The sequence below is a fragment of the Falco biarmicus genome, chromosome Z, assembly GCF_023638135.1.
Source record: "Falco biarmicus isolate bFalBia1 chromosome Z, bFalBia1.pri, whole genome shotgun sequence".
Classification (NCBI taxonomy): domain Eukaryota; kingdom Metazoa; phylum Chordata; class Aves; order Falconiformes; family Falconidae; genus Falco; species Falco biarmicus.
This window is the reverse complement of record NC_079311.1, coordinates 51,154,677-51,731,392: the sequence shown is the minus strand read 5'-3', so window position 1 is coordinate 51,731,392 and position 576,716 is coordinate 51,154,677. Positions and strand designations below refer to the sequence as shown.

General features: G+C 39.7%; 4 protein-coding genes, 1 long non-coding RNA gene and 2 other non-coding genes across 21 annotated transcripts; 1 reads left to right on the top strand and 6 right to left on the bottom strand.

Annotated features, from left to right (window-relative positions):
- Positions 1–17,714: 17,714 nt before the first annotated feature.
- Positions 17,715–21,032, bottom strand: LOC130142306 (uncharacterized). The gene is made up of 3 exons (XR_008819352.1): positions 20,990–21,032; positions 18,050–18,110; positions 17,715–17,837 (listed from the first exon to the last, which is right to left on the bottom strand). It is a non-coding gene; the product is annotated as an uncharacterized LOC130142306 (long non-coding RNA).
- Positions 21,033–145,966: 124,934 nt separating this feature from the next.
- Positions 145,967–420,253, bottom strand: NFIB (nuclear factor I B). Of its 10 annotated transcripts, none has more exons than XM_056324162.1 (12): positions 420,078–420,188; positions 317,766–318,297; positions 223,459–223,512; positions 212,105–212,173; positions 209,882–210,002; positions 207,885–208,003; positions 190,649–190,780; positions 188,058–188,242; positions 176,102–176,267; positions 172,568–172,650; positions 163,559–163,647; positions 145,967–152,699 (listed from the first exon to the last, which is right to left on the bottom strand). In XM_056324162.1, the coding sequence occupies exons 1-12, from the start codon at positions 420,171–420,173 to the stop codon at positions 152,570–152,572; spliced, it is 1,776 nt and encodes a 591-aa protein (XP_056180137.1). In that variant the 5' UTR covers positions 420,174–420,188; the 3' UTR covers positions 145,967–152,569. The 10 variants fall into 10 exon arrangements, with proteins under 10 accessions (XP_056180137.1, XP_056180138.1, XP_056180139.1 ...); XM_056324163.1 differs by having other exon boundaries at positions 176,129–176,267; XM_056324164.1 differs by lacking the exon at positions 420,078–420,188 and adding an exon at positions 324,418–324,762.
- On the top strand, positions 367,952–368,023 carry TRNAH-GUG (transfer RNA histidin (anticodon GUG)). The gene has a single exon. It is a non-coding gene; the product is annotated as a tRNA-His (tRNA).
- On the bottom strand, positions 374,098–374,169 carry TRNAH-GUG (transfer RNA histidin (anticodon GUG)). The gene has a single exon. It is a non-coding gene; the product is annotated as a tRNA-His (tRNA).
- A 26,736-nt stretch (positions 420,254–446,989) lies between the features above and the next one.
- ZDHHC21 (zinc finger DHHC-type palmitoyltransferase 21) lies at positions 446,990–486,212 on the bottom strand. Of its 5 annotated transcripts, none has more exons than XM_056324184.1 (9): positions 486,056–486,212; positions 482,849–482,945; positions 478,963–479,164; positions 478,092–478,190; positions 474,895–475,006; positions 473,175–473,313; positions 463,155–463,271; positions 448,553–448,596; positions 446,990–448,015 (listed from the first exon to the last, which is right to left on the bottom strand). In XM_056324184.1, exons 3-9 carry the CDS (start codon positions 479,114–479,116, stop codon positions 447,883–447,885), a joined length of 798 nt encoding a protein of 265 aa, XP_056180159.1. In that variant the 5' UTR covers positions 479,117–479,164; positions 482,849–482,945; positions 486,056–486,212; the 3' UTR covers positions 446,990–447,882. The 5 variants fall into 5 exon arrangements, with proteins under 5 accessions (XP_056180159.1, XP_056180160.1, XP_056180161.1 ...); XM_056324185.1 differs by lacking the exon at positions 486,056–486,212 and adding an exon at positions 485,677–485,947; XM_056324186.1 differs by lacking the exon at positions 463,155–463,271.
- Positions 486,213–494,090: 7,878 nt separating this feature from the next.
- Positions 494,091–496,322, bottom strand: CER1 (cerberus 1, DAN family BMP antagonist). The gene is made up of 2 exons (XM_056325836.1): positions 495,795–496,322; positions 494,091–494,384 (listed from the first exon to the last, which is right to left on the bottom strand). The coding sequence occupies exons 1-2, from the start codon at positions 496,320–496,322 to the stop codon at positions 494,091–494,093; spliced, it is 822 nt and encodes a 273-aa protein (XP_056181811.1).
- Positions 496,323–501,277: 4,955 nt separating this feature from the next.
- On the bottom strand, positions 501,278–576,303 carry FREM1 (FRAS1 related extracellular matrix 1). Of its 2 annotated transcripts, XM_056325580.1 has the most exons (37): positions 576,107–576,303; positions 564,170–564,674; positions 559,258–559,352; positions 558,402–558,703; positions 557,692–557,888; positions 556,710–557,033; positions 555,500–555,608; positions 554,342–554,473; positions 551,335–551,679; positions 550,516–550,658; positions 549,752–549,948; positions 548,468–548,558; positions 547,247–547,414; positions 546,499–546,707; positions 545,576–545,669; positions 544,847–545,099; positions 542,820–543,017; positions 541,427–541,612; positions 540,278–540,474; positions 539,268–539,496; positions 537,546–537,690; positions 534,091–534,232; positions 532,513–532,708; positions 531,491–531,755; positions 525,854–526,268; positions 524,367–524,568; positions 523,777–523,921; positions 521,433–521,562; positions 520,663–520,735; positions 517,520–517,669; positions 516,075–516,313; positions 515,335–515,382; positions 514,891–515,073; positions 514,497–514,622; positions 513,651–513,766; positions 506,966–507,051; positions 501,278–505,598 (listed from the first exon to the last, which is right to left on the bottom strand). In XM_056325580.1, exons 2-37 carry the CDS (start codon positions 564,398–564,400, stop codon positions 505,399–505,401), a joined length of 6,561 nt encoding a protein of 2,186 aa, XP_056181555.1. In that variant the 5' UTR covers positions 564,401–564,674; positions 576,107–576,303; the 3' UTR covers positions 501,278–505,398. The 2 variants fall into 2 exon arrangements, with proteins under 2 accessions (XP_056181555.1, XP_056181554.1); XM_056325579.1 differs by lacking the exons at positions 501,278–505,598; positions 506,966–507,051; positions 513,651–513,766; ... (14 more) ...; positions 539,268–539,496; positions 540,278–540,474 and having other exon boundaries at positions 541,527–543,017; positions 546,499–546,593.
- Between the last annotated feature and the right edge of the window lie 413 nt (positions 576,304–576,716).

The window sequence follows — 576,716 nt, the reverse complement described above, 5'->3', positions numbered from 1 at the left end:
AGAGGACAATAAAAAACCCTGCAGCCATCCACTAGTAAAAACATGTCACTGTGTGAGGCCCCCCCCAGGTCAGTCTAGTTTTCTGAGTGGAGAAGTGAAGTATTACACACTGATGTTAGCTGGAACCGAGCATATGCAATCTCTTTTAAAGTTGTTTTTCCAAAGATGTTACTGATATGAACTCCAAGCTCAGAGTCTGAATAAACTGATGAGCAATAGGCTGTTTTTTACATTTATGGTAGTTTTAAATTATCCACAAAGTGCTTTACCTATAAACATGGCCACAGACACAGTAATACAGCATATCCAGAAGGAAAGCCAGTCTCAGCCTTGAAATAAAACAAAAGCAAGGAAAAAGAAACATAATCTATAGGATTTAAACAGGCCATTACCTTCCATAAACATGGAAAACCTTCCATCAAAATTACTGATATCTGAAGAGGAGAAACTTGGCTTTTTTAGCCTTATCTCACAAATAGATTGTGCAACTTGTTACAAAATGAAACTGGTCATGAGAAAAACTGAACTTCATTATATTTGGGTTATCTGAATTTCAGCTGTAAGCTCATTTTCACTTACCTGCAGGAAGCTTTTTCTTGCACCCTTCTCCAGTTATAGGAAACTCTGTGCACAGAAAACACAACTGGACAGGCGGAAGTAATAAGAATAGCGAAGTGCTCTTTTCCCTGGCAAGCTGGGAAATACTCCTGACATCTATTGCATCCAAGATCCAGAAAGTGGCTAAAGTTTCTGCCCACTTCAGGGCTCCACTTCTTCCTCCTCTCTCACTGTTTATGTGCAGGTTCCAGGTGCTTGTTAACTTTTTCAGTTTGAAACATTATTATTATTATTATTATTATTATTATTATTATTATTATTATTATCAACTGTCTTGGTTGGTAGGAGCCTTCATCCTTCCAGTGACAATGGATGCAGGCAGAGCAGAGAAACAAGTCTCTAAACAGTATGCATTTGAGCATACGCAGAAACAAGGACTCACCTGTTTACTCACTACCTGCTTCTACACACATGATTTTTATTTTATTTAATCTGTTGCTTGTATGTACATTGGATAGTGCTGCGGGCATGCAAACAAACATTTTAGATGCTGGGAAAAGATGTGAAAAGTTACTGAAAGAGATTGTAAAAGGATAGATGGGAGAATGAAGACAAGGAGAAGAGAAGACAGACAGCCTTGAAGGAGACAGGGAGATGTTCAGGAGAGGTGAGGCAAGGACAGTAAGTCTGCATGGAGCGGACTGATTCATTGGGAGAAGCTAGAGAAGTGTCATGGCATTGCAGAGCAACATGCTTATCTTGAAGACCTCTTGGTTATAAAGGTTTTGGTTTTGGTTTTGTGTTTTGGTTTTTTTGTTTGTTTGTTTCTTTACTCCCCCGCTTCTACACCTACCTTCTTCTGGATACTTTCTTTTAGCAAAGGAGTAGATATATGATGTCAATTTTCACACCGCTATCCAGCTATTTTTCTAAAGGTACGGCTCCTGTCAGAAATGAAACATTTTATCTGTATGTGCATGCACAAACACAATTACATCTTCCCTAGCCAGATACAAAGGAGTAACTTCAGTTTCCATCTTTACATACCCCACCCACATCTCTCTGTCCTGTGCTTGATTTCTGTCATTTCCACAGCTACTTTATTTAGGTTTCCCCCAGAGAAAAAACAAAAATCAGGGCACTCAGTAGGTAAAACCAAAATAACGCTGCTTCCCTTTTCCTAAGGGCAGCTTGCTCAGGGGGTTCCAGTAGACAGCCTGCTCATCTTGTTTATGTGCATCCTGTTGTACAACAACCAAGCACTGCTGCTCAGCTAAGCTGATTGAATATTGATTGTCTTTTCTCTTCATCTCTCCTTCCTCCCTCTTTTGCTATCTCCTCCTCTTTTTTCCCCTTTTTCCTCCTTTTGTGCATTTGTCATAGGAAAAAAAAAAATGCCCCCAGGTTTCTTTAAATCTGTGTTGGCAGGACTTCTTTCTTGTGGTGCAGGTGTGCAGATGACCTGCTCTGTGTTGTCGCCACAGCAACCTGTCTGTCTAATCTGCTGAATATAAAATAGAAACAAACCAAGAAAAGCCATCCACCCCCCTCTGCTCCATCCATGAGCCCAAAAGAAGGATATTGTTTCCAAGCATTCCTCCTACTTCCCCAGCCATTGCCCAGGCAACAGCCACAGGGAGCTGGCAGGCCCTGTGGAGAGAAAGCAGTCCCTGTCTGGAGTTCATTGCACCACCAGTACCAAACCAAGCATCTCCCTCCCCCACCTCATGATTCTCCACCCTCCTTCCTTCCCCTACACAAATGTTGCATGCACGTGCATGCACACACACTTGCACATGCAGAGCTTACACCCTTGAATGTCAGTCATGCCTTCCTCCCCTTGCAGTAGGTCAGACCATGAGCAAATACATTTCACCACCCTTGACTCTGTGTGACCTCCTGTTCCCAGAATACACGCACGGAGAAGATGAGAGAACATTTCAAAACTGTCATTGCCCGAATATTTATTGCAAAATGACTCTGTGTCCCTTCTATTGTGCCTCTTTCAATGATTCACTGTTGCCAATAACAAGGTAAATGTTAGATCTAACTTTGTAAAGTTCAGACTCCCATAGGAAAGATCAGAGAAGGTTTACATTACATGGTAATTACTGAGCTCACATGGCTCAGCAGCCAGATACTATAGTGATAGATACTTCAGAAATGCCAGCTGGGAACTCGGCATAAGCATTTGGGAGAGGTTATAAAAAGACGGGGTTGGAAACCTTTGAAGATATTTAAATCTCCAGTCACCTTTCAAATGGGCTGTGTTGCTAGAAGTGCATTTATCGGCTAGAGAAAGGACTGGTGAGACAATTCTCCTTATCAAAGCTGGTGGTTTAAAAAGCCGTCCCTTGCAGTTTCAGTTATGACAGCTGTTTCTGGGATATGAAGTGGTTTTTCAGAGCTATGGGCTCTCTATCCCCTGTATCCAGCAGTGAAAGCTCTCATTTGTCTTCCCACCGTCATGTTGATGCAGCTGGGTTTGACACTGCTTACCTCAGCACTTTTTTTTGTTAACAGACAGAAGGCTTACTTGTGATCCCAGCCTTTTCCTATCAAATGACACTCAGCTAGTGGTTTTGGTGACTTATTTACTGGCATTAACCCAGTAAAAACAAAAGTGAACGTTCACAACTAATAAATCCTTAAGCCCAGATAACTTCAGCTACATCGGTAGGATTACATCAAACTGTCCAGACTGATACCAACGCTCCCTGGGAACCTGTCTCCTAGCAAGTACAGGGGGGATGCTTATTGCATCCTCTGTGTATTCACACGGGCTGTACTTTGATCACGTAGAGTATGGGACAGTTAGATGCATAGTGCTAGAAAGAGGGCATGCATTCAAAAAGAAGTTGCTGTCTTCCCTCGTCTGTTGGATTTATTTGACACTTTAAATATAAACTAAATAGCATAAGAATATAAATAGCCTGCATAGCATTACAGCATAAACTCTGCCAGAGAGACTAGGCAGATGTGAAGAGGATTTCCATCTTGCTCAGCTGCAGCGAAGGATACCATTTTACTGCAGACAAAAGGTCAAAAAAGTTCAGCTAATGCAACTCTGTGCTGCACACTGCTGCATACAGGCTGAGGTCATCCCCCCTCTGTAACATTATAGGAAGTGAAAGCATTCCTTCAGTGTGCTGATAACATTGTTTAGCATTGCATTCCTCTTTCTGATCACTATAACTTCCTTATAGAGCTAAAGTATAATATTTCCGTCAGTGACAGGGCTCTGCTCTCTAAACCTTTGACATAGCTCTCTGTAAATTTTTTTCACATTGCAGCTGAGGAGGGATAGCATTGAGCAATTATGCTTACAGCAAAGACTGTTTCTATCAATCTGCAGCCATGATTCATTTAACAATGCACTGAACAGCCCAGTTTGGTAGGCTAATGTGTAGGGCTCCGTCAGGCATGCCTTGTTTTAAGACAGGGAGCGGAATGCATTTCATGAGAAAGTAACTACCTGGAATGCATCAAACAGCCTAGCTTTTTCACTGTCCAGGAGGGTTTACCACTTCCTTCTGCCACTTGTGAAAAAACCACAAAGATTACTCTGTGTACCAATTAAGAACTGGTGTGGAGGTGACCTGTTCTCCGTTTGTAAAGACAAACCAAAAACCCCACTGTTGTGCAGAGGAACTCTTCCTTAACAGTCCTATCATCTGCCTAGCAATGGACAAAGTCTGAATGTTAGCACTGCTACCACAGAAAGAAAAACGTGCATCTAGCAAAATGGTGGGGAGAAGAAATAAGGGGCCCATTTGGTGTTAAACTGTGTCTTCTAGAACATCTGTGTGGGAAGTATGTAGATGAGGTTTCATTGAAGGGGAAAGTACAGGAAGCACTCTAGTTCTGACACATGGTCTTGATGAAAAGTGCTTGATAAAGCAGGCATTCTGCCATCTTGTGACATCCACTCACCAGATCAAAACACGAAAGAGTTAAGAAAAGAGAAGGTATCATGGAAAGAAAGATGGTTCTGGCATTAAGCTTGGCAGTCAAGAGGCAGCAATTTAATGCCAATAGCTGCCACAGGTTGCCTGCATGACCCTGGTCATGTCAAATCAGTTAATCTTGCATTGACGCTATTTCCCATCTGCAACGTAGGAACAATTCTTTGTCAGACATTATTTATTTTCTCTTTAATTTAGACCATAAATTTAGCCTTTTGTTTATTTAGATTTCAGGACAATGATTCATGCTTGAGTGTCTGCGCCATGCATTACAGATTGGAATTCCAATTTCCTATGGGATATTTACATAGGACAGATATTTCAAAATTTAAAAGGAGGAAATCTCTTATTAGGGCAGCAGAAAGTAGATACTGTCCTGTAATTAAAAATACAGTAAGTTGAGGAAGACACTTTTCTTTCATATAGTATAACTAAAATCCTAACAAAATGCATAATTTCCAGAGATTTGGAAAATTTATGTAAAGGTATGACTTAAATTACTCAAAAGCAGAACTCCAACAATTAAAACAAACCTATAGTAAATGATTTTGAATTATTTCTTAAGTTTTTTTCTTGAACTTCTTAAACTTCCTTCTGCCTGCTCTAATTTCACCCAACATTTCAACTGTCTTTGGGAATCAGTTTCCTGTAGGAAAATCATAGGGTTTTTTTCTTTTAAGCAAAAGAAATGTACTAATGTTTTAATGATCAAAGGAATAGAAAGATATGTGTTTATTTCTGGAGATGAGCTGTGTACAGGATGTTACCAACATGCCACTATACTCCTCAGGTGCTCAAAACTGCATGCTCTTCAAAGGACAGCTGTTTGTACTCTGGGGAGCACAGCCACTTCATATTTCTGCAAACAAGAGATATGGATTTCTAATGCTAGAGATTCATTCCTGCTAAAAGAATTGGGGGAAAATCTAACCCAAGGTCCTCTTTAATGTGCATAATATTGTGGAAATGTTAGCGTGTTTGCTGACCACTGCAGATGCCACTGCCTAGCTGAAGAAAAGGGGTCTCATACTTTCAGCATCTGTCTCTTTTGTACAAATACCAGTTTCTATTTTGATTTTACTAAGTAAAGCAGGCTTATACAGCTGTCACAAAGAGGAGACCTGGTTCTACCTTTATACTCCTTTATTATTTATGACATGAAAGACCATTGATTCAAATCTTGATTGCCTGTCATAAGTTAAAGGAAATTATGGTTTCTATTACACTGGCAGCACTCCATCCAGAAAAGCAGAAAATGTTGTAATGTTTTCTTTCATCCAGCATTCACTTGTTTTCGATTACTTTCAATTAGACTTTTATATAGATTAATGTAGAGCCAAGGAATAAACAGCCACATCCTTATCCAGCAAAGAGTCCACAGGCTGTAAGGTCAGGAGGGATCATTGTGTTCATCCAGGCTGACCTCTAGCCCAGTGCACCACTTCCCTAGAAATCCTTGATAAATTGCAACAGGTCATGTGCTTGGGCTGAGGATAGATGATTATGCAGAACATTAACGTCTCCCTAGAAGACATATCTTCACAATCTTAATTGAACTGAAAAACTAGTTTGCAGTGCAGTGGCTTTAAATACAGCTGCAATAACTCTCACAAAGCATACCTGTCTTCTGAATTTCTTCAAAAGTGGAACATCAGTTTTACCAACACTTTCTTCCTCTGCTTATTGTTCTCTCCTGCTGTCAGATAGTCCCCTTCACTCTTTTTCCCTCCTCAATGTTTTGACTGTAGATTTAGTTGAGAACCTAGATGCAATATTTCCTAACTAACATGGAATTTAATCAAAAGATGGTTCACCCAAGATAAAGTTCAGCCATGCATCAGAGTTCCAGACACTCTAAAGCAGTCCATGTATAGTATTCTTGGGAAAAAGCTACTCCACACTCACTTCAGGCTAGCTGATCTTTCATGGGCTGAATCAGACCAGAAAGAAAATGATGTACAATAGATTTCAGAGGTAATTCCCTGGAACTGGAGGAATAGTTACAATATCCCAGGTCAGCAGAACAAGTGACACACAAAAAATAATAGCACATCAACCTTTTCTGCTCTTTCTCTTTGTACATTATGGTAGGAAGAAATATGATTTACATCTAGGTGTACTAAAACCACCAGTCATTGAATCTCTGCACCTAAATAAGTCACTGCACCTAAATAAACACTGACAGTGTACTTAAATGAGAACTATAATTCTGTGCCTGTGGTCATTGGAGGTCAATGAAATATCAGCATTACCTGGAAGCTTTGTTTTCTATCAGTCATAGGCAGATGTGCCCTTAAGTGTTTATTCAGCAAAAATATAGGTACAGACAGCAAGAGAAGCATTTGGAGAGATTGGCAAAATGAAAAATATAAGCAGAATTAAACAAGAAAATACAGCACTGCTTTATATATGCAAACTCCCAAGTAATTTCTTCAGGGAAAAAAAATGATACATAGAGAAAAAAATCAGGATATTAAATATGCATTAATGCATGTCTAGTAACTATCAATGCACAAATACTGACATAGGTAGTTTCCCAAAAGCAACATCCTTCTCTAATATGCAAAGAACAAATAATGTTTATCCAATTTGCTAAGGGAAAAATATAAATTTATTTCTCATGTCAAATAAACAGAATAAATCAAGAACTCAGTGCTTAAGCTTTCTTCTTTATTTTATTTTGTAGTTTTAAGTTTACAGAGATGGATTGGCCCAATTAGAGAGACAAAACTCTCTAGCTAATATCTTAGATACAGAAGAGTACCTTACTGGCTCTTCCATAACAATCCCCTGCTAAGTTACACCTGCATAACATTTCTCAGTTAATTTTTGCAGCGGGATAGAGACCATACTAGTAGTTAAGGTTATATGTATTTATAGGGATGTATGTATGCATGTAAACTTGTACTTAAGGAATGATTCAAACTTAAGAAAACTCAAATGAAGTTCTCTCCAATGACACAATGCTCCTGTGTGGTCTTGGAGGCTTTTCTTGACCTCTTTGCATCCCAGTTGTCCATTTGTACCACAGAGGGATAGCAGACTTAGTATCCCACTCTGACCCTGTCTTTCCTTATTAGACTATAAAGTCATCAGGTAAAGCATTTCACTGTTTGTTTGGATGACTAATAAAATAGGGTCTTGATCTTAGTCAGGGCTGCCAGACAATATAGCTGTTCATGTTATTATTGCTATTGTTAGTATCATCATCATTACTGTTATTAGTATGACTAAATGGCTGTTGAGTTGGACACTACTGAATTGTTGCTTTGCCTGTGTAGACAAGTGCTTCTCCCCATGACAATCCCTCTGACTTTATTAGAAAGATTTTAACCTCACTTGACCTTGTCCTTATTATTGAGATAACAAAGGTCAACATGAGTTAAAGTATGGGAAACCTGTGAAGCTTGTTTGACATTTGCCAAGACAGTAAAAAGTATTGTAAACAATCCCTTCTACAAAGAAGAAAAGCTTCCCAAGTTTTTTAACAGACAGTACAAATAGATGTAAGCTACACTTTCTCTTGAAAGCTGCATTAAATATGCTACCCCACATTCTAGCATTTTTTGCTTGCCAGTCTCATCAATGGAGAGTAAACGGATTGCAGATTGTTCTGCTTTTGAACCTGATCCATGAAAGTCAGCGTGGATTTTCTACAGGAGCAGATCAAAAGTAGTAAAAGAAATGATAAGATGGCAAGATGGTGCAAGTTAGCAATCCATTCAACCTCCAGACTGAAAACAGCTGTTGAGGAAACCTCTGTATGGTAATAGGCAACATAAGGTACACCATGCACTAGCCCCAATGTATAGTTCTATGAAGTCAACAGAAAGGTTAGACTTTGGCCCTGTGTCTCAAAGGACTCGAAAACTAGAGAGCATAGTAGTAACTGACTTCTAGTCTGAACAATTGTTTTCCATCTCAGGAGACAGCAGAGGAAAGTTGGGAGAAGGAAACTGAAATCTTACTGTGTCAAGGCATAACAAAATCCTTTGCTTAAGCAAAACTCTACAATAGCTTATGCAAGCAGTCTAAGCAAGTATAAAAAGCATACTGGCATAAGCAAACTGCCATATTCCCAAGGTTAGCCAACGTTTAAGACTGAAAGATAAAGATTAGTCATGAGTATGACCTTTCCCCCCCAAATTACATTTTTCATTAAATATAAAGAAATTATTATTCTCTGTTGTTCATCCTTCTGTCACCAAAAACACTTGTCAAGGCACACCAGATCTGTCACTTTCAAAGTGTATCATCTCACAAAAGAAGCCATGAAAAGACACTGAGCAGCCATTTTCTCCAGGACTAGAATAGATGCCCTGCATGTTGAAATATATCTCTAAAGAGTTAGATCAAGGTACCTGTCTAAAAACTTTTATCTTTAGTGATTTTTGACCACCGTCCCATTCAGCAATTATTTGACAAAAGCTGACAAATACAAGATGCAAGTTTTTCCAAAGTTAAACAACCCAGTGTTATTTATATCACTGAATGATCAATTTTCTGTATATCTTTTCAGCAATTAAAGAGTACAAAACATCTTAATGAGCTGAATTATTCTCCTTTATTAATAAATTACTTATTGCATGCAGTAGTTTAAAAGAGAGATTGGTATGGCTGCAAAAGTAATGTGCAGCTTTAACTTAACCATTTCAGAATCCCATACATTGCCTGTCTATTGAGATATCTAGAAAACCAAGCATTTCTTCCAAGTTCAGTCACCAGTGTGTGAAAAAAATAAGGTGATACAGTTACAGACAGGTTTTACTGAGAAGCAGAATTTCCATTCTGCTTCTCTGGGGAGTGGGGAATCTTTAATTTCTGTGGCTTTATTATTTGAGTGGACTACATATACCTGTATGTACTTTTGGAATGAGTTTCATGCAAGACTTATCTAGGATAAAAGAATGCTTTATTCCAAACTAAATATGAAATCAGTATGTCTCTCAGAGCTTCTCCTGTGCTTCACCTTCCTGTGCTTTTGTGGATGAATGAGACCACCATGTATGGTCACAGAGATTACTTTGTTAATAAAGCTTGTGGCCAGTCTAGGCTCTGAAAGTGCTGGTAAGTACTGGAGTCAATCCAAAGCACTAAGTTGTTCAGCCCTTAAGGAAAAAAAAAAAAAAAAAAAAAAAAAAAAAAAGTAAGCTTCCTCAGGCTTATTGTACTACAGTATACTCTCTTGCTTTTCACTACATCTAACCATGGCAAGTTAATGACACAAATGCTGGCCTAGCATTCATTCTCATACATTATCCAAATATCAAATATTCTACAACAGACTAGTCTGCCAAAAGAGATTGCTCTTTGATTCTAGTTCCTGTTGTATTTGAACAGCAGCAAGGAGTTATCTGCTTTCTCAGTCACCAGAAGCTTGGTGTGAAATATGAGGGGACTACTATATTTACATCTCTTGTCAGAGCTCCTTTGCAACAGAATTATCACTCTAAAACACCAGCAGAATTTAGGCAGCATAGCTTGCCTTGCTTCCAATGGTTGCGTCCTGGAATCCTTGTACCATCTTGTCCATTAAAAGGAGAGAAGCCCTTTATTTCCACTCACACACCATCCTCTTCACTCCAGCAAAATGCCTTTTGATTAAACAAAACATGCTAAGACATAAAATCTGTCACTTGCCTCAAATTCCCAAAGTGCATATTCAACTAGTCTTCATTAAAAATAAAAAGGGATGTATGCACACATGGAAGTCCTTATTTAGCTAACAATTGCAATCATTTCAGCACTGGCATGTAAGATCCAAAACGCATGCCATAAGTTCTTCTGTATGATGCAAATTTTATCAGCAACAGCGTTTGATTCTACGTTCATAGCAGTTTCCTTAGGCACTGCAAAATGGAGAATAGTTCTCTCTACTGTGACTGAGTATGTGTTTCAAACCTGGATTCTCAGAGAGAAAGTCTTCATACCTTGAGCAGGGAAACCAGATTTGCACTATTCTTGAGAAGCAGAAGGTGAAAACATAGCTCAGTTGTATTGACCAGACGATCAGACCAAAGAAGGGAGTCTAAGCGAATACTTGAATTCAGGCTAATACATAAAAGCACTAAAGTTTGCCAGTTTTTCAAACATATGAGCCACATCCACAATAGAATATTCAAAACATAATCTGGAGCTGACCAGAGCCCAAAGATGAAGCAACTTGTGAATGCAGGTCTCAAATCTAACCTTCTTTCTCACCCAGGCTCAGCATGGAGCATTTAATTTGAAAAGGTTTTGCCTGAATTTGTTATAAACATGGTTTTTCTATTATAATTCAGATGGAGGTTTTGTTCATATTCAGGAAGAAAGGTTCTTCTTGTGCTAAGTTTTCTCTTCATTACTACTCTTGCCCCTGCCTCTCTTTGCTTTCTTTGTGCTGAGTTATGCTTCTCCCCAGTCACCAGAAGAAGAGCTAAAATAATAAATATTTAAAAATAAGTCAGATAAAATAACAAAGTGAGCTCTATTAAAATAATCCACACCAGCAGGAGTGTTCATTAATTAGATGTAAACATGGACACTAGTAAATCACAGCAGAGAAGGACAGGGAGAGAAAAACTGAATAATCTCTTCTGCACTTTGTAGTATTATATGCTATTAAAATGGAAGGAGGTGTTTCACAGGCAAGTTTATACATTTTTTATCTGTTTGATATACTTTCTTGAATTATGACTGTGCTTTATATCTGTTCCTCTCATGTGGTTAAGAACGGAAGAAGGGAAGAAAAGTCTGCACTGATCTTATTTTTCCTTTAAAACACTTTACAAGTGAAATGGGAACATATTTTCTTACTAAAGGTTAGTGACATAATAGTCCAGTTTCATCACATATTCCTTAGAATCATGCTTCTTCTGAAAAAACTGTAGTAGCAGATTGCTAATATCTCCCATGCAGGACAATTTTCAGCCCATGCTACCCTCTGAGAGTATGACAACATTTGGAAAGCAGCTCAGCTTACTAAATTTAAAGTTAACATTTGGCAGGTTCTACAGAACTCAAGTTTGGCAAGCAGAGTGTAATAAACAAAGTGGCACTATTTTTCATCATATTTTAAAATGTAATTCCATGAAGATTAAAGGGTGCTGTGGGGAAAAAGGCCCTGCATCTGTTCTTCCCTTTTTGCAGTAGGAGACCCAGTTCATACAAATGAATTCTGTTTTAATCAGTGTGGTAGTTGCCCCTGTTTTGACTCTGGCTTTTCAATTGTTTGCAACTCCCTTTGCTAAAACTGTCCCTTAAAAATAATTCCAAATTAACTCAAAGAAAAGGAAGCAGTCAGTTATTTTGCTTTGAATATGAGCTTTCCCAGACAGACCCTGAAGTCCACTGGGGAGCAGGTTGTTGAGCTATTATTACTTGAATCATTTTCAGCTCCTCTGATGTCCCTCAGGGTTAACTATCCAGATAGTTTAGTTAAAAATAACCTTAAATGCAAAGGGCAGAGGTGGGGAATCCAATATTTAAAAGGAAGTATCAAGAACTGGCTTGCACTGGGAAAGTCTAGAACATCCAAAATTAAGGCTAGAGTTTCATTTCTCAAATCAAACTGATATGGAGCACAATAGGACAAGTTAAGGGCAATGCTTAGCTTTGATTTTGTGGCTTCAGCCAATCTATGTGACACTCTTAATGCTCATAAGCAGAGGAACTGTTAATGCTGTTGAATAGAGAGGACACAGCATTTATATATGAAGATTACACTTTAAACAACTCCAAAAACCTACGCAACACAAAAAACCTTTACTGACCGTTATTGTACAAAGTCCAGATACAGAGATATAAATGGGACAGTTGAGCCTTTTACAGCCCACAAAATTGCTGTCTTAAGTCTACAGCACATTGCACCAAGCTCCAGTTTGAATACAAGATACATCTATACATTCTAATAGTGAAAGTGTTCAGTGAGTCTCAATTCTATATAGCATGCACAGTAAGGGCGCCCTGAACATGAAGGTGCACCAGATCAAACTCTTCAGGTGTACTTCAGACGTACTTACTTCTGCTAGGATATAGTCCTTCATAAATCTTACATCCTCACTAGCAGTATACTATCCTCACCTATAGAATTTAAGATATCTTCACCCCAGGCAACACTAAAACTACTCCTGCACACATTCATTTTGTGTGGTTTCTGTTGTTATTATTATTTAAATATGGTCTCATGAAGGTTTTGACAAAATTCTCTTAACTGGGGGTGGGAGAGTGGGGGGTGGGTGCGGGGTGAGGAGGAGAAAAGAAAAGAAAAAAATAAGGCAAGAGGTAACTTTTATAAAGCTTCTTAATCACAAATCCACAAAAGTTGACATTAGTTAAATATGATTACTGGTTTCACAAATGGCAGCATCTGACCTTGAACAAATGTTTGACAATATAGCGAGTCAATGATGAAGGGCAAGACCCTGAACACAAATGCAGTTCCTGAGCTCACGGTGAGAGTCCTCAGATCGTGCTTCTTACTGTGTAGACACAAACACTTTGACAAAAGCTGGTTCATTTCAGTGGTTTGCTTTGAAGCACATGATGAAATTACTTTGCACACACCTCTATAAAACCAGTAGGTATATCCTTCCCTATGGAGTCTGCAGTTGTAAACTTTATACTGCCTGTTCACTGCAGGTGGTAGCAGTTTCCATTTACTAAGCCCCTGGAAGATTCAAGAAGTAGTAAGTGTCTGTGTCGAATAATAACACTATCTTATTTTAAGTGCCACAAATAAGCAGCACTATTATTTTGGTAGACAAAGCCATGAATCCAGCAGCCCCTAGTTTTCTGGTATGCAGGGTGGATCTGTCGGAAGGATGGCGCCTGGTTTCAGCAGGTACAGCATTAGGTATAACCGATCCACATCACAGCTTCCTCTATGGTAAGGTCAAAGATTGTTCTACCCCAGTCCTTTCCTCTGCTTCATTTAATCACATCATAAAGCTTCCTGCTCAAGGGCAACCCAGTCTTGTACTCTCTTGTTGTTAGTCCCTATACCCTGCCTCCCAGCTTGGATCCAAGCCCTTCATTTAGCCACGCATGTGCTACTTTGCCTGCTTCACAGCCAGCTCCCAGTATGCTACCTATCCTGCTGCTGGGATTTTTAGAGAGGGCTTCCTTCCAGAGTCATGGCTACTACTTTCCTCTACCAGTTACCTCTCCTTTCACTGCCCTAGAGGGATTTCAGACCCCTCTACCAGCTGAGACTTGCACAAGGAGTTATCACAGGATTTACGATGGGGCCCAAAAGTCTACTGGAGCTGTGTACACATGGGGAAAAACAAGAGCAAGGAAGGCAATAAGCCATGGTACTGGTTCTTATTTCATTTTACTCCAGTATGGATCAAGAGTATTTCCACTAAAAACACTCAAGTGATTAAGTAAATCAAACCTAACTCATACCATACTGAGCTTTGGGGGAGGCCAGTCTCTTGTTTCCACACTCCTGTTTAGTGTGCATGACAGGGCATTCTTGCAGGTTGCATCGGATGCAACGTTGAATAAGTAGCTTTCCCTGCCTGAAAGCTTTCTGCCATGACTATTAACGATGTCATTACTATTATCAATGTCTGTCTTTCTGCTCTTGATCATACGACAAAAAATTTGTCACTGTCCTGAACGAAATGTGTATTAATTGCCCTATGGGTGATAAGAAAAAGGCAGCTAAGGGGTAATTTATCATAGCAGATTAGGCATAAATAGTAGCTGACAGTTCCTTCAGACAGCTCTTTTTTTCTTCTACCCTTTTCTAGATTTCTTCATCATGTAAGTTCTCAGCTGCAGTCCTTTCCAGAGGTGATTTAAGGATTCAAGCACATATAATAGAAGTACATAACATGAAAAATAGTGCTAAACATACTTCATAATTTCATTTGTTCCATGAAGCTATTTATTTCATCCTCTACATTGTTGTGGCTTAACCCCAGCTGGCAACTAAGCACCACACAGCTGCTCAGTTGCTCCCTGCCCCATCCCAGCAGGAGTAGGGGAGGAGAATCGGGAAAGGGGTAAAACTCATAGGCTGAGATAAGAACAATTCATCATCATCAACAACAACAATATTAATAATAATAGTGGCCGTATAATAAAGCATTGTAATGAAAAGGTGAAAGAAGGAGAGAGGAATAAAGCCCAAGGAAAAAAAAAAAAAAGCGATGCACAACACAATTACTTTCCACCTGCTGACCAATGCCCAGCCAGCTCCCAAGCAGTGATCAGCAGGCCCTGGCCAATTCACTGCAGCTTTATATACTGAGCATGATATTCTATGGTAAGGAATATCCCTCTGGCTAGTTCAGGTCAGCTGAACTGCCTGTGTCCCCTCCCAGCTTCTTGTGCACCTGCTCATAGCAGATCATGGGAAAATGAAAAATCCTTAATTTAGAGCAAGCACTACTTAGCAACAACTAAAACATCCATGTGTTATCAACATTATTCTCATAGTAAATCCAACACACAGCACTGTACCAGCTACGAAGAAGAAAATTAACTCTGTCCCAGGCAAAGCCAGGACATACAGTCTCATTGATAAAATCCAGTTCTTCTACCTTATGAATCTATCCTTACTCACGATTCATGTTCTCCCTGATTTCAACAAAGATATGCTTTAAATTACTAAGTACATTCAAAATACAAAGCTTGACTCACCATTTGAGAAACTTTATAGGATCTCTTCAAATAGAAGCACGTTATCAGGACATGAATGTTTCAAGGATGAATACCAGTATACAACAACACTTCGTCTCTAGAATAACATTATATTGATTGAAGAGCATAAAAAATGGACTTTTGGGGGATTTTTTTCTAGGACATGACACTAATTTGACATATGCACTGAATGGCCTTTATTATCAGGAAGTGTGCAGCATTTTTGTTATGAATTCGCTGCACATGCACAAAGCATGATTTTTAATGGGTCATAATTCGTTCAAATCAAACACTTTTTCCATTAGAAACTTCGAAGATAGTAATCTATCGAAACAATTTCCATTCTGAATTTTCTTCCTTGTCTTTATTACACATGGGCACTAGGGCTCTTGAAAAAAAGCACTGCAAAACTTGCTGTTTTGAACAAAATGGGTGCTCTTTCTTTTCTACTCTGTTCTACTCAGGTAAAACTAAATTGTTTGAACTCAATAATTCATTTAAAAGTCTCCTTCAAGCAGAAACACGAAGAGGAAAATTTCAGCCACTGTCTTAATGTACACTAAAAGTACATTAAGGTCAATTTTGCGGTGATACTTTCATAGGCAGTTTTCTCACGTCCATCCAGGTGATTTTTTTTTTTTCTGAGAAGCTGCTCACATCTATCATTACAGCCTACTCATTTTTAACCTTTTTTTATATGCCCCAATCCCAAATATCAACTTTATTTAAAATACAAAGTTAAAATGTTTGAGCTTTCTAAGCTACCCGAGTGGGCTCTAATCAAATTTGAAATCAGTATGGTCATCAGTACCATAGATATGAACATCCCTCAGTCTAATATACCTCATGATTTAGTACAGATTAATGATTTGCCAATGCGTGCTATTGTTGATTTATACATGGGGACATTATAGTTACACTGATTAAGCTACCTGTCCAAGCTCACAATGCATGTTTGCAGTAGCATAAAGAATTGGACCCAGATCTTGCAAACTGCAGAACAATGTCTTAACTGACAAGACCATCCTTACTTATGCTTTGATTAAAGTCAAAGGATCTTTATACAAACAAGCTCTCAGACACCACAAAATGCCTTTAGTAATCTTTCCTTCACATAAAAACACCTATATGTCTTTAAATCTTGACTAACACTCAAGACCTGACATTCTATGTAGAGTTGGATGGTCATGCAAACTCACAGGGATGCAAGATCAGAGCAAGAGTACCCTTCAGTGCTGTTTTGGCCATGTGGAAGTCAGTCAAGCAGCCATCTGCTACAAGCAGCAATCTCAAGTACGTGCATATGGGACTTATAGCTGTACCTCCTGCCCCAGCATCAGTGTAATCAGTGGATTTGGACAAGTTTCTAAACTAGGCACATCAAATTAATTCATGGTTATTCTTAAACAGCTGAAGTCCCAGGCCTTCGTTCTCAAGTTTGGGAGTTAAAGTGAGACATTAGCCCTGACACACACACTTCAGTATCTAAAACACAGTGTCTTTGAGAAACAGATTACTTGCATGTGCAAGTTTCTCACAGAATAAGAAGTGAAGAACAAGGTGGGAATTATACAATGGTTTACTTCCCATGACCAGACCACAAGAACAAAATTACAGGAGAGGCAGTATGACATGCTGTGTCTCAGTAGATACACCATCTGTGTCCCTCAGAAGAAATCAGTTTATTTTACAGCACACTAAAGAAAATCTTTTCTTCTGTTTTGGGTAACTATCTCAGCCACTGACATACATTTCCAAGGAAAAGGTTGCATCCGTTTTGTAAAAAATCTCACTTCTGAAATATTTTCTGAAATTATGCATAGAAATAGAATTAGCATTTCTAAACACATAGCTTCTAGAAACCATCTTGCTGAAAACTGACCTTGGTATCACTTATTCTGGATAGTTTAATTTAGTCAGCTGCATAGGATTCATAAGGTTCACTGTAGCAAAATAAAAGCACAGAGGAATTTTCAGTCAAAAGCCCAGATTCTGCTCCTCTTTGACATGATGGATATCACTCTTCTCCACAAGTAGCTTCACTAACACTGAAAGTTAAAAAATTGTTCAAGACTAATACAGTGAACAGAAAGCTGGATCATGACATAACAAAAAGAGGCATGGCAAGCATATGGGACAAGTGGAAGGCAGAATCTAGACTGCAGCAATAAAACTGGAATTTTCCTTGAATTACAAGCAGTACTTTCTTAAGCTGTCTCTAAGTCAAAATACACCATCAGGTAAAGTAAACATCCACAGGAGTTCAGGTTAGGACATTTGCTTAAAATGGTTAATAGAGTTTTAAAAACAGTTCAACAGTCTCAGTGATATGCCAGAATGGACAGTCAAATATGTATCTTTACCTCCAAACTTGCACATCTATTTTAGTGAGTCTGGCCTCTGTCCTGAAGTGAAGGGAATATATGCTGAAACCATAAATGCAGAGTGCACCCTGGAAACAAGATATGAGTACAAGCATGAGAGCACAAGGCAATAATGGTAGTATTTTCCAGATGGATCTACATGTGACTCCCAGTGGTTTCAGTGGTTACCTGTTCATTAAATTGATTGAAACAACCTTTGGCTTTGGATGGAGCTTTTCTGTTTTAGAGTTTAATCAAGAGGCTGTATGAAAACTTCATCAGGAAGACTGAGAGCACCTTAGGTCCATAACATCCTCACCTGTCACAACAAAGAATAAATAAGATTGTGGGCATATTAAAATATGCTAGGAAAATACATGTTAGGGATTATCAGGCACGGGATATGCATAAACACAGCCATCCCACCCACAGCAAGCCCTGGATGGGATCATGCCTGAACATGGACGCAATCAGGATTGACCATACAGTAATGTAAATCTGCAGAGCACCAGAAGCAGTTTAGCACCTCACCTGTGTCTTGCCTTGCATTGCCTTGTGCAGTATCCTTTGGAAATTTTCGGTTGTGTGATTTCTAAAAAAAACCAACAGACATTATTGAGACAGGTTTATTCAGGAAGCTTATTTGCTTTTTTTTTAATTCTTTAATTTTTAATTGCAAGGTTTTTGCATTAACTGGGAGAACAAACTATTCTTCTAACAGATAAAAGGGAAAAGACTTTTATGTTGTTATAGTTCAAGCCTGAAGAAAACACCAAATATCACAATTCTTATTCTAAATATCAGATTAAATGACCACATTATAACTGACATCACAATTCTTACTCTAAACATTAGATTAAATAACCGCATTATAATTCAACTTACAAAAGTTGAATTCAAAAATAATTCAACTTACAAAAGTATTAAATCATCATACATGTAGTGTCAGTAACAACCCTGGAACTTTTCCACAATTTTATATAAATGCTTATTATGGCTTCAGAGGTCTATAAAAAGCAATCATGTTTCACATATTTAATGCAGAGGAAAGATATGGATTGCATTCTGCTGTAAGGAAAAATCAGGATTCAAAGGTGAATCTGTTTTTCTTTTATTTTTCCTTCCATTTCCTGAATTCTGTTGCCATAGAAATGCTTCCAGCTCTCTGTCACTCCTCCTTCTGAGTAGTGTTACATGCAAGAAACATGGTGAAACTTGTGTTGTTAATTAATAGGGAAATAACTCTTCTGATGACAGTTCTGAAATTATATCCAGCTATATTTCTCAGCAAAATCATATCTACATTCTTCAACTCATTCCAAAAGAGGTTGAAATCAGTACTTTGCCCAAGCTTTAAAATAACAACATTCAGGATGTTCAACTATCACATCAGCATTCTTGTAACTGTGGATGATCATTAACCTATTTAGGCAGCACTCACCAAAAGAAAGTTTCAGAACAAGGAAGTGAAGGGTCCCAAATCCAGGGCCTGCTCCACTCCTGTTGTGGCAGCCAGATGTAATAGCACCTTCCATCAAAGGTTCTGTCTAGATGCTATTGCAGGAAGGGGAGATCAGCTCAATCAGGCTGATGACTCCTTGGGAGGCATTAGCAGCTGACAGCATTTAGGGTGGCCTTGAGTTCACTTTAAACCCAGCCAAGCTGACAAGATATAACCTGAGGTTTTGGGCAATCATGGATAGCTTGAAAGTTCGCTTACTCCCATCTGTTCATGGTCAATGGAGACTGAATCCAGCAGAATAACTGGCTCACATGTAAACTGTAAAGCTAAGGATATTAGAAATCCCAGAGGATTTGTACACAGTGAAGAGAGAGAAGGGTTAAAAAGAGGTTCTTTCAATCTTTTCTTTTTTCGTTTCCCAACCCCCAGAAAAAAAAAAAAAAAAAACAAAACCAAAACAAAACCAAAAAACCAAAACAAAACAAAAAAAACCCAACCAAAACCACTTGCACCTTTACTGAGAAGTAAGACACTTTTTGTTTGAAGAAAAATGAGTCATCTCCATCTGACCTGACACAGCCTGCACATGTGAGTCTATTGTATTGCATTCTGCTGACAAAGGATTTGATAGATGCTGATATGAATGTAACATCCGCTGTCATACAATACAGTAGGAACTAGGGAAAAAAAGATTAAAAAAAAAAAAATTGTTGCCCACCATTTTGCTATCTGACTTCAGTTATTTACTATACAATTTTTCTTACTCATGGTATGAAAAGTAATTCCATACTCTGAAAATATTCATCATCACTATGTGGGACCAGCTGCCTGGACCCAGAGGCCTGGGTTCATATCATCTCATCATATTTAATAACATCTCAGAGCAGTGTTTTCCTTAAAGGAATATGGTACAGAAGAGACAAAAAAGGTGAAGAAGCAGCTGGTCACAGTCATCAAACTGACTCAAATCAACTAGTTTTTCACCTAATTTAATTATATCTATCTGCAAAACACCAGAGGATGAAGGCATAGCCAGAATGTTACAGAGGGAAGGGAAGTTAGGAAAAATATTTAAGTGGATAAATATTAAGGACCCAACTTCTTACAATTCTAGTAAGCTTTCTCAGCTTCCTTTTTTCCTTCTCTAGATTCATAGGCAGATGTGAGAAAATGACATGATAAAAGACTGAACTTCCACCTTAAGTAGAAGAAAAAATGCCAAAAAACCTAGCAAGCAGCCTGCGATAGCAATACTGTGAGAGCGATTTTGAGGAATTGAGAGGTTTGGATAACTTTCAGGAGAACTTCTCAAATTTCAAGTACTTCTCTGAACAAAATCTGGCCTCCAGAACTTCAGGTACACACCTTGCAAGCTCCATTTCTGTTCTAAAAGACACTGTACAGTTAAGACGGAAGCAAAGCTTGCAAAGTTAGCATTCTACACTTATTCTTGAATAACTGAACGTCAATTGTTTTTCTGCCTTAGTCCAAGTACATTTTATAGCTGAAAGCAGAATAAATCTCTCTACCATCACCACCATTGTTCAGATTGTAGAGTAAGTGAATCCACACAAGTAAAGGGGTCCAGAATAGGGGAATTTTTTCCTGCAAAGCACATTTAAACTTGTCTGGAGTTCAGAGGGGGGTGAAAGTAGGGGAAAACAGACATACTTCCAACATTCAAACAGGAAGACCCAAATCCCAGTTCCCTATGGGAAACCCAATAGTTTAAAAAAGACCAAGTAAACTTAATTTAAGCACTGCATTTAAAGCCCGAAGAATCAGAATTTCTGGGGAAAGTGTTGTATGTGCATGTACAGACAGGGTGTAAAACTGCTTCATTTCACACCGACAGCTATTTTATTTTTGATTCTCAGCTGCTCAAGAAGTTTTGTTTACAACCTATCATATACCAGCCATGCAGCAGTAACATTTCATGGAAAAATACCAAATAGAGTAAACCTAAGTGCAGATCACCAGCTCCTGTAATTTGTAATATAAAATCTTACTTCTTTCAAAGTCTGTAGCTCCCAGAATCAAGCAGCTTCACAGGAATCTCAGCTTTCAGATTATAAAAGCAAGTCTCTGACCTTTATAAATGCAGAAGGAAGCTGAAAATATATGGCAAGTCTACTTCAACTCCTCAAAAACATCAAAACAAATTTCAAAACCTCAAGATGCACTCATCAAATTCTTTCTGGGGAAGTCGGGGGACTCTACAGATTTATATTTTTTTCATGTTGGCAGTACTGCAAGTGTCTCTCCATCTCCTGCAATTGCAGTAAGTGTCATAAGTAAAAAAACTCAGTGTAAAAGAAGGCAACAATGAGTCCTAAGCTGCTAAGCCCATATAAAGTTAAATACTTCTCACATACCTTCTGAATCAGGGTTGTCTGGTGGCTAAAGTGAAGGACTAGAGGCACTTCTTTACAATACAATTTGGCATCATGTGAGAGACCCCAGGTTAGTTCTAAGCACGTCACACGATTCTCAGGGAGGCTAGTTAGCTAAGGTATGGTGTGGGTGGATGCAGCTGCCCAGTGGCACGACCTTCACTGGAGTCAGGCAGCACTTACATGGTAGCTCTTGTACCCTGCTCCATTTCACAGTACACAGGCAGCCTCAAGAATCACCATGAGAGCACTGCTGGTCTTGCTGTGTTGGTTCAATGGTGGCTTTCATGAGATAATGATAACTTATTATAGGATAGGTGACAGAGGTAGGCATAACAATGCAATGAAAGATCTGTTGGCAGAATCCATTTAAAATAACCTCTGAAGGATATTCTCAAATGCTTCACTGCCAAACCTAATCACTGCTGGAAATCTCTCTTCCGGATGAGAAGTCTGAGGAAGAAGGAAGGTGTTCAGGAGGGACTATGAGAAGAACGGCTCAGAAAAAGAAAGGGGCTTTCCCAGCTGTTCAGGTGGCTTTGGCTCTTCTTAATGCAACTTTTATCATTACAGGTAAGAAAGAGTTCATGAACCCTGAGCTCCATTTTAATAATTTGGGCATTTAGTTTCTAGTCCCAGTCCAAAGCTATTTATTGGCCTTCAGCAAGCTGTGTTTTTACCAAGAGCTTTTTTTTATCAGTAAAATAGGCATAATATTTACAAAAACCTCACCTCAGACATCTTTTTGCTAGTGTTAATAAAATAATTTGAGATTCTAGAATAAAACAGATACTACAGAAAGTGCCATTCTACACTGTAACCCAGCCTTTCCATTAGATGAGGCAGGAAGGGTCATAAAAAACTGTTTGAGATCTTCCTTCTAAGGCAGAAAAATACAAAGACTTCTGCTACATTTCTGAGATAGCTCATAATTGCTGGACCTGAAATATCAAATAAAAGTTTATCAAGTAGAGTGGGAATCTGCATTAATTTGGGAAACCAGAGCATCTGTAAGACCAGATTGCAAGCTCTTTCTTCCCCCAGTTACTCCCTTACATTCATCCCTATATGTGAAAGTCCAGTGTCTGGAAGTAATTTCTATCTTAACCCTACAGACTGGTGTCCATGAAAGCATAACATCCCAGACCCTGTAATGGTAATGCTTCCATGACATTGTTCTTATTTTGCTATCAAATAAAACAGCTATCTCCTGTATATTTATAGAATAAATGAGACAGGAAACCACAAAAGCATAGGCAAAAAAGAACTGTATAAACAAATTCATTTGAATTTCTTGATTTCCTTTGTTAGACATTGTCAGAGTATTCCACACAAAAGGGTTATTTTTCACAGTTCTCAGCTGTACCTCCAATACCCCAGTAGCCACAAAGTAGTGCAATTCACACATTTTTTTGCAGCCTCAGAAAGAGAGGTCTGGAATCTTTTTCCATCAAAAAGGTTAAAGGACAATTTTTACCCTAAAAGATCTTTACCTGATCCGAAAAGCATAGGCAGTAGTCTACGCAATATACAGAGAACAATAGGATACAGAAGTGCCCATCTTTCAGAAAACAGTCAGTGCAGAAGACAAGTAAAAGCAAGCTGTTGCACACGGACCAGGGTCTGCACTCACTGAATAGCTGCCAAAATAATTTATGCTGTCATGTGATCCATCCTTATAATCAACAGTGAAGACATGGGAGTAGAGGAACAGATGAAAAGTTCTAAATGTGGAGGGTTTTTTAACAGAAAAAAATAATCAAGCAGTCTATTGAAAAATCATAACTGTTATAAGGAGAGGACATTATCATCCAAACAAGGAAAAGGTTCTGGAAAACAAACAGTTCACAGGTATATTTTTTCCAGAAACTCTCACTTCATTATCCTTGTAAAAAACTTTAAATCGCTGAATTACCTTCCGCCATTGTAAGTCTGTTTATTTCCAGCTGCAAGCTGTATAGAAGTGCACAGTGTTCAAAACCTGGAATTTATTAAAAAGTGGTTAACAACAATGTGAATTCCAGCCAGCTGAAAAGAAAAAAGGAGACTGTTAAAGTAGAAAATATTGTTATTCTGACCTCTCTCAGCACCATAACTTCAGTCTGTTTATTTACAGAGATCTTAAAGAGACATGAACTCAAAAAGATTGTGGCATGGTACTCCTGTCAACTATGCTCATCTGGAGAACAGAATTTTATCGGGTAATATACATCTTTCATGACTGTCACATGGTGTTGAACAGTAACATCCTCCCCGAGCTCTTTTTTTTTTTTTTTTTTGAGGGATGGTGGAGGAAAAGGAGGAGGAGGAGGAGGGAGAAGACAGGAAGGGGGGGACGGAGGGGAAGAGATTGAAATCACTTACCCTTTTGTTTAAATATACAGCATCTGTATTTTCCAAGAGTAATGAGTTTACTAGGACAGCTTCAGCAGAGGAATTATAAACCAGTTTTGTAGATCCAAAATTGGTATCATATAAACTTTCAGCTTGGCAGTATCTTCTTGGAACAGGCTTTTCATTAGAAATGTGGCAAAAAAGTCAAGATGTTATGGAGAACCTATTGCCTAAAATTCTTATTAATGTTTATTAATGGGCCTTATCCTGCAGAGTAACGGGCACTTTCAATCCCACATAAATGTTTGGGGTTTTTCTTGATTTCTGAGATTGTACTTAAAAGCAATATGGTTTCTCAAACTTATCCCAGTCCAATGATTGCTTAAAATATTATTTCTTCATTTCAGAGATAAGCCAATGTTGTAATTAATTATATTCTATACACAGCAACTGACTTAGATGTATCTTCAAAAGCCAGGTGGAGATTAAAACTAAGATCTAAGATTCCCTGAACTGCAGGTCTTCCCCAAAGACATTCACGTGTACACATGCTTTTTCCTTAGTATGGTTAATATTCTGTGAACTGTAGACTATATCATAAATAAAAGAGAGACAGTGTAATTAATGTTACTCTTGAAATCAAAACTTCAGCATTTTTTGACCATGTGACTTAACCCATTAAGTGGGGTTATGGCAGTTTTTGTAACCTACTTACTTTCATGTGCATATCAGAAGGCATGTTTCTGTTGTAACATTTTTAATCATTTTTTTTACAAATAAAACCATGAAATATTTCCAGTTGAAAAATTCTCTTAATTTTTTTCTTTCTTTTTCTTGCTATCTCATACCTTTACTCCATGAAGTTTTGTACCTCTTGTCCTGGAACTGCTTTATTCCATCCTTTTTGGGCATGTTTTTGCTTTCAGCTTAACCTGCCTGTAACTCCCCCCCAGCCCCCCCTCCAGTTCTCCTAATATCCTTTCTTTCCTAAGCCTTCCTCTCTCCTCAGCACTGGTGAGGCTCACCTGGAGTACTGTGTTCAATGCTGGGCTTCCCAGTACAAGAGACTTGGACGTTCTGGAATGAGCCTAGCACAGGGCCACAAAGATGAACGAACTGGAGCATCTCTCATACGAGGAGAGGCTGAGAGGGCTGGAAATGCTTACCCTGGAGAGGGGAAGGATCAAGGGGCCCTTATCCATATATATCACATATATACCATAAATACCTAATGGGAGGGACTGAAGAAGAGGGACAGGATAGGAAGAGATGGGCACAAATTAAAACACATTAAATCCCACCTGTACAGTGAAAAGCACATTTTTTACTGTGAGGACAGTCAGATTCTAGCACAGGTTGCCCTAGGAGGCCATGAAGTCCCTGTTCTTAGAGATGTTCAGAATCCAACTGGACATGCTCCGGGACAAACTGTTGTAATTGACACTGCTCTGAGCAGGGAGTTATTTTCCGTGATCCTATAATATGCTCTGGTTCATTACACTAGCCCTTTCCTTTTCTGTCTTTTCCCCCTCCCCAGCTAATCTCCATGTCTTGTCTTGATAGTCTGATGCATGGCTCTTGGTTTCCTGCAGGTCCCTGTGGCCTTTTTCCACAGGCTTTGTGTGTGACTCTGTTTAAAGGCTGGCACCCTTGAAAGACCTACATATGGCTCATTGCTAAAATGGAGGAAAAAATCCATAGGTTTCTGACTTATGTGAGTGCTAGAGTGCATGCTTTAAGCTTGAAATGATTAAACTGATTAAATATAAAATAAAATTGGAACAATCCCAAGCATACAGATCTCTCATCTTGAGGATTCAGAGTTCAGTCAGAGGTTAGAAACCAAGAATGGAAATCTAAGCTGAAATGATTTTAGGACTTGCACTTTGTGGAAACAGAACCAGGACGTTCTGCTTCAGAGTCAAGAGTGGAATCAGTCTGTATGGTATTATATACAGTCATTGTGGGGAGAAGCTCAAGCACTCGGCTCCCAGAGCAGCCTGTGATAGTGTTTCTTCCTCTTCATCCCTTTACCCATGCACAGAACCATTCACACGGACTCTCCCTGCCACCTCCTCCAGAGTCAAGTGGAGAAGATCAGCTGTTCTGCTTTCATGTGTTTCAATAATTCAGGTGCCTCAGCTCTTCTGAGCTGAAGCCAGAAGGCTGCAAGAAAATTCATTCTTGCTATCAAGTGACCTGATCAAACAAGGAAGTTCTGGGACTCTCACAGGAGCGCCCAAACACCATGAAATTTCACACCTGCTTTCCAGACTGAAAAAGCTAGATGGAGTCAATTAACTATCTCCTCCAAAATTAGTTTCTACATTTTATTTCGCCCAGCTTTATTATAAAAGCAGCTGTCTACCAGAAACCCTTTAGCAGATCCCTTGACCAATTCAACTCATGTGCAACCTGTTTGAATCTATCTATACTCATTAGGTTGTCTAGAGACAGCAAATTTTCACCTTGTTTTGAGATGTGTTGCATCACTGTGATGCTTTGCAACAATACTTCCCTCCAGTTTTGATTTTTCCTTATTCCTTTTTTCCTCATCTCCATGTCACTCTTTTCTGGGCACACCATTCAAAACTCTTGGGACATCTTCACAAACACTATCTTACTTTCTAATACCCTACCAGACAAACCACTTTGACTTGAGCATGGTGCAGAGTCTGAACAAGAAAAGACATGCAAGCTGGTGCAGAACTGAAAATATTTACAGCAGCCTCCAAAGGATATAACATAGAATCAATTTCATTAAAACTGTTAATGAAGGTACGTATTTGGAGTGTCCCAATATTTTGGTACCTACCAAGAGAAAAAAAGCAGCTGTGCGTAAATGTGTGTTTGTGTAAACATAGGTAGCTGCACACATCTCTGTGTGTGTGCGTGCACACGTGCATGCCAACAAACAAAAGATGATCTGTTAATCCTATACTGATTTCTGTCGTGTTTTGGAACAGAGCAGTCCCTTCTACAAAAATGCACTCACAAATTATACAGACTTTATCAGGCACTAAAAGGTGAAGCTCCAAAGTAATTGATTAAAAATATTAAACACTTCCAAATAAAAATATATATACTTCAGCTGCAGATATTTTTCTCCAGCAGCTCCGGAGGAAGCACCATATAAACAAGCTAGATCAGTTTCCACTGGATCACCAAAATAAAAAGAAAACAAAAATAAAACTTGAATGGCTGAGGAAAAAGTGTGAGTGAAAATTAATTTCACTATAGAGGACAAGGTGCCGCAAATGGAAATAATTTCATAGAGCATGATTTATAAATAAAAAAACAGCTAAGGATCTTCTGTGCTGTAATACCAGTAGTAAAACACTCCATTTCACAAACGTGCAATATATAAAATGCAAGTGCTTAGCCTGATGTAAAATATAGTGAAAGTAAGCCTTTTTGCTTTCACTATAGAATGATTATGGAAAAGTTTTAATTTAGTTTTAGATGTAATATGTACAACATAAGTATGTATTTATATTTACATGTATTTTTGCACTTCCCCTGTAGTTTAAACATACAACACACAGGGAAATATGCTTGGGTGCATGTTTCCAAGTATGTAATTTTGCTCAAAGCTGTTAGTTGCAGCATCAGAAAATTGTGTCCTCTGCTTTGTATCCACATCTTAAGGTGTGGTGCCGACAGCCATAATGTGAGTTTTGTCACTTGACCTTGTTGGTGAATCTAAGTTGACAGTAAATCATTGCCACATGGCCACACCACCCTCTAGGGGAGTGGAACACATAACTGACTCAGCTTTGTTGTGCAATATTAAATAAGGCAGTTTTATAAAGCAGGCATCAGTCCACTAAGAAATGGAGTAGAAAGCAGAAATTATATACTAGCAAGCTTTGAAAACGACCGTGTCCTGCATGGACTTCCCTTGCCTAAGGGACAGTGGAGAAGGCAGCCATACAATAACTGTGTCATACTGCATAGTTGCAGGCACAGTGGTTTTACAATATATAACATTATTGGAGTTGGACTCTCATATGGTAAATTATGGAAAAATTCACTGATATATATGAAACGTATTTGAGGTCAAGTTACCATTTTAGACCTCCTGTGGTTACAATTATTATTTTTTTAGATGACATTATTTATGGGACTAGATTGATAAATAAAGATGATATCCTAGCCTAAAAATACAGTGTCAAATGCCAGTCTTGCTATAAGCTATAAGAGGCTGAAACATTCCTGCAAGATCCCTCCAACTCTTAAACGTTTCAAAGCTGGTTGTCTGAGCCCCTGCAGCTGAGCCTTTGGTGTAGCTCTAGGGGTGCAAAGAGTACAGGAAAGTAGCACAAATAAGAGGAACTGCAACACAGGTGGGAATCAGGCTGGCTTTTCCACTCTCAGAACGAAAGCAGGAAGAGAATCAGCCAGTCAGTGATCATTCATAACTTGGCTAGTCCTGAGGCTCATCTGGGTTGCACATTAGGCCAAGCCGATACCCAGGGTCAAGGTGGTGCAAAAACACTTATACTACCATCTGGACACAGACGGCCCTGAAACCAGAACTAGAGATACACAGCTCCTCTTTGGAAGACGAGCTGCTTGTTAAGAGAGCCCATCAGTCATGCATGTCAGCTCCAACCGTGTTTTGCCAGGGGCGTTAACAGATAAACTAACAGTTGTTGCTGTAAGAAATCTATCTTCCTCATGTTTGTTAAGTCCTGCTTTAAGGTATCACTTAGCAAATAAAAAATCATCACTAATAAAGCTCTTGGAGGAGGAAGGAGAAAGAACTGCTGAATAAGTGAACCCTGTGCAAGAATTAGAGCTCCTAACCCTTCCTACCTTTGCATTACATTGATCACTGTAAAATCTGTGCAATTGAGAGAGTATATGCTTTAGGAAGCATGTAGTCTGTGAAATATCCATGTCATCAATAACTTGACAGATACAATTTGAGTGGCAGCATATGGCGAAGTCAATGTTATGACAAGCCATTCCCTGGGGTAGGAATACTAATGATAAAAGATTTTACTTAAGTGGAAGCACTAGTAGCATTGGTAGTATTAGGATCAGCTTAGACTGTTTTCATTGCTTAAGTCAAGTGAAAATGGGCAAACAAGGAACCTAATACAATTAAACAGGGTTTTTTTAATGTTATATAACTTAATTCTTTTTCCTTTACTGAAACGGCATTCACTTTGTTAATTGTCCTCAGAAGAAAAATATCTGAGGGGCTGGGAGCTATCATGATGTTGAAAAAATAACTTTGAAAAGGAAAAGTAGTAAAAGATCCTTGAAAATTAGGAGAATGTACTCGTTCTGTAAGACCTTTAGACTGTAATGTCTCCCTTGCTCATTAAAACACCTAAATTTGGGGTATTAGTAAAAAATAATTACTAATGCCAGGATTAGAAAACACCACCATTGCTCTAAGGTAGTTTATAAAGAAATGTTGGTCAGAGTGCTTTAAGGTTTGTGAAAAGAACCTCTTGCATTGTTGCCACAAGAACAAGTTTCTTCATTGTTCTATAGGGCTGATACTCCTAAACTTCCAAAAATTACAGACCTATTGCAGGGTAGCTATGAGAATTCTAGGAACAATACCTTTACACGTCTATCTCTTTCCTGGATTTTGACTTTATAGTACTCACAGTACAACCATCTGCTTTTTTTCAGGACAAGGACTAAGGATTCATTTTCTAGTAGAAGTTGGGCCTACAAAGTGCATTCTATATTATGCTCAGTTAACACTGTGTTTTGCTCAGTTTGCAATGATTTTGTGCTTAACTGCATCTGTTCACTCCATCTTATTAAAACACGGATTATTTGCCCAAGCACTTTGTTCAATATGCAGTGACACCTTCCTCCAGATATTTATATGCAGAGTTCTTATGCTCAGTCCTGATATGAGCAAAGTTCAAACAAGACCATCAGTTTCCTCCCAACCTTCCCTCAAAAAGGTCTTGCTTTTCTTCTACCATCAATACCTATGGAAGGTCTTTGCTCTAGCAAAGGCAAAAGACTCAAATAGCAATAAATTATTAAATGTTACTACTACTAGCAAAAAGCTAAAAGGATCCTTTCCACAAGAGCTAAGGTAACATTAATCTGCCAGTTGGACCTCAAAAACCTCTGAAGCTGAGTCCACAGAGCCGTTGTCCACATACCAGGCTCTCCAGTCTGTTACTTCTAGAAAGGTCCATTGAATCAGGATGCAAGCAGAAAAGGAACTGAGAAAAATGCATTCACAGACTGATTGGGAGAACATTTTTTAATTACATGTGAGTTAGTGACAATACATGCAAGTGTATTATTCTTTCCTTTTGCTAGGCACTGGGATCTATGCAGGCCACAGGAAGGTTTCACATGGATCAAAATGAATCTCTGCATCTTTATGTTATTCAGATAGATACTCAAAAAAGTCTGGTTTCTATTAAAGATTTTTTTCTTTGTCCAAAGCCTGCATTTTGCCTTGGATTTGGAAGGCTTGTGCCTGAGCTTTACCTGTTTCATTAGCCATCACCCTGTTAAAAGGGAAGGGAGGGGAAAAGAACCCATGTCATACCAGAAGAAGTAAAGACACACACAGGAAAATGTTAGAAATATGTGGTATACATGGTACAATTTTTTCTAATCAAAGAAAAACCCCCACCCCCGCTTATTTTTCCCCACATATCACCATCTCTCCATTAACACATATATCCATGCACTCCTCTTGAGGGAAGTTCTACCAAGTCAGAATAAATATGGAAATACAGAGCTCAGCATTTGCTTAAAGGGATTTAATATAATATGTGGGCAATTGGGGGTTAAAGAATAAAATTAGTAGATACAGGGATACATGACATGAGAGAAAAAGGGAACCTGAGGGGCATCAATATAGTTTCAATTTGTTAGGTAGCAAAAGTCAGAGGAATAAGAACAGGGAATCTTCCTCCATTCCCACCACTCACCCTCAAAACTTCATTCCAAACCAAACTGCTGTTTTAAATGAAAAGCATATTTTCTCATCAAGATTAATATATTACTATCAAGTTGTTTATCAAGTTGTTTATCAAGTTCACTACGAATAAAAACATTTTGGAAAGCTGCTGTGGTCCCTAGGCTGGCCTGAAGAATTCTATTCCAGGACGCTTCAGGAATGCTGGCCAGCTGCAAAACTGGGATGAGAGAGGAAACTTCTGGCATGCCCACATGTACCACAGGATTTTCTCCCTAGAGAAGCTGTTCAAGAACATGGTGTATTAGAAAAGCAACACTGCAAATGCTGTGAAATCCAACTTTTCATTGAGGGCCTTCAGTGCAAGTTTTAGTTAAAAATCATCTTTTACGATTTGTGGATTGAAGACAATCGTGTCTTCACGATTTTGGTTTTGATACAAAATCTGAATTTACATTTAACAAGTGTCCTTACTGGAATTCATAATACTACTTGATAATTTAAGGGAGTATGTCTGAAACTGTGAAATATCACATCAAAGTTGAAGGTACTGAAAAACACAAGTCAATAAGAAACATGATTGCATTTGTTCTCTGTGTTGGGAAGACTGTGATTTCATTTTTATTCATTTAAATATACTCCAAAAGAAATCTCTCTCAGAGACATATAATACAATTTTGACATTTACCTCAATGCATTTGTACTACCTAGCTTTCTGGCCCAGAAAAAAATGAGCTGAAAAGTTAAAACTACAAGCTGAGATTTTTGCTATTTCCTACATCTGAACAGTCTGATAACATGAAAAGAACCAAGCTTTCCTCAAAGTATTTTGGCATTTAAATCCAGATCCAAAGCAAAACAGAGAATAAAGAGGACAGAACATTAAAGATAATTCTTTCTAAAGGTCCATGACTTTGGTCTCTGGTAAAGTAAACTGTACTTTTCCAGCTGTGTAAAGTAATTATGTAGTATACAAAAGTTTTCTTAGATCCTTTCTCTTTCCTATCAAGACAGATTTTGCTCCCTAACTAATTCCTTGGTTTTTTATCATAAAGAACCTTCTGGTTTATCATAAAATGACCATTCAGCTTTCACTTTAAAAACAAATATTATCACCTGTATCTGGAAGGAACTGGCAAGGTAAAATTTGCTTGGTACTACTTCAAGATAAGAAGAGCTAGAATGTCAGCCTAGGATAAATACAGCCAGCAAAATGCAACACCATTTTCAAGTTACATCAAAATTCTGATTTAAAAGCCAGGTTCTCTTTCACACTAACTGATGGATAGGAGGCAGAAAAAGAGTGCAGGCCTACACTTACTCTAAAGGCAGAACTTTTAACAGATGCCTCTGTCCAACACTTTTCTTGATAAGAGTTTACAGCATAAGGAATAGAGAAAGAGGTCCCATACTTACAGAGGTACGTATGGTGCTCAGAAAGCACTGTGTCATGTGCATGATATATCAAAAAAGCTGGAAATTGAAATTATTCCCATAGTAAACAAAAAAATACTACTTTTGGCCTCTGACAGGGAAAGGAAAATTCATCATTTACCAGATCAAAATTATTAGTCTACAGGAAAATTGTCATACATTTATTTTATGAATAGGTCTCCTTACGATGTCTGTCTCCATACAATAATATACAAAAGTTTCAGCATTATTGAACTCCATTCCTAGAACTTCATTCTCTAAAGATAAAAGTCTCAACAATTTTACATTTAGTGCATGCTCATGCTTGGATCCATGATGAGAACCCAGATCTGATATTTCGCAAGCAAATAGCACTGTACTATGCAGAACCATAGTTCATTATCCTAGCCTTGTCTTCAACCAAAATAAAAAAAAAAGCACTTGTGAGAGTGTCACTCCAGAAAAAAAAAAACAAAAAAACGGTAAGGAAACCAGTCTTTAGGGACGGACTCCAGGCAACAGACAGTACAGAACCCTGGCAATGCCTCACTTTCCTAATCATTACAACATGGGATTTTTTAAAGTCTAACCTAAATCTTCCTGCATCCACCCATGAACTTCGGTTTTATTTGGTTGTGAGTAATAATAAAGGAGTTGATACTTTGTCTTTTTTCTAAAATGCACTCTAATGATTTTTAGAAGGTCCGAATGTCTGTAGGAGGAAAGAAAAGGTGGAGGAAAAGTTCATCCTCCCATTCAGCTTGATGTCATACAATCCCAAGCTTTTGTGAGAATATAAGGCTATATAAAAATTAAGTTTGACAATCTTTATGTCCTGGGCAATGTTTCAAAAATGTCTGAACTTACCTTCCACCAAGATGATTTTTTTACTCATATCAACCCTTCCCTCTTGATAAATATTATTCCCCTTCTTTGTCCTCCCCACTCACCAGCATGACACTTCTTATCTTGTTCTCTGTTTTCCTGTTAGCCAGTAGGATTGTTGAATATTTTAGAAGGAAAACAGGAGAAGGAAATAAAGGTGGTTTTGGGTTTATGCCAACTGAAACTGAAAGCTGATTATCCAGTCCTATCAACCTGATGTCTGTGTTACAGTATTCCATCATGACACCACACCAGAAGACTTTACAGGTGTCTGCCAGGTGGAATGAGAGTGCTGAAAGAAGAGAAAGTAAACCAGAGCTACTTTTCCTCTCAGACTATTCCTGGAACCCAGACTGAAGTGGTACTGGGGCATCACATCATCTTTTCTCACAGAATGAGACACTTGAGCCCTTAGTGCTCACTCTGTTCTCTAAAAATTCATTAATTCATTATTCTATCACTTAAGATTACCACCTATGAAAGCTGGGATATGAAAATTTCTGGTCTTTTTACAAAAGGCTATTTACTCACATGTAGCTGTTCTGCTAGCAGCCATATACACGTTTTTCGATTTACTGTATAAAAGCATGATATGGCTCTGGAGCTGATTCACTGAAACAAGAAAACCACACAGAAGGAAAAATTCTGTCTCCCTCACGTGATACCCACTTGTAACTCCAGTTCATAATTCTGTAACATGATGTCACAATTTAGGAAAAAAATTGTTTTCAGAGGGCAATGGGAGAACAGTTTGCTGCTGCTTCTCTCCAAGAAATCTTCGTTCCTTACACTCTTCTCTGTCTGCAAATACCTTTTGTAGCTTCCACCCACCAGCTTGCCAAGATTACCTAGGTAGACAGGTCCCCAGCCAAATAAGTGCTTAATAGCCAGGTGGGGCCTTACAGAGATAAAATGCAAAATACATTTCAGTTCTGCCTTTTTTCTGTTCAGCAGTGAAACCTACAAGCCGGCTTTTTAATGTAGTTTGTTAATGGAGCCCTAAAATATAGCCTTTTACGGTCCTTGACTATGAATAAGAGTGTACGCATTTTCAACAGAAAAACATTTTGAGTAGGATTTTAGTGAGAAACCTATTTGACAGATTTGTATTAACAACCAGCTTCAAAGTTAATCAGTGTTTCCACTGACACTGATTGATATGACTCATTTGCTGATTGCCTTCTGATTTGAGTTTGGTGGTGGTTGTGTCTGACACTGGTTTCACAGACATTTTATATTTTAGACTCCGGAATACTACTCCTGCTGTGCTCTAGTAAATACTGCAGAAAAAATTACTTAAGAATTTAGGGTCCTCCTCCCACTTTTATCAGTGGCCTGATGGGTTAATTCTAATCACTTGCCTACCCATAGCTTTGTTTCTCTGGAACTTGAGGCTGATGATACTTTGTAAAATACTTTTAGAGTTACTGATAAAAATTACCTACAAAAACCAGTCAGTATTGTGCTTATGGTAGAAGTTAATCACATTAATAGCTCCTGATTATTTGCTACTTAAAAGTATCTTAATGTTTACAGACCACCCTTTGTCTGAACCTTTTTACCTCTTGCTGTTCCAGACAGCACCTTTATGCTTTTGACATTCTAGTCATTATCAGAGATTCCCACTTCTAGTTAACTTGCCCCATTGCTTGAATAAAAATTTCATTTCACATAAAAAAAATATCAGGATTTTTTTAAAAAAGAAAATTTGACTGCACAACTGCATTAATTGACATAAGACTTGGAAGTAAGTTTAATTGTTAACTGAAACTTTTTTCCTGATTTTTTTTTCAGTTGATATGTTTAATTATAGTAAACTTTATGTGATCATTTAGACAGGCAACAAAATATCTAAGACTGGAATTTTACCATCCTAAAGTCACTATGAAATTTGTGCTGATTTTACTGGCAACATAAATCTCACTCTGAAATTTTACCTGAACACCTTTGGTATTCAGATTTAAAGAACATAACATTTCCCTCTGATTCCTGGTGTTCACTTTTTCCATTCTTCTAGCTGCATCCTACTTTTTTCTACCCTGCCCAACTCTGTAGGGGGTAAACAAGGAAAAGAACAAACTTTGTTTTCTGATTTCCAAAAGGCTTTTCAGTGAAGAAAATGACCAGTATTCTGGTGTGGTATCTGGATAGCCTGTCTGTCTTTTGAGGTAAGGAGGGTTCCTCAGGGGACATATAAATGTACACTTACACTGGCAAGAGATGGTCGAGGGTGCTGTACTCACCAAAGTCACCGGCATCATATGAACAACGAGACTACACGCTATTATCAGGAACACATACTTTATTCAAGCAGAAGCCGTATATTTTCTAGGCACCGCTGCAGCACAGTAAAAAAGAAAGATGGGGTACAACCATAAACCCATAGCCCAGTGCTGGCATCCAAGCTGGGGTCAGTTTTGTGTTCTTACGATGATACCAGACATTGATGAAGATACCCAAGAAGATATCATTTCCTTGCACAGAATGTGCAATCACACTGTGATTTTCTCCTCAAAAACTGGGGCATTATCTAATTGGTAAAGCATTATTGACATTATTGACATAGCACTATTCTTTCACCTCAAAAGTTTATTCTTTCTGGGCACCTCTAATGTAATGAGATCAATCAATGATCACTAGTGATCAATTTGTTTCATTGATATTAACATCTCCAAGTATTCTACTGGCAGGCTGAGCACTGTCCTACTGATCTTCAGGCAGAGGCTGTTCCTCTGTATACCTGGCTTTAATCTTTATCCTTTACTTTCTCTTACACCCGTGTTTCTTTTGGATATTATGGGTTTAAATTTTTTGGTGTGTGTCTAATTATCACTTGTTAAGAAATTAGTACAACAAACATGTACAGGACATCTGAAAAAAACTACTAAAAACTGGCCAGCATCTCCTTAAAATTCAAGTGGAGTAACAGTTTAATAAAAACAACTCCTCCAGAATGTGGCCATAAGGAAAGAGTTTGCACAATCTGTTCATCTGCATAATTAGTAGTTGAGGACCTGAAAACAGTTGGAACATTGTTGTGGGCAACCCAGGTCAGTTCACTGATAACATAAATAACAAAGATTTAGATTTCCAAAAACTACGAACACCAGAATGGAGCTAACGACAACCCTAATAAGAACACATAAAACAAACAGAAAGAGGGGTAATTCCAAAAGCCATGAAAGGTCATAAGGCTACTGCAAAAAACAACCAGTATGATATCTGAGGCTTAAAACAATTACGAAAAGAAAACAGGGCAGGGGCACAGTGGGGTGAGTAGAAAAAAGAGAAGATACATGAGAAAATACAATAACTTATTGTGCTTATCGTTTGAATAATAGTACAAGTATACGAATACTCCTGCCAGTATACATATTTACAAGTATTCCACTTGAGCATTAAAAAAAATAATAAATCAAATTATTCATATCCATGTAGTAGTATGACTAATCATTTCAGGAACAAAAAATCCTGTAGCCACAAAGCAATCCTTTGCTTTTATCAGATTGTGGTGAAAAAACATAGAGTGCATAAGGCACAGCAGAGCCAGGTGTTCTGCTCTGGAAGGGGAAAAGTAACACAGGAGAGGTAGTGATGCTTTAATTAGCTGTGGATTCATTCTTCCCACTCATTTAGTTTTCTGCATTGGTGCTTCATTGGATACAGATAAGCGTCAGGCACCAGACCAAGGTAAGCCCTTGGTAGATCTAAACTTTTCCTACACTGACTTCAGTTTGTCAGCTTCGTTTCTTATTCACAGTACAAAAACATTATCTGAATGAACTGGCTATCAACATGTAGTTTATTTGTATTTATTTGTTTCACCCTCCTGGCAGATCACAAGTAATAATGATGCTGCAGTCTGCTGATTTATATTGGCAGAAGGCCAGTGTTTTGCCGTATGGTACTACAACACAAGATTAATTTTTTTTTGGCAAAAATATGAAAAGTAGCCTATCTGCCTGGTTGCTTACCAATGTTTGATTAATATAAATGCTCAAGGACCCAAAATATCAAATAAAGTAAAAGGGGACTGTGGGTTCTGTGCATTTACAAAAATCAAGATCGATTTATCTCAGACTCAGGTGGCATAAAAAATAGTACCTGGAGGCAGAGCTGTGTTTGCAATTCTGTCCCTTGTAGGAACATTACATTATTTGCAATGAGATTAACAGAGTGGTTGGAACTGTAATGCCTTTGTCCTTGGGTATGGAAGGTAAAATATTAGGGTAAAGGACGAATAAATAAAAAATACCAGAAATAGGAAAATAAAAATGTGACAGTAATGAAATCAGTTGCACAGAATATAAATTCCATCGATCAAATAGTAGCTGCAAAGGACAACTGTTTATATTTTAATTACACTTAGTAATCTTAAAGATACATACCTACCGGACATGAAAATACTGTCAGGTAGGATCTGTAGAAACCTGTTTATCTCCATTGTCTGAAACCCAAGCCCAGTGGATTGCTACCACAGTCTTTTGGTTAGAGTCTAGAAGCAGGCATGTAAGAGCTATTGAAATGGCTGAACACAGAAAGCCATACAACACCCAAATGAAGTGCAGGAAGGAGGAAGTCTTGAAATTCTTTCTGATGGAGGTAAAAGAAATAACCAATAACACTGAGAGAAATGACTGGTATGGGCAAAGAGAACATCAAAGCTTTTCCCCAGGTTCATTATGCCCTCCAAAATTGCTTAACAAATGTGGGCTACTGCATTTCTCCATTTTGAGTTAAAGAGCAGTTAGACTCCAGTCTAAAATACAGATTAAGAGTAACAATCCGGCTGCAGATTACTTTTTATACAGGAAAACTTGATATGGATGATACAATTTTTACAACTATTACACAGAAATGATGAAGTATGTCAGACATTCCTCACGTTCTTGCTTAAAATTAACCAATTACAAGGTCAAATTCTCCTGGATCTGCAAGTTCCTCAGCTCATTCTGTTGAAGTAAAAGATCTGAAACCATTTAATAGGTCAATAATCCAAACAATGACTGCAAATTAAATTCTTTCAGTAGGTCTCATCTGACTCTTGATTTGAAGCATAAGATTTGTCAAAGTAGTCTCCCTATTAAGAATTAATTTCACTCATATGATTTTTTAGGGTCATTTTATAACAGTACATTTTTACAAGCACCATGCCCATATACTTTTCTTTATCTTTACACCACACCAGTGTCGCATAATGTTGCTTAATCTACCTGATAACCTTCTATGATGAAATGATCAGCTTGATAAATGAGGGGAGAATAGTGTATATTGTCTACATGGACTTCAGCAAGATTTTTGACACTGTCTCCCCTAAGATCCTTGTAGACAAGCTGTTGATGTACGGGCTGGATGAGCAGGCAGTGAGTGGATTGAAACTGGCTGAATGACCCAGCCCAGAGGCTGGTAATCAGTGGAACCATCTAGTTGGAGGCCAACAACCAGCAGCCTACCACAGGGGTCAGTGCTGGATCTGATCCTGTCTACATCTTCATTAATGACCTGGACGATAGGACAAAGTGTACCCTCAGCAAGTTTGTCGATGACACAAAACAAGGAGGAGTGGTTGGTACACAAGCAGGTCGTGCTGCCTCCCAAAGGGTGTTGGACAAACGGGCCAACAGGAACTTCACAGAGTTCAACAACGAGAAGCCCAAAGTCCTGCACTGGGGGAAGAACAACCCAATGTACCCGTCGTGTATGCTGAGAGCCACCCAGCTGGAAAGCAGCTTGCCAGAAAACGACCTGCTACAGTTCTAACCTGTCTAACTTCAAAACTGGAGTCAGCATCAGGTCCATAAGGTCTTGTCTCTTCAGTTTCAACAAAATTTTCAAAAATAGCATGCAGGCACAATTGGTGCTCTGAGACAATCCTCTCATATGTCACATTCCTTCAACAAGTAGAACGAAGGCCATCTGCAACTTCTCTGAAACTCTTTGCATTTCCCAGGAATATAACACATAGCCAGGAAGGACACTGCTAAGAAGCACACAAGGGTTACATAATACTTTTTCAAAGCACTCAGTTTACAAGAAAGATACTTGCTAAAATACCCAGGATATGTCATGCCCCATCTGACCTTTAGAAGGCAAAACCTGCATACACAGCCACCATACACGGCTGTGGGTGCTTTTTTCCACTGTGCAACCGATCACCCAAGTCAGTTTTCTGCTTCCTTACTAAATTGTCTAGATTTAAAACAGATGAATACTAATGAAAATCAATGCATACTTGGAATTTTTACATATACTTTTTGTTAAAACTCATTCATATTTTATGAATCTCAAGTCTATTCCTTGGTACCCAAGGATAGTCTAAACTCCCTTGAATAACTTGTCTCAGTTAATTAGAATACACTGAACTCAGTATTTTATACATGAACACAGTCATCAGTCTGGTTTTGGTTTTGGAGATCATTTGTTTGTTACAATTCTGCCAGATGCATTCATCTATGATCAAGAAAAGCCATCTGTCTGGATGGATAGATACAATGGTACACTCATATATCTGCGAAGACCCATATGTGTGCAGTATACACAGTGGAGATCATGGACAAGCTTACTGTTAATTTGTAACATACTATTGCTGAGTCCAAATGCAGGCTTGATAGAAAGAAAATGAGAATGTGTGACTACTTCACCTTATGCAGCTCCTCTTTTCAGCTACTACATTTAATTCTTTTCTCTCTTCTTCCTACATTTTGGGCCACATTCCAAATTAACTGGGACTTCAAATTGACAGGAAGGGATTTCTTTAGGAAAGACAGCGGAAAACCACAATGACAAGTTAGTACTGGTTTGGAAATGTCATCAAAATCCTGATTTAAAAGAAAACCAAATTTACATTAAACATGTAAGATGTTAGAGGTAGACTAGATGGACTTGTCCTGTTTGTCTCTGTGGTGAACAGTTTCTCCCACAGATAGGCTTAGCTATTGATAGCTGTATTGTTCTTCTGAGTGACTTTGCACTGATAGGAGCAAGGATTCACCACTTCACCTTGCACTATAAGTAAAACAGATATTGAGGGGGCGTTGTGGTTTAACCCCAGCCAGCAGCCAAGCACCACACAGCTGCTCACTCACTCCCCCCACAGTGGGATGGAGGAGAGAATCAGAAGAGTAAAAGTGAGAAAACTGGTGGGTTGGAATAAAGACACTTTAACAGGTAAAGCAAAAGCCACACACACAAGCAAAACAAAGCAAGGAATTCATCAGGCAGGTGCTCAGCCATCTCCAGGAAAGCCAGGTTCCATCATGTGTAACTGTTACTTTGGTAGACAAATGCCATCAATCTAAATATTTACTTTACTTTACCCTACCCCCCCCCACCCACCCCCCTTCATTCTTCTTCCCCCAGGTTTACATGCTGAACATGGTGTCATATGGTCTGGAATATCCCTCTGGTCAGTTGGGGTCAGCTGTCCTGGTTGTGTGTCGCTCAATCTCCCATACCTCTCCATCCCTCTCATAGGTAGGGTCCAAGAAGCTGGAAAAAAAAAAAAAAAAGGATTATATTAGTCCTTGACCTAATATAAACATGACCAAGCAACAACTGAAAATGTCAGTGCATTATCAACATTGTCCTCACACCAAATCCAAAACACAACAGTGCACCAGCTACTGAGAAGAAAATCAACTCCATCCCAACCAAAACTGGGACACAGTGGGAAGAAATACCAGAGGTACCTGGCATTCTACTTAAAGGAGAAGAAAAGTGTTGTCATGTGTCAGCCACTGACTTTTGAACTCACCACAAACTTGAGGTCTTAAGCACCTGTGATTGCTGAAGTTCCCCTGACATTTTTTTCTGGGAGTGGAGAGTGTTAGCTCCAGCATCTTGGTCAGCTTTCAAGAAGGGTAACTATACTCTGCCAGAATAATTTCCTTTGGAACTTCAGTTGGATCAGTTATTTTTTATTCCCTCCTCCTAAAAGCAGTGTTTTGCTTTTTCTGGAATGGAGGAGTTGCTGTGTTCCACCCCAGAGATGGTTGCATTTCAGTGGTGGTTGAATTGATCTTTAATGCACACAGCTGGCAACATGCTTGGAGTCCCTTTTGGAACAGAGGGCATTTTGAAAGTATAAAGTAGTCTTAAGAAGGTAGCACAAGATGAGATGTTATACACCAAACCCCTAACTCATTTCTTACTCTCAGTTTGACTAGAACAGCCCTCAAATCAGATTAGTATGAAAACGTATTTTGGCCCTGAATAGTTAGTACCATTACTACAAAACACTATAGGTATTTTGCTTCTGGGAAATAGGATACTACATATCACTTGGTAAAAATATATGAATTCAGTGCACCTATCTGCCTTCCTTCTGCCTCTCACAAATACACACACATATAATAAATAAGACTGACCTCCTTGATTTAAGAAACAGACTCGGTGTGTGGCAATTTTTAAAGTAGCTTAACACAAAACACAACAGGACTATGAAAAATGCTCTGGTTACATTGGCACTTAATGGTTTGGATCAATCCCAAAGCCAAGCCACTGAAAATATCCTCCCACTCCAAGGGCTGTGCAAGGTGACAACACCTCCTCTAAGAAACATAAACTTTACTCACGTGGTTCAGCCTGCCAATTGTTCTCATCTAGTAAATCATGTATTCTTCAAATGTGTTTGAGGACTAGTAGGGGGAGGAGGTGTGAGAAATTAAACTGTGCAGCTGACGAGGGAAGAGCTGGCTCTTTGAACCAACAGGCTGAGCACAAAATACAGTAAATATCCTTTGAATATTTTGCTCATTTCAGCAAGCAGCACCAGGAAAAAAATCATTTTCCAATTAGTCAGCAGGTTTCAGCATCATTATCTTCTATATCAGATTTGCTACCATTCAAAAATGCATCAGGAGACAAAGCAGGAAGAGTTAAGTAGCTTTACTGGAATCTGAGGTCTGTAAGGAGGTGAAATTAGATTAACTCGTGGAAATGGGGACAGTTTACATTACTAGAGAGGCCCTACCTGTCTCTAGGCTTGACAATGAACACTGCCTTTAGCATATGGCATCACAATGGATTAGTGATCAAGTGCAATTAATCCTAATATATCCTCTCTTGAACCTCAGTGGCTTGTTAGTTGGAGTACAAATAATCTGCTGTCCCCAAAGTGTCAGGTGAAACTCTCACTTGAGGTAAGGCTACCATGTGGAGCTGTGCCTCCATCTGGTGACTCCCTTTTGTGATATTCAAACAGAAGGTGTTTTAATGAGGCTTTTATAGCATGCACCACCTGCCACTGATCTTCCTCTCTAAAAAGGTGTAACTGAGGGCTGGTTTTGTGGTATGGTTTGAATCTTAACCTTGGGAATTCATCAGGAGATGCAAATCTGGGGGTGATGTAACTCTAAAATGCCATTGTGGCTTTTGGTTTGGACTGACTTGGTTAAAGAAAATTGTGGTTTGGGTAATTGAAACCAGTCCTATGGTACCTTCCCCCTTTTCAGATGGATTAATAGAGTGTCATCTCAAAATTAAATATCCAAGATGATGGTGACCATATGTCTCCATTCAGACCCTTGTATATTAGCGATACGGCTAAACTACAGTCAGGTCCTAGAACAATATGGTTTCAGCACTACTATATTTACATGGGTTTCATTTTATGACCCCTTTCAATGTCACATAATAGTGGGGAAAGCTGAAGCAACTCTACTTTTTTTCTAGAAAATAAATCTGAGTTAAAGGAAAAGCAATGTCTGTCTTCCACCACCATGCATTTATTTGTGGATTTTGGACCTGCTGACGCCCATTCATTAGTTCTTCAATGAGCGCAGAAGTTTTTTTACTAAGATGCATACAACACTCTTTTGTAGCACACTGTATTGAGACTCTTGCTGGCAGCTGACAGCATGGCACAATCACTGTCACTTGAAAGGGTTGTTAACTACCCTTCCTCCAAACCCCAGTGCTTACCTTAACACTATGCCTGTAGAATCAGCAATGAATCCCAGAAGGGTGCCACAGGACTGGGTCAGAATTATTTTGTGAAGTGTGGGATCAATATCACTCCTACACTTCCGTACTTCCTCCAGAATACTCTAACCCCTTTAATGGCAGAGATGTAACTGCCCATACTACTGTTTCACGGGTACCGATTAGCCCTTGCCTTACTTGCTTCCCATTTTTGTCCACTCATCTGCTCAGAAGTTCAAGGATAAACCCTTTTCCCATTGAATATGGTGCCAGAGAGCTGACAAGTTATTTCCCATGACTTTGAATAAACATGCTTCAGAAAACCTGTGCTGGGGTAGCAGGGGGTGGGGGGTGGGGGAAGCATAGCATTGAAAAAAGCCTTCACAACTAAGAGAATAGCATTTTAACCATGCATGAGTTTCAACAAATCTTGTGAAAACCACTACAACAGTAACAGTAGGACAGTAATTCTGTGATGTTTGAATTTCAGTTTTAAGGCAAGTTTAAACTACAGAGTTAAACGAAGGAGAAACTTTTACCCCAAAGTAAAGGAAAAAAAATCTTATTTTGCCTTGTGATGCCTTCGAGTCATAGCCTGGGTACAATTTAGCCTAAAGGGTGCAGGTCTTTCCTACTTGTGCCCTCAGGAATGAACAAGATGAAGGTCCTGGCTTCACCTCACAGAACTTTTTTACACTTTCACTACCCAGGTAAATTGGCTTCACATGTACACACAGCTCAGCACTCCACAGATGCACACAGTGTGAGCTGACATGGAACCATAAGCACAACAAGCAGCTCTGAATGCTATTCTCAGAGCTCCTGAATTCAATCAAATCAAAGCTGATTTTTATTTTCAAGCCCCCACTGGCCCTTCCTCAGGGCTGTTTTCAGGCTTAACCCTTGTGACAGAAAAAAGTAGTTTCTTCTATACATATCCACCTGTCCCTTCTGATGCATGTGCTTTTCAAAAAAATCAGGGGCTGGAGAGCAAAGGCAGCAGGCAGATTTTTCAAGCTAGAAAAGCTAAAAGATTAATGTTTCATCAAAGTAGTAAGTGATTGAAACGAGTTTGGAGCAGAAAATATTACTCAGTATTAGCTGTGGAAGTAATGCATGCCCACAGGACACATATTTGTGCATGTCACAGAACTACTGCATTCAGATGATGCTCTGTGAAGAGAAAAGCTAAGGCGTAGGCTAAAGGAAGGGTGGGCTGCCTGCCCCGTGCTCTCAGCTCTTTAATTCTCAGCATCTGACAGCTAATAGTGGTCCACATCAAATCATAGGCCAGAAAATAAGATTTTATCAGAATATTTGTTGTACATTTTGTAAAAGGTATACCTTGCTATAAAAATGCCAAGTCTTTCAATGTGAATTCACTACCCATAATATAGGATAGTAGATAACTGTTCCTCAAGCCAGTTTAACATTTAAATTTCCTTCTAGAAAACAAAGGCAAGTATTTGAATAAGACTTGTTTCTGTAATAAGTTGCCCAAAAGGAAAGAATTTGCATAGCTTTAGTGGTGGATTTAGCCTGAGCCTTCAGTAATAGGAAGCTAGCCAACTACACCATGGAGCAAAGCAAATTACTTTCACAAGGCTTGTAATATGTCATTCATTAAGATGACTCTCTTGGCATCCAGTGTGAGTGTCCACTTGCTCTACCGTAGAGCCTGAGGGAATATGAAAGATGCCAAGCCACTAAAAGAGCTAAGCAATAGAAGCCACTGTGGTCACAGGGCTAATGCCAGCACCAAAGGCATGTACCAACCAGACTGCAGATGTTAACTCTGGCTATGTAACTCAGTATGTGGGCCTTTCAGATTAAATGAGCTGAAAAATTACAAAAGTTTCATCTTCTAGTTCGTGTGCACATGCCTAAGAAGGCTTATAATTCACTGCTGCTCAATATAATCTTTAAAAAAATTTCCCCCTTCACATTCACTTTTTCACTCAAATGCCCTTTTTAAGCAGCCTGATGTTTTAATGGCTAGTCTGGATTCCAGAAACATTGTGTTAGGAATAGCTTCCTGTTTGTATGAGAAAAGTCTTACACACTGGTAGGTGAAAACACATAGATATGATCAGCAATGCAAATGCATAAAATTATTTTCTGTTTCTTTATGTGTGAAACACTTCAGACCTGCTGAAAATAATCTACTGTATTGGGTCCAAAGAAACTAAAAAATCTGAAAGCTGAACAAATTAGCATTCAGATGCCTGAGTTGCTTTCCAGAAAATAACTAGTCTAACTTTTTTCACTTTCATGCACTTACACAAGGCCAATGTATAACAGGAATATTTCTTCTAAATGCAGTGGATATCATCAAAATAAAGGCTGAATCCTTTATCTCTAGAGTTTGACTAAGTAGTTTTTACAAATTCTCAAATCAATTGAACAGTTTTCAACCAGTTATATATCAATTTAGAAATCTAGACTTCTTTAAGCTAGGTGAGCAGAGGGGACAGAAGAGAAGAGCTGTTTACAGCTTAATTTTGTTTATGCAGTACAACTCAAGCTCATCAGCTGTATTTATTAGGGTGCACTACAAATTAATGATCCTGTTCTTTGACTGGATGAACACGCCTACATGTCTGTCATCAGTTGTCTCTTACATGAATTCGGAATCATATTTCTGTCAGTATCTCTGTTTCTGTATATAACCTGAAGCCTGATTACATAAAAGTGAACACTGAAATGTTGCGGACTTTACATTGGAAGCTCATTTAAATTTGGTGACAGCTTAGGAGGAAACTCTTCCATAGTATAGCTTTTGACAGTGTATATCAGAGCAAAAGTAGAGTTAAGTCTTCAAGTGATGAGACACAAGGATTACACCAAACACACTCACTGGTAAGATATGTCTGCAGGATAACCTCATGGTGTCTCCTGTTTACAAGCTAACAATTGCAACCTGGAAAAACAGACTTCAAAGCTAAACACTGAGGTGGTTCTGAAGCCAGACTGGAACTATTTCTGTGGAACGCCTGTAAGCAACTATTAACCTATTAAATAACCTCTGCATTTCCTGTTGTATCAGGCAACCTCTCCATTTCAGAATATGTCTCCTTTTCTTCCACCTGCCCACCCATACAAAAGCTTTCAGGCCTAGAAGTCTTTCCATGTATCTTGGTACCCATAGCCACAGGTTGAAACCCCTCAGTGCAAGGGATATAAGATACTGGTAGCATAAATTCAACCAGCCTTGCCAGTTCCCACAGTTTTATTATGAATGTTGCAATATGTGCTCTTAAGTAAAGTTTCATATGACTTTGAATGTCTTGTCTTTTAATGTCCATTTTCCTTCATTCAGAGCATCAGTCACTATTTCTGTTAATGAGGCCAAATTTGATGTTTTCCTTCTTCGCAACTTCATTAATATTTGTGAGGCTTATGCTACGTAAAGATGGCCACCAGCTCCCTCTGCTTTCAGATTCACTGTGAACAGGACTAACCGAGGATACTCATAGAAAAGTAACTATCCATGTTTTCACAGGAAGCCTGATAAGAGGCAGATGATGAAAATAGCTGGCAAGAGTCTTCAAGTGCAGGACAGTAACTTCGAAGGCAGTTGAAAACAGAGTAGAGAGAAGGGCATCAAAGCAAGGAACACCAGGACAGTCTGTATATGGTCACATTACGGAAATTAAGTACTGGTGAAGAGCTTAAACCCTGATCTAGTCCAGATCTCCTCTCCTTCCTACTCCTTCATTTTTGCATAACCTTGTTGAAGCATGATAATGCTGTTCCTGTTATTGCCAGGCAAGGAGGTCCAGAATAAAGTTAGCTGTGAAGAACCCCCAGGATGCACTGGTGAACCTGGCAAGCATTCACATGAGCTGGAGCCATGTGCTTGCCCCTGAAGACCCTCCATAGGTACTCAGGGGTAGCAAAGGCTTCTCCCACAACCCATTTTCTCCTCCCAGAAAGGACAAGAGAAACGGGCGGAGTGGGTCAAATCCATTTTTGCCTTAATTTCTGTTTGAAATGTAAGGAGTGTTTGAAAAGAGAATGGTCCCAGTGCCCAGGAAAATAGGCTGGGTGAGGTCCAGAGCATGTGCCACCTCTGGTGTCTACAAATCTGTTACTACGATTTGCCATTTCTTTCCTACATTTCCTTCCTATATCTGGAATTGAAATCTTTGTACAAACTGGTGCCAGATGTTTTATATCCGGACATTTCAGAACGTACATTAATTTGTTGTCATTTTCTTCTGTATCCTACCTCCTTCATCATGTTAGGAAAAAATCTGTTACCTTTTCTCTTTGTGTTCTTGTTCTTGCAGCTCCTGTTCTCCACCTACCTCATGCTGTATCAAGGCATTCTCTTGCGAGAATTTTCATGGAATCAAGTGATAAAGTTGCATTTCTATTTCCAGTGGCAAGCATCCAGCACCAACATGAGATTGAGAATAAGAGTCACAGGGCTGTCAAAGTACTGTTCAGTTGGGTTACTGCATACAGTAGTGCAACTGGAAAGAGTTTTCTCACTGTCGTGCCCTGGGAATGCAGTTGGACTCAAATTTCTCAAAATGTAACCGAAAAATGCTTGCTTTCTAGCCACAATATCCAACACATACTATACTTCACTACTCGTCTCCAGCATTGAAAAGCCTCAGACCCCAAGTGGAGAGACTGAACCAAAATGGCAAAGGGATCCTTCCTGATGAGGAGCACTCAGTCACTGCAAACAAATGTCTCCTCAAACCTGTCATAACATTTGCAGTATCAGAGCGGGGGAGAGAGAGAAGGAAAGGGGTAGGGGTTGTTTGTTTGCTGGGGGGATTTTTTTTACATGGGAGAGGAAGGAAAGGATTCTTCTCCTCTGAGGGATGTGCTTAAAGATTCAGCCCAAGAGAGGCAGCTGAGGAATGCCTGTTCACAGAGAAATTCACACAGACATGGGTACCGCTAGGCTTGCTTTAATCATGACTCAGAGCTGGGCTACCACCTCAGTGAGTAGCAGAGAGCAAAGGGATACAACACAGCTTATATACACTTATAAAGTCATTAGTAAATGTCCAAAGTTTTTAGAAGTTTCCTTTGGTCTTGTCGGTTCTAAGAATACACCACCGGACTCTGTCTCAGCTGATTCATCTGTTTGGTTCCAGTCTCTGCCTCAGTTCCAAGGTGCTCCTCAGATCATGATCTTCTTTCTGCCTGCTTTAACTTACACAATCCCTCAAGCACACTTAGTCTTTGAACAAACAATTCCTATTTGCATATACCAATTTTTCTAAAAACACCTGCATTTCTGACAGCACCTGTGTATATAAATTGATCATCTATTGTTTCTTTATTCTCCTACTGACTAACTTGACTAAGCTTTAAACCAGCCTTGGATTAGGGCTATACAAGGAACAAGGCCTGGTTCTGCCATTTAGCAGCTTCAGCACTTTAAATTTCTGAATTAAAAATACATTTTCTTTAACAATATCCTCCAAAGGGTCATGAGACTCTCCACACACTGGGAGTTAGATTGACCCAGGTGTAGAAGGCCAGCACCATATCAGCAAACTCATTTAGTTCTGATTAAGCTCTTGAAATAAGGTTTGTGTGGTACTTCAGTGCTGCACATATGCTTTAGCCTTCATCCTTTTTTCAGTGCTCATATGTCACTGAGAAAAATAACATGCAAGCATATTATTAATAAGGCACAGCACGGTTTAGGAAAAAAATAAAAGTTTCATCTCTAGCTTTACTATTCCTTTCTTTTCTGAAGCTTTTATCTATTCTTGGGTCACCTTGAAGAAAAGCATTGATACAGCAAGGAAGAAATCCTTACTGAATACCAAATATAGAATCTGTTTGATTAGGGTTTTTTAGGAGAAACATATCCTCTTTTTTCTTTCACAAGATAGAACAATCAAGCAAGCTAGTGGTACTCAGGTCACTTTTGTGGAACATGAGACTATAATGTCTGTGATAAATCTGTCATTATTGCTACTTTAATGTCTGCCAATTTCTCCCCATCCTAACAATCGTATGTCCCTTATCACCATAACATGTAACCACCTACCGTTTTTATTGCACCAGCTACTGTGCTACCTTTTCAACACAGACAGAACTGGTGGGAGGTGAGGGAATGCCACTGCAGCAGTGGGTCTGGAGCCCTTGTCCTGGAAGAAGAGGCTGTGGGACCCGGGCTGGTTTATCTGGGAGAAGGGACAGCTTCAGGGCATCTCTTCACCAGCATCCCCAGCATTGGCAGGAAGGGATGGAGGAGACACAGCTGGGCTCTTCACAGTGGCGTGTGGTGGGAAGACAAGTGGCAGCAGCACAAGCTGAAACATGGGAGGCTCAGGCTGGAGATGAGGAGAAACCTTTTCCCCATGAGGACAGGCCAGCAGCGGGGTGAGGCCCCAGGAAGCTGGGCTGTCTTCAAGCTTGGGGGTTTCATGCCCTGGCTGGGTGAAGCCCTGCACAGCCCAGTCTAAGCCTATGGCAGATCCTGCTCTGGACCAAGGCTGGGCCTGGAGAAGTCCCCTCCTGCCAGCCTCCATTGTCCTGTGATTTCTGTGGATTGTTTTTCCCATCATACCTGAAGGAATGGAAGCACAGAGAAGATGGCTCATCCTATTGTCAGAGGTTGTGCAAAAAAACAGTGGCCAAGTAAGGAACTTAATTCCAGTCTCTTAAATCACAAACTTTCGGATTCCACTGAACCCAGAGACACAGGTTTCAAGACTCTGAGACAATTGTAGCTGGAGTTGTGTTGAAGGCAGTAATATCTAAAGTACTGCAAAGAAAAAAACTACTTCTGCCCTTAGTCGCCAGTCATTTATGCTGTCCACAGAATCAGTTTTGTGGGAAAGAATATGCAAAAGTATGACCAGTAACAACTGATTACTCAAGAGGCCAAAACAATTGATTAAGGAACACCTCTTTTATTAGGCTGCGTTTGCTTCATATAGCCTGTTTGACTGGAGCTGTTTGGAGTATGAAGGGCTGCTGCATGCAGAATTTAAATCTTGGGTCAGGTTAGCACAGTGTCCTGTAAGAAATAAAGGCTGTACTCCTGCCTTAATAACATACTTGGATTATGTACATTGATACTAAAGATCACTAGACTCAAAAGCTACAGCAGTGAGCTTTTACATGTGACTTACCAACTGGATTCAATTTGATTAGAAATGGGAGTGGATGTAATAGAGCACAAAGTTAAGAAACCCACAACATAAAACTCCCAAAACTTTTACAGTTAAATCAAAGGGTAGGGATTCAAAATTACCAGGGAAGATGGAAATGAGGGAAAGACTGTAAGAAGAGATTTTGGAGCTGTGACAGATGCAGTTGATGTAAAGGGAGAAGATACACAGCAGAGGATCTGATCCAAGGACCACTCCCACAGCAAGCAGGACCACAGTGAGAAAAAAACCCTTCCTGTGACCTGGAACAAGATAATATTAAACAATGACTAAGCAAAAACTTAAGGAAAAAAGAAAGTCTTATGGCTTGACTGAGATTTCTAAGAACTAAAAGTCTCAAGAACTACCCCTTGCTCAACACTAACGTGAAAACTGGATAAAAAATGAATATGTCACTTTGTTCCACACACATTTTCCTCTAATACTGAAACATAGGCTTCCCAAAAATTGTGTTAACGTCGGAGATGCACATTCAGAGTTCAGAAAAATGATATTTGGATGCCTCTCCACCTAGTGTTTTTTGGAGCTCAAAGAATACAGTAAGGTTATTTTTCTTAGCAATCTTGTAATTAGTGGCTTATTGTAACAGCCGATTTCATTTTTTTGTTGACACTTCCATTTTTTCAAAGGCTGTTATTTTGTTCCAGCTAGTCATCAGACTTATTGAAAAAACACAGTGGCATGTTCTATTCAGAAAAAAAAGTTTTTGTTTTAAGTTTGATCATCACTCCCACAAAGCACTTTTGTTGTTCAGATTTGTTCCAGAGCTATATGTAAGCAAATGTTGACTTATCTTATACCTTAGTCCTGTGGCTTCCTTAGAGGAGATTAATAAAATGTTTCAAATGTCCCTCATTTCTGACACACTAACTAGCGTCATGTGCACTGATACTAGTGCCATGCACCGTACTAGCAACAATATACCCAGTCTATTAATACATGACACCGTGGCTGTTACTGCCAGAATTTTGAGATTTTTAATAATGGGATGATCTACACAGCACCAGGCCTGCTCACATCAGACAGGATTCATCTTTCTCAAGGTGGAAAGAGGGCCTTTGCTCACAAGCTAGCAGGCCTGATTGACAGAGCTTTAAAATACACTTGAAGCTGGAAGGGGATAATATCAGGCTTGCCTGTGACAAGCCGTGGGACAGCACACCAAAGTTAGAGAGACAGGGTGTTAGTAAGTGCCCTCAGCCTGTTGCTCTGGGACATGCTGTGTACACTGGAGCATATTTCAAGTCTTACAAGGATGAGCCAGGAGCTTCTGAGGCAATAGGAGCCAACAGGGAAACATCAGTGAAATACCTCAGAGGAATTAAGGTTCCTCTTGAAAGGTGATGTGGCCAACAGCCCAGCTAAAATGCCTCTACACCAATGCACACAGCATGAGCGACAAACAGGAGTTGAAAGCCACCGTGCTGCTAGAAAGCCATGACCTACTTGCTGTTACTGAAACTTGCTGGGATGAACTGAAGACTGGAGTGCAGCTGTCGATGGCTACAGCCTGTTCAGAAGGGACAGGCAAGGAAGGAGGGGCAGCGGGGGTGCCCCCTACATCAAGAAACAGGTGGATTGTGAAGAGCTGTCTCTGAAGAATAGCCACGAGCAAGCTGGAAGTCTATGAGTAAGAATTAGAGACCAAGGCAACAGAAGGAACCTTGTGGCTGGTGTTCAGTACAGGCTGCCCGATCAAGGGGAGGCTATTGACAGTCTACTCTACCTAGCTACAGGAGACATTGGTCTTGCAAGCTCTCAACCTGCTGGAGGACCTCGACCACCCTGACATCTGCTGGAAAAGTAACACAGCGTCTGTAGGCAATCCTGGAGATTCCTGGAGTGCATCAATGATAACTTCTTAAGCCAGGTAACAGACAGCCCTACTGGAGGGATGTGATACTGGACCTGTTGGTCACCAACACAAGTGAGCTGTACTGGAGTTCACAGTCTTGAGACGTATGGGACAGGCAAAGAGTAAAGTCAGGAGCCTGAATTTTGGGAAAGCAAACTTCCAGCTGTTCAAGGGGTTAGTCAATAAGACCCCTGGGAAACTGCCCTCAGGGACAAGGAAGCAGAACAGAACTGGCAGATCTTTAAGGATGCTTTCCATAGAACAAAAAAGCTCTTGATTCCCAGATGTAAGAAATCAGGAAAGGAAGGCAAGACACCAGCATGGGTAAGTCAAGACTTGTTGGTCAAACTAAAAAGTAAGAAAATGTACAGGGAGTGGAAGCAGGGGCAGTTATCCTGGGAAGAGCATAGGGACACTGACCCACTTGTGCAGGGATGTGGTCAGAAAGACCCAGGCATGGCTGGAGCTGAACTTGGCAAGGGACACAAAGAATAATAAAAAGGGCTTCTATAGATATGTCAGCCAGAAAAGGAAGGTCAGATGAAGTGTACCCCTCAGTGAACACAACTGGCAAACTGGCAGCAACAGGCAAGGAAAAGGCTGAGTTAGTCAGTATTCTTGCTTCAGTCTTCACTAGCAACCTCTATTTCCGCACCTCTCAAGTGGATGGGCCTCATGGCAGGTACTAGGGGAGCAAAGTCCTTCCCACTGCAAGAGAACATAAGGTTCAAAACCACCGTCTATAGACCCAAAGAGATGCATCCCAGAGCTCTGAGGCAATGGGCTGATGTAGTTGCCAAGCCACTCTCCATGATATTTGAAAAGTCATGGCAGTCAGGTCAAGTCCCTAATGACTGGAAAAAGGGAAACATTGCACTCATTTTTAAAAAAGGTAAAAAAGAGGACTGGGAAATACTGACCTGACAGCCTCACCTTTGTGCCTAGGAAGATTTTGGAACAGATTCTCCTAGAAGGTACATGTTACAACACATGGAGGACAGGGAGGTGATACAAAACAACCAGTACGGCTTTGCCAAGGGCAAGTCTTGCCTGATCAAGCTAGTGGCATTCTATGATGGAGTGAGTACATCAATGAACAATCTATCTGGACTTCTGTAAGGCTTTTGACATGGTCCCCCACAACATCCTTCTCTCTGACTTGGAGAGATACAGATTTGATGGATAGACTGTTTGTTGGATAAGGAATTGACTGGTTGGTCACATTCAGACAGTAGTAGTCAATGGCTCAATGTGCAGATGGAAATCAGTGACAAGAGGTGTCCCTCAGGGGTCCATACTGGGACCAGCACTGTTTAATTTCTTCATCAATGACATAGTGGGATTGAGCATACCCTCAGCACGTTTGCAAATGACACCAAGCTGAGTGGTGTAGTTGACACGCCTGAGTGATAGGACGCCATGCAGAGGAAACTGGACAAGCACAAGAAGTGGGCCCGTATGAACCTCATGATGTTCAACAAGGCCAAGTACAAGACCCTGCACCTGGGTCAGGGCAACCCCCAGTGTCAGTACAGGCTGGGGGATGAAGAGTTTGAAAGCATCCCTGCAGAGAAGGACTGTGTGACACTGGGAGGCAAAAAGCTGCGCATGAGCCAGCAATGTGCACTCGCAGCTCAGAAAGCCAACTGTATCCTGGGCTGCATCAAAAGAGTGGCCAGAGGTTGAGGGAGGTCTACTCCACTCTGGTGACAACCCACCTGGAGTACTGCATTCAGCTCTGGAGTCCTCAGTACAGGAAAGACATAGACATGTTAGAGTGAGTCCAGAGGAGGGTCACAAAGGATGGAACCCCTCTTCCATCAGGAAAGGCTGACAGAGTTGGTGTTGTTTGGCCTGAAGAAGCAAAGACTGCAGGAAGACCTTACTGCAGCCTTTCCATGGGTAACCAGGGCTTATAAGAAAGGTGGGGACAGACTTTTTAATAGGGCCTGTTGCAATAGGACAAGGTTTGAAATTAAAAGAGGGAAGATTTAGACTAGATATAAGGAAGAATGTTTTATGATGAGGGTGGTGAAACACTGGAATAGGTTGCTTGGAGAGGTGGTAGATGCCTCATCCCTGGAAAAATCCCAGATCATGTTGCACAGGGCTCTGAGCAACCTGATCTAATTGAAGATGTCCTTGCTTATTGCAGGGGTGACCTTTATAGGGCCTTTCCAACCCAAACCATTCTGATTCTATGAAAACAATTAGTACATAAATGAATTCTGATATCCAAAGATAGTGGCATCAGATAACAGTCTTTTACCAAAGACTGTGTAACTACTCATTTTCAACTAAAGAGTACCTGTGGCAACTGAATAGCTTAATTCCGAAGTGCTGCTTTCAGACTTTGCACTCAGTCTGAAGGTATAATTAGTCTTTATCCAGTAGCACAGCAAATGGCAGTCTTTCAAGCTGCCTTTAAATTATACCTTCCTGAACAGAAGCAGAGAAAAAGTGTTGCAGAGAGAAAATAATTGGTCGTCTTCTCTCCCACCCCCCTCTCCATGGCTTTTTCAATGCATTGTTAATCTCAGATCCAGTGACCCCATGGAACAGCAGATTACAACAAAGATGGTGGGATTTTTGGAGCTTTCATCCTCCATTTGGCTGTGATCCACTGGCCTTAGGAAAGGAGATAAGATTTTACATTTCTTATCAGCCACCAGATGGCTTTTAAAACCAGAGGCTGTCTGCTAGGATTTAAGTTAATGAACAAAAGTGCTTTTATGAACTACTGGTATGTACAGTCAGAGATGTAATTCTGGTTATTCAAGGCAGTGCAGAAGAATAGATCTCACTGTATTTAACAACTTAATCTAGAAATTGTATAACAGCATTTCTGACTCATTTTCCATAAGCATGTAACTCTAAACAGAAATGGATTAGCCACAGTATGTTAAACCTTTTGGAATTGTGCAGACTTCAGTATTAAATAAAATTGTAGTGTTGCTCCATGGATGTTGATACAGAATTTTATGACTGGAAAACGTTTTTAAAGAGAAATAAAGCCAAAAATGCAGTATATCTCCCTGTCACATAAAGAAAATTTGATTTCCTATCATCACTAAAAAGATGTGTGATGCCTGTTTTGGGAAGACAGTGCTGCAAATCTAGCAGTAAAGTTATGCATCTAAAAACATCCCCTTCTGTAGAAATAATAATTGCTAGCTTTAACTAGCAATTCAGAGAGAATCAAATCCTAACAGTCACTGTCATACTGAGAGTCAACAGAAACATTTTCTGGAGCTGGTCCCTTTATATAGAATTGGTGAAATTTGTTAAGACCATATGTTAGTCATATTGAAGGAGGCATGGTTTAACTTTATGAATCCTGTAGTTCTCCAAGCAAACTTTTGAGGTTTGATGTCTCTCAGATTTGCTGAATTGCTCATGTGATTGCAGACTGGGTACAGGTTAAAGGAAAAGCAAAAGAACTGATAGCAGAAGTTAATCCCCATCAAGCTCACTCTCAGGTTCCATTATTGATCCTGTTGTTAACTGGTTTATTAGAATGACTAACGAAATTGGCTTCATAATTATTCTGCAGACTGAAGAAAATTTGATCAACCTTTTTTATGTGCCAGCTATTAGTCTGTCCAGTTTTCACTAGTCTCTTCCCTCTTTATGCATGCCTAATAAAATACAATGGTGAAACTATTCATCCAAATGTTATTTATCTTTAAACTACTGCCTAAATATATTGTTAAATCTTATTTTCAAAAGAATCTTAGTTAAGCAGTTTACTGAATTGCTGAAATCAAAGAAGTCAATAGTTACCTCAGAAAATCTTAAGCCTTCCTGCTTCTTATCCAAGGATACGAGATGTTTTCCTTTAATATAACTGGTGAGGTTCTCTTTTTAAAGTTTTGGTTTAGGTCACAACACTGGAATCCTAAAATTCTAGGAACAAAATAAAATGAGGATTTTATCCAGACACATAAATATGCTGCATGTTTGCAGCCTGTCATACTAGCAAACATCCAGAATGGTTCTCAGTGAAGTGGGCTTCTGGCCTTGCCTCCCAGCTTTCATCAATCTGAATAAAGATCAATGGTGTGAATAAATTAAGTAAACCAGCACTTTTTGGTTTTGCTGATCTGATTTTATTAGGAAATGCTTTTCATAGGAAAATGGTGCACATTATATTTTAAACATTTCATCTGCACTCTGTAAACACTCCTGTGCTAAAATGGTTAGAAACTAGAATTATTGCACAGTAAATTTATACATAGGTTCTGTGATGATGTTTGGCATTCACCTGGTGCTGAGCAACACCCCAGGAATCATTGCTCCATAATTTCTATCTTGTTGCTGCATTAACTTTCAGGTTGTGGTAATAGTATTTTTGCATCAGTAAATATTATTGCCATAGCATAAAATGCATCACAATCATTCCTGCTGCAGGCTGAGTAAGATGGTAAAATAATGTCATTCTCATCATTAAGTTTACAGTGAAATTCAGCTGGAAGTGTTGTTTGAGCAAGCCTCACTTATCTTGTATCTTACAATTATATTATTAAATCTTATACGTTTATTTATTTATCACATGGTTGCACTAGGGATAGCAAAGCAACTCAAAATTTTGGAATTTTATTTTGGAGTACTTAAGCCCAGAACTTTATCATTGTGTTAATGAGAGTTCCCCACTCAACTGCTGGTACTGGCTCAGCTTAACTGAAATTTTTTTAAAAGACAGAAAGAAAACCCAGGGATATTCATTCAGTTTGCACAGCTTACAGCAGAATTCATAGCTTCCCATTCACTTCCATATTATTTCCCCACTTTGTTTGCATGACTTAGCTACTTTTCTATCTATTGGATGCATACAACATCCTTGAGAGAATCTATGGATCTTCAAATTAAGTATAGTGAAAGTGAAAGCCAATCCTGCCCTTTTTATCAACAAAATACAGAAAATTGTTAAGCAATATGTTGTTCCTAATATACATGCAGAGTATCTGTATTCAAATAAAAAATAGCAGGGCATAATTTAAGAGGCATTTCCCATGTCTTGGGCTAAAGCCTTGATCCAAAGATACTACTTCATGATCCCACCATGAAGAAAATGGGAAAGAATGGGTGAAATATATCAGTGAAAGATTTTCCTCTGTAGGTTGCTATCTTATTGACAGCTGCCTGTATCTAAGGATGTGCAGCAAGATATCTAACAGTTAAGTGCACAATGCAAGACAGGTACCATCCCATTGTGCAATATACAGCAGAGGAACCATTAATAAAAATTCCTTTGCATGTTGCCTGAACAACTCTGTGAAACAGTTAACTTGTGACAACCTTGAACCACTTCCCACTGTCAGACACACCTGATCAACAGCAACTACATCTGCACTCAAAAACTTGGCTATCTTATCACAACCATGGCTACAAGGAAGCTAAAGATATTTTAACTGAAATAATTACTATTTTTTTGGTAATTTCTTACTTAAAATGGCTTTCCTCTTTTTGTTTAGTTCAGATGAGGATGTAAAAAAAATTTTTGTTCAAAAATGCTTGACAGTTATATACTCTGGAAGACAGCTACAGAGCACGCAAGTGATACTGTTTGGCAGCATTTAGTTTTATGCATCATGATGTGAAGGATTTAAAGTTTTTCATTTCACTCCTGCTGCTGTTCTTCCTTTGGAAGTAAAGCCAGGCAAGATATATTCAGGCTGTGTTATGCGCGTAGACAAACACATGTACATGTAGTACAGTGTGCAGTCATGCAAGCATTGTGTTATTTATACAGACACATTGCAGGAACAAAGCTAAGAACCCTTAACAAACTCATATAATGCAGACTACTAAAACAGAGGTTAAATAAAAACTGTCTAAAATCTTGAAGAAAATAAAAGATTAGCTTTTGTGCCTTCCCTTTACATGTTCAAGTTCCACTTCTCTAAAAAGATCTGTTTCAAGTCCTGCAGGTGTGACTCATAGAGCATAGACATCTGTGACTTGTAGCAGAAAATGGAGGGGAATCTATGCAGAGCTGGCAGATGCTATCAGCTGCTAGCAAGTAACAACCATTGCACTGCTATGTAAAGCAAATTAAGAATATGCAGCTCAGAGACCAGTAAATTTTTCCAGCTGCACATTCTTCCCTCCTGCAATCTACAGTAGACATAGCGGACACAGTCTAGCTGCACATACAGTTTCCATATGAAGACTTATATGCAATCTGCAGTATGTTCTTCATTTTCTATTCAATGCAATCTCTGTGATAAAAGGTTCTGTTTGGTGTTTAAACAGAAGAATGCCAATACTCAATGTTTTCAAAGACATTTTAAAAATCGTGTAAAAAAATAAAATATTAAGCACAGATTCCATGTTACCATCTCTAAAAGTAATCTAACATAATGGTGCAAGAATCAAATCTCACCCCGATAACACCCAGGAATATTTTTATACATACATACATGCAAATTTACTTCCAATTCATTTAAGTATCATACAGACTACAAGAGGCCAGGTTCTGGCATCCTTACCTGAACCAAGTTAATTTCTCTGGGAGCTGTTCTGAAAGAGCTACAAACCACCCTTGCCTGTGAATTATCTGTGTGAATACTAGCATTTCAATACACTTGTCGTTTGTGGGCACAAATATTGACTGCAGTCTTCCAAAAGCATTCCATTGACTTTCATGGACAAATCACATTAGAAGTTTTGTGCTCTTCAGTCCATAAAATATTGTCCCTAAACACATAACTGTAGGTATCTATGGGTGAGGTCTTTGGCTCCATTTCCTGCCCAGCCTCTAAAGTATCAAGTTTTTTCTCTGAGATGCCTTCATTAGCTTTGATTATAAACATAATCTCTGTTGTATCTGAGAGAGAACTATCTGATAATTCCTGATAAACAAGAACTGTTTTTTATTAAACTAAGCAATTAGTGAACATGCAGCTTTTTTTAACTCCTATGGAGTGTAAATTGTTAATGTAAATACAACAGGTTTTATCAATACTGAATACTAACTTTTTTTTTTTCTTCCTAGAAAGATAACTCACCACAGAAAACACAGGAAGGGTGATGAAGCTGTAGTCATCAGGGTTTTAATAGCTCTAACACTGAGTGTCAAGGAAATAACATCCGTTTCAGAAAAGATAATGAAATTGATTATAAATTGAAACATGAATCCTTTGAAGCCCTGGAGTTCACTGAATTCATAAAGCCAAGCAAAATTGGCCCTATAGATGCTCCATAGCTTTTTTATGGTATTTTAGGTCTTACTTCAGTATTCAAAGGATTAAAGAATAAAATTTTACTCTGATTATAGACAAAGCACCCGATCTAGCTCTTTGTGGTAGAAAGGGCTAGAAAAATTCATAATTTATTTACAGGTGTTTGTAGAAGTTTCACTGATGTTATCCAATTTTTATGTAGAGCTCTGTGGCTGCATGCCTAACAGATCCCAGGGGAGAAACCACCCCGTAAAGAAAGGTAAGGGTCACTATGTTACCACATACTTGAGTTTTTGTAGTGTCTCACTAAAATACAAAAAGACACAGCAAGATTTTCCCATCTCTTCTACTAGAACTTGGTATGCACATGCCCCTACTCTTGCTTCCATATCCATATGCTTAGGCATCCACGGAGTCATTTATATTTTTCTACATCAAAAGTGCCGAGTTTAACCAGCAGCAAATGACTGCTGCTTGTGGTAGAGTAGCTGGTCTAATCTACAACTGATTGCCAGTTGGATGGCTGAAGTATCCTGCTTATCTGTGGTAACATCCAGAGCTGCCTTGGCTTGGTTCCAGACCTCCTCTTATTCAGACTGTCTCCTGTTAGAAAGATTGCAGATGATCTGCAAGCAATCCCTTTAAACAGGATGTAATAGTGCAATAATGGTTTGGAGCTATTTTCAACGTTAAGCAGGTGCTTATGCACTTTTTCTGGGCCAAGTCCAGTGTGGTCAGTAACTTCTCGAGTTTGCTGGAGAACAGTTTAATTTTTCATTGAAATAAAAACCCTGAGAAATTCAAAGCACAAAGCATTATCATTGGAACATTTGCTCTGAGTGCCACCACTCTGTCAGCTTTGCTACACAGAGAAGACAGTCGCTCATCGTGACAGTCATTATACATTTAGATTGTTATTTTATATGTGGAACCAATTCACACAGTCTTTAGGAGGTAACCTTCTCCAGACAGTGCTGATGCTCCCATAGCACTGTTATCCAGCCCTTATTCAAAACTGCATTCTGCTTTGCCTCTCAAAGGATTGTAAGACCAACAAAGTCCATTTCTGCTGTGCCACAGACAAGAGTTGTACAAGATATTGGAAGTGGAGTTTGAATCTGATTTGAAATCCTTTCTTATTTCTCAGATTCTATCATTTATATTTTTAGAACAGGCACACATTACAAGAAAATCTTGTATGATTTGTAAGATGATAAGGGTATCACAATATTAAACAGCCTGTTTACCTTAATGTTTATGAGAATTGTACGTGTTTATGGGCAGGGAAGTTGTTGTGTACTTTCTGCACGCAACCCTGTAGTTGTGAACACCTGAAAAATGCACCTCCTCTGACAAAAAATTATCTTTGAAATATTTCTGTTACCACTTGGAAGTCAGATGAAAATGTCTAAAACAAATCTTTTTCCAATATATTTGACTCTATTAAGCAACTATAAGGATTTATATATATATATTTTATATATATATATATATAAAAGGATATATATTATACTAAAGCAGATTTAGATTTTTTAATGGTTACTATGTTTACATGGTCATGTTAACCCACAGTGATTTGGAGCTTAAGTTTTTCTTGTCTGTTTGGTTGTTGTTGGTCTAAGGAAAAAAGCACCAGCACAGAGTCTGCATATTTTCTGTGGATGCAAAAGTAAGTGTCTTTGGACTCAGTTACCCACATCACCAGCACTGAACAAGCAACAATGCACTACTCAGCTCTCATATTGCACCCTCCTCTGACATTAATTACATTCTTAGGGGGACATATGTGTCATTGAAGCATTTCTTTATCACATTTAGTATTGTTGAAAGTCTGGTTATGGTTAGAATAATAGCTGTTTAAAATGACATTTTGTAATTCACCAGATCTTTGCATAGGAAGCATTCTGACCTTATACTGATCTTTCTTACTATAAACTGGTACTACTTTTCCTTTTTTTGTACTTCTGTAAGCTCTGCAAGGCCAATCTAGCTATGAAAGAGTGAATCATATTTAAACTAAGACAACACTGATAAAATGTTTATACTTAGGTCCAGCCACAGACTGTTCAGTATCTGAGCTATAGAAGTACACTAGGGAAGACAAAAGATGGCTTTTAGTGTCCTGGCTGAGTTTCCAGAGCAGGAACACTGGTGGAAAATAGAGGATTTAGGATTTTTTGCTATTTATTTATGTAATTTCTTAACTTTTTTTTTTTTTGATTGAGCACACTTGATCTTAGACTTGTTATGAAATTCTTTCATTAGAAATGCACCAATTAATTCTTGCATAGCATATAGTGCATATATATATATATATAGTATATACTTATTTTCAGCATTCCTGATATTTTGCATTCCACTGAATGCAAGCCTTAGTAAATCAGAACTGATATAGGGTAGGCACTTTGTTCTTCTACTGACTCACTTTTAGTGAAAATCTGAGATGCCCCAAATTAAGACTACAGATATTCAATAAATGACTAAAATAATTAGACAACTTTCTAACTCTTGACCTTATATGTATTTCTGCTTCCCTATGAGCAAAAGTGATCATCAAACCTTTGCTTATGAATAAGAAAGCTGCATATAACAGGCAACCTTAAACTTCATCTCACTTCAGAAACGATAGGACTTTAAAACTTTATGCAAGATGGCAAATGATGCAAAAAGGAGGAAAAACTCCAGAAGAATAACTAACATTAAGTGCCACTATTTCATATACTGATTTTCTAAATTGAATTGGACAGATTTTTAACACAAGCTCTATAAAATGCCACTTTAATTTATGAAAACGTACACTCTGACTAACCTGCTCTTAAATAAGATGCAGTTTTAATTCTTAAGTTTTGTTTCATCTCACTACCAAAAGTGCACCTTTAAAAATATCAAAAATACAAAACTGCCAAAAAAAAAAAAAAAAAGAGGCAAACATATTGTGTGTGCTGACATTGAACTTATTATGGTACAATGAGGGCTTTCCCCACTCCTGCCCTGTTGCTAAAGTTCCACAATAACGTTCACACTTGGTAACAGCTAGAGCCAAGTGAGTTTTGCAAAGAAATTTCTGTTATGTGTCATCAATCCACATGATCCAGTGAATCATCTTCTGTTATGAACATGCCCCCTTTCTGATTGTTTCCCAAGAAAATCAGAGACTGGGTTTTACCAAGATGACAGGATGCAAAATATCAGCACTGCTGGTACATCTCTCTGCAAAAGAGGTTTTAAATTGATACATAACATACTCATGAATTCACATGCTCATCTGTGCCTCCAAATAAAAAGCAGGACAAAGGATAGGGTTGGTGGAAATTTTTCACTGCAAGGTAGCTTTTGTCTCCGCAAAGCCATAAGTCATGCAAGTTGTCACCCATATACCTGAAAGTCTTTTGCCTTTTCTAACTCACCCAACTCACACTCCTTCTTTGGGACAGGACAAGTCCAATCTGCAAAAATTATTTTGGCCTTTCCTCCCCTTCTGTTCTCTTACTTTTCCATAAAAGGCACATTTGCACTATGTGTTTGCAGAAGACACTTAGTTTTGCCGTATTTAATATTTATATTCTGCCAGCCGATGATGGGGCAGGAAATAAGTAGACAAATTCTGGATTAAGGTAGATTTTTTTCTCACTATCTTTCCAAACCTTATAAAAGACTACAGGAGAGGTCTTCTGAAGGTTCACAGCCTGGCAGTTTTGCTGCATTTGACTTTCTTTGATTTGAGTTAGCAGTCCCTGAACAAAAGATTAGTTATGAAGAGTTACTGGTGCATTCAAAGTTTTAAAGGTTTTCAGTCTGAAATTGACTCAGTTTCATCAGTTTTAAATTGCATTTTTAATTTTATTTCTGACATGGTAGCCTACATACAGCACAAATGGAGCCAAATGTATTCCTGGTCTAAGTCTGCTGGCACACCACTTTGACATTATACTACCAAAGAATTTGGCTTCTGAGCTTCCCATTAGATTTTTCTCTTAAATCTCCCCTACTGTTAATGTGAGGAAAAAAATCCTGTCTACAAAACCCGCCTAGAAAACAAAATTCTTCAGAATATTTTGTAGATCCTTGAAGAAAACAAGCAATTCTATTCTTTTTACAGGTTTTCTCTAAAGTAACAACAGCATTCATTCTTCTTTTTCCCCTTAAATTTTAAAAGAGCCTGTATCTGTGAAAAGGGTAGAAAACATCTCTCTGTAAAAGTTTGTAAGTACATCTTTTGCAAAAATTTTAAATGCTTTCTGAACTAAACCTAGATAGTTTTGCACAGCTCTAGCTCTCTCATGGCTGCTGTACTCAAATTTCAAAATCTGTGGCGGTCAAATACACTTTCCACACACTGCATATGCCTCACCATAAAACAAAGTCATCAGCTCCCAGCACAGAGCTGTCTCAACATAACATTGTCTGTATATGTGATGAAGCTTTTGTCATGTTACTAAGTCTTTTAGAAACTCTGTTGTTGGGAATCATGCTCTCAAAAACCCAAAAGATGTAACGAGCTTTTGTTATGTGAACTTCTAAATGGCATAATCATTTTATAAAAGAAATAAAGAAAAAAGGTAAAGAGAGGCCCCTGAACCTCCTTAACACCATATAGCAGGAACATAGACCCTGCCATATGAGCCTCACTGGGGAAATTTAAAGGAGTTCTAGCAATGCAACGTGATTTGGCAAGAGCTGAATTTGAATGTGGTTGTGAGGTCCCTATAAGTAACATATGCTTTTACTAAGCTGCAGTATTCCTTCCTTTCATAACCCAAGCTTTTAAACTATTACTTTGTATTTTCTAAAATTATATAGTTTTATGCCAAACCAAAGTTGTTAGTTCTTGATAAAACTATCATATTATGAAATTACAGCTCATCCAGAGGAAGAGAGAAAAAGTGAGTATTTAATTCTGACTTCTTAGGGGGAAAAAAAAAAAGGAAAAAAGGAAAATATAGAGAAGGAGTGGGAAAGAATGAAGGAGGAGAGGGAGGGAGATGTCTGCTTATGATTATGAGATGAACTTTGAACTTCTATTCCTGGAGCCAGGGATTTCTGACTTTTTATAATACCTTAGTAGAGTGAAAATTTGAAGTATACACTGAACATTCAAAAATTTTACTTACACGGTTATGAAAAATTATATATTAAAATGGAAAAAATTAAAATTGTTCCAGACACAACTGGAGATTCAAACATGTCTGAAAGAAAAGCCACTAATCTGGAATTTGGAAACAAATAACATTCTTTAATTTGTTTTGCTTCCCACTAGATGAGTGGGATGACAATGCTGCCTAGGAAGGTTCAGGCATGCCCTCAAACTGTTCTGCACACGCTTACTTCCTGTTTTCTTGGTCATGTGAAAGCTGAAAACCTGTCCTTTTTCAAATCAAATTAATTTAACAACCTTAATATCACCCTTATTTTTCTTCTTCTTCTTCTTCTTATTATTATTATTATTAATACCACCCCAGAAGCTTGCCAGGACAAGAAAGACATCTTCAGCACATGAGCTCGCATTGTTATCACAAGATCAGGAGAACAAGAACACCGCTTCCCTTCTGGGGATTGCTCGCAGAGGGAAGACAAGCAGGACCACAGGACAAAAGCTAGAGGTTTACCCAGATGATTACCTTATTTTCAAGTGATATTTCAGAAACCAGTGTTGCTGGGCTTATGCTGCTGTGCAGAGTGAGACCCCTGGTGTAAGGACATGGCCCTGGGCTGACACAGGTGTGCTCCGCCCTGCTTGCAGCACAAGACAATACTCCACAGGCAAGCAGCATTTCATGATGAAGCCCAGCCTGGCTTTGGAGGAAGGATCACTTCCTTCTCTTCCCTCTGTCCCAGGTACAAGGCATCTCATGTACATATTCAGATGTTTTCCAGGGGCTCCTTTAGCCTCTTGCTCAGAAGCACATCTGCAAACTGCAGGCAAGCTACCTGCTCAGCAAATGAAAAGAAGCTGTTGTTGGGAAGGGAGGAGGAGGGAATCTTTTCCAAGGAATCCGGTATGAGAATGGACGTCCCTTAATGACAAATGATAGTGAAAAACGATGACAACAACAACAACAAAAACCACCACATAACCACACAAACAAAAGAGAAGAAAAATGTCCAGAAAAATCCCTGCTGGTTGCATTCATTGGCCAGCCTTTGCAGGTTTTTCAGACTGTAACAGAACACACAGATCCCCAGCAAAAACTTGTTATACCCAACAGGTACAAGACCAGCCAGAGAAAGTACATTGTTGAGAATGATAGCGAACGGTGTTCCCTGCAGTGAGCTGGAGTATTGGTTCATGACTTTATGCTGGCAGGACAAAACTAGCTTCTATCAATTTCTGTGACATTTAGACCAGTCTTCAAATATTGATGCACTGACTGGGGAACATACTGGGGACAGATATCATTTTTGTTTCATGGTTTGTGTTTCAGTTTTCCAGTTTTGGCAAAGAGAAGTTGTCTGAAAAACATATCTGTTTAAGCAGAGCAATTCCAATAGTCCATTCCTGCACAAAGTCACCATTACACTTTCTAGTGCACTCTCAGCCCTGACCTTGGTTATTATTTGGAAATATCACTGTGAAAGTACATCACGCGTGAACATCTTGAAGATTCACTTGAAAAAAGTGCAAGACCCTGCACCCCTAAGGCAATCACCAGTATCACCCAGATATTGGGAGATGAATGGATTGGAAGCAGCCCTGTGGAGAAGGACTTGGGGATATTGGCAGATTGAAAATTAGATATGATCTGGCTATGTGTGCTTGACACCCAGAAAATCAGTCATACCTTGGGCTGCATAAAAAGCAGCATGGCCAGCAGGGTGAGGGGGGTCATTCTCCTCCTTCATTCTGCTCTTGTGCAACTACACCTGGAGTACTGAATCCAGCTCTGGGGTCTCCAGTACAAGAAAGACACAGACCTGTTAGAATGAGCCCAGAGGAGGGCCATAAAAGTGATCAGAGGGCTGGAGCACCTTTTCTGTCAGGAAGGGCTGAGAGAGTTGAGGTGGTTCAGCTTGGAGAAGAGAAGGCTCCAATGAACCTTGTTGCAGCCTTTCAATATATAAAGGGGACTTGTAAGAAAAAGCTGAGAGAGGTTTTTTTACCAGGGTCTGTAATGACAGGAAAAGGGACAAGGGTTTTAAACTGAAAGAGGGTAGATTTATATTAGATATTAGGAAGGAATTATTTATGATGAAAGTGGTGAGACACTGGAACGGGTTGCCCAAAGAAGTTGTGGGTGTTCAAGGTCAGGTTGGATGGGGGTCTGAGCAATCTGATCTAGTGGAAGATGTCCCTTCCCATGGCAGAGGGGACTGGACTAGATGATCTTTAAAGGCTCCTTCCAACCTAAACCATTCTACGATTCCATTGTTCCAAATAACAGGAAACTTGAAGTGTTAACTGAAAGTGTTAATGTCAAAGTCTTTAAAAGCTGATGTTTTAACCATATTCAGAACAAGATGTCAAACTGGAATAAAAAGTGTTCATAAAAGCCATGAGGAGCAGTTCAGTTTGGCTTTTGACTAAAAGACTATGACAGAAACATGAGCGAAAGATGTATATGAATCTACATTTTTACTATTTGGCACCCAGGAATATAAAGCTGCCTATCAGAATCATCCCAAACACTGAGACATTTCAAACGTCCTGCTAGACTCAGTCTGAGCTATTCCTCATAATAAGCAAAATCTAAGGACCCCAGGCTCTGAGGAAGTTCAGATCTGCTTTGAAAGCTGACAGCTTGCATTCTTTGCCATTTATGATGCAAGTACCTATCCCATAGTCTCCAGGCATAATTATCACTTAAAACCAAAAAGTCATTAAGGCAGATACCAACAAACTTTCAATAATTTGCAAATAACAAACAATCCACTAGTTAAATGCAAGAAACTACTGAAAATCAGTAGGACTAAAAAAGCACAATTCTTAACCAACCATTAGGGCACAATCATTCCTCTTAAATTTCTGTTGTATGTAATGCCTCAGTGAATAGATGTATTGCATGGTACCTTGGCAGACAAAAGAGACAAATGATAGTTTTTTTAATTCCTAGTATTCAAAAATATATCCTCAAAGTCTGTATTTTTGTTTTTCTGAGCTACTGTTACTGAATCAGTCTCCAGATATAGCAGGTATATTAATATAGCTAATCTGCAATTGAGTCCTCCTTCAATAAACACATGTTAAGGAAGATAGTGCTGATGCATTTGTAAACAACTTTTCTTTCTTCAGAACTTACCATATCCTGCTTATTGGTCTGGGATATTACAAGATAGGCAGAATAATTCAAATCACAAATCACAGAATGGTTGGGGTTGGAGGGGACCTCTGGAGATCATCTAGTTCAACCCCCTGCTAAAGCAGGTTGTCCTGGAGCAGGTTGCATAGGATCGCATCCAGGTGGGTTTTGATTATGTTCAGAGAAGGAGACTCCACAAATAAATACAACCAAGACCAGAATTCTCTCTGTAATCTTCTCGGTAACTACGACTGTAGGTTAAAAAAATGAAAAGAAAATACAATGATGGCAGACAAGCCTCTTGAATCTGCTTCTTTGCTGAAGTTCAGAGGTTCTTCCCTATGAAAAATATAGCTCCTGTGACACTGTCAGACTCACTAACTGGAGGTGATGACTGGCACAGTAAGCAGTAGATTTGTGCATTGAAAGAACATTAATAAAATTAATTTTGCATATTTTTTCTCTGTTGCTTTCAATACTCTTAAATATTGTTTCTTGACTTAATGCTCATTTTCTTTTCCTTATATTTCTCATTACAAACTCCACATGGAAAACTGACAAGCCCTATTTATATTTGCTTATTCATTAGCAATCAAGAACAATATGTGAATTGAATGTTAATTAACTGGTCTAGTGATCACAGCCTAGAATTGATAATATTACAAACAAAAAACTGGCCGTAGTTTTAACACAGGATCGCTGTGTGACCTTGGGCAAACCATAATTCCAGCTAAATGGCTTTCTCCATGTATGAAATAGATTAATGCTATCTGTACTGCATTACAGTACTGTGAAGCTTGATTCAGTTACTCTGTAAAAGATTTCATGATTTTCAGGCCAAACATTGTGAAGGAACATTACAAATAACTACTTCTGCAAAGGCCAATGAAAAAAATCTTAATAGCACAAAGTGGTTTCTTAGACACTTGGTAATTTACAAAAATATTATCTGCTATTATCTTTCAAAAGATATTTAGAAACTGTTTTCATCTGCATTTCTCAAATACTGCCATAATTTTACTGGGATTTCAAGTTTATTTCTGTAAGAATTCTAGCAGCATTCATTCCAAAGTTTTTGAAATAAAATTAAAAGGGTGTGCCATTTTTATTAACCTGGAATAATTTAACAATTTGCCGTAGGGTATTTTTATTACTCTTTCTTAATTACTAAGACTACTTGCTAATTTCATCTACATTTCACATTTTTGCTTCTGGCAGATCTTGTATTATATAGAAGAGTAGTTTTACTGGGGTTTGTTTTTTAACATTTAACAGGAAGCCAGAACAAATAGTTGGAAAAAGTTTTGAGTGGAATTTTGGCAGTGAAAGAGAGATGAATAAAGAGTCTTCCTGGACTTTTTCTTATTCTACTAAAAGGTTTTTGCTCCGTGTTGGTAAAAATATACCAACACACAGATTCTTTATTTTGTTCTGTAATTTCATAACATGATGACTTTTTTACCTTGCATAACAATGACAAGTTTTTGCTGTATTTTATTGTGTCCTCACAACATCCATTGTGACAAAAAATACTTCAGAAATTAATCACTGTGTAATTTAAATTATTTCACTTTTTGTTGTTGCTAAAAGACCAAAAAGACTTAAGAAAACACGTAAAGATATCCCTTACCTGATAAAGAACTACATACTGGTAAACTGCTTTGCTGTTACTCACATTCAGTGACATACTTGTTTACTTTTGGTTCATACACTTTCAATGTACTACAACAATAGAGTAATACAATAACAGAGTAGAATCTATACTCAGATTTTTGCAATGAATACAAAATGAGAAAGTGTCTGAAAAATGTTGGGAGGAGTTACAGTTGTTGGGAATCCTTTTCAGCTGTGTTGTTCTGCAACCAAATTAATTTATAAATATAATTTCCATCACTACAGACTTTATGAGATCAGAACATCAGGCTTTGCATTCATCCTTTGCAATACGTCTTCTACCTTTAATAGAGACTATCAGATCAAGCTGAGCTGGAAAACTAGTAATGCAAGAAGCAGTACAGATTCCATTTGCTGTTTCTGTGTTCTGCTGTTTGACTACAGTAGGACTTGAAGTGCTGGCTTAAAGACAGGAGTACTCAAATATTCTGGCATAGCCAAGAGGGGGACATCAGTGTTTGCATAAACACTGTATTGAATCATGACCCCTTGGTTTTACTGGTTCTACCAAAACTGAAGAACTGGTAAGCAAAGCAGGGAAATGGGATTGCCAGACACAAAGTTATTTAGATTAAGATGCTAGGGTTTATATTCTTTTCTTAAACTCTATCCACCGTTTAACTGAAAAGGAGTAATGTTGACCCAGTGAATATTACTGCTGAGCATTTACCCTGTCAACGGATGGGAAAAGGAAACCCAACCTGCAACCAGAAACCACTCACAGCCACAATGGATGGTTAAGTGGCAGGACACAGCCAACAGAATGACAACAAAGTCAATTGCTGACATTTCTCTCTCTCTAGCCCTACCCCAGCCCCCAACTTTTTAAAGTTTGGCCCAAGCCGCAGGTATCTAATCTTAGCTGCTGTACCTTGTTCCAGCAAAGCAAATCAAGCATGGATCACAGCCCTTCCTCCTCCTGAACACACACATTCACTTGCCAGTAGATCTGAGGCTTCTGTTCAGATCCAAGACTTCATCTTTCTCCTTCCACTGCCAAGTAAAATACATTTGGTAACACTTAATTAAGGTTCCTATTCAGATTATATGGTCTCAATGCTAAGAACAAGGCTTTAGCTGCCCAACTCCCAGTAGCATAGTTAAAGCCACAAATATCAAATTGGGAACATAACCCTTCATTTAGATTTAATACGTAAAGTTATTGTAAATTAAATAATTATCAAGTGATTATTAAACCTTACCTAAAGATTAACAAGCATTATTAATTTCATAGCTGTTAACTCTATAATTGTGTCCTTTGTAATCAGTTGGCATTTACTCATTAGTCTTAAAGAGTGCTGTTATAGCTTTGAACATTGTGCAACTGTTTTATCCTCATTAGGGATATTTTAATATCTTTAGTTATTTGTATTATGAGAAATATCTGTCTTAATTAATTAACATTTTATGTGCTTTTGAGAACTAAAATTCAAAGTACTACCTAGTGGCCATATTACACTGTGAAGTCAGATGACAAGAGGCATATTGGCCCTAGCATATCAGTTACAACATAAGTTTTGCACAGAATAATACAAATTTATATTAGTTTTTTAGAATTTTTTCTCATGTGGGGAAACATTTTACAAGAAGAAGCTCACATTCAGCTCGTAAAATACTGAGGCAGGTGATACTCAACACAACAATATCTGGTGTTCCAGCATCTAGTGCTGTGGACTTGATTCTGTGGAGCAGATGTGTAGGATGCTACAAGCATCAGTGTAAGTGCAGTATAACGCATGATGAGTAGAGCAGAAAGCAAGGCAACCTGATCCCATATGCATGAAAGCACTGTGGTGTGGTCACTCAGTGCCTGTTGTCTGAAAAGAAAAGCAATGCTCAAGCAAGGGTCACTAAGGATTTAGTTCACCAGCTGATAACCTCACATGAGCTCCTTTTTAAAAAGGTCAAATTGCAACCCAGCTGTGCCATACCCATCTATTTTCTGTTTTCTTTTAGCAGCATAAATCTTGGTAGAAACTCTTTCTCAGTACAGAGTAGCCATTGCTTCATTACACTATTGCCCACATAGAGCGTTTGTTTAGATGTGCTTTGGACACAACCATTTTCAACTCCTGTCACCTAGATGTATGATCAAAAGTGATGCAGTCTGGAGGTCCTTTTTTTTGTCTCTTTTCCTTCTTTCTATTTTTATATCTTCATATATATAACTATGCTGTCCCATACAATACCAGTCCGTCCAGCCCCAAATGACTTGTAGGTCAGTGGAAACAGTAAGATCTGGCTGCAAAACCAGTGAGGAGCAGGGAGAGGGAAAGAAAGCAAGCTAGAGCATAATATGTCACTGAGAAGAGTCTGTTAGCAAGGACCAAGACAACACAGAGTTGCATAAAGCTGCTGTTCCTGACTGCAGATCAGAGCATTTAACTCTTCCCTCACAGGGCTTTCAGATCCTAATCATGCTTCTGTCTTTCATATGGTATACACATATATCCATAAAACAGGCCTTCTTCATAGTTGAACTGTAGTAGCAGTTGTCTTGGGGAAGACATGGAGCATCACTTGGGTGCAAATAGGCTATTCCAGAACTTTTCCTCCCATACTACGAAGATGGTACTAATTGCCGTCAAAGACATAGTGATGGTCCAGGCACGCTTCATTGTTGATGCATGGTAAAACTCCAGTTTTTCCTAGCAGACATACTATAGGTCTGCCACAATACGGTCCTTTCCCCAGACAATCACCTAGAACATCTTCAACCATATCCATAGTTTCCTCACAACTATCAGCTCTAAAACCTGGAGGGAATTTCCTTTGATGTTAGGTTCACAAGGACTAAAAGGCCCACTTTTGCTGGGATTTTTAAACCTTACTTTGCAATGTAGGGTTTGGTTCATCTGAGATTGTCTGGACAAACCTTACATATGCAGTACACTGCAATGTCTCAAGCTTCAGGTGCTGGCAGTACCACAGTCATTCCTGTTCTTTCTCTGGGCACCCTTACTGCTTTCTGACTGCAGAAATGCTTAATCCAGCTTGCAGCTTTGGGGCTGAATATAGGGATAACTAAGCAAAATTTTAATGGCCCATGATGTACAGAAGGTGAGCTGGGATGATCTGGTGGTTCTCCCTTGTCTATTACATACATCTTAGGAAAACAAACTTCATAAGCACATCTTCAGGGACATTTTCTTTCCCTTTTATTAACTTGGCGATATTTCTGTGTGTCATTCAATTACAGGTATGTCAGTCTGATGAGTTTCTGTCCCTGGCTCACCCCTAAACAGGCTGATGCAGTCATGTGGCACCAGTTCAGGCGAGCACATTGTCATCCCGTCTCTGCTATCTGCGATTAAAAATTGGTTCCCTATATAAGTAGTAGCAATGTAAGTGTCTGCAAACTGTCCCAGCCCAACCATTTTGTACAAACTAATGAAATTACATCACTGGGCAATGACAGACCCAGCCCTCACAGAGACCACATTAAACCCTGAAGTAGTTTAGCTCCTCTCTCACAACAGTCTCAGACTATGGGTAGTGACAGTTTGGAAGATTTAGAGAGTGGGAAATGCCTCTGCTTTTACTTGGCACTGAAAAAAAATGAGACCAATTATATATTAAAAAGAAAAAGCATTTCAGTCTAGCAGTAACAACTGAAAGTTATATTTTCTCATTTGTAAAGACTTTCCATGCTAGTTAGCTGACTGATTAATGGGCGTCATTAAATTACTGTATTTAAAATGCTGTAATGTACTCAAGTGTTGGCTTGCTCTCCTCCCAGGACCAGGGATATCAAAGATATTTGCAACTCTATAAAGATGCTTCTAAAAAAGAAAGTCACAAAAAACATATGGCTGCTTCTTCTGTGAAATAAGCTGGTACATCTCTAGTGTCTTCAGCAGAGCAGGCGTGATTTATACCAGCTGAGGGTCTAGCCCATGGTATCTATTTTTCCTCACCAGAAGAAGCCTCCCTTGCCTGCCTTCATATATGTAAAGATACTCAGCCTGTGAAAAAGAATATTGTAAAATGTACTAGGACTACTAACAGAAAAAGTACCTGTGGCAGCTGCCCAAGGAGCATACTTCAAGATGACACATACACACACTGATGAGAACAACTCCCTGCAACTGATCATGAAAACCTACTCACATCTTCCTGAAAGGTTAAAGGAACACAGCCTAGTAGGGAAGGGTCATCCCAGTTAAAATATTTATCCATCCTGGGTACAAGCAGAACTGGCCAAAGACAAGGAAAGAAGTCTCACACTTGGAAACTTAATCTTTCATAGACTGAAAACCTGAAATCTCTCATTGCACAATATGTTGATTTTCAGCACATTAAAAATCCTCAGAAGCCATCATATAACTTGCAGTTTATCTCAGAGCTCACTGGGAGGTTAGCCCATAACATAGACCACCTACACACGGAAACAGCCATGCATCTTTACAATTTACTTTGTCAAAGAAGGAAAAAAAAAGACCTGTTTTAATGAGGTGTTTTTCAGTTGTTTTTTGTTTCACATTTTACACAGGAAAAAGAAAAATATTTCTTCAGTTCGAGTCATCTGAATCATATTTCCAGTGGGACAGGAACTTTTAGGACAGTAAGTTCTGAGGTATAAATAACCTTCAGTGAATTGAACTACAGTCATTTAGTTTTTTTCATATGTGGAAATAGCTTTCAAAAGTTGTGCTCAAGTTCTGCTTCAGCTAAATATTACATCTATGTTTAAATTAAAGGTATTTTGGCACATGACAACTCAGAAATACTGATTGGACAATACAGTACACCACATATTGATAAGAAACTCAGCTGTATCAATAATGCAAATTTACTCCCAGTTTCCGTGTACAGTCAGCATCTCTGGTGTATAAACTTCACAGCTCTCTCAGTTCTGTAAAAATTCAGTCCATCCATTAAGCAGTAACTATTAAGAAGGGAAAATGAACAGGAGAAAACAAATCTTCAGACTTCAGGACACACAATAACTCTCAGAAGATATTTTAAATGGACAGACTAGCACATTTAGGTTTTTTGTTGTTTCAGTTCTGATGATAACTTATTTCTTCAGGTATTCATTAAGAATAATCTGAGCATCATAGTCAGAAAAATGTAAAATGCCACACTCACTACAGTTCAGTTCTATGAGTTTTCAGTGGCCTGTTTGATAGGAGCAGAGCTTTAGTACACCTAGGATAATTTTTTAAAAGTCTGTTACTGTATGGCTGTCCAGGCCAGTGTGGCCAGGAAGCTGCGAGGACCGTGCCCCCTGTCCCACAGCCCTTCCACACAAACTACATGTGCAGGTAGCCCCAGACAGCCCCAGAGAAGGCAGTTCATGGGTTCAGGGCTTTGATTCCCTGCCTCATGCCTTATGTTTCTAGACACATAAGAGGCAGCTTAGTTATGGTCTTGGAGATGTTGCCTGTTTTATGAGGAGAGAGAGACACGATGTTGTTATGAAAAAATTTAGATTGATTCTTTTAGTTCTCTAGCCTAAAATAATTTTAGGATACTGGATACTGAGATTTTGAAGCACTTCACAGCGGCCTGTTACTCAACAACAATACAAACTAGATCAGCTTTCAATAAAGAAAGCATGACCATTTAGTACTGATCAGAAAAAGTATCTTAAAACACATACACAAACACAGCTGTCAGGTCAAGATTGGCCTTCCATTTGTAATATAAAAGACTTTTAACAGAAAAGCAGTCAAGCTGACTAATCAGAGTCCAAGGCAAACTAAATCTTACAAGTGTTTCAAAAAGGCATAAACAGCACACAAACAGCAGCTTTTACTACCTGCATATTTTAAATTTCCAGCAGACTTTCAGGCCTCTGCAGAAAATAAGCAGTATGAAAGTAATGAAACATTTCTTCTGATGCTGTGTTTCTTGCATTGCAAGACCTTGCCTCAAAAATTGCGTCCTCACATGTGTTTGTAAACTAACCTAACCTGTGGACCTGCTTCTCCATTTGGCAACGTTATTCATAATAGTAATAAAAATAGGGAAAAAAAATCATTACATAAACTCTTCAGGACTCAGCTTCTGAACTTTCTGAAGATGGAAGAACAACTTACAGAGAGACAATTAAATATACTGTTCCTCCTTTCTCTACCTGCAATAAATCACTTCAGGGCTTTAATCACTCTAAGTCATGCCTGGATGCTGGGACAGTGCTCAGAGCTTGGGCTGGTCTTGTGTCCAATACCAGTGTTTCACAGTACTGCCAGTGGCTCATGCTCCGTCATGTTTCTGTGTTTAATGAAAACAAAGTGTATAAAAGACATGGTGATGAGCGTTATCTTCTAGGAGATAATAATATTCATCATTTTTCCCTGCTTTTCTGATACATGGTTATCATGCAAATAATAAAAAAATGCAAGTGAAACACTGCACTGATCATCTGAGTCTAGTCAGTACTAGGTGCACTATGAAAGGCAAAGTGTCTTGTTGAAAATCATGGGTTATCTACCCAAGTGAGACAGGTGGCATGGAAAAGGGGTGGAGGGAATTGCTATCGTTTTTCAAACAGTTTCTTCAGCCTTGAAACAATGCAGTTGATATTGTCCATAACAACAACAGTGTCAGAAAACTACTTCTGCTGTCCCAGCATCAGTGACTTGAAGTGGACAACACCATAAATCCAGCTAGAAGGCACCTTCTGAATTTCTTTTATGCTAAAACCTGTTATATTTCTGAGCTATTGAGCAATAAACGTGCATCATGATCCCAGAAAATAAAAGATTATTGGCACTATTTCCAATAAACTAGAGAATGTGCAGGGCTTAAGTTTATTTTAAGTTACTGAAGCATTTCCTTTAAAAGATCACTAAGTTTTTAACTCAGAATGATGGTTATCCTGCATAACAAACATGCAGAATTTAAGGATTAGTTAGCTAAGTGTGTGTTTATGATGAGTAAATGAAAATATTTCATAAAATCTAATAGAAATTTGAAGGTTTTCACATGTAAAATTTTCCTGTCGTAACTACTGCTATGCTTTGGGTTAGGAAGTGAAAAATGATACATCGGGATAAAATCTGGGGTCATTCAGAGGTTAAGAAAGGAGAAATATCAAACTCAGGAAATAAGAGGGTGGAATATACCAACAACCACAGCAATTAAAATTACTCCTCTATTGCTATCCATTTCTTTTTCTTTCAGTTTTAGAATTTAGCCTTAATAGTGGGGAAATTGTCTCACACAAAGTTCATGCTCAAAAACCCCGAGTCCATTCTGCACTGGGAAAAGAGGCTTGGACAAGTATTTCCATATAAAAGCCTTGAAATGCAGATTTCCTTAAAGCTGTGAAATTAATGATATGTTTCATTAATTTTCAAGTGTCAAATTAAAAATTTATCACACGCATGTTTAGTATAGAGATCTTATGTTTACTTCCTGTAGATTGAAAGTTTTTGCCACAAGTTTTTACTCAGAAAACTTTTACCAGTTTATTTTTGGGCCAGAGGGTCAAAGAAAGTTTTAATTGCAAGCATTTGACTAAAATCTGTAAAGAATTTAGGGGACTGTCCTTCCATTTCAAAATTACCAAGTGTCTCTTTGATCTGAATTGTATTGCAGTTTCAGATAAGGTTAGGTGGCAAATCTGCACCTGCGTACTGAGTAGTCTAGCCTAAAGCTCACAACACTGGTAGCCATAGAAGCCCCTCCAAAATAATAAATGTTAATAACATTCCATTTGTAGAGTCATCCTTACCTTACGTTCTTTAAAACTGATAATATATATTCCTGAGCTCATCTCAAAGCTCAGTTTGATGATAGCAGATTCATTAAAAAGATTATGAAGAACAAGCACAGGCAGGTGACAAGTGAGAAACCAATTTAATTGCAATGCCTGACATGAACAAGAATGAGCATTTTTTATAGCACTTCTCATCTTCATATGATAGCTGCTTTCACACCTGGAGAAACTGAGACTCATGATTAGGTAAGCTGCCAAGTTAAAAGAAGCAACAGCAAAATTATGGAGGAAAAAGACTAAATGGGAAGCAGTCAAGCCAAGGTTCAGCTTTCTCCCCTAGAACCCTTCATATTCTGGAGACATGCCGTTGGACTTGGGGAACTCACTTTGGGGAAAGAACTATGGAGAACGGCTGCAAAAGTGGTCAAAGTAAGACCCCTCAGGCATAAAAAGAAAGTGACCAGCTTGACAGCTCTCCCTTCCTCTTCTCCTTAACTACACATGCTCCTTTATCCCCTTATTTTATCTGCTTTTACTTTTCCTTCCCTTCATCCTGTTTTCTTTAAGTAATCCTCCTTACCTCACCACGTTCCCTCCCCAGCCATCACACTGAGTGGCACCTGCTGTTGTTGCATTGTTCGCAATGTTGATTGCAGTTGAGCCTTCTCTCTGTCCTGTTTGTTCCTGCTCTCTGCAACAAGTACCTTAGAGCAATTCTGAGGGCCCTTTTTCTTTTAAATCTGTAGGCCCTATCATCATAAACATAACTAATTGCATTAAAGCAAGGAGACAGCAGTTAAGAAATCTTTTCTCCCAGCCTTCTATTGAAATCATCCTGTTTTGCCATCAAAGATTTAACAGGTAGCTGGACCATATACCTCAATCCACCAGTACTAAAAACCTCTCTGCTTCTTATGTTTGTGTATTTTCCTTTGTTTTCCAAAGCATTATTGTACATACTCTGAGCTGGCATAGCTGATGAGGTTAGATAATTCTATTACTTTCAATTGGTTAAATACCATAAAAGTTAGATCCTCTACTGAGATAAACTAATGCAAAACGAGACCATGTGAGAATCTGGCCCATATATTTTAAATGGTTATTAACCATAGTCAAAAAGTGACTTCAAGAAAAAAAGCAAACAAATGTTCTCCTTTTTGTGAATGTAAAGGGGAAAATCCCTAATTTCTGTTTCCAGCCTTCCAAAGATATGTCTAGATACATGATTTACAAGTGCTTAGAAATAACTGTTAAACACAGCCAAGATGGGAAAACGGATGTATCTTGTAATTAAGATAAATGAATGAATATTTCTCCTCCCTTCAGGTTTACCTATAGGCCATGAGCTTTCTATGGAATTGGGCCACCCATTGAAGCTATCGACCCTGACAGTGGCAACTGTTTGTTCAACATCCTCCTAGAATAAAATGCATCTACATCTCAATAAGTACAGTGTGAAGAGGCTTAATTATTTGTACTCACATAACTTATAAATTTCCTACTCAACCTCAAAAAAATGGAGTTTGGTTTGGTTTTCTTCTGCTTTGCCTTCCCACACTTCTGATGTTAGTTCAATTATGACAACCTTATCAGTTAGAAAAATGAAGCAAACACACTCAAAAGCCTCAGGGGTAAGGGATTTCTTTAATCACATTCACACCAATTATGAGGATTTCAGCTACATGAGGTAATATAGTTCAGCATTAACTGTTGCAATTTAACAGCTCATGAGGGAAAAAAAAAAAAAATCTAACACCTAGGTTATGTCCCCTTTGCTACATAAGTGAGGACGACACGTGTAAATCAGGGAAATGTATTTGCACGTCAGTTCTCTCCAAGGAATCCAGAGGGACTTCTAGTAAGACTGTCTTACTGAAAGTATGCCCAGCCTAGTTTACAAGTGAACTAAGAGCAAACTGCAGACTTCTCAAACCTCTAAAACTGAAGAAAGGGAAGATCAGCTATTTGTGTGTCATCAACATAAGATCTGAGCTGAGAGAGAGAGGCAAGAACTGCACAGATGTCAGCGAAGACAAACTGAGAATTAAAGCTGCCTTCATCTTTGTGGGGCCAATGTATCATGCAGTACCAAGCTACCCTGAAATCTAGAAAAAAAGCTTAACCAAAGCTGCTGCTTTGCTCAAAGGACCTTTGGTTTTGTATTAATTCAAAAATTATTGTTTGTACAATATTCATTGCAACAGATATGAATGTGAAAACAGATCAAGAGTGCAACTGTTGGTGTAGAAAAGGTAAGAAACTTTGCCTTCAGCCAAACTGCCATCCTGAGGGCCCTCAGGCCTCCAACCCTGAGCAGGATTAAGCAATCAACTTTCCTAAACGTTATCATGCAATATCAAATTTTCCTCATAAGAAACATTATTTTTTCCTTCATCACCCTTATGGTGGACAAGGAAGAGATCCTTGTCTCTCTTGTACTGGGGAGCCCAGAACTGAACCCAGTACCACAGGTGTGGTCTCACCAGTGCTGAGGAGAGAGAAACGATCACCTCCCTTGACCTGCTGGTATTTCTTTGTCTAATGCAGCACAGGATTGCCTTAACCTTCCTTGTGGTAAGGGCAAATCCTTAGCTCACATTCAACTTGATGTCCACCAGGACCCCCAGGTCCTTTTCTGCCAAGCCACTTTCCAGCTAGCAGGCCCTCAGCACACAATGGCACATGGGGCTGTTCCTGCTCAGGTGCAGGACCCTGTGCTTCCTCTTGTTGAACTTTGTGAGGTTCCTTCATCTCCAGTTTCTTCAATCCCAATTTTTTCAATCTTTATTGCTATTAGTACATTGCTGTGGTGTCTTGTTACTCCGTCCATTCTAGGTAAATAAGTTGAGTTCTGGAAAGCTTATATTATCCCTCCATGGTCAGGCATAAAAACTAAGGGACATTTAAACTCGAATTTAAACTCGTGCATTATTCTGTGAAAGACCGATGGATGAGCTGTGCATTCAAAGTAATTCCTTAATACAGTCACTGCAATACCCTTCTCACAATGAAATTCCATCCTGCTGGTGGCTGCATTTTGGTGGTGGTACATATTGAGTTCCTAGGGCTGCAGGGGAACAGTTTATCCCTAAAACAGCACTCTGAAAAGTACAAGAAAAGCACTTTTGATTCTCTTTGAATAAAAGGCATATAAATGTGAGTTGAGATTATGTAGCACTCTGTGGAAAATGGGTTTGCTATTACCAACTTTTGTGCTAGAAAGTATTTGAAAGCGCTGTCACTCAAATCAAAGGTGAGTTGAATCTAAGGGGTCTACAGAATGCCACATGGAACAGAAAATTCCTGTGGTAAGGACAGAGGAAACCAAACCTGGTTGCTCAAAAGTTTTGTGATTGCCCATGAATTTCACCTATGAAGAAGAAACAACAGGTAGACGTGGTCTTTTTAGACAGGGAGACACACACAGGTGGTCCTGTGCTAGCATGAACCTACACAAGACTGCTGCTTGGTAACTGCCTGTGAAAACTGGGAAGGTGCAAACCAGGTTGCACATATTTTGCTTTGATACTTGGATTTGAGTGTGACCTGAAGACAGGGAAGAATATGAAAATGTGAGATAGTGTATTTCAGTGTCATTTCATTTGCAACAGCTAATAACACAGACCACTCAGAGGACAGCCACCCCCAAAGGTATAGAATCACACAGCTCAGAAGTAACAGATGCAAAAAGGGTTGTAACAAAAGAAAAAAAAATAATGGAAAAAAATTCTATTATCCATTCCTAGATTGTAGTATCACAGATAGTAGCATGGAACTAGAAGAGAAGTAAGAGTTATGCTCCACTGATGATTTCTAAAGAAAAGAAAGAAAATCCATGGCCAACCAAAAAAAACAAATTTGGTGCATTTTGATATGTTGAAGAACGAGTCTGCCAAAGAGCGAGTCTGAATCCCAAGAGTCAAAAGTTGCATCAGCAGCAGTGGATTAGTAAAAGAAATGAAAACTCAATTAAATAATTTTCTAGACAATTAACTAATAGAGCATGAAAAGGATTTCAAACTTCTCTTCCAACTTTATACTAAACTACCAGCATGAAATCCCATAGATAAATATTGCAAGAGCAATTATTGTAGGACTTAGGAAATTTTAAGAAAGAAAAAAAATACATTATCTCATCAAATAAGCTTATACAACTTCATATCTGCAATCAACTGTTTGAAACTGTTCAATATGACAATTATTTAAGTTAACTAATATTCATTCAGGAGGTAGAAAAGCCTCTTGGAAGAAGTTACTTCTCACTCAAAATCTTCTCACAAACTTATTTCCATTGTGTTATAAACAGACATTTGGTTCCTTTAATCACCTTGGAAACATCGAAATTGTATTAACTTAGATTAGTATCATGCAAACACGGCTTTAGAGCTTCCACAGCTAGTTGGTTAGTCTTCCTTGCTTTGCCTAGTGCTTTGAAAAGGTACCCTCTTTAGCGTCCCCTAGGAGCACAAATCTCTGCATTGCATCCTCAGTTCCTGCTTCCCATTTCTGAGGTGATATTTCCTCTTAGATAGATATGCTACACCTTACCACCTCCCGTAGCTCTTCTCCAAATTCCTGCTGTAGGTAGGAAGAGACTTTCTTACAACCTAAGGCTTTAACAGTGAAGCTAAATCTCAAATCTAAGCTGAAATTGTGACTTTCCACAGAAATTACTATAAGACCAAACTCTTTATTAAGAGAATATCTTATATCTCTGAGCGATTCAGGTGCTGCAGCAGTCATTGAAATACATTTAAGTGGTTAAAAAGCAAGGTGCCAATAGACACTATCAAGCATGGTTCCTAGAAGGAGGAAGATTTGTAACACTGCTCTTAGCTTTGTGATAACTGGGTTTCCTTCAGAAGAGACTGCATTCGATTACTACCTACCCCTGTGGCACACTTCTGGAAAAACCTTAAACTCACATCTGGAGGTTTGCTAGTATCAGCTATCCTATACAGACAGACTAGTGTGCAGGTTAGAGGCCAAGTGTTCCTTTCTTAGGAAGGGTTAAGTAATAACCATCACTCAAATGGTGATGGTCATCTAGTTCATTTTCCACAATTCCTCCAGAAGGAGTTGCTGGAATGGTGAGAAGAAATGCTAGGATGTCTTAGTATAAAGGCCATACCCTCAAGCCCAAACAGACCAAGAGCAGAAAGAACAGTGTTGTGGTATCAGAGGTAGGGCTTTGCTGTGGGAAAATCTGCAGTCCTGGGTGTTATCAGGTTAGATGTGCATGCCAAAATTCAAGTTAGTGTAGTATGTGTTTCCACCCACAGTTGATTCCTAAGTTGTTTGTTTTGGGTTTTTTCTTACTGACACACTAATGACACCTTACTTAGGGCACACTGATACTGCAAATCAATTAATAGGATACCACTGAAACCCCTGCAAAGGGGCTGCAGCAGAGCCTTTGAACTTACCAGACACATTACTGTTCAAGTACAGATTCAGCACGTCCCAGCATTTCCAGTTCTTGAGAAGCAGAGAACAGTTGAGGCACTCTGAAAATGTCCTTTGTTTACTAGGAAGCAGAGTCACTTTAAAGTGTGATAGTATTGCTATGGACGTCTGTAGACCCCCATGACAAACTATCATAAAATCTTTTGTCGTTTCCATCTAGTTAGCCTGCAGCATATTACAAAGGCAGCAGCAACAAAAATCATACATTGCTATCTCCATTTTCTAAATCCAAGTATAAGTCAATGGATGCACCTGGCTTATTCCAATATCCTTAAGGCATTTCAGCAAACGAGGGTGGGGAGACATGATGGGAGAATATTACAGCTGTCAGACCACAAGATGAGGCAGAGCTTGACACTGGTGGGTGATAGATCCAAGTGCTTATTTGTACGAGTAGATTATTCAAGCATTCCAAGAGGTGTGCTGACACCTTTCAAAGTAAAAGCATGCCAGCTTGCCTGGATCAGGATCTGTGTTGTTAGGAGAAATAACAGAAGTTTCATTCCACTCAGAATTTCAATATCCCCAAATCTGCTCATTTTCCAAATCAGTACGAAGTTAATCGATCACTTTAAATTAAATGGAAAGTAAAAAAATCTCAGACATCTGTCTTCCATTACAGCCAACCCTGGTATGGTGGTCGTATAATGCTGTATAAAAGCTAAATCTGGTCAAGAATCTAAATAACATATTTCAACAATTTCTGTTACATGAAAAAGTTCTAATATTAAGAAAACTGCCTTTTTTCTTTTTTCCCCCGATTTCAAGTGTGGAATTGTTGCAAAAAAAAAAAAATCCTCACCAATTGACCTTACTTACATTACAGTTTGACAAGCACACAAGGAATGCAGAATTTTGCCTTGTTCAGGATTTAAGGCATCTCTTTAGAAATGGATCAAATTTGCCTTCACTTGTTTGTTGATTTAGCCAACAGAATTAAGTGCAATGAGCATTAAGTAATACTTTTATGGTTACACACTGAGCCTTAGCTACATATTTTGCTAACAACCTCCTGTAAAAACACACACAAGCTTATTTAAAAGGAAAATTGTTCATAATCCACTAAAAACAATTCTCAGGAAAGCAAATTAATAATTTATAAAATGTAGCATCAAAAAATGAAAGTGAAATCTTACTTTTGTACCTTATTTTGACATACATTTTGGAACCTAAATAAAGTCCTTCATTTCTTAAGCTTTTAATTTCAAGGTAATCCAGTTCTCTTTTCAACATATATATGGCCTCATTGTCCCTCTTCTTATTTGTGGATGACGGAGGAACTACATAAGCTATGTAGTCATCCCTCAATACAGCAGCCCACTCACAAAACAGAATATATCAGTGTATTCATAAACCTGTCTAGAAACTCTGTTGTTTTACTATGCTTTACCAGCATTGTACCAAACAGGTTTGAAGAAAGAGCTTCCAAGACACTAGCAGATAAGATAGAAAAAGAAAGCAGTTCAAACAACTTCAGCCTTCCCAATTCCACTCCTAAGAAATGGAGAAAAGTAAAAGAGGGTTTGGGATTTTCTTAACAGCTGTTTGATGTGAAACACAAGTTGATGATACTCTCCTTTCTAGAAAGAACATGGCAACACGAGCAACAAAAGATGTAAAGCTCATTATTTGCTATTATCTTGTCAAAAGGCCTATTTTGGAATTTGAAATTCTTATGTAACAGTGCAGAAAAAGAACAGCATTATATGCAGTGCACAATCCTCCTAGAGATCAACAGCAGTAACAGGCAATAAACACAGGTAAAATTAATTTAATCCATTTGAAAAGAACTTACACAAATGTGTGTGTGTGTGTGAACTGGCAAGGAAGAATTTTTTCTGAAGTATGCACATATAGCTGCATATAAATGTATAATGTTGATATTTCTGGACACCCAAAAAGTAAAAATTAGTTAAAACTGAAGTTGCCCTAAAAAAACAATTGTATATAAAGTAGTCAGGAATGAAAACACTTCCCTAGGATGATATTCACAATGAACTAATACATTGATGACATCTACACAGTAGGTACAAACTAGGTGATTAAATCCAATCATGTGTAAAGTTTCATAAACAAATCTTTTCAGTAGGTATTTGGCTACAATATTTCACCCATAGGCAGAAAGTTTCGGTTTGCTTTGGGATCAGGACTTTTTTGATTTTTTTAAATGTTCACTACAGGAAACCGTTTGAAGTGGTTAGGAGGGACTCTGATCTGCCTAAAATTCACACTTACATCATTGTCAGTTGTCACTTTCAGCTTTGCTTTAGAGCATGGAAAAGAGATTTGTATCCCTAGAAACATTCACAACAACAGACTAGTTTGAGTCTTTAAGATAAAATTGTAAGAGACAGCATCGTCGTGGTCATGTCAGGCTTTCATACAGCAAGATGGGCTGAATGCCTTTAGCAGATGCCAACATGCCAAATTTCATTTCCTGCATGACGTTCTTAGCATATGAAAACCTGCCATTAAAAACATCCTTCCACAGATCCCCTATACTGAGTCAGCCAAGCAGGAAGGGGACTGAAAAGGGGGAATATGTGCATCTTGCGTGTCCAGCTTTGAGGCACTGCTAGCAGTGTGCCAGCTCAAAAGCTATTTGGGGTAGATTGGTGGGGGTTTTGACCCCTTCAACCAGTCGGGTTTCCCAGCAGACCTAGCTACCAATTTTATTATTTTTTCTCATGTCCGGTCCATATACCAATATTTTATGTGCAATAAGAAAGCAATTTCTCTGTGGTTTAAAAAAGAAAAAAAGAAAACACACAAAACAAAAACAGAACAAAGAGACAGAGTGGAAGTAAATATTTTAAAGAGATAGTCTATTTAATTGATTTCTCTTGTCATTTGGTTTATGTAAACAGTTCCCCAGGTGGCCTCACACAGAGAAAGACCAAAGAAAAAAGAAAATACATGTTAATTTTTGCCCTTTTTTATTTTTTTTTAATGTCCGTTAGAAGAGCAAAGTGTGGCTAGGGAAAAGCAGATACAAAACTCCATGATTGATTTTACACTCAAGAAGTTCTTTTCCTACAGTAAAAAGCAAGCTAAGGTAAAAAAAACTTTACCTTATAAACAAGTGCATCAGTATCATATTATTTGAGTGCTTCAACAAATTGCATTTCTTCTACCTAAAGGTATTTGAGTGAGTGGCGTGTCCTAAGAGTCTCCAACCTGGGATAGCTTTAGAAAGATTTTTAATGTGTGCTTAATGTTTGCAAGACCAAAGAAAGGACTAGGCACTGGACACTTAAAAAGGTTCAGTCCTCTGATGTCTCAGATTGAACTTGCAGAAAAATTGATAATTTTTTTGCCTCTAAGTTGCAAAACAAACCAACCTTGATGTTTTAATACAAGGTGAGTATCAGAAACAGCAAGAGGTAACTGTAAACCTAACAATTTCCATGAAAATATGAAATGGCCAAGATCTACTCATCCTGGGGTGTTCTTGTACCTGAATATTAAAGTGATGAGGCACATGTTCCCCATGGTTTATGTCTGCATTTATGCAAATATTCATTCTGCTATTTTTTGCAGAAGTGTGTTGACAGATAGCTAGTCTTCATATCCACTAAAAGTGGAATTCCTTTACCTCTCAGCAGGATGTAGAGCAGACTGGCATACATCCTAGTCCTGTAAAGCAACTAGTGCGTGTGAAAATTTAATTGGAAGACCAAATATTTAGCAGCTCTGTTGCTGTGTAGATGTTATTTATTCTACAGTTCTTCCATTAATACAATTAGACTTCCCCCCCACCCCCCCCCCCTCAGATTCACAGCAGTGTTATTGAATCTGAGAAGGAATCAGAGGAAAAAAATATACCTGCTTTTAATTTGTGTACTTACAAGTGCCATTAAATTTGCCTGCTTACAGAAGCAACGTTCCCTACTTTTCCAGCAAATCAACACATTGGACATGACAAAAATCCAAACTTGGAATAAGTCCAAACCCCAAAGTCAGATCCAAAGCTACATCAAACGTCTCTAAAATGTGGAGTTATGTATAGCAAGTCAGAGGGTTTGGGTACCTCTCTAACCCAAACCTCAAACTGAACTTTGGTTTTGATTCAAAGTGTTAAAACTACAGGTTCCTTCTGATTCTACCCAAAATATTTCATTCATTACTTGTTTGAGGTACAAATTACTCAATCAGGAATTGTCCAGCAATTTGTACACTGAATAGTGATTTAATCCCTTCTGCAGAGACATAACATTAAAGCTGATACTAAAAAGTTTGCATTCATAGATAAAGCTTTTACAGTTGGAGGTGTCCCACACTGGGAATTCCTTAGGAGGCCCTAAAAATCACAAGATGTACAAACTCCTTTTCCCTTACAGGGCTCTTCCTTCTTTTTCTTTTTTTTTTTTTCCTCAGACACACACACACTCACACCCCTCTGTTTGTTGTTTTGTTTTCTTTCTCCTTCTCAGAGTGCAGTTTGAAACTTGGTCCTGTTTCGGGAGGTGGGGACTGGAGTGGAGCAGGAGGGAGAGGAAAAGGAAATTTTAACGGCAACAGAAGAAACACACCAGTAACACTCCAGAGGTATGCTCGGTTGTAATTAATAACATGAAGTTACAACTTTCAGTTGACATTGGTTCCAACAGTAAAAGGTTAGCATCCTTCTGCCCTCTGCATTTACCGATTTGGAAGATTGTTTCAGACTATCTTTCCTGCTCCCATGTACTCACACTCCCCTGGGTTTCCCTGTCTAGCTGATCCTCGCAGCATTCTTTCCTTTAGCTGCCTTACCATCTCATAAACAGTGGCCAAAACTCCCAAAGGCAAATTAATCCAATGTACTTCTCCCTGCCTATTTTCCACCCTTCCTCATCACCTCCACATGCCATTTTTATCGCTGCTCTGGGATCAGGGCTGATGGGACAGCATTTACCCCCTTGTCTCTGGGTACACACTCCAGCCAAGTCCCAACTTTTTGAGGTAGGAACCAGGACAGCTAAATTAGAAGGGAGCAACAGCCTAATTTCTGAACAATATTGCCAAGAGCCCGACATCCAGGGAAGACCTTAGAGATCACCTGTGGCATGGTATCCACACCACCAGTGCACTGCTTGCATATGCATTGCCTAGCAGTATTGCTTGATCCCACTGCAGTCTCTGGGCACAAACCTCTAAGGAACACTCAGCCATGCAGGAAATTAAATCCCCTTCAAGTTTTTTTGCTTTCTTCCCGTTTTTTTCCAAGTAAACAAAACATGGAGATTTCTTTCACCCACCTCTAATTGGTGGGACAGTTGCTTTTGAGCAGTAATTTCACTCTACGAAATCCTTACATGAAAAACAGCGACACACTTTGAAAACCACTTTTCTAATGGAAATCTGGAAGGCAGGTAACAACTGCTGGTAACACTTCTCACTTGTAGCTGTTAAACACTCCCTACCAGAGTTATATGCTTCTATGAACAGCTCAAATACCAATGATCCTTGGGGACCCAAGCAACAGCATGCTCCCTGTGCTGTTCGTTCTGGACAAATACCTAAGAGCTTTACTGAAGAAATGAAAATACAGAAGAGGAGAAAGTAAGTATTTTGAGTGGAAAAGAGAACTTGAAGAGTCTCAGAGACTCACCCTAATGAAAGGCCTGTCTCAGAGCTGGGAACAAAGTATGAACAACCTGTGTCTATATTACCTTTAGGATCAACCCAGGTGGAAAGGATAGGCTGTTTCCACTGTACTTCACCAACATTTTGACCAATGTTTTCATGGACAGTGTTAAACCACTCAGAAGGACACAGTGCTTATATGATAGGGATAAAGATGTCAGGAACTGTTCAAAATTCAGGACAAAACCATTGTAATAGGAGCCTGAGTTCATTGCTAGCAATGTAAATGGTAGATATTGAAGTTTTACAACAGCCTCACAAAAAGAAATGCACTTGCAACCACCCAGAGTAAAACAGTATCTAGCTGAGAGATAGTGTGCTGTTTTGTGAAAGGTGATTGCACCTATTGTTGTGGTGTGCAATATAGCTCATAAAACTTATGAGCCATGCTGGACAGTGTGACCTGCCTGCTGTTTGTTCAGCTTCATTGGCAGGGTAATTAAAAACAATTGTGTACTTGGAAAGATAATACTTCTAATCCAGCACATGGCTTGAAGGAAAAACTGAATTTACACTGAATAATGCACATTTCAGGAATATTTCACCTAAAAAAAGAAACAAACAACCAAATCTGGGGACAAAAGCAGATCCTAGAACACAGTTTTCTGGACAGCCATTCTGTAATGAAACACTGCTGTAATTTACTGTGCCTGTAATTTACTATCCCCTCTCTTCTCTCAATTATAGACAGTGGTCCCATGGTGGACAGTAGGTTGGTTTTGTTTAGTTCTTAGTTTGCACTATGTTCCTTTCAGGAGAATCATTCGGGTGAGCCCTTCCAGAGGGAGGGACAGAGGGAAGTGATGGGGGCTGCAGGGGAAGGGAGCATACCCTAGGAAAGGCTGAGTGAGCAGCCACACAAGCTGGATGTGAAAGAAAGAATGTCTTGGTGACAGGAAGAGGCTACAGTGTCACCAAAACTCTGAAGGCTACAGAAACCAATTCAAAACAAGCATGGATCTACCTGCTAGGCCACAGTGGGAAGTGGGAAAGCTGTGTATAAACAATATTTTTAAAAAGAAACCCGTTCTGTCTCCCTTGACATTTTATGTTTCTCTTTCATTACTTAAATGTCCTACTGTTTATTTTTATAAAATCTAACTTCTTGTATTTTGAAAGTCTTCTATTCTCACACTGGGAGATGATATCAACATATTCATCTCAAACCTCTGTTTAATGTGGTTCCTGCAACATATCAAGGTTTATGATCTTATTCACCAGCCCCTCTTGCAAGTACTAGAAGACCTGGGGCTGGCATTTTCTCTTAAAGACTGGAACTGTCTGTAACTGGAACAGTTAAGCTTCTCAAAGGAAGCATGGTCAAACCATGGCAAAGCAATTTTTGTTATTCACAGATAGCTGAAGTCCTTCACAGAATAAAGCATAGTCCTGCAATTATCTTGAGCAGTGAGTGATCACTTAACACTACAAAGGTCCTGATGAGCTAAGAAAGTATCCACTCAGATGTTCAGGTATATAAAAATAGCACTCTCATCTATATTTGCAAACACGAGTCCCAGAAAAAGGAAGACTAGTTGAAAGATGACAATATATATTCAGAGCTAGCCTGGACTGACGTAATTGATATTTTAATTTGAAGTTCTGCCTGAGTTTTCATTTGACTTCTTTAGAGAGGACTAAGAAGAACACTGTAACAAATGGGTTTATATAACGTTATATGTTGTGTTATGATGCTCTATGATGCTTATGAGTAGGACACTGTCAAACAGATATAAAGAGATGAAGATATTTGGCAGTAGTAGATGAAGCTGAAGTGTTAAATAGTGCCCTTTTGTGGGACCAGTTCTGAAATAACTTCCGGAATAACTAGAGTTAACCACTGGAAAGAGCCTGTCTCTGTCCTCTTTGCATTTCCCTTTCAGATATTTATATACATTAAGATCGCCATTGAGACATCGCTTCCCTAGGCTGAAGTCCCAGTTCTCCTTTCCTCTTAGGAGAGATGCTCCAGTCCCTTCATCATCCTTGTGACCCTTTGCTGGACTCTCCCCAGTATCTCCATGTCTCTCTTGTACTGGGGAGCCCAGAACTGAACCCAGTACCACAGGTGTGGTCTCACCAGTGCTGAGGAGAGAGAAACGATCACCTCCCTTGACCTGCTGGTATTTCTTTGTCTAATGCAGCACAGGATTGCCTTAACCTTCCTTGTGGTAAAGGCAAATCCTTAGCTCACATTCAACTTGGTGTCCACCAGGACCCCCAGGTCCTTTTCTGCCAAGCCACTTTCCAGCTAGCAGGCCCTCAGCACACAATGGCACATGGGGCTGTTCCTGCTCAGGTGCAGGACCCTGTGCTTCCTCTCGTTGAACTTTGTGAGGTTCCTGTTGGCCCATTTCTCTAGGCTATTGAGGTCCCTCTGGGTGGCAGCATGATCATCTGCTGTATCAGCTGCTCCTCCCAGTTTTATGTCAGCATCAAACTTGCTGAGGTTACACTCTGCCCCATCATCCAGATCATTAATGAAGATGTCAAATAGAACTGGACCCCTGGGGTACACTGCTAGCTACTGGCCTCCAACTAGACTTTGTTCCACTAATCACCATTCCCTGTGTCTGGCCATTCAGCCAGTTCTCAATACACCTCACTGCCTGCTCATCCAGCCTGTACATCAACAGCTGGTCTACAAGGATCTTACAGGAGACAGTGTCAAAGAGCTTACTGAAGTTACGTAGGCAGTATCCATTGCTCTCCCCTCATCTACCAGGCTAGTCATTTCATTGTGGAAGTTTATCAAGTTGATCAAGCATGACTTCCATGTGGTGAAGTCATGCTCCTGATGATTTTTTCATCCTTAATGTGCTTAGAAATGATTTCCAGGCCTAGTTGCTCCCTTACCTTCCCAGGCATCAAAGTAAGGCTGACTCACATCTGTGAATAAAAAAAAAAAACAAAACCAAAAAAACCAAGAAACAAACCCAACCACACAAACAAAAAAACCCAAACAAAAAAAAAGTAGATCCACAATGGTCAGATTATATATGCAGATTGATGTATTGCCTTAAAATGGTTTAAATATATTATGGCCCAAGCAATTTCTGGCCAAGGACTACACAAGGGATCCATAAGCACCCCAAACATGGAATAGAGTCAGTAACAAATGAGCAGGGAAAGAAAGCACATCAAGCGATTCCACTTCTTTGTTGTATCAGAGTTCAGTACAGAAGGGTTGATTAACTGGACAGCACAACAGGATTCATTAGATGCACTACACCACAGCTTAGCCTTTCAAAACTCTACCTTACACACAACCTTCCTGTCTCTTCCCACCCTGTATTTTCAGTTCCAGAATGTCATATTTAAATGCAAAGAGAAAACAACAAGTCTTATACCTGCAGTGCTTCAGGTCTGCTCTAACTTAGCTACGATTGAGTTAAGCACTGTCACGTATTCTGGTATTTGACCATCCCTTTTTTTTTTTTTTTTTTCATCCAGTGTGGAAAGGCTAATTGTTTTGCTGAGGTCGTGTAGTGTGCCAGAAGTGGCTGAGAAGGAGTCAGATAATTAACTAAGCTCCTGCTGAGAATGTAGACCTTTTTCCCTTTCTTTTCCCTTTCAATAGGTGGGGGGTTTTTTCCCCTTCTCAGAACCACTATTAACTTTTCAGCTGCAGGGAGTGGACAACCTCAAATCTGACATGCAGAAATGCAAAGAAAAGAAGAAAAGATTGCCCTGTAAAGAATTCCTTTTAAAAAAAATTTCATGTTCCATAACCGAATATTAAAGCTATGTTGGTGCAATCACAACAGAAACCTTGTGTTTTATTAAAAATAAATCTTCCTCAAGGCATCCATTACTTATTTCTAGATTAATAGCAAATTTTCAAGTTTTAAAAGAATAAGGGCCCCTCATTTGGACTGTATCTGGCAGCTATCAATTATATGGCATCTTCTTTGTATCAGTCTTGCAGCTTTTATAGCTATTTTATTGCAATTTTCTGGACAATCGGTCCCTGCGCCAGATCCTGGTATGAAAAGAATAGATATGGCTGCATATCTATAATGAACTATCTTTGTTTCTACATGTTGTTTACTTGCTCCGTGCATAGCCACCATGTATGTTTGTCATGAGCTTGGATGCTGGCATTTGGCCTGTCTGACCTTACCTGATTTCTCCATTGAACTTCCAAGCCTGATCTTCCTCCCACACTAGAAGTTTGAAAGGAGACCTTCTGGCAGGCATTGAAGCCCATCTGGAGAGACAAATGAGAGAGTCCTAGGCAGCACACAGTAACACTCATACCAATTCCTTGTCTGGAGAGTGGAAGAAGCACCTGGTCTTCTTTAACATCACTGCTATGGTTAATGCATTGCAGGTGTGAAAGCGTGTAGCTAATATCTGACAAAACACCTGTCTTTCATAGCAGCATTAGATGCATCTAGTGTGGGACTCCAGCCCCTCAAGTATGTTTTATCCTGCCTTGAAAGCCGTAGTAAGCTTTGTCCTTTAATTATGAAATCAGAGTCATCATTTACTGGGAAGAATTCTTTGACGAATTATACCTAATTACTCTGAAATTACCTTTAATTCATGGTAAAAGCATGGCTAAACTCTGTTCTAGAACACCTTCTTTTTTATCTTTATGCAAATATCATTACACACTATCAAACTGGCACAACCAGTCATAATAAACAGCTGCAGCTAGTCCTCTGGTTAGTAAATAGGTACTGGACATGTGCCATAGATATGTTTTCTGGAATGCTGCATCAAAAATTATCCAGTTCATTCCCTGACAAAAATAATTTTTTCCCTCCCACTCAAGCCAGGAGTGTTTGGATTTGAGGCATTGGTTCAGTCCATAATACAGACCAGAAACAGCAGAGGAGATTGGATCTGCCTCGGAATTTCTTCAAGTAAGGTTAGCATTTTGAGCAAGAGCTTGACCTTATATATCAAATTACTACCTCATGAAGCCAAAACACAGCTACAGATCTTGCTAAATTAACTTGTTGCTGAGTAAGATAGAGATTTCTTAACATATGTACTCTCCCGGGTTTTTTTTACTATTCATACTATGAATTTCAGAGTGTCCATTTGTGTATGCTAGGAAGAGAAAGTATTCAGAAACAGAACTTGATATGGAAAGGGGAAATGCAAACTATTTCACTATATAACTACGCAAAAAAATCACTTATAAGAAAAATCTTTCCTCAAATACACATAATTCATTGCCATGTCATAGGTTGTCTGCACATGGTAGACATCTTTCTGAAATAAGGATATCATAAACTGTTTTTTCCACTTTACTCTCTTATTCCAGTCACTGTGACATTTAGAAGACACTTTTAGACATATTTTCCTAAAGATTACTAATTAATATAAATGTAAGTCCCTAGTAACACCCACCCAAAGACCAGCAATGGCAAAACCGACTTTTAAGGGATTTATACACAATAGCAGCTTTCTTACTCCAGGCAAATGTGTTCTTCACTGAAGACAAATCTAATGTATCCAATAACTTTCTTTTTCTTCTTTCCTTTTCTTTTTTTTTCTTCTTTTTTACTTTTTTTTCTTCTTTTTTCTTTCTTTTTTTAAGTACATTGTGGGAAATATAATTTCTATTCAAACAGAACACAGTAAAACAAAATCTCAATCAAAAGTAGACCTTCAGGCATTACCAAGACACAAAGAATCCTGATACTTCTAGGTGTTTCCTTGCATGTTTGATATATAACTTTTAGGGTCTGTCTTTTCATTGGGAGTTTGTCTCTTCAGAAGGTTCTCCCAGACACATAGAGGAATACAATCACAAGACAGTTGAAACATGGAATAGCAGGTAGGACTAGATTTAATGTTATTTTTTTCTTCAGCATTTATTTATTTTAAAAGAAAAATTTTTAGATGGCCCCTTGGAAAATGTACTGAACTCCCTCTAAACAATTTTATTTATGGGGTTTTCTTTTTCCAGTACGAGATGCAACTGGTGGGCCATAAATCAATTTTCAGAGTTTCTTTAACAAAAACATTCCCATCTCATTTAATGCTTCCAACGCAGAATCATATTCCCTTCTGTGTAGCAAGAATGTCTGACTGTTGAATTCAAACACATAGACTCCTAAACTATCACAATCACAATCACAAGCTACCTGCTCCTTATATGTTTTCAGCAGTTTATTATTATTTCAAATATGTTGTTAAAATGTGGCCTCATTTTGAAATGACTGTTCCCCTTTAAAGGAAATATTTTCAACATCTCAGTACCCTTGTATGGCAAACTTTATACAAACATGTCACTGATCAAAGAATTCCCTAATCTTTTTTCTAAAGTTTTCAGCTTTCTTATTGAAGTAATTCCTTCTTTATGCAGCAACAGAGCTGTAAAGCTTGTAGGTGTGCTGATCTGCAGCATTTTGATAGTCTTTAGTTTCAGAGGGTGTGAGAGTCCTGTTTCTCCAAGCAGGTGGTAGACAAGAGGCTATGAAAAAGGATCCATTGGCATATATAAACCAACTTTCACCAGAAGGCCTCTGTTAAGCAGTTAAACTATTGGATGTAGTTCAGACTCAGTGACCCCTTTCCTACTACAATATTGAGCTATTCAGCTGAGAAACTTCTTGTTCAAGGTTAGAGATGGTGCGGTGTATAGGGTAAAGGCTCAGTGGGACAGGAATGTGTTGAAGGGTTTATTACATTAGTATTGTTCTGGGCACAGCTATCATATAGCAGGTTTTGCTCCTTTCATGGAAAATTTCTCTCTGGACACTTACATCCCAGGACCCACTAATAGGCAAGCCATTAGCACCTTTGCCCACTGACCTGCAGTTGTGGACGGGCCAGCTGTTGCACAACCACAGCTGCTTCCTTCTTACAAATTCTCTGTTGTAAAGCCAAATCCAAAGAACGGTTTCCCTCCAGTTCAGCCTCAAGCCAAAACCCCAAAGTACCACAAAACTGTCTACTCTGACATATTTCTTGGCAGCACAGGAATCCAAGAGTACTTCCTAAGGCAGTTATATGTTAAGAATTTGTGCCTTCTTACCATTTTGCCCCCTCTGTGCTTGTACACATCTCAAACATGCCCCCACAGAAAGCCTCAGAAGAATTACCAAAGGGAAAATCTTAACAAATTTGTGTTGAAACAATTCCCTTTTTTTGTGCAGATATGGCTTTTCCATGTCTCCGCAGTATCCTTATACATCTTTAGCACTTTTTCTGATCATTCCAGCTGCTTCTGACTGATACTCCAAGTCATATTAATTTATATTCTTTTAATGGAAAGGTAATGAAAGGATGATAGTTTTCCCGTTATATCACAATTATTTTAAATTGCTAAGTAATAAGTATTTAAAAACACCAGATTTTTTTTGGCCCAAAAAATGAAACTAGAGAACAAATATCTGTTAGCTAAAAATGCACATAAAATCTGAGTTGAAGTGAGCCCAAGTTTAGTGCCTGTTCTGAGGGAATAGCTGGTAGCTCAGCTGGTTGTTGAGGGAGGCTGTAGCTGTCCCAGCAGGCTGGCACACATCCCAGACCAGACCAGGGCCTCTGCCTGCGAGCTCCCAGCCAAACAGGCAGGGATGCAGGCAGTTATACACCCCAAGGGTACTGCAGAAGCAAAAAGAGTTTGAAGTACAAATAGGTTTAAGGGTGGCAACTGAGGTTATGGTGGGGTTATGAAAGAAGCTGAAATAGCACTCAAATTCACTGAAAACCAGGCTTCATTAATTTTGTTACTTGCATACCTTGTTTGATGTTCTTTATAATTCACACTCTACCCTTACTGGCATTCTTTAATGATCCTAACTTAATCATGACTGACCTTCTCCCAAATGTTCTAAAAATGTCATAATGTTGCAGTTTACAATAAACATGGAGAAAAACACATCTAAGGGATATCAAAACAGTTCACTTTAGCTACAATACCATAGTACCATTTCTAGGTGCATTCGTTATTACATGTGTGTTTCCAAGTGAATTATTGTGTGCATATTATGCCAGAGCAAATTATTTAAAATTATACCAAATGGTAAAAATAGACCAGGCCAAAGTAGTAAAATAACTCAGGGGACTTTTTTTTAGAAGAATGAAAGAAAAATAGCAATATTTATGTCCAAATAAATTCTGGACACTGAAATGTATCTTTATGCAACATTTTCAAATAATAAAATTGTTTTTATTTGTACTGTAACTGTGAAGTTGTTGAAAGCTTTACTGATACAAATACTGTGAACATGAATGCATCACTTACCTAAATTTTAAGTTTTTAGTCTGAAAAGGTGTTCTGTCACACAGTGCCTTGTGACCCATTCTGCATAGTAATTGGTCAAATACTGTACCACCACAGGGAACAGGCATTCATGAACCATAAACACAGTTCTGTTCCCCAGGCTCTGCACTTAAACAACACAGAGCTGTTTGCCGGTCTGGAGCACTTAGTTCTACACAGCAGCATGCTACTCTGTTCCCATTTCATAAGAAATTCTATCAGTTCTTTCTTTATTCAACACTCCAGCTTGTCTTTCCGAAGATAACCATTGGTTTGAAAGGTCATAACCACCTTTGCAGAACCCTTGAAATAGTCTCAGTCCCTTTAACCATCCAGAGAGCTGCAGAGGTTTTTTGAAGCAGAGGAAATTCTGTCCTTATAGTGAGCAACAGAAATTTGATCAGGGTACAAATCATCTTCATTCAGTTTCTGTTTGCTGCTAATTGAGCAGAATTATTCCTCAGCCTTTTATGTGAGTGCACCATACAGGTATAGTTATTTTCAGTATCCATACTTTTACACATGTATCCCAGCAACTGCAACAACTCATATATGCTGATACAAGGACTTCACTTGCTCCACAACAATCATGGGGAGGGACTTGGATGCTTGTCAAAGATCCAGCCAACTTACGTCAGAAAGAACACTTAAGCTGTATGCACAGTTCTCCCAATCAGGAACCTTATCCACTTTTTCTCTCATTTTCTCCATACAGTGGTTACTTATCTTTGTCACCACTAAGATACAGAATGAGACCTGGGGCAATAAAATCCTAGTGCCATTTAACCATTCAAAAATACCTAGTAGAAAACTGCTGTGCTCCTGTCAACTTAGTGCCCCTTCCTGAAGTCACTGGATTTTGATGCAAAAGATAGAAGGGGCCATGTTTCCCTTCAAGAAGAAGGTCCCTGTCAGATTAAGGCAGGGTTAGATGGCAGAAAAAAATCAAATTCAATTTTATTCTGATTGGATTATAGTCATAACAATTCCTACCAAAACACAAGCAATTACACAGAGGATTTCAAGCTGCTCACTGGATCTTGTTCTTATGCAGACACATGAACACCATATACAAATATATGTGTGTGCAAATGAATGTGTTTTTATTTCGTATGCAGTCATATATATACTTTTTTTAAGTCTCATCACACACACAAATGCACAGGTGCGGAGCTCTGAAGCTGTGAGTTACGGTGCTGGTGCTTTGTAGTGAAAGGAAGGGAAGACAGCATCCACCTCCCCTGTCTTACACTTTGTGACACATTCACATCACTCCTCCATGGTTCCAAGAGCTACTTAAGCCGATAACAACGTAATAACTAGTATTGCTATCAGCTGAGCTTGAGCTGATATTTTGGCAAGTTGTTTTCATACTCCAGCTGAGTCAGGAAGGTTTTCCAGGTGGCTTTCACACAAAATAAAGCTATCCAGAGATGCTCAGCAGGGCATTCTCCAAACAGTTCCAGTATTTTCCTGTAACAGTAAAAGAGTTGACTTCAAGATTTATCTCCTGTCTCCTCCACCAGCCCCCATGTGTGCCAGCTCAAAATGCCCCATGTCCTGACAAGTTTCCCTCCAACTAAGGAACTCAAGATGCAAATCTCTCCAGGATTTGTCAGCCACAGAGGAAGTCAAGCCAAGCATCCTGCCTTTGCATTGCTTCTGGCTTACTTTGCGGTACTTGAAGCAAGGAACTGGGATCTGCTGACTAGCCACAGTAAGATATATTTAGCCATCATCTACAGACTTCACATGTTGCCACTTGGCACTGTTTCTTGACACAACTCAAGTGTGAAGTATAAGAAAAAACACATGCCAAGCTGTTAAGCACCTCCAGAAGCACAATAGTTTAATTGCACTGTGGTCTGTCTTAAAGACTTTAATGCTAAGTGTGAGAAATTCTTTCTTTACTGTGTGGTTTGGAGTAAGGCAGAGGATAGAATGGAAAACTATCCAGTGTAAAAGACAATTAAAGAACAAAGCATGATAAGGCATGCGTTACTACAGTAGATACTGCACCTTATGCATTATACCTTACCAGCCTAAGATATGATATTCTCTTAATCTGGATCTGTTTCTTTGATTTAATCTGGGACAAGCAGTATAAAACTTGCAATGCCTTCACTTTCAATATTTCTCAAAATATTAACCTCTGCCTCCTGAGGTGAGGTGTGGAAGGCAGTTGCAATCTCTTCCCTCTGACAGACATTTTGCTAGTTTAGCCAGGGGGCTTTTGTCCCTGTCCACTCCTCTTCACCTACAGTATCCTCAGCTCAGAGATACTCTGTTTTATTCACTGCCTTTGAGTGGGAAGACAAATGCCATCACTCCAAATGTCATTATTCTTCTTCCGCCAGCTTTATATACTGAACATGATGTTCTATGGTATGGAATACCCCTCTGGCTAGTTTGGGTCATCTGTCCTGGCTCTGCTGCCTCCCACCTTCCCAAGTGCACTTGCTCACTGGTAGACCATGGGAAACTTGAAAAGTCCTTGATTTACAGTAAGCACTACTTAGCAACAACTAAAACATCTGTGTGTTACCATTATTCTCACACCAAATCCAAAACACAGCACTGCTCCAACTTCTAAAAAGAGAATTAACTCTATTCCAGCTGAAACTGGGACAGTGATGACTCTCACCTTTCCCGTAGATCGAAACCACACATGATCTGTCTTTGGCCTGCTGGGTGAATTGGATTATATCTCTTTTTTGCCTCAGCTTTCTCAAGTGTAAGATGGTGAGGATGGTACTTCAAGGTCCGTAGGTCAACATTCTAAATAATGGAAGGTTTTGCTGGTATGTATTCAGAGCTGCTGAATCTAGCAGCCCAACAGTGGTAAGGCTGCTGCAGCTCTGTCTCCCCAGACCCAGTGAGTTGCAAGGCTGAGTACATGTTCCCAACAGGCAGACATGCACACAATCACAATACATGTACACAAGTACACACAGCCAGCCTCAAAGACAGAAGGAACAACATTTGCGAAAACACAGGCAGCACTAACAGCCTCATCCTGTTCCCTCTTAGGCTGCTTGGGATGAAAGCTTGTTAGTGGAAAATATATACATATATATGTATATATTCAACATGGTTCCCTCCAGTAACTGGCATTAGACATATATCTGTACAGTAGCTCTGGACCTCGTTCAGAGCTTGCTTCATGTACATGTATACACACACAAACAGGTATCTCTGGTAGACAGTCCAGATCCATGGAATTTAGCAGTACCCAGCTCAGACCCCTGGTCTTTCCAGTAGCTGGCTTGACCCTGTGATCACTTCAGTAGCCACATCTCAGACCTTCTGGTCTCAATGGAACCCAGCCCACTATTAGGGCCACTTCAACATGTGGCTCCCAAACCCCTTATCCCACTTACCACTACTCTTGGTTTGTTGTTTGCTACTAATTGAACATACTCATATACTCACCCACACAATGTGCCAACACTCCAGACTCTCAGGTTGCTTGCACCCTGGTGCACGCTCCCATGAGCTGTGGTCCAACACACACAGCTGGCACTGAGCCTGCACACAAACACACACACAGAAAGTGTCTTTTTCACCCAAGAAACAGAAATGGAGATAAGTGAGGAGACAGGGCAGACAGTGCTGATCAGCCCCTGCTCACACACCTCCAGCCCCTTGCAATAACAGGAATTCTGGACCATCAATAGGAAAAACATCTGAGGCAGGGTCCTTACTATCTTGAACAAGGTTCCTGCTTCTCCTGGGACTATATACCAAGGTGTATTTGTCTCCCTGAGACAATAAGGGCTTCTAATGACCTTTTACATCATTAACTGAGGCCCTACAGCAAGTTTGAAGAGCTCAAGTTCCCTGCTAGAAAGAGAACTGAAAAATGCATTTTTCTTATGATAGCGTGAAAGTTCCAGCCACCAGCCCAAAGCATGGATGTGAGTAGCTCTAGTTTATTTTTTGGCCCTCTGTTTACATTTATGATCTAGTGGAAGAACTGATAATGGTGGGCAGTTCTCATTTTAATATCCAAGAGGTAACCTTGTAAACAAGTAGCAGAGCAAAGCCCCAGGCAACTTATGTCACACTATCCCTAACGCATGAAAATAAAAGCATATTCCGTTGTTCACTGTTTGTGAGACTGAGGCTGTTTGGATAGAAGAAAGCATAATAAGGATCATAGATACAGCATGGGAGTATGTAGTGACTTTTGTTAGCTGTTTCCAGTGTAGGGTATTATATTTGTTTTACTGTCCTATCAAATGGTTACATCTGGGAAACATGTTTCAGAGATGTAATTATGCACTCTTGCACCAGTGCCTGCCTGCAGTAGACAGCACTGACATAAGGACAAATCCTATCATCTGCCTAGCACATTATCACCTCACAACACACATAAGGCCACTGATTTTAGACTATTCCTAGGCTAAGACACTGATCAAAAGGAGGAAGTGTCACAAAAAACAGAGCAGAATGATACAGCCAGATTGATGCCTTTTTACTGACCCAGCTGACTGAAAAGTAGACCAATCAGAAGCTGAATGTCAATGGGGAAAAGAAAAGAAACACAAGAACGTTCTTAACATAGGTTTGTAGTTGACTGTTTGTAACAACATTTTTAATGAAAAGCCAAGCACAAATGAATAGCTCCTTTGTAGAAAAACATCTATTGTTTTTTGTTTAATTTGTTTATACTTTAAATACCACTGGCTCAGGAAGTCCAACAAATCCTGTTTCTCAGGAGACGAGAGAAAAACATTGTTGACTGACAGTTTTTTGGGAGGATAAATGTTGGTGTAAATCATCCCACCCTTTTCACTAAACATTTTTTCCAGAGGCAGCTGGGAAGCTGCATGATTGCTTATCCAATTTAATCATTTTGATGTTTCTCTAAGCAAAGTTCCCATTGTGCAAACGTATTACAATTCTTCTTGTTCGTACCTAGGCTCTTGTCAAACGTAGGCCAGGCCGGAGAGAGGCTGGTCCTAACAGGGTTGTATCATAAGCCATGAAGGCCTTACTTCCTCACTGAATTTAAAAAATTAGAAGGCAAAGATGGCAAGAGCAATACCTTTTTCCCACAATGACCTCCTATATACTTACAAAATTGCTTTACAAAATTTATCAAAACTATTGTTTGCCTCCTATCAAAGTACTGTAAGTGCATGATACCTGATCATTCTATGGAAGCAAACCTAGCAAGTCTGAGAAGTGGAAAGGGGACTGAGAATGTCTTAGTATGTACTGAAAACAACAACAACAAAAAAAAACCTGTTATGGAAAAGAAAACATGCATGCCTGCTAACGCAAAGCATGAGTAATTTGGTGGAGCTGCTGTTCAACAACAGTTTGTCCTGGTGAAAATATTACTTCTGTAATTCAGCCAAGGTGAATATCAGCTTAGGTTATCTGCTGTGGAAGTGCCAGAGATGTGGGTGAGATCTTCCCAGGAAGACTTAGCTGACATGTACTTGGCTGTAAGGTCCACCTTCAAGTTTTCTTTAGTCATTTATACCGACACCTCTTTTTGCTTCATACCCTTCCTCCTGTGTGGCTTGCACACTCCCTTTGGCTCACCATACCTTCTCATCCACACTGCTAAAGAGGTAATCCTGGGATAACATTCAGGGTAATATCCAGGGTATTTTGGTACACAGTTTTCTTCTCTACAATCCACAGTACAAAACATGAGACAACTTAAACTGGAATAACCCTTCAATAAGCTCCATTATGTTTTGAGCAATGAATCAGCTCTTCCTCATCCCTCCACAGAATCCATTTCCTCCCTCCAACCTTGCTGGCCATAAAGAGCTGTGGAATTACTTTCCACAGAAATTCAGGAGGAGAAGGAAGACAGTTTTTGTCTCACCAGAGGCCTGGGTTCAATTGTGTTCCTGCTTCTACTAGCCTAAATCCAGAGTAGCTCTTTAGCAATACAAATGCACCAGACTAACAATGGCATAAGATCTCATCAAGCCATTAGTCCCATAACATTTTCAGACAGACACGGTTACCCAACACCAAGAGTGTTACAACACCTCAAATAGCGAACTGTGTTCCCATAGTAATGGCCCAGCTCCTTCCTGATCTTGGATATATACTTAAACTTTGAGTGATGTGAACCCAAGTTCCACATTGTTCCCAGACGTTTGGACATACTGTGTACAAAGGGTGTATTTCCAGACAATGCTGCTAAGCTTCAGGGAAAACATTTTCTTATTTCCACATATGTTAGCTGAGCAGAAACCACTCTTTACTACACTGTCATCCACCGGGGAGTGCTGCCATACTAAGAAGGGAGTGGATCTTAGCAGACAAAGAATAGGAACACTAGTCAAAAAGTTACTAAAAGCTCATTATAGGTTCAGCCTGGTCAGCAGTCTTGGCATTAAATTATTCCCTAGGAGAGACTAATGTGTAACGATCATTTCCTGCTTTCTTATGCAGTCTCTTCCTTTCATCGTAAAGAAACTGAATATATCTTTATTTAATTTATTGATAGCTGAATAGGGTGTTCAACAATGGAAATGGCACATTACCTACATTTTGATAAAGATTTCATACTGCTACTCATAAATACTTTCAAAGGAAACTGGTAGAAGCTAAACTGACTCAAAAAGACTTTCAAAGGAGTGAAGGAGTGTGACAAGGAAGAAAGATGTTTCAGAACCAACAGGATACTCAGCTGCTGTGCTGGTTATCCCCTTTATTACCAGAAGGGGTTTTGCAACATCTTCAACAGTATTGACATTAAAAAGGTGTAAGGAGTGCCCGTTAGCTCTGAGACTTCATAATCATCACTTGCCTTGTCAGGTTATATAATTCATAGCATGGCCATTTACCAAGAGTTCCTGTTCTGTGAACTTAAAAAAATATTAAAGGCATCTTTTCTCAATAGGTACCTGCTGTTTCTTTGTTCAGCACCCAGTCTTCTAGGAGGACTTCCTTCTCCCACAGCTGCTACCCAATTCCTTTTTCATAACATATCCCAAAAAACTTATACTAATGATATTTTTTCTTGCATCTTGAAGCCCTGTACAAATGTCAATGATCTACAGCCACACTACCAAAAGGGAGACAGAGCAATTAAGTGCTCAGGGAGACGAAAGGAGTCAGTGATACAGTGGTATTAGAAGGCATAGTCACCTGCCTACCAGACATACAGTTGCATAAAACCACATTTCTTCTTCACCACTTATTCTCCATGCTTGAGTCCTAGGCATGTACACATGAAAAAAAGAGTGTACAGACCAGTTCTCTGGCTTAAGTCCTACTAAATTGGCACTGATCACTTCTGAGAATCACAACGAAGGCAAAATTTAAAATATAGCCCAAGCTGCACAGAGACTGTTGGAACCATATTTCCCCTCAAGCAATCCCAGTAACATATAGTTTTATTAATTCTTGTTTGCTTTATAGGGGATATACTTCTTATTTTTCTTTCCTGTTCCCCAAGACTTTCCAAAAAGAGCCTGAAGTGTTTCATGGAAATGCTTATGAACTGCTAGAAGTTTAAATTTTGCTTTTTTTTTTTTTTTAAAGAGATGGAATGGAAGAAGAGAATGGAAACATCAAAACAAGTATCTTCAGATAGCTCAAGTAAATAATAAGATCTGTAAGAAATGAGTAATTAATGCAGGACCTAGAGAGAGGCCTTTCACTCCATAAAAGTGCATTGGGTCAAACATGGTACAGACGTATCTGTCATGCCTATGCACTAGCATCCATCAGATCAAATGTTTAAATCTGCACTAGTCATTTTATATAATAGAAAAAATGTTTTTATAACAGAACACTGTCAGAGGATCAGCACCTGCTGCTTGGAAAATAAATACTTCTGCATTCATGGACCAGCAGGAAGTCATTAACCTATGACAACACTCTATTCCATGGGCATTAGCCCTTAATTATAAATCATTTTAGAATGTTCTGTCAAATTAGTGATTTTACAAAAACAGTTTTGCTAGAAATAAAGGTTTTATTAAGGAATTTTATGATCAACACACCCCTACAGTGTATCTTTAATGTTCCGTTTTCATAGAAGGAGGCTACAGTGGCAAAAAGTATGAGCTAGGAACACCTGGACATGGGAGAAATACACTCCCTGTCTCTTCAACAGCTACTTTCTGTGATTCCCACAACTTATCATTGTATTAATTCTTACCACCTTATAACTATATTACATGTGTCAATCTATTTACTACCTCTATCTGTAAAACGACCCTCTTTTCAAAGCTAGTGTGTTAATTCTTCACTAAGTTCTTAACTAAGATAGATCTTAACTGAGCTGTGCTGAAGCTTGCCTTGTAGGTTGGTGGTGTTAAATGTATTTGTGTTTTTGTATCACCCCCTTAGCAATAGAACAGAGCAAATGTTTCTACCTAAATTTTTATTAATAGTAAACTCAATTTTACAGTAATGGCTTAGAAAAAGAATAATAATTAACAGATACTGGTAAATTAAAAAATGACATTTTGTTGGTCAAGGTTCTTTCCAGGCTTGAAAAATAAAAGCAGAATATTAATAGTAGTTACACTTCTAAATATGAGTCAGTGTTCACAACCCTTTTCCATGTGATCTCTCAGTTAAAAAAAAAAAAGGCAAAACCTAAAGACCACTGCCTCTGGATACCTCTCAAGAAGCACCATACACTAAAGATGGTTTGCAGTTAAAATTGAGCATCTATAAAAAGGAACGCAGAGCAAGAGCCAGTTCCAGCGGAACCTCCCTTGAGTGATTAAGCCATGTGTTAACAAGCCAAAAAATTTCAATATGTGCAAAATATCCATGTTAGGATAGTAAATCTGACACAAAGCTACAAAGCTAAGAAATTGCCATATCTCCTTACTACAGTCCACTGTGAGAAAGATGCACATATGGTCTTGCACCAGGAGGCCCTGCAGCAGTGGTTCAGCTTACATAGACTTCGGGCATACCTGGAAACTTTCATGCTTGGCTAACCCTGAGATTTTTTAACAAATGTATATTTTTAAAGAGAAAAAGATGAGATGACTGGAACATCTAAAACCAGCCTTGTAATTCTGTCCATGTAGACAGTCTGTTGCCACCATAAACTGTGAGATCAAAGCTTTAATGGATTGTTAGAGCCATTCTAAGCTTGATAAAGCTAAAATCTCATCTAAAAATTGCATTAAAATTATTATGATCCAACCCTAAAGTAGCCTCTGCTTGTACAGTACCATTATATGTTTGCTTTATCTCTAATTTTCTCTTTAGACAAGAGGTAGTAATGATTGTCTCTTAGACAGTTTTAAGAACAGTCTAAAGTTCTGAATTTGGACAGCAACAAGAAAGGTTTCTAAAGGGACATCATCAGCAAACAGAAGTCTGAGGAAAAGGTGGGCCAACTGCTAAAAGGCATAGGGGAGTTGATGACAAAGGATTGGGAAAAGGCATGGGTACTTAACACCTCCTTCACCTCAGTGCTTACTGGTGAGACTAGTCTTCAGGAAGCACAGGTCCATGAGACTGTGGGAAATCCCAAGAGGAGGTATTTATACCTTTGGTGGAGGACTTTGGTGGAGGAGGATCTGGTTAGGGAACACTTAAACAGACTAGACCTGTACATGTCCATGGGTGAGAGGTAGCCATGAGCATTGTGGAGTCTGGCCCATGTCATTGCAAGGCCACTCTCAGTTATCTTGGAAAGGGTGTGAAGACTGGGGTATGCACCTGATATCTGCAAATGTCACTCTTTTCTTCAAGGAAGGTAAAAAGGAGGATCTAGGGAAGAACATGCTGGTGAAGCCTTACATCAGTTCCCTGGGAAAGAGATGAAATGAATAGTCCTGAAAGCCATTTCCAAACACACAAAGGATAAGGTCAATTGGAGTAGCCAGCATGGATTCATAAAAGCAAATTGCCATCAGCCTTCTGCGATGACGTGACTGGCATGGTGAATGAGGATAGAGCACTAGAATTCATTTGCCTTGACTTCAGTAAGGTTTTTGACACTATTACCTTTCTTTTAACACCCTCATAGACATATTAATGAGGTATGGGCTAGATAAGTGGATGGTGAGGTAGATTTAAAACCAGATGAATGGCCAGTGTGAATGGAGCTGTGATGAGTGGCACAAAGTCCAGCTGAAGGCCAGTAACCAGTTGTGTACCCCAGGGGTCACAGTGGGACAGTACTGTTTGACATCTTCATTAATGACATGGATGATGAGACAGACCGCACCTTCCGCAAGCTTTCAGATGAGGAGAGGCTTATTCATCAGAAAGTCCTGCTAACAATCCAAGAGAACCTGGGCAGGGTAGAGAAATGGGCAGACAGGAACTTCAAGCAGCTGAACAAAGGGCAGTGCAATGTCCTGCACCAGGGGAGGAAGAAATTCAGGCAGCAGTACACACTGAGGGCTGACAGGCTAGAGAGAAGGCCCTGGGGAGTCCTGATGGGTAACAAGCTGACCTTGAGGCAGCAGTGTGCTCCTGCAACAAAGGCACTCAACTATCTCGTAGGCTGCATTAAAAGCATTGCCAGCAGGTCAGAAAAGGTGATCCTTTCCCTCTTCTCAGTCCTTGTGAGACAAATCTGGGGTGGGGAGTCCATTACTGGGCTCCCAAATACAAGAGAGACTGGGGCATAATGGATTGGGTGCAGGAAAGGGCCACTAAGATGGTTAAACGAACTAGAGCATCTCTCAAATGAGGAGAGGTTGAGAGAGCTGGGAGCATTCATCCTGGAGAAAAAAATGCCCTGGAGGATCTTTTACATGTGTATAAATACCTGATGAGAAGGAATGAAGAAGAGGCAGGCAAACTGAGTAGGATAGGGGTGGGCAAGAAGTCAGGTGGTCACAGCTAGGACAGCTGACGAGAATTGACCAAAGGGATATCCCATATCTTATGGAGCCAAAATGCCATATAATGTAGTCTCACTCCTCACTTGCACAACCTTGGTCTTCACTACAAGGATTCTCATTTCATACTACCCAACAATTTGCCCAATAATCATAACAGCACAATCATCAGCTTTTGACTGGAAGAAGCTCTGAAGAGTCTGGGGCAAGCAGCTAGTTAGAAGGAAGTGCTACCAGAGCTTGTGCTGTCTAGTACCTAACTCCTCTTACCTCCACTACTTCTGCCTTTTCAGAAGGCCAGTGTTGCCCAGCACCGTGTAACTAAACAGATACCCAGTCACTGCATTGTCATCGGCAGTTTCAGTTGTATCACTACAAAGAAACCACATTGCTGAGAATTAGATTGACCAGATTGGCTCTCCCTATTCTTGACTTGAGAAAGATCAGAGATTGCATGGAGCAAGAGTCCCATGAAATACAAGCTCCCTCCTTTTTGCTTGCACAAGCTTGGTCATTGCTACAGCCCAAAAGGACTCATGCATTCATCCTTTGTGGTTGCTTTTCAATTGTGATGTCATCCTCTTTTCTAGTTGTACCAAAAATTATACAATTTATCTGGGCTTCCGTAGTCTTTGAGACTGTTTCCATAGCATTCTCCTGGAGAAACCAGCTGATGGTAGCTTTGATGGGCATGCTCTTTGCTAGGTAAAAAACTGTCCAGAAGGCCGGGTCCAAAAACTTGAGGTGAATGGAGTTAAATCCAGTTGGCAGCCAGTCACAAATGGTGTTCTCCAGAGGTCAGTATTGGGGACAGGTCTGTTGAATAACTTTGTCAATGATCTGGATGAGGGAATTGAGTGCACCCTCAGTAAGTTTGTAGACCACACCAGGCTGGAGGAAGTGTTGCTGTCCTTAGGGCAGGCAGGCTCTGCAGAGGGATCTGGGCAGGCTGGACCGATGGGACGAGGCCATTCCTGTGAGGTTCAGCAGGGCTCAGTGCCGGGTCCTGCCCTTGGGTCACAGCAGCCCCACACGGCGCTACAGGCTGGGGCAGAGCGGCTGGAAAGGGCCTGGTGGGAAAGGGCCTGGGGGTGCTGGTCCACAGCCGGCTGAGCGTGAGCCAGCAGTGTGCCCGGGTGGCCAAGAAGGCCAATAGCATCCTGGCTTCTATCTGAAATAGTGTGATCAGCATGACAAGGGAAGCAATTGTCCCCTCAAGTCACACTGTGGGCCCCGCTCTGCAAGAAAGACATCGAGGTGCTGGAGCACATCCAAAGAAAAGCAATGAAGCTGGTGAATGGTCTAAAGAGCAAGTCTTATGAGGAGCACCTCAGAGAACTGGAGCTGTTCAGTCTGGAGAAAAGGAGACTCAGGGGGGACCTTATCACTTGTGACAACTACCTGAAAGAAGGTCGTAGCAAGGTGGATGTTAGTCTCTTCTCCCAAGTAGCAAGTGATAGGGCAAGAGGAAATGGCCTGAAATTGTGCCAGGGGAAGTTTAGGTTGGGTATTAGGAAAAATTTCTTCACTGAAAGGGTTATCAAGCATTGGAACAGGCTGTCCAGGGAAGGGCAGTCATCATCCCTGGAGGTATTTAAAAGACGTGTAGATGTGGTGCTTTAGAGATCTGGTTTATTGGTAGACTTAGCAGCCTTAGGTTTGGTCTTGATGATCTTAAAGGTCTTTTCCTACCTAAATGCTTCTATGATTCAGTGCAAAATGACTGGATTATGTGGAACACTGTGTTTAATGTAGCCTTTAACAGGCTTTGCAGTCAACACAATTGTAGGAGACAGGAGAAGATTTTTATGCTACCTTCAGTTTTGGAGGAAACAGGTCCTACTTGCTTCCCTCAAGCATAAACACATGACTGACTGCACATGCACAACTCACAGAAGTCACCTTCAATGTTCAGAAATTTCTCCTTAAGTTTTTGGAGCCCTGGACAAGTACAACACTGCCAATACCTTTCAACTAAGACAAATACTGCTTTTCTACTTGTGCTTTCAGAAAAAGGTGGTCTTTGGATTTTAGTTGCACTTTCTCAGTACATTGAAGTGCCTTGAATTACTGTCCACATTTTCAAACTACAGTTCTCCCTTAATGCCTTTTAAAACCATGTTTTAGAATATAATTCTAAGCAATAGCGTAAATGCCAACTAAAAATTCAGGGAAATTCAGGCCTACACCTTCTGCATACACTTAACACTAAGCCTTTGTTTTATTCCTGCTGTTGTGAATCAGGCCTTACCTTTAAATGCCCTGGCTTTTGTCACTCTAGGCCTCAGTCATTGCTATTGTCATTGTAATTTTGACAGAGAATTATCCAGGTGGCACAGAATGGGCAGGAATACTCAGCACAGCAGTGTAATCTTCCACATCGTCCTAATACTGTCTGGCTTGGCTATACTAAAGTGCATAGCTCTAAGACAGCAGCAGCGGAAATGTAATTTGCAAAGAACTATTAGAAGGCAGAGAGCCCCTAATGAGATGAATACTTCAGAAGTGGTGATACCAATCCTATTTCTCTCAGGAGTATCTTTGGCAGCTAACTGATTTCTCTCTCTCCCCACTACTTTTCTGTGTTCAAAGGGTTAACAGCAAACCAAACTGAAGTGGCATGTTTTACCATGTCTTCTGCATGACTGATACTGCAATCGATCTGCAGCGGCTCATTTTCTCTCTGGAATCTCTGCCTACTGAGAACAAATGCAAACACATGTGGAACCAATAGGAAGCAGACCAAGGGGTTTAAGAGCGTGTACCAACCTATGTCAGAAAGTTGTCACTTAACAGATGGGGCAATTAATAAAACAGTCAAGTGGTATGACTTCGTCAAGGTGCCTTTAAGTGCTAACAATCCTCTTTTGTTTAACTACTGTAGTGTACAGATGGATTCCAACTGAGAATAAGCACTGCATTGTGTCCATGTTTGCCATCCTACAGTGTCACAGTATTTATAGGGTGCCAGGTGTCCAATGCCTTTTATTTTAAAGACAAATAGGAAACTGGTTCCCTCCCTTCTAATTCCCCACTGCTCTAGTATTTCAAGAGATGAAGTGATCACTAATCAGGGTAGAATTAAACTCTACAAGTAAATCAGCCTTTTTATCAATTTGTAAAGGAAGGATTTGCCATAAAATAATGCTAGCACAGTGCAGCCTTAGTTAATATGCATCTTTGCTAGTTTGATCCTACACAAGAAAGCACTTTATGGGGCAGTGCATACACTGCAGTATGCCTTGTTACATCATATGTTGATTTCCAGGATTAAGTAATGATTTTCACCTCTCATGTTGAGTATGAAATGTAAAACTCTGACTATTTCCCATTTAAGACTTTGAGGGATTTTTTATCAAGATTACTAGTCTGGGTGTCCTGAGCAAATTCCACTGTCCTTCTGTATGCCTATGTCACATCTTCATTTCCCTTTCCTTCTCTTCCTTTCTCCTCCCTTCTTTCCCATTATCTTCTCAACATTGCCTACACCAGCTGGCACAGGACAGATCAGCCTGGGAGATGGCTGTTCTCAGTTAAGCATAAACAATTTTGGTCTCCTTTTAGATGAAAAATCTTTTAAAATGTTCTTAGGCTCAAAAGAAAATATAATAATTGTTGATTTGTTTTTTCTGTACCTCACCAAACTTTACTTTGCAGTCCAGAACAGAAATAGAGCAGCAAAAGTAAGGTGGTTTCCTCAGGACCACTGTCTTACAGACCTACAATCACCATATGCTGCCCAGCTGCCAGCTTTTGTGCAAGAAGGGCACTAGAAGGTCATTCAGCGAGACTCTTGACGCACAGGCATTCTGATGATGTTTTGATTTTTACTTTGTCCCTGTGTTTAAGCAGTTAATGGAGCAGTGGAGTCTAGCAAAGACACCATTGCAATGTTCTGTTTCTGTTGTTGCATTGTGTAAGTATTTGGTCATGTTACCTTGACATTATTACTTTGCCTAACCATGTTACATACTTAATAATCTGTTTATCTAGTGAGTTGTGCGTTATTATTATTGTTATTATACTTTTTACCTCAGGCATACATCAGAAAAAAAGAGAAGACTGATTTGTGCCTCAGAGCAGATAGGAATGAGCATCTCTTCATCAGCTTCAGAAATATTCTGCTGATGGTAAAGTTGAAAAAAAGGAGGAAAACAAATGTTTCTTTCAGCCTTTATTTCTCCTTTATTTTATACATAACAATGGCATGAACTCAAACTATTTTTCACTCTAGTGAGTAAGGTCTGCAGAATCAAGGCCTGGTTATTACAAATGTAATAAGCCTGTCAACACACTGAAAATTGATGGAGTTGCCCTCACCCATTTGTGAAATGACTAAATTAAATGCCACTCACAAAGAAATTTCTTCACTATGACCAATGACGACTACATGCAGTTTCTCCCATTAATATGTGTTCCAATTTCAAATACAATTTGCTGTTGGCTTTCTTTCATTATTTTGTTTTCACTCAGCACATACGCCACCTAATCAGTTCACCAGGAGAAGGAATCTCTTGACTATAGACAAGATTTTAAATTAAGGCTGGAGAACATTTGTAAGAAACCTGCATTTGACCGAAATGAACCAACATGGCTGTAAATTCAAAGACCGGTTATTTGCAATAAACTAATTACCAACATTCATAAGTTTGAATGTGGAGCAAAACCTAAGTCTAAGGACATGCAGCATAAGGTAAAGAAGCTCCAGCCAACCCTAACCAAACTGAAGCCTACAGCTGCACTAGAGTCAGTTACTCCTCTAGTTACAAGCTTGGCAGGCATCTCCAGAGCTACTGTTTGGACTGAGAGAGCAGCACATTGCCATGCTCCGTGGTGTGTCACACCTGCCCACACCTTTGTGGTGGGCTGCAGAGCATGCAGACAAATTGAGCTAGTCTTACTGCTGTGTTTACAATACATCATCTTTGTCCAAAAATCCACTAGCCACCTGCAGTAAAAAGGAGTAACAATGCCAGATGAAGGACTACCATGTCAACTTTTCAGAATAAAAATTAAACCATTCTTTCCTCCTGTGGATCTTTATCATCCTTGTCATGACTGAGGTCTGGCACTAATGCAGCTGTAGGGTGCAGTTTGGTTAGGGCTGACTGGTTTCTTTTCCTCATAGTGCATAAACATAATTTATAGATTAGGACATTACTTATAGAGGAGAAATAGCACACTGAAGTTCAACTGGATTCTCCTCATCCCCTGTAGCACACCTAGGACACCTAGCACACCCACCTGTTATTAAGGGAATAAATGTCTACACTGATCCATGGACATGCAGACATCCCATCTGCACAGAAAAGAAAGGAACTGTAGACAAAGCATGTCAGACAATTCTTTCCAAGTTGTACTATATTATGGTGATATATTGATGTCCAAGGGGGTGATGTGACCCAGAAATTTCTATAAAGCTCAAACTGTTGGCTCTCCTCAAGATTTTCTTTCACACCTTTCAACATACATAAATTTTGCAGCGTAACAGCTCTTGTATGGCTGGTCAGATCCTCAGAAGGTAAAAACCATTTAACTCCAGAGAAACCCCCAGTCTTGTCATGTTTTAACCCCAGCCAGCAGCCAAGCACCACACAGCTGCTCACTCGCTCCCCCTACGGTGGGATGGAGGAGAGAATCAGAAGAGTAAAAGTGAGAAAACTGGTGGGTTGAGATAAAGGCACTTCAACAGATCAAACAAAACCCACACGTGCAAGCAAAGTAGAGCAAGGAATTCATTCACCACTCCCCATGGGCAGGAAGTGCTCAGCCATCTCCATGAAAGCCGGGCTCCATTACATGCAACTGTTACTTTGGTAGACAAATGCTATCACTCTGAACATACACACACACCCACACCCCTTCCTTCTTCTTCCCCCAGGTTTATATGCTGAGCATGGTGTCATATGGTATAAAATGTCCCTCTGGTCAGTGGGGCCCAGCTGTCCTGGCTGTGTCCCCTCCCAGCTCCTTGTGCCCCCCAGCCTCCTCGCTGGTGGGGTGGGGTAAAGGCCTGGGCACTGGGTAAGCCCTGCTCAGTGACAGTGGCAACATCTCTGCATTGTCAGCGCTGTTTTCAGCACAAATCCAAAGCATAGACCTATACTAAACACTATGAAGAAAATTAACTCTATCTCAACCCCAAAACCAGTACATTCTCCACCCCTTATTCTATACCATTTACATCGTGCTCAGATTCCACACTATACAATACATCCTCATTAACCACCCCTCCCCTTCCCATCCTTTGATGTAATACACAGGTATCATTCCCCTAGTCTATGGAGCACCCCTGTAAAATAGATGTAAAATGTTCACAAATGTCCACAAAATGTCTGCTGAGTTCATTTAGTCTCTGACTTTGGGCTTCATCTTCTATGGTTGTTGCTCAGGACGGGAGAGGTGGTGTGTTGCATGGAGTTACTGGGCTCCATAGATTGGGTCACTGCTGCATTTACAACGTGTCTTGTAAGGCTTGCTCTCCATTGGTTCACAGGTGGTTCCTGCTAGAGCAATTCCCATAGCACGCAACTTTAATCGCAGGGTTACAACAATTGAAAGATATTTCTCTTACAGTCTCCACCCCTGGTCCCTTTGGACCATCCTGTAGGGTTTAACATTGAATGCCTCCCCTTGCCCCTGCTCCGGCTTGGACTTACCCACAAACTGCAGTCCTTTAGGGGTGTACCTGCTTCAAGTGAAGCCTCTTCTATGTGTCACAGTCTCTCCAGGGGTACACCTTCTGCAGCATAAACCTATACACAGCCACAGTAGCTCTGAGGTGCACCTGTTCTAGTGTGGCCTTATCCATATCAGAGATAAACCAGCTAAGACATGGCCTTACCTAAAGCCACAGTGCCTCCAGAAGCAAACTGGCTCCAGCATGGCCTTACTGCTCACTGCAGTTCCTTCAGGGTGTACCTGCTCTGTCGTGGGCTTATCCATAGCCACACACTTTGAGGTGCTCCAGCATAACCTCATGCACAGCCACAGACGCTTCAAGGTGTACCTGCTGCAGCATGGACTTACCCTTGGGCCACAATTCCTTCAGCAGTATACCTGCTGTGGCACAGACATAACCACAGCCATAGACACTTTGAGATATACCTCCTCTGGCATGGACTTATCCACAGTCACAGACACTTTGGGGTGTCCTGCTCCCACGTGGACTCATCCACAGGTCACAATCCCTTCAACTCAATTCACACTGGAGTTCCAGCCTGTCCAGTACAGCAGCACAGAAAGAGCAGCGATGCCCTGGCCATCTGCCAGCTCAGGCGCATCTCCATTGCTCTTATCAAAATGATCCCAAGCACAGCACAGTGAGATGATAAGCAGTGCAGCAGTACAGCAAGCAGCAAAAACAAAAAGCAGCCACTATCAGGCACTGGACTTTCATTTACCGTGAGGCAAGCAAGCCCCATGGCAGGCACAGCAGCCTGCCAATTAATAGCTAAACAGCAATAACAGCTATAAATTCCATCTGGCACATTCTAATCAAATCTGTTGTTATCTTGAACCCTTTGAGCTGGGAGCCAAAAAAGATTGTCATGGTTTAACCCCAGCCAGCAACTAAGCATGACACAGCCACTTGCTTACTCCCACCACAGTGGGATGGAGGAGAGAATCAGAAAAGTAAAAGTGAGAAAACTTGTGGGTTGAGATAAAGGCACTTCAACAGATCAAACAAAACCCACATGTGCAGGCAAAGCAAAGCAAGGAATTCATTCACCACTTCCCATGGGCAGGCAGGTGCTCAGCCATCCCCAGGAAAGCCGGGCTCCATCACACGTGATGGTTACTTGGGAAGACAAACGCCATAACATCTCCCTGAACATTTCCCCTTCCTTCTTCTTCCCCCAGGTTTATATGCTGAGCATGGTGTCATATGGTATAAAATGTCCCTTTGGTCAGTGGGGGCCAGCTGTTCCAGCTGTGTCCCCTCCCAGCTCCTTGTGCCCCCCAGCCTCCTCGCTGGTGGGGTGGGGTGAGGAGCAGAAAAGGCCTGGGTGCTGAGTAAGCCCTTCTCAGCAATAACGGCAACATCTTTCCATTGTCAACACTGTTTTCAGCACAAATCCAAAACATAGCCCTATACTAAACATCATGAAGAAAATTAACTCTATCCCAGCCACAACCAGCACAAATCTAGACCAGTACAAGTTCTGCTTTCCATTGTGTCTATTGTTCTAAGGAAACTCAACTGTTCTTATTTCTGATCAATGAAAAGAAACTCTGCTTTCTCATTGTTATTCAAATTTGGTGCCAAAATTGATTATTCTCCTTGCTGGAACTATGTTGATGTTAAGCAATTGCTGCTGCAAATGTGGCAGATGGTATTGCACACCAACGCAAGGCTGACATTGTAAACATCTTTCAGTTCAAGAACATTTCACAGTAGCAGAAATTCTTTCATAATTGAACAAATAACAATAAATTTACTGGTATCTTATTTCTCATCCCAAGGTCATTGGTAACTCCTTTCCATTTCTTTATCTATACCTTTATAGCTACCAGATCTAGAAATCATAACATTCCCATTTCTTTTATTCCGCTGACAGTCAATGAATTCAGGATGAAACAGAATAGAAAATCAAGTTCTGCAGGTTTTCCTGTGTTCTGTGCTGAGCTTCTTCAGAGACAAGATAACTGATTTTCTGCCACCTCTTCCACCACACTCTTTGCCATCATTTGCGCTGTGGCATCCCCCTTTTTAAGGTCTAGATGCAATTTACCTCACTGGTTTCAGAAGATGATTTCAGGTGTCACAGACAAGTAGATATGTTTCTAGATATGCCTACTGGGAAGAGATAAGAAAAAAACAAATTCCACTTCCCACTTTTTACTGTCCTTCAAAAATAGCCTGATTCAGGAATCCCCTCCTGACATGTGTTACCTACTTGGTGGCTGTACAGGTAGGTAAAGTAGTTATCTGGTTGCCTGTTTAGATGTATGATGCTCGTAAAATGTTTCAGATTCCTTCTGAGGAGGAAGGCATCCAAGACAGAAAGCTTTCAGGTTGGAGGACCACAGTTGTACAGAGAGCTCCCTCACTCTCCTCCATCTTAGGAGCTTCTAGGACTCAGGGCATCACTAAGAGCTTTGGAGAGTGACTGGGGAGGGGACGTTGCCCAGGCAGCTGGGGAACATGCTTGTTCAGCAAACCCACACTGCGGCCTTGGCCAGCTGGACTTGCATACAATGCCCCACAGAGATTAAAGCCAGCCTTCTGCACAACACTAGGGTGGCACTAGGGGGGCAAAAACACCTGGTCTGCCTTGTGGTTTGAGCTGTAATGAACCAAATAAGCAGAAGGACATCTGGAATGCCCAGTGACAGCAAAGACAGATCTAGTCAGATCAAGATACTGTAGCAACTAATGCCAATACGGTGTACTAGAAATTAACCCCAATGGGCTGGGCACATATGGATGGGTGGTTCAGTTCAGATGGCATACTAAAGTGTGGCTGATGCACAGCCTACCAGAAAACAAATATGTGTTTAATGTGTCAGCTACATCAAGCCCCAGTTACGTATTAAGCAATCACACCCTCTCCTCTGTCCCTCCCCCCACTTGCCCATGCAATACGCTAATCTAACAGCAAATATTTTAATAAAAGGCTCCTTTGGTTTTGTATCATGCTATTGTTTTGGGAAAACAAGTTTATAGTTTTTGTAATGTCCATCTTCCCTTTCCCCAAACACACTGTTTCCTGACAGTCATGCAGGAACACAGAGTGCCAGGCATTTTGACAGGATGTTTGTTTGCTGCAGCCGCTAGCCAAGTTGCAAGTCTCAGCACTTATACTGAATATCCAAGCATAAGAAAATGTCTTGAACAATTATTTTAACATTAATAGGTTTGTTTATACTCTAAAACAGCAACAGATTATTCCCAAGTGAGGAAAAGTTGCTGGTGAACCCATAACCTTCAACAGTTTTCATTTCTAACAGTTTTGCAGTGCAGATACCAGACAACTTACAACATTGTCTTAATCGCAACTAGACCTTTGCAGTACTGTCAGTAAAGTGACACATAATACCAACATTCCCCAGGCTGAGAGGCCTGAAGATTATTTTGTCTTTTTTTGCAAAAAGTCATCTAAAATAGTCACTAGTTAGAGTTCCATAGGCACACTTCTACCTTGATTGCAAATGATAATTTCAGCAAAGCAGCATCAATATTGATGCAATACTGTGCAATATGGTTGGAAGGCAATCAGAATGGCCTGCCATGAATCTCAGTAGCTTGTTATGCATTTCCTATGCACCACTCCATACTTTGCTGTTAACTTGCACTTGTATCTTCCAGATTAAAACCAGCTGGGGCATGTTTGGCTCCCTGTGGCAGAAGAAGCTGGCTCACTTTACATAAAATTGTGGTAGTTGTGCCTGTTCGGACAGAAGAAAGTCAGGACCTCAAGACACATGAGATCCTGGCAACAGCTTAAGCAGTGGTTTGTGTAGTATTATTACTCTGCATTAACTACAAAGCTGCCACCCAGGAAGGAGGATCAATTCAGAACGTAACTAGAGTTTCACACTGATCACAGGATAGAGAATTAGTCTATTCCCAGCTTATGTCTCTCTCCGTCAATCCATTTTCAAGTGTTAGAAAGTTTCTGTTTATTTTCCTTGCAATATTCTGTGCCTCTTTATATATCACAGTTATTGCAGTGAGTGCTCGGACACAGGGTGCTATTTGCTTTCTTGGATGGGATGAAAATGCAATACATGACAATGACTACGTTAATGTTTGAAGCAGAACTTTAAAAAGCCACAGATTCCTAAAGATATATTTCAGAATACCTCAAGATTCAATTTAAGGTAAGAAAGTGTCACACTAAATATCAGTTTTGGGAGATGTAAATAGTGAAGTCATGTAGCTGCACATGTAGCTCTACATGATAGAGTGTCTCCATTCCCAAACTAACAACTGCTTACTTTCTAGGCATGTACATAGTTCTTAGTCAAGTTTCCAGCCTGCATCTTTTCTCAAAACAATCAACTGTATTATCCCAAACAGCTTGCTGTATCTGGACTTGTAGGTAATACAAGCCAAAGCCTTCAGAGTGAGGCTTTCCTGAGTTTTTGACTTGCATATACCCAGAACAGGACAATAAGTGAGCCCAAAGACATCTATCTATAGCATATTAACTGGCGAACTGAAAGGATAGTCAACCTTAATAGCCAGAGATTGGCTTTTTCCTACTATTGCCTGACTAGTCAAATTGACTTCCCAGAGATTTGATTCTGACCGAGCAATAATAATACCCTATGTAAACAGAAGCATACCTGTGTCACAGTTTATTTAGCCCACTCCCTTAGCAGTCTGTTCTGTCTTAATAGTCTGAGACCACTGCATATTCATTCTCTGCAACCTCTGCTCTCTGCACACCCAACATAAAAGCCTGATCTTTCATGTCAACAGCCTCAACGGACTAAAGCCAAAGTGACCTCTCAAGTCCACTTTATGATCTGCAGCTTCTCCAAATAGCTGTGCTAATCACATCTGCGTAAATTATCTATGTTGTCAATCTTACAGAAATAAGGTTCTGTGTTTAAGGACCTTACAAGGACTCAGAGCAGATAAAGTAAGTTTCTTTTTCTGTTAACAGTTTCCTCTTATGTCATAGGGTATATTACTTTGTCTTCCTGACTGTATCTGGACTGCCACGGTCCTGTGCTTGCAGCTGCCAGGGCAGGGAACATGGCCAAAGGACTCCCCAGCTCTATGGGGCCCATACCTTTCAGCAGAAATCCAGCCACAGAATATTGCTACCCTGGCTCTGGGTCTTCACTTGAGTATGGAGCTGGAACAATGTCAAAGTAGACCTCAGAAGCACTCCCAGATGCACCAGACTAGATACAGCCTTTGCCATAACTGTCCATTTGTAGAAAAACAGCAAAAGTATTTGTTTCCTTCTGCACTTAGACTCCTTAGGTTTTGTAAACAGAGGTTATGGGTTTTCATAATATGTACTTGCTGCATCTTCTGTCTAGGCTCAGGCTTTCAACACACTGTGGACACAAAATGCTGAAGATGGTGTGTACTTACTGTGCAACTGCGAAAGGCTTTATTTGAGATCACAATGTGCTCTAGGCTGATAATTTTCACTGCCTGTGTAAAGCCAGCCTTTTGTATCTGCCATTCTCCCACAGCAAAACCTGGAAAATAACAAATGCAGAGGGAAGACATGCAAAGAAAGACAATGTAATGGTATGAAGAAACAAACCCAGCCTACTTTAGGTAATGAGGTTTCTTTCTGTGTCATGCTGCATTTTAGCAGTTAGATACTGTGGTGACTGAATGTCTTTCTAAAATGGATACATCAGCTAGATTAAACACACAGCTTTTTTTTTTTTTTTTTTTTTTTTTTTTTTTTCCCTGGCTGTAACTCTCCACAAATATTGTCACAGGACCTTGAGGAATTTTATTCTTCAAGACCCTAGAGGTCACTGACCATATTGTTCTACCCCAGCATGTTAAAGTGTGGATCCCAAAAACCACATGGGAGAAGTACTTTTTCACAGCTGCAGGGAAAAATTATTTTCAGAACAAAAAGTTCAGAAATCATAACACCAGGTTCAGTTAGAGTTGAAAGGAAAGTACAAGCAAAATTTAACTTGTGGATCTGAAATCTCATTTTAAAAATATGTCCACACAGCTATTAGCTATTGAAAATAATTTAATTTTCAGAATCAAGCTGTTGCAATTCTATTTCACAGACCTTACAAATAACAAAAGAAAAAAGGATTATTTTTTTTTTTTTTACAATAAGAAGCAGACTTCCCCAAAAATAGAAAGGAAAAAAAAAAGGGCGGGGGGGGAGGGCAGGGGGGCAGGGAATCTAATGAAACCAGGGGTTAAGTGAATTTACTTTTGTTCCTTCCATAAGTTTTGGTGTTGTAAAATATGGCACGTTTTGTACTTTATGTTCTCTCAGAAAGCCAAACAGAAACTTGTCATCATGGTTTTGAGAGCACAAGGCCTCTCCTTTCTCATGTTTCAACTAAACAGTCTCCACTTGGGCTGAGGAACATATCATATATCATAAATCACTCTCTGATAGATATTTGGCAGCTAGTCAGCACCCCAGGCTATGCAATGTACAGTATGGAACATTTTTAAGGTGGAATCTAGGTTTTGTAATTTAAAGACTTAATAGCATCTCAAAACATTTTACTACTTCCTCATACAAAAAAAAAAAAATGCCAAGAAAGCAGAATTCTCCATATGGTTTTAGGTTCTGAATAATGCGTGCATATATACATACATACATACATACATACATACATACATAAAGCCATGGAACTGTAAACCTGCAGGGTTTATTCAACAGAATGAAAATGAAAAACAAATTAAGGAGCATGATTATATAGCTAACTCTTAGAGCAGTGAAACAGCAGAGAAATATTGGAATCTATTTTTCATCTGTTAAAAATCTTAACTATTTCATTGCCTTGGAAGGCTAGGGGATTTAGATACCTGAGCACGTCTAGTATAGGCTCTGGTGGTTTTGGTAAGATTTCACCCAATGTTTTTATCAGTTATCTCTGAAAGGCAGTGCATGCATAAGGTAGAGAGAACACCGACAAGAAAAATGCCATCGAGTACACAAATGATGGTAATTAACCCCTTCACCACAGTGTGTCATTGCTTGACTCAGGAATGTGTCCTTTATCATAATATCAGGGCAGCAGCAGCTGCTAGGAAGTGTGTATTGATTGACAAGGTTATGCAAGAACTGTTTCCCTGAGTTTATGTACTGTGTCATGGGATACTTATGGGTTAACTTTATGGTTTTGGGACGTGTTGTAGTGTTCTCAATGTACTTTAGACTGTACAATGTACTGTTCTTAGAAGGCTGAAATGGAAACAGGAGGAATTGCAGAGCATGTGGTAGGGGGATTGGATTGGAAGAAGCAGAGATGCATAAGCAACAAAACAAAGCTGCTGCACAAAATCCAGAGCAAAATAAATTGAAATTAGGTATTTACTGAGGTTTTTTAAGAATGAAGTGTGAAGTTCTAAATATTTTTTTTATTTAAGTTCAAATCTTGTGAACATTCCAGACTGTAAACAAAATTACACTTGAAAAAATTATTTTGCTTACACTGAGTTATGCCACTTTTGTTTAATTTATGCAGTGTTTTCACAATGGTTTAATTTATTTAAAATGAGACAAAGAAAAATTTTAACTCGGTAACTGTTTTCCCTTAGTCACACAGGTTGTTCATGCTCAAAAACTACAACCTTTATGCTTAAATCCAACCACTACTTCATTATCTAATTTGAAATCAAGGACAAACAATCCAGAGCCTTCTGATCTTAAGATGCTGAAAATTTAGGTAAACATTTTGTTTGTTAATGTCTCTGAAGTTTTCTAAAGCTAAGTGTATAAAATTTGGAAGGCAATATCGTATTGCACGTTTCCAAAATGGCCAGTACAGTGACATGGAACAGACATTCTTCCTTGTTATTTGCAAGTTTGATATTTTCTCTCATCATCTGAATATGAACAGAGGACCCTGCAAAGTAGCTGATACAATACATTAGCAAAAACATATTTTCTCTGCTCTCCATAAAGACAGTTCTCTGAGTGGTCATTTAAAATGTTAAGAAATGAGATGTCTTTACTAATTTCTGACCTTGCTGCTTCTTCAAGTCGCGGTCTAAATTATTAACATTCTATTTATATAGATGCATATGCTTACTCAGACACGCTACAATAACACGGTACAAAACCTGTATATTGGTTTCTATTCTAACCTTTTCCAGTGTCTTTTCGCTAAGTAAATTTCAGTTTTTCACTTTTCAGTCTTGAAAAAGACTGCAGAAATTTACAGTCTTGGTCTATACCTGGAGACTATTTATTTATTACTTAGCAGGTCAAGTAGGTCATTTTCAGCCCTTGCAGATCTCAAGATTCCCTACAAAGCATTTCTTGTTGTATAAATATGTATGTGTATGTTTATAAACTGTTGTACTCTCTGAGAAGTAAAATAAGGTTAAAAATAAAAGGTACAGTCCACAGTTGTGTCTATGCTTTACAACCAAGATCCCCACATTCCTATTAACAATTTGTGAATATATATGCAAATATTAATTTAACATAAATTCTTAAAGAATATCATAGCTGCAATACAATAAAAAGGTAAAGCTAAATAGATAGAGGTATTGCATGCAGTATTTAAGCATGGATGTCTGACCCAAAACACCATGAAAATCAACATAATTGATCTTGTAGCTTACAGAACAATTTGAACACACACCAAAATGCTTTTTCCTCACCACCTTTTCAACAGTAAAGGAGACTGTGTTCCTTCAAGTGCTTCAGCTATGTGTTTACTTTCATCTCTGGTTATTGATGAATTAGTGCATTAGACAAAAAAATTTAAGAAGCAGTCACACTCTTTCATTCACAGATGCAAACTCTATGTATGAAATTGCTAGAACTGAACCCCACCAAGTGTGGTAGAGCTTTTCTGGTGTTGGCCCATGATGAAAGATGGCAGTATTCTCAGTCCTAGACTTGCTGCCTTGGTCTCCCTAATGACCCTTTATTTCTGCAAGCACTCCCTCAACTTGCTGTTAAGAAGGCAGATCAAATGCCGAACTGACTGTGTACTGGCAGGCATCAGCAAATCAACGAGAAGGCATAAAATGGTTCAAGAGATGAAGCAAAGCACCACCAGAGTCCACAGACTAAGGAAATGACAAGCCAGGCTGTGATGGACAATTAGATTTCAAACAGCAGTAAAGATTCCTTGGTTTATGCCAGCCTGTACCATAGTTTGGACCTCTTTCTAATCCTTATTTCACAGAATGAAACTATTTTTATCTGACACAATAATGTTTTTTGGTAATTTTTCTAACAATAAGTACAGTTAAGCCTCCACTGCTATGCAGACTGCATATCAGATGAAGGTCCAACTTCACAGTTGTCTTAATGGGCTTTGAAACAAATCACTGGTAAATCATATATTGATGGAAAGGAAAAGATAAGTGTACAAACTCAAGGATGGAAACTTACAGTAAGTGAAACATGTACCCCCAGGAGCTTTCATATTTTGTTCTAAGAATGCCCATCAGATGCAAAAAAAGGAGAAAGAAGCTCATAAAGCAAACATTTCAAAATTCCTTGTTAGTATTAATGGAAATGAAGCTTTGTTTTTGGGGGGAAATTTTAATGGAAATTTTGGATGCTGCATATATTTTCCCCACTGGAGGAAAAAAAAAAAAGAAAGAAAAGCTTGCTAAATAAATCCCCACTACAGCTAGTCAACCAGCAAACCATTCTCCAGGAATGGGTTTAGCTGTAAAGTTACATTTTCTGTCTCTTGGTAAACAACACCAACACACTTCAGTGAGTCAGACTACAGCCTGACTTTACTCTGGACAGTACAGGAATGTATCAAACGTTTGTTTTTCTGTGGCTTCAGTGAATATGGGCTGAGTGGTCCAAAATGGGGCATAACTGGTTCTAGTCCTAGCGGTGTCAAGACATTACATGTCTTCTGAAGGAGACCTTTGCTGGCCTGGGATTTTCAAAAGATATGTTACCTCATCTGTTATTGACCTCAGTATCATTTGTGCAAAGAGTTATTAAGAGCTGACCTACAAATGGACAGCAAAAGGAAGGTACAATAGTAATGTATGATAGCACATTTCCATACCTCACATTAGTACAAGATAGGAATAAAAACATGCCAGCATGTGTGTATGTCTGCTTAAAAATGTGTCTAAATCCATATTATGTCAATACATCTCTTAGCATTGACACTGAGGTTAATTAACCTAGAACATGCTATTGTCAGACTTTGCTTTTTAGTTATATTTTGACTATATTAAGTATTCACAGGAAAAATAGAATTACTGAACTGGAAAAACCTGGGCACCTCTAGAGTGAGGCAGCTCTAACTAGGTAAATTAAAGATCTCATTTTGTTCTTTGTACTTTTCTCCTGTGTCTTAGATCTCAGATGACTTATTGCCCCTGAGGAAGTTTTATGTTCATGTTATAGTCTTCAAAAGCCTTTTGTAAGCCTACTTATAAGGTTAAAATTAAGTGTCCACTGCCACTTAAATTCAGTAAGTTGGATATCTAAGTCAGTAAGGTACCTTTGAAAGTATTAGGCTTATTCTACTGAATAAATTATTAACTTGGAATTAACCTTTTCAGTTGAAGCCACAGCTTCAGTCTGAAACAGAGCACAGCAAAACTGTACCTTCCTAAGTAATCTTTGAACAGTGTCCTCTCAAGCAAGCCTTTTGGTGCTCTTTCTATTAATAGGGAAATAAAGTAAAATTCAGGAGACTTGCTACAACAGAATATGTTGCAACTGTGAACTCTGGATTTTGAATAAGTATCCACATTTAGTTTTAATTCCTCTCTGCTTCTTTCCTACATAAAGTCTGTTTAGCAATTCCCAAAAATATATCAATGAGGGAGAAGAGAAAGGGATGCTTATTACTAGAGAAGAGTCAGTCAAAGAGTTAAGTCTTACTTGCCATTAAAAGGGCAGCCTCAATAACTAAAGTAGACTTGATTTTTGGGGGGGTAGGAGGGAGAACATTAGACATCATTAATTATAAAATGGGCTGTATAAAAGGGAAAAACTGAGAGGTTAGTAAGATTTCTGAGCTGAGATGTTATCTTCTATAATTCAACTGTCATACTTATTACACAAAACCAGAAACAACACTTCCACGAGTGAGGTTAAATAAGGTGTCCCATGTTGTGGACAGCACACAACCTTTAACATCGTGCCTGGTAGCACAACAAAATAGGACATCTGGGAGGAACCAGACTACCTTTTCAAGGAAATTGGCTTGCACACTTTCTCTTTTTGATGCCATAAGTTGACCATGAGCATGTCCAAACCCTAAAATGTTTAAACAAGGTGTCAGCTACAGGAGTACAGTTTTACTGTTTCCTGAATAATCTTTACTGGTCTTCACAGACTGGATCCCAGCCAGCTGCTTTCCAAGTTATGGCTGTACTTCCCATAAAATGCTATTTCCACGTGAACATAAACAACAGTGGAATCCTTTCCATTCACAGGACAGATATGAATAAGAGACAAAGGGGAAATAAAGAAGGAATAACCTCTGCAGTGAACTAAAACTTGCCTCCGTAGAGGTTTAATTCTAATTGTAAAAGTTCCCGCAAGTCCCATGTGGAAGGCAACCTATCTGCACAGGGTGCTTCAGGTGCCGGCATTTCTGGTATGGGGATCTGTGGGTGTACCAAGCTGCAGTATGCAGTTTTTCAAGAAAAGGCAATGGGGTTTGCACAGGATGAAGAGAACCTGATTACTTTTTGTGCTGTGAAGCCCTCTAACTTGTCTGGAATTTCTGCAGCATCACTCACAGTGGCTAGAAATGGCTTCTTTTATATTCACCTAAAAGGCAGTTTAACAAACCGGTTTGACTTTCCACAAAATCATCTTAAAATGTAGCTGTAGAATGGTCGTCCGATTTAAAAAAAAAAAAAAAAAAAAAAAATCTCTGTCTGAAATATTAAAAAATTCTCTAATGTTCACCACTAAAAAAAGATGTACTTTTGGAGCTTGTAGCCCAACATTGGATGAGTAGATTAGCTTTCCCTACTTGTCTTACTTAACCTGATGTTTCAGAGAGATGATCTTTCCCCAGTACTCACCATACACCTTCAGAAGCAGCACTGCAAAAGTCACCGCAGCACTGCAAAATTCACCACAGCACTGAACAGCATTGATCTGAGGATTTAATTTGAGGAAATGTACCTCAAAATGCAGCCAGCAAATACAAACTTCTAAACTTGACTTTCTGCAGAATAATGCTGTCTAAGGCCAGGCATTGCTTGGTACAGAATAATTTTCACCACAAGATTATCACCGCAAGGACCTATACTAGCAGTGTAGGACCACAGCTATGGAAAGCAGACATGGCAAGCAGCCTATAATATAGGATAGAGGCTTCAGCCTAACCCCAAAGGAACTGGTTCTTTACATTACAAAAGTTATAAACTACTGATTTACCTAAAAATGAGAACTCCACTCCCATTAAGGAAAAAAAAAATGAAAATAACCAAACAACCTCACCTGACAGTTTTGGAATACTTATGCCTTGTGCTCTGTGAGGTATTGGATGGGGCATCTCCCAGCACCTAGTCAGCCTTAGAAAACTGATCTGGACCTGGTCTTTCATTTGGTCTTATTATTTAAACACTCAGAAGAAAATATCTTCTCTTCAGCTGACAATGCAAACTGTAATCCACTCTTTTTTTTTATACAATGGAAACAATCAGAATTTATTCATAAACCAACCCTGCCATTGAGTATGTTGTATTAATATCCATCCAACCTTCTACGCAGTGAAAACACAAAGTCTTTATGGTTACTGATGAAATCCACAGTTCATCATGTTCTATTCACTGAAAAGGAATAAGCAAATTGGCCAGATTCCTGGGCAAAAGATAGCCTGTTTTATTTGCCAAGATTTATTTGTGAAAAAGCATTCAGGATGATATTTTTTGTGCAGCCCTCACTGTTTCTGCTTTAAGCACCATTATCAGCAACTGAATTTCAGGGATTCATTTGAAATCAAAATCACAAGCAGTCATTGACTCTTCCACTTAGTTATTAAAAATTTCATTATAATTATGATTGCATATTTTAACATCATGCATCTGGTTCTGCCTCTCCCCCCATTTGTTTCCCTGTTCCCAAGATAATTACATTTTGACAAAAATTTATTGAGATATCTGTTTTTTGCTTCAGATCTCCAGGTCATTCTGCAGCCGTAACAGCGGCACAGCACAGCTCAGCCATTTTCACCAAGGAGGGGGCTGCAGTAACTAAACCGATGGCCAGACTGGGGGGTAGCCAAGTATAAGTCTGCCAGCTGGTTTAAGGTGGGAAGTGGCAGGAAACTTGGGAATGGAAGAGGAGATGAAGAAGAGCATCTTTCTGATAATGCTATCCTTCCAGCACTTTTAAGTTGACTTCTAACAAAGCCAAATCCCACAAAATCAGCAGTGCCAGCAAGCAATCACTCTGACCCTCACAAAATGCTGGATTAGTGCAGCAAGGGACAGGTATGACTGGCAAAGCTAAAAGGGATTTTTAATCACACAGTAAACAGAATCTAGATGGCAGCATTTTGTGAAATGGCAGGCAGGAATAAAATGATTCATTGAAAGAAGGGGTCCATGCATTCAACTACATGGCGTGTGTGTTTAAAACCACTCCATCCTGGCTGGCCCAAATGTTGCTTGTGGCTTCCTTAGAATTTAACACATATAGGAGGAAGATGATGTATTTTAAAGGCTGCACCATCAGATGTTATTCAGGAAAAGAAACAGGAGAAAGAATGCTTTGTACCTGATGCCGCCACAACTTAGCCCTAAAATTAACTGCCAGTCTCCCTCAGTGGTGGTAATACTTCCCTTTTTTCTGCATTCACTTTGATCTTGTGTTACAAATACTGTGTGGATGGTCAGCTGTACTTCACATCTAATGAACTACCAAAACAGCATCCAAAGTACTCAGTGAATGCTGACATTATCCAAGTATTTATGTTCAGCTAGGGTAGAGAGAACTTGGAGAAGTTATTATTAGGAGTCTAATATTAAGGGCACTTTAATAAACCCCTCCCAAATCCCAAACAAACCACAGTTTATCATTATTAAAGCTCATCTTAGCTAAATCCTGCACAGTGAAAAGTTTCCTGTTACTCTATAGGACTTCTCTCACAAAACACAAAGGCTTTCTAAAGTTAACAGAAAAACTTAAATTCTCCAGCCTTTCTTTAACCAGATAAATATCTCTTTTATACCATGACATCAGTGATTTATTGCCTCATCACTGCCTTTTGGAAGGCAGGAGCTGATTTCTTGTAGAAACCAAGTTTTTTTCTTTCAGCTATAGGAAATGAACTATTTGTTTTGAAGGTGTGATGTTTCTTCCATAATCCAGGGCAAACCATGTGGCTTACACTCTAACCGTCCCCTTAATGCAGTCTAAGAAAGACAGAGTGTTCATGCACCTCAAAAGGAGTTACTTTATGCACTAACTTCCATTCATTTTTATGTTCATTTTTCAGTTCACATTTTTATTCAGTTTTTATGTGAACTGAACCTAGTTAGTAGCCACCCCCTGAAGAGAAAGATGCATCACAAAGAGAATAGGTGATATTTATTGCCTGTTAGCTCCACAGACTAAAACAATACAAGGGAAGAGCAAAAAGATCTTTTTTTAGTAATATAACACAGCAGTTCCTTGGGTTAGGTCATTAGGTTCAGAAGGAATTAACTTACAAATGGTACTATGCAATTGCATTTGCAAAGTTTAATTGGCCCTTACAGAGAACTTTTTCCCTTGTACCTCAAAGTGATCACTGGGCGCTTCTGCTTGCTGAACAATTTTGAGATGGGTATTCTTGATAAGCAGATCTATTCCTCTCCATAGTTTCTTTATTGTCACCTCTGTTTTAATGATTTCTATATGAACTGTTGCATCTAAGCAAAACCAGCCTGACTCTGAGATGTTAAAGAGGTATGTTTTGGAGAAGGACCTATTACCTTAACTGGCTTCCATATGTCTGGGAAATTAAAAGCTTCCTCACAACCCAGGATCCTGGGGAAGAAGCTGAATGCAGGGTTCATAAACTGGTGAGCACATACATGGATCGTTGCTAAATGCTGTTCCACTTGTTCATCTAAACATTGCCCCTGAGAAATTGCCCTTTATGGGCTATATGGGTTGTAAATTCAATCTCCATCTTCACTCAATTTCTGTCATTTACTAAGCTTACATTGCCAGCTGTGTGAAGCCTCATCAGTTGGACTAGTGATGAGTATATCAGCTTTAGAGGTTACTCCAAGAGGCCCTGCAAACTCATCTAATGTGTAGAACTCATTTCAATCTCATATGAAATGATTCAGTCAAGGCAAGCTGGGCATCAACTGCATGATATGTCTTTTGGAGCATAAGGAAAGTCACTGTTGAAACAACCTCTTGAAAGTCTACTTAAAAACATAAAGGACCTCAAACATATTTCACTTCTCTCGTGACATTTTCTGTAGATACAAACATGATGACCCAAACTATTTCTACTTAAACACAAACTGAGTGTGTAGGGAAGAAAACAAACAAATAAAAACCAAAGCAAAACAGCACATTCCTTGATTTTTCCATGTATTAGTAGAAACAAGTGCAGTTTATTTAGCTTCATGAAATGTCTGACAATAGGCACTACCAAAAAGAACTAAATGTATCTAGGATAAAGGAGGACCCAAAACCCTACAGCTGACATGTTGGTTAAAACCAGATTTTTTTCTGGTTGCTCAGATCCGATAAACAGTACAATGATAATGGTCACTGTATAACAGTAATTTTATCTCACAGACCCATACATAATTTTTTCCTATGTCATTGTTCACAACAGCACAATATATATGGTTTTACATAACTGTTTCTGTAAATGTTTAGTGTGTGCTCTTGTTTGTTGGCTGCTATGTGTTACTGTGGTTTAATGTCTCTGTTTATGCCACCTTGCAATGGCAAGTTTTATGTGACATAAATAAAAAGAATTTTGATTCCTGAATTAATAATACACAAAGTGGAACTGTGATTGAACAAGAACCATTCAAACAGTTTGGACTAAGACAATGTTATAGTTTAATCCAATTAATAAAACAGCAAGTCTTCCTCTTAAGAATTCAAAATTGCTCTGTTTTCATAAGTAATAGTATTTTACAAGTCTTCAGGACATTTCAGGAATATTTTTAGTAAAGGGAGACAGAAAAATATACTTGCTGTTCTCTTGCATGTTGCATTTGCACAGTTCATTGTAGTGACTCACTAAACTGGCTTTTTGGAAAGATGTTAATCCCCTAATAACACTGTTTAGTGCTCTAAAGGTATTCTTAAACCCAGACCAGCAAAAGTGTTATTTTTACTTTACCTTTCTCTGATGTCAGGTTTCTTTAGTCTGCTCCCACCCTGAATCTGAACTTACTTCTGCTGTGAGAGCTCTCAGAGTATACTTTTTGGACACCAACTTGTCACTGAATTGCAGCATAGACACTGCAATCCTGTAAGGCCCAGCAAGAAGCAGTAAAGGATTTTAATTGTTCTAAAATGCAGTCCTGAGATTATATCTCAGTCACAAGGCAGAACTTCCCAAATCCCACCCAAGAAACATTTTGTGCATTCTTAATAGGAAAAAAAAAAAAAAAAAAAGCGGTTTGGTATTCTTCAAAACAGTATGCATACACAAAGTCATTCTTTTTTCCCTTGTTTTCAAGCAGGCAGTACTACAAGACCTGGGTATCTCATGACAGAAGAATTAACACAATAAGCAGGCAAGTAGGGGGATGTCATCTGAGGAAAGGTCTAATGGAGTGATCTACAGCCTGATTTTGGAGACGTAGATCCTGAAATATCTGACAGTACTCGTGCAGAAGTCGAATATTCAGACATACCAAAAGAATGGCCAAGAAACAAGGTGTGTTTGTTGCATCATTTTTCTACTGGTTGTGCCTCCTGCAGGGACTCTTGCAATAGGGATGCAGCTCTGTATGCTTTCTTCCCTCCAAAATTACTCTTGTGGGACAGGAGAAATGCAGGTATTTGGACAGAAAAAGTCACAGCTTCATACTTTGTTGTATTCTGGTATTGCACTGTTAATCTCACAAGTTTGTTTCCTACATCCTCTCCATCTCCTTGCAACCACATACAAACCTTCTCTTATGGCTGATATCCTCTTATGATGATCACATTCTTTGCTATGATAAAACATGTACAGTCATTAGAATTTTTGCTGTCAGCCAGAGCTTAAAAGAGAAAAAAAGTTCATTTATTCCTTTATCCCTAGAAATAAAAAAGACCCCATCTTTTTCATGCAGACCAGAAAGTATGGAGCAACTGATTGGTTCAGCTCATGCCTAAGCTTTAGATACCACTGCATAATCTTAATTTCCCTGTCATAAATCAGTCACAAGATTTACTACTCCCTCTTCCCTCAAAGCAGCTTACTTGCACAGCTACACTATTGTCTGCCTGTCTCTGCTGTTCCACCTCAAGGAACTGCTGGACAATGCATTTTCTCTCACTGTTACTGAGCTAGAGCCTTTTCAAAGGAAACTGTCATGTGTCTTGCTTTGAAAGTTTACAGGAGAGGACTTATTTCAAATTCCTTACAGAAGGAATCCCACAGCTGTGGGCTGGCTCTCAGCCCCCTGCTTCAGCCAGTTCTATCACACTCTGTTTCAGACTCCTGATGAGAAGCAGGTCCTGTTACAAATGTGGACATTGTTCTGTTACCCAGTACCCAGGAGCTGAATCAAGGTAATCTAAGCATATGAAGAACGTGGCAATGTTGCAGTTCAGTTAGAACTCACTTACCAACATTTTCCCCCTTTCTGTACAGTCTTTCCAGGTTTCAGCTGGAAACAAAACCTAGAAGTGAGCATCATTCTTGCAGTATTTGTACGCCAAAGGAAAGTACATTCCTGTGAATCTCCCAAGCAAGATGGACTTTGTGAGAGTCCCAGGTAAAAGTATTACACAAACCTAGTAAGTACAAATATTTTTCTGTATTGAAATAATCCTCCCAAAATTTATGCCCCTTCCCAGCACTGACATTGAGAAGCTCAGCACTTCCTCCATGACTTCATTCAAAGAAATCACTTTTCAGCAAAAAGGAGGTTGCCAATAGCAGAAGAAACTTGGCAGAAGCTGTTGCACAAAGTACTATCAACTGCAGCTACTAAAACTTTTCAGTTATCTTGCAGCAGTGCAAAAAACAGCTACAGAGCCCCTAATCCCAAAAATAGATCAGCTGACTGGAAATGGCAAGGATACTCTACTAGGTGTAGGTGCCCAGGTGTTGTAGGAGGCAACTGCAGGTGTAGCGTCTGTGTAGACACAGGCAGCTCTAAAAGACACACCACAGGACACAGCTGAACCCATCAGCCAAGCTGGTGACACCTTGGGGAAAATCTGTTTAAGAATGAGCAAGAAACCCTGTACAGACAGTAAGGAATGAGGAAAAAAGTCTGAGAAACAGCCCTGCAAACAAGAAGGTCAGAGAAGGAGGTGGAGGAAGAGCTGGAGCAGAGATTCTCCTGCAGCCCTTGGAGGAGACCACTGTGGAGCAGGTATTTCCCTGCAGCCCATGGAGACCCATGCCAGAGCAGATATCCACACTGCAGCCCATGGAGGACACCATCCTGGAGCAAGAGGTTATTTCCTGAAGGACTGCAGGCTGTGGGAGGGACCCCACTCAGTAGCAGGGGAAGAGTGCGATGTGGAAGCAGCAGCAGAGAGGGGCTGTTATGACGGGCTGTAACCCACTATTCCCCATCTCCCTGTGCTGCTTGGGGAAGGGGTGAGGTAGAAAATTTGGGAATGAAAGAGTGAAGCTGAGCCTTGGGAAAAGGAGGAGGTGGAGGGAAGGTGTTTAGGTGCCTATTTTTATTTGGCAATAAATCAAATTAATTTTCTGCAATCCAAGTGTGTTTTGCTTGTGAGGGTAATTTCTAAATGACCTCTCTGCCCTTATCTTGACCCACAAGCTTTTTAATCTTATTTTCTCCACATAAACCCCACCCCACCCCCTACCCCATCATTTTGAGGCTAGGGAATGAGAAAGCATCTGCTTAGGGTCTGGTCAACCCACCACAGACACAAAAAGAAAAATTATGGTTTCAAGAATGTTGAAGGCGAGAAATGACACAACCTTCAGGTCAGCAAAGAGTGATTCTGAATAGCCAGATCTGGTTCTTCTAGAGAATGTGTTAGTAAGTTCTGTAAGGAATCACAGTGACTCTCCAGCATACACATATGAAGAGTTCACCTACACAAACTTCACCGAAAGGGTAAATAGTCTGATGGAGAAAGAAAAAACTTTTTTTTTTTTTTTTTTTGAGATAATTAAGCCCAGATGAAATCCAGGAAGTACTTCTTTGCTCTTCCTGTAGATATTGAAACAATCAAACTTTAAAAAAGTAAATCAAAGTTTAAGATACAAACTGTGATTGTCTCTAAAACAGAAATCATTTTAAAACTAAACTTGAATACAGTGCACAGTTCATTTTGAAAGTAAAATGTAGAGCTCAATATACATCAATCCATTTATTGTTAGAACCAAGAACTTTTTATTTCTATATAAAATTAAATGATCTAGAAAATAAATCTCCAAATAATTCCTGCTTCTATTACTTCTACCATTACCATGTTTAACCTATTCCTTTGTACTTTTTTATCAGTAAGTCACCCCTCATCAGTAACACAGAAAGACAATAGCAGGAGAAATTCAAGCCTTCCATGTCCACAAACAGCAACAGCCAAAGGTACCAAGTACAGCATCAGTCTGGTTTGAACTCCTAACTAACAGCTAGTTAATTTTATCCAGATATTCCTGTTTGAATATGAATAATTTTTTTGCATTTGACCGAAGAACAGTTTCAAGAGAAGGGTCATATTTCACTTGAAGGCAAGAGTTGTAAAATCTACCATCTCTTTTGGCTGCTTATTAGTAACACTAATGTTTACCAAAAAAAAATAATCTATTTTTTCTGTTTAAATTGCCCAGCTTATAGACAATTTCCTTTTTTTTTTTTTTAATCAGGCATATTTGATAAAGAAAATAGGCCAAGCCTTCTAAATTTCCCATGTCAGTGCTTTTTCCAGAATTCCAAGGGTATGAAATCTTTCCTCCTCCAAGAATTTTTTTTACTTAGAAGTTCACCTTTGAACTCTTACAGGACAAGAGGGTTGCTTTCACTATCATTGCAGATACATGTAAAAGCCACAGCACTACCACTGGTAGACCAGGTAAAAGGGCTTACTCACTACCATATCCCATGTTGCTTCAAAGCCCAAGCTAACTATGCACTTCACATGAACTAAAACTTTTTGAAAACAATGGCTGCTATCTGTTCAGCATGTCTTCTATTGAATATGTGCTATAGTCCAGCCCCTTGGTTTGTTTGTTCTGATTTTTTTTTTTTTTACCAGAACCTTTTGCTTTCAGCTTCCTTTGTACCATTAACTTGGCTGAGTTTTTTCAGGTTTTTTTCTCTCAGGTTCTCTTTATTCTCTACAAGATAGTTCTATTTCAACCGACCAAACTACCCATTCAAACTGTAACACTTTTTCAGGTTTTTGGAACTTCCTTAGTGCTTCATAGTTATTAAGTGAGTATATTTCCAGATATAAATAGCCTTTGACTCTCTTTGAGAACCCCTTTCCAGCCCTGTGTATTATTTAGTTAGTGACTTTTGCAAATAGTTGATGCTCTTCCTCCTCAGTAAAGGACTGATAAGCATGTCAGCATCCTGATGACATAAAGGGACTTTATTCTGCTTTGTACCCAATGGGAACACCTTTAATGGAGCACTTCTTCAGAACCATTCTGTCATTTCTGCATCATTATTAACCTTTTGCTATCTCCATTTGGTAATGGCCCTGTTTCACTGAAAGGGTTTCTTTGTTCCTAATTTAACCTAACTCCTTCTTATTCTGAGCATGTTAGCTTCCTTAATGTCCTTCATTTCCCTCTATCATTTTTCTCATGTTACATTTCTCCCTTTTTTCCATTTTTTTAGCAGACAGCTCCATTTCCCCACTAAAGTGCGAAGAGATTTTATGTAAAGTTGTCTTTTTCTTTGCAGGCAACCTGGGTTTCACAGCTATTTAATAGACAGTTTCAAATGCCTCAAGATATCAGAAGACTATGTAAACATTTTTTTGCTTTCTTTTTTTTCTCTACTTAACTTTCTTTCCTTTTTTTTTTTTGTTTGTTTGTTTGGGTTTGTTTGTTTTGAAACATACCATTCAAATTAATCAGAGAAAATATGTCGGATTCGTGTATTTCCACTTGAAAGGATCAAAATCCTGCAATTATTCATAAAAGTGCTCAAGTCAGAACAAAAAAGTCTTGCAAGATGACTGTAGAAATGGTTATCAGACTACAATTAAATTTCTTCCATTTTGTGCTGGATAAGTTGCTGGATCTCTAGGGAAAAAAATCAAGCCCAGTCAGCATAAACTTAATCAGAAGATAAGTATCATGTAACTATTTCAGGTAAGAAATCATACAGCAAAAGCAGAGATTTAAGTTGTCACAGAAATAGAAGTTGCAACTCATGTTAGACATGTTAATAACAAGAGATGGGGTAGCACTTGGCTCTGAGCACATCATCTGCACATAATTATGGTTTATCAAATTCTGGACTCATGTGCACCACAAATCCCTTCACAGTTAATGGCATAGATGCTGAACAGACTGAAGAATGGCAGCCACTTGTTCAATAGTGAGTAAAGCCACTTCTTAACTATTTTCAGAAGATGCTTAGGTTTTCTATTCTGTCTTCTTGACCTAGGCACTAACTACCATTTAGCAGTTGTGAATTTATTTTGTGTTACTTATATTTTTTATCTAAATCTTCAGGTCTGCTTTAAGATCCTTTAAGAAAGATGGTTGATTTAGTAACAGAGCTAGCATTTCCCCCAGCTCAAATTTCTGAGTCAGCTGAGAATCTTCTACAACAAACCTTCATAAAGAGATCAAAATCTTCTCCTGTCACATAAATGGAAAGCTGGTAGGTAGAGGAAGCAAACAGGCTTAAGAGACAACTTCATTTTAATTTCTACAAGTCATGTTGAGCTTATGGTTTTGAAAACTTTCTTACCAGAGATGTATTTCCTACCACACCTAAAAGCATAGAAGATCATAAGATCATTATATACCCAATTCGTACTTTGCACGCTCTGTTAAAATTTGCCAATTAAGTCCAACACCAGGCCTTTTACTACAGGTCATGACTTGGGACTTCAAAACAATTTAGTTTGACTTGATACCAACTTTGTATTTGGTAAATATATCTCTCCTCTCCTCCCTCAGAAGACTTAAAAGAAAAACAAGCCCACCCCTGCCCCGCTGCATTCTCAAAAACTAAGTGTATGGCTTGACCATGTAGGAAACCTCCCATCATCCTGGAGCAGCTGGGTGATAAACCTGACCCATGCTGGGTAAAGGAGCCTGCATTTTATTCCAGATGTTACAAATGAAACTCTGTGTGAAAATAACCACAGTCTATTCTTTTTTGTATGAGTCATCTCCCTCTCAGCTTTGAGAACGATCTTTCCTATGATTAATAATATTTCCAGGAATATTAAAGTAGTGTCTAGAGGCCCTACCCGGGGATCTGAAATTCACTGGATCAGGTACAGTACGTGTGCCTAACTGAGGGAAAAAGAGAAGAATAAAAATAAAAACATAATTTCTGAGCCCAGCAGACAACTACAGTCAACAGACAGTGGAGAGGATGAAGGAGAGCACAACTTAACTGCCTCATCTCTTAGGAACACTTCAAACTCCACTCATATTCAGGTAGAAATCCCATAATTTGGTACCACATTTTGATTTTCTCTGCAGCCCTTAGATGTTGACAATCATTTATAAAAGATAAATGTTCAGTTAAGCAACAAACTGTATCAATCATTATGACAGCTGAATGAATAAACAATGGGACAGCCCTAAGGTATCCATTTCCAAGAAATTAAAGAGAAACAAAATACTACTGAATGGAAGGGCTGGTGCAACAAGACAGGAGGAAGATATCATTTAAGTGGAAAATGTGGGTTTCTCATGTGCAGTTTTTGATAGCAAAACAATGGAGAGGCATCAGGCAAGACCAACATGAGTGCTCCCTGCTGCCTTCCTTGATTTCTGCAAATGGCAAATCAGTCCATAGTCAAGCAGTGTATTTGTGCACTTTATTGACAGCAGCTCATACCTTCATTTTATAGTGTTTGCCCTGCAGACTTGCTCAGTAGGTCACTTCTGTTGTGCTCTTGGAACAGTTGTTCAGCTGCAATGGTGACACCATTCTGTGGTGACACTTGTTTTAGTTTAAAGTTGGTTCACAGTTGCTTGCGAGCTGCCTTGCCATGCAGATGTTCATCTCTACAGCTTTTTTATTTTTATTTTTATGAAGACATACTTTAGGGAATGTTTTTCATGATGTTGCATACCAGCACAGTATGGCAAATGAGGAAAGGCTTTGGTCAAAATGCTAACAGAACCATGACAATCATGTAAAAATGTGTGAAGGAACATTAACAATCAAGCAATAGGATAACATTTCCTCCAGCTGAAGACTATTTTTGCCTATTAGTATATCGACACCACTGAAATTTACAAAAGACAAAAAGAGAAAATCAATAGAATGTCAACAAATTTTAAGTAAACACTCAACTTTGGAAATTTTTCTCTCTTTTCTAATTATTCCTGGGTGTGGAGTTCAACGTTTCCAGTGTCCTACTGTGGAGGCAATGCACTGTTTATATTGGATCAGGCAGCTCAGCCCTCTACCCCCAGGTACAGAACCCATATGTGGAGTAATGTACTTTGAAGGGGAATTTTTATCATTTTCCTAAGTATCAAACTTGTTAAATAAGTCAGTTAAAGTTGTCTATACTGGAGCACCTTTGCACTTCCCCCAGTTCCTCTCCAGAGAGGCAGCTTCAGCAGTAAAATACAATCTAATACTGTATTTTTAGCATTGCAAAGTCTCTGGTTTTGAGGCAGGAGTCATTGATATTTCCTTTCTTCCTACAACTGCTAAGGTTGTGACATCACTGGAAATCGTATCCCCATGTTTATTCCAAACCCAGGCCAGACGCTCTGTTTAATCAAAGACAAGTTGTGGGAAGTCAGATGATTCTACATACTTTAGCAACAGCCAGGCACACTAGTACTAGCAGCCAATGCAAACTGGTGAATGTTTTCATTCTTTGCAAGGTTTCTGTCTTGCAAAGAAGCTTTGCCCACAGAAGTAGTGGTTTTGATTCCTTCATTCAAGCTAGAAAACTCCAGGTTGAAGGATTTGAGGTCCAGCAAAATTCTTCATGTAGTCACATGACTTCCTTGTAGAGAGAGAGTACCATCTACCTCGAGTAAAACCCAACTTGTGTTAAAAGCTCCAAAATCTGCTTCTTCTAAAAATGTAGATTGAGTTTGCAGTAATAGTTTATTACTTACATTAATGAGAACACCTAGAAATGTCAGTGAAAACTGAGGGCTCTGCAGTCACCTGTTTAAGTTTCCATGAGCTAAACAAGTAGACCATACAAAGAAGCACTGTTATCCTATTTGACCACATAGAAACCAAGTTACTTGAACGCTGAAGTTCCAGCTGTTAGTCTGTACAAGCCTTCATTTTGAAAATGATTGTTGGGAATCACCATTTAATAGACCATGCTGAGTACTCCCAGTCAAGCCCTTAGTGACATACATAAAATCCTTTCTAAATTTTCATGTTACCTGTTAGCCCAACATCACCAAAATAAACATACAGAGTGCACAGTCACCCATAGCTTCCAGTTTTTCACACCCTATTGACTGAAGACTACCCAGAGCACCAGCATGGAGGAAGACGGGGAACACATGGCTGGAGGTGAGGTGTGTGCTGACTGCTTACAGGTGTACTGCTCTTCCCGAGGAGCCCCAAATACACAAGTCCTTGTGGCAGTGCAGACAGGTGTGATTTGCTGTCAAACTCATCTAAAATTTTCTGCTTGTTACCAAACTCTTTCTGTACTTTCAAGTCTAAGCCACATACCCACAGAGAAAGGGGCTGAAGGGAAGGCTTGCCAGTCATTGCATCCTACATCAACGTGAAAACAGGCAGAAAACATCAGATAATTTGTAAGTTGGAAGTTTTACCTACAATTTAACAGGGAAGTTCAATGTGTTGCTTTCTGAGCACAGCCCTGAAATTATACTGGTTTCAAGGGGTATTTTTGTTTATGAAACCAGATCAGCAATTCCTGAGTCTGAGTGAACTGTATAACCCCCAGCAGCTGCACTGTGCTCTGTGCTTCACTAACAGTTATTGATAATGATTGTGGGCTGACTGATGGCCCTCAGGAAGGAGCTGGACTATTTTTTTAAAGCCCAGTCTTCATTCCACCCAAATATCTCCACACTATACAGGTGTCATCAGTATGCCTGAAGAGTGGCGTATACGACTGAGAGCAGAGTATTTACATTCGTGGTCATTGAACAGGGGTGGAGGGAGACTAGAGATCAAACTCTTCCTTATGTACTGCTTTTAATATTTCCATCTTCAATCCACCGCAGATTTTGTGGTACAACATCTGGGACCTACCTCAGTGCTGCACACAGCAGCAGCGACTGAAGAACTCTGTGCCAGGCACAGAGCACAAGCCCACCCTGGGGCAGGCTTCTGACCCTAGCTCCCATCTATCTGCTCCCTCAGCTGGGGAGCTTGGCCACCTGTGGCAGCCGCTGAAGCGCAGAACCCCCAAGGCACTGCCCATCCAAGGGCACAGGGATGGGCAAATCCATCCCTGAAGCTGCCTCAAGGTGCAATTAATTGAAACATTCCCTTTCCATATCAGTCCATAGCTTACTCCTGATCCAAGGTTTCACTATAACAGCTAAGTACGTTCATTCAGAAGCATAATTTCACCTTATACTATGCTCACCCTGTAGTAATTTTCCCCTCACTGGATACTGCCAGGCAGGATTTCCAGACACAGGACCCAGTGCTCCAGCCATGCTCAACAAGGTCACTCAGAAAGGTTTGTTTACCAGCATTTGTCAAACCTCTTTGCAAAGTCTTTCTCCCTTTTGACATCACATCTCTGGATCAGAAAGTGAAAATGATTTCTGCCTACAATCTTACTACGATCACCTTGGCTGTTTTTCCAGGACAAAACAAACACCCCAGGCCCCAGCAGCCACAGCCACAGCTGCCACAGTCTCTCAGCTTTTGTTTATTTTAGCAATCACTGTTCAAACTGGAGTTAAGTGCAGCCAAGGAGGAACACATACCTTGATCTGAAGATGCAATTTTGACTGAGCCTGGCAGGTCCTAGCTTCTCCTGAGGCAGCAGGTGAGCCAAGCTCAAGTCAGGCTGGAGAAGAGCTCCTGTGGCAGCCTGCCACAGCCGCTCCCCTGCAGAAGTGGTGCTGTTGGAGGTGGAGGGACGACATGCCTGTAATCTCTGCAGGTGCCCTTAGTTGCTCATGTGGGGCTCTGACATCTCTTCTCCCTCTGCTGCTCCCTGTGATGGGAAGGGATCCTTCTAGAGCTCATGTCACCCACTGCATGCCACCTCTCTTGCTGGGGCAGGGTGATCTGACTCCACCACCTCTCATCCTCAGGAGGCACAAGGAGAACACAGTGGAAACTGCCACTGTGAATGGTGGGGAATAAATAAGGAGTCAGAGTAAATGAAGAAAAAGGGCAAAGTCAGGAAAGGGGAGAGGGTATGCTGAGTGTGCTGCAGTAGAGGCTTTCAAGCCCATGGGAAGACCAGGACAGGGCTGGCAGTAGGAGTTGTTTATGAAGCCAGCTGTGAGTCTGGGTATGTCATCTGTCTGTCTCTCCAGTCCCCAGCACCCTGGGAACACAGAGTTTTGATGTCTTACAGTAAGGTGTTGTGCCCAGACTTGGAAATTTCCTCCATGATTATAGGGCAAGACTCTCTTTTCCTGTCTTACCCTAATATTGTCCCACTGGGGCCCTCCACACAACTATCGAATTGTAAAAGGAATTAAAGTGTATTTTTATAAGATAGCAGAGCTTTCTGTTCCTCACACTGTTCCTTGCATGAAACCATATAGGCCTGAACAGAAGTGTTATAAATCTAAAAAATTCTTGGAAGCGGTCTCCCACATCTCCTTCGAAACCTAATGGTTGCAAGAGGAAAACTAGTTACCAGAAGGCCATCATTGTACCACTCAGTTTATCTTCCCTGTTCCTCTCTTTAAGAAAACACTGAATGCATGAAAATCACTTTTTCCAGTTTGTGGACCCTGAAAAAAACCCTAATGGATGCTGTATAGTGAATTGGAGCCTGTTGACAGTAAGTTTTCTTTCCTTAACTGCCTTTCACAGCCCCTTGACAAATATTCCCAGGACCCCAGGGTTTCTCATGACTACAGATGGAAAGCCGCTAGCCTGGAAGAGCACACCGTCCATAGCAGATGCTGTTGAAACCTCCTAACGATTCACCAGTCTGGGCTCGCTAGCACACTGTGGCTCTTGCTGCTGACTGCTCCTGAGCAAAGTAAGCTTGGTAGCCTTAATGGGACATTCAGCCTTGCATGATGCTAGCATAACATGGCCAGAAGACACTAAGTGAGAAGTGACCATCTGATTTCAGCTACTTTTGCATGACCAGCTTAACTCACTTTCACATTATCTGAAGTGCCTTAACTGATCATGGGTCTACATATTCATATTTCTAGCTTGTCCAAATTCTGAAGTCCATATCACTGCCTTGGATCACCATAGCATGCAAGGCACAGCTAGGACTCAAATGCTGGTCAAGGACATTGTGTTGATATGAAGGTCTGCTCCAGAAGCCAGCCTTATGGGAAAACATACTTGGTCCGTTAAAGTTTTATAAATGACCCTAAAATCAAAAAATTTTTTGAGCATTCCTCTACTTTTGAAAACTTCTCAATCTGTCTTTGCTTGGCTTTGTGTTTGTTCGAAATTGTTTCTTTTTTCCCTTGTCTGAGTGTTGAAAACTTATTCTGACAACACAGGGGACTATTTGAGAGGTTTTGTTTTTTGAAGAAAATTTCTCTGAGGCAGAAGAACTGATAAACAAAACCCACTAACTGGCCAGAGAGACGCTGTGAAATTTTAATAAATCTCTAGGAGGAGAAAACCGCAGAAGATTTTTTCTTCATGAATGCAAGAAAACAGTATGTTTTTAAATGGCTGTAAGGGAGAAAGAGCTGAACATAAAGAGAAGCAGTAACAGTGTGAGGAAAAAGCAGGTAAAAAAACAAACAAACAAACAAACCTGGAGCTTTGAATAATACACCAGAGAACTCAGCACAAAGATAAATGGCTGCTTGAAACAAGGAGCTGCAGGACAGCCTGAATATTATACAGTTAGTACTTGCATAGGCTTAGCGGGGAAGATGATGGAATCATGTATTCACATATACTTTTTTATTTCACAGTGAAAACTGGTTTGACTAGCTGGCTTAGAACAGTAATGTTCATGTCACTGTAGAACACAAGTAAAAGTCATTTCACTTACAGGCAGGCTACTGTGTGCTAAACCACACGATGAATGCAAATTTAGCACTCTGAGAAATGATCAGTGTGTTTCTGTCTGCATAGTGATTGAGTTGATTCATTAATAATCTTCACCCAATTTTAATCCAAATAATGCCATTTAATACTGATGTGCAACCTGTCAAGTGTGTAATTCTGTGGTACCAGGAAGGTTCCAGGGCAATTCACATGCTACATCTCAGTCACTGTAACTCTAGCCACAAGAAACCTGGAAGTTTGCATTCACATTTGTGTTTACATGTTATAGACAAACTAAGGTATATAACTTCACAGGCAATTCTGAATAATTTACCAGAAATTTATAGGAAGCTCCTCACTGTGTTGATGCTCATTCTGCTGCTAAGTTCTGTCATGCTCATTACTCTCCAAAAAGTATTTAAAAAACTCAACTTGAAGACTTGGGGAGGCAAGTTATATTTATTTTCTTATTACTAGGTGTATTTTATGGCTATTGTGATGTGTGTCCTCCTCTCCTGTTCAAAACTAAAACAAACTAGCATACATTAGGCATTTCAGGTATTACATACAAAGTGAATTCTCACATCACATAATTTTAAAAGGAGAGAGAGGGGCAGAAGGAGATCAAGCTATCTAAAAAAAAAAAAAAATTATCTTTGTATTTTTGTGTCCATGAAAACAGAAAAATGTATTTAACTTCTGAGAGTTTTCACAGGTCCACGTTTTCTGGGCTGTGAAACAAATCCACTGTAAGTAACTATGACATTTTCCAATATACCGCAACAGAACAATACACTGAGGGAAACATTTCAATCTCAAATAATTTGGGAAAGAGGTGTTTTACAACCAGAATTATGTCTGAAAAGTGTTTAAGCACTAAAGCCCCCACTTACCCTTGGGTGACCTCATTGCATTCAGAGGCATTTCAGCAGTCTAACTGGGGGCGCCGTTTGTGTCTTGAAACATCAGCAATTATCTGATCAGAGAGTTTTTGAAAATTGAATGGACAGCTGCTTACAATTGATATGGTTCCAGCTTCACAGTGCTGCAGTGCTTGACTTGTCAGTTATGGGGAGATATGTCTTTTATCCCCAGCCTAGTCCTCTTGTGTATCAGACTTCCTTGCTTGTCTGCCCACAGCAATGTGTGCTGGTTTTGGCAGCCTGCAGTGCAGCTATATATAGTCAATGGAGACCATTGTTTCAGTAGTGAGCATCAGCTTAGCAAGCAGAAACAGTTATGCTCTGCTTTTGAACACTTCCTTTCACCCTAATGCACCCACTTTAGCAGGGGGCAGGGAAAGTGTACATGTTAAGACTGGGAAATCCACATTCACCTAAATTAAGGTGCCTTGCCAACTATGTAGGCCTAATACAATCCTTGTTAAAAATCAGCTGAGGGATTTCTATCGACTCCAGTGGCATCAGATCAACCTCCTAGAGAAGCAGGTTTCCCCCGCTATTTCAAGCAGCAGGTTCTGTTTAGATACCACATAACAGCATGTGCAGAGGCCAACTGCAAGTCAAGCTTGAGATGAAGGACTAGTGGTGGTGTCACCACGTCTCATATTATGTAAAGCTTCATATTTTGCAAGTAATATTCTGTAATTTTGTTCCCCCTCTTCTTTGTCTGGAGAACATGCTGATACTCTGGACATAGTAAGAAAAGTGGATCAGAGCACCATGTCATGGTGATGCCATAAAAGGTAAATTGAGTTCAACATGCCTGAATCCTTGCACAGTTTTCAACACATCTTTGCAGATCTCAGCAGCTCAGTCAATCAACATTGTGGGCAATGGCCTTGGTAGCAGTGGTGGATCTCATGTCAATAAGGACCTTAAAGAAACCATCAGTGGATGTTCTAAAGATGTACATCAGGCAGAAGTAGAATAGCTCTTCTAATGAAGTTCCCTTTGCTAGACCCTACTTGCATCTGTCAAATTGTGACCAGCAATGCCAACAGTTTGCCTTGGACTGCCTTCCGTTGTTGAGTCTCATTAGATATGGTTCTGCCATTCCTGAGGGTGAGTTTATGTACCCTATCTATAAAACAATCCTGCAGTTACCTTACCAGAAAGACTTAAGGCTGCTGCTCTTTTAAACGGAGATGGGAGAAGGGGCATGACAGTTACCTGGATAGCAGCAATGAGCCTTTTTTTCCTCCAGCAAAGCACAGACAAAGCTTGGTTCAGCCCTGAGCATTCAATAGCCTTAGACACTCGTGGATGTGACTCAGATTCTGACAACTAAACACTCCCAAGAGTCCCCTAGCACTCAGTGCCTTCATCCCCAAGGAAACAGATGCCTGTGGGCCCATGATTACAAGCAAGAAGCCGAGACTTTGTTTTCAGCTTTGCCCAATCAGTCAGAAGCTGATTGTACAACAGCTGTAATACACAAATTTAGGTCACTAACTGGAATAGAAAGACAAATTTAAGACTCAAAAAGAAACCCATACATGGAAGAGTTAACAACTTTGTTTAATGTCTTCAGTGGCAAAAAAAACTGTGAGGTGGCACTGTGCATTTCTACCTTGCTGCTTGTACATGTGTTTGGATCTGGTGGCAAGATTTCCGTTCTTTCAATTATAGCTTTTTAAGCTCATGTGAAAGCACACAAAAGTAACGCTGGAATTAAAAAAAAAAGACATTGAACACCAACCCATGGATTGTCTGCTTCTCCACAGAAAGCTAGAAAACCCCCAAAAATGGGAAAGCAGAAAGGCCAGAACCAGGAGCTTCCTCACCTCAGCACGACCTCACCATGAAGTTGCAAATCATGGTCTCCTTTGCATGCTCTCCTTCCTACTCCTTATGTCTTGATGTTCTTGGGCACTACATTGCATATCTTGAGCATTGCATTGCAGCGCTGGCTCTGGCACTGGCAGCGTGAGCAGCTGCTGCTGTCCTGAACTATTGGCATCAGTGCCATTGTGCAGCTGGCATGCATGCAGTGGAAGACCAAAGTCATGTCAGAAGCTTGCTGCAGGAGTCTGGTGAATTGTATACAGCAGTGGGCTGCTTTGCAGTTGGCTGCAGAGTGGCTGGAATAGTAGGGAATTTCCTTATCAGACAAGGGAGGCAGAACTGAATTTAAGCATCTCTGGTCATGCAAGAAGGTTTTCTGTTTTGGAGTTTTAGACAGGGAACCTGAAGTCCTTAACATAGTTTTAAAATCATGTCAAAATGACAGCATTCAAGGAAACTCTAGCAGGACAAATTGGTAGAATTTCCTAACTTTTCAGTGCCTGATGATTTGGTTTTGAGAGACAGAAATACAACAAAGGGCCATTTACAGAAAAACTAGTGCATTTAATAAACAAATGGTCTTTGTGTAAACAGACCAGGAGGGAAATATAATTTTACGTTTTTCACACTAATAGTTGAAACTGGATAAAGCTTATGCTTTAGAACTTGCAGAATATTTTTATCTAAGTAGACAGAGAGTTGTTTAGCTTCACTGTGGGACAAAATCTGAGGATTTTTATAGAATCCATTTTAAGTCTTTACATTGTGATCTAGTCAGTCACCTCTTGACCATATACATGCTACTTGCTGACCGTTGCAATAAGAAAACAATGTACTTCCAGGAACATGAGCTGAATGAAACGTCCCATACATACAGTTAATTCACACTTAGAAGAAAGAATTCTTCTTTCATGGAGACCTTGACTCAAAATAAAGCTTTCTGAAATCAGGAAGAAGTTTGGGAAGACTGGATCTTGCTGTCTACATGTAATGAAAATGTATCATGAGGGCTGTTAAGAAATCAAAGATTTACTGTCCGTCACCAAGTCAATAACATTGAAAGAAAACAGAGGTCTCCTGCCCCTTCTGCTATCATGCTCAATCTTACATCACAGCAGAAGCACTTCAGGTCACCTCTGTAGTTACTAGGGCTGGTAAAACATGATGATGAAAATGAAATATAACCTTTTAAACTGAGCTGATTATTTGAATATATCTCCTTTTGTTTCTGTTCTCCTCCCTTTATAGTGTTACCACTAAGCCAAAATGTATGCAAACAAGCATGTTAAACCTAGCAAGTTGTGCCATGCTATCAGGGTACAAGCTTTAAGGTTAGTTTCTAAGATACTACTGACTATGACTCTTAGAGATAGAAAAGAAAACATAAGGCCAGGGTCTGTAGCATAGCTCATTTTTATTGTTTAAACAGTTTTTGCATAGGAAATATATCCGCTTCCAGTAATTGACTGCAGTATGAGCAGCTGCTAGCAGTATAGGCTGGATATAACAGTAACAATCACATTAAGTCAAGCTTGATTTACACCAGTTTAAAACTTGTGGCAGTTGAGTTCATTTGTAACCTAAAAAAAAGTACCAAAAAGAACATTATTATCCTCCAACCAGGCACAATAAAAACCTTTGTTAACACTCAGGCTAAAAACAGGTCTGATGCCAGAGGGCTCTAATTCCAAAATTAAGTAGCTGTATTGTAATGCATCCTATGAGTGAAGGTTCATTACACAGACTGTGCACGCACCTTCTTTTTAATTAAAATGTAACCTTCAGGATTTATGGCCTACAGTATGGGGAAAAATGCCAGAAGTTTTAAAGTGGATCAACCCTGGTGTGTAGCTAGCAAGCAATAACTGACTACTTGTCACCTACAGTTGTACTAAATGTATCTAAAGAAACACACAGCCCTACAAAAGTTGTTCTCAGAGAAATATCATTGAGATGGGGTGCCTCTTCCCAGCTTACTAAAAGTTCTATATGATATAAGCACAAATTAACAGCTTGATGAAGACATAATCTAATGCAGCTCTTGAGATGCCTATGCCTGGGACTGAGGAACCCCTCACATTCTACAATGTTGTAGAGATTTTTATTTTATTTTATTTTTTTGAAGAAAATGTTATCTGAAACATATTTACAACTGAACTCAACAGAGACTGTGAAATTGAACAGGCACTGCTCATTTGTTTGAGTTTTTTGGTAAACATTTTGCTGGTTTTTGTTTCTTTCTCATTTTGCATCAACTTTTATCAGTCCATGCAACTTCAATGCCCTCAATGAAGAATGCATAATAAGCCATACTTCTTAAAAAACTTCCTTCTGCATATAGAGATACATTTGCCACATCAGTCCCTGTAGCACAGTTTGCAAAACCATTCTGTCAAAAATACAGTAATACAAAGACTGGCTTTAGTGTCACTAGCTCACACTGCCCTCACTTTATTTAGGCCACCTTTTGTCTTACTGTTACTGTATCATGCAATAAAAGTATCAAAGGCTTATTCTAAGATATTATAATGCTAGTGGCACTGAAGCCCTTTTCACAAATTCAACATACATTTGAATTGCAACACACAGATATTTCTAAAGAGTACTAACTAGTGAACCCTTTTATCATAAAAAAAATAACTACTTACAACCATTGAAGAAAAAATTGCAACAAAAAATGTAAAAATTGACCGTCTCCAACTTGTCCCCTTTACTATTAACAATGTGACCAACAGAGCTGTGGCATGGAAACAGTACAAAGAGTTGTCATGGCAATAAGTTTGGCTGATGCAAAGGTTATGGTGCAGGGTTAAAGGGCAAAATCAGTGGTCCATGTTATCCTCCAACTGCAGTGCTCCACCACACCCACACAATCTTGAGGAATTAGAAAAAACTGGGTAACTAGCAGAAAGTGCAAAATAAGGAGACAGTTTTCAGCTCCTTCAGCATGGAGTAGAACATTCAACTTTGAGCTTTTCCTGTTTAACTTGATTAGCCTGCATACGATTTTACTCTCTCTCTCTTTTTTTTTTTTAAGTTTTCTATAGAAAACCAATAAAAAAGTCCAGGAGCATGCAGCTGGTTAATGTTAACAAAAGACCTTGACAGGATCGTGTAAACTATATTGGATGTCATGCTTGGGGGCCTTACTGCCAGCAACATTAGAGTTTTTTCATTAAAAGTGAATACTGTACACTGAATATGGGATAACTTTCCGCAGCCTTCATAATCTCACACAGTAAATATAATTTAGATTTAGATACAGAACACACTCGGGTGTCACAGCTGAGTATGTCCTTGTGCAATCTCTTTCATTAAGTCCTTATGAAGCTACAAGTTGCAAATCCAAAATTCTGCTCCCTGAGGACACAGCTATGTGAGACATAAGTACTGTTTTAGTTCTCTGCCTATCCTGAATTGCTCTGTGAACCTAATCTTAAATACCATCATGTAACAATCACAAAAACTTTTGCTAAAGGCCATATATACTAATAAAAAGACAGTGGTGCGTCCAACATTTTGAAATGCTCTGAAAACCAACTTTTCCAATACTAAATACAACAAAATAACCTTCATAAAATATAACTTTTCTCCATTTACATTTTTAAAGGATTAGTAACCTGTGCTTTTCAAGCACAGAAATCTGCGAAATAACTCCTAACATGGACAGATTTTTTTTTTAATACATAAATTAAGAAACTGGAGAGTTTTAACCCAAGTCCAGCTTCCAAACAAAGAATATTCTTGTTTAAAAATGGAAATGACATGCACTTCCATTATAATTGTTAAAAAGTTAGCTTTACAAACAAGGGTATTTTAATTAAAAAAAAAATCTTAACAAAACTATACAGTGTACAAATTACTGTCTACAAGGTAGGCGGTTCATTCAGAAGATCCTCCTTTCTTCTCGCTACTTGCAGCTTCAAAATTCATTCACATATTTTTAATGGAGCTGCCCACCTGAACATCACCCCACAACTATATTGCTATATTTAATATTTTTGCCATGTCTTTATGTACAGTCTCCTTCACTGCCTTTTTTTTTCCTTAGTCAAGCCTCAAACGTTCATGTCACTCCAGGGGAAACACACTTCAGTGGCACAGCCATGAGGCCAGGGCTGCAAAGCAACTTAATAAAGGCAGAACAGTGCACATAGAACGGGGTGGCTCGATTTAGTCAGAATACACTTCCTGGTGAAGGAGGAGGCCAGAGACTGGATTTGAGTTCTCAGTCTTAGCTTAATCTTTTGACTGCTGAATTTCAAAACCAAAACAAAACAAAACAAAACCTGCAATCAATGAAAAGTTAATTTTCTGCCCAACAGGCATTTCTATTAGACATGCAGGTGGAAAAAAAAACCAACAAAAAACAACAAAAAAAAAAAACCCACAGTTGCTTAACAACCCAATTGATCCACATGGAAGGAAGGAAATTTGCTTTCTAAAATATTGCATCTGTAAGTTCAATTTTTTTCATACAGGAGGTCAGAGACAATAAAAAAGCTCTTTTAAAGGCATCTGTCTTCCTACAAGGGCAATCATCATTTTGACTATTGCACTTTGAAGCCTGAACTTGTTTCAGTTTCATCCTGGTGTGCTATTGAAAGCTTAAGGGAGACACCTTGCTAGCGGCACTAATTGAGGACAGCCCTCCAGCACACACCTGGGCTCCCAAACACGCTCGTTATCAGTGGCAGGCAGAAAGGACAATACATACTTTGTTTTACAAGGCCAGAGCCTGAGGTGCACTCTGGGTGGGTCTAGTACATTTTGGTAGTCTCAATAGCCATGTGCTTAGTGAACGAATTCTCTTATGATGGGGCTCAGAAAAAGAGCAACATAAAAGTTGAACATCATTTTCTTTCAGTGTCTTATCTTTTTCTGTGGGGTTTTCTTTTTTTTCTTTTTTTTTTTTTTCAGTTTAGCTAAAAATGAGAGATTTGATTTTCTGCAGCTCCCATCTTTATAGCCACTCAGGCCCTGCCTACACATGCATCTCCTGCAGGAGACATGGGGATGGGCCACCACTACAGCTTGCCAGCCACCATGCACTGGCCAGAGCCAGAGGAACTGACTTTGGTGTGCCACTGCCCAGCGCTCAGCAGGGCAGTTGTCGGAGCTGCACCTCCAGGGCTGCTCCAGGGCAGGAAAGCCTCCAAAATGCAGAGACAACTGTAAAGGGATTAATTTTCCCACCAGGGTATCTCATATCCACAAGTCCATATTCTCCTCTGCTTGTGCCCTAATAAGAGGATGTGCTTTAAAGAAAAACTCACCCTATATTGAGCCATACACCACAAAGATCCCTGGTGTGTAAGAGGTCTCCAGCAACATGCCCACTACTGATCTGCAAAATGGCATGTTACTGGAAATATACTTTTATTAATTACATCATAGTCTAATTCTGTGCATTAAGAAACTCCTTCCTCACTACAGCCCAGAGCCCTCCATCTGACCTGCTGTATGATAAGTCACTGCAAACCTCTGACACAGCATGAGCAGCCTAAAAAATTCTTATTCAGATGCTGTGAGTCAACAAACGTGGGGCTCTGTGTGTGTGTAACATTTGACATAGAGGGAAAAAAAAGGAATATTTAGCAGTCAAGCAGACTAAGGAGGGCAAATTCTCTGCAGGAGTAACTCCAGAGCCAATTGGAGTCAGTGGAATTATGCCAGCAAAGATTTTGGCCCTGTACATGCATCTCCTAGACAAAGCAAGCATCTTTGTCCTTCTGATCTAAAAACATTTTCTAACGTGAACACTTGAGGATGCAGTATCTTTGCCAGAATGGAAAAGGCTTCATCTCACTGTGGCCTCTTTCTCTGTCTGTCTGTCTGTCTCTCTCTCTCTCTCCCTGCCTGCCTCTCTCTCTTTCTTTTTCTTTTTCTCAAGAAAAGAAAACTTAAACAATTTCCTCAAGTCAAGTCTGCCTCCAACAGAATTCATTATTTATTTTTTAAATCCAGAAATGATTTCAGCTTGCACCCCAGGTGGGAAGTTAAAAAGAGGGAACCGATTTGAAAGTTTGTCACAGTAGGCAGAACAGTCGCTTTGCAGCCCTTGCCTGGCTAAGGGTGCACTGCTTCACAGCTACACTGTAAAGTGTTAAAAATCCTCCCCACCCACCCCAGAATATATATATATATGTATGTATAAAAAAAAATCCCCTGTCCACCTCTCAGTACAGAAAAGGACCTCATCACACTGCAAAAATAGCAGTACCCACTTTGGTCAATTAAAACAAACAAAAAAAGCATACATTATTTTTTTTTTTTTAAATCTGTGTACTTACCTATAATAACCAATACAGCTAAAAGCACTACCTACATAGGCAAAACTTGGTATTGCATAATTCGTATAAATTTGTATCCCCTCCCCCCAATATTAATTGGAAGATGAAAAACATGAAAGGTTAATAGAAAAAACACCAAAATACTGAAAATATTGCTGGTCGATTACAATTTTTAAGCGGCAACTATACACAGCCATGATATGCTTTATAAATGTGAGATAAAGGTATAACTGTCTAAAAAATCCATGATGTCACACTTTTTTCCATCTGGAGTACAAAATATTTTGTCATAAAAATGGTAAAGATTTAAAATGATAATAAATGCAGCAAAACAAGTGTAGTGATGTCAATTTTTTTGTGTGTTTTTTTTCTTTTTTTGTTTTTTTCCATTTTTTAGATTTCAAGGCAAGGCACGTAATGTGGACATTATATCTTCGTGCAAATTAGGATTACTGGAAATAGTATTTTAATTATTTTTTAAAGAGACATAGAGGCAAAATGTCTGCCCATGCACATTATATTTCTGTCAATATGTGAAAATTGTTGAACAAGGCTAACTTCTGAAAGCACCATGCAGGTTTTCAGCACCCTGTAATTAGGCTTACATTAAGAGTGCATTATTTAAATATTACATATCCCCATCCTGGTATTACCAGTTTGTAAACGGTAAGCTTTGCCCTTGTGACATGGATTTGCCTATATCTTTGTCTCTAAGATGCAGATTTTACAGAAAAATGTAAACCCTATGGGTTCTTGATGCAACCAGTAACTTTAAATAAATAAATCCTACCCCTCTGTGGAGGCAGCAGCTAAACCAACATAAGTGCTGTGTTTCCATCGATTTCTTTTTCTCAGACATGATTTGTCTTGATTTAATGCCTTTTAATGCCCTCAAAAACTGAGGGGAAAAATAAGTTTGTTCAAAGTAATTTTTATTTCTATTTTTAATCCCCTCAATTTAGAGTCCAAGGGCTGAAGGACTTATAGTGATGACCCCTTAGATATGATATTTTAAATTGCACTTGCCTCTGTAAGTGTTTCTTTAGTGGGGAAAACGTTCACCTTTTTCCTTTTCTTTTTTTATTGTTGCATAAGGAGATAACACTTTCACCTATTTAGAGGCATTTCTTCCACAGAGCCTGTGTGTTCATACCAATGGAAAACTTCATATGGCATAACACACTAGAAAAGGCTGAATTAAGGGCCAAAGTTTAATAAATCCATACTGATAACTAAAGGCTACAGAGCTTCTTTTTAAAACATTTAGAAATCAGAGTGTGGAGAAAATGGCTGGCTCACGGCCCTTGTCCTCCTGCAGCTCTGCTGCTGCTGCCTAGCCTTTGTTTTGTGAGATAACCAGGAATAGTGATCCCATGCGTAAACAACAAGAATACTAAACCAATAAAACTAGCTTATCATGCAAATATTAAGGCATCTAGAAAGTCAGTTAAAATATATTGTCAGAGACAGAACATCTATTTCCCAGCGGACTTCATATAACAAAGGCTACTTAGCAGGGGCTGCATTCTACCCATCAGTGAAATATCATTGACCCTTTGTATGTCATTTCAGTTTCAACCATAAGGGAATTAGTGATTGTAAGAGCTGCAGTTGCTGGTCTATTTTTTCTTCTTTCTTCAGTTTCTTTTGCCATCCTGTCTTCCTTTCTTTTTTTTCTTTTTAATTTCACTTTTATCTTTTTCCTTCAGTTGCTTGTTTCTGCTTGAAGGAAAGGCTCTCCAATTATGTTCAAACCATAATTTGGGACATTTGTCGGCAGGATCGGTGTTCTATTTGATACTTGAAAAGGAACCAAGCTAGCCCAGGTACCAGGACTGTTGAAAAGGGGAAAAAGATAACAAGAGAGAGAAAGAGAGAGAAAAAAACAAAACATAAATTAAATATGATGCAAAAACTAGAACACAATTAATTTGAAATATAGTTAGGTTAATATCCAGTTTTGATAGCACTACTTCAGATAAAACAAGACACCAAATTTTTTAATATTACTTGAGATTCTACTTCACAGTTTTCTTTTGTGAAAGCATGACTTACTTGAAAGAAGAGTAATTGCACTGATCTCAGTTACCAGCGGTATTACTGCTCCCTTACACTAAGTGGCCTGTTTGTTTATGAAAGTCCAAAAAAGTTTCAGATGTAAATACACAGAGCAGGCAGAACTAAACTGTACAAGTGACACTATGTAGCATCACAGATGTTATTGAAGAGCTAGTGGATACACTATGGTGTATGGGTTCCTGTTTTCAAGAACACAAGGGTTCAGTGGTTAAGCCTCCTGTGCAATTTCCCACCCTCTCACAACTCGGTAGTTTATCTTGTCCCAGTCCCAAGATGTGCCTCTGAGGTGCCTGGGTCCCCATGAGAATAAAAGACCTTTAATATTCAAAAAACCTGTTTTCTTTACAGATTTCTCCCTAAAGTATCAGTGCCTAAGGAACGCTGGATAACATGGGTCCCAATCAGGTGAACACTAGCAGCCAAGGGTAGCCATGAGTCAAGCACAGCAGTGAGTACCACAAATTTTGCAACAAACACCTGAAAAAGAAAATGTTTTCAAAGGTAATTCAATGACTTTGGAACTTAAGTCATCTTTTCAAAAGCACTCTCTCACCAAGGAGCTTAAGTCCTAATGACATTCATATATTTACCAGGCACCAACTATTAGTAGGTACTGTACCCAACAGTATTTGCAAGATGGATACTCAAAGAAAGACCTCAGCTGCCTACTCAGTACCAGAGCAGACCCCGAATAGCCTTTTCCTCAGATGTGTTTCTGGCAACCCAGGAATAATGGACTTCAGGGAAAGTCTTGTCAAATTTATTCAGAAGAAAACCAGCATTGTTATGTCAGAAGTCATTGCCAAACAACTAAGACCAGAACCGGACACCCAGCATGCAAACACATGCTTCCCCCGCATTTCATTGTATTGAGTTTTTCTCCACACTAGGTGTTTACACAAACACAACAGCTTACTTGGGAATACACATTGGGATTAGACTGTTGAATTTCATGACAACACATCCGAAGACTAAAACCTCCAACATATGTTTTGTGGAGGACAAGTTTTTTTCCTTCTCTGTCTTTGATCACCCCTCTGCACTGCTCTCTCCCTGGATGAGCAGATGCACCTCTGTGGCATTGGTTGTAAAGAGGAAAACAGACTCTTTCAATCTATTTTAAATGTGTATGGAATAACTACGTTACACTTAGAGATTTCTGTGAACCTTTCAGTTGCTGCTGTATGAACATTAAAGAAAGAGGTCAACTTACTTTGTGAAATCCAGGGGACACATTCCTCAGTTCTTTTATATTAAAAATAATACAGCTTCTGTCATTTACTCATGTTTGATACTCTTTACCTCTCTAAACCTGTTAATTTACTGTTTTGACTCCTAACAATTAATTTCAGATGCTCTTTTTTACAAACAAAAATAGTGGAAAAAATTGCTGACCTGCTTATCTCAATGATGGTCAAACTCTGAAAGGATCAGGACTATTTTTTTTCCTCAAGGAAATGTAAGAAATATGAATAGCTGAATGTATTTTAAATGACTGAAGTACAAATATTATTCAATAGGGGTGCTGGTTTTTTTCCAGCTGGGTATACTCTTGAAGGGCACCTGAAAATCTGCGGAATTTCAACCTCTTCAGAAATCAGGAAAACCTTGCTATATTTTCAAAATCTAATATCAGCTACTATGTTTATTTAAAGATTTTAACTTTATTTTTTCAAGTTCTATTGACTATTACAAATAACATAAATTCTGTTGTTGGAGAAATAACCCCTTTTAGGATTCAAAAATCACAGTTACACTGCAAATCTCAACATATCCACAAAGACTTAAAACCAGTTATGCATGAAAGATTTTTCCAATATGATCTCATGAAAAGATTAAGGTTTTTTAAAAAATTTAATACCAGAACTTCATTTAAGAGGATTAATTGTTTCAACTTATGCTTTATCTTCCTTCATTATTCATTTTAAAATGCATCTTTTGTTCCTTCCTTTTCAGATTTCAGTGATGTCCAGAAGTTAAATTGTGAAATAACAGGCACAATGCAAATCGTTTCCAAGCACAGAGATTTGTAAACATAGTAATAAAAATAAAAATAAAAAAACCAAGCAGATTTTTTTGCTCAGGATCTGTCTGGATATATGTTTTACAGTGCACAGTTCTTTGCTGTCCTGTTACATAGGATTTAGAGTGTTTAGCAACTTTAAACAAAATAGAACACTAACCAAAAGAATGTAAATTTTGTCTGAGGTCAACATGGTATTTAAACAATTTCTGTTGCAAAGGCTAAATACACAGCTGCCAGGTTATCTTTCTGCAGATTTACAGTACACTTCAGTGGTTGGATACATATATATGTGACTTTTTTCTTTGTTTTAAAGTTTACATCCTTCTAAAGACCACAGCAGAAGGAAAGCAGTCAGTGCTAATGAAAAGCAAATTACTATTTGTAGCAGCTTTCTTACAGGAGAAAGATACCTTGATTTTGTGAAAAGTGCTCAATAAAAATAAGTTGTAGCAAGTGACTAATTAGTCTGTTGTTGCCATATGACCTACAAATTTAACACAGGTATTTATCTAAATCTTTCAAGCCTCCCACCTTATATTACAACCATAACAGAAATGTGGATTGCAACAAATTCATCAATGCTGTTTATCAATCTTCAAGGAGTAATAAATCTCCCGCGTTAACACTGTGTAGAGTCAACAGGATTTCACAGATAGGTCTCACAGGAGTTTCAGAAGCCTCTCACAGTGCTCACACAGAGCCACTGTCAGCCAGAGGCAATGGTGCAGACCATGGAGCACCCCACGGTGCCAGGATAGCTACGTGTCATCTGCGTGTGGAGGCTGGAAAAGCCATCGCCCTGGACACCCCTGATGGCAGGCTGAACTCCCCGATCTGCACGCACCCGCCAGGCAGCAGCTGGCCCCACCAGCAGCCGTGAAGGACAGGCCATCCCCTCTGTTTGCTAGCCCTTCCTAAGCCCTGATCTTCAAGGCTTGATGAGCTGTGGCTGTAGTTTGGAAGCTAACCTTACCATACTGCAGTCTGATCTAACGCCAATGCCAGTGCCAGCTCTTTACTGCAAACAAAAAGAGGAAATCTGAACGCAAGTTCCTGAGTTGAACAGTGCTAACAGCACACAGCTTTGAGAACAGCTATGATACAAAGAATAACCAAAATGGTAACTCAGGCTCTGCTAAGCTACATATTCGTGGCTGTCTATCCAGCATTCCCACATAACCCATTACATTTACAGTAAATGTAATTGAACTTCCAGCTATCATATGAGCCACACCCTGCTTTGTAGCTCCCCAGCGCTCCTGTGTGCAGCCAAGCCAGACTGACAGCCCAGCAGAGCAAGGTCTCCTGTCAGCTTTCTCAAACCTGGTCTGAAGGCACCTCTGTGAGCATTGCATGGATTAGCTTCTGCCATGAAAACCATCTAGGGTTTCCCTGCAGAGCGTCCTAGCAGAAGCCCCAGTTACTGCAGACTGCAAGGCAAACTCTGCCTGGGGGTACACACACGGGTGGGAACAGCAGGCAAGGGTAACACACCTCTCCCTTCGCCACACTATCCAGCACTTGTGTAAGTCCTAGGTAAACTTCCAGCCCTAGGTTTCACGAAAGCAGAGGTAATGCTGTGTTTCTGTTCATAAGTGCCTCAACACAGCGGCAGCCAAAACTCTTTCCATTGCCTAGGACACAGGTGAGCTGGTTGTCCTTGCAGAAGTTAATAAGATGTCCCTTTGTCCATGTGGTTTCTACTTCAGATAAAAAAGCTTTGTATTAAATAGAAAGCATGGAATAAAGCAGGTCTACCCCACTCTCCAGCTCATTGCTCCTGAGGAAATCTATGAACCCTGAACTGACAGAGGTACAATATGCCTGTCCCTTGGGTTATCAAGTGAGCCCTCAAAAAACCTGCTCTAGGCTAAGTTTTGAAGAAAATTACATGAGAAGCCCTATCAGATATTGTTGTGGAATTCAGACTAGTAGCCTTTGTGAGAGAATATGATTTGCAGGAGCACCTTCCTGAAGCATTATACCTCTAACTAATTTCATTACCAGAAACAGTTTTCTCTCACCATAACTAGGCTGTCAGGTGTGTTAGCAGTCATCAGTTCCCTCTCTATCCATGGCAAGTATAATGTATTTACCTGTTCAAATGTAACAAAATAGCAAAGGAAAATTCTGCAAGCATCCTACAGGGTTAACATTCTCCATTACAGTTTCCATTACAGTTTTCACATGTTAATTCAATCAAGATTTCTGCCATGATTTCCTCATAAAGATAATAATTGCTGTTTCAAGAACCTCTGATTAAAATATTACTGGAATGGAGCACAGGCTTTACTAACATTATATGTACATACAGCCCGTTTCAGAGGTTATAATAACATAAAGAATATGATAATGTTAAACAATTAACTAAATGCAATAAAAAATAAATCCAATCAGATCTGAGTGAATCTCAAGGATTTTAAGATTCCTATTTTCCACCAGTTAGTATCTTCTATTACAGCTTCAGAAGTGTGTAAGAGTATTTCACCATCTTGAACGCACACCTAAAACACTGTTTTCTTCTTGCACTGTTACTACCTTGTGAATGAACACACTAGCTTAGGTAAGCTAGATCAGATCATGCCAGGTCACTATTTGGACAGAAAAGGTAGAAATGCCTTTGATGTTGAGAGAAGCGGCACTAGCAAGTCACTAGCAAGTTTCATCTGTCTCTGTACTAAGCAAGTGCTCAAGCATACAAGAACAGGGAACTTTACCATTTCAAATTGTTAAGATTATATGAACTTTGGAACCACAGCTGTGCTAACCTCAGTGCCCTGGCTAAATTCCCCTTTCTGAATTTTTGCCAAAAGAATAACCACCCCTCTGGCATCTCCTTAATGGGGTACTTCTGTTACCATTCTAAACTGGTATCTGTAGTTAAACAGCTGCCAAATTTCACCTCCAAGGTGAACATTTATTTCAAGAGATATCTTAAGTATATCTCAGCTTAATTTAGGATGACTTTTGTAGTTTAGCAGGCACATACCACCCATCTAGCAGATGGAGGAGGTAAAGACCTATTGATTTATGCTCAGATTAGGGAAAAGGAAATTCTGCTGCAAGGACACTTACTCTACTCTCAGCAGACCCCTTTTTGTGATAGTGTAGCAAAAATAGGCAAGGAAAGATCTGGAAGAGGCCACATAGCTCACCACAAACAAGGAAAATCCACAGCAGAGGAGGACCCAAAGAAATGGTGCATGTCCATGCTACGCTCTGGATCACACATGCCCGAATGTTTGATGCAGCAGCAGGGCTAAAGGAAGTTGGCAAACATGCAAGTGCACAGAGCGGGGCTATGACCAAGTGGAGGGCTGCCTCACAGAGCCAAACCATGGAGAACATGGGCTTGGGTAATGAAAGACTACTGGGGCTGCTTATGAAAAACTGACTTTCCACTTTCTACACCTACACTGGTTTTTTCCCCAAATATTAACATTTCACATTTCAATCTGTTACTTTTGACTCTTAGCACTTTTAAATATATGACTAAAAGTCTATTTATCAATTTAGCATATCCAAATAGTAATGCAGATAATCCTAACTGCACCAAAAAAAAAAAAAAAGAAAAAAAGAAAACCCAAACCACCAACAACCCGACAGTGTAATTTTACAGCTTCAAAACAAAAAACAAACAATTGGAGGTAAAGATGATCAAGTAGAAAACTGGAGTAACCAAGGGGTTAAAGATACAGTTTACACTTGGGAATTGTCTGTAATATGCTCCTCCTTCCCTTGCAGTGCTGCCAAAAATCATCTGACAGGAAACATAAGATTAAGTTTGTCCTACCTAAGCGAACAAAGAGTGCTCAGAACAGGCAACCAGTTCACTGCAGAGCGGGAACTTTCCTAATCCTGCTGGAATCTGCAGTGCTGCTCAGAAAATATTACTGAAGTTGTTTTCTTTACTTTAGTATCTTGCTTCTGGATCATCTCATTCATTTTGGTCACACTGCAGTTCTTGCTGCTTCTCCCATAAAGGTTAACTTAAAGCTCCAAACATAATCATGTGGAAAATGGACATTATTGATTCCTACGGCCCATTGTTCCCCCATTCTAAGTCCCTGAAGTTCAAGTTCAATCTGGAATTACATCATGTCTGGTTTCTCCTGGTTACCAGACGGCTTGAGACGTGACCACAGCTACAGAAAAAACAAACAGCCTTCTTCACGCTTCGGCTCCCCTATCGATTCAAACATAAACTTTTTTTCTTTCTCTCAAGTATGCTTCAAGTATAGAGCATGGTTAATTTAGAGATTAAGTTCCAAATTAGATTATATAATGGCATCTTAATGGATTGCTGACCCATTTCCTGTGGAATGGCAGCATGCAAGTCTGGCTTGAATACAATTAATGTCTTAGGAAGTGTTCTGAAGATGTTTGCCTAGATGGAGAGGAAACATAATGTTCTGCACATCTTTCTGCATTACAGAGTTGGACAAAACTATTAGAGTTAGCAATTTAAATTGATAAAGACCAGAAATCATTAGGGTTTTTTCCTATGATACTTTTACAATGGGTATACTTCAGCATTTTTATTCTTAAACTGTAATGAATTAATACTTCTATTCCAAAATGTCACCCCAGGGGAATGGGGCTGGGGGGCAGAGGGTATGAACCATTGCTCAAACAGGTGTCTCTGTTTGCCAGAATGTGCTTGCCACAGGAATGCTGCTGGCTGTGTTACTTCAGCTATGCCTTCACTCAATACCAAACAGATGAGGTACTGTGCTACAAAGACAACCTGCACCCATTCTCAATTTCCCTTCTACTGCTTTCACAAATCAGAGATTATCCCATTTGCCTTCCTTATCAGCATTATTATCATAAACCCAGAGTGGTGCTGGGTGGAAAAAATGATGCTTGGAAAGCTGAATATCCCTACAGCTAGAGTTGAGAAGGAAATTCAGCATGCTGAGAACACAGCTCCCCCTCAGCACCTTCAGGAACAAACAAGCTGTTGTACTATGCTTATGTGTCAAGATAAAAGACAGAAAGCAGGAAATGCTAACATAGTACACTTGCCTGAGTAGTGTAAATGTAATGTTAAACTAACAGTTAACCCATAAAAATAACACAGAAAGTGTTGAAAAAATGAATGTACATAACAATAGTTGGGAATAAAAATATATTTGGCAATAACAAAGTTAAAAGATACACTTGGGCAATGAAAATTTGTTTACAGTCTGTGAAAGATGTGAACACTCAAAATGCTCTAAAAAAGACCCATCGTGCCAGCTTTTATGAGTGGTCCCATTGGAATTAATAGCGGCATAATGAGTGGCTGATTCAGGATCAAGCTCATGTTATCAGACTTACACACACACTTTGTCTCACTCTCACTCATTCATGTCTTAAGTTTACTTGTTGCATATGTTCTTGCTCTCACGTAGCAACTGAGACTGTACTTTCCTAATTGAGCCCTACAGATTTTCAGATTTTCACAGTTTCCCCTCACCTTCTGTCTCTAGGAAAACACCACAGAATCGTAGTTATGAAAAAAGAAGGTTGGTTTTAATTTAATGGAGTCTTAGTATCTTCTTCATATGTACATCAAAAAATTGACCTAAATGGTCTTAAAAGAACTTGAGAATGTCATTCCAATGATGTGCTTAAATGTTGTTCAAAATTCAGCAGACATAATAAAATATTTACCACAAATGCTAATACAAGCAACAAAAACATATAACTGTACATGGTTAGGGTATCAGGAGCAAAATAAAAATTACTACTGCCAAATACCGTACCAAATAACTGGGGTTTTTTCCCTTTTTTTCAGAATGCTCATAGCATGTTTTATATAAGTATTTCCATTAAAGATACTAGAAAGTTTAATTCAGCTAAGGAAAGTATTAATCTAGTTTTTATTATCAGTATGCCCTGAAAGTCTTCTGGTTTTGATGACTTAAAGCTTTGCAGTTTGGGTTTGTTTCTTTTTCTGATCTGGTATTATTCATAGCCTCTTTCTTTTTTTTTTTCCTTTTTTTTCTTCCAAAGTTCAGTCTGTTGCATATGGACCACTACTGTCTTATACTGGGACTTCAAATGCCAACAGATACATAATTTTATAAGGAAAGAAAAACCCAGAAAATATATTTTGAAATCTACATATCATAATTTAAAATCTATGCATAATATCTACTACCAGGTATGACAGGCAGCTACTTATAAGGCAAAGAACACAGAAATAACTGAGGCTTTATCATCATTCACTCTGCCCAAGTTTCCAGCGTCTGTTTCACCAGCAACACTCCATGGCAAAGCTTTCAGCTTGGCCTGCACTGCTACCTGATTTCTGTTGAGACAGGACAGCTAACACTGAGGCACTGCCAACTTTTTTACCTTCTTAAGATCAATGACATTTCTGAAAAATCAGTATACCTAAAACAACCATAAAAGCGTGCTGTAAAAGGTCAGATCAAGTACCATCAAAATGAGCACTGCAGATTTGAGGAAATCATACAAACATTTACCAAATCACTTTGTGGGCAAAAACTTTACTGGCTGGACTAGAATATATTTCTTTGCCAACAAGAAACAATTTCTTTTCCAGTACATTCTTTTTTTAGTGTTAGAAGGGCTCCTTAGCCTGAGCAGGTATCATTTCTCTTACAGTCTTACCTGCAAGGGATGTGAATAATGTGGTATTATTGCAAAGCTCAAATCCTAAAAGCCATCTAACTTCGGGAGAACCAACAGTTTGTCTCTTTGTCTTCCAAGGCTGTGTTTAACTCAAGGCCAAGTAGTGTATCCTAGGCCTCTAAAGAGATGCTCATAGCAAATTTGTGCCCAAGCTCACCTGGCAGCACTTTTGTGTGCTTGTTGGGTCAAACTGCCAGGCAGAACTCTGGGAGCAACCTGCAAACCAGTTTTGTCTATGAAGGTGAGTGGATCATGGAGGGTGCTTATTATATGCATCACCAAAGTTTCCTTGGTCATTGGCTAGGAATCTTTTTCCCCCTTTCCTTTCTTTTCATAATTTATACCCAGGGGTCTTGTGTGCCGAGTACTGAAAAAGAGAATTCAGCAAACACTGAGAGAGTGCTTCAGCTGGTATGAACTGGCACTACTTTAGAAAGGGCTCAAGTGATGACTGATAGAAAGCATTGAAGGATATTCCTAGATAGGCAGTTGTGGTATAATTTCCTAACTCCTCTTGGGAAAACCCTTTAGCCTGTTAGCAACACCCTTTGTAGTGGGAGAATAAATCACCCTCTCTGTGCTATACTAGCTCAGTTTGGATTCACTCTTGGCAGTACATTGAAAACTGTGGCAATTACTGCATGATGGGGATTTATAACATAAATCACAGCCTCTGAGGAGATGAGGTGAATCCATTAGCTAATTTTCCATTGTGCCAATTAATCTATAAGGGAAAAAATGACAACACCTTGTTTTTCCACCACAGTTCCTCCAGATTTAAAATATTATTTCAGAAAATTTGCAAAAAGGAAAAGTAAGGCAAAAATATTCAAGGTATTTAAACTTCAGATTTGTAAATAGCACTGATTTTCCAATTCCGTAATTAACCTTCCAAGTTGATACTGAAAAAAACCAAACCTCCTAGTAAACTACATTACAATACAGTGCACCAAAGTAATTTTGTACCTAACACATACACACACTCAAATTCACACACATACTTAAACTACTCATAAGTACGTGTACTTTAATGTGCACACAAACGTTCAAGAAGTATTTAAAATTATTTTGAGAGTGAGTAGCTAATATTTCATCTGACAGGCTCCCAGCCTGCAGGCTTTACATGTACAACCCCCATTAACTGTTGAGTGTTGCAGATAATCCTGCACATGAAAAAGGTGAAAAACTGACATATCACAACTGTGCCAATTTGTTTACACACCTATTTAGACACACACCCCTCTACAGTTACCATAATTCATTATATACCAAGATATGTAAAAGATAATGAGTAATTTTTAATGTAACAAAGGTTAATTGGTTTTATTTATTATTTGCTTTTTTCATACAGAATAAAACTCTCTTTTATGTAAATCATTATTTGTGTAAATCAATTTTGTATAAATCAATTTTGTGTAAATCAATTATTCTGTTATCTAGCTGAGAAATTACATGGTTTATATCTTACCTTCAGGTACATGTTAGTGACCTAAATCTACATCAGCCAATTAGTCAGAAAAAAACTCTATGACTAGTATGGTTATTCATTGTCCAAAACTACCACCACCTCAGACATTTATTATTATACTTATCTATACCTCCAACAGCACCATTTTCTTTGTGTTAACTAATGAGCCACCCAAGACATAATGTTTAATTCTGCAAACAACATTTTCAATTTTAAAGCCTAAGATCACTATTCCCTTCAATTTACAAACCTTCTGCATTTGACAGTAAAGCATTGTCATTCCAGGTGCTTAAATAAGGTAGTTTCTAAATTCAGCGTACGCTAAAGACAACCTGAATATGTATGTGAGACATGTTACACGCGTGTTTTGATCAAATCCTATCACATATTCCTCTGGAAGCCCACTAAAACAGATACTGTAGCTCAATGCAACTTTTTTAGAGGTGGTGTAGAGGTGGAAATAATTAAAATGTTACCTTTGCCAAGTAATTCCCAATGTATCCTCACTGGCACTGGGGTATAAATGCCTGCCGTTTTGATTCATGGTCCAGTCACAAATTCTCAGCTGTCAATTGAAACCTAGCAGTCAGATATGGATCGAGCAGTACTACAGTTTTTAGTACTTAAATGAATACATGCAAACTAGTACTGTACATGGCAAAAGCCTTACTTTCTGAAGAAGTAACTTTAAAAAATAAAACAAACAAACTTATTCTGAGAAATAAATGCCTATAGATTTGCTTAAGATAATGCTACTTTAATATGCTCCTCTTTTAATAAAGCATAAAAGAGTAACTAGTGTTTAGCACATAACAATTAGCCATTATTAGATTACAAACTGAGCTGGAATAAAAGGAAATGTTAATATTCAATAGCAAGATACTTTAAGAAAGGAAATAAAAATGCTGTTTTCTCTAAGCAATGCTCTATATAATGTGTATTAAGTAAAGGTCAAATATAATCAATATCTTGTAGCATGCATTTCGTGAAACATAGAAGACATGCAATTTATAGAAAATTTGCTCAAATTAAACAAACAGTATGTCCTTATCTTGCTATTTAAGAAGGGTAAAGGTATTTTGTAAATGAAGTTTATTAATCTAGTGTTACTGAAAGTGGTATTACTTAGCAGGAGGTGATAAAATGACCTAATCTTGCTTTAGTCTAAGAATAATAGCATTTAAAATACTTTATTGTATTTTAATATAATAAGGAATGTACTAAATGTTTGCTGAAACAAATTCTTCCCAGATCCTCAAATCATCAGTTCTGCCTTCACAGATTGTTCAAGCAACCCTGTATAGCTCTGTTTATTTAACAGCTGCTCTATAGTGTTAGCAGATTTATTGAAATTATATACTGCTTATTTTTAAGTTTAAGAAAGTGAACTTATCTGGCCTGTGAAGAAACATACATTTTGACCTCTGTATAGTCATGCTGTATATAAAGTGCTATACCACTGCGTATGATACAGCACTCTAAATTGAAGATAATGTTGTTGCTGAGTTTAATTGCATTCTGTGTATTTCAGTTTTCTCTATCCATATTTCACAGTCTTTAGATAGCACAGGCTACAACAAACAATCTACAATAAACTATTTGCACAGGAGCACAATTAATTGCAGTCTTTTCCTGAAAAATACAAATGCTGAGGACAAGACAATATTGCAAACCTGACCCTGTCTGACTGTTAAGACTCATAAGCTTCCTGCTATTAAGGTCTGAGAAATGGAAGTGTTAGTGTCTGGTGTTTTCATAAGGATTGTTTCTTGTTTGTTATCTAAAGAACTCCAAAGGACCTTCTAAAGGCCATTAAAAGCATGACTAAACCACATGAAATTAACCAGAAAAGGAAACATGCAGTCAAAAAGTTTGCTAGAGGTAACTGTGAATAATACATTAAATATGTTTAAAGAAAGGAGTAAGTAAATATTTGGTTTCGTCACTACACAAAACAGTATTGTAAACCTGATTTCAATATTGAAGACAGTAAAATATGTTAGCTCGTTTACTCAGTGTACAGTAGATTTATTTCTCCTATAATTCTCAAGAATGTCATAATCTTCAATAGAGATGCATAATTTAAATCTTTATAACTTAGGTATAAAAACTCACTTCCAGCTGAAACACAAGACTGAAAAGTTAACCCCCCTCTTCTTTTCTTCTTTCATAAAATATGAAATCTACAAATAAAAGCCCTTTAGCTGATTAGAGCCATAAAAAATGCTAAAATCACAAACTTAGTGTTACAAAATGATTTTATGCGCTTAGGTCTAGCTCAAAAATCTGGCAAACACTTAGCTTGCTATGGAACCTGATTGCATTTGCCATTTGGGGAAAACAGTAAGGGACTGACACATTACACATTAGTGAATCAGCTTCTGCACTAAATCAGTATATTCTTCAGACAGTCTGTATGAAAACTTTCCACGTGTACAACTAATGTGATAAATTTATCATTAAGAAAGCTCCACAAAGAGCTTTTCAAACCTATTTCATGAATGTTAGCAATGACATACTTCATATTATATAGTCATATATACCTCAATACACTTACATTTAAATACTGTAATGGTAATAATAGAACATGTGCATTTTATATATAAGTTGTAGTCACATACACGCATATGTGTAAGAAGAATCATGCTACACCAGACTTATAATTAGTGTAAACTGTAGTGCTATTCACTGCACCACCTAACTGTGCCATACTTGCAGTAGTGACACCTTGAAGAACTGCAGGTTCTGTGATGGGCTCAGGACTGCATCAGCTGTACTGAAAATCACCTTCCCAATGTTAGAAACTATTGTTCCACACTCCTCAGCAGGCTCACATAGCTGTCATATTGACTTTAAAAACTAACCTGCCAGGAAAATATTTTTTTTTTTGCCTCACATAAAGTTTCCTCTCCCAAATCACTCCTGCTTAGAGATCAGGATGTCTAAGATTTAGAAATACACTTTGAAAAGTATGTAGAAGGATCACTTTCAAAGTCTGCGTCTGCATCCTTCACATATGTTGAGTACTTTCTTGGTAAAAAGGCTGGAGAATCTTAAAAGAGCTATACGGGCCCTGGCTCCATTTGATGGAAGCGGTCTGTTCACAGCAGCAGCAGGAATATTGCCCTTGGAGAAAGTCCAGACAGCCCAGTAGGGAAAGCCTGGGGGACAGACCTGACAGGAGTACCAAGCTTTGGGAGTACGTAGGGCACTTTAGTACATTATTTTGTGTGCTATACGTTGTCTGGAGCATGCTGAAAGCTTTCTGGCAGGTTATAGTCCTTATACCGCAGTGTTAGCTGGAGACAAGAAGGCTCATTCCCTCCCACCCACAGTAAGCCGCCTAAAAGCGTTTCTCTGCAGAACACGTGAGAGGGAGAAGCAGGGAACTGTTTGAAGGCGACCTGAGGAAACTTGAAATCCTCAGTGGAGGGATTTAAGAAACAGTCCTCAAGAGACACTTAATAGATGCTGAAAAACACTACTTTCTCAGAGATAGGCTATGAATGCAAAATAAACTACCTGATTTGGCATGTGACATGGTAAAAACTCTTTCCTAGAAGCCTGTTGCAGAGCCTGCTCTTCAGTCCCATGGCTTTGTCATTTCCAGCAAGGCAAGCCGTGTGGACCCCACTTCAATAACACCTTCTATCCACAAAACTTCACCAATGATTTTTTTATTTATCTCTCACCTACACACACAGAGAAAGAACATGGGTCTGTGTTCTGAAGTGGAAAAGGATGCCCAGCCTTGCAGCAGGTGGGGAAGCCTCACAGGCCGCCCAGCTGCTCCCTGAGCTGCAGCAGCCTCTCATCCCTGTGGTATGTCCCCACTGCTACACCCATGAAGTGGCAGAGAGCACAAAGCCCCTGTAAGTGCTTCTCCAGGGAAAGCAGGCAACTCCTTTGCCTGCTTCAGCTGTGTCATGGGAAAGCACTAAAGGTCCAGGCAGAAGCAGAGCAGTGGAACAAATGCTTCTTCTAACTCTTCCACCTGCCTAAAAGTCATCCACCTTCCTGCTCCTGTTCTGCCCTCTGTAAAACACCAGGAAAGTGATTCTGGTTTGCACTTCCCAGTGCTGTGAGAGGTACTGGTGTGAAGTTCTACCCAAGAGCTGGATTTCTCTATAGTTGCTTTTTCAGTTTAAACTGGGCACCTTCCAAGCGCAACCATCCTGCAGAGTTTTAGGTATACGAATCCTACGTGCATTGAAAACACATAGTCAAGAGCTCAATCTTTAATCATAGTCTGAATAATTTTTGTGGGTTAAATTTTAAGCAGATTTTGTATTATTTTATTTAAAGAGTTGAAGACTAACATTAATTTCAAACTTCTGTGATCCCTTGTGAAAGTAGATATGTATTTTGGAAAGTGTAATAGGAGACTGTGCTATAGCTTGTGTTAGTTGAGAAAAACCCATAAAACTTAACATTTGCATATTGTCATTGTTTTGACTGAAACTTCCTTTAAATGTGTTTCCTTTCAAGCAAGCATATGTGAAAGGTGACCTCTTATCCATTTACATACCTCCCTGGTTGTCATATGACCCAGTTTTACGTCAAATGGTCAATTATGATAAGGGACACAATAAGAACAGCCTAAGTGTTGATAACCTGTTTCCTGGCTTTACTGAGAAGTTCTGTTTAAGAGTCGACTTCTGTTCGTCTTTCAGTCTGCTGTTGAAAGCAAAAGCAACATCCACCCCAAACATTTTGCGAACAGATACTCTGTATTCAGTGGGCATTTCAGTTCACAATTTCCATGATGAATGGTATGAACAGAACTCCATTTTGAACTGCGCAATTCATTAACTAAAGGATGCATCTGGTAAGAACAACTTCCTACCAAAGACACAGGGCAGATTGATGTGTAGGAAATAAAAAGCTATCTACAATTTTCTGATTTCACATTTTAGAGACCTGAAGTGTTTCTTATTACTACGTTCACAGCAAACGTCTCACTCATAAATGTCAAAGCTGTGTGAAAATCGTACATACCACACACCACACCCAGAAACTCTAAGCTCTACTGAAAATTATGCCATTGTATTAATCAGTGCAAAGACTGGAAGAGTTCACTAGCTCCTGTGTAAATGGGCCAGCATTAGTTAGCACAGCTTACTGTAACAGACAGGAAAGTTCTAGAAGTCATTGTCTTCACAGACCTCAACAGCTATCCCGTTTATTTATATTTTCTAATTAAAACTAGAATCACCCATACAAGGCTGCAAGGTGCATTAAGGTTAAATAAATGGCCAAGAAAGCAAGCTGGTAAGTTACTTCATTCATTCCAACAAAAGTATTTTTATTTGTGAAACCATTCACCTCTATTTGCAATAAATACAAATGTCTATCCATCCATCTGTCTATCCATGCATCCATCCATCCATCCAACCATCCATCCGACTATCCATCCAACCGTAACTGTTTATATTGTTTACACAGGTAAAGTGCATGACTAGTATTTCTGGAAACATTATAGCTTTATAGCCAAAACCAACATCAACCTGTCTCTAAGTGTCTGTCATTTCCAGAACATAATAAATTCATGAAGTCAAAAACAGTAACACAAGGAGGCTACAGAAATGCTGTCATATAACGATAAGAATTCTGGTCATTAAGACTTTGTTAGTGAACTAATGATCTCTCAATTTAAAATTATTCAGCCAAAAGAATGGAGACACAACTAGAATCTGGCAAGGGACTGTGTCCACTTGTAGAATATTGAATTGATTGAGTTTCCTTAAACTGTTGCTTTTTCCTCTAGTCTAGGCTTAGAAACCACAGATCTTCAGTGACTGCAAATCACAGAAAGGGGAAAGAAGGTGCCTCTATATATTTATGAAGATTATCCAACCTTTCTTTTACGCATGACTCATTTAAGATGTTTCTCAGCACAGATGATGACCACCGAATACTAGATTGGACTTCATAAAATAATCTCACCAAACACCAACAGTCAAATTAAGAAAAACTCTCACTCAGGTACTAGCTGTTACCACTTTCCTTGCTCTTTCCTATGGTGCCTTCCCTGCAGTTTCATTATCAATGCCCAACAACTCTCAGCAGCTGATGCTGAATCAAGAAAAGCAAACCAAGCAGTCATTAACAATTTGTAATAGACAGTTGGCAGGTGGCTGACATGACTTTTTTACAACAAAATGATATGATATATGTGACTCTCTAGATGCCACTGAAGGAAGAGATATGTTTTGTAATTATTCATATTACAGTACAGAAACACCTGGCATTTCAACACAGGTAACAGCAAAACCCATCAGCAGTTGCAGAAAAAAAGTGGACTGCATGGTTTTAATTCCTCATTAGAACCTTGTCATCGTAACTATGAATGTAACACACTAAGTAATGCATGTAACAGCATATTTTTCACAGTATCCAGATAAAAAAAAAAAACAAAAAAACTGCTCCCATTGGTGCTACCATACACTTTCGAAGTTGTATTCAGTGTTTCCCATCTAAATGTGAGCATTGTGGGTAGGTTGTGCTATAAATTCTTTACTGGAAGTCCTAGCAAACTATCACTTTGTCAAAAGACTCCATGTAAGTGCGTGTTGCAAAACACGTGTATAACTTCTACATTTATTGTCGTCACTGTAATTTAAACAGGCTACATAACAGTTCTTTTTAACATCAACAAGAAGTACTCAATGGTACATGCCAATATTTCTCATAACCAGAGAGAATAAATCTTCATAAAGACGCCTCCAATGAAGTGAAAAATGTACCGGTGACAATATTTATTCTTGAGGGGTCAATGGGCATTATAGGGTATGGTGAATGTTTAAAAGACCTCTCTGGAACTAAAACCATTGGCTTTCTAATTTAGAATTTCTCTCCACTAATACGAATTGATTGATTGCCTTTATTTCATGTACCCCTTGATTTTTCTTTTCATTCATCATGGGCTGCTTTAAACCAAATGCATTTAAAATCTGACACAAGAAGAGTGGTCTCCTTTAAATTGTTGTAAAGTAATGAAAGGACATAGTAAATCAATCTCATTTCTGCCTTACCAAGGATAACCTTTGCTCTGTTAAAGTTGTTTAGACAATCTCAGTGCTCTACCTCACTTTGTGGGTAATACATATATATACTGCACTGTCATCTCAGAGATGCCTTTAGGATTTAAGTGAGTGAAGGCAACTAATTAATTAGAAACTTTTATATATATGCACTTATATATTCATATTTATCCAACTGAAAAAGCTTTGGTGTTCAAGTATTCTGCTCTTTCAAATGCTTTCAGCAGTACATACTGTTCCTTAATTTTGTATGTATTTGTATGCATAATACACACACACACACACCTGCAAACACACTCAGGCAAGCCTACACATATGTCCACTGCATAAGCTAGAAAAGAATAGAGAAGTCACAGCAAAGATTAAAATATGACACAATTTTTAAATTTACTACATAGCTCACTGGTCATCAACTGACGCTCTTGAATCAATATAAGGAGACTACGAAGCAATACACTTTAGAAAGAAGAACATTGGTTTCACACAGTGGCATTGAAGATTTTTTTCTGTTTATGAAGTGTATGTGAGACCTAATTTATTTTCCCCTTCCCCTTAAGCCATCTGGCCACCCGTTTTACCATGAAAGGGAATATAGAACACAGTGCATGTAAACACCAAAGGCTGTGATGACCCTTGAGATCCTTCTCACTTTTGTGTTCCTATGATACTGCTGAAATCTCCAAATTTCCACCTACACAAAGCCAAGGGTATATAGAAGATGCATGAGATATGAAGTTTGTGATTTACTTGTCATAAACTCAGCAAAGAGAAAATTTAAGTGTGCTGCCACTACCTTCTGGCATCTGACAAGAAGTCTGTAACTCTTTCAATGAACTTGGAAGAAGGTCCAGTTGGCTTAAATAGTAGCAAAGTTGCAGAAAAAACTGTGTCTAAAAACACGTAGTGGAAAAAAAAAAGAATCTTATTGCACATCCCTAAATTAACTGGATGTCAGAGACTTTTCAAAGGATACTATGTAAAAACATTGCATGAAAAGAAATCCAGAAATTACGGGCACTGTGTTTAAACGAAGAGACTTTGTGTGTGTTTTAAAATACAATAAATATATACTGTTATGTCTTTTTAAAAGAACCATGTTATAGTAATTATAACACATTGCAAAATACAACCTTTGAGAGGTTTAAAAAAAAGCAGTACACCAGAAAATTTACTGAAAAATGTATGGTTAGCAAAACCACTAATTGTCATTTGGTATTTTCATAGAAGTGTACAGATGTTTCCAGTTAGGTCTCACTGGTTAAAAAAAAAGTTGGCAAAGAATCAACTATCTTGAATAAACGAACATCTTTACGATTTTCTCTGAACTCTGCATGTGGTGACCTTTAAAACGGACATACTGCCACCTTGCCCTGGGAGTGGGTAGGGATAGGGAGTTCCAGATGAAGCACAATTTACCTATATCTCAGCAAACACAGAACAGGTAGGTTTTACTAGAAAATGAAACAGACATGTGTACCAACTGTTGACAGAAACCCAATCCTGAGAAAAAATACAGCACAATAAATACCAAGGACTATTTAACAGCCCTTTTCTTACTGCCACATTCAGCTTTTTTCCTTGTAACATTTTACATGCTGTTAATTTCAAAGTCTTCTACTGTTACGATCTAGAAGCAACACAAACACACATCATAAAATATGTTAAAGTTCTAAAGGGTCTGAATTCATTCCTGTTACTAGCAATGTAGCATTTCTGTACATACATGGCCTTGCTACTGACTGCAGCTAATTTGTTTGTAAACCATCATTAATCTCAGCCGTATATTTTCACAGTTTGGGTAAACACTTCATTTGCATTAAATTTACAGCATTAATGAGATGTGAAATTTAAAATGCTACTTGAAACATAAATGATTTAAGAAACTAGAACAAAAACGTGGTTTTATCAGGTTTGAAATCAGCAGACCAGTTTAAACATATTAAAATAGAAATGATTATGTGTTGCACTGAGAATTTGGTTTTATAACTCATCTTCTAGAATGAAAATGAAGACATGTAGGCTTAAACATCTGGGCAGACAAAAAACCAAAACAGATTGAAAATATTAAGCTGGACTTTATGCTTTGGAAATTTTGCTTACTTTTTAAACTGATTTTCAAATTAGTAGTTTGTTCCTTATACACCTCATTCTCTTTCCTAAAATCCTATTAAAGATTACATGCATGATCTCTTGAAAGATAAAATAATTGGAAGAATTATGATTAGAAGTTCCTTAAGATGGCACAAATCTAAGAAATAAAGCATATGCTAAATTGATGTTTCTTAAAGGGTTCACTTTTGCTTTGAAAAAACTTCATCTTCAGATGACAACTACTGAAACCATTAGGATCCCAGTCTAATTGAAGATAACAGTGGCAGCATGTAGGAAGGTAATATTGCAAAAGCTTCTCTATATCATTACACCTATGTGAAACTTGCCCACCTGTTGCTGGTGTAGGAAGGATGGGTCTCTTGGGCTTAGTCCCACATATCGATTGGCTTGGGATGTGCCTGAGGCTGTGTAGGCTGATTAAGGAAGAACAAAACAGATTGATAAAAATACCAACCTACCATAACTATTACCCTGTGCAGGTACAGTACAAATATGAGATCCAGAGTTATGATTTTGCAATATATAGGATGTGTCTGTGTTTCTCCTTTATTTAAACATTAATAGAATGCAAAAGAAAAATTGGACCAGATTTGGAAAGGCATACGTAAATTCCTATAAACTTCAATGGAAGCTGCACGTGTAAATCATAATGATACTTTTTGTTAAATAAAAGTTCCTCTGATTAATACATTAATTTTTTTAAAGCGATTTAATAAGGTATGTGTTTGAAGGTATCATGAGACAAATTCTCATTTCCATTACACCCATCTAAGGCACCAGTGAAATCACTGAGATTACAATGTTAAGAGAAAATATTAGTGCACACTTATCATTCTTACTGCCATGAAGGCCCATCATCAAAACTGTAAAAGAACAAAAACTGGAATCAAAAGTTCAGTTTCCTATGTGGCACAAAATGAATCTTTACAGGCCTTTGGAAATAGGATGCAATCTGATTAGTATTTTCAGGAGAAGGAAAGTAATTTTTACTGTGCAATATAATATTAAATATTCTACTCGCCTATGCATCAGGACACATATTTTCCCAGGGGGACAATTTAAGGAAGTTTCTTACTGCCTGCTAGAGATTAAAGAAATCAATTTCCGAGGAGAAAGGGAACAGTAGGTGATGCTGGGATTAGTTACAGGATGTAGATCCTTCACTTGTAGGTCACATTCCCACCTGGTCTTTGTCAGTAATCCCTAAAAACCATTACTGCCACATGGCTTTTGGTGGCACTTATGACATGAGAGGTAGGTGATCTTACTCTGCTTCCCAGCATGGACATGTCCACACTGCAATTTGTAGCATCACAACCTGGAAACATGCTGGCAGACAAAACAAAACTACTGAAATTGAACAGACATAAACAAGGATGCCAGTGAGGAGCTAGATGGGAGTACTTACTGAATTGGCCTGTTAGTATTATAGTCACACAGCAAATACAAGCAAATTAAATCCATTAAATTATACAGTAAACAGGTTTTACTGAAAAACCGTAATAAAAATCAGTTACTAGATGGAAATTTTGGTGGAGGTCACAGGACTCCCCAAATATTTGCAAAGCCTGCTGTTCTTTCTCATTCCAAACAATTCTGCTATTCCACTTCAGAATGAAAAGCAGTGCTAATCATTTGCCGTTTTCTTCTCATCAGATTGAATAATAGCAATAACTTGTTGGCCACACATATTTTAGCTATATATATTTTGAACCAATCAGTCAGTTACTGCAAATAAAAGTAAAACTATGCCTTAAAATATTTTTAGACTTGGTTTTCCTGTGAAGTTAACTTTAGCACTCTGTGTGGCAGGTCTGTTTTAACTGATAATAGAGTTTATATGTATTCATATACAATTCATGTATCAGCAGGACATGACCCCTCATTTTTTGCTACTTTCTTCATCAGTAATCTCTGTTGCTTCACTTATTTGCTCTTACAGTTACCAATCCAGTTTCAAAAGGCTTTATAAAGCAGATAAGACTCCTGCACTGCTCTGAAAACCGTAACACTCCAAATATACAGCATTTATATGCTATCTCATATACAAACTGGCACACGCAAATAAAATCTGTGCATACATTTTATTATTATTTATATGCTGTAGTGACAGGCATTGGATCTTAGGCAAAAAGTTACTTGCACACTGCTGTGGAATCATGAGGAGCCCTGATTTCAAAGATCTAAAGATGTTCTCAGGTTCACAGAGAACTCAGGTAACCAAGTTCCAATGAATTACATGAGAAACTGGGTACCAACTTCATTTGAAAATATAGTCTAGATTTTTCCTTTAGTAATAGCACAATGAACAAATTAGGTATGCTTCCCTGTAATGATGAATAATACGCTCATATTACTGGAAAACATTCCAGCACAGTTCTGACACTGTATTTGTTCTTTTTGCCATTTTGTTATAAACCCTGACTTCATCTGAGACAGCTATTTAGGCCAGGCATGACCGTGTCAAATAGGACACAGAATGAAACCATGAGTACTTGAAAATGTACATGAACTCACTTTTCTCAGTCTTCTATTCTGGATCAAAAGTTTAGGGCAAATTTTGCTTGCTGCTAAAACTGACTGTTCTTAAAAAGGTGCAAGAACTGTAAGACAAGCCACCAGGGAGGATGCACAGACACTCTATTACCTTTCAACAAAACTTCTGCTACGCTAAAAGAATAGCTAAAATACTTCCATAAATCTATCCATTAATTATTTGTTTATGCTTAAACAACAGTTTGCCCAAAAGTTACTAATCCCTTCATAATAAAGGCATAACCAGTTTTCCTCCTTTACATCTTGGCCACCCCTATGCATCTGAGACTCATCTCTGTTCACATTCTAATGAAAAGATTCAAAATAGTACAACACCTAAGAAACACACATTTTATGGTCTCTGTTAACAACAGACTAAAAGTTAGGGACTGAATTCACAGTTCAAATACTAAACAGGCCTAAAGCAAGTCATTTTAATGTAATGGACCCTACAGACATTAATATTTTTAAAGACTGGTAAGCTTTCTTCCAAGTTTATATTTAGAATTGTCTCCTAGAAGTCTTCACCACTGATAAATATTGGTAACACTGGCTATCTCAAGTCCAAAGCCAACAGAAACACAGAAAGTACTTAAAAAGCAACAATCTGTATCACTAAGCATAATATGAGGATTTGCAAGAGAAGAAATTACCCTACACATAGTAACACTTTTGCTCTTATACCCAAAACAGCAATTCCATTGAAGATAATAGGATAATTAATATGGTCCTATATAGTAATAAAAAGATTAAAACAATATTAGGGTTATTTAAAAAAAAAAATAAACAACCATGGATCTACCATCTATTGCAGCAACGACACGGAATTAAAGTTTTCCTTTGCCGAATCAGTTGGTTTTGCTAAAAACGACACAACCTATATCAATATGCAATTGTCATAGCTCGGATTCAGTATGCGTTGTAACAAGGCTTGATTTCTGTAGGAAAGCTCATTGAGGAGCAAATTATCCAATCTCTGGGGTTCCGTCTGCGAGTCATTGTAAAACCTTGCTGTCTGGGCGTGCTTCTCAATGTCTTAATAATGTCCACCTTAGATGAACAACCGTATTTCCTTTTTCTTGAACAGTGGACAAATATGCAGGCTTTTCCCTCACATTTTGGTTGTCATGTCACAAACATGTGGAAACATGATGAACTGGTTGAAATTTAGGGAGGAAAAGCTCTGCAGTCAGATCACATTTGCTCTCCATCTAAAATGATGAGCATTCACTTGGTCAAATAGTAGGAAAAGGCGCCTTTTTCTGGCCTTAATTTGAAATCATATTGAATCTTCGATGGACATTTTTTGTTTCCTAAAGAAATACTTACTGGTTGCTGTAGGTGAAGATGCCTCACCTTCAGTGGATGTAGTGATGGGTTTAGTATCTGTCATGGTCAGGGTCACAGGTCGCACCGCACTGTGATGGGGAGAGGGTGCCAAAACTGGAGTAAAATGGCCAGGCACTTTCCCTACTACTTGACCACTGCTGTTAGGCTACAAAACAAAACCAAAAGAATGGCTTGTGAAATATACACATTGCATTTAAGGAACCTACCCACCTATCTTGGGGTTTTCCAGAATGCCCATCACCTGTGTTTTGGAATGTGCCGTTCTAGCAAAGCTATGAATTTCTATGAGGTATTTTCAGCAGGCATATCCCTCCTCAGATAGGTATTACATGCTTACGTAGCAGTACTTTTTGGTAAGTTTCTTTCTTTCTGGATGCAGCATGCATCAAATTGTGTCAAAATATATTTACTGTTCACACTGTGGCTGTGAACCACGGTAAATCCCATGACAGCAGGATTAAACTGACCAGGCACAGGCCCTAATGTATGAAGTATTAAGAGCAAACAAATGATGCAGAACCTCTGTTTTCACATGCCATACTGCACTGGCTTGGAGCATAACCAAGACTTGCACGCAGTTGTCCACAGAGATTATGCATACTGGAAGTCTAACCAATAGTCCACATTTGGGAGTGGAGGGAGAGGGTTAGGATGCAATATACTATAATGCATATGTCATAACACCTGGCCAAAAGCAGCCTACCAAAAACACAGCAATGTTTAATCATGGGAACTTTGCAAGTCAAGAGCATAATAAAGACAATTATTTCATAGATACAAGAAGTAGTCTGCCTATGACCTTGTGGTCATCAAGATAATACGCTAATTTTGCATATAGGCACATCTGAATTTGGCAATGTTGACTGGTAAATGTATATGTTTATCCAGGGCTTAAACATGTCTTAGGCTTTCTGCATGACTGTAAATACTCCAATGGTAAATAACTTGCAGTAAAAATTAGCAAGTAGTAAATAGTTTTTTCAACAGCGGGTGATTAACATTTGTCTTAAAGTGATTCTGTGTTCTGTGAATCATAGGTATTTTAAAATACAGCCATACAAAGTAAAATATACTGGGAATCTTAATATCAGAAGGATCTGAGTCAAATCTGAGATAATCTGAGTAAAGAAGTGGGTTGAAAAAGAACCTGATTCAACTGATACAAGGAAAGGTTAACAGAGGTAAGCATGACTATGGTAATTGAAATAATAACTGGCTGAGACAATTACTGCAAGTATGTGCAGAGCATAAACACACAGAAGAGGAAGGAATTACTTGGAAAGTACAGGAAGTATAAACTCAGGGTAATGGAATGAAATTGAGAAGGAGGAAATTTAAAATTAATAGCAGGAGAAACTTCCTGGCAGTATGATCTACTAGACTTTGCAAATGCCCTCAAGGGAGACTCTCGTTCTTTAGGACACCTAAAACTAAGCTAGAAGAAAACAATAGAAAATGTGAGAAGGAGACCAAACTTGTATTCATAGGAACATTGATCAGTTAGTAGACTATTTTACTTTCTAAAATCAAAAGTCTTACAATGAAAAATAACAGTAAAAATGCACACTAATGAGAAGCGGCCAACAAACTACCTCTCTAAACGAAGGAAAGTCACCCCCTAAAGATAACTGTATGTTTAGGAGGTGTTGGAGCAGGGGACAGAAGAGCCTTGGAATCCCAAGATCTTGCTAATACAGAAATTGGGTGGTATCTACATTTTCATTCATGTTTCTAGTTGCATAAGCTGAGAAGTTACTACTAGGACGCTAGTAACAGAAATGTCAGCTGTCAAAGTAGCTTCAAAATAAGAAAGCAGCATGGATTTAAAGGAATGACAATAATTTTGCAAATAACACAACTTCCCCAAATAACTGGCATGCTACATTACATTTTATTCACTAGGTGAAACTTAGCAGTTAGATAGATCTCCCTTATTATGTGTACTTGAAATGAAAATGAGATGTGGCAGAATATATACAAGACAATTTCTAGATAATAATGTGGCCTAAAAGTTAGCTGAGCACTTTCTTGCATGTTTACATGACCAAGGGGTCATAAGTGGAGAACCCACTCAGTTATTACAGAGGTATTCCCTCAAGAACACAAATTACGTCTTTCTATAACAGCAAACAGTGATATACTAAGTACCTGTCAGTCCACTTTCTTTGAGATTTATCTTAGCAGTAGTTTAGGGAATTGCATTTTGTGGACTCTATTTTAAAGGCCTGCCAGCCTTTAAAAAACAAGTGTCTTGGTCCCAAGAAATCTGACTCCACCTGCCTTAGAACAAAATGAAAATTTTAACTAACTTAAATGCAGAAATTTGCTAAGAGTTACCTAAAATAAATTGTCCATACAAGACACAAGACACTCCAAAACTTAAGAGGCAAGTATCCTCACTCGCTGATTGCAAGTTCTACAGAGTTCAACTCAAGATATCTCAGTCTTGCAATAAAACAGGCTCTGTTGTAGGTAAGGGAGCAATGACACAGATTGAACCATTTGTGGGGAAAACCGTCAGAAAAACAGGTGGGCCTTATGACAAGCTTTTCTCTAAAAACACTGAAATTCTTGTCATTAAGTCCTGCTTTCTATGTTGGATGGGCTTTTCAATATGTTTCTGGGGAGGTGCAAGCCCCCTCCCCTGCCCTGGCAGCTCAGCTGTCCACACAACCTGCTGGAGGGACCACCACCTCTCAGTGGTGTCTGGTAGCTCCTACATGGAGTCACTGGCCTGTGACCACAGGGCTACCTTAGGAGCCTTAGCTCATGTGGTATGCTAACAATATCACAAAAGCAACTGAGAATCCCTTACCAAAATGACCAACCTCTATCAAAAACTAAGAAAGAAGCTTCCAGGCAGTTTATGGATTAGAACAGCCAGTGTCATCAGCTTCCAAAAGCAGCTCTGTCTCCAAAGCCAGACTCAAATGAATTAGAAGGACACAGCTGGAGACCAGGACGATTTACAGGTTATCACCTGTTATCACCTTCTAAGGTTCCTTAGTGATACCGGTCAACAGGAATGCAATGGCTCACATGGACTCCGGCTTAGTCCTTGTGGATATGCTCCGAATAAGAAAACCCCTTCCCTGCCAAGTTATAAGGCAAGGAATATACTTATAGGGTATTCTCATGTAAACCATGTTTTCCCCTGTGCGATACATAACAGCAGTGCGGTATATCACCTACTTCATCCAAACTGAGGGTGAAATCCTGTCCTTGTTGGCATACAGGGGGAAGCTCAGTGATTTTAGTCAATGTGATTTGTAACCAAGCAAGTGTCTACATGTCTATTTCTTCTCTGTTTTTTTAATGTCTTCTTAAATAGTAGGCATTGTTCCACATCTGTCCTACTTGTAAAACTGAGTGCAGACACAATGCAGTGAAGCTGAGGTCTGCAACCTCTAAACAGAAGAATAAAAACTCTGAAGTAAAAAAACAGAAAACTCATTACTTCAGTAAGTTTAATTCTTATGGTTCCAACATTTCAGACTCTGGCTGCACATTAGATTTTAAATGCAATTATAACCTAGTTACCTGCCTCTTAACAATTTTATTGCATATTGTCACATCCTACCAAGTATCTTCTGACTGCACTCTATGATTTATTCTGCTTTTATTTTTGCAATCTCTAACATCTATTGTTTTCCAAGGGCTTTACTTCTGTTTTCATATTTGTAACATAACATTTTTTAAAAAATTCTGAAGTAATGTCAAATATTGTATATTGCAGTAACTGTTCAGGTGTTACTGCTCAGCAAACAAGGTAATAGGAAGGATAAGTACACACAAGGCAGAGCCTGGTGTACCACGTCTAAGGACCTGACTTCTCCCCCCATACCAAAATTTCCTGTATTTAAGTTTTTAACTAGCCTCAGTTGTAGGTAAGCACATACCTATGGGGACTTTTACATATATCATTCTTCTTCAACAATCCTAGCTGTCTTTCAGATGTGAACTAAGGTCCTCACTTTGACATAGCTTGTCACGGGAAATGGTACACATGATATTTTCTTGAAACTTCGGTATTTTTCCTGGATGTGCTACATTTGAAAACAGAGTTTATGAAAAACAGCCTCATACTCGCCCAGATTCTTTACATAAATGTCACTCATAAGAAAAAGCTTCTGAAACATCCATACTTCTCTTTCTTGCATGCAGTGAACAGTGAAACTGTTAACAGAACTAATATTCGAGTTATCATGGTTAGTTTACAGCTTAAGTTCATAAAATAGTCCTAAATAAACAGATCACATAATTGTCTCGGTTATTGCCTAGACCTGTCTTCAGACTGACACTGACATGGCTACATTGGCTTATACTCAATTCACATTCTTTGCAAACACAAAACTAAAAGCTTTTGAAATAAAGGTCTAGATTCTGAACTGTGGTAGATGATAGTGGCACAAGTTCAAGAACATTGGTTCTCTCAGATGTCTCAAGTTCTTTGGCCTGCTTTAAGTTTTCAGTGCGAAGAGGGAAACCCTCTGGTCAGAAGTAGCTCTCTGAACCTGTCAATTCACAATCTTACTGAGAACTGGATGCTAGAAATACCTTCTGTGACCAGTTCTCCTTTTAACTTTTGCAGCTAGAAATAACTTCTGTGACTTGTTCTCCTTTTAACATTTGTAGTTATGTCAAAAGACATTTTAGAGTAGAAATTACATATCTATTTGTACAGTATCCACTTGAATTACAAGTGCAAGTATTTATGGCACATCATTTAATATAAATTCATTTTTTCCTTATTTAAAACAAACTCTAGGTTTTAGTTCCAGTTTTCCATGAAGATATTATTAAAGACAAATGCATTACAGGTGAAAAATCAACTGTTACCATCAACTAGGGCATCAATATGTCTATGCGATGGATTCACAAACAGAGGGATGATGCCTGAGGCGTAAACCTCAAGCAAGTTACACGGACGCAGCTGTGTTAGATAAACAAGCTGTGCATTTGAAAATGGGTGAGAGAAAGAAGCAGACACAATGGAGATCTGGCAAATTTAGCCCCCATTTATGCCAGTATACATTTTTCTATTGTTGGATTGGAGGTTAATTTGATTTTCAGATTTGTGTAACATTTTCCAGCTTTTTAATTCACACCATTAATTGAACTGCCACAGATTAATCCACTCACGTGTCCAAAGCCACAGATGAGTTGTATTCACTATCATAGCTGTAACATAACTTCACTCAGATTGTTAGACTGTTAATATCTGATTGTGTGCACTGTGCACATTCTCAGTTAATCCTTAGGTCTGAAGCCCGAACAGAAAATTTAACAGTATGCATATGGACTTTCTTACAATCAGGATTAACTTTTCCTGATTTCCTTGCTGGGTTTTTACTAACATATTCATAATCAGTAATTAAACATCCTTCTCTCAGACTTCTGTTCACATATTTGCTCAAATGCCAGCACATTCACACCTTAGGTCTTCAGTAACATTTTAGGACAGTGTCTTGTCACATAGCTCACTACTTCCAGTGTTAAAAAGATCTTTCTGATGCCATAGTGAAGTAGCAACACTAACATCTACAGATGAGATAGCCAAACATAACACAGTTCTGATATACATATTAAACAATTCACATAAACTATTAGGTTGCCTATATGATAACATATATTTTATGTTTAAATTTGCGCAGTATCTTAAAAAAAAAAAATTGTAATTAAAATTCCAAATTCCAAATAAAATAATTATCCTTGGATAATTTCCTTGGAATCTTAAATACAAAGTATCTTCAAAGAAAAAATCAACAAAGGCCAGAAATCATCTCAATCCTGTGCATGTCCTAGGTACAGCTACATATGATGCTGTGTTAGGCGTTTCAGAAAGATGTTTCAGGGCTTAATAAAAATTACATTATTCCAGCTAACCACTATACTTGGAGAATAATGTATTTGCATCCCAAAACACAGGTTTTTCAATAGAAACTCTGTGTTTCCCAATGTTGCCCCATTATAACCAGGTGATCAACCAATGAGTGCATTGTAGTCAGATTGGATTCAGCATGTTTGGAAATACTGTCCACCCATTTCTTCTCAACAGTTCCAGTCCATTGTAATGGCAAAGTTCTGATACTATGGTTGAAGACTATCACTGCAAAAACTCATGACAGTGTAGTTTTGAGACAATTAATTGAATTCATTTTTTTATGAAGATGTACAAGATCCATTTCTGTACATTTTGGTCCTCTGCTCGCATACCAAGTATCTTAACAGTTGTCTTCTACCCACATCTATGAACCTGGCAATCATAGCGGATAAGTTCTGTCTCTGAGTCCATGCCACCATGCTCTGTGATATCCACAGAGGGTGATGGACGATTCAGAAAATCTACAAATAAAAGTGGAAGAATTATCTTCCTTTTTTTCTAAACACACACACACACACACCTTTTTTTTTTTTTGTTACATGACTAACCTGACCTTTGACCTTAGTAGAGCTTTTGCCTAGAGCACCCTAGTGCTACATCACCTGTAAACATCTAATGGCCATATTAGTCTCCCACTGAAGACAGCTCAGTGGTACAAGACGCAGTTTCATCAAATGCATGGAAGACATATCGTCGAGTTATTACCTATCTGACTTATACAGCACAATGACTTTGAGACTCTGCTAGACATAAGGGAATGGTATTATTAGAGCACTGTCAGTAAGACTCCAGAAGGTACTGAAGGGCAGTTCCTCCTCAGGTTGAACCTGATGGGCTCCATAAAGCATTTGTTTGACAAGAAGCAAGGCTATAAAAATTTCCTGTCTGCTACTGGACACTATGGTAGCAACAGAAATGTACTTTGCCTTTGTAAAGTGCCCCTTACCATTTTTCATGAAGATGAATCTCACTAGTTTCCATACCCTTGCAACCTGAGTAACTCATTGCCACAACACATCTCATGAAGACCTCACTAGGAGATGCCACACAAAAGCTTCAGGTGGTGTGACATGCAGCTACCTGTCTGCTTGAGGAATTAGTTTTAGAAAAAACATGTTATTGCCAGTTCTTGACTGACAACATCACTTCTGTACTACCTTCTGAGAGAAATCAGGGTGTTGATTTTCACTTGTAAAGCTCTTGAGTCTCATCCATTTGAGAAAGCATGCTGTAACTGAGCGCAGCTGCAGTTCCAGCAACCCATGTTCAGACACAGATATCATAAGACATTCTAGGCGAAGAGTCCTCCATTCTGAAGCACAATTTTACCCATGATCTCGCAATATCTGAATTGTTTGTCTACAGATAGAGCACAAGGAAATAGTAAGCTTTCCTCGTATATTTGCGTTAACAACAGGGTAAGGCCATGTTACACAAGCACGGGAAAGGAAACCTCTTTGTAGATAAATGTTCAGAAGTTATCTGTGGATTAAGTAGTATTTCATGCACTCTGGAGATATAACTGTGCATTTAATAAACTAAAAATGAAAAAAATTAAATACAAAATAATCATTTATAACTGCAATTACATCTTAAATGCCTTGTCAGTATTTAAGATAGTACTCGGTCTCTGCCTTCCAATTACAATTAAAACCAGCACATTGCCATGTTTAATTTTCTATAGTTTCTTACAAATTACAAGGGAAGAGTTGCCCAAGAAGCTGACAACTATTAACTGTCAACAAATAAACGTGCTAGCTATACCAAAGAAACCACATGCACACATATCACTTGTGTCAGCTGCTTCTGCTAGTATTCTCCCAGGAACCAACGGGAAACCCTTTGACCAGCCCAAACAGAGCCTCACAGGATTCCCTCCTCATCACAGGATTTCCTCCTCATTGCTAAATGACTACGGTTACTGTGCTGAAAAATGATAAAGCACCTGTCTAGCATTCCTGGAGTGTGCCTATCTTTCACTGAACAAAAAACTGTATACCCCCATCAATTATGAGACGAAAATTAGTGGCCTCACCAACTTCCAGAAGCAGCTCTTCTCAAGCAGTTCAGTATTTCTGTCTTCAGACAAAGATAAAGCCATTAAAAAATTAAAGCTGGAATAGTTTTACCATGCCACTGAAAACTGCATACTTCATCAAAAATATCACAAAATTCTAGTCAAGGTTACCTGTAAACTGTGCCTTTCATAATCCAAACTCAAAGGGCTTGCAAGATTGTCTACTTCTGTTTGCTTGGTTTAGTCAAAAAATTCTCACTGATGCCAGGATGTTCTTCAGCAGGATCCACCTTAACTGTTTGCTTTACCACCACTTCCTTCATCACACTTGCTGGCCCTTCCTCTGTGGTTCACCACACCTTAATTAGCAAATCACTCCATTTAACTTGATGGGGCATATAAGTTTGGAGCTTTTGCTTTTGACTTCAGCCACACAAGTGGTGTTGTGCTTGGTGATTTGTTCAGGCTCATTGGAAATATGATTTTGATACTGTATATTGGTTCATACATTCTCAATTATTAATGCATTTCAAGTCTGTGCAGATTTGTGTGTGTCCATGCACATGTGTACGTACACACAGAGAAGGCAATATTTTCCAATTAAAAGATTCACCCATCTGGAATCATTCAAAAAGGAAATAAATGTTCAAAATTTGTGGTAGCTTTGAAAACTTCAGTAACCTGTAGATGGATAAACGCTGTAGGTGGATTAGACACATACCAATAGATAAGTTTTGCTGAAACTTACAGTGAGTAACCAGTAACAATTTAACTCTGGAGACATCAGTACCCCATCACAATACAGATACACAGTCACACACAATCTCTTCCAGTAACATGCGTGCCTAGCTAAGAAGAAAAGCATTGAAATAAGTATAATAAAAAGAGTTCAGCAGGATTACTTACTTAGTGGAAAGTACAGGAGTTCTCAAAACCTTGGGAACTTTTCAGACTACTAGTTGGAGGCAAGTCCAGCTCTATATCTAACAAGGTCCATTTCTGTTCAATACATTAGTTTATTTATTCTCCAGCTTGAACAGGGGATAAATAGCAGATATGCATGAAACTGACAGCCACAGCTCTCTTTTGTTTAGGATCATCCATTGTTGAATCATTTTTCACTGCAGCCAAAGGGCCTGTTTGAACTTCCTCACTGTCCACCACACATAATTTGGAATATTTAACATTATGTCACAAAAATTGCCCATTGCTTCCCACTATGGAAACCTATGGGAGCTCTAGATCTTTAAATTAATTTTACTTAAAGTAGTCCATTGAATAGCCTGACTGTCTTACTATAATCAGTGCAGCAGTAATGTAATTAATCTCAAAATTGCTGTGGGGAGTACAAGGCATCTCAGTTGCTTGTCGTAACAATCTCAATTAGCATATTACTGAAAGATGTTGGGGAGGAACAGTTCATTTTAGGTAAATGCTGTCAGAGTATCCATCCTTTCTGTTCCTAAAGCTGAAATTAAAACTATCATCATAGTTCTCCTTTTGAAATCCCAATGACTGTGTTTTGAGGTGGGAAAGTGTAATTAAATTTGATGTGGTATTCCTACTGATGCAGTTTTACATTTTACAATAAATTTGTTTGAATAAAAATTCATGTTTTATTTAGAAAAGAAAAACTGGTTTGGCTCAGAGCATGCCATTGTATCAGAACAATTCCCTTTTGTCATTGAAACTCCACAGACAGCCGCTGCTTCTTTTCCTAAGAAAAAATTATCCTTGCCGTTTTACTTTTTGTACAGCCATCCATTATCTGTTCTATTTAGAGATATTTTGAGCAGGCATGCAACTCCTTTAATGTAAAGTACATCTCAGAGGTGAACATTAAAGAGTTAAACTTAAAAGAGATTCCACTAATAATAGTGATGAATGAATTGTGGAGAATAGCTGATGCAGATGCCTGGAATCCCATGCTTGGTGTTGTTTAACTCCATTCTCTCTTCTCAGCAACTAAATCAAGCATCAAATTAAACGAAAAATATTACCCTAATATAAAGGGTTATGAAAGGTGATGAAAGTAGGAAATTGAGGCCAGTTTGGCCTATTATTCCCTATAGTGCCACAACACAAGAATAGGAAGTATTTTCAGTTTGCTACTACTCTGAAAAAAATCAGCAGAGTAAAATTTTATCTTTTAAGGTCTAAAGATTCATCTTTCAACCACAGATAAGGGAAGAGAGTAAGGCTTTTGTTGGGCAAAGTGTTGAAAGCATTTCTCCTGCTTAATGAATATACTCCCCAATGTTAAAATCACAAGACAGCACATTTGTCAGGTGTCTGAAAGAAAGTCAGATACTTCATTAGATGTTGTATTTTTTCAGCAATTATCCAAAGCAGAACATGGAATAATCCAGAGAGAGTTATCACCTAATCTGCTCTTTTAAGATATATATAAGAATTCAAAATGTAAGTTAAACAAGCACTGAATAATTAAAGAAATGCATAACAGTAAGGGCCTGATTTTAATTTGCATATTTTTTCCATTAATAGTGCCTAATTAAGACATCAGTTTAAAAAAAAAAATCCAACAGAACTCTAAGATTTTCTGCACTGAATTAACGTTAAGGACTTTTAATGGATGTCTTAATTAGACTTTGTTATTCATGGAAATTTTACACAAATTAAAATCAGGTCCTGCATGCAATATTCCCAGCTGAATCTCAGCAAAAAGGCTATATGGGACTGAAAGACTTTTCATCCATGTGCAGATAGCAATCTGTATTCTAAAGCCAGCATACTCTATTTTCACTTTTTGGTTTAATTTGCATAATATTGTAACTAACAAAAATCACGTAGTTAGGATTTCTCTCTTCAAAGTAAATTTTAATGTTATGGACCCAGGTGGTTTTTTTAAAAAAAAATACACTGAAAATCATGCAGCTGGGCCAGAGCATTAGCCCATGGGGACAATAACCACAATGACCTTCTGAACAGCCCAGAGGGACCGTATCTGTTATTCAACTTAGAAAGTTTGATTCAGTCCCAAGTTCTGTTGCTGTTGTGCCTGAAGCACACACTGAAGGGCCTGGTATTATTGATGAAAAACATAATAAAGCCTGTAACAAAATGCTGTCACAGCAAACCCTTCATCTCTGATAAAACAGTCCTTCTGAGGGAACCTAACTCTTAGAAGCAGGAAAACCTGACCACTGCCTCTTCAGTATACACTCCCAAGGCCCTTCCAAAAAACATGCTCAAGCACAAGGTACGGGGCTCCCCAGGAGCCTTTCAGACAAGGCATCAAAATTAAACAACAGCCTGAGCAGCAAAGATTACATTACACTGGCACTGGTAATATTCCAAGCATTGGCAGACCAAGACTCAACTGCAATTTATTCTATAGTGCAGCCACACACACTAGCATGATGTGCTGATGCTATCATGGAAAGCAGTTTTGCACAGTTATTCACAGATTACTTTGCTAATGAAAACCATGTTAATTTCTATATGGAGACATAAGTCTAAATCAGTGTAGCACCCAGGAACTCATGTTCTCTACAAAAGGAACCATTTTGTCGGTTTGTGCTGTGCTCAATACAATAAAGTCTTTGCATCTGTGCAAAGTAATGTCAGGTGTCTACAAAACAGGGCACACATTACCTTGCCAGAGTTTATTTTGATTGTTGGTCTATTAGTATACCTGTATGTTCATGTGTGTGCATGCATGCACGTGTATGTATCAGCACGCTCCTTGCCCTGTCCTGCAGCAGGAGCTTCATCTCCAGCAGCCCAGAGGCACCCAGTCTGCAGGAGGGGTGCAGGGCTAGGACCTGCCCTGTAGTGCTGCCAGGTCACTCAGTACAAGTATTTTTTTAGCTTGACATAGGAAAAGTGAATGGATGCGATTAACCTGCACACGTTATTCAACCATGCTGAACAGGAAAAGCTGCTGGATCGCTTATATGCCAACTCCCAGGTTGCTCTGAGACCAGAACTAATACAATACCAGTCTAGATACCCTGGAAGACACACATTCCTCATAGGATTTCTTTTGGAGGGTTCATATTGTTTTACAGTACCTGGCTAGTCTGTGGGCTGGACGGGTCGTAAGAAGGTACATAATTCTTCAGAGTATCCTGAGGATTCAGGTGGGGAGGGTATCTGATCGTTGGATGAGAGAAGTAGCTAGATGGGGCAGGAGGGAGAATAGCTTGTGCTGGAAATGGCAATGGTGACGGCGGAGGTGGAGTTCTAGTTGAGATGACTGGAGAAGATAAAATAAAATTAAAATTATTTTCACACTGTGTGTCTTCTAAATCTTCACCTCTGTATTACAGCAAGAAAAGTAAAAAGTCAGTTATAAATCAGTGCACTGCATTCCTGCTTCATGGCAATGGAAAAATGCTACTGTTTCAAACTCATAAATACTGTATCTTGTTTCGGTTTTGTGAATTATGCTACCATTTTTTTTTTTTTCTTTAAACAGTAATCATTCTCCAGCATAAAAACCAGTTCAATTATACAGTTTCCCCATCTGGAGCCCAAATAAACAAAATAAATATTTTACTCAATAAATAAAACCTACACTTTTAACTGCAGCACCTCAAGATAGGACAGCAAAGTCACCAAGTCCTAAGAAACAATTAGTGATTTCTCACCACATTGCACTCCACCTGCCTCATGTGAGGATAATAACTACTCACCAATAATGCCATGAATATTAACTGACCTTGGTGAAAATGCTAATGAACATTCAACTTCAGAGCCTGGGAAACCAATCCACCCAACAAAAATTCCTCTGACAAACAAAAAACTATCTACCCTATACGTATTTTTCTTTGCATTCTTTTTCTTCCCAGCCCTTAAAATCACACACTTCTAATACATAGACTGTATGTAATGTCTAAATAACTAACAATGTTTTTACAGCGAAAGGAATGTACAGCATGTCCTGCTGCTGCCCAGTCGTCCAGCTGGAAGTTGAGAGTGTTTTTCTATCACACTGCACAACAACCCTTTTTCCACCCCTACTACACATCTAGAGGGCACCTCCTTGGCAACGTTTTTAAAAGAAGGTACAGAGTCAATGGAAATGAAGAAAAGACAACACTGTCTTCATTTTCATTAGTGGGAGGGTACAAAATCAGGTCTGTGTAAGCAAGGTATTTTATAAACTGTTCATGGTTCTAGACTGTATGAGCACAAGCACACCAATACTGCTATACTGCTTTTCTGGATCAATTCTCATATCCTTTCTTCAGCTTAATTTTTAAATTACTTGCTATTTTTGAGCTAGGATGAAATCATAGTTTGCTCAAGAAAAAACAGCACTAGGAACGTTCCAAAATTGCTGTACTTGGTAATCAAAACCTTGCAAATCTCAAAACTCAATACCACTGACATAACAGAACAGGCTACACAGGTAGAAATCAGGTTTCTTAGCAAGTAAATGGCTCACCTACAAATTATATCTAAAAATTATACACTAAAGCAAATAAAAAGATCTACACGTAAGTATAGGGCCAAAAATAATTATGGAAGCTTCTTTTGTGACAGGCTCATTTAAATCACAGCTCCACCAGTTCAGTTTAATCACAAAACATTTGTTATTGCTCTGACATGTGGGAGCTGTGCAAAACAAACACAAGTGAGCAGAAATCTAGCCCTTCCACTTCACCCATCATCTCTGATATGCTAGAGTATTTGCTGATGGTGGAAACCTTACAGAGTCCAGAATAAGTCCAGGCTCACTTTCACAATACAAAACAAGTGGACTTTAAGGGGAAAATAGTACATGTGAAACTGGAAAAGGGAAAATTGAAATCATGGAGAAATCACAAAACAAAATCTCAAAGCAGAACTGAATGTTTAAGAAAAGAAGAAAGAATCCTCAAATCTGTTTTACTCCTCTAGTCACCTAGCTCTGCTCAAGAAATTAATCCCTTTATATGCAGTTCATAGGGAGACATGCTGAGCTGCTGAAGGGAGATTTCTGAGGACCATGTTCTCATCTGAAGAATTAGGATCACTTTCACCTCTAAAATTAACAAACTGATTCTGGAATCTCCCTATCATTCCTGATAAACCCTCAAGAAAACATGCAATCTGACACATTTCCAGTGTTTCCTTCACACTTTAAGTGAAGTTTTACATGGATTTACTATGAATTTCAGAAAACAGATGTTAAAAAATATTTATCAGGACTCTTACCTCTTCAGACAGAGCATTCAAATGAACCACTGGTATTTATTTCACTGTGTCACATAGTGAACATGGTTGTGACTTCTCTTGCGTATTAAATCCTACCTATTCTGGTATTTAAATACAATATCGTCATAGCAACAATATTAAAAAAGGATGTAGGTGGGAGGAGGAAAGACAGTGAGGATTCTTCCTCAAGTAATTTTCTTCATGCAGTTTACAGCTTATTTTATTCACTGGTTAATCATAAATCCTTTCCAGTGTCTTGAAGCAGTCAGACTACCTGAACTGAGTTTAATGAGCATTTCTGTAGGGATACCCCAACCTCGTCCATTTCTACTCTCATCAATATTATAAACGGGATTAAGTCTCTAAGAAAGTCTGCAAAAATGCATCACAATCTGGTTGTAGGAAAGGAGAACAGACTAAATGAACGGGGAGGTATTTCTTCCTCCTCCATAACCCTCACCACTGTGTGCAACTCCTGGGATTCCTGGGTGGTGATGCTGGGGAAAAGTGCTCAGTCTTGGTGACGAATCCTGGGGAGAAGTAGGACTAAACAAAGGTTTTTCGGGTTTCTTCATAGTAGGAGAAGACATATCTACAATAGAAAAACAATGGAACAGTGACATTAGCTCAGAAGCCTGTCTCAGGACACATAATTTTGTAGACTGAAGATATTTATTTTTACTGTTCTTGAATAAATATTGTTTGGTGACCCAAATCCCCCATGACCAATAAACTAATTTTAAACTATTGCTTTAAAACTTGAGAATGAATAATAATTCCCTAACTGGTCTTTGTCCTGCAAAACACAAACTGCATTCCTTTCGTACCAGACAAGCCAAACAGGGAAGAAATGCATGCCTTCAGAACCTCCCTAGACACTTCTCAGCTCCCCAGAACATCATCAAATCATCTTCTCCTTCAACAGCCACATAACCTTTATTGCATTTTTTAATGGAACACCTACACTCAGGTGTGTAGGGTAACTGTCATACACATGTTGGTTTATGGTATTTATTATTTTGTTATTTCAAAACCCATCCCTTACCCTTCCCAAAACCATAGTGAAACAATGTAACCTCCCTAAGAATAAAGGATACTTTAACTTCTCTATCTCATATTTTCCATGTCTCAAGTAGGGCCTTCCCACCTCTTCCTTCCAGCTTCCCTATCAACAAAAACATCTCTTTAAAGCTCACTGTGTGAAGGTAACATGCTAGTAGGGGCAAACTTATGATTTCTACCATGCAGCATTACTGATACTGCATAAAGCAAAAACACTACATCCTTTCTGAAAGGTTAAATTAATTAAACAACATTTGCTGGGCTCTGCAGCAAATTATGTCAAAGTTAATTATAATATTTTTGTAGGACATACATCAATGTCATAAATGGGTTTCATTTCAAATCAATGGGACTAACTCATGTTTAAAGCAAAGGTCATTTCTTAAGTACTGGACCAGGGCCATGTTGCAGCTGACTTTCCTACATGGTCCACATTAGCCCTTAAAGTGATTTTGGCACTTTTAATATTGGCACACTGTATTGTGCTATTCTGGGGGATATACAATCATCCTGGAGTCACAGACAGGCCTGCAAAATGTGAGCGCCTTACTGACACCAAACTGGACCAGTGCTTTTTGAGCTGGCTGGATTTTATGGGTGAGTTTTCACTCCAAAAGCTGTACTTAAAGCAGAAGCCATCAAACTGAGAGACCCCTTGTCCACTCTGCCCCATCCCACTGTTAAGCCCTGCCTAGGCTCTGGCACCAGACCCGGAGCAGACTCCACCAGTGCCCGTCCATCATCCTCCTGGCGACTCCCCTGCTCCACTCTGCTCCTGACTACGAAGTCTGGTGATTTCCCAGGTACCCTGCAAAGTTCACCTCTTCAAGAAGGCTGCTGAGAAAGGATTTGATTCAGCAAAACGTTCAGCTAGTGTGAGGAACTGCTTTACAACAGAACAATTTAGCACTCATTCAGGTTTAGCAGATATGACAAAGGTTACTGTATGCTTTTTATTGTAATGACCTGTTACAATTTTATGTTGTTATCAAAAACACTGAGTGCTGACAGAGGTGTCTCTAGCTGCCTTATAAAAACTCAGTAAATAAGTTGTCATTGAGGAAGAAAACAGAGAAATATTTTGTTTCTTTGAATCCATTGCCAGGTAGCAAAGTCACCAAATAGTTGCAGTTTTGTTAAACACATTCTGCTAAGCTAAGAAAATTAATAAGTAAAATTGCAAAAAAACAATTTAATAGAGTTTTGCATAGGCAAACCATGATACGAAGGCACATTAATTCTGGAATGATTTCAAAATATTTTATTATATTTTATTTTCTGCTGAGATGACAACCCCAGCTTCTTCACATAAGGCCCTAGTTCTGTAAACACAAGAAAATTCTCACACCAACCCAGCAGATATAAGATTTTATAAAAGCCCGGGACAAAATTAACCAACTACTGTCTTTGTACTGTGGTTCTGTGCATGCACAATCTCTGTCTCTTCATAAATAATACAACATTACAGTCTAAGAAAAAAGGTAACTGTGCCTAGCAGCTTGTAGACACAGCTTCCCGCTACAAGGCTGTGGTCACCAGTAGTTGTCAAGAACTAACTTATCAGTGATCAAATATCTTGTTGACTGTACCACATACAGGCTACCACAAAAGACAGAATGTACAGTTTAATTTTATTTCAGATTGAAAGTGCTGCACTTAAGCCTCCCTAAGGGAAAAAACAAACCATAGGCTGGAAGGGGAAAATCTTTTCCTTATGTAAAGCTCATACTCAACAAAAGAACCCATGAAAGAGAGAGCTGCCTAGCTCCTCAAGGTCTGCATGCATCAGCTGCTCTGATTTCTGGAATGCACCAGATTTAATTTAGTTAGTGGCTGTTACTTCATTAAACAAGCAGAAGTTGTTGTGTTTTTTCAAAACTGAAATATTTCAGTTGCTTTAAAGACGTATGCTATATGAAGTGCAATGTAATCAGACCATCCATTAACCCCCCAGTGGCATCACTAATTTGAAAAGAATCTACTGAAAAGGAGATTGGTGCCTATGACAACTCTCGCATTTGCTTTAAAAATGTGTAATTTATTCCTGCTCCTACTTTACAGAAGTAAAAATTGTAGCTAACATATAGAAAACAGATGGCAGAAATTGCAAAGTTAAATGCAATGAACTTCTCCTACAGGAGACAGTTTCCTCACCAAGGTGAACACGACTGGTAGTCAGGAATAGAAAATTCAGCACTGCCATAAAAATACTCATTACCCACCAAAACAGTGACTTCAACGTACACTGCACAGCACACCACCATGAAGTATTTTCAGAAGTCTTGTTATATATAGTACAGGCAACTGCAAGTAGTAACAGCTGAAGTGCAGGAAACGGCTTCTTTGTTAAAACAATGCACTTCGCACTGAGAAGTAATTCCAGATAGCCCCTTCCCCCCCCCCCCCCCCCCCCCCCCCCGCAGCCCCTGTGGCTCTCCCCGTGTGTGCCTGGCCATCATAACAGAGTATTCACGCTCCTGCCACTGCCAAACAGCAGATGCAGCCCACAGGGGAGACAGAACAATAACTGTTTGTATAGGTTAGGAAGAAAGGCTGCAGCCGTCTCCTCCTTGACCAAAAGAGGAGATTTAAAGCTTTATTAAGAAAACATACAAGTTGCATTTCTCTGGAGAGTTACTAGTTACAAGAATAAAAAGTGAGGAAAAAATTAAAAATGCAAAACACTTTTTCACTGTCTTTAATTTTGTTCATAAGGAACAGTGCCTTTAAATAAAGCAGAATGAGTTGGAGTGACATTGAGACTTCTTATGATTTTACTAGGGGGTTCTACATAATAGAAAACACACATTTTTCTCATTTTAAAACTTGTCTTATTTTTTCCACATCATGAGGTATAGTCTCATAGCTACACAGAGCTTGGTTATATACTGACACGTACATAATGAATGACAAACAGAGAACACAAAAATAGGCTACTTGCTATTATGTCCGTGTCAAAGTTTCAGGAATGAGATTCCAATCCTTATTACTTTGAGAATTAAAATAAAACGTTTTCAACTGTGATTTATTTTTAGACTTTTGGAACAAATGCTAAGTACAGATGAAAAACAGAAAGATGCCGAAAGCGCTTGGTCAAAGTTATCAAAAGGTCTACATTAATCAGATGCTGTGTCCTGTCCTGCTGAGAATTTTCTTCAAATGTGAAAAACAGGCTTTTTTTTTAATTCTCAGTGCTATTCCAAATCACTTTTGCCTGTATTCTCATATTACTGTGGAGTTACAGTATGTATGCACCCAAACAGGTGGCATGTTATACATTTTAAAGCATCTCATCAAAGAAAAAGGGGCTTATGCAAATAAAAAGAGTTAGATCATCTCATCAGCCAACAAGGTAAATCTGTCACATAGGAAGGCAGAAGAGCTGCTGTGAAGCATAGTGTATGTTGCCTGTTCATCATCAGCCTGCACAAATGGTGCTCCAGATGTATAGCTGTTCAAGACAGCCCAAGGCAACAATTCTGATCAATTCTAATGTAATAAAATGCTGCGGGGAAAGTGCAGAAACGTGTTTACATCAGCCTTTAATTACACTATTGTTCACTTCCAAAGAACCTTAGGAAACGCTAATGAGACATGAGTTTTGCCAGTTTCCTCATCAAAGCAAAGACCCTCTTCCTCAGTCTGAAGCTTGTCATCCAGGCAGTTCTCTGGATTAATGTCACCTTAGCACACCACTGGGCAAGCCACCTGTTAGGAGAACTTGGCTGGAATTGAACAGTGATCCAGAGCAAGTTCAAACATCCACCTGCCTGTTTCTGAACACCCGATCTGCTTTCTTGCTCACCACCACAACAGGGCAGCTGCTCTTTCATGCTCAGTTCATTCTTCAACTCTTCTCATTAATACTTTTTCTACTGCTTAGTTTCTCAAGACTTTCTTTACAAGGTACTCTCCTGCAGACAACAATCTGTAAAGATTCATTTTCAACTCATTAGTATAGCAACACCTCCAGAGAAAACAAAACAAAACAACATTCATCTTACTGTATATATAACCACAGTGAAAGCAGGAAAGCTATGGAGTCCATAGCACCACTTGCAAGCTGTAAGAGGCATCCTTTCATACTACATTTTTAAATGAGGTACTATTATCCCAGAGGCAGTACCTGGAATAATTTCTGGTGGCACAATGCACTACATACAGCTGGGCCTCACTCTCCACTGCCTCCATCACATCTGGTAGGTACACTTGTGTGAAGCACATGTGAAAACTTAAGTACAATTTTAAATTCACATCAGACAGCTGGATGATGATGATAAATCATGACAAATCCCACTGTGCTTCAGGAGGGTCAGTATTGTTTTACACCTGTGCCTGTACAGAATGAGCAGAGCCACCCTGCACAGGCAAAGCCAGCATCACCAATTTTCAGATGTGCTCACTCTGATTTCCTTTAACCCTATAAGCATTCTCTAATTCTCAGCTGTAGGTCTCAACAAGGGACCTAATATTGACCACTGACAGCTGAGTGATTCCAAAGCACAACCACCTCTCATTCATAAGAAAAAGGCTTTGTTGTATCTGCCCTAAAGACTGGGAACTGGTACTGGATAGAAACCAAAAATACTGAAAATAAAAACATTTTAGTTAATTTACCTTCTTCACAAAAAAGGAATGGTGACATATTTTTGTGAATAAATAGCAGAGAAAGACAGATGTGCCGGAACGGCTTGGTGTCTGAGATACTCGATGTCTAGAACAGAGACAGACTTGCTGGGATTCCTCTTCAGTATCAGGCAGAGATCAGGCTTTGCATCTAGCTCTCCCACTATCCAAATCCATGCCCTAATCATTGGCTCGTTGGTGTCTCATCCCCCCTCACTGTATCTTGGACCAGAGAGAAGCCCTCCTAAAAATTTATTTAGTTCCATGAAAAATTTAGTTCTGATAATCAATGTTTTCTTGAGTGGAAAATCAACAAAACAAACCAAACAAAAAAAGTCATTGCCAGTTTTGTTCCATGACTTTCTGAGACACGTGTATCAATTCTCAGTGTGAAGGCCTTTGTCCTCGCTTTTGCAAGAAACAGTGAGGTCTTTACATGAAAATATATATGCATGTTGCTTAAGAGTTGAGAGTGGTTTGAACTTGAGGAGCAGCCAGTGTTAAGGTTCAAAGAGAGCTCCCTTCAAGTTTAAAATCCTGATCTCGTTTTTATTTTTGCTTCTACATCAAGTGCGGAAAAGCATTTTACAGAGGAAAATTTTATACTAGGTTATTTCAGTGTACAAAGATTTTATAACTTCCCATCTTCAAATCAGCCTACTTAGCCCCAATATTACTTTCACAGGCACACCTCTAATATTGTACAGTCCAGTCTACCACACTGTGACACTGGTTTTCCTATCAGGAACCATGCCTGAGGCTAAACAAACACTGTTGTGCTGTTTTGCCTTTTCATAACAGAGAACCATATCAATGTATTCTCTTCCGTGATTTTTAGTGAAAAACCAATGAAGAGGAGAGGAACTAACTGGAATTTCTTCCAATGCCATTTTTCAGTACTGCAAGCTGGTGAGAAAAGTACTAAAATATTGCAATTCAGAGAAGCTACAGCAAAACAAGAGTAAATTTCTTACAATAGCAACTTAATTACTTCCTTGTTCATTCTCTATTAATCTTTTCTATAAATTACACTATTTTATTTTGCATTGTTCAGTAAGTATTAATTTATACGTTAATTAACAAGTTAATTAACGTGTAAGAGAAGAAAGTCATGCAAGAACTTTCTGACATCTGAAACATGACGGTCAAAAGCCCTTTAGATGAAGTAAACATGTCATTTTTCTCATCCTTATCTACATGCAAACTTGCAGAATACTGTACTCCATTACCAACAGTTACATTCTATGGGATGTGTTAACCTTCAAGATTCTTTTTTTCCCCCCTCAACAGAAAGTGGTTTGGACAGAAGACAGAAAGGTTGTATCTACCTGCCCTCACATCCTCCAGCACACTGGGGGTGGGGGAGGTGAGGGGCATGAGGAAACCCAGATGAGTCTCTGTCCAGACAAATTGTAGGATGCTTTTTGTTGGTGTGTGCGACTAACTGCATAAAGTTTGACAGCCGTATTTCTTCATTGCATTACTGATTATCCTACATTTTATGTACAAAAAGCAAAACAACTCAGTACCGCAAAACAGTAACTCCTGTTAAAATTGCATATGCTCACTTTTGAAAGGTATAATTCAAGTGCATGGTTATCTAAGTTAAGGTAATTGGGATGGCTGCATACATATTTCTAAAATTAACTGATTTTTCTTTAATTTTTCAGTTTCAACAAAAGGAAGCTTATAAAACAGAAGAAGAAAGATGTGATGGTAAGATTAGAGCATTAATACTGAATACATACACATCAGAAACATCTGCATCCCAAAGTAATTTGAAAAAGTGTTTAACAGTAGGATAGGATATACAGACCTAATCCCGTAACAGTTGTTTGACAGTGTCATGTGAAATGTAAGTAATTAACTGCCATACTGAAGAGATTAATGCTATTTAAATTTACATCTAATCCCACTAAGATTAGGCTGAAACTATGGCACCCTATCCTGCAAGAACAGTAGGCAGCAATTCTTCATTCTCACCCTTCAAACCCACCTTGCCACTCCTCATCAGAAAGTTACAGTAAACCTCCTGGGAAAGCCGCATCATCAGCATGGCTATGTTATCATGCCTGCGCTGTTTCTTGTGAGGAGACGAATACCATTTTTTTTCCATGCATTGATCTGCTGGCATAAAGCTGGCCAGTCTTCCTCGTCATGCTGGAAGCATTGTCCAGCTGCGAGACCCCCAGGACACAGGTGTCGCCATGGAGACCGTGGGGAGGCGGGGTGTTGCTGTTGGAGGGAAGCGAAAATCTCCCGCAGCTCTGCCGTGACCCAAGGGGGAGGTGGTACAGTGCCAGACTACACCTCTGCAGCCTCTCCTGCCTCACTTCTCCCCACAACTTCAGACTCGGTTTATCCAACTGCCTCTGTGCCAGCACAGCCCACCAGGTGCCCTGTGGGAAGAACTTAGTAACTCAGAGCTCAGTGGGGTGGCTACCCGTTAAACGTGGAGCAGGTGCTGCAGGTAACTAGACTGACTTTGGAAACAGAGATAAAAAGCATAAGACCAAAAATACAATGTTGCTGCCATGCACTATAATAAAGAATGTACTATAACAAATATATATACTGTCATTAACAAACGCACATGAGGCTCCAAGTACTCTGCACTGCCATACATAATCCTTGAGCAGTCACTGTGTACTTTAGGTACCTTGAGTACTTTTGTGTTTAACTTTACACTTCAGAAACAGACTGGGCCATTTCATCATCTATGAATCATTGTTAAGAGATGAGATTCCAGTAGACAGAAGAGCACTATGGGAGACTGAGAGAAATCTAATTAAAAGCCAAACAAATTATAAAGACTTTGGAGTACATTTTAGTCATTATTAAATTATCCTGCAGAAAGTCATCCAAACTTCAAGGAAAAATGCACAGCTATAACATCTCATTAATGCTGAGAATCCAAGGACCTTGGCTAGAAAATGAAATCAATATCATAAACTTAACTGCTGAATTTAGAATAGTATTCTCAATTTCTAATGCAATAAGATTAAAGAGGCATTTGAGATAAAACAATGAAAGGGAAATTGTTGATTTAGAAGCATTTAGGTTATGGCATCTCCTTTTTATTACTATTATAGTCTATACTGGTAACAATTTAGGATGGTTTAATAGGTGTGCTACATTAATTTAATTGTAGATCTATCTGGGGAATGGTTTTGAACCGAGACAAAATCATTAACTCACACAGAAATACACTGCTTTGATAAAGTTTGATACAGTTTGCATGAAAGCAGTAAAAAAGAGAAATCAAGAACCTTTTCAAATGTATCTATGTATACAGAACAGAAACAAAGAATCTCTCAATGAAGACAAAAAAGAGAGGTGACTAGAAAAAGTTACAATATGTGGGCTAAATTAATTTTTTTCACCTCATGGATGTACCATTACTGAAAAACATGCCTCTGATTCATGAGGTTCATTCTTTTGGTAACTGCAGACATTCTGCACCACATAGGTTAGATCATACAGAATAATACTTAACCTACAATTTCTAATAGGAGCTGATCAGTTTCAAAAATACTAATGAAATCTCTTATTCGGTAACATTTGAACAGAACAATTACACATAATAGCTCCTGGGCCATATCTTGCAGTAAGATATGCATTTTATCACTAATTTCAATCAAAGGACATCTAGAGTCAAAGTCAAGGTAGAATCAGAATCATAGAATAATTCAGGTTGGTAAAGACCTTTGAGGTCAAGTCCAACCATTAACCCAGGACTGCCAAGTTGACCACAAAACATTGTCCCTAAGTGCCTCATCTACCTCCATGGATGGTGACTCAACCATCTCCCTGTGTAGCCTGTTCCAATGCTTGACAACTCTTTCACTGAAGAAATTTTTTCTAATATCCAATCCAAACCTCCCCTGGTGCAACCTGGGGCCATTTCTCCTTGTCCTGTCACTTGTTATCTGGGAGAAGACACTGACCCCCACCTGCCTACAGCCTCCTGTCAGGTAGTTGTAGGGAGCAGTAAGGTCCCCCCTGAGTTTCCTCTTCTCCAAATTAAACCCCAGCTCCCTCAGCTGCTCCTTGTAACAGGATGTTGCCATAGTATAAAGTTTGTCACAGAGTAAGTGCTATGCACACAAGAAAAATACCCTTTGGCACTTACATCTTTCACATATGTATATGTGAAATGCACGTGCTAGCCCTGATGTATTCAACTCACTGATGACACATGGAAAACACTAAGTAAAAGGCCTTGCTACAATGTACTAGTCAAAATAAAAGACAAAGAACCTACAATGAGATTTTTTACAGTGACTTTATTGAGCAAATAACAGCCATTTCCAAGAACGCAAAAAAGCAAACCTTTTCGTATGCTTCCAAATATATCTCCCATTGTATTTGTCATTCTGTCTGTATTTCTAAACATTTTATTACTCTTCGTTCATTCAGAAACTGAAATTTACATGGGCTGAAGGAAAAGTCAGGTCACTGCTCTGCCCATAGTTGAAACTTCCTCATCTGCTACTCTGAATATTTGAAGATACTTATGAATAAGTTGTAAATTGGCATAAAGCTATTCTAACCACATAAAAACAGATATAATCTCTGTTGCTTTATTTTTTGAGAGAGTATAAACTTAACATTATTCTTACCCATTAGAGGGTGTAAATTTTCTTGATGTACAAGCAACTTCACTCACTTTAAAAGAATGCTTTTACTGTCCTGTTCATGGATTTTATTTTCTTTCTCTGCCTTTTTAATTAAACATTGGAAAGCTCCTTCACCTATTTTTTTGTACCTAGTGCCTTTCAAGCTCTAAGGATAAGAAAGCACTTTTCATCTTTATGAGAGTAAAATTTAACTTATTTTACGTACCAGCAGGTTTTGTGGTAAAATTGTCACTATGGAACCAAAAACTAAACCAATTCGCTATTAATTTTAATTTTGGTTCAACTATCATGGCAGAACTACTGATTTTTAACTAGCAGACATAATGCTCATTCACTGATCACTACTAATGTCTTGTTCTGCAACCAGAAAGAAAGAGAACCCAACTGGTGGCCTCCTCCCAGGCGAGCCTTCCTTGCTAATGCTATCGTTTGTTACCACTTTCAGCACCACAGCAGCCAACAGGATAAGAGAAGCCATGGCTAAGTATTTTCTCTGGAAATACACTTTGAAAAGTTACTCTTGGTGAAAAGTACCTCTCATTCTATGAATGTGAAGTTATGAAAACTTACCAAATGGCAGCATTTGACTACTGTGCACACATCATACTAGTTAAAAACACAGAAAATTCACATAGATTCATAAGGTGTGCATGGTTGTGTGTGTATATATATATGAAAGGTATGTGTATGTGTGTGTATACATTGATTAAAGAGTATTTTGAAATATTAAAAAATACAAAGGCAGATGTAACAGAAGTTACTAGCAAAACATAAATGCTTTAAAACATGCTTTGACATACAAGGATTTTGAGAACTCAGACTGAATCAAAAACACAGAAATGCTTTTAACAGATATTCATCAAGGTAAAACTTTGCAAGATGAATTCATCTGTTAGATGGAAACTATGAGTTTTTAAAGCATTAACCTTCAGAAGGAGCACCAGGAGCTGGAAAAAATCCTGAACTCTGTCCAACACAGGCCACCAAAAAGCCAAGGTGATCTGTCACTGTTCTCAACTCCTGGACCATATTAACTACTTCCTCTTTTAGTTCCCTCACTTCAGAAATGAGAACGTCCATCTTTGACAGTCCATGAGAAGAAGGCCCAAGAAGGAGAGAGCCATCGGGAAGGACCCCAATGGGAAAGGAGTGTCCGGTGGGTGGGGAGAAAGCAAAAGGGGACAAGTATCCAGAAGAGGGGTATCCAACAAAGGGGGTTGGGACCTGAGAAGTGGAGGGTCCAACAGCTGCTGGCCAATCAACGGGTGAAGGCGGTCCAGCTGTTTCAGTTTTAATGGTATGCTGGCATCTTGACTCTTGACTGTTGATAGAGGTGGGTGTGGTGTAAGAGAGTGAACGTGATGAAGAAACTGTAAAATTAAAATTTACTTCATTGTATATCGACATTCAGTATTTCCATACACCTGACTACTACAGAAATCCACATGAATCTCTCCACTTTTATCATGACTAGTGTGCACTGGTAATAACCCATTTTATTTATTTACAACATACACAATGTTGTAACACTATAACAGTAAAACAGATCTCAAGGATAAATACTGAAATTGTCTGCATATGTCAATGTACTTTGTCAAGATAGCGTTTAGAAGCCATAGATGCACACATGGTGTTCTGTTCTTCTGATATTCCTGTTTCCTTATAAGTTAAAAGAAAAAAAAAACCAAACCACTACCTGATTTACTTACCAGTTAATAAATCAGTTCTTAGCCTATTAGATGTAAAGTAATTTTTATTCACTGCACTAGTTGCTAGTTTTGTTATATTTTTACTAACGTCTTCTTCCAAACAGGGAGGATGATTTTTACTTTTTTTTACCATACAAGATTTTATCCTCCCCAGAATTTCTAAAACACTCAGCAAATTTACTCATGCAGCAAGTGTCTATCTATTTCACAATGTATTACTACACTAATGCAGGAACTCAAAATTTTGTCTAATACAGAAACATGTAAAGAATTCAGTAACAGCAACCTAGAAAAAGGAAGACTGCAAGAGATTTACAGCACACTACTTCTTAGATCTAGATGTATTTCCACCTGGTAGAAATATAAGATATGATCCAGACATTATTTAAGTTAGTAAGGCATTCAGCTGGGAAAACCAAGGCATGAGAGAAAACAAGTAACTTGCACAAGATCTGTCAGCGGACACAGAAAGTCCTCATTGTCAAGTTAGGGCTCTGTTTCTAAATAATGCACCATTCTCAGAGATGGCTTTCCACTTTCTTAGGCTCTGGAATTTTTGGAAGGTGGTTAGTTATTTGGAAAGCTAATGGTAAACAGAAGGTTTAGGAAAAATCTTTGCAGTTATAAACCTGCCTATTTGCTCTACAGGAAGACTTCACACCTGTTTCAAAAAATCCTGCAAATAGAGTCATATTTTAAGTATTTTAACATAGCAAAAATAATGGCACAAACTACAGAATCTTCCCACAATGACTGAACGTATGTAAACACAAAAACAACATTGTAAATCCACAGTAATATTTTTTTAAAATCTGATTTTGAAGCTGTTACAAATACTCTTGTGGTTACATACATTTTTAAACTAGTCACAAACATTTGCAAGCCAATGAAGTAAAACTCCAAGACAGTATCATGGCTTCACAAGTTTTCCTTTTCTTCCATAAGGATTTATAATCTGACCTCAATAAACACAAACAAAAAAAAATTTTTAATAATAATTTTGGTTCATTATATTTTTATATATTTTTATATCACAGCAATAACATGCATAACAATACTAGAGTATTGGATAATGAAGCTGCTGCTCATAAGCCTTCACGGATTGGCTTTGACCAACCTTATGCCATCTAAAGTTCGCATTTTCCAGATAGGCTTACTTATTTCTGCCCAGAATTACATCTGCAAACAGATCTTACAATAAGACCATAAAATACAACATCTGGAAATCTTATCAAAACATTTTTGGAAGTAGTACAACAGGAAGAAGACAGATAACAGCAAAAGGAAAAAGTCTGGAGTTTTATAACTGAAAGTAGAGTGTGGTATAAGGAAGATTTTATTGTAGCTGAGCTGAGCTAGATTTCTTTTCCTTAGTTTCACAAATGCCAAAACCTGGCTAAACAACAAGTACTCCTTGTGGTGGGTTGACTTTGGCCAGATGCCAGGTGCCCACCAAGCCACTCTTATCACTCCCCTCCTCAGCAGAACAGGGAGAGAGAAAATAAGATGGAAAAAGAAAAAAAAAACAAACCAACACTTGTGGGTCAAGATAAAGGCAGTTTAATGAAGCAATAGCAAAAGGTGTGTCTGCAGAAGGAAAACAGACGATGTTACTGTCTAATTCCCATCAGCAGGTGATGTTCAGCCACTTCCCAGGAAGCAGGGCTTCAGCGGGCGTAGCAGTTGCTCCGGAAGACAAATGTCATAAATAACGAATGTCCCCCTTCCTCCTCCTTTCCCTTAGCTTTCATATCTGAGCAGACGGCATGTGGTATGGAATATCCCACTGGCCATTCGGGTCAGCTGTCCTGCCTGTGTCCCCTCCCAAGACCTTGCCCACCCCCAGCCCACTGGTGTGTGTTGGGGGAAGGTTGGAGAGGCAGCCTTGGTGCTGTGTGAGCGCTGCTCAGCACTAGCCAAAGCACTGGGTGTTACCACCACCTTTCCAGCTACCAATACAAGCTCGGTGCTGTGAGGGCTGCCGTGGGGCTCTGCCAGACCCACACACTCCCACAGTCATGTTCCTGCCCTTCATGATGCATGCTTGCACAGTAGAGAAGCTGTAGAAACTATGAATATTACAGAAGAATCGCTCATACAGAATCACACCTCTCCTGATGTCTACTTACCTACAAAACTACATACTAGTTTTTCACAGCAACAAAAGGTTGATCTAACCTTTCCACTCCACTGAAAATTTTCATGTCATATTTTGAATCTCTGTATATCTCTGTATTAGTGATTCATCTTTGTCCCACTCTCTCCCACTCAAAATGGTTAGACACCTACAAAACTCCCAACTACTTTATTCCAGCCTGTTCCAGCTATCGTTTTATTGTGACTATCTCCCATTCCAAACTATCACTGTCATCTCACTACTGCTACTTTACAAATGCTGCTAAATAAAGATACGAAAAGTCTTCATGATAGAAGAATCTTTCAAACCTATGCCATTTCTATTTCTATGAAAATACATTATGCTTAGGTATGTAGATGAAGAAAGTAGATCTATTTCGGGTCAGAAGTTAAGAGACTCTTCTCTGTTGGGTTCAAAACAGAGACAATGAAACTGAAATCAATAATGCTATATCTTAATAACAACGCTATTTCTGATTTGGTTTCTCTTAGAAAAGTTAAAATGCCATCAGAGTGAAAGAGAAGCAACTTACCCATAAACATGGTACCTTTGCATATTCTCATTTGTGGGTACTGTGGAATTGTTCACCTTTCTGGTGCTGATGACCTTTTAAGACTGCCTCAAAAAGCAGTGCCTGTTGGGACTACATGCACATTCCCTGGTGACACTGGATAAACATGATTTTGATCCCAAATGTCTTCTCCTTTTTTTAATTTATGCCTAACCTCATATGACATGCAGATCTCCATGGGAGAAATGGAAGTAGTACCAGTGAGATTGCTCATGTGGAAACCACCTCCAAACTTTTCTTTCTATTATCTTTGTGCTTGCAGGCATAAGGAAACAGAATATAGGTTTCCAGAAATAACATATCCTCGTAAGACCTCTGTGTCCAAAAGGAGCTTTACACAGATGCATGCTAGTATGAAGATGATATCAAGCACCTAACAAACTAGCAACAGAGCAAACATGCCAAGAGCTGCAACACATCCCTTCCCAGTGAGATCCCTGGTGTAGAAACCACCTCCAAACTTTACTTTCTATTATGTTTGTGCTTGCAGGCATAAGGAAATAGAATATAGGTTTTCACAAATACCATATCCTCATAAGACCTCTATGTCCAAACGGAGCTTCACACAGCTGCATGCTAGTATGAAGATGATATCAAGCACCTACCAAACTAGCGTCAGAACAAATATGCCAAGAGTTGCAACATACCCCTTCCCAGTGAGACCAGGTACTAAAGACAAGCCCTACAGTCACTACCTTACAGTGTTTCCACAGCAGCAGGATAACCTCAGAATGTGACTGGAGCCAATCATAAATGTTTAGGGGCAAAAAGCTTATGCTTCTCCCAGTATAATGGTTTTCAGATTGGACAGTGGTATACCTGTCCCTCTGCAGGAATGGAAAAACATGTTAAGGACAGAAAAAACAAATTCCCTCAAAGTGTCTCAAAGGCAACCTTTTTGCCAGGGATCTGGTAAAATATTCACTAGGACCAGCAGTGCTGGAGAACAGGTTATTCAGGAAGGAAAGTAAACTCCAGGAAACAAAAATAAAATACGCTGATTTGTGTCTATCTCTTTTATTTCCTCTTGCTCATCTTTTGGAGTTCTATGCTTTATGAAACATATAGAGAAAGCTAAAGGCTCTTTCAGTCCAGAACTCTAGCTACCCAATGGCAGAGAAATTAAGCAAAGGTTCATTATAAATCTTCTCAAGCAATCTGAACAATAACATTGTTCGCTACTGATAAATGTGACATGATAAAAGGCTGGTAAAACTGAAAAAGCTAGTATTCACAGAGCACAGATCTTTGCAAGCAGAATGATTCAAGAGTTATAAAACAATTTAGGTAGTTAAGAACTGTAGAGATCATCTGGGAAATGCTCTTGCTGTTCAGGCAGCACTGCATTTCTTGGAAGCCCCTACAGTTCACTCATCAGCACAAAAAGACTTCATTTCAAAAGTGGGAATACATGAAGACCACTTCAGAAAGGAATGATGGGCAGTTCTCCCCACCATCACAAAAATAATTTATGTAAAAAGCTCAAAAATTAGTTGAGGGACAATCCTGTCCTTTATGAAAAATAGTAATAAAGTGTCATAGCAGAGCAGGTTAACAGTCACAGAGGGAAATATTTTGCACAAGGGGGAAGATTCTAGGCTGGCACAGCTGCTGTTTAACTGTTCTTAAGTTTGGTTATGCAAAGACATGGGAAAGAATTTTTCATATAGAAATATACATATACATATATATTTCTTTTAACAGTAAATGCTGCAAACAGCTAGAAATAAAAAAATACCAGAACCTCCATGAGAAACAAGTACAAAAGAAATGATGAAGAAAGACTAGTACACATTGTGTGAGAGGAACAGCCTAACGATGAGAACATAGATCAGAGGGTAGGCAGAAGCAGATTAAAAGGAGACCAACTGTAACAAAAACTTAAAAATAAAAGGCAGCTGAATTAAACAACAATCACATGCCACCTTGCACACAGAGGTGAAAAAGAAAACTTAGCATGGAAAAAAAAACCACAAAAAGAAAGGAAAAAAGAAGCCTAAGACAATATAAAAATGAGGTAAGTCCAAAGGGTCATTTGGTTATTAGGAACTGAGAGCAATGATGAGCAACGGATGGGGAAAAGGAGGGCAACACTGGCAAAGGAAGCAATGATGTCTTTTTCTCCATTTCACTTTTACATACTGTGCTGTACATTTCATAGACTCTCCAAATAGCTGCAGCACCTCAGCCACAGGATCCATTAACCAACACTGTGCAACTACATGTGAGTTTAAAGACATTTTCAAATCACAAAGGTGAGCGAAAAGACTACATTGTCATCCAGGTTCATAAAGCATAAAGATAACATGAGGAAAAATTAGGACAATTACTTTTACTGTTTTGACAGTCATAACTTTCTTCTGCACACAATTATTTTCCTTGCTTCTGATACCCCAAAACACAACACTTACCAACAACCATTAATATATGGATATAGTGCCACAAAGCTAAGTGTGGGCTCTTCAAAAAAGAGCCTGTTGGACCTATTCTGAGTCACACAGTATGGACTAAACACAGGTACAGGAGTCTGTCATAGTAAAACGAAAACTGAGTAAACTACTGTTGACTCAACCACAGTATGGAGATGTTTTGTTTTTCACTTGAAACCATTGTACTCAAAATCCTGCTGGGATGATCATAGCATACAGAATATCAAGTACCTCACCCGTCATACACCTTTACCAACAATAGCTAAGGCAGTCACCAGATGGAAAAATTATTATGTGTTTGTTTATACCATATCCTGTTGACGGTTGGTGTTAACTACATTTACAAAACCAGCAAGCATACATACCAGACAGAAAAATAATGATTCTTCTAAAAAAAAGCCATCATTTTATTGCAGTAATGGAAAGGCAGATGCAGAGGTTTATTGTATATGCTTGTGTATATATATATATATAGTATATATTTGAATATACTTTGAGGTAAAATGGTCCCATGTTACTCACCTTGATCTCTTTCATGCCATGTCCGACTCCCCGCAGCTGGTGAATTTGGAGAAGGATAAAAGTCTCCTGTTGGGCTTGGCTCCATATTTTCATCTATGGAGATAGTTTTGGGTCTTTTGCTGTTGAAGTAATGTGAGATTTGGCAGTGAATGTAAGTGGCTAGCAGCAGTATATAATGTTTGGAATTCAAAAAATATTTCAGTAGAAAGTTATTCAGGTATACAAAGCACAAAAAAGAGCGTATTAAAGTCTACATAGATGATGTTATTTAATAATATGTAATGCAGGTGTGTGCTTGCATTTTTCACAATTGAGTGTTTCAAAGATGCTGTGAATGGTGACATAGAAGTCCACCATCATTTGTCTGAACAACCAAGAAACCAGTTCCCATAACCTATCAAAGAAAGGCTGTGTCATGAGAGTCTTAAAATGCTATGCATAAGCCATGAAAGCAAAACAAAGCACTGGAAAAATACTGCTAATAAAGTCAAGGTAACAAGAACTTTTCTGAGTGTGTTAATAAGGAAAAAATGTAGTTTACTGTATTTCACCAGGTCAAAATCCTAAGCTTTTCAAAGACGCCTAACCTGAAACAAAGACTTTCCATTTTAGACTAGTTTAATTAAAAACAACAAAAGGCCCATATTTCAAGTCACACTATAAAACAAGGCAGCACGTCAATACAGTGGAGGAACGTCAATCTTCTTTGTAACAATACATACTGAAGCTGTTATGTTGACTGCCAAAGAAAACCAGGAAGGAGGTTTTAATTGGTGGTGGTGGCAGTATTGGTAGTAGTAGTATTATTATTGTTGTTGTTGTTGTTACTATTATTATTATTACTATTACTACTACTACTACTACTACTATTATTGCTACTATTATTATTACTGTTGTTATAGTTGTTGTTCAGGCAACACTGTAAGAATTAATCTATCCATTTCTAAAATATTCTAGGTGAACAGCTAAGCTGAAAATACAATGAAATGAAATAGGGGAATATGAGCAAAGTAGCTCAGAAGCACCAGGTGCTGGTGGAAGAACACCCCAACCCCTTGACAGTCTTGTTACATCCTGTCCCTCTGTGCAGACACTACCTGACTCACTGGGCTGCAGAAACACAGGGCAATGACAGGTCCTATAGTGCTTATGATTCCATGGTACACTGGATAGTTTCAGAAAACCAAGGGGCCCCAGGGGTGTGAAAGACCCCATTATCTGGGAGTCAGAAGGAATGCACAGCAGGTTCTCCACCTCTGTGGGCCCACTAGCTGCTCCTGAGGGAGAGAACAGGGTCTTTCTCAGAGCTGGCAGAAGGGAGCATGTTGAAGAAAGGAACAAGTGAGTCCCTCAGATCACGCTACCTGTAGCAGGCATATGGAGAGCCTTGAGAAAAATTAGAAAGCCTGTGAATACCTCACATGCTCCTCATTGTTCCCACTGTGCTGGGAAATGTCCCTTGTAAGGGTGAGGCAGAAAACATATTTTCATGAGCTGGGGTGATACTATGGATAAAGTCTCTTTGTCTTTATACACCTGTCCTAATGCCTTTTCCATAGGAAACAGTACCTGTCCCAACATATCTTTCAAGACAGAGGTCCAGGAAGGAAGCCTCAAAGACAGCCTCTGTGCCTGCAAGCACCCTGCAGCATCAAGCCCTGCCAGCAGGTCCCTAGCTGCTAGACCTCTCTGCAACTCAGCAGTGGTTTCAGGATGCACCTCTGTTCTCTTCGCAGATGATTTAGCGAGGACTTCAAACCATGACAAAAGTTATTATCATCTTCAATATCAACAGTAACCACAGACAATAATGACACCACTTCAAACAAGATTTTTAACGTATATATCTGTACATGCATTACGGTAACGTACATAAGTAGCCTATCTCACAAAATCAGAGGAAATTCATAAAATAGTTGGTGTTGACAGTATTTGTGAATTGCCTGTCCTACACTATTAAACCTGGTTTCACACCAGAACTTATTTCAAGCTTTTACCTGCTTGGTGGAGAGGACAAGGACCTCTGCAGATTTACACCCGAATTCATATCATGGTAATATGGCTGGCTCGGAAGCTCTCCAATTGGGAAGTTTACTCCAGTTCCTTGGGTTATGGGTGCTGAAAAACACATCATCATAACAAGTCAAGAATAATCTAACTTTTTAGCCATCCTTTCATTATTAACACTGGGAAAAACATCAAGGTGTTACTACATGCATCTCATTTTCTGCCTCTTGCAGAAACCAAGTAGAGACGGATTCTATTGATATTTATATATCTAAAAAAGCGAATTATCTTCCCCAGTCCCTAGAATTCCCTTAGCAGTTATGCAGACAAAATTCTGTTTGTTATGTAACAGATAACCTAGAATCATCAATATGAAAAGGTAACACAAACCTTAGCATAAAGTCAAGCCTTCTGTAGAAGGACTTCTGTAATGCATGAGGCAGGGTTTATAAGGACAGCTAACGTTGTTTATTGAAGAACTGAAATAACTGAGAAGAATAAACTTGGGGACACACAAACCCTCTTTTTCCCTTAATGTTAACTCTTTTGTATTAATAATAGCTTTCTGTGCTGACAATGTTTTGCTGCCTCCTTTTACTTTCACACAGTGCCACAGGTGCTTCCTTGCGTATGTACACCTACACACAAACACACACACACAGTGTTATCTTCACCTCCTTACAGGGTCTGTATACTGTACATCTTGGCATTTCAAGAATAAATTACATGTTACATATTGTGGTATATTTACCTTTGCTTACTGTCTGTGCATTGTGCATTTTAGCTACCTTTGGCACTTAAAAGAATAATTGCATGTTGTATAATGTATCTGAAGGTTTGTGTATTTCCTGACAGTTAAAGTACAACTGTGTTGCGGCTTGAGGTTAAACAAAAGCTTGGTAAGAAATCCCACAGAAACCACATGCTTTAAAGCTTATTATTGGAAGTATATCGTGTCTAACAGCTGCAGAAGGTACAATTTCATAACATACTACAATATTGATCTTTTTTTAATCTGAACGGCCTGCTACTTTGAAATGCATTTAATCACATGACAACTAAATAAATCTGTATTTCACACATCCCCAGCCTCCTAAAACAGCAAAACCATATCTTCAGCAAGCACGAAAAAGAGTATGTCCTAACACTGCATGATGTCAATGCTCAGTACTTTGCTGAAGGGCTTAACATAATTTTAATTGTTGAATATTAATTTCTGACCACAGCAAATGAAATGACACATGCATCTTAAACCTCACTTGAGTTAATTAAATTCCTCAAGCATTCTGACCTGGCATGAATTAACTTCTGTGCAAAATTTGGACAGTTTTAGAAGCTTATGCCTCACTGGTTTTGCCCTCACCTCATCAGAAAAGAGATTTTCCTGGACCATTCAGCTGTTACAATGTTGGTGTCATTGCTGTGGATACTTCTAACTTTAACTTTCAAGTATTTTTGTTCACTTCCTAATGAAGTCTTAAGAGAAATACTTTAATAATGTTTATACTAAAGGGAGAAAATAAGTGTTCAGAAAGCAATGTCAAATGAAAATACGCACAGTTTATGCCATACTATTATAGCAAATTCTTAGATGTCAACAAAACAGATCTTCTTACTTATATTCATTTTTTCTTTCTGCAAAAAAAGCTTCACATGTCCTTTTACATTTATACTTGGGTGGTGGGGGGGTGGGGGGGGTGTGTTTGCATGTTTGTGTCCATGACATTTCTGGTGTCAAAACAAGCTAATTTTATTAGAAACTCAATTACAGCCAGTGCTACCAGTAGAAGAAACACAAGCATGTAATATCCATGCTGTGATTTTTTTTTAAGAGCTACAAATTCAAAACCAAACTAGAGGAGTAATCAGATGGTTTGGCAAAATACAAGGATATGCAGGATAACCTTAAAAAGCTGCAAGTCTAACAAATAGAAGGTTTTGTTACATACAGTGGTTTTATTGACATATCCATTTATTAAGCTGTACAGAGGGACAAATTGATTCAATCTTTGAATTTCAGAGAGACAGTGTTTGTTCTATTACAAACACATGTAATATGAACTGTAAGACTGTGGTCAAACATATCAAAATTGTTCATGGTTATAGGCATTTTCTATGCACCTTACACCTTGAGAGAAAAAAAACTTCAGGAAAAAAACTTTCACTTGATTAGAGCAGGCTTTGGAAATTATTAAATGTAAATCATAACTTACTTCTGGACACCCTCACAAGTTCTGACACGTTGAACACTCCAGATTTTACAAAACTGTCTTCAAGGTACACTGAAAAAGATCACAATACCATAATCAATATAATTGGAAGATTAATAATTAACTATATATAAGTTTACACACTGGTTAACAACAGTATCAACAGAGTTCCAGAACTATAATACACAGACCAAAGTACACTGAGAGCCGTTCACAGGATCTAACAAGAACTGAAATTCAGGAAGTGCAAAAAATCTTGAGGAGTTGTGAGAAAACAATTTTTTAATATGTGTACACAAACTAACAAGCAATACACTGAGTTCCTAGCTAACCATCCAGAACACATCTAAAACCTAGATCCTTTTATCAGTATCTTTTTTAAGTTTTTAAATCAGTATTTAACTAAAAACTGTACCAACTGGACTAGGCAATTTCACCATAGAGCAGTCCTGACCTCAGATACATTTCTGCTAAAATTATACTGAATTCTTACTCTGCTCATAGTGACTTTACACTATCACCTCCATTACCAAATCACCTCTGAGGCAGATGAGGGTTTTATTACTATTTCCAGTAAAAGCAGGAACTGGGCAAAACAGCTGAGTTATTCAGTGCAGGGGTTATGAATATTGTGAATTATATCTCTAGAAACCTATGTTTAAGAAACCATGTATTATTATTATTTTGGCTAATGTTTACTCACTCTAAGATAAATGTAGATGGTATACTTTAGCCCTGCCATGAAATTCAGGTACAACCTGTAGTACTCTGGTGAAACAACAGCTGATAATCAAGACTCATCTCAGTAGTGTAACAAGATAAACTCAAGAAAAGGGAGCTGAGAAACCCAGGTTTCTGTGAAAGTCTCATATCAATAATCACTGAATAAACTGATTTGACTAAATTTGAGATTAAATGACATCACGCTCCTTACAGGTAGGAATGCCAACCATTTACCCTCAGAAATACTTAGTACTATACTTGGTCCACATTGCTGCTCCAACAGTATTACTTTTTTATTTGCTTTCCTGTGAGAAGGTGCACTAAGATTTCTAACTGTGGCTTCTCTAGCCTCTTTTCTGAATTAACATAGCTTTTTTCTTTTGGAAATACACTGTCAACATTCTGTTCCAAAAGTTTGGATGGGTAAAAGCATTCTAAATGTCTTAACTAATAAAACATACAAACAAATTTAAAATGCACCTACTGTAATATTTACTGATTTGGAAAACAACAGCTCAGTACTATTCTCCTTAGGTTTCTTTTGTCAATTACTGCTTTCATCTTCAAGTAATTAAACAACACAGTGCCACTGTAATCAGGAAAGCGACTGTAAAAGCAGCACACTTCACTCAAGAGAACTATCCTTGGTCAGTCAAACAAGGAAAGCAAAGGCAAAAAGAGGAGTTTTCACCGCTTGCTAGCAGTCCTACTAGGCCCACAGAGCCACCTCACCCAGCACCTATGGTAATATTTACCAGTGCAGGTATATGACCATGCATCTGACAACTCAAGCTGAAAGAATGTGAAGGGTTCACCTAGGCACATCTCCGGACATCTCTTTTACACACTTACACCCATAAAGCGAAAGTCAGTCTTTCCCAGCTGAAAAACCATCCCACAAACAAGTGCAGTGGGCTTGCACAGCACCATAAGCCTGTGGGATCATCCTGAATGATGTTATGCCAATGCTACCAGCTTCTCATCTTCCAGTCAACATCACTCCATACGATGTCCCTGCATGCCACTTCACACAATATCCCTACATGTCTTTATTTCCACTAGTAGCTCGGGAGACCTCCCTCCTTTTTTCCTCACTTCTACTCACATTCTTCTCCCTCTTGTTTTCAATACCTTCTCTCTATATCCATTACTTTTTCCTCCCTTATCGTCCTTCACCTTAATGTCACAGGCCTCTGCAACCTTATTCATCTCCAGTTTCTAAGAAATAAGAGCTTTTCTCTGTCATCTTCTGCATTCTCCTGCACCCTTTCTCCATGTTTTTTTCTGTGGCTGAAAACATGACATGGCTTCTTAAGTACCTATTTCTTTGTTTGACAGAACTTGGCATACCCATATAATAAAAAATTGCAAAGAGTTTGTTTCTTTTCTCCTTCTTCCTCAGTTTTCATTTTTCAACCTAAGAATGGGCAAATTGGATGAACACTAATAATTCCTCCAATAATGGAAGTCTTTCCCTTCTCTGCCTATGGAAAGGAGATTCTTGATTTTAGTTGGCCTGTAAGTGAAGCGTGGCTTAAAAGTCAGTGCACAAACATGCAGCCACCTCTGGAGATGGTAGTGAGACAAGACTGAACTTCACTGCTCCTTATCCACATGCACATGCACTTTGAAGCACTTCTCTCATTCAAGTTAGACTAACTTGAGAGATGCTTCACCCTAGTGTAGATTAACCAAGCTATCATTACAGTGAGAACAAGCCCCAAGGCTTGTATTAAAAAACAGAAAATGCCCATGTAGGATTTATGTGAGAGCACAGGTGTATACATATGTATGCACAGACACACAGAAACACATGTTTAATCTTCAGCCTTCTCTCATGAATTCTTAGGTTTTCTCACTGGCAATACTGAGAATACCCACGTAACGAAAAAAGAAATGTAGTGTGTTTCTCTCCTTGTGATAATGAAATGGGAGCAAGGGAAAAACTCTGCCACTGAGTGGTACCGCTGTTTATCACCCCCTCACAAAAGGACGCACTGCTGACAGATGGATCACTGTCTTTCACCCAGGTTTCACCCTGCCTTGGATTGTCCAAAAATAATGACACCCAAAGACAGATGCAAATGCTTTGTCTGATGTTAGGAAAGAGAGGGAAACTGCAGCTATTGTCAGTATCCGTCAACTTAAAAATCAGCTTGATTTTTTTTGATATAATGTGACAAAATATTGTTAAAAAAATGATGCAACAATAAACAGTCTATGTCTCAGGTAATGAGCAAATTCATCCCGAGCCTCATGTTCTAACAGGGAAGGTGGATTCCAGTGGTGCCTCTGAGTGCAGGAAAATAAACACATTATGTTCAGTACCAGCACCTGTGGACTTCAACAGTTTTAACTAGTTAGGAAGACAATCCATGGTGGTTATGTTACAGAGCTGCTTGGCTCCCAGCTGTGCAATAGGAAAATGTTCTGTGCCATCAGACTTCTGTAATTTGTTGCAGAAACATGCACTCTATATACGATAAAGGATAAACAGCAAGACTGCATGCAGCAGGACAACAGAATAGGACATTTTGACTTTAAAGTGTGAGACACTGCCTTTTGCCTTGCAAAGCTGATCACACTACTGAATAAAAGTTAACATTCATAGTCACACTATTACACTGCATGGAAGAAAAAAAAATGTGGTGATACTCTGCACAGTATATGTCTTACTGTTTTTTTTTTATTAAGCATTCCCTAATGCACTGCTTGCATTAACATGTTGAAAAGCCTTAAATTAGTATTCTTGATGTATGTTTCTGATCTGTTCAGCACCGAATCTAATGCACTTGATAACAGTCTATTGTTGTATTCCTCACAGAGGATTTACTGTATCTTTTGATGGTCATGATAACACTTTGCTGTCTTTATTGTTCTGACCTAATATAAGCACTGACTATTGTAAATTTACTAAAATTCATCTTGCCTGAGAAAAAAAACTCTCTGAAATGCATTTCACTAATTGTCATTATTCTTAAAAATCTGAGTTCTACAAAAAGAACATTTCTGCCAAAACCACCATAGTGCAATTCTGTATAAACAGTCCGTAACTTCCAAAATCCATAAGTAACTGTGGATTTTTTTCTGTATCTCCTTTTGGTTTTTGCAATGGGTGATTATAAAATCTGTCTTCTTTCCTTACTTTTTTTACAGAAAATTCATTTCTGAAAAATAGACTTTTCAAGCAATACTACAATGACCAGACCAGTGCCATCAAGGATGAAAAGCAAACAGGTTAAGCCAAGGAGCAGTTTTGATCAGAAAGTTTCTCCACACTGTCAGTAAGAGAAGAAACCTTCAGTCAATGCCTCCAGCTGCTGTAGAAGTCATTCTGTCCTGGGCCTTATACCTCTTCCACTCTATTCCTGCACTATGCCTTCAAGAGCTGAGTTGCAAGTACAGCTTTTAACCATGGTAAGAATTAAAATGGGAGGGGGGGGGGGGCGGGAAGAGGTTGTTTAAACCAACTGAAAAATATTTTCAGTTTGCACTAACTTGTACTGTAAAGGGCTTGTTCTCACATTACTTAAAAGCTTACCAGTGACGTCTGGCTTTACAAATCTTTAACCAGCTTTTTTCATGTCTTCTGATTTAATTGTACTTTTATGAATAGGACACCTGTTTGCGTTCTGCTGCTGCATATTGACTAGTGCCAAAACCTAAAATTCCTTCCTGGTATCATTAAACATCCAGTTTTTTTCACTGATATGGCCTTGATTTTGAGCGACTTATAAAACAACAATAAGGATCCAATCACTGCAGGGTACAATTCGTATTATTGTACTTTTATTCTGAATCTTTAAAAAGAGGGATTATACAGTAGTAGATAGACGTACTAGCAGTGAGACAGGTTCAGCATCAGGAGCTGCTGAGAAGAAAGGCTGGAAGCTTCAGCCTGGTGTGCAAAATACTAGTAGAGAGCTGCAGCTTGATTTCAAGTTTTGCAATGTAGCTGCTACAGGTTTGTCTGACTTCTGAAATTGCTACAATTAAGGATTAGATCTTTTCATTGTATAGCTTCTTTTGTTTGAATCCTTTAAAACTGACTTTTAAGGGATCAGCTCTTGCTGCTTTCTGAAGTATCTAACTTCTACAGGAAGCTTTTTTAATTTCAGCAGGAATTCTCAGTCAGAACTGGTAGTGAAAAATTACTCTCACACTGTTCACAGTAAGTTAACACACAGTCAGCAGACTTGCAGTTTGTTTTCTTATTGCATGCATTTTGAAGCCAGTATCTTAAAAAGAATACCAGAAACAGGCTCCCACTGAACCAGGATTTCTCAAAGGCAGTTAAGGGTGGATAACATGAGCCAAGGAGTGACACAGAAGATTTCAGTGATGTCATTTGAAACAGTTGAACTAGGATCTGTCCAGAGAGCAAGGCTATTTTGCTTATTGCACGATCGTCTCCAGCCTGGTTGCATACCCACAGTTTGTTTTGCTTTTTTTCCTGAAAGTTGCATTGATGTTGTAACTGAGACAGGAAACAAACATTGTAAAAAGATCCCAACTGCACTGAACTTTTTACTGCAATAAGAAACTAAGCAGCTGGCTGTGCCATTTTCAAAAACAAGTAAGATTTTCAATACTCTCAAGTTAAAAACCAGAAATATAATATCCTTCAGCACTGCAGTAATTTGAAGAAGTAAACATCTGGTTTAATGGACTCTGGAATCCATATACTGGAATCCAAGAAGAGTTTCTCCAAAATCTAGCAAGAAACAGAAAGGGTAACTAACACAAATACATACTGCTCTCTGCTCCAGAGGGTCTCAGCCATGATTTAAAAAAAGGTCGGGGGAGCTGTTTTTTAAAAGCTGTAGGACTACCAGGTACCAAAAAAATTTCTGGTGCCAAAGCACCAAGTTTCTGGAATTCTAAGTGGTAACATAAGAGTTTTTAGCAAATTCTTCTGTGCACACTTTGAAGTAAAAACCATTGTGCTCACCATTGAACACAACAGCATCAGAAGTGAACACAGCATCAGAAGTGATCACAGCATCATTTCTTTACACAGCAGGTTCATAAAGAAGGATAGCCGATGCAAGCAAAAATTCAGAAGTAATCTTAAACTAGTAGACAGTAGCAATCACCCACACCAAATTTCAAACCAGCATGCAAGGCCAAAAACTCTTCCTCTTGGAAAAAGGGGCTTTACAATCTGTGCTGGTTTCTGATTGTTGAGATAGCACAGCTGCACACTGCCCCCAGAATGCCCCACCTGGCTCAGGGCTGAATGGCATTACTAATTCATAGAGCATTTGGGAAAAGGGAGAACTCCACAGAAAATCAAGCCCTGACCAAACCCAACCCTGTTTTATTTGAAGATCACTATCTGAGATGGCACGGCTGCAGGCATACGGGAAACAGCAAGCATTTCAGTATATCCACTCCCACGCTGAAAAAGCAAGGTGAATATATTTTTGTTTAAATATAAGTCTGTCTGAATCCCCAAACTGCTAGCATGGCATCATCATTTTCACAAGCAAAGCTGCTTACAATGATGAGGCCAGGGAATATCTCCTCTATTTCTGTTAATTAGGGGGCTAATTCTCCATCCACAAGAGGGTAACTTGCAATACAGTACAATAATAAAACCATCTGTGTTCTGAGTCATTCAAAACTCAAAGACATTTGCTTATTGCATTTCCACAAAAGAGCAAAGGTTGAGACCATGTTCTTCTGCAGAGGTTATTTCTGAAACTATACATTCTGTAACTTAAAACTGAAATACTTATATCTAAAACAGTCATATACAGGCAAATTTATTACACATTTCTTAGGGCTTGATCCAAAAAGAATGTTCTCCCTGTGGCTGCTAGCCCATATGAAAGCACAAAAAACCCTTTGGGGTTCTACAGCTGCAAAAGAAGTTTGCATATTGAGATAGGTGAGGCTGGTTGCAAGCTTTTTGGCAACACCTCATTTAATTAGAAAAAAAGAAGATGGTGATTTCACTCAGGTCTTCTTTGGAAATGGTTCCCAGAATAAAATTTCTGGTGAAAATAGAAGGGGAAAACCAATTCTAGAGCACTGGGTCTGGGTCTGGGTATGCATATACTTATGCCTCGCTGAGATTAAGGATCTTATCACTAGATTAATTCCCTGACAACACGTCATGAGTTACTGCAAAGGAAAGAAAAAGGGAAACAGTGGGGAGGAATGAAAGGCAGAGAGATGGTTTCTCAATCTAAGTGTGTCACCCCATAAAAATAATGTAAAAATCATCAGCACACAGGCTCAAACCTGAGTCATCTGCATTCCTCATTCATCCCTGACTGACATTATAGAGTCTGCAAAATTTGTATGAAAATATTCCTTGCACCAGGTAAAGTGGAGTAAATTCTATCAGAAAAAAAAAAAAAAAAAAAACCAACCAAAAACCACCATACCCTAACAGTCCCACTTGCTGGGAAACATAGCTCTAATAACCTATGAACTCAACCACCTGGAAAAAAGCAAAAAACTGAATTGTCTTTCCTCGCCAATGAGGTTCATCACTGTCTGTGTTAGGTTTCCTTTGCACCTTCTGAAAAGTTCTCTTTTGTATTCCCCAATGATGGGCAAGAATAGCTCTGAAAGACTACTCTCTTCCCAGCTCCATCCCAAAGACAAAAGACAAAGGACATGAAGCACCAGTAAGAACTAGTATCCACTCCCTCAGGTTTCCAGTTCTCTTGATTTTTCAAACTGTATTCAACTGTCTATCCTATCTTATTGCTATATCAAGATAACATTCTACTCTAGCAGTATTGTTATTTCTTACTCCTATTTTAGCAGCTTTAAAAAACTGTGTTTGAAGATGAGCAACATGGCAACAATTGGACACAGCAGTGTTAATGCTGGCGTATAAACAAACCAAGTCTGCCAAGCAGCAACCTCACCACAATAGCAGGTAGCAAGTAACCTTATTAATGACCAACAGTTGTGGTCAGCAGGCCGTAAGTAAGGGAAAGAAAAATAAAACAGAACAAAACCCAGAAAATCCTCTACTAGAAGAGCTGGCTAGTAAGGATTGTATCACTGAACGCCAGAGTATTCTTCTGGTGCCAGTATCAAGAGCTTACTAGCAGTTCTAGGTGTTTTTCTCTCTTAATTTTCATATGCTTAACAGAAGAACTTACTGAAAGATCATTCCGTCTGTCTTCGGTACACACCCTCCCACACCTTTGCAGATATTTCAAGACACATATGTTAAGGAAAGCTCATTTTTTAGATTTTTCTTAAGCTAGATAAAAGACCTATGAGACTTGCAGGGAGCAAATAATACAGCATCACAATGAAACTGCCACACTAGGTCTCCCCCAACAGGCTGCCTTCAACCATAGCCCTGAAGAGATGCCCAGTAGAATAGTAAGAAACAGAGCAGGCCTGAAATATTTGGTTTGGTTGTTTTTCTGTTGGGTTATTTTGGGGGTGGGTTGGGGTTTTTTTGACTGATAGTGTGAAAAGCTCTAAGTATTTTAAGTTTTAAAACTTCTTAATCCAGGTGTGCCTCCATCTGTTTAGTCACTCTCCACAGATCCATGGACATGTCCATTCCCTCTTGGAAACTATGTAAACTTTTAATACTTAGCACTGCATTATTAACAAAAACTTTCAGATTCCAGGAACTTAATGACTGATGCGGACAACAGCAGTGTTCAAACTCTTCTTCTCTCTCACTCCAGCTTGGTTCAGCTCATCCGTCTGGAACCTACTTAACAAACCCTGCAGAGAAGCAACCTTTACAAGCCAGCTCTCAGAAAAATCAGTTTCAGTCTTTAGAAATATAGTAGATGAAATTTATGGAAAAATAAAACTTACAGGAGGATATCCCTGGATCTTGCTACAAAAGCTACATACCACTTTCACCACAAGCTACACCATCTTAATAGCATACAGTGCTATCAAAGTATTTAGTGTATTTGTAGGAATGTATTTTAAAGAGTTCCAGCAAGTGCTCTTAATGTTCTTTTGTTTGGCAAGTGACATTAACCTCCCTACATGGTTAAGACAGCAAATTACCAGACATCCTAAAGAATGCAACAGTCTAGCCAAACCTAGAAAAACCCACTTTTAACACCAGCAGCCTCGCCAACTACCACTCAGTTTCCAATGTCCATCCTCTTCCTTGGCAATGTCTTTGTGAAGGTAGTGGCATCCAAGAGCTAACAGCACCTATCCCTTGCCAACACCCTGGCTCCTTGACCTACAGGCATCAGACCAAAACATGATAGAACAAACCTTCCTGGCACTGCCAGTCTGCTGGCCTGGGACCGCAAACAAACCTCAGAGTGGATATCCTCTGGGGCTCTGACAGAAGTGACTGCCTGGTTCTAATAATAACAGTCATGTGAAGTTTAATAAGAAAGAACAGGACAGCAGTCCTTTTCCCAGACAAGCTGAATGGAGTGCAACTCCCTCCCATTCTCCTGCACAGCCCCAGAAGTCTTGTATTCTGCAGTCCCACAAACCTCAACACTTCCTCCCTGCCAGCTAACTCCAAGACAGTATCAAACAGAGAAGCTGAACAATGCTAGAAGTTCATGTATCCTCAAATAGACAAACGACATTCAGTTATGCCTGTCTCTGCTAAAATGAAGGGTTTCAAGGGAAGCAAGGCACAGCCTCCATTTTCTGTCCCCACTTGGCAGCAGATAAAGGAATAATACTTACAGCAGTGACTCCAAAGCATGAGAAAGTGTTATGATCATATTTCAAGCAGAAATTTCATGGTGAAACCAGCAACAGAGTTCTCTGCCCTCTGTGTCCCCCTACCTTCTGGGACACTGGAGTGTGTCAAACATTGAGGCATCCAGTCTTGCCCCACAAGGCTGCCAAAAGAAAGCCTGTACAGCTCATCTGCTGCACTGCCCAGGGCTCTGCTGCTGACAGCAAGATTACTCCTTGCTGGAGTAGCCATGGGTTGAAAGTGAGAGCTGATGAGACTGAACTCACTAGACATGATCCTCGCTAGTGAAATATGTACTTCTACCTTCCTATTCCAGATACTAAGTGGTACTTTAAAAACAGAATTTTAAAACATGTTGAAGGTGAGTTTCCAGACCCTGCCTTCAGCTTCCCAAACCCAGATTACAAGGTTACAAAGGATCCTTAAAAAATGACAAGGGGTAATGCATTTGGCTTTTCTTGCGCTCACAAACAGAAATATTCTAGGACAAAAATAAATGCTTTATAACTAAATGCTCCAAGTTTTACAAAACCATGATTATCTGTGAGGAATTTTTTCAGGCTTGTTTTAGGTGTAAATTTGCTGGCTTGGGTTTTGAAACCTCTATCCTACATAATTTATGTCATGTATTAAATAGAAAAATAAAAGCCTACTCATAACATCCCACACAGTTTGGAGAGAAACAGCATCAAAGTCTCCAGCCAAAAGTGATTTCAAGCCTGTGTCATCCCTTGCAAAAAAAAAATCACATTAAAAAATCACTTTAAAAAAAGCCTACCACATTATTTTATTGTTCTGCCCTCATATATCTAAAACATATCTGCAATCTTCCAGTGTATGTTTCTGGTTTTTGTATTACAGGAATATGGCTTTTTGTATAATGATCTATGATGGTTCTCCCACTTTTGGGTATTCATGTGCAACACACATGACTTATTCCACCGCACGTAGAGAATACTTTGAACGTATGCTTAGTACAAAATTATAGAGCCACAATGCAGGTGTTTTCCCTAATATTTGGACAGATCCAGAAAATATTCATGTATATGTAACAGCCCAGCATCACACAATTACTTCTTGGTTAGACTGTTGTTCATTTTGTATTTAGAAAAAGAGCGAACTGAGTTAGTTGCAGCTTATTTCAGATAGACACTTCTGAGAGCCAAAAGGAAAAGATACAGCATGACAGTGGTGGCAGGAGTCACTCTTTAAGATGTGATACTATGTCTGTCACACTTGCTTGTCTTACCCCAATAAAATCCATAAAACAACAAAGATTTACAAGATTTACTAGCACAGTCTAGTTGATTAGAAGGGTAACTCCATGAAAATACAAAGAACGTTTGGTCTGAACTGTGTGGAATGGCAAAGTCTGGGTTTGATTTTCTCTTGAATTTTATTTCTAGAGAATCCTTATAGGGACTGTTTACATTGACACGTCTCTCAAAAAAAATTCCAGATGTTACTAGCATGACTCATTAATGTCATGTTCAAAAACTGTTCTGAGCTTATATGAAAAACATTAAAAATGAACATATTTGCATTTTATAATGCACATATAAAATAAAAGTAAAGAAGCTGTTAATTCACATCACAGACTTAGAGGTAGGTCAACTGTGGTTTGTCTGAGATCAAGAAGATAATTGTAGTTTTGAAGACTTTTATATAAGTAAAGTTATTTGGGAACTTATCTCCTTACTCCTTTTCCCATTCCCACTTAGAAAATTTCAAAAACCATGAACTGAAAGAAAAATTCCTTAGATTAAATGAATGTTGATGGAACTACAGTTAAGGCATTGCCAGTTGAAAAGAACTAAAGTAATCACAGCTTGTCCTGATTATATGTACTTACCAGTGCAAAATAGTTGCTGACCAATTATGCTCTCTTTAACTATAAACAATAGTATCTTTGTTCTTAAACAATGTTAGATGCACATGTTCTGGAACTTATATTTACCTGGTGGATTCTTGGCAGGATCATTGTGGCTTGGACTTCCTGGTTGTCCAGAATCTATAAAGAAATGAAAGAAATGCTTTACTAATTTGTTTTGAAAGTATCTCACAACCTTTTAATACCCTCCTTCAGTAATAAACCAATACTTAACTTTGTTCTTTAAAGGTCATTTCCCTGACTTTCTACATGAAGGCATTATTGAACAAACACACTATATGTAACCCATTTTATGCAGCAGAAACATTGTGAAAGATGCAATGATCCTAATAAGAGGAATTCACAGATCACTGAATAAGGACAAAAGAGTTATTCACATAAATATTCAAGTTGTAAACAAATCTACAAGGGTAACTTTTCATTCCCTTTTCCTCCATCCCCCAGATATAATATTGCATAATCAGCAAAGCAAAGGTAGTTTCTTCTCAGGCAATGACCAGAAAGACATACTGGATCAGGCAACTAACGGTGTTTGCAGTGATGAGTCCTGTTTCTTTACCCTTTGCTTAGAACACAAAGGCCTGCACTGATTCCACAGACTCAGGACTGCACTGAAGATATGACTGTCCATTTTAATACAATATAGGCTTTGTCTTCCTAGTCTGTGAGAACTGCTAGTGCAAAATGAAGATTAGGTAACATAAAAACTAACAAAACCCAAACCCTGTAGACTTCAAAGAGTGTTCTTTTCATGATACATGCTCCTAATGAATCACAAGAAGAATGCAATTTGATGTTAACACACTAAATAATAAATTGTATCCTTATTCATTAAAGCAGTTGTTTCAAAAACTCTTCTTTTTGCTGTATTCCCACACCAATAATACAACAAAACCCTGCTCCACAGCAAGAAATTGTTACTAACAAAGTAAGACATGATAGACACTCTTGCATGCAAAGACAGTAAGAAATTAAATGAAGGATAACCATTTGTTCCATATATGGGTACCTAAAATAGAGTAGTTTTACAGTCTGGATAAAAAAATATCCATTTTTTAAATGCAGCTGTGCTTGTTAGTGACATAGGACCACCAAAAGTTTGCATCATAGCACTACAGAAATTGCTACTACCAAATGGACCCCAGAGGGAAGTCACAGTTCCTGAATGCTTTGCTGCTTATAGTGTCCAGATTAAAGAAAAAGAAGATGGAAAAGGAGAAAAGTACGCATAACAGATACTTGTCCTTCAGTCCTCATCGCTTCTTCTTAAAGCCAATGTAGCCCTCAACCTAGAATGAAACTCTATCTGCTACCAGAAGTTCATTGAAATATATTAGTGGCTTAGCAAATGTGGCTTGATATACATGTTTCTGAAGCAATTTAAGTTAATACAAGCCTGATTCTGCAGAAGGTGTTATTCGAGATGGAAATCCATTTCATAATTTCAGTTCTACTGAATTCATCTGAATGATGGTTGTCACAGAAGACAAGCATCTAGGGATGTACCAGAGTACTGGAAGACCAAGGCACATGTGAAACCCAGTTCTGACGGCATTAAAAACACAACTAAACTTTCCAATACTGAGTGAAATCACTCTTGTACATAATAAAATATACACTGCATACCAAATTCCACATGAAATCTCCTCTATCTTCTTCAGCCTTGGGTAGGAAGAATGAAGAGGGCAGGCCTCCCATCAGATTTTGCATATCCCAAGGTTTAGGCACTTGGGTTTCCTTAAGAGTTCTACTGTACAGCACAATACATAGCCATTCAGTAGGCCTGTTTCTTTTCATGATAAGATACAGAAAATCCCTTTAAAAAATCAAATCAATTTAATTTGCAAACTCAGTCAGCTGCAAGAAATGCTAAAGATATGATGCGTCTCTGCATATGGACCTTTATATGGACAAAAGTCCTTTTCCCTGGGTTGCAATAGGAAGGTTCACCCTGCAGGGGGTAAACTTTAATATTACTCTAATAGGCATTCTCTGCTTCTGCAAACCATACATATTATTATTTATACTAAGATTCTCAGAAAGGATTAATTATATCTGCGGGTATAACTACTGCAGATATGTGATTAAATGAAATGTCAGTGTGGTAGCAGATGCACCCTATAAAGCTTGGACAGTGTAGCCTGAGGAACACAAGAGATATGAAACTGGATTAATGAGGCCTACCAGAAACTAGCCTTTCAGGTTTTCTCCTGTTAAAATCACTAAGAAGAAGCAAAAAGTGAATAAGCTTTTTTAGCTCTTGCACAGCAGTTTGCCTTTACTTCTGCTTTCTCATTGTCAACATGGACCCTTTCTGGATCCAGGATTTAAAGACTGATGGTCGTTTAAACAATTCTTTTTTATAATATAGTGAGAAACTTAGCAAAGAATTTTCCAGTTACAGGGATATGCAGTTGGCTAGTTATTATAATTCGCAAGTCAGACCTAGTTTTGGTTTATGTTAACTACTTATCAAATGACTATTTTTACAGTTTGATTCTCACACAGCATTTTGAGCAGTAGATGCTACTAAGATACCCACTAGTGGGGTCTCAATGATCTTGAGAAAGCAAAGAATCATTGTAAACTGAATATGAGAAGCAACTTACCTAACCCTTCAATTAAAGCAGTTGAGAAAGCAAAGAACTATATTCTGTATGAGTATCAACCTCTGTCACTCTGCACTTAAAAGCTCAGAGAAGTGTCTCATTCTCAGAATGAAGGACACACACCTGAGATGGCCTGTGACCATCCAATTCTCTTACTAGTGTCAGTAATTATAAAGAACACTCCTGATTTGATTGGATGCAAGTAGCCTTTCAAAGTACAAGAGAACCATGATCATTATAGGAATAAATTATATGAATAACTTAATTTATAAGCAGAACATTGACTAAAAAGAGACAATGGAGCAGCACTCTTCTAAAAGAGGGAGTAAGAGGCACTTTTGGAAAGCCACAGAAACTAAGAAGCAATAGACATGTTAAGACACTTTAAATCTTTCTTTGTCCTCATCTGCACAAGATCATTAATTAACAACATGAGCCCTGGGTTTAAAAATTGCAGGCTTTTCTTCCAGCGTGATGGAGAAAGTAATAAACCAGACTCATTGTCTGTCTAGCTGGCTTTGCATTCAATTTTCCCACCCAATAATTCTGTGCACATTTTAAAAAACACATACTTCCTAAGCTAGAAGGCGTAAGCAAAGTTATACAACTATCAGCAAATAAAAGCCCATTATGTAAATGTGATGAACTGAAATTTTCAACATTGTCATTTAGGTAGCTGACAACTGTAAGTTCCCATAGTTTATTCTCTTTCTTTGGGTTTTGTGGTTGTTTCTTTTTTCTTTTTTTTTTCTTTTTTCTTTTTTCTTTTTTCTTTTTTCTTTTTTTTTTTTTTGGGGGGGGGGGCAGGGGTTGGTGTTTGTGTGCTTGAAAAACCTTCTCAAATTCTATTGTCAATGTGCTTTTCTCAAAAAAATGCTTTCACACTGACCTCAGAAGTACTTATACTTATTTGCTACAGAGCAGAAGTTCACCTACCCATACCGTTTCCACAGAATGGCTTTCATAGAAGCCTCACAACTACAGTGAGTGTATCTTCTACTCTGCTCTTCTTGGTATACTGACTGATGCTGAATGATAAGTTATTGCCCCATGGACGAACACTTTACATAAGAATTGTTCAAGCCAGCCTTTACTCTTACCTGGTAGATATTCATGTAACCCTGACACACTTTATGTCATTTATCATGATTCAGTACGGCTAACACCAGGACGTTCACTCTTTACCTCAAATTACTCTTTGTTTTAGAAGATGGTATGAAAGGATGGGTCAAGAAGCTCGTATATTTTGTACTTTAATTGTTTCCCATGTTTTCATTTCTAGGGGTAAATCCCAATTAGTATATATGAGTGCAGGCAACTGTCACTGCAGCCAAGGCTAAGTAAAACTGACTGCTGGGGCCTGCTGCTGGTGAGAAAAAACATCCATTTCCCCTGCCATACACCAGCAGAAAGGTGCTGCCATGATACATCACTCTTGGCTTCATAAAGCAGAAGGAAGGAGAAAAAAAAGCTGGCAGTTTGCCATCTGGTGAGGGATGAGATGCTCCCTCCCTTTACATCACATTGTCTTTGACCAAAAGCAGCAAGGAGGATGCACACCCCAGCAAAGCCAAGAATGTCACACTGCTGTTCACCACCTTCCTGAGGGGTTTTTAGTATTGCTCACCTCATTAGTCTGATCTTTCATTTTTCAGCTGATAAGAGAGAATACAGTCTTCAAAAAGTAAGTTATGCTAAACTTCCCTTATGCCCCATACTGAACAAGGAATTTTGCTTTTAAGGCTTTCTGCATTAGCATAACACAGAAGGCCTTGAAAACAGAGACAGAGTCTGTAATAAGAAAAAATACTTTCTTGACCCATGTCTTAGAAATAAGCAGATTCTCCACATGTGTCATACCAATCAAACAAACTTTCTCAGTGGTTTCAATGAACACATTTCACTTTTCATTTGCCGCAAGCTAGGAGACAGCCTTTGCATTCAGTTAATCTCAGCTGACAGACACTAATTTAATCACTCACCAACATGTTAATACACCCTTGTTCCTTGATAGTCCATTATTTGGGTATGGAGAAGGATAAAGGACCAGAGAGATGTGACACCATGTAAGCACCAATTTGATGCTGTTCAAGCCTTCACATACCTAGATGGCACCTGACTTCACATCTGACAGAGTCACCACCATGAACAAGAATCACAGCTACCTCCAATGCTGTCATCCTTCAGGATTACATTGCCGCCTGATATCACAAAGTTGAGGCAAATAGTTGTACCCCTGAACATCACAGGACACACTGGCCTGGTGGGTACCTGGGGAGGTCTCCAGTCCCAGCCCCAGCTCAGGGAAGGCTCAGTCATGGGATCAAACTCAGCTGCTCAGGACTTTACAGTCAAGGCATGAAACTCCTCAGGGATGGAGACGGCCCAACCCCCTTGGGCCCCAGTTCCACTGCTGGACTGTCCTCATGGGGAAAAGACTTTCCAGATCAACTATCTTTCAACTACTTCCAGAAAACTGTCATTGTATGAAAGCATTCATGGCAACAAGAAAGCAAGGTATCTCTCTCCCCTCCAAAGGAAGTAATGTGATCAGCAAGAATCCATAAAGTAAATAAATATGTAATTTAATCTCTGTACTTTAAAACATTATCATTAATTATTATTTTCCTAACTTTACTACACTCTTACCTTCTGCTTCCTACATTATTTTACCTTGAAAAAGCACCTGATTAGATTGATAAACTTCCCAAACAATTTTTAAAAATTATATTTTGCAAAATCAATGTCTTTCATTGTACACTTTTTCTGTATCTGATGACACTGAATTATTGTACAATTTCATGAGCATTATACAAGAGTTTGTTTATGGTATAAACAAGCTGAAAGTGTTTTATTGCAATAAGAATCTGCTGAAATGATGCTATAAACATGGACATGGAACTGCTGCAAGTACTACCCTTGTTGTCATAAGTAAGTTAACTTGAGGGGGGATTTATTTTTCACATTTTCATAGGCTGCTACATTTAATGGAAATACTTTCCCTGAAAATTTTGGCTCACTGATTTCATAAGACAAAATGTTCACCCCCAACACTTTCTGTGCTAGACAACAAGTCCTACGAGAAGCGGTTGAGAGAACTCAGGTTGTTCAGTCTGGAGAAAAGAAGGCTGAGGGGAGATCTTATCGCTCTCTACAACTACTTGAAAGGAAGTTGTAGACAGGTGGGTGTTGGTCTCTTCTCCCAAGTAACAAGCCATAGGACAAGAGGAAACATCCTCAAGTTGTACCAGGGGAGGTTTAGATTGGATATTAGGAAAAATTTCTGCACCAAAAGGGTTATCAAGCATTGGAACAGGCTGTCCAGGGATGTGGTAGAATCACCATCCCTGGAGGTATTTAGAAGACATGTAGATATGGTGCTTAGGGACATGGTTTAGTGGTGGACTTGACTGTGTCAGGTTTACAGTAGGACTCTATGATCTTAAATGTCTTTTCCAGCCTAAATGATTCTATGATGCTCTCTTTCTATATCCTTGAAGACGTATGGTATAAACCACAGCTCACACAAGGAGGAAGCAGCACCTCAAAAAAACAAGCAGGGCTTCACCATGAGGAAGATATGTTTGCAGGACAAAACCTCACATCTTTCCCCAGCAGCATATACTCTGCTAGCAATATGCATTCATGACACCCAGACTGAAACCCTCCACAACACAGAAGCGGTGACTGTGTTAAAAAGGTCATTCTGCTACCCTTACTCCACAAGGAGTTCCTCTGTGTTCACCAGGACTGCTATCTAGCGCAATGCTATTGGACTGCATAAGTGTATGAGGTGCTAGTCCTAAAAGGTTTTCATCTGCTTAGTATTCATACAGCTGGTGGTAAATGAACAGCACAGAGAACTGAAGTTTGACATTTAGGTGTAAGTCATGGGGCAGTGGCATCAGCTGCCAGCCAACACTGCACTGGAAAACCCTGCTGGCCGTGCAAGGAAGGACTGCTTGTTGCTCACCTTGCAGAGGTGGTGTGGCATCTAGTTTTCTGAAGACATATTATTAGATTTTATCCATTTGCAGACCTGATTTCCAACATTTAAGTAAGCATACCAAAAAAATCTATGGGCAAAGGCTGTTAAGCCAACACAGAAATAGCAGTCCTGGTTGCTATTGATATAAGGTGTATTCAAATCTCAAGAAAGCCTCAGTTCCTCAGTGCAAACTCTGTTTTAGCAAATAATACCCACTGCTTTTTGCTTCCTTCATTAGTTTGCACCCAGGAGGCATGGGAGGGACCTCTTGGGAGACCACAGCAGTGGCAGGAGCTGCTCTGAAGGCTGAACGTACTGATCCTATGAGGCAGGCTTCATTAGCACACACGTGCCACACCAGGAGCCATGAGGCACCATAAGAGTGACCTATGCCCTTTACCTTGAAAGGCTGCTGGCACCTAACCTTCGCCTACCTGGAAAAGGCAGCGGGGAACAGAGCTGGCTGCTGGCCCCAGAAAGCTAAGGTACATAGCTGTGTTGCTCCTTGGCTCGGGTAGGTACCCAGGTTTTAGCCTAAACAGCCCTGTCATCTCACAAAAGCCCTCAGGGCTCAGACATGGAGGTGCTTCCACAGGGAGACATCTGGCCCAGCAGGCAGAAGCTGGGCTCTGTTTCCATTTCAGTTTGAACCTGTTTGCTCTGGAGTGGGGACATGGCAAGAGCTACTCAAGTCATCGGCTGTCCCTTCCCAATGCACTCCCCTGTGCCCTCCTACAACAGAAAAGCCCTCCTGCAGCTGGTGCAACTGGGAGAAACCCCACACCTGTCAGCCGAGTGCCCATCCACCCCTCTGGGACACACTTCCCAAACCTCATGGCAGGGGCTTCCAGCTGGGGCAACATCACCACATTCAGGCTGGCCAGGGCGATCCCACCACCCAGGCACCAGCCACATGGGCTGGCAGCAAGGCAGCACGTGGTGGCTTGGGGCGTCACAGCCATGTAGGTCATGGCAGGCTCTCCACTTCACCTCCCCTTTTATCAGCAGCTCAGATCTGCTGCCACCAAGTCACCCAACTGGCCATTGTTGAGACTATTAACTTTTCTTCAGTGTGTTTTAATTAGGTAAACAAAAAATGGTAATTAAATCAACATTACGTAATGTGTTTCTGATTTGTAATCTCATTTAAATTAATTAACTGACTCAGTCCTTGTTTAGTTTTTAAACTGACCTAGTTAAGAAGTGGAGCTCTGGGAGTAAATCCAGTTTTTATAGAGTTGAAAGAATTTCAAGGACCTAGAAGCACTTACCAGAACCAAAATAGCAATAAGTACAGTCAGATTTCCAGTGTCATGTCCCATGCACAGATTTATCTTTTCAATTTAAATTCCCTTATTTATTTATGTAAAATAAATCACAACACTTATTTATTCAAAATATTTCTTATACAATTTATAAAGACCATATGTTTCTCATTTTGAAAACTGAACAACTTTCCCCAGCTGTGTTCTAAGTTGTGCATGGAATATATACGTATTATATATATGCATGAACACACACATTTTTAAGTTAAGAAAAGGGTTGTATTTTTTCATGGCCTGAAACAAATGTTTCCCATACTTCATAATATTAGCTGAGCTCTTTTTTGACATGTACATTAAGAAAAGCTTTACACAGGTATCTTGCCACATGTGGACGAATGTGAAAGAATGATGTTTCTTTCCAAAACTTGCTGGATTCAGTAGGAAAGGATGAGATATGAATACTTAATCTTATCCATCTGGAAGATACTGTGAATACTAGCTACAGTCAGAAACATTCAGAAGTTGTTCTTGGAAACCAAGAAACCTTTTGTATTAAGTTATGTATATATAATAAAGGGCTTTTATTGCGGATTCTTCAGAAAATTAAAAGCAAAAGGTAGAACACAGTGAAAGACTTATCTGGGTGTTTAGAGAAGAAAGAAATTATGTGATGAAAAAGTTTGCATTTGCCTGTAAATAACAGGAATTTCCTTGCATATACCTTCAGCTAATTAACCAACTGGCCACTTCATTATGTTGTGAAAGACAAAGGTTGACCCTCCCCTCCATGCAATGTATATTACTGAAAACTTCTGCATGGAAACTGGTTTCATGGAAGTCAACGTGGATTTTACCACTGACTCCCATGCAGTCAGGATTTCATTTTGTGTTGCATTTCAGGGCAGTAAAGCAACAAGAGCTCAGGGAGATAAAATACACATTTGCACTGCATAAGGCAGTATTTTTAGGTACAGGATAATGATGACATGACTACAAAACCCATCAGTTTTGTTACAAATCTCTGCCAAAGGTTGTTAAAATCAATGGAAAGCTGCTCCAGCAAGATTTGGATGAGGCATTTAATGGTAAATTACAGTTTAAAAGTACAAAAGAAAACATAGTTCAACAAATGCTTTAGGATAGGACCATATTTTTTCTTCGAATTGCATTGCATCGCATCCTCCACTAAAATATAAAGTAATAAAAGCTGGATTCTTCAGCCTTTCAGGAAGCTACAATCATACGCTGCTTCGTAAGTCTAAAACATCACCTGACACAGAACCCACGAAGTAGTTTACAAATATTAGCAGAGGCTCACGAGGCCTCTCTATTATTCTGTAGACAGAGATCTCTTAAAATGCTAAGTACGCCACAACACTATATGGTAACTGGGAGAAATAAACAGCAATTAAACTAAAATGCTGGGGTTTTACATATCATGGAAACTCCAAAATCAGACTAGAGCACTACAGTGTTCAGCATTTCCTCAAGCCAGCTAAGAACAGCATGAGGTAATACCTTTGCCAGGAAGTATAACTGTGTGCAGGAGCCCAAAACAAAATTAAATGTTTTCTCTGAAACAGGAGAGAAAAAGCTTAATGATTTGACAACCTGGGCATCATTGCAGTGTTTCTAAATACTGTAACATTTACTAAAGGATCTCCTGATTTTGATCCATGATCCAAAACGCTGCCACAACTATGTTTTCATTTCAATTAATTTCAGCTTTAGGACTGGCAGTAAAACACAATCTTCAGCATAAAGAATATGGAATACACCAAGAAAAGACCCAAAAGAGGGATGGTTTGGTTTTGGTTGCTTGGTTGGTTTGGGTTTTTTCCAACCACTGCCTATATACTGCTGAGTATTTCTTTTCTTGAGATTGCCAGTTGTGCTATGTGCAATTTTTAAACATTGGGATATTCATTTACATCAAATACAGATGGAGCATAAGTTCTGTATATCCTTAAGTAACATATTTATTATCATAGACCGTGTTTATGACATCAATGTCTCAAATGACAGTATATACACAAATTTGTAGGTTATGTAACCATATTCTTTATAAAGTGGATTTAATTCGACCTGCTATAATCTAAATATTCATAGACAAAATATGCATCACTTTACCTGTCCATATTCCTACACACGTACTATTAAACTGACAGTGACAAAAGAAAGATTAAATCTATCAGTGGGCACTTAGCAGGTAATGTACAGGAATTGGCTAAGAAAAATCATCCTGTTTTTTCATATCAGTGGTTCATAAACTTGACTAGAATTACCTGTGTGCTCACAACCACCATGTTTATTTTCCAGCATATGCCAGTTGATAATAAGTAAATAATGAGAAGAGATAATGTATAGAGTACTGGAGCAATACTCATCAAATTCTGATCAATGCATGCCAATGCATTGATTTTCTGTCTGCTTTGACCTTTTACAGTAGATAAGAATTAGAAATACCCAGTCACATGATGTGCCACAGGAGAACTTAAAAGTGTAGAACTGACTAACCCACAGAAACAGTTTTGGGTTTGGGCAGGGATGCTCTGCAAAAAGTTCAAGTAATTGCTTTTTAAAGCATATAACCAAAAAAGAAAAAAGAAGTATCCTGGTTTAAACCATGTCTTTCACATTTTAAACAAAGCAATTTCGAACAATGTTTTCCCACAGACTACCTATTTCTCCATTAGCAATAATACTGCTGTGGCAGTCAGACTGGTCAAAAGCTATAAAAAAAAAAACATTAAATCCTATCCTGATCATGTTCATTAGTGCCTTCCCAAGTAATTTTGTCATTCTGTGGCTAACATTACATGGGAGCATCTGTTTTGTAATGCTATAACTTCCACTGTATATTACACACCAGCATATCCCTTGCTTCTGCTGATTTCTAATGCATTGGCATCATCCATGTAGGTGAAATTCCCTGACATAGGTACAACATCAAATGCAGTCCTGCAACCAAGATTTTAAAATATGATTGCTGGTTCAGTACACAGCCGAGGCTGCTTTTGCTTTTTGTATTTCAATTTACTTACTAATGCTGGCACACGTTCTTGTAGTACATAAGGGTATTATATACTTGGAAAAAGGATACTACTTTTATTTACAAAAACAGATGTGTAGGTTCAAATTCCAAGGTTTTTACTTTTATTGCTTACTACTTTTTTTGGTTTCCATGAGTAAAAATTGAGTGCTAATTAAGTTTTTTTTAAAAAAAAAAAGAACAAAAACCAAACTAACGCAAAATTATTACTGCACCTGGTAACTTGCCAGTGCCTTGAACATTATCTAACCATCCAGAGTTTCTAAGGCTTATTTTCTTACCACTGTTCCATCACAGCAGGACTTTGAGAAATCTATCAAGTCTGATTTGGTCTGCAGCTATAAAAATGTCTTTGGGGTTAAAAAACCTTGTACAAGTTTACTGAAAATACAACAGAAAATAAATTTTCAGTTTGTGGCAGAGAGCAAAAGGGGTTGCACCACCCAGCCACTCCAAGACATGAAGCCAGAATGAGTAACCTTAGACATTCACCACATCTACTGTAACTGCAGGAACTACAGGCCTTATTAAAGGCCCATTTTTACTTAAAAAAATAAATTTCTGCTGGCTAAAGATAAAAGATAACATTTAATCTGAACGGTCCCTTCCATTTTAATAAGTTTATATATTCATGCATCTGTGAATGTGTGTGAATGTGTATGTGTGCACATGCACTGGAATTATAAATGCATATACCTTCAGGGTTATCTTACTTATAGACCAACATTTGGGGCTTTGTAGAGGGGAAAATCTAATGAGTTAAATATGTTACCTCTCTTGTGCATTAACAAAGGAACAGGAATAAATGTGAACAACAGCACCTTCACAACAGCATTCCTCACAAAAATATTTCAGAATTTTCTAAAAACTTCATAGCAAAAAATAGCAACTTAATACTTGCACTGTCCTTCTCCCGGGAACAATACTAATAATTTTCTCCCTTGTGCACCCACATAGCAAGTTCAAGATTCAGTTCAACATCTTCTTATGTGTATTTGAGCACTTTAACAGCTCTACGCTGCTTTTTTTCCTGAACAAATAGGTTAAACTCACTTGACCTGAAGGAGTTAGATGAGACAGTGTTCTGCACAAGAGTTCGGGTGTTTGCGCTATAATTACAGCAGACCTTTTTATGACTGATTTCAAGCAGATGACAATACTTTAATGGAAACCTGAGAACTTCTCAGATTTTGCCTAACCTTCCTCTCTTCTGGCCTTCCCTCCCTGCCCTCCACAAACACACACCTTGTGCACTTCTGAAAAAACACTCTTACAGCTCCTTCTCTAGCCCAGCCTCCCTTCATTGCAGTTGCTGCCAACACTTCAGAGTGGTGTAAAGTCAATCTGCCTGTGCTGCTTGAGCAACTTAATGGGAATTTGGGAAAATGCACAATGCCAAAACTAGACTTTATTCAGATCAGCCTGTCTTTCAGTAGTTCAGGTTTCCATGCAGTTGCTAAAATTTGCATTGTCGTGGAAATGAGACCAACTGGCTAGTTGTTAGACAATAATCTTCACCCTTATGAACAGTTACAGCAAGAGAATCTCCAAAGCCCCAAAATGCCTTTATGTTGTCAAGCAGTTTTCCAGGAGGTGCTGTACATCTGAATAACAGTGTGCCTTTAATGCCTTCTTAAAAGTAAAACACGAACAATAGAGCCTTTTCAGGACAGCAGTATGGTATCTGTAATAGCAAGAACATGAGAAAATCCAGTTCTCTCATGAAATTCACCTTGGCCTAGGGCTGTGTTTCTCCACCCAGTGGGTGTGACTGATGGGCAAACATTGCAAAGGGCCCACTAGTCACACCTCACACTTGCAGAAAACATACCAAGAAAACCAACAGACAAATTTTTTTTATTTTTTTTTAAAAGGCACTGATCCCAGGATGCAGCACAGTTAAGAAGCCTGCTCTTCAGCCTGCCCCAAACTTTTCCCAAACCTGCTCCAACCTGAAGCTGTACCATAGCAACACATGCTTTTAACACGATGCTCTTCTGCTCACTGGCACCAATGCACTTGTATGGGTGGGTCAAGAACAGGGGTGCATGACCCACCCACAGCAAAGCGGGGCAACATCAAGGCTGGCAACAGAGAGCTCCACTAGCAGCACAGCCACCACCAGAAACCAAGAATATGTCAGCACATTTTTTAGCCAGTTCTTCCAAAGTGATTCTGGCATTAGCCTTCCTGCATACGCAATTGTTCAAAAGTTCGTTCATGTAACAAAGTTAAATCAAGCCAGTTTGTCTGATCTAAGTTTAATGCCCTGTGTCCCCCATCCCCCTCCCAGGAAACACTAGCATTACTGTATGGCCTCTTTCTTCTACTTTAATCAAATGAACAATCAAATCACTTCCATATGCATAGCTATTGATAACAGCATGATGTAAGTATTCAGGAGATGGAAACAGCACATGAAGACATATTGCCTTGACAGTAATAATAAAACTAAAGCTTTATACAAAGTTTAGTCTACAGGTTGCCACAGTTTGTTAGACAGTAGTATATGTATGTAGGAGACAGCCCAGAAAATAGGAATCTAGGAAGACTGTCAAGCTTGAAAGCCTGCACTGTTTCCCATCCACAACTTGATTCAGTCACAGCAAGTTCGGGTATCTTTGCACAGCCATTACCTACACCATTTCAAACTGTATGCCACAGCATAACATTAAGTTCATGAAGATTATAGGCAATCACATGAGGATCTCTGAGCAAAGGTATATGTCAACACAAAATGATAGCTGTCTTCCTAAATTTATTATCATAAGTCCATTTTAATAATCAGCAGATGCAAAAAAATGTAATCAGTATGTTGCAGCACTTGGAAAAAGAAAGACTAGGCTAAACATACATAACAAAAATCATGTTAGGAAGTAACATTTATTAAGCAACAACACAGTAAAAAGAAGTGCAGTGATTATGGGGCAGAACAAGGCAAATTATCTGGACCATATCTTTCCATGAGATTATTAGGGGAGACCCACAGTAAATTTACATATCTGGACCATGTGTCAAAAAATACTTTTTCTTATGTTTCCATACTTCATTCAAGAGTTCTTACAGATTGCTGAAATCCATTCTCTTGACAACATTTGCAGATTCATGACCAAGAGTGGAATGGTTTAAATCATTAGAAAGCCAAGATAAATTCTTAGCCCAAATGCCAAACTCCTTACTGTCAACCTGTAAAAATAAAGTTTGTGCCTCTTAGGAAAGGACATCTCTTTACAGGGATTGCAGACTGATTTGAACAACCTGAACAACCTGAAGACCCCTGGATCAGATAACTACCTATGTTCAGTCCCTGCTGACAACAAATTCAAGGTTGTTAGCCTGCAAGTAAGAACATTTAGAACTGAATTTTGTTCACGCATAAGCATACCCACAGTCCATCCTTCTGCAGGGCAGATCTGTCAATTTTAAGGTCACAAAATAAAAAGCAGCAATCAGGATCATATTACTGATTTTAGGCATTCCTGGGAGGAAGCTTCCTGAAACATTCCACAAAATCAAGCTCTGTGAAAACTCTGCAGTGATGTTTCACTTTCAGGTACCCAAGAAAATAACTGTCCCTACTCTGGCACGGAAGAATATCCAAAATATTTACCAAGAGACAAAACTTCATGACTACTCAAGTCCTCCACCATCACAAATGCTCTCTGTTTAGGGGGTAAATATAGTTAACGGTGTGTAAATCACAACCCAGTGAAGCAGAGCTGGAAGGGCACAGGCAGACAACCCACCTTTAGAATAGACAAGTAATTGTAACAATTGCCATTCACGCTTATAGAGATTGTTCTGCTGCATTACTAAGAGGAGAGTTTTACTCCCTGGTATGCAATGAATTCAGAATATGTGCCTTTATGTGTGCTGCGTTAGAAGTGGTTGTCCACAAGCAATGTTTGACTCTAGGAAGCATACTGTTATTCCATTAATGACATTGGCAGCCCTTTTACCCAAGGTCTAGGTCTATAATTAACTTTATGAATAATACTGTATACAGAATTGTTGAAGATTTACTATAGGGTAACTTGCAACCACATGTATGACAGAACAAAACAACCATCAAGAAATTCTTTCCCTACCTTCTCTTTGCAATCTCTCTCTGCCTTCCTCAACCCTGCAACCTTCTCAGTGTCTGGGGGGATACTTGCAGTTAAACAAACTAAAACCACTACAAACTGTACAGGTTTCTTGCTCAATTGAGTAAAAGACAATCAAAAGTTGCTTATTGTGAAGGGGCCTGTTGCTGAAAGGATCCTCTTTTTTCCCTTGCTGTTACTTTAAAGAAACACTCAGTCTTTAAAGGTGGCAAGGTAGGGGAGAGGCTGAATAGATGATGAATAAAGTGAGTAGTCTCTTTTGAAGATGAACTGAAATATGATGCTGTGCTTTGCAGCCTGGGCTTTGATGAATCATCTGAACAGAAGGCTTCCCCTACAATCATGCAATTTTACAACAAATGGCCAACAGTCATGCTGCATTTATGGCTACTGTTATCAGCCTTGGAGTTAGTCAAAAAACAGGAGATTAGAGCATTAGGCGATTATCATAGTCAAGAAACGTGACAGAAATAGAAGCAGTAGATATATTTTCCTGCTTCAGCTTCAAGTGGAGAGAGGCTGAACCAAAATCAGGTGAACAAATTCCGTCTGCAGACAAAAAATGTACAAAACTGTTCAGTTCAGGACTTCTCAGATTTGTGTTGGTGAAGTTTAGCTTCGGAACAGCTACACACTTATTATTAGAACTTACCAGTTACTAAGCTTAATTTTCTTAGTAGTTACAACAGGGTCACATATATTAATGTAGCTGCAGGTCCAACTTCAAAGAGGCGTAGTACTAAACTCCAAAGGAACGTGGCTCCCAGACACAGTAAAACCCCAGGAAGCAAAAACAAATGGGGGGGGGGGGGGGGGGGGGGAGGGGAGAGGGATGAATCCACAAAACCAAAACAGCTATTATGTATCTTTAGCACTTCACATTTCACCTAGCTTTACTCGGAATTCCTCTTACAATATTCAGTGTTCACTGCCTCTACAAGCAGTCTGCAAAAGCGTGATCCATGCGCTCCTATTGTCAAAAACTTCTCTGTATACCTCTCTCAGCCACACGCTGTGTTCTTTCCATTTAGCCAAACACAGAAGAACAGAAAGAAAATACAAATGTTGGCATAGGTGATTTCAAGCCTTAGTTGTTTGACCTTTTTGAATAATCTTTTAGCGTCTGTGACTTGGCAGGCAGCAGGCAGGCCAAGCCAGGACAAAGAGGAAGACAGGAAGCAGAAAGCTGGCCATGTCTCCTTGGCAGTCAGCATTGCAACAGGGTGAAAAACCACATTGTTGCCAAACCAGAAACAGTGGGGGAAGACCAGATAGTTGGCAAGTCACATACGGCTGTATTGTACATCCTAAACACTAAATGTCTGATAAATTTAAGTGCTATGTCAGAGCCAAATCTATTTAAACTGTCTTGCGCTGTACAGGGGAATACCTCATTTGTCCTTGTTTAAGTGTTTCCCAAAAAGCTGACACAGCATTGCTGCTACCATCTAAGGGCTGGTAGGTTAAAAGCCTGCCGCTACTATACATGTATGAGCTGTCAGCATCTTTCTAAAAACTCCTCTAAGATAATGCCAGAGCAGGGGATCCCCACCACACACATTCATTTTCTGCCCCCAATGCCCAGCCCTGGGCACCCAAATTTTCAAGCACCTCCAGGGTACACAGTGCACAGCCTATTGCTCCAAACAGCATTTACCTCCTTGAAAACACCTTTCAACCTTTGCCACATTGGTTGAGCTGGACTACTTGACTTCCAACATTCGCTCAAACTTTAGGTAAACACCCAGCTTCAAACCTGTGATCTGGGATAAGAGAACGGCTTTGGGTAAAGATGGCTGTCAGCCGCCTCTGCACCCTTCCAAACCCCTGAATGACAGGAGGCTGTTTCAGGCTTTGCTGTGGGTACAGTTCCCACCCCAGGTGCACAGGACCAGTTAAATCATTTCCAGCACTATGCTCGAAGCCTGCTGCAGACTGCTACCTGTGGCAGGGCAGCAGTGGTGCTCACAGCTGCAAAGGCAGAGGTGGGAATCCTGGGACATCAGCACTGCCAGCATGGGCAAATGGAGAAACATTGTAGATGTGTCCTCCATCAACTAGTCAAGGCTCCTTGCCCTTAAACCAGAACAAGAATCTCAGAGGGGACATGGCAGAGCATAGTAAATGTTGCTCTGCTCCCAGAGAAGTTCTGGCTCCCTGCTGGACCTGAAGATTGCCTTATACATAGGAGACCCTCAGCAGCTTTACAGGGACTCTGCTCTCCTAGCATGGTACAAAACAGCCTTGTCCCAAACCGAGCTGTTTAGAAGGCTTCTTGACAAAACACAAGAGCTATTTCCTTTCCAAGTATCACCAGTGCTTCTGTGAAGCCTTTTGAAGGGAGGGGGAGATTGTAATTTATACAGATCTTTATTTACCAATTATCCACAATTAATGTTGTTGAAGGTGACTGATAATCTCTCTATAGGTGGAGAAAGCATTTCTCACTTCTGCCTTTCAGATCTTTCATTCCTCTGGCCAGGCTTTTACTATCTTGACAACCCATTTTTATTTAAGGAACACTGATGAATTACAAAGCATCATTTTTTAAAATGCTGATTCTGCCTACAGGCAGTGATCAGCATTCTCAAACACTTCTGTGGCCAAACAAAAGAGAAAATAAGGAAGTCACTCATGAGCACCTTTGCCACAAAACCTAATTTCTATGGCTCACAAAATGGCCAAAGTCTATTAAAAAGGTTTTTTTTTTGCTCCTAGAAGTACTCTATTCTCTGCTGTCCTTACACTCTCATCACAGCAACGATGCTGAATGACTGTGCTCCTAATTAAAGGAACAGCACTTAAGAAAAACAGCTAGATAACACCCATTTATCAGCAAGATTTGATTTACTGATTGGTAGAAAGAGTAAGGAGACAATCAACTAAAAATAAATATAACTTCCTACAATAGGAGCCAAAAAAATCATCTTGTGATCACAAGGGACAAGAAGCTATTCTGAATTCCTGCAATAATCAATTGTGTGAGATCCCACCCATAAACTGTTTCCTCCCTCACAGCCAATCTTTACAACCCAACAGGTTACAGAGGCAAAATTACCCTTACAAGTAGACCCTAGTTTATGTCATTAGTTCTTTAACATCTGCTCTGACTTTATTCAATTAGCTTTTTAATATATCTCTGTTTTTATGCTCTAGTACTTACTAACTTAATCACATTTATTCGATGTCTGCTATAAAAAAAAACAACATTTAAGATTAATTCAATGAAAATTGGGAATGATCAAATCAATTGGAAAAAGCTTTTGTTTTTCTCATGGCTACTCACTCACTTTTAGAATCAAACTGTCTGAAATTCATTAAAAGATGGAATAGTTCATTTCACTCACTTTCTTTTGGGCTATAATACCCCTGTATAAAAATCTCCTGGTAAACTATGCCTTCAGTGATGCTCACAGACATTGTCACTTCTATCTATCTGTATTTTCCCTTCCCTCATTTGAAGTTTGAACTAAAAATCCTTCGCCCAGTCCCCAACAAGTTTCTTCACGTCAGCTCAAAAACCACATGAAGACACTTTGGTGCCCTTTACCAGCCAAGAACCTGCCTGATGCCACCAACCACTGGCCCCACACACTTGCAAGCCAAAGCTGAACGTGCTTTGGGGCAGAGACCATCTAGACTGCTGTGGGACAGCCAGAAGCTTTTCTTCTAATGCTGTGACTGCTTAATTATTGACAACAATGTGTGGCTTGGCCTGGAAATACAAATGGCCAAATGAAAGCAGACAAGATAACAGGTTCTTGGATGCTAGTCCAAGTTTCGTTACTAAAAAAGTTGCAACATGCTTTCAAAAAAGTCCCATAACCTTTCCTACTCCTCAGCTTGTCCAGACTGAACAGATCCTTTGAATCCTGAAGTCTGCCATCCCTTGAGAGCATATGGCTGTGCTCACTCTGTTTTGCCTAGACCCTGAATACAGAGCCCTCCCTGCCAGAGACAGTACCTCGGATGCAGTGAGATCTCTCACAGGACTGAGGAGCTCCTGACCACTAGGGAAGACTCAGCATTTCAGCCTTTCAAAGTCATACTGAAACTCATCATTCCCACAAAATGCAAAAGGAATTTGAGACAGTTACTTTAATGTATTTGATAGTGAATAGAAAGATATTATTAAATATGTATTCCTATATTATAACCGGTTTCACAAAGTCAATTAACTCATCTCATTATAAAATACTGTAACCTCCAGCATTCTGAAGTTTGCAGGAAAGGATCTGCGGCTGCCTTTACCATCCAAGGCTGTATAATGCTTTTGATTAGAAACTATTTTTCTTTTACTCCGTAAGAACAATTACTGCAGCTATCACATAATTATTGCAATTATATTCGTAAGAGCTGCTGTTCAGAGCTGTTCTCTGTAGCACCATTCTGCAACGCCGGGAACATTTGTCTTTTCTAATGATCACCAGCACAAATGTCCTCTTGTAGCTCTTTAAGTGATTTCATTTCTTTCTATTAATATCCTGTTACTTGCTTTGGGAGAAACCAAAGGAGACAGGCCCCAATTAATATATACTTTTAAAGCAAAGGCTTTTAGTGAAGCCAGAGCTAAGGCATTTTAAAACAGGAATTGACACTTCCCTTTATAACAGCCTAACATTTTCAATGTGCCTTGCTAAATGGATAGAAAGCCCCCAAAATACTTCAAATCTGTGTTTCATAAACTGTACTCTGAGAGAAGTAGCAATAAAGTTTATTGCAGACCTAAAGTATCTGCATAAACCTGGTTAATTGAAAAGTGGGTGTAGAAGGCCGCCAAATTAAATGTTTACATTAGCACAGCTGTATTGTAAAAACATTCTGCCCCCTGTGCTTTGTAATTATAAGATATTTCTGGACTGTGTATCTCTATAAAGTTTATCTCTACTGCCAAGAGTGTTTTGGCACAGAACGTCTGCAATTTTTGGCAGCCAGCGAGCTCTCAGCGCAGGCAGTATCTAAAATGGCTGCCAAACAGTTATCCTGAAATGTCGTCGACCTAGTGTCGTCCTGTGTGAAGGGCAAAAGCCAAAGCTGGTTTTAAAACCATCTGATTGTTTTAAATGAGGCAAGGAGCTGAGTTTCCAGACAAATGCAGGACATGGCACCACAGGCTAGTCACACCAAGCTCACCAGAACACTGTGCACAGCAGGGAGTGGGAAGGCATACGGACTGCTCTGAGTATCCTGGAACTGGGAAAAAAGGGGGGACGAGGGGTTTCCTGAAGGGAAGCTTAATTTTATTGTTTTAAATTATGTATAAATCATCATATGCTTCACCTGTGCCAGGAGCACATGTGTTGAGACCTTTGCAAAGGACAGCTATTCTGTGCTCAGTCGCAAGGCACCAGCAAAGTCCCAAATGCCTGGTACCTCCTATGCACTGACTGCATCTGCCCACTTAAAAAAAAATCTCTTTTTCAAGCAACCAGCAAAAAGTACAAAATGCTTCCACACGTTTCAAGCCTGTGCTGTGCCAGCCTCTCAGTATTTGGTTTGAGAAGGATGTCCTCACCCAGCTATCCCACCCTCAGCCAGAACAAGGAAACCTTAGCTGTTCTGTCCTGTGCCTGAATATTCCTTCACTGTGTCCATCGTCAAACCAAATATAAATAGAGAGGTTCCTTGGCCCTGCTTACTGTGCTGTAATCATAACTGACCAAGCAGAGGCATTTCGAGCCACTGGTTTCTTACTGCTCACTGAACAGCTTCTCAAGGGTAGACCTGGTGGTTTGGGAAATGACAGGTGACACATTAGTGCATCATAATGTTTCCACTAAATCTCCTTTATAAAATACAACTCTACAGGCATTTTACCATCACTTGGAATCAAAAAAGAAAATGAAAATAGGAAGTGTCTACACCAGAAGAAAATGGTCCATCAGTAGAAGAATCGTAACCTTACAGACACTAAGTGAATACAAAGCTTGTCTTGTGGGTGCTGTCCTTGTCTATTTACCGTCCTAAGCCTCCCTATCAACTATCATTATATAATAACATCTGAACAGGAGCTTTTTATGAAAACACTAGTCAACTCATCCATGAACTGCTTATTGCCTACGGTCACATTGCTGCATCAGAAGACTTCATATCGAGCCCAGTCAATTATTTATATAACTTTTATTTCATTCCTAATCCTTTCTACTCTATTAAGCAAATCTTTGTCCCTGTAAATACATTTACTGTGATAGTTCTGTCCACTCAACAGGCTTCTGAATTAAGTGACTTTCACCCTCTGTTTAATTAGTAATTGGGGTCAAAGTCACACAGCTATGTAATGCTGATGTCCTTGTAAAGTACCAGTGAGCTAGGGTTAAGGTTCCAAAGAGCTGGGCTGCATGGGTATGCAATTTCAATTGTTCTCTCTTCTATTAATATTTAATAAGTGCACCTTTAAACAGTTCTCTACTTAAAAAAAAAAAAAAAAAAAAAAAACACAAAGCTAGCAAGGGATTACATACAAAACCTTTTATCAGTCAGATATGCACAGGGACTTCTTTGTCACTTCTGTTTTCCAAACAATCTGCCATGGCTAATCTCTTGTATGTAAAACATTGTCCTCACAAAATTATGTCATTTTCTGTATCTTATCTGCTGCTTACAGCCTCTACAGATGAAGCTTCGTTCTGTGAGTATCATGACATTCTTCTTCCTTTCAAATACACATGTACATTTTAAAAGTAAGTATCTACCAGTTGCCCATTTCTCCTCCTCACTGGGCTAACATGACACTTTCACTTACCAAACTAAACAAATACAGGCCATTTTCCCCCGTGGAAGCACCAAGTACTTAGTTTACTGGGAATCCCAAAACTTGCCCTTTTTACCTAGCTGGATTGAAAGAAATATTAGAAGTGCTCAAAAATACATTTCTGTTCATTTATTAAAGACAAAAAATAGAAGTATAAGAAAACCCTTCTCAAGCTAAAGTTCCAGTGTTTCCTTATATCTGACTGGTCTGATATCAAGCCAGCAACCTGGAAAAAAGACTAGTACGTATTTATGTGTAATTCGGCACTTTCGTGCTATAAACTCTAAGACAATGAGATCCCATGCCCAGTCCCCAGGTTCTGCATGCTACTGCCGACAGGTTTGCTAAAAACAAAGTGAACACATTTTAACTCTTCCAGGTTTCAAATGACTATGCAATTCTATTTACCATATTAAAAAAAAAAAAAAGAAGCTGTGATATTCATGCTGTAATTTTAATGCTGCAGGAAACATCATTGTATATTAGCAGTTCCACTTGTGTGTTAAGAAAGCCCCCTACCAATCAGTTCACAATTTCAATAACACTTGGTTTCTGAAGTATTCAAAGGAAGAAAGGATGAAGATTGGTTTTGTTTATTTTTTATTTACAGTTACTCCTATGTTCTCTTCCTTTTGCTGAGAATTTTCAAGACAGGAAAAATCAAGGTATTTCTTCTATTGGGAGCATCACTACAGATGTTCCAGCTTTACGAAAGTGTTGTGAGTGAGACCTCCTCTTTCCTCACATTCCTTAGCCAATGGCTAGGTCTCAGTTCCATACAACTGCTGGAAGAGAACACTGAATTGTGTACTTGATTCTGAAAAATGAGGCAAAAGTTATCACAAGTTATTTCTGCTTCTTGCATCAACTTGTTTGTTTATTCTCCACATCTAAAGATCTTTAATGTATCTTGCTTAAAGTACACAAAAGCTGTATGTAAAAAACAAAGTTGCATAGATAGATGCTTGAAAGGAGAGATCTAGGCCAAACTACACATAGGATTCTGAAGCACTGTTCCTAGGAAAATACTGCATCTACCACCACCAAACCTAAAATAATCACTGCAGCGCTCCTCGGTAAGAGTCATTTACCCAGCAAATACTAGTTTTATAACTCCAGGTACTTTTCCCAGGAAATACGGTATATGGAAGTCACATGATCTTTTTCTTTCTATACCAATAATGAATGTACTCTATGAGCCTCCTTATATATGCAAACCATTGTCATCTTTTTTGCTTAAATTATGTGCAAAGCACAACTGCTTTCTAAGGCAGCAATCTTTGAAAATTTCAAGTCCAAATGAGAAGTCTGAAGGCAGAATGGAAAATTTTATGCCAACTTAAGGGTTGTCAATAGGCATAAATATAGTCAACTATTTAAACAGACTGAGGCATTTTTATTCAACCTTTCTGCTTTGCTACCAACTCTTCATTCCATCACCTACTGAATTTCAATTCCACATTTCTCTATTTCCTATTGTTACATCATTAAAGTTACAATTATTTTTTTCTCCAATAGTATTGACCAGTTTTAGAGAAAAGCATCTAGGTGTTGGAAGGAGGGTTCGCCGGAGTCAAGAAGACGCTCAATATGAGTTATGCATCTTGCTCAACTTTATTAGTTTCTAACACTACTTATATAGAACCGTTACACATGCACATTCGTAAAGCAGAAATATAATTGTTAGTAGTCTCTAAACACGCACGGTTCTCACACCCCTAATTATCATGACTAAAATAAGCGTTCTGTCCATGTAGCTAATTGAGTCGCTGTGCTTCAGCCTTGTAGTTTGTTACTCCCTATATTCCCATACCGGTCCCTACCTTTCTTGGCCCTGCACCTGCTTTCCCAGCAGCTGTAGCTTGTTACAGCCACGGCCTGTTGGCACGACATAATTACTTGGTCTCAGGACTCAAGAATAGCTCAAGGCTACCTTTCTTGTTAACTTCAGCACAGTAACTTCAGTACAGTTCTGATTACAGGCCTATTCTAATACCAGGCCTGGACTGTGCAGATCTTCAGAGATTCTAAATCCATGCTTCTGCAGCCATTCTTCTGCATCCAGGCACTGAAAACTGGGACGCTCCTCAGTGAACAATGACTCTAAGAGATTATTTTTATTTTTGAATAATGGAAGGAAACTACATTCTCTTAAAAGAAGGAGCTCACCTGTCGTTATGCAATGAACAATCTCTGTTCTTGTTCCCAGGCATTAGAAACTGTTGAGAGTTTTACCTAGTCTTACCTACTTCACTGTCTGAATTCTGAATTTTAAAAATGGGTAACAGAAACTAATTCAATTGCCTTTGCAAAATAACACTGAAATCACATCAGACAACCCGCCAACCAGTAGCTGACTTCTGGCATTAATTTTGAAGCTAGTTATGTTACATTAGCTCTTCATATGTTGTGTACATATGTGTACATATGAAGATGTACAGGCTGCCTACATCTCCACAACGATATAACCTTCACAATCTTTTTCATCATCCTCTGCAGTAGCTCATTTGTAGGGACACAGTAAAGTCCAACCAGAAGTTTTCAATGCTTCTCTTTCTGCATCAGAAAAGTGTTCTCTGGGCTAAAAGGTGGTGTCTGTGCTGAAAGGAACATTCACAATGCAAACTTAATATTCTTGCAGTGCAAAGTTTTACATTATGAAAAGAAAAAGACAAAAATGTCACTAGCAAACACTAAGAATATAATTGTCAAAGACTTAACAAATACTAGAATGCAATTTCTTGAAAACATGGTTTTAATTGTGCATACATATTTTTATTCATTGAAATGAATAACCAATAAAATCCCACACTGTGGTGTCCCAGCTTCATAACACATTAATAAAGTTTCTCAAAGGTTTTGGCAGGGGGCCAGCACAGTCCATTAACTCCTTGCAAGTTGTAAAAAGAAGTCAAGTCATTTCAGACTGCTTTGTGGTTATGAATGAAACAGCAGGCAGTCTGTATGGAAACGTCACTTTGGATATGGCATTGGTAATGGATGCTTTGCTGCTCAATCAAAACAGTACAGGGGTAAGTTAACGCACTGAATCACAATCTAAACCCGGATGCACTGCAAAACTAATTTAGTTAAAAGTGGAGGGAAAATACCAAAAGGTTCCAAGCTCTGCATATTTTCCTAGTAGGCCGTCAGACTGTATAAGAGTAACTGCCCACTGTGAAACCAAAAATGATACAATCAGGTTTCAGTTATTCTAATGATTTTGTGAGGCTGCATAACAAGATCAATCACATTTTTGGTATTACTATTAACAAAGAACATAAGCAAATAAAGTACCATTTTGCCTTGCCTTACCCTTTTCTCTCTGAAATGCTGTCCTGGTTTCAGCTGGGATAGAGTTAATTTTCTTCCTAGTAGCTGGTTTGGTGCTGGGTTTTGGATTTGGTGTGAGAACAACGTTGATAACACAACGATGGTTTTGGTTGTTGCTGGGTGATGTTTATACCAAGTCAAGGACCTTCCAGTTTCTTGGGCCCTGCCAGCCAGAGGGCTGGAGGGGCACAAGGGACTGGGAGGGGACACAGCCAGGGCAGCTGACCTGAACCAGCCAAAGGGATATTCCATACCATGGGATATCATGCTCAGTATATAAACTGGGCGGGTGGGGGGGTGTGGTGTTGGTTGGTGTGGGGCATGATCACTGCTTGGGGACTGTGTCAGTGAGTGCTGAGGAATTGTACTGTGCATCACTTGTTTTGTTTGGGTTTTTTTTCCTTGAGTTTTAGTTCTCTTTCTCTTTTTGTTATCTCTGTTTTCATTACAATTATTAATATTATATTTTACTTTATTTCAATCATTAAATTGTTCTTAAAAAACCCACAGGTTTTACCTTTTTTTCCAATTCTCCTCCCCATGCACTGGGGCAGGAAGGGAGTGAGTGGCTGCATAGTACTTATTTGCTGGCTGAGGTTAAACCACAACAAATGTACAAAACATTCTAATTTTCTTGTTTTATTCTTTTACACAAAGGAGTACAAATAACTTAAGCAATTGATAACTAAGTGGCTGTCTTTAGCTCTGTCAAACAATTTGAATTAAAGTGCTATACTTTCCCCTTAAGCTTTATGATACCATCTGTTCTCTCTTTTCATGACATTACAAACATTTCATTTTGGAGAGGGGATTTAGTGTTTTGCATCCTTTTTAGAGGAAAAGGCAAATCTGAATGGTACTGAATACTCTGAGAGCCATCCAAGATTTTCCAAGGTTGGGAGCAACAAGACTGTAGGATTAGAACATTTTGCTTAAGGTGTGGCCAGTCTTTTCTCTTGCCTTATCATTAAGCATCAATTTGTACTTTAAGATTAAAAATATATTCTGAAAAAACAGCATATTAAAGAGGTTTTTTTAAGGAACAGTAAATGGAAAACAACTTGTGGAACAAAAATCTGTGCATTCCTTAGAAAAATATTTAAAATGCCATGGACTATGCACTGATGCTATAATAGTTTCGGGTATTTTGATGACAATTTCAAATTCAAAAGTTACATAAAATTTCCAGTGTGCAAACATCCCTGAAGGATTTAGGAGGGACAACCAACTTATCAACTGGAATGATGTATTAATCTTTTACCTCTGACAGACCCAGCTCAAGTGTGGCTTAAATCACAAATGCAGAAGTTGTTTGTCTAGCACCTAGTGGGAATTTGCCACATTACAAAACCACAAAATGTGTGAAAATTAGCAGTGTCTTTGGAAGATGCCAAGTAGTGAAACAGACGGCTTGTTGAGGCCAAGGGTGAAACCCAAGAACACTTACTACGAAAACAGCTTAGAAAATAAATGGCACAACTATGTCAAATTCCTATTGATCTAGCTGCCACTGGGCACCAGCAATTTCATCCATAAACAGCAATGACATATTTCTGTTTCAAAGACAGCCTAACACTGTCAATTCCAATACATAGGACGCTTTTCCAAAACTCATTTAGGCACCTGAAATGTACTCTATTTGTTAACAGGATATGAAACGTGTTTACTCAGGATCACACCTTTCTGATCCAAAGTACATCAAGCAACCTGGCTATATAAAGATTTTTCCATTGGCTGGTGATGGAACATAAGAGAAGACATAGTGATGTTAAAACAGCTAATAATTCCTGTGGCCCCAAAAATGTTTAGAAGCATAAATGTATACTAAATGGCATCTCTCAATGACTTCAAGTTAAACTAGGAATAATTCTACAGACTTCATTACAGTTAATGCAGATTTATGTAGCCAAGTGCAAAGTTTGGCCCAAGAATTGCATTTCACACACAACTGAATGTCAGCCATCTCTGAGATATGCTTTTAGCCACATACAACTCACAGATGCCACAGTTTATAAGTCTAACATAATAAATATATACTGTTGAATACACATCTAACTTGTGAGTAGTCATATTGAAGCCCAATAGAGTAATTTAAGGAGGAATTAAGATATTACAGGTTTCAAAAAAATTAACTTTCCTACACAAAACTATCTGCAAATCACAACAACAGATCTGCCAACCTTGAAATTGTCAAAAAAAATACCGTATATGACAGAAACTGCATTGAGAATTTGAGCTGGATATGACACCTGTATCTAAGCTGAATTGTGTCAAGTCTTTGGGTTCTTAGGAAAGAACATTCAAATGGCTTTTCATTCTCAACTGAAACACTAATTTTTCCTGCCAGCATTCACCTTGAGTGGGAGTAGGAGACTGCCTGTGAAAAGTGTTTTTGAAAATACACACATACACCTTCTAACTTCTGGAAAAGATTCTTTGATACCACAGTACATGTTCATCTTCCCAGAAATACCATATTCCATTAGCACACCCAGCCCCACAACTCACAGGCATAGAAACCTATAACAGAGGATAGAGGTCTCAAAAATTACTCTGGGCAGTTTTTGCATACTCCAGAAAAGCAATCTGTTTTCCAAAATGAAGCATGCCATTTGTGTGTCCTGAGTAATCTCTCCTTCCTAGTAACATATTGGACACACATGAACAGTCATGTCTCCCAGCACGTCACAGTCCCAAGTGATCAGTCACACCACTCTAAGAATCAGTCCCTTGGGATTTAGACCAGTCCAGTTTGGACTTTTTGCTATTTGGTTTTAATTCACCTGGGTTTCTTTGTCAGTGTTAGGCAAAAAAAGAGTGAAGTCTCTTCATCTGTGCTGCATACAAAGGAGGAGACCTTTCTCAAAGAATTTTGGGGGGTTTTTATTTTTATTATTTATTTAATGATCGCTATCAGAACTTTGGAATGCTGGAATAGTCACACAGGACAGTGATTAGTGTGTCCCCTGCTCGTCTTAACATGGATAACAACAACCAGCCTATTCAAAATAGTAGTAGGAAAAGATCCTTTGTTAAATAGTATAGATTTGTTTCCCTAACAAAGGAAAAATGCCTTGCTACTATGTTGCTACAATGCTTTCAATATTATAGAAAGATGATGTTGGCTCCCGTTCTACTGCTTTTAGATCAGTTCCATGAAAAGAAATTCTCAGATTACTAGAGAACAGTCTGCACTACCTGAACATAATCTCTTGTACAGATGAGACTTCTTGAGGTGTGACCTAGGCACAAGCCACAGACACGAATACTTTGCTAAAATTTAATCTGCTTAGTCACTTCCAGTTTTCATAGCCATTCTTGGCAGGTATGAGATAACGCTGCATGCCCAGGACATGGCTGATGTCAGTCAGGAGAACAACCAGAGCCTTCAACAATGAGCTGACAGCCTAGTGTACCATTTACCAACACTGGAACAGCCCTGACTTATTCCCAAAATGTAGCTTGTGCTAGGAGGCTCTCTAAAACCACAGGATGGATCTGTGGGAGCACCGTTGCATGATTGCCATTAAAGGACTGCAGCTCAGCTGTGAAGCAAAATGGGACAGGGTTATACTTTGCCTAGACTGCTAGCCCTGCAAAGATGACCAGGGCTTTGTACCATCTCCAGTAATAAGCACACTAAATTGAAATATGTATGTGAACACCTGTGCAAACCCACTCGTCTCAAATCAGCTGAATTAAGCAACCCTTTCTCTGGCACTTTCATTCTTCTAGGCCTCCCCTCAGCTGCAGCGAGTGGTGAAGGAGAGCAGAGGCTGCAGGAAGCTACCTCACTCCCACCCCCCTCTCATTCTGGAGGGACTTGATGTTGTCGCTCTTGTTCCTGGGAAAAGAGAGTGTGAAAACTGCAAGTGGTATTTTGTTGATTGGCACAGAGTGAGACCCATCCGCTCTGGTGACCAGCCAAGAAAGCTGGAGTGTCCACAGGGGAAAAAAGGCTGTGAAGCTGAGCGTCCCAATGGAAAGCCAGAGGTTAAGCAGGCCGGAGGAGGAGGCATGGCAGGGATACAGAGAAGTCAGCAGCCAGCACAGGAGGGAATCTGCTCCCTCCATCTCTTCAGTGACACAATCACCTGAACACCTACTTGCGGTTGAACAAGACATGCAGAGACTTAGCAGGAGATAAAATGACTCCCCCAAAACATGGATGAGCACATCTTCTGGAGATGTGGGCAGGTACTCACTGCAAAACAATAACCAGTTTGGGGCTATTTCTTCAGTGTCCCATAAAAGTTCATTCATTTCCAAAAAGAAATGTAAGCTCTCCTTTTTACTGTGTAAGCCTTGCTTTTAGCATTACAGCTCTAAACATGCATGCTGATTTGGGGTTCATTTCTCTGCAGATACTACTATAGCAGGAATGGCATCATGTGGCTAATTAAATGGAATTTCTACCACATAACGTTAATCCCTCAACACTATACTCTTAACTGTCCTTGCATAACTTATACCCAGATATTACAGTACTCCATCGGCTTTTCCATTTCACCATGCTTCAGGAATGTCTAATGAGTCATAGTTTGTCTAGATGCCTTCTGAGAGTCACAGTCTTCCCCACAGCACCCCATTGTATCCAGGTGTAGAACAAAACCATAAACAAACTCAAGCACTGATCTCCCTCTCCTACAGGACTGTGGCATAGCACAGCAATAGAGGGAAACTACAACAAACAACATTTTCAAATTAACCTCTCTTTTGAGACTTTATCAGATCAATAGAATTATTTCTTTTCATGACACATGGCTGAACTCAATTTTCTTTAAATGAGTGCACTTGAACATGCTGTAACACAAAAAATGAAAAGAGAGGTAAGTTCTCAAAGTGGCAGACCACTGGCAAGAACTGTGCCCATGCTACCTTTAGTGCTTTTACCCAAGTATGCTATTTTTTTAAAATAACAGTATTTAGGACTGTCGTAAGGAACACTCAGGGAACTTGCTATATGATATTAACAGATATATGAGTTGTATTTATAACCATTATCAAACATTTCTGTTTACAGAAATAAATTCTTTTTTTCAGCACAAATTGATTAGTTGTCATGGAAAAGAAAAGGATATTCCCAATAAATCTATAGGTCTTTTTAATTAAGAAGAATTAAAGAGTAATAAGTAATATGTGTTAAGCCTACTCCAAGTTGATGTCTTCCCCTCTAGGAATGAAGTGTTGTGAAGTACAAGTGAAAACATATATCCCTCATGGGAAAAATGGCGTCTCTTGCAATAAAACAACTCCTTTATGGTTTCTCTGCCCTTGTATTCCTCCTTTCTCTTGTGGCAAATCTTCCCTTTCCTAAAGCATTCTTCTTCATCCCCTCTCCCCCACGTCTTGGGGTTTTTTTTTTCCTTTCTTTTCTATATCACCACACATCACCCCTTTCAGAATCATTTCAGTATGTTTGGTTAGACTATTCACCCTTACTATGAACAGCTTGGGTGTTAAGATGTTTACTGCAGGACAACTGTCTTCTAACAAAAATGTACAAGGGGAAAAAAACCCAAGCCATGTCATACAACTGTTTAGCCATCTACAATTCGGTGTGTACACAAGATACACAAGAAATGTATGTCAAAATATGTCAGTAAATGTGTTTAGAAAAAAAAAAATCAGTATATGCAGTCTTTCACTTGGGAACACTGCAGAACATGCTGCAGATACAACTGTCTACACCACCAGGTCGCACCTTCAGACATTAACTCATGATCACATTTCAAAGAGTGATCAGCACTACGTACTTCTGATGATGACTCAGAACTTCCACTTTGTAAAATTATGAAATATTAGACCTAGGTAGAAAACTTCCTTTTTCTTTCAGACAGAATTTGTCCTAAAGCATAAGTGCTGATACCCTTCCAACTTTTTTTTTTAAAAAATATTTCTGTCACAGCAGCCAAAGCTGCAGAGTTTGCAGGCATTACTTCTACTAGAGCTTGAGGCCATTTAGCAGTCACTGGAAAATTATCCAGTCTGCATCCTTGGCCCTCAAAGCTGCCATAAGAAAAGATGAAAAAACATACTGTTCTCAGATTGGTCTAGACAACTTTACACACACCAGCTGGCAGTTTCTCGTCATTATTCATAAATATGGTGTAAGAAATAACTGCTTCCCAGACTTTGCACAAGTCCCAGATATAAGTGCTCACATTTAACAGAAAATTGATGCTAGTTTATATAATAGTTGGGGGTTTAAACCTCCTGGAAAACCAGTGAGACACTTAACTGTGACCAAGCAATTTGACTATGTGATTTCTGTACAAGCTGTAGTCTAATTGGACCTGAGAACAAAGGTGGCCCATTATGCTGAAATGCTGTTTGCACTTGGTACTGGTTACATTAATTAAGCTCTAAGAGCCTGGAGAAAAGTCACTAGTGGAATGTTGTTGGTTTTATTTGGCATTTCTCTCTGACCCTAGGTTGTGTACCACACACATCTGAAGGAACTAACTTTATGTGCACTCTTTTCTCTAAGAATCCTTGTAGAAGTAGCAAGTCATGGTACTCTTGGAAGAAGAAAATTAGGTAACTTCAGAAAGGATTCCCACTTTGCAACTGGAAGTGGACCCTGCAATGGCAAGTATATTTTACATGTAAACTGAATTTTTGTTTAAGCACATTTCCCGTCTATTGCTTTTTCTCAATAGGAAAGGGAAAGCTCCAAAAGTAATTTTGATTTCTACCTATTTTGGTTAATAAGACTACTTTTCTTCTTTTTCTCCTTAAGCACATCCTTGGTTTGGAAAGCATTCCATCTAACTTCTAAATCTTTCAAAGAGGCCAAAAAGAGCTTGTGGTTTGGCTCCCACTTTAAATTCTAGTGGATAGCTTCTAGAACTAGTTTCATCATTATTATAATTGATATTATACAATTGCAGGTTTCTTAGAAATTAGTTTTGCAGGGGCTCAATCCTATTGGTAACAACATGAAAAAAACCTTGTTTAAAAGACTTTTTTCAGCTGCTTTTGAGGGAGGCAGATGACAAATTCAGAGTGGCTAACTTTTAGCACCCTACTCCAACAACAGAATGCCGATTTCAATTTTGAAGTGCAGTGGGTTTATACGTAACAAGTTGTCTCCAGCACTAAAAAGTTTGGAAAAATTACCTGAAACTCGTTTGGTTGTGTGCTTCTATTGTGAGCCAGGTATGTACACCCTGCAAACTAGCTGTGCAACACAGAATCTGCTTGTTCAGAAGTATTCAGGTGAGTTTAGCCTGCCCATCTTCTGGCACAAGAGCAGGGCTCTGAAAAGCATTCTCTGCTGCCCGGGATGCATTCCCATAATTTTACTATTGAGATCAATAACCAGTTTTGAAAAATCTCACCTGAACCTATTTTCACTTTATTCATTTCACTTCTTCTCGTGCTAAAGCTACTGTGCCAGCACATTGACAAGAGACTTAACTGACCTTTGTCCACTTTGCATACATTGAGTGAATTCCAGTAGCAAGATGAAATAACTCCTGGAGATAATCTCATGCAACGACCCCATAAGCAGAACTTGGATGACACAGACCTTATTATATGTGATAGTGCACTAGTCATGAACACAGCTCTGTCCTCATATCTTTCAGTGTACTGGATCTGCAACCTCCTTCTCCCTCCCTCCTTCCATCTTTCCTTCCCTCCCTTCCTTTTTCACCTTATTCTCTGCTCTCCCTTTTGAAACTGCAAATTCATCAGCTGGATATAGCAGCCCACTAAATGCTGGTACCAAACACAAATGATCCCACAGTAGGCCTTCCACAAGGAAATGTCACAAAATGTTGACATGACATGGAGGATATCTTAGCTATATTTTCATTTTCAGTGAAACTCACTCTGGAAGATGGCACACTGAAAAATTTTCAGGCTTCTCTGCTAACTCAGGAAAGCTTTGAAAACAAGAAAAAGAAGATTTGGTTTGTTAGCGCTTCATCTTTTGGCTTGATAAGAGCTGGATGATTTTCACACAGGAGGCAAGACTGGAAGACACACCAGGTCTCTGCCTGGCACAAAATAATCTCACCCATGCCAACAACACTCTCAGGACTAGTGTCAGCCTCATACCCAAGGGCTATACTTCAGGCCAAAGCTTTTTAGAGAAAATGTGGTCTGGCCAGACTCTTTTCCTTATTCAGGAAACAGTCCTTATGCTGGCTGAGGTTGTATATAGGTGGCTCAGAGGTCCCTGTGGTGGCTCTCCACCCTCTGTAACACAAGCAGCATCAAAATTTGCCCCACTGTTGTGCGGCAAGGCTGCAAGGAGGATGTGATCCAGCCTTACATGCTTAAAAAGAAACTACCTTATCTGAATGCAGCATGGAAGGACAAGCAACCCTATCTGAACAAAACCCAGTGTTTATGAAACCCTTGGCACCAGATCTGTTATCACTAACTATTTTGATTGCATGTAAAAGAAAAGCCCTAAGTGAAAATTATTTATTCTTTATCTATTGTGCAATGAAAAGATTAACTCCCTTAACAGTTGGTTCTCTTTTTGAAGTTATACATCCTACTTTCATTGTCTTATTTTTACTAATGAGAGGTTTATAGTAGGTTTTAACTTAAGAATGATTGCTGATGGTGACATGCAGTAATTATATGCCTTATGACAAGACATGAAGGTGTATACTAAAGAACTTGCATAAAATGCCAACTTAATCTCCCTCATATAAAAAGGAACATTTTACAAGCTGGCAGGTCTTCAACTTTGAGTAACAAAACGCTTTTCTTTTTCTGCCCAAAATGAGAATGGGTTAACAAAACCAGGAACTAAAATCTATTTTCTCTTCTCTCTTGTTCACAAAATATAGTATTACAGGACTTAAGGAATTTGAAATGCCATGATGTGAAAAGCTATGTGAAACAAAAGAAGTCTACTCTGATAATAATGAAGCAGTCCTATCTGAAAATGGGTTCATAAGCGGTTCATAATGAAGAACTTTGAGGTCCATCATATCCACCATATTAATTTAATTTAGAAGCAAAACAGAAATCCTAGGTAAAGGGCAAAAGGCATTATGGGCATAAAAGTTAAAGTGTTACAAAAAAGAAAAAAAAAGAAAGAAAGAAAAAAGAAGGAAGAAAGATAAAAGAAAAAGCTGCAATAACCAGCAGGCAAGTCAATAGTGTTTGCACTGTTTCTGCATGACTGCGTTTTCTCATACAACAGGTACTTCTGGACTACAATGAGACTGTGGTAAACCACCTATTTAGGGATTAATGATCCAGCAACCCTGAATGATCAATTCAACATAAACTAGTCATTTGTTTAACTCTGCATTCGCCATCGCCCCTCAAAAAAACACTCAACAAGTACCAGCTTTTTAATTATGTGGATAACCAGAAATGTATTTTCCTCTTGGTCTTGAAAAAATTTTTACAATAAGAGTGATGTAGCTATAAATTTTAATGTAAATTACAATCAATCTGATAGTTTTAGGCCCAGGAACTGAACTGCAGCTGTGGGACTGAGAGGCCAGTTGATGACTGCGAACAGAGATCTGAAGTGTTCAAACAGTAAAAACATGGGGCTCATCATACATATGTAAACAATCTCAGAGTCTAAGAAAAAAATAAAAATTGAATATTTAGTCTAAATTTCATGAAAATATTTGCATTCATGGGACATTCAGCACTACTGCATCTTTTCCCAAAGGAGTGATGTAACACTCCCTTTGCCAAACCAGAGTACGTTTGTGGAAGCAGGCATATTTGAGATGTGCATTTTAGTGAGACATCTGATGAGAAAAGAGTTAGGTATTGAAGGTGTTAGTCTCATTTACTGATTAGTATTACAAGCCCAAAGATCAGAACATGTACATTATGTATCTTTTACATCTCTAAAATTTACTATATAAAAAGCACATTATCCTTCAATAAAATACATGATGTGTTACTTTGTAACACACATACATCACTGCATCAATAATATATAGCATATTTTTGCCTAAGACTTAAAAAACAGCCTGAAAATGGGTAAATTATATGGATTTTACTGTTGATGTCTCACTACAATACACCTTGCCCTTCTGCTTTAAGTTTTCCCAGCTTTCCCTTTTCCATTTAAACTGTACCTATGAGTGGCAGAGAGATCAGCAAAGTGCAAGCTCTGAAAGTAGCAGCACAACACAATTACAGTTTCGGGCAGCCAAGTGAAAACTCTTATTCAGCAAACTAAACTGCTTGCTCACTGAAGACAAAGTACACAAACTCCTGCTAAAAGGCAAAAGAAAACCACTAATTGCCTGAGCTTAGAAACCTGTTTCCCCCATGGGCAGGTTATTCTGTAACTGTCAAATAACGGGTTTCTTTCATGTTCCACCAGTGGCTATCAAACACAAGGTGCTGCACCAAGAGCTAATTACATGTTCCTGGACCGTTGATCCTGTCCAACATAAAATTCCTGTGGTCCATAGCACAACTATCTTACCATTTTACACACTTCCACGCAGGAATTGTGGCCTTTGTTTAAGGACTCCTCTATGTGCCATTCCTCCCTGCTCAGGACATTTAGGCAGGTGTTCAATTCAGTTGCTGTGATACCTGAGAATTTACTTAAGGATATCCTGTAGAAAGAATGCCTTCCTGAAATGGTGACTACCTGTTCATGATCTGCCAGCAGAGTCTGCCTACTTCACCAGACAAATGAGCCAAGGAAAAGGGGAGTCAGTGAAAGCAGCTAAAGAATGCAGCATCCTGTACCCACAGAAGTGGTTTACCTATTTCAGATACACTGTATGTTGACTTCTAGTCGACTCTCTGTGACTGAAGTGTTCCCATGAAGAAATACTTCTCAGCTTATCAGAAATGCAAGGGAAGAAAATCCTGAACCACTAATTTTAGACAAAAGAATCTTCTTTTGGAAAGAAATGTTCTCAAGGTGCATGTCAGCGTTGCTCCTCTTTATGAGTGGGCATATCAACAGATGGTCATTAAACAAGGACTTAATAAGTTGAGGCCTGAATCCTCCTGCCCACAAGCCAGTATAATAAAATCTGAGAAACAGAGCTGACAGTAGCTCTATCTCATAAATTCACCAAGGTTGTCACAAGACAGATGACTAGCCAAGATTACCAAATGCACTAGTGTTTTTGTTTGCCTCTTAACCTCACTGAATGATGCTGACACTGAGCAGAGTGTTTACCTAGCAAGATAGGATAGTCACAAGTTCCTAGTTCTCTTCCTTGTTCTCACTGCCTGCTACACCCTCCCCTGGCATCAAGCCTTGAAGTAGACCGTAAACTCCTTAGGGCAGATATTATGTCTGTGCTGGCTTTGCATAGCGCCCAGTATGATTAAATTTTGATCCCAACTGTCATTTCTACAGATTTTTCAAATGTGGAAGTGGGCTGGCTGAGGAGCAACTTTGGCAAACTGCACTGTTTTTATCAAATGTCTTCACAATTTTGTTATGATTTTTCATGACTAAAGACTTGTACTTCATGTTATGGCAAACTGTGATTTAAAGTATTAATTTTAAAAAAAAAAATCCTTATTACATCTTCAAGAGAAATCGTAGACACTGTTCTGATGCTTGTGCTGCCCTTACATGCTCATGGACATCCCCTATCCACACAGCTCCTTCAGCAGAGATGGGAAAGGCACATTCCTAATTGTTCAGCTGATTTAAGTTCCCTTGCTAGGGAAAAAAAACAATAAACAAACAACAGGAATAACCTAACCCTTTTTGAATACCTTAAAATTGTCTTGCAGGAGGTGAAAGACTCTCGACCACATGACAAAGCCTAGTGCTTTCCAGCTGTAACTACTGTGTTTGTTATTTTGTAAATTATCCGAACAGTCAAAATAACATTCACCGAGTTGCATTTTGTGTACCAATCTGATTATTCAAATTTGAAATCTCAGTCCCCCAGAATTCACTTTCTGAGAAATGTACCAGCTACATGAAGGTAAAGAGGCTCTAAGAACGGCTTGGGCAAGGGTTTCTGCTGGCCCTGTGCTCTATGATTACCAGTGAACTCATTAACTCCTAGGCATCCCAGGGGTAATTGCTCAACTTTAAAGCCAGAGTCTTCCAGTCACAAATGACTGTTGCTTTTTTTGTTTCAGTTTTCAAAGCTGCAGACTAACAAGACAGTTGTCCACCATGCCTCACTGTCAAGGATGTGCTCCCAACTGTAACAGAAATGTTTTTCTTAGCATTCAAGCTCATAAACATTAACAAATAAAATTAAAAAGGCAAAGAAATATCAATGAAAGGGGTAATTGCAAGAGCCACAGGCACGGAAATAAAAACCAAAACAAAATAAAACAAAAAAATCCAACAACCAAAAAAACCACACATGCTGTGGGAATGCTGTAGTTGTTACAAGGCACTGTCAGACAGTCCCAGGCCAACACTTTGCACAGCAAGTCCTAAAGATTTACGTGCGAACACCTAAACATCTCATGCGTTGGACTGGGTTCAAAAAATCACATCTCCAGAGAACAGATAGTTTGTTGGAAGAAAGAGGCAGTTGTACGACTTGCTGCCAAGGACAATCAAGGAGCATCTCCAGGGCAAAAACGTCCTGCCATTTTGGGACTGCATCTCAAGAACATGGGACCTTAAAAGCGTGGGTGTCCATAAAGTTTTAAACACACAGTGTAATTTCCCCTTAGATTCACTGCTGGATGTATGCAGTTTCATTCCAGCCACTGGACAGGTAAACACAGCAGGCACAGCCGTGTAGATGATTCACACAGAAACCCACCTTCATCTAAACCACAAGTGTTGAAGGCTGATGCACTCCTGAAAGTCTCTTCCTTTGGATGAGATCGAATATGTGTCAAAAGCAGTTTGCTCTTGAGGAACTAGGATTGTTAATCTTCGTATCACAGTCTGCTTTCTGTGCATTTTGCATAGCTCTTTGTTTTCTACTCAATGTGTGTAACACAGCATAAGGTGTTGAAAAAAGTCATCTCCCATCCTCCAGCTCAGCGATAGCCAACATTGACCTTAATGCACCTTTTAATGCATTTTCAAGCCATCTGCTGACATCCGTGTAAGTCCTGCCACAGACCAAAAATTCTGTCAATGAATTTAATTTGGCAGGTGGGAAGATGTAGACAGCTGTTTAGTACAGCTTCTTTTCTGTCACACAAGTAAGACTGTTTCTCCCAACATTAGCTGGTCATACAAGCAAAAGACATACCTAATTTTGCATCTAATGTTTCTGCTGTTGCTTCTGTGATCTGTGAGAGAAGCCCTTCTAAAATCCACTTTGAAGGACACATTGGTAACCTTTAATAATTGAGATGGTAATTAGAATTGATTATTTGTTCTCCACAAGATGCTTACCTTCCTAATTAACATAAAACTATGAGATACCAAACATGCACCAGTCTACAGGGATTACAGAGAGAGCATAATACAAAAGAATCAATGTTCATCTCTGTAAATCAACAGGATAACTGTTTTTCTTGAGAACATCATGCATGTTATGTTATTAGTTTTACAAATGCTGGAGAGTCCATAAGATGCACATTTCCACACAAATTTTTGGACTCTGTTTAATGAATGAGGATGTATTTTCATATAGTGTCATTGTTTTACTACTTCCCATGTTTATTTGGACAGATTCATAGCACTGGGTAGGAAATGTATTGGTTGGCAACTTCAGTTTTGGAAGAGAAAGTAAACACATGGTGATTAGCAAACAGTGAACTCTACTGTGTTTAATTTTGGCTTAACAAAACCTAAAAACACACACACAGACAAACACATGAACCAGGGACCATTTTCTATTTTGTTCCAAGCAGGAGCATTTGTCTGTATGCTGTTTCCTAACCCCTCTTTGGAGAGTTTCCCGGATTATTTTTTTTTTTTTTAATGTGTTCACTAACACTGATTGCAGATGCCAATAAGGCACTAGTTAAGAAGAAAATAGTAAGTCACCAACAGGCAATTTGCCTCTGAGACGTAAATGAAATCACTAAACCATACAGATTAAAGGGAGTTTAAAAAAAACTAAATTTCAAAAATTTTGTCTAGTGTCAATAGATGAAAGGTCACAAGAGTCATTTATAGAAGAACTCAGAAAAAAATACTGGAAAGAGTCTCAATGAATTTCAAAGCTAAAGACAAATATACAACAACCACGTAAGTTTCCAATTGTCGTTGTTTTCCTTTTAGTACTCCCATTGCTTCTTTTACTGCTTCATTGCTTGCCTTACCCTGGGAGTTGGGGTTTTTTTAGGCATTCACTCTCACTACATGCAAACGTGCTGTCTTTTCTGAGATGATGACACCCAATTTTAAGTGGAGTTAAGTGGTCAGAGCAGAAATATAGGAGCCCAAACTCATACCAGCTATTTTCAGTTCTGCTGCAGAATCCATAGCATCACTTTAGGCAAGAAAAATACTGGTTTTCCATGCTTAATTTAATCTAGGCGTAACTATTTCTCCAATTCAAAGAAGTATTAGTGATATTTAATTTACACTTATAAAACAGCATCAGAAAGATATGGTGAAGGCAGACAGTGCTCTTACAATTCATTACCTCCCACACCACACTTTTCTAACTACCTGGCAAGTATTCACCTCGCGAGCTTCACGTGGCTATGATGTAGAGCACCACAAAGCGCAGTGTTTTACACAACGCTTGCCACATGCGATGCACAAAGCACTGGCTAAACAGCACTCTGCACTCCATAAAGACGAAAAGCATTTCCTTCCACCGAGCCCTGCAGCCGAGGGCCTGCATCTGCATCCGCATCCGCCAGGGCTACTCGGTTGATTTCAAACAAAGGTAGGAAATGGCTGTATCCTAATGCTTCATTGTGGCCCCATGAGTCAGTACTTTGGAACTCAGCACCTATTCTTCACTCTTTTACCAGAAGAAGGAAAAAAAACCCAGAAAAGCAGCAGATAAACACTGCCGGCTGTTCAGATAAATGCTTTGCTCAAGAGAGATCTCCTAGTCCTTTTCACTTCCTGATCTGCAGCTTTGCAATAACGTTTACACACCAGCAATAGATCACTTGTGGTGGATGGTTTTCCTGCTGCCATGATGGCCCAATACTGAGCTGTCATTTCAAAGCCATGCCTGTTGCAGAGAAAGAGAGGTGTGCAGGCTGAGAAGGTGACTCAGAAACCCTCCTGAGTGGAAAACCACTCTTGCAAACACAAACATAGGAAGGTTACTCACAATAGTAACAAAGGTAGCCAAGCCACAACAAGTACATTTTCACTTACCGGTTAGCATATTTTTTCAGGGTTAACAGATACCTTTTTACAAAATGCATAAGCGTGAAGAAATAGCAGAAGGGTTGCCAAAACCACATGGCACAGCGTTGACCCTGCTTTTCTGACTAGCCTACAAAACTGTTTATGATGTGGATGACCAGATTAACATTACAAGATCTGTGCTATATTGCATGCTGATATGGCATGCCACAGCTAAACATCACAACATTTAAAAAACTTAAAAAAAAAGTTGTTGAAAAGTTTGCTATTGTTTCATACCACTGGAAATCACTGTATCCACCAAAGATATGCAGCTGCCTCTGAGGTAAACAGAGGCAGAGGTTTGATGCTGAAGTTAAAGATAGTATTTCAGAAGCTCCGTGTTTCAGAAATGTCTCAAGCTGGAGTCTGACAAATGTCTGTGGTTACAAACATTCTTGTTAATATAATCTTACCTTCTCCAAGGCAGCAGTGGTGACTGCAAGATCAGAGGGTTAAACCAAAGTTCCTGCACAATTACTACATACCACTATCAGATACAAGACAGCTACCTCATTCAGACAGGGGAAACTTATTTATTCAAATGGAGACCCCAGTTACAAGATCCATAAAGAACAACATTAAAAACAAATCAAAAGATTAAAATAAAACTTAGGCTGCAATGTATGATAACATCTTTACTGCAAGGTATTACTGTAGTTTTTACAGTTTGAGAACTTTATAGCGTAGTCTCAATGACGTGGTACAGTTCAGTTTTCCATGATGATTGCTAATTGTAAAAATAAATTGCTCTCCTTTTGAAAAGGTGACATTTCAGCCTATGTATGTATGAATAATTTGTGGATTAAATTAGCATTCATTTTTAGTTTTCAATAACATTCACTAAATTTTAAAATCATCAGGTTTTGAATTTTATGAAAAAGAAGACTCCGTTTCTCCCTATACAAAGTAGCAGGATTAAACTCTTGTTTTTCTTACAAAACCTTGATCTAACTGTTGTTAAGGTACATCCTTACATGTAGTATGAATATCATGTTGATAACTGACTTCTTGCTCATTTAAAAGATACAAGTAATGCCCACCTTTTTTGCCCCTTAACATCTACCAATAAAATGCTATTTTTCATCCAAGTGTTTATCATATTTTAGAGCATCAAACTGACTACACTACCAAAATTGAGTATGGAGTGTGTAATGGCATGTAACAAGGAGGAAACTGTAAGAAACTACCTCATACTTTGCCAGTATATCAATAGTCAGAACTGTTTACAGAGGCACAAAAACTATGGCAAGCACAGTTTATAGAACAAAAAAGGAAATATATGCAATGGGGAAATTAAAAGTAAAGTGCAGTAACAGCACTATCTTGTTACAAACACTTGGCAGTGTGTCTAAAGTACCATGGTCAAAGGCATGATACAGTATGTGCTGTGTTCTTGTCAGAAGAACTCCCGAACTCCAAACCTCTCTAGCCATCATCACCACCTCATTTGGCAATGGCTCCAAAGCCTCAGTTCATCTACGCTAAATTTACTCCACATGAAATAGACACAAACCTAAGAGATCTGTATTGTGTTCCACGCAGCGAAAAAGGATCATTGGCAAACAGTACAACATATAGCTGAGCAGCTACAGAGACAGTTCCACTGTACAGTGAAAGCACACTTGTACAACGTGTCCACATCCTGTTTGCATTTTAAAATTTCAGTGACACTTCTCTGTATTTATCTTTCTTTCTGAGCTCTTCTAGTTTCTCAGCCCCACACTTTTTTTTGCATGCTGCTGCTGCTGCTGCACTGGGCAGTAATGCACAGAAGTAATGTGTTCAGCCCAGACAACAAGCAGCACGTTGAGTGGCTAAAGGAGGCAAAAGGACACAAAGAGAGCTGACATCTCTTTGATTAGGACTTGAACTATAAAAACTCTGGAGGCTGTGTTCCACTTGTCTCAGAGTTATCACCAAAATTATTTTCTCAGATTCTCTACAACAGTCCACCAAAGGAAATTAATGAATTCAGGCACACTGGAATTTACTGCCTGCTGTATTTCTTAAAAGGAATATGCATAAACTGGAAAGATTCTTTTCAAGCAGCTTTAGAAACTGAGATATTTGCTTTTCAGCAAGCCTTGTAGTTAGTGTTTAACTATTCAGTAGAGTGAGGATAACAAACAGTTTGGTGTGTTCGAGAGACTGTGTGTAGAAGACAAAGTCAAAATATCTGAAAGCAGAGGTGTTATATTAAACAAGAATAATTTTTTTCACATTGTTATTTTTTAGATTTCCTTGAAGACACCGAAGTGGCAATTTCTTTTAGTATCTGTCAAGATCCCTTTGATTACACTGAGAACATGATTCCTCTTTAGATTTTCCCCCATGAATTTGTTAGAGAGGACAAACAAGAATGAAGGACTGTAAAAACCTGTGACTCTGAAAGGCTTTAAGGATGAAAAACTCAATACAAGCTCCCAACCACAGCCTAAGATAAAACCAGTTTTAGCTCTATGAAAAGAGGAAAGCAGCAGAAGCACCATTCTGTCTTCGTATTTCAGTGAAAGACTGAGGCATAAACATTACTCAGAGGTCGCAGAATGAAGTCCTACAATAAGCGACTTCTTTGAAAAGAAGGGGAAAGTGTTTTGATTAGAGTGTGCAAGTACCTTCACAGAGACGACATAACAGGTTCTAAAGAACTTGTTAATTTAATGAACAAGAACTATACAGTGAAGCTAAACAACCTCAATTTAGCAACGAGAATGACAAACCACTGGAACACACTACCAAGGGAAGCAATGGATACCCTCTCCAGCTAAGGCTGGATAGCTTTCTGGAAATGGGCTTAACCAAATGCAAATTGCTAGGCCAAAAAGAATTGCTACTGGGTTACACGAGGTCAGACTACTGGATCAAATGTCCATTCTGGCCTCAGGCTCTATGTATTTGTCTTCCTTTTTTTTAAAGCAGTCTAGGGGATTTCTTCCTTGGAAGACATCACTGTACAAATAATTTTTATGTTGTCTTCTTACCTTTGATTTGTGCTTGACTCAGCATTGTTCACATCGAACCATTCTTGAACACTGGCCTGACTCAGAGCAAAAAATACTGTCACCCAAACTGACTCCCCAGTGTTCTAATCATCTCCCCTCACAGTAACAAATTCTAAGACACGTTTCTGTATCCTGGATGACTCATTTATTTCATGTATCTAAACTTTGAAAATAAAATTTCTGTATATGGTAAGTGTCCATTATTTATTACTGTAATTAGAAACAGAAGTGATTTGAGCAGAAGACTCAAAGTACTCCTGTAATCTATATTCTGCCTCTTTCAAGAGATGTGACCCTGACTAAGTAACTTAGCACTTCTGCCTTAATTTCTTCATCTGTAAAATGGAGATAATGCTGCTTATTTACATATCTCAGTGTATAATATGGATTAGCTAGTGTTTTAAAGTGCCATGGAGTTGAAAAGCCGACTTTAAACACTGTTTGATTAACAGAACCATACATAACATCTGAAAATTAGTAAGAGCAAAATTCTTTCAGAGATTTCTTGGAAAGATCAACAATAATTGTACCAAAAAAGGGAATCTAAAGATCTTAATACCTTCAAGGTTGTTCTGATCTCATTGTATTCATGAGCATCACAGTCTGAACACAAAAATACCAATGTAGCTTCTGAAAAATGACTGAGAGTAGCCCCACTGAAAACAAAGCACTCAGGAATTCAGGACTGAAGCCCTCCCACCTTTGCATAAACTTTATGGCTGTCACGAGCTTTTCTCCTGTTCTATACATCAGATATGTCTACCGGGAGAAAAAAAGACTATGATGAAAGCCAAGTTTTAATTTAGAATTTAATAAAAATTGATTAAGCATCACAGAGCACAAACAAAGCTGCTCCATAAATCTCTCAGCTCTTTTTGTGCAGGAATGAAAGAAAACAGTCTGCTGAGGCAGATGACAGATGCTGGCTTAAAGATAAGTATTATTTATACTTCTGTACCAGATTTCTTCTTATGCATATCTTATCATGCATGGATATACAATCAACAAAGCAATTATTCTGTAACAGTCAAAGACCTTAAAACATACTTTTACTCCATGGGAATTTATTTTACACACTTCATTGTTCAATAAAAAATGAAGAAAGAAAACTTTCAAGAAAATGTTTAAATGATGTCTGAAATACTCCTTCACACTGAAGTACTGAAATAGAGCAACTGAAAGCTTTACAAACTACCATGTTCTGAAATGCACTGATGCTTTGCAAATCACAGGAGAATATCTGCAAATACCTGCAATCTTGGAAGTTATAATAAAATCAACTATTCTGGACGATTTCTCCACAAACTAGTAACCTTTCCCTTTCCTGCAAAATGTAGAGTATCTGTACATCTACAATCTATGGTAGCAGTTTTTAGCTTTATCGTAAGTATGAACACATATATTTGATACAAAATAATTATTTTGTCCATAACCAAAATTTCAATGCCTTTTCTTCTCCCCTCTCTGAATGTTCGTATTCAGCAGTAGCCCACTGAAACACATTTTTGTGGTTTAATAGTCTAAAAGAAAAGGAAGAAAAGGATACAATCAGTTAAATGGCTGAAGCAGCCTTCCTACAATGATCTACTGTAATTTGTCTAAAAAAAGAGGTTGAGAAATACGGATATAAAAGGCATGTCTCTGCTATTATATACAGGGACCTACAACATGATCACACAAGAATGGTTCTGAGAGAATTCAAATGACAATTCTTCAAAATTACATTGGCAAAGAAATTAACTTGTAGGCTTTTTCTTTAAACGACTAAAGTTATCTCTTGAGAATTAGAAATGTACAACTAAAATAGGAATCACAAATCAGTGCTTCTACTGCAACATGCAATCAATTTCTCTACAGGAAAAATTTCACTATAGGAGCTCATCAATTAGAGGACGATAGCTCTTCATGAGTTTCTACAATGCCCTCCTTCCCCATATATACCATTCAGGAAGGAGTCTATTTGAGTAAAGAACAAACCATCTTTTCAAAATCTGGCTACTAATATCTACTGGAAGTATCTTCACAACAGGTGCTATGATTAAGACTGGAGTAAACACTAAACATAGTGCACATATATATCTTAGCTCTGTATGAACAGTCTTTTTTTTTTCATTCGTATTGAATGACACTCATAAAGACTGGCTACCATATTTATGAGATTTAAAGTTTTACATTCTTGAATTTAATTAAAAATGTTCTCACTACTAATCTTCTGACAAGTCTGGACCCTTCAAAGTAGTGTGCAGGGATAGAAAAGAAATTAAAGGTCACAAGTAAAAAGCCAGAGAAACAAGTACAGGTGTCTCTACAGGAGACTGGTCTTTGTGTCCTTGTATTTTCACTTACAAACAAGGAAGTCGTGTCTTACTGGTGTGCTGCAGGGGATGAAAAGATGTACTTCAAGGTGAAAGCACTAAGGCATCTCCTGATAGCAATGGGTTTAATTCATTGCAGAGTTTCTGAATGTCTCATTCCTTAGCAGCTAGTCAATGGAAATTATTTACAATGACTGGTCAGTCAACCAATCAACCGTTGTCTGCCAGGGAGCCATTTGAACTTAGGACATAACACAAAGAGGCTTAAGAATAAGGTTACTCTGAAGTTTCAGAAAATGTGAGGAGAAAGACTTCTAAAAGCAACACTAAAACAAATTAATTGTATGTGGTCTAAAAGTAGGAAGAGTATTTCCAAATTCACTCACTGGGTGAGCTGTTTGGGTTATTGTGCTATAAATCAGCGGAATCCAAGTATTACATTTATAGCTGAAGGTAGAATGGTAGAACATACACAGACGGGATTTTTCAAAATATTTAAATGGAAAACTTTTACGTACCTGTGTCCAAAGAATCTATTAGCAACCAAAGGTATCCTCAGTATGTCATTTTATCTTTGCATTTCTCTGCCTGCCACTTTCTTAACAGACAGGAAAATAATTTTCAAATGCAGCAAACCCAAAGAATCAGCTAACTTGCACTGTAACTAATGCAAAGGTATGCCAACTTAAACTACATACAGATTTGACAGTGTCACATGTCACACATGTAACAGATAGAATACAAAGACATTCCAGAATGACAAGCTTTTACGTTTCTCATAATTTTCATAGAGGGAAACGTCTGTAAAGACTTCCAGTGACTTCATAAGAATTTGCATCAGTTTGCTTGAATCATGATATTAACACAGCAAGCTCCCTTTTTCAGAAGTCTATCTGAAAAAGCCCATGGCATGTTTTAAATTATGAATGACTCAAAGAAAAATGTATCTTGGAAACAATCTCATTATCTGTAAAATACCTGCTGAAAAAATACCTATCCTACAGTATTTATTTTAGCACTTCCTTGTTTTTGGTGGGACTGTCAACTCACAGCATCACCCAGTCAACAGACTTTTCATTAATATAACTTTTCTTGTTTATAATTATCAGTTATCCATTACACTTCAGATAGCCAACAGTCAATCTCATGTTTATGACAATCAGGTTTTCAAAACAATTCAGAAATGTAACTCTGCCTCTACTCTGCATATCCCATTTTATCTTTCACAGAGGACACATCAGAAGTTTTATTGGAAGAAATATATGTAAGTACATCTGTCATAATAAATACTAAATGTTTTGGGTCTTTCAAAGAGCTGACATTTCTTTTGTCTATCTTCCCTCCAGGCATTTCTGCAGTATAGAACCTTAGGGTTTGAGTAATTTAGCAGAACGTCACATTTCATTAAAAAAGAAAACAAACCTTAGAAACTTCAAAGGAAAACAAATCAAATGGCATTTCTCTGAAATTTGGCAAGGAGGACACTGGAGGAGAAAAAAAAAAGTCCTTATTCTTAAGATGAAAATATGCAGCAAATGAGACAAAGAAGTGGCATCCTTACTCAACAATGTCCTCGCCAACTCCCATTCTTCAAACTGAAGCACTGTCAGTGCTGAGCTGCTAAACAGTTAATCTTCAGTAACTCCACTAAAGAGCACAAGTGGCAGGCTGCCCATCATTCTTTTAGACAGAGCTTGTCAGAGAAAGTAGGGCAGCTTGTCCAGCCCAGCAGTCAACTGATTACTAGCGAGCTCAATGGGGCTGCCGGCCAACCCCTGAGACTGCTGCCAGCCCCTTGGGTATTCAAAGGCCAGGATCCAGTGTGGCTCACTTTGCCAGAATCACATGATGTCAGTGCTGTTTTCTCCTGACCAGAATAACCAGTCATTCAGGTTGCTGCAAATGGTATGCAAACAAATGGCATCAGCTCGGCAAGGCTTGTGCATACATTAACTTCCAGGGGTTACAGACACAAGAAGGCACAACTCACCTATGTGGCATGTGTGTTTCTGCAGTTGGAGGGATGTTCACACCAGCCTCCTGCTGTAACTACACAAAAACTGCTATGGCAATTGCACTGACCAAATCCCACTCTGGAAATCACATTTCTAAGTATTTTTAAAGAAAAAGATTATACCAGATCACTGGGTCTGGTAGAGCTGAACAGAAACCAAGGAGATATTTACAGCTGTGTGTACAGAACAGAAATGAAACTGCTAAAATGTATACTCACTTAACATCTAAGGAAATTCAAAATCGCAAAGAAATAAAGAAACGGATGTCCAAGTGGTATGTTTTTCATGAAAGATTTCTCTCCCTGCAAATTGTACCCAACCCCACACACAGACCTGCTGACTTTTATCTGATATACTCAACAGCATACATCATACTGTAGATATGCAAAGCATTTGCAAAGTGAAATGCAGTGATGATGAAAAAAGAACCAGGTTTCTTTTCCACTTTGAAAGTTTATAGGTTTGTCAATAACATTCCTCTGACAAAGCAGCTGTGTTCGTGCAGTTAAGGTTCTGAACTCTGTCCAGCTAAATGAAGCTAAACCAGGTAATCCTTTTCCTGCAGGATACAGTTATACGTTTAGGACAGTCCCCTGGACCTCATGAAGAATAACCAGTAAGAAGAAGGGAAAATATAAGAAAAGGAAGAAAGGCTGAGGAGCATTGCCAGCACACTTAAAACAGAAAAAAAAAATGATGGAGCTGCCATTCTCCTCCACCTTCAGTTGCAAAGGTCCATTGTTTCACATAAACTGCAGGATAGGACAGATTTTTTATCACAAAAGCAACATATAGAGAAATAGTTGATTTAGCGGTCAGTCTTCAGGTGCCAAAGTAATTTTCACAAAGGCAAATTCTACTGCCTTTGACCACTGTTAGGTACTATCTCAGTGTCAGATGCAAAAGAGGCAGTGATGCAAGATACAAACCAGCGTGGGTATAGTAGAAAAATTGGCTTTAAACACCGAGCTAGGGCCTCAGGCCCAACACAGCTGCCCAGAATAGTCTAGGAAGCCAGGAATTCTCACAACACAGACACAAAGTTTATGGGGGGAGGAAGCCTTTGGCTGACAACATAAGTATGTCAGGATGGATGGGTGACAAAAGCAGACGGGGCTGAAAAGCACCCCCAAACCCCTTTGGCTCAAATGCTTGTCCCTGTAGATGTGTGCCAGTGTCTGCCTGTGAAAATGCAGGGATTCCTTTTCATTTGGAGGACCACTGCCAATTTCCAAAGTTAATCTAATAGTCAGTAACTTCTCGGCTTTTGGCTTGTCCTTGTTCACCCTAGTGTGTAACTTTTGCGGAATTATGAATTAGAGTTAAATCACACATAACTTTAAACCTCAGCCAATTATCAGCAGAAGCATAGCACTCTGAAATAACAACAGGTGTGTGTTTCTCAGATTTCTTTGGCATCAGCAACAACCTCCTCCCCTCCAGCATTTCAGACTTTTGACAAGTGGCCCTTCTGTCTCTTTCCCAGTGTAAGAGGAAAAGGTATAAGGTTGCACCTACAACGTTTCTAATAACTTAACAAAGCAGCTATGACTTTAGAAGGAAAGTACTCTGTCAAATTCCAGAAGTTAAAAAAAGTAGATATCCAGTAATGGCCAAGAGAGGTAAAAGCCGTCACTCATTTAATTTGCAAGCCACAAGAACAAAAGCAACACGCAGTTTGTTTGATTTGGGGGGAAGGCATCTTTTTTGTCATTCAGGTTCGGTACTCTTCCACCTGGTGGCAACTAAGCTTGTAGAGTATATTCTTCTAAATCCTGTTAAAAAGATATACCATGTCACACAGTATCAGAGCCCAACTGATGATGCGTGTTTTTCAGAGTAATGCCACTTACTCTTGGAAAAAGCACAGCACAATAGCTACACAACATGTAAACTAAGCTAAACATGACTCCTGACTGAAAAAATAAATCCAAACACTTTGGGCAAATCTTCTGGAAATCTGAATATCCAGGATGCAAAGCATGGGAGCTGGCATTCAAGATTTCAGCATTCTCTCAAATTCCATGTAAGCTAATTGCTGTGTCTCGGTTTACCTCCTGTAAGCCTGACAACCATACAAGGCAGTCATATTCATCTATTGAAAAATGTACATTTTTAATGAAAAGTGATCTTCACTGCCACTAACGACTTGTTCCATGACTTCACCGGGTCCCATATGTTAAAAAATCTCTCTCTCATTACCATATACAATCTGCCATTTTGACATCTCCCTCTTGCTACTTATATCCACTGCTATCAATCCCAAAGATAAGACTAATTTAATTAGTGGTGTAATACTAAGAGTCAATTCCAGATTTCAAGGTCACTCTAGTTTGGGTTCCTCTGGTAGTGCATTCCTAACAATAGCTAGTTCAATATATGCATTTCATACAGGGGCTGTCTGCTGTTACTAAATGGTCTGTTATTCTCATTTTTTGAATACTAGAAACCATAATACACACCACAGGATAAGTCCAGCCCTTTGATTTCATTGTTTCTTTATCAGCTGATCTTTTTTTCCCCAAATTTCAACCTTAGTTTTGTTAAATGGAGGTTAAGATTAATGAAAGGGGTGGGGAAAATATGTTTGGGGTTTTTTTTAAACACAGAGCTGCAAAATGTTTTTATACTTACAACTTGCTGTAAGGTATTTTACTTTCACTGAGTCCATATGGCAAGGATTAAGCTGTAGTGAAGTATCAGTCAAATATCCCATTCATACAAGCAGGTCAGAAAAGCAGTTAATTATCTTCTCCATGCGGTCTCCACAACCTCTCTTTCAAATTTTAAAAAAATAGGTAAATGACAGGGGATGGAAAAGCTGAGGGTGAAGGGCTGTCTGAAAACTCTACACAGTGGTCACAAATCACAGGAATGGAGTCAGAAGCAAGTTTCCATGCTGCTGCAGAAAAATGGTCATTTCTTGGACTGATCGTCTCTAAAGTACAATGAAACTGAGGGTCAAAAAATGAGGGGAAAAAGCCATCTAATCTTGGAATGTAAAGACAGACAGACCACAGAACTGAAATAATCCTGTCCACCAAACACCCCGGCCTTTGGTTTTTCAGTAAGCCCAGCAGCACCCTGCATGCAGGTCCTCATGCCACTAAAGGCTCACACAGAGTCCAGTCCATTATGCCCTGCAACACAGCGACAGATAACCAAAGGGTGCTTGGGCACAGCCCCTAAGCCCTTGCAGTCTGGGGAATGGGGAGACCAGAGGCAGCAAGTCCTCAGCAGCCACCGAGGAGCACAGCACGTAGCAGAAACAAAGCAGTTTTTCCTGTTTGTGCCTTGAAGAAATGCCCCAATTATTTTTTTGAACAGTTCCATGGCAGGCTTTCACAGGACTGCATGAACAATACACCCAGAGGTGGCAGGCAGCTTAACTGCCTTAGAGCTCTGCATTTTTCAACTGGTTTTTCTTTTTAAGTCTACTGTGAGGTGTTTGGAGAGCTGATGGAGAGCAGAACTTGGTGGCAGGAGTGACAAGAGGGCATAACTTGACACTACAAGCCTAATCGTGCTGAGGAAAAAAAGACAAAGCTGAAGAGCAGCCTGATCTCTTGAAGTTCTTCTTTGAACGTAACTGGATATGAAGCATATTAAATTACAGTCTTTAATGAGACAATTTAGTTAGAGCCTCCCAAGTTCATCATTTTTCATTTGTCTATATGCTTTGCTGGGATGAGGCACCTGCCTCTACAGGAGTTATGCTTCCTTCCCTTCCTCCCCCCATACACATACCACCGCAAATCTGAAGGGATATTTCAATCACCACTTTGATAAAGGAGATCATTTTGGCATACAGGTGATCTCCTAGCAGATTAAGGCTATTTACTTTCTTCCTGATGGATCATTCCCAGAGATACCAGCACAACGCAACCTACGCAATTAGTTTTCACAGGTGGCTGTTTTGCCTCCAGTAAAACTGCTTTCTTTCTCCTCCTGCAAGTCATAGCAGAGCAAATGTATATAAAAACATTTCAGATATGAAATAAACACTTTCATAAAAGCAGCTGTGATGCAATGCATCATTTCTGTCTGACCTGAGCCACGGAATGAACTTTTGTTGCCAGGATCAAAGATGGTAAGGAGAGAGTGGAGGATGGGGGGGAGGACAGGGCTGGGGGAAGATCAGGGCTCAGAATAGCACAGTGTAAAATAACCTCAAGTACTCAAAGGGTAAATGCCAGTTCGGTGCAAGCACATGCTCTCTGTGTGCTCTGCTGGGCAATCTGTGCAGCCAGGCTCATACTGCCATGCAAGACAAATGAAAACAGTTGTCCACAACCAACCCTGTACAGCTGAGAATTACGGAAAGGCAAGCCCCTCACATATTATGTGCCACAGGCACAGCAGTGAATTTCCCAAAGCAAAAATAAAAAGCACATCAGAAAAGCTGTAATTTCACCCTCACACCCTCTGGTCACCGTCTAGGAAATTACAAAAGAAAAACTCTTTTTAAAACTGCTATCTCAGATTTTCAAGAACTGTACTTTGAAGATACTACAATGTCAATGTGGAAATCTCAAACTAAACAGCCATTAAAGATGCTTCTATGTCAAGGGTCTCAGACTGCTATGCAGTAGGGGTTCAGTCATAGTTTTTTCCCCCAAGTTCTTTCACAACTACCATACAGAGGAATTTGGCTATGTTATTTAAACACCTGGCAAGCTTCTTTGCAAAATATTTTTTTTTTTAGTGTTAGAAGAGGAAGACAACTTACTTCTTACTTATTTTTGTTAAGTATCTCCTTCTTTACATGCTCGTTGTATGGAGCCTACGAAGGAAGGTATCTGAAGATTTAGGCTCCACAGCTGATGTGGATTTTTTTGCAAAACTTGCATGTGCAAACCTAATCATGATGGATCAGGTCTTATTTCTAGCTGGTACCACTAAACTACTTACAAGCCCCTTATAAGTCGGAGTCTTGCACAAGGTGCCAATTGAGCAAGAAAACACTGTCCTTCCAATTTCTTTCATGCATTTTATTTTTTCTTTCAAAAAATGTAATGCAAGAGTAATATTCTGATGCCAGAAAAAAGAAAAAGAAAAAAAAGGGGGGGAGGGGAGCTGGGGAAGGGAACAACTTTGGCAATTCCTTCAGCTTATTGATTTCTGTGAACAATGATAATTTTTATCCAGGTAATTTTGTGCACCATAACACAGGAAGTGAGCATTACTACTAGAGGCTTCAATCTTATTTAGGGCAGAAGCTTTTAGCCTTTTCAGAAACAAAAGATATCTGTGACTAAAATGGTGATGGTCTTTCATGTACAAGTTTGAGTTTGGTATTGATTGCTAGGTAGGTATGTACACCATAGCGGCTTCATCCTCAAATTCAGTGCAGAACATATAGGCAGCAGGAGTCCACAGCTCTCCTAAGAAAAATCATTACTGACTGAAACTAACAATACCAGTTTAGTCAATTAGACTGTAGTTCAACCAATAATTAAGATCTCAGCCATGAGATATGTAAGATAAATTTTTGGGGAAATACTAAATCTATGGGGGTAAACTACTGTAGATAAACGTATGTTACATAGTGATTAGCTGCAAAAAGGTCAAAGGCCCAAATCTGTCATTCTCATTCACGCAAAGTGTTTATGAAAGCAATCTCTTTTAGATTTAGATACCAGAATTGACCAGAATGGTTTTCCCGTGTAATCCAAATATAAGTCTGAGTGATAATCTGAAGAAATATGAATAGTTGCAAAAATTTCATCAATTTTATGTAAATACCTATGTTTAGTAATTTGTATGAACATATTTTTTCTTAGCCTGTTAAGAAAAGCTTTGCTAAATACATTGGAGAGTGTGGACATTGGTGTGGGGACTTGACCTCAAAAAAGGCCAAATGAATTACAAAAAAATTTGAAAATATTACTATGGAAATTAAAAAAGAAAAAAAAAGGTATGTTCATTATTAAAACACCAGCAACATGCTTATCCAGGGCCAACCTACTCATTTTGGAAACTAAAAGAGACTTTTACTTTGATTAGCTTTGAAGATATTATGTAGTTAAGAGAGCATGAGAAATAGATTCTAGCCCTTCTATTACAGCTATATTTGTTTATTAAAGTTGCACACCTGTGCAGATTGACTCAAGGCAAAAGTGCAATTGAGGACATGGTTTGGCCTGTCGAATATTTGTTACTGGTAACAGATGAGAAGGAACAAGCCCCATGCAGCTATAACAACTGAGGCTAAGTTTGCAAGCTGATAGGGTGGAAACCAGACAAAGATGTTTTACATTGTGTTGATCAGACACAAACAAGAGGACTCTTTCAGACTGACTGATTTTTAGAGTTACAGCACACTGACATACCGACCTCTGCACACTAATTAATACTGCCATTCACAGCAGGTTTTTGAAGACATCTTAAACTAATTTAACTTTTATGATGTGATCAAAACATTTTGAAGAAATTAGGGTTTGATTTTATGTTACTAGAGAACTTATCTTTCTTCATAACTTTACCATGGAAAGGCACTTGCCACAGAAAAGAACCAGCAATTTCTGATGGTCTAATGACTAACGGCTGCTGATCACATCAGTAACAGATCTAAAAAATACTTCATAGCTCAGTGGCTTCATGGGTTCACTATCATTTTCATTTTGAAGAAGAAAGAAACAATGCAAAAAGAAATAGCAGAGGTTTGTTCATTTCCTCCATTCACTACAGCAAGTCAAAAGTTGTTTCTTGTTCCCTCACTTAAAATCATTATAAAAAAGACCTTAATCTTCTAAAGATGTATCATATCAATTAATAAATCCAATATTATCACATTATATCTTTTAACAGCATGTTTACAAGTAACCCATTCTTCTTTGTCCTGCCATTTTTTCTGCTACTGTGAAGTAACTCCTTTGTCCCCACTACGTTAAAATCCAACAGCTTTTCTCCTCACTTGTCTATTTGGGGAAGAACTGCAACAAGAGGGAAGGTATTCCTCTTCTTAATTCCAAAGAGGACCCTGAAAGCTGGCAGCAAAAACTACAGGAAGTCCAGCACTGTTCCTAGACTGGCACATGCTCAAAGCAGACGGCATCTTCCAAGGAAATTGTCTGCCGAAGTCCGATGTGACTGTAACTTAGCATGTGCAAGCTGAGCCTTTGCAAAGGCATATGACTTGGCCACATTCAGGCATTTTATTTATTTTTTTCTTCACAAGAACAGCAACAGGCATCCCCTGATATCTGAATGCCCTCTATGCCAAATTTCAAAATTTTGCTCAAAAGCATGGAGGCACCATAACTTCTCAATAAAACAACTGTAAGATGTATTTATTACAATCCAACATATTTTTGTTTAACCTCATTTTTAGTAACGTCTAGCCCAGTTTTGTTGAAACTTTATAACAAAATTCAGGTCTAGGTGACAGTCTGCATGGAAAAGCCAAAGATCAGAGAAGTAAAGCTTGACCAAGTTATAAGCAATGAGAAACATGCTTGTAATGCGAAGATCCTGGCCACCTTGGCTCTTAACAGTGTTACCAGCTCCACTTAGAATAAAAAGAAAGAATGAATGTTTTAAGAAAAGGAAAAAGAAAGCAACTGCACCTTTAATTCAGACATTTTAGAACTGTAGTGACAAATACAGCACAAGTCTTTATTTGGGACAGGAATGAATATACCTTTCCAGATAGCTGCCAGACAACTAAGAATAGCCAAGCTTGATATCCAGTATGGGTCTTCACAGGGTACAGTGACAGCTTAAGGGATCTGCCTTTGAAACAGTTCTGACTGACAAACTTCTAGGCCCAAAAGAAGTTCACCAGTCCCATTTTCTGTCCAACTGCTTGAAGCAGAAGCCTAAACCACTCTTCTTATCCCATGAGACACTTCATATTCACTGTGTTTTAAGGAATGTTTGGGGTCTGGAACAGTACTCAGCTGACTTACAGTTGCGTATCTCTCTGCCTACCCTCTCCACAGCAATATTAAGAAGGCAAGGTGAGATTTCAAGATGAGGGCTCATGCTTCTCACCTTAGATGCACTCTGAGGAGGCCTACAATAGAGACACATGTAATGTCCTCTGCCCTTTAAGAAGGGAGGCTCCATTGCAACTCCTTCCACTGCTGTGACTGGAAGAATGCCTTCCTCCAATAAACTATGCCCAGTATCACACCAAGCAAAAAGGCCATGCAGAAATCTTGTTCTCATATTGCCTATGAAGTCTTCAGAAGCAGGCAGCCCACTTGACTCACTGTAAGGTAATTTGCCTCTGTAAATGTGCTTTTGAGAATGCTGGCAAGAAGCCAACTATACATGGTAGTAACACAACATAAAATAGGTGTAAAGGGAACAACGTATGGTAAAAGAGCTAGCTAAGTCACACAAGCCAGTAATATACAGAGACACACACTCAAAAAAAGCAGTGGTTTCTTCAGCAAATATAAAATAAAGTGTTTATGCATTAAGGTCCTGTATCGTACATATATAGAACCGAATTAAACTACTAAAGTACTTTTACTGGGTAATCTGTATGACTTCGAGGAAATTATGTATTGTAGTCTGTCTCAGGGGACCCTGCTTCTTGGAAAGACTGAAGACCACAGATATTCCAGCTCCATTCAGTACTTGTACATTGGGACTCTGGACACATTTGCATCTCCAGATTCTAGAACTCTAGGCATGGGATAACAGCGAGTCTTTTGCACTTCTCCCAACTTTATGCACAGTCAAACACAGGAGTCTGCCTCACTTCTAGTTATGTTACATAGCACAGGATGGCTGCTGGAAAAACATTATAGGAAACGGTTGAGGCCAGGATTTTCAAAAGCACATAGGCGTTTTGAAATATCTAGATATTGGCTATTTGCCAACTCACAGCATTTCAAGTTAATGAAATCAGAATCTTAATACTTATGTAATATTATGAAAAGAAATAAAGTAATTGAAAGCTGCTACAGGACTAATAAATGTATAGGTCAAAAATGCAAAGTTTTCCCTGTAGATGGTAATGGCACTGAGAAAAAACAACTGTTCACTCCTTTGAAATAAAACTGATACACAAATTCTTATGACTTTACACAGTTTTCTGGATATCACAAATTACCAGTGTTTCTGTTGTGATCATATTCCATATTCTTTTGCAGTGATTAATTCTGTTGATGGCATATCAGCTTTTCTTTGCTTAAAAAAATATAAGGAGCACAAGAAAGTACTTGGTTTTCAGAATGTACTGAAGACAGGGAAGTGAGGAGCAGTTTCTTACCTGAAGCCTGATTTAACTTGGGGAAGTGCAACATAACAACAGATGACTCCAACACAAACATTTCTGCAGCTGAACTGAGCACAGGCTACAGTTTTGTTGCAGAAAGTCACTGCCTCTAGCCAGCATTATTCAGCTTGCAGAAGTTTTTGTTGTAGATCTGGCCCTTGCTTCATAAGAAGATATTTCAGGAAATGTTGGACTACGAATCTTACGAGATCAAGCCAATACTTTCTTTCTCCAACTGGACTAGAAATAGTGTAAAAAAATTTACCTGCTTGCAATATCTCAGTATTTCTAGTCCCAGATGGAAATCTGAACTGCAGACCAATGCAGGGGGGTGGGGGGGGGTGGGGGTCGGGGGTGAAAATTCAATTAACTATTTTGCCCCCTTCAGAATGCTTCTAATTCAAGGTTGGTTTTAACTAGCTGATAGGCTGTTACCTCAAGCAGTGTTCATCAAAGTGTTTAAAATTGTTCTTCTCAAAGCACATATGTTAGAACAAAGCCTAGTATCAGAGGCTGCTTCTGGATGGGACAGCCAAAATGCAGCCAGCCTCTTGTTTAGAATTTTCCTACTGACATACAAGTGATTCACACTTGTTGCCACATTGATGTCACACTTTGCTGTCTATTACCAGTTCCTGTTCGAGGTCACTGTTTCTCATGCTTATAAATGTGATTATTATTCTTTGCTCCATGCAGCTTTATATTTGGACAAGTTAGAAGATACAAAGGAACAAACAGATGAAACAGTCCAAACTAATGAATGTCAGTGATTTTTTTTTTTTTTGCTATTATATTCCACCTCTCACGTTGTACCTGCAGTTTTTATCAGTGAAGAAGGTTTTAGGTCTTCTGTAATATATGTCAGAAACTCTCCCAAGAGAAAATATGATAACATCAGAGAAATGTCTCCACTGATCTCCAGCTCCATATGCTATTATTTGCATTGTTCAAATCTATTACAGGGATGGTTACAGCCATCTTTAATAAATATAATAAAATATAATGAAAAGGAGTTGGACTTTGACATGTGAAGGAAATTCTTATTTCACATTCAATTTAACCTCTCTTGTTTTTTCCTTAGAAGAGTGCTGAGTGATCAGATTGGTACCCTAGAGACTGTTACAATTATTTTAATGTACCTTAAAGCCCTTTTGACTTCTTTTTTTTTCCCCATGAATATGACATAATGTTCAGATGAGAAACTGAAAGACTATCAGGAAAACAAGGAACCATGCTGCAAATATGCAGCTAATAATTCAGTGTTTTAGAAAGTGTTAAACACAAACTAACCAAATGTCTTTCTTTAATTTTCATTTGGTTTCTTTCCAGACAAAATTGTCACCAAGTTTAAAACAGTGTAAGGCCCTTAACCGTAAAGGTTTTACTTAATATCCTTTGCAGACTGACCTTCTTTTTGTCCTAGCAAACAATCTGAGAATTTTTTTCCCCAAAGAAAAATACTAATTGCTTGGTTTGCTGCCATATTTTTCTACTGGTAGATACATGGCTGTTTGGTTGTGAGGTTGTTTTAATCAGGTCTAGACAGAAGACAGGTCTTAGTCCTATGCATGCATCTGAATGAGATATGACAGTAGCACTATTTTGGAACATAGCTGAAGGACCATCATGTTGATGTTCACATCTGATACTTGTCAATCAAGGGAGAAAGAGAAGTCAGATGAAATGGAACTAATGCCTGAAGGTAAGAATTGATGTATGGGGAGTCTTCCAACCTCAGCTTCGTGGAGCAACAAGAAAAGTGACAACACAAATGTTTCTGGGTCTGTCTGTTAGCAACATGAAGATGTATAGAAGCTGTGCCTTCCTGCTCCCTGCCAAATATATTTGATGACTTGAATTTTGAAACATTTCTATATCCTGTTCTCTTTATTTTCATTGTGTTATACCAGATCCTACCTATACAAATCCTAAAAGAAAAAGGTTTCTAGCAGGTCCACAAGCTTCCATGGACTCGCTGAAGGAGCACAGTGAAAAACAAGTTGTTAAGATTAAGGAAAAAAAATTCTTAGACCACCTCAGCAAGGAGCTTCATTTCATTCATGAAGTGAAAAATGAATGTTTGAATTTGTGAAGTCATTAACACTTTGCTATCTTGTGAAACATGTAAGCTTACTGTGTTCATACTGAAATATCACATCTAAGCTAGTAAAAAGAACATCCTGGTAAATGAACTCTTGCTTTCAGCTTTTATGACTCTTAAAACACTTACTGAAAAAAAGACTAATCAAGTTCAGAAGTCAGACTTACCAAATACTGAAGTGTGCATATTTGTATAGAATATATGGATGTGCTTTAAGCTCTCTGTCCTTTTAAAACTAATATTAACTACATTTTAAATGGCAATGAAAGGTCAAATGGCTTGTACATCTTGCTAAGGACCAGTAAATTTCAATGGTTAAGGAGACTGTAGGACAACTCATTGTCTGTGTGTACCAAAAGAATCAAAAAATTATCACTGCAGGTAACAAATAAAGCATAGAGACAAGTCTTATAACATCATCTTTTATGAAGTACAGTCACCTGCGTCTTGTGACATTTTTATGCCATTTTAGTTTAACAAGCATCTATTTATTTTAAGTCATTTATGCTATACATACATATAACCCATTGATTTCCGACAGCTGATTTTCTTTCTCCACAGAAAGGCAATCTATGCACCATACAGATTTGAAAGATAGGATGAAAACTCCAAGTGTTTTAATAGCCCATTATCAAAAATTATCCCTTGGCAATAAAAGCCCAGACCACTGGCTTGAGATCAAGTCAAAAAAAAAAAGGGGTGGGGGGGGGTGGGGGGGGGTGGGAGGGTGAAGAGATGTGTTCTACAAAGCCTAGGATCACAGAGAAAAAAAAAATGTGGAGAGAGTAAAAGATCAGCTCCATTTTCAGTTCAATCTACTTGCCTCTCACATATAAATCCACTGGATTTTCTAAGTATTTTCTTATTAAAAAATTAAAGGACTGATATTTGATATTTGTAATTTTTTAATTAAAAAAATAATCTCACCAGCAAAAAAACTATATTGAGAGGTGACAGGAAAAAACCCAGCATTTTGTCTTAAACTTGCACAACCTAATTTATAGTAATAAAGCAGAACCTAGGAGTTCTGGTAAATGTCAGTGCAGTCATGTTCATTACATATGTTGATAGGTATGAAGCAAAGTCTCTGTAGGCCCTTCAAAAATTGCACATAGGCGATTTAATGCAAACCAGAAGTCACTGACTGCTGGATGAACATTCGGTTTCATTCCCACATGGATATTAAGACAAGGGAGGAGGAGGGGGTTTCCTCCTCGTTTATTTACAGTTAAAGGGTGGGTCTTGAGGAATGAGCATGAGGCCAGTGAAGGATGGATTTGGTTTATGGGAAGACACCTCCCAGTTTCCCATTCTCCAGCCACCGCAGCGAAAGCGCCTGGGTTGTGTGTAACCTCCTCCCCCATCTTGCATCTGCCTTGCCCAATCTCGTCTGGGCCCACTCCAATAACAACATCTGCTTGGCAGCTTTTCAAACCCATGGATAGTTATCTAACTGAGGCTTTTGTGCTGCACTGTTTATTCTATGTGAAGAAATGCCTCCTTAGCTGAAAGAGTACTTTAGAAAAGCTGTGCAGCTATTAGCAAGTGAAGCACAAGGCTAATAACCCCCACCTGCTCATCAAATTAATTATGATATCTGAGTCATTATAACTCAGAAAGAACACACGACTGCAGGCTTGTCACATGTGGAAATAAACTCCACATTAGGGGAGGGAAATACACAGCAAAAAGGTCCAGAATAAAAACATCTAACCCTCCACGTTTCAGTTATTAATAATGTGCATTATTAATTCTCAGAAGGCAAAAACTAAAGGGGAGAAGCTAGGAGTGGGTAGAATTTTCCTGCAGAACACATCTCCACATCTCTGTATGGGCTTTGTGAAGAAAAGGAGAAGAAAAACAGCACAGTGATGTTCACAGCAGAACTGTAAATCAGCACGCTCTTTTGCTGGAAATCTTGTTTCCATAAGATTCCTTAACAACCTGGTGGGAGAGGTACACATATCATAACCATTCCCAACTCCCCACCTCCCTGCCCCCAACCCCATTCCAATTCAATTATTCCAAATGTAATACGTGTATCTTTATTTAAGCTATTTTCCCACTGGAACACACTTAATAATGAATAAGGTAGGGAAAATGTTGTGGCAAAAAAAGTTAAAACTCTAAGCCAAACTTTAACTCTCTGGCAAATAGCAAAAAGAATAAAAATTTCAAAATGTGAAATATCTGCAAGTCAGACTCCACCAGGTTCAGACTGTAAAGGATAAAGCACTGCCACACTGCAGACTCAGATGTTGCCTACTAATCTGATTGCCGATGCTATTGGATTGTTATGCCACAATTCATGTAAATAAGTTTCTTTCTTTCAATCACAAGTATGAATTCAACTGAAAAGTTTAAATCATGTATTCGCTTATTACAGTTCTAAAGGTCCCTGGCATTCACAGACATGGTATGCATTTTCTGTACTTTGTAACACTATTCTGGAAAGAATAATGGTTTTTCACTGCAAAAGACACAGCCCTGCACCTCACCATGTACTTTCCTGTCAAAAGTGGTTCTTAAATGCAAAGACCAATTGATGGCTAATTCATTTGAAATAATTCTCAGAGTTTTTTACTATTGAAATTAAGTGATAGGTAAACAAACCATCAATATATTCACGCATTGTATTTAAGTTTAGTGAATAAACAAATGTCAGGCACTACATACATGTTGGAAAAGTGTTTGTCTTGCATTAGTCCTAACTCATTCTTTATCTAAAGAGCACTTCCTCCAGCAGAGAGCTGAGTAACTTCTCTGTTACAAAGAGTCTACCTTCAAGAAATGTCTCTACCACAAGTACTTTTTTTATCAGTTAGAGGAACAGAAGACATTTTCTAAGTAAGCCGCAAAATACAACCCAAAAAGTAGATGGGATATTACTTGATAGACGTCAGCTTCACCTACACCATTCCCCATATTTGTGTGTGTTTTTCACCATATTAATAGCAACAACCACCCTTTGCAAATCAAGACCCCCAGCATTATTTCTGGTGAAAAAATGCTGTAGAATTAACTTTCAGACAAGACAATACTGGTTTTCTAGCCTCTTCATATTTTTAAAGTAATATGTGTGCTAACTATTGAGAAAGCCATGCTGGAACCTCATTCTACCTACCTGCTTTTATTTGGGTTTACTTCAATTACACATTTTTCCTATTTGAAAGAAGATTTTGGTTGATTTATTCAAGTTTTTCATTTAGTCCAAAATTGAGAGGAAAGCAAATATTGAAAAGGTAGGTAGTCCCAGCATTGGTTTTGCCAAATAAGAAGACTGATACTCATCCTAGAAAACAAATTATTATCACTTGAATGTGTCGGTGCTGAAGAACCAGAATAAAGCAGAAACAGAAATACATTAATCACACAGGCAGGCTACTCTGCACAGATTTATATGCCCGGGAGGATGAGCCTCACATTGAGTCTTCTCAAAAGCTCCACTTTTTGAGAAATCCTCTTCACTGAGGGCACGATGTGTTGATATTGAAGCCTATGGCTTCCTCCACAGTAGGATTAGGTCTGTAGACAGAAAAACTGAGTGTGCTTCTCCTTGCCACACTCATACTCGCTGACACAGAACTGTTTGCACTCCTGTTCCTGCAATCTGTTCCTGCCCTGTCTGATCCACGTGCACACAGTGCTCCTTCTCATCACAAAAAAAATCAGGAAAACTATGAGGAAATAAACCAGGGGTCCTCAAACTACAGCCCGAGGGGCTGGATACAGCCCCCCAGGGTCCTCAATCCGGCCCCCAGTATTTACAGAACCCCCCTGCCCCGCCCCCCACCCCGCCGGGGGTTGAGGGGGGAAACCAAGCAGCCACAGACGGCTGCCTGCCACTTCATCCCCGTGCCGGTCCCCTGGTTAAAAAGTTTGAGGACCCCTGAAATAAACCAAGGAAGAGCATGGTGCATTCAGGATTCTCACTGATTTTAGCTTAATGGACTATTTGATGAAAAGGTAAAATGATAGATGTACAGTTTTTATTCACTAATATAAACATGAATAATTCAATTTGCAAGAAGGTATTGCTTCTGTTCTTACTGTAAGAACCCACAAAGTATATATTGCTGTAGGACATGTTGCCCTGCAGAAGCACTTCATAGAATTGGAGAATTATAGAATGATTTAGGTTTGAAAAGACCTTTGAGATCATCAGGTCTAACCGTTAGCCAAGGACTGCCAAGTTCATCACTAAACCATGTTGCTAGGCACCACATCTATGTGTTTTTCAACACCTCCAGGGATGGTGATTCCACTACCTCCCTGGACAGCCTAATTTATGCATAGCTATGAAGTACATTGAATTTGGCCTTCAGCTAACATGTTAAGACAGTTCTAACAGGAAAGGAAAGGAAAATTTGTTCTCAACTGCACACTGTTAACTGAATTTACAATACTGTGCATGACAAAAGTTTGAGTGGTATCATGAAGCTACAAAATACCTAGTAAACTAGGGTTTCATCAGCTTTATCTATTTTTCAAAAAATATTACCTCATCAGAAATTAAAGTAAGTAGAGGCACAGAATTTATGGGTCCAAATTTAAAACTAGACTTATTACTTGCAGATGCAACATCGGAGTGGGAAGAGTTAATGTTAAACTGGTCAAATTTTTTTTAAAGTTATTTTTTAATAACTAGTTCCAACAGTTATGGAATTCCTTTACCATGATGAATAATAAAATAAGTACTCCAGAAAAACACAGCTAGAGTGTATGAAAGCTTGTGCACTCGCACACAAACACACACAGAGACACACACATTGCATACACCCTGCATATGCAAGAAGGAAACAGTATGCAAAAAAACACGGTCTGTGACAACCACACACAAAAAACAGTTCTGTATGGAATTTTCTGACAGGTTGCTAGATTTAACAGCACTGTCACTCAACTCTTAAAAATGCCAAAGGACATATCAGAAAGAGTGTGTCGTTCTCAAAATTTTGCAGTTCCTAGATCTTTACAAAGCACACAGCTTCTCATATCCACTTGATCTCTGCACACATCTCCACCCCTGCTTCCTTCCCAATGGTATGTGGTCTTGAAAATACAAATGTTCAGGTTTCCTGGAGCTGAGCAAAAGAGGAAAAGTTCCACTCCCAAGAGGCAAAACTAAAGGCTCTCGGTACCCCTGCGGTTGTTAACTACAATACAACATAACATGGCACTTCACCATAATTAGCAAGAGGGAAACAGCCTTTTTTTCACCTCCAACCGCTTTAAAGAGATAAGCCAATGAATTCCAGATCGTATCTGAAGGCACAAAGGTGTCTGATCAAGAAAGTGCTTATATGGACACAGAGTGACATTTTGTGCAACAAAGTAGGAAACACAAAAAAAAAAAAAAAATCAGAGCAACACAAATCTGCTCAAAACCAGTTGTAGCCACAGATATTGTAAGCAGCAGTAGTAGTTACATGCAACCGGGGAGTAGGGCGGTGGGGGGATGGGGACCATATCCAATAAAAAAGTCCCGTGATTACTTCTTTCTCTGTAAACTTTTATTGATAAAAGCTGTCCACAGAATTCCTCCTGATTTTGTAAGTGCTCTCCCCCTCCTTTAAATGGATATATTATATCTAAAAGTGCCACTTTGGGTATTTAAAATAGTTTAGACTGAAAAGGTTTCGTTCTCCAGCCTTTTGTACGTAATATTAACAATGCCAAGCAACTTTCTTTTCCTTTATCTGTCCATTCAGCTTTTGCCCCTGTGCTAAGTCACTTTGAAAGTGAAAAATCAGAGACAGTACTGAAAATGTTTACTTCTCTGCAGCAATTCACCATGAAACTTCTCAATAGCAGTTCTAACACCTCAGGGCTTCTAGGGAAGTTTTGCTTTAATAGAAAAGGACCAAATGCACTATGCAGTTGCTTTATTCAAGTTTTTGTGGGGGAGAAGGTGTGTAAAACACAAGTAGAAGTAGCACGTAAAACAGTTCTGCTAATGGCTCAAAACCCCCAACTACAGAGCAAATCACAGACAAACAGGGGCAGTAGTTTCCTTTTGCTGATCTATCAATGTGCCTTAATGATTTCCTAAAGGAACCACATCAAAGAGGGAAACAATTGTTCAGTTAACCATAGCTATTCATTCCTGGGTTTCTCTGCTGAGATTGTCAACCATTTAAGTGGTGCTTTTCCATAAAACAGACACCAGTCCACCAGAAACCAAACTAAACCCTCAGTCTTCTCTTTTATGCCAGTTAGACCACATTCTTCAGCAGGCACTTCTGACAAAACTTTTCTTCCAGAATTTAACCGGTTAATTACAGTGGTAGCTCCTAGTCTTTTGGGGGCAGTTTTTACCATTTTCAGACTGATACTTGTCCATGCTCAACATTATTAATTAGCATGCACTCCAACCACAACAGTGCTTGGAAGGAACACTGCAGAAGCCAACCCTGCCACAGCTCTCCCCTGAACTGCAGGACAGCAGAGAGGGGGACATCCAGCACTAGCACAGAATGGAAAGGAAAAAACTCCAAGTTTTGCGGGTTTGGGTTTTGTGATTTGCATTTGCTGGGGTTTTTTTGTTCGTGTTCTCATATATTCTGCCTTTTGATACAGCATCCTTCGGTGCCAAAGACAAGGAGACATTGTAACAACCATTCCACCACTGCTAGATAAGGAGAGTCCAAATGCCTTGTCCTGCCTGTAACTACACTTTCTATTTTTGTTCTGAATCATGCTCAATTACAGCTTATACCAACAGGGTGTATGTTTCTGGTGCTGTGTGCCAAAATTATTTTAAAAAGCAATGTAGCTTACTGTTATTAAGCCAAACCAAAACTCAGTCAGTGCCAAATGTGGCACTACTGCCAACAGTTGTCTACTGTTAGACTGACTATACCACCCATCGTGGGATCGTTCTTCCTCTCTGCAATAAGGCAGCTGGATTCCATTCTCCCAGAGTGTCAAATCAGGGCTTTACTCAGAACTGCAGACTCATTTTTGGACACAACAGAAGTGTTTTTTCCCCCCGGTTTTCCCCAGCTGACAATTCACTCAGAATATGTTAGGCATAATTGAGAACACAAAACAACATGTACAAAACTGGACTTAGATTTTTACAATGAAGCCCCTAAAAATAAAGATTTTATTATTTTTATATGAAAACACAATGCACTCTCTTCAGCCGGTCTACCAGAATGGCCTATTTTTCATTTTAATTTTATAGACTTCAAGAGAAATATCTTTTTTTTCCATCAGCTTAAAATGAATATTGTAAGAGTAGAATTTTAAAACCTTTCACCCAATCAGCAAGCCAAAACAGAACAAAGAACACTTCAAAACTTGGTCCTTCTGGACTCTCATATATACACCTTACCAGGATTTATTGACAGTTCCAAGACCACAACCTCTGAAACACCACAGCAATTTCCTAATTTAGAAACAAGGTAACACAGCAGTCTCCAAGACAGCACAATGCAATAACCACAGAGAACTGCTGATTTTATGCTGATAACCACTGCACTGCTTTTTACCCAAGTGCTTCGAAGTGTCTTACAAAAGCACGATTAAACCTTACCACAACTGGGAGATAAGCAAACATATTAAGAGTTCTAGTCTAACAGCGAGGCAGCTGAGGCACCTACTGATGTCCTGCCTCTGACGTCCATTCAGGCAGGAGTTAACAAGGAGCTCACTAATGAAACTGAAGAACCTGACCCAAATTCCGGGAGGAGAACTGTTTGTACAGAACCCAAGTTCCTGACCATTGACTGATAGGAGCTAAGACAGTTTACGTTCTGAATGGGTGTGTGCAAAATGAAAATGGATCTTTGAAGTATCTGGCAAATCTATACACAGGTCCAAACACATGTGTATTGCATTTATTATCAATTATTAAAAAACTTCTTGTATAAACTAAACAGGAAAAGTAAGCCAAGAGCCAATCTTTCATATAATTTTAATAGAAATTTATCTCAGGAAATTAATTTCCAGGGTTTGAAGTTAGGGATACATATAAAAAATGTATTCATTATATTGGATGCATTTTTGTGATCCCATAACTTTAGAATAGTACTAATTAAAACGTCCTTTTTCATGTTTTTTTTCATGTACTTTACAAATTTCTTCTACAGTTCCGGTGATGATTAATTGCTAGCCTCATGAAAGTCATTACTCGGGAACTATTTTTCTATTAAATGCTCAAAAAAAAAGCCCACTAATTTTTATTCTTGGCATTGTCAATGGAATTTTAGAACAAATAAGTTAGCTTTTAGTCTTCTCTTAAAAAGTCCCAAACATGGACAACATAAAACCAGCTGAATTCTCTCTTCAGCAGCCCATCCACATCATTTACACAGGAAAATATGGTAGCTTCCAAGATGTATTTCATTTAATGGTCTGTCTACACTGGGCAGTCACTGCAGCATTGTCCAGAGTTAGCAATGCCATCATATTACTAAACACTGCCAATGCAATAAATTTCCCTGCACAAAGGCACTCAACACAAGTTGAGGATGTTCACACCAAAAGCTGATACAAAGTTTTTACTGGAGTGTAGAAAAGGGTAGCCAAGTTTGCAGCTGTGCTTATTTATCTTAATTTAAACTGTTTTCCATACAGAAAGAAAACCCTAAACCCATTTGAAGGATAATAAATACATCACACTACTGTCCTAAAATTGAAATTTCTCTATTGTTTGGGGGAGGGGAAGGGGTGGAAGAGAGTGCTGGCCTGAAGAATGGTGGCATTTAGTCTTCGAGCCTCTAACCGCAACATGAAAGTAGGCAAATGCAAAGTTTTATGTCAAAGGCTTTGAAAGTAACAAATCAGTCCTGTAATACTAAACCACAGTTTCCCAGACAGATGCCAGATACCTGTTTACCCACACTGACACAGATTTCACTCACACCTCCATGATTTAAGCTCACCCAAAACCTCAGCTGAAGCAACTCCTGACACATCTCATCCCTCTTACACACACAGCTATGTCTGAAAACTGTGTTCAAAGCAGTGAATGTAATTGTTAAAGTATTTTAATTCCATAACAAGTCTTAGAGAAATTCCTTGCAGAATACATTATATATCAGATCAGCTTAGCTGAAAAAACACAGTAAGTTTGAAGGAAGCATGAAAGAAGGAGTGTCTCACTTCCTTCTCCATTACCTATTAAAGGAAGGCTTAGTGCCCCATAAGCATATGCAGTGAAATGAGTCTTCTTCCAACAAGAAAGAACACCCTCTTAATGCTGAGTGTATGGGGGTAGGTGTCCAGGTGCTGGCAGTGGGGCAGCAAGGTGGCCTCTGTGGAAGAGTTAGGGGCTGCCCCAGGCCAGACACAGCCAGCTCCAGCCACCTCCAACAGACCCACTGTAGGGCAGCACAGCTGAGCCCCGCTGCAAAGATGGTAGCACCTCTGGGAAAACATAATTAAGAAGGGGAAAAACAGTGAGGAATGAGGAAAACAAGTGTGAGAAGCAGCCCTACAAACACCAAGTTCACAAAAGAAGTATATGGAGGAGATGCTCCAAGACCATGATGGAGCAGGTATTTCCCTGCAGCCTGTGTAGTGGACCATGCCAGAGCAGATGTCCACACTGCAGCCTGTGAAGGACTCCACACTGGAGCAGACAGTTATTTCCTGAAGGACTGAACTCTGTGGAGAAGATCCACACCAGAGCAGGGGAAAAGGAAGATGGAAAGGCAGAGAGAAGTTGTTATGGACTGACAGCAATCTCAATTCCTCATCCTCTTGCACCACTAGGACCAGAGGTGGAGGGAGGTAGAGGATTCAGGAATGAAGGAATGAAGTTGAGCCTGGAAAGAACCCTAAGGTGGAAGGAAGGTGGTTTAGTATTTTCTTTGTTTCTCACCATCCAACTCTATTTTAATTGGCAATAAATTAGATTATTTCTCCCCAAACTGAGTCTGTTCTACCTATGAGTTATTCTATAAGTGAGATCTATCTCAACTGATCCGCTTTCTTGCCTTATTTTCTCCCCTGTCCTGCTGAGGAGGCAGAGTGAGAGAGCAGCTGGGTGGGCATTTGGAATCCAGCCAAGGTCAACCTACTACACTGACAAAAGACAAAACAGGATTTGCCTTTTTCTTGTTGTGCCAGAATATGCTGTACTTGCCTGTCTGTCCTAGCAATAGCATCCAGAGTAAAAGCCATGAAGTTGTCTTTCATCACTCTCATACTTCAGCACACTCTCTGCTCATCAACAGCAATTAAAAAAAACCAAACAAACACAACAACAACAAAACCACCAAAAAACTGTCAGGTGACAATATTTCCACACCTAAGGTTTTGAAATCCAAGAAAATGCAGATTTTTCCCTTAGTTTTTATGTGATGTCTGATATTGTTCTGCTGAAGTATGGACATAAGTATGAAACATAGAGTACAGATGCATCTACCTCACTTTCTTGTACATACAGTCTGCAATCAAAAAATATATTTATTCACAAAAAGATCTGTCCAACATAGCAAATTTACCAGAACAGCTACTCTGGTATAATATAATATCCCTTTGGAAAGCTTGCTTTGGAATAAAAGCATCTTTTCTCTTGTAAAACATCTTTTTTTCATTTCTGAAACACCTGTGCCCACAAAGTAATTCATATTGGAATAACTACTACAGAATAAATTAATTAGGATTCTGTATATTTACATCTAGAGTGGCAAAGACGCATGAAAGAAACAAGATTACTCTTTTAAAACCAAAGGACAAACACAAGCCCCTTCAAAAAATGAAATGGCTGATTAGTTTTGTGCTACGTTTCACTGCATTATATTTCAGACTATTAGAACATTACATCTGTTTAGTATTTTAACCAGATCAGTTCCCAGACTAAATTCATCCCCTGGCCACCTAAAAACTTCCTGCTAGAGCAAAGTGGTGAGACAACCAACCGCCAGCACCAGGGCAACAGAAGGTTGCTGTGGGAAGCTAGGTGGAGGGGACCCATGCGGAAAGCCCCCTTTTTGCAGCAGCTATCCATGAGGTCATCTCAGCTGTTTCACAGAGTTGCACCCCTAAATTTATCTGAATATTTGAAACACTTCACTGCCAAATAAAAGAAGACATGCCAGAGACTAAGGGAACTAACATAAGGAACAATGGTTACTATAGGAGGAAAAAAAATTATTTCTTGACTGTGAAATCTATTTTATGGAATAGTTTGTACTCTACTTTTCAGGTCTCTAAGCACTACTAAATCACCTATTTTAAAAATTCAACAAAAGGAAAGTGAAGAAATAGTAGAAAACAATGTAACTGAAAAAAAGGCAATTCTGACAATTCTTCATCACCAGCCCATTTTCATGTCCATTGTCTCTGTGTATTTTCTGTTAGGGGAAACACTACCATACCTTGCACACCCACAACAACAACAACAACAACAACAAAAGAGAAAAAGTAAGAAGAAAACTTCGTAATACATCTAGAACTCCTGGTAAATTAGTAGGGATACATAATCATTGTATCCCCCATTCAAATCTAATGCACACAGTTTTCTGGCATAATTCATACTAAACCTCTCCAAACACTCAGTGCACACACACAAGCAAACAGTATAGAATTTTTGAATCAGTAAGTCATTTGGAAGAATCTCCAGAAGTGTGCCGAGGCATGCTTCTGGTGCTGTGCCAAATTATGTGCTTCTGTTTGTGGCTTTCAAATATGGACTAGACAGATGCACAAGCATGTACTATTTGGCAAGTAGTGACAACAGCCTACTCTGAATTTAGCAATTCAAGCTTCACTTAAGTTTTACTAGGTGAAAGAAAAAAATTAATGACATATTGTTTGGGCTCTGTCTTTATATCCTTTTCCCATCTTCCTGATCACTTGCCAAAGACTTGAAGCCCCCGTAATTGCAGAATGTCCTCTTTAGATAATTCTATTGAAGGAATTTCAAATGGAAGTTTATAATGTCAAATGCATTTAAAATGGAGCTTGCATTTGTACTTGCTGTTATTTTAAGCACCTCAAAATTTCCAGAAGTCCTGCTGTGGAAATCTCTAAAACTTCAATTTCTGGCCATAGATCCACTTGGAAATTATTTAAAAGCACAACTGTTTGGGATGTCAAAGTCTTGTGCCTGGACTTTGCCATAGGTAAACACAAACTTTTGCATAACACATACCACAGGTTCACAGGCTTACTATAACCAACACCTACAGCTCTATCTCCTTTTGCTCACTACCACAACTCTGAATGACATACCGAGGGCAATACTTCTTGATTCTCTACATTTCACAGATTGCAACACAAGCATTTCAAACAAAGCTTTATTCCAGATTCTGCAATCATTACAGCATTCTGCAAATAACAGACTTTAATCTTCATTTTAATCTGAATTTACCAGGAATATAAACATAAGTGCCATCATCTTCTATAAATCACATATAAAATGTCACACAAGATCAATTCATTTACAGCCTGTCACTTTCCTCAGTTTATAGGTAAGAATAATAGTTGAGTTACACATGGAAAAATGTACAGAAACCAGGAAACTTTAAAAGAACAGATAGAAAGGATTAGATACCGACAGTGGCTCATTGTTAATTGAGTCCCATGTGTGAAAGCTACAGAAGATTAGTTTATGCAGCTGCTGCTATTTGTCAAAACATTGCTAACAAGGTACACATGTTAAATCTGAGTGTCTCCTTTCAGTCCCTAAAAACGAATGACCACACTAAATTCTATGACAAATATTAACTGAGAAAAATCACAGTTATTTCCTGGGAAACTCAACTGTTTCAGGTTATTCTTCTTGTTTTATTATGACAATAAGCATTTTTGAAACAATTTTCTATCAAATGAAAACTGTTTGCAGAGTACAGAGGTAGGAATGGAAGGAAACTGAAGGTTAAATTAAAATAATGAGAATTTAGGTATTATTATTATTATTGTTGCTGTTGTTGTTATTGTTATTGTTATGCTTTCTTACAAACTCCCAAAAAAATCAGGGGGCCTACAGATTGAGTGAAATGGGGAAGCTCTACAACTAGGGAACATAGAGAACTAAGCAGTCTAAAGCAAGCCCATCCCTCCATGCAAATGGGCCACCAGGTCTTGCAAAGAGGGAGGATAATTAGCTGGAGCCACCCCTGATGCTGTTTTGCTAGGTCATTTTACACAGGTGGGCTACATTGTTAAGTGGCAGCTGGGTACTTCAAAGACAGCTTGCTAGACGACACAAGCTGCGTCTGAAAAGCAACACCATCACATTCCCCTGACACATAGCCTGCCTCATCTCTGTCACTTGAGCTGGAAAGAAGCTATTTGAGAGGTCAATGTTGACCACTCCTCTGTTCACATTGCTATTACAAATATGGGTGTATTTACGTGGCATTTTGTAGGCAGCCGTACGCAAGCCTTGACTGTGCCATGAGCCAGCTGGCCAGAACCGAGCGCCTTGTAGTCACTACAATGTGCTTGGCTGGCTCAGAGCATAGAGAAAGTCTGCTGGTCTGCTTAAAAAACACTGAATAAATACATCCCAATCTTGCTTCAATTTTCTTAACATAACTACTGCCTAATCCACTTCAGCACAACGCACTTCCCTGGCAGGTAAGCTCAAACTTCTTTGTGTAAGAATCAGATTGTGACAAAAATGCTGAGTTACAGCACACCGCAGCAGCACCCAGAAACGTCATTAAAAATGTAATTGTGCTTTGCCTTCTACAACTGGACAGCAATAAGATAGCACCACACAAGACTAATGCAAAAGGGAGTCTGATGGGGTCTCAGAAAACCAATGGGAAGTGTACTGATAAATGTGGGCAGGAAACCAGCCCTAACTTTCAATAGTTGAGAACCCAGTAATATGGCTCATTTGAATGGGCACAGGGACAAGACACTGGATGTTGGGATTTCTACTTCAATTTGCCATTGATTTTTTGTTTGGCCTAAGGAAAGTTGCTTAATACCTTAAGTGAAGAAACTTTGTGTTTTCTACAGACCTCTTTCTGCGTGTCATAGACACTTGGACCTTTCAGTAGCTTCAGTACACTTAGACCTGTCTCTTGTGTGACTGCACAACTCTCTTATGTTTGACTTAATTTTTTCCATATTATAAATCATGAAAGATTTTCAACTTTTCACGTGTTGGGTGTGGGGGATCAGGAAATTAAATATTTCTTGTGTTGAATTCATGTCTGCTACAGTAAGAAAATAATATTAAGTAATTGCATGATTATGGCAAAGAAAAAAACATGAACCACAACAAATAAACTATATTCTACATATTCAAAGAACATTTAAATTTAACTGCCAAATAACAAAAAATAATTATACCTGTAAGTGCATTGTGCAATTGAGTTGAATCCCTAAATGTTAAGACTTCCATTATTACAGAGAACTTGTTGTATATTAGTCTCAATTATACTCATTTCAACCTTACAGGCAGCTGCCTCATTTAAATATATTTGACAAATGTTAGCAAGTAAGCCAGGCAGAAAATAGTGGCTAGGACACTCCACAGTTGAACTTTGACATACGTGCTGTAACATTGCTTACATACTTGTACCATTAGTGGTAAAAACTGCACTAGTTCCACACAGCACAAATGCCAGGTTACCATAGAAAGTTATCTGTAATTTAGTCTTGCTGAGTCATAAGGGATAAGCGGTAACTAAATACTAGAAGAAAGTCACAAAACACAGAACTTAAGTGCTCTTTATGTGGTCACATAAACACAACAGACAGTGGTAAACCCCCCAAACCCAAATTTAAGTAACAATTATCATGAAACCAAAAGAATGTATAGCAATGATTTTACCCTGTAATTCCTATTGGAAGTACTGCATCAATGACGTACTTTAACTTCACTTTCCTAGCTTGCTGCTAAGCTATGAATGATGTAATTATAATTGTTGGCTTCTCTCTCTGTAAACCATGCAGGGATAAACTGTTACTAGTGAACATACGCACTGCAAATACAAGTGTTTTGACAATATAGGTAAAGGAGACAAAAAAATCTACAAACACCAAAAGAAAAGCCAACCACAGCAGTAATAAAGATCATGCCAGAGAGTGCATTAAGGTCACTTATGGCTTACACTGATTTGCTGCAGGCCAAGAGTTCATTTCATGCCCACAAGCAAATGCACTCACATTATAAAGCAGAGGCTTCTTAAAAATCTGGACTTGCTTAGATGCCTCAGTTTTCTTACTTCTCAGCAAATACGTGAGAGCACTACCTGCCATGCATGTTCAAATATTTACTTTGTGTAGCAAGAAAAAGTGTCTTCAACTCATGAAGTCTGTAAGACACTTTTGATACTGTTACCTGAATTAAAGCTGTGCCAGAGTCATACTTTTGTGGTTTCCAAGATGAACTGCTTAAGTGTTCTGATAGAAATATACTCTTGAATTGTGTAACTTTTTTTCACTTCCACATAGAGTTTGAACTGCTGCAGAAGAATCATCCGTGCTACCCAAACACTTCTTATCAATGAACACTGTACTACTAATATTCTTCACCATTTCTTACAAGCCACCATATACTTTTGTAATTAAATATTTAATTTGAAAGGCTATTAAACCACTGCTCAATATGACGCCATGAACACACAACTGATCACTTAAATAGGCAATCTGTAAACTACAGACTGAAAAACACTTCTTTTTGCTTCTGAAGCCTATGCATTTATGCACATTGACAGTCAGAAACAAAAACTCATAGCTACATCTGAAGTTTTGAGATTCAAAAATGGAAAAAGAGATATTGTCTTTTTAAAAATACTATTAATTTATTAATAAAATTTAAATGAATGATTGATTTAAAGGGAATTCATAGCAGCATGTGCTGTGGTCCTGGAGTTTCTTAGGGTAAGGGACTTTCACAAATTATCCTATTTGCATCAATAGCAATGAACAATCATCTCAAGAACAAGCACCATCTACAGAACTGTTAAGAGTACGAGGCATTCCCAGCATAACCCAGTAAAGTGAACTAAGCCCTTAAGTTTACACATATGTTTTAGCTTGTTCATTTTCTGTCAAACAAGTAAAATTTAATCAAAAACTATTTAATTTCTCTCTGAGTAAAGTTGAAAGCGTAACTGTTTATCTACAATGACTGCTGCTGTCTTGTTTGGTATATTAAGCTTTTGTAACAACTATAAAGATTAAGAAATTAAGAAAGAAAAAAGTAAGTGTTCACTACACTTAACAGAAATCTTTTTTTCTAAAATAAAACTTCAGCTGCTTTCCAGGGTTCTCTCTATTGACAGGTATTTTGACAACTATAATGGGAAAAATAAAAAGTTAACAATCTAAGCATTTACAAGCATGACAGCAGCATTTCTTCACTGACATACACAAATGCAATAGTTGTAAGGAATGTGACATAGAATATACCTATGCTTTGATGCTTGTGAAAAAATATTTTCTTATTCATACAAGAAAACCTCTAGAATGTATGTTCAGAATATGTTATCACAAATGAACAAACGCAAGCCATTTAATGATTTGTTTTATTCAGCAATAAGAAAGTGCTGAGAATCACAGCCTGCAGGTTGAAATGCAGCTGTAGTGTGCCGAGTACTGCTTTAGCACAGAAACTCCACACTAGGTGTTTGAAATACGACTATACACAGCGATCTCAACACAGGTGAAGATCCTGTTGTGCTTGGTGCTGAACTGAGGCACAGCAGTCTCATAAACCTGCATTCCTTCTTCTCTCTGATAGTGAGTTTTAAATCTGTGTAAGAGCATTTCTAGAAGCAGCAAGACAAAGTAGCATGTTTCTATAAATAACTGTTGTTAAGAGGGAAATAATGCAATACGCTTTCTATTCCAAAGATGTTCACCTGCAGCAAGAGGCCTGTAGCACAGTGGAATTACAGGACATCCTGTTACCTGACTTAATAAGGTACATTGGTTCTGATAAAGAACATCTCCTGTGATACAAGATTGTGATATATGAAACTATAGAGAACGTGACAAAGAATCACTTGTTACAAGTAGTCCTCTGAAAAAAAAAACCAGCTAACTATCTTCAGAACTGATTAGTTTGCTGCTTGTTTAGAATCTGTTTCACCCTCTTCCCATGCTGCTCTGCTGCAGTGTGCTACAATGTTATATTTAAAAATCCAGCAAGGATTGATCTAAGATATCAAAAAGTAAAACAAAAACCAAAACAACAACAAAAGAAGTCAAGTCAAATTTAAAAGGGTTACAAATAATTTCTCATGGTATTTGGATTTAACCTAACACAGAAAAAGATAAATTCAGACTCCAAAGAACTGATAGTATTCCCTGGGGGCTGAGGCAGGAACAGAGGGTGAAATAGTGTGCACACATTTCAGCAAACTGACCTTATACACTTACTATTTTGAGAGCACTTGTTCTGTGCAGTTCCAAAAAAGAATCTGCTGACTAAATTAACTAATTGCTCCTAGCAAATGCAGATGACAGTATCTCAATACACAAAATTAGCACAAGCATTCCCTTGATATTTTTTCTATATAAATGAACTTTTTAGAGATTCCGCAAGTCTTTTTTCCCCAAATCTTTCATATCAATGTCTCTGAAAACAAACGTGTAAATTGTTTTGCCTTCAGTCCCAAAACCTGTTCCCTGCAGACTTGCATTTTTCAATTTCATTCAATAATACTCTCCATTCTGCTTTTTTAAGCATACTGTAGTTGATTTAAGTTGCATCGGTCTGATCTTCCATAGAGCTCAATATAAAATCTAGAAAATATACAGTAAAAAGTATTGTCCATTTCACAAAGGCAATTACTTCTGAGCAAAGTGGAACACTTAAAATATCACTATAAATCATTAAGAGTATAATTCCAATGAATTCACACCTTCACACATAAATGAAAATGTGGACCTATGACAGCAAAGGACAAATTGGGGTAACTACAGCGTGGAGATAAAGGTGACATAGAAGAAAAGCCTGTAGGAGAGCATTTGTTCCCCTAATGAAAAGTCTGCTTAATTATGAATCTTGCACGTTTCAGGAAACTTGACTCGTAATAACCAGAAAAGATACTGAGAAGATGCTGTAAAATTGTAGTTTGTGAATTAAAGCAGCATCTTTGATCATGTTACATTCTCCAGCTGAACTGCATACAGGTTTCATTTATATTCTGCCTTTTGCATATCAGTCAAAATACAGGCCCTTCAAGCCTTGTCTATTAGGCTTTGAACATTATTTTACTAATTTGAGGGAAGTGAAAGGCTAATCATCTGAAATATTCAAAATGGTCAAGAGAAGTTTCAAGAATATACTATAGCCTAGAGGAATAGCATGCCTCTGTCCACCAACCCTGCAGCTTCTGACAGCAAGCAAGCACTGTCAGTGTATTGTCATCTTGCCCCTTTTTTTTTCCATTGGTCTGATGACGTGTGTAGCAGTAGCTTATTGCTACATTATATGGCTCATGCCCCAGACCACTGTCCTCGTAATGTGCAGACTGACTGTAAATTTTAAGTACAGGGAATTCAAAACATGGGGAAGATGCTACAACTATTGTGCATGCACCGCATCATTGATGTAGATGCCCATCACCTTTGGACTTCAGGGAAATCACTGCGTCCCCTCCACCCCCCACCTCCCATAAATGGCCCAACTGAGCTGCCAAGCTCTTTCTTTTATATCTAATATAGCTGGGTTTTTATAACCTCTGTGCTTAAAGGGACAGTTAATGTCTATCTTCAGCTGCACAGTCCAAGGCATACAGCAAACATACACATGAAATCTCTAGGCTACATGTCAAATGAGCCCAGAACTATGACTCCACATACTCCTATGTGTTACAAATCCAGGCCCAGAGGAACTTGGAGTCAACCAGGGCAAGGCAGCAGTCTATGGTCCCTTCCGCACCAGACTTCCAAGAGGAACTCACAAAAGGTGTTCAACTCCAGCTGCAGCAAATGCTACCACAGCTATGCAGGTGTTCTCTGTTCTTAAAGGAGAGCAAAGGAAGTAGACTTGACACTTCCCAACATGATGACCACCTGCTTTTGCTCAATTTCTTTCTTCCTTGCAGTCTTACCAACTGACCATTCACTGTTCCACAGTGAATGCCAAGTGAACCCATTGAATGCGCTACTTAGTTAACTCAGCTAGGCCCAAAACTTAGCATTGACTTGAATCGCAAGACCCAAAATAACTTCAAATTGTATTAAAGACATTTCTTTCCCAGTTTCCAAAAATTAAAAAAGCAAGACACTGACAGTCACAAACCTATATGCCAGAGGACTCTTTTGGTATCTAAAAATATCTCCGTATCTCTAGTCTGGCACACAAACTTTATACAACACAGGTGAAGAACAGCAGCAACAGCACACAGCTACCTATAGCATTTTCTCTCAAGTAAATAAAAATATGCAGGAATGGAACAGAAGAGCGACACAGTAGGTACGAGAGAGCTGCTGTTGGTAATAATCCACTTTATAGCAACAGACAACAGTGATACTTTTTTTGCTGTTTTCTTTTAGCCCAGATAAAATGTTTCCTCAGAATTTTCTTTAACAGTCATGAGATTATCACAGTTGGTGCAACAGATGTTGGTCTCTAGGAAGAATGGCCTGATCCTGTAAAACCTGCTTTCTCATGTGCAGCCCCTTTGAAATCAGTGGGATTTATGTAAATCGGGATTTGCAGGATTAGGTCTACAGTCTAGAGAGTCTGTAGTACTGCAGTCATACATGTTCCAGTTTTGTTGCCTGGGAACCAAATACACGAGAATAGCTCCTGAACAGGCCAAGCATCCTTTACTGAAGCAGTACAAATCTGAACCCAGTCCTTGCAACATAAATCCAGCATTAGGAGTTTACACTACTGTAAAACAACCCCTCCTGAGTCAGATGAGGTTCAAAGAAATCAGACCTGATCTGTACTAATCTATAAAATACAGGAGGAATGCCCCTTGCATTTACAAAACCGTGGAAAGGGGGGGGGGGGGGGGGGGGGGGGGTGTGTATAAATCAGAGTTCTTTTCTCCTTTTATTTTTTTATTTTCCTAAGTGGCACATTAAATTGGATATGTATATTGTCTTCTCCCAACATCAAAATCTGGACCTGCAAATATTTTGTATGAAATAACTTTGGGTTACCACAAAGGCAGAAGAAGAGAGTCTACTTTTCAGAAGTCATACAGACCTGTCCAGAACAGACATTTCAAAACTGGTGCCACTGGCAATGGAGATATCATCCTCCACTACCCTCTCCGCACACCTACTCTTGGGCACTCACTCTTTGCTGCACACCGTACCCACACCTCCCTAGCCCCACATGTGTTGTTTTCTCTCACCTCACCCACTCCCTGCATCCCCCCAGGTTCTGGCAGGATCTGAGTTACTGCTGCAGTTTCCATCAGCAAGAAGGCACTCAGGCCATGACCACCAGGCAGCAAAAGAGTGACGGACTCAAAAACCACTGATGAGTGGTAGCTGCCTCTGTGTAGTCACTAACGCTGTGAAGCTGGAAAATGCTGGCGCATTTACTCATTACCTGTGATGTCCAGTTATGCAGTTACTCTGCACACCCAAGCAACGAGAAACATGCCAGCATGGCACTGGTGAGACCACATCCTGAACGCTCTGTTCAGTTTTGGGCCCCTCACTACAAGAAAGACATTGAGGTGCTGGAGGGCATCCAATGAAGCTGGTGCAGGGTCTAGAGAACAAGTCTTATGAGGAGTAGCTGAGAGAACTGGGGCTGTTTACTCTGGAGAAAAGAAGGCTGAGGGGAGATCTTATTGCTCTCTACAGCTGCCTGAAAGGAGGTTGTAGAGAGGTGGATGTCAGTCTTTTCTCCCAAGTAACAAGCCATAGGATGAGAGGAAATGGCTTCAAGTTGTGCCAGGGGAGGTTTAGATTGAATGTTAGGAAAAATTTCTTCACTGAAAGCGTTATCAAGCAGGGATGTGGTGGAATCACCATCCCTGGAGGTACTTAAAAGACTTGTAGATGTGGTGCTTAGGGACATGGTTTAGTGGTGGACTTGGCCATGCTACATTTACAGTTGGACTCTATGATTTTAAGGGTCTTTTCCAACCTAAATGACTCTGTGATTCTATGTGCCACTTTCAAATAGGTCATGCACTCTCAGTGCTACAGAAACCAGCCTTGAGAACCAAAGTAAGGCATCCTTGCTAATAACATACATTATAACTAGGATGTGTGCAAAACATCATTCACTCAAACTGGAAACTACATATCAAACACCATATCAATGAATATAGTCAGACTCATATGCATATATTATTGTTATTATAAAACACACATATATAAAACCACTAAGATAAATAACTAAGAGAAGTTCACATGAGCCTGCTATCGTTACTCCAATGGGCTTATTTTTCCAGAGTAGGTTCACATCATCCTGTAGGGAACCCACAGGAGCAGTGTACATAAAACCATATAAATGAAGTTTTGCTGCTTTCAGGACCCATGTGAGCTTGCTCAGACCTCACCATGATGTCTTTATGTATCACTGCATTATACCATGTAGGCAAACTTCAGCAGAATCAAATTTAAAAATTTAGAGCTTTTATGCAGCTTATATGCAATTTAAAAATTCAGAGCTTTTTTGCAGCTTATATGCAGTTTGTAGATTAATCATTAAATTCTGTTCTGCATGTTTTGACACATCTTTCCAGGGCATTACAAAGAAAGCCAGGGACTTCATAAATTTTCTATAATAAAACTGTTGCTAATTGCTGCTCCCCAAAACACGACCCATAACTGTTATTATTCAGTGGTCATATGTACATGATCTAATATTGCTGGTTTAGAGTGTCTCTTCTGAACTGTGTCTGTTGGTCTCGGGCACAGGGTGCCTCTCAATGGCAGGAGAAGTGTCATGAGCACAGGGAAGACAGAACATCTTGTTATACCTTAATACGAAATTAAGAAAATGTCTATGTATAGCCCTCTCTGTAGGTTCCTCACCAGATGGAATATGGAGTTCTGTGTTAATGCTCATCCCACTGTGAAACATGTCAGCAAGCCTAAGTTGCCATTAATATGGCTTGAATTCTGACAAGGTCAAACTGGCTGGACTATATTTAAAACCACTTTTATCTTACTGCAATAGGATAATGTGTTCTAAGACTATGTACTACAGGAACATAAGACTCTTCTGATGATTTAACCTAGGCTCAGAAGCTAATGCTCTGCACTATGCTTCAAGTTAATTACTGCTGAACAATGCAGGAGAACAGCACAGGACTCCAGCACAGCACCAAGCGAATTAGCATGCCCTTCTGATCAAAGAAAACTAAGCAGGCTACATTCAGGAAAGCAATTATGAAATTGCAAAAGTCTGAGAGAAAGTTCAGGTAATTTTAGTTGCTCACTATTTTTTAATTCAAAGCTCAGAAAAGGAGCAAATTTGACTCCTGCATCAATATCGCTGGACCCTGAGGTTACAAAGGACGTCAAGAGATCACCTGAACCACCTCTCTCCTGGACAATCTGATCAAGTTTAAGGTGTCTCATTTTGGTAGATGCTTCCTAAAACCTGTCCTTGATAAAAATAGCACATTCTCCTCTCCCAGTCTATGCTACCCTCATCATTGGAAAGTTACTGGGTTTTTCCTTGAACACAATCTTTCCTGATGAAATGTTAAGCCTTTACTTCTTGTTCTACCTACAGGAAAGGCTAATCAGAAATCTAGAAAGCTTCTGGATACCGCCAAATAATTCACACTTACTTTTCTCATGTGCAGCACCCAAAACTAGACAGCACTGAACACCATTACAGTGCAATCCTTTCAGTTGGATGCAATTAGGGGTGTGTGAGTCCTTCTAACGATTGTTGCAACTTCATTCTAGACCTTTGTTCACACCACTGAATGATCAATATAATTATTTGACTCTGCAATGATCCTAGTCCTAAACCTGAAACACATCTTTGAATGCACATGCTTTACATCACACAAATGTTGGAGGACAAACAACAGATTAATTGCTGGCCCTAATGCTGTGTTTGTGAGTGCTAAGAAGTCATTCCAAATGTTCCAAAAAGGATTAATGCAGTATAACAAGTCTATTTAATTACTGAAAGACCAGTGATCCTCATTTTACTATAAGCAGCTTTTCCTTTATTTGGAGGCTGTAAATAGAACAGAAATCATTACAGGGCAACTATAATTCTTGTCCCAGAATATTTGAGTTATAGCAGCAATATAGTGAAAAAAATATGTGAAAGCACAGGGAGGTCTACATATACACACTGCATTAGTGTATGACAATGCAAGATTAGGCACGTTTTAAAATGTACCAGCACTCCTCACTATAGTTAAAATGCAGAAAAAATTCCTACGCTCTATGTAACGACATGATACCTGTTTCCTTAACTTAAAAAGAAAAAAAGAAGGCAACAATTAAGCCAGTTAAAGTAATTACATGGAGCTTTAAAAAAAAAAATTCCCTCAGGTTTAATAAAACCGAAGTCCATGACTCGTACAACATAAACCTTTCTAGATGACTGAACTACAGGCAGTGAACTCACCTACGAATGCATACATGGTAAACTCAGAACTTGATATAGTTTAAATTATGTGTCTGAATCAAGACAGCCCAATCAATTTTCCAATTCTCCTTTCTGCACAAGCTGGTTATTCTTTAACTGGAAGATAAACAATAGAATAACTTTTGATGTTAACCCTTGGTTAGCTGTAAACTGCTCTATTTCAGCATCACCTGGGGAAAGTGCACGGACAGACTCCTTTTCATTTTTATAAATTCACGTCACTTCCCACCCTGAGAAGTAGACACAGTAATTCTGTAGGTGTTGATGGTACAGCTGGCTCACCACCAACCCTGAAATATCATCATAAAGGAAGGAATGAAAAAAGCAATGACTTCAGGAGCAAAAGCAGATGGCACGCTGTGTCCAAAATGCACAAGTTACTGATTACGTATTTAGGAGAGTTTCGGTACAATCAGCAGGGGCTTCAGGCAAAGGCAGGCCCTTCAAGCCAAGACTCCGGACTAAGCCATTACAGACCACCGTCCCCCCCTCAGCTGCCTCACAAAACAGACCTGCCCAAGTCTGGGAGATGAAACAGGGTGACCCGCGTACTCCAGAAACAAGCACGGTTACATGAGCTTGGGTTTCACTTCACACACCATCCCACACTCCTGACCGTCCGTCTTCCTCCCATGCTGGTGTGCTCTGGTCTGAGCTACCAGCCCACTTGACCTGAAAACCTAGGCTCAGAGTGGGGAGAGGGATGGGGAACCACACTGACATCGAAGGCCACCCCTGCAGGCACTGCAGGTGCCTCCCCTGTGGCAGCCCAGCTGGCTGCACTTACATAAACTGCCCATGATGATGGTTTCTTTCCCCTTTCTGTCTCAAGCATTTTTCCCCCTCACTGCCCTGGGGCAAGAAAACTCCGTGGGCTCCCTGGCCGCAGCACAGCCTGCCCCATGCTGTGGGCCGGCCCTGCCCACAGCTCCTGCAGACTGCAGCATAGGTGACCCCAGGAGCCCCCCAACCACAGACCAGGTCTCCCATGGCGGGCTGAGGCCACAGCCGTGTTCCTTGCCAAGGCCCTCTCCCACGGAGCAGTACCACCGCAGGGCTTGCAGCGGAAGAACGCTTTGTGCCAGCCCTCCCTGCTTAGGCAAGTTGCTTTTGTCCGGGCATGAGAAAACCCGCTAAGACATTTCTTCACAACGCAGAGCCCACTTGAGGGCTGGGCACCGGTGCATGGGTTTTACTTGCAGTGAAATACAGGAAGGGCTATGGCTATAACTCTTCAGCCAGTGTGTATCTCGGTATTTCTGCCTCGCTGAGATAGTGCTCAAACAAGCGGTGCTCTGCCTCTTCCCCCTGGGACCAGAGGCAACCTGCCTGCAGTCACCTGGGGAGCCATGGCAGTGCTGGGGACCGGGATAAGGATTTTGAGGTCCTTGCATCTAAACACTGAGTCATACTTTACACTGTCATCACAGTGATAAGCGTTCAAGCTCCTTGCGTCAGCATCCCCACCCTCTTCCTTCAGAGGAACTACATAACCGCAATTAAAAATCACACCTAGATTGTGGAGTTTCACGCTGAAAGAAAAGGTTTGGTCATTTGCAAGTGCATGAGAATGCTGCATGTACACATACAACCTGATTATTTTTTTCTTTTTCAAAAAACAATCGATGAGTCAACAGGGAAAACAGGTGGCCTGCGGAAACATAAACCTGGTCATATGCTGCAAAAGTCAGCACATAGTGCTGTGAAAGAAAATGTTTTAAGTGAGGTCAATCTGATTGAACAAATCTACTCAGGTGAGCAAAGTTCTCAGGCTAAGGTCTTAAATTAAGAACATACCAGTTATCTGATGACGACTGGATTACAGATTTATTTGTTTAATAATGGTACTAGTACCAGCATATGAGCTTCCTTCACACAGCAAGGCTGTATCATGCCATTGGTTTTTCAACAGATCCAGTCACTGATTTCAAAAGGCACTGATTTCCTAAAACCACAGCACAAGGCAGCAGATGATTAGACATAATACCCACCTCAAAAAACTAAACTGTCCTAACAATCAAATTGTAGGTAATTACAGGAAGCACAAAGCCTATCTCAAGAAGCCAACATTAGCGTCAGGGACACTGATTGTAGGCAGTCTGTTGGGATATGGGGCCAATGACTCCCAACCCCCCACCTCCTAGCCCCTGAGAGTAATTCTTAAGGACAAGCCGGTTCCCCTAGAAACAAAGTGTTTCACAAATCAAAAAAAAAACCTAAAAAAAAAAAAAAAAAGGCAAAAGACAAAGACTGTTCTTTCTCCCCTTTCAACATGTTTAAGTACTGCATCAAGCATGGTATGTGAAGTCCTTTGCTTTAGGGACTGCGGTTGCTCTTGAGTACAATCTGATTCTTAAAGAAAATGATGGTTAGTACTGAAGAAATCAAATAGCCACTTACAATACTGACATGACATTCTCCTCCATTTCTTGTCAAGAAATTATTTTGATCAGTCTTGTTTCCTAAAAATCGAAGTGGTGTGCATACACATTACATTTAATCACAAAACATTTTTAAAACAGAACCTTCTTCCCAGCATATCTCACCCAAACAACGCTCACAGTGAAATGGGACCATCTAAGCCTGACGGGTTTTGCCCTTGATAAACTTAGCAAACCCACACACCCTAACAGAAGATAAATGCACTGCAGCCTGAAAGAGGATCAAGATTCCCTCCAGCCCCTAGAAATCTCCCACCACTTCCACTCTTCCACTATGAAACGTCAATTTGTCCCCATCGCTGTCAGCAGACAAAAGGTGGTGACACCAGGAGCACATGCAAGGGAGTACACGGCCGCTCCAGAGGGACACCATGAAACCCACTGGGGTATAAATTTGGGGCTGAGATCTTGTCAGATCTTACCACAAAGAACCAGAGGAAGTGGCATGGCTGCTGAACGATGGAGAGGTCAAGCTGCTCACAGCCATTTCATGACCCAGACAAGTCAAGGTCAAGAGATTCAGGTAGCAACGTGGCCTGGGCATGAGTTACAGCACAAATGAATTGTTTTAACAAATCGGCTTTGGTCAATTAAACCTAACAAGACATGTTGCATCACATAGCAGGGTTCTTGACACTGAGGCCAGGAGCTGAGGCCAGCCTCGTAAAACACGTCTTTTAACACAGCATAACAAATTTAAGGTAATCCGTCCAGAAACTGCAGATGTCAGAATAATAAAATACAAGTTGTCTTGACTAGGAGATGTTTTCATACTTTTAAATCAGGGACACTGGAGCGCAGTCATCCTTTCAAGATGTCTGGCATCATTTTCAATGGTATTAATCATGCAATGGAAAGCTGATGCTGCAGTAAATATACTCACTATCTCTCAGCCACAAGGCACTTCCGTAATAATCTTCTACGCAAATCCAGCATTTCCTTGTTAGTCGCTTTATCAAAAAAGGTGGAAAAAAGGCTTGGCATTTTAGGCCAATGCAACTCACAAGCAAAAAATACATACTCCGTTAATATTTTAATTATATTTAATTTATAAAGACATGGAGTTTGTAATTACTGGATTCTTATGTGTGCACATTTCATTGCTTCTATTTTAAAGAAAAATGTATGAATCCTATGACATCTTCGCAAAAGATAGCTTCTGAAAGATACAGCAAGATAACTGACTAAAAATTAAAATATGATACTAGATTTAAGATAAATAGTTCATACAGATCTCTCACTTGTTTAAATTCATCCTTTATGAAAATATGTATAGTAATTCAGGTTAATATAACTTGAAACATATAAACAATATGTTCAAGACCTAAATGTTTAAAATTCTCAATTGTCAAATAACTGCAAATAATACAGAATATACTTACTTGTGCACAGCATTTGCATCAAAACATATCAGAAAACTTGTCCTTTTTTTCTAGTTTCTCAATGGACACACTGAGTTTCTCACACAGGGTTCACTAACTGTTCATTTTTGTGTTTGGTGTTCGTGTTCACTCTCTAAGGAAGAAAAGGGGAACCGTTTTGTTCAATTTCCATGTGTATTTTTCCAGGGGGGAAATAATTAAAAGTCCATTAAAGCCGTAGAGATGCCTTTAGTGAAGGTGCCTTTATGGAAGGACACTGGAAAACAGAAAAGTTTCCCTTCCACTCTGGAGACAGGCAGTTACTGTTACAAAGTGCGAAGTTTCTCCCAGGGAAACGAACACGTAATGGTTGAATGTGCTTCAGCTAAGCTTTTGCACACTTTCTCCATTACTGTATCAGCAACTTCTCCTTATTTTAATTCTATTTCTTAGGTGAAAAACACAGTTTAAAAGGTCCCAAACACCCTATGTGGTTAGGAAGAAAGCAATGTTAAAATGCCTTCAACATCTCTGTAATTTAAGTCACCTTTTTGTCTTGAGGAGGGGCATGGGGGCAAGAAAGATGTAGCACAAAGGAGTCACGGGGCATGAAGGCAAAAGCTCCAGTCCTCAAGCTGGTTAAAAACTTCCAAAACACTATTACTGGTAAACACACTTGAGACTATCAGTCCCTCCTCAGACAGAATCCCCCACAAAAGCCAAGTCTGATGTGCCCATCTCCCAACGACTGTGGAAAAAAAGTTAGAACAAAAGTCACACACCAATAATGAGGTTCATAAGAAAAGGCTAAAGAAATATATTTATTTAAAATACAAAAAGTGCAATATACTTCAGAAAAGGAAAGAACCTCCCTGAAAGGAGAGTTTGCAGGGGGGAGAGTGTAATAAATTAATCTTTCTGTAAATAAAAAGGTGGGGGGAAAAGATTAACAGCTGTGCTAGAAGAATGTTCCCAGCTTCACACACAACTCACTGCTCCCAGACGGTACAATGTACACACCCAAACCAACTCTCTTTTCTCTTGGACAAAGCTAATAATCTTAAGATTTACTTCCCTTTTACTAGCTTCTGAGCCTTTCAAACCTCTTCTAATCCAGGCTTCACTGCCCTGAGCCAGGTTTTCAGCAACTGCTTCTAGAATTTCCACCAGAGTTTAAAAAACAAAAATAAAAAAAAAAAGAGGAGACAGAATAAAAACATGAAATCTCACTATGAAACAAGTAACATCTTCTTTGACATCTGTCAAACAAACTGGCTAATCACACAGACCTTCTTCCTTTTTCACATTCACTTAGCAGCTAGAAAGTGTCTCCAGATAAGAGATTTATTTCTTCTCCACCCCACAATGGAAGGAGGAATCCTATTCATTCGATAGCCATTTTACTTGATCTTGAGATCATCCGAACTCAATTCATTACAGCAAAGCAATATATACCACCTTGCTGTTCAGACCGGAATGTAATGCTTTAGGAAGCCTCTTGAATTACTGTGCTTGGTACTGTGGTCCACTGCTCTGGTGGTGGTTCGGTGGTTCGGAGGGCCACCAGTCCTTAAGATGTCTACATTACTATACTAACAGCAGAGAGGAAAAACAGGGAAGGGAAAGCTGGAAAAAAAAGCAGGTTTGACAGCAATTTCATGCAATCAACCTTAAAACCTAACGTGCAGTGGTATTTAGTGTTTAATTATTTTAATGAAGTTTTCACAATTACGATGAATTCAATATGCATGAAAATTAAGAAATTTAAAACATAAATCTCTGCTGTTATTTGAAGTATTTCCTTTATGAATTAGTGGCCTTATTTATAGTTTAAAAGCATTTATTTGTTCCCAGTATTGTTCTTCTGTCTGAAACTACCGTGAGGCAAGAATCTTCTGTTTTCTTTTCTATTCTTTTCTTTACTTTATAGCTTTTTTGCTGTCAATCTAAATGTCATTCATAAATTAACACTGACCTCTAAATTTTAAACTAGTTGCACAGAATTTACTTAACCATAAGCCTCTTCTGTCTTAAACACAATTAATGTCATTTAACCCTGTGAAAATTACTCTCCTTGGTGTGCCAGGTAAGAAAAAACAGAAGCTAAAAGCTCCTTCTAAAATGTTTATGTATTTCATTCCTGACTGCAACAGTAAAATGAAATACAGAAAATTCCCTTTCTTTCTGATGAACCTGTCATGTGACCCAGAACCCTGTTCTGAGAGAAACTAAAATAAAAAGAAAAAAAAATATACTTTTTTAATTCTGCAGACCTACTGTCCAAATGTCAGCTCACACATACACATTCTGAAAAATGAAAATTGATGGGTGACCTTTTTAAACCTTTTAATGTCTTGCATCTTCATAAACAAATCATCAGTTGAAAAATGTTATTACACCTGTATATACACCGGATTAACCTCCATCTCCTAAAGACAAACGTCTTTCCTGCCTGTAATTTTTAGCACCATAGGGATACTCAACAAAGTAGTCAGCCAAAATTTTACATTAGAAGACTAGAAAAGAAATCAATACAGTGTCTTTTTCAGTTGACACTAAAAGTTTTTTAAAATTACATTTTCTGCATGCCTGAATAGACTGGAATTGCTCAAAGTAATTCAGAATTTTAAAAGGGTTTATTATGCCCTACCAGATGCTTAAACTACAAAAAGCTCTTGTCATACAAGGACAGATAGAATATAAACTCATGCTTCTGCACTGGCCTTCTGATTCAAAATCGAGATTTAGCAGAAGGGATCAACATGCCACATCACTGTGTAAGCAGCAAGCTCCTGGAGAACCTAGATGCCTGTACGTACAGGCAATAATAAGCTCTATTTGCTGTTGTTCCCAGTGTAACTAATAATTTGCTGTGTAAACCCCAACAAATCACCCTGTACCTTGACATATCCTTCTGCAAAACAGGTAAAATGTTCTACTGTATGTTGCCAGGTGAAGTGCTCAGAGGTAGGCAAATCATTAAAGTTAATGGAAGTAGGAACAATCAGCAATTCAACGGATTGATTAATTCTTCATTATTTTTTTATTAATTGTATGTGGAAGCATCAGTGCACACCAGAAATGCAAACCCTCAGCCAAAATCCATCTGGGTGGTGTGACACTTAGATGTATGACCATTATACGACTTACATAGAAAGGAGACGGCTTAAAACGTAGTTTTGATTGCGATTTTAAGTGGAATTTCTTGTTATCGTGTTATCACAGCAAAATAACCCACGTAACTGTATTTATCACTTTAAAATATGCAAAGCATTATTATGATATTACTGCATCATCCATTTTCTGTACCTACTAAATGAAAACCAAAGTACAGCATGAAAATGACTACACAGAGCCGCTTCAACATTTGAGCTCCCTATAAAAATAAACTCGCAAGACTCAAGCAGCTTAACAAAAGGGTCGAGCCGTCGGTACACCTAGAGTTCACCCTCCCGCTCCAGCAATTCGGACGTATCAACGTTTGGAAAAGAATTACAGTTCCCCCCGGAAGGAAAACGCGTTTGTAACAGCAGGGCAGCGCATACGTGCTGCCTTAAGGGCAGCAGCGATATCCCCGTTCGGGTGAGGGCTGCCAGCCCGCCAGCGTTACGCTGGGCTAAACACGGCTTGGAGCCGGTGCGGTGCGGTACGCCGCACCCGCGCCGTGCGGGGAACGGGCCCGCGCCCCGCCGCCGCGGAGCCGTCCTGCGCCCCAGCCCGCCCTGCCCGTGCCGCCCCGGCGCGCCCCCGCTTCGCCTTCTCCTCCTTTCCTTCCTCCCTGCCCGCCGTCACCCACCCCCGCCCCCCAGGAGACGGGACGCAGCCTGGCGGCTCAGGGACTCACGCAGGCCAGGCTTCCTTCTGCGCAGCCCTTTGGGTAGAGCTCCTAATCCTTCTTATTAATTAATGAGATAATAGCAGTTAACCGGAAAGCAATATTAATGCTAACTATCTAGGAAACTTCCAACAAAAATGATTTAGTCTTTTTGCAGATTTCCTGGTAACGGTGTCATGTGGCTGGAACTGCAGCGGCATCTTGATGGTTGACGAAGTTAAAAAAACCGAGAGTGCCTGAACAGTGTCAGACTGAGGACATCTGCAGCTATTTTCTGCCCTCCTTCTTGGATACTTTAAAAGACCCTCCTCTCCCTCAACTTAACAGCTGGGAATGTGGGCTCCCCCAATTATATCGCTCTAACACATGGACAAAGCAGAGTGTAAACAGTAACAAGGACTGATCGAAGACACGCACTCTGAGAGCCACCTGCATTAAAAACACTGACAAATGTTTACCATTTACATGTATCATTGCTTCAGTCCTTTAAACTCCCAAACCATTTGGTCTGCTCTGCTTCATTCAGTATGTGCTGAAATACCTAACATCAAGTTTGCATTTTATTTATGCTGCAAAAAAACAGCAGAGATGATGCAGGGATTAGGGATTCTGCAGATGAGGCACATTGCTGTAGGTATTTTATGCTTTAGAAAAAACAGCAATGCAATTTTAAGTATTTTTTTTATTAGCCATTGTAAAAGTAAGTAAAACATCTATCAGAAGAAGGGATTTATATTATCTGAGTTCTGTTGCAGCAAACAAGTACTGCAGCTTTCATTCACTGATTGTCAAAAACTTTCCAATGTGCCCACTGCAATGCGGATGCCAACCAACGAATCAAAGGCATTCAGCAACTAGACAAAGAGGGTCTGATGCCAACCTCGGTGCCACTGGCAACCATTATTGGCATCAAGCACATTGTCTGCCTTTTTTTTCCACTCTCCTGGCACTCAACAAACAAAATGGCGGTTCTTGTAGCAACGGGAACGCAGCATAAGCACTGCACTGAATCAAATACCATCAAATGATTTTATGGACTGGGATCCGTTTCATACCAAATGATAGACACTCTCTAATGCCTGACAGGAAAAAAACCTAATAAAAGAATTTTAAAAGGCCAAAAAAAGGCAGTTTTTTCAATAGAAACAACGTACATGACATTTTCAAGGTTCGGGCTTTTTCAAAACTCGGGGAGGGGGGGGAAGGGCAGAGGGACAATCAACAAGCAGAACCCCACAGAACTGTGTTATGATTAAGAATTATTTTGATGCTAAACATTGATCACAGTGTGTAGTTCCCATTTTCTTCCTCCATTTCAGTCAAAGGAGTAGCATTACAACCTATGTCAAGACCCTTTTTCTTTTTCTTTTTTTTTTTTTAAGATCCTAAAGCACAAGAGGATAGTAGAAAGAGAAGGGGGGGAGATGCTGAATTCTGAGGGAGATGAGCGAAAAGTAGAACCAGATGAAGTTGGTCAATGACAGAACTTCATAGGTTGTTCCTTATTTCTTCTTTCAAGGCAATCATGGAAGTAGAAGCTGGTTTTATTAAGAACTGAAAGGATTATTGACACTTCTAGAACTGGAAATTGTCAATATATTGTAACATTACTCTGCACTGCATTGCGGATGCCAACCAACAAATCACAGGCATCCTAAGCTAAACAAAGAAGGTCTGATGCCAATCCTGGTGCCACTGGCAACCATCACTGGCACTCGAACTACCCTTCCTCCTCTTTTTTCCCCTAATCTTCTTTTTTAAAGCAACAAAAAAACAAACTACTTGGCCCCTTTATTCATTTTATGTGCTAATTCCTTCTTCGTATTTTCTTCAGGGATTTGTTTGTCTCCGCTTAGTTTTTACATGATTCTGTTAGTCCAGATTATATATTCTAAAAGAGAAATAAAAAGCAAAACAGCATGCGTACAGTGCAGCATTTTGGTTGACTTCATTCTTATCTTTTGCGAAGCCTGGTGCTCTTAATCAAATGCATTACAAAGTGCCACAATTAACCTGCTTTCAATAAGGACAGAGAATCAAAGTTTAACAAAACAGAAAAAGAACATAAAAGATAACTTAATATGACTTCTTTAAGAAGAGAGCCAACAGATGTTAACAGAAGATTTACTGTGAAGCAGCAAGACAGGTACAAAATACATGCAGTTTACAATAAACAAAAGACTCTACTACTCTACTAAGGGTGATTTGGTACGTAGAAATTAGCCAGCTTCATCCTCCAGTACATTTTCAAAATAGCATCATGTAATTTGAAAGTTATAATATTACAGCATGCTTATCTTACTTGTTTCTGATTAGGCAATTGTTTTAAGAGAACTCATATTCTCAATCCATTAAAATCAATAAAATCAGCCCTGCCTTGCAATTCCTTCTCCCACTTCAAGTTACTGGCTTCCAACCACTTTAGTCAACAGTATGTAAGAGGACTCTGATCCCAGCTTCTTCGGCTCCAGAGCTACTTAAGTTGTTTTGCCTCTCTTTGTAGTTTTGACTTTTAGAGACAGGTATATCCATTAGAATTAATCAGTAAGCTATGTCTTGCAATGAATATATGCATTCAAAATACCATTTGAATTTTTCTTCACAAATGGAGTTTAAAGGTACAAATTCATCATTAAGTTATTTTGTTTAATGCTCTCAAAGAAATCTTTCTTCCTATGTTACTGGGGAACAGTTTTATCAAGACTCTGCAGCTACTTAAAGTCGCTGCAAAATATCTAAGTGTTGTCTACTGCTATGGAGAGAAAGATACAAAAAATACAAGCAGGAAACAAACCAAAACTCTAAACCATATTTTTTCATGATGAATAATCAAAAAAATTGAACTCTATGTATGTTCACATGAACACAGTGCTCCTCTTGCATGAGTAAATGCTAAAAGACAAATTCACTAAAAACAAAAAAGGTTGTTGTGTATCTGTTCTTTTAAAGAATGAGTACATGTTAAATGAAGACATGTGCGATTTTACTTTTTTGTTAGTAACAAAATCCACTCCATTTGGTTTTCAGTCAAATCCCACAGTTATGCATCAGGCATCAGATAACAGCCTGCCATCTGCCCTTCTGCAGGCCATTTCTGCCTACCACCAGGCCAAGTTGTGAAATGGCCCACCATCTGCGGCTGGTCAAACTTTCCCTAGTTGAGATCTGCGGCTAAAAAAGAAATGCTTTATTACCACCAATCGGTCAGCAATACAAAGATGCCTAGAGGACAGTATAATCACCAGAAAGAACCAAAATGACCCGTCGCAGAGGAAAAGCATTTCAGGAGGCTTACTATCAGAGAAAAAAAACTTTACCTACTTACAGCCATTTACAGTTTCAGCGAACCTGCCTATGAATATTGTTATCTGAATATGCATTATGACTGGCAGCTTTTCCCCTATCTATGATTAGCAGAAGCCCTGCTTTTATTTTCATTTTGTAAAACTAAGTTTAAGAAGCTTCTCCACAGTGTTCCTGCAATTTTCCACACTTCAATTATCTACCAAATAAAAATCAAGTATACAAGTAAGATTATAAAAATATACTTTTCAGGAAAAGTTCTTTCAAAATATTACAACTTGTATCACTGTTTTAAAGCTCAGATAGGAAAGATGAGCTAGAAATGTTAAGTACTGTATGGTATAATTCTGACTACATTTGGTATTTACAAAGCAATGTTTCTGTGCTAGTTTTTTCATGTTTTATTTTATAGACGTGAGAAAGTCTACAATTGCTCCTCAAAGTGATAGTAGGTGCATCAGTTTAAGGATGAATTCTTGATTACTCATAACTACAAAGACAACAAAAAATATTTGTAGTATTTATTGTGATTGTGCAATTGCACATACTGCATCTTTTACTAAAGAACTGGGGCAATTAAAAAAAAAACAAACCTACTTGAAAAACAAGAAGAATGTTTTCTGAAGTCACAACTGGAAAAACTACAGAATATATTGCCACTTTTTGACCAAAAGAAAAAAGCAACTTCAGTAGAACTGAAGTACTGCCTTGGTATGTCCCACTTTCTCTTGAAAGAGAACAAGGCACATATGTCAGACATACATGTCATTTACATGGGTCTGTAGGAATGTGTGTGTATGTAAGTATGTATGTATACATGCTGATTTACATATGGATATGTCCCCACATTACGTCTATAGACCACAGAATAATGTTTCACTGGAAGCCAGCCCATAGGGGAAAAAGGGCTACTTGGAATCTGAGTTTGACATACTAACATAGAAACATGACAATCTGCTTCCTACCTTGCTCCTGCACGTAGTATGCCAAAAACAAATCAAGCTCCTTGACTGACACTGTTATGTGATGTGGCTGGACGCAAAGTGCTGGATTTGTGCAATGTGGGGATTTCATGAGCCGCTCTCCATCCGTACTTTCCAAGGGGATGCCTTTGAACAGGATCACCATGACTAGATCCAGACGCCAGACTTTGTCAGCCTGTCGCAGGCAGTCGATTCTCCTAATCTTACCCTTCTGGTCAGGATTGGACAATACACAGCATGGGTGCTTCTTCCCAGTCACCGTGAGCACGAAATCCTCCCGGAACTCTTGGCGAATATCTTTGCGCAGCTTAGCCAGGAGCCTGGATGCCCACTTCTGTTTAATTTCAGGCTTTTCGCTAAGTAGCTCATCCTTGACTGCTCTTTCCTCATCCTTAGACATTCGTTTCTCATGTTTTTTAAAGTACTTGCGTTTTCGAGCCTGAAGGTTGAACCAAGTATAGGCAATTGCACGGACATGTGGAAGAAGTGCCTCAATGAACGGGTGAAATTCATCCTGTGGAAAAAAGTGGAGAGATAAAAAGGAAGAGAAGAAGAAAACTCAAAGTCAGTAAGTTCTCATAATCAAAGCAGTATCAATAAAGGTTTCTGAAAAATCTTAAAAGTGAAATCCAAGTTGAAGAGAATAAACACTTAAAATTTACACAAATCTCTGCATTACACTTCTTATGCAATTACTACAGCTGTCAGGCAGCAGACAAAAAGTGCATAGAGAATTGCATTTTCCCCATATTTCACTCTTTGAAAGAACCATGTGAAGATTTTATTTTGTATGCCTCCCCTCACTTCATCCTGCAACGCTGCAAAGACAACATCAGTTAAAAGAGATACCATCAAGATGTTTTGTTTCTAACATTTAAATATCTGAGTGAACGGCTAATATCAAGAAAAGTACCATTGCACAAAGAGGACACTATACGGTTTTAAAAAATCTGAGGAGAAAGGTTCAGAAGGCTGAGGCGAATGCCACAGTTCATTTCTCTTCTCTGTGGCACAGAAACACAAAGCATATACATGCTCAGTGTAATGCCACACAGTTCCCGCTTTTGGAGCATGCTCTCAGCAAGAGACTGCTGGTGGCACAAAGAGCATGCGCCATTAAACTTGATCCATTTTCTTATCAAACGTCCAACATTCCAGCACTGAAACAGCACCATTCCAGTGGTGGTAACTAGAGAAACCAGTATACAGTAAGGGAAAGTGGGCAAAAGACACAGCGTGTTGTATACAAATCCTGAACAGAAGCTTCTGTACTTTCAGCTCTTTGGGCTTCCCTCCCACCACCCCCAAACTCTGTAAAATAAAAGTTTATGAAGTTGGGAACAAAAATTACATTTATGTTTCCGGCAGCTCCACTGTGGGTTTTGCAGCCCCACAGTGTCAAGTTAATTTGTTAACTGATCACATGAGTGTGGCAATTATTCTAAACCCCTTAAAAATCAATCTGAGGTGTACAATGAAAAATGGCAACTTGGCACAAACTTTGCATTCTTTGTGTTTCTGCGTGCTGTGGCAGAGTGACATTATAAGCACACCGTTGGTCAAATGCTGCTTTTGTGAAATCCATGCAATTTATTTACAGTTCCAAAATATCCCTTTCTGTCATCTGGCTTCACCTGCAAGTTCTTATCTTCTGCCTAGCAGCGATACGGATTGCATTAAGGAGGTAATGCTTAGTTGTCATCTACAAGTACATCCTATAGCAATTAAATTAATTCATTTTGTCTGCTTGAGGTACCATCCTACACATCCATGTTAGCATCTAAATAGGCCTCTCCTAAAAACTTCTTTTCCTTGAGAAAATCCACTGTTTAAAACAGCGTGATCTTAGTATGATCTGCTTATCAAACATGACTGTATTTTGGTTCGGAAGGGAGACCGTAGGAGAAGTATCTCTTTCTGTGTGCAGGTATATGTCGTTCTAAATACCATGCAGATTGCTCATCATACAGAGTGGCACAGTGCAATAAAACTAAAACTGAACCCTTTGTAACAGTTATATTCAAAAATACAAGTAGCAAACTAATATTTTAACTATGTTGCCAGACAAGGAATGAATTGTGTTTAATCAATAGGCTGATTAACTCCATTAGGTAAAAATGATGAAAGTATAACTGATGGTCTCAATTATACAGAGTTCGCATTGCCATTGTAGAAGCTTCAGGTCAATAATTTAGTATTTACATCTTCAAATTTCAAACAAATACCAAAATTTCCTGAATGGTAAAAAACAACGCTAGATCTGGTTACCTCTCTTCCCTAACCATCCTCAAATCAAACAGAGAACAACAGAACAGTTGCAAGCAGTTCACCTATGACCGTGCTGTTACCTTCACAGAAAAAAAGAAAATGGGGCAGGAAAAAAAAAAAAGGAAAAAGAGAAAGAAAAAAAGAGGAGAAAGACAATACAGCAAGATAATTCAGGACATAAATGATTGCATTACAGTATGATACTTGACAAAGAGCCACAAAGGCAATAATTAAACTGATTAGTAGTTTCCAGCAGAGATTTGAACAATCCTGATACTATACTGGCACATAAAACTAGGCCATGGAAAGAGTTAAACCACAATCTGTTCTTTGTGTGGGAAGGCAATACTGATCTCAGTAACCACAGCCCATGATAAGACTTCCCCATTTTCATATGCTTTCCTGATGCCATGCTTTTTCCCCCCTTAATTGTAACTACTAAAGAAAGTTCATTTTTTCTACTACAAAAGTCATCTTAATCAAAGTATTCAAGTAAGGTTTTTTAAAGAAATTAACATAAGTGTAAATACTGCCAATGTTAAATCCTTACAATTCATTCTAGACTGAATAAAACAGATTTACTACAGATTTTGAAAATTCTAATAGCTGGGGCTAAAGGTGTGGCGAAGGCAGGGGGCTGGAGAGCTCTAAGACAAATGAGTTTTTGCCCCAATACAATGATTTCCCCTACATCTAAACAGACTTCAGCATATGAAACTTAAAATAGCAATAAAATTAATGTGGAAATATTCTATGCTACAAGAATACCGCACACCTAGTTTCCATTTTTAAGAAGAACATCACAAACTATTTTGGAATAGCTAAGCCTATAGGTAATACACACAGTATTACTAATAACAACCTATAGCATTTTACATCTATGAAAATTTTATAGAGAAAAATTCCACTTTTTAAATTCGTCTGTAGTGGTTGAATGTTTCTTTTTCAAAGAGTGAAAAAAACCCACCAATTTTTTAAAACTGTATTCAAGCTTTTTCTTTCATAATATCATTTAGTCTTAAAGATATAAATATATATCAAAGAGTGTGAAGGAGAATACACCAAAGAACATCCTGTTCTAAAGCAATATTATCGGATATGTCTGAGAGATTCACTGTGCATCTGGAGTCCTTTCAAATGAAACATTACTTGACAAGAATAAGTGCCCATAAAAATGATCCTAAATGGAGATTTGCAATTAATCACACACGTTCTCCACTAAATCTCCTAAAAACCCATCTACAGGATTTGATTTTTTCCCCCTTAATATTCACACAGGCAATACTGAATTTATATATTTTATATATATATATATATGGCACTTACCCATGTGCCACAGTTGCTCTTGCAATAAAGTGATTTATAGAGGTAAGGTTTTCAAATGTTACATCAAATGGCTCAGGTGAACCTCTGTGCGCTGGCAATTTAAATTAAAATGGAAGCTACTATATAATACCTATGTAGCTTGTAAATAAAGGAAAAAATACCAGTCATCTAATGATGATACATAGGCCAGGTTTTCTTTTTTGAAAAGGTGAGGGGGAAATGCAGTGCCCTTCTCCTACCTTCCACTTTTATAAACTTTTGTATCAATTCATGCAAGTTTGAACTGAGAATCATACAATAAATATAGCAGGTAGAAAACTAGAAATCTTATTCAGAAAACTTGACGTACTAATTTCACGTACTCAATTTTCCTGTGTTGATTTTCTCTGTTCCTAATGAAACAACATATTATAGGAGGAAAAGAAAATGACAACATGTTCTGAGTTTCCTGGACCACCATAACATAAAAATAAACCACGGCAAAAATATCACAAGAGACCATGCACTTAAAGGCATGTGGTAACCGCATCCTACCATGCCTCAGCAAGAGAGGTAAATGCAGTTTACACTCATTCCCAAATAGGCAGAAAGGTATATGGGAAGGAGAGGAAAGGACCCCCAAAAAACTAAAATGCATCTGTTAAGTCATCTTCGTCCTTGGAGTTATTCTACACCCTCTGAACTTTTATTGAAAGAGTGATGGGTGACATTCAAATTGCACGGTTTGTCTTAAAGCTGTACTGTGGATTTCAGACTTGTTTCTAAAAGGTGCTTCAGCACTGCCTCGGCACAAAGTGAACTACTGCTTTCACAAGGAGCTCGGCCCAAACAGGTGTTCTGTGTTTAGAACTTTTACTGAAATATTTTCTTCTGGGCGTATGCTACCACTGTCAATGTGCATTGCAAGAGTCCTGGAGACAGAGAACACGACAGAGAGAACAATTTTGGCAGTACTACTTTAACTCAGTTGCAACTCCAAATAAGATTAATCAATCTTCTGCTTTAAATAAATAAATAAAACAAAGTATATATTCTCATTGCCAGTTTAGTGTTAATTTTTAATTTATGGAAAAGAAAGATTTAAACACCTTCATCATTCCAAGTAGAGAAAGATTACAAACTAAAATAAATTTGCATCAACTGTGTTCCATGTGTGTATCACTAAGTGGGAACTGTCTCCCCATGGCACATGATACAGCATGACTGTAAAATGTTATGGAGAAGTTATCAACGCACAAAAGCCAGGAATCGCTTTCTTGTATTTATGGCTGCAGAAGCACAATGCTGTGTTTTTGTATACACCTGAGTGCGGTATTTTAATGCACTTTTGTAAAGAATGAGGAAATCTATTACATCTGTGAGTCCAAAAAGCAAACATATGGGGAAAAATGTCATTAGAGCAGGAAACAACAAAATTAACTACCCACTGTAATAGAGGTGGTAGTGAAAATTTGCATGTTTCCAATGTAAAAACCGCTTTCTTAAGTTGTGCTTTCAGGTTTATACTCCTGTGCAGAGGTCTTATTGCCTGTCAATAATTTCACAGGATGGACAGCCCACACAGAATTAATTTTACTAATTGCAGATTCCACCATAAGTAATTATTTCTCTGTGTGTACCTGTAAGCACGTTACACAAAACGCTCCCTACAAGCATTCATTTTGCTTTTGAAGAGAAGTATCTCAACAGTACTCTTTTCCAGCTTTGCTCCGCTGCAGCTCACATTTACTTGCTGAAAATACCCATATCTAAGTCAATCACACTTAGATGCCAAACAAAATATAAACAATAAAAAATGTGTCAGCCAAAAAGCTACAGGACTGTATCCAATCACTGAATAAGCCTTATCATTGTTTCCATCTTCATTCACAATTTATGAATACTTCAGTCCTTTTGAATTACAATGCTTTCTAATTGTGGAATAACTTAAATCATATTTATTTATTCGCCGTGCAACTGTAAGTGCATCGCCGGCCGCTTAATAACAGTAATGCAGGAGACGCTGCTTTCGCACATTTTCTGCTTCCTCAGCTCTGCGTTGCACCAACGTGGAAGCAAGCAGCTCCCGCTTGAACAGCCCGGACCGCGTCCCCTAAGACGGGCTTTCACAAAAGCTGCTGAAAACTGTCCCCTGGCTGCGCAGCCCGGCTGTTCGCTCCGACCAGGCTCCGGCGCGCCGGCGCTCGCTTCCCGCTACCTGCGCCCGGCAAGGACGCTCCGGGGCACACGGGGGACTTCCCAAGCCGGCTCCCTGAACCCCTGCGGTCCCCAAAACCGCACTCAGCCGCGGCGGGGACCCCCGCGGGGCTGCCCCCCGGCCCCGGCAGCGCCCTGCTCCCGCCCGCCGTCCCGCTGACAGCCGCCGTCGAGGCTCGGAAAGCGGCTGCAAGTGCGGTTGCAAAAAAACGGCCAGATCTTTCCCCTCGCTCAGGGGGATGCAGGCTCGTCCGCCAGCACTGCAGTTTCGCTGGGAGGGGGGGAAATGCCATGCCCTTGCATAACCGCGCAAGAAACTACTGCACAGCGTGGTCATCCCCGCTCGCATCGCCCTCGCCGGTGGCAGGCTGCGTATTATTAATTAAGCATAAGACGGGATTACTTCGCACCGGCGAGCGCTCATTTTTTGTCGAAACCAGCACTTTTCCTTTCATCAGACTCTGCCGTAAACTGGCGAGCTGAAAAGAGAGTAAATCGTTTGATCCCAATCAAATCAATACTTCTCAAACCTGCTTTTTAGCGTAATTATGCTCATTTCCATTTTGTTAACCTTTGACTTCTTATGCACCAACAATTAACAGTATTTGTCTGCGGGTGACACTTGAATGGATCTCCCCCAGACAATGGCCTGGTACAGTTTATTCTCTACTGTTCCCTTCTGCGAGAAGAGTTTGGATCTGACAAGCAGTTACAACTGTGCTTTAACCCGTTACAACTACTAGCAATGACTCATTAACTCACATATATATATAAATAAAATTAAAAACCACGTGAAAATAAATGCATACATTAGCAAATAAATCAAATAAAAACGCATCTATACCTGAGTGAGACAGATTGGAGAATACATCATGACTTCGGTTTGAGAACACGCTGCCCGGAGAGCCCCTAAGAAAAGCCTCAAAAAGGAATAATTTCATCTATTCATTTTAAAGTCATCTGAGACTCAAGGAAGATGAAATCAATCAGGATGGGGCTCTGCCCTGGATCACCACAACTTCACAACAAACCCCAGTCCTCCTTAAATAGCCAAAGATTCAAGTTCACTCCGTGTGCTAGATTTCCCGGGGTGAAATCCAATCTACACTTTTAACCCTCTTGTAGTCGGCGGCGCAGAAGTCTTGCTTTTGCTGCTGCTGCTGCTGGTGGTGGTTGTTTTGCAGATGAGGGGGGAAGGACTCAAGCGAGGGGGGGGGGGGGGGGGGTGGGGGGTGGGGAGGGGGGGGGGTGGGCGGGAGGATTTTTTTTTTTTGCCTTTTTTTTTTTTTTTTTAAGAAGTTGGTGGCGGTGGGTTATTACGGCATTGTCACCACGCTCTCGAAAGTTCAAGGTTACGGCCCGGAGCGGGGAAGGAAAACCGCGGAGAGTGATGGCAGGCGAAACTTCGCAGGGCAGCGACCATGCGGGCGGGAGCGCGCCGGGGCGGGGAGCGCGCGGCGGCGCGGCCTGCGGCTCCTCCGGCGGCCTCTGCCCGCTCCCTCCGCGCGCCCGCGCTCTGCGAGCGGTGGTGAGAGAGTGCTTTCCAGACGCCCACTGCAATAAAAATGATCTCCTGAAAATTCAGGCGATAAATCTACCCCTCGCGCTCCCTACTGACTTGCTCCCGCCGTGTACGTCCGCCCGCCCCCCGCAAAACTTGGAAGTTGAAAAATCCACCGGTCACACCCTCCGGACCCCGTTCCAGCTCTCTCTCCAAATGAGACTTAAGTATTTTTTTTTTTAAATTATTTAATTACACAATCACAGCTTACACTCCTCCTCCTCCTGCAAACACATTCCTTCTCCAACAAACCCCCCTCCTCTGCCCTCCCTCTTTATTAATCACTATCTAACGCTGCAGAAACAACCAGCACGTTTTGCAAACATCCCTCATTTTCCCTCTCTGTGGAAGAAAGTTGCGGGGGAGGGGGGGGGGGGGGGAGACGGAGCGGGGGGGGTGGGGGTGGGCTGCCATCTGCAGGCGGTCTTTCCTTCTCCTTTTGGGGTACGATTTTGCCATGGGCGCGGGGCCCGGACGCCCCCGCTCCCCGCTGGGCGGCCCCCGCCCCGCCGCGGGGGGCACGGGAAGGGCAGCCCCCGCCGCCCGCCCAGCGGGCCTGCCCCCGTGGTCTGTGCCCGGGCGGGCGGGGGGCGGGGAGCGGTCCCGGCTCCCGTGCAGCAGCAACAGGGCGCGGGGTCCGGTTTCATTCTCCGGCGCAGCATTTTACCCGGGGAGCTGGGGAAGGGGGACAAAGTCGTGGACGAAACTTATTTCTGGTGCTGTGAACAGCGGTCCAGGGGCACAGCTTGGGGCGGGGGGGGGAAGGATTCGGTGTGCTCGCGCCCCAACACACCGCCGCCGCCTGAGCCGCACCGGCGCTGCCGCCCGGTGCCGGTGCGCAGCCCCCGGCGGCGCCCTGCAGGGACCGCTGGCTTCCTCCTTGCCCAAAGCGAGAGTTTATTCACGTCAGGCATTTCGCTGCAGCACACCGAGGAAAGTAGGCAGGTTCAAGTCAACCATGAAATGGTCACTTTTTAACCCCGTCCTGTCCTCATTAGGGAAATGCTCAAACACAGCCCATTTTCAAAGAGGGCTCTTAATGAGGGGAGCTTGCCAAGTCCACCAGCTGCAATTCCCATAAATTTACAAACCAAAAGACGAAGGGGGATGGGAGGGGGAAGGACAGAGCCCGTGCAAGGCAGGTAACGTCAAAGAAACAGCAAAGGCCCCTCACGTTAACCTTTGCAGAATCCCCACCGCATCCCTGCAGCCCCGTTTCTGTATGGACTTGGCCAGTTCCCTCAGATTTCCAGGGCTCAAGCAACAGCCACGGTTTTTCCCTTCTGCAGATCACATTCGTAAGTGACAAGTTCAGAACACACACTTAGGCGAGAAAGGATGAGGCAAACTCGGGGTTAACCACGATGAGCAACATTTATTTTCATATCAGGTGTAGAATACCCCCCAAATCCTATCATCTCTTCCTTTACCCAGACACTGCAAAAAGGTGATAATGCCAGCTTTAAATACTTGAGTTTTTCTTCGAATAAATATTCAATTTAACTGGAGTTCATTTACCATAAAAGACATTCCCCTTGGCACAAATGCACTGATGTCCTTGAACACACCTCTTTGAACACTTGAACTCTTACACAACAAGCCATTATTGTAAACCTGACTTCAAACCATAATAATCCCCTCCATCCCTTTTCCCCCCTCCCACCCCTCCACCAGGGATCCAGGCAAGCCCCCAACACCACATCAGCAAGGCTGCTGCTGTGAGAAGTCTCCCCTTTTCCAGGCAGGGCTTGCAGAAGGCCCCACTCCCTCCCAGGTGCCTGGCCAAGAAACCACTTTGTGCTAGAGACCTGTGCACTAAAGCAAGAACCATCTGGCAAGGTCCTGCGAGCAAGGAGAGGCAAGCAGGAAAAAAACAAATGGAACAAGGTAAGGGCAGACACCAAGCTGGGTGCTTTCTGCTGCTGTCACTACTGCAAGGGGGTGTGGAGTCAGGGTGAGACTGAGTTTGCGTCCCCACAGGGGCCAGCTGAGGGTAGGTTTGCATCCCCACCCAGAGCAGACAAGGGGGGCCGAGCCCAGCCAGCCCTGCAGCATGTGCCAGTACCCCCAGAACAGCGCTGCTGTGGATCGCAGCAAAGCCAGATGCTCCCAGAGCCAGTTTGCTGGCCAGGATGGAGCAGGCCTCTCATGTGAAGGCATCCTAGTGGAAATGGAGCTGCTTGGCCAGCATGGCTCAAGAAGTATATTGTCTTCTGCATGACCTAGGAGGCAAGGCAGGCATGATACAGGTTGCCATGGGTTTGTCTGCGGTTTGACCCACAGGCTCCCAGTGCATCAGTGAAAGTAGACTTGAAGTGGGCACCCAAAAGGCATGTTTCATCCCTGTTGCTCCTGATTAATCCCAGTGGGAACCCCTGCAGGAGGGAGACTGTCCTGGAAGAGCCCTCCTACACACGCACCTACACCCAAGCACACACACACACATCTCACCACCCCACCAGCTTCTTTCACAGGAAAGCAAGCTAAAGATTCTTTCCAGATAAAGGCCTCCATTAAAATAATTAAAAAAGGCAACTCTCTACCACTTCCTCGCAGAGGTACGTAAATAGGTGTGTGGGAACTGGGGTAGCCTGGAGAAACATGGCGTTAAAGCAGCAATGACAGGAGCTGCAGTGGTTGGGCCTTGGCATGCAGGGACACCTTGTCAAAAAGTGGTTCAATTGCTTTCAAGTCCTGGCTTGCATTAACACCCTAAAAACATCTCCGTAAAAACCCCTTCTGTCCCACCTCATGCGGTAAAAACCCTGCTAGTGCTGCAAGTTCTCTTACCCTTGAAGCTCCAGGCTGGGGGACAGTTGCTTTTTGTCCTCTGCCAGAGCTGTGACAACCCCTACTCTGTATCTGGAAGTTCAGCTGTCATTTCGATGTGGACAATTAAGAAAATAAAAGTCACCATCTGACCTTCCTGGTGAGAGACACTAGGACCTATTCTTGACTCCATGGGGCTGGGGAATGGCCTGAGGGATCCTGCCCCCAGGTGGGATGCAATAGGAGCTCTGATAACACAGGCCTGGACACACCAACAGCTGGGTTCACGCATGCGAGTGTTAGAAAACTTCATGCAAGAAAAATGTGCATTCAGGAAGAAAAAGGCACCTTTCACACCAGTGAGTGGCAAATCTTGAAGCTGTGTGTGAATCACCCTGACGGAGAGCTTGCACCCTCCATGGCGGGGCTGTCCCCATGCCTTCCACCCACCTCTGGCCATGGTGGAGGGATATCCACTGCCCACACTGCAGGATCTGAGACAGCTCATGTCCGGAAAGAACCAGAAAGGCATTTTGACACTATGGGCAGATGGACCCACTCCCCACCACCTGCTCTAACTCCCCAGAGTAGTTTCTGCCAGAGGTGCAGGTCCTGGTATGCCAGACTTGCATGGAAATTCTGGGGTTTACTGCTCTCCCCCACAGGCAATGCTTACAAACTTTACCAGATACTGCAAAGTGGAACTGCCCTTGGACTTCAGAGACAGTAACAGGAAAAAGTGGAAAGGTCAATTAGGCCACCTATAGCCTTCCTAAAGCAGAGTTTCAGCTGATGCTCTTTACCCGGACAACCGCTCAACTGTTTCAAGTTCTGAAGCAAGAGAGTATTATTACGAGTCAAAAATCAAAGAGAAAGGTATTGCTAATGCTGAAGTGCGCAGCCTAAGATTCTCTCAGAATACAAGTGGGAAGTCTGGCCAGTTATCTAAATGTATGCATACTGAACTTCTAAGAAATCAAATCTTGGTAAAAATTCCAGTAGTCTTTTTGTGGAAATCAAACCAATTGATTCTGGCATATAGCATTTCATCCAAAAGATGTACCTAAGAACTAGCTCCAAAATTTTTATTTGAGGTCTCTGTGACCCAAAACACAAGCTTTACAGTGGGGTTTTTTTATACCTAGTTCAATAGCAACACTGTCAACCTTTTTTTCACCCTTTGTTAGAAAATGTCATTCACACACATGTCTGTTAGTTATACAGTTACTTAGGTACACACATAAATACTGAGCAGCACAAATATAATGTAGGATAGTTTAGGGCAACTACAAGTAACAAATAACCTGAACCATATAATATATTATATTATATTATAATATATTATATTATATTATATTATCATAGTTACCTAGTGACAATTCTATCTATATGACTAGTCTTCACGCCTTGCAAGATTTCTTGTACCATCTTACTAAATTACAAAGTAAAGTTTCATGTCCTTGGCAGAATCAGAACTTTGGATATTTTTCTTTCGTACAGGAGTATTGTGTGTGCAGATAGATTATATGTATATGTATATGTATATGTATGTGTATATGTACGTGTATGTGTATGTGTATGTGTATGTGTATGTGTATGTGTATATGTAAACATATGTATGTGCAGAGAAAGTTGGGTAGAAAACATTTAGGGAACAAACATAACTAGTTAAATAAGCAAACTGATAATGCCTTGGTTTATGGGGTCTCAATACATTTCATATGCAGCTGAATTGTAAGGTATTCATGACTTAAAATGCAAACAGCAATCAGTAAAGCTTCCAAGTCAGTGTAGTATCACACCTATAAACACATATATCATAATATTTACTAGCACCTTTTTGTTTGTTTGTTTGTTTGTGGGTGACCAGAAGAAACACACGCTGTAATAAACTGTATATATGCATATTGGATGGCAAATGTACACTGAAAAGTAAAGAAACACACTATTGACTCTATACAGAGACAAATATACATATATTGAAGAGTGTGTGCACTTGACCCCTGTCCTCATATGGTTTGATGGAGACTAAAATACTTTAGTTTTCCGCAGCTCCCAGACCAGCAAATGAAAACATCAAACCTCAAGCGTAAAGCTGTAAACCACAACATTTTGGGTTACACAACTGTGCAGTTTTTGTCCCCACTGCAGGTCACATTCTCAGCCTTACAAAGGCATGAAACACTCTTACCCCAGTGCAGTAAATTCTTTAAAAATTCACATTTACTGATCTTAAATGCCCTGGACATAAACAGCAACAACAATAAAATTTCGGCACCATGTTTTCTGACAGTTTATATCACTTGCCAGATTTTGAAAATGCTGGGGGGGAGGGGGGGTGGGGGGTGGCAGGGGGGCCGGGGCAAGTGTGTCTAGAAGCTGGATTTAAATGTCTGCTCAAATCAGAATTCTAAAAGTGCTTTACTTTTTTCTTGTGATTCAAAGTTAAAATTGTAAGCATTGCAGCTCAAAACCGCTTCAGAGAATGTTACGAGTTAATCTTGTGTATTTTGGCGCCTTTTCCCTGCCAGCTACTGTACTTTAAAAAAAAAAAAAAAAGTTGGAGATCTTGTCTGTCCCGTCTCAAGTTCAATGGCAGCGCTTTCCAGCAGCGGGAGGAGAAGATGGCCATGTTTGCAGCCCTAATCATAATTCAGATCACGCCACATCGGCATCTTGTGTCAGAGTCGAAACTGGCTTCCCCGCCCCCTTCAACCTGAGAGCTGCCAAGTCCTCACACACTCCGCATTCAACCACAACTTAATGGATGGGATATTGTGCATTAAAATGTGGCCCAGACACACAGGCAAAGCAAGGACAAGAGGGAAAGCAGACAGACACACACACACACACATACAAACAGGCATGCAAGAGAAAGGAATGAATTAAAACACACACACATGTCCCACAACAAAACGGTAGTGAAAAAAAGGCAAAAAAAGGGAACAAAAAGAAACTCTCTAAAGTAACTTTAAAAACAAGCCAGAAATGCCACCCGAACACCGTATCCTGCAATATAGCATGAAAGAAACCAGCACAAGCCTCCAGCCAATTTATCGAGCAGACCATACACGACAGGAATGCAGTTTCCTCAACATTATACATTAACACTGCAGTCCATTAACTACAAAAACCACCAAGACAGCCAGAGAGAAAATATTATATTAAAAGTGAGTAAAGAAGCAATCTCTACAGCAACAAGAGAGGAGAAAGAGCTGTCTGCAAGGTACAAATAAAGTAGCATTTGCATTAATCCTTTCTAGCATTTAACTGATAGATGCCTGCCAGAGAAGAAGGGGGAGGGGGGGAAAGTTGAAGCAGGAAATGTGCCAAGTTCAGCACTTTTGGACGCAAACTCCCATCAGCTCATTCCTGGCATAAAAGTGTGACCCATATACAAAAGCTGCCAAAAAAGCAAAATATAAACAATCCACCACTTATATCTCATCCTGTAAAGCAGAAGTGATATCAGAGTTAAGGAGAGGGTATAACATCCACTTTGAAACCACAGAGACACAATCTGAGCCTGGAGGAATTACAAAACAAGAGTCAAGCGAGTTTAAAAAAAAACAAAACAAAACATGAAAATCATTTTAAGCACCACGTACCATTGCAATGTGCTGCATTAAATAAATGAGATGTTGAAATCTGTAACACACCACGGGGCAGCTGCCTTCACATTTTCCAAGAAACAAATCTATTCCTTTCTCAAGTACTCGGTGTGCTGGGGTCTTTTTGTGTGTGTGTTTTTTATTATTATTTTATTTTTTATTTAGTGGCCTTCTGCCTTTTGTTTTGGGGGTGGGGTGTTTGGTTTTTGTTTTGTTGTGTTTGTTGTTGTTGGCTTGGGTTGTTTTTTTTTTTATTTGGGGTGGTGGTGGAGTATTATTATTCACTCGGGCTGGCTGTTTGCTTTGTTTTGGTTTTATTTTGTTCCTGCTGTCAGCTTTTTGCCTGACACCGAACGGGATGAAAATTCTTGGCCGGAGCGAGGGAAAAGGCGGTAAAGTCACAGGCTGCGGGCAGCCCCCGCCCCCTCCCCTCCCCCCAAGCCCCCCTTCCTCCGCTTCGCTGCGGGGCCGAGAGCGCGGTTCGGCGGCGGCTGGGCTGGACGCGGCGCGAGAGGAAAAGTGTGCATTTTTTTTGAACTCGTGCACACGCGCGCGTGAGGTGCACCCACTCACCCAGGCGCATACGTTACGGCGGGGCTGCCTACACCCGCCCCCCTCCCTCCCGCTCCGGTTGCTGCGCGGAGCGCGCGGCCCGCGCCTCCCTGCAGCCTCAGGGGGCGCGCGCGGGTCCGGGGCGCCGCGAGCGCGGCTCTCCGCTTCCGCCTGGCGGCTGCCGCGCGCAGCAGAGCCGCCGCGCGCCTCTGCATGTGAGCGGGGAGCCAGCCAATGGCGACCGCCGGGCGGGGCGGGGCGGGGCGGGGCGGGGCGGGGCGGGGCGGGCAGCGGCGGGTCGCCCGGCAGCGGCGCCGCGGGGCGGGGCGGGGCGGGGGGCCGGGGCCGGGGCCGGGGCCGGGGCCGGGCGGCGGAGCGGCGCTCCCGGCGGGCGCGGGCGGGCACCGCCGCGGTGCTGGTGGGGTCGCCGCTCGCTCCGCTTCAGCCCCTCGCTGCGCGTGCCCACACCGCTCCCCCACCCCGGCCCCCTCGGGAGCACGGGGGCCCCGCAGCGCGCCGGGCGGCCGGGAGAGCGGTGAAAGGACGCGTTAAAGTCGTTCGCGGTCGCATTTAAAATAAAGAAACAACTTGATAACAAAATATTTTCATTCAGCCCTCACAGGCCGCGCTTGGCGGGCGCGCTGCTTCGCAGATATTTTTATAAAAGGCTTTTGCGGGGAGGTTATGTAATTTCGCGGCTTCGGAGGCCTTTTATAAACCATCGCATCCCACTGCGCCCTCCCAGCAGGATTAACTTCACTCTGGAGGAACTGTTCTCTGGTCCAAACCTGAGGGCGGTAAGGCATCTGCAGAGGAAGGATTTCACATCTAAAACTTCCTACAGAATTAAGGCGCTTACAGTGAAATAAATAAAACTACATGAGGCAAAACTGTGTGAGGAGTTTTCACCAGTCAGATAACAAATACATTCCTTCCTGTTAAAAATTGTTGGCCAAGTACAAACTGTAAAGAATCTTCATAATTGCTCGGAGACCATTGCTGGGAACAGGGGGGCCTCTCAGGAAGTCAATTTTCTTTTGTCTGATTCAAGAAAAACTTTCTAAGCTGCTAAAAATACATCGTGCTTTTAAAATGAAGCACAAATTGCCATGAAATGGGGGGGGGGGAGGAGGGGGCAGAAACATAAGAGAAACAGACTTAATTTCAGACTTAAGAACAATCACTATGGTGTTCTTCTGGCTTCATTTTCCTGATACTTTTAGGAAGAAGTCTAACCTAGACAAAATAAACTGCAAACTTGTCTCTTCAGTGAATGGGGGAAACGATTGTTCATGCTACGTGTGGCACAGATTTTGTACACTGTATGACAGCCAGTCAGGCGAGTGGAGAGCATACCTTTCTCCATGCCAGAGGGAATCTGTGAGTGTCGATTTTAAAAATGTTTACTTTTTTTTCTTTTCTTTGCTGTAGAATTCAAACTTGGGGTTGTAGACTCACAGGCAATTAACAATGCACACTGGTCATCAATACTTAACAGAGTTTATTACAAGGACTGTGGCTGTATTTCATGATAGATTTTCAGGCTTTTTGTTGCTCCTTGGGTTTAATTTTGGTGGTGCTGTTGTGATTCCTGACAAAGATCCAAGTTGTAGTAGACAGGCCCATTACTCTCTGCAGCTTTCTCTTTTTTGTGTTTCTTTTTGTTGAGTCTGTATAGTTACTAAGCCTAACTGCAAGTGATTTAGCAAACAATCAGGAATTTTTTATATTGTATCAAATGAGAGAAATAACAACATCAGGGAAAGCAATGGATGTTGTAATTTTTTAGAAAGAACTGTGTTACCCAGAGCTGCTGTAGTTACTCCGATTGTTTGTTACAGGCAACTTTCTTAAACATATTTTTAAGTTCAAAAATTGTGTTATGTATCATTTCCGTTGCCTTTGATTTCTCAGTTGTATAACACTAGCATGTCTTGATTATGGCTTTCTTTTCCATAAATACAGTCAGATACCTGTATTTCATAACAAGCTGACCTTAAGTTCTCTTGATTCTGGTTTTGGGGAGGGGGTGTTTTGTTTTGGGGTTTTTTGGGTTTTTTTTTTTTTCTTTTGAGGTTATATATATGTATACTTGATAATTTTTAGTGTTCATAATGGATGAAACATGAAGAGACTATAAATAGTTTTCCTCTATGGATAATTGCTACATACTTAATTACCTATTTGGAGATGAGTAGATAATAATCTGAAGGGAGATAGACTCATCTGCAGAATTTCCATGAAAACAAATAACAATCAAATAATTATTTGACATGTTTATAACAGAATTTGTAAGAAAGATCCAATTTTTCAAGACTAATTTTCAAAGCTACTTTATCATTTGCTTTATAAAAATCTCTGTATTTTCAAGGTTTCTTCACTAATTAACAGGACAGGAAAATAAAATGAGTGAAAGAGGATCTGACAGAAAGATGGATCAACAGTGAAGTCTGAGTAGTGCAGTCACAGAAGAAACCGAGTGAGCAAGGATCATGTTAAACAGTCTCAGTACAGTTCAGCTGTGTGCATGAGGGATACAGCCACCCTCATGCATAACAGGACAACTGAGAAAACCGGGTAGCTTTGGCTAAATGCATCGTTTTGCACATGTAAAAAACTACTTTCGCCCAGACAGCTTTCAAGTAGGAGCTTCACATTTTTCAGGAAAAGGCTACTGTAGCTGAAAAGGTGCAGCTTGCTGTTCCTGCAACAATTTGTTCAGGTTCGTCTGAGCAGAGCGCCATGGAAAATCCGCGATCTGCACATGTGCACAACACTTGCTCATTATTTCTGAAAGTTCATACTTTTGCCATGCTGCTCTTTATAGGCTCCCAGCCCTGCCGAGCCTCCTGCATAGTTTCCTAGCAACTAGGTGGAATTATAATCTGAGTTTGGCAGTGGCGAAATGGTTTCTTCTGATGCTTCCCCCCGGGCGAGTACTCCACAATCTAGGGTGAAACGCACTGAGCAAAGAGACGGGGAGTGCTGGTCTGCAGGTTTATACAGACTGGTGTTGGTAACTGCCAGCCAAGCAAAGCCTGGGTTTCCCACTTGCCACAGCAGGAACAAGTGCTATTCATTTCCAGCCCTGCTCTGGCATATTAGGCAAGGGAGAATTCAGGGAGACTTTGTAAAATTATTTCTAAAATCCTGAGGCCTCAGCATGCAGTAGCAAAATTGTTACCCATTACAGCAGACCAGATTTTTCACTTTGGATAAACAACACAGGAGAAGAAATCTACAATTTTATTCAAAAGCTGGTCTCCCTTTCCTTGCCCAGGAAAGCAGCTGCAAAATCCTGATGCACATCATCTATTTCTGCCTAATTAATAGTCTCATACTATGTACTTTTATTTGTTTAATCCTGTTCTATTAAAATATGTTTGATGCACTATCACAACATCACCACACAACCACATCATCACCAGAACAAATCAGAAGAAGATTAGGAGATTACAGAGTGAAGCACTAAAAAGGCAGAAAACTTCCTATACATTCCACACAATAGACTACCTTCAGTTCTTCAACTGTCTTTAATAATACAACAAAGTGTAATTTCTTCCCCCAGACCCTTGCCTGTCTGCATGCACAGGATTGATGAGGAACTGTAACTGTAACATCATTGTTTTTAATAGAACACAAAGAAGAAAAAAAACACCACAAAAAAACCCAACAAAAACAAAAAACCCACCTGAGCCACATAGCTGAGTCTTAATAGTAGCATTTAAATGGCATACAGAGCTTTTGGAGTTCACACCTCGTTAAGGTGAACAGGAAGGGAAGGGGTGCACATCTTTGTTGTTACTTTTGCCTTGCAGCATTTTCAGTCAAGCTATGTGAACAGAACAGCAACACATTAACTGACTTTGTAACAGCTGTATTTTTGCAGCAGGGTTTGGGGTTTTTTAAGTTTAGAAATTGCAGAACATTGTGAAATGGAGCCAGGGCAGAGCCTTAGAGGACAATTATTTTGGTTTCCTATATTTTGCAAACCAGTCTACCAGATCCAAGTCTCCTTCCTGCTCCAGTTAGGGGATCTCTTTCCACTGAACTTTTCATACCCCAGTGGTTCTAAGATGGGTCCTACAGCACCCAGGCTGACTTGACAGAGTATTTATTCCTCTGGATGTGAGCATGCTTACCTGATCCAACCAAACCTGTACATGAATGTGCATCTGAAGGGCTGCATGTGGCCCATATTATTGTAACAGACTAGATATTTTGCAGTCACATAGGTGATTGGATTTAGTCCTAGGGTAGGTTTCATGCTAGGATTTCTGAGCATGTCATCCAAGGATGACACTTTCAGCACTCATCAGCTTGGAAGCACATTTCAAAAATGTCAGAGGAAGAATTTCTCTGTCCCTCTTAAGCTCCTGTGAAAACATGCTTTTAGCCTGCTAACGCAGCTTCTTTCTTTCATTTCTGTCCTTTCCTGTTGCATCAGCCTGGGCCTGGATCAACCACTCATGAATGTGGCTTCAGTGTTCTTGTAGCATTGTGTGGGAGAGATTAGGGAAGGCAGCAAAGGTTATTTTCATGTGAACATCTCACTTTTACACTGGGATTTCCAGGAAAGAATATGGAGGAAATCTTATTTCTGTTGATGGGTGTGGATGTGACAGTCACATATTGTGTGCTGTAGTCATTACGGGTTCTCTGTAGGCACACCAACATGACAGCTTGTGCAAAAGCAAGCTGTCCTCTGAGCATGTAGACTTACAACATTCAGCATTTCTGCATGAAAAAAAAAAAATACTCATGAGGGTTGATCACAAACATTCACTGCTCCATATATCCAGGATCCATCCACGAGGGGAGACGTTTTTGGCCAGAGTAGATGATTTTGGCACCTGGTGGCTTTTTCATCCAGACTTCTACAGGTCTATGTCATTAACCTGTCAGCAAGATACTGAAGATCTTAAGGAAGCAAAGATCTTTTACATGATTGATTATCTTGTTCCCATTTCTAATGTGTTTAAAATAATAGCTACGGTTTGAGACAACAGGCTTCAGACACTGCTCTGAGGCCAGTGTTAGCACTGTGAATACTGCACTTCACTGACCACAGAAGAAAACTAGCTCTCTCAGCCTGAAAGACAACACAGGTTTCTGTCACCCACAGAACAGAAAGATGACCAGCATGATGCTGTCCCAGAGATGACATTTACCAGTCTGAACAGCAGGGATCTCACTCCCTCCCAAGAGTATGGATGTTGACAAGGTGGTCATCATTTTGAGAGATGCCTCTTGCCCTCTTCATGCTGGTACTGCTGCAAACAGCAGGAGACTGTCAGCTGGAGGAGAGTGGTAAAGTGTGAGTTCAGTAGGCTAGAGAAAAGACAGTCCTTCTTACCAAATCACTTCTGGATAAAAGTGTAGCCAGTGTCATTTCTGCTCCTGCCTTCTGCAGTATTCTGCACCATGTCTCCAGGGAAAAGGACCTCCAAGGCTCTCCACCAGTTTTTCAAGGCATGACAAACCTGAGACAGGTGACTAGAATGTGTGCTTATCATCAATGGGACAGAGCCCAGCAAGCAGGGAAAGAGCTTAAGGAAAGCATTGTTGGCACTCCCCCTTGCATTGCTTCTAATGTGCAAGAAAAAATGTCATGCTCCGGAAATAAAATGGGACATGGCACACTCCTCCAGCACCCATGAATGTGTTTTCCATTGCTTTTTTGACAATGAGAAACTGAGTTATGTTAAAGTCTCCCTGACTTCTCCTCTGACCATTGACATGCCTGGGAATACCTGTGAAGACTCGCTAATTTATTCAGTTTATTAAACGATTTTTAAAATATTAAAATAAAATAAGTATATTGCAATTAATGTGTTGTTTAAGCATTTTTAGAACTGTTACAGGCCCTCCAACTTTATAATAACGATTTTTAGAGGTGCAGGTTTCCTATGCCAGTAAGCACTGGTGGTACAGTCACACCGGTGGCTGAGAAGGGTTTCTGAAGGGTACTGTTTCCCTTTCACCACACACCAACGTGCTATGTGGGAACAGAGTGAATAGGGAGCAGTACCTGCTTCCAGCCCTGGAATAACTGAAAATCTTGTAGTCTCTGGAGCCTGCACTTGTGTGAGAAGACAGCATGCAGGAGAGTTCAGCAGTAAAATACTGGTGGTGGTTATGCTTCAGGAGAGGGAACCCTTGCCTTGGAAACCATGGCAGCAACCAGCCACTTAGCTCCTTTCTCTTTTCTGCCTTGCTGTGTGCTCTTCCAGTCCTGCTCAGAGAGCAGTGTCTCAGCTTTTCTAAAGACAGGTCATTTTACCTTTATCCTTTTCCATAGCTTCCATATTTTTTTTTTCTGTAGTCATTGTTCTTCCTTACTTCACTGGCTTAAATGCTCATCCGATTTCTGTCCAGAGTTGATGTGCACTTCAGTTGTACTGTGTTGATTCTGCTTTGCCTATTGACCCAGTCTAAGAGGAGGAAAGTTCCTCTAGCAAAAATGAAAAGCATATAATTTGTTCTCTATTTAAAGAAACAAAAGAGTTTGTCCTTTATATTCTATGACATGGCAAGACCACAGATCTCTTCCTTTATCTCTGCATTTTAGCCCATATCTTGTCTGCTAGCAATGAGGTTCCCATAGTGGGAAGGATTTCAGATTAGTTTCTTAACTGACTGGAAAGAGAAGTCAGGGAAAATGGACTGAGGGGTCATTCCAGGGTGTTAGTAAGGAGAAATTACTAGGAAGAAGACAAATAACTTTCTGGGGCGTAAAAAGCTCCACTTGTCACTGCATGAGCTGCCGAGTGAAGAGCACGCTATGGTAGCTATGGGAAGTTTGTTCTGGCTGAGAAGCCTACTGAGTGTTGATATTTTAAACTTTAAATGCTAAAGGCAAATACTAGCATTCTGAGTAGAGGAGGGGGAGAATTTAAGCAGCCATTGACAGGAGTCTAAGATAAAGTTTTGCAGAGACTGTCAAATTTATTCTCTCCCTCTCTTCCAGGACGTGAGGTTGGTAGATTAGAGGAAAAAACATAATCAGGCAGTGCTTTCCCATTACAAAGTTATGTGGTGTTTTCTTCTGCAGCAGTGAAAGGGGTTTCTTTTCTCCCTGATGGATTTACTTTGCCTCCCTAAACCACATCCTCTCCTGTTTTCTGTGAAGTTTTGACAGATAAAACTTTCTGGGAAAGCACGATGCTTCTTTGTTTCTGGTATGCATTCTGCCTACAACTCTCATGGACTCAATTCAGAAATAGGATTTTTTCATTACTCCATTTTTAAGGCCAGGCTGTGGTAGTGGAATGGACAACATCAGAATGCAGGCTCTAACCTGCACCAGCAAAGCTGCAGTGTGTCCTAACACCTCTCCCTGAAGGCAGGGTGAAGACCAAAGCCAGATCACACCAGCAGGACCCAGCATTGCCCCTAAGCCAGTGATATCTGCACAGAGGGGTCTATCCTACCTAAATTACAGTCCAGACCAGGGTGGTCCCAAGCCCATCCCCAGCAGCCGCCCCAGGACATGGGGCAGGTTGCTGCCCCCATGGTGTGGACCGGGGGGGGGGGGGGGGGGAAGGTGGCCACACTTTTTTAGCCCAGGGGGGGCACAGTCAGCAACTGCAGTGGGGAAGACCTCACAGCAGCTGGCACGGGGCTGCACTGCCATACTGCCTCCTCTCACCCCACACCTGCCACCCCACAGCAGGTGGGTGGAGGTGCCATGGCTGGAGGGGAGGACACCACAGAACAGAATGGTGTGGTGGGGCAGATGCATGGCCCCCTTGGGCTCCTCTCCTTCCCCTGCCAGGAGCGCTTGCTCGGCATCTTTTTTTTCTTTCTTTTTTTTTTTTTCCTGTTTGTTTTAATTTTATTGTATTTCCTACACTGTGGGAGGGAGCCGCAGCCAAAAATAATGTTGCCAAGCTGAGGGGATTGGCACACACTGCCTGGAGTCTGCAGCAACAGTGGAGGCTTTAAATAGATTGAGCCCTGGCTGCAAGCTGCTCCTGGAGGTCTGGCAGCCTCACCCCAGCTAGGGGGGATGCCGCCTGAGGGTGCAGGATGCACTGCCCCTTGCTGCCCCTGTGTCCATGCCTGGGGGGGAGGGGCGTTTTACCCCTGTCCATGTGCAGCTCCTTGGCTGCTCTCAGCTCCCCGCTCACCCCCAGGGCAGGCTGACAATCTGTGATGGCTGGCAATGCAATCCATCCCCTGGAAATAGCTGCAGTTACTAGAAATCTGTCATCAATAAAGCTGTGGTGGCCTGGTGGCAGCACATGTGGGTGTGGGGGGAAGCCTCTGCTCCAAGTATTACACGTGTGAAATGCCAAGTGTGGCAAGAGCTAGCCCGGGGAGGTGTTATTGGGGATAGCTCCACAGCCCCGCTGCCACGAAAACTTCACAGTGCTGTTATTTCATCCGAGGCTGACCACCTGTGACTTCTCCAAGATAAAGCAGATACATTATTTCTCTTTCCTCATCCTTTCCCTGACGCAGAAATAATCCCTGTGGAAAACTCTAACCACCCCGAAGTAAACAAGAACCTCGAAGCCTGGCAAGCCAAGTCAACCCTTCCTCCCTGGGTGACAGCGGCATGGGGCAGAGCAATGAGCAGGAACTTCCAGGCCCCCCCCCCCCCCCCCGTTTTGTAGCACTGCACGATAAAGCTGCCTCCTGCAACTGTGTGAGATGTAGGAGGGTCCCGAAAACAGTTCCTCTGAAGCCTGCAGCCTGCAGAGCTCTTCAGTGGGGGAGTATCTCTCTCTGCCTAATGCTTGGCGTGCAACCAGGCACTAAGTCCTGCAAAACTTCAGCGCTGAGCTGTCGTCTGTTTGCTCCTTCTGATGAACTCCTTCTGTCTTCTTCTGCCTCGCAGCCCTTACTCCCTCAGACTCCTTAATTTCTGTTTTACAGCAACCGCCGATTATTTCTCACCCGGGAGGATGTGGGCCCGTCACTCCCCCTTTACTGCCCCCGGCCTCCCGTCCAGCCGCGGAGGGGCAGAGGCAGCCGGCGGGGCCGGGGCAGCCCGTCTCGGGGGCGGCGGCAGGCGCGGCAGGCGGGCGCTCCCAGCAGCATCTTTCCGCACGGTGTTCTGCGGCCTCTCACTGCTCCCACTTGGCACCCTCGCTGCGGAGCAGTTTGGCTTGTCCCTCCGTGCGCTTTCAAAGGCTGCCTGCGCACTGAAAGCCACTTTCTCCGCCTGCTAGCTTTGTTTCCTAACTCCAAGTCTGCTTCCCCCCCGCAACCCCAGCCTCCCAAACAGACGACCTCCAAAAAGGGGTCAGTTTCTCCTTGTTTCACCCAGCGTAGGCGCGTTTCCTTGACTCTGCTGCTGTTCTGAGCTCAGCACAACCGGCTATTGCTCGGTCCTAAGAAAGAGCAATGCTTGCAGTCTGATACCAACTGCTTACGTAGGATGAAGAAGAAAGCAGTTAACATAAACATATACTTAAGACAGAGGAGGCGTATGTTGGCCGTTTCCTCTCTGACTTGCCCCTGTTACTCTGACGGCGGACTGCAGCCCCGCTGCCGAGCCTCCCGAAGGATGCTCCTCGGCGGGCAGAGAGGCGGAACAGGTAGGGGCGCCGCTGCCCTTCCTTTGAAGAGCCGGCTGCTTCTGTTTCTCTCCCTCGCCGATGGATACACAAACCACGAAGAGAACAAGGAAATGTTCAGCCTTCTAGGTTTCACCAGCTGCAAACAGCCACCCCACTACCCCCCGCCCCAAACCCCCGAACCCCAACAGCTAAACCAGACAGCAAACCCCACCCTCCGCTCGCGGCTTCAGCCGAGTCAGGAAAGTTTCCACTCGCAACAGCAGCTGCAAAGTTGGTTGATCGATCGACTTGGTATTTTTCGCTAAAATACACTTATTTAAGCCCGAAATGATGAGTGCGCCGAAATCTTCTCCCGCCGCCGCTCTGCCCCCGAAAACAGCCCACCCAAACAAACAGCAAACGGGCTCGGTCCGCCACCGCGAAACCCGGGGGAGCCGGAGCACCGGCAGCAGTGGAGCGGTCCTGAGCTTTTGCCTCCGTACGCTGCCCTCTTCCTTTCTCCCAAACTTTCGGGAGCTCGCTCTGATCTGTATTTATAGACCTGGAGCCCACGGCTGTATTTTTCCTCTTGCCTCCTTTGGCTTGGACTTAAGTCACTGGCAGGGAAAATAAAAAGGAGGCAGGCAGGCGAGCAGACAGACAGGACAGAAGGGGAAAAGAGCTGCGAGCCCCGCAGACGGGATGCGGAGGGAGGCCGGGGCGGGCGGGCGGCGGTGCGGTACTCCCCCCTGCGCCGGGTGGACGAGACAGAGGTAACGGGGGAAGGTCCGGCCCCGGTGCGCTGGGTGGGGAGCGGAGACCCTCTTGGTCCGGGGAACGGGGGGGGGGGGGGGGGGGGGGGGGGGGGGGCGGGGGTCGGGGCGGCCGCCCCATCCCTGCGAGGGGGCTTGGAGGGGCTGAGGGTGGGAGAACTTGTGTTTTTGTCTGGGGCGGGGGACGACGACGCGGACGACGGCACGACGAAAAGGTGTTTGCAAGAGCCTGTGCTGTGGTACCAGGTGAAAATGAAGTGCGTGAGAGGGGCACACGGGCAGCCCGGGGCCGAGCCCGCTCCAGGGGCCGCCGGCGGCCCCGGGGGATAGCGGGGGCGGTGGGGCGACGTCGCGGAGGGGGATGCTCGAGGCTGCAGTGGGAGCCGGGGCCGCAGGGGAGCCCAGCAGCGAGCAGCGGGGCAGTACGTCTCTCCGTCGCGGCGGGAGGCTGCGCGGAGCTGCGGGGAACAGCACCGCTCCGCTGGGCTGCCGTGGGGTGTTTTTTTTTTTTTTTACGAGGTCTCTATTGTGCTTTAAACAATCAAACCCCAAAACAAACCCCACGCTGCTCACGGGAATCGGGAAGTAATAGCTGTCTGGAAACGCGTTTATTGGAAAAGGGGGAAAGCTTTTCCTGCCTGCAGAAAAAAAGGGACTGCGGGATTAAAAACGTGAGTGTTTGGGGTTTTGCTGTTGTTATTTTTCTTTTTGTTTTTATTTTCCCTTACGGTCTGCAAGTAAAGAAGCTCTCTTTTCCCCTAGCGTGGATGGTGAAAGTGTCTAACCAAATATGTCAGTAACGCGGATGGTGTAATTGTCATGCTGTTAAGCATTTCCTTATTGTGGTGCACACCATATAGCCTCTAACATCCGAAATGGATGTCAAAGCAGTTTCTGATGTCTGTAGAGAGATCTTTAGAGGTAAGTAAAAAAATGTGAAGCTGCTGAAAGAACTTGCTTTTGGGCTGAAAATCAGACTTTCAGGTTTGGCTTCGAGTGGCAGAACGGCTGAAGCAGCAGGATTACGCTTGGCTGTGCAGTTTGGCATTATCATGACCTCGTTCAAACGCACTCTGGTGTGCCGTGAGGAAGGTATAAAATTAGATTAAAGCTCCCAACAACGTACCGAATCCCGTTCAGGGCTCTGGCTTTGGACTCGGGCTTGTTTACGTCACCGACGTTTCAGAACAAAACCGTTTCACCCTTTACCTCTCCGCACAGATTTTTCTGTTTGATTACATTAATAATTTTGTTTCTATTTCCTACCGGCCCTTCCAAGTGGGCAAATCAACCCCCTTCCAACACGGGTGGGGGCTGTTATTTTTAGCTCGTTCGCTGGAACAAAATGTTCCAACACTCCCTGCTTTGAAATCTCACTGCGGTTTGACTACTCTTCGATATTTAAGACCGTCGGTTTCCCTTGTCAAACTACCTGTTTAGGAAATGGCTCCCATAGCTTGGCAAATCATTCTCAACAAAGCAGAGAGGAGCATTTACCGAAGTAAAGAAACGTTTCTAAAATGTTGCAGAGAAACACCCGAAATATTAAAGTGGTAAATCTACCCTTATGATGACCCTATCAGTGTGCCCAGCTATCAAAATAACATTCTGTCGGCGCTCGCTGAACAGTTTTGGGGAGTTCCACATGCACTTCATGAACAGCACTAAAAATGCGGGTCTGATTCAAATATCATTTAAATAGCCCTGCTCCCCCTTCCCAGCTGCAGTTCTGCAGCTACTGTTTTGGTAACAGAGTACTTTAAAGTACCCTTAAATATCACAAACACAACCCCCCCACACACACCCCCCGCCCCCCCGCACTGTTCGAGGGCTTGGAGCTGACACTAACTACTGTGTCCATTTTAAAAACGTGTCTCTGTGTATTTAGCCAGAAGCTGTCCGACAGAAATGCAAATAGCGCTACGAAGGAACACTACACAGTAGGTGGGAAGGGAAAGGGAGAAATCCACTTCTGTCAAGTGATGCCTTCTAAAGAGTGAATTACATTAATTCAGACTTTAAAAGCTAGCGCCCTTGAGATTACAATGCCATACGCATCGGTACAGTCCGAGGCATAGAAGTGATAACGGCAGTTTTAAACTTCATGGCTCTAGATTTGGAAAGTTCTCGTACCACTTGAGCCTGGACACCCGCACAGATTAACAAAAACACTGCACTGAATTCAGTGCCTCATCACGGCGATCTTCTTCACAGGATTTTCTGTTATCGCCGAGAGTACCGTCACGTACGATGATGCTCTTCGTGACCAGGGGCCAGCGACTAAACGAAGTCAAATGAATAAAATGAGTGCAAACTACTCGTCTTTGCACAGAGAGGTTGGAAAAGCAGGGTCTAGAAAAGATGAAAATCCGAGTTTTGCAGCTCCAAATCATTACGGTCTCAGCAACGGAACGCGATCATTACGCACGAAAGAAAGGGGCAAAATCCTACTCGTATAGCGATTAGTGCTATGACAAGGGGCAATAACTGCTTTGTTATAGAAACAGTGTTTGATATGAAGAAAATGAGTGAGCAGCCAACCAGATGAACACCCCCTGCATCTAACAAGCCTACTGTCTTCGTGATGGTTTGTGCGCTGCTAAGCCCCCTGTTCTTTTCAATTGTTATTGGTTTGGGGTTTTGTTTGGGTTTTTTTTTTTTTTTTGGCTTGTAATTATGAACATTGTTTCCCACTTACCTTAATTTCAGCACTAACGCTCCGAAACTGTATAGAGAAATAAAAGAAAGGCTGTTTTTTTCCTGTATGTGTGCATCGATAAATTCAATAGCTATTCTTACTGTGCAGTAAACTTTTCGTATCGTTACATCGAGACCACTCAGACATTAGAGTCTCTAACTCCTCTGTATTTGCTGCTTTTTCCTGGTTCTCGAAGAATAATAAAAAACCTTTCTTGGGCAGATAGGGAAAACCTACACAGCCGGAGTGCGATACTGACATTGCCCCTCAGCTTAGGCGCTCGCTCCCTGCATCGCTGTTCCTCTCTCTGTCACGACACCCAGCCGGACCAGTGCGTTTAAAGCAAGCGGACCCCTCGGTTGTACGCGAGCAGCTACCGAGGGGCGCACGCATAGCGGGGGGGGGGGGGGGGGGGGGGGGGGGCTCGGCGGGCACCGATGGCGCGGGGCAGCGGGTGTCCCGCAGCCCGGCCGCCGCCGCCGGCTGGAGCGGCAGCCCCGGGCAGCGCTTCCCGGTGGGCAGCAGGAAGGCAGGCAGCGAGCGGCGGGGCGCTCCTGCGGGTGCGTTCCCTGCCTCACACAGGAATAAAGCCGCAGTAAAGCGACTCAATGTGACATTAAGAAGCCCACGACCAGGGCGCAAGGCACGGTTTGGGGGGAGATGGGGGACGCGCCTCTTTTGTTCGCCGCGGGTGCGCTCAGCAGCTTTCCTTCCCGCTCTGCGTCGGGTTTGCTGCCGCATTCCCGGTGTGAGCGCGGCCGGGTTTGCCAAGGCGGCGGCCCCCCGCCCCCCTTCTCGCCGTGCGGCCTCCGCCTGGAGAGAGCACGGCGGACCCTTCCCGACCACCTCCCGCGGGGCCAGGCCGGCGGGATTCCTGCGGCTCCCGTGGCCGGCCTGCCCCGCCGCCTCTGCACCTGCTCGGGCAGCGCAGGCCGCCGCTCCGCTTAAAACGCCGGCGGATTAAAAAACCCTGCTGAGGGAGCCGAGGGAAGAGCGGCAGCCGCTTCAGCGAGGCCGGCGGCAGGCCCGGCCCGGCCCCCTCCTCGCCCCCACCTCACAACCCAGCGGCCGCCGCTCCCCGCCCCGCTGCGACCGCCAGCACTATTTTTAGGACATCCGAGGCTTTCACCCCCTTCGGAGGAAAAGTCGTCTAATTTGGTCAGAGCCACGCCATGCCACCGGTAGCGGTGGGCAGCGTCCCCGCCCCTGTGGCGGGGCACGGCCTCACCGGGGCCACCGGCGACACCCCCGGCCGCCACAGCGGGCGCAGGGTAGCGCGGCTGCAGCGGGCCGCATAGCGAGGAGCTGCCGCCCCGGCCCCGAGAGCCGCCCCCGCCCTGCCGCAGGGCCCGCCGTGGGCGGTGCCGGGACGGCGAAGCCCCGGCCGCAGCACATGCGCGGCCGCGCAGCGCAGCGCGGCATCGGCGCGCCCCCTAGCTCCGCCCGGGCGCCTCCGCGGCCCCGGCCCCGGCCCCGGCCCCGGCCCCGGTCGCAGGCGGCGTGGGGCTCGGCTCCCCGCCCGCGGGCCCGCCCTGCCTGGCTGCCTTCCTCGTCGGCAGCCCGGGGTCCAGGCTCCTGCGAGTGAGGCCCAGGTTCCCTCTGTGTTCCTCAGGCCACGGCACCTCCCCAGGGGAGCGTCATGGTGGCTGCGCGGCCGGACGCTGACCTCGGGGGCACGTCTCGCTGCCGCCCCTTCATGTCCCCGTCGCCCCTCTGAGCCCACCCCGGCTCTCCCCTGGGGCGAGCGTCCCCGCCGCCGGGGGAGGCCGAGGCCGTGTCTGCACCTCCAGCCCGCTCCGCACGGGGGTCGCTGGCGACAGCCCCGCTCCCGCTGCCGGCATCTCCCGGTGCCGTCCCCCGGAGGCCGGTGGGCCTGAGCCCGGCCCGAGCGGCCCAGCTTCTGGCCAAAAGCGCTTCTGCGGGGCATGTCCACCTTCTTGTCACAGTACGCCACGACGCTGCAAGCACGGCTTTGCTTACTCACGCACGATCCTTCGGAGGTGAAGGGATCATTAGCCTCACATGGTGGAAGGGAAGCAAAGGTAAAAAGTACAACTTTTAACTGCCCTGCTTGAAATAGTTAAAGCCTTGCTTTACTGCAGGCCTCCTAAGTACTGCACAGTAGCACTTAGAGACGCAAGTGTCAGTGTAAAGGCTCCGGAATTCACCTTAGCTCTTCATGTAGTGAGGAGTGGTGAGTGCTTACAACTGGTCACCGGTATCGCTGCATGCTGCTTTCTTCATTAAGCGAACTGAAAAATAACATTCTATGGAATCATCCTGGCAGGTTTGCCAGTGAGCTGGATGTCTGCAGAGGTGCTTAGGCACAGCTTTTTCACAGAGCTGTCAGCTTCTTGCAGCCTAAGCTTTGTGCCACATGCTCCTGAACGCCATCTCATCACGAAGAGGTATCGTTGTTTGCTGAGGACTTTTGTTCCCCCCAAGCTGACTTCTTGACCAGCTCAAATCGAACATCAGTTGGCTGTTACTATCCACCTCATCCGTGCAACTGCATCTCCAAAGGCAGCCAGGTTGCCAGCGCCATCCCATTTTGTGAGGTAGAGAAGCTAACAGCAGCATGCCATTACCTTGGCAAGGCAGTGTGTGACTCCTGATCTCCGCTTTGCTTTAGGCAGATGAGGTTGGGAGGGCTGTGCAGCCCACCAAAATGGAGAGCATCAGCTCCTGCCAAAGTCATGAAATGAAATAGTTTCCCATTTGCTGCAGAATAGCAGAAATTTAGACTGAAGTCTAAAAGTCTTTGACATACGTGTGACCAAAGGAAGAAGGTATCTTCAAGAATAAGAAAAAATGAGACCTAACAAGGAAGGATGAAACACCTACATGTGTTCTGCCTTGAAAGGAATGTTGAGGAGAGCCACGGTACAGTTCAAGCACAGCTCTAATGGTGATGGGGAAAGCAGGGAGAGATGACATTTTTTTCTTGCCATTTGAGTATGTCCATCCCCAGCATTTCCAGACAGAGTACGTGTCTGGGAATTTGTCCTGCACCTCTGGGAACTGAAGCACATATGGTATCTTTAGACATGATGGGTGAGGCAAAGGTGGCTCTTAGGATGCCTGCTGTTAGAGAAGCCAAATTAGATTTTGGTGTAATTTGTCAGAGCTGGAGGCCACCCTATGTTACAATAGTCCTCCTAGTGCTACTTATGCCACAGTATGCCTTACATTTTTATGTTAATTTCCTTCCCTTCGTGACCTATGACCTCATGACCTATGACTACCATGAGTAATGGTGCCTGTAATCCACTGACTACTGTTGAACACCTAAGAAGCCATATCAAGTATGAATGAAGATCTCTCCCAGAGACTCCAGCAAGCCCAGTTGCTACATGGGCTGTCATCTCTTCACAAGGATAAATTTCTCAGACTAGAGCGTAGCAGCATGGAGGGCCATGGGAGGAGGAAAGTTTTGAAAGGGTTACTCAAGCCTTAGTCCTATGCACAAGGCTCCACCCAGTCTGGTAATGGGGGGATGTTCAGTGCATATTTCTGGGCTTAACTCACAGTATCTTAACATTACTCCTGGGATAAAATATACCCTCGTTTATGAGTTCAGGAGTGGTAAAATAAGAACTCTGGTGAAGTATGCAAAGGTCATCCTAATTCATGAAAATTAAATGGGTTCCCTCCAAGAATGATTTACCATGTTTTGTTACCATATTTTCGGGCTGCCATTACTTTCTATACTTAATCTTTTATGGGGCTTTTATGATTTTTTAAAATGGGAGTTCATTACAGGGAATGTTCTCCTGCTCTCTTCCCTGGTCCAGGCCCTAATATGCAAAGTCAAGTTTCATTTTAATTTTTCACTTTGCGGTTTACCTCTCAGAAAGCTTTTAGGCTCTGAAGGAAAAGGACCTCTCCTATAATGGTAACGCAGGCACCAAAGGAGAAGAAAACAGCAGCATAGCTTGCTTTGATATTTAGAGGACTCCTTATAAAGTCTATTTAGAGAAAATCACATGGCAGCCCTAAAGAGCAATACTGACATTATATCCTCACCTGGTTTGGAGGTTCTCAGTTTCATTTCGTTAGATACTCTTCACATCCACACCCAAGGACACTGACTTAGGAGTAGAGTGACATGACAGTGTAGCCTTCAAGACTGTTTTTCTTTGAACGCTGAATCAGGTTCACTACCTCAGTCTGAACTCACAGCAGAACAGACTACATTCTTTCTCAAGTAGCCTGATATGCTGCTGCTAATCAGATAAGTGAATCCCTCATGCCTGAAAGGGAGAGATGCAGAATTCATGGAGGAGTTAGGGTGATGATCTCCACAACACCGTCATAAAAACTATACTGGTTGTATAATTGGCCTGTAAGTAAAGTTTAAGAGCAAGGAGCTACAGCAAGTTCTATTGATGGTAAGATAAACCTGTGCCTGCCAGAGGTCTTCTAGCTGATGCCCAGAGCAAAGAAGGTACCCTTGTTATTAAAAAATTCCCTGTATCATTCCTGAAAAGGCAGCCAGAATTAGGAGGTAATTGGTCCTTTATTTCTGAGGCAAGCTCTGCTGAACAGCTGATACTGAGCAGGAGGGTATCATTCAAACATCTGTCTTAATAGCAGAGTTGGAAGCTTCTGAGATGATTCCTCGTAACTGCAGTTGTAAAGAAAAATGAACAGGCTGATTTTAGGGTAAGCACAATGTAAAAATTTTTTTTAATTCTTTCACTAAAAAACAGTGCTTATGCTGTCAGGCATTTCTTTGTCATTTCATCCCATCTGTTAGGTATGTAAGTATTAAAAGTGTTACTCTTTTTTTCAGTAAAAAGGTATAAAAATTGATGTGTTGCCCTTCTTTTCATTAAAGGAAGGAAGTGAGCAATGAATATAGACTAAGGAATATTCATGGCAGTTTGCTGTCATTTTGCAGGACTTCAGAAGTGTGTGTAAAATGGAAAGTACGGGCCAAGAAAACCAATTTTCTGAGTCCTATTAGCTGCCAAGTGGAATCACAATATACGGTTAGCTAGGAATCTGCAAGATTTCACACCTAATTCTACTGGACTTAAATTTTAATTTGCCATCCGAACAAAACCTCTAATTGCAAGCAGAAGCAGCTTATTACATCTTTTATGTGACTCTGACTCACACTTTGACCAAACTGAAAGGAAAGAATTTTTCCTTGCATACAGATGATGATCATGCTTGGATGTTCTGTACCTAAGAATTTTTTAGAATTTACTAATAAGAAACAGAGAATGAGAGGAAATGATCGTCATCTGTTTCTCTCACCCATTAAAGCCCAAAATAGACAAAGTATTAGAGCGATTGAATACCCTTGCACCTTCTTCAGTTAACTCCTTTTGCACAATCCTTAACTAGCAAGCCATTACAGAAAAGAAATATGTGGGGAGAGGAACTTTTAAATCTCAGGTATCAGTGAAAGGCTTGTAGTAAATACAGTTGGAAAACAGAAAAACAGTAGAACTAGGACTTAGAAGAGTAAAGGGAAAAAAGAGGAAAAGGGCGCCTACTGAGACTTCTCTCTCCAGACACTCATGATCAAAGCCCACCACTGCCATTAGGCAATCAATCTGCAGTTGCATACATAAAACTTTGGCAGTGTGTAGTCTCCACTGCTTTCAACAGGGGCTTTAGACATCTGAAACTGGGCACTCTCCCAAAATTTAGATCCAGTTGCACTATACATTCCAGAAAAGACAGCACCAAATCAGAGGCCCTCTTTTACCCATGTTATTTTCTAGCTGCAGTTTATGAAAAGTTATGCTCCAGTGGTCCCATTTAACCTCTTGGGTTGGCTATGTTTGGTTCCTCCAGCTTCATCAAACGGCATACACTGCTAGCAGGCAATTGCTGCCTAAAAGCATTGTTGTTTTATTAGAGATTGCTGAAAATGTGTGCCTGTCCTTACTGCCTAATTCCTTCCAGGATCGTTCAACCACTTACGTACTTCTTTATTTTGTAAATAGAAATCTATATTGGCATAATATTTGTAGGTGCAATGCAACTTGCTTTGTAAGATGAGTGACCCTGAATCTCCTCATTTGTCTTGCTTTTCTGCTTTTAAACCTCTGTGTCTTTTGTGCTGGGACATTCTCCTGCTCTTTATTCAAAACTGGTCCTAGCAACAGCCAAAGTTTTAGCAGCTTCCTACTCTCGCTCATTCCACAGTCAGAGGTTTTTCAAGCAGCTGCACTGGATTTCCTTGCAGGGAGATGAATTGAAAGGAGTTCTGCAGTCACAATTGAAGTACAGAGCGCAGCCTCAGTTGCTTAATCCTAATCTGTTTACCTCCATCTCTAGATGCTTCTATCTTCCTCTGATTAAACACCTCTTTAGAGATAATTTAATCTCTGTGTATCTGAAGAATACAGAGGCTACCCTACATTTACTAGCTTTTACAATTCCAGAATACTCAATTTCTTAATACTCTATCTATTTTTCTTTCCATTATCAGAAAAAAATGCAGTAGCTATAGATACACAAGACATTTACTGAACTCATCTACATAAATGCTCTGTTGAACATGCAGCCTCCGGTGAAGTTCTGCAGGAGACATCTTTCTACAAGAAAAAGTCAGAGACCAAACACCGTTCAATAGAATACACATAAAAGTGTGGTGAGATACAGAACATGGCCATGAAATCATCTGTGTATTTATGATAAGAAGCTAACTCCCTCTTGGATAACTTCATGATTGCTTTTGTTAAACCCTTGGCAGCTTAAAAGGCATCTTACTTTCTAGCGTCTGGGCCTTCTTCCTTTCTTCTTTCTTCTCTCTTCCCCATACAAGGGCCCCTTCTCTTCACTCAGCTCTGACTCTCCCTCTCAAATGACATTCTTTCTGTACTTGTCTGCGCAACAGCACAAGACCCAGGCTGTGCTTCTAAAAGCCAGGAATAATGCCCTAGTCTCTCTGAGTGATTGATGCACTATCCATGGAGAATACTGAGCCTTCATCTGAGGAGTTTGCAAAGCCACACACATTAAGATACCTGCTGATCTGCTTTTTACTTTCACTGTAATTTAAACAGAAGAATTTTGTGAATGTCCCTGACTATATGGTCCTTGTTGTTGAGAAACTGAAGCCCAAGATTTTAAGGCAGATCCAGACAAAGTATCACACATGTAGAGATGCAAGTTACACAAAGTTCTACATTTAATATTTAAAAGAATTAAAACCTGAAGAAAATATTTTGCTTGAACAGATCTATGAGGCAATTATTTGGTTCAGGCAGTGCTGCTTATTCTAATTAAATACACACATAGCCTTACTTTGACTAGCATATCTAGAGAGCTTCAAGCAGCTGCATTTCCTTTCCTAAACCCTTGACCTCCTCTGCCAAGGCCAGACATTACACAAGTACCTTCAGTGTGTATGCAAAGACTAGAATACAGCCCAGGATGTGGATACTTGGCCATCTTGGGTGAGTGGAGACATGCTGCTTCACCTTATGCCTGACCCTGCAGTGGAGGCATGTGGACATCTGTTACAAGACAAGCTCTGAAGTGTTAGGAGATTTCAGTTTTACTGTGATCTTAATAACCAAGAGCAGTTCTGTCCTTTAATGTTACAGAGGATGTTCCTATTTCCATCAAGTCAACAAGAGAATTCTTATTAACTTCAGCATTAAATGGGAATATTCACAGAGCACCTACTGGGGAAACAGACAAGGTAAAATTTGGAGAATTATAAATGCCTACACTGAAAAACTTGATCCAAATGTCCCAAGATGCTGGTAGTTCAGATGTGAATCCAAGCTGTACAGTTCAGGAAAAGCTTTATTGATAGCACTTTAAGAAATTAACCTGCTGGTTTTCTCCAGTTATAATTTTGTGTAAAGGAAGCTTAACCCTTAGGACATTGACATTTTTCCCAATCGCCAGAAAAACTGTCAGAGCACAGCTGTCTTTCAGTCAAAAACTGTCCTGGGCAAGCTGGAATTTGGAAGAAAATAAGATAATTGCTATATTAATTTATATAGATAATTAAACAATTTAGTTAAATTACGTTTTCTAATTATATGCTGCTATATGTTACTTTTTTGTATCTCTAAGTCTCATGAGTAAAATCAGAACTGAAATGACTCTTGTAAAGCTCACAAAGGTTTGCCATGTTCCAACTAAATGTTGCCATCTACTGTTAGAATAAAAATAAAGAAACATAAATGGGTGAAACTAGCACTGTAATTGTGGAAGAATCCAGTGGATATTTGCATCTTATTGTGTTGATGCATGAGAGATTTTTCTTTGAATACACAGGCAGTAATAATATGCCTGTAAATCCTTCTGTATGTCAGGGGGAGAATAGAGTTCATTGTTTGCAAGATCACATTATGATTACTTTCCAGCTTCTAAAAATGAATGTTGTAATAGTTTCCAGATCCAGCATTTATGGTATTCAGTATGTTGACAGAAAACAGGCTTCATTGAAAACCTTGTTCTAAATGTTCCTCATCTACACTTTTTTTGACTGAGCATATAGAAGAGTGATAGTAACGTGCATAGCAGATTTCTAAACATTTTACTTCTCTAGTATGAAAAGTTAAAAACACCCCCTCCCTTTTACTGTCAGATGCACAAGGGGTAGCTTTACATCAAGATCAGGCATGAACATCTGGGTAAAGACATAAAGACCTATCTGTTACAGACTGCTCCTGTTCCGAGCTGATAATAGAAAAACTACTGTCAGTCTTTTACTTTATGTGCAGCAGAAACAGAATTTAAAAGGGGTTAAAAATCTTAAATAGAAGACTATCCCTGAAGTTCCAAAAATGAAGTTAATGTACATGGTTCTGTGTGTGGCATTGAAGCAGGAGGTAGATTTCAAGCAGTTATGGGATTTCTGGGTTCCTGTTGTGTGTGCCTTAACTGGCATACTACACTAGTCTCCATGTCCCCTGTTTGCTTGTTGAGAAGAACACACTGAATTTTCTACATCAAATTTTGTTGGAAAAATATAGTAAAATATATTCAACTAACAAGGCCTAATATGTTTCAAACAGAACTACCCATAACTTTGAAAAATCCTCTGCTTATGTGTTGGTTTATTACATTCTCGCAAAAAAATCCTCAGCTGCCTGTCACAGTCATGAGTTGTGAAAAGGTTAGAGGCTATCCATACCTAGGAAAGAAGAAATCTGAATATAGGAGGAGCAAAAAACATGCACAATATCATGCAGTGCCACCTACAGCTGGAACGTATGAATTATACGTGATTTTTCAGTAGGGCTGCAGACTTGGTATTGCTGCTGATGGAGCAGCATTGTAGAATAACTCTTGCTCAGCTGTGTAACACAGCAGATAAAATTGAGGGAATATTAGTCATGTTTATTGTTTCAGAGTTTCTTTGAATTATGTCAAATCATGTTTCTTTGAGGTACAGGAATATGAAATTTTTTATTACATAAGCTCTCATGCAGCAGACAAGTGCTGTTAATGTGAGGTGCAATGCAGGATGGAATGAGAGGCATTGAGCAGTAGCCCTGGACCCTGCGACTGTGTACTGAACAGTTTGTTTCACCTTTGTCTGTTACCAGCAGCAAACAAAGAATGGGTCAGCCAAAAGCAGTGTAAGAATTAACATACAGGCCTCTGTGTTAGGAGTTATACAGTCCAGTCCAAAGCTCTAAGCACTTTTTGACAAAGGATGGAGTTAGGAAAGCCCAAGCTTAGCAGCAGTAAGAGCTTGTATGGAAAAGGCTAAGACAGCCAGTGACTTCTTTGCCTTGATTTTTTACCGGCTGTGTTTGTCTACAGGTCTCCTAGGTCCCTAAACCTACTATCAAGGCCTTGGGGAATGAAGCATTACTCGGGGGAGAGGAGGATCGAGTTAAGGAGTACTTAAGCAGGTTGAGTACACACAAGTCCATGGGACCAGACAGAGTGCATCTCAGGATGTTGTGGGAGCTGGCTGATGTCCTTGTGAGACACGTGGTACCCTCTTCAAAGTGTGATGGTGTTTCAGAGAGGTGTCCGATGACTTGAAAAAGGTAAATGACATACAGCCTTGTTCAAAAAGGGCAAGAAGACGGGTCTAGGGAAAATCAGGTTGGCCAACCTCACCTCAGTCCATGGTAAGATTATGAAATGAACCCTCCTGGAAGCCATGTCCAGATGACTGAAGGAGAATAGTGATTGGGAGCATGGATTTAGCAAGGACAAATCATATCTGACTGGATCACCTTCTATAATATCCCATATAGGCAAGAGGAGAGCAGTGGATACTGTTCATCTGAGCTTAGTAAGACCTTCAGAGCAATCTCCTGTAGTATACTTACAGCCAGATTGGTGAGATATAGGCAGTATAGACAAACTATATAGTAGATGGAAAACTGTCTGGACTGCCAGGCTTGTAAGGTATAATCAGCATTATGAAATCTCTTGCTGGATACTTGTGGCATTGTCCAGGAATCAGTCTGGGGCTAAAAGTGTTTAAAGCAATCTTTTGCTTGCAATTTTTTCATTATAAATCTTCTGATTGTGAGTAAAAAGCAAACTTTTCTAGCTTCCAGACTCTGAAGGAACTGAATCCAAGCATATGCTGAAATTTGTTACTTTCTTTTCTTCCCTAAAATGTTATTGCTTTGTTTGAGTCTGCTTTTTGGATTAGAATTATCACTCTGTCGAGAGAAAGGCTGGTCATAGCATGCTAATGGTGAATCTGATAAAGAAAGCATCACACTACATATGAGAAGCACCTAGTTCCAACAGATAGCGTCACCATCCTTTACTACAGCTGTTCTAACCCCAAGCTGTTCTGGGAGGTGTCCTGCATTATCGGTAGTGCCTTTTCAGTGGTGGTAGTAAGAATTACCTTAGAGTTAAAAAAGCTAGCATTGATTTACCTAATTGTGGTCATCAGTTGCCTGGTGGACACCACAAAGAAACTCCAATAGCAGACACGGCAATGTTTTTACTAGGACTTCCCCCATCTAATGCTGTCAGTGAAAACATTTCTCCAAAAAACAGTGTAAATATCTGGCTTCAGCATGTCTGCATTGCTGCTCTGACACGTTAAAAGGCATGTCCTGTTCATAGATGAGCTGCCCTTTTTGTCTGCATGAGCAAACACATCTAGGGATAATTTCCCCTTAACTGGAGCAGAGATATAGCACAATGAAGGAAGCAGTGGCCAGTCCAGTCTCACCCATGCAAGAGGGGGTTCAGTGGGGATCTTATCAATGTATGTAAATACCTGAAAGGAGGGTGTAAAGAAGGTGCAGCCAGGCTCTTTATAGTGGTGCCCAGTGACTGTACCAGACTCAATGAGCACAAGCTGAGCCACAGGAGGTTTCCTCTGAGCATCAGAAAACACCTTTTCACTGTGAGAGTGACCGAGCACTGGCACAGGTTTCCCAGAGAGGTGATGAAGTCACCATCCTTGGAGATACTCAAAAGCCATCTGGACACAGTCCTGGACAACCTGCTGTAGGTGGCCCTGCTTGAGTGAGGGGGCCGAACGACCTGTAGAGGTCCTTTCCAACCTCAACCATTCTGTGGTTCTAGGCAGCTTTTTTCCATAGAAAATTGTAGCATAGCCTAATCCCAGCTTGTTTAAGAACAGTGCTTTTCTACAGTGGTTAGCAGCCTATGTTTAGGTATAAAGAAGCTCAAGGTAACATGCAGGTGTAAATATGTAGCTATGCTGAAGTACACCTCCTGTAACTATGTAACAAAGCAAAGAGTCCCCATAGTATGGGGAAAGACAGTTTTGTTCCTTCTTCAGTTTGAGTTTTGTTGTTTACTCCTACGTGCATTACGGGTCAAAATTTAAGTCATGTCAATAAAACCCTAAAAGGTCTAGGTATGTAACAATCGGGTATTAGACTGCTACAAGAGGCAGGGAGGAGGAATGAGATGCAGTGGGATTTATGAAAAACAGTTCCCAGAGGACCTTAAATTAGATGTGCAAAATTACACAATTTAATATGGAACATGCTTTCCGTCTGGTTTGGAGACAAGCTGATCCGTCCAAAAGAGCTTTCTAGGCTTAATTGGTCACAGTTCCTGGTAAGGACAGAATGTTACAAACATCTATGAAACTTTGCAACTTGGAACAGAAACATGTCACATCTTAGAAGCTCCTTGGTTCATACACAGCAGTTACCACATGCTGAGTTCAAGGACAGCAATGATCAAAAGGCTGAAGAGTATTCAGGAAGGACAGATTTTGTTATAGCTGATTTTTGTTTTGTATGAAACTTTGAAAAATGAGGACTTTGTTTCAGATTTTATGAATTGTAGTGTCGTTGCATGTCATTATTAAATTCCGATTTTCATGATGTTTGTTGTTTTTTAAACAGCTTTTGGACACAGGATTATATAATAATTGTAACTATATAATTATAATTAATAAATAATATACTAATAAAATGATGATGACATAATCTCATATTTCATTACAAAAAGAACACCCCCAAAAGTAGTTACCTGTTTGCTCTCCCTTCTGCACAGCCCCTCCAAAAACGTGCTCTCTTGCTGTCTTAATGATTTCATATCAAACCTCATGACTTTTAAACTGGTCTCATGCTTTTGAAAGAGAAGACAGCAATTTTTCTGCTGTCACGGGAAAGACAGATGTGAGGTATAGCAGGCAGTGAATGAAGCTCTTCAGGGTTAAAAGAGGCATAACAGTTTCCTTAACTACTCAAAGTCTTAGTTTCTTTTCACGGAAAGGGATGGCTTTCTAATGACTAGTGAAAAACACTAGCCCCAGGAAGGCCTCTTTGTCCCTTTGGAGCCACTAGTCTTCATCAATGGTTCAACACTCCTTCTAGATGAAGCTGTGACTCCTTGTCCTTTAAGTGGTGCTTTTAACAAGCAAGATGGATAAGAAAATTCATGTTTAAAAAACGAATATCAAATCCCCAGTCAATGCCCAGTCTTTGTCCACAGGTCTTACTTAGGCAGATCCGTACTCTTTTTTTTTTTTTTTTTTTTTTTTTTTTCCCTTCAGATCCAGCAGAGGGAGCTTGTTTTACCCAGCAAAAATGTTCAGTTAAATATTAAGTTAGTACTTTCAGGAATAAAACGTTGCCTAACCAGACATAGTAAGTTACAATTACATGAAACAAGTTATTAATTATTAACAGATAAATAATTTGGAATGATTTTCATGGCGTGTAACTAAATGTAAGCACATTTGTGGAATTTAGTAATATAAAAAATGTCCCACGTTCTGTTTGACATTAATAATAATGTCAGTCCCAGTGAAGTCTAAAGTCAGGATCAATTCTGCCAATTGAGTCATTGTAAAAATTTATGTCATGACAGGCATGGCAGTTACCTCCTTCTGCTTCAACTTACTGTTTGTATAGGTCAGTAATGCCTCAGAAAAATTATGAAACTGTATTGATTAATACTTACAAAAGCTTTAAATACTTCCCACCAATTATGATTGTTGAGACTGCTATTAGGCATTTCAGTTGGAGCCACACCTAGGACAGTGTTATATATACTGGTGTTAAAATTACACACCTGTTGTAGGTGACCTGCGTTCATGCATTTCATCCATGATTTCCAAAGCATTTTTGTATCAGCCATGATTGTTTTACTTTGTTGTCTGGATTTTACAGATAGGAAAAATAAGGAGTTACAGTCTTGCTGAGGATTGGGAGAGAACAGAGGTCAGATTTCTGGTCTCTCAGTGCTTTGCTCTCCTCACAAAATACTACAGCAATGAGTGCCCTGTAGTCCGAGGACGCTGGTGGTGAACCACAAAATGAGAGAAGATAAGATCATGTTTGATAAACATTTCATGGTACTGGTCATTGCAGAAGAAGAGGTTAATTGGATCAGGGTTACTGCAACTTTTTCAGATTATATTCATTTAAGACAGTTTATGTAGTGATTTGGTAATTACTTGATTGCATAACTACCAGGACCCTATAGCTGTAATTGCTACTAGTACATCCTAAAAGTTTTTTGTTTTTTTTTAATTATGCTTAGGAATACATCTGATTTTTAAATGATACTGATATATCATGAATACAATTTAATTAACATCTAGATATCATAGACAACATACTCTCTCTTCTTAGAAACAGATTTGTCAACATTAAGAAATGAAGTTCCCGCAGTACCTTTGAGAGATATTTTACAGGTAGAAAACCTAATTGTATGGAGCTTGAATGACATGCCTACTGTGGTCAGCTGATGCAAGCCTATGGCCAATTTTCCCAGTTCCTTTCCTATTACAGACAGGTAAGATACCAACCATGACGTTCTAGCACAACTGAGCTAGGTTAATATTATTGTTCCCTGCCACCATCCTCCAAAATCATAAGGTTTTATATTTCACTCATCATCAGTCTTTCCTACAATGAAAGAAGTTTAGGGAATATGTATCATCCTGAGAGCCCCCTCAGAGGGCGAACCCATGGCTGGTTATGCTGGTAGATATGAACTGGTTATAACCTCTGGTGAATGTAGCAGTGATTGATTAAACAGATGAGAGCTGGCAGTGGTAAACTTAATTCAATTACAAACAGAACAGCATGTGAAAATGCAGTCACTTTACATCCCCAAACCTTACAAAAGCTCTCCCCCATCATGTTTAGTATGATTCTGATGTACCCCAAAAAAGTAAAGATATTGAGGAACATGGTGAAGAAAGATTTGGTAAACAAGATTCCTGCTTACAGAGAAAATCTTTTCACTTTCTTTTGGCCCCAGTATAAATAATTTTGCCAATAAAGGTACCATTTAAGGGCAGATTCTCAGTGAGGCAGATCAGATCATGTCAGTGAATAATCTGAATCCTTCAAACATTCAAAATGTAAACGTAACTGGTGAAATCACTATTACATAATAGTTCTCTGTTTACACAATCATTTAATAGTGACTGAATAGATTTTAATAGTGTGAGTCAATCTTCAGGATCAGATGGTATTAATCAATGCCCTTAATTACCTTCTGAAGTTTAGATATTATCCAGATCCTGGACTGATTTTTAACCTGGCAATAACATTGTATTATTTTATAGATATCAACCAACTAATTGTTTGAGCTTTTTTAAAAGTACGTATTCTCTAAAAATGTTTATTCAGCATAAGAAAATCTCTTTCTGGCCAGTCAAATGCATAGTGAGGGGTCACAGATTAGATTTCTCAAGGAAGCCAAAAGCTTGACATTATTGTGCCTGTTTCTTATGAACTCCTGAAAGGTAAATTTTAATTACCATGCAAATTGAAGGCAGGTAATTTTTATACTCTGCAAGTTTGCAGCATAACAAAACATCATGAATATGGGATCTTAAGCACTTGTAGCTGCCTGTAGCATATTAAATAAGATAACCAGGGAATTTTTTAACAATGTATGTGTGGGGTTTGGATGGGTGTTTTTTGTTTATTTGTTTGTTTTGTATTCAATAGGTACAGTAAAAGACCTTATGGAGTGTAATTTCTTTCTGACTTTAGGACTGAAAGGACTAGCAAGTTCTGCTACTTCCAGAATTTACAGCAGCTCTGCTAACAGTGGCTCTCATTTTACCATCCCGAGCAGCACTTTCCTAATTCCAAATAGCATATTCAAGAGGTAATTAGCACAACAAAATCTGACTGTAATCATCTGAACCCCCTTATTTTAACACTAATTAATTAAAATTAGAGTAAGTTTTAAAATCTACTGTTCTGTTACCAAGAATAGAAAATGCATTTATGTAGGGTTTATAGCATAGGTTTTTGAGCTGGTGATTAGGGAACTCTCAGTGCAGCCAATATAAGGGTCAGACGTGAATTGTCAAAAGTTATCCCCAGAGATACGAGATGGCACATAAGAAAAGAAAACAAAAATCTTCTCTTTGCTATCCAAAAAGCATCACAGAAGCAGGGCAAGCACTACCATGTGTGCAGTCAACATCTGCCGGTTGCCAATGGGACAGTATCAACAGGGGAACAAATCTGAGGTCTCATGGGCCCACTGGTCCACTGCTGTTATCTCACGGACAGTAATAATATTTTACTAGCCTAATGCTTAAGTTTGTGTCAGCATTATACACAATGAAGTTGTCATATATTAATAATATACCATCTACTATGCTTGTGAGGGTGTTTTCAGTAATAAAACTTTTTAAAATCTGAAGGAAACATTGGGAACAGAAGAGAAGAAAAAACTTTCTGATAGCCAAACCACAGAAGGTGTAGTCCTGTATAGATGATGAATGTAGGCTTGAACATGGGAAGCTCTGAGTAAAAGCAGTTCTGGTAGGACCAGTTCACTTTCCTCTGAAAAAACTAAGGGTAACAGGAGTGGCAATATACCTAAAAAGGCTGAGAGAAGAAACCTCAAAGCAGCTTTACAGAAAGTGAAACACCTTTTCAAGTTTTAGCAAAATTATACGAAGGTTTGATCAATTTGCACAACAGTCTACATAACTGAACTGTTTATGGACCACCTTATTTTTTATTAGTATCTTGTTAATTGTGTTGTGAATAATTTTACACTGGAAATCTGGGCCTACAGGCAGCAGCTGAAAGCCGAAAAGGAATTTGTGTGAGTTCCCTTATAAAAATTTTTTTGTTCTCTTGCGTATGGTATTGGTAGCATTTTTCCTGCAATAACAATGAGCACAGCTGAAGATAAATGCCAAGCTATAGCAGCAATATTTGTGAGCAGTTACTCCAATCACAGGTGCTATGAGCTGGCGATGGTAGGCAAACATGGCTGTCATGAGGCTTTATGATAAATACCCATCACGACAGCAAAGCAGACTCCCTGGCAGAGAGCAGTGCCACTTCTGATCCACAGGCCTCCAGTGTTTGCTAGGCATGGGATAGTAGCAAATGTTGCTAGCAGGATTATGCTATGCTGCTAATGACTATTCATGTATCAGAGGAATTAGACAACTAGTTATTATGAAGGAGATTTCAGGAAACATTTTTCAAACTGAAGAAGCACAGGAGCTTGGGATGCACACAGTAGAAAGGGGGGGTTCATAGTTGCTCTTTGACACTAAAGGGTACAGTGTTGCCTACACCAAGATAACAAGCTGTTTGGCTGCAGAAATGTAACTGAGAGGTCATTTCATTCCTTGTAACATGATTCTGTTGAGAGAAATCTTCACGTTAGAACAAGTCAGAGACATCTGTCTATTTGCAACAACAAAACCTAAACCTTATTAAAAAATGTTCTGGGTGTCATGTACCTTGTTTTGTGAAAGCTGAGTTTCTGAGAGTCTAAAACATTCTCAATTGGTTTTTCTTTTTATCAACAATCTGTTATTTAAAAACTTGGTTTTTAAATCCCTTTCCTAATTTGAAAGATACTTAAATACCATCCGTGACCAGATACAGTTTGGTTATGTGGTTGGAATGACCTGATGAGTACTTCATTATTACAGGTGCCTTGAATATTTTTATCTGTCCTCTACATACAAAGTTAAGCAGGCATTGCATGAGAGGTGTATGAACATTTCCTTTGTATTTTTCCCTCTTGGTTACCCTTTCCATAGAACAAGCTGTAAATCAAGTTAATGTGGCTCTCATAAATTTTTTCCACCATTGGCCTTAGTTATTTGATGGAGGAATTTCTTCTCAAAGGATGCAGTACAGCATTGTCTGGAGCCAAGCAATCTATATTTGCTTGGCTTCTCTGCACTGTAACACCCAAAAGTCTGAGGATTTTGCAAGAGGGACATTGCTGGTCATTTAAACAGATGGCCTTGATTGTAGCTATCCATGTATCTACATGGGTATGTAGAAACCTGAGAAATATGTAGAAATCTGAGAATAAAAGGTAGGATTTCAAACAAGGAGTCTCTGAACAACGGTCTGTTCTGGTCTGATGTGCTCATTATGGAGGGATATATCACCTCTGAACTGCCTTGGAACTGGAGCAATTTTCAAAAACAAAAAGTAAACCAAATGCTGGTCATGAATTAAGACAAATTTTGGCATATCTGTGCCAGGCAGAGTGACACACAGCTGGATGGGATAGGTATTGGCTTTCAGTCACTGTCACTGTTCCCCTTTCGTTTATTCTCAGCATTTTGTGAGGCACATTTCGGCACCAGAATTCTACCACACACCAGCTGAACAGAGTCATAGGATGCTTTATTGATTTCCCCAGGCTCACATATGTTTAATTTGCCAGCCAGATGTACTTAAAGGCAGGTTTATTATCGAGTGTATTGTTTAGACACTATGAAAATTCATGTCTAAGTAAAAAACATTCACTAGCTCTTACATTAAGCCAGTAGTAACATAAGATGAGAAATTCAGTTAAAAAGTGATCGTTAATTGTGAGATGTCCATCATTAACCTCAGGTTTTGAAAAAGTTTAGAAAGAGTTTTTTTAAAACACTCTATTGAAAAAACACTAATTCACTTCAAACCCAAATATTTTTACTGTCTATTTACATTGCATATATATCCTAAACATTCTGCAGACTGCATTGAATTCTTATATAATCTGTCCACACATAATAACTCAGAAAAGTAAAAAATAATTAATGAGAGGCTCAATTTCTACATTTTATCAGTGGCAAAGATAATACTGTGTTGGAAGTGTTTAGTTTAACACCAAGGACTTTTCAGGCTCATTTAATATTACAATGTCATCAGGATTATTGCAGTGGAACTTAGTTCATCAAAGAGTTTTCTTTGAAATGCACACATCTTAAGAAGAGCCACTTTTCTTTTTTTTTTTTTTTTTTTTTCCCTCCAGAAAAATGCACAGGGCTTAGCTGAGTTAGCTCTTCTGCATCATTAATTATAGCTCAGGAAAAAGCCTCTTAACTCTGGGGCTGTTTTGCTGGATGCTATGTCATCATTCAAGAGTGAAATAACTGATCACATGTATCCATGGATTCCTTAAAGTTGATATAATTACACGGGAACAGACATTCAGTCCAGTGAAAATTCAAGTCATGATACACAAGGAAAGAAAGGCAGTAACACAGGTAGGAGACAGGTGGCAGGGTGACAGGGTGACTGGCAGTGATAGCATAACCTGAACTGTAGCACTAACATTTCCTGCAATACCAAAAACTGCTACATATGGCCTCTTGGATGTTTTGGGACAGAGGTCTGCTCTACCACTTGAGTTAGGGTGCTTATACACTTGAGAGGTCTTGCTATCGCCAAATAGTGACACCTCAAACAGAAAAGGTGATGTGTCTTTAGTTCAAATCCATTTGCCTCTGGGTTTTGTCTTGATCTGGAACCCTCTCTTCCTTACCATTGCTTACCCTAATGTAAGGCAGCCTGACCACCCGTTAGCACAGCTGCTTCTTCTGCTTCTGCTACGGAGTTAGGCCCAGCCACTTCTGGGATAATTTTTAAATGGAGAAAATACTGGAAACATAGTGTGCCAGGATTATTTCAAGGAGACCTGCTCCTATTCGCTACCACTAGGCCAAGATTCCCAATTTCCAATTCGTCAAGCTCTTACCTAAATTTTTAGCAACAGTCAATTAAAGAAACATGACTAACACGCTGTCAAATCCAAGCATCTCCAGAGGCTGGTGTTTTGTACTCAAACATGCTGACGCTGTCTAATGAGACAAGTTTTCCCGTGGTGCCAGTGGCAACTGGTCAGGTTTAACTAGTTACAAATGCACAAGCTGAACCAAAGGCAGAAGCATGCTTGCTAAGGTCACAGGCATGCTTTTGAGCTTAAATTGTTTTTAAAATCTCTCTTTTTCTTAAATGATACATAGTATCATGCAATCAGTAGCTTTACCTTGGGTACCCTGACAATAACCTGGTTTGGTTTCAACAAAAGAGAAGTACAGGGAATGCAAGTGCCAGAGAAAGATTACCGGGCTGCTGGTAGGCCTCACATCCATAAATAAATATGCCTTCATAAGTGGATAGGCATTTAATCAACATGAGACCATGCATGAGTATTACAGGTGTAAAAGTATTTTTTTAGCACACAGAATCTGACAAAGCAATGCAAATAAAGCTGTACATATGTGTCCAGGTGCTGAAAAGTGGCCTTCTGGATTATCAAAATAATTTAGACTTTTGGATCAAACCCAGGGCACTGCCAATACCAGGACAAGATAAACTCCTAAATGTGGAATTAATTTGCAGCACAATAGTGGTTATTTCTACTATTGTGCCAGCACATACTTGGTGGAGTTATTAAAAAAAAAGGCAACAAAAAAAGAGCACAGTCTGAATAGACTGGCAAACTGACATATTTTTATTTATTTGTGGTCAGTAGAAGAAAAATTAGCCAACTCCTTTTTCATAGTCACAGGGAGTTTGGGTGGAACAGTGTAATCTACATTCATTCACCTTGGCAAAAAGAAAAGCTAGAAAATTCCAGGCAATCTTGCTAATCTATACATTTAACTATTCACATCCATGACTTGGCACCTCTAACACCCAGCAGAAATGTAACACATGCATGCACAGGGCAAGATCCATGTTACAGAGCCTTTGTCAGTTCTGAAAACACAGAAAAAGACACTTAAAGTTGTCCTAAATGCTTTTGTATCAACTAAGATGCTCAGCCTCTATTGCTTACTTCGCTGGCTCACTCAGGCTTTGTGGGTGTTGACAAGGAATGTTGTCAAGCTTTCAGTATTCCATTTCTTGGCACTTATGGACTCCCTCTGCTCAAATGCCTGTGCTGTTAAGCATAGATATACATTATGGAATTTTTACCAAAAAAAAAAAAATTGCAAGCACTAATATTTTATTTTGGTTATTAGGCCTCAGGCCTTTGCATTGCTCTTGGTTGTTTTTTTGGTTTTTTTTTTTGTTGTTGTTGTTGTTTGTTTGTTTTTTTCTTCTTTTTTCTTTCTTTCCTGAGAGTCAGAACCATTGAGGCTGGCCAGCCCCTCTGCAAGTCCCACTGTGACTTGAACAGGGTCAGCCACAGCTGGTTACCCAGGTCCATGTCCAGTTTGAGTATCCGCAAGCATGGAGATTCCACAACTTCTCCACAGCCTGATCTGGTTTTCAACCACCCTCACAGTAAATAAGTATTTTTTATTTAAAAGGAATTTCCTTTATTTCATTTTGTGCCCATTGTCTTCTGTCCTGTCACTGCATACAACAGAAAGGAGCCTCACTCTGTTGGAAGGAGGGTTCGCCGGAGTCAAGAAGATGCTCAATATGAGTTATGCATCTTGCTCAGCTTTATTAGTTTCTAACACTACTTATATAAAACCGTTACACATGCACATTTGTAAAGCAGAAATATAATTGTTAGTAGTCTCTAAACACGCACGGTTCTCACACCCCTAATTATCATGACTAAAATAAGCGTTCTGTCCATGTAGCTAATTGAGTCGCTGTGCTTCAGCCTTGTAGTTTGTTACTCCCTATATTACCATACCGGTCCCTACCTTTCTTGGCCCTGCACCTGCTTTCCCAGCAGCTGTAGCTTGTTACAGCCACGGCCTGTTGGCACGACATAATTACTTGGTCTCAGGACTCAAGAATAGCTCAAGGCTACCTTTCTTGTTAACTTCAGCACAGTAACTTCAGTACAGTTCTGATTACAGGTCTATTCTAATACCAGGCCTGGACTGTGCAGATCTTCAGAGATTCTAAATCCATGCTTCTGCAGCCATTCTTTTGCATGGCTCCATCTTCTTTACCCTTCCATCAGGTGTTTAGGCACATTAATAAGATCCCCCCCTAAGTCTGCTCTTCTTGAGCCTAAGAATTCCTAACTCTCTCACACTTTCCAAGCTTCAAGCTCTTCATCACCTTAGTGGCTCTTTAGTGGACTCACTCCAGTATGTCCCTGTCCCTCTTGTACTGTGGAGCCCAGTGCTGGACACACCACTCACATGTGTCCCACCGGTGCTGAGTGCAGAAAAAGGATTACCTCCCTTGATCTGCTGAAATGCTCTGCCTGATGCAACCAAGGTTGTCCTTTGCCAAAAGAGCACTTAGCTGGCTCATGGTCAACTTGGTATCCATCAGAACTCCCAGAGCTTTCTATGCTGCTTTCCTGTTGGTCAGCTCCCATCTTGTGCTGGTGCATGAGGTTGTTTCTCCCCAGGTGCTGCATTTGGCACTTCCACTTACTGAGCTTCATGGAATTCCTGTCAGCCCATTTCTTCAGGCTGACGAGGTCCCTCTGAATGACAGCACAACCATCTGGTGTACCTACCAATTCCTTCCACTTTTTTAACTAATTGACAAAATTGTGAAGAAACTTGCTATTATCGATCTTGTTGTCATTGTCAGACAGACATTGTCAGAATTAAAAAGTGAGACTAAATGGCAGCTATGAGATCTTTAATAAAGACAATTATCAGAATAACTCTACTATGAACACTGAAACATTAACTCTCAAGCCTCAACAGAAATCCTTTGGTGAGTCAGTGCTGTCAACATTTGATATTTTACTAGAAATCTTTTTTTCTGCCAAGTCTGTTCAAAATCTGCCACAATGTACGAGCATGCTGTGACAGTCCAGTGGCTGGTACTATGTGCTGTGGCTACAGCAACCTTGGTTCAAATCTGACTTCAAGCAGGAGAGGAACGTGTGTTCTTATGCTTACTTTTCAACAGCTTTAAAAATAATTATGTAGCTTTGAATGCCCTTTCACCAGATTTTCCTCCATAACTAGGTCCATCATTGAAAACAGATAGAAGATTCACAGTCCAAAATTATTGTATCTTTGGAGATAGACATTGGCCAAACAGAAGGCAATGAAAGGTTTCCACACCGGACTGTAATTACCAAAAGGAGCAGGAATATTTTTCTGCCACCATAACATTTGTGCCTATCTTCTGCATATATTTCTCTGTTGGCATTGCCATTTTTGGTTGAGGGATGCCCAGGCATGGCGCTCTAGTAACCCCGAGGAGGAGGTCCCCCCAGGGGCTAGGCCATCATGTGGAACACTGTAGACAATCTGCACTAGGTGGCAATGCTCGCATGGCTTTGCTAGAGGGGACAGAAATCAGGAGACATTGGACATGTCCTCTGTAGCTTGCCGTGATCGTATAGTGGTTAGTACTCTGCGTTGTGGCCGCAGCAACCTCGGTTCAAATCCGAGTCACGGCACAGGGGAGAGGGAACCCACTTTTGGAGGCTTGGTGCTTGGAGACACACCACTGTGTATGTGACATCCACCCAAGCCCTCACCCTGCAGTACCTGCTGAACAGACCTCAGTGTCTGAAGCACAGAAAAAAGTTGAGAGAAAGCAGCAGCTGCATAAAAAAAATTCATGTAGTTCATTGCTACATGATAAGGTGGTTGACGCTCTTTGCACCGCAGGTTTTTTTTTTCTCCTTTTCTGTGATTTTAAGCACTTCACACAGATGTTGTTGTACTAAGGTTGTCTTGGACAACATTTTCACTGACTTCATTCTGTGAATATTTTAACATACTGCCTTTCTCTCTTCCAGTAAAGGCTGTTTTCTTTCTATGACCTGTCCCCAAGGATGACTCATCACAAAAGAAAATTCCAGAAAAAAAATTCAGGAAAGAGCAACAAAGGAGGCATGATATTACATGCAATAATTTTCTTTATTGTGAGCCTTTTTCATATCTTTGTTCCAAGAATGATACACTTATAAGTCCAGTAATCAATACCAGCAAATGAGAAACATTATGTCTAGGTCTGAAGTTTGCTTAAGCAACACACTGCTGGAAATAGAATTCTGTCTTTGTGGGGAGATGGCGATGTGACTGGGAGGATCCTGCCAAGAGAGAGGGAAACAGTCTGATTCTCTGTTCATCCAGGCACCATTCACCCATCCTGCTTACGCTGCCTGGCAGGTGTTGCTGTTTATTGGGGCAGGGGTCCTAGGGACCAGTGGTTTTCCAGTATGGGAATGGTGAGGAAAGGAAGTTAGCTGAAAGGCACAAGGAAAAAAAATTTCAAGAAACACTCCCAAGTGCCTACAGATAGACATTTTATATAGTGATTGAGCCATGCAGCAACACACTAGTACTTCTGATTTGTTATTAATAGAAGATGCTCAAAAAATGTATTGAGCTTCAGATCATATGATCAATTCTAATTTCATTATCATTAGATAGCTATACATCTTGCTGACTGAAGTAAAAACTACTCATTTTGAACAAATGATTTCTTCATACTTAAGCACACAGCCTGACTGCATGTCAAAAGAAAAAGCAGGGGATGAAAAAGGAGAAGGTAACAAATATTCATTTATGGGAAATGGCTGTGTGTTTCCAACAGCTGAGGCTGGGATGTCAGAAGTTTTCCTTACTGAAGGTAATGTATGTCCTTGAGTGGTCAAACACCTTTCAGGCATCCAGACGCAGGCTTCCCAGCTCCCGGCAAACTTTCTCCAGGTGTCTGTCCAGGGCTCAGTGAGGAAGCAAGACTATCTTGAAACTATTGAGATGAAAAGGGATTGCTTTTAAAGCAGAACTCACATAACTATGAAGACCAGCAGGGAATATTTAATTCTATTAAACCCATCTCTCATCAAACAAGAAATAAGAAGGACAATATGGTGAAATAAAGCAGTTTATTGCTCTTAGATCACCCTTAAATCTTTTTCTAGAATCTACACTTTTGTCTCTCTGGAAGGCTTCATGTTTCTTATATTAGGCCTTCAAGAGTTCTTTTGCAATTATTTTTCAGTCAATTTCTGTTCTTATGCAAAAAAACCTTCAAAATGTGTTTCTGAAGAGAACTTTCCATGATATGCTAGTTTTCTTACTGTTGCTTTAGCTAAATGGTTCAGACTTTTCTTTCTGAAGTGTAACAGTAAAACACTAATTTACCCCATGTGGTTTTAATACAAATGCCTTCATGGTTATATCATGAAGAAGTTTTCTTCTGTGTGCCAGTACAAAGGTCAGTATACCTTGCCTTCAGCTGCATGGTGAGTAATAACAACAGTGTAGGTCCCAGAATAAACACATCCTACTATGCCAGATTTTCCTAAAGAGTTTAGACCCGCTACCCCCAAACAAATGAGTTATAAAATTCTGGAGAGTAAAATAAGAGGTTTGCTGCTCACATCAGAGAAAAAAAGCAACAACAACAGAAATTATTATTCCAGGAGTCTGGAAGCTTGAGTTCTAAACTGGGAATGCAGGGATCCAGAAGAAAGAAATCACCAGAAACAGTGCAGTGGCTACGTTATTGGCTCCATGCACAACTCCCAGGTGCAAAAGGCATGTAAGTGTTGGTTTAGCAGCACAGAGATGCTGATAATGTTAACATTACAGACCATGTTGTAAGAGAAATTTTTTGCTATATTAGCTTGGACTATCAAAACTATGGTCTCCTCAAACATTTTTAAGACACTGTGTTTTGGGATCCCTTTGGATGGAGGCTTCTTTGTGACAAAGAAAATATTCCTTTGTATTTGGTGCAGAGAAAACATATACAATATTTCTCTATAAAAGCATGGAGGATAATTTGCAAAACATTAAGCACATCAACGACTTTCATAAAGGTTTGTGAAAGATATACTTATCAGATGAGTTTGAATCTAACTCAAAGAGCTGATTTTGCTTCTGTGAAATTCCAAATCAAGATGACACATCTATAAAGTTTTTAGAATAAAAAAATGGGAATTTAGAATTCAACATATATCATATATTCAATATTCAAACCCAGAGATAGATAAATAATTTAAAAACCTAACACAAAATAGTATTTTGATAGTTTGGGATATTTAGTAGTTTTACATTTGTACTGAACTCTTGATGAAGAAGTGAAATCAGGCCCTACTCAGCAGTTTGAAATTTAGTGCAGAAAGTTGTAGGATTCAAACTTGAGCCAAAGCTTAACCCAAGGTGGTACAAGTCAAAAGCTTCAAAAATTGACCACAGACTTCACATGTGGTCCAGTGCAGCTCTTTCTAGTTCTGTGAGTGGCTGCCGGAGTTTTAAAAATATGAAGCCACACAGCCTTATTTAGAGAGCAGGACATGCTTTCTCTTAAGAAACACCAACGACAGATTGTGAGAAAAGCTAGAGAACTGCAGCCTCAGACATTGTTTATGCAGTTATGTTTACACATCAGGCTCAGGAATCTCCCTGTCTGCCAAATTTTCCCCAGTTACTACCCATCCTACAATAATACCCTCTAAACTCAGAGATGAATTTCCAGAGGTAAAATCATCCCACCTGTGAAATGAATTCCTGGCATTCTTTGCTAAAGCACAACCAGTTATTTAAGCTTTCAGGAGTTCTCTCTACCACAGATCTCCTTTCAAAGAGTCTTCTTGACCAGAGCCCTTTGAAAGGATTTCAGAGGGGACCTATAAAGATTTTAATATGAGCTGCACTCCTGTAAAGAGAATGAAAAACAGAATTAATTTGATTTGATGACTGCAGATTCAAAACAGCCACTGCCTTCTATACTGCTCAACACCTGATATGAGCATTGGACAGGGTACAAGCAGCTCTGCTGCACTCCTGAAAAATGTAGGAAGTAGAACAGAAATCTACATCAGATTCAATTAACATTTCAGAAGTTTTTCAAGTCTTTCTCCATAGCTTAAAAACTCTAGCAGTTTTAACCCTAATTTACAACAGCTAATGTTAAAATACAATAAGAAGAAATAAATCCCTCCCCAAGCATTGTTGATGGGTACGTCCTGTTAGTTTCAGTGGCAAGGTGTGAGTTAAGCATGCTAGGATATGGAGATGGACACCTCTACATTTTAAAGGTTTCTGTTCTATGCAGAAGACAATGGCAGAGACAAAAAGGAGACAGACGGTTTGCAGACAAAGGCATGCACTATTTTTTCCTGTCCCATTTTTTAAATCCCATTCTTCATTTCTCACCCGATCTGCTTGCTGTGTAAAGGCAGAGAAGGCTGCTGAACCCTTCTCTCTGGCCTTCAAATTGTTCTTAGACAAAAAAAAATATAAAATTCAGGGCTTCAGAAATAGACTTATGTAAACCTGGTTCCTTGTTAATATTTTGAACATATAGTTATTAGACCACGGTTTCTAACTGGAAAAATGTTATGTGGACATATCTGCTAGAAATGAAGATCCACATATTTCAGAAACATATGGCAGTTCTTTGTACAATTTCAAGTTCAAAATCAGCTGCAGGATATCTGTGCTTTCTAGTCTGCAATCCTGTTATCCTTGGAAAAATTTTTGCACTAGAATTTTTGTTTTGTTTTTCCCTAATGAGAAGAGAAAATTGATACATATTTTCTCAGGAAATAGAATTCTGGGAGCCACCTGCACTTGTATGTTTATAATCCACAATGAAATTGGGTTTTAACTTTGATTCTTTTGTGAGGAGAATAAATAATTGCAGGGGGGAATTGGTAAGAAAGCTCTGTTTCTCTGCCTACACCATTCTTGCTGTTAGTTTGTAGCTCTAGTATTGAGGTAGCAATACAGACAGTGGTATCCTAAATAAATCCAGAATGACCACTGTTCCTAGGCAGAACAACATAAAATTAAAAAAAGGACATTTTGAATTTGTCTGGTGTCAAAACTGTTCAAAATCATCAATATTACTGTAACTAGCAATAAGGTAACACAAGGTTTCTACGCTTTAGCTACAGATGAACACTGGATATAGAGAAGTCAGTTCCAGGGAGGCTGTGGTCCAGCAGGGGTGACCCTTGAATGATACAGCAGCCTCAAGATGATGCATGAGTAGAGCAGAATTTCTGGCATCCCGATTTTTGTATTTCTTTTCTAGGACTTCATTCACTAGGATGCTGTAAAGAGTATATGCGCCTGTGATGAGTTCATTTGGTATTTCTGGAGTTTATAAAACCTAACACAGCAGGTGACATTTCTGAGAGACTGCAGCAGGGACAGAGTATGAAAGATCATCCTGGTCTGTTTTATGCTAGTGCATGTGTCTACATTGCTTCCTTTTGGGAAATCAGTCACCTGTATCTCATCAATTAGACCAAGAAGTCAAGAGCTAATTGCTCTGATACGCTCCTAAAAGGCTGAGTGATATTTAGACAGAAAATCTGAAGTCAGTCAGAGGAATACCCAAAGATAATTTAAAAAACACAACAGCAAGAGCTCTCATGAACCTGAGGGAGGTGGCAAGATGCCAGGGGACACTAGCCTACTACACCAAAAGTGGGACACCTAAACCTACACCCTCCAGAGCAGAGGTGCTCTAACAGGTTTGCAGGCATATGTGGCTTCATTTTTTTCCTCACAGTGGTGCAAAGAAAGTTTTGTTTCATTTCCTTACTGGGTAGGAGGGCAAGGAAAGCTCCTGATGCTTTGCAGAGAAAAAGGCACCTGTCATTCACACTCTGCAAAAGCTGGGCCTGTTGCATGAAGCTTGAATATGTCTGGCCCTGGTGGAGACGTAATCTGTTATGCAGAGGACTGATACCCTGTCAGATGAAACACTGAAAGAAAAACAATGCTTGCTCTTGCTTTAACTCCTTACCAAATTAAAGAACCAACTACCAGAAACTCTATTCAGTGGCATCCAAATAACCTCATAAATAACAATCTCTTATTAATATAGTTGTTACCACCTATGTCATTTTGTTGTTAATTTATCAGTTATTACACAAATTGCCATTATTTACCATAACTAATCTATAAAATCTGCATGGTTGTTTTAGAAGTCCTTGAAGGTCTTTTCTAACCGCAGTGATTCTATGATTGATTCTATTCTGAGAATCTGAACTCATATTACTCAGTGAGGCAGGACAGTGAAATTACACACTGTTCTTACCACAAAAGCAAAGGGAATCACTGAGATCACTGACAAGTAATCGTTCCTCTTGTCTGTCACCAGCAAAGACCTTCTGCTAGCAGCAGTTCATACAGGTAAGCAGGATTTCCACATCTACCACTGTCACATTTCCAAGCAATTCTGACTGATTACTTTATTATCAGGAAAAACTAGGAAAGATCAAACCCAAACACTTCATGGCTCAGTCCAGATCTTAAGTAGTTGTAATGAGTAAAAATTACATGCTCACTATGCCACTGTGTTTACTACAATATCCATAAATGTTTAAATAAAAAAAATCCCACTTGGCAACTTGTGGCACATACTCTTTTACCAAATTATTACTGTAAAAGTTTCAGAGCTTCTAATTGCTTTCTCATTTTAATCTTAGACATTACTAACAGATTATTTCTGGCATGCAGCCTGCAGTTACATCACTTCAAAAGATGCGTGTTTTGCTGCCGTGACTCGGATTTGAACCGAGGTTGCTGCGGCCACAACGCAGAGTACTAACCACTATACGATCACGGCAAGCTATCAGAAAACTCAAAATTGAAGTGACAACGGTTTTCCCCAGTGTCTCCAAAATTTTATACAAATGGTGCCACCTACAGTTTACACTGAGTTTTAGCAGCAGTTTGTTCTAAACATTCTTAAAAGTATTACGTTACTGTTTCTCAAAATTGCTTCCAGACTTACTTTTCCTTTCTCTTAATAATCCATGCTTATCAGGATTGCCTAAGAACAGGCTCAGAAGAGTTATAATAACCCTTCCTCTGTCCCCCAAATCTTTTCAGAGAGAACCTTTTCCTCCTGTGTTATCAGTGGGGAAGGCAAAGTCATGACAGCAGAAAGGTCTGGCGGTGCTGTAGGGGCAGGCTTAGGCAAGTGAACCAAATCTACTTAACTGAAACCTGCATTTGCTGAGTTGAGCCAGGTATGATTCATTCTAATGTAAGTGCTTGTATTGATGGATATCCTCCATCTTACCTCTGCAATAAGCTCAGAACATAAAAAACACTTTTTCCACAATTTGCATTATCTACTAAGGAGATGGTCAGCTACTACGGATGAAGTCTGACGGCAGTGAGCACTTAGCTTCTATCAACTAAGACCATAAATCAGAGTTATACTGAAGCAGTTGCTGAGAAGCACCTGCCCTTTGTCAGGTGTTTGGACACAAAAAGTGTCAAGGAGTACCAAGAAGGATTACAGAGCCCTGGGAGCAGTGGTAAGGGACACTGCAGCACAGGTAGTTTTTTCATCAGTCTCCCCTGTCAAAGGGAAGAGGTTTGAAAGGGCCAGTCATATCTGGCAAGCCAACAAATGTTTATGGGCCTGGTGTCATAGCCAGTGGTTTGGCTACTTAGACCATGGGACTTGCTTTGAGAAACCTGGTCTACTGGGAGCTGGTGGAATCCACCTGTCAGAGGAGAGGAAGAGCATCTTTGGCCACAGCCCTGCCAAGCTGGTGAACAGGGCTTTAAACTGAAGTTGTCAGGGGAGGGGAGCCTCTATCCATCCCACTCCTACTAGTTCGATGCCAGTGCCAGCAAGAGATGCCCAGACCCTGGAAATGTATTGAAAGTCAGTAGGAGAACACCTGAATAGCAGCACAAAGGAATTCCAGCCAGTCCAGCCAGTAATTCAGCTTCACTGGGGGCCCAACTTAAATGCCTCTGTGCAAACACACCTGGCCTGGGCAATAAACAAGAGGAGTTAGAGATGTGCACAAGCCTGCAGGGCTACGATCTTATCACAGAGGCATGGTGGGATGGTTCCTATGCTGCTAGAGTTTTGGAACAGAAGGATACAGGGGTTTTTAGGAAGGACAACAGGGGAGACAAGGAGGGGGTGTCACCCTTTATGCCAATGACCAGCTGGAGTGCAGGGAACTCTGCCTGGGGATGGATAAAGAACTGACTAAGAGCTTATGGGTAAGGACTGAAGGGGGGGCAGGGACGGGTGTCTGCTACAGGTCATCTGACCAGGAAGACCAAGTGGATGAGGCCCTCTGTAGACAGAGAGGAGCAGGCTCATGTTCACAAGCCCTGGTCCTCATGGGGGACTTCAGCCATCCCACTATCTGTTGCAGGGACAACACTGCAGGCTACAAGCAGTCCGGGAGGTTCCTGGAATTTGTTGACTATAACTTCCTTCTCCAAGTGATGAAGGAGCCAATGAGGAGAAGTGTCACCAACAAGAAGGGGCTGGTGGGGAATGAGAAGTTCAAGGGCAGCTTTGGCTGAAGTGACCAAGAAATGGTGAACTTCAAGATCCTTAGGGCAATGGAGAGCAGACTTTGGCCTTCTCAAGGATTTGCTTGGTAGAGCACCATGGAGTAAAGCTTGGAGGGAAGAGGGGCCCAAGAAAACTGGTTAATATTCAAGGATTGCCTCCTCCAAGCTCAGCAGTGATGCATCCCAACAAAGGGGAAGTAAGGCAAAAGTGCCAGGAGGCCTGCATGGATGAACAAGGAGTTTGTGAGCAAACTCAAACACAAAAAGGAAGCCTGTAGATGTGGAAGCAAGGACAGGTAGCTTGGGAGGAACACAGAGAAATTGTTCGAGCAGACAGGGATCAGTCTACCAGAAGTGGTAAACATCTGACATATAAATAATCCCTCAACTGAAGTTTGCTGTTGCCTTATAAAGCCATTATGCTTAGCAGACATAAGCAATGACAGAAAAATAAGGACTCTCCCTATCTTCCCCCTCCATTCCTGTCTTTCAGTTCTCATGCTATGGCTGAGAGTTCCACAGTCTGGAAAGCAGGTGTCAGCAGGATAAGCTGCTTAATACTCTGGCAAGGAAAAAGGGCTGGAAAAAGCAATCCCCTCTAGCACAGCTTGTGCACTACAAGGTGAATGTTACCTGGAAAGCCATCACATATATGTTGGTTGGGTAAGAAGTCACAGTAAGGGAAGGACCTTGTCCCTTTCCCTCACCAGCCTGCAAGCCCCTTGAACTCTAAAGAAATCTCTGAAAAGCTAGACAGTGATTGCCATTTCTGGGTGAAAGCTTTGATGTGATAAGTCCTATGATACCACCCAGTACTCCAAAGACCTTGATTAAACTGGACAAAGAAACTGGTCACAAGTATTTAACAGCAACTATCAGGACAGTGTATCCAGTGGCCTTATTACTGCAGACTCCACCCCCATCCCCCTTTTTTTAAAATATATTAATTGAAAAACATGGAAGACTGTAGTGTAGAAAGAATGGTGGTAGATAAGGGCTGAAATCAGCTCAAAATGCCTTAACAGTGAACAGGACAGTAGTATCACCTGGTCACCTGCATGTGAGCATAAGTGCATTTGGAAGATGTCATTGCTTAGCATCATGCATGCATGGGCAGATGGAACAAACCTAGAACAAAAATGATTCAATAGTAACTTCTCTGAAGTTTCTTGTTATTGTAGATCTGTGGAAGTAGAGCTTTTAGAATATTTACTGCATTTCCATACTTAGGACCTTAAATATCCTTAGGGTTTTTTAATTTCAGATCTTGTTATTACTGGTTACCTGCCCTGAAGTAACAACAGCAACTTCAATTTTGTTTCAGTTCCTAAGAACATTCAGATTTCCTCTAAAGACAAAGTCTAGTAAATGTTATAGGTACAGGTTTCTGTCCATGGCATCCCCCTTCAAAGTAAGAGGATTAAGTTAAAATTACTGCAGGACTTCTTCATGTGCTTTATAGCATGATATGAAGGAGATGAAGGAGATTTTAAATGTGGTTTGTCTTAAAAATCATCAATAAAATATTTGCAGCTGTGATGAGACAGGCCTCTTGCAAGCTCTGGAACCCATATTATTCTACTATGCAGTGTCACCTCCCATAGCAGTCATAAGGGTGCCTTATTTTTTGCAACAGTGAAATGGGTTTGCTAGAGTCATTTTCATGTGATTGTTTTAAATCTGGGTCTCAGAGAAACAAAAAAACACTTGTAGTTCCATCTTGTTGTACAGAGCTTAGAATGTAACCTAATGCATTTTTTACTGTTGAGTCACTTGATACTTCTATATGCATGCGAATAAAATAAAAGTTATAATAATTAAATGTCATCAATCACAGCCACAAACCTTTGGATTAAGATCAGTACACAAATATTTGAGATGATATGACAAGCAGTAACCACTGGGTAACAAATTATAATTTCATCAATTGTACTACACTGGTACTACTTTCCACTCAGTCTCTACACATCTTGCCATTGTTTGCATTTTTTTCACATTTCTGTTAGTAAAATGTTATTACTGTTCCTTATTTTTCCCCAGAATAAGGTTGGTGCACATGAGCATGCCTTGTGCAGTACTGGCACAATTGTGATTCGCTGTCCCTGAGCCCAGCCTTGCTACTCCTACTTGGGCTTAGAAAACAGCTATGACATTTTCATCCACATAACTGAGAAAACATACTAAATATTTGCAGCTTCCTTTATTTATTAAATTGTGTGTTGTTTGTTTTGTCTGAAAACAATATTCATTCCAAACAATGACTTTTTCTGTTTTCAGTTTTGTACAGAGCATTTATCTTGTTCAGGATTGAATCTCTGGTCAAAGGTAAAAAGGGTAATCAGAAGACACTCTTCCATCCTCCTCACGCCCCACCCCCCCAAAAAAAACCCACCCCACAACCCAGCCACCAAACCACCAACCCCTAAACCCTAAAAAACAACAAACAGCCAACCCCAAAACCAAAACAAACAAAACCCCTACAGGTTCATGGGCAGGTCTAGAAAAAGGAAGACTTAAAGCACATGCAAATAGCATCTCACACACATTCTCAAAGAATCAAGGAGATTTTTTACCTATGGGATTAAAAATTAATGTAAGGTGGATTTCCCCTAGTGTCTCTGAACTTTTCCATTTACTATTAACATAAGCAAGCATTTAATGGGACTAGCCTTCAGGCTACTCAGCTGTGTTTTAGTTGAGTGCCCCCAGCATCAGGCCATGGAGTTTATACTTTTTGCCAGTGAGCTAGCTGTGCAAGGGTAGCACTTGGCTGATAAAGAACTTGAGACAGGCATGCCCTCTCCACACCCACAGCCAAGTAGCCCAACACATCCAAATAGGAAATGGGAAACCCTGATCACGTCTCTCCTCTGCCTACTTATGTTATGTATCTGGGTTTCACAGTCTTTTTCATGCCTGCCTCTACCAGAAAGGATGTGTTTCTTCTGATCTTGAAGGTAAGATACACAACGTCTCTATTTGATTTTGAGTGACAATCTTAATCTCTGTGACTCTCAGAGTAATTTCATGCTGTTCAAATACCTATTCTGACCACATGATAGAGAATGCTTGGGTGCTAGGTCAAAGCCCCAAATTAGCTTAATACTGTCTTTAAGATACTTTGTTTAAAACATCACCAGTTTGCAGCATGATCTTGAATATCCATATTTAAGTGGTTATTGCCATTTGTATAGTAGGTACTTGTCATAACAATACATTTTGGGATGTACAAGTGGAAAACTATCTTTCAGAACTGTTTTATACTGTTAGAAATAGAATTCTACTGGCATTTGCTGTGCTTGGTGTTTTGCTCATGGATGCCTTCAGGCAAGAAAGCCCATCCCCACACACATGCACATGGATGATTTTTCTCAGTAAAAATAAAACAGAATTTATTACAGGCTGATAAAATTTGACTTCGGGCTCTTTGCTATTAAAAATATAAAGGATTAAAGAGTTTTTGATGCAGCAATAATAAGGGCATTCAATCAAAGTTAGCATTTGTAGGAGGCATAGTCATGACACCGGATCAGAGAAGCTGCTTTGAAGACATAACGCAAAATTGGCGTTCTGACATTGTCTAGACAGCAACACCCAACATCCTTGTAGGGGAAGGTGAATGCCATGGTATGTATATCCACTTGTTAGTTTCATTGCAGAGTTAGCTTACCTAATATTTACAGGTCCTATCCTGTCATTGTGTTTTTAATGAACAGGAAACAAGGGGCAGAGTTGAAGTTACATTTCAGTATTGCAAACTGTTCAGGCCAGCACCTGGAGGCCTTCTCTGCTCCTTTGGTCTGGTGCCATTATTTGCACAGTCTGAAGTCCTGGTGTGGTGTATATAGACAATTCTGATTAGGTGGTATTCTACAATTGCAAGGAAAAGGTTTTTACTGCTACATACATGCAGAGCATTCAGTCACTGCTGAAATGATTGGCGAATGCCTTTTATTCAGTGTTGTCACCACTCCACGTGGGCATACCAGCCACATGGACTGAAAGCCACCTGACTTCCCAAAGGCAAGGTGTACTCCATTCTCTGACCTGCAAGGAACACTCCCCTATTGCTCATCTACCTTGCAGAACCCTTTGTGTTGCACGTGTGAGTCGGAAAATATCCCACTGCCAGCCTTGCAGGCACAGCTTTCACCAGAGTCGAGCTTTCACACCCTAATAAAGACTGAACATTAGAGCCATCAAAGGGTGTACAGGGAGGGTGAGGGAATATCGTGCACAGCTCCTGGAAAAGGTGAACCTACTCCTTTTTCTGCTTAAAGTGCTGTCATTTTACTGAGCCTTTGCACAGAGTACACTGAGGCAGCTTAGACTTTCACTATAACAGGATTATAGAGAAATCAGGGTTTTCTCTGTTGGGTATGTGTTTGCCATTTGGCTATGGTACCTTTCTCAGGCAGATTCTGCACTGAACTTCACTTTAACCTGTGTATAGATGGAAAATACAATTAATGCCCATTAGAAGTAAAGCCTGGGCTGGAAAGGCAGCTCTTTAGCAATTCATTAGACAGTTCTGCCAACAGCAAGCAGTTTTTCTTCTTCTTCTGTTAGTATTATTTCTATCAGTATTGCAACCACTCTAGTTTACTGTGTGATCTCCTACACAAAGATTCCTAGTCCACAAAAATCACTTTGGGATACCTATTTTCTTTGAATTCAAATGCATCCATGCTACAATGCTTTTCATTTGCTCTGTGCACATCCATAATCAGTCACAAATGACTATGCAAATGTCAAGTATTTCCACTTAGCTGACATCATGGAACTTATCTTCATGAACAAATCGTTCCTTGTCCTAAGGATTTTGTTCTTCTTTTTCCTTCCTGTAGCTTTCAAGTTTCTTTCTAGTAGCCAGCAGCCTAGAGTGACTGAAATGCTTCTGGAGCTCTTCTGCCAGAATTCTCTGCTTACAGGAACAGCAAAATCTCAAAGCTAGGCTGACCACATCTGCAACCATTATATTTAAATATAGATATCTACAACACAAAGAGATCAAGTGACACAGCTAAAATCTTCGAAGTAACAAAACCCAGACCATCATCATTACTTATATCCAGTAACAGTTGTGTAATAGTTTTTACAACACAACTCCTGTGTCAATGAAGAGGAAACTGCAGTTGGCTGGCATGTACCTCACTTTCCACAAGCTTCAGCCAGCGGAGCACTCAGGTCAGCATTCAAACAAAGTGGGTGCATCTCTACTCCTTAACAAAAAACTTCCAAGTCTATATGGTAAATGTAATTTTCTACCCTGTTATGCAATGTTTCTGGTATACAGCCCAAACCTGCACTGGTATTTCATTCTGCCAATTTGTGGTGCAAGGGAGCATATCATCTGTTGTTCCTTTATTTTTTAAGTTTTGACCTCTTGCAGAATTCTCCATCTCACTGAATGTTCATGCAGATTGTATTCCTACAGCTGCAGATGCAGATGCAGGGTGGGATTATTTTCTGAAATGATTCTTGCTTTTTAAAATTTTTGTATACTATTCAAGTAAAATATGGAAGTCAAAAAATGAGCATTGTGGCTTACCTGAAGTGGAGCCTGAACTAGTACAGATCTCTCCCTGATTTAGTTCCTGAATCTGTAAGCTCTGCTCAAGGGTGTAAAGCTAAGGTCCTGGGAGCAGAGAAAAATTTCCCTGTGCCTCCAAAACCAGACTGAGAGTAGGAAAGGTCTCAGGATGTTGTTACTGTCAAACACATGTTCTTAACTACAAACAGCATGTAAGTACAACTTCCCATTTAACATTCTGCTGTTAGCGAATTCACTGACCAAGGGAAGGGTTTTTTATACATAATGTTCCTCATATGTTTTTTTTTACCGTAACACAACAATACACTTTCACCTAAAGCCAAGAGACTACCATGTGTATCCAAACAGTTGCAAACCACATGACTGGGAGGATGGCTGTCAGGCAGTTTTGCAATTTGTTCAGCACCACGCTCTCTCTTCCAATAAACAAGAAGAGCAAATACCTTTTTATAAGCTATGATTTGTCAGTCCTTGCCACTATGCTGCATTTCAACTTGCTCTCGGTGGTCATTTCATCTTTCTATAGGACAGCATTTGAGTGTATTTAGTGTTGCATGGCAGGCAAGCCTGCAGAACACACTTTTTTTTGCAAAGAGATAAACAAATCACATCTCCCATTCAGCTCAGTGACTTGCAAACATCAAAGAATAACTGGAACTCCTTACAAGAAGATAATAACGAGCAAGGCAGTCAAACTAACAAAACTGAGCTAGGGTGTGATAACTTTTTAACATGTTAACTGTTGTTAGACTAAATGTCTTGATAGCAGTTTTCAGCTACACATTAATTAACAAAGCAGGTATTTAATCGGTCTGTGTTTATTCTGACCACCTTCTAGAAGCACTGGAAAAAGCATTATGAAGATAAAACATTAACCTTGATGTACCCCTATAACAGCAGAACTGACACAGTTTGTACCTTCCTGTCAGTCTGGGAGGCGATGCCTTCAGCTCTTAAATCCCAGGAGCTATTCCAGGGACAAGCTTCACAAGTTTTGAGATGTGCTGATCATTACAGCTCTTATTTCCCCCCTCCCCATGAAAGGAGGGTGAGCATTGTCCTCCACACACCTTTCTGGTGGAGCTACTTGCCCTATGTTTCCACAAGGGGAAGGAACTGAGCCATAGGGTTATACAGCTTCAGCTGTAAACTGTTGTAAATCTTAACTTGCCAGACTTTTCAGGGCTTCACCAGTGCTGAGGATCAGCACACGGTACCCACAAGGTTTGAGGGTATATCCATCTCATAAATCTTTTTGTTATTATAAGCAGAACTACTTGATATTTCTTTCGCTGCGAGCCATGAGGAAATCTGTGTTTGCCTTTTGTGAGGGGGGTAGGATACAGTGGCCCAAGGATAGCACTGAAGTAAATTATCCTGCAATCTGTATGGTGGTATTTCCAGCCTAAATTTACAGGCTCAGTTGGATTTTAGTTTCTGGTGACACACAATCCAGCTGCCTTGGACTGAAAATGGTAGTGACTGTGTGTGCACAGGTGCTGCCTGCAAGGCGAGGCAGGGCTGGGAGCAGCACCAAGGCAGCCAGCAGCTCCAGTCACATCATCAGAAAATAGTAGCTGCTGGCTCTGCTACAAGCCACAGTGAAAGTGATAAAGTTATGGCAAAAGAGATGAAGCACTGAAATGGAAGGCTGGCTAAGGAGAGAAAACCAGAGTCATGAAGGGTGAATTCAGGTAAGTAAATAAGTTCTTAGAAATAAACACCTAAGCCAAGCAGAATGGGAATTCTGAATGAAAAATTTCTGAGAAACTGGAATGTAGTGAGATGGTTTTTTTCAGTGAGAACAGGGAGAGGGTGCCCCCACTTTTCAAATCTTCCCCTTTGGTTAGACAATATCTACCCTTTGGATTGCAAGTTCTTTATCATTCCTGCACATTGCCATAGGAGCATTCATCTTAAGCCTACTGAAAATATGCATTTTGTGAAGTTATGAAACATGCTAATTCTCAATTTTATTGAGGAAAATAGCACCTGCTGCTGTCAAAGAGTATGGAACAGTTGTCCTGATTCCTCTGCCTTTTCCAGGTCTCAGGGAATGTGAATTCCTGCATTACTACTCACCCTCTATTCTTCCCTCTCCCCATTACTCTCTCTTTCCCTATTAGCCTAATTATTTCATGTACTTCATCCTGTAAACCAGTACAGAGGATTACTCAAAACAAGGCAGTCTGTAAGTAAGCATGTTCACATTATTCTATCAATTTACCTCACTTCACCATTACAGCAGATTTTGATAGAGGTCATTTACTCATGCAATATATATATCCAAATGGGACAGATGGATGTAGGATTTATGCAGGAGTTTGCTGTGACACAGCTGAGGAGTACAACGTTAGCCTAGGCCCTAGCAAATACATGAACAAAAGGATGCTGAAAACAGGGTAGCAACAACTTCTTTTTCTTGCAACCCTGATCAATAATTATGTGAATTGCTGGGGTAGATAGGTGAAATGTTTCTTGGTCTAACTATGGTCAACTTTCCTGAATTTCAGGTCATATGTTCATGACATACAGCTGTGTAATCCTTATGGCTAGATAAGCACCATGGCCATAAGCTGCAGGGTGTCTGTGTGCTGTGAGTGCACTCAGTGACAGTTCACATTAGCCCCAAAACATAAGTATCTGACTCCGTTATGGTGGATCAAAATTTATGTCCTCCTACAGCCAACACAAAGAAGCTGAGGTCTCAATTCTGTACTGTGTGCTGTGGCTAACCTGATAAAACTGTCTTTGGTTTCCAGGCTGTATCCTAAGCAGCGTTTCATCACTGGGTGATCCAGTGGCACACAGGTGTCTCTCCAGAACCACAAGCTGACAGTGGTGCTGTGGTCTGTGTACCATGGCATCATCAAGGACAGGGACAGAGACAGCTGTTCCTGGTTACCCTCACCTGCAGCCACTCAGCATCCTAACAGAAATGGGGTGAAAAGACTGGAGAAGAGGTTTTCAAGCCCTCTAGCAGCACAGACTTCTTTGACTTTTTGCCTTACTTAAATATGAAAGTCATGTTGTTCTCAACTACAGCAGAGGTCCCTTACTGACTTCTGCTTAATAAATGAGAACTTTAGAGAAGGGAAGAAGAAAGCACACTGTTTCACCAGGAAGGCTGTGTCTCTCTGAAAAACTGATTTCTAGAAGTGTTTTTTAAGTTAATTCCTGTTTCACATGTAGGCATGTCCTGAATGCCTTTCTTTTTACTACGGCTTGCAAAGGTATTTCCCATTTCCACTTCTCCATTCAGCCGTTTGTGTATACATATCTATATCTATTAGTGGTGAGCTCACTGTCTTCTCCATGGCTCTGGATGCCATTTTTGGTAGCAAGGAATGAGGACAAGTCAGCATCACAGAAACTGACAAAGAACCATCAGTAAGTGAGTACCTGCAAGACAAACCCAAGGCAAGCCATTGTGCTTTTATTCAGATTTTTTATACTTTTTTTTTTTAATATATATTTCATGCCAAGTTATAATCCCTAAGAAATTCCTACATGTATGCAAAGGTAAGCCATCGTGAAGGAGTTTAATTTCATTTTAGATGGCTATAACACATGCTTATCAGTTTTTTAAACATACACTGCATTACTGCAGGGAACGTGACCACTAGCAAAGTGCAAGCACTCGCATAGTTATTCAGACCATTATGAAGGAGTTACTCCTTGAAAATCTTATTCTGCAACCCTTTTGAAAGCATAGCAAAAGCCGGGCATTCAAAACAGTCACCAAATTACATCTGGCAAATAACAGGATTGGTTCTGAAATCCAGTTATTTTTGTTATTTGTATTAAATATTTTATAAAATAGCATTTAAGTAAGATTTCAAGGTTACTCCTGTATTCATTTTCTTCTCCTATTTCTTTTATAGGGCTGGTGGCAAAGGACATCATTTGGAAAATAAATTTACTGTGGCCTGGGACATGTATAGAATTAAATTGTGCCATGAATCAGCTCCCACAAAATAGCAATTTATACTTTCAGTATTTGAGATTTATTCAGTAAGGAATCAGACAATAATTCTTTTCACTTACCACAAGGACTGGGGTTTTTTTGCTCAATACATAATTTGTACTGCTCTGCAGATGAAAAATAAAATACATAGCTTGCAGGATTACTAAAAATGTTAGTTACCATGCCAAGGAATGACTGGATAAAATTCTTTGGAGCTGCTTATTATTCTTGCTAAATTATTTATATATATATATATATAAATACATATATATATAAACATAAGTTATTCTGACTAAAGTACAAACTATGCTTTTTAGTTCTAAATGATAAAATGTCTGTGTGTTATGTAAAACATCTTTATGTTATTTTTGTTGACAAGAGTGACAGATTCTCATATCTGAGCTTTCCCATCTCTCAAAAAGCCATCAAAATGTATTTTCACATTTCCCGGAGGTTTACTTATGCGACATTCAACTTTGAACGTTGCAGCTAGTTTTTAATGTTGTTTGAAGATCAAACAAGGTTTAACCAATCAGTACTAGATATAGAGGATTTATCTGCAACCACACTATGCTGTTCCTTTAATACCTTTCAGCAACAGAAGTGCTTACAACCTAATAGGTTTTTAGCTTAAGATCTAATCATCCACTCTTGAATTAAGACTCTTGAATGAAGCCAACTCATTTGGAACTAAGCACTTTAATGTCAACAGAGACATATGGTATTGAGACTGAATTACAAAGGATCTCTTCTGAGCCATCTATTACAGAAGCAAGACTAAGACCCCAGTATTATTATTAGTTTACTCATTTATTTGCTAGCAAATAATTGAGAGTAAGATCTTCTTAAGAAAGTGGAAATGGTCTAATAATTGCAGTCTGGTGGTATAGTACATTCCCGTGTGCACTGATTAAATCTCCCCCATCCATACTCTATGCTCATCAGTAAAATCCCCTTTTGAAACTGAAACAAACAAAATATGCAGTGCAACAACTCTAACCCAGTGATTAAAATCCCAAGTTACCAGTTATGTCAAGTTGTCTAATATTTATTAAAGAGGTCTAGACATTTCCTGGTCCTGAGTTATTCAAGTCCTATTCTCTGACAAAATATTTCTTTTAAGAAGGTGTTTATGACAAAATTTATGACAATAAATAACACTGTCTATCCAACATCAAGTTAAGAGCAGAAGCTTCCTTTTGTTCTGAAGCTGTTCCACTCTAGACAGTCTCAACATGCCGCTGAGAAAAATATGCTAGAGTCCTCCTCTGCAGTATCAGTAGGAAAACCTGAAGTGGACATCCTTCCACATTTTTTGTTGCTGGAACAAAAAGAGGACAACCAAAAAAAGAAGTACAAAGGGAACCTGAAAGTATGTTTTCTGAGACAGTCATTTTACATAGATATGAAGACAATAAATTCAACCCATCAGTTTTTAAATCTTTATGACCATGTAAGGTTATTGCTGCAAAGAAGTTGTGTTTAAGTGTTGTTGTGTGTCTGAGATAAAACACAGTTTTCTTATAATGCTATCAACAGCTTCTGCTTACAGTTGTAAGGAAGATATGGTTAGACAATAAGGCTGCATTATCTTCTTAAGCCACGCATTAGTAAGGGCTTCAGCAGAGAGTGATTGTCTCTCTGAAGTAATTGCTATCGCATAAATGCATTCCTGCTCTTGGCTCAGTAAAACTGTAACATGGGCTGTTATTACAGTCCAAGTGCTTTCCCACTTCAAAGGCACACACTGTCCTAAAAGTAGAACTGCCTCCTCAGTACCACTGCAATAAACACCTGGCAAATATGATTACAGAGGTAAAAAGATGCAGTGTGTTCCAGCAGGACCATCAGCCACTCCAACCCTGTGAAGGGCTGGGCATGATTTTCCTTCCTCCCAGCAGACTGTACAGAAGAACCATGTGAATTTGATACCCTAATCATGCATTAGATCATTTTTTTTAGAAGACTTTTCAATTTTGTAAGTTTAAGAGATCCCCTGTCTTTCTGATTTTAGAGAACTTCCTGCAGAAGCTTGTTGACATGAACAGAATTGCTTAAAATATGCTTTATTTTTGCTAAATGTTGCATAAAGGTGTATTGTTTTGCTAATAGCTATAGCACTCCATTTTTATGTTGGAATCCATGTTGTTAACTACCTGGGAAGCAGAAATAGCAGTGATGTAAAAATCACAGTAGTTAAAAAATCACATTAACTCACAGAAGCTCTGCAAAACAGACATTAAAAATTGTTGCAAAGCAGAAAGGTTCATGTCATTGTGTAAAAGTAGCTGTTAATAAAGTGACCTTAATAATAGTCTGCATTGTAGTACAGTGCAGATTAGTAAAGCCCACCTGAAAAACTGCCTTTGCATTTGTTACTGTGCAGACACAGTTCTGGGTTTTGTGGCTGCCCGCCCCCCCCCCCCCCCCCCCCCCCCTCATTGTTTCGGTTTGGCTTACTTTTTATCACTTCCAAAGTATACATTTAAGGTGGATCATGAGCTGTCAGCTAAGTCTCTCTGAGGTCACAGCGGGGGCCTGGCTGAAATTAGATGCTGTATGAGCCAGACCACAAAGCCAGGTCCTGTTCTCAGTTTGTATTCAGTGTGAGTAGCACACAGACACACATCCCAGAGAGAAATGTGGCCTTTGGCATGTGCCAATTTGGCAAAGCGGATTCTTTAGTCAGGAGAGGGGTGAGGGATTCAGCATGCAGCGAAAGGATGGGGAGTTTGTTTTCCTGAATCTCTCCTCCACGAAGAACTTGGGGAATTTTGAGCAGCTTCACAGCCAGAAGAGGTTGGTTTTGGTTGTTTTTTTTTTTTTTTTTATATCTCTGTCTTGTATAGGTAGATTATAACACTGCAGCATGCTGTGCCTGGCATGCCTCAAATTTAAAAATCAACCATGGAAATAGCTGACTTTGCGAGTGATTTCTCTGCAGGTGACAAACTATATCAGTTGCTTTTGGGATCTTTTCTTCCAAGGAGCAGAAACAAAATTTTTAGTGAATGAAAGCAATACGAACAACATGGTTGTGTCAGTTCTGATCAAACTGTATTCTGTTACTGGGTTCATGCATGGAGGCTTCATAACACATGATGCGCAAATAAAGGAAAGGCATTGGTAAGGTTACAGGAGAAATCTGTGTTTCTGTGTTTCTGATTGCCTCTTTGAAGAGCAACTTGGATTTTTTCACAGTCTAATTTTTGTGTACTAATTATTTGAGGGGTTATGGGAGAGATTAAAATAAGGAGGAGGGAAAGAACAGACTTGAGGGGATGAATAGTAGCTGTGGTGAAGAAATCTACCAGACGGTAATTGCACAGGTCCTTAAATATCCAGAACTTCATCTGAAACCCTCTCTGGTGTGGAAAGGCATGCAACAGAAAGGCATGGTTTCAGCATCACCAGGCAGTCTTTTGTTCACTTGTGCATAGCCGCAGTTGCTCAGAAGCACACATGCAGGGCATCAGCTTTCAGCTATAAAGAAGGTAACGACACATGGTGGTACTAAGCCAACACTGACAAACTGAAAGCACAGCAAAACAAAAATGCATCACCCCTTGGACCAGTTTCCCACCAAGACCCACCTGCTAGCTTTTGTGTAGGAAAATAATACAGTGTACTACCCTTAAGAGATACCAAGAAACATTACAAATACAAAAGGACAACTTTTAGGCACAGTTCAGTTTTGAAAGGTTCATTTGTTAGTTGTTGATTAACTGAAAGAAACGCCACAAAGTCGTATAAAATTAACCCATCATAAGAGTGAACCTTGTGTGAAAATGCACACAAGTTAGTTGTTACTTATAAAGGAATAGGAGCATGCACCCCTTTATCGATTTATTCTGAAACACAGCTTAATTATAAAGATAAACCTAGGTAATACCATTTAAAATTTTGGAGCATAATATGCCATCCCCAATAAATAAAAACAGACCCTTACTTCTGAGGTGAGAAAACAACCTCTGAAGGAGGAACAAATAAATTCATACAGTACAAGTCTAACTATGACTGTATTTAAAAGAAATAGACGATAAGTTCCATAGCCAAAGGCTGTGATTTTAAACCATCTGGTTTTCTGGTCAGTCCTTACATTCAAAGTACTTTGTTCCTTGCAAAACCTCGTACTCCTTTCCGGGCCGCGCTTCATATTGTGCTGCAATTATCATGAGTCACCACTTGAGGGACTCTAAGACTTTTTTGTTCTATAATTGCAAACCGGTTTTATACTTGCATTAGACCTATTGCTTGTGTTAAAAAGAAAACTTTCAGAAAAATACCTGTGTACTTGTTATCAGTAAGAAATATGATCTTACTGCATGAAATCGAACCCATCTGCTTATATTGTAAGAAGGTGTAACTAGAAGGTGGTAACATACAGAGCAAAAAATTCACAAAATGGGAATTTCTTAAATAAAAATATACATAGTGATAAAAATCACCATTTTTTCTGCGCTGTTTCGGCAGAGGAAGCTTTCATTCTTCTGATATATTATTTGCACAGTATGTCTCTAAAGCACAGATTTCATTTGTTCTAAGCACAGAACTGCTATGGACAACAAGAAAAAGAACAGCAAATATCTATATCACCAATGAAAGCAGACAATTTTACCCAGAGTTATTGCTGATTTAGGTTCAAATATGGTTATACTTGGAGGTGTTTAAACCTTACTCCCAGCTGGAACTTCGAACAGCTTTGGAAAAGTTAAGATTTTCCTACTCGGTACCCCTGCAAATCAGACTGAGGAAGTTCAATTCAGGAAGCTGTAAGCACATGAATTCTTTTTTTAGAGTACAGTTACAGGCAATAGATGTGTAATAACAAATCCAAGGTCAGTGAGAATACTACCTTCGGTTTCAGACGCAGAATAACCATGTTAGCCAGGCACGATGCTGTACTGATCAGGTAACTGCTTCCTGGTTCAGCGAAAGCTGAGGAATTACCGCACTACATCGCATTATAGGCAAGGAAATGCTCTTTTCTTCCAGGCATGCATTCAGACAACTGATTTTGTTTTTAAAAAGGTATGTTCTTAATCTGAGTTTTCTAACTTGAAGTTAGGTACAGGTGCTAGCAAGAAAAGGCAACATGTAGTGCTCACCCTTAATCAGCTGGCTGACTCATCTCCGTGGCTTTTAATCTGACCTGCTAGTTTGGATCGAAAACAAAAAGTGTCTGATTTTTTTTCTAGGATTTAAAGTAGATTAGCTGACTTCAGGAAAGGAACATACTCTTTTCCCCGTGAAGACAAATGCAAAATTTTTCTTCCAAATAATGACTGAAGTAAAAAGTATTTTAAGTTGAAATTGTTTAGTTGAAGGGTAAGATGCAGCCAAAGGACTTGGAAATGGAATCAAGCTGAATAAGTAAACCAACAGGAAAATGGAAAAGAACGATCACGAGCAGAAACCTACATCATTATCTTGCTGAATATGTTTATATATATGTTAGCCCCTAAACAAGCAGAACTTGCAAGTCTCACAGTCCTTTTGCACAATCATGAGTGCTCAAGAGTAAAGGCCCTCACGACACCTCATAAAAACTGATTTTTTAAATTGTTTCTACTACTAAACTGCTCCCTCATTGTATAGGCATGGTAGCAGAGAGCTAACACAGGGACAGAGAGCTGGACCTTTTGCTTTTTCACAGATAAATGGAAAAAAATAGACGAACATACAGCAGACTGTTTCTGTGGTCCGCAGTCCTTTGCCTACATTGTCTACTTATAGTCACTGTTACTTAAATACAGCACCACACCAGGAGGCTATGCTCAGCTGGCACACGTATGCTACGTAATGTAAATGCTTTTGTAATAGTAATATTGGCATTGCCTGTAAAAAATAAGCACCAAAAAGACAGAAGGGTTGCCTTATTGCCTAATCCCATGAAATCTAAACTTCCTAGTCGCAGGGCAAAAAGATTTTAAAAAAAGATGTGTCATATCTATCATCTGTAACCCCAAACACAGAGAGGTGTTTGGAAATCTATTAAGTGTAGATAGCACTTGCCAACAGGATAACACATTATGCTGTGGTCAGTGTTCTTTTAAATTTGTAGGTACTAAAACGGAGGATATCATGCCATTAAGGCCAGAAAATTCTAATACAAATCAGCAATTGCTGGAAACAATCTGTCAGCCCAAATTTGTTTAAACAAGCCAGGTATTCATCCTCTGGGACAGGGAAGTGCCATCTCATGTATGCGTACATGCATGTGTGTATATGTGTGTGTATTTTAATGAGGAGAGGCCATGAAAAATTGCTGAAATTTGACACAAACAGAAATATTTACTGTACCTTCTCTTGGGGCATCTACCTGGGGCAAAAATCTATTTTGAACGTTATAAATAAAACACTGCAGATGCTGTGTGGACACTTACTCCTTCAAGTGCTGGCAGACCTATAGTTGCAACAGAATGCTAAAGTATGGGAGAAGCAAAATCAGATGTGTTTGTGACATTAGTTTTTAATTATTTACTTGGTTTTTTCCATCTGCCTTTCCTCATTCACCCAGCAAAGATTTGGCAACAAGTTTGCACCATACGTGTAATCTGCTCAGCCCATAGTTCTCATGAGCACCACTTTAAGCTTGTCATTTGACTATTTAGCCATTTGACCTCACTACTGTTATTTTTTTGCTGATTATTTTGTGGCCCGATAAGGAATACTGAATGTCTCACAGTCAATCTTTCACAGGATTAAGTCAACCCTTTGTTCTGTGGTAAGAAAAAAAAATAATTCTGGTCCCACGTTCACTCTGAGGAATCTCATTTCACTTCATCATCTCCTCTGCTTATTGTATCCACAGAGTAATATTGTGCTCTCAAATAAATTAAAACAATTTGATTTATGTTGACATTTTGCTGGAGAAGTTGAAAGTCCTTCTAGTCATGAGAAACAGAAGTATCCTTCTATACTCAATGTTTTTTTCACAAAGTTTTCCATCTCATGAAATGTTCTTCATAGCCTGCTTCATGAACAGAGATTATCTTTATAGCCCCTCTGGCAATGACCAGCATTTAGGGAGATAATTTTAATATCCACAGGACCAAATATTATCTCCTCTTTGCTTAAAAATTATCTGATCCAGGGAATTCTATAAATGTTCACATACAGTTTAGTTTAAAACCTCACTTTCTTCTGCCAACCTTTATGATGAGCAACTGCAAAATGCTAGCATTGTTTGGCTCTGCAAATCTTTACTTTGAGGTTTGCCAGACCTCGGCAACGCCTCTTTTAAATATGCCATTTTACCTATTGACATTTCTGAAGAACGTGAGTGCTAGATGATACCTTCTTACCTTCCAGTTTACCTCTACCACTTTACCTGTTACCGAAGCATCCACAGTTCCCATTAGTTTTCACTGATACTACAGTTGCGTAGCATCTCTAAGTGAAGACCATGAAAACATGAGGCTCTAAGGCCCCTTGACAGAGAAGGTGTTGGCTTGTTTTCCTTCCAGCTTTCTCAGTTCCCACACAGATGACTAGAGAAGCATCCTGATGGTTCCCATTTAATGAACACGGGGAGTACCAACATGGGGAAGCTATGTCAACCAGGCAACTTCTTTCTGGGAGAGGGAAGACTGTGTCAGCTTTATTTTGCTCTTTCTATTGAAAGATCTAAAGCCTGTTTCCTCTTCTTACCACAGTTAACACCCTTCCTGAAGCACAATCTGTCCTGTTGCTTTTACCTGCAGTATGCTAATGCATTACTTCTTGTTTGCAATTTCTCTGGTGGAAAACAACACCCAGATAAACTGTAATTATATAATCAAACAGTTCTTGGATACACCAGAACCTAAACTGCCTACCATATCCTTGATGTTTTGGCTGCTTTTTTTTTTTTTTTTTTCCCTCTGAAAAAATAAATGTGAAATTTGTGCATATATGTATAGAGACATTATGAAAAAAACCTTCTGCATTTAGTCACTGGCTCATTTATGATCCTCCTTTCTTTTTTCAACTTATCCTTTGCCCTCATGACCACACTTTAATCACTCTCAGGACCTTGCTTGCAGCATGAGACTTAGAGTACAGGCAAATTGCTCCCATGGCAAACACAGAGGCAGAATGAATGCTTGCGAGGAGATGTTCAAAGGAACAATCTCTGGAGGAATAAACAAAAAGATGAAGGGAGGAATTATCTAGGAAATGGCAGACAGAATCAAAAGAGAAAAAATACATATTCTTCTTCAGAGACCTCTGAATCTGCCTAAATTTTCCAGATTTATGAAACTACAGAACCAAAATCTGCGCATTAAGTCCTGCAATACTTCTGCCCAGCTGATTGCTACAGATGAATTCTTCGTCGCTTACAGATGGGCAAGATTTGAGGAAACACTAACAAACATATACACATGAAACAGATAATAGTGAAAAAGACACAACATAACATGCTTTTAAAGCATATGAGAGGAGTTAAACAAAATGAAGACAAGGTGATGGTTTCAATAGGATGGTCTATGTCTTTTTTTGTCTGCACAATAGGGAAAGGACACCCACAAACTAGCTGGAGGTGTGCAGAGGCCACCCAGATGGTGAGGCTGGAGCCCTTGTTCAGCCAGGAGAGGCTGTGGGATGGGGGCTGGTTCAGCCAGGAGAAGGGACGGCTTCAGGAGCACCCAGCATCACACCTGGCACCAACAGCAGGGGTGGAGGAGATGCAGCTGGGTTCATCACAGCAGTGATGGCAGGAGGGCAGGAGGCAGCAGCACAAGCTGCAACATGAGAGGCTCAGGCTGGATGTGAGAAGACTTTTCCCCGTAAGGTCAGCCCAGCAGTGGGGCTGGGGCTCAGGGAGGCTGGGCTGTCTCCTGCACTTGGAGGGTCTCACATCCTGACTGCGTGAAGTCTTGAGCAGCCCAGTCTGAGCCCATGACTGAGCCTGCCTTGAGGGATCCACTGTCCCTTCCAGCCTCACTGAATCTGCCATTCTGTGATTGATTGCCGGACAGCACAGCTGGGGTACCTGGATCTCTCCCAGCTCCAGGTTCCTTCCCTCCCTCTTGCCCCTTTACACAAGTTCAGAAAACATAAACTGAATGAAAAAAAATGGGAGGTTCCAATTAGTTATTCAGTTCTTAATGAGAATTAGATGGCAAGAAACAAATCACCTGGACTCACTTAAGCAAATGTGCAGTAATTAAACTAGACAGCAAACATGCAAGAGTACTTAATTATCATCCTCCCAAAGATCTCACTTAGTAAACAAAATTTTCACAAGCAGTGTGGCAAGGATCAGAAGTCTGTATTTTATGGCATGTAAAAAACTCTGAGCAGCTGAATATAACAAGCAACAGACACAGGAGTGTTTCTCCAAACAGAGCATAATGCACAAAGGCAAGCTCTGTTCCTTCATTCAAGTTGGGTTGTACATCTTTATGAAAAGAACTTAAAGGATCAGCACAGGCATTGTACATTTAATCACAAACAGGAATTTAGAAACAAGCTCTTCCTCTCTCTCATGTGCAGACACATATATAGATATACATCCGTGTATATACATGTACACACATGGATGCATCTATGTGTGTACATATACGTGTATATATATATGTATTTGTATATATACATGTACCTATACAAACATACATACACACACATATATACTTTTCTTTCCAGAGAGAGATAGATCTCTGTAAAGCCAGCTCTTGGATGACACAGATGTTCAAATGCTCAGTCTGGACAGTGGCTCAGACCCGCATAGGGTAGCTGCTGAGCCTCAGGAGGGTGAAGATGAATTTCTGCTGGTTTGAGTTATTCCTGAAGACTCAGATGCCTATGGTTTCACAGGACAAGTTGGCTGCTTAAGAGTTGCAGGGCAGAGCAATAGCCATCTGCCATAAGCGCCTTCAGAAATCCCCTCATTGCTGGGCATTGGGAAAGAATTGTAGTATAGGTATTGGCACACCTGCCCTGAATCACAGTGGGATTTTGTTAAATCTCCCAGTAGAGAGTTAAGCCAGTAATACAATTCCTGTGCAATTCCTAATTGAATGGGGTCAGAAGGAATGTATGTAACTAACTAATAATGTTCAAAGATGGAGTGACTAATAATCACAAATATAAACAGGTTTGCCTTGCAGATGAAGTAACTTAATTACTTAGAGAACACTGACTTTCTGCAGATTTTTTTCATCCTACAGCTGTCACCATGTGATGTAGATTAGACATTAATTGCTAACACCTTTTTCTCTCCCTCGTTTCACTGTACATGATACTATACATACAAGGAGTGTATGGCTGAGGCTAGCTTATGCCACTACTCCATCAGGCAGGACAATGGGTACTAAGAACTGCTGCAAAGGCCTTAACCCTGCCACATATGAAATTAGAGACATAACCACCAGCTAGTTGGATTACCCTTTGGCTGAAATGTCTTAAATCGATTCTGGCATCTTTCTATTCTGAGCTGGCTGGAACGTATTTTGTCATAGTTTAAGATCTTAAGGTGCTATAAAGCCTCACAAGGGAAACAACTGTTCCCTTCAAATTTACTTAACATTTCATTATAAATACAACAGGCAGACTGAAATCCGTGCTAGGTCTCAAAATGCATGAAGTGAATGTCTTACTGTACAGAGATGTACCTGGTGCTTAGCAGTCCTATCCCAAAAGAGTGGAGAAAGATCTCTAGTACCCTAGTTTTGTGATATTATTTTGCATACAGTTACACACAGACATCTTTTTTATTGTTCTCTTTTTTAAATTTTTTTTTCCAGAGTACTTGTTGTTAGCCACTTCATAAGGTTATTAGTCCACTTATGTGTTCATATGTGTTTGTGCTCATTTCTGCGCGTGTATGCACACACACACATAGCTTCAGCCAGTCTGGACTGGTCTTAGCTGTGTGTCTTTAGAAAGAAGTGCAAGTCCGCAATCTGCAGGGATATAAGCCCTGGTGAGCATTGCATTGTGAAATGAAGAGGAGCCTGTTGCATCCACAGGCATGTGTGCCTCTCCTCCTCCTGACAGCCTGCCCATCCCCTGCAGAGGTCTCGGCTGTGCACCAGCTCTGGGAACAGCAATCTGCTGCAACCACAAACACAGACATATCTGATCCTTGGCACTATTTTCATCTAACGGTTTGCCACATTGGTTGAAGAAAGAAGGGGACTGTTAGTTTGATCTACTGATATACCAAGATTATACCAACAAACCGGTCAAACAGAATTGCCTGCAGAGTGATTTCAGAAAGGTCCAAAACTGTTGCTAGAAGCTGGAAATAGCAGAGTGATTTCTAGGCAAATATGACTGTCCATGAAACACAGGGAAAAACAAAAAAAGCAGATCAAGTCCAAAGATTTACTTGTTTCCTTAATACACAGTCATGTTCAAAATACCTGCAGCTTCAGTTCTGTGTGTGTGTAAGCAGGTAACAAATGACATCTGTTAAAGAGTCAAAGGCTTTATTGCTACTGCAAAAAAATGGTCTGACACAGAACAAGTACTGCAGTATTATAAAAAGTCAAACCACCACAGTTTTTAGAGATGCCACCATCTTGTGTCAAGGATACACCATTTACTTGAAAGAACTATGACAAGATGACTCAGTGACTCATTCACGCAGTGTTTGCAAGCATCTTTTTTATTTATGAGTGTTTACTACTTTACTTACTAGTTGAGGGTTTGGTGTTGTTTTTTTTTTATATGAAAAGCAAAGAGGTTGGTTTTTTTTTAGTAGTAGTATTTCTTTTAACTCCTAAACTCAGATCAGTTTCTAGGAGTAAATCTTTAAGAAGCAGACAACTAAGACAACCATGACAACACTTAAACAATATTCGTAGTTCACTACTTGTAAAAATCTGCTTGTCTGGATTTTTCAAAGATAATTTTGTTTAAATACACTATGAAAGATGTAGCCTACTGTAAGAAAATCATGTTGAGTCTTTTATTATGATAAATTCCATATCATTCTACTATTGGTAAGCCTCTGGCCTTTCAGGGAAGACACAGAAGCATGACTATTCACATAAACACAGATTATTCACAAATGAGGAGTGAAACACAATTTCTAGAAGCAACCCAGACTTTGCAGCCTTCTTAGTATTTTACAGAAGACATCACACACATAGGACCACTAACACAGACTAAGTGAGTGACTTGAGGAGAAGTTGCGTGAGATATAAAAAAAAAAATCATTTCACTTTTGGGTAATGGCCTTAAATTTTTAACATCTAGGCAGAACTGACTAAACCACAAGTAGAAGGCTTTTCTATTTAAAATGGAAATATTTTTGCTTTCCTCAGATACCTTTTTTCCTACAGTTCAACCACAAGACAGTTTTTGCAGCTGTATGTCTGACAATTGTGGTTCAAAATAGGGATCATTCTGTAACTAGCACAGGAAGGCTGGATACAACCATTGCTGCAAAGCATTCCTCCGAGAAACAGGATAATGGGAAACCAAAACAAATAGCGGAGGGGTATAGCAAGAGGACATCTCCAGACAGAATCTATGGTGTTATGTTATTTTGTTTTACAGCAGTCAAATTATGTTCTTTCCATATTTGATTAAATTGGCAGGAGCTTCGTTTAATATCTTGTGCTCTGTGTCAGCCAAAAACCAGGCATTTGTTCTTACAGAGGGAAAGATGAAACTTTTACTTCTGATTCCCTCTCAGTGGAAAAATAATGTAGCAATTCAGCTACCATATCTGGGGTACAAAGGCTGTGAGCAAAAACCCAAAAGTATGTTTGTAACTTTAAGTTATGAGCTTGGCAAAATAGCCAAGAGACCTACTTGTCCCATTCTCCTTCCCTGTCAAGCTTATTTCATTTACCCTGCACAAATATTTTCTTTAACTTCCTGGCCAAACATTTTTTTCCAGCTTTTCCAAAGGCTTTTGGACCCTGACCATTCCTTAATGTCTTCCTTCTGTCTTGGATCAGTCCCAAGTAACCCACCAAAAAAACTTCTCTGATTCCTCACTGTTTAGCAGATGCAATGTACCTGCCAGCTTGTACTTTTATTGTAATTGCAAAGAGGTGTTAAATAAAAATTAATTATAGCTTTATACATTCAGTCATGAAGTTTTGTGCTTGTTATGTGTAGCCTCAACTTCATATCACCGGCTATACATCTAAGCAGCAACTCAGCTGCATAGAATTGTCTCTAACTCTCTGTTGGTTTTGATATGGCTGAAGCAAAGCTGCACTGATGGAAAAGGACAGCCATTTGGCATATAGCTTTCTTGATGGGAACTTGGGTGGTGTATGATGACTTCACAGCAGGAAGAGGTGTGAAGAAGGACCCTGGCCACAGCAGGCCAGGAAACAGAGACCTGGAAGAGAGAGCATGAAGAGATCAGTGTAGGAGGTGGGTAAGAAGGATGAAGACAAGAAATGGGAGGAATCTGGGAAGCAGGAGGGAGACTGAGAAGTTGCAGGGCAATGTCCCCAGCAGTGCTGAAATTATATGGTTGGGGGAAGGAAAGAAACAGCCGTGTATAAATTCACATAGGACACAGAGAGTGAGGTCAAGGTCTGCTTGATGAAATGGAAGAAGGCATTAAGTAGGAAGCATGATACAGAATGTGGTCCAAACAATGGTCCTGCAGTTCTGTAGGTGCATTAAACACAGCCAAACAAGCACACTTTAAGAAAATCTCTCATATTGCCATTTTTTGGAGTCTTGTAATTCTTCAGAAGTCAGTACTGCGAGTTTATCATAGTCCCTGAGGCTGGAGAGTCTCTCAGGCAACCACCTAACCCAGCTGCACTGAGGGAAGATACTGCCTCTGTGTACATTGCAATGATTGACTCTTATTTTGACTGCTAATTACAATAGCAGTTCCTGGCTTGCCTTGCACAGAAATTAATCAGGAAAAAAGTCTAGAAGGACAGTATGGCAACCAGTCAGCAGCCTGTAATTTTAGATTGTATTTCTACACTTTTGAGGCAACTGCAGAAGCTGCTGCCTTAGTTAATACCTTTTTCAACCAGTGGCACATTTTGGTATGCTAGAGCAACAGCTGATAACTGCCGTTCTTAGTGCTGCCAGATGCAAGTGCTTGCTTACTGTATTGTGAACTGTGCCAATATTAACTACGAATCTTGAAATCTTCAATGTTCCTTGAAGTTCCTACTGCCTTAAACTTGAAAGAATTTCCATTTATAGGTCGTAGGATTGGCAACTCTGTAACTATTTGAATTAACTTCAGTCAAAGATTTTGTGTCGGTCACATTCAGGGAGATTTGGTGGTCAAGACTGGGAACAGTTCCTCCCTACCTTGCCCCTTCCGGGCAGAAAATGCAAAACAAATGCATTTTTAGCCTAGTGATATTTTACCAGTCATCCTACCAAAGATCACAGATTATCAATGCTAAAGTATGGTTGTTTCAACACAAACAAATTTTTGTAACTTGACATCCAGCCCAAAGACAGAATTCTTGGAAGGCCCAAGTTCTGTTCTCTCTGCCTAGAAACACAAGGGCAATGTTTTATGTTTCACAGAGATTAACAAAGAATAACATTCATTTTTTATGTTTCCCAACCAGAACTAATAGCTATAAAGCATCACTTAGTTCTTACCACTAGATGAGGACTTCACGGTATTTCACCTACAGCAAACAAATAAGTTTACTGTTAAACAGAGTATATTGATCCCCTCCTTGGACCAGGGTAGGTTACTGAGTATAATCTCATCAGCAGAGAAAAAACCCAGAAAATAAGTGAGGAACAAATGGCTGTTTCCCTGAAGCTCTGGGCAATACTGTTAAAAATCCATACATCTGGGTTAAAAAGAGGTTTCGTTGCAGAAAGATTACTAGGGAAACAGGGCTGAGAGAAACTTCCTGGGTCATTGAACTGGGCTTTCTCTTCTTATGGATCCTCTTTCATCCTCAAGCCATACTTGTTCCTCTTATACCACCATAGGCGTTGCAGCATGTTTTTCTCTGACTTTGCCTTGGAGAAATTGCTTCTTCTGCCTGTAGGAGTTCTGACAGTTTTCTACGTGTGCACCAGAGGTGAGTGACTTTTACATACCTTTTCTGACTGTTGGTGCTCTAGGTCACGATGGCTTCAGAGGCATGGTGAAGTTGAGACCGATCACCTCAGTGCCAAGATGCACAAAAGTGTTCAAAATGAATGAGCAGGAAGTGATTGTAAGCTGCCATTACTGAGCCACGATGCTTGTTTGGACTAGACTTTGCAGGATCACTACAAGTCTTAGCACAATGGTGCTACATCAGAAATAGGTTGGCAGCTCTACTACAAAGGAATCAACTGTGAGATGCTTTCTGAATCTGCAGGATCTAAGGGAAATCTAAGTTGAGAAATTTTGACAAACTGCCGTGTTCAAACTCCTGTTACTGTTACCTAACCTGTATCTCTTCTATAGATAAAAAAGCTACACATGACATAAGCTGTGCAAACATACGTTTCTCTTCTATCAAAGAAGTTGCTGCCAATAGTCTATAAGAGCCTATTTGCTTTCACAGTCAGTTGTGTTCCAAAAACTCTGCTATGCTCTCTATGTTATTTAATAAAATGAACATCTGAAACACGGCCGGTTTTTTGTTTATCTGTGTATGCTTTAGGTTGTCCCTTTGCTAGTTGCTAAGCAAAAATACACATGTAGAGTCATTCCTAATATTTAAGAAAACAATCTGCAGTTCATTCATATGTATGTACACAATAACAATATGCTTGTGCTGCTGTGCAGAGAAAAAGGACAAGATAATTACATCCAATCTAGCATGCTGATAAAAAACATTACTCCAAAAAATAAGATAATGTCTGTGATAAAATCAGAAGGGCCCTGGAATAAGACAGCAGATACCTGAACTGACAACACTTGATACAACAGAGTCAATACTGTCTTTGTTGCTTTCAACTTTCTTTCTGCTACATATATGAATAGAAGCTTTTTCTCTAGAGGGGCAGTGATGGCTACAGTAGTTGAATTCTCAGATTTTTCTTTGTATTTAATAAAAGAATTTCTTCCTAATTTTCACTCTTCAGGAAAGGGCAGAAGTTATAAAACTGGAATTTCTCTTTGAATATCAAGCCTCTCCTTTGAGGGGAATAATAAACTTCCCTTTTCACAGGCAATTAGGTATCAGAATAAGAGGGCCCTTATTAATTACCTGGGTTAGACAAGAAGTGGCACAGCGCACATATAAAGCAGAAGAAGAAACAAACATGATTTAAACCAAAATGCCCTTCTCTTTCTGTGCGTGAGGGACTGGGACTGTGGAATTTTACAGTGTAACCCCAAACTCAATTTTATGAAATTTTCCCATGAACAATTATAAAAGAGGCAGAAATTGCTCAGAGAAGAGAACTCTAGACAAATAAGGATAATACACATTAGATGCAGAACCATTCTGACAGCAGATGTGACCAGTCCTGCTGCTGAACTGCCAGAGTGGGTCACTGCTTATGCTGCATACAGTGAGTAGACAGTGGGCTAGCATACCCCAGCCTAATTCTGGTGCCAGCCCCAGGGCAGCATCCTGAAACAGCTTCTCACATACTCCTCTTGCAGTACTGAGACCGAAACATACCGTCTGCATCAAACGTTGCTGGGAAGAAATATTTGCCGTTCCATTTGAAGTTTTACAGACTACGTGCACAGCAAGGAAACAGAATCCAAGCCTCTGCTTTTCATGAAATGGTAAGAAACTATGTGGTGCCACAGAGAATGTGTCATCACATCAGACAAACACAGCATAGTCAGCATCCTGTTTTTCATAGTTTCAGTGTTTTAATTCCCCAGCTCTTCCCAGTCTCTGCTGTATCCTGCCACACAGCCAACCCATCCTTCCATGAAAACAGTAAATCTACATTTCATACTTGAAACAAACAAGATGCAGACATACCGAAATACTTTTCTAGCAGAGGAGGTCTGCTTAAACAGAACATGGCACTTTGGGCCTTTGGGTGTCATTCTTCTTCCTCAGAGCTACAGGAGCATTTTTCCTCAGGGCACAGTACTCTGAAACACTCTATCTCTGACATATACATTGGTGCAGTATGTTTCATATAATAGTAGGAGCTGCCTTTAGTTCTTTGTAAGACATTGGCCCTGACATAACTATACTGATTTAATCAGATTTACTTCTGAATTATATAGCTAGAAGATCAGCATTTTGCCAGCTTTGACTTAGGATGTAGTTTAGGTTTGATTAGTTGCAATACAAACCCCTGATTTTTCCAGCATTTAACATAAGATCTTCAAGGCTATCCTACTTTTCAAATTGTTAACAATTTTTGTTTGTCTTGCTAAGTTATATGCTTTTTTTCTTATATATTTAGGCTTCAGAGAAATGTGTCTCTCTTTCACTAATCGCTTGAAAGATGAGAGAACTGTTAGTGCAAATCTAGCTAGCAAAAGAGTTAGCAAAAAGAGTAGGACATGGTCGCTTGTTAAAAACAAAGCAAAATATAGAAAACCAGAATTGTAAGAGCAGAACAGACAAATAAAGGGATGAACATAATATCCATTTGCAAAAGGAACCTCTTCCTACCCACAAACACAGTTTCACAGAACTATAATGTACCTAAACTGTGTGACAGTAATATAAAGAAACTTTTCTGAACTGAAGGCTTGCTGCTCATTTTGTATTTTATTGCTCATTTCAATACTAAACCCAGCAAGTTCAGTAAGCTCAAGTGACTATTTGTCAAATAATATCCTTTAACAATGAGTTCCATCGGTTAATCGCATAGCATGTCAAACACTATTTATATGTATCTCCTATGAATGTATCCCACCTCACTGAGCACCACTTTAGTTCTATATAATAGAACAGAGTAGAATGGTTCAGCTGAAAGGGGTGTACAACAATCATCTAGTCCACTGCCAGTGAGTGTAAGTCAATTTCCTTCTTTACAGCTTGTACCATTTACATTTTTGTTATATATGCTCTCACTGATCTGCCTGCCAACTTAAGTAATCCCAGTCCTTTTAATCTCTTCTTTTAACTGACATACTCTCCTGTGGCTGTGTAATTTGTGCTATGGGGACACAGGGAGAGCAGCAGCCAGTGCTTCTCTGGCCAGAGCAGCTCTTGCTTTCCTCCCTGCAGACTTAAAGACTTAGAGGGTTAGGGGGGGAAAAAAAAGTGAAATCCTCCTTAGTGCCAGTCATGAGATGATTATGAACAGCTCCGGCTGTGAGTGAGCGCTAAGAATAACCAGAGATAATATGAAAAGGACTTACAGGGACTTTTGGTGCACAGAACACCAGAGCACAAGTTTTCACTCAAAAATAATTTTAAAAGAGACCTGACAAGTTGCCAACTTGAAAGAGTTTCTCAGAAAATGAGCATCTATCTGGAATAGCATGTGTGATTATGTGCGTTCAACTGCCCATTGTCAACAGGATCCTTTATAAGCAGTCAAAAGAAGGAGAGCTTAGAATAAGATTCTTCTTATTCTAAGCACAAATAAGTAAATAGGCTTCATGACCAAGCTTTTACAGCAGGGATAAAGCTTGATTATTATGATTAGTATCTTGGTGGACTAGGAATTTTATTTTTGCTGGATTTTCAATACATGGTAATGAAGGTCAGTCAAATAATTTTATCGTGTTTTAAAAACCGGTTGTATAACCAAGTGTACCGTGCTAGCTTTGGTCATTTCAGAATGAGGAAGTCATCTCAAGCAGTAACAGAACACAGTGTCCACATTTTCGTCTCCTTTTTTTTTCCCAAAAAATTACTTGAAGACAGTTTCTGCTCTGGGAGAGGCACAAAGAACTGCCCTTGAAAGTGAGGGGTATTACACTACTTGCCAAAAGGCAGAAGAGTTCAGTCCAATAATGGCAGCAGATAGAGCAAATCAAATTAATATGACATTTTAATTAGTTTTTCAGCACTAAAGCAATAATTATTATACCGTTTACTATTTACACAGACAATAACACATTTAACTTTCAGGCAGAGGCTGTATGGGATGATAAGGCGGACTCTGACTTTTCCCTACTAGGTAGTATGGATTGATGTTGCAATGCCTTTGAAAACCATACAAATGTGGATCACCTGAAGGTATTTACCTTCAACTCACTATACTACTCTACAGTAGGAAGCCAGCTCTTCTCAAAATGTTGTGGTTATAGTCTTGCCTAAACACACAATGTCACCAGCAAATCTAGTTATCAAATCTAGCTATCTAGTAACCACCATATTTTACAGACCTTCTGCAGCCTCTCTCTTTCGGATCAAATTCCTTTGTTAATTCTTCAATATCTCCTGTATTGAAAAGCCACAAGTTTCAATTGGAAATTTTTCATCACCATTTCCTGAAGGAAGCTAAAGCTGACCAGCTGGGCTGGTCAGTATCTGTAACATTACTGAAGTAATTTCTCACATGCTATCCTCCTGTTGTCCAGAGAGACTGCTTATTTGAAAACTGAACAGTTGCCTTCAGAAATTTTCCTACAGAGATGCCTGCAGGATTTTGTGTTTGATGTGAAGTAAATTATTCCTTTGTTTAAGATATTTCAAAGAAGCTGAGACACAGAGCCTATGCCTTAGCACTTTGCTCCTGCCCGGGTCAGCCGTAATAAAATGGAAAAAAACTGCGTAAGTGTTCAGGATGTTCTCTTGACAAAACTTACTGCACATTAGGTCTTGTTCTGCTTTATTTGGGGCTCTGTGTGAATATTCTCCAAGTGTTCTTCATTATTTAGCTATCCACAGAAAACCTTTAGCATATTTGTTCCCTTATCTGTTAATCTCTGTTCTCTAAAGCTTTGATTTAAATTGGCCTTGTATGCCTTTCCCTGATCTCTGAGGAGGGTAGAATTTTTTGAGAGGACATTAAATCCTAATTTTCTCTTACTGTGTCTTGGTTAATGAAGCTCTGCTCCTAGAATTTCACTCAATATAAACCTTTTTTATTTCAATGCATCTTACCTCCAAGGGACTAATTGTGTCAGATTAAATTCACAGACACAAGAATATGAAACACTGTAACACTGAGTACCATTTAAAAATCAAGGTTTGCAAAATAACATATTTTTATTTATATTCTAAACGCTTAGTGGTGATTTCACAATTTAAAGAAAATTTCTTATTTTTCATTACTCCTGATGACCTGTGCATGAGCTGGAAATGGAGATCAAACTGTCTTTGCCTTTGAAACATATGATGCTACTCACCTGGTTGTTAGTTCAAGTTTCAGGTAAATTAGAGAAGTAAGTTCCTGAAGTACTCCCCAAAACCAGTCTTCCCTACAGGAAGTTTTTCACTCCCTGTTTGATGAGGGCAAACTGGCTTGGAGGCAGTTCAAAGTATGCTATCTTATTAAGGTCTCAAGTTTCTTGCAAAACTGAATTCCTGAGGTCTGTTCTGTAATGCAATAATACAGTTTTAAAATACTCTCTCTCATATACCTCAACTCTGTACAACATGGGACACTGTAAGAACATACAACGCAGTTAGGCAGTGAAACAGCTGCAGTTGGACGTAGGATGTGACTAAAAAGCATAATTCAGATCTTCAATAAAAGTAACGTGCACAAAGACTACCTTGTTCCCTTGAGCAAACATTCCTGAAGACAAAATAATCTGCTTTCCATAAAAACCTTCCTCAGTGCAGTGCCCATGTAAACTAATCAGTAGGCAGCTCAGTAAATCAATTTCTTAAGAATATATTAATAGCCAGAACAAAAGTAACATTACTCTAAAGAGACGCAGAGATTTCTGAGGAAGTTTTACTGAAGTTATCGTGCAGTTTCTTTCCAGATAGCCAACAAAAATGATATGAAATGATACTTAAGACGAAGGTAGCTCGACAGAGCAAAAGGACAACCACCAGTTGAACTGCAGGCAAGACAAAACCTGTTCATCTAACCTGCTTCAGCTAAGCTGCTAAATGAAGAAATCCCTCTCCAAACTCCACTGATCTAGTAGCTATTAACCATACAGGGAGCCTACGGCCACTTGCTCAGATGTGGACTTCTACACTACAGGAAGCTCTTTCCACCAGATAAATCCCTGCCTGTGTGTCGCCAAGAATGAGCCAAAGCAACGCTTTGGTGCAACTTTGTGCCTGGCCTGTCTCCAAGAAAAATCATCCGGTGAAGTTGTAGGAGCTGTGGCGATCGCTGTTATTGGATTATCACCGTGGGATTGCCTGGCTTGTTGATTTATAAGCATCATTTATTCTCAATTATATCTTGAGAATAAAATGAACAGACCTAAGAACTCCTGGAAAGTAAAGCCATAAATACTATCCCTTTCTCAAAATGTTCCTTCACCTGAGTTTTTTCAAACAAGATTTATTATCTGTTTCAGGCAATTATTATACTGAAACTTACATTTGGAGAGAGCCAAGCCCATTACCCTTCAAAAGAAGACTGAATATACCAGTGTGTTATGTGCAGTGAATTATTAAGTCCTAGTTCAAAACACTGTGTATTAGGATGCACTAACTCTAGTTTCATTCCAACAATGGCTTGGAGTAAAGCAACAAATCGTGCTGTGCTGCCAAAACCAGCCCACACATCAAGACCAGTACTGCATCAACACTGAGTATACAACTTCCAGGTGAGGAGCTGTAACTTCCTAAAATGCTTATAAAAGTTGCTTGTGGTTGTCTGACCACGTCTCTTACTGCTTTGTATCCACTGTTCTTAAACACTATGACAGGAGAAATTCAACTTCTTAAAAACTGTGCTATGCCTTCACAAGTATTTTCAGATCTAACTGTGACCAGCTGAGATATTTTTAAAGGTGAGAACTCTGTTCTTCAACTTGATACTGTAAATATTTTCAATCTAAAAATTCAACAGTGACAAAAGAATTCACATACTTCTCATCCAAGCACAGATTTGAGTTAGCTGGTTACTCTTGCTGCAGCAGCTTTTTTCTCAAAAAACCCAAATTAATAAAAATCAAAACTTTCAACAGAAAATTAACTTTATTATAGCTTAATTGAAATTAACTTAAATAAAACACTAACCAGAAATAGAGGCAGAATGTAATTTTTCATGAAATGAGAAAGGGGGGGAAGGGGGCGGGGAAGAAAAGGAGCCGCAGCAGCAGCTTGATGGCTAGCGTACATCATCAGTGTGGGACACCCAACTTCCAGCCTTCCTTCTCCTTCACTCAGATGAAAGGCTTATCTCCTACACTCCATTTTTTCAAGTTGGCAAACAACTTGGCGTGCATTTCTGATCCCGCTTAAAACTCTTGCACATGTGCAGAAAAAAATAATACTGAATTCAATGACTTTTTATCTACTTCAGGTATGGGAAATGGCAGAGTAGGGAATTTAATCTTTGTCATATGTTTTCCTGGCTACGATTCTAACATACAAGTTACTGTGAGTCCATCTGTGAGCTATCTTCTCTCTGCCTCTCTGCTCTTTTCCCCTCCTCCTTCCCAGTCCTGAGGAATAAATAAACAAAAAAGGGAAAATGTTGATTTTGCACTGATGTGAAGTAGAAAATACTTGAATCTTGGGAAATTTAGATGGGAAAATCAATTTACAATACACAACCTGTGTAAAAATACTTGCAAAATCTATATGCTAACATTTATGGTAAAGTAAGCATTTTACAATTGTTAACCGCAGTATTTTCTAGTGTTGTTCTCCTGTGTACTCAGCACAGACATAGATAGATCCCAAAGGTAGGGACAGGTCTCATAAGACCACCACCTTGGAGCGTTTTTGGAACTTTTCTTTTTTAAAACAAATTACATTTTCTGTTCAATGTAAGAGGTCCAGTGCTTCTTACTGTGCAGTTTCATCCACAGTACATTGACATTAAAGTCTGATTAAATCAAATTTCCTATCTTGTTCTTTCTGGGGTACTTGAGGAACTTATTGCTCCTTCCTGTGCCTCTGCTTCTTCAGCTGCTTTACATGTTATTTTTTTGTTTAGGTGGGGAAGCTTTCATAATTATTGTGCTGCGTGCATTTATTAGTGGTTAAGGAAAGATGTTTTACAACATTTGTCCTGCCTGGCAGGAGGATTCAGCACAAAGCAGGACTGCTAATGAGTTTAGATTCAGCAATAGTGCCCAGATTTTTGGCTAGAGGGCATGTTGCTGTGCTTCAGCTATGGAGTGCATCTGTACCACACACTGCAACACTGGGTAGAGGGATACACTCCATATAAATTGGTCTAAGAAACATCAGTACAAGATACAGAGCTCATCACATGACAAATTAACCTGCTTCTTATTCAGTGACAGCTTGATTATTTTCAAAGCCTTTTACACTATGTGGCCATGCATACTGTGGATATTCCTATAACGACTACTTAGGGCAATATTCTATAGGTGTACTTAAAACTGTGGATTCCTTTCCTGTTTTTTCCAACGACAGAATTGCATATTCTCTTCTCAGTTAAAGAGCTTAGGAGATGTATTCAAGCATTCTTGCCCTTAAATGACAGAGTCTTATCATTCTTCCTGCTGAAAAAGATATTTCCTTGAATATTTGCCCTCATCATTAAAGTACTGTAAAAATCAGTATGTGTGGGCTGTCTGCAGGAGCAGGGAGATTGTCAAATACAAGCCCTACTGCTACATGACATTATTAAACATACTTATCCTTTCCTTATTCAGTTATGCTTTTGGGAAATATTCACGTATTGAATTTCACCAGACAACATTAGATTTCTCTGATATGGTAGATCATCATGCAAAAGAAGGTTCACTTAAAATTAAATGCCAGCAACATCAATATAGGCTTCCTGTGAAAGTGGCTGTGAAAAGCCGCTAAATATCTCAGCACTCTGTGGTACTTACAAACACATCCACAAATGATTGAATGGGCTGACATGCTGGATTTCTCACAAGGCATTGTTTGGAAGGCAAAATTAACTACTGCAGTGCACACTACTTAAGCCTGAGAAGCAGCAGCCCTGAGAAAATGAAAATGCCTTCAGAATGTAGCCTGAATACTTCCTCAGTGGCTTGAGACCTTACTAAACTCATCTCACTGCTTTTCATAAAGTAGTCACATTACACTGAAGGATGTTGTCCTTCAATGCTACCCCATGCCCTGACACATGAGAAGGCTAAAAGATCTTTTGAGCTGCCAGGCTGCTGTTGTTGACCTTGCATTTTTGTCTCACAGAAGATACCTATGCACAAGTTCAAATCACTGACAGCAGCACAAAGTTCCTTCAGTCCCTACTATAAAAACACTAAAAAGCCTCTCAGGCTTCTTTGAGAAAGACCAAGATTACTTCAGTCCTACTTCCACAACACAATCTCTTTTGCCTGTTTCTCATCCTTCCCTCTTTGCACGCACAGTATGTACGCAAATGTGTTTTTTCCTTAGAAGAACGGAGTGTGATAGTGTATTGATAGTTTTTCAGTGCCTGATGACAAAAAAGAACTCAAATGAAGTAGAAGTTCAAGAGTCTAGCCAGAGGCAAGATTGAGTTAGATTTTGGACTATGTCTCCAAATGAATAGATGTCATAATTATCAGTCCTATAAGAACAGGCAATGCATGCGAAGGATGCACAAAACACTGCCCCACTATACAATATTCCAACACTCTTGTAATTTAGGCCTGCTACTACACGCAGTAAAACCAGTTTTACTTTAACTTCAGTGACTAACAAGGCATTACGTTGAAATTGCACTGTCTAGCTGAGAAGTCTTTTGTGCTACTGAAGAAATTGTATACCTTAGTAACACTACAGTACTGTATTGCTGTAATAAATACTAATAATTAGCATAGAGGCAACTCTTGAAAATATTTGTAGGCTAAGGCATACCTGATAAATGTTTTCCTAATCTGATATTTAAAATAGCCATAAAATCTGCTCCTAAAGCTTTGAGTGACCAGAGCCATGTGCGGAAGAGAGATGTTGCATATCTGGATCATTGCTTTAAAATAGATGGGCCTTAGAATATATTTGTTACATAGTCTAAAGCATAGACATTCAACCTTCTGTTTTTTTTTTTAAAAAGAAAGCACTCATAAACCTGGAAATACTGTAATTATTAAGAAGCCAGGTATGCCAAATGCTAAAACAATGAGGGTCGGTCCCATTTTAGACCACAGCGTATGTGTTCAGAGGTAATTTTTTTCTACCTGACTAGTTTAATTTTGTTAGCAATATCACGGACATGTTCATACAACATTTAATTTTCTGTTAGCGTGAAATAAGCCTAATTTGGAAAAAAAATCCTTGTAGTGTCTCTACTATGTAGTGTGTTAGCCACCCTATCCTTTACAGATTAAGCTTTTTGGCATTATAGGAGAAATCATCTGCTGCACACTGGCATCAAGCAAAAGCAGATTCATAAACTCTGCCCTTAATCTCTTATTCAGTTTTCTTCCAATTAGAAACAATCTTTTGCTGATACTCTAATTAATACTTACATGTTAAAATATTAGGCATTATAGCAGAAATCATCTGTTATATTCTTGCATAAAGCAAAACTGGGTTTGTAAGCCCTTGCCCTTAATCTTTGTTTCAATTTTCTCCTATTTAAAAACAATCTTTCCCCAATACTCTAATCAATGCAAATGATATTCATGATTAGTTAGTATTATGCTAATCTGAGCCCCAAATTTACCTAAATCTACATGGTGTTGTCTGAGTACCAGATTGCTTTGGGTTTCTAAGTAAAATTACATTAGCCTGCCAGCTGTACAAAACACCATGATAGAGTAGAAATCCAAGCAAATCATCAAGATTACATTAGTTTTGTTTCTTAATGAACAACTGTTTGCATTAGGGATTACAGACAAATTATGGTTTTCCTCTCTGTGCCCAGGCAGCCAGGCATCTGTTGAGAAGTTTCGTTTTTTTTTCCTAACTATCCCTAAATAGATTGAGGAGAGCTAAGGCAGAGAGACAGGTCTAATATTTCACATAATTGAATTTTTTCTTTACAAAGCAATCACCACTCTGGGCCTCACTGCTAACCTTGAATTTCTCTCTTCCACTGCTGCCTGGAATGCAGGAGAAACCTGAGTAGGTTTTTTTAGAGGTATCAGTCACCCAGCTTCTCCCCTCCTCCTGCAGGAGCAGATTACGTACCTTAGAGCCATACCTGCTTGCTGTTACACTCCAGGCCAATTTCCAAAACGGTGCTGTTGCAATTCCTGCTGCTCTGATATAAACAGTGTGCCACCAAAAAACATCATGTGTGGAAAACAGAGCACCGGGCTTATGCTTCATGGTCTGCATTAAGAGCGCGCTCAGGGAAATCAAGCTATGCAAAGCTGGGCGGTAATGAACATGGTACCACCAAGACTGCTAATCTTTAAAGTGTAACAGTGAAGCACAGTTTTGTGTACGTATGCAGTTCAGCAGCCTGTTGAAGTTTGTCCCTGTTTCATGTCAAACTGCTGTAACATGCTTGTTATTATGTTCTGCTTGATTTAATTACGCTCCTAGTGTACAGGTTTACTCATTCTTCCATGCACTAATCTCGCCTCTAGAACTCACACTGTGACAGCTCATTATTGTTGGCAAAAATGTAGGACGCTGATAGGGAAAGAAAGGCTCTGATGCATTCACCATTGTGTATCAAGACATCCTGATTAAAAGATAAAAGTAATGAGTTAATTGTTTATCAATCTGTAGAGTGCAGGACAGTAAAGGGCGGGTAAATCACCATCCATGTCTTGAATGACAACACCAAAGAGCAGCAAAATAATTCTGGACAATTTCTTTCCTTGTGTCAAGCCCTGTGCTACTATTACAACTCCCTCCTTCCCTATTGAGGACATCAGATGTATACAAACATGCACCAAAGGGCACTACCACTCTTGTGGAATGTATTAAGAAAGCCTACCTGAATATCCTCCAGAACACAACCTCCCTTTCACTTCTTTCAAATGGTCAGTTTGAACAGTTCTAATTAATGTTAGGAACAATATATGAAGTAAAAAAATATATATAAAAAAATTAAACTGATGTATCTGTTCTATTTATAGTCAGTAATGCATGTTCCAGATTTTCTTCTGTACTTTTTCAACTTTCTTGTTGCAAACCACTGCAGAAAAAGAAGACTCTGAATCTGATTTTATATGCTGACAAAATGAAACAAATCTAAACATACCTGTATATGACATCTACACCAAACGTTACTAAGGCTGTCAAGTTATTAAACTCATTTGAGAGTTCAAGGAAAAGTGTGAGTGACTTCCAAAATGTTTTGGAAAAAATATTTATTAGGATATCTTTGTCAGAAACAGGTGAGCTGCAGTTCTGTCTTCACTGGGTCTTATCAAATGCAGCAGTTTAAATTGGAACGAGATGAAACCAGGCATTCTACCTGGAATGCTGCATAAGAGCTAATACAGGTCAGTGTTCTCCCTTCCATGCTTGTCACATTTGGTACTTCTGGATGGACATTTTTTTGCTGTTGACAATTTATAAAAAAAATTAAAATAGTCACTAGAATTGGTCAACGAGCACGCAATCTTCACATTAGATATGAGGAATCTTCTAATTACACATCAGTATCATTTGTGATATAGAGATTTACAAATACTGTATAAAAAATACCAGGCATTATACCATGTAAATGAAATTATTCACTCCAAGAATAAATAAGATGTTTCAGTTTAAAAACCCCTACAGTTTCTGCCGTGGTAATGACATTGATAAAGCAATTAGGTGGACTGAAAGTCTGAATGGTTATATGCTACTCAGTGTAGATTTTCTGTCAGTAATGATACATGAGTTTGCTTATTAATTTGTGAAAGAACACTAACAATTGATTGTATTCCACCCTATCACTTGTCAGTGAGATACCTTGAGATAATTCTAGCAGCACAATGGAAAACCACATTTAGTAATTCAGAACTGACATGTCATTGCTATTAACACATTCACTTTGTTCTAGTAAGTTTTTGCACCAATAATTTGGGCGGCAATGTTAACTACAGCGCAATTTACCTGAGCAAGAATAAAAGAACTTCTTTTCCCTTCTCTTGCTAATATTTCCTATCTAAGGCACTCCCAGCCTTAGATGAAACTTGTGCTTTCCCTTCTGGAATAATTTCCAGGTTCGTAACTAGTTTGGTTGAAAAGAAGAGATTTTTATGACAAGTCACAGCATGAAATTGGAGTCAGATGCATCACAAATAGGGTTAAGGTGAAAAGCTCACTGGCATCACGGTGCTGCTGGTGGGAATCAACTGAGAGGGCTACTGAAGACTTCAATAATAATTCAAGTTCAGCAGATGGCTGAGTTCAGATTCTGCCTCATGAGTCCTCACCTGCCACTTGAACTTGCTAATTACCCATACCAAGGGCAGAAACTCCCTGAGCTTTATGACTGCGCAGTCGCCCTGCAGCGCTGTGGTTCAAGCCCAGGTGTAAGGTAGAAGGCAGTGCTGTGGCTGGTGCAGCTGCCATCGGGGCTGGGTGGATGGGTGCCAGCCTTCGGGTCAGATCCATTTCACGCCTTCGTCTAACATCAGACCCATGAAAATGCACTTAAAAATAAATGTGATTGGCGGGCCAAATAACCTCACAATATGTTTATGCAGACTTATGCAGAATATGCATATTCTCCTTTCTTAGTGTAGCAGGGCCCTAGACTGCTGTTAAAGCAAGGGAGAAGGCTGCTCTATGAGAGCGATGGCTGATGAAATAAGGAACCGTAGTGGTATTGTGGGCAGCAGGCAAACAAACAAACAAACAAACAAACAAACAAACAAACAAACAAACAAACAAACAAACAAACAAACAAACAAACAAACAAACAAACAAACAAACAAACAAACAAACACTACCATCACCCCCCAGCATCCTCAAAGACGTAGCTGAGAAATCCTTGATTTGCAAACACATGTACAGGGCAATACCGTGGCTAGGAAGCTGAGGCAGCAAGCTCTGCTCAAGAAACATCAGCACGTCTACAGAGATGTATCAGAGATGGATACAAACCTCGTCAGCCTTCCAGGCTGTTGCAGTAAATCTCAGACATTTATGAAACTATGTTAACTTTTAATGTGAGGTACGGAATCAGCAGAGTTAGTTATTTCCAGTGAAAGACACTTGTGGAATACCCTTCTGTGGTTAACTAACAGGTCATTTTAAAGGTGTTGTAAAAGCAGAGCTCTCCAAAACCTGAAAAAGGTAGTTAGAACAAACGAATACAACTCTGCTAGAGCAAACGGAATATGACTGGTTAAATGGGACAACTTGGCAGTTTAAACTTCTTCCAGTTTTAATAGAACTTTCAATCAGAGTGTAGAAAACTCAGCTTTATTTCTTCAGAATTTTGACTCAACAATCATCAAACAATATCAGAGACTAATTATCCTAAATTCCAGCTAGAAAACTACCTTTTTTGCATAATACAAAAAGCTTGGCACAAAGAAAATGGGTATCTTGCAAACACAGGAAATTGAAAGAACAGACTGATAACTTCAGAACAGAAAAAGCAACTTTATTGTGAGTTGGGTAAGATTTTGTAGGTCCTAAAGAAGATTCAGCTACAGCAAGGTGTCATAGCTTGATTGATACATGCATTTCCTCCATCATAGCACAAGTTAAGGTAAGTTACAAAGAAAAGCTGTTACTGAACAGGTTCATGAAGCCCCATTGTTAATTATCTCTTGACTGCTAGAGTTGTATAAACTACAGACATGTTATATAAAGTAAAACTGCATTTACATGCTGTAGAAGCATGCTTTCGAACTAAATAGTTGTTTTGTCCTGATTTCAGTGAACTTATGCCTTAAGCCAACAGAGCGCATATATATTTTGACATGCAGTCACATGCACACATACACACAAATGTATGTCTATGGCATTGTTGATGTACAGCTTTCTTGATAAGAAAACTGTTAACATTGCCAGAATGAGCAGACAAAAGGAGGCACTGTCAGACTCCCAGAGTGGAATGCTTGCTGCATACAGGTACAAAGCACAAGCAGAAAAACTTGTTTGACTCAGAGGGTGCTGCTAAACCACATCATGTTAGCACACCTAGCTGGAAATACATAGCCAAAATGCAAGGGACTGAAAGGGAAAAGGCACAGAGGAATTAGAAAAATATGTGTTTGTGAATATGCACAGCTATCTTTTTCTTGGTTGAAAGGACACGTTTTTAAAAAATCAGCAATAAAATTAGACATGAACAACAGCACCTTCATTCTACACTAGTGCATATTGTCAACGTTTAAGTTCCCTGCTACTTCTAGGTTTTTCCTCAATGAAGGAAGGTTATGCCCCTGTTTCATAATAAAAACCATCAAACATTAGAAATTAATGGGCATTCAAGTTTTACAGTTCCCCAGGCAGACCTTTCTGCTTTTAAACAATCCAATTCTGAGACATACTAAGTATAAATAGTACTTGAGCTGGTTATTTATTGTAGGCTGAAACGTGACTGCCCTGGACAAAAACTAAACCCAAAATACTTCTAGCATCTCAGAATAGTTTACAGTGTGTCTTAAAAGAGGCATCTTTCAGCTGATCATTTAGAATAAGGATTACACAGTTAATGAGGGATCTTACACTAAGTTATATACACTGTTTGAATTTTTGTGTAAGTAAGGAAAACTGAACAACAGCTTATGAACATAACCCTGAGCTACCCCTTCCTTTTACCCACTCCTCCCCCTGAAACTTATAGAATTAAGACATCGTGTTCTAGGTCCATGAATAAGCACAGCATGTTCAATATGTCCACAGTTATACTGACATTTGTTTCTAAATCATTTAATTAAAAGTCATTATTGAGAACAAAGGATTCATTAACAAGCTGTACCTCTGAACAACTGATGGAGTTGTTGTGTTATGAATATCATTTTAATCCAAATTAGAAAACTGCACAGATGTTCTGCTGCAAAATATTGACATACTGCAACTCCCTTGGAATGTGATTAACATTTGTGTTAAATCAAAAAGTACATTAAAGCCTGGCTTTACTAATAAATTTAGGATTGGAATAATTTTTTTAACGCTGAAATATAGCATCTAAATTGTTATTATTTTTACCTCCAGTTGGGATTATATGGCCTATTAATACAGCCTTAATACTACAAGAAATTTCTCTTTTTAAAAAATACTTCTTTCCGAAAGAGACAATGTAGAGTAGAATAGAAAAGTAATAAGCTTTGTATTGATGAACTTTTTGTTCCAAGGCTTTGTTATGATGTTTTTGATCATAAGATCAAGCCATTAAACAAGAAGAAATGTGCAGTATTTGCAATAAATCAGAACTTCCTGGTTGTGTCTGGATTGTTCTTAACACAAACCTGTGATTTCAATACTTTTTTCCAACAATTTTGAATAGACAATTTTTGATTTTCTATCTGTACTGCACATGCATGTATATCTGTGTACAAAAATAGGGGGTTGAGATTAAGCAGCAGAATTTTTTTAGAATGTGTATTTACACTCTGTAGATTTGCATGCAAACGATCTGACAACCAGAAACATATTCAGACTTCTGCAAAGATTTAACAAAGTAACTTGCAATAGGTGCCTGAGATGTAAATATTTGGAAACTATTCCCACAAAAAAGCCCAAACCAAAACCCGCAGCCTAATAACAATGCCAGAAAGTTTTGTAAATACCTACTGAGATCTGAATTTTTAAATCTGTAGTCAGTCACAAACCACCATACTAGTTCTTTGCCATGAATGAAGAGACAGTAAAAAATATCCAGTGTTTCTGTGGGTACCATCCTCTCAAACATGCTCATCCTCATTCCTCCTCAATTTTTAAATGGAGATTTTTCAATAAAAATTTCTAGAGTATTTGCCAGCTGTACTGAACAGCACTTGATTTATAGGTTCTGTCTCCTCACTGAATATGTTCTTGCCCTCACCACAAAGTTAAGTGCAAAAATAAGATGATCCACAACTAAGATGGTCACATTAACACCATCTAAAAGACTGAGACTGTTTAACAATTCTCCATGTATTTATTGTTATTTAATATATTAATAGTTTACTTTTGTTTGCGCTTCGTTGCTTATTGCCTTCTCAGCAAAACTTTTACCCTCTTGTGTTCTAGTCATTATGTCCATATCAAAAAGAACGCAGATGGAGAGTGTGTAATTTCTCTTTGTTTGTTTTTTCCTTATCAAATGATTTTTTTATTATTGTAGTTAAGTAAAAGAATATGAATGAAATAAACAGTAAGATAGGAAAGTATAATACGGTAGTACTGCAATACCATAGGTGAATAACATAGACTTAACTTACTAAACCTCATTCCACTTAAAAAGAAAGAATTTTGTTTTCCAAACAATAGCTTTAATGTAATTACTTTAAAAAAAATTAAAAAAACCCCTTATTTTAAGAACATTCAAACTAAGTATGATGTTGAATGTCCATGCTGCAAAATAATTGTAAAGTAGCTAGCTTACCTGTAATGAAAAAAACACCAAGTTCTGTAATGATGCCTGTCATAATAGCGTTTGTTAATGAACTTTTTTATAACTATGAGTAACTATCTTAATACGCTGTTTCCTGTTCCCCACAACGCATTTGCAATTCAATGTTTACAATCATTCAGGAAAAGCAGAAGCAGAAAACTAAAGACGTCTGCTTATTTTTGCCTGTTGTTTGGTTTTTTTTTCTCTCAGAAGTCTTAAGGTTTTACTTTTACTGCATATTCCTGATAGAAATTTACTAAAAATAATTATACAATAAACTCTGTGGTAATATTTTGTACACTGTGGCACTGAAGCATAAGGTACTTCTTTTTTTGAGAAAAAAAATCACATTGTACATGGGTTTACTTTATATTCTACAACTGCAACTTTATAAATTAGAATATATGATGTAAAATATTATGCACAGCTAAAATATTATTTGATTTTCACCCATACTTAACAGTAAAGCATTTTTAAACTCCCTTTCTAAAGTGTGGATGAAATACACACTCATGACAGTAAACATTTATATTACCTGCATTTTACAGATTAACATTCAGGATAAAATACTGCACAGAGTGAAAGTATTGATTTTCTTTTCCCTTTGGAAGCAATGCCAGCTTACTGAAAGCTATCCTTAAAGAAACTTTTATCAAACTTAAGACATGCTCCTTAAAAAAACCCAAGCCTTTCTACATGCAATATTAAGGAAATCTGCTACGCAAACATTTCATAGTGCCTGTGTCTAAACATCTGTCAGACACTTTAGAAGTTCTTTTCAATAATGTACACACTTACAATTAAAAATTTTGAATAAAGAGCTAAACATGAATCTAAACATAATACTATACAGTATAACTCCCAGCTAAAAAGTAGATTCACAGAACAGCTTTTTATCATCTACTTTTCTCCTCTGTTCTTTTTACAGTTACATGAATGCCCATACCGCAATAGTTCAACAAGTTGCAAAGACAGAAAAATTCTCTTTCACTGTATGCAAGAAGTACAGAACAATCACAAGCAGCAAACATAATTTAAATTAAATACCCCCTTCAGGTATGGTACCCTCAGTGAAGGCACATAGCAACATCCACCTTTGGAAAGATAATGAAGTCGTTGCAAAGCAGTGTAGGAAGGCAGTTATAATCAGAAAGCTGCCTTTTGTCCAGGCACTGGGACGTGCTATCCACTGGTGCTCCCCAGAACCACCGCCCAAGAATAAAGTGCCTATTGTCTCAGCACTGTACTAATTGTGAAAAAGCAGCCCATGCAGTAAGCATAATAATTATCCAGGCAAACAAGCAAAGGCAATCAATGAAGGAATGAAAAGGGTGAAAATACATGACCAGACAAAGCAACCCAAGAATGAAATTTATATTCATAATGGAATGCCAGCCAGCAGAAGGTCCCTTTCATGGCATGGCTATTGCATACAAGAGACCATTGTCCGCATGCAACAAAATCAGTATGTGCAGAAAACTTCGTGTAGCTCTGCTGAGGAGAAAAGCTTTTCGTTCCCAAAACACTTGCTCCCAGCCCCACTGTTTAGGTTAAATAAAGTTTTGGGCTCCTTTTCCCGGCAACATTAAAAAGTTGTCTCTCTCAGGGTCCACCTCCCCTGATCTCTGTAAGGGTTTTTTTTTCCACTTCCCTGCTTTCATTTGCAGCTGTATAAATATGAACAAAAAAGCCATGCTCATCCAAACAAAGAAAAAATGGACTGAATATGCATATCCTCATTAACTAAATTTAATTATGACAAGCGGCATATTAATCAGTAGTTGCTCCAGTTACTGCATTCATTGGAAGGGAGGAGGACTCCAAATTAAGGGGAAGTGTGGGGGACAATCGAATACTGATTAGGAGGCTGCTCACAACATGATACAATACACTTTCTAAATAATTATTCAGAGGAAACAGAATAAAGAGGCAGATTGCTCTATTTTTAAGACCAACTCAAGAACAATTAGCTAAGAGCGTGATGACAAGACTGCTTTCTTTTTTCCCGTGACTGCTTCCACCTCCACATTCTCACACCAACTAGCTTGGCAAGCACTGCAAAATTTGCATTTCACACACAAAAAACAAAAAAGAAAAAGAAAAAGAAAAAGAAAAAAAGAATAGAGAGAGAGTGGGGAAGAAGAAGGAGAAGGAAAAATCCCACACTGTCCTTGCTGCTGTGTTACAAAGAAGGCCCATGGCACTACAGCAGCGGAGAAACCCTATCTAGCTGACGGTGAGAAGCTCTGAGGAGTCACTGAGCTGGAGCTGGAAACTTGTCACGCTCTGAACTTTGCAGCACGTGCGTTGCAACAGTGAAGGAGGAGTTCAGAAAGGCAAAAAAAAAAGCTTCCAGGGAGGGAAGAAAAAAGTTATCACACCAACTTACCATCCACCAGGTCCTGGCTGACATGTCATAGCATAGCTGCCATTTTATAGAGCTGTCCGATGCTTTCCCTGCCATTACGCTGTCAGCAACCTTCATCAGATGCAGCTCAATTGAAGATAAGACACCTAATCAAGAAAACATCGGCAGTGGCTCGCTGGGCTACATGTAGGCCAATCCTTATCACACTGCATCATGGGAAAAGCTCCTTTATTAGCAAGAACTCCAACCTCACTGATATAAAGACAAGGATCAGGTTTTCTCTCCCCCCCCCCCTTTTTTTTTTTTTTTTTTTTTTTTTTTTTTTTGTCTGAAGGGATTGGTGAAACTAGCCAGCATTCTTTGTGTATCATGTGTACACCAGTTTAGTATCTCACAAGTGGGCGGCTAGATGCATTGCTGGGCTATGCAGACCAAAGTTTATTTGCATTCTTCTCAGTTGTATATTGTTTGACATGGTTCGTGGTCAGCCCTGAGCATAAGGAGGGGAAAGAAGCTGCTCCAAATTAGTGTCTCCCCCAGGAAGGACAGGCTGGTTCTGCTGCTGCGGTGGGGGCCTGGTTCAGATGCCATGCGCACACACACGTGTGCACACACACCTACACACCCGCCCAGGCACACGCAGGCACACACAGGCAGGCGCCCCGGGGAACACACAGGTAGCAGCTGCAGCTGGATGCAGCAGGGGTTGCCAAAGGCTACAAACCCTGTTCTCCACTGGACATATGGAAACAGTTTTAACTATTTGCAATCAACCTTTAACAAGGAATAGGAAAGCTGGTAAGTTGGCATGAGGAGCAGGGAGGGGGTGCAATTAGGACTTCGGTGCCACAGTGTTTTCCCCCCTCCCTTCCCATGGATGCTCACGATCTCCTCTGCTCTGGATGATCTAGCTGGGAAGGGTGAGGCGAGGGGGTGGGGAACTATTTCAATCTCTGCTCCCTCCTGCTCCACAGCTTCGGGTCATCTGCCTGTTGTACCTACCGCCAGCAGGGAGAGAAGGCATTCTTCCTGCAAGGTTTTCTCCCTAATGGAAAATTTGTGATTCCCTGAAGGAACTGCTGGCTTAGAAGAACAAATAATTCTGACTTTATTTTAAGCTGCAGAAAAGGAAAAGTTTGCATATAAGCACACAGAGGAAATCAATAAACCCTGGCTCACATTAAAGGGGATATAAAAAAAGAACAGGATTTGCTAGTCCTGGCTGAAGTTATCAGCATCAGTTTTACCGCTGCACTGCAGACTCTGTATGTGCTTTAGCTACAAGCCCCTCTTTTGCAACGCCCCCCCTGCTCCATTTCAGAAATGGTCTCCTTAAAATTATCACATTAAAATAATCTCTGAACAAGCACTTCACATGCTTAGCATGGCTCTACTGATTGTGTTTTCAGTTCACGATCTTCCACGTTTTGCTCCGTATTTTATACTTGAAAAGTCTTTGCAGTTAACAGGCTCCTTACACCTATTTGCTGTAAGAATCTAGGGCTACCGGTGTACAGCGCTACCACACTGTGGCACCAGCCCCCACCAGGACTCCTCATTGCTGCATATCTTCTTTCCCATGCACGTCTTTGCCTCTTTTTCCACTCTCTGCAGTCTTTTTCCCTTCCATGAAGATCATCTCCAGACTTAGTCACTTGTGCAGCCGAGAACCCACTCTAGCTACTCCCACAGCGGTGTAACACTCCCACTGATGAATGGGCGTACCCATGCATGCACCCCATTGTCATAGGACGGGCATTAGGTTCATCTGGCATGGACCTACTGCCTTCAGCTAGCTGTCAAAACTGCCATCCAGGTCCCATTTAACGAGGTCCTGAAACAGTGACAGTACCTAAAGAAATGACTCTCTGAGCAAGTCCGGACCTCTGGCAACAGAACAGACCTGTAGCAACACCAGCTGCATCAAAAGGTTAAAACTGTTTTCCCTTCTCCATGTGTGCCATTGAGGTCAGCTTGCTGCATCATTTTCTTGTTTTAAATACACTGATAAGGGCCAGCATAAAAAAAGCCAGACATAGAATTAACAGAGACTCTGGACATCCCAGCCCTCTAAATTTATACAACTCTTTTTCTAGAAGAGCTCTACACAACAGATAAGGATGTTTCCTTCTTTCTCATTTCAGCCAGGTCACAATGATAAGCAGGAACCTGATAAAAACTTGGATTATTGGAAGGTCTGCCTATGGTCTGGTGCTGTGGCATGGCTCAGCAGACTTAGAGTGCACAGGAGATGTTAGCTTACTCTGGCTCAATTCTTACATCCTGGTTAAAGAGCCTCACTTTGTGGTAAACATTATAAGGTATGGAGAGCATCAGCAGCAGAGTTTTATCCAGTTGTCAGTAGGCAGGGCACAATCCAATGTCATAAATTGTCCCAGCCTGAATCTCTCCCATGGCCTTCACTAACAGGCTCATCATCACAGTTGGTGTCCACACAGCAGCCAACTGCAGGTGTGAGACAAACCTTGGACAAGGAGGATGTTACCGCTCACTTTCACACATAACCCTTAACCTCAGCTAGGAAACTTCCCCGTGTAAGGAAACTTGGGACTAATGTGAAGAGGTGGATTTTCTGCAGTCTCCCATCCACTGAAGTCTGATCATAGGTGAAGAGACCAACTGCTTCAGCCCCTAATCTGCCTTACTAGGGCAATTCACAAATCCCCAGCAGCACCGTGACGGCTGGGAGCAGGAGCCCACACTTTAGGTAATCATGAGCCCATTCGGTGTGCTTAAAAGAGGATAAAAGTTTTATCACATTATAGCTAGCTGAGAGATCTCAGGCTGCTCTCAGATGCTCAGCCGCACAGCAGATCTGATCTTGCAGCACCCACTTCTACCAAGTCCCCTGCAGCCACTGGAAGATTATGCATGTCCCGTAGGCACAAACACCACATGGATATTCGCTTTTGTGCAGCTAGCAAAGACAGAGTGACCCTCCCTTCTGTTGCTGTCTGTTGCCTTCCTGCATTAGCTGAGGGCGGAATGGGGATTTCTGGCACCCAGAAAAACAACGTCTGCAGCACTGGTTAGTGTATGCTTCCCATACGCATGCTGCTCCCATGCCTTCTCCTGCCTGCTGGGAGGTCTGCCTTTCTCCCAGCCACGTCTGTTTTGCAGATGGGGTTTTTAAAATGCTGAAATATGTAGGAAGAGATCTCATTTCCTATGCTGCTTGAAGATACAGTCATACACAACACAGGGAGAAACATAATTGGGCAACATTTTTCAGATCATCTTTTTGTCCTTTCAAGACAAGACAGATTTATGAGGAAAGCATATGGTATTGCTTGTTACATAACAGTAATGCATTTCAAGGTTATTCAAACTTCCGTTATGGTAGAAGGTGGGTTTTTTAAACTGGAATAACTTAAATTTTTCAAGTGAGATAGGTTTTGCAAGTGAATTTTTCAAATTAATTTGACTGACCCCAGTTTTGGGGGGCTAAGCGTCTTTTCCCATATTTTCAAAGGGACAAAAGAAAACATCAAAATATAAAATCTGGTAGAACAAAAGTCTGGTTCTTATGTAAGTAAAAGTTCACCCACTTCTAGATACCTCTCTTCCTAACACATTATGAAAATAATTGCCAGCCTGACTTTTCCCCAAGTCAAGGTTTTGATTTCTGTAAGGTTTGTTTTCTCCAGGCTGGCTCAGCTTTTGACTCTACTCAAGGGGGCATTCCCATTTCATATCCAGGAGGGAGCTAATGAAGACCACCACTCCCACTCACAATGTGCCCTCAGGAATCAATTACTTTCTTTCCATAAGGTCCCAATACCCACTAATAGAAAGGCTTTAACAAAGAACACACAGTACGCTGCTCTGGAGGATTCACAGTGCTGGCACAGGAAGACCCAAACTAGTACTGTAGATTTAAGTAATTACAGAGAACAAGACCGATGTACAGATTTTGGCATGATCTTGAGATTTTTTTTTTATCTGCTACTAGAAAAGTCCTCAATTGTCTTCGAGAGGAAAAAAACTTCCTATGATTCTGAAAAAAATCCTCTTGCTATTGTAAATCTAGAGGAGCACTTTTTTCACTAGTGGACAGAGAGAGCCTAGTGTCCTGAGGCTATCCACAGTACGTAGAGACCCTTCCAGAGCTGGTAATTCCCTTTCCATGATAGTGAATAGGCCTGTGGCAGACACATCACAGTTCATATCTATAAGGAAATTTTTCATTAACCCAGCCATTACTGGAGCCAAACCCTTGATGTTAACAGCAGACGGCTAACGATAGATCACAACCATGTACTGCATCCTGCAGTTCTCACACATATGCCTGTGCACAAACTCATCACTGCTGGGCTGAGGCTGGGAGACCATCTGTTTACTCAAGATGTGGGATTTTGCACTGATGCACCAGAGGCTTTCAGGCCAGTGTTTGGGAAGCCCCTCCAGTTTCACCAGGTGCATGCACAGCCCTGCCTCAGCCTTTGGGAACCCAAAAGGACTGCTGGTCTCCAGAGTCTGACACCTCTTGGGAGACTTTGACAAGCTGCCCCTCAGCATGTACTTTTCCTCTTTCACCTGCTGTTTTCTAATAAATATTTTCATCGGCACCTACAGAGCCCATTCTAACGAACTCACACAGAAAAGTCATTTATGGCACTTATGAAATTTTTCATTTATATTAAGGGAGCAGTACATGGCTGCAGAAGCCTGATAATCCACTGCTTTCAACTATGTCCTCTGGACAATTTAAATTTCAAATATTGTCCTCTGAAAACTATAGATTTTATGATTACTTCATAATGTGGCAGTGGTGGTGGTGGTGAATAATTGCCATTAACCTCACTTAGCCTTTATATTTTTTCCTATTTTACATTAGTAAAGAAAGAGACAAATAAGGTGGGGGGTTTGGGTTTTTGTTTGTTTGTTTGTTTGTTTTAATAAAAAATAATCAAACCATGGCAGTGTTTGCCTGAGAAACATCTTTGCTGACTGCCAGAGTGATGAGAGCCAGCATTCTTGTCAAGTTCTTTACTGGGCATTTTATAACCAGACACTTCCTACTTAGCAATTTCTTTCTTGTCAGTAGGCACACTTCCTCTCTTCTGGAGCTACAGGGTGCTCAAGAAGTGGCAGGGTACCACCAGCAATGTGGAGAGCTCCATAGTTGTCACAAATGGTCCTGGCTGAGAGAAGCCACCGGCAGCAGTGGCAGCTTCACTGAAAGTAACGAAGAAGCCTAATGCGAAGGCTGACTGGTAACGTCTTTCCAACATCCCTGCTTTTGCTCCCATCATGAGTACCTTGTAGCCTTCCAGGCCAAGCACAGCACTTTTTGGGACAGGCAGAAAATGGAGGGTCACAGGTGCCACCTGGAGGTGGACTAGCTGGCTTCCAAAAGGCTAGAGTCCCAGTTCCCAGGCTGATGACATTCAGGAAAGAAAATAATGCTAAACTATTTTTTGTAAGTAACTTTTTGAAGTAATAAATGCTGAGTGCTGACTCACAAAGCAGGTATGACAGGTGAAAACTACTGTTTTTGAAAGTACATATTGGTCAAACTCAGAAGGAGATATGATGGGTTAACTCAAAAAACTAATGAAGGTGTAATTTCAGTAAATCCACAGAACTGCTGCAGCTTGTGTATACACTTGTATTCTATGATAACTTGCAGTTTGCGCAGGAGACAGCCAGTGGTGGAGACATGCCTAAATCTAGAAGGTTCAATTGTATGTTCTCAACCAGCCTCAGAAAATGCTTCATTTGCATTATTTTCATGGAAAGAATTAACGCAGAATAATGGAACCCATGCACAATACATTGAAATGCTAAAATTCTAGCATTCTGTTAAATTTATTTTGTTTCAGTTTATGAAATGCAGTGTGTGACTTTTTTTCACTTCTAAAAAATGTCCCCAAAGGAAAACCATTATTCAGAGATGGAGGTGGAGTTACACTTGCCATTTTCAAGAAAAAATTGTTTGATATTCAAGAACTGTGTGTCTCACACAAGTGTTCTTTATTCACTAAGTGCCCTGTTTCATGAGGAGGGTGGCTGTTAGTGTTCAGTACAGGATAATACTCCATACATCTCATTTGTGGATTGGATTTCATCCCTATGAGCCATGCGAGAATCATAGAAATCTGAATTGTATCCCCAGAGATTCAATACTAAGAAGCCCAGTAATAAATGGAAGTCATTATGCTGCTTGTTCACAATCTCCTTAGAAGAAGGGATGGATTCTTTTAATCTTCTCTTTGAAGAGAGGGGCATACTGATAGGCTTCATCAAATACACTGCACTTTTGTAACTGGATGTGGAGCAAGCACTTTGCTTACAGCACATCTCCAGTTCAGGGCCTGCCGAAACAGCCTTATCTGCCAGGACCAAAGCACTAGTTGGTGCTCACTGTGCACTGGCATGAACAACAGTACAATGAGAGAGCTCTAGGGAAATCAGTGCCCTTCCCCCAGACTTCGCTGCAAATTTGGCCAAAAGCAAAAAAAGAGCAAGGCTGATTGCTACCCTTTCCTAGGGCACCAAAAGCAATAAAGCTTTGGCAGCCAAATGCATCCCTTGGCAGCAATTTCACTGAATAGCTGTCCCTTTTGCACAACTGTCCCTGAAGACAGCAGCATCATGCTGGGCCCTCACAGCCATGCCGAGTCCATCCAAGGTGGGCAGGGGTGTCAGGGATGCTGTTGGCCCTCAAAGCCAGCACCCACCTCATGCCGCTTGTCCTATTCAGAAATCATACATGCTCATATCAGCTCCACATTGGCACAGCTGCTGCTGTTCTCCCAGCTAGCTCTGTCCCATTTCTTGCACATGTCACAATTTTTGATCAGCTCTTGACTTCTCCAGCATAGCTCAGCTTATTACTGGCCATGTGAAGTGCTATAGCAAAGTCTAGACGGTTTTCCTTTATTTCGTATGTCTTGGAAATCAGTTATCTCAGAAAAAACAGTAGGTTGAGAGATTTTCTTCTTCCTTTGATGCATTCCTATTGAACTTTAGTTCCATTTTGCATTCATTTTCACAGCTTTATTTGTTCCTGACACATCTTTCTACATTTAGTGTACGTGGTGGTTTGATATGAGGGGAGGCTAGCTCCAAGACATTCACTGCCTTTTCTTCCCTTTTAACTCAGGTGTGCCCTTTGGTTGTAACCACTCAGAGGTGGCAACATTTTGCTCCCAGTTTGATAGGCTTAAGAACTTTGCTACTGATTTTGTGATTTGGTGTGTGTGCTTCTGGGGTCACTCTCCCAAAGCAAGCAGGTCTGACCCTGAATCCATAGTCAACAAGTACGTTGAGTAGGCTGATTTTTTTATATTAGGTGGTTAGGTGCAAGGGCTACTTATTCTTGGATAACGAGATGTAGCAGTTGATTCAGGACTAGCAATCATTTTTCCTTAGCCAGGTAATGTCTTGGTATGGCAAACCATACTTGGGATGTGAAGAATATGATGAGCAGCTGGCTGAGGGACAAGGATAATCCCATGTGGTTGAACACCAGCTCCAGGCTCTGAAAGCAAATGCTCAGTGCTCCCAGGGCAGAAGGTCTGGGCATGGCAGGTGCCTTGGTTTAAGCACTGGTCAAGGACTGGAAAGGGCACAGCTAGAGCAGGGAATACAGTCTCCATCAGTTTACTTGATGAAACAAAACTCAGGAAACAAAAGGCAGAGAAAGGGGAAGTCACTGTTCCAGCTGGTTTCTTCCAAGAATATTTGTACCTAGTTTCTGTATTTCATTCCAATGATTTTGCTGAAATGACATAAAATGGGTTTGTTATTAGTTAGACATGAGGCACAGATAATAGTCTGCTTGGTTTTAGGGGCATCATCTCTGTTGCTGAGAAAACCCAGGAGTATCAGCGTAGCTACTGGCTTATCTCTGAGTAAGACGTTATTATCTTCATTCCATCTGGCTGCTTGGGTAGTAATGGTTAATGGTTTCCCCATGATGAGCTCTTTCACATGCTCTTTCACATCCTTCTGCAGTTCACAGTGTGAAAGCCTGATTTGCTTGTAAAGAGAAAACTACAGAGGTGGGGGTTAAACTGTATGTAGTGTTTGACATCATTCCATACCTGCAATTGATTTCACCCTGTTATAATGCACAAGAAAGGTGAGAAAAAGGGGAGAACAGGCCAGAGCTGGAAGAAAATGTCATATATGAAAGATCTAGGAGCTCCATTTCCTGCTAACTCCCCTGACTGATATTCTTGACAGCATTTTCCAGCAAAAGGGATCCTCCTAATCTTGTCTGGTAGCAATCCTAATCCCCTCCAGACACTAGGCAAGACTTCTGACTTCACTCAGCACAGTGCTGAGCCAGGCCCAGTACCACCCTGTGATGGATGCTAATGCACTACCCAGATGAGTTCCTAGCTGCAGAAAGGCAGGAAGCACAGGAGGCTTTTAGAAAGTGTTCAGCATTATCCTCAGCACTGAGTCTTTACTGCTGCAGACAGTTGCTGAGATGGTGATACTCAGGAACTGAGCATATGCCTTCCTCAGCATAAGGATGGTGCCTCTTTGGTCCTCCTGTAGATCACCACTATTAGTCCCACGCAGAAGGTATAGGAGCAATGTCTGTATACAAATTTTGCTCAAGATGACTTAGCAGGTCTTTTTGTGCTGGAGTGTCTGTCCAGTTGTTAGAAGGTTTGCACTTGCCATGATCCTCCCTTCAATGGGGTGGGCGCCAACACATTCTCTGCTGCTCAGTTCGGGTCAGCAGCTGATAGGTTGGTACTGTCCTAGCAGACATGCTGATTTTAGACCATCATTCCTTGGGCTGGAGCCTGCAGTAGGCAAGCCAAGTGGGCAAGGGTCAATGCAGATGCATTTTGCCTGGAGTTTCAGTGCAGGACTAATTGCAGGATCATTGGACCTCAAACTGGTATCTGTCTTGTGCCAGAGGGGAGGCTTGAGTTATCCAAACACAAGCACTAGCTGGAGTGAGAGTTTTCAGTATCCGTGTGACTACAGCCATGTGATTTAGGTACCCATCCATATGTGCTGAATGTTAGCAATGTGTGGTACAATACTATTGTGATTTGATACAACTTTTGGCCTACCTGGTTTTTTTTCATATTCTTGTGTGTCTGTGTCTTCCTTTTGTCCAGTTTTATCCAGTTTTACAAGATAAAGTTTATCATGCTGTGGGTAGAGCATGAAGTAATCCAACAAACTGACAAATGCTCTGCTACATACCCCAGACCTGCAGGCAACAGCAAACACAGTGAACTAGCAGCTCACAGGGAGCTCAGCAACCAGCGTTAGGAGAAACTAGCTTAATTTCTTTTCATTAATCATCTTTCCATGCCCCAATGGAGCACGGAACAGTAAGCTGTAACAGAGAACAGCAAGCTATGTCTTTCCAGGGGTGGAGGTGAGGCTGACCGGCCTGTAGTTTCCTGGGTCCTCCTCCTCACCCTTTTTGAAGACTGGAGTGACATTGGCTTTCCTCCAGTCCTCAGGCACTTCTCCTGTCCTCTATGACCTTTGAAAGATGATGGAGAGCAGTTTAGCAATAACATCTGCCAGCTTCCTCAGCACTTGGGGGTGCATCCCACCAGGGTCCATGGATTTGGGGGTGTCAGTTTGCCTAAATGATCTCTGACCCAGTCCTCCTCAATCAAGGGACGGTCTTTCTTCACATTTCTTCTCTTGCCTCCAGGGTCTGGTATTCCTGAGGGCCGGCCTTGACAATGAAGACTGCAGCAAAGAAGGCATTCAGTAACTGCCTTCTCTGTGTCTTTTGTCACCAAACGCATTCAGCAGCAGGCCCACATTTCCTTCAATCTTCCTTTTGTTACTGATATACTTGAAGAAGCCTTTTTCATTATTCTTGACATCCCTCACCAGATAGAATTCTAAATGGACCTTACCCTTCCTCACTGCATCCTTGCATACTCTGATAACATTCCTATATTCCTCCCAAGTGGCCTATCCCTTTTTCTGGATTCCATAAATTTTTTCTTCTGTTTGAGGTGCAGAAGCTTCTTGCTCATCCATGCAGGTCTTACTTCTTTGCTTGATTTTCTACTTACAGGGATGCACTGATTCTTGGAGGAAGTGATGCTTGAATATTAACCATCTGTCTTGGACCCCCTTACCTTCTAGAGCCCTAACCCCTCAGACTTCTACAAGTAGGTCCTTGAAGAGGCCAGTTAGTTCTCCTGAAGTCCTGCATCCTCCATGCAGGATCCTGAACTTCACCATTTCATGGTCACTGCAGCTAAGGCTGCTGCCAGTCTTCACATCCTCAACCAGTCCTTTGTTCTTTGTTAGTACAAGGTCCAGCAGCACACCTCACCTTGTTGGCTCCTCCATCACCTGTCCATATGTACTTTTACATTGGTTATGAATATATGGCTAGCCTACACACCTTTCTGCCATGTTTTGGGAAGGATTTATCAAAACCTTTTGTGCAATGATGCACTTTATTCTTTCTTACATACTGCAGGGAAGAGTGCAAGAGCCAACATCACTGATACAAAGGTTTTGGTAACATATTTGTCCTCAGTTGAAATGTATAACCAGAACTCTTGTTTCAAACACAAAAATAAAAATGAGATGGACAAGATGCTTCACTTTTTGAGATCCCTCTTTGCCAGTTCTTGGGCTTTAGGCAGGTGATTTCAAACAACTCTGTTACAATGGGTTGAACATTTGCTACTTGCTTCCTGACCTGCTGAAGTAGACTGTGATCCTAATCTAGCCCTTGTGTGAAGTAATGGCATTCCTACCAGTTTTCGATGTCTCACCACCTTTATGGCTATTCATCACTTTAAATATAAAATTATTTCCTCATACAAATAAATTTCTTACTTGAGTAGTAGTATATCATCTCCCTTTACTTTTGACTGATTAGAGATGAAATGTTACTCCTTTCGTAATAATGGGTCATTTTAAAGGTTAGTGGATATAGATGCATTATTTTTAACAGCTTTCTTCCTTACAAATAACTGAGTGAATATTACTTTTTTTTTCACCAGAAGTGCTAGTACTTGAAAATGAATGTAGTGACAAGAAGACCCCTGTGTTTACCTATAAACAGTTTTTACATATAAATAGTTTTAACATATTTCATTGTGGCCTGCTGCTAACATAACAAAGCTATCCTGTGGCACTAAGTATTGACTTTCATACCCCATGGATACCACTGGAGACAAACTAACAATCAGACAGGGAGCACTAGTGATAGTGAATCTAAAGGCTTACTGAAATAACACAAGCAGGGTTGCAGTACTATTTAATATAATTGATTTTGGCAACGTGAGGTCTGTGGGCTGCAAAAATGTCATTTCAGAACCAGTTTGCCAACAGCAGACCTGTGCCTAAGTTGAGATTTAAAAAAATATTGAGCAGAAAGTCACTCTGAATGAGAAAATGGAGTGAAATGGCATTGATTTTAAAATGTGAAAAACACTGTGTTGAAAAATTCTTCCAAAACAAACATTCCCTGTAAAAAAAAGTAAAATTTAAGCTGTCATTTTCTCATGTAAAAGCCTATTGCTTGTACTTTCCATCTAGAGCTAACCAGCACAAAAATAGGTATTCAATAGCATTCTGAGTTCATTGAACAGTCATAAATCAGGTCCTGAAAAAATCTTCATTTAATTCAGTGTGTGCACCTCCTCAGACTCACTTACTGGAGTTCAGATGTATCTTTACCCAGGAAAGTTGCAGGTAAAGTTGCAGATGGTCAGGGAGACATTATGCTGCTGAGATGCCAAAGAAAGTCTAAGTTCTCAATAAAAAGGTGTGTGATGGTCACATGGTCATATTCCTTCTCCTTTATTTTTTATCAAGAAGCTATAGAGGTTGCTGAATTGACCCTGTAGGACTTCTTCATCTAGATGCTCAGTAGAACATCAGCAAAAATGTGTTAGGATTTCTTGGTTCAGATTGTATGTGAATCTTTCAGAAAAGCAGCTCTTTTAGAAGGGACTGTACAATCCTTCAGTTACCAACTCTCGCTTGTCTGCCAAGCTGCTGCCTAATGGGAAGATGACAGAAATGTGAAGTGCTTGAGTTTCATCTGACATCAAGCATTTGTTTCAAGTGACAAAACTTAAGAGTCCTTTGGCCTGAGAGGAGTTTACAGAGTCTGCCAGAGAAAAGAGATACTCCTGCTGAGGTATGTCACCTGAGGAATCGGACCAGTGGCCAACCTTCCTACAGGGAGAACAATTCCCACCTGCACTACTTCCACCGCATATTCCACTCCCTCCCCGTTACCGGCACAGAAGACAGCTCTGCCATGCCACACCGCCCAGCTGCTTCCTCTGTAGTTATTGTGGCAGTGACAAAATTTATCCCTGACTTCACAAGGCCCTCTGCCACCTGCACGGAGATGCTCCTCTGAGGTATGGGGATAGCACCAACTCTCTGTCCATCCAAAAGAGCAAGCAAGTAGGCAGAATGGTCTCAGAGCCACACGGCCACGCACAGGCTCCTCCACAGCCCCGTCCCTGCCCACTGTGCTGTGACTGACAGGGCTGTAATTTCCTCCACCCAAAACCAATACTGGGTTAAAAAAACAGACTTAATTTCCCAAATGAGGTTCCCGACTCTTCAAGATGTAAAATAAAGAACAATTGGAGTGGTGGAATATGCATTGCATCTCCTTTCCCAGTCCATACATGCTGCTGTATCTTCTCCCTATCCAAGGAGATGAAAATAGCACCTATTGTATTTGTCCCTGTAAGACTGTATTTCCAGAGTTATCAGAGTGCGACATCATTTGGCTAGTCTAATAAAAAATAAATTCTTGGCTGTTGTGTTCTGGGAGTATTAAGACAGGAGGACAGGGAAACCACAACCTGATTGTTTTGTGCTGGGGTTTAATACCTTGAAGTAAACCTGAACAGCTGGTCCTTAAAGCCTTGCCCAAAGAATTCTTACTCTCTCTGTTTGCTGAAGATGTTGTATACTGGTGAGTGATGACACATAAGATTAAAATTTCCTGTCCTGGCTGTTAGTGATGAATCACCAGAATTCTTGCCCACATGTACACATGATGCATGTATGGGTTTTTTTGTAGAAATATGCTCTGAATTATGCAACTGTTTAGAGTAGCCAGATTGGATGCAGAAAGGTGTCTTCAATTTCCCTACAACTAGTTCCTATGTTAAAGGTATATACATAAAACACCAATATTTGAAAAAAAAACAAATTTAAATATCAACATGATCACCTAGGCACGCTCATCTGTTAATTTTCTCTTTATTTTAATCTGAATTAAAAGGCAGAAAACTAAACGCAGTTTCTTATATGATCTTCCTCCTTGGTCCAGATGTTCATCGTTGGTATATCCAAAAAGTTTATCAGCATGAGCTGAAAACTATGTATTATACTTCAAATTCTAGTCACCCATGCAGCCTTGGATGTTAGGCAGCCTGAAGTACTTATCTGACCTGTGAGATATGGCTGTTTCTTCTGAAGTGGATTATCCATCCTCTGTGACCTGGGTAATACAGTGTAAGGGAAGGGACAGTATTTGAAATGTGTTCAGCATGCAGTAACTCAGATAGTACCATTAACAATAAAGCATGCTTAATGCAAGTACTGCACATCAGGGGACCTGATGACAGAGTCTGCATACATTTCTGAGATGAGCTGGGACTGCACAGCATCATGGATATTGCCCTCAGCCAGAGGAATGGGAGCATCGAGGAGTGATGCCAGTATCTCAAATTCTGTCATTTCTAGGTGCTCCCACTACCATGCCTGACTTACAGCTGCTGATCCAGAAAAGGGGTTGTATCCCATAAAAGCGATGTTGAACTTGCTGGCCCCATCCCATTAGCCCTGCCACCCTAAGGCATCTGTAATAGCTAAAAGTACTGGTCTCACTCATCACTTTTCTCTCTTTCTAGGCAATGTGGCGCTGGGCCTCCAAAACCTGCAGTCCCTTGGGACTGACCCAAAGGGCTGACCACTGGCACAAAGAGCAGAGAGTTTATCAGTGATTAAAACAAATGCTAATACCTAACCACAGTTTGAATGCTGGCACGCTAAATAATTTTCAAGCAAATGTCTCTAAAACGTTGCAGATGAAGTTTGCTGACCTGTTGATTTTAAGCAGCAACAAAGCACCAGGAAACTGAAGAGTGGCAGCACCAAAGAGCAATGGCAGAGTGAGCCTGGGTGGTCACAGGCTGACTTTAATACCAAAAAAAAATAAGAGGAAAGGGTGATTCAATTAATCACAAATGAAAGGATTCATTATAGCACTTTTTCTAAACTAATCAGGAACATAAATACAAGCATTTACAGGCCTAGTTTCCTTATCAGATGAGAATAAAAGATTTGTAACAAAGATCATTGCATAGTTCTTATCTGCTTATATTTTGGGAGATACTCTGTACTGCCTTCTCCTAATAGTTTCTCAGCATCAGTACTAGTTTAAAGCCAGGCTAATGGATCACAAAAAGTAGCTGTCAATAAGGAATCATAGCTGAATGAGGATAGTGCTGGTGTGGCCTCGTAATAAGCAGTATCAGGATTCATATAATCAAACACATGAACTAACACATTCTAAAAAAAAATAATTTGCTGGTAGAATTTGTTGAGCACAGTGGTAAAGAAAAGGCAGATACAGGTAAGGTGGACTTAATTCAAAAGAATTCACCTTTTTAGAGCTAAATGCAAAGTTACATACCCGAACAAAGAATGCAACTAAGTCTCGGGCACCATGCCTTGAATTTAGAAATGTAGTGGGCAAAATCCCAGAATGGTGTTGCAGCAAAAAGACTAATACAATGGTTGAGTGAATAATTAGCCTAAAATAGGCAAAGGATTTTACTTCTGTGGGTGGCACTGACCACAGTAAAGCTCTTAATGAAATATCATGTCTGTATTTGCAACTTTTGTTCAAATGCCATCACAAGGCAATAAAACTGCTTATTCAGCAATGCCCTGCACCAAGACGGTAAGTGTGCATTCACTTAGTTTATCAAATAAATATATGACTAAAAGGCAACTTCACTTTATTTTTAAAAAGTGTAAGTCCAATACATTCAAAGGAAAAGCTTGAAGTTGGAAAAGAGGACAGTGAAAAACTGGGAATGGAAAACAGCGATTAACTGAAGGACTAGGCTACCAAGGTAAGTGATGGATTTCCAGTTTCTTGGCACCTTCAAGAACGCTCCTCTAGAAGACCGCAGAGAAGCTGAATCAAATTATATTGTTTATTTTTCATAAGCCAGGTTAAGATCTTGAATTTGCAATGCATTTATGCATCTGTTGTGACAGATGAGTGAAGATTATAAAAAGTTATTTCCAGAAAGCTCTGCAAAACACTACAAATGTGGCTTTGATGTTTGAATGGATGCACTCTAGGTTATTGGTCCACCAGCCTGAGCTCTTGAAAGGAAAAACAATCGGAAAGAGAGTAGAAATTTTACAGTTGTCTCTGAAAACCAGTTGTCTGTACTATGACTGATTTCCACATTTTCTCTTCTCTCCCCATATCACCAAACTATGATACAACTAACTAACATTTCTGTCAGTAAAGGAGTATAAATGAAGTATTTGGAGAAAGACTACTTCTCAGCAATAAATATGTGTCACAGTACACTAATCAAACTTCTCTTTTTGTCTTCTGAGATTGCTATATTCCACTCAGTGTGTGTGAAACAGCACACTTACGCGCTACTTGAAAGTTTTTTGGGTGTATGTAAGCTAAAATATGAAATCCTGCATAATTATTAACACAAGATAGCTCCTTCCTCGCCTCTTTAAACATTCCTATGTATGCAACTGTTGGAAAAAAAGAGCTGGCGAGTGCGTTCAGGTGATACTGTTTACTCCTTCATGTTGTAGGCTGCTGCACTTGAGCACAGAATTTACTCCCTGAAAGGTCACTCCTTCATGACAGTTTACCTTTCTGCTGGTGGGATGTGTGTACCTGCCAGCCAGACCCTGCCAAACCTACCAGCAAACTTCCCATTTACTGCCCACACAAATTGTTCTTTATGTTCTCTTACACAAAGACTCCTCCTGCCACTTTAGAATAGTCTATCCTATCCTATCCTATCCTATCCTATCCTATCCCATCCCATCCTATCCTAAATTCTATTCTGTTCTGTTCTAATCCATCCATTTCTATTCTACTTATTTCTAGCTCTTTTCTATTCTATTAATTTATAATTGTATTCTATTCTAGTCTAGTCTAGTCTTTTTTCTATTTCTATTTCTATTTCTGTTTATATTTATATTTATATTTATATTTATATTCCATTCCAATTCCTTACCTACAGTTAGCATGACAGTTGCCAGTAAAGCTGGGGGTACAAGGCTTCCACTATTCCCCTCTTTGCAGGTGCACAATGTGCTTTCTCCAGATAAAAGCTCTGCCTTTCTCTTCAAAGCAAGATTTATCTTCCCTAGCAGTCCTCTCCCCTTTTTACTTAGCAATCACTACAGACATCACGTATGTTTTATGGAACATCCTTTCTTAAAACACTCCAATAATTTCTGATTTTACTATCTGAGAACAATAATGACATTATATGAAGTGAATAAATTGGGAAAAGTTATTCTGCAATTACAGTATTTGAAATTTTTTTTCTAGGCTTCAAAAGTTTTTTTTAACACAGTGAAATATAAAAAGATTAATTAAAGATATCCATGCAGTTATTCAAGCATCTGTCAATTCTAAAAAGAAAACAAGACATGAAGAATGACAGAAGTTCAGGAAGATGGAAGTTTGACAGCTATAATTTGCACATCAAAAGAAACATTCAGGAATTAAAAAATAATAAGTAAATATGTACCTGTCTTCACCAACATTTGCCTTTCTGCAGTCACATATGAAGAAGAGTACCTCAGAAGATAAAGCCATTCCAAAAATATAGGAGATCTTTTGCTTTGGAATAGGGTTATTTTTGTTTATTAACAGCACTTCCAAAGGGACTTAAAAAGGTGGGATTCCATTTTCCCAGAATATCATTTTGAAATTTTATGCTTCTGCATAGATGGCATAAATTTTATGGCCCCAGATTAGATAAAAACTATATTTTTAAAAAGCAAAAATCCGCAAGGCAGAAATACTTCTGGGATAGCTTAGTTGATGAAATCTCTCACACGAGGGTTCCCCTTGTGCCTTACCAGAGGTAAGTTACACTCCAGTTCTGTGTGTCCTTCAGTTACGATACTTCTAAAATTATACACTTGGCTACTTATTTGCATGAGTATTGTGGAAAATTATACTCTAAGATATTTACACATCCATCAGATTGTTGAGTATTAACTCATAGCCTGGAGAAATCTTGGTCTTTAGGAAGCCCAGCCAAAACGAATGTAAGACTCCCTGGTCAGACTTCTCAACCCTGAATGTTGTAGGGAAAGTCTGATTTAGAGAAGTGATCAACATTAGGATAGTAAGTCGAACTTAATTACCCACAGTATGTAGAAAGGTAATGTGTGCAATGGGACTTGCAGAAATTACTTGCATTTAGTGTTTAACTCAAGGCAAAAAGCATATTTGCATTTTTACTTAAAGTCCGTGTCGGGGAGATGTACTTTTTTTGATTGGTTCTCCCTTGTTCATTTAAATCAGATGCTGCTATCAGAGAGCTGCAGTGTAAAATTTTCTGACAAGCGTATTATTCATTGTATTGTTAAAATACACTCAAACTGACTTTCTCTTCATGAGACAAATCATTACTTTTTTAATGAAGCAGGAAAAAGGAGGGAAGTTATTTTCTGATTTTTCTGACTTCCTTTTGGCTACCGGAAAGTCCCAGCTTCATGGAACAAAAAAGTGAGGTTATGGAGTATATCCTAAACAGCAAGATCATGTTATATTTGGTGATAAATCATTACTTAGGCTTGAAAGAGTAGCTATTCCTCAACAGCACCTGTCCTGTTCATTTTACGTTCAGCTCTGTGTGACTGAAATACAGCGTACAAAGCCTGCTGCTACATGGTCTGATTCTAACCTTCAGCAAAGGGAATGTTTTGAGAAGGGAAGTCTAATGAGAAAAATATTGTGAAACTAGAGGATGTACAAAGAATGTGCTGTGACTGATAAAAATTCGTGTCTGTTTTTTATCAAATTAGCTTAGCTGTATTTTATTCAGACTAACACATCCTCCATCCTTCCTCAAGCCTGTTTACTCAGCTGGATGTCCACAGGGTTCAATTTTCCCTCCAACTGCCTTTGCACACTAATATAATTGCAGCTTATATGCGTAATTGGTCAGCCTACAGCAGTGTTTGCATGCATTTGTTCATCAGCACTACCTGGCAGCCTCTTAAAATGAATTTATAGACTTAAAGTAATGTTGAATACTTTGTTTCATTCAGTTTATAAAAGGACAAAACACATCAAGAAATGCTTCCAGGATCTTTAGGCACTAAAAATACTGCAGTGTACATATTATAATTATTTTTATGGGCAAGCGGCAATAGATCTCCGTTTCCACACAGCAGAAAGAAGGCACGCATTCACGTCAGTCAGTTGTATCTGATTTGTAAATACCAAACTAAATAAATTTCATAGCGGACATCAACCAGATTTGAAATGACTATGTGTGGAAAAGAGGCCCATTGAAATCTCAAACAAGAGAAACTGAAACTGTTGGCAGCAGGCAAGAACAGCTTTTTCTGGAATATACACAGAGCATTTTACAGGTTGGTTTTAAACTATTGTGGAAGGATCAGTATGGAAGTGATTTTTACTACTGTTATTACTAGAATCTGTTTCCTGGGTTGAAACAGAAGACGCAAGCCTTGTGCCACAAACTGTCATCATGTAGCTTGTGCTCCCTTATTCATGAAGTGCCACAATTCAGCTATTTTAATCATTTCCTTGCAGGCATAAGCACTGCCTTTTTTCTTTGGTTTACTACTCTTGAAGTGGATCTTCCCAGGTGTGTAAAATCTCCCCTTTTCTTCTTTTATAGCTGAGACTACTGCTCACACCACACCCAGCAGTTTCTATTTTATTCCTCTCTGCCACATTTTTCCTTGGCTGCTAATACCTCTGTGCTTCTTTTTACATGTCTGAATCTAGTATATCTCAGCTGAAAGAGACCAAAATGCGTGAAACCCCTCTGCATTGAAATCTGCTATGAATTCACAGGTACACAGAAGTTAATGATTCAGATCCATCTAACTCTCAAACAGCATTACCAAGAATTATGATCTAGTACATTGCATAAAAACATACAAGCCAAACCTCTGTTTTTGCAATTAGAAAAATGGCAATTTATGTAACTTTTAATTTATATCTGCATCAGAAGCTCCTACTCTGGTAGGGGTTACAGAGAACCGTGAACTCTGTCTTGGCATAAACATGCCAGAAGATGCGTGGGTCTCTTGTGCTTGTACCCTGTTTAGCATGGTTTAGAGATTTGATTGCTTTTACCTTACATAGCAAGAGCAAAAAGTAAACAAACAAACAAAAAAAGGTAGGGGTGTATGTCTGTTAATGAATCAATATAGTTGCATACACATAATTTAATTATTTAGGCAAGAAATTTAACCAATACTGTAGCTAGTGTTGTTACACCAATAGGTATTCCAAAGGAAGTTTCCAGTGCTTCCACCAACACTCAGTTTTCTCCTAAAAACAAACAAAAAAAAGTTCAGACAATAAGTACCTCACTAACTGGTCAGCGATTTTTCACAGCTCGGTTTTCCAAAACAATCACTTGGGATCATAGCTTAATCTTGTCACAATAAAAAATATTGAGTAATGGGAGTAACTTATAAAAGAATTAGGAAAATCTATAAACATATTTGTAAAATATTAACAAAGTATTTACACAGCTTCAAATCAATGTAAATGAAATCCAGAAGAGCAAAAGCATCTTTGATATTTTTTTTATTTAAAAAGATTTCTAAAAAATACAGTACATAAGAAATCTCAATAGGAATGAAAAAATAATCTGTAACTTAATCCAAATAGAAAAACCAGAAATATTACATGAATAAAATAAAGAAAGAGAAATAAAAGACAATACATTGTTTCTCAGCTGGACATACTCCTGTACTTTTAGATTTGATTAAAAGAATACCAAAGTTTCCCTGTTTTGATCTTACTCATTCACCTCGTACATTACCCATTCAGGCATAACCTGTGTTAGACCTCTTAATATTCAACAAGTCCAGTATAAACACTATTCAACATTCTTTGAAAACAGTCAAGATTAGAGAAAGAACAAATTAGTAAAATTCAATCACATGCCCATGTGTCAACTATGTCAAAATTCAGAATGCTAATTTACAAAAATCAGTATTATTTTGCAACCTGGCACTTAGATTGAAGCTGTTAAGGAGACAGAGTGATAATTTTCCATCTATAAACTACACTGTGATCTATAGTATATCAGTCTTTGGAATGTGCATAGAAATACTTACTCACCCAGAAACACACATAAATTACAATTTAGGTTTCATATTTTCTAACTTGAAAAGCACGTGTTCTACTGTAAATCTGCACTATTTTTACAGTTATACAAGCGATAATCAGATGGCCTTTGTTGCAATAACTGACTTTAATCACTCTGCCACAGTTTGGCAAGACACAAGATACGATTGAGCAATTTCAGCAGAACTGAATCCTAGGTCTAACACAGCTCACAGATACAAGTACTTCAATGAATCTTGGAGTTCAAATCCTCAGCCACTGAGAAAGCAGTACAAAAAGCTTGTGAAGACCAATGCTTTCTGAAGTATTCAGTCACACAGTATGTTGTTTAGGTACAGACACAGTATTCAGAAGTACTAATTCTTCCCAAAAGCAATTGCTAGCACCACTCACCATCACTCAGACAGTTTTGAAGTCTTGATATTTAGAATTAGATTCAACTTATTAATGCAAGATAATTTGTCTGCTAATGCAGGAGACAACTCCCAGTATATCTTCTGCACTCGTAACTATTAAAACTATTAACCTTAAAACCCACATATATAAAACAGTCAACATGAAAATGAGGTGCCTGACACAGTGTAGTAGTAACAATGGTAATTAGATTTTGATATAAACAGCATACCAAGCAGGAATTTGTCACATTTCATCTATTTTAAATAATTTTAAACAGCACTGAAATCATGCTTTGTAATGCTTGTGTATTTTCAAATAAGTATATTCACTTAATCGAAGATTTTTAGTAATTCGTATAGACAGATATTTCTAGCATTGTATTTTACATAGATTATTTCCTAACGACTGTAAAGCAAAAGATTGCATCTGTATTTCAGTTGACATATCAATATCATTATTTGTTCTATCCTGAACATGATAATGTGAACGTGAACCCTGGATTATCCTGAAATTTCCTGAATGTGAATAACAATGTGATCTGTCATATGACACCCTACCTGGTGTTTTATTAACCATGTGTTTATAAAGTAATGAGTAAAAATTATCAGGATTATCTGAAGAATAGTTCAGAACACAAATTTTAAAACTGTTACGTCTGTTAATAAAGACTGATCCATAGGATATTAGATTTATTCTTCAAATACCATGTATGTGAGAATTCAAGTCTTGCAACTGGACCAATTTTAAAAAGTTATTTTTTGACACAAAAGCAGCTTGATCTCCAGCTGCTAAATGTACCTGTGGCAGCACAAGAACATTGCATGTACTGGCTTAGGTCAGGAGATACTGACTTGGTCAACCACAAAGTAAAACCAACTTGAATTATATACATCACAATGCTTAAGGTTACAGAAAGCTCCAGCTGTGCTTTATTACAGAAAAAAACCCCGAAAACCATAAAGAGGTATGACAACTTCTTTCTGTGTATTTCAGTGTACAGAATCCATAACGGATTTGAAATCTCTTAAGCAACTGACTGCTTGCTCTCAACCCCAACCCAAATGGAACAAGGGAATTTGCATATCAAAAACTGTATTTCTTTTTAAATCAAACCAATTCTTGGCATGTTCACACCTTCCCAGGCTTGTCTACCAGTGTCTATTCTGGCCAAGACACAATGAACATGACTGCAGGCAGGACTACTCTATGCTGCTGTGCACTCAGTGAGAAGACAGGAGAAGAGCCATCAAAGTTGAAAGTGAGCAGAGGAATCAACAGAACTCATTCAAGGTAGTAACTTTGCTACGGTAGAGAATTCATGACAACAGAAATGCTTTTGTCTGGGTAAATGAGACTCAAGTACAGCCATGAAAGGTCTGATCCCTTACATAAATCACAATGGTAATTGCTCACAAAGCAGAACTCCCTCCTAGGACAAGACAATGCTTCTTGAAAACATTCTCATCTGCACTCTATTGACCCTTCCTACCATGCAGACCTATTCCTGAAATACTGAGTGTCAAACAGCAAGTAGTTTGGCCAAAAGATCTGGAGACAAATGAGAAGTCATCATCAACCTGATTTGAAGGAGATGCTACCTGCAGCTTCAACTTTTGTGTCACCAGCTGAGGTTATTTTACAGTCTAACTCCTTCTTTTTCAATCAAAAAAATTCATCATGCCATTAATTGCAAGAATCAACTACTCAGCAGGAAAATTAAGTTATCCACACTTAAGCAACTCATCTGCTTGAAACAAAGTGCAAAGTAAGCTTCTAGAGATCTGGGACCTCTTGTTTCAAAGGTCCTTCAAGGACCGACACTAGCTAAAGCACTACAAAATCTAAGGGCCACCAAGCAATAATCTCAAAGAGTGATAAAGCGAGCCTCTACCTCTTTATCTGATGTTGATAGATAGTTGGAAGGTAAGAAGTTGATGCCTACGAGAATTGAAAAAGCACAGCATGTGCCCACTACTCATTCAGCCTAGTTAAGAGCTAACAGAGAGCCACGCAGTGGCAACCAGGTGTGAATAACAGCAGCTTACATTAAGGGCAGAAAAGAAAAACTCTTTCAGAGGGAAATGGTCTCACTGAGAAGGGACAGGCCCTGATCAGTGTATACATTGGGCTTGTGCTAAGTATATACAAACCTGTCTGCAATTAGTTTTACCGGCATTGCTGGACAGCTACAGTGCTGCTGGATCACTTTGTTAGATTCAAACCTTTGTCCAAAGACGTTAACATCAGAGACGAGATTTTGTGGCTAAACAAAAGCTAGTAACTTCTTGAAGTGCAAAAACCAGAACAGTACCTTTGTCTTCTGACAGCTAACTTTCAACCGGTTACAAGACTATAAATGAAACTGTATTTCTTATACACAATGCTAAAAAAAATCAATTATGCTTGCACACATAACATAACTGTAGAAGTACCAGACTGAATTAGAAGTACTAGATGGCACTAATTAAGATCCACACTGTTTTACACAACTCTTAATTCTTCAGAAAGTACATTTACATTTTATTTTAGTAATAGTTTAGAAGTCCTGATAAAGTATTATTGATGGGAATATCTGTAGAATAAGTGACAGTTTTTGTGCAGAAAGATCAAGACTCCACTGCACAAAAGCCCCCACTTTTAAGGCAGGCATTCTTGTTGGGATATTGAGAAGAGCCAGTCAGTAGCATCTGTCTTTGTGATATGTTGTTCCAACAAAGCTACATTAGCTTCTTCTTTGTTAGCTGGAGCAAAACTGATGTGTGATGAAGACAAAGGGTGGAGATAGCCAAGTTAAATAATACATCTAAGGGACAGCATCCTCAAATATTTGACAGGAATACTCTGTTCTAAGTGATGTACTGCTGGCAGGAAGGCTGGCCAACTACAGTAAATAATGCAGTGCAAAATAAGGTGTTTTATATTAACTCACAATTTCAGGTGACCAGAAAACTCATTCATATGTTTTATCTGAGTGCAAAGCTGACTTGAAAAAGCTTCTCTTTCACAGTACTGCAGAAACCCTGGTCTTGCCAACTACATTGCTTACATGGGCATACAATAGCCTGCTATAGCACAAAAAAAAGCATGAATTCGTAATTTCTGGAAAGTATCATTTATTGCATAAAACCAGACAACTGTGAGACCAGCACTGAAAGACATCATATAATGACAGCATGCGTATTTAACTCCTGCTCTTTGCAATCTCAACTTCATTTGGTAAACTTTGGTAATAAATCAAAACAATTCTTTTGGCCCCATCTCTGTCTTCCCTGTGTTTCTATGAATCTTCCATTCACATTACCCCACTTTAGATTCAAACCCAGGAGGAAGCTGCCTGATTCAAAATCTGTTCTGCCACTTGGTTCTTAGATAGTTTCTTATTTGTGAATCCTCCTCAAGACTGAAAATGATTGTGTATCTCAACTATTCTACCAGCTGTTCATTGGAACCTGCCCTGCAAACCAACAGATCAGAGGACAGGTTGGTAAACATTAGTGTAGAATCTTTTTGTTTTAGACATGAAGATTTTTCAAATGAAATCTCAGTATCTGATATTATGAGAAGATAGCACAGCAGTATTGTTCAGTCCTACCAGCAGCTACCCCATACTGCAGATAAACCAGCTATTTCAAATGTTTTCAGGTTTTTTTTCATTACTGCTTTGACTTTTCTTTGCACCCCTCAGGAAAACAAATATTGCTAAGTGCTCAGTACAGCATATATAGTTCTGATGTTATATTAGGATGAAATTCATTAATACTGCCTCTAAGATTTTTTTAAGTTAATAAAAATGACAAGCGCTAACTAGCCTTAGAAGTGCAGTTTCTACTAAAATAAAAAATCATGAAGGAAAGCTGGAGGGAAAGAAGTGGGATTTCAAAGTAAAGGTTCAAAGTATTTCAAGGATTTCAAGGTTTAAAGGATTTCAAATTAGATCATAAAAGTCTACGTGATCTCTTCCTGCTGGAACAACTCTGTGAATCAGTTTCAGAAACATCACTCTGAAAAACTAACAACATGACAGGGTCATTGGCTAAGATTTTAAGAAAAATATTTTGATTACTTTTACACTTCTAGAGGCCTGTCACGCAAAGAATAAAGCTCAATGCCTCCTAAAAATGAAGCCTCTCCAAATTCTCCCTTCTTTTCTCCACATACTCAGAAATGGGATAAAAAATTAAGTAACTGCTTTAATCATATAACATATTAATTCCTAACATTAAGGATGAATGGGAGACTGAGAAAAAATACATTTACCAAAAAAAGCCACAATATGAAAACATTTGAGAAATTGTGAATCTGTGAAACCACCATTTTCATTTGAGAAACAGGCAAGATTTTCATGTATATAATTTACTTAAATGGACACCTGATACTTCAGCCTGAAGGTTCTTCTTTCGGACATTTAAGTAATTTAGAATGTACAGGGTTTTAATTTTTAATTTCTAATTGATCTTTTGGAAGAAAAGTCCAATGGTTCTGAAGATTTTCTAAATATCCATGGCACGGTGCACTTTGACCTGTGGCAGGCCTGAGGCAGGGTCTTCTCATCTAAGATGTACTCTAGTCCTGCAGAGCAAGACCCACGGCTAGCATGGACCCGCACCCAAACCATGCAGTTCTCGCTCCCTGACACCACCCATCGCGTCATAATGATGCGGGCAGCTGGGCACCACCCCCTGGCATGGCACAAGCCCATGGGTGATGACTCGCGGAGGTTTGTACCTATGGTTTACTCCCAGCGTGTGCCACATCAGCACTGGTTCCTCATGCCCGGCCCCTCTTGTTTGAGAACACTGTGATACAGTGCACAGCGTGACATTTGGGCGGCTTGCGGATTTTTATCCCCGCAAAGCGGGTCCTATTACTTCACCGTGTACCATGTACAAAAATTAAGTATACTGTTTACAATGAAGGCTCCTACCATCAAGCATGTTCTGCATTACAGATTTGGTTCTCCATGCATGGCTAAATTAACTGAAGCAATGACATCATAAACCAGAAAGAGTAAATATATTCCCCCGCAGCGAATGCATCAAGAATAGTTAACTTTTTGATCCTCTTTCTTAAACTTCAGAACGGTATGAGCTGCTAACTGTGACAACTGATTGGCATGAAAAACTTTTAAAAAACTACTATTTTTCTCATTAAACAGATTTAAATATTGGCACCCCAACGTATTCACTGAGACTGTAGTAGTGGAATTATTTTAAAAAAGAGAAAATACAGCCATTACCTTATAATGTACAGGCACATTCTTTTTAACTTCAAGCACTGCTCCAGGCTTTCCACCCACTTTCCTCCAGCTTCCTTTTGTTTGGTATGCTGCCAATACCATCTTAGAGAAAATTTAAACTCATGTCTGAAAATGCCGTGAAAAAAATGGTTGAACACGGCTTGAAATTTAAATGACGAAAATACTGCATCTATTTTTAAAAGGAGAGGGAAAGTAAAGTTGGTTCAAATGTTAGAAATTTGCAAAAGTTTGAAATTAAAATTATTTTTAAGATGCGCTTTAGAACTTTCAATGGATTATCAAAATCGTTAATTCAATAAAGGGAGACCGAACATGGGCAGTGGCTGTGTTAAGATTTTAAAAGAGCTGATCTAAAAGTTCATTATGAATACCACCCATGACAAACCTAGCCCTTCTTTTTGAATGAACTGTTCACAAATAAACTATTACTCCCTCCAAACACAACCTACGTATATTACATCTCGATTTTGTGCTTTGCATGGCTGTCATTTAAGGTGGATCCTACTCCTGTTAAGACAGCAAACACAGTAAGCAGCATAACAGAAAACACTGAAGCTGTGAATATCTCATAAAAATGCACTTAACTTTCAAAAAAAAAAGCTCTAATGCTGTATATACATAGGGCTATAACAAATTACATAATTTTTCCAGACACAGCAAAGCAGAGCCAGTACTTTGGGACTTGCCATTTTAGCAGCTCTAATCTTAAGGATGCTTTCTTTGGTTAAGTACTTCCAACAGTTTAAGGGCCCACAACATGCCATCTACACCCATTAAACCAGTTAATATACATGTTAGTAGCAAATATCTGTATTTATGTATAAATACTTTAAAATATTTTCACATATATTTCCAATATACAAACACTTAGACCAGTTCCAGCCAATCATGACTAAACAAAAGTTAAATACAAAATTTCTAACTTTATTGACAATATACTCTTCTTTATGGTACATTGTGCCAAATAATTAAATCTTCATTTTAAAAAGTAATCTTTCTAGTATTTGCACCATACAACTTCTCTGTTGAAGTACTGCAAAGAAATCCATGGGATACAGGGAAAACATGCTTTCTATCTGCATATTTTACCCTGGAACGTTTCATCACTTTTGTTGACATAAAGACATGAATATTTTTCATTAAGATCACATCTGTGCAGAAGATAACTGTAAAATGTAAGATTGCTTTATATAAACACATACATTTATATGTATTTATAAAAACCTCTCTGAAAAAGTTTTAGGAAGAAGTCTGTCTCAGTTGTAAATGTTACCTTTTATAGTGCAGTGCTGCAGGATTACTGCTGCATATCATAAATAAATGGCAGTATCAGGGAGTTTTAAACACATGTAGCAGAAAAAAGACATGAATACTATCTCAACAGACCTACTAATAAAAAAACATTCAAGGCAGAATAAGACACTTAGTGGGAAAATTAACAATCAATGTAAACTTCAGTGTTTCCTACCAAAAAAAAATAATCAAAACAGCCAGTATCAAACAAATAAAGTGTGACTGCATTCCAGTCATTTGGGTTTGTTATTAATCTCAAAGATGAAAGAAATCCTTTTGGAAAATTAATCTGACAGTAAATATGCCTAAAATTAAACATACAACTTGTCTTAATGTAAGAACAGAATCAAGACTACTATTAAAATAAAGCCTGGGGCACATTGTGATGCCTATGATTGGTGGGTGGATTTCAATTGACTCGAAGACTGTCATAGTCTTACTATCATAAAACCTGTAACGCACATCCAGCATGGAGGACCCATCTGTGCCCACCATCCATCTGTTTAGATGTGACTGGCAAAGTGGTAGGGAACTCGCAGTGGTTGTCTCTGCCTGAAAGGAATAAACCACAGGATCTTCCAGTGAGTGCCAAAAACTTCTGAGAAGGTCTGCTGCCATGGCTTTCGGGGCTTCGATCTACAGAAGACAGCATTATTAGTGAAAGACAGGACACCCATGGTGCACTTCAGTCAGCTAGAACAATGCAGGTTGGCTGGGGATCCATTACTGGGCTCTGATGAATTGTGTCCCAGCATCACAAATACTTTTCTTTCATTATGGCATGCAGCTGAGACTTAACTTTGCAGAACAGAAACTATCCGCATTGTCAACCAACCAAAGGTAACTTCTGAAGTAGAGAAGTACCTCAGAATCAATTAAATGTTTGTCAAGACACAGCAGAAAGCGTCTTTTGATCTGTACTTTTGGAAGAAAATAATAGTTCCACTGGCTTTGGGCAGGGAAGGAGCAGGGAAAACGTGAGGCTACTTTTTGTACAACCAATTTAAAAGAGTAGTGAGCTGCTGCTGCTAGAGATAAGAAGTACAGAGCACAGGACCATGCAAAATAATCTTAACAAAGTGCCTTCAGTTTCCTTTTTCTCTCAGTTAAAAACCCCCTCAGCTACTCATTTAACTTTTTAGAAAATAAATGTAGACATTTTACAGCACTTACATGTCTTCACAACAGTTTGACATTTTTTCTATACTTGTAGTGTCCTGTTGAAGAGAAAACACAATGAGAAGGTATTTATTTACAATCCTAACTGTTAAAATGTCATGAAAGCAACTAAGTAAAACAGGGAATCAGTTCTTAGTACAGAATGCTTTTGCATTAGTCCAGTCAGTTACATATTACTCATACCCAATATTAGTTTTAAACGGCTGTGAGATAACATGCACAAATGTACTCGTTCTAGAAATTATTTTTACGAACATGATGTGCAACTATACTGTGTAGTTTTACTATGACAGCACACACCACGGAATGTCAACAAAACCTTGCAGCTTTATTACAGCTAAAATTAATTCAGGTTTAACAATTAATTCATGGGGCATTTAGAAGTTATGTGTATAAGGCATACTCTTGCCATACATTTCATAAGCACCCATTCCAGACTTGGAGTAGACCACTGAGATAACTACAGGAAAATTTAGTAAAACGCAACTATTAACATATGTAGTATTTCAAAAAGCAGGAATTATTAAGAAGTTTTAAAATAGTTATCTTCAGGAGTATTATAATGCAAACAGCACCATTAGGAATACACCATCAGTTTCTATAGTTGCTACAGGTAAATACCAAACATAAAAATTATTCTTAAAATGTAACAAAAAGTAAATAATGTGCAGAGTAGAGGCACCCCTGCAGTGAACAAAATTTAATTCATACTCTACTTTTCTGAACATGATTAATGCATCAAAAAGTTTTATAATTAAAAAATCAATTTAAGCTTAGATCATCCTCAAACAAAACTTACAACCACCGACAACAGCACTTTTTTTCTCACTTTTGCACTACATATTTAACAAAAAAGCTTGCTTTGTAAGTATCACTTCAATTTAAACTCCAGCAGTATTGTGGTTTTCAATGCACATTCATAGTTCATTGTGTCCCACAATCACTCGTGAGGTCCAAAATACAGTAATTGAAATACTTCTCATCGTTCCATTTCCTTTTCATGCCAGCTTGATATTTCCCTTTACTGTTCATTGATTTAGGCATGTGCACAATGCACCTGTCAGATTACACTAGCGTTTGAATGAAACCGAGAGCTAGTCTCTATTGTCCCGGCCATACAGTTACACAAGGACTGTGGTTTAATTAGGCTGTGACTTCATTGTCATCTGGAAACACTACCTAGCAATAAAACCATACTGTGTTCCTTGAGGGTTCCAGACATCAGTGCATCCACTTCAATGCAGGCACTGCTGGGATTCTGCCACCATCTTTCATAAAGCTTTGAAGGGGAAGGGTAAAATGCAAGTGTGAAATAATGTACGGGAAGCTGCTTCCCCACTTCACCAGGATGGGTGGCCTCAACTCGCCTTGCCAAATTTTGTCCTAAATCCTCTTCCCAGCTCTGATGAGTTTTGGAACAGGATCCCTTACCACATGCTAAACGGCAAAAATCTTAATTCTGCCCATGACCTACCCAGCTGAATTCCAGATGCGCTACAGCGAAGGAGAGAAGTTCCCTCTTCTCATGCCAGCCCACCGGGATGCACAAGTTCTTCCCTGTTTGTGCAGAGGAGGCATGCCCGCAGCAGACTACACACACCATCCTGGCCCCACCATTAGGCAGCTTTTAACAACGGCTCAATATTGAGAGGACTGCAGACAGCAGGCTGTAAATACTGCCTGTTGTTTCAATTCCCATAGATAAACCGCTTCTCCCCTCCACCTTACAGGCCTGTCTAGCATATGCCCCCTCACCTGCCACAGATGGCAGGAAAGCTTTGCAAGACACAAGCCACTCTCCTTGTCAGGGCAACCAGACTGTGCAGCCAAGGAATGTTCTGCTGCCAACTTTTAGCAGAAGCACCGCCCTCCCTGACCACAGAAAATCACAGACAGCTTTCTGAACGAAAGGCACTAAGTAAACAGGTATTACTTCCATGACACTTTGGTGAAGTTGTAACAGCATTTTCATGAGACTCTTTCCATAACTGCAAAAATACCCAGTTCTAGCAATCATCCTCTGGTCAAATCAAAGCAGTCTACCTGGTAGTACAAAATGACATTAGTATGTTTGAAATCAATGATTGCTAATGATTTTTTTGTAGAACAGTAGAGTGCTAGTCAAGACTATAATTGATTTCTAGCTATTAAAGATTTATGTTACCATTTCACAAAAGGAGCCTTAAGACAGCTTTGGGTGCAGAAGAAACATAGCTAATATTTTTAGTATGGCTTTTTGCTGCTTCTCTGCATTGTTCATTCATTAACACTTTGTACTGCTCCCTAAAATACTGTATCTGAGATTTTTGGAGGAACTTCCAGGATGGGAACTGGAGGTTGTATTTCTTTTTAATTGTTATCATGGCATGTTACCAAGAGCTGAAAGATGTTCATCAGGGTCTGTTCCCCTCAAAAAATGTAACCCATTAAATTAATGAACAAAGTGAAAACACCAAAACAAGAACTGCAGAAAATGACTGTAAGAAAAGACTGTCAAGCTACCACATCCTTAAAACATACTAAAGGATTTTAGCTGGAGAGGAAGTCAAAGGAAATCCTTCCTTCCTTCCTTTCCTTCCTTCCTCAATGCCAACATCTACTTTAGAATACTTCTGCTCTACAGGAAAGGAATTGGGAGGAAGTAGTGAATCTTTTGCTTCTGGGATACTTTCTCAGAATAGAAAATCTTTATAGCCAATTTTAGAAGCTGTGAACTAGGGCTGGAGGGAATGGGAGGAAACACCTCCCTGAAGCTTAGTTGCTTAACAAGTGCTGGTGACTGAACTTAAGAAACCGAACAGCCCTCACAGCTTCCCTACCACAACACTGCTGTCAGACAGCTGGGCTCATTTGAAATGTTCTTTCATTTGAGAGCGAACCAATTTACCTTTTCATATGAAACTGAAACTTTGCAGCACCCCAGGAAACTTGGTAGCCTCTCCGGACACAGGACGGGAAGGAAATGAGAGGACAACAGCTGAGTTTTGGCCTGTTATTTAAGGCTTTCTTCTCAGATAGACAAATTTTTCTTCTTTTGGAGACAGGAAAACCAGAATAACCACTATGCTTCTGATTGACAAGGTGTTCTGTTCATTATCACATCTCACAAATGGCTTTCAACCAGAATATCATCTCTCTTAATTATGCATTTGTCGTATACTAAGGTTTTGCTACATCAGTACTACTGTGTTCAGCCTAAGAGGCTTTGGCTGTCTGCATCTACCATCAGCTTGGATTACTATTAATACAAATAGAACTCTGCTAAAATTCCCCTCCCCGCCTAGCCACCCCCCCGACTCACAGCTAATGCTCATGTTAAAATCTTTTACAAGTGGCCCTCATCCAAAAGTTAAAAATAACTTGGTATGAGCAGACATGGCATACCTATTGAATCCTAGTGATCTCTACCTCCAAATCTCTCATAAAATTTACAACTTCATAAAGATGAAATTGACTAACCCACAACTGATTAATTTCACATGATGGGTCATCTGGACCCCCGACGTCATCATCCAGATTGGAAACAACTATTGTTCCTACACTTGATTATTCAGAGATACACACCCATTCATAAACATCTTAAAGCAACTAGGAAAAAGCCCCATTCCTTAGCGAGAAAGGCAAAATAAATTAAGAGGAACCAAACACAGCAACTATTAACAATGCATCACTTTAAAACAAGAGGAAAAGGGAAAAGGAATTCTGCTCAGGACACGAGGAATGTTTTTTTTTCCTTTGAGGACTTGGTACAAGTCTGTAAGAGCAGCTTGTCTCAGTGAAGTAAGCTACTGCCACAGTTAAGACTATTATCAGAGGAACGGAGAGACATGTATAAGAGCACCAACTGAATTCTGCAGACCAGCTCAAAGTTCACTTGCAAATGAATGCACATGCACTGGTTGCACTAAGAGGAACATACCTTTCACATCTGTATTTTAATTAGCATAACCAGGTGCCTAAAAAAAGCAGTTTTTCTAAAAAGATAACATGCACTGTTTAACAAACTGTGCTATAGTATGGGATTCATCATGAACTGATTTATCATGCAAGAAGCATATGGAAAGAGTGTTTTCCTCTTACTGCTTCATGTTTTCCAAAGGAGAAGCTGTAATTTGTAACTCACAGGACTAACTCCAAAGCACGCAGCCACAATATCTGGTTCAATTTTTCTTCAGTGTCTGCTTAAAGTGATGTGTAATCAATACAGCTCTAATACGTGCAATAGAACAATGTAAGCATTATGCCATGTTTTCTTAACATAGTATTTTCAAATACTCGGGATATAAGAATTGGCAGGAAAGTACGATAAAACAGAAAGAGAAAAAACAAACAAAACTTGCAACCCTTCCTCAATTCATAGCCATTGCTTTTATCCAAAAGCAAAGGCAACATATCCTTCATCTGAACAACATATTTTTTCATTCTTTCTACCTAACATACCCCTGTTGTGTGTATGTAAATGACAGGTGAGACATTGAAGAATGTAAGATGCTGAATGTCTCTTAGAAAGAATACTTCATATTTCAGAAATTTTCCTTTTTGGCATTTATTACATTGTGGGTTTACATTTGGCCACTTTTTAGCATTGTTTTCTTAATCTAAATTTCTCACATATGATAATAGGATTAATTTTATCAATTACAGTTAGGTTCAGCCTGAAAATTATTAGTTCAGTTTTAACTTTGAATAAAAGAACTGTGATAATGAAAAATGAAGCTATACTACGTTAGATCTAGGGAATACTCCTACACTCCTCTATGCTCTGAAGAATTTAGTCAAATATACTTTCAATGTATTTATCAGATATCAGAAAATGATTCAATGAAAAGATCTGATAACAAATTAGGTACACATCTACAAAGATGATGATACAGATATCTTCAGTCTATTTCAAATCCATGTTCGGTGCAGACAGCTGCATGACAGCAAGACACAGGACAAAACATTATTTTTCTTGATACTTACATATAGTTTCTTAGGACAAAACTATTAAGAAAAAAAATGCTTAGGAAGGCTAGCTGTTGACCCTCCTCGCACAGAAGCCATTTTAATGGTCTGATGTCTAAATTTCACACATAATGTTTAAACAAAGGGTACTCAGCCCTCGGAACACCCAAAAATCATTATTACAGATACTTATTTTCAATTGGTGAAAGGTAATTAATTTATTTAGAAAAATAACTCTGATGTAAAAGGAAGGACTTCTGCCTTCACTGATAACAGGGAATTTTTTTGGCGTATTTTTTACTCTCTGCACAGTATAAAAACTCTTTGATTAAATTTTCTAACATACATTTTTCCTTAATAAAATTGCAAATAATTAATTTCAATAAAAATATTCCTACTCTAACTCAAATTTATTCTTACATTTTAAATAGCCCAAGGAAGAGCTCTTTTAAATTAACTAAAATTTTGACGGTAAATAGGTCTTTAAGACTGTCAGGATACATGCATTAAAAATGTTAAACAAATTGCTAATCTAGTTGAGAAACATAAGGTAAAGATACAAAAGACTTGACACAGTTAACAAACTCCCATTCAAAGACCAGGACATCATTAATTCCTGACAATTTAATTTATAGCACTTTAGGCAGTCTTCTAATAGGAGATTTACCTAGACATGGATTAAAGGTAGAGATAGGAAAAGGGGTAGGGATAAAAATAACAGGGAAGATACAGAGAGACAATGTTAACATGAACTTATCTTCTGTTACATCTCTAATTTCAAATTACTGCTTAGGCTTGCGGTTTATAAACCTTTTGCTCTCCCTCTACAATTACTTTATATCTTACACTTTATTATAGCCAGGTAAAGAATATGTTTGCCTAGGAATCCTAATTTCCCCTATAAATCCTAATTTCTTTTGTGCTAAACTGAAATATGAGGATTAATAGTTCCTTGATTATATTTCTTCCATGTTTGAAAAAACAGGAAAAGTACTTAGTACTTCACTAATCAAAATAGTATTGAATAGATTATTTGAATATATAAGATACTTATTTTTAAAGACAAAAAACATTTTAGCACAACTATATCACTTGTGCACTCTGCGCATTAAAACAGAAATGGATTAACACTATGAAAAACGCAAAGAATTAAAAAGTCTTTGATTTTATTAACAGAATTACTGCAGTTACATTCTCATTATTTTGCATTTCGACCTCTGTAACATTCTATCTGACTTACTGGTTACACAAAGATTTTTAAATTTTTCACTGGCATTTTTATTGTTTGTACTTCATTTTTGCATTACACTATTAAATGAAATGATACTCCTAAAGAAAATCAACTGCTTGAAAATATTCCTTTGGGATAAATATATCAGAAAATTAATTTGCACAATTTCCCTCTTTTCCAATTTCCTTAAAAGGAAGGTTTTGTCCTTTTGAATAGAAGCCATAAGCAAAATGAACAATACTCCTTTCTACATGCTCACTCTAAGTATCAGTCACACTAAGTAAAGTAAGTAAGTAAGTAAAAAAATTAGTAAGTTCAAGACATTCATGTGGAGATGGATCAGTTTACAAGAGCAACAAACAATACCTAGTGAAGTAAGTTTGCTACTTGAAGCTGAAAAGGAGAAACACTGCAACAATGATAAAACATAGCACTTAACAAGTATCAATATTTTAAAACACTTCTGAGAAGAAAAAATTCTGTGGTAGGCATCACACTGTGCACCAGACAGCCTGCTGAACACCAGCTGTTAAATTATTTCCCCTCTATCCTCCCCAAAGCAAATAAAGGGAAATTTCTCTCTAACACATCCACGCAGTACTGATGCACCAGGATATTGGCATATCACTGTACACCATTCAAACAGTTAATTAACAGGAAACCCCGGTAGCATTAATTAAATTAATAAAGTCACTGTCCACTTAGTTTATGATAATACATCCACTACCTTGCACAAAGACCACGTGGTATCTATTAAATTTATAAAAGCCCATCCATTACATAGTTCTGCCCCAGAGAAACAAGTTAATTACTAAATAATTTTAATGAAAAGTTTTTGCCCACAATACTAACACACAAAAATCACATAAAATCATATTTGATGGACTACAGCGGAAAAATGAAGAACATTTCTTTAATTCCACATAAATACTTTGTTTGAACATATGGAAAAATGAAAACACAAACTGTTTAGTGTTTGAAATAAAAAACAATCAAAGGTAATCCTTTAAAATTAGGGTTCAGATTAGTCTCTGCAAAGGATGCTGTTTAACTGAAACATCTGTTAGTGTTACGTTGAGAGACAGGCCTTTTTTAACTTTGGAAATGAGATTAGTAGATCAGTTATTTGTAAGTGTCCAAGTAATTTCTAATTATTTTATCTGGGTCACAGATAATCCGCTTTTAGAGGGCTCCCACAATGACATCAGAGGATCACTGCTGAACTGATTATCCTGTTACCTTCCACCATCCATGGGAAGACAGGATTTTCCTTTTGTACAGAGGAAGAGAAAAGAAGCGGCTGATTGCTTCAGACAGGTGGCGGCCAACAAAATAAAGAATAACACAGCTCTTGAGAGGAAGAAAACCTCACATATGCAAAAGGTACCAGCATTAAAAAAGGTCAGCAAACTGAATACTTCTTACTATTGTCTGGTGCAATTTAAAACCTCGCCAGATATAAACAGATACCAAAATAATCAGACAAGCCACTGTTTAAAAAAGCATGCTATATTATTTATTACTTGTTCTACAGTAACGCCTTGTAGACCAAACATAACCAATGTCAGAATCTTACTGTATAAATAGAAAAACTGTTTTTTAACATCATTTAACTGTTGAAGTGACATGGAAGATATACAGAAGTACTTTCTTAAAGCAAAAATGGAACATGAGTGAGAGAAATGCAAATGTCAGGGCTAGTCTTGTACAAATATACACACAAGCATCCTGACGGTTCCACTTTTTTAGAAAAGCCTGAACTGCAGGTCTTTATCTCCTACAATCATAAATCAGAAGCAATCTGTAGTTGATTAAAGATACTTTCTTTTTTTTCCTCTAAGTGAACTTATGCCTTTTCCTATGAATAAATGAGTAAACAGGTTAGTTATGCATTTATTAGGAAAACAAGTATCTGCTACCTATAAAAATACCAAATGAGAGAGGACTTTTTAAAAAACACATCAAGAAAATATGTCTTGGTAAAGCAAGCAAGTTTCTATATACCATTCGATTTAGCTTTCAACTGAATTTTATTATTTGATGAGGACAACATAGCTACCAAAAATAGGTAATTGGAAATAAAACTAAGTTACATTTTCTTCTAGGTTAAGTGCAAAATATTCTTTTCTAGATAAACTTTGCATTTGCCATTGCAATACAGATCATTAATAAGTATGGGCAGTAGTTGCACAATACAGTGAATGTTCTAGATTTTTTTTTTTGTGGAAAAATTAAAATCTTTCTGAAGTGGAGCTATCTATCTCAAGCAAAATCATAATTTACCTATAGATAGTATTTTTACTATTTATGACATACCACCAAACAAAAAAGCATCTTTCTACCTTCATGGAGTTGGAAAGTGTCTATACTATCTTGTTATCCTGTAGTGGCTGGCTGAGGCAAAAGAGGACTAATTGCTTGCAGGAGTAGAAGCAGCTAGAAGTAGTCTGAAGTAAGGGTTCCAATAATTAAAAAAAAAATAATTAATTCTCAAAGGAGGACATCTAGTTTTTCTAGGGTGCAACTGGCAAAAATCTTTTTGTCCTTTTTTTCTTTTTTGTTTATTTACTGTTTTATGCTAAGCTTGCTTTTACCTCTCAAGCAGTGTCATCAAAAACCATCGCGCGGTCTAGGAATGTAAGAATACATGCCCATTTCTAGTTAAAGAATACAAAATTCAAATTTGCACTACAAGCAAAGGCAGGGAATAGAGGATTAGCAAAGCAAGCACCGAGCATGGAAGATAAACAGGCCTTCAATATAAATGCAACATAATTTTGGAAATTACATCAGACAGTGCGTTAATCATTGTTGGAACCGATTTCTTCCACCTAGTTCTCTAGAAACATGAGAATTACATGTAAAAAACCTGTCACGCTGAGTTTTTAAAAACAGTATCTTAGAAACCTACTGTTCTTAGATTAAGATCTTAAATTTCTCCCTATTTCAGGGACATAGATTAGAGAGAACATAGACACTTCTATTTCCAAAGCAGCCAAAAAAAGAAGTTCCCCAAGAGCAATCTCAGGTATATTCTGGAAGAAGTACTAAAATCTGGGATAATGATGACAGTAAAGGCAAACAGAACTTGCGGAAAGCAACTGGAGGAGGAGGATGAAAAGACCATGTGCCCCGTCTGCTACAAGCGTGTTTCACAGATGCTGGTTTTTAGGGAGAAAGCGCTCCTCAGCTGCTCCCCTCTCCACTGGAACAATTCATGTCAAAAGTTCCTCTAAGGACAGTTTTTGCCAACCAGCTGTTCCCCTCTCATTGTAGGAAGTCACCTCCCTTGCTCTTTGGCTTACTGAAGCTCCAGACGAGATATGAATAGCCTTGTGCTAATGATACTCTAACAGTGATACCACAATAACAGAGGTGACAGACATACTCAGAGAAATTACTGCTTGTTAGGTAACTTGGTCTATTAATCACCTCAAGCAGTACAGCCTTAAGAAAATTCTCCGTGCAAGAGCCAAATTTGAGCACGCAAGGCACAAAGTTTTTATTTTAACTAGAAAGCACTAATACCTGAAAGTTTTTAACTAGAAAGCACTAGTACCTGTTGAACACACATGAAACAGGGTAACAGCAGATTGCATGCATTTTTTTCTTAAAGAACATTTACATAATGGATCTACTGTTATAACCAGTAAGAGTGTCCTGGTTTCGGCTGGGATGGAGTTAACTTTCTTCTTAGTAGCTAGTACAGAGCTGGGGTTTGGCTCTGATGTGAGAACAATGTGAGATGTGAGATAGCTTTGGTTGTTGCTGGGTGATGTTTATACCAAGTCAAGGACCTTCCAGTTTCTCGGGCCCTGCCAGCCAGAGGGCTGGAGGGGCACAAGAGACTGGGAGGGGACACAGCCAGGGCAGCTGACCTGAACCAGCCAAAGGGATATTCCATACCATGGGACGTCATGCTTGGTATGTAAACTTGGGGGGGGGGGGATAGCTGGTGGAGGGGGGAATCGCTGCTGGGGGACTGGCTGGGCATCAGTCAGCAGGTGGTGAGCAGCTGCACTGTGCATCACGTTTTCCTTTCTCCCTTTTCCTTTGGATTTTATACTTTTCCCCACCTTTCCATTATAAATGTTGTTGTTGCTATTATTAAATACTGTTGATATTAAATGTTATTGTTCTGACATTTTTATTCTGTTTAAATTATTAAATTGTTCTTATCTCAACCCTCAAGTTTTACATTCCTTTCCTATTCTCCTACCCACCCGTCTGGATGAGGGGGAGTGAGCAAGCGGCTGCATGGTGTTTGGTTGCGGCTGGGGTCAAACCACGACAAAAAGTTAGGCAATGACAGGTACAAAAGATCAGAAGACTGCACACCACCAATGAATTTTGGCAAGTGCCAGCACACACAGCAGAATATTCCACCAGCACTTAATAATGTGCTGTTTTCCCTTCCTGTATTAGCTACTGCCCTGTTCCAGAAAAACATGCTGGAATGTATCAGATATTTCCTTTCCATTATATGTTCAGTCGGACAATATTTTTTGACTTTTGAAAAAAAATTACCGAAGATGAGAAAATGGCAGTATTTCCCTTTAAAATCTTCTGCTTGTCCTTATGGCTTGTCAAACTATCACTTAACTCAATTCTAGTAAAGAGCAACTCTGCTTATAAAAATGCTGTATACAAAGGTCACAATGCAAATTAATTCTATACATTCAACTTAAATCTTGCTGCAGTGGTAAAAGGATAGACTTCTGTAAATATAAAGAATCAGCACGAGTGCTCTGACCTAGGGTACATATCATGCTTCATAATGCATGCTACATTCCACTCACATTTGAGCAGAGCCACCAGACTGTGGAAATCAACCATAAACAATGAAGCACGAAGTTGCCATTTCAAGTCCTAGTTCCTCATTACTGATGATGCTAGAGGAGGATGAAAAACCCCACGGCTTCATTATCCCAAGTTGCTTCTGTGAGGCTGGCAGTAAGCAGAGCACATTCTGTGTACGTACAGGACACTCGAAGACTGGGAACTGGAGATTTTTTTAATACACATATCCAATATTCCTGGGAAAAGTTAGCTTTAGCTTTTTATTACTTAGGTGAAACAGAAACTATTGGCTTGGTTTCAGGAAAAGTATATAATGACAGTCAAGCAAGTTTACCTTACAGAGAATCAGGAAGTTTTGCTACAAAAGGGTCAAAACTTGTTAAGAATTGAGATTGATTTTCTTTTTAAATTTTGGCAGCATTTAAAATACAGATTAAATAATACTAAACTCTGACAAACCTGAATTTGCTGGACACGTGCGTGTATCAGTCCAAGTTCAGATCACAGAGTTGCAATGCTGATTGTCTCCCCCAGGAGCTGTGGAACTAATCATGGCTTGACCTTAAACTGCAAACATAGGCATGGAGCATGAACTAGGAAAAAGTTTATCATGTTTTCCTGTACAAGCACAATTAAGACCTACCCTGCTTCACCTTTTTCAAAAGGCCCGTGTTCCTGTCCACCTCTTGCACACATCTCTGGGCAGCTTCAGCAATCACTGAAATTAATGCTTTCAACAATAGCTATGGAGCAATGAATATAACATGAATGCTTTAACTGCGCATAACTATGCCTTCAAGTGTTTGAGTTTCTTTTAAACTAACATCACGTCTGCACTATTACACTTGAATGATTGTGTTCTGCTGTTAAATTTTGATCTGTACCTTATCATAATTTAAGCTTAATTTCAGCATCCACTCCTGGTTTTAAACAGCTCATTTCAGATACAATGTGCTTAGTTTACACAGAAGGGTTAGATGCTGAAGAGTAACTCCAGCATAGCACACGGTAGGAACGTCGCTATCTCTTGAAGACTGCAGTTCATTGCTTCTACAGAACTTGAACATCTTCCATGCTGTGTGCTCAAGACCATGGGTGGGTGTATACCCAGCTTCTATGTTTCCCTATTCTATGCATCACAGGCATGTCTTTGGGAAGCCTGCAGAGAAACTACGTGCTCACTGGCTGCCCTCTCCTCTGCCTTTTCCATTGGCTAGCCAAAGCTGTTAGTAAGTGCTTATGGAGGAAGCAAATCCCCACACTACAATGCTGACAATCAAAAACCATTCGTACCGAAAGATCTGACACAACTTGCAGAGTAAGCACAACCTCTCCAAACAGATCTGGCTTTATTCATTAAGTCCAACTAGCTGTTCCCAAGCAGATTTCCACAAAATGACTGTATTGTTTATGCTTGCCAGCTCTATACTCACAAAGAAAGGAATGAAAAGGAAGACGACAATTGTACTGCTAGTATGGAAATGCTTTGAGCAGGGGGTGGACTAGATGACCTATGGTCTTCCATCAGTCAAAGAACAGCATCCATGCGGTCTGAATGAATTAAGAGTCTGGAGATCTCAGTAACAGATATCTACTTCCCCAGCAATCCAAACCCAACAACCGCAAACCTAAAACTTGTCCATGTGAGGCAAGCACAACAGCCCCTCTGCTACAGGGAGAGTGCAGCAAGAGGCCCTAATGCAGATCCGTACTTTCCAGCATCTGCCTCTCATAGTCCATCCATACCCACAATTACCATGGTTGTGTTCATTTCACAAAATTTGGAAAAGAGGACAAAAGGGAGTATCCAGGTATACCGCAGCTCAGCAATCCACAGAATTATGATTTAAGCACATAAAAGGAGGTTGGAATTGAAAATGCTATTAGCCCACACCTGTTTCAGAGTAGCAGCCAGCTCAGTAAGTGCAATGGGATGTATTTCACAGTATATTGTACAACTGACATAAAATAGAAGGGCTTTACAGTGCTTTGTAAGAGTTTGCAGTGGTGGTAGCAGCCTGACAGCTTCAGAATGGTGAAAGAATGTACTGGGAATTCATGCCTGTGGCAGAGGAAGCACAGCTGGTATCGTGTTAGAACAGAAATATCCAAAGTTTTAGGTGTATGCAAGAGAATCAGGTTCAGTCTGAAAGTGTTTAGGTATACTAATAGTATTTATATAATTTCTGTGTTTTAGTGTAGTACCGATTACATGCCTTTTGGTTCCTTCCCATACATCTATTTAAGAGAGACTAAAATGACACCCATACTTCAGCACCTGAAATCTAAGGCTCCCTGAGCTTCTGTATCCTGCTGCTGGGAGTGAGGGTGAGCAGAATTCAGATCTCTGCACCACTTCAGCTGGATACCCAGCAAGGCACAGTATCAGATCAGAAAAAAACCCAACTCTAGAGGCCTCAGACACAAAGGTTCTGTGCCAGCACTTAAACAGGCAAGTGAGAATGTGTCAGCAAGACCCTGGAAGAGAAATCAGACACATAGTAAAGGTGCACAAAGGCAAATCTGAAGACCTGGAGGCTGACAGAAAGCACAGAAAGCATTCTGGTAGAACAGCTGCAGGATGGCAAAGCATAGCTACAGTCACACAAAGAGCAGAAGGCAGTGAATTTATGTAAAGGTAATACAATAAAACCAATAAGCAATATTTTTGTTTTATGTCACAGAAGGAAAAACTATACAGTGATTTTTGTGCTTTATTCCATACAAAGGAATTACATAATACAGTTAGGAGGTTTTCCATTATGCACCTACAAAGGTTAATACTGTGTAAATCCGCATAATCCCATAAAGAAATCTCAGGCAGATCTCAATCAGTTGTGGTCATAAAGATGCTGTCATCTTGTGTTCATTGTCTTTTTAAAAAAGTTTTTCAGGCCAGATCATACACCCTTTCAGACATAGACAGATCCAAGTGTTGTACTCTCTCTGGTCAATGCCGTAGGACTTCAAATGCTTCTATGGATTCTCGAGATGACACTAAAGAATTCACTGGCAGTGATTAATGTCTAATGTACAGAACAAGATGTTACACTGACAAAAGCCTGTTTCTTGTAGGTATTTCCTACATTAGCAAATTCATATAACTGGAAAATTTTTCCACGCAGAGGATTTTTTTTCTGTACTTTTAAATACAGAATATGCATTTGGACTATAAATTGTACCTGTACCCATTCCGCAGTTTAGTAACTGAAGAGATGTGAAAGTAAGCATAGTTATTAAAATACTTTACAAAAATTCAGGGTGTATGATTTATCAGCGAGCCTCGCTGTCACAAAGTATAATTGAGACCAGAGTGCGTAAGAGTTTAAAATGAAAACAAAAATGAAACCCCACAAATATGAACCTTGCACACTGCACAATTCCAGGACAATGTATGTTCTTATTTTACTAATACAAATCAGGATACTGCCTTGATAGGTGAATTATTAGACACTTGTTTGTTAGAAGGCTTCTTAAGACTTCCTTGGAGGCAAGTCTTGACAGAGCACATACCAAATAGGTGCCTCAGTGCAACTGCTTCTCTATCCTCCCCTTAAGTGCAATCTGTTTTTATTTTGAAAATAAAACTAATAAATACTTCTGAAATTAGATACTTACAGTGAAAATACCCATTAGCTGAGTGTAAAAGAGTCCACTTATTCCACCTAATATTATTAGACCCATGAAGGCAGATATTCTTAGGAGAGCAAGTTCATGTCTAAATACAAAAACATCCTAGAACAAGACAGAGAAGAGAGAGACTTTAGCACTTACAAATTAATTTATGTCTTTGAACCGAGTGGAAATACTAGGTAAGATCTGTTCCCAAAGAGCTACAGCTAAAGGCAAATATTGGATTTTTAAACTACACTGCAAATCATTGATACATTTATGTGCTAAAATTATAAACCAGAAATCTTTTATTTATACATGTAAACAGTTGGGGTTTTTTTTTGCCAGACTGTTAAAACTCATTCAGGTATTTAAGATTTGGGAACAGATTGAGCTCAAATGGGTGATTCCCGAATCTTCCATCTCAAACTGTGCCAGATGGCTACACACAAGCTTCAAAACATTAGAAATCCATTCTGTTAAACAGTCTGATTTATAAGACACCTATATCTCTGCTCCCAGACACAGCAAATTTCATTTTACCATCACCTCTGTTGTAATAAAAACAACATTCCCAGATTGACTCTTGAAGATGGTACCTACAAAATCCAAGTATTTGTATTGGACTGGTGTTGCTGTAATGCTGTCTATTATCCAACATACACTTATCTTCATCTTTTGAATTTTGGCCTTAAGTGGATTACTGTAACTTTGGACATGGGTGCACAACCAAGTTGCCTTAGGGTACTGGAGAATATGAATTTACTGTATCAGCTATTCTGGAAAGCCTGCTCTCACCCAGAAGAAAATATGAAAATTGTAAGAGTTTTATAATATTTCTCAAAGGATAAAACCTTATTTTTATCACAGGAAAAGACTTGTACATGGCAGTTACTGTAGATGTATTGCAAGTTCACACCCCATCTTACCCTTTGATAATGAGTTAACACACCCATTCTCTTATATTCCTAAGTTACGATTATGTTCTCAAGGCTGTCTTTTGAACACACACATCTGCTTTTCCACTTAAAAAAGCCAGATCACAGCAGGAAACTATTAAGACCTTTCAAGTAAACTTTAAATTACAACCACAACATTAAAAGTGAACTGAAAGAAAAAAACAAAAACAAAAACAAAAAAAACCCCCAAAACACTGCTTTTGAACTTTCCTTCTTTATGTTCAACCAGTAGGACTTAAGGATGAGTAATTCTTAGATTCCGGAATACTGGGTTTTAATTAAACCCAGAATAATTAAAGAAAATCATACTTAGTTTAAAAGATTGATTTTAGATATAAATTATTTCCATGAGGGTTCAAAATATAAACCCAGGAAAAAACTTTTTACCGGCTACTAAAGCTGTGAAGAAAGTAAATATTTAATGAACAAGTAGAACTCCCTAATTAACCAGCTAAACCAAAATGCAAACCCCACCAGTCTTTTCTGAACTGGTACGCCAGCTCTTGTTAGTATTGGTCTTTCCTGCTGCTGTAGAGAATATATGATTCATTTCCATATGTTTTTTAAACTCTTCTTACTCAGGTAATGAGTTAATTCAAATTTAAATCAACTCAAAATAAAAGCATTCATACTAATCTTTATTCCCCTTTCCACCAGCCCACCAAAGCTTTAATGAAGAGCAAGGTAAGACAAAAGTTCTACTAACTATAAAATACTTTCTCTTTGTATCTTCATAGGTATGTTGTTTTATTATATCAGAAATGTTTTAGCTTATTCAAACTAAACTTGAAAAGAAACAGTGAAAGTTAAGAGTGCCAACAGTGAAGTCACATTTTGGATCTAGCAATTCCCCCATTAGAAAGAAGTTTGTAAGACAGCTTTTAGCATCCTCCCAACACACTAATTAGAAGACTTCCTTCTCTCAAGCATCACCTTCAGCAGGAAAAAGACATCACTCAACAAATGACAACAGAAAATCCTAGCATGAAGAAGGCAGGCTGCGTTTTGCATTTGGCCCTTCTAACCCATGTTAAAGCTAGAGGTACCGAAAAGGAAAGGCAAGGAATACTACCCTGTCTTTCCTTCCTTCCTTCCTCCCTAAAAGATAACAGAATCATAGAATGGTTTGGGTTGGAAGGGACCTTCAAGGTCATCTAGTTCCAACTCCCCTGCCATGAGCAGGGACACCTTCCACTAGACCAGGTTGCTCAAAGCCTCATCCAACTCATCGAGGGACTGGGTATCCACAACTTGTTTAAGCAACTTGTTCCCATGTGTCACCACACCACCAGTAAAGAATGTCTTCCTAATATCTAACCTACATCTGCTCTCTTTTAGTTTAAAAGCATGATTCCTTGTCTTACTGCTACAGGCCCTGCTAAAAAGTCTGTCCCCACCATTCTTATAAGCCCCCTTTAGATACTGGAAGGCTGCTATAAAGTCTCCCCAGACCCTTCTCTTCTCCAGGCTGAACAAGCCCAACTCTCTCAGCCTGTCTTCATAGGAGAGGTGCTTCACTCTCTGATCATCTTTGTGACCCTCCTCTGGACTCACTCCAAGACATTCATGTCCTTCTTATGTTTGGGGCCACAGAGCTGAACACAGTACTCTAGATGGAATCTCATGAGAGTGGAGTAAAGGGGGAGAATCACCTCCCTTGACCAGCTTGCCATGCTTCTTCTGATGCATCCCAGGAGATGGTTGGCTTTCTGGCCTGCAAGCGCACACTGTTGGGCCATGGTAAGCTTTTCACCACCAGCACCCCCCAAGTCCTCCGCCTCACTGCTGCTCTCAACCCATTCTCCGCCCAGCTGGGGGCTGCCCTGACCCAGATGCAGGACCTTGCACTTGGCCTTGTTGAACTTCATGAGGTCCACACAGACCCACCCCTGTCAAGGCTCCTCTGAATGGCATCCCTTCCCTCCAGTGTGTTGACTGCACCAGTCAGCTTGGCGTCATCAGCAAACTTGCTGAGATGAAAGCTTCCACCACAAGAGACTGGGGCTTGCTGAATTACTAGTAAGAAGAGGTGACATCACTAGTGTTTTTTCTAGCCATTACACAGCCCTTGGGGAATCAAGGTCTCCAAGTCAATGATGACCTGTAAATCAATACTGGGCCCTCACCCAGCAATGTGTACAGACAGAACAGTGTTTTTCTATAGAAAACCAAACTATGTGCAGGAATAGAGTCTCCTGGTAACCAGACCTTAATAACAGAGCTACTTTCACAATTCCACATTGAAATAGAAACAAGTGACTCCACAAAAATAGAAAAAAAGACCATTAAAAAAAATCAATTTAAATCACACTGATAGTAATTATACATTTAGAACATTGTTGATTTACATAAAAGCTCAACCCAATTTTTACTATTCCTTCTGAGAGGTGAAAACATTTTCCCAGCTAAGAAAAAAACAACCAAAACTATAATAAATCAACTCCCAAGACTAGTCAATAATTAATCCATTTCTCTTCCAATGTATTTTGAACAGATCCTCTTGTTCAAACACCACTTTGGACTCATCAATCTCACTGCTGAGACAGCCCGCGCCCCAGCCTCCAGAATCACACTATCTGTGCTAACACAAAGAACTATGCAGCCTAAACCACAAAGCATAAGCACACGTAAGCTGGTATCACCAATGCGCAAACGCTCTCTCACAGCACAATGGCCTTTTGTCTTGTCGCAGCTCTTTTCCACATCAGGCCAGGCTGGCACATGTGGCCTTCGCACAGATGTTAAATCATAGTTTTAACAGTGTGATGCCTGCCCTTCAGGTAGCCCCTTTCTCCTCTCCTTTTTATCAACATCACAGCCTAACTGCTCAGTCAAACTTCAGGTCACATGGGTCACTGCCATTGTCTTTCTACTTCGCATTTACTACACAGCTCAGGTGTGCCCTCCGCGCCCGGCTGTTGCCTGTTCTAAAGATTTTGAAGTTCCCTTTAGCCACTACTTCTATCCATCCAGTCAAACTGCAAGGATTCTTGGATACTTATAAAAATGGATAGAAATGTGTACAATAGAAACTTGTCACAAAATAAGGACCAAAGTGTAGGTCTGTAGGATTATGTTGAGGAATGGATTACAAACGATGAGATCTGGAATCTTTAACAGGGCAAGATCTGTTTTTGGTTTTGCACAGAAAACCAGTCTCAGTGACACATTCACATGAGACTTCCTCAACCCCATGGCAGAACACATGCCATGTCTTCATTTGTAAGCATCAACCGTTACAGATGATCCCTGCAACGAATGCTACCATTGACTAGAAAACCAGCTATTATAGCTTTACTGTATCACACAGGAGAGAGGTCAAAAACAATGACAGGTCCAGCTTAAGATCATAATCAATGATACGACCACTGCTTCCAAACTCAACTTTCTTTTTACCCTGCTAAAAACAACAACAACAAAAAATCCAACCATGAACACATTCAATGGATCCTTGCCATTTGCAGTATTAGGTTATTTTCAAGGGTTTACAGTTTTCCTTTCAAAACAGTACACTCTGTCCAGGGGACAGAGCTTTCAGCAGGACCAACACAGGACTATTGTATCTGTTCCCAAAGAGACAAAGTGAAAAACAGCCTTCATAAATTTTCATTTACAATGTAAGATTCATTTATACAGTCTTAATTCTTTACTGAAATATGATATACACAGAAATTAATATACTAACAAAATATATTAAGATACTTTATCTTTCTCTTGGGGAACGGATACCTCATATAACACATGCTAACCTGCTTGTCTGTTCTCAGATGCAAATGCCCAAGATGTCTGTCCCAGTCTGGTGATGAAGTCAGTTGATCAACTTGGCTATTGTAAACACAGTGTAGAATACAGAACAAAGCCAGGCTGTTGTATTAAAAAATGTGAAACAAAAAATACAGACTGCAGGTTTTGTGGGAAGAAAAGGTACAAGGGAGAAAATTCATGTTAAAAAAAAAAAAATAAAATATTTAATTCACAGAACATCAGGTGCATTCTAATAAGCCCTTCTGTAGACACATTTATTATAATAACTACTGATGTTTTACGTAAAGCACTTTTTGATTCAGGACTATTTCAGGTCTACTAAATGAGCCATTTTCTAGCCTGATTCATGATTGATTTCTTTTAAGTGAGAATGGGAATAGCACTCTGATTCCAAAAACAATTGTCTACACAGAGTTCAATTCAAAGTGATAATTCTGAAATAATTTCAGACTAGAACCAGATTTTAAGAAAAGGCCTTACAATCTTCACATAAAAATGACTATCAATATATTAAGTTTCAACAAAACCTTATTCTCTCAGTTGTTCCTATCTTTTTTTTTTTTTTTTACAGACCATATGCTTATCTTCTAAATTTATTTCAATATTCATATACTATCCTTAAAATTATACAGGAAGAGAGCAGGCTTACGTTGGTTTTGCAGAACACTGAGAAGGAAAATGCTGATATATTTTATTTTTTTAAAAAACTCTCACATCCTGTAGGTCATTTCATGATCCTAAGAGTAAAGGTTTCCTTTAGATTCTCTTTACAAGATAAATGGACTTTGGATGATATGTATTTTTGGATTTTTAATTAATATTAGTTAATATACAATACTGAAATAAAGATTACTGTAAATAGTCTTCTCACAAAGTCTAGTATTTCCCAACATATTTTATTTGGAATTGGAAAAGCTGAGTCCCAGACAGAGCAGGCTGACATTGCCATAATGCTTCCTCCATTATTCTTCTTCCCTGCCTCAGTATACCAACAGAGCTCAGAAAATTTTAAAAATTAGCTAAGTAACAATATTTTCAAAATATACAATGGATAACTGCAGAAGCAGGAACAAAATAAAACTAATCAGGGCAAAGGGGTTTGGATTTTTATATGTCAGTGTTTTTTGCTATGACAATGATTCTAGCAACATTTCTAGCAAACAGTATGTATCAACAAAATTTCTTTTGCTGAAAAGATTAAAAGCCTTCTATGAATCAGGTAAAATATACCGCCAAATCATTTATTTTTGCTTCTAGTTGACCAGCTCTGTCTAGACACTGTGCCAGCACAGCCATTGAAAAAGCAACTACATAGCCATGAGACTAGTATTTATTCTTCTCATCTCACTATCCACAAGACTTAATACTTCCTGACCTTGACGTTTTGTAATGAAGATGCAAAATTAAGAACATTCCAGTCTTAGCCTCTGAAAAACACCAAAGCTAGCAGAGGCACTCATATGCTGTTTTATTCTAATTATATATTTTACTTCTGCTAGGATCTCATACTGAAAATTACCATTTCCTTCATTTCTAGCAGTAATTGTACTCCTCCTGCTGGACAAACAGAGGCAATAACCACAGTCTATCTGACAGTGTTTCAATTACAAGAGCCAAGAATACTATGAAGTGATTTTTTGCTAGAAGCTGAATTATTTTATCTCTATTGAAATGGCTTAACCCTTTAAAGATAAAAACACATTTTAATTCACAAGGAAATATTAGCATGCATACAGTTATCATATTTTTATAATGCATTAACCAGTACTGTGATAAAATGATTATTTCACAACACCATTGAAAGCAATTTTAATTCTACAGCTTTTGTGTTATGCACTATTTTATATCCAAAGAATAAAAATTAAGATGAAGGCACACTGCCAAAAAATTCACAAGTATGTTTAATGAGCAGGAATAAGATAATTCCAGATGGCTGTTCAGAAAATATTATCTAGTTTTTTTGCATCTGTGCTAAACCACTAGCCCCTGTTAATTCAGAAAATGTAAGCTCTTGGTTACAGCCAAAATTTCAACAAAGAACAGCACTTCCGTGAAAGTTAGAAGGTACTGCAGTCTCTGGAATGCCCTGGTACTTCAGCCTTAATTGATACACAAAGATTAAAAAAAAAAATCTTGCAGGATGCTTGCCTAAAAACCTGACTAATAGTAAGCAAATCTCACTGGACCTGTTCATTTGACATCAGAATTACGTAATTTGGACAAATTATTCTGTGGCACAAAGTTACATGGCACCATATCCTTTGCAACACTTTAAAAAATCGGCTTAATGGGGCTTTGATGCCATCTTCCATGCAGACATACTGACTAGACACCTAAACAAATTATCCTTAATTTTCTGTATTTGTGTGTGCCCCCTGTTTTACAGCTGAAAAACTGAGAAAGTTAAATACTATTCGTTATAATACTGGATTTAACAAAGGTCTGAACATACCAGACCTGCTGCCTCTACTGTTTCTCATACAGTGTAAACATATTTATCTCTCTGAGGCACAGAATGTTATATACTTTAACACAGATCCAGTTTTTCAAAAGGAAGAGTGTCATTTGAAGTGTCCACATATGCAAATTAATAAAGCCAATAACCACACAGCTAAAGTAAAACAAAACTAAAGAGAATAAATAGTTTTTTCCCCCGACTCTGTAAATTTAGGCAGCCAAACATAGGAAGCTGATCCACTCCTCAGGCAAATGCATTAAACTGGGTTAAAATAATTATTGCATATGTATCCTGCCTCCTAACCTGTCACATCTTCTAAGGTGTAGATATTAAAAGTAGGTCTTTCTCCAAAACACTTGAAATTAATCCAGTTAAACCATCAACAAGGTTTTATATGTAACAATTTTTTTAACTGTTGTTATTACTAATAAATATTTATTATTACCTCTTTAGAGGTTGTAAACTGGTAAATACGATTTTCCTTTTCTTTTCTTGCACAGGCCATATCCAAGCAAACCATCTGGTTCCCTTTCATCCTGCTCTTAAAAAGCAAGGCTAACAAACAAAATGTGGGTTCATTATCTAAAGTAAGTTAGTCAGAGCATTCAAGGGACTCCCATAATGAAAAGGAAATATTCTGCCATGAAATTACAATGTTAGAGAAGCACCGCCAATTTCACACAAAGATTTTATCTTTGGAAAATAACACTCCTAGAAGCATTGCAATACCAATCCAGTATACAGATCAGTATCACTGAGAAGACTTTGCCCTTGAAACATGCAAACCTGTACATAGGAAGCCTTCAGAACACAGAAAGTGTAAGATTACTCTGTTGGGAAAGGTAGCAGGTTAACTTTGTTTATAAATTAAAAAGAAGTTTACAAAGATACTGAAACTAGAACCAAAGGCATTTACCTTTAGTTACCTTTCAAAAACACTAACATTCCAAAAACCCAAAATGTAGTATTTAATTAGAAGTCAGATTTCTCCACTACTACAGAAAGACTGCAATACAATATCTCTTAGCTTGAATCCAGCTAAAACAAATGAAAATAGCTCCCTCAAATCTCACAATGTCTGTAAAACAGTGAATATGAAAAGCTGATCTGCAACAAACTGGAAACAGTGTGAAAAATCCGAGTTCTCCATTTTAAGAGACACATTTTATGTTTGTTTCAGTTTACATGGCAGTGTCTACAGTAAGATGCTCCAAGCAGACAGCAAATTCTACTCTTTTCCATATTTCTAGAGTCACTTAACCCATTTAAATGGAAAAATTCATATAGATGAAAAAACAAAAAAAATGAAATTCCTTTAGAATGTAAGTTATTTTAACAGAGATTTACAAAAATCCTCAACTTTGGTACATTCCATATAACTAAAGACTTGTATTTATCAACTTGAAGAGAACACTTTTATCAGTTCTAGATGATTCAAGGAGTACAGCCTTCCTACATTTTCAGCTTTCCTTTGACATATCATCTTCACATACGCTTTCTTGGGAACATCACGTCCACTACACACTGGCACGTGAGGAAATACAAAGCTTGGACAGCTATGCCCCATTCTTTTCCAGAAGTAGAATTCTTCAGGAAATGTAATATTCTTATAGCATTTAAGATACAAAATAATATAACGAACTTAAGCTGTTCCACAAAATGGAAAATGGGACTTGCCTTACCCATAACCAAAGGCCAGTCTCCAGCAGCCTTGAAAGATGGGCGTGACGTCACCAGCAGAGATTGTGCTGGGGCGTCACATCAATATGGAATAAAAAAATATGCAGCACTTCAGTACTTGGAAAAAAATCTCAACAAAATTTAGAGTACACTACCAATTTCTGGGATGGTCTAAGTTTCTTCACTTAGGACATCTGGAACGTTACCTAATTTTGAATATGCTTTAAACTTCTTTTCTAGGTTTTTCTCTAAGGTGCACTTGTCTAGTACAAATACAAGGTCTGTTTCAGATTTTGTGTGTAAGTTTTTATGCTTCTTTATGAGCAAGACCTCGTAACGTTCTCTTCAAAAGAAAGAGTATCACCTTTGCTGTTCTTGCACTTTCAAGCATTCAGCAACTTTCAAGCAAACCTCTTGAATATTCTGATCATTGCAGATAATAAACGAGCACCAGACACAGAGACTTTACAACTTCTATTCCACAACTGAAGAAATTCCAATTTTATTCCAGTAAGAAATTCCAAATAAATTTTTTACTCTATTCCAATCCGTAAGTCCAGTTTCTCTGTTTGTATGTTCAACTGCGTTTTGCTGATGACAAGTGTTGAAATACAATAATGGCATATAGTTCAAGTAAAACAAACTAAACAAAATTCTCTCCCTTAACCCATATGATCATTTCAAAGAAACACACATTATTGCTTCAAAACCAACGTACATTTTTCTCCTTTCAGAATGATCATATGTTTTTTCTCCTTTTTCTAGCGATACCAGCATTTTTAAATAGGGACTTAGGATAGATACATACTCAGCGTAAGTTCACACTGCAGAAAGTAAAAAAAACACCTGAGTACACCTAATTACCTTGCTTCTTCCCAGCATTCAGTAATCACCTCTAAAGGAGCCTAACTGGTTCTCTCCTCCTTTTCTAGATTTCTAAGAAAACTAATGTTGTGTTTCTAAACCACAGAAATCATATACCCTTTTAGAATGGTATTTTGCCACTTACCGTAAATCAGTTTGCTCCCTTGGTAACATACATCTAGTTGAACTCTCTTCACTGTCAACAGTTAAGCCAGCAGAAACACAGAGGAGTAGATACCAAAATAAATTACACTGCAGTACTAGCTATTTATTCACTTCATAGAGAAAACAGATTCTTACCCAGTTTTCTTTTTTCAGAGGCGAAAAGTAGTAGTAATGGCAGAAATCAAGTATCAGCGTATAGGAACTAAGGATCTGAGTGTAGAAACACAGCTGCAAAAATAGCCAATGATTGTCTTCACCGACACAATTATTAATCCTGCAGAAAAACAAAGTGTGTGTGTGTATATATATATATATAAAGACAGAAATCTAAACATTTTAACACTGCAGTTATGATGTTGTGAATAAGAGAAGCTATGCTTATTTATGGAGCAAACTAAGAACCACTGACTAATCACTCCATCTTCAATCAAAGTGATGGTCTCTACGTCAGAGATGGCATTACTGTGAAGAGTGGTTTCCTTACGCTGCCACTTGAGCGTAGGTTGCATTACTGAGATCACTGCTTAGAACAGGAGACATATTTCTCCATATCTTCATATAGCAATGATACTCCTACAATTTTAAAAATAACTGTTACTTGAGTATTACTTAAAATGTCTGCAAAATTTCACAGCAATACGTATTTATATTCTGCTACTCAACACATTGGACTGGTTATGAACTATGCAGAGTCCAGAAACTGGAAATGCAATTGTATGGTTTGAAATAAATGGGATCACACGGTACCACAATGACAAATAAGCATGACTTAGGAAGGAGCTTAAGACACAGAAGACAGAACAGGCATCTCTATTCAGAAACTCCTTCTGCATACTACAACATAAAGAAGTAAAGGAATCACAAGGACTCTAGAAATACTAAGTACAAGATTCAAAACCTTTGAACTCTAGGTCTAGTCTGCTTCACAGAAGTTACATGGATGCAAAAAATGTGGTCAGGGTGCAATTTCATACAAGCATTGGCACAGACATCAGTACCAAGCCAAGCCATAATGACAAAAGCACTATACTGGCACTATCTTCTGAAGTAGCGATTGGCAAAAAGGGTAGTTTGAAAAATGGTTAAATCAACATAGGATTCTGACATCAGTTCTGTCCTCTGCAGTTCATCATTGTTATCTTGCTAGAAATGATACCTCAGAACTACTGACAGAAATGTTTACTTTCATTTTAAGCTACAATCAATCAGTTTGAATAGAGAATTTTAGCCAGATTAAGTCATTTTAACTGAAACTAGTTAAAGAACACTAAAACAAGCAATTTCACTACAAAATCAGAGAAGCTATGACAAGTGGAGCATGGTATGACAGAGTAACATTTTCTATTCAGCACAGCCATTTGGCAAACTAAAGACCAAGAACTGTCTGAAACCATGATCTATTTTTATTCTTGTAAAAAAAATGCTGTTATGCTGAAATTGTAATCTTTTATTTCAATCCAATAAACATAAATAACATTTAATTTCCTACAAAAAAATATTTTTTTCCAGCATCAATAACTAAATTGCAACAAATCAAATCTGCAATGTACAAATTAATTATGTTAAGAACAGTTCAGGAGTAAAAATTCTGATTCTTTAAACAAAGTATGTGACTCTTCCAGAACTATATGGCATGTAACAATTTGACAATGATAAAATGTTACACTGCAACAGTTCTTACTGCCATTTTTACTTGTAGACATGATAAAAGTCTCAAAGCTGTTCTTTCCCTGCTCTAAACACCAAATGATTAAGCACTACTGGGAAAGAAATAGGACAAATGGGCAACAGTCAAGCCCTTTGAAACGGTTCACTAAAACACAGCAGACTGTTAGAACAAATGTCCTGGTCTTACCATGGACAGTGGTGATCCATCCTCCTCACACAATGTCCACAACGACTGCAATGGTGTGAACGCTTTGGTCTCAGCATATTACATTTGTTACATAATTCCCAATATTCTCGTTCTAGGTGAAAATATAAAGACACCTTAGACAGATTTAAAGTTAGTGCAGCCTGCTCATGATAAATCTATATGCTAGTGATTCAAAGAAAAAAAAATTCTATGATCTGAGAAGGGTGAACAGCAAATAAAAATTTTTTCCCCACTGTCACCTTAATTAAATGGAGGTTATTACTGCCACTCTGTGCCAGCTTTCTTCTCCAAAATCCTGCTGTCTCTTACATATTTCTAGGGAGTAATTATTACAGCACAAAAGCTGTCACACAAACAAGGAAGACTGTAATTCAATAATTTTCTTACACATCCACTGTGAAAAAGAATCTATCCGATAGAATCATCAAACAATTCCAAAATCTCCTGAGGAAATACTGGGACTCAAATTTGTCAAAGATAGCTAACTAAAATAAAATACACAATGAAGACTTCAAGAGCATCTTCCGTTTCAAAGCATTTTAAGACACACATCTCACAAAATGCAATTTTACACATAAGGCAACTAAAAACAGATAAGAGGACAGGCTTGTATTTAAAATTAACACACTACGTTTGGATGCCTAATGTGAGACTCTTTAAGCTGATCTTGAGAAACAGAATACTTGAAACTACTAGGAGCTACTATCGCTCAGCTTAACTATTATTTATCTCAAATGGCACCACCCAAATTAGAGGAAGCCTTTAAAAATGAGAATTCAAATTATATATTCAGAAAGTTCACAGATTCATAGAATCATTTAGGTTCACTGAATACAACCATAAACCTAACACTGCCAAATCCCACTAAACTATGTCCCTAAGTATAACATTTACAGATCTTTTCAATACCTCCAGTGATGGTCACTCAACCACTTCCCTGGACAGCCTGTTCCAGCGCTTGTCAACCCTTTCAGTGAAAAAATTTTTCCTAACATCCAATCTAAGCCTCCCCTGGAGCAACTTGAAGTTGTTTCCTCTCATCCTATGGCTTGTTACTTGGGAGGAGACCAACACCCGTTTCACTACAATCTCCATTCAGGTAGGTGTAGAGAAAAATATTCAACATGGCATCTTCACATGGGAAATAAAGCACACCAACACCGTAATACTTCCATTCACAAAAGCATTTATTTTCTTTCTTTAATTAAAATCAGTATATCACTGACAATCTTAAATAATTTGACTGGTTATTTCTACCTAAATAGAACTTCTTCGCTTCACAGAAATTTCTTAAATCCCAGGGTGGGGGGTGGCGGGTGGGGGGGTGGAGGGGTGGGGAGGGGGGGAAGCTTCTTTTTTACAGCAGGTCATTCTGGAATTTCATATGGTAAACTATGTAAAGAAAATAAAGTCAAATTTAGCACTTCTGAGCCACCTGCAGGCAGCTCTAATCTTGTCTTTTTTGCTGCAAAATAACATTCGGACACTGGAAGTAAAGAAGCCCAATATCTGAGATCATTAAACTAGCAACCACGCCAGATGGAAACTGATTTACAATCTGTTCCCATAAATCCAATGTCACAAAGGTGTCACTCCCTAACAGGGAAGCTATCAGCAGAGTTCAGGAACATTCCAACCTCATTTTTTAATAAAACTTATACCATGCAAAAGTGTATCTTCCTGTCAATCTTGAGAGTACCAGAGAACTGAAGTGCTACTTTAGAAAGTATAAACCCCCTGATATAGCACATAGCAAATCATAACTTCAATGTCACAGTTGAGCCCAAGTGCTCCACCTTCAGAACTATCTACAAAGAATCATTGCCATATGGAATGCATGGAGCAAGAAGAGTCTGGAGAGCTATTCAAAGGGATCCCCTAAAAGAGAAAGAAGCATTTGTGCACAACGGGAATTTATACTCATCCTGGTATTTTGCAGGTAAATGAACATTCAGTCATAAATGTTAATTATCTGTAACTGCACTGAATGTCTTCATTCTCCAGCTCAGGTTCCAGAATTCACGCTGTTCTTCCTACAGCAAAAACATTGACTGGTAAACCCAAGTCTGAGCCACCCTGCATTTTACTGGATCAAAGGATCAGTTACCAGGAGCAGAAAACACAGACATGAGATTTTCTGTGATCGGTGTTTCACATCTGAATCCCAGGGAGATACATCCCTTTACACAATCTGCTGCCTAGTCTGTGTGCATTGTATCAGCACCGAGGCTAAACAGATCACGTTTCCAAACACATCATCCTAGATTCTCATTAACATCAGGAAGAGAGAGCAAAATGTTAATCCTGGCACCCACCACATTGCAAAACAAAACTGAAATATGCACTCCTCACTGCATTTGATACATTTTCTACATTCAAAAAATATTTTCTGTTCATGTGACAAAGCTCATGCTGCTTAACAGCCCTACGCCATTCTAAACTGCTATGCAAAAGCAATATACATTGGACAAGCACCTTTGATGCATAGCATCAAACAGTTAATTTAAAATATTCGCCTCTTCTGTGGAGAATTATTAAGGTTTCAAATTCCCTCCAATTTCTGGAGCATCAGATACTACACATGAATTGTGGGATAAATTCACAAGGACAGAAGGGAATTCTCACAGTAAGTTGCTATTCTATAGCAATGCAATGTAACTAGTGTCACGTTTCTTTTGTTAACAGCCCATACAAACATAAGTCACTGAAAAAAAAACCCTGTAAAAAATGCACAGGTAAAAACCAGCATAAGAATACCTTCCACTACCACTTTCAATATTTCACAAATCTACTTAGAAAAAAGCTGTAGAATTATAACCATCTCTAAACATCTGTAATTAAATATTATCAAGTTACAAGTATATGCAGTATGTTTGAAAGCCTAGAATGCAAAAAAAATTCTTCCCATTGAAAGATTTCCTAGAAGTTCCCACATAATTAAACTTCTGATGGAATACCAGTTTTGAAAAAGAAGTTTTGAGCCTACACAAGGGAAAGTGCTAGAAATGAAGACATTAAGAACAGTGGCAAGCCAATTTTAATTTCATTAACAATATAGGCTTCAGCAGAGATAGCTCATGGTTTCCATCAAATCTCACAAAATCAAATTGATTCCTAATTATTTTGAGGACATTAAAAAAACTTTCATTTGATAATATAGAAACAACTTAATGTACCTGTAATTGGTATCTTTGGGTTTTCAGGTAGCTTTCCTGGATCAGCTATTGAGGCTCTCAGTAATGAAGCTATACAAAACAACGAGCAGAAGTAATAACCTGGAAAAGTAAATAAGCATTTGTTAGTCTTTTTCAGGTGTACAAAAATATCTACTACACACTGCATCACAAATATAGATGCTCCAGCACCGAGTTGGAAATTACTCTGCATTCTCATTCAATTGCAAATATATTTTTGGTAGTACACAGTCTACAATATTAAGTCTTCCCCAGTCCTAGAAAGTGAGAGGAAAAGGTAGGTGTGAACACTGTTCAGATAGCACCAGCAGGACCACCACTATGACCTTACTACTCTGTATAAAAAGCTCCTCCACTGTCTTATCAAAGAAGCATCAGCCATTCTACACCTCAAAGCCTCGACATGAAAGGACATTCCCAATAGTCCACCTTCACTTTAAAGTTGGTTTCAATTATAATTAAAGCCTTTTCCCCAGCAAAACCTATCAGCGTAACTCAGCTGACCACCCATCAAGGGTTGTATGACAAAACTAACAAAACTCAGTTTGTCAACCATTATTACTCCTACCCCAAGCACCAAGAGTTGTCAGCCTGAAATTCTGTCAAGTTCTAGCTACAGGATCTGAAAACCAGATGTTTTTCCCCAGTTCCCACACAAACAAGTTTTACCATTACACCTCTGAAAATAAAGTGTCTCAACTTCTCAGAACTCAAAAATGTAGGATGCATCCCAGTACTCTCACCCTTTAACCTGCAACTTATTCTTTATTTTCTGATCTGTTTCATATATGTTAGCTACAGCCCAAAGATACTGTTTTTACTAGTAAAAATTCACTAATTTAAATTGACTTACACAGAATTGCCACAACTGAGATATGTCCCTCTTCATAGTGAGGAAAAAGGATGACTTTTGGAATGAAGATCGTATTGTACAGCCAGACAAAGATAATCAGGCCCATACAGCACCAACCCTGAGGGTCAACCACAAAGTGAACTCGTCGTCCCATTGAATACAAACAGGTGATAAACTGTCGACCCAGGAATAAAAAATTATCCTAGAGGTAAATAATAAAAAATAAAAAAAAAAAGTTAACCAGTATCATGCAACTTGCAGGGTCCCACATACATTTAAATAGGAAAACTCCAAACTGTCAGCTATTGATTAAAGGAATTAAATGAAAACTTAAGACATTTCACATGTTCAAGTACCAGGAAGAGAAGTACTTTATAATTTCATTAATGAGTTATATATCAGTAAGAAGTAATATTTATCATCAAGATGCAAGTAAAATAAGCACCTGGAAACACTATTAAGTAATTGATAAAGCAAGCAACCGGCAGCCAGCCAGCAGCAGCCAAGAATATAAACATTAAAGAAGTCTCCCATCAAAATAAAAAGGTAGCAAATCAAAGAAGGAATACAAGTAATGATTTACATTACACAAGGACGCATCCCACCAAACTGTCAGAGTCTCCTAATCACATTTTAAGTTTATTTTTCTAAAAGCTTGTATGCTAAAATAGTCACAAGCTTCCCTAGGAATTTGTCATTTTTCCCTGCTTAAAAAAACTCCTTCATGGCAGTTACAGCAAACCAATAGAGAAAGAAACCACCGACCCTAACATCTGTCGTGTAGATCATTAACAGTTATCATACAATACTAAGTTTTCTCACTATTAATCACACTTAAAAAATCATTTCCATTCTGATAGATTTAGTGTACTGGGTTCTTTTGTTGTTTTAGACTGAAGAAACCCCACCAAGTTCTACAGTATGAATTTCTGAGTTTCATAAACTGATCTTCATAAAAAATGCAGCACCAACTTGTAAGCACTATTCAGCAGAATCTTCAAAGGAAGATTACTACTGTTAATTTTTTTGCCAGGCTGTCTTCATATACATATTTTAATATCTGAACACAAACATAAACCCCAAGCTACTCTCCTACCCATTAGTCTGCCTTACTTCTGGGCTTCAAGGAACTTGCCCATTTCAGATGGATTTCCTTCCATTCCTTTCAGCTTCTCCTTGCTGCATTGAAATTCCACCATATTTATCAGTCAGATAACCCTGCTTCCAGGGGTTCTGCTTGTTTCATGTTTGTCTATCTTCACTTGGATTCACAATTTCTCTGCTTAATATTATCCACAGATTTCAATAATGTCCTGTTTTCTTTTTCTAGATCTCTGATCAAAATCAGACCCATATAAGCGATCTGACATTTTCCCACACTTCCTCTATGCACTACTTATGATAACCCTTTGTTTGCTGCCTTCTAGTGAAACAGTGTTCCCATTCAAGTATAGCAGAGGATTAAGTGCTTATTTTTATGCTAAAAATGCACCAGGTTTGCCAATACTTGTTTCAGAAACCTATGTTGCACACTGAACACAGATACTGTGCCCTTAAAACTGTTTTTAAGTAAATGATAATCATAAAAACTATTCAGGGCTATATTTACTATTCTTTTTTAGTTTTACTATATGTAGCATGCATGCGCCATTGTCTGTTGTATACCTGGTATTAATACACTACACATGCATGTAACGTGTAGACATATAAATGATGTAGTATTATACTCATGAATCTGCCAGTTGTTAACGTCCCTCTGTTGGAAGTTAGCTCTGGCAACCAGCAGGTTGAGAACTAAAACCCATTTTATATCCTTCTAAGCATGCACTGATGGAGGATCTGTCGCATCAAGCAGAGAAGGTGCAGGAGGACACGAGCAGACTGTACCATATCAGGGATGCCGAAAAGGAGATGGGCCAGATCCCCTCCAAGACCCTGCGTGGCTACAGGAAGCCCCACTGCACCCAGCAGAACCAGCAGAAGCAGGCAGAGCCTTAGCTTGTCAGGCTGGGCGTGGAGATGCTGAGTCTGGAGAAGTCTGGGAGCTTGTGAGCTTCAGCACCAGGAGGACGGTTCCCGCTGCACTTGCAGCGCTGATCTACAGAGTGGGTTCTGAGCCCTGGCAGCAGGCAAAGACAGGGAGCTCTGTCCAGTGAACCCTCCGAGCTGGCTGTGCCTCTGTCCTGCAGCAGTGCAAGCAAGATGAGGCAAGGGAACAGTGGTGGGAAACTCCCTGCAGTAACGTCAGAGGCACCTCTGCCAGCCCAACCTGTCACCTGGCAAGGCCTGCTGCTCGCCAGGGCTTGGGTCCTGCGTACCATGAATAGGCTATTACTGAGGCTGGTAGTCTGGCCCTCAGACTATTACACTCAGCTGCTCTTCCATATGGGCACCACAGATATGGCCATGGGAGACCAGGAGCATATCAAGCATGACTACATGGCTTGGGGTATGAGGGCCAGGGCCAGGGGACTGTGTGGTGTCTCCTTCATCCTGCTAGTGAAGGGGGTGGACTCAAGGAGGAGGAGATAGATCACACAGACCAGCAAGTGGTTGTGCAGCTTGTTTCAGAAGTTGGGACTCAGCTTTTACATCCATAGGACCTTCTCTAAGGATCAAGAACTGCAGTGGAGGGGGACAGGATCCACCTGACACTATGTGGAGTAAAAGCATCTTTGCTAACAGGCTGGTCAGTCTGCTAAGGGAAGGCTTAGACTAGGAACAATGCAAGACGTGGTGACCTACGATTAAGTGAGGAAGTGGAGGTCAGGGTTTGCAAGCAAAGGATGCAGAATGACATGGACAACAGAGATCTTATAATCAACAGAACAGAGGTGAAGTGGGGCCACACCAAGCGTGTGCACACACTCGACACAAAACTACCACTTGGATGTACTGGGGTGGGGTTATGAAAGCTGAAGTCCACCTGGAGTTGAATCTGGTGAAGGTCTAAAGGGAAGTCTTGTACAGGTACATGAGCAGCGTAAGGAAGGCTAGGGGAAGTGTGTGTCTGCTGCTGAATGGGGTGGGGTACCTGGTGAAAGGATACAAAAAGGTCAAAGTGCCTTCTTTACCTTGTTCTTTCTGGGTAAGACCTGCTTTCCGGAGTCCCAGGCCTCTGAGACCAGTGGAACAATCTGGAGCAAGAAAGACTTACTCTGAGTGAGGGAGAATCAGATTGAAAAACCTTTGCACAAACTGGACATAACAGTTCCACGGGACCCGATGAGATGCCACCATGAATGCTGAGGGAGCTGGCCCTGTCATCATGAGGCCATCTTCATCAGTTTTAAGTTGATAGGTGAGGTTCCAGAGGACTCAAGAAAGCGTCATGTTTTCAAGGGCAAGAAGGAGGATCGAGGCAACTCCAGGCCTGTTAGCCTCACCCTGACTCCCGGGAAAGTGGAACAAATAATCCTGGAAACTGTTTCCAAACACATCAGAGACAAGAAGATTGGGAGTAGTAAGCATGGACTTACAAAGGAGAAATCACACAGGCTGACAGAAACACAGAGGCCACAAAAACCAAGGCAGCTAAGAAACACTGCTGACTGCTGAGGAAGCCATCTGTTTTCCGTCTTGTCAAAGCAGCAGCGATTCCGTAACTTCACAGCACTTCCTCAGAAGGGAAAATAACAGCTCAACAAACAAAACAGAGATATGTTAAGTACTGAAATACTTGTTTCCAAGTGACCTACTAAATATAGTGTGTGAGCAAGAAGCAGCAAGAGAGATTCTGGAGAAAACTGTAAGAATGCCTATAATGGAAATATATCCCAAATTTTTATAACTCAGAGGCTAACTTTTGCCTGCGTGACATTATCCACTTTTATAATTAAAAACCCAAACCAAACAAAAACCAAACACACACTCTCCAAACCCATACCTCTGATGGCAAGTTCCACAATTAAGTTTGAACTATGCAAAAAAAGGCTCCATTCTCAAGAAAGGGAGATTCTTCATCATCTTCTTCTGTATCTTTCCTGAAAGAGACCAAATAGAGTGTGATACTCAAACAATCGTGATCATTGGTTTGAAAGGCAGCACATAATAATTACATTCTATTCTGTTCTTCATACCTCACCTCACTGAGCAGAGCTTCCTCCCAAGCTATTCAGAGATATCCAGATCCTTTGCCTCCTATGTCTGAACTGACATGCTGATTCTAACTAGCATTCCTCAAATTTCAGTTCTAGGCCACTTCATAATTTTCATATAGATTTAAAAGGATGGGAGTGTTCAGTGAAAGATGTGTATCAAACTACACTACTGGCAGTGTATTTCAGTTACTTTAAACTGTGATACACTTGCTTCCTGCACGCCTATTCCAATGATAAATTAAGTTTTATATTTTTCATTATACTTTTGTTAGCAATACTGCACAAACAATGTTAATAGATTGCCTCCCTCCAGCAAAGTGAACTTTTCCCCCTCTCCCTCTTATGTACCGTATATAAATATGTAAAGGCAGAGGCGATAAAGAAAACCTAACGTGCACATTCTAATGATTAGGTAAAGTACTAGATTCCAATTTAACTCACAGACAAGGTGAATTTATAGTCTTCTTTTTTTAAACATACTTTAAAAAATCCTGTGTTTACTCTTTCAAATACAATGTCAAACAATCCTGTTCTTTAGGGTGCATCATTTCTGGTAACTACAATATGTAGAGGAAAAGTCTATGAGCAGGTTTACAACAAACCAGTTGAAAAGAAACAATTAAGTGACTTATATCCGTACACATTCAGCATTCATACACATAACGCCTAAAAGTTTTCCAACAAAATAATTCAGGATAAAATACACAACATTAACGTTAAAGGTTTTGTGGTCTTCTTCCCTCTTACCCTAATTTACAGCCATTTTTTCTAAATAAATGTCTCAAACACAAAGCATCTGAAAGCAAAGAGTAGCTGTGGCTCTGAAATGCTTCAGATTTACTAAAACGTGACTCTTTCCTACCTGATCAAGAATAGCTCTTGCCTTTCCAAAAAAACACTTATACTACAGGATGCCTGGACAGCATTTTTTGCCAAGTCTTTTCTTTCTGCCCAATTCAATTAACAGTGTTATAAACTCAGTACTTGTTCCCTAAGTCACCTCAAATATGACTTCTGATGTGACATCCACTGAATAATGAGACCACAGAATGAGTCAGTCAGGCAGAAAATCACTTCTGAGAAATGAGAAAGCTTTGCACTAACCAGAAATGTTAACATGAAATAATAGATTGTTTAAATAGGCTTATTTGAATGCAGACCTCAAAAAAGTATACAATTCTGCATCAAGACCGTCCCAAAATATACTTAGAAAAATCCATTTCCTAAATAATTCCAACACAAGCGCTACACCATTTCTCAGCCTAAGAAGCACAACAACCAGCTCTGATGACATCCTGCTCCTTGCACTTTTATGGCTGTTTCATGGAGACATAACTAGAAACCAAGATCCTACATGTTCTGCCTGACTTTAGCCCTGGACTTCTACTTCAGCAAGAAAGTAATAGTTGTGAAATCTGCCAGAATTTTTTTCTGACTGCCAGAATTTTTTTCACAAATGCTTAAACAAGTCCAGAATGACAATAATTCGTAGTATTGTTCACTGTGAAACACCCATTTTAGGATCCCACGCAAACTGAACCATGCCGTGCTCTATAAAAAGCACTTCTAGAGTGAGAAAAACACCACCTCCTAGAAAGGCTGTATTCTAACCAATTCAGACAGAAAAAGGAACAGAGAGTAGAAACATGAGAAATACAGTTGGTATAATATTTGCAATAGCCAAGGCAAGGCCGTAACAATCAACAGCCTCCATCATTTGTTTATCTGGGGTTTTAGGTCTGTGGCTTCCCTGAAATCTTAAGATTTACTGCCAAAAATTACTGATATAAAACCAAAGAAACACTTCACCAGGAAAAAAAGTGACTTGAACCAAACAAATATATCACTTTCAACTACATTTTAAAGAAGTCACTTATGTGATATTCTAGTGTCAGAACAGAATTACCATTACACCTTTGGCAGCTTTTACATTTAACAAAACTAGTATCTCAATAACCAGTTAATGCAAGCAGCAGCATATTTTTGCCGTGACAAAAACCCATGTACCTGTCATTGCACGTATTTATACAATAGGCTGTTGTCAGCAGAGACCTTGGCACTACACAGTTGCTAGGTGGCAGTTGACAGGTTGCTTAAGGTAGGCAAGACATTCCCACCCCATTCTTTTTTACAGATATAATCTTGCAAGGTGTATCTGTAAACATCGACTGCAGTCATGAAAAGATGCCACACGGGCTTGGACTGGGATGTAGCCTAATATTAACGTATATACACTATAACCTCATCAATTGCACATCCATGAAAACTATCTTCACCTACTGTTGACCAGCCACTTGTAGACAGACAATATATGTTACTTCAGCATATTATTGTTTGGATCCTCAGTGCGAAGGGAATGAAGACCTGCAATTTCATTGCACTAACTACCGGAGATGGAAAATAAAAATATGAGAGCCAGCAAGGTTACAAGGCGTTGCACTTCCTCGCACTGTGCTGGGGCCCGCGCAGCCAGCAGAACCCCCACCCCTCTTCCACGACCACCCCAACAGCGGGAAACGCCCCCTGCAGCATTTAGCCAAAAAAAATCCGCGCTGTGGAGCTTCATGACAAGGACAACAATATTCCTTTATTTTGTAGATACGGAGATACTCACGAAGGCTGCTACGGACTTCCCTTCCCCAAATCTCTACACAGAAAACAAACTCCTTAAGTTAAAGTTAACAGGGGTACAGCAGACGTCCGAGACTGCTAACGCAGATTTAACACAGGTTAGGCGGCCGCCCAAGGCCCCTCACGCACCCCAGCAGAAGCCCGCCACCGGCCGGCCTTCCCGGGGCGCCCGGCGCCCCACCGCCGCAGGAGGGGCGGCAGCGGCCCCGCCACCGGCGCGGCACTGCCGGCGCGACCCCCCCGCGGCAGCGACAGGGCGGCTGCCCCCCGCGCCCCCCGCGCCCCCCGCAGGCAGCGCCCCGCCGGCCGCGCAGCCCCTCCCCCCGCCGCCCCCCCTCCCCGGGGCGCGAGGCGGAACCAACCGTTGGGCGAGGCCGGGAGGAGAAGGGAGGGGCCGCGGTCACGCGCCCCCCTCTCCCCCGCTCTCCATAGCAACGGCGGGGGCCAGCTCGGCCGCTCGCAGCACGCGCGCCCGCACGCGCCCAACCCCTCCCGCCGCCGCGGCAGCGCCTTCCGCTTCCGCCGTGCGGGCGCGCACGCGGGCCAGGGTGGCGCTGGCGGCGGGGCGGGGCCAGAGCCTGCGGGGCAGGGGGCGCGAGGGCTGGCCCGGCTGCCCCTGGCTCCCGCCGCCCCGCCCCGCCGCGTTCGCCTTAGGAGCGGGCGGCAGGCGCGGGCCCGGAGCGGGGATGTGTTTCCCCGTACTGAGTCACCCGCAGGGTCTGCGTGGGGTCCGTTGCACCGTGCCGCCTCTGCGCAGGCGGGGGGCGCCACGCTGGAGGAGTTCCTGCCCGGCGGGCGGCTGTCGGGGCCCCGGTGGCCCGACCCGCCTTGAGGCGTGCAGCCGCTTCTGCCGTGCGAGAGGTCGCTGGCGCAAGCCCCGGCTGGGGCCCAGGCGAGGTGGGCCCTTCTCTCTCCTTTGTCTCTGCGGTGTCCCTTTGCAATTCCTGACAAAACGCAAACGCTGCAGAAGGCCGCTGCCTCGGTCTCCAGGCTCCTGTTAGGAGAATCTCATTCCCTAACTATCGGACCAGTTAGTCTTTACAGTATGAAATCGTATCAACCTTATTAGTGTAAAATGGTATTTGCTTTCTTAAGTCTTGATACTTACTTTACCTTGTATACTGCATAATCATGGTTAAGTCAGCATAACTGAAGGGCTCCACGTCACTGCAGGGAGGAGGAGAAGAACCTTTTGTTTCTTGGCATCTTAAAGCCATCCATAAGGAAAGGATACCCTTGCACTACCACGGTAATGCCAGCATCCCAACCTCTCCCAACACCTCTGTGGAAACCCTCCCATTATCTGTCACCATCGATAAGTAATTGTAGAAAGACCAGCACCAGGGACACCTAGATCAAGAAAGAAGCATCAGGTGGATGGTAGCACCATGAAATTATAGTTGCTTTCCAAAATAGCAGTTATGTGTGTGTTAAGTAGCAAGTGGTCAGAACACTTGAAAGACATGAGAACCATGTGTAAAACATCATTTGGTACGCCCCAATTCGAATGGGACACCTCATGCACATGAATAAAGGAATACTGTCATAACTCTATACTTTGCACCCTAGCCTCTCCTCTTTGTCAGCACGGGCCAGTTGTGACATTTCTGTGACACTCAGGTCCCCTGCTGTGCTATGCCCCTTGCTCACAAAGGGCCCTTGCACTGCCGCAAAAGCCAATCTTTGTTTTTAAAAGATAATTCTGGCAGATAATCTTGTGAGGGATTAGCAGTGGCTAAGAGCCACAGACAGCTTGTAACGGACAGCATTTTCAGTGTTCCCAGCTGGGAATCGTGCCTTGAGCACCCATTGCTGATGCACATACATGATCTTTTGGCTACCTAATGGTATCCCCATCTGTCTGAGTGGCATGGTTCCCACTGTAAATTGATGGGCTCTTGCCCTGGAGCATTTTTCCTACATAATGATGGATGAAATGAGTGAAGAGTAATATGGTGATCACCACCAATACAGAAAACTCTTCCTTATTACTGGTAACATTCTTCCTAAAACTTGATCATAATATGATTATTCTAAAAAGAGAAGACCCAAAAATTCAGTTCAGACTTTAGGTGAATTTCAAGGTTGGTTGAGACTTTTGGAGCTTGTCCTGATTTATTTTTTGGTATCTACAGTCCTTTGTTATCCAGGGCAATTCTTAACATTTCAAGCTAAAGTTACTTTGACCTGAAAATACATATTCTTAGCAGGAACTGGAGGAGAATGAAGCCTGGAAGGAGAATGAAGCATATTCCAGGTAAGCCAGAAGACAGCACTTCCTCAAGAACAACCTACATGTGCTGCTAGGAACAGGTAATGCTGAAAATAATAGACATATTAATCAAACTATTAAAAATCATGGGGAAAAGAATCACTGGAAAGGTTGTTGCAATAAAAAACAACCTCTGCCTCTATTCCATGAGAAATTTCACATATGAATTTATGCCTATATGTAAAAGACCTAATCAGCTGTGAAAACTTTTCACTGATTTGAAGAATAACAACAAATAAACAGATCAAACAAAAAAAAAAAAACAAAACACAACCAAGGAGTGGAAAGGAAACCAAGGACCTGGGAAATGAAAGATAAACAGAGGGATAGTAGGATCAGTGGAGGTGTCTCATGGAATTAAAAAGAATCAGTTAATAATGTCATCTTCTAGTCAAATACCAGGTGTTTGTGTTTCTATAGTAGTACACTGGTAATGGCCAGTCATTAGATCTTGTCAGACAGATTGTATTTTACTCTTTTCTGCTCATGGAAGTTCAGAGTAAACACAGGTTGTGAAACAAGGGCGGTAGTCTATTCTGGCTCAGTCGTCAGCACAGCAGTTCCCATTTGTTAATATTTCTTTTGAGAAGCACAATGCAGGAAGAAAAGCAGGAAATCATATGCTGGACTTCCCAACTGGACTTGCAAAGGCTCAGACTTTAGAAATTATGCAGCAATTTTGCCAGAGTATCATATCCAGATAGACAATGAGTCTTTGCGATGAACTCCATTCTGAAGGAAAAAAAAAACCCAGGTGAACTACTAACTTTGCATAACACAGACCTTACTTAAAGCACAATATGAATTTATTACACAAAGATTATTAAAAGTCTGCAAAATTATAAAAATACCAGCATTCTTTAGTGCTGAATATTGCACAATAGCGTAGAATTCCTCTTGGAGTTTCTGATGTCTCTATTGTGGTGTTGTTGCTGTTTATAAATTACCACAGGAGCCACCAGCTGTCATCATATAAATTTTATTGGCACTCTGTAAATATTAAATCAGCATGCTAAAATCAAGCCATGTGCAGTAACAGCTGATGCTCTGTTATGGAGCGCACATGCAAGAGAGAGGTACGCACTGTGACTCCCCTGATTCTTACTGCTTACAAGACCCTTGCTTCATTAGACTGTTTTCAGGATTCATTCTGAGCCCAGTTATGCCCCTTGATTGATGTGCAGAAGGGATGCTGCCCCCAGTTGAGAAACCAACCTTCTCACAGTACTCATCTTCCTGGGTCTGTCTAAATTGTGCAGTTACTGCCATTTCTCTTCTGCAGCACCATTGCATTGCGCCTTTGCTTGTAAATTTTGCCAATACATAGGAGACACTTTTTAACTCTAGAATGGGAGGAAAGTCCTTCATGTTATGGAGATCTGTATCATGAAGACGGAAGTCTATGTTAGTGACATACTGTGCTGAAACAAAACTTGTCACCCGGAAGTTTTGTCAGTCATGATGTCACATACTCGGGATGAGACAATAAGATGGTGAAGGAAAATGTCTCTGCTTTCACTCTGACCTAATCACTAGAAGAATCAATGGCAACAATGTTTTCCAGTCTGTCTGCCTCAGTAGCTTAGTAAGGCATGGTGAAATCTACTGATCCCCCAGACCAGGGAAGTTACATGGGGACCGAGTGAGACCAGGCAGTCCAATAGGGAGTTGATTTTCATCCAAGGCACTTCAATGGTGTGAGGAGCTCTCCTCAGATAATGTCCAGCTGCAGATGTCCTAGCATTAGCTCTTCTAACACTTCTCTTGCTCCAGGAGTTGCTCTCTCAAGTCCAGGCAGGCCAACAGACTGTTCAGTGCTTCCATGCCTGTTGCATGGTGAGGTGAACATGAACCAGCCTCAGCAGAGGGTTGAGCTGAGCCTTGTTCAGAAAGGAACTTGGGTACATGCCTTCTCTGTTTGAACACTGACTGCAGGCTACAGCCACCAGCAGAGTATCAGACTAAATGGCTGGTAATAGCAGTACCCTACATCAGCAAAACAAAAATGCCTCAAAAAAAGCCTTAGAGAAACATAAGGCTAGCCCTGCCTGATTATTGTTGTTGTTACTAGCTTTTGATCCATTTTTTGGGTTTTTTTAGGTTGAAGTTTACTGGTGCCATAGAGCATGAGGCACTGTAAAAAGGTCAACTTTGTTCTTAGTGTGGACAATTAACATTCTTATAATTGCTCTTGCAGCAGACCAACTACAGGGTCTTCTCATTCCCATTCTTTCTCATCTGAGCAGTGAGAGTGTGCACAAGTTGTCAGAGAGAGATTTCAGGGGAGCTGAAGTTGGTGGCTTCATAGTGGATATTCAAGGAGTTAGATTTAGCAAAACAGCAAATGCAAAATATTTATAATTCATCATCAGTGTTTCCAGTTTCCACTGGCAAGCTGCCTGATGAAGGACCTGGAGTAACCTCAACACCTCTTCAAATGCATCACCCTGCACAGCACATGCTGCCAGATGTCTCCCAGATGTGATGTGATTATGCAGCTGTACAGACTAGCAGGGAGCTTCTGTCTTGAGTAGGGAATCTCTTCATCTTGCTACTGCAACAAGGAGCTAGTGCGTTTAGGAGAAAGTAGCACAAGAGATTTCACCACCTGTCAGTAAAAGAGGCTTGTTAGCTGGCAGCCATGAGGTTAGCTGTGAATATTTCATAAATGGTGAACAAAGTACCAAGCACAGCATGGTGTACTGAGTGCAACTTCAGAGCCTTTTCCCTGGAATATATCATTGCGCGGAATTTGATAAGAGCTTGATGTAACTCTAGTGTTTGATGTAATTACAGGCATTGAAGCCAGTTACATACAACTCTTATTTAAGAGAATAGCCTGTACTGAAGATTTATTTTGCTTAAGCAATTAGAATAAACAGCACTTCAATTATTTTCAAGCTGAACCATACCCATTTGAAAAAGAGGCAGTAGGTCAAATAAGTACCTAGTGCAAACTCCACTCAGGATTGAGCTGGATTTTCAGAGGTCTCCAACTACGAGTTAATCTTGTTCTGTAAGATTGGCTTGCACAAGGAGTGCTCTGAAATAAAAGAGATCACATTAACATTTACATTGTAAGCATAGTTACACTGGAAAAGCTTTCATTACAGAAACACACAACCTCTGAGGGAACACAGGTAAATGGAAGTTATGCAGGTTTGCTGCTCTAATGGCATTACAACTGGAAGCATCCCTATCATGATATGGACCTCACCTTTCTGACCCACATCATTATTCTAGTAGAGGCCATCATAGCTGTAGTCAGAAAACAAAATCCTGTTGGTCCCTGGGTACAACACATTCCTAATACAGAATTTTTAAAGGCTGAGAAATTTGATCCAATTAACACATTCTTGATTTTGCAGAATACTGTGCTAATTACATGCAACCAGTCATTGCTGGGTTAATTAAACATTCATCTAAAAAACCTGCAGCACTAATCTAATTAGCAATTACTACAGCTGTCATTACCTCTTTTCACCTACTTTTAAGCTGGGCAAATTCACACTAAGAATCTGGTCCTGCAGGCTCCTTATATGAACAGCTCTCTCTGACTGCAATAATGCTTCAGCACACAGAAGGAGCTTTAAAAAAAGTAGTCTGACTACTTCACGGTCCTCAACATAGTCTCAGTTCTGCCATCCTTATGTGCAAAAGTCACAGTTCAGCAGTCAGTCATGTCAAAATTACAAGAGCGGAAAACTTTTTTTAATCGACTTGTGATCTTACTGGGAATTAATGTAGGTCCTACTTTCAAGTGGCTCCATGTGAGTATCAAACTTAAACATGCTTGCATTTCAGAAAAAAAAAATGCAGACAAACATTCTTATGTATTCACACAGCTTTCAAATGTCAGTAGTTAGATGCCTCAGAATTAGTTTTTTTTCAGACTAAAAAATGAAGTTGGGAATAGTGAGGAAAAAGGTTGGGAACTTTGATGCTTTGTGTGCTTTTCTTCCTTGGGCTTGGTTAAAAATGAACACTAATAATGACACACAGTAATTCACAAAGGTTTGATAAGGTGCTGAGGTTTGAACCTTATGGTAAGGCAGGGAGGTGTTTCATAGGTTTTCCACTTGCACACAGCATACTTTAACAAAGGACCAGTTGTTAGGGCTGACTGTGCAACTAGACATGCCCAGTGAGGAGGAATCTCTTCTGGAAAAAAACGTACGTCATAAAGAGTTGCTTTCTTCCCTGAAACTATGGTTGCTAGTGAAGTGCTATTTTGCCTGTTTGAAAAGCTTTTTTTTTTTTTTTTTTTTTGTCATAACCTAAGCCCATTAATGCTCAATGCAACCTAACATTTGAAGGGAAATTTCTGAATTTGGGTAGTAGTTCTTTGCACTAGTATCCTGAGAATATTAATCAGCATCATAAAGCTAGAATAAAGATGAAGTTAAAATAAGTATTTCTTTTATTGCATTCAATACAGGGATGGTAAGACCTTGACAGCTTGTTACTTGGAATGATATCATATATCATGCCATAGCACATGAACAGCCATTCACAGTTTGCACATCTGTCCTTAGCATAAAAGGATAGAGAGAAGACTTTGTTCAGTTTTGGGATACAATTTTTATTATTTAAAAACAGGTTTATATATAGTGAAGAATAACTGTGTATTGATCTTCAGTTCAGGCACTGCAAGTGACCTGCAGAAGCAAACATCTATTGCAGCAGTTCCGATCCCATATGAGAATATAATTCGGATGCAATTTCCAGTAAATATTAAACATGTGCCTTGCACACCAAAGCCACACTGAACATAAGTTTTTCACAGGATATTAAGACACTTCTGATCACAGTGTGTTTCAAATACAAGGAATCATCTACTCAACCCCTGAATTGGCCAGCTATATCAATACTGATTGCCAATGTCTCTAAAAAGAGCTGTGGATAGTTTAACAACAGGAGCCCAGGTGTGAGAGTTTGGCAGTAGCAGTGGAGCAGATTCCTAGGGGACTGAAGGAGCTGGGTTAGAAATAGGCTGAAGGCTAGTTGCTGGAAGCTGATCACTGTCTGGTGTGCCAGGTCTGTAAGACAAATCCAGGAAGATGCAGCCGGAAAGAGCAGAGAAACCAGCAATTCGGCTAACAGTCACTAGTGCTGTGTTGGCTGGCACTAGAATCAGACCTCTCCTAGCAGAGAGTTTTCTTGGCTGTTACTATAAAGCTCTACAGGTATTGCTATGCAGATGAAATCCTTCTGCAGATTTTCTATCACACAAATGCCTTTTCTGCTTTAGTTTAGGTGTTGAGAACTTTTCTTAAACTTTACCTTGGAGTCACTGACAGCACTAAAATTCGTCAGACTGGAAAACATGCATTGTCTTTCCACAGTGAATTTAAATAATAATAATAACAATACACTCATTTATGATGTTTTTGGTGGGAGTATACATTTTTTTAAATATTTTTTTTCTCCTGCTATGTAACACTTTTCAGTTTAAAAAAAGTGCAGAGCAAATTCAGACATGTACAAGGAGAGTAAGTGGTTTTTATGGCAAAATATCCTTTGCACCCACTATCTTAGGTGTGTAAATTGTGAGGTATATAAATTTTCCCCGGGAACTGGACTCCAGCGGGGAGCAGTCAGACTGGCCTTAACCAGTCACAGCTTTCTATCTGACTTATGTCCATTTATATTTCACACTCTCCAGCCACTACCTTAATGTAAAAGTAGACCTGTTTTTGCAAGGAAGAGACTAAAGCCTCATCTGTCTTGCCAATACAGCTACATTGGCAACCCCTGCAAGCAAAGGCAATGTAAACCAGCCAATACATTAGGTTTTTGCACATGTAAATCACACTACTTCTTCAGCAATTGTTTACTAGCATTCTAGAAAAAGTGATAGGAGGGGTAGAAAAAGTTTTAAAGGTTTCCCTTGTTAAAGTAAGCACTCAATATATAAACGCAGTCAACTCATCTGCATTTCTTTAACAGCTTCAAGGAAATATCTGTTACATTATAGGTAAAGTTATTGTTGAAGCAAAGCAGTTCAAGCAGAAAGTCTGTGTCTTTAATAGTTTTGTGTACCAGTGTGATGAAAGCTTTAATTTCAGGGTTTTTTTTCATTTGCAGATTCTTATGATCAAGGATTAAGAGGTACTTTGCACAGGTTAATTGTGCTCATGTACATTTGCATGTATGTCTGATAGTAGAGATCCAGTCGCAGGGTCTTTAATCTTCTGGGTCTCACATTTACACTCTTCTACAATCATGACTTCTTTGACCACTGGTACAGAACTGGTACAGTTGAGATCCAGGCGCTTCATGGAGAACTTGCTGGGCAAGCAATGAGAACAAAAGGTATAAAGATGATCTTCTGGACCAGGAACGTGAAAGGAGCTACATTTTCCAAAACACAGATTATTCTGTACCATTACCTTCTCACAGCTGTCGTGACTAATGCCCTGAAACAGAAAGCACTTTGAAGTTTCTGGTACATGAATGACTCATGGAATTTGCTAGAAGGCCTGAAGGCGACACCCCCACCCCCACCCAAATACTGTATTTTCTCAGAACATTTACTTAAAGTATGTTTATTTTCTATGTCAAATAAGCAATAAAATATAAGAAATTTTAAAATAAAAATTTAGTGCTCCTATAGACAATTCTTAGAATGAACAACAAAGGTAAAATTTGCTTCAGTCAGAGCCTTTGCGATCTGATGGGGAAAAATACAGTAGGTGGGTTTGTCATATTTACTTTTTAATGGCTCTTTGAGTAACCATTTCTGACATGGTTAAAGCAGTCTTAACTACTCAGCAGGACCTAAAGCATCATTCTGACCCAATGTTCTTGTATATAAACCTCAAACTAGACTCAACTGTAATCTTGAAGATTTGTGTCTATGTGGAAGAGACATAATGTTCTTTAGCAGGTATTTTTAATGAAAATCTCAAAAGTACAATGGAAGTTCTGTAATCTCTTGGTTTGCTAGAGTAACAACTACCTGTATTAAGAAAGCCTAAGTCAGCTCCCAAGCCATAAAAAGCTAGACTGAAGTTAGCACTTTTATATTGGCATAACTGCAACCATCCTGGAGAAAGCTTGCCATATTACATGGCACAAATAGTGAAACAGTACAAGTTTCTAGGCCATATCTATTCACCTGTGTCTGCCAATGAAATTAATTTATTGAGGGATGTGAAATAACATGTTCCTTGATGGACTGTGATTGTAGAAACACTGAGAACACATGTTGCCTTATGAGGAATACAGCACTTTTATCTATACTGTCTGCTTGTCTTGATGTTACAATATTACAGAACGGCTTCATCTGTGCATGGGACAATTTACCAGTTCTCCAACATTCTTAGCACAGAATTAGATATACGCATCAGTTTTCCAATTAATACAGCAGAAAGGAATCCTTGCTTAGCTGCAAGAAAACATCCAGCTTCTCCTGTAAATACTTGCCCCATGACTCTGTATATACACATATGTGAATATGTATGTCTATACATATACATAGGTAATTCATGTATACAAACTGTTTAGATGTATATTCCTTGGCTAGATAATTACTTGCCGCTGCCCTGCTTGCTCAGGCAAGGTCAGAACATTGTTTGCATAAAAAAGAATAAATAACTCCCTGAAAATGAAATGTGTGACTTTCCAGTAGTATAGTTTAGCATTTTGCCTCATCACCTAAGGCATTTTCAGCCATTTTCACCAGTGTTTTTCAGCAGCTTATCACATGAGGGTGTTCTGAAGTAGCCCTGTGACTTTGCAAACAAAATAACCTGTGTGTCTTTAGTTGGTGATTGCCGGAGGCAGGGGAAAGGACACACTTACTGATCTTTGACACCTGTTCTTACCTGGGAAAAAGGCAGGGTTCTACAGTTTTCTTGGTGCATTTCATTGCTCTTGATTGGCAGGACAACCTCTTCAGAAGCTGAATTTTTCTTTAACATGAAGTGGTCCCAAAATTTCTTGGCATCTTTTCTATAGGGAGGTTCAGCTTCTCTCTTGCTTGAATAGTGGGATGGAGAGACGTTTTCCACAGGAGAGCTCTCTCTGGGTGCTGCCTGGATTCTCAGGTTTTGGTCTGCATGGAGTTGTGCATTGGGAAGGATGAATCTGGACATTTTTTTCTCCTCTTGCTTCCCACTTTCAGATGCCATCTGGGGAATTGCTACAAAAAAGCTTGGCTCTCCCAGGGTTTCCTCAACACCTCCCGGGTTTTGCCCTACCAGCTCACGGAAGCTCTGATTTTCATGCAGATTTTTGTCCAGGTAGAAGAGGTGCTGAAATGGCCTTCCTCTTTTCCTTTGCAATGAATCTCCCTGTGGCTCTGTGGCTCCAAGACATGAGAGCACCAACAGCTGAAGGAGAAACAACAACATGATCATGTGAAGTGCAACCCTGTAGACTTGCTGCTATTGCAGTGTATGTATGTGGCAGCTTTATATGAGAGCCTGTTGTCAGCTTATGGCTGCTGCCTGTGTGCAGAGGAGGGGAGGGCTCATGGGAGACCCTGGTGTGTTTAATTGCATTCATTTACTGTAGATTACAATTATGATAGGGGGGTTTGTGCTAATGAAACTCTGCCTTCAATCTTGATTATGTGTATTAGAAGTTCCTATCTAAAATCTAGTAACCCAGGATGATGTGGGGGTCAGAAGGAGTCAACAGGAGGAAGTGTTTGGATAAGCTGTCTAGGTTAGGCCTAGGAATTAAGGAAACATTTGCGGTTGTGTATTAGCATGTTCAATGTGGGCTTCATTGTTTATTGTGACTTTCCATTTCACAAAGCCACAGACTGTCAAAACAGGGAGTGTTATTTCATCACTACAGGCAAAGGCAAGCTGATTAAAGTTTGTAAAAACATGAAACTGGATCTGGAGACATTGAATCAACCCATGTTTTCAAAAGTTGCATCTAATTTTGATCTTTCAGATTTGGGATATGACATGAGGCCTGCAGCAGCACCACTGCAAACTGGCAGACTGGTGCTCACACACCTCCTTCATAGCAGGTTTGCAGCTGCTGGAGTGCAGACATGCCACTAGCCCAGAATAAAAGTTCCCACCCTGCCCTCCAGATTCTCAAATATTAACTAACACTGCTATATCCTGTTCAGACACCAAAGCCACTACAGGCATCCTAAAAAGTTGGTAAGCAAAATGAGGATTTAAACAAAACATGTTAGAACTGACGTATTTTATGATTCTAGACATCAGTGTCTCATCTAAATAAAGACTACTAGACCCTAAACTGGAGGCGTCTTTTACAAAATGATCATATTATACAACATCTAAAAAAAACCCCAAACCTCTGGTAGAACAGACAGAGGAAAGTTTTGGGAGAAGGAGAAGGTATTTTCAATAAACATTACAAACACTGATCCCGATCTGAAAATACTGAAAGGAAATTCTGCTTCAGATAATTTGCCATCTAGGTACTCTAATCTCTACACACTCCTTTCTACCAGAAAGATTCTGTCAATAGACTCTTAAGTTTGTAGCTTATCTGTTAATTGTTCTTGAAAATTTAGGTGGTCTGTAGTATAGATATGGAGTTATTTGACTTTCCAGGGAATTAGTTTATTGCCTGATAATTGTAGTAAACTAATTGCCTAGCAACGTCCTTGTAACGCACTGACTTATAAATTTAGGACAAAGTTAGTGAAGATCTAGAGCTTTTCTGTAATGCATAATTCACTTGAGTTAATTTTTTTTCTAATCTTCTGGTCCGTCCTGAGACAGAGGTGCATGGAGGTTCAGCAAGAACTGGGTTTACACTCCAACACTAGAGAGTATTTGTGCCTTGACCTCAGTGGGGTGATCTCATTAAGGAAAGCACAGCTGTCAAGAAAAAAGCTTTATTGCCAATTTCAGCCAAAAGCAAATTAATTCTGCCACTGGTTTGGTGTCTTCCTGAAGTTTCAAGTGTGCCCTGGGAGGGCAGATTCTCCCACAACTACCAGGAGTGAAATCATAGAAAGTACTGACATCTGCAACAATACTGGCTGTGAGGTGTACATGCAAAAAGTCCTTGCATCACATTTACAGAAGCATGTGTAGCATTAGGGTGGAGCAACGAGTCAAGAGGATTAATTAGATGGAAGACAATTAAGTAGCCTAGAAGTGCAACTTGTATCTTCACATCCTGTCTTTGTTGGCCAACAAAATGAACGAAAGCAGTTGACCTTTGGAACTAAAATTCCATGTATCTGGTGCATGTTGGTAGTAGTTGTTCAAAATTATTCAGCAAAGATAAGGACATTACATGTTGATTTTTCCTTCTTCTTTTCGTCTCTATTTTAGTTGCTCCGAGTTACAAGACTGCACTGATACTCAGACCTATGTATTATATTGTATCATCTTGACTCAGAAGGGTCTGACACCTGTGGAAATGTCTATCAAACACAAGTGAAGCAACTTATACTTTTGCAGCTCTTTGCTTCAGTATTTAGAAATGCAAAGCTAACTAAAACAATTTAAGGATGATTTTGTCTTGATTGTAGCAACACAATGGAATTGTTCCTTCTATTTACTTTTATGTCTTTCAGCTACTTTTCACTTCCTTTGCCAGGAAGTGCCTTTTCTCTTAAGTCTAGACCAGTGGTATACTAGCTGTTACTATTTAGAAGTTCCAGCTGTGATCTTGATCCTATAATGTCTGTATTTAACTTTGTCCATATAAGCAAATTTGCATTCGATTACTCACATATATGTTTACAGAATTGAAAACTAAGTGCCTGAAAGGTCTAATTTACCTTGCTTCAAAGCCTGATTTAAAAAATCCCACCACCTTCAAGGTGAAAGAAAACAGGCTTTTAAGCCTCAGTTAAATTTTACCCCAGTCTACTGTGAAAGAAAAAAACCATATTTGTATGTGTGCAGGTGTATTCTGCCCTTCTTATCTGTTGTGGCTGAGGTGTGGTTTGGTACCCATGTAGTATCTTAGTTTCTGTCGGAGGGTTCTCTTCTTTGTAGCAAGAATATGAGCAAAATCACTTTATTACTGCTGTTTACAAAGGGTTCTTTCTGCAGTTCTTCACAAACAATAAATCATGTTGGAAGTTTCAAATGATTTAAGGATGCCTCTGTCAATGCATAGATAAAAAGTAATGGTAGTATTGGAATGATTGGTCTGCCTAGACTAAACTAAACTGGTCGGGTGGATTGGTGCAGTGCAAATATTAACAAAATGCATAAAAACCTCAGTACTGGCATATATATATAGATGTTAAACTGCTAGTGGTATATTTGCAGTGCAATGGCACTGGAAAAAACCTGTTCAAGATCAGAATCCATTCATGGTATGTACCATTCTATGCTGTATCATACAGCAAGAAAGAAAAAAGGCCTGCCTTAGAGGGCTTCATATGTAAAAGCACAAAATACTATTTACTGAAGGCTATGAAAGAAGGCTGAAGCAAATCGGTGTCAGCAAGTCACTCCACAACCCAAAGGCAGAAAACAGAGCTCTCTTCTCTAGGTCAAGCCTGTTCTACTTCCTGGGTTTTCCTGGATGGTTTTACCTAAGACCTGCTGAGACCCAAAAGCAGCATGCCATCTCTGATTCTACCAGGTCAGTCTAACACTGTTGCTTCATGCCCATGTAAGCCGTGGTTGCTTTCCAAGTGATAAAATTTGTAAGGAATGGGACCTGTTGACATATTGTCTGAATCTGTTTTGGAGTCAGCTGCCTGTAGAACTGTGCACAGCTAGCAGATCTATCCTCAGCCTCTCAGCTCAGCCAGGAGCCTGCCTGTATTACAGTAAGGCATCCCAGCTCAGACTCCAAACTCAGCAAGTTTGGAGAATTGTTCTGAAGTTAAAAATAGTAAGTATTTTTAAGTCTTTTTGTGGTGACATCAACAGCATAGACTAATAATTGGCAACAGAGATTGGACTGGGCACATAATCATTATGTTCCAAATACAGCTAATCTCAGATTCCTACAAAAAGCAATGCTGCATCTTTTATAAAAACTTGTTTTCCTGCCTAATTACCCTTTCATATAAGCATAGCACTTGTTTTCACTGTGTTTTGGTTGTTAAATCTTGTGGCTGAATGCAGCGGTGTCTTTCAAGCAGGCTTTGATTTGCCTTCATAGTAGCCATTTATTCAGGACATTCTCTTTTCACTAGAAATAGTTACCATGAATGTTTGCCCACCTTTTAAAACTGTCAGGTCTATAGATGACAAGTGCTGTGCAAATGCAAAGTAGTATTATTTATTTGTTTCAGAGCCAGAGTTTATTCAGTCATTATGGACATAAACTGAATAATTAGTTACACTGCCAGTTGATGCCTAAAAATAATTCTTAGGCAGTGCTTGAATTACTTGCCTTCTGTTGAGCTAAATAGTCTCATCATAGCATGATTGATTAAATCATTAAAATGGATTTCATATATTACAGCCCAATTCAATATCCTATCATTTTAAAAACACATCCTATGTAGACAAACTTGAATCCAGATATATCTTTTACAGAACCCATATGAAAACCTCAGAACTAATGAATTTGCACCGTGCAGTTTATTCTCTAATTATTGTACTCATTTATCAAAGAAAGCCATCTGTGGTCTTTGTTTTACTGAGTTTCAGGAAAACAGATTACATACAGGCCTCATGGGAAAGTTATAATTATGATACCAAAAGGCTTTTTACAAGGTATGATATGAAAGAACAGACAATAAACCTCTTTGGTTTTGTACCTTCAGCCTTAGATACATGAGTTCCCCCCTTTGCTATTCAGTTTCAAGTCCTCTGTTGCATTCTTTCTTCACTCCTTTACACCTTCCTGTTCACATTTCTCTGTTTCTTTTCTCTGTGCTGTAGCAACAGAAATGAGAACAGTATTGAGTTTCAGACTGCTGCCAAAATGTAGATGCTCACACTTGAAAATGCTCGCATGTGTGTCCAGCAGGGCTAGGGTAAGTGTCCTTTCATGTGTGTTGGCCCATGTTCTCATGGCTGTAGGTATGCACACATGATGCAAGGGATGGTTTTCTCTCTATTATAATTCTCACACTGGTGGATTTTGGACAAGTGTCTGCCTCCTGAAGCACCTCCTGAATGGTACTGGCACATATGTACTGTTTAACTGAGAGTGTACCCAATTCTAAACCCAGTGTGAGGAGCTATGTTAGGAATTTGTTTGATTGCTTCAGTTGTTAAGCTGTGGGACAGTGAGACAGGGGAGAAAGAGTCTGGGCAAAGAGACATTTCAGGCTTCAGGAAGTCACATCTACCTTAGATTACCGTGAATAATTTGAGAACAGTGGCGATTCACTGAAGTTTGACAACACCAAGGAAATGTTTGTAACATAATCCAAGAAAGATGATGCAGATAAGGTTTCTTTTATTAAAGTAAAAATATATTTAGACTTATCTGAAAATTTCATCTGTATGAATAAAATTGTATTCTTTGGCTTACCGTGCTTATATCCAGTACTTATATACCGTATACCTAATCATTAGGACTACTTCTGACTGAAAACAATACATTATCTCAATGCTATAAAAATAAACAAACCAACCCTATTGTGTTCTTGTCTTCTAACCTTATACAGTTTGTGTAGAGGATAGTAGTTAAGCAATGGAGTTGGAGTAGCAGAGTTCTCCATGTTACAAGCAGCATAGCTTTTTAAAGGGTAATGAGAAGAGAACTAACATCTGCATCTCTTCCATGAAGATGAGTGAGGTTACTGAGGGAAAATGACCTCATTTTCATGTTCTTCTTTAAATCAAGAATCATATTAAAATGCAATTTTATGGACTAACAGTCTTCCTTTAATCATCTTGCATTATTTGCTTGCAGATCTGTAATTTTTCTTAAATTTAACTTCCAACATAAACAGCATTTTTTCTTTTAAAAAAGGTGTGCTCATCACACAAATGCCCTTATAGTATTAACTCACTAACAGGCTCATACAGGAGAAACAAAATTCAGAAACCGCACAGAGTAAACAGTAGGTATATTATGCTTAACTATAAGTGCATTTCTACTACACCCAACACTATAGTTTTTATCACTAGGAAAAAAGCTTTTACGAGATTATGAAACTGAAGAAGTACCTATTCACCAAAATATGTTTCAGTTTTGTATTAACACACATTACAAAATTAAACAGCACAATAAATATAGTGTTCTGAATACAAGAATTCTAACAGCACCAGTCTTGTGATGTAAATAATGTAGAGTCACAGTATTCACTGAATTGTATATATCATTCTCTCAAAGCTAGTTTTATAATTGTAGAATGAGTGAATAAAGACTTGAAGGCATTCAGTAAATTCCGGAGTGTACAAAAGAGATCTGGAAAAGTTTTATAATATTTTTCAGATTAAAAATTCTGTGAGGTTAATAATAACACAAATTTTTTTAAGAGTATTTTGGTTTGGAAGAAGTGCTCATGTGGCCAGTTGCCTATCCATTTTTTTCGTAACCATTGCCTTTGAGTCAACTGCTTCTCTGTCAAATTTGTTTGAAATTGGCCAACAGATTTAAAAGGTACTTGACAGGGAGAGAAGGTGGTTTAAAGTGACAGGCACACAAAGGACTCATGTTGCCCATCCGTTTATAGAAATATAGGCTAACCACCGGTTTCTTTTCAGTAAGCTGTTGTGTCTTGGTTCTGTTGCTCCTAAAAGTTCTGGTGAAATAAATCCTTTGTTTAACCAGAAAGTGTGGCGTCTGTGGGCGGACACCTGAATTTACATGCTCCTTGTGCTTACTTTCAGCATCTTGAAATTCGCCTGCTGATGCTCGTCCTCAGAATACTGATTTTCCCCTGAGTTTACTCAGAGTGTATTCAAAAGTAGTGAAGATTGGAAAAATTCCCAATAACTTCCCAGGATTTTAGGCTCTTCCTTGACTAAACCTCTTAGAGACAACAACTTCCTATGGCAACAGAAAAACTGATTTATTTGTGCTTTCCCTGACTTGAGTATGTTGTATTCTTTGAACTCAAATATTCTAATAAAAGCTGTAGAAATCTGTGAAAAATACTTGGTTTTTAAGGACAGAAAATGGAAGATTTATGAATAAGTGTTTGGAACAGTTCATTGTATTGCAAAACAATTCAGCAGTCTTTCAGGGCAGAAATATCCTTGCACTGCAATATAAGAATTTTAGCTTCATTAGTGTATTGTATTAGATCTAATGAAACCAGTAAACACGTACAGTTTGCACAACTAGCAGTCTGTTGTGTACTGAGATCCTCATAGTTTTCACTCACTTTAAAGCAGTTAAAACAAAATGTAGAAAAGGGAAGATCTCCTTTCTCACAAAAGAAAACCTCTGAGATCACTGTTGTCTCAGACTAGACACGAGTCATTTATTAGTTACTGATCAAGTAACAAGCACCTTGGTCAAAATTCCCTCTCTGTTGATGGCATTCATTTACTAAATAATTAGGAGAGGTATTTAAATAGTCTCAACAGGCTTTATCAAGGTAGCACAAATAAACTCAGCAGTTTTTATAAAAAGAAGGCCCTAAAGAAATAAAAGTTTATGTCTAAGTAAGCTCTCTTCGTCAACTTTCCCTGGAATTCCAGAACGTAACAGCAGGAGATCCCAAGAGTGCTTTTTTAGATGCTAATTCTTTTTGCAGTGAAAAATACTGGTTTGGGGAATTCTTGAAAAAATTAGCCTATCTGTGTTGATCTAGAAAACTCCTTAAGCAAAACTGTTAGTGTCTAGCAGAGTGTCTATAAGCTCAGGGCAAAAAAAAGAAATCTTAAAACTGTTTTTGTCTATGTCTGTTGACACCAACAATAAGGGTGAGAAGGTTCTGTCCACAGTATTTTTTTCCTCTACAATTCTACAATTCACTGACGCTTATCTGCAACAGTCCTTTCAGAAAGCTACACGCATGCATGTTCATTTAACGTGCTACAGGCAAGGAGGAAGGCTAAATAACCCACGCATGCCAAAGGCAAGGAAGAGGGATAATTAATCCTTGAGACAAGTGTCCCTCAGCCCAGAGAGGAGAGATGTTTCTGCTGCACCTGTCCCTCTCACGGCTGAGAAATTGCTGTGAGGAACCCCAGAAGGCGAGTTTGGTCCTCTGGTGCAAACACTGTACAGATGCAATTGATCCAGAGGCTGGCCGAATAGTCAAGCTGATAGGAGGGAGGCAAGGGGAGAATCAGCCGCTGGTGGCAGGCAGGCAGATTGAGAGGGATAAGAGTTCATAAAATACAGGGCAAATTCACCCTACTCAGTGCCACACCAACTGTGACACACTCATCGTGGGCAGAGGGAGGGCTTGAGAGGAGCTGTAATTTTATTTTAGTTTTTTTAGGAAGCTTATGACTTTTTTAAAGGCTGGCAGTAAGAATGTCCTAAAGGATGATTTTTGACAGGTTGAATATAAATTTGCTGTAATGTTATGAAATGGTAATATTGCAACTGCATACATTTAAAATAAGTAAAAATTAAGTTACAGGCAGCTGGTTTTCGCTATTAAATGCTGGTTTTTAAGCATTTCTCAGAACTAAGTCTGGATTTTTAATTATTATTTTTAAAAACCTCAAATGCCTAATAAAGACTTACATTAATACTTTTCAAAAGCCATATCTGCTTTAGTAAAAAATATGTCTCACAATTACATTGGTTTATAGACACATATAAATCCTATTGATGTTCATGTATCACTGAATATGCCAAGATAATATTAGATTTACAGAGGTGCCGTTACTTAATTACACTAAAAATTACAGCACCATCCTGCAACTCCAAAAAAAATTGAATTATTTTGGCTAGGAATGTGAAACAATATGTAGCTCTGTGTGAGCAGATCCATTAGGATCTGAGGCTGGCCTTGGGAGGTAGAAAAAGAAAGGCTTTGCTCCTGTTGGTGCTCTGTCACTAAGTTCTCATTGGTATTTTCATAAGATGTTATACCAGGGCAACCACTGAAAAAGCCCCAGTCTCCTGACATCATATGTTCCCCCCCTTCATCAACCAAGAGGACCTGTTTTTAGCCAGCAGAGTCTGCTCTTACTTCCACTCCAAGCAGTCTTCCTTTTTTTTGTGACTGCAGGGTAAAACTGCAGTTTTAATTACAAACAAATTAAAGCAACAGCCAATGCACAACCCCTCCCTAAGAACAAAGCAAATCAACTGATGCGCTACTTTCTTTTTTTTTAAAAAAAAAAAAAAAAAGTATTTTTACATAGAAATGTGATGAAAGCCTTCAGGCCTAGGTTTTTGGTTTAAAAATACATAGGACTAAGTGACAGATCGAAGTCTTTGGGGAGAGTTAACCTGGACTTAATCTTTGCAACTGACCTCTATTCCTTGATTAAAGTTCAATGCATCTGCACCTCTGGCAGCATGTAAAATAAACCTTGCTGACAATTAGGACAGTTTTCTAACTGCACACCCTTACGTGTCTACAGATAAATAGAACTGAAACAACATGAATGTCCGCATGCTTTCACAGGGATCCTCCTCTCTTTACAGTCTTCTTGAACATATATAGCTGTTCCGTTTGACCTTCCCACAGTCGGTTGCTTGCCATTTTCCTCGCTTCTGCACCAATACACAATTTCTTCCTCTCTTTGGAAAGTGGTAGGACCCTCTTCTCCAGTTGATGTAGGTTACAGGTTCTCCTCCATTCCACTCCCAATGTCCAGGATTGACTTGGTCATTCAAGCCTGTGTGAAATCAGTAAGACCAAATCAGTGATGTTTATTTTTTATTGTTCCTGGAGCCTGATGCCAACAGAAGCATGCTGTTCTGTCCCTTTGTTGAAAAATGCATACAATATTGTGCTAAAAGAAAAAAAAAAACATCTGGAAGAATACAAGTAAATGTAATTTAATATTTCATAAGGCCATCTGAATCACAAGTAGTACCATCTGAATTAGGGAAAATACACTTTTCTGCATTATTGCCTATCTAAAATGTTTTCTCTCTTTCCATCTGTTGCATGTCTATCATCTCCCAGGTTTCTCTTTTGATGCTTAAGATGCCAAGCAGAATATCATATTCAAGTCTGGGCAGCCTTAGATGCCTTCAGATTCCTTCTGAAAATAAAATCCTGAGATCTTTGTAGACCTTGTTTACACTGTTGAAATTAGCAGTTGTAAAATTAGATTATGTTCATTAATACAACCTAAAACACGTCTTTTCACTTAGCCTCTGAGTTACTAAGACCAGCGTGGGTGGCGTATTTTCAGACATGACCTGTCTTCTTAGCTAGAAGAGACCAAGATCAGAAAATTGACACAACGGTCTTGTAGTCTTTATTCTTATCACAGGAGTTTCCCTCAGGTTTACAGAATCATTATACCATTAAACATGATCCCAAACTAACTGTAATTTTTAAAGTTAATTTAGTATAACTAATAAATCCATCTCAAAATATTACTAAGAGCTGAAAATTGCAGTTCACAATTGGAAAAACCTAAAACATGGACAATGTAGCAGAAACAAGAAGGGTTAGAAGAAAGCAATAACACTAGTCCATGAGCTAAGGCCATCATTCACAGAAAGGGATCAGGAGCTACACAGAAGGTCCATCTGAGTTCTTTCCATTTCTCATTTAATGTAAGGTGCATAATAAGAAATAGCTAAATCTGAAATAATGTTATGAACCATTCTTTAGCTGATCATCTAATTAATTCACAAGATTTCTGATACAAGACATCATTAAATTAGCAGTAATATAAATATTTGTTTAATGTAAAGTTGAAAAAAGATAAATCAGAGATAAATAAAGTCACAGTAAAAAGAACGATGAGGGAGCTCCACCAGGACTTATTTTACCAGCTAGTGTTAAAATAAGAAACAATCCAGCAATAGGCAACACGATGAACTCCTCTTTTTGATAAAGACTTATAAAATTAGCCAGGTAAATTACAGCATTCAGTTTATGCCTTGCTCTGGAGTAATAAAAGCAGCAGAAAGTTGAGGCCAATGCAATGTTTGGAAACTGTGCTGAGCTGCTGCAGCAGTCTCTGCTTTCCAAGGTGCGCAGGAACTGTAATACGCAGAGAGGACAGGCAGCTGAGATACTTGCCTATCCAAAAGGGCTTCCTCCCACTGAAGTCCCATAGCCACTGCATGTGTTGTTCATTAGCCACGCTTGCTAGACTCCCCAGGTATCTAGGCTCAAGGAGAGAGGACAGAGTGATTAGCATTCCACAGAGTGACAGACAGCTCCCATCGACTTATCAACAAGGGGCACAGATCCTAGTATGAAGCATATAAATAACATTTCACAGGAAGACCACTACTTATTGGCATGAAAGAATAATTACATGAAGATAAACTCTTAAAATTCTGGATTACTTGGACAGGAACCTAGTCTGATTTTTTAACCAAAAAATTAAATCAGCTGGGCAACTGAAAGAACTGTGTACAGGAAATGCGTACTTAATACTCACAAACTGTGTTTTAAACTGTTGACACAATCATGGATAGGTTCTTTTCTTTAAAATAGTAATCTGCCCACAATAGAATCTAAGCCACTGAAAGATACAGCTTCACCCATTTGGTAGTAGAGCTGGCTATGTATTTTTAAAATTGTTTTGTGACAAAACTAAAACTTTGAATAACACAGTTAAGACCTGGGCCATGCTTCAAAACAGAACCAAGTGCATGTAATTTAGAGGTCTGGCTTAGAGTGGTAGCGTGGTTCTAAGAGGTGGTGTTGGGTTGTCTGCAATGAATGTGCATTTAGTTCAGATGGAGAGCAGTTGCAGTGTGTATTAACCAACTATTTCAGACTGAAGCCAGTGCATAAGCTCTGCTCTGTGTTTGTATTTAAAGTATGCCATCCCCAGAGGAAGACATTCGAACCCTAGCCACTGAGCAGCCTTGACACTGTGAAGTCTTCCAACTAGTACTAAGCATGCAAGCATGAGCAGGCTGCTCTTAAGCCATTTAGAGATCAGATGAGGCTAAATCTTGAAGTCTTAAGATACAAATGACGTCCTTCACATTTGCCAGGAGCCGCCAGCCATCAGTGGTTCCACTTCCTTTTTTATCCATCTTTTTGCCTGCCTTGATATCACATCTCCTTTTTACATGCCACGTCTGCTGTTGTCTTCCATTCAATACTGAGCCTCTGTTATTTCTGTTGTCCCATGTTTCTGACTGCCAGTCAATCTAACAATGATGCCAACCCCTTCAGCCTCCCAGAATATCCTGGGTGATGCTTGATAGGGCCCAGGCAAACAACACTGCTCATCAAGACGTTTTAAGTGAGTTTAAAACTTTTCTGGCAGCAGAATAAGTCAGTGGCATTGTTTTGCAAATTTTATGATTGTTGCCAGATAACAGAGGCAGAAGGTCAGTATTTCTCCAAAGGAGGTACAGACTGTCTTCTTTAAGAGCTGGGACCACAACCAGACCCCAAGAGCGGTATGCCAGACTTGAGTCCACTATGGAGACCATGAACAGATCTTGAAGTGCAAGTCCACCACCAAGCCTGCTGCCCAGTTAGAAACCCATGCCTGGAGCTCTGTAACTGCCTTGTATCTCTTTTAACACTGACCCCGTGGATGTCATAAAACACCACACAAAACAGGGAAGCAGTCAACTTTTACATCAGGAGGAATTCAAGGTAGTCCCTACTGGAGAAAATCTGGACTGTTCCTTAATCTGGGCACGCTGCGGTATGATATGGAGCAAATTCATTGTAATGCTGATGTGATTGCTCCTGCTGCAAAGACCTCCCCCATTATCCCTGCAGTCAAGCAAAGCAGCAGGGGATTTGCCCTCTGCTCTTCTTTGCATGGTGGGTCTGCCAAGGCCTGCAGGACAGCTGAGTATTAGCTCACACAGTCTGTGTAATCGTGGCTGCCCTAGACCAAGCACCGCAAAGCAACACGGGTCCCATCAAGGGCCCCCTAAGTTCAGGGGCTGCCAGAGAACAAAATGTAAGGGATCTCGCTGACATCTGTGCTCAGTTAGTTGTGCAGCAGGATGGCCTCAGAAACATTGATCATGACTTCACAAACAGCAGACCATCCCAGCACAAAGTAGTTAGCAACTGTCCGGTAACGGTCAGGATTGTGCACCTCCGTATGGTACAGGCTCCTAAAACTTCACCCCGAGAAGCTCCCAGCAAAGGCTTTGACTTGTGCTTCTCACCGTGGCAAAGTTTTGTGGACAATTTCACCTGCATGTCCCAAGGGTGACATGCTTCCGCACTTCTGGGCCCGTCTACCAGGCACCGAATCTGCAGCGAACCAAGAACTGTTACACTGACAGAAGCTCTTGGGAAGTTTTGTACTCCATCTTCTTCCTCAGACAAAAAGGTCCAGGAAAGCAGGCTCAGTTAATTCAGGGTGACTTCCCAGAGTAACTGATGCAGCAGCAGGATGCCATTCCCCTCACAGTGGCTGTGGCTGGCCACTGCCCAAACTTGGGGGCTAAGGAGAGGTTTGGCCAGAAGTCTCTGTGGTATCACTACTGCCTGAGCCAGAACTGAAATAGGGCATTTTATCTGGCTTCTGCTTAAGGAAAAACAAAGCCATGGAGCTAAGTCACTTAAGCAAGCATAGCTTACTTCTGATGTTTCAATTGTTTTAAAAAATGTGAAAACAAAAAGCATCAGTGTGTATTAGTAATGGCTGTATCGCTTATGACATACAGGGGTGGTCTGAGAAGTAACAGTTTCAGACTTCCACCTCAATCCAAGTACCAGGGAGAGACTTCAGCAGTGTTAGAGGAAAGCACTGCAATAATTATAACATTATCTAATCTTTTCTCCATAGGAGTGCTTTCTAAATACAGCCTGAGAAACACACATGACTGAAGAGAGAACGACTATTCTGTTATACCTAGCCAGGGGTTTTGATGTAATGTAGGGAAATAAGAACAGTCCTGAAGGAACATACCACTTAAGATAATATTACTAACTGTACCTCTAGGCAGAGTGCCAGACACAGGAAATAACCAGATAATGTTATGGAGTTATGTAAATCTAACACTTCCTAACTTAAATGACTCTAAAGGAGGGGTCATAAGGTCAAGAGCATCCATCATCTTAGACCAGTTGCCCAAATTAAGGAAAGGTTTAAGTAGACATTGATCTTGAAGTATTATATGCAAAACACTTATCACAAAGACTGTTGATTTTACATTTAATTATTAAATACATTTGAAGGAGGTTTGCACCATTCTGATAAATTTCACTTCAGCAAAAGCACATTTGACTAACTAGGAAAGTTTCTGTAGCACAGGAAGACATTTAATTTGAACTGCTGTAGTAAATCCACATACTATATTGATGATGAAGTGGGCAAGAGTGACTGAGAGGCTCTGCTTATCCCAGGCTTTTGTTTGACCACCTAGGGAGTAATCCTGTGCCTTGAAATAGGTGTCTAGTGTTGTTTACAACACCTTGTGGTATTCAAAACATTCAGATGAGGCTGACAGACATGATGCAGAGCTTACAGGAGCCCTGTGCCTCCAGAATGGCAGTTGCAAATCAGACGAGCTGCACTGGGCCTTTAAAATGTCTCTAGGTACCAGAATCCCTGTGCTGGAGTCACTAGCAATAATGTAAGTTAAACCAGTCACTTACAGAACTAGCACAGCATTAGGAGAGGAGGGCAGCAAGGTCCAGCCTGCTTTGCACTAGGCAACAATGAGCCATCGTGAAGGATCTAACCTATAATTTTAGAGGGGGTTCTGCCCATGATTCCCAGGGACTGAGATCACATGTACGAACACTAAACAAAATAATAGACCCTGCCTCACAAAGCTGGAAGTGAAGAATCTGAAATCTGACCATATTTAAGCTCTAACTAAATGTTGATGAAAGTATAATCTGACTGACAAAGCAAAAGAGGCAACTGTGGGTTCTGTCTATCCAGTGGAGTCCCTTCGGTGGCAGCAGTGAAACCATCTCACATGTGAGTGAGCCCTGCTGCACTGACCCTTGGGGAGGACATTTTCCTATGGGATAAACAAGAACTGGAACATAAATCACCAAAATTGCTGCTAAATCAGGCTGCTGTGGGGTCACTCAGCCGTAATATCCCCCAGATGCTTCTCTTCATGTTGCCAAGGGCCTCTTCATGCATACTAAACAAAGCCAGAGAAATGAGTTCTTAAACCACCTTTCTTTCAATGTTTTGGAGAAGGGTTAGAAATGGTGCAAGACTTTCACAGCAATTAGCTGAGATTTTTTCCACCCGTACTATCACCATGGCATACAGCAACTTCTCTCAAGAGGAGCACGTTTTTGTGTCTGTTTCTATTGCTACACATGGAAATTGAAGAAAAGGTTGATATGCCACCTGTGACAAATGGATGCAATGTATGTCAAAGCTCATTAGCAGCCCAAACAGGTTTGCATAAGCCCATGTACATACAGTAATGTCCAGACAACAGTTGCTTCCACAATAAGTTGATAGCATTGCTTTGATGGAATAGAACCATATAGTCATAGAATACCAGGTTGGAAGGTACCTCAAGGATCATCTGGTCCAACCTTTCCTGCAAAAGCAGAGTCTAGACAAGATGGCCCAGCACCCTGTCCAGCCAAATCTTAAAAGTGTCCAGTGTTGGGGAATCCACCACTTCCCTGGGGAGATCATTTCAACGGCTGATTGTTTTCACTGTGAAAAATTTTCCTCTTGTGTCCAACTGGAATCTCCCCAGGAATAATTGCTGCCCGTTACCCCTCATCTTTTCCATGTGACTCCTTGTAAAAAGGGAGTTGCCATCTTCTTTGTGGCCACCCTTTAAATACTGGAACATGGTGATAAGGGCTCCCCTAAGCCTTCTTTTCTCAAGGCTGGACAAACCCAGTTCTCTCGGCCTTTCCTCGTATGCCAGGGTTCCTAGTCCTTTGATCATGTTTTTGGCCCTTCTCTGGACCCTCACCAGCCTGTCCACATCTTTTTTTGTATAGCTTGGTCTCAAGTCCATCATCTCAGGATAACTGTTTTCTCTACAAGGTTAGGAGGTTGGTTAGTTGGAGATTGTTACTGAAACAACTTTAACAATGCTTGTGCTTTTTTTCCTGTTCTTTATAATAGAAAAAGTCTAGAAAGAAAATTATTTAAGATAATGCCATTTTTGTAATAATAAAAATCATTCTTATTTCTCAGTGAAATTGCCTGATTTACTGCAAGTCAATTCTAATCTTTTCATTTAACGTCTAATGTTTGTTTGATATATTTAAAAACTGCAGATTGACATCCATACTGATTTTATTTCCTTGTTGAAAATATCAGCTATTTAAATGCCAACTTGTGATTAATAGAATGATTAATAACTTGCCAGGGATGAGCTGGGCAAAAGCACAAAATAAAACTCATTGTTATCTTCTTGTACCACATCTAAGTGTGTGCCTGTGGTTGTACTTCTGTAATCAGTTCCAGATGGAGGTCAGCAGAACTCCATTTACTAGGATAAAGCTTCTTCAGTCTGTGGCAGTCTGACATTAATTGAATCATCACTGCCCTAGGATTCATTTGGTTTTGGATTCAGTGACGTACCTTGTTTTTTGTGTAGGTCTTTAACACTGTCATTAATTTACTGTTACACAGCTTACAGTTATTCAATTTAACATCTATATTGCACTTTACAGCTCTGGCAAGAAGTTGCTGCCTACAAATAATACAGGTCAGCAGGGGCACACTTCTAGGAAATTGAGAACACCTCCCAGCAGAGTGATATGTGCTCCCAAGGGATCAACTGAATGTTGAAGCCTTCAGAAAGAAAATATTAGAATATTCAGAACTTAGAGCTTTGTTTGGATAAGTAACAAAATAAAAACAGGTGATAGAAAACCATTTCAGGACCTGAAATTCTGAATAAACAAATTAACAATGTGAAATTTGTAGTGATCTCACAAAAGAAGGTAGCATCTACATTTTAATGAATAACTTCCATCAGCAGGGAGGTATTAGAATGAAGACTTTCCTTTTGTGTGTTACCAAGACAACATAATCTGGCATAACTGAGTGGAAGAAATCAAGGTTTGTTATGCCCGCTTGTCCATGTTTCCTGCATGTCCTTCAACCACTAAGCATAGTTGTATTAATGTAATGGAGTGTATTCTGTTTCGTTCATCTCCAGTTCTTCCCTGTTTCAAATTTAATTTCATGGAGTAATGGAAAGGCCTGTTAAAGCCCCTCCTGTTGTTCAGCTTGGTCTTCAACCCAGTGCTCACAGCTCAACACAAGGTACAGAATATGCATGCTCCCAGGGCAAACTCCATGTTACCATGGCCTGCATTTCTTCCAGTCCTAAGCTACCACTCCTAAGACCAAAACCACAAAGCAGGCCTCCAAAGAGCAAGACTGGCAGATTTTCAATTTCTCTCCTACTTTGATACAACTGTTATTATGGTGAGGCATGCAGGAGCTGGCAACATTTTGCTGTTGCTATATCAAGTGAAGGTAGAGCAAAGGAAGTGGTGGGTCAGAGAGGATGAAATACTGAGTCTTTGCTCTCTATTTCCTTTCTCCCAAACTATTCTCCCATTAGAAAAGCATCCTCACTACACGTGGACAGCTTTGGGAATTCATGTTGTGAACAGGGTAGCATCGCTACCGTTACGACACTAATAATATCTATCTGCCACTGGGTCTGAATCCCAGGTCTTGTTCTGGTTTTTTGGGGAGGTGTGCATCACAACCAAAATGGAGCTTATGTGCATAAACTCTGCCTTGACAGCAGCATTCAGCTGAGGGCAACAGCAGTCACAGCAAACACATTGGGTCTGAGAAGTCTCTTACTGTTCTCTGCAAGCACGAGCAGCAGTGTTCCAGGTGACCTTGTGATTCACCACCAGGAAGTAGCAGCTGCCCTCATGATGACTCCATCCAGAGGGACATTTCTTCAGGCTTACCTCCTAAAATAAAAGACAAAACAGACTCCTGCCCACAGTGAACTACGTCAGTGTGTTAATAATCAGGCTGAAGGCTGGAGGTGCTGCTTATGGCTTATGACCTCACCAGAATTAAATTGAACATGAATTTTGGTATGTAACAATGAAGTTATAGCATTGCTTAAAAAATATAAAGAAATAAATGCCTGCTAGAGGAGCCCACATGAGTAGGCTTTAAATGTGACACATATGAGTAGCTTTAAAGGTGGCACCAGGTTTCAGTTCCAAAAATCCTCTTACAAGATCACATTACTTTGGACACCGTTTTCTGTCTCCTGTGGTCTGTGTAGGGAATGCAGTGCAACAAAATCCAGCACAACATCTACGTGGTGGAGGGGATGTATGTTTACAGAATACCTAAGTGAGCTAATGTTACTGATTCCCACTCATTCTCACAGACTCCATTCACTGACTGTCTTATGCCCACACCCCCACAGGTACCAAGACATCAGTGCTCACGTGGTTTGTCCAGGAGTGCCTGTGGGTGGCAGAGAGGAAAGGCAGCCCCAGCAATCAAGCCTTCATCGTGTTCCTAGGAATCTTTTTTTCTGGTGACAGCAAACCTGCCTCTGGAAAATTCTTTTATTCCCTGGACAAGTCAGTAGTTGTGACAGGAAGGTCCTTTGCTTGAGATTCTCGCTCATTCTAGACCTCATGCTCTGATTTAGATGCATACTTATGGTGACATTTTTACCTTGCCTTGGGAATTCCAGAATTTCCATATTATCCCATCACACTGAAATAACTTTTGAGTGCTTTCTTCATAATGCAAGAGCCCCTTTAAATCTGGTGTACAGGCCTTTGGAAAAACATAAAAGTCCTGGAAAGTGAAATGTCATTTAAACATTTGAAGGAAAATAATTACACAAAACAAAGCAGCTACATGAAACTTTAAATAGGCCTTATATTAAAACTTTATGCCATGAAAACTCTTTAAGGGCTGTTGTTAATTTATCTGTGTATTGGTTACACTCAGCTTTGGAGTAGGAAGGGTTAGGCTTTAGATCTCAGAGGTGTTAAATCATTTTGGAAAACAGCATGACTGAAAACAGATGGTGAAAACGCCTATGAGACAAAAGGTTTCATACCTGATGTCTTGAGTTTGGTTCAGATGCCGGTTCTACCTTATCAGCTTGTGGGACTTCCGTCTTCCTAGAGGAGACGACATTTATCTGTGGCTGTGCTTGGTTAATTACTGACACTTGAGCTTTCTTGTTTGCTTTAGCTGATGAGGTGTCATCCTCTATTTTGAGTGATATCATACTGTGATACTTTGTTTTATAGCGTTAGACACACAAGGACAACAGGAGAGGGAAAAGAGAGGGTTAGCACATACAAGCAACTCTTAAATAAACTCAAGAAAATAAAAAAAATACAAAGTGTTGCAAATCAAGGGAAAGTGACACCAAAGAAAGATACTTAGAAAAATGAAATATTGATCATAATGAATTATTAAGAGTGATAAAGCCTGGAAAGAACAGAATCAGAAAGAAATCATACAAATGTCTGAGCATTACTCATAATACTCTTACTTGGAAAACCACATCAGTTCCATTTCTGAATACAGATGAAGGATGAACCTGAAAAAGGTAGAATAGCAGAATAAGGTGGGCATATTCATGAATTATAGAAACAAAAACACTTTATGCAAGATTTACTATGAGATCTAGATTACAAAACTTGTAGAACATATCTTGGGTTTAGTTCTTTCAGAATGGAAAATGATCACCTCTGAAAACAACCATTAAAATTCACATTACAAGTGTGTTTATAAACAGATTCCATTAATTTTTAAGATCACAGTAGCAGACTGTTACTAAACCACCTAGCTAAACCAGTATAGCTTAAGCAGGAAAATCAATGGGCAAATTTTAAGTAACTGTTCCATGTTTAAGCTAACGGTATTTTCAGCTTTAAAACTTCGGCACCAGATGCACAGATTGTATATATTTGCCTGGCTCCAGTGACTTCTTTCTTCCAGCTGACCCATAATTTAGACAAGATTAGAAGCTGCATAATTGCTGAAGTTGCTTGATGCATGTTTCCTCCCCCAGCTCTACTTTTCTTCCTCTCCTGCACATATGGATCTTCAGAATCTGGACTTTATTTTTTTTTTCCTTGCAATATTTTTAAATAGTTCTCAAACCTGACTCAAAGCAAACTCAGGTAATTTATGGTTATTGCATGATCAAGTAGAATCACTACAGAAATATGATAACTAAATAAAGATATCACATCCCAATAAATTCACTGCACCACAGAAGCGTCTTACTATTCTGCCATTTCCAGTAACTCTCAGCCTGGTCCTGGACCAATTCGCCAAGCTGTGTCCCTGCCACAGGTCCCCTCCATGCTCTTTCATCCCTTTGGAGGGAGACGGTGGGATCCCTTCCAAGGGAGCATTGCCAGGCCTGGAAGGTGATGAGGAGCCTGAGGAAAGTGGAAACAGCATGCCTCTCCTCCAGAAGTCGTGCTTGCTTTGGCCAGAAGAATGGGAATAGCTGCACTGACCTGAAAGCATAAAAAATGGCAGATGGTCAGTTCTAACTGCATGAGCAGAAAACTGGTCACGCTGACATGGGCATATAAACAGCTTGTCATTAAGTTGGATGATTCTTTCACTTGATGTGGTTGATTTGCTGTTCGTTCAGTCATTCTCATTTGTGGGGTTTGCTGTGACTATGACTGCAGCTACTACCTGTACATCTTATGTTTTTATACATAAGTTTTTCATATGCACCTGTCTACCCACAGATCAGAATTTCAGCAAAAATGTCTGCCAAAAATACCTGTTTTCATGTATAGACTGGGGTTTGGAGTGCTGGTTTTGGTCATGGATAGACAGGTATCTTTAACTAACATTGGCAATACTTCCATCACGCCCAGACAATTTTCTCTTCAGAAATCCAGGACACTATTGTTTCTACAAACACTTTATGTCAATTTACTGCTGATTTACATATTGAATGTTAAAGGGAAAACAGATGTGCAATTTTAAAAGGATTTTTTTGTAAAATGAAGCCTAATTCATATAATTTAAATACAAGTATTTAAAATATTGTTTCATTAAGCACCAGAAGTAAAAAAAACCCCACTCTTCTGCTTTCAGAGGACACAGCTGGTTTGCTAGTTATTTCTGTTTTTCTACAGTTGCTTCTTTTTTGGTGTGATTTTAGGCACACCCCATCTGATCACTGAAAAACACAATAATAATGCAGACGTAAAAGCCTCAACACTGTAATGATCACTGCTGCCTGCTGTAATGCTGTGGACTCTGTCAAGCATTAGAAGATGTATTGCTAAGAGCTGGATTTAGTTGTTAGGTTTCTATCTTGAGCGGAAAATAAATCTTTTTCAGTGATGTATAACAACTGTTAAACAATAACTGGGGAAAAAATGCTAATGGACCTAAACCCATTTTTTTTCCTACTTTAATAAACAAGAACTGAACTAGTGCTGTTATGAAAAGTGGTTTATTTCCTTGAAACCTTCTTATTTTGTACTTGTTGCTTTCTCCATGCTGTGTTTCCTAAGAGGATGCATATGGTTGTGTGAGAGAATAAAGGGTCTGCAACAGACAAGCCCGTTTTCTCTGAAGAGAAATTAAGCATTTTGATCTGAAGATGAGTGTTAGGAACAACTTGTGGTTGAAAATAAGTAGCTACTCAGCCAAGATTGTCCCACCTTCTTAATGATGCAGATCAAAAGAGAAAATACCTCCTTTTGAGTCCAAAATTTTCACTACAGTTTTTGTCCGGGTGCCAAGAATAGCATTCACAGGGGAGTTCAGAATTACTTCAAAGACTTCATCATCTTCCTCTAATCCGTCATAGGTAATTGCTATATTCCATGTCTTGGTTGACATTCCTAACAGAAATAAACATTTTAATTACTCTTTAAGTGCTATTTCAATCAATCAGGGTGTCAAAGAAATATATTAATTAACATGTCTGCCACTAGAATGGAGTAGCTGGTGTATGCTATTGTACTCCTACCAACTGACTAGACTCCTGCTGTTCTCCCAAATAACATCATGTTTGAATCTGTTCCTAGGCAGTGATTCAGTTCAAGTGCACACACTGTAACAAAAAGCTGCTGTAGATGTGCAAGATGACACTACAAAATACATGGATTTAGGACTTCCATTGCAATTTTCAAGAGAAAATGTATCATACGCTTTTTATCTTGAAAACTTAATTTTAGAGATGGACCAGTTACTTAAAATACCTGCAAATGGATCAAAGACTATGTTAGATTGAAGTACAATCTTTTAGGCAAATTTTATACTTGATTACAAAATTTTTTACTTGGTTGCTTGTCTTTACTGGATAAGTTCAGGCTTGCATTATGGGAATGAGAAACGATCATTCCAGGATAAAGGACTGGGCTCATTATTACCTGAAAGACTATAAAATTTGTTCAGGAAAAGTCAGAGGCAGCAGGGCAGAAGCAGATCTCAACATACACATTGCTGTCAACAAAACATCTTGGGAGCTGTTTCTGCATCATGAAGTCGGTGTAAATATCCAAAATAAGTATTAAAGGGACATGTGCAACAACGTCAGAAAAAATCTCTACATCCTTATGACACTGCATTTTCTCCATTTTCTTTGCTCTATTTTCTATTTTCTTGCTCCTTTCCAGTACGAATCCTCTAGCTAAGAGAAGCTGTCAGTACAAACAGACCCAAAACTTGAATAGGGTCATCTTCTGCTCCTTTCCATTATAATTTTTGGATTGCAGCCTAAGGTACTAATCAGTCCAGTCAATTAGCATAGCTGAGGTTTGTTTTTAAAACAGACCTATCAGCCTTACTAAATAATTAATAAATACTTCTAATTAATAAATACCAAATGTCTTGAATTAAAAACTAAGAAGCTGGTGCCTTGAATGTAATAGTTCAGGGGGTCCTTCTCTAAGACTAAGCCTAACCAAAGGCCTTTTGAAGAGAGCCACCCAAAAAAGACTGTGTGAAGGAGCTCAGCTGGCTTAACTGAGAAGCTGCCCAGAAAAGGGGAACAGTGTGCATGTCTCCTATCTACGTTCACAGTTAATTTGCCTGTGACTTTACACCACATTCAGAAAGACAACAACAGCAACTCCAAACTGTCCCATGCTTGAAAAATCTCCATGGACCAGCAGAAAAGGAAAATTATATCAAAGGTCCTTGCACTAAAAATGTCTTTACAGTGATCTTCAGCTATTTCACTCCAGAGGCTGATAAGCTTGACTGTATGGTACATTAGAGGAAAGAGAGCTGGAATCCTGGGTCAGCACAGTATGAAGGGCTTTTTACACTGATCCCTCAGATCTTCCATCTTCTAATTTCAAACTAAAAACCCCACCGCTATTGCTAGTTAAAGGGTCTCAGAGAGTGGATCATTGGTTTCAGATGTTTCATAAACATGTGTTCTGAAATGTATGTTCCAGAAACACTGGAAATTAAGGTGAATTTCCACCTTTCTGCCCAGGTGGGTTTTTTTACTGCTGTCTGCTGGATGTCCTCCTTCACCCACCTCTGAAAATTAACCAGCAGTTGCTGATTCCACACCTTCACACAAAATTTGCCTTTCTCAAGGTGGACTGTAGTGGCAAATTTCCCAAATAATCAGATTTGTAACTCTGAACTTAAAGCTACAATTTTTCCTATGGGACAGCCAAGCAAAGCTGATGTATATATGAATCCATCCATAGGATGCAGTGTTACAAAATCTCTGTGGCATACAATGCCTTTTTTTCAAAGTAAAAAGCTTAAGTCCTAAAGTAAAAATCTCCAGGCTTTGGCTGGAACTGACGTTGTATTCCCCATATCTGTTTTTCAAACACATTTTTACCATCAAATACATACTATTTATTTCAGCCACTCACAGATAATGTATTTTGTATCCTCTGTAGTCACCGTGACTTTCTGCCATTGAAACCTTACTGGTGACAGTCTTGGGATAACCTCTGCCCGTGTTGCAGGTGACATCCTGGGAGGCCTGTGTGGACCTCCATTTTCTAAACTCAAATATGTTCTGGCCTATGCCAACAGGATGTGTTCCAAAAAAACTTGGTCTTGCATATTCAAAGGAAGTGATTATGATAGCAAATGGGTTTTCATTCCCAGATGAAATTCCCCTTTTATCTGAGTAAAAGCAAGTTTTTCAGGTGAAGCTGAATTTCTGAATGGTAAATTGTGAAACTCTGACCTGGACTGAAACTCTCTAAACCCAGGTAGAAAACCAAAGCATAACAATAATAAATTGTGCAGAACAGAGGAAGCTTACTTTCAGCATCTTCACATTTGTATTCATTTTTACTATTGATTCTCCTCCAGCAAAAAAAGTCAAGCTACTTTTGATAATACAGTTACCATTTCTTGCTATTTACAGCCTCAGCCAAGGTCAGGCTGCTGTTATGGTTACAGTGCAAACGGAGATGAGGTTTGACAATTTTCAGGTTCTTTTGCACCCTTCTTGTCTCGGATATCTTGCATAACTTAAGCTGTACTCAGTTATGCCTAAATTTGACCACCATCCTGGGCTTTAAATATTATGCCTGAGATCTTTAAATCATCTCACAGCTCAGGATGAGTCCTCCTCAGCCTAGGTGCAGGGAGATTAGGAGAAATCATTTCAGCACCTCTGATATTTTAACTGATGTAAAGGGACCGTATTCCATCTCATCCATTAGTATCTCAAGGATATTAATTCACAAAGGAAGTCCACTGTGCTTCTAGAAAATAAGCCCAAATGTCTTTAATCCTATTCAGCTCCTATAGCTACAGATACGTAATAGGTTTCACTCTCCAAAATGAAAGTTTAAACTTTCAAAATCGGTGAGTTAATTTTAAAATTATTCGGTGTGCTGGTTCATACCTGGATCAAACTGAACAAGCTTGGAGGGATTCACTGTAAAGTCTTTTCCCACCACAGCAGATACTCCATTGACCTGAGAAGAAATCAAACAGTAAATGCCAAGCTGTGACCTGTTTCATCAAACCACTGCATTCTGCTGTGTGCTAAAGCTACTGTGTGCCTCTCCATGGAGCTTCAAAAAAGACATGCCAACCCTTACAAGGAAGGCTAAAATTTGTGAAGGCAAATTGTACAAAACCTGTTTTAAAAAATTAGAACGATACATTTTTATGTAAGACAGAGGCCATTACTGAAGATATAGAGGGTTCCTTTTGGCTTTTTTCTGGGTTGATGTCAGTGCAGAGAGAAATGAGGGAAGCTGCCATGACTGTGGAGTTGAAGCTTCCATAGCTCCTGGGCTTTTCCAGCCTGAGTAGGGAGAGAAGTCTCAAGGCCCCAGGTTGCCAAAAGCCTGGATTTCAAAGTGGCAAATTCTGGAAACTCACTTCTGAGCATAGCACCAGAGGAAACTGCCTGCTCTGTCACAGAAGGTCATCAAAACTGAAATACTACTCCAAAATATTCCAGGTTTGGTTCATCAGCATTTCTACTTAAAACTCTGAAAGTCTTGCCAGCAATTTTTCAACCATCTGTACTAGCAAGGACAGTGTCCTGGCGAGTCTGGTTTGAATTGTATGGCCTTTTTGCTGATTACTGAAATGCCTTTAAAGTCTGAGGCAGAAATTAATGGGCTCCAAGTTTCCAGTTAGGAGCTTGGCTTTTAGCTTTACCTCCACAGCTATAAAGGCAGACTCTGCAGAATGTCCCGCTCTGGTGATTTTCAGAGACACCACTCCCACACTCTCACACACTTCATATTCAGTCTGTTGCATTTCAATCCGAGACCATCGCAGCTCCAGCCTGTGTGGGGGAGAGGAAGGAAAGCCCGTGTGAAGCAAAGCCACTTCCCCTGCTACCCCCAGCCCATGCTGTTCCGAGGTTCAGTGAGGAGCTATCTTTCCCCTGCCTGCTGATTTAGCCAATACACATACCAAGTCTGTGTTTCCAGATCAACACTTTGGTGTGATTTGGCTGATTAGGAAGAGGGGGAGGTGGTTAATAAATCTTCCAGTCAAGCCCTGGTCTAACCCAAACCAAGCCTGAACCTTGTTGCAGAACCAGAGGGGGTCTGCAGCAACTTTGAGATTTGAGATGAGCAGGATTTGTCCATAACACCAAACAGGCCGAGACAAGCTATCACTGTTTCTTCCTTGTTCTCTTTAATGCTACAGTTTTATTTTAACTTTCACTCCCCAGTATTTTTCTGCAATATCCTCCTTTTCTCCCACCTTCTTTCATCTGCCCTCTAACCCTCCTCCTACAGTGCGTGGGACACACTCAGGACTTCTCTGTCTCTGTGCGAGTGCCCTCCCCATTCCCCTTACTTTAATACTCTGTATTTCACTCTTCAGCCATAGAAGTGGCTGAGTGTCTCGTACACTGGATTTTAGAATCGTTTATAAGGGGTGTGAATGAACCTTGGAGGACTGCACAGAGTAGCCAATAAAGATCTCACCCTTTTAAAAGCTGTGATAAAAATTAGTGAAAGTCAGAGAGGAATGAAAGAGAGCAGAAAGAAGGAAAATGAGCTGTGCTGCCTACAAAACAATGTGAATGCTTCTAAAACAAACTTGTAAACCTATCAGGGCTGACTAGCTCTAACACCAGTGGAAGTTTCTTCCTGTCCTCCTATATCATGTAACAATGACTTTGTGGGCAACCCATTTAGATTTGCTTTATTTTTGCTTAAGAGGATGCATGTGCCAGATGTAGTCCAGCAGCATTCAGGTAAAAGCTGGGATTCAATTTTAATAATATCAACATGCAAATCAGACTCGTACTTTGAACCAGTGACCATTAGGTGATACACTGTTTTTTAAAAAAATAATGTCTCACAGGCTGTTAAATGCAATATTAAAAGAATTATTTTTTCCTTAAAAGCCAAGTCCCACTTCATTCTGAGGTTCAGTGCGAGTAACAGACAATTTCTACTCCCTAGAAACTCCCATTTTCCATAGAAAAAGTGCCTTCTCTTTGTTCTCTTCATACAGCTATGTTACACATTGCTATTTATATACAAGAAGCCACACTTCCCCACGAGGAGTGGTGGCTTTATAATGGTGCTTTTAATATCTGTGCATCTGTGAGCTGGCCCAGTGCAGCTGGGAATTGCTCAGGCTGGCTGTATTCAGGTGTGTTTGTGTATGGGGACATCTTTTGGCACAGCGCATAACTGCTGAAACGCTGTCTCCAGCTCTGCTGTGTCCCCATCCCCTCTCCCCTCTGCAGGGACGCCCTCCCTCGCCATCAGTCCCGGTTTGTGAGTAGCCAGTTTAGCACAGGAAAATAGCCTAAATAGCCTTAGTTATTTTTCTCAGTTGCTTCTGATTGAATAAATTGGTTGAACATTCAGTCTTATTTTCAGATACAAAGAAAAACATTGCCCTTGCTATAGAGCTGCTCCCACTTTTGGCCTTTATTGTTAAAGCAGTTTGAAGGATACGCCAGCCTCTAATTTTTGTGTGTGAGGCTTATCATATTTCACAAGGAAATTTTGATAATATGCCTAATACAAATTTTGGATGACAGAGAAGATGCTGTGTGCCCTCCAGCTTCTTTCAGTGCTCTTTCCTGGAAGTATGGCTCTCATAGCTTTTACTCCTTGAGAGTATCTCTTCCATCGTGATCTCAAGCTTGTGAAAAAAGTGTTGCTGTCAGTACACGGCACGAATGACCTCCAGGTGCAGAACTATGTACATGAAGCAAGTCCTGTCCCTCAGCACTCAGCTATCTCAGATCTCAAAATGTCCAGCTGCCATTTAGAGTGAACTCCATTATACTGTCCTGCAAGACTCCCAAGGCCCTTGAGAACTGAGCCTCAGCCTAACCTGGAGCTAGCCCTTTGTATTTCACCTCCGTGAGCGGAAGAAACCTTCTCTACACTTCAACAAAGGAAAAGGCAGTTTGAGTCATAGCTATATTTGCGTATACACAGCTTCAAGCCTGGCACATGTTCCTTCGCCCAGGGGGTGGGGGGAGTGGTGCACCCAGTGCACCACCCAGGGTCGGAACTACCTCTGGGGCACCGCGGAGTTTCCACTGGCATCTGTGACTTGAAACTCCAAGCTGTCTGAATTCACTTCCTGTGATGTATTGATGACATAAAGTATGATTTTGCTGTTTAAATCCTTTTGGCTAAACCTTTCCTGAATAAGACCACCTGAGGAAGAAAAGAAACATTCAGGTCAATTAAAAGCCTGTTAATAAAAGCCATGTAGCTCAAACAGTCTGTTTTCAACTTTTCTTTTTGTTGAACACTTAGAAAATTTGAACTTTCAGAAACCTGATTTTATAGCTAAACAGCTACGTCCCAGCTCGTTATAAGCCCCAGCTGATTTCTCCCCATGTGATTTGTTCATCAAAAGGCTAAGTTCAATATTAATCTATATTTTCTTGACACAAACAAAAAATAGTTTCTCAACAGAAGCTCTTGACTATAATCTCAAACTCTTTGAGGATTCATGATGAATTTGAAACTCAGATTTCATTTCAAAAGCTTTCTTGCTACATTAAAACCTTGCCCAGTTTGCTAAGAAATTTTGATTTCCTTTATCAAGCAAACGTTAACGTATGTCCCAAAATACAGAGATTATAGAAGACAGCACCTGTTGTTACATTTTCCAGGTAGCCATAATAAGGACCTTGTAAAATCTTAAAAATTATTTTGTCATCTTCTGTATTGGGGTCAGATGCCTTCAGGGACCTGGCAGTAATATAGATCCCGTAATTGCCATTCTTCAGCATTTCCACATCAGAAAAGCAATGGAGATGAATAATTTTTGGTGCCATTTTGTCCAAATGATCCACCTAAATGAAAGTTAGACAAATGTATATTCATTTTACAGCATCAAATTATTCTCTGTCTTATTTTTGCTAAAAGCACAGCAGCCTGCTCAGGGTAGCAATAGCTACTTTCACTCACAGCCTGCTCCAGAAGAAGTCTGATCTCCAGCTACCTACTCTTCCCATGCAAGGTTTCCAAGCCCAGATTGCCCAGTCACTTGCTGCATGCGGTGGGATAAAGCATGTGCTGGGGAGAGCAACACAAATTCTGTGTACTTCTGCCGTGATGTCCCACACTCCCCGTAGTCCTCCTTTTTGATGTAAATTTCTTCATAGCAAATGAAAACTCCAGCAAAGGTTTCTTACCTCTGTTTTACAATAACAATCATGGACACCCAAGGATTATCATAAATACAATCATAGACCTGGCCAATATGTCTCCACAAATCTGTGGTACTTTTCACAACTTTGATGAATATTCTAGCACTCCACAATATTTGGTGCTGTTTCTGTGTCTTGTCTTCTGCTAAAATGGCACTCCTCGCTCATCATATAACTTCAGACTTTGTCATCAGAAGTTAGGAGCCTCTTCATTAGTATCAGTGTTTTGAAACATACAGAATTTTGACATATAGTGCAACCAGGCCTGCTTTATATACTGAAACATGCCAGATAAATACGTACAAGAAGTCATAGCAAAGACACCTGAGCCTATGTCACAGTGGGAAGAACTTGAAAATGAGGGAAACGGGAAGTGAACCGAAACATCCTAGTAAAGGAAGTAAAAATCAGAGCAGGCATCTTAGAAAGACTCCCAGAAGGAAGACAGACTGTCCTGTTGTGGGAGCAAGGTGGCTGTAATTCAAGATTCCCATGGCTTAAAGATCTACAGTCACCCTAGTATCCCTCTAATGCAAATCAGTGGGTCAGGTACCAAGTGGGAAAGCAGAGCAGGAGGAATTTCATTCCTCTTCATAGCTGGGCTCAACTTTAGGGTTGAGATTTCTGTGTAAAATAGTTTAGCAGGTATATACTTGCTTATATTTATATAAACAGGATGTCTTTCTTCTCTTAAATACCATCTATCTCTTTGCACTCTATAAAATTCTCTGAGTAATGCATTGTGGCAAGTACTTAATTCTCCAGGTTAATTATTCATGGAACACAGAAAGCAAACATTTTAGCTGATAAATGCCTCAGTTAAACTACAGACTGCATCAAGTTCTTATCAAATTTACTACATTTCCCACCTTATATCTGCATATATGTGCTATATATCTCTTTTAAGTAGGCCTGTGTTCATACTCACCTGAATGGTGAATGCCACTGGCTCACTCTGCACCCTCCCATTCACGATGAAGCCTTGATTAGTTTTATCTGTTGCAACAAACGTAAATCTGTCAATCTGAGATTGCCCACCTCGGTGCCTGTATGCAACATCCCCGTTGTCCACATCTTGCTGGGTGAAGTTGTACTCCAGTAGCACAGCCCCTCGATAATAGAGATGACCATACTGGGGGAGCTGAGCCAAAAGGAAGGTAAGGTTTTCTTTGGCAGTGTCTGGGTCTGAAAGCTGCAGGACATCGGGAGAAAGGAGTGCCACAGTGCCTTCCACTAATCTTAACCCCATGTTCCTAGACAGTGTGGGCAAAGCTTGGTCGGCTGCCTCCAAGGAGATCATGAATGTCCCATGCTTAGTCCTCAGTCCGTTGCTGATGACGAATCTAGCAAAGAGAGGCAAGGTAGTCTTCAGCATGTGTTCTTGATTCACCATGTACTGAAATGAAATGATAATACACACCTTTACTACAGGACTTGCCTGTGTTGATACTGCAAAAGTAGTAGAGCTGGTCCGAGCTTAGACCCAGACTGTGGGTAAGGTGGATGAAAAACATGAAAGCTGATGGCCAGGTATATGGCAAGAGTTGTAGTGCTTCTGCAGGAATCTGGGTAGGTGCCAGAGGAATGGCTTTGAGGATGTATCCATCAGTCTCAGCAGTAATAACAGAGCTGATCTAACCTTTTAGCTCAGATACAGATGGAGATCTAAAATGGTGGGCTGGCTGGGGGCATTACTGCACCCTCTGGCATGCATACATACATACATAAATACATTATCTTCACTTGGTTACGTGGCAGTGGCAACTGCCAGTGAAAATGCTGGCCTTGCCCATAACTTACAGAAAGAGATGTGTGAAGTGCATGATCTTCCTGGACAATACTTTTTTTTCTGTTCACTGTTACAAGCCTTTTGTAGCCAATAGCCCCAAAACTGAAGAAACAAGCTGGAAAAAGATCCATCCTCATTTCACTTTACATGTTTTTTAGGCACTAACTGTGTCTGTAAATTTCTGTGTACTCAGGGGAACTGGCTCATGTTTCTCAAGTAAAGTTTCACTGAAATACTAAGATTCTGTGGGAGATATTGGGCAGAACTATACAAGTTGCTAGGGTAATTTCTGAAATGTAGATGTATGTACCCTGTATTTATCAAAAGCTCAGACCTGCAAAGTTCTTATTCCATGCTGGGAATTCGTATATACTAGCAGCATAGTTTCTTATATTCCTCTCTCAGACAGTAACGTTTCTTTAAATATACTCATGATAAATATAATCATGATTTGATTATGCTCTATAGTTAATTTTCCTTTCCTAAACAAGAGAAAGAAAAGGGTGCCCATGGCTGAAGAGAAAATCTGTTGGAAGCTGTGCTGGTTGTGGCTGGGGTAGAGTTAATTTTCTTCACAGTAGCTAGTATGAGGCTATGCTTTGGATTTGTGCTGAAAACAGCGCTGACAATGCAGAGATGTTACCACTGTCACCGAGCAGGGCTTACCCAGTGCCCAGGCCTTTACCCCACCCCACCAGTGAGGAGGCTGGGGGGCACAAGGAGCTGGGAGGGGACACAGCCAGGACAGCTGGCCCCCACTGACCAGAGGGACATTCCATACTGTACTGTGCCGTGCTCAGCATATAAATCTGGGGGAAGAAGAAGGAAGGGGGAGATGTTCAGAGTTACAGTGTTTGTCTTCCCAAGTAACCATTACGCGTGATGGAGCCCGGCTTTCCTGGCATGGCTGAGCACCTGCCTGCCCATGGGGAGTGTGAATGAATTCCTCGTTTTGCTTTGCCAGTATGCACAGCTTTTACTTTACATATTAAACTGTCTTTATCTCAGCCCATGAGTTTTCTTACTTGTATTCTTCTGATTCTCTCCCCATCCCACTGGGGAGGAGTAAGCAAGTGAAGGAGTGGTGCTTAGCTGCTGGCTAGGGTTAAACCATAACAGAACCTTGCCAGCTGAGTATGGGCCTTTGCCATACGAGTGACAGTATGGTCTGCAGAAATTTATTATCAGATAGAGAAAACCAATCTTTTAGTCTTCAAAATTCATTCTACTTTCATTGTCAAGATTATTACTTCAGTATTTTTTCTGAAAGCTCTTACATTGCACGTTATGCCTGTAACAAAGACTTTTGAGAGTATATCAAAGTAAAAATTCCTTTGAAAACGTCTCTTGAGCCTTTATGTCCCATCACCATACAGTACTCAAGAGTTACCTCTCTTTCTAAGGAAGTTTCTGTGGTTATGCTGCATAGTACATTCAAAAGCATCTTCAAGGGTGGTTTCCACCCAGGTTTGTTCTGCCTGAGTCAGAACAGGGTCTGCTTTGCAAAGAAATTTGCTTGTGGTAGACTGTTCACATTCCCTGACTTTCCTTTTTCCCCCACCCTCCAAATCCCAGCACTTTAGATGTACATACAGTTACAGTTATTTAGTTGATTTTGTATGGAACAGTATCATGGGTCAGTTGTTTCAGACAATATGAGGGCCAGCCTAGCTGGCTGCTTTCCATCTAGCATGCTGCTGCCACGCATAAGTGAAATGGGACTGGTTGACATTTAGATTTCCTGTCTCCTTTCACTCTCTTGACTGCAGACCTCAAAGAAGTATTTAAATAATTACAGTGTCAGGACCTGGCATACCGTTGTGTGCCTGGAATATGAGTGACCTTCAGTAGGTCATGGAGTAGTTTACTGTGTCACACAGACTGCCCATCCAAAGCTCCTCACTGCCTTCACCAGTGCTGGATGATTAGGGCTTGATCAACTTGTAAACTGGCAGTATGCCATGAAACAGATGGGAATGAGTGTAGGCAAACCAGGGACTATATAGCTGTTAAAAATATGTTTACTGAGGATGGTATTCCCAGCTGGGAACCTAGAGACATCTGTCTGCACTGACCTAATGCTATTGTACCAATGGTAAAAGAGTTGTGCTATTAGTAATCTAGCTGAAATCAAATACAGAACTAGGATAATGATGATCAATACTATGCTAAGGAAAAAAAGGGCAAAAGATGTTCAGGCAAGACCTTAACCATCTCAAAATGTGTGGAGGATTGCAGTGGAAGTGAGTTTCCTCTGGTTCTTTCGATGGCTGTAAAATCATTTGGATGATGTCTCAAACAATATTTAAGTGAAAGTATTAGATAATTCAGTTCATTAAACTGAAGATTCATTCAGTCTTTACAGAATACCAGATAGGAGCAAACCTCGTGGTTATTTACATCAGACTGAAATTTACAATGCAAATGTGGTATGCCACTTGATTTCACAGGTGATGAAGCTGCCTGTGTCCAACATGTCCTTTTTTCTGCACCTTGGGAGATTTTGGTTGTTTGTTTCTGGTTTATGGCTGCTTCATCTTTTCCTCAGAAATGGAGAACAGCCAGTATTCTCCTCACTCTGATGAAATTTAGGGGACAACTCTCAGGCACAGTTAGGAGGACATGTTGCATGGTTTGATTTCACCATTACCAACATTTCATGCTTTCTGCAGTTTGATGGCAACAGAGTTGGCTGTAGGACCTACCATCTGTCATGGCATTTAAAAGATAAAAATGGAATCATAAATAGTGCCAGCTCATTACAAAATCGAGCCAGCGTGTCAAAATGGAGGACATTAGCATGTTCTTTTAGTATCCTGCTGCCAGCATCTGATGTCAGGTTGCTAATCACTTGAAGTCATCTGTCCAAATAAGCACTGCCAAATCTTTCTTCCAGGCCAGCAGCACCAAACAATACAGGCAAATTTATGTCTGAAGGAAGTACTTCAGTGGAAAGTAAAAATCTGATCAGTTAACTCCCCCCATAATTACCCATATAATTAATGTAACCATTCCTTGTTTTAATAAGAATAATATCCTGCCACAATATTTATATGCCTAAACAAAATAAAATTCTTTTCCAAATGATAACATCAAGGAACGTCAATTATTGTGACTAAAATAGTTATTGAATATCAGTATTTATTAAAGCATCGTAACCTTACTTTTATAAGGCTGACTTCCTAGTTTGGTTCTTAGCCATTGGTCTAAACAGAAGATATTGGGTTTATCTACATGTACAGTTTCCTCAGAATTGTTTGGCCTGCTTTAATTAGCGTGGGACAGAAATCATAGTGATGCAAGCCACTCCTACGCTGCCTGACCTAGGGCTGGCATTACTGCAACATTACTTGTCTAAGCTAATTCTAGTTTTGGTCATATTGTTTCACAATCAAGAAACACAAAGCCAGAGATTATTTGTTCACTTTTTCTGCTATGACCAGAAGTGGATTAGAGAAATCTCCTAACTAGAATTTCCACCACATTTAGTTTATTGGAAGGAATAGTTTAAAATGTTTCAACTGAGGAAAGTCACAAAATTACTTTTGCCTTAAGTCTAGATAATGTCACCTGAGCTGCCCTGGTGTTACAGGGAAGTTTATTGGATGTCTTCATGCCCCACTTGCTTGACTTCCCTGCAAAAAAGCTCTCAAACTGGATGACACAACATGTTCTTGAATCTTCATCATGCATCATGGAAAATGCCATTCAGATCAGGAATCTATTCAAAAAAGAGTGTAAAAAGGAGTCTTTTCTGAATGGCAACTCTTAGGAGATGAATCTTTCATTTTTCTTAATCACAAATGAAAAAAACAATATGTTTTTAATTTTGTGTGGAAGATTTGAATTTTATAGAAAGTCCGTTTTGTGTCAAAAACTGTTTTCAGGGGGGTTTGCCAATGCTAGCAAGAAGTAAGCATTCCTCCTTTAGAAACTTCTTATTTCTGAGCTTTTTTTTTCCCCTGAATTTGATCTTTTACAAAAATGTCCCCGAGACTTGAACAATAAAACCTCTACTCTGACTTTACCTGATTATAGCTCATTACATCATTCCACTCTGTAACTAAGGAAGGTTCATTTAAGAACAAAACAAGGAAATACTCGCTTTAGGAGTGCAGCTAGTCTAAGCTGGTGTAAGGGGAAGGTGCAGAAACAGATGAAACTAAACCTAGTGATATTTATCACTAGGCTGCTGAACTGGGCTTATAGGTAACCAGGTCTACCCCAAAAATCTAATTGTCTACATGAATTTCTGAGCCATTGTGATGCGAGAATAGATAAGTGGAATGGTTTTCAGTATGTTGAAGAACTACTTATGGATTCAAAAAGCCTGGAATCGAATGAATATGATAAATAAGAATAAAAAAGAAAGCAGTTATTTAATACCTGTATGGGCCACTTTTACCACATCCAGTTGCAGCAAGAAACCACAGGAAAATTCCATAAAGCATGTTCTCAGTCCTTCTCCCCCTCTTAAATCTTAACAGCTGTGTATATTTGGGTGCTATAATAATATTGAAGCTAGTATTATTGAGTGAATGTGGTTCTGGCTACAGTTTCAGCATCCATTAGAAAATGCATTTTTTACCAAAGCAGTCACAACTATGTGTAGAAATATCTTTGCTATATAAATATTGAGAATACCCACAGAGCTTTCACCTCTTTTTAATAATTTGTCTGGGTTTCAGTTTTGTTTCTGTTGTATTGTGGGTTTTTTTAAATATCAAAAAGAACATTCAAGGGGAAAAGTTTAGGGAGTGGGGTGTTATGCCTTACCTGAATGTATCTTCAGAAACAGCTGCCTTTGTGTTGTGAACATAGCAGACTATCTGTCTTGCTACATCCATTTGACTGAAGCTTGTAATGGGGATACCCGGATAGCTGATGTATTCTATTTGTCCATACTGGGGTGGGGAAGTTATCACACAGAGGAGCTCCTCTGGTTTGTCAGTACCATCCAGTGCAAGGAGGACATCAGTTGTAATGTAGCCCCGATCCCCTTTTGGCACTCTAAGAGGTTTTAAGAAAACAGCAATGTCTCCTGCAGGGTAGATAAAACAACACTGAAATAGTCATGGTGAATTGTAAATTGATCTCTTATGCATTATTTAGCCACACACAAGCCATCACCAGTAGAGAAGTCATAGGACTGTAGGATTACAGGGAAATTCAGGCTGGAAGGGACTTCAGGATATCTCTAGTCCAACCTTCTGCTCAAAGCAGGGTGAAACATGAGATCAGCCATAACCAGATCGCTCAGGGCTTTATCCAATCAGGGAATACTGTCAAGGATGGAGACAGCACAACTCTCTGACCCTTGCTTCTATCTTAGCAGTGTAGGTTAACTTGGTATAATTTCGGTTTCTGGTAGGGATGCAATAAAAGGAGAGAGATAGTGAGACTAAGAGCATAAACCTGGGAGACAGAGCTGTTCTTGAACAATATTTTGCCTACCTTATTGCATCCTTGATGTTTTTCTGTGCTTTGATTTAGTCAGACATAAAACTAGTTTAAGAAGGATATTTGCAACTCCATTTGGAAGTAGCTGGGAGTCCTGGGAGGCAAGGTGCAAGGCATTGCTGCAGGCAGAGCCTTTTAAAATCCCAGGACCCCTTCTTCACCAATGGGAATATCAGGGCTCTGGTCAGCAGTGAAATCCAAGCAGACAGACTTTTGGGATCTGCGAGGAGACTTGCCAAGGGCTTATGTAGTTCTCAGGGAAGGATCAGGACATGCACTCAGATCATCTTTATTTCAGAAACTGACACTGTAAAACATCAGGTCTGGCAGATCTTTACCCTTTTCCGTGTCCTTGATATTTATGTAGAAGTCCACAGCTGGGGATCTGTTGTACCCATCCCACAGATAAAACTTGAAGCTGTCTTGGTTCTTGGACCCTGTAGCTCCTGTATGGACATATCTCACAAGGTTCATATCCAGTTCTTCCTGAGTGCACTTCATTCCAGTTTGGAGAGTCATCCATCCTTGGTCTAACTGGAAAGAGCAGGCATGCTTCATTAAACAGATAGTCTCCCATGAATCCTCCCGTTAACTGTGTTTCTTAGCAGGTTATGCAGACTGTTAGTGGCAGCTACCTGACTTCCCTTCTGAGCTATAGACCCTTTCCTTCATGTTTTGAAGGGAAGAAAATAGCTGGAGTTGTTTCCAAACAGCTCTAAGGGTGGAGAAGATACAGTGATCATAAATAAAATGGAGTAAGTGGAATGTAGCCATTTTTACTCCAGGAAATAAATTTCTGCACACTTCTCAATGAGACACCAACAAGGTGAAAATTAGATAGTTCCTGACCCAGATTATGTTTTCTACTTCTTAATTTCACAAAGCTGCTCTTGGTTCTAACAAAAAAAAAAATACCTAAAGGGATATCAGGAATGAACCCACAGGGAATTTCAGGGAAGCTCAGAAATTTAAAGCCCCAGAAGTCCTCTCATGCAAGATGTGAATTGCCCAATATAATTTCCTGCTTTTCTGAAGATAACATAGTACTCTGTATTGGAGATCTGTGTGTTTGACATTTAGCCTGCAGTAACAGTGTCAGTAGCTTTGGAGCAAAGGTTATCAAGAACAGAGAGCTCAAATACATGCAGGCACCCTACATGTTCAAACAACTCCAGACTCCAACACTTCCTCACCCCGGTGTGTGAGACACCTTTAATTCACAAGTCCCCTCGGGTGATCCACAGATCCTTGGAGGGATCCCACATCAAAATACTTTCCAGACTCACATGTCTCAGAAACTGGATTTTTTTTCTGTTATATATGCATGCCATTAAAAAGAGGCATTTTTTCTATGCTTGTTCCTGTGGCTTACCTTTGGTTAACAGATGGCCATCTTTCCTTCCATTCCTAATCTTATTTCTGCCTTTCCTTTTGCTATGTCCTTTACATGTTCTTCCTTTTTTCCCTTCCTTCCCCATATACTTTTCTTCTAACTAATGATTTATTGCTCACTTTTTCACACTCTCTCCATTCCTTCTGAACCCTGAAATAATTGCAATGGCTCACTAGTCACTTTTTTTGATTAAGGACCTTCCCCCCAACCCATCCCAGCTTCAACACTTGGCTGTCCCCCTGCATGGGCTGACTCTCTGAGCATATCTCTCCATTATCACCTGAGGTATCTGCCATGCTTCTCACCCTCCCTCTCCTCCATCTGAGGATCTGGCCTTTACTGTCAAAGTCTCTAGGACAGCATCATTGTTTGGTTCAAACGTTCTTCCAACAATCGAACTGGCCACAGCTGTCTACTTCAAAACATGACAGACATTTGGGAGAAAAGGAAGATGAACTTCATTCTACCCTAAAATAACAGAGTTCTTTGCATGCCTGCTTTTTGTTGAAGTACAAAGACTAACCTTGAGCTGAAGCTGACCGTTTTCTGGAAGTGTTTCAAATAAGTAGTAAATTCTCTCCCTAGGGGTATCTTTATCTTCTGCTGACAGAACAGCACCAGAAATTATTCGAGTTTCACCCATGTTCACGTCTATATCATCCTTCCTGCAAAAATTAGAGTCATGTATTTATGCAATAAAAGAAAAGTAACCTTTCCAACATGTAATTACTCTGCCAGGAATATGGATTACCCAGATGCTGACAGAAATTACAACTGCAGAAAGAATGAAAGGAGAGTGCCTATTTCAGTTCAAAAGACCAAAAAAAAAAAAAAAAAAAAAAAGCAAACAGGGTAGGCCAGCTTCTTCTTACAATGGTGAAAAACAACAAAGTAGATACCTACAACCTGAGATTTACCACATCTGCCTTCTTTCCCTGGGCCCTATTCCACTTACCCTCATACAATTTATAAGAGGACAATGTAAACAAACAGGCTGTATTGTATGTTACTACTACTATAAACCATAGCGTAGCAATACTGGCTCTAATGAATTCATTATTTATTAGAGAAAGACAGTCTCTCAAATAGTCTGTCCCTGCTCACTTTGATCTTTAAGAGACACTACAAAGACCTATCTGACTTCTCTGTGCTCCCCACTGCAGAATTCTCCTGGGTTCTTGATTCAAAAAGTAGGTTAAAGCCACCTATTCTTTGGCAGAAATGGCATCACTAGCAAGAAATAAAATTTGCTGCAGCTCTTAGGGAAAAAATCCCACATAGTCTGAAATTCATGCAGTTTTTCTCCAGGATGATTCTTGGATCATACCTGCTCTGTTTCTGTTCTCAGCGAGCAGCCATCCTCCAGTTTGCTTCTGCACCCTGCTTTATTGTTTTGCTATTGGCTATTTTACATTTTTGCAATGTAGCATCCTAACAGTATTATTAGACTATACAAAAGTTTCAAGGAGGTTGGAGGGGATTCAGCATATTCAGTCACCACAGGGATGGGACCTCCTCAAGCTAATCTGCCCAGGGGCCATGGGGCAGGTTGGAGAAGGACAGACTCCTTAGGCATTTGGGCAGCTAAGCTCTGGCTGGACACAACTAAGCATGTGCAAGCCGTGCTATTTCAAAGGCCAAATAAAGATCAATTTTTACAAGAATTCTAAAGACACATTCTTCATATAACTGCTCCTTCCTTTGCCAAGCTGCAACTGGCTGCTCCAAAGCAGAGTGGCAGCTGAGGTTTCCAGAGAAGGAGTTGTCAGAGTTACTTAGTGATTTTGGAATACATTTATTATTCTCAGAAAGAGCAGAGGGTTTTTTGCTGAAGATTCATATTCAAACTGGTGTGGATATGAGGCATAGAAATGTCCTGTTTGGCAAAATGAGAAGCAACGAAAATGGACTGATATGACAAAGTATATGAAGTCATATTAATGAAGATCAAGCAGCTTTAATGATTTGTTCATACCAGCAATAAACATGCTGGGACTATGCAAACAGAAAGACCAGGTGTCTGACCCAAAGACTGTATGAGCGAGGAAGAGAAGATTAAAAAAAAAAAAAGTGAAGATAAACATGTTTAGCTACACCCTGAATGCTGTCTAATCCCAACTCATTTTTCTGCATAGCAGTTAGTTGATTAAGTCCTTGTAGCACTCACAAGTCTCATCTTGAGAAGAAGCTTTCAAGGGGAATGTAGTACCCCCTGGAAGTACCCTCATGAGGCCTACATTCCCCTAGGGCACCCCTTGCTACAGGATGCAATCCAAGAGGTGACAGATTGAGTTTTTGGCAATCACTGTGAATAAAAGCCACTGTTTGCCAGCCAAAAATGTCCCATCCCAGATTCATCAGTCTGTTGACCATAGCTAACAGAGATGAGAGCTGAAATTCCCTGGGGTGGAAAGGTGCCCCTAGATCAAAAGATGAGAAAAAGCTTACAGGTATTGTCAAATGTTCATCTGTAAAACACCACAGTATCATAAAGGAGTTCCTACTCCACAGCAAAGATGTGGTGACTGTGGCAGCTAAACCACTTCAATGCCAAACAGAACATGTTTCCTTAGAGCACCACTGCTTAACCACTGGGAGCATACTGCATGTCAGTGGAAGAGTAGCAGGCAAGAAGGAGTAACTTCTTACAATGAAACAGCTGTTTTGCAAGTAGATGCCTCACTATGTGCTACCGTTCACCACAGGAATGGCAAATGCTGAGATCTAACATCACCAGACAAAGCAGCAAGTTTCTGGACAGAGCTGGGCAAAGCTAAAAACACTTGGCTTCTTGAAGTCCATCACTTTTCTTCACAAAGAAAGGGTGGAAAACAACATATCAATCTTTACCATGTGAGGAAAAAAAAGGTAATTATCAGTACATGATATGAATACAAACACTATAACCTTTATTCTAGCAAGATATGGACTTTCTTGTTAGCATTATGTGGTCCTCGATAAACTTTCAACTATTAAAACTAACATTTATTAATGCAGGAAGCTCTATATGGTATAAAAAACATTCAGCATTCTTCGCCATGGGAAATGGAGGTCTGATCAGAAGGTAGGCCAAATATCCCAAGGGATCAGAAATTCACACTTTAGTGGCAGCCTGCTTAACAGGCTGCAAGTCATTTCTGAAATGCCAGCTTTAGAGGTTCAGAGCTATACCCCCAAAGCCTTCAGGTCCTGAGCTCCCCATCTGCCTGTCCAGGGCTGGAAAGCAGCCAGGAGGACAGAAGCCCTGGTAATCCATGTGGCAGGTCATCAGCTAAAAAACGGGGATCCCAAGGGATCAGCCCTTTGTTAAAATGTCCCAGAGGTTTGGCTCTCTTGCAGCCAGCTAGCTATCTGCAAATGGTCAGCCAGCCAATTTCTGACCCTTTAATTCATTTATGAGTCCTAGTTTTGAACTGGAAAAGAAGTTATCATGTACCTTTTTAGAAGCTGAATTATGGGTGAAAAATAGAGTTTTGTAATAGAAAAGAAGAGAATCATTAAACTGACAGGCTTTCCCTCGTGGTGCAAGGAGGCATCAGCTTTGTGGATTCTCTTATGCCAAAATTCAGAGCTGCTTTCAGAGACATGTTTAGACAGGCGGTTGCCCCAGGGAAGGGGAAAGTTGAGTAGCTGCAGTCCATACCATCATGGTCAGTGGCCAGCAGAGATGTGCAAAGATCAGGACTCTCTGGCAAACATCTTAAAGTTAGTTGCAAAAGACAAAACAAGCATGCTACCCTGCTTTTTTTTTTTTTCCTCTATTCTTTTAATATTGAGCAGTATTAAAGTATGTCCTTCTTTCACTAAATTCTTTATTCGTTAAACTGGCTGATAGAGACCCACATGGAAACATCTGCATTGACAGTCTGTGACTAGTTATGGCATCATCCCCATCAGTCACTGACTTACTGTTTTATCACTTTTGTATCATTTTGTCTGAACTCATCCCTCTGTCAGAGACAGGAACATGTGTCTTACTTGCTCAGCACTGGTTTCTCATCATTAACCGGGATGACCTTTACTGAAATGGTTCTGAGGACTTTATGTTTCCCATCTGATAGCTGGATTTTAAAGCTGTCAGTGAGGTTTTCCGAATTGTCATGCAAGTACATCAGCTTCATTCCTATGCAGGGTGAGCAGGGAGAAGAGGAAGAGAGAGAGGGAGGGAGGGAGGAAGACAAATGGAAAGAACAAATAAATCTGACTCCTGCAAAAATCTCTCACATCGTTTCACTCTGCTTCCACCACCCTCCTTCCTTAACCCCTCTACATATGCCCTGGTCACAGCATACCAGAAGATGAGCTTGGCAAGCCACTGCTGTTCATTAATCTAACAACATACTATTGACTCAAAGACACCAGACTGACCTGATTAAGTCACTTCACAAAAGAGTTTCTCAGCCTGAAAAAGCCACTTTGTTTCTCCTCCCCTCATTCCAATCCATTTTAACAGGGACCACAGAAAGGGTGAGACTATCAGGCAACACTCTTCTGTGTCTTAAATAATCCTCAGGGAGCTTTAAACAAGCCCTGGGGAGAGTAGCTGGCCTTGTGACTGTGACAATGGACAATCGGAAGATCTGGGCTGTAGGTGGCTTGGTCACCATTGTTGACAGGAAAAGAGAAAAGCCAAACAATTGCAAAAGAGTCAAAAATAAGACTTGGGAAGGCTCAGGAATTTGGGGTGGGGACATGATATTTCTGAAGGTTTGTATTAGACAGGCAGAGAGAAGAAATCTTTCCTCAGGTTTTGAGGGCTGAACTGTAACCTGAGTGGAAGGATTAAATACGTGTCCCTCTTTATAATGATACATCCCATGTTTCATTAAATGGCCACAGTCTGAAAGAATCCACCATATTCTTTGCACTGTTAAATACACTTTTTGATTACAGATACTTGGAAGAGCTTTGTTGTTTCAAAGCTAGTTAACTGGTCATGCTAAGCTATATAGCCCCAGTTCATACCTTTACCTCTAGGTATGTGGAGTTATGACGAAGGTATATACTGCAGCCTTTCAATATATAAAGGAGCCTTATAGGAAAGATAGAGAGAGACTTTTTACCAAAGCCTGTAGTGACAGTAAGAGGGGCAAGGGTTTTAAACTGAGAGGGGGTAGGTTTAGACTGGACATAAGGAAAATATGTTTTATAACAAGGGTGGTGAGACACAGAGAAGCTGTGGATGCCTCATCCCTGGAAGTGTTCAAGGCCAGGTTGGATGGGGCTTTGAGCAACCTGATGTAGAGAAAGGTGCCCCTGCCCATGGCAGGAGGGTTGGACTAGATGATCCAACCCAAACTGTTCTATAATTCTATGATTCTGTAATCATTTAGAGCAATATTTAATCCCATGATCAGTTAATGTGTTTTTAAATCACTCTGTCTCTGTTCTAGGTGCTGTCAAACATTTTGAGACCTGTTTGCTGATAAGTCATAATATTTCCTTTATTTCTTCAGGGCAGATGGCCTCCCTAGTCATATTACTACACTTTCTAACATGTAGGACTCTCACGGTGATTTTATTGACAGTTCCTAAAATCAACAGACAACATTAGCATTAATTAGGTTAACTTCTGTTCCTAAACACTGTCTTGGAAATACATACAAGGCAGGTGAATAAATAAGTGGTGAAGATTCCTTACTGTGCCACCTTGCCCCTTCAAAGGAAAGAAAGACCAGTGTCAGAAGAATGCGCACATACCGTTCTTCAGTAGCTCCATGGAAAAGTCATGAACAAGCAACACATGGCTGTGGTGGTCATGGTTAATTAACTGTTTATAGTGCAGAATATCATTGCCATGAACTCCATTAATAAGGAACCCATACAAGGGCCTCTGCACAACCTCAAATACCAAACGGTCTTGAGGAACATCCAGATCAACCGCATTGATAACAGAGAGATCCAACTCTTTCATATCCCCCTCTCGGACCTGAACATGAAAGAAAAGATGTCCAATTCTTTTACATAAAAATAAGATACAAAATTTTAACATGATTTCTTAAGTAGGTACTTCTGTGTATTAGTTTATCTCTTTGTTTGCTCCACCCCCCTCCTAGTAGGTATTGAACCAGCTACTGATTTCAAACAGTTTAAGAGACAGAGTAGTAAATGGTTACAGCGATGAAATGAGAAGGTGAGATAAGGGGTTCATACCTGCCCTAATTAATAGAAAAGCTGTTGGGTAAGTAAACTTCTTAGTAAGTATGAGGGAATGCACAGAGCAGAAAGCCTTTAAATACATAAATATATATAAAAATCTGATGTATATAGATTTTTACACTTATATGCACTTTACGGTAAGATTAGCTTACACTGCCCTAGCATGGTGGTCACAGAATTATTGTCTACGTTAAAAGCAGTCTTCAGAGAGGGGAGAGGCTATGCCAGAAACATAAGAAAACTCTACAAAAAATTATAAAAGCTTTTGATTGTTATCTTGAAAGCATAAAGATCCTTCTACTTTCTAGATTACTTTTTTCTTTTTTACTTAACTGCAAGTTACCAGAGCTGTGCACTGCACTGGTCCAGCTGAAGCTCTGCCTTACAGGTTTACATGGATTTTAACTTGGCTGTTTCCTGAACTAGGCTGGACTAATAAAGTAAGGGAAAGGTGCAGAGGAACAGGTGACAGAACAATGTTCTTGTTCATATTTAAAAGTGTTTTCTGATATAAAATAATTCTATGACAGGCATTTTGATTCTCTCCTTACGGTAATATTCCTTGCTATGAAATCTGGGACTTCATCGTTGGTTGGGTTGATCCACACGAAAAATGGAGTCTCTGCTGAGTGATGCAGCCCATCAGTGACATAAAGTACAAAGTGGTCTGCTGTTGGCTCCATTCGCATGTGCCTGGCTTGTACATAGTTTATGTTCAGAGCTTTCAGGTGCTTCAGCTGAAACGAAGCTGGAGATTTTAAAGAGATGATGAGTTAGCACAATCTTTTCCTGCTTTCTTGTCTTATGTATCATTTAAAAAATCTGAAACTGTGTCTTTCTTCAAAGAACAAATAACTTGGATTTTAAAAGTTCTCAGTCATTTTTTGGCTGAAAGATTTACACTGCATATGTTACCACAGGACACATGCACTTCCCCTGAAACAAAAATACATCCTTCTGCTTCTTGCAGGACTGTGCAACTTCATACTTTTCATTTCAGTTTGCAGAACAGAGCCCAAATAAAAAGGTGCAAAGAACAAGTAGGAAAAGATCTGAGATCTAAATAACTACATGGTTTGTTATTTGACTGACAGGCCAGGAAAATGGAGACCAAAATGCTCAGTGATTCCAGGTGTCCAGCTGGAGACACTGGTAAAAAAAGCTGGTAGCATTACAGAGCAGGCCACAATCTGTTCTGCTAAGGATAAAGCTGCTTTACAGTGTTTGAAGGTGGACAAGGGAAGAGACCCAAGTCAACCACCTCCTCCATCACTTTTGCAACTTTGCCTTAGAAACTAACATGGGACCCAGGCTTTTCAGATTCACAGCTACCACATTTAATTGACAGAAGTTTAGTTAAGCAAAGTGCAGGAGCCTTGCATGGGGGAGTGAAGGAGGAGGCAGAGAGAGCAGATTAATGTCTCGTATTAGCGCTTCTAATAGATTGCAGCTGGAATGCATAAAACAAGGACTGGCTTGTTTACCCCAAGTGCTTCAATTCTTCACATTTGCAGAGCTGCAGTCTCCCTTTGAACTCCTCCCACACAGTCCCACTGCTCTTAATTTGCCAGCATCTGCCTTCCTCAGTAAGTCCATATTAATGCACACACCTGCAGCTGTTTCACCAGAGCCCGCCACACAGCCCTCAACAAGCCCTCTGTATTTCATCTGTTTGATTACCATACATCATTAAAACTTACCTATACTTATACCAGTGTTGCTCTTCTCAAACCCAGGAGAAGGCAGTATGTTTTCAATGTAACCAAACTGGGGAGGGGAAACCAAGACAAACTCTAAGTCATCTGCAGTGGTGTCAGGGTCAATGGCAAACAAATGGTTGGTGGTAAGGGCTGCTGAGGAGCCCTCCTCCACCACAAACCTTGCACCTGCGCACAAACAATATGATAAGCATTAGTGCTTATTTACCTCATTCTACTGTTGTTTTTGTTAACCAGAATGGGAAAGATAGCTATGGGGGAAAACCGACAAATACTGCATTACTGAGGAGGTTCTGGTTCAGGCTTTTTTTCTCTGCTCGTGCTATCAGCTCTACTTTTGCCATCATGTAAGTAGAGAAGAATGAGATCATGAAATTATTTTACTGCTAAGTTATTAGGTATAGTTTATGTCCTGCTTAAAATCAGTTTGTTACTTCTGTTTGTCAGAGCATTGATTATATGAGAGGTGTTACGAATTGCTCGTAATGAACAATTCTTCATGCATCTGTGCTTAATTTCCCTGCTGGGACAATGCTTCGTTTCTAGAACGTTACTTGGGTAAAAGCCTGCAAATTACAAAACTACTTATACATATGCTTAAATATTCTCTGAGATAAGTAACTTATATGTGATGCTTACAAACAAATGACATTCAAAAAGATGAGCATAAAGAAAGCATACCTTTTAATATGAATACTATATACTTCATCAAAAGGGCAGGAGGTCCATGGAATGGGCGGTTATTGGACTAAATATACAATACCAACATTATTTCCATTTTAACTGTTTTACATCCTGAAGAGTATTAGTGAAAACATGGCTTCACATCTCTTAATTTGATCTGTTATATATATCGCCTAGATTTGTCTTTATTCACTAACAGAATTAAATATAGGTAATAAAAGATTCTCTCCCTTCATGTGAGGACCAGAATCTAGATTTCTGTAGTATATTTTACATGCAAAGGTAGATGGATATTTATGTTTATGTTTTTGCATTGTATAAACCTGACAATTGTCCGGACCTCAGTTCTCTTCAGGGACAAGATATCAATCACTTTTACTCAGCCATAGTTTACATATGCAGCAATGGGCATGGAGGAGAGCAGATCTGAGCGCTTTCATCTCTAAGCACATGATTCAAACATGCAACTTAAGAGCCACAAGCAGTTACTCATATTTGCACCTGCAGCTGAATTTGGTGATTGCACTAAACTAGCAAAAGAAAAAACAAATATTGATGGAAATTCTGATCCAAAACTTTTGTATGCTCATCTCAGCTGACTTTTTCGGATGCTAACAAAAACCCTGAGTCTTTAGCTATTGCAGTACTTCATAGCCCACATTATAATGCTATAGTGCAAGGAAGCTTTCACCAGTTGCAATTGATGGAGGCTGGTTGTCTACTGGAAGTACAGTGACGTTGAGGTCATATACTGGAAATGCATCATGTCGCGGCACTGGAGAAGGAAGAGGTCCATTGTAACAGCAGTCTTTCACATCTAGGCCAGCCACAACATCAGAGACAACAAAGGTTAAGATCTCAATGCAAGGAGTCAGGCCAATCTCCCCACCTGGAAAAAATGTTGCAATTCAGAAGAAATGTTTTACCAAAACTTCATGAAGAATGATTTTGTATCCTGCAAGGGCAGTCTGCAGTATTCAAAGTCGAAGAAAACGGCAGCAAAATTACTAGTTTTCTTAATTCTGGCTGTTGGGGGTGCTATTTGGTTAGGGATTTTGTTTGCTGTTTATAATTAATTTTAACCTACTTCTAGAGCAAAAGAGTGTAGAAAAGTGTATAACTAAGTTAGTATTACTAATTATTTAAATAATAATATTGCAACATTATAATATTATATTGAAATTGTAATAAAATTGCTAGTAGACCTCATGATTCTTTCTGCAGTAAGGCATGTTCAAAATGTACATTTGTGCAGGAACAGAGGTTTTTCTTATACTCAGAGAATGTAGGAAAAGATCTTTCTTTATGTATATACTCTCTTTATGACAAGTGGTAATATCCATGCTCTTCCAGAAGAAAACATTTTTGCATACCCACCAAGAAATGCGTGTACTTCTATGTGCCTCTTATCCCTACAAAATGGACTATCACAAAGACTGTGCTTTGTAACTGTACTGTATATTATGCCTATATGTAATCATGTTCAAAATGTAGGCTGATACAGCACGGGACTGGGAACTGTCACCCCTTGCAAGAAGCATCTGTAGCTGAGTGCATTCCAGTTCTCAGCACTTCTGGCAGCCTGTGTCTTGTATTGCTGCGAGATATTACTAATAAGCTGTCTGCAAGAGAAAGGCAACAACTCCCACCCTTTCTTGCAGTATCAACTGGCAGCACATTTGACATGGAGAAATCTGGGAATGAAAAACACTGGCACTGCATGCATCCTTGAAGGTCTGCCCTTCACTGCCTTTGCAAAACAATGCCATTGAAATAATGTTCCTGATATCTTAAGTATGCTGAAGAAAAGTTTGTTATGGGTGGCCATAGTCAAGTACTTCCTTCTCTTCTCAAATACCAGCTGTTCATTTTAGACAGTGCCAAGCCTGAAAATATCATGTATATGCTCCATGCTAGCACAAAATTACAGACTAATTACACAGAAAAACAGAGCCTTTGAGAAAAAAAATAGACTAAAGCTGTCATCAGAGACGTAGAAAAGAGAATCCTTTTAATGCTAATGAAAAGAAGAAATTAAGTAGGAAAGGGAGTTAACCATCCCTTGATTTATGTGGGTAATTTAAAAAAAAAAAAAAAAGTATTTTTGGATTTTAATGACAAAACCACAAAAGGACATATTTTTAGCACTGTGGTTCTTGAAGAAAATCCAAACATCACTTATCTTGTGGTACAGAAAGACTATAAACTGTCCAAAAGTTGATATCGATCTAGATTGGAGTGGCAAGTAAAAAGTACCTGAAGTTGTTAACAGTTTTCTATTAAAACTCTGCACATTCATTTACAGCATTACACTATTTTATCTAAAAACAACTATGGGAAAAGGTCGAAGTTTTTTTTAATGTCATGAAACAAATAAACCCCCCCAATTTTATACCTAATTTAAGAATGATTTTTCCAAAAGAGCCCAAGATATTTTGTCAGCAACAGTAAAATCCTCCAGGATTATGATGCTTTCATGTGCTTGTTCTAATAAAATTTTCAGTTCAGGCAGGGATTTGGAGAACACATTAAAACACTTGGTAGTTGTGTATTATCAGCCCTCTTTGGAAGCCAGCTTACTTTTTCCCCTAGTCACAACACATGTGGTGTCTCAGCAATTCCTGCTGAGCTTCTGCAAAGATTACAAGGATGCAGGTTAAGATTTTTTTGCCAAAAACTCTCTGATTTCCAGTCTAATGCTGTCCTTAACTCACTTACTAGTGTGCTTATATGTGATTAAACCAGAGATGACATCAGCTTGGGAGAAACGATCCACGGCAATGCCAGCTTTCCTCACTACCCCATGGTAGGGCTGGCGAGCCAGCATAAACATCAGTTTCATGTCATCGCTGTCTGCATCTGTGGCATAAATGTACTCTGAGGAGAGGACCACTTCTTCACCCTCCAGGCAGTGGAGCACAGGAACAAGGTCTGTTTGCATAACAGGTAACTCGTCATTCACAGGCGATACCTAACCAGAAAAATAATTTAGCGTCTTTTATTTTCCATTTCAGTGGAAACCTGTTGTTTTAATACATTGATTTCTAGCCCAAACCAGCAGTATGATGTCAGTGTCAGAGGACATTGAGGTTTCTCTATGAACAAAATGAAACCAGCTGAATTAAGGTCACTCTTCAAATACAAAGACAAAATAAACCAAACTAGATAATTATAACTTGAGAAAGAAAACTCACTCCCCATATTTAACTACAGAGAGAATAATTCCAGACAGAAGAACCCAAGCTAGAGCAAGCACAAACACCTTTCAGCTAATACAACCCAAATCTCCTCTCAGATTTGCCACATAAACCTGAAAGCTGAGGTTAAAATGGAAGCCTAGCATATCCGTTATTTTCTAATTTCCAAGGGAATGTGAAGGCTTTCACAAGTCAAGCTTTGCATTCTTCTACAAAGGCAAGTGCTCTCAGAAATATGCAATATACTGACCTTGACTTGCAGGATGAAGTCTACAAAATGAATGCCATCTGTGGCTACAAAGAGGATATCATCAGTGAGAGTCTCAGAGCCATCATGCCGATACCTGTGGGGGGAAAAAAAGGCTATGCAGATTTCACACAAAGAAGCTGCACTTTCTGGTCATGCCAGACAATGTGGATCCCTCCCAATGTAAAAAGCTAATCGCTGTGCAAGGGTGTCCATCTAAGACTGCTTATTCTGAATCAATGTCTTTAGAGGGTTTGTGGGGTCTCCTACAAGAAGAAAACCCTCAAAATATACCAGACATCAGCTGGGAAAAAGGCTTCACTGAGGCTCTGTCATCTGTGTCCTGGCTGCTTATAAGGAGGAGTCTACCAAACATGTACGTCCTCTCTCTGGTAGGTGCCTTCTTTAACTAGCAGATGGAAACAGAGACAGGGACCTCTAATTCTGCATGCATGTAGAAAGCTGAGTCTTGTTCTTGTCACAAACACAGCAGAAAGAATTTCATCTGTAGGTTAATTGGTGCTAATACAAATTTTCTTGTAAACTAACCAAGTTTAATAAATATACAACTTCTTTAAAAGAAAAAAGCTGGCAACCATTGCTTTCTTCACAGGAATGGCATGGCTGAATATAGAATTTGCCTCCTCATCTGCCTGGGGCAGTGCTTTATAGAGAAACCATTCTACATCAGACATGGTCACTAGCTCCTGCTTCCTGGTCACACAGCAGCTCAGTTTGCACAGGGACTGTTGCGGCCCCAAGGCTCAGCCAGCAATCTTGGCCTTGAGCAGCTCTGCCAGGTCTGTGCTATGGCAAGCATGGCTAGCTGTACCCTCTGCACCTCACACCACTTCGCTGCAGGGCTTTCAGTCATCTGACTGAGAGACACAGCCACCGCCAGAGGAAAAGATGACCACTCTTCCAACCTGACTGCCAGTGTATGCAGGTCCCCACAGGAAAGCCTGTCTCCTTCATTCATGGAAATGCCATCCAGCTCCACCACCCCATGCTGAGGCTGCCTCTGCAGGAAGAGAAGGAGATGGTCCCGTTTTGTGTCCACATCAGAGATGAGAATGTGTTCCTCTGTGACAGGGCTCAGGCCACCCTCTTCCACTCTCAAATGGCTTGTAAAAACCTGCATGGAGGAGAAAGGCTGAACTCTCTTTTCTACTGCACCTCCAAACACACACCAAATAGAGCAATTTCAGTTTGCTCTGGTATAAGGACCTGTGACACCTTAAAAACGAAAATGCCAAAGGCTGTACTCTTTCATGCTGTGTTAGGAAAACCTAACGAATTTACTAACGGTAGGCCCTGATAGTGCAACCCAGTCCTGATCCCATTCACTGATGGTCCTGGCCTTCACAGGCAAAAGGCAACACAAAGAGAAGGGATGCAGTTTGGGTAACCAGGATGTGATATATGTGTTTTCATACAGCCACTCAGATGCTGAAGGTAGCCTTCAGTTTATTTAGCACAAAAAATCACCTTGCACACTTACTGGACTTTACCTTCCACTTCAGTCCCAATGCAGGCTACATGCAAGAAGCTGAAACCCTGATCCCATGGAAGTTTTATTTTTTATTTCAGTCAGATCAAGACATCTCTCTGCACTTCTGTTTCTACTCAAAGCCATTTCCAAGTCCTTTCCTTTCACCTTCACCACCACCCTACCTCTGGAGCTTGATTGTCCACGGGAAGAATCGTAATATTGAAGCAGATCCCATGCAAAGTGCCACCATGCTGATTGCTGACAGAGAAAATAAACTGGGCTTGCTGAGGTTCAGGCCCAATATCCTGCAGCGGTGGCATATAGGCAACTTTCATATAGTTTACAGCATGCTGCAAAAGGAGAAGAGAGGTGCATGTAAGAAGAGATAATGGGAGCAGCCATAATTCAGGACAATAGGGACCTTTCTCATCCGCTGATTAGATGTTATCCAAACTGTCAAAAATAATTCCCAGAAACTTTACACTTACTCTTTAGCCACTGGCAATGCCTGGATTAAATGCATGTTTAGCTACAAATCAGGTGAGTACAGGTTCAAATACTCAAACCTGTAGCAAAAAGTACAAACACAGTTTCTAAGTGATAACAGAGGCAATGGACCTATCTCCTTGATGGAGCCCTTTAAGAATGCTGGTCCCAGGGCCTTTACTAACTGTGACTTGAAAATAAACAATTCATCAACACATAACTTTTAATGTAATGTCGCCCATAGCAGCTGAATTTGCCCTCACCGGTATAAATGAAATGTGCATCCTGTCTCCCCAGGTGAGGGCAGGCCAGTGAAAAAGGCTAAAATAATCACCAAAGGCTTGCATCCAGACACACATATTAGGCACTTGATCAAGGACTTGTAGCCTCAGAGCTTTCATTATAGTACTGCAATAATCACTGTTATGCAATCTTAACCATACAGCAGGATATAAACCAGGGTACTTCACTGGTATTTGTAAAATATATATCATAACACAGAAGCATGAAAACTGAACAAAAAAATCCTGAAAAAAGACCTGTTCCAGCCTGTATTGTATCTATCAGTGGAAAAACTGAGAAGAAGCAGGAAACTGTCAAGGCCTTATTTCCACGTTTTGTGTATTTTTTCCTTCCTCTTAATGTCATGCTGAAGCCAAATTCAGGCTGCTCTAGGCAACTGCAGCCCCTGCTGGTTTCAGAAGAATACTGTTTATGTATTGCAGGACTGAAGCATGATGGAAATTTGTTTTAAAAGCTGGAATTGAATTAGCAAAGTTTTGAGCTTCTTAAGCAGAGCTTGTAATAGTACTGCTCCTCACTCTTCACCTCTTGTTTTCCTGTCAAAAAGAAGCTGTACACTTGTAACTTTTTATATTTGTTTAGAACTGGTTGTGGTATCAGGTATCATAACAAACCTGAGTAAATGACTGCAGTGCAAGAGCAGCAGGATCCTTGACCAGCCTGGGGATGGTGTCCACCATAAACAGCTTCCCAGCATCTGAATGGCTGCACAAAAATATGTATGTCACATCCTGGTTAGCAATACTGAAGAATGGCAAAAACAACAGTCACGTAGCTCAATCTTGCATTTATTAACATCCCACACCCAACTGGATTGAGATGAAAAGCATTTTTCTCTCTTCTATCCTTGTTATTAATGCAAACATTATCACAGCAAACTGAACGCAAGAAATATTTTTCAGGATGGTCATGAAAAATCATTGCATACCTTTTAAGCAAACTCAGCTTGCTACAAGTGTGTCTCTGCACAAGCCAGATACCATTTACACCATGTGCAAGTCTAGTCCGTCACAATCTGATTACTTACACACCACATTTATCTTTATGTAGAAACATAAATTATTTCTGGGGTTTGTGCATCTTATAAACTTGTGAAACGAACCAGTTCCCAGCAAGTCACCTTCCCAACAGCAGTAACCAGTGAACTGGATTTGACTGAATAGGGGAACAGCCTAAACATCCCTCTGCCCCAGCTGCATAATGATTCCCTGTTGTTTACGGTTAAAACTCAGAGTGTGGCTCTTCAAACAACTTGGCAAATTGTTGCTGGTGCTCTCACAAATTTACCAAATGGTGAAACAGTATCAGTGACATGTAAACTGCTACCACACCCATCTATCCCATATCCCCATTGCCCCCATAACTTGTTCTGCCTGCATCCTGCTCCACATGTTCCTGGTCCTGGATCAGGAGTCCTTCACAGTGCCACAGTGATAATACATATCCTAGAAGAAGCTGGAGCACCTCATCTTAGCCTGGGGCAGGCCCAGTTCAGCTCCACTTTGTTAGCAGAGGTGCTGTGACTTAAGTTCAAGGCTTTACAGGATCCCACAGGCCAGTGTAAAATGCAAGCCCAACAAAAGGAAAGCAAAGATTTCAGGTGCTTTCCTCCTTATTTTTTGCTAGATTATACTTTCTTTCCTTTGGGGTTGGGTTGGGTTTGTTGTTTGGGTTTTTTTGGTTGGTTGTTTTTTGTTACTCTGTGTATTACTCTGTTGCTTTCAGCTCTAGCTCACCCTTACTCATCAACAGTAGAGCTGCACCCAGCTGTTGGCACCTGTGCTTTAAGCAAACAGATGAAGAACCTGAGACACAAGCATGCTAGTGCCACTGAGACTGCTCCTCTTACATGGGTCATTGCCCTGTCCCACCTGAAAGGTATGGCAGATCACACCTACCCAGGCATGCAAGAGAAAAATGGGGAAGTGGTTATGGTGTATGTGAGTTCCCTGTCTTGCTCTTCCACATCCATGAAGTGGAGATGTTTCTTTGTTAGGTGAGCAATCTCAGTCTCCTTAACAACCAGGTGACGGGTTGTTCCTGGGGCTTCTCTGGGTAGCTGATCGTCCACAGGGACAATGTGTACCATCATCACCTGAAATCAGGAAGACAGTAAAATCAGCAGCTGTTCCACTCAGTAAGAGAGTGTCCAGACAGCTGCTTACAAACATGCACACACAGAACTAAGTGGATGACTGGAATATGAGATGCAGGATGTGGCTGTCATGACATATCATGAATACATAAGTAATGGAGATATAAAACAATTCAATACAAAGCCTATGAATGTTAGAAGTTTCCTTTTAAATTAAAAACAAAGTCAAATTCAGTATGTTGGACTCCTGGGTGAAAGAAGTAGCCTTTTCTCAGCTGACTTCAGGAGGGCTGTTTAGTTTGTTTGTACCATCTCCAAATCTAATTTGTTTTCAACATTTCATTTTACGATGTGGTAAAAAGTCTTTGCAATGGACTCAACTCTCTGCAGCCAGGCAGAGAGAATTGCCCCATGAAAAGCAAGAACAAGAGATAGATCTGGATAACATTACTTGTGATAGTGATTGTGGTGATGGTAAACAGAAAAGATCTATATCAGAATCTGTAAAATCATCAGCCTTTTGAAGGAAAAATGCTGTACTCTGTCAAAGATGCTTCAGTTTCATACCTGTGGCTCTGAGAGATTGGGAGGGTCATGGCTATCACACAGCACAAACTCAAGGGAATCTTCAAATACTTCTCCTCCCAAATGGCGATAATAAATTATTCCATTAAATAGATCCCTCTGAAGAAAACTGCTGACAGAGTACCCTGTTGAATTGAAAAATATATCTTCTATTGAACAGTGCATAATTTTAATAATTCATAAAAATTATCCATTACCTTTGCAAGTAACCAGTGAAGCATAATGTCCTTTCTTTCACCCTAACTAGAATAAACCCTTTGAAATGTTATCTCATTGTCTTCCATGTTTCCTGAAGATCATCAAATTCTTTTTTATGTCCCTTAAAGATCATTCAAAAAATGAAGCAACACAGCAAATGGGCCTAAAACCCTGTTAGGGGGCAAAAGAATCTGCAGGACTAGCAGTGTCTGCAGCTTAGCACAGGAGTTTTTGAGTTCAGTTACATGGAAGGAGAGCTTTTTTCCTCTTTTAGCACCATTAGTGTCACCTGATAGCTTTGAACTTGCCAGGGATCCTTGTGGATAAAGTTAACTGACCAGCCCAACTTTTCTGGAGGAGAAAAACACAGTAGGGAAATAGTCTCAGAATGGAAGAATTATAGGATAAATTGTGTTCACAGGCATAGTTATGCTGGTGCAGAAATCAACAGTAATTAATGGTGGGGATTTACACTATAGTGAAAAAAGTCCAAATTTGCCATGATTTGTCCTGAGGCAAGATAAGTTCCCTAATTGTAACATTTGATGTGGTTTAAAAGGAGAGGACAAAGAATAGCTTGCTATTGTGGACATGTTTTATTACCTGTCAAGTTTGGTCCTGGTTTCTTCATGATTTCTCCAGCCCGTGGTGGATTGGTAATATTGAATAGTATGTAATCATCACTGGAATCCATGTCAGAAGCATGAAGCATGGAGCCCTGAATCAGAATCGTCTGTCCCTCGTGAACTTCAACGACCACATTGCTGATAAGAAATGGAGGGCTGTCATCTTTAGGGAGGATATTGATTGGAAATTTATGGCGAATACTGTGGTGGCCATCAAAAATCCTAAACACCACAAAGTCCTTAGTAGAATCACTGTCATCATGATGGTAGTGAACAACTCCAGCCTGAATGTCAGAGACTGTGAACATGAATCCTTTCCCTCCTGTCAAAACAGTGGAAGAAAATGCATCAAAAACATGCAGTTCAGCCCAGAGAATCCTTCCACCAATATGAATGTTATTAAGGGAGAAAGAAGGAGAATGCATTTTTAGAAAAATCAAACAAAACTTCACCTACTGGAAGCAAGTTTGTAGAAGGTAGAATAGTTAATAAGAATGCAGAATTTTCAACTGTGGTAGCAAAGAAAATGTCCATTGCAATTAAAATAACTGGCAATATCAAGGACTTGTAACTGTAATTGTTTCCACTTTTATTTCAACCTCTACTTTCTTATCAGAGCATTTTGTATGTATTTTAAGCATTGAAGAGAATATGCTTTTATAATTACTGCTCAGCATTTCATTGCAAGTAAAAAATAATGTTTCTGAGTCTTGTTTTTTCTGCATGGTGAAGTTAGTGTCTATACTAAGGCAATTTTACACCACTGCTTCACTAGACATGTTACGTACCCACACATGCAATATTCAGACAGGTTAAAGGTTTTGAGAACTGCAAACTGGTGCTGGAAGCAGGGCCTCCAAAGGTAACATTTTTTTGCCCTCCATGTTGTGTAATATCAGCAGAGACACCCACACACTCCTTTTGCCTCCTTACTTGAAAAGAATTATGGGTAAACTTTAGGATGGAGAAATAACTGCTTCATCACTGTACAAAAGTCTGTTAAAGGTGGCAGAAGACAGGCAACACCACCATACATACCTCTTTCTTTCAGGGGTTTCCTTCAGCTGGCATTACCAAACCTAACAACAGAGACTTCAAGACATTGGGCTGATTCACTGTTTTCCACAGTTAATGGGAATCCCTCCACTGATTCAGTGGGCGGTGGCTCAGACCATTTGCCAGCAGCATTATAGTGCAGCTGGAGGACTAAACCTGAGCTTTGTTTCAAAGTTTGAACATCAGTTGGTGCTTGCTAGACAAAAAAGGCAATTGCCAAAAATTGTGGTGATGGTTTACTTTGCAGGTGCCTATGCAGACACATAAAAGAGAGTAAGGCACAGTCACTGGAGAAGAAATATCCACCCCTGGCTGGCCCATGGGAGGCTGAGAAACCCTGGGGGGTGTATGCAAAGATGAGACTATCACCATGAGATAGTCCCTGCAGGTGCAGCTGGTCTGCTGCTCTACAGCCTGCAGCCCGCTCCCTGGCTGGCCGCACAGCCCGCCATGACAGCATATCTGGGGCTTAGCCTATCTAACAATTCTGACACCACAGAGTTTCTGTTTGTGGCATTACAGGAGGATGGTTATGCAGACACTGAACTCCTTGGCAATAATTTCCTGAGATGAAACATACTTCTGAATAGTTTATCTTTCCACTAAATTCCAAATATCACCTTTTCTTTTTCTTTAAATACTTGCTTTTTATGTCTTCAGGCTATGCATTTTAATGAATATGTTTAACTACCAAAAAATCCAGCACTGACAGTGGCAGCATCTTTCCACCCTGCCAACAGCAGAGTAACTTTTTTTATGCAACCATTTTCCCCGAGAGAGCAGAGCAGCACTGTGCTGACTCATGAGACTGCAAAGCAAAATTATCAACATTGACATTGCAGAAAGCTAACAAATTATAAGTCTAATTTAATTGCCACTTTTCGAAATAAATCTTAAAGCTGCCAGTAAATAGCAACCATATCCAAGTACTGTCTGTATTTGCCAGCAAGTCAAGATCACTTGGCATTCCTCAGCACCTTCAAGCAAAAATGTAAGAGTGAAAATATAGTCACTGCATTTTGCCTAGGTTGTGCCTGCGTGATGAAAGCATAGCTGATTCCTTTAAAATTTCAGCTTTGGGATGTAGATGTATGTTAAGAAAATAACTTATAAATACTGAATTTTTCAACACTTTTGTTTTAGTCCCTGTGTCTAGTGTGGTTGTAGCAAGCAAAGCCAAACAGCAGAGAGAGCAGCCTCCCAGTGCACCACCAGCATGTCTACTTGCCTTTGGCTGGGGAAGCCAGGGCAGGATGGCAGAGCCAGACTGGCCAGCAGCAGCTTCCCACTAGTGTGTGGCTGTGCCCACCTCTCTCCATGCAGGTCTTGCCTTTTGCTCCAGAGGGGAAACCTGCATACAATGTGTTCTCATGCCCTGGGTTTTCTTGTTTCATGTGAGAAACACTAAGCCATGAATGCGTATGCTAGTGTTTCTCTTGTTTTGCAGTGGCATCACAGCACTCTCTCCTGGGGAGTTACCCATCCTTATTTCGCCTTGGTGGGACAGGGCCACACCAGACCTGCTGCATGCTGCTACTAGCTACATTAGCTCACTTGGGCTGGATTCACCTCAAGTGAAGAAACTAAGAACCAGTTTCAGTTTCAAACGGAAGTGATGTGTAGGCAAAATGCCAGACTTAAAGTATCTCAAATTTAAGGATGTGGATAGCATAAATACACTATTTGCAAATGCGTCAAAGCTATGCAACTGACTTGCTGTATGAGCTTGTGAATTTTTGAATCTCTTACTCTGCATCCAGATATTTCCATCCTCACCGTCATTCTCTTGTAAATCCTGCTCATGCTGGCAGCCCTCAGCAGGGAGGGAAATACGACAGGCTCTATCCATGTCTTACTGACCGCCACATTATCATAGTGAGTTGTCACTAGAGAACATGTTTCCAGGCCCTCAAGTGGAAGTGATTTACCTCTCACCGTGAGCCGACCGTGCTGTAAGCCATCAACTGTGACCAAGCAAACATTTTGGATGTCATCGTTGTCCACAATTTGGAAGTGTTTCCATGTAATAGGCCGGGATTGCCCTTCCAAGAGGCTGAGGCCTGCGAAGAGAGGACTGTTAATTCACCAAAGTGTCTGCAACTTTAAAAGCTGTCAGCATCTAACCTTTCTAAAGTTTTTTGCAGTCAAGAAAAAAAGATGTTACTTGCCTTAGTCAACTGTCTTTAAAGACTTTTTTACAGAGAAATAATATATTCTGGTTCCAAATTACCTGATAGACTAGCTAGGCAGATTTCTGGACTTGTGCACAAACTGAAGCATTGCACTTGAAATATCACAACATCTGAAACTGGGTACTCAGCTTCCTTATTGAGTCTGCATTTAAAAATGTATGTTGATCTTCATGGTGGAGGACAGTATCTCTTCTTTTTATTCTGAGAGTCATTTTGGGTGAAGTTTCTCTGGGAGACATAAAAGCCTGTTCCTCTCAGCTCCTTCCCTTCTCTACTGTGAAGAGACTGCACTTTCCCTGGCGTTAACTTAAAGACTTGCTTGACCTTACACCTTTGCCTTCTGTTGATTAAATATCAATGCACATTTCACTCTAGATGGGAGGGCCTGCCCCATCTCCAATGTAGGCATTATAAATCTGTTTGAATAAGCCTTAACCCTGGAAGGTTTCCAGGCTTGAAATGACTGGTGGTATGTCATGCCTTTTTTTTCTACCTGTTCATTTTTGCAGACTTCCACTTTAACAATACCAACGAGCCTTGGTCTTTCTCACACACTACCCTACTACTCCTATTCCATCATGTATTTGTCTTTACTATTTATACTCTCTTATGTTCAGCTCGTTCTTGAAGAACATGCTATATACAGGAATCCTGGTTTTCCTGTAAGGCCTTTTTTTCTTTATTTTCCATTCCAGTTAAAACTTAAGATTTTTTCAAGTTGTAGCAATTTGTGTCCCCCAAGATGGATAAAGGAAAAAAAACCAGATTTACACTCCCTTCATTTAATAATCCTTAAACTCCAGGTGTAAAACTAAATCTTAGAGATTTGTCAACTGTCTCTGTCAAAACATTATAAATTCTGTAGCAAAATAAACTGAAGAAAAGAGATTTCACCTGTATTCCATGAAACCCTAGGAGCATTCGTATCTGCTGTTCTGATAGAAAGATGCACAGTGATTGGTAAACTCCTTTCAAAGTAGAAATCATGAACCTCAAACTCCACCTGTTGTGAAAACAGACAAGCTATTTATTGGGAAAAAAACCCACCCTGAAAACCAGCTGTACCTCAAAACACATATAGTGTGTTTTTTCCTGAGAGATCTTAAAGGCTTCTGATAATACGTTAACAAATTAAACTTGACCTAGTTTCTGAAAAGAACTTTTGAGGTTCTGCATTAAATTACGTATCTTCCTTCTATGCATTTCACAGTGAATGCTGGAAAAGTTAGTTTGCAATGTGTTGAATTTAATGGGAAAGATAAGCATTTTCACTGATGTTTGGGGTACAATTAACTCAGTAATTAACTTAAGGCTTTTTTAATAGTAATAATTAAAGGTGGGAGGGGCTTTCCTACTCTTTTAACATATGTAGGACCAAAAAAAGTATGAAACAAAAGATACAGACCTGCACAGAAAAAACCCAAACAAAAACAAAACAAACAAACAAAAATTTCAGACTCCTGAATTATCAAATTCTTGAACCTGCAGTCAAGCAATGCTGAAAGCAGAACAGAGAAGAAGCCCTTAAGGAGCAGGAGATGTGGTAGACTGATCCTCATACTAAGGAAACAGAAAGGAGGTTCCTGTGACAGCCAAGGTTAAAAAAAGATGCATTGTCATCATCACGTGCCAAAGTTACTGTGTTCCTCTGCTTTCCAGTTCACCCTTTCTGCAGCTTACCTTGCTCTGATTTTCTGTTTCTTCAGTTTCATCACTTTAATACCAAACATTTTGTTTTGTTTAGTTTATTGCTTGTAACTGTCTTATTAGATAGTTATTTTATAACTCTCAGCATATTTAAATGCTCCTTTACCTCATTTATCTTCCTGTTACATCTCCTTTTTAAACCTGTTGTTTATTTCTCAGACTGCTGGCATGCTACTGAGTTACACAAAATACCTAGCAGCACTGGTTAATGAAAAAATAAAGCAACTCTGTACCCAAAGTAGGAGACATTCACCACCAGCAGCACTCTGTGGCAGATCTGGAGAGAGACATTTTTTTTTTTTCTGAAAAATATCCTGATGTATGAATGCATTTATTTACAGCTAACTGAATCCTAAGGATATGAAAAATAGCAAATGCTTATACATTTCACTGTTACCTCATAATTCCTTCTCTCTGTGTGGCTCCTATTTGGAGGCTGATAAGCAATGAGCATGTCACTGAGATCTTTCCACGTGAAGGAACCAACAGGTTTTGTGTGGTCAGATAGATGAGTGATGAAGCCCTGTGGAGGTGGCTTGGTAATGTTGAAGACAAGCAGGGACTTTGGAGTTTCGTTGTCTTCAGCATCAACAGTTGTGGTTGTAATGGGGGTTAAAATAAATTGATCTACTTCCAGGATGAACTTTGCCATCGGGGCAGCTTTGGGTATCTGATTGGGACTGGCACCTTTAATATGAACAGGGAGCCACGCATACTCAGTCTATAATAGGAAAAAAATAGGACAACTGAAAGACAAAGTGAAGCAAACAAAATAAATTCAATTTCCATCACCTTCACATAGCTAATTGAGGTACATGTCAAAACAATAATTATTTTGAAAAGAAAAATAGAAACATTTTAATGAGAAAATGCCTAAAGTAAATACTCAGACCTCATGAAAAGGTCTTCCAGGTTCACTAGTCTTATTTGTGTCCTTAATTTTGGACTGAAACAACTTGCTTAATTTGATCTAAGTTTAATGAATAACTTTACCTGACAGAAACCAGCACGAGCCATTAATTATTATTAACTGAATATGTTCACACAGCTCTTAACTTATTAATTACTACATATGTTGAAGCCAGTGCAGATCGTACTTTACCAAAAGGACAGAATCATGCCAGAATTCATTGTGCTGTCAGGCTAAACTACTTCTGTCTGCCAGTAAACAGCCAGGGGTGTTTCTCTGTAGCGATAATGGTCTAATCATAGAGGTATGGAGATAAAGCATTTCATTTGCCCAGTTGGCAATGTTGTAAAAATGTAACAAACTTCCAGGCTCACTCTCTCTCTTCAAAAGGGAAAAGAAGCAACAAATTTACATTTTCTTTAAAACCAGGAAGACAATCAAGATATTGTAAGGTTACATAACAATCTACCTTGTGCAGAGTTTTACTTCTGCTGTCTGTGAGATCCAACCTCACAGGAATATAATCGGTGTCAGGAGAGGGAGGATCAAGGTGCCGATATCGAATCCCCATCCTCAGAAATTCATCGCAGCTCATTTTTGTGTTGTGAATGACTCCCAGCCCCAGCATGCAGCTTCCATTTCTGCACTGCTGGCCCAGGGTGTGCTCTGTAACCCAACAAAAGCAATAGAAAGCAGTTACTGGAGCAGAAAACAGCATGGGAACCTGTTCATATAGCTAAACTAACCCTGATAAAAACAGTGTAATGAGAATTAGGACTCCTTTCCTGACTTTTAACTTCCCCTACAGGATTCTGTTTTCAACAGCCATCTTCCAGCTCCAGCCTCCCTTGGTCTCTCGGGTAGATGCTGCCTCCGCTGTCTCCCTGTGCTGTTTCTACTGAGTCTTGGCACTCCCAAAGCTGTCATATTGGTCCACATGTCTAGGAATCTAGGAGCCAAAACCAGATTCCAGTCAGGGGTTACTGACCCAGATCTGTGATCTGTGCTGTGCCCCACACCAGCTTCATGTCCCTTTCAGTTCCCATGATAGCTCAAGCTGTTCATTAAACTTCAAATGACCCACCCTTACGCAGCACATCTGAAGCAACCCACTGCTGCAGGTCTAATCTGCTGGGTCTCTTTGACCCTGCTAATACAAACAACTAAAGCACATCTTACTAGGGCCAGAGAAGAAGTGCTGTAGCTGGTCTCCACGAAGCTGCTCTTGCTGCACGTCCCTGGTGATGAGCTGTCCATGAGCAGGCAGGTGGGTTTCCGAAGAGGCTATGGAAATGGTGCAATCCAGATTTATCTTCCTGTCATAGTCAAAAGTGAGGACATTCTTGTCAATTGCTCTGGAGAGACCATAGTACTCAGGGACCTCCAGGGCACCGGGGCGCATTTTGATGATGTTGCAGTCTGGCTCAAGCAACTGCACATGGAGCGTGAATGTTTCAACAAATGTTTCAGTTTCTGTAAATCTGCAGTGATAGAAGACAAATTAGTTATGCTTCACCCTGTCTTTTGTCACTCTGTGGGTCTGGCTTTGGCCTCACCTTCTAAACTGAATTACCTGAACCCCTTTCTTTCATGTGCCCTCAAACCCCAGACCGACAGAGACCATGAGGTGCCAGCCCCTGCTGCCCACTGGCTCATACTTGTAAAGAGGGTATCTGTGCTAGGGAAGAGGTTACTTGCCATCTGTATGCAAGGATCTGTGTCCCTAACAGCATACAGTGCTCTGAAAGTACTGTTGTCACTTTCAATAATAAAAAGAAAAATCACTGGTTTCTATAATAAGCAAGTAATACATAATATGTATTAATACTGACAAACACTTTATTTGAGCATAGATGAAATACACTGTGAGAAATATGTCTGTAAACAGATGGTCATTTGTTGACTGCTGCTGGATCTAAGTAGTTATGACATGTACAGCAGAACATGCTTTTGCCATGAAAAATGGACTGTTTGCTCTTCCTGAGGGCAGCTGTGCTTCTGGTAACAATGAAGTATGACATCCCTCTGTCCTTACCTGTACAGCCTAAGCATGATTGTGTCTTCATCTAAAATCGGACAGCCATTGTGGGTATATTTTACTTCATTAGGAAGGAAGTGACAGTCAAAAACCTATGAAGGAGAAAGAATATACTAGTAGAACTCTCAAAGATATTAATTTCATGGCTTCCCTTTCGCTTCTCTCTGGCAGGAATGCATTAGACTAAGGAAATACTTAATCTGTAGCTTACTTCTATGAATAGGTATTCACTTGTTCTGTGGTATTGCAGTGAGAATCAGAGCAACCGCTTCAATGTGGGGCTGCTGGTACTCTATAGTTAGAAAGGGAATGGGCATATAAATGTGATTGTTGCTGGTCGCCAAGTCCTTCCCTCAGTGCAACAAATAATTCTAGCGCACACTTCTCTACCACCAAAGCCTGTGGACTTACAGATCCAGTTGTATTCAGTGGGACAACTGCAGTGGATCTGAAAAGCAAGCAGTTCCTGCAGTATAATGTTAGATTTAATAGCTTTTAAAGTTTCTAGTGGCAGTAGCTTGATTATATAGTAAATCCTGCTTTATGGCCACTACCACTGGACTACAAAAACATGACCCAGTGAAACTTCTCTGCTGGAAACTTTGCTAGCTCAGATTTGTTACATAGTGGAATACCGATGTACCAGCAGCCTTTTACCAGATCATGTATCATCTCTGTGCCATACCAACACCCAGCCCCAATGTCAGTGTAATCCCACAGCATAAAAGCAAGCAGAATTTCTATATTGTGTCCACCAACTAATTAAAAAAACCCCTAACTCTTATGACATACCTGATACAGGTCACATTTGCAAAGCTGGGTGGCCACAATTTAACCATCTAAGGCAGACATTGGTTTCAGACTGGTTGTATTATTCAATGATTTGTTGACTTGCAAAAGTAAGGCAATGAGGAAAAAATGCCTGACCGAAATGGAGAAAAGATGGCTTTGGAGAGTTCTGACACACCCATTCTTTAGAGAACAGATTGAATTCTTATGTCCTCGCTTAAGCCAGTTTGCAAGTCTGGCAAATTACAATTCCATGTAGCTATATTTCTTTATAGAGTTTAACAGCTAAAAGCCCCTAGTAAATAAAACCATGCCTATGTTATCCTTGTGATGACAGGGAACCTCTACACAGCCCAGGCACAGATGGAGGATACTCACGTGTCATAACTGCAGAGAGACAGGACATACTCTTGTCAGCAAGAAGGCAAAACCTACTCACTCCATTTCCTGAGTGTCTCACTGTGAGACTAAATGTGGGTTTGATTGAGTCTTTATGGGCAGTATTCATTCAAACATGATTCTATGGACTTCTACAGACTAAAGTAAAATCTGTTCAGCATTCACTAATAAACCTAATGAAGCCATAGTTAATCAGGATTAATATACATATACAGCTGATTGACAAACCACATCTTTTTGCAGAAAGGTCATTTCTTACTGCCAGTCATTTCTTAAAATACACCAAAAGATGAAGTGGCTTGCTTGAATTACCCACATCTCTCCAACCCTTTTGGAGGACAGTGAAATGGAAAGGGGATTTTAGTGAGGCTCTTAAATGTTGACGGGAAATGCATTGCATAGAGAAAGTCTTTGGATACATTTTCAATGTAAAAATAAAGTAATACTTTAATTTCTAAATTACTTGTTAATGCATAGTTAACCAAAGTGCATCAAGACTACTTCATGTGTTTACAGAAAGGATGTAAGAACTAGGTTTGTTTCTTTCTGACCATTACACAGAATTATATCTTGCATCTTTCTATACTGGAAAGAAAATTAGATTTTACCGGCTTTCATGATTACTGTCAGTGTCCACTTCCACTGAAGCTATTCTCAGATGCTCAAGCTATGTGATAATTGTTCTGTATTCCTGGTGATTTTAAAATGTGTTGTCTGCTTTTAACTTTCATCATGAAGCACATTGTACAAAGTCCTTTTTTACTTTTTTTAAGTGACGAGTTAGTTGATAATCAGATACATATACATGAATTTACCACTTTTCCTAAAATAATCTTGGAATAATCTGTAATATATGGTGCTATGGAAAGTACAATTTATTTTATTTGTTGGGACTGCTTAGAAAGGAAAAACAAGAACAGTTTGTGAAAAATGGAATTTCTCTTATATGATGGTTTTGACTGTGTTGTGGCTCTTCTGTTGTGTATTGTTCCCAAATGTCACAGTTCTATGTGATTTTTTATTTTTCAGTGTTTAGCAAAACAAAACAAGTGTCTTGTTTTTATTTAATGGCTTTTCTTTCTTAGTACAAGCTAACATAAAGGAAGATGATAGTTAAGTTATTAATTGGATAGTCCTAAGTGATATCCTACCAAAAACAAAAAAATCAAGGGCGGTAGTTAGACAGTGTGTTACCTTAAAGAAAAAAAAAAGAAGTATATTATATACAAAAGCCACTTATAGCTTCCAGTAGTTTAATGTTGTACACTGAAGATGAGATTTTTCACTGACGTAAATCATATAGAGCTGTCAAAGTCAGTAGGGGTTTTGGTCACATATAGACCTGGTGTGCACCTGATAATGAGATACTGCTTAGATGACGCATCCCTGTTCATATCAGAGGGGACTGCCCACACCAGAGGAGATGATTTATCATATCAAAGAATTAATTTATTTCTAAGACATCATTAGTTCCACCTTTTAGCTGACAACAATGGGACAGAAAATGAAGGACCTTTCCACAAAGGTCTTTACCACTGACTGACAGTCATTTTGTATGTATATAAGACACAATCTGCTTTGCAAAAAGAAACATCTGTTTTATGTTTCCTAATATGTTTTCCTTTTATATGAACAGGCAACTCTAATTGTCTATAAATTTGCTGGGTAAGATAAAGGAGATCTAAATCTTTTCCTAATTACTGTCGAGCTTTGGTTTTTTCCACTTCAACTGCTTTTCAATTACAATTTGTAATTAAATTGTCATACATTCCTAGGACATTACTCACTTTAATGGCAATAAAACAGATCAGACCAGAGACATTATCTGGCTGCAGAACTTCCTGGTAGAAAGAGTGTGAGTGGCACTGGGAGAGCCAGACTCTGGCACCTTTTTTCAGGAATGGTGGCAGCTCAAGCAGCACTTTTCAGTGTCTGGATGAGGATTTTGTCATTTAAAACAGAAGCCTTCAACTCACAAATGCCATCTAGTGCTCTCCGGGCAGAGAAATATGACTTGAGATAACCAGACTGCCTATCTCACTGGCAGTCACCCTGGGGGTCCCCGCAAGGTGGTAAGCCTCTGGCACTCCCACTTCTCTACTGAGGAGAGGAGGGGAAGGCACCTTTCCTAACATAACAGCACTCAGGCCAGGAGCCGTCCAGGGGAGGTATCCCAGGCTCTACCAGCAGGCACAGCCCCTCTCTGTCCTGGTACCCCAGGGCCTCCCACCCAGCTGACGCCCCCCCAGACAGGTGTGCCTGCAGCCTCCAAGGGCCAGGCCGCACTGCCCGGGCTCTGTCCAGGCCCAGGAAGGACAGGCGCCTGACAGCAGTGGGGTTGGGAGTGCGGGAAGCCAAGGACACTAGGGGTTTTTGGAAAATAAGGTATGGTAAATACACATTGCCTGGCATCTCTGGAAAGCTGCTGCTGACCCTGTGCTTAAAGCATGTCAGGTTACAAAGGACAAAGTGGCTTTTTCAAAATACCGGGGTCCTACTGCATGGACTGCATGGACAAGGATAATGGAGGCTGAGACAGAAATTGAAAGCAAAGTCACTTCCTTGGCCAGCCAGCTTGCCTACAGAAGAGGTCTGCCAGCAATGAGACATTAATTCTCTCTTTTTTCTTCATGGGCCAAACTAGCCTGGGGAAGTGGAAAGGGGGGACTACAGTCAGAGCGCCTGTGCTGGCAGAGAGCAAGCCCTGTGGCAGTCTCAGCAGAGGCACTGCACTTGGGGACAGTCTCTAGAGAAGATCATACATTGCCCTGCTCATTGCCTCCTGTTTTCCCTGATGTGCCTCTGCTCCTTCCAAGTGCTGGTTCAGCTGAAATACTCATCAGGGGTCTGCAAAAATAATGGTGACGACCAAGCTAGAAGTTTTGAAAAATCACTGAGACTGGTGCTCCTGCATCAGCCTTTGCAGAGACCACCAGAAAATTCAGAGCAGATGTTTAAAACAATAGACATATACAAACAGATAGAAGTGTATGGTACAATAAACAAAAATTTTTGAAAACAGACAAAAACTGTTCGGTTGTGGTTCATTAAAACCATTCATCTTCTACCTCTACCATTACATCTTCATGTCAATTACTTTCAACTCCTTCCTATGGCTTAGGTGAGGAGATTTGTAAGGTGGATGAGTAGCAGAACAGTGATATGTGAAATACATTTCATTATTCCTACAAGCTTGAAATTTTAACAGAAAACATGATTTTTTTTAATGTATTTGCCATCTGCTAGCAATTTAGCTGTTGTAGAGCAGAGCAAACAATGGTGTACACAATGAGCTTATTGTATGTGATTTTTTTCTTAATTGCTCCTTAAGTAGTGGCTGCGTGACTAAAATACAAAATGCTCCAGAGGGCTATGCATTACCCGCGGGACGCTGATTACTGTCATGGTACAAAAGCAAACAGTTGAGAGACTGGAGGATATCTGCTTACCAAAATTTTTGACCTAGTCATTCTCTGCTTGTGAAAACAGACTGACTGAACTCACTTTTATGCACTCATGTTACTGAGCTCAGCTTTTGGATTTAAGGAGTGCAGTTATCTGTCAGCTGGCTACTTTTAGCAAAAGGCTGAATCTCACAGACTATTTGATTTCATGTGTTCCACTACTTCCCAAAAAAGAAATCAGTAAAGCAGCTCTTTCTAGTTTCTCCCACATCTGCACGCACATGGACACACAGAGCAGCACAACGGAGCCCCTTTACCTGTGGAGTTAGTTTCCCAACCCTCTGTGTTATTGGCTCATTAATCACAACTTCTACTTTGCAGTCATCCTTCTCTCCGGGGATGGAAAACTTGAGGTCATCTTCGGACAGGAAGACAGACTGTCCCTTCATCACTTTCACCCCAAGGTTGACACTAATAAAGGAGGAGCATACAACTCTTCGTACAACAAACAGCAGTAGAAACAACCAGCTTTTCTCAAAGGGCTTCATATTACAAGGGGGTGCCAGCTCTTCTCCACCAGTGAAAATCTTCTTAACATAAGAAGTCTTCTTTTTCTCTGCCAGCAGATTTTCACCGTATAATGAAGGACCAAAATGTTAGTCACAGGTAACAATGTACCACATGTTTTCTATTAAGATGCACTCCTTGACAGAAATTTGGACAGGGTCCTCTCAAAATATCCTTGGGTTTATATAAAATTCATTGGTCAAGCCTGACAAAATGACGAATGTGTTCCCAGAGTACTTTTAGGGTTTGTTAATCCTGAAAATAAAGAAAGAAAATTGAGACAAGGCATTGATCAACCTGGGGGGTGGGGGTGCGGGGGATAACCACACAAAAACCTGCCTGTTTTTACAATTGCAGTTCATTTCAAGCAGCAGCTTTTCACCTTTGAATACTATGAAGTGCACAGATGCTCAGAAAATTAGCTCTGGACCAATGAGACTTCTCTCTCAGTGCATCAGCTCTCAATGTGGATTCCAGGCAACTTTGATCTGTGTGCATATACAAACACTTGCTCTGTAGGATCCATTGCTACTGGCCTTTTTTACTTCTGGACAGAGTAGATATCAATAAAAGGGCATATATGAGCATCCAAGTAATTTGAAAGTGCAGGAGTAGGCATTCATATAGATTAAATATACCTGGAAGGAGGATAAAGGTAGAGTGGCTTTTTGTTAAATCTGTTTTTTTGCCATTTCCCTCACATTGAATGGGGGGTGGGGTGTGGGGGGAGGGGGTGGAAAGTCAACCTTTAGTTGAAAACACTTTGCCAATGCCTCTCTGCTCTTCCTGCTGTAGTAACTATGCCAGGATGTCATCATAGAAACATGATATGTCATGACAAAGCTGATTTTTTTCTTTTTCACAGAAAGAAAGTAGTCATTCTGAGGCAAATTTAGTGGAAATAAGGAACAAAAGATAATATGGAGAAAAAAAAACCTACACAAGTTCCTCATGCTCCCAGTTACAGTTAATCTTCATCTTTCATGTTTATAAACTCATAAGAAAAACATAGTTCTTCGATGTTGAACAAGAACTATTGAAATCCTTATAAAACCCTAATTTGTATAACCCTCCAAAGTAACTGAATCTATGGCCCAAAGTATAGGCAATGACATTAATGTAATTAAATTTGATAAGTTCATAACAATTTCAGGCTAGTAAAGCATCAGCATTCCTTCAGTTTCCTCTAAGTTTTTAGTGTCCTGACTACTTGTTTGCACAAGTCTAATTTAACCACAACCCTACCACCAACCATGAGCTTTCCTGAAAATGAATAAAAACCCAAATCCATGTATCTCTTTATTTTCTTCATTATTGTTAACAAGTAAGTAAATCTTCACTCTGCTGTTTCTGGCAGATTGACCTTCTGAACAGCTTATCATCGTATGCACCTATTCACCTAGTTTTATGTTTCACTGAAAAACCATAAGCAGTTAAGAATTTATTTTAAATTATTTACTTCCCAAAGTAACACAAGACAGGTTCACTCACTTAAGCTGAGATTGAAGATTGAAGACATTGGGACTAACATTGATCAAAGTTAGATGTATGCTGATTATGTAGTCTGGTCCGCAAATCTTAACTACATTTTTCTAGGCTTTTATCTTTCCATTTTAGTCTGAAATTATGCAGCCAGATCAGTCTAATCAAAAGCTGAGAGAAAATGCAGAATTCAAGCCAGACGAAAGGGAATTAAATCCATGGTCAAGTTTTTTTAACATGTTCCAGAAACAAATCAAAATCTCAATTAATTTTAAAAAAGTTTACTTAGATAGCTTTTACTAAAATCCAGATATGTAAATGTGTGCAAAGTACTTACTAATTTTTGTTTCTTTCTAAGTGGGATGGGTAGGCATAGCACTTAAATGCAATAAGCGCATCTGAGACAGCACTCCAGTTCCTAAAACCCACACAGTTTTGAAACATTGTCCACAGTTTTATAAAGCACAACTTTGAAAGAGGGGGAGGAAAACATATCAGCCTCCAAATAAGAAAGTATGGTTTGCAGCCAGTATACCCTTTTAACCTGAATATCTGACTGGCATTTATCACGTAGTGCATGGATTGTTAGCGTTTATCAGCTACCACCTTTTCTTCCTTAAAACACCAGCTGCAAAAAATGGAGAGATGTTCTGAGCGGAAACCTCTATTGCTGTGCCCTATTCCTACTTCCTACATCAAACCAAGTGAAGGTAGGGCTCAGGAAAGTGAAATAACTTCCTTGGCATATGTCTCAAGAAGATGCTCTGCCTAATGTCTCCTCTGACTTCAGGCATCCCAGGATCCTTGGCCAGCAGGAAGCTCCTGGCACAGGGAGTGCAATAGATTTTAAATCCTTTAACTCCAGCCTCTGATGAAGAAGCAATGCATGAGTGAGCCTCAGACAGTTTCCAGAGAAGACCCAGTTTCTTAAACCATAGAGGGGCTCAGATAAGAAGAAAATCATTAGGAATTTTATGCTCCAACTTGGACCTGGCAAAGTGTCAAGAGGCAGTTAATAATTCTGAAGCATAGACCCAGTGGTTCACACCTCACGATAATGCTAGTAACTTCATGCTCCATGGTACCAGGCCAGGGCACTGATTTACTGTGCAAAATGCCTTTATTCACAGGGCACTGGGTACCTTATGAGAAAAGCTAAAATTACAGCCTGGGGAGTTTTTTCTTTCTTCTCTCCCACCCAAATAGCTACCACAAAAACACGTTATAGCTCAGAGACAGCCTAATCACTGGCTCAGAAATAGCACTGGTCAGGAGTATACTGTTCTCTTTACACCTTACATTAGGTGCTTACAAGAAGGGAAAGCCAGCTGTCTCTCTCCAGTAGTCACTGACGGAGTCATTCACGAAGAGGTGTCTGCACCTCAGCTCTGATGAAGCCCAGGTCAACCTGTTTCTGGTGCCTGCTCCATAAACCCCAGCACCGGATGCAGGTATAAACCTCAGGCACAGGTGGTGGTGCCTCTGCTGCTTCTTCTTACCCTGCATCTTACCCAGCTGCAGGGCTGTCTCCATCTGTGGCCAAGTGAAGATCTTGAGAAGTATAAACTCACTTTCTCAATCACTTATCCAATGATACTGAAGTGAAATGACAAGAGATCCTTTCAGCACATAATGGCAATAAAATCAGAAAGTTTTGGACTGAATGCCATGAGTCCAATATTCTCCCCTCTGTGTGAAGAAGGCCATTGCTTCAGCAGTCACCTGTGTGCTACACAGTACTTAATACTGATCTACAGTGACAGTACACTGCTCTCTGGCAGCTTTACAACTGCTGCTGATGCCATTGACATGTTTTGTGGCTGCCTGGGACTTCCTTAGTCTCCTTTCTTCTCTGCCCTTAATATCACAGCTGAGCCCGATTCATCCCTGCAATCCCTTGGCATGTCACCTGTGTATCCAGAATGAATAAATGACCAAGGCTCTATTTAATTCCAAATGCACCACAATGTTTCAGATATACTTAGAGGATTAATGACATAATAGTGTTCATCAGGAGGATCACTATTTTTAAAATAAGCTGTTTCCTCACTGACTTTCTAAGAGTCTGTCTATATGGTGAAACATCTCCAGGAGCACTCTGTGCCTACAAGCTCAATATCAGAAGTAAAACAGCCTTGTCAGTTCAGTGATACATCATATATCAGTTGTTACCCCTCAGTGGGGATGGAGAAACATGGTACATGACAAGAGGCTGAGAAAGCAGGGTCTGTTCAGCCTGAAGAGATGACTTATCGCTGGTTTTAGACATCTAACAGAAGAGTGCCGAGAACCTGGAGGTGCACAGGGAAGGGACAAGATGCAACCCACAAAATGCATAACAAGGGAAATTCACATTAGATATTTGAAAAAGAAAAGCCACAGTGAGCACAGTTGGTGGAATGGCTTTCCCAGGGGAGCTGTGGAGTCCTCACCCTCAAAGATATTTTTAAAAAAAATTATCAAGGGCTGAGTAGCCTTATGTGATTTTGAAGCTGGACTTGCATAAAAGCTGGCTATGCTGAGATCAAGGAGTGGGAGCAGTTGCCTGCAGAGGTCTTTTACACCCTAAATCATGTGATGACTCTAACGTGAAATGACAGAACTCTCTGGCTCCCAGGACCCAAGTTAACTACCTGGTATATTTTTGCAAAACACTGCATTGTACCCTGCAAAGTGTCCAGTAATTCCCATGAAATCCAATACAAAACCATACTGGTATAAAAAATGTGGCAACAAAGAAAGAGACCTCCTTCTCGTAATTAGAGGTAGACTGGCCAAGCTGACACTAGGATTTGGGAGCTTGGAAAAGGAGTCTTGAAGACATGTCCAAGGCATTGTGCAAGGGACCCTTGCAACTTTGAGGAGCATTTTGTCTGCTGGCAGACCCCTGCCCCACTCTGCAGATGAAACCGGGGAGAAGGCAGAGGGGAGAAGGGGCCTCTGAAGAGCTGGTGGATGTGGCTCTGTAGAGTTAACAGAGGGATAAATCAGACTGGGGACAATGTAGGGGAGGGTTACAGAGAACTTCAGATGTGGTTTTTTAAAAATTTCTTCCAAATGCCAGAAAAACTAGTTTTCCCTCCAGGCTGCTGGTGCACATGTGAGAAATGATGCAATGGCTAATTACAAACATCACCATTCTCACCAAATACAACTGGTTTTCAAGATTCCCAAAAGAAAAGAAAAAAAAAAGATGAAAGAAACACTGCAGAAAAGGAACTAAAAAAACTGCTGTAGAGTTATCATCACAAAATATCTGTCAAAACCTCCCAATTTGTCAAGTGGTCATTCGCTTCAGGAACCTGGAGAACTGTATGAAGTCCCTAAGAGCATCTGAGAGTTCTTGAAAGCTAGGTGTCCTTCCAACAGCAGACTCTGGAGAAAACTGCATATCTGTGTATGTATCTGTGCAGGACCCATCCAGAGGTATATGTAGAAATGCACAGTTGTGTGTCTCTGGATTTGTGTTAAGTAGATCTGTTATTTTAGATAATTTTTGGGAGAAAAAATAATTGTCATTACAACTCCTGCATGAATAAAGTTTACTTCAAAGAATGCAAATATTAATCATTGGTGGGAAGATTTCCAGCGCTTCTTATTTATTTAGAAGTTATAAGTGTACAGATTCCTGAATGATTCTGAGGAGGGATAATGTGATGTAAATAAAGACTAATCCCAATTATTTAGATAGCTATCTACTGGTGCAAAACAGCTGAAAATAAGATCAGAAACAGCACCAGTAACTCTCATTTGCAATATCTAAAACCTGATTAAAAAATCTATAATCACAGTGACTTTGAGCCAAGTCTCAATGACGCCCAAAGTCTTCAACGGATTTGGATGAGAATTTAAGAGTTTCTCTGTACCTGACAAAATCTCTGGTTGCCTGGGAGATTTCACAGAACGATTGGATCCAAAATTGCCCTCTTCTTTTGCAAAGCTTGAAGGGGATTATAGAGGATGATTGTTGTTGGCTGGGAGCTGGACTGATTGTTTTAATGAACACCAGAAAAAGTTTACAAGAAACAGAAAGAACATAGGATTCTTTTTTTGGAGGATGGGATTAAAGAAAACAAATAGCAGCCTTGCGTGATTTCTAGGAAACATACAAGACACAGAAAGAACATAGGATTCTTTTTTTGGAGGATGGGATTAAAGAAAACAAATAGCAGCCTTGCATGATTTCTAGGAAACAGGACAAATATTATTACAGCAATTAAAACTTAGCCCCGGGCAATGAAAGTATCCTGAACTTTTAAATTAGGGGGTTGTTGCTTCAGAATGTGCAATTAACACATGCATCCCTTGGACTGTTTACTATTTAATGTTTTTGTTCCATGCACTAGAAACAAGGATTATAGGTCACATAGAAACTAGGTATTCAGCAAGGTATTTGTTGAGTTAAGGAGCGGTAGATAACAGTTTCCTTCTTTGTTTTCCTTTCTCAGCTTTGGTCTGTGTACAGAAGTCCTGTACACTTTCTAGCAAAGTAAGGAAACAAGAAGTGTTTCATTACATGGTCAGTGAATAGACCTTTCTTCATCAAGGAAAAGAGATGAAGGATGTGAAGCACATCAGATGTATCCAGGTTATTAACATTTCTTTTTTTCTTTTGTTTCTTTGTTGTATTAAAGCAGAATACTGTAAGGTAGAAAAACATTGGTTTTGTTCATTTTACCCTCTTTCACATTACAGCTATTTTAACAGTGATTGTCAGATTAAGACCCAATACAGTTTCAATTTACAGAGATAATTTCTGACTTCAGTTTTCATTCTCAGCATAATATTGTCACTGTTGTACACTAAATTATGATCCATCCAAGCTTAGGCTATTAAGTAGTGGAATCTGAGTGTAGAACTATCCCGTATGCTGACAAGCCAACATAAGACTGAAAACATATTTGACGTTAGGCAAAGGTAGACAAGTAGCAGAGGAGAAAAATCTGAATATAACACCATAAACATTATTGCACTATTAATATCAAGTATTACAGCTTAATGCAAGGCTGAAAAATGAATTATTCTTTTCCACAGGACTACTCAGTATCCCTCCCTGAACCCCTTTATTTTCCAGTCTTTATGAGTCCCCCTTCTGCATCAACCAGAAGTTGTAAGGCCAGAGGGGTTTCTGTCTAAGCAGTGCTCAGCTCTTTCCCATTAAACAGGGCTAAATTGTAAGGGGACAGGTGGTGGGGCTTAGACAGTGATGGACAAGAAAATAAAGAGAGAAAGCAACACTGAGAGGAACACATTCAATCAATCAATCTCAGGGATTCTTAACAGCTTATCCTTCAACCACTACACAACATACATTTGAAAAGGTAGAGAAGGTCAGAGTCCCAGACTGAGTCTAACAAAAAAAGAGGTATTGATTGTGGTGGCCCCCTTAAAGACTATCTTGAGGACAATGCATTGTTCCCTTTCAAGTGTTAAATAGATCTGATTATATTGTTAGAAGTACTTTACATTTTGAGATAGAGATCGAGATCTTATTGTTAACAGATGCCTATAGTACTGAAGACAACTGCAAAAGCAAATAAAATTAAGTCTTGGCTTTTGTTTTAATAAAGGTGAGAGACTAACAGCTAAATTACATTTTCTGAACAGGTAAATACTTTCTCCTCAAGGGACCAATGAAAAAGCCTTTGCCCTCTACTCTTTTAAGCCCAGAAAACTGTCTCACATAACAGAAGTTGAGAATATAGAGATGAAGTGATTTTTTTTTTTCTCTTAGTTGCCCCTTATGTGTTTTTAAGATCATTATGCAACTAAGAGCTGTCACCTGTTCTCCACCACACATGAACACTGAACTGGAACAGAGTGCAATGCAGAAATTACTCTGAAAAGGAAATAATTCCATCTTTTTGACAGCTGTCTGAGGAAGTCCATAAAACACTGCAGCTACCAGTGAGGTTGTTCCACTGATGCTATCCATAGGTTACTGTCCTGCACATGACCCTCATCCTCCTGGGTCTCAGTGCTCACTGATTTCCCATCTTTCCTTTGAGAATGTAAAGCTATAGGGTATAGCTGTTTGCAGGGAAGGTCAAACCAGCCTAGGAGAAACACAGACTGAACCAACCTCTTTGCCATTTCCAGGACTAGTTAAATTTTCAGAAGGTTTAAATATTTCCACTTCAAATTTTCTTTTGATGATTCAAATACAGAAATAGATTTGGGGGTTTGGCGATCAAAGGGAGCAGGCTACTTCTCAGTGTAAATGTTAATACAAACCACTGTGGTTTTTTACTGGTTTAATTGGTTTATAATATCATATTGGTACTCTTCTAAGGGCATGACACAATTGCAAAGATCAGGAACTCATTTAGTCCTTCTTTTCTGCTTTTTCTGTATAAGAAGGGAGAGAGGGATCCTGGAGATTCCCACTTATGGGGTGAGGAGGAATATAAACTAGGGGGAAACCACTGAAACCAGTAAAATAAAAGCACTAGTTAGCCATCCTTTTTATTTCTTGTTTAATCATATGCACTGCAGAGAGGGAATAAAACCTACTGATCTTAAAAGAAGAACAGTCTATAACAATGTGTGGATAGTAGGATGCTTCCTTTAATCCACCCAGAGAATGACTCAAAAATAAAAATGAAAACTACCCCTAATAATGGAAAATGTGTGTGAGTAAAGGGAGTGTAGTGGATAGAATAAACATCCCAAGACCATTGACTTTGAAAAGACATTTCATTTCAGCACTTACCTAGCAATGAATAGAAAAGAAACTAGTGAAACCCAGCAAACAGCCTAGGATTAGGCAGTGACCTTTGTGCTTGTGTTACAAGGACAAAATTGTTAGCTTCACCTTGACCCATAACTTTGGTGAGCAAAGACAGAAATTACAGCATTGCATTCAGTACCTAACGTGACAACACAAGGCTTCCAGCTCTGGAGCCCCAGGCTTTTTCATGACCTTTGCAAGCTATGGTCAGATGTCATGCACAAGGTGCTAGATGAGCTTGACTTACATCAGAGCAGCTCTACCAGAGAGTGAACAGATCTCTGACCCATAGGTGTAAGGGTGTCAAAACCCGTAGGAAAGGAGCAGGAATAGCCTCCTGCATAAGGAATAACAAGGTGAGGAAGCAGGGACAAGGAATCTGTGACCATCGGTCCAACAATGGCATTGTTTCATTACACCATGAACAGCAAGGTCTGATACTTCAGTGAAACAATCATCAGACAGTGGTGGTAAAATGCAGTACCAATGACATATTGCACATCTCCATAGTGTTATGCAGTATGCACGTATTCAGTAAGTTGAATGAGATAACACCCAACCCTGCTCTACATGGAAGTAGAGAACAATGGAATGGCAGTGGACTTCCACCTCTGGCAGACTCCCTCTTACAGGTAGAAACTACCTGAAGCACAGCATCTGATTTTGGTGTTTTTAGAATAATTTCTTTATGCACTACCATTGTTTGGCTGGTTAACTGAGCAGGGGGGAGAGGCTGAGCTTTGAGTTGATGAGCCTTGAGGGTAATGGCAAAAGTTCTGAATTTTCAAGAAGGAAGACTCAGCAAATTGTTCTTCACAAAAACAAGCTCAGTGGCAGGTGTTCTGCATCTTGCAGTGCTAAACAAAAGAAGACTTGCAATCTGCTGCACATGCTACATGGAGGATTTTTTCGAATGCTTAAATTTTAACAGCTGGTAGATGGTAAGGTTTAAACTTTCCCACAAACACACTGGCTTGGTTCATTGCGTCTCAGATATGTGAAACTTAGATGCTAATTTGAGCTTTTTGTCAGGATTACTGCTATATTCTGGGAGAAAAAACTATGCCTCCAAAGAGCAATTCCTTCCTGTTTATATAGCTGTCTAAGGGAAAGAGGATAGATTTAGCCCAGACAAAAATTTAGGTTTCCAAAGGTATGTGAGGGGACTCCACTGGGAATTTGATATTCCCTACATACAAATCAAACTGATCTGAGGTCCTTCTGTGAAATCCGTAAGTTACTTAGATGTGTTATGGTTGTCTTCAGATGATGTTTGATAAACAAGTAGTATGCACTAGATCAGTTACACATCTCACCAAAATTAATCTAGAGCCACTAAAAAAGAACCCTGAAACCAAGTTCCTCTTTTGTTAACAATTTCCATTGATAAATATATATCTTTATGCATTCAGGATGCCTGCACAGTGCAGCTGCAACCTGTCAGCTCATGTAGTCACATCATGGTTTTAGACAACATTTGTCAGAAAATCAAACACAATCCAGCTACGGTTAGTTATTAGTGTTCTTTGAAATACTATTGTAGGCTTCACAATGGTAGCAACTACAGATGGAAATAGCACATTTCATTAGGCAGTGTTTAACAACTTCCCAGATGTAGTCTATTCAGGTTTATTTACTCAACTGCACAAAAGGCAGCTGAATCATCCTGAGGATCTCCTGTTGCAAGTCGATAGGATGAAGTTGTGCAGGGACACCCTAGCTACAGTAATTCTAGCCCACGCAGCCGTTAGTGTGGAATAAATTAATCTTGGTCTACAACTGACTGCCACAGAATCTCAAAAAATGAGAGAAGCAAAGTTTTGATGACAAATGACCTGCTCAGTTTCTCTTTATGCTCAACAGGTAGAGTCAAGTGAATTGTACTTTTAATGTATCATTATTTGGCTAACTTGTGCTATTTTACCATGATGTTTTTACTACACATATTGTTGTTGTTGCCTAAATTCACCGTTAGATTGATGAAGTCAGAAATCATTTCTTTTCCCCATGAATAAGTTAATTCCTGTTGTACTGTAACTAATACTATAATAGACATGTATTATCAAGACCACTTGTACTGTAACTAATATTACCAAGACTACTACAAGGACTGCAGAAAATTAGAGGAATGAATAGGCAGAAGGTACTTTCATTTAACAACTCAAGTCATTGTCCAGGGACTTGTTTAATCCATTGTTCTTGTACTTGCCTAATTCTTCTCAGAGCAGGGATCCATGCTGGAAAAAAATTTCAAAATCTAAAGGTGCCCAATCCAGACCACCTTAGTCTCTAGGTCAAAACGATCTGCATGCAGTCATGTTGCATGCAAAATAAACCCTACGGAAGAATCATGAAGAAAATGCTGGCAGGCCCACAGCAGTAACACCTGAGTTAAGAGAAAAGAGATGGGACAATTTCTGCAGGTGTGTGTGCTCTTATACGGTGAAAGCAACTGGTGATTTACAGTGCCAATGTCTCCCACAGACACCTTGGACACATGTCAACAGCAGAGATGCATTTCTCTCGAGGTAGTGTGCAGTCCTAAGTTAGCTGAGACAATGACCTAGCAGAATTCTCTAACTAGCAAAAACATAACTTAAAAAATTCCCTTTTAGTAACTGTTTCAAGAAACGTTTTTTCCTGTTTCTACAGATTTTGTTGAAGTGTCTCAGCACAACACAGAGGGACAGCAACTAATCCCTACAAGGTGACGTTATAAGAGTTTGGAGCTAGATAAATGCATAGCAATCAACAGGAAATATAAAAACTGTGCAAGCATGTATGTGTGTGTTCAGAAACACACATAAACATTTACACATGCATATGACCAATGAACGTCTGTCTGACTCAGATGAATGAAGTCAGCTGTCTGAATGTACATGACATGAAAACTCTCACAGATCCCTACTGCAAAATAAAAGTCTACAATTTTACAACATGCATTTTTAAAAAAAGTTCTTCTAGCTGAATGAAATATATCCTTTAGAAAGACTTACTAATATTGAAAATTTTCATTATGTCTTCCAGTGCTTTTTATCACATTTGTCTCTCCCAGTGTGTCTTAGGAAAAAGACAATTTTAAGAAAAGAAATCTTGCTTAGTGCTTCTAAACCTTTATTAAAAAACAAAAAAAGAAAAAAAAACCCACAAAAAACGCACAAAGTTTTATTAAAGCTGGTGGAAGAAAGTCAGCATAGTTGAGAAATCTGTATCAACTTGAACATTAGGATACACTAAGTTTCTTTGAATCCTTAACTTCCAAGTTAAATTCTTCTAAAATACTGGCAAGAACCAGTGCCTGTTTTCCCCCAGAGTTAGAATTGAGCTTTCATTCATCCTGAGTACAAAAATTACTGTCTGACTGCTTTGCTGCAACATTCAGCAGAAAACTGGATGTTTGAAGCTGTTAAACATTATTACAACCACAAACACAACAGCATTCAATGTATACAACAAACTTGAAGCAGATACTTACAGGTAGCAGTGTTTCTCCAGGAGGCTGAACACGAGATCATACTAGAATAAAAGAAATAATGAATGTCACTGACCCAGTAATCTCTGGTTTAAAAGACTGGCAGAGAGAGAAATCCAATGAGTGGGCGACAGAAAGAAAGACAGAGAGGGGGAGGGGATAAAGAGATAGATGAAATTCCAGTCTTTCTGGTCAGCTTGGCTGTGGTTCTCTTCCTACTAAAAATCCACAATAAACACTCTTTGCTTGCAGGACTGCTCCTGACTGCAGAGACCCAGCGTGCAAACACTTTCTGGCTCCCTACGATAAGGGCATTCTGAGATGCCTTGGAGTGTTTACACTCAGCAATGTTTCTCTGGCAGCCAGCCCCAGGTCTTCCTTTCCCCTTCTGCTAGTTAAGTCTGTTGAAACTAAAAACTGAGCTCCTGTTAATAAGGTTTGCTCATTTTTCTTCCCCACTTCTGCTAGTTTATTTAATTCAACACACACACACATATACACTCATTTATGTATTAAAGATTCATAGACAAAGAGGTGACCTAATCTTTTCAGATCATTTTTACCCCCACAAGAAGGCAGAGTCTTTATTGAAATACAGACATGACTAATTTGC

What these genes read in the sequence shown, in the direction of transcription:
- FREM1 (XM_056325580.1), bottom strand. Translation starts at nt 564,400, where the DNA reads ATGAAGCCCTTTGAGAAAAGCTGGTTGTTTCTACTGCTGTTTGTTGTA. An exon ending in TTTTTCTCTTGCATGCCTGG is followed by an intron (nt 548,559 to 549,751) that starts GTAGGTGTGATC and finishes ATTTTTGTGCAG; the next exon opens with CCATTCAGATGCTGGGAAGC. An exon ending in ACTTCATCCTGCAAGTCAAG is followed by an intron (nt 545,100 to 545,575) that starts GTCAGTATATTG and finishes TTTTCTGGTTAG; the next exon opens with GTATCGCCTGTGAATGACGA.
- CER1 (XM_056325836.1), bottom strand. Translation starts at nt 496,322, where the DNA reads ATGTTGTTGTTTCTCCTTCAGCTGTTGGTGCTCTCATGTCTTGGAGCC. An exon ending in GAACCCTGCCTTTTTCCCAG is followed by an intron (nt 494,385 to 495,794) that starts GTAAGAACAGGT and finishes TTTCTGTTTCAG; the next exon opens with GGCATTAGTCACGACAGCTG.
- ZDHHC21 (XM_056324184.1), bottom strand. Translation starts at nt 479,116, where the DNA reads ATGGGACGACGAGTTCACTTTGTGGTTGACCCTCAGGGTTGGTGCTGT. An exon ending in ATGGATCACCACTGTCCATG is followed by an intron (nt 473,314 to 474,894) that starts GTAAGACCAGGA and finishes GTTTTTCTGCAG; the next exon opens with GATTAATAATTGTGTCGGTG. An exon ending in TCAAACTGTTGTGAAGACAT is followed by an intron (nt 448,016 to 448,552) that starts GTAAGTGCTGTA and finishes TGTCTTCTGTAG; the next exon opens with ATCGAAGCCCCGAAAGCCAT.
- NFIB (XM_056324162.1), bottom strand. Translation starts at nt 420,173, where the DNA reads ATGAAGGTTGCTGACAGCGTAATGGCAGGGAAAGCATCGGACAGCTCT. An exon ending in ATGGCATGAAAGAGATCAAG is followed by an intron (nt 190,781 to 207,884) that starts GTGAGTAACATG and finishes TTTCTATTGTAG; the next exon opens with ATATGTCTTCTCCTACTATG. An exon ending in ATCTTCACCTACAGCAACCA is followed by an intron (nt 172,651 to 176,101) that starts GTAAGTATTTCT and finishes TTCCTTAATCAG; the next exon opens with CCTACACAGCCTCAGGCACA.